The following is a 576,716-nucleotide window of genomic DNA, read 5'->3' on the forward strand; positions in this document are numbered from 1 at the left end:
GAAAAAGGCAACCCTCAGAATGGGAGAAAATATTTGCAAACGAATCCATGGACAAAGGTTTAATCTCCAATATATATAACAGCTCATGCAGCTTAATATGAAAAAAAAAAAACAACCCAATACAAAAATGGGCAGAAGATCTAAATAGACGTTTCTTCAAAGAAGACACAGAGATGGCCAAGACGCACATGAAAAGCTGCTCAACATCACTCATCATTAGAGAAATGCACATCAAAACTACAGTGAGGTATCACCTCAAACCTGTTAGAATGGGCATCATCAGAAAATCTACAAACAACAAATGCTGGGGAGGGTGTGGACCAAAGGAACCCGCTTCCACTATTGGTGGGAATGTGAATTGATACAGTCACTATGGAGAACAGCATGGAGGTTCCTTAAAAAACTAAAAATAGAATTACCATAGGATCCAGCAATCCCACTTCTGGGCATATACCCAGAGAAAACCATAAATCAAAAAGACACATTCACCACAATGTTCATTGCAGCACTATTTACAATAGCCAGGTAATGGAAGCAACCTAAATGCCCACAGACAGACGAACGGATGATGATGTGGTCCATATATAAAACGGAATATTACTCAGCCATAAAAAGGAACGAAACTGGGTCATCTGTGGAGACGTCGACGGATCTACAGACTGTCATACAGAGTGAAGTAAGTCAGAAGGAGAAAAACAAATATTGTATATTCATGCATATATGTGGAACCTAGAAAAATGGTACAGATGACCCGGTTTGCAGGGCAGAAAGAGAGACACAGAGGTAGAGAACAAACGTATGGACACCAAGAGGGGGGAAGCCATGGGTTGGTGGTGGTGGGATGAGTTGGGAGATTGGGATTGTCCTGTATACATGTATATGCATAAAATAGATAACTAATAATAATCCTGCTGAATAAAAAAATCAACTTAAATTTCAAAATTTTTAAAAATAAATAAAATTTTTAAATAAAACGGAAAAGAAGTTCTTCCCTTCACACAGATGTATTTATAGGAATGAATTATTTCCATGCTTATATCTATAAATACATAGAAGAGGAATAAAATCTAACTTGAACCAAAAAAGAAAAAAAAAACCTGAACCCACCAGTTATACACAGGAATACCCATCAGGGCACTTGCTCCAGCGGCAAACAATTCTGAAGTTGGTCAGAGGTGGGGAATCATCTCCCATGCAGCCAGCAGCCCCCCCCACCCCCGCAAGGAGCGTCCTCATTGCAAAGCTGGGGGACCGTGCCGAGGCCTCTGTGAGTAAACGTGAGCCGAGCCCCAGGCCAGCTGCTGCTGAACTGTTCCCACCCTTCCCAGGTAAAACACCTGAATATGTACGAGGGCTTGAAAGCCTAGAGGAAGGGCCGTGGAGCCACAGCAGCGACAGCACGCAGGCCGACTTGGTGCCTGCAGGCCAGCCAGGATGGTCCTGGCCCCGGGCGCTCTTCTGGAAGCTTTCCATTTCCCTGCCTGAGATACTCCTCCTGTCCCGGCCCCCACTGCTTTTTTCCTTCCTCACCTCTGCCCGGGGAGAAATTCCAGCGGAAGGTATGGGTGACACATCCTCTTCTTTAGCAGGTGGCAGCCCGGCAACTCCTGCAGAAAGTCCAGCAGAGCCCCACTCACACCGGGCCACCCACAGAGCCGTGGCCCCTCCCTCCCTCCCACCAGCACAGCCCCGAGACTGCTGACGGGGCAGAGAATATGGCGTCAGGCACAGCTGCAGGGGCTCTTGCTGCCTGGAGCAGTGTTTATATGGACCTCAACCCAGGCACACCTGGGGAGGGCTGGCCGGCAGGGTCAGGCTGCCCAGGTCAGCCCATCCTCACCCCTCAGGGACTCACATTGCAGAAAATGGACCTCGCTGAACCGGCCAGGTCCAAGGAACAGGTGTGGGCTCCTGAGAGTCTGGATAGACAAGGGGCTGCAGCTCCGGCTTGTTTTCTAATTCCTTTTATCTGGCCCATGAGTGGGAGACAACTTCAAGAAGACCCTCTCCTAATGAGAGGAACCCAGGAGTCAGGGAGAGGAGCGGTGATGGGTGGAGACAGAGGCCTGGTGCCCCGGCTGCGGTGGAAGCCTCTGGAAGACCAGGCAGAGGGAGGCCGCACAGAGTGATGCCCAGGGTCACAGACCTGTCGGAGCTGCTGTCTGTTCGTTCAAGTCCTGCTCTGAGGTGCTCTGTGTCAGCTCTGAGTGACAGGTGATCTGGGCTGCTCTGCAATGAGGGCTACGTGCACGGTACCTGTGTGCCCAGCCCTGCCGGGGTACCTGCCCAGGGGAGCTCCGTATCCTGGGAGGGGGCCTGACCACGAGAGCGCCATGGGCTGCTGGGGAGGGGGGGCCTGCCCAGGTGAGCTCCGTATCCTGGGATTGCCCTGACCACGAGAGCCCCGTGGGCTGCTGGGGACCTGGTAAACGATGTCGGGACAGTCAGTGAAGCCACCGAGGATATACATCCGGTAGTTCCTAATTCCTACACCCTGCTGGTCATTCTACCATCCACCAGGACACGGTATTCTGTATTAGACTTCAGTGATGCCTTCTTCTGTATTCCATTGGTCCCCGAAAGGCTCTGCTGCCCTAGTAACCAGATTAGGGAATGGAGAAATGCTGCCGCCTTGTGGCCGTTTCCCACAACAGCAGCTTTAAACCCAGTGCTCATGGTCACTAAATATTCACACTCACTGCAGCCTGTAAATGGCACCTGCCCTGAAAAACGATCCTGGGGTCGAAAATGGACCCAAAACTTCTAAAGAGGGCAACCGTGCAAGAAGACAATTTCAAGAGGTTAATTGTACTCTCCGTTTTTTTCTGTTTTTCTGTACCAGAAGTTGAAAACGGCCCCTCCGCCACGCCCCGGTCCCCGAGGCCTCCGTTGCCCTGCCGGGGCGGGCTGGCCGCGGGGATGGCGGTAAGGCGCAAGGACAAGCGAAGCTGGGCCTCAAGAGGCAGCCCGCGGTCCCCACCCCCGTCTACGGCCATACCACCCTGAACGCGCCCGATCTCGTCTGATCTCGGAAGCTAAGCAGGGTCGGGCCTGGTTAGTACTTGGATGGGAGACCGCCTGGGAATACCGGGTGCTGTAGGCTTTTGGCCTCCCGCTGCTGCGGCTCCGCCTTCTCCTTTAGTCGCCCGCGGCGGTGGCCGCCAGCTCCGCCCCCCGCCGGGCACCGCTGCAGGCCCCACCTCCTCCGCCCACCCCCCCACCACAGCGCGCCAGAGGGGCCGCTCCATGCGGCCCGAAGGCGGCCTTGGAAGGCAGCGGCACACCTGAAGCTCCGGGGGTGTCTGGCCCGGACCCAGACTCCGCCGCGGGCCCGGGGGCCGTCCGTGCGGCCCGCGAGCCCCTCCACCTGCACCTGGCCGGCCCCACCGGCGCCCAGCCCCGGCGCCGCCACCTGTCCGCCGGTGTGGCTCTCTGCAGCTCTCTCCGGATAAAGCTGGATAAAGGTCTGGATGGGAAGGAGGGGCAGTGATTCAGCCTATTGCTCTTAGTGCCCCTCCCCCACACTCAGAAGCCCTTTGTGACAAGGCCACAGCTCTGTGATGCAGGCCTGGGGTTCTGCCATCAAGTGAACTCCCAGAGCTCTGTTGCCTGAGGGCGGCAATGCAGTTCAGAAGACGGAGAATCTCTTTTCTTTGAAAAACACTGTTGCTATCTGGCTGAGATCCAGCCCAACTTCCTGGGTGATTGATATCATCCTTGGCTTCCTGTGTGGACTGGGGCTCTTCCTCATGTTACTCCCCTGCTTCCAGAGTAATCCATTCTTAGCACCACCTAGGAAACCTAGAAACATCAGGAAGCATCAAGTAGAGCTGAAGGGGAGGAGCAGGAGTAGGAAGAAAAGGAGATCTTTGAAAGCTTGCAGAGATTGCCTGGAAGAACTGGAGGGGACTCACAACCTGGCTTCACCTCTGCGGAGCTGCCTGGGGAGGCTTCCTGGCAAGGGCAACTTTCACCAGCTCTCATGTCAAGACCCTCCTGGTGAGATGTGCAAAGCAGTGCCTGCTGGAGCCTGTGGAGGATACTGCTTGAAGGCTTGGGAACCCTGCAGGAACACCTCCTGTAGGGTTTCCTTCCTGGTTCAAGACACTCGAGAGGTGCTGGAAGCACATATTACAAGGTTTTGGGTAAAGCACGGGCGGACCCTACCCCTCAAGGTCCTCAAGCCCATCAATCTCTTGAAGTCGACAAAGTTCCAACCCTCCACCATCCTGCGGTTAGCCTCGTCCCCTTCAGCCACCTGTGTATCTGGGCCCCACTCAACAGTCACGTTTGCTGAGTTCCTGGAGAAACCTCCTCAGGCTCATTCAGGAGAGAAGGTGAGAACAGAAGAGTCCGTTCCTGCCCTGAAGAGGCCTCTCCTTGTCCCCTCCACTGTGTGTAAGGAAATCCAGAGTGCCCTGGGAGCGATTCCACCTGGTGACTACCATGGGCCCTCAAAGGCTTCTCTGACTGCACAGCAGGGAAGGCCACCTTCTCAGTCCCTCACGCTCAGCCTTGTGGGCAGAACCTGGAAGAGTGAGACTGTGGAATGGGTCAAGAGGGACAGCCTAGAGCCAGGTCCAAGTTCAGCAATGGTCAGGAACGAGCCAAGAGAGGAGAGTGGTGGTCAGGCCTCAGGAGACCCCTGCCATAGGGTAACAGTGATGGAGGCGAACTTAGGATCCCAATCTTTGAGAGGTGAAGAGGCCAGGGAGGCTGTGGAGGCCAAGGAGTCTCCTGCTCTTCAACCACAGTCTAGTGTTATCTTGGAAACCAAAGTGTTGACAAAATCCCAAACCACAAATGTACCTATGAGGAGTTTAGAGGTGCCAGGGGCCAGGAAAAGTTTCCTACTACCTAGAATGTCTGTTTTCCAACATCTAGGTGAGCCATGCCTTAACATGGAGGTTGCTAGTGAGTTTAACTCCAAAGTAAAGGTACAGTCAGACAACCAGCTTCAGGACTTTCCCAAACACAGGTTCCTTGCTGCAGACAACTTGGCTTCTCAGGTGCCTCAGTGCCATCCCCAGAGAGTCCCCACCAGAGACACGTTAGCTTCCCAGGAGCCAAGTGGCCTTATGGAAGGCCAAAGGAGCAACCTAGGGCAGCAGGAGCCCCAAACTTCAAAACTCCAAGACTCATGGAAGAGCCAGAGCAAGATGATTGCCCCTACTTACAAAAGAGAGGACCGTAGGAGGCATAAACCAGGAGAGCATGAAGAGAGGTTTAAAGAATGAGGGACCCCTCAAGCTGGAAGTACGAGCCGCCCTGCCCAGGTCAGGGGAATAACAGACTCTATTGGGAGCAGATGTCTCCAGCTCATGCCAGAGAAGAAATGTAGCCCTCCAGAGAGCCTCTTCAGAAAAAGGATGAGGCTATTTTTAAAGTGGATTTTCCCCAATAAAAAAGTCAATGGTCGAGATGCTCTGCAAAGAAAAAAAAAAAGCCCATATCAGCCACTGCCCGGAGTCACGGATCAGTCCAAAGCAGATCAACCTTGAAGAGTGAGACTGCTGAGGGTCAGGCACTCATGCCCGCTGTTGGACAGATCGTAGAAGAAACAAGAGCGATTCACCATGGACTTCACGCCACAAAGTTAAATGAACACAGACTGGAATGCCAAGTCCCAGTGTGTGGGGGTTTCTGCTGCCATAGGCTTACCTCCTACCCAGAGCAAGGGAGAATGATGGGTTCTACAGCCTGCAGTCATAAAGCCACCTCCAAGGGCCAGAGTTGTGCTGTCAGGGAAAGGGAAGTCAGACACCAACAGAGTTTGAACAGTGTAAGGTTCGACGATGAGCAGCTGGGCCTAAGGTGCCTCCCATCCTTGCCCCCCAGGAAGAGTGTGTTTCCAGTTAGTACCTGCCAGTATGGGCCAAGGATTCCAGGTGCCCCAGCCCGCCATAAGCACTGTCCAAGGCATTGTCATCTTTGGGGAGGTGTCTTGCCTGGTCGACAGTAAAATCCTTCTTTAGTCTTCCCTTTAGTAGGAAAACATGTCTCCAAGTAAAATTTCAGTCCATGTAGAGAAAATGATTTTCTCATTAGCACATCCAAGATATTTAATGTTCCCCAATACATATATATATATATTTTTTTTCTAATAAAAGCATAGTGTAATGGCAAAAAAAAAAAGAAATTTAAAACGGCATGGAAAACTGCTGAACATTAGGAATAATTAAAGATATGCAAATCCAAATTACAAAAACCTATCCGCTCACACCAGTCAGAATGGCCATCAGCAAGAATTCTGCAAAAAGTAAATGCTGAAGGGGTTTTAGAGAAATGCCTACCCTTGGTCCAAAGTGGGACATGGTAAGAGCCAGTAGTGAAAACAAAAATGAGGTGCCTTGTAAAGGTAAATACTGAGCTACCATTCAATCAAGCATACCCACTGCTGGGCCTATCGCCTGAGGGGATGAGAATCAAAAAAAAACACAGGCTGGGCTTCACTGGTGGCCCAGTGGTTGAGAGCCCACCTGCCAATGCAGGGGACACGCGTTCATGCCCCGGGTCGGGAAGATCCCACGTGCCGCGGAGCGGCTTGTCCCGTGAGCTAGGGCTGCTGGGCCTGTGCGTCCGGAGCCTGTGCTCTGCAATGGGAGGGTCCACCGCAGTGAGAGGCCCACGTACCGCATTAAAAAAAAAAAAAAAAAAAAAAAAAAACACAGGCTGGCAATCCTCCACTCCAGCAATATTTACCATAGCCAACACTTGGAAGCTACGAAAATGTCCATCAAGAGAGGAATGCACAAAGAAGAAGTGGTCCATGTACACAATGGAATATGACTCCAATAAAAAAATATATAAATACAATTTATAAAACAAACATAAGTAAGGAGACATCAGCTTTGGGGGGCACATTCCACTCTAATATATAACCGAGGAACACCACTGCCCGGATGGTCTGTTTGCCTAGTTCCCAGGTTGGGAAAAGCAGAAATGCTGCCGCCCTCTGGCCGTTACCTGCAACAGCAGCTTTAAGACCTGTGCTAAGGGTCACTTCATATGCAGCAGTACTGGTGGGCTGTAAATGAAACCTGCCCTCAAAACGTCTTGAGGGAGGTAATGGCCAAAATATTTCTAAATGTCACACACACTTCACGAAAACAATTTGAAGAGGTAAGCTGTACTCACAGTTGAAGAAAAGAAGGACATGCCAGAAAGCTCAATTTCAAGGGATTATGAGACGCATGCAAATCCAGCCACAAAGTGGTATATCGGCTCACACTAGTCAGAATAAACATAAGAATTAAACATAATAAGCAAAAAAACTACAAACAAAAAATGCTGAAGGTGTTGTGGAGAAGTGCATACCCTCAACTTTAAGCGAGACGTAACCTCGGAAGAGCCACTAGTGAGAACAGACTGGAGGTGCCTCTACAAGGTAAACATTCCGCTACCATATGATCCAGCAGGCCCACTCCTGGGCCTATAACCTAAGAAGACAGAATTGGAAAGACACAGGCAGGCAAATGTGCATTGCCGCAGCATTACAATAGCCATGACGTGGAAGCAACCAAAAAGTCCATCAACAGATGAGTGGACAAAGGAGAACTGGTACATGTACAGACAGAATATTAGCCAAGGAAGAAAAGGACACAATGCCATTTGCAGCACCGTACATGAGTCTAGAGGTGATCACGTGACTTGTAGTAAGTCAGAAAGAGAAAGACACGTATCGTATGATATCACTTATAGGTGTTACCTAAAAATTGATACCAGTGAAGATATTTCCACAGAGAAGGGCAATCCCAGATTCATTAAACAAACTTATGGTTCACCAACGGAAAGGTGTGAGGACTGGATACATTACGAGATTGGGGTTAACAGACATATACAAACACAGGTGAAATATATAATCACCAAAGACCTACAGAATACCAAGAGAAGACTACTCAACATTCTGTCCTAACGTACATGGCAAAAGGATCCCAGGAAGAACAGACATATGTATATGTGTAAAAGAACCACATCTTGCACACCTGCAACAAGCCAAACATTGTAATCAAACATGCTGTGATAAAAAAATAAAAAAATTAAATTAAAAAAACGAACAAGAAGTAGTGAGACAAACTTAAGGGGCCTTCTCCTGGCACATTTCATTCCAAATTACAACCTAGAACACGACTTCCATTGAGGCTCTGCTGCCCTAGTAACCAGATTTGGTAAGGGAGAACCGCTGCCCCCTTGTGGCCGTTTCACACAACAGCACCTTTAATCCCAGCGCTAATGGTCAGTGGATATTCAAAATCATTGCAGGCCTGTAAATGACACCTGCCCTGAAAACAAATCCTGGGGTCATATATCGACCAAAAAATTCAAAAGACGTCCATATTTCAAAACGACACTTTCAAGAGGCATATTTTGTTCTGCATATTTGTTCTGCACATTAGGGTTCTGCTTCTTTTTCTTTCTTTCTTTCTTTGTTAAAAAAAAAAAAAAAAACGGGAATGGAAAAAGGCAACCCTCAGAATGGGAGAAAATATTTGCAAAAGAATCCATGGACAAAGGTTTAATCTCCAATATATATAACAGCTCATGCAGCTTAATATTAAAAAAAAAACAACCCAATACAAAAATGGGCAGAAGATCTAAATAGACGTTTCTTCAAAGAAGACACAGAGATGGCCAAGACGCACATGAAAAGCTGCTCAACATCACTCATCATTAGAGAAATGCACATCAAAACTACAGTGAGGTATCACCTCAAACCTGTTAGAATGGGCATCATCAGAAAATCTACAAACAACAAATGCTGGGGAGGGTGTGGACCAAAGGAACCCGCTTCCACTATTGGTGGGAATGTCAATTGATACAGTCACTATGGAGAACAGCATGGAGGTTCCTTAAAAAACTAAAAATAGAATTACCATAGGATCCAGCAATCCCACTTCTGGGCATATACCCAGAGAAAACCATAAATCAAAAAGACACATTCACCACAATGTTCATTGCAGCACTATTTACAATAGCCAGGTAATGGAAGCAACCTAAATGCCCACAGACAGACGAACGGATGATGATGTGGTCCATATATAAAACGGAATATTACTCAGCCATAAAAAGGAACGAAACTGGGTCATCTGTGGAGACGTCGACGGATCTACAGACTGTCATACAGAGTGAAGTAAGTCAGAAGGAGAAAAACAAATATTGTATATTCATGCATATATGTGGAACCTAGAAAAATGGTACAGATGACCCGGTTTGCAGGGCAGAAAGAGAGACACAGAGGTAGAGAACAAACGTATGGACACCAAGAGGGGGGAAGCCATGGGTTGGTGGTGGTGGGATGAGTTGGGAGATTGGGATTGTCCTGTATACATGTATATGCATAAAATAGATAACTAATAATAATCCTGCTGAATAAAAAAATCAACTTAAATTTCAAAATTTTTAAAAATAAATAAAATTTTTAAATAAAACGGAAAAGAAGTTCTTCCCTTCACACAGATGTATTTATAGGAATGAATTATTTCCATGCTTATATCTATAAATACATAGAAGAGGAATAAAATCTAACTTGAACCAAAAAAGAAAAAAAAAACCCAGAACCCACCAGTTGTACAGAGGGAAACCCATCAGGGCACTTTCTCCAGCGGGAAACAATTCTGAAATTGGTCAGAGGTGGGGAATCACCTCCCATGCAGCCAGCAGCCCCCCCCCCACCCCCGCAAGGAGCGTCCTCATTGCAAAGCTGGGGGACCGTGCCGAGGCCTCTGTGAGTAAACGTGAGCCGAGCCCCAGGCCAGCTGCTGCTGAACTGTTCCCACCCTTCCCAGGTAAAACACCTGAATATGTACGAGGGCTTGAAAGCCTAGAGGAAGGGCCGTGGAGCCACAGCAGCGACAGCACGCAGGCCGACTTGGTGCCTGCAGGCCAGCCAGGATGGTCCTGGCCCCGGGCGCTCTTCTGGAAGCTTTCCATTTCCCTGCCTGAGATACTCCTCCTGTCCCGGCCCCCACTGCTTTTTTCCTTCCTCACCTCTGCCCGGGGAGAAATTCCAGCGGAAGGTATGGGTGACACATCCTCTTCTTTAGCAGGTGGCAGCCCGGCAACTCCTGCAGAAAGTCCAGCAGAGCCCCACTCACACCGGGCCACCCACAGAGCCGTGGCCCCTCCCTCCCTCCCACCAGCACAGCCCCGAGACTGCTGACGGGGCAGAGAATATGGCGTCAGGCACAGCTGCAGGGGCTCTTGCTGCCTGGAGCAGTGTTTATATGGACCTCAACCCAGGCACACCTGGGGAGGGCTGGCCGGCAGGGTCAGGCTGCCCAGGTCAGCCCATCCTCACCCCTCAGGGACTCACATTGCAGAAAATGGACCTCGCTGAACCGGCCAGGTCCAAGGAACAGGTGTGGGCTCCTGAGAGTCTGGATAGACAAGGGGCTGCAGCTCCGGCTTGTTTTCTAATTCCTTTTATCTGGCCCATGAGTGGGAGACAACTTCAAGAAGACCCTCTCCTAATGAGAGGAACCCAGGAGTCAGGGAGAGGAGCGGTGATGGGTGGAGACAGAGGCCTGGTGCCCCGGCTGCGGTGGAAGCCTCTGGAAGACCAGGCAGAGGGAGGCCGCACAGAGTGATGCCCAGGGTCACAGACCTGTCGGAGCTGCTGTCTGTTCGTTCAAGTCCTGCTCTGAGGTGCTCTGTGTCAGCTCTGAGTGACAGGTGATCTGGGCTGCTCTGCAATGAGGGCTACGTGCACGGTACCTGTGTGCCCAGCCCTGCCGGGGTACCTGCCCAGGGGAGCTCCGTATCCTGGGAGGGGGCCTGACCACGAGAGCGCCATGGGCTGCTGGGGAGGGGGGGCCTGCCCAGGTGAGCTCCGTATCCTGGGATTGCCCTGACCACGAGAGCCCCGTGGGCTGCTGGGGACCTGGTAAACGATGTCGGGACAGTCAGTGAAGCCACCGAGGATATACATCCGGTAGTTCCTAATTCCTACACCCTGCTGGTCATTCTACCATCCACCAGGACACGGTATTCTGTATTAGACTTCAGTGATGCCTTCTTCTGTATTCCATTGGTCCCCGAAAGGCTCTGCTGCCCTAGTAACCAGATTAGGGAATGGAGAAATGCTGCCGCCTTGTGGCCGTTTCCCACAACAGCAGCTTTAAACCCAGTGCTCATGGTCACTAAATATTCACACTCACTGCAGCCTGTAAATGGCACCTGCCCTGAAAAACAATCCTGGGGTCGAAAATGGACCCAAAACTTCTAAAGAGGGCAACCGTGCAAGAAGACAATTTCAAGAGGTTAATTGTACTCTCCGTTTTTTTCTGTTTTTCTGTACCAGAAGTTGAAAACGGCCCCTCCGCCACGCCCCGGTCCCCGAGGCCTCCGTTGCCCTGCCGGGGCGGGCTGGCCGCGGGGATGGCGGTAAGGCGCAAGGACAAGCGAAGCTGGGCCTCAAGAGGCAGCCCGCGGTCCCCGCCCCCGTCTACGGCCATACCACCCTGAACGCGCCCGATCTCGTCTGATCTCGGAAGCTAAGCAGGGTCGGGCCTGGTTAGTACTTGGATGGGAGACCGCCTGGGAATACCGGGTGCTGTAGGCTTTTGGCCTCCCGCTGCTGCGGCTCCGCCTTCTCCTTTAGTCGCCCGCGGCGGTGGCCGCCAGCTCCGCCCCCCGCCGGGCACCGCTGCAGGCCCCACCTCCTCCGCCCACCCCCCCACCACAGCGCGCCAGAGGGGCCGCTCCATGCGGCCCGAAGGCGGCCTTGGAAGGCAGCGGCACACCTGAAGCTCCGGGGGTGTCTGGCCCGGACCCAGACTCCGCCGCGGGCCCGGGGGGCGGGTTGCACCGCCCCCCCCACCACCACAGCGCGCCAGAGGAGCCGCTGCATGCGGCCCGAAGGCGGCCCCGGAAGGCAGCGGCACACCTGAAGCTCCGGGGGTGGCTGGCCCGGACCCAGACTCCGCCGCGGGCCCGGGGGCCGTCCGTGCGGCCCGCGAGCCCCTCCACCTGCACCTGGCCGGCCCCACCGGCGCCCAGCCCCGGCGCCGCCACCTGTCCGCCGGTGTGGCTCTCTGCAGCTCTCTCCGGATAAAGCTGGATAAAGGTCTGGATGGGAAGGAGGGGCAGTGATTCAGCCTATTGCTCTTAGTGCCCCTCCCCCACACTCAGAAGCCCTTTGTGACAAGGCCACAGCTCTGTGATGCAGGCCTGGGGTTCTGCCATCAAGTGAACTCCCAGAGCTCTGTTGCCTGAGGGCGGCAATGCAGTTCAGAAGACGGAGAATCTCTTTTCTTTGAAAAACACTGTTGCTATCTGGCTGAGATCCAGCCCAACTTCCTGGGTGATTGATATCATCCTTGGCTTCCTGTGTGGACTGGGGCTCTTCCTCATGTTACTCCCCTGCTTCCAGAGTAATCCATTCTTAGCACCACCTAGGAAACCTAGAAACATCAGGAAGCATCAAGTAGAGCTGAAGGGGAGGAGCAGGAGTAGGAAGAAAAGGAGATCTTTGAAAGCTTGCAGAGATTGCCTGGAAGAACTGGAGGGGACTCACAACCTGGCTTCACCTCTGCGGAGCTGCCTGGGGAGGCTTCCTGGCAAGGGCAACTTTCACCAGCTCTCATGTCAAGACCCTCCTGGTGAGATGTGCAAAGCAGTGCCTGCTGGAGCCTGTGGAGGATACTGCTTGAAGGCTTGGGAACCCTGCAGGAACACCTCCTGTAGGGTTTCCTTCCTGGTTCAAGACACTCGAGAGGTGCTGGAAGCACATATTACAAGGTTTTGGGTAAAGCACGGGCGGACCCTACCCCTCAAGGTCCTCAAGCCCGTCAATCTCTTGAAGTCGACAAAGTTCCAACCCTCCACCATCCTGCGGTTAGCCTCGTCCCCTTCAGCCACCTGTGTATCTGGGCCCCACTCAACAGTCACGTTTGCTGAGTTCCTGGAGAAACCTCCTCAGGCTCATTCAGGAGAGAAGGTGAGAACAGAAGAGTCCGTTCCTGCCCTGAAGAGGCCTCTCCTTGTCCCCTCCACTGTGTGTAAGGAAATCCAGAGTGCCCTGGGAGCGATTCCACCTGGTGACTACCATGGGCCCTCAAAGGCTTCTCTGACTGCACAGCAGGGAAGGCCACCTTCTCAGTCCCTCACGCTCAGCCTTGTGGGCAGAACCTGGAAGAGTGAGACTGTGGAATGGGTCAAGAGGGACAGCCTAGAGCCAGGTCCAAGTTCAGCAATGGTCAGGAACGAGCCAAGAGAGGAGAGTGGTGGTCAGGCCTCAGGAGACCCCTGCCATAGGGTAACAGTGATGGAGGCGAACTTAGGATCCCAATCTTTGAGAGGTGAAGAGGCCAGGGAGGCTGTGGAGGCCAAGGAGTCTCCTGCTCTTCAACCACAGTCTAGTGTTATCTTGGAAACCAAAGTGTTGACAAAATCCCAAACCACAAATGTACCTATGAGGAGTTTAGAGGTGCCAGGGGCCAGGAAAAGTTTCCTACTACCTAGAATGTCTGTTTTCCAACATCTAGGTGAGCCATGCCTTAACATGGAGGTTGCTAGTGAGTTTAACTCCAAAGTAAAGGTACAGTCAGACAACCAGCTTCAGGACTTTCCCAAACACAGGTTCCTTGCTGCAGACAACTTGGCTTCTCAGGTGCCTCAGTGCCATCCCCAGAGAGTCCCCACCAGAGACACGTTAGCTTCCCAGGAGCCAAGTGGCCTTATGGAAGGCCAAAGGAGCAACCTAGGGCAGCAGGAGCCCCAAACTTCAAAACTCCAAGACTCATGGAAGAGCCAGAGCAAGATGATTGCCCCTACTTACAAAAGAGAGGACCGTAGGAGGCATAAACCAGGAGAGCATGAAGAGAGGTTTAAAGAATGAGGGACCCCTCAAGCTGGAAGTACGAGCCGCCCTGCCCAGGTCAGGGGAATAACAGACTCTATTGGGAGCAGATGTCTCCAGCTCATGCCAGAGAAGAAATGTAGCCCTCCAGAGAGCCTCTTCAGAAAAAGGATGAGGCTATTTTTAAAGTGGATTTTCCCCAATAAAAAAGTCAATGGTCGAGATGCTCTGCAAAGAAAAAAAAAAAGCCCATATCAGCCACTGCCCGGAGTCACGGATCAGTCCAAAGCAGATCAACCTTGAAGAGTGAGACTGCTGAGGGTCAGGCACTCATGCCCGCTGTTGGACAGATCGTAGAAGAAACAAGAGCGATTCACCATGGACTTCACGCCACAAAGTTAAATGAACACAGACTGGAATGCCAAGTCCCAGTGTGTGGGGGTTTCTGCTGCCATAGGCTTACCTCCTACCCAGAGCAAGGGAGAATGATGGGTTCTACAGCCTGCAGTCATAAAGCCACCTCCAAGGGCCAGAGTTGTGCTGTCAGGGAAAGGGAAGTCAGACACCAACAGAGTTTGAACAGTGTAAGGTTCGACGATGAGCAGCTGGGCCTAAGGTGCCTCCCATCCTTGCCCCCCAGGAAGAGTGTGTTTCCAGTTAGTACCTGCCAGTATGGGCCAAGGATTCCAGGTGCCCCAGCCCGCCATAAGCACTGTCCAAGGCATTGTCATCTTTGGGGAGGTGTCTTGCCTGGTCGACAGTAAAATCCTTCTTTAGTCTTCCCTTTAGTAGGAAAACATGTCTCCAAGTAAAATTTCAGTCCATGTAGAGAAAATGATTTTCTCATTAGCACATCCAAGATATTTAATGTTCCCCAATACATATATATATATTTTTTTTTTCTAATAAAAGCATAGTGTAATGGCAAAAAAAAAGAAATTTAAAACGGCATGGAAAACTGCTGAACATTAGGAATAATTAAAGATATGCAAATCCAAATTACAAAAACCTATCCGCTCACACCAGTCAGAATGGCCATCAGCAAGAATTCTGCAAAAAGTAAATGCTGAAGGGGTTTTAGAGAAATGCCTACCCTTGGTCCAAAGTGGGACATGGTAAGAGCCAGTAGTGAAAACAAAAATGAGGTGCCTTGTAAAGGTAAATACTGAGCTACCATTCAATCAAGCATACCCACTGCTGGGCCTATCGCCTGAGGGGATGAGAATCAAAAAAAAACACAGGCTGGGCTTCACTGGTGGCCCAGTGGTTGAGAGCCCACCTGCCAATGCAGGGGACACGCGTTCATGCCCCGGGTCGGGAAGATCCCACGTGCCGCGGAGCGGCTTGTCCCGTGAGCTAGGGCTGCTGGGCCTGTGCGTCCGGAGCCTGTGCTCTGCAATGGGAGGGTCCACCGCAGTGAGAGGCCCACGTACCGCATTAAAAAAAAAAAAAAAAAAAAAAAAAACACAGGCTGGCAATCCTCCACTCCAGCAATATTTACCATAGCCAACACTTGGAAGCTACGAAAATGTCCATCAAGAGAGGAATGCACAAAGAAGAAGTGGTCCATGTACACAATGGAATATGACTCCAATAAAAAAATATATAAATACAATTTATAAAACAAACATAAGTAAGGAGACATCAGCTTTGGGGGGCACATTCCACTCTAATATATAACCGAGGAACACCACTGCCCGGATGGTCTGTTTGCCTAGTTCCCAGGTTGGGAAAAGCAGAAATGCTGCCGCCCTCTGGCCGTTACCTGCAACAGCAGCTTTAAGACCTGTGCTAAGGGTCACTTCATATGCAGCAGTACTGGTGGGCTGTAAATGAAACCTGCCCTCAAAACGTCTTGAGGGAGGTAATGGCCAAAATATTTCTAAATGTCACACACACTTCACGAAAACAATTTGAAGAGGTAAGCTGTACTCACAGTTGAAGAAAAGAAGGACATGCCAGAAAGCTCAATTTCAAGGGATTATGAGACGCATGCAAATCCAGCCACAAAGTGGTATATCGGCTCACACTAGTCAGAATAAACATAAGAATTAAACATAATAAGCAAAAAAACTACAAACAAAAAATGCTGAAGGTGTTGTGGAGAAGTGCATACCCTCAACTTTAAGCGGGACGTAACCTCGGAAGAGCCACTAGTGAGAACAGACTGGAGGTGCCTCTACAAGGTAAACATTCCGCTACCATATGATCCAGCAGGCCCACTCCTGGGCCTATAACCTAAGAAGACAGAATTGGAAAGACACAGGCAGGCAAATGTGCATTGCCGCAGCATTACAATAGCCATGACGTGGAAGCAACCAAAAAGTCCATCAACAGATGAGTGGACAAAGGAGAACTGGTACATGTACAGACAGAATATTAGCCAAGGAAGAAAAGGACACAATGCCATTTGCAGCACCGTACATGAGTCTAGAGGTGATCACGTGACTTGTAGTAAGTCAGAAAGAGAAAGACACGTATCGTATGATATCACTTATAGGTGTTACCTAAAAATTGATACCAGTGAAGATATTTCCACAGAGAAGGGCAATCCCAGATTCATTAAACAAACTTATGGTTCACCAACGGAAAGGTGTGAGGACTGGATACATTACGAGATTGGGGTTAACAGACATATACAAACACAGGTGAAATATATAATCACCAAAGACCTACAGAATACCAAGAGAAGACTACTCAACATTCTGTCCTAACGTACATGGCAAAAGGATCCCAGGAAGAACAGACATATGTATATGTGTAAAAGAACCACATCTTGCACACCTGCAACAAGCCAAACATTGTAATCAAACATGCTGTGATAAAAAAATAAAAAAATTAAATTAAAAAAACGAACAAGAAGTAGTGAGACAAACTTAAGGGGCCTTCTCCTGGCACATTTCATTCCAAATTACAACCTAGAACACGACTTCCATTGAGGCTCTGCTGCCCTAGTAACCAGATTTGGTAAGGGAGAACCGCTGCCCCCTTGTGGCCGTTTCACACAACAGCACCTTTAATCCCAGCGCTAATGGTCAGTGGATATTCAAAATCATTGCAGGCCTGTAAATGACACCTGCCCTGAAAACAAATCCTGGGGTCATATATCGACCAAAAAATTCAAAAGACGTCCATATTTCAAAACGACACTTTCAAGAGGCATATTTTGTTCTGCATATTTGTTCTGCACATTAGGGTTCTGCTTCTTTTTCTTTCTTTCTTTCTTTGTTAAAAAAAAAAAAAAAAAACGGGAATGGAAAAAGGCAACCCTCAGAATGGGAGAAAATATTTGCAAACGAATCCATGGACAAAGGTTTAATCTCCAATATATATAACAGCTCATGCAGCTTAATATTAAAAAAAAAAAACAACCCAATACAAAAATGGGCAGAAGATCTAAATAGACGTTTCTTCAAAGAAGACACAGAGATGGCCAAGACGCACATGAAAAGCTGCTCAACATCACTCATCATTAGAGAAATGCACATCAAAACTACAGTGAGGTATCACCTCAAACCTGTTAGAATGGGCATCATCAGAAAATCTACAAACAACAAATGCTGGGGAGGGTGTGGACCAAAGGAACCCGCTTCCACTATTGGTGGGAATGTCAATTGATACAGTCACTATGGAGAACAGCATGGAGGTTCCTTAAAAAACTAAAAATAGAATTACCATAGGATCCAGCAATCCCACTTCTGGGCATATACCCAGAGAAAACCATAAATCAAAAAGACACATTCACCACAATGTTCATTGCAGCACTATTTACAATAGCCAGGTAATGGAAGCAACCTAAATGCCCACAGACAGACGAACGGATGATGATGTGGTCCATATATAAAACGGAATATTACTCAGCCATAAAAAGGAACGAAACTGGGTCATCTGTGGAGACGTCGACGGATCTACAGACTGTCATACAGAGTGAAGTAAGTCAGAAGGAGAAAAACAAATATTGTATATTCATGCATATATGTGGAACCTAGAAAAATGGTACAGATGACCCGGTTTGCAGGGCAGAAAGAGAGACACAGAGGTAGAGAACAAACGTATGGACACCAAGAGGGGGGAAGCCATGGGTTGGTGGTGGTGGGATGAGTTGGGAGATTGGGATTGTCCTGTATACATGTATATGCATAAAACAGATAACTAATAATAATCCTGCTGAATAAAAAAATCAACTTAAATTTCAAAATTTTTAAAAATAAATAAAATTTTTAAATAAAACGGAAACGAAGTTCTTCCCTTCACACAGATGTATTTATAGGAATGAATTATTTCCATGCTTATATCTATAAATACATAGAAGAGGAATAAAATCTAACTTGAACCAAAAAAGAAAAAAAAAAAACCAGAACCCACCAGTTATACAGAGGGAAACCCATCAGGGCACTTTCTCCAGCGGGAAACAATTCTGAAATTGGTCAGAGGTGGGGAATCACCTCCCATGCAGCCAGCAGCCCCCCCACCCCCGCAAGGAGCGTCCTCATTGCAAAGCTGGGGGACCGTGCCGAGGCCTCTGTGAGTAAACGTGAGCCGAGCCCCAGGCCAGCTGCTGCTGAACTGTTCCCACCCTTCCCAGGTAAAACACCTGAATATGTACGAGGGCTTGAAAGCCTAGAGGAAGGGCCGTGGAGCCACAGCAGCGACAGCACGCAGGCCGACTTGGTGCCTGCAGGCCAGCCAGGATGGTCCTGGCCCCGGGCGCTCTTCTGGAAGCTTTCCATTTCCCTGCCTGAGATACTCCTCCTGTCCCGGCCCCCACTGCTTTTTTCCTTCCTCACCTCTGCCCGGGGAGAAATTCCAGCGGAAGGTATGGGTGACACATCCTCTTCTTTAGCAGGTGGCAGCCCGGCAACTCCTGCAGAAAGTCCAGCAGAGCCCCACTCACACCGGGCCACCCACAGAGCCGTGGCCCCTCCCTCCCTCCCACCAGCACAGCCCCGAGACTGCTGACGGGGCAGAGAATATGGCGTCAGGCACAGCTGCAGGGGCTCTTGCTGCCTGGAGCAGTGTTTATATGGACCTCAACCCAGGCACACCTGGGGAGGGCTGGCCGGCAGGGTCAGGCTGCCCAGGTCAGCCCATCCTCACCCCTCAGGGACTCACATTGCAGAAAATGGACCTCGCTGAACCGGCCAGGTCCAAGGAACAGGTGTGGGCTCCTGAGAGTCTGGATAGACAAGGGGCTGCAGCTCCGGCTTGTTTTCTAATTCCTTTTATCTGGCCCATGAGTGGGAGACAACTTCAAGAAGACCCTCTCCTAATGAGAGGAACCCAGGAGTCAGGGAGAGGAGCGGTGATGGGTGGAGACAGAGGCCTGGTGCCCCGGCTGCGGTGGAAGCCTCTGGAAGACCAGGCAGAGGGAGGCCGCACAGAGTGATGCCCAGGGTCACAGACCTGTCGGAGCTGCTGTCTGTTCGTTCAAGTCCTGCTCTGAGGTGCTCTGTGTCAGCTCTGAGTGACAGGTGATCTGGGCTGCTCTGCAATGAGGGCTACGTGCACGGTACCTGTGTGCCCAGCCCTGCCGGGGTACCTGCCCAGGGGAGCTCCGTATCCTGGGAGGGGGCCTGACCACGAGAGCGCCATGGGCTGCTGGGGAGGGGGGGCCTGCCCAGGTGAGCTCCGTATCCTGGGATTGCCCTGACCACGAGAGCCCCGTGGGCTGCTGGGGACCTGGTAAACGATGTCGGGACAGTCAGTGAAGCCACCGAGGATATACATCCGGTAGTTCCTAATTCCTACACCCTGCTGGTCATTCTACCATCCACCAGGACACGGTATTCTGTATTAGACTTCAGTGATGCCTTCTTCTGTATTCCATTGGTCCCCGAAAGGCTCTGCTGCCCTAGTAACCAGATTAGGGAATGGAGAAATGCTGCCGCCTTGTGGCCGTTTCCCACAACAGCAGCTTTAAACCCAGTGCTCATGGTCACTAAATATTCACACTCACTGCAGCCTGTAAATGGCACCTGCCCTGAAAAACAATCCTGGGGTCGAAAATGGACCCAAAACTTCTAAAGAGGGCAACCGTGCAAGAAGACAATTTCAAGAGGTTAATTGTACTCTCCGTTTTTTTCTGTTTTTCTGTACCAGAAGTTGAAAACGGCCCCTCCGCCACGCCCCGGTCCCCGAGGCCTCCGTTGCCCTGCCGGGGCGGGCTGGCCGCGGGGATGGCGGTAAGGCGCAAGGACAAGCGAAGCTGGGCCTCAAGAGGCAGCCCGCGGCCCCCGCCCCCGTCTACGGCCATACCACCCTGAACGCGCCCGATCTCGTCTGATCTCGGAAGCTAAGCAGGGTCGGGCCTGGTTAGTACTTGGATGGGAGACCGCCTGGGAATACCGGGTGCTGTAGGCTTTTGGCCTCCCGCTGCTGCGGCTCCGCCTTCTCCTTTAGTCGCCCGCGGCGGTGGCCGCCAGCTCCGCCCCCCGCCGGGCACCGCTGCAGGCCCCACCTCCTCCGCCCACCCCCCCACCACAGCGCGCCAGAGGGGCCGCTCCATGCGGCCCGAAGGCGGCCTTGGAAGGCAGCGGCACACCTGAAGCTCCGGGGGTGTCTGGCCCGGACCCAGACTCCGCCGCGGGCCCGGGGGGCGGGTTGCACCGCCCCCCCCACCACCACAGCGCGCCAGAGGAGCCGCTGCATGCGGCCCGAAGGCGGCCCCGGAAGGCAGCGGCACACCTGAAGCTCCGGGGGTGGCTGGCCCGGACCCAGACTCCGCCGCGGGCCCGGGGGCCGTCCGTGCGGCCCGCGAGCCCCTCCACCTGCACCTGGCCGGCCCCACCGGCGCCCAGCCCCGGCGCCGCCACCTGTCCGCCGGTGTGGCTCTCTGCAGCTCTCTCCGGATAAAGCTGGATAAAGGTCTGGATGGGAAGGAGGGGCAGTGATTCAGCCTATTGCTCTTAGTGCCCCTCCCCCACACTCAGAAGCCCTTTGTGACAAGGCCACAGCTCTGTGATGCAGGCCTGGGGTTCTGCCATCAAGTGAACTCCCAGAGCTCTGTTGCCTGAGGGCGGCAATGCAGTTCAGAAGACGGAGAATCTCTTTTCTTTGAAAAACACTGTTGCTATCTGGCTGAGATCCAGCCCAACTTCCTGGGTGATTGATATCATCCTTGGCTTCCTGTGTGGACTGGGGCTCTTCCTCATGTTACTCCCCTGCTTCCAGAGTAATCCATTCTTAGCACCACCTAGGAAACCTAGAAACATCAGGAAGCATCAAGTAGAGCTGAAGGGGAGGAGCAGGAGTAGGAAGAAAAGGAGATCTTTGAAAGCTTGCAGAGATTGCCTGGAAGAACTGGAGGGGACTCACAACCTGGCTTCACCTCTGCGGAGCTGCCTGGGGAGGCTTCCTGGCAAGGGCAACTTTCACCAGCTCTCATGTCAAGACCCTCCTGGTGAGATGTGCAAAGCAGTGCCTGCTGGAGCCTGTGGAGGATACTGCTTGAAGGCTTGGGAACCCTGCAGGAACACCTCCTGTAGGGTTTCCTTCCTGGTTCAAGACACTCGAGAGGTGCTGGAAGCACATATTACAAGGTTTTGGGTAAAGCACGGGCGGACCCTACCCCTCAAGGTCCTCAAGCCCGTCAATCTCTTGAAGTCGACAAAGTTCCAACCCTCCACCATCCTGCGGTTAGCCTCGTCCCCTTCAGCCACCTGTGTATCTGGGCCCCACTCAACAGTCACGTTTGCTGAGTTCCTGGAGAAACCTCCTCAGGCTCATTCAGGAGAGAAGGTGAGAACAGAAGAGTCCGTTCCTGCCCTGAAGAGGCCTCTCCTTGTCCCCTCCACTGTGTGTAAGGAAATCCAGAGTGCCCTGGGAGCGATTCCACCTGGTGACTACCATGGGCCCTCAAAGGCTTCTCTGACTGCACAGCAGGGAAGGCCACCTTCTCAGTCCCTCACGCTCAGCCTTGTGGGCAGAACCTGGAAGAGTGAGACTGTGGAATGGGTCAAGAGGGACAGCCTAGAGCCAGGTCCAAGTTCAGCAATGGTCAGGAACGAGCCAAGAGAGGAGAGTGGTGGTCAGGCCTCAGGAGACCCCTGCCATAGGGTAACAGTGATGGAGGCGAACTTAGGATCCCAATCTTTGAGAGGTGAAGAGGCCAGGGAGGCTGTGGAGGCCAAGGAGTCTCCTGCTCTTCAACCACAGTCTAGTGTTATCTTGGAAACCAAAGTGTTGACAAAATCCCAAACCACAAATGTACCTATGAGGAGTTTAGAGGTGCCAGGGGCCAGGAAAAGTTTCCTACTACCTAGAATGTCTGTTTTCCAACATCTAGGTGAGCCATGCCTTAACATGGAGGTTGCTAGTGAGTTTAACTCCAAAGTAAAGGTACAGTCAGACAACCAGCTTCAGGACTTTCCCAAACACAGGTTCCTTGCTGCAGACAACTTGGCTTCTCAGGTGCCTCAGTGCCATCCCCAGAGAGTCCCCACCAGAGACACGTTAGCTTCCCAGGAGCCAAGTGGCCTTATGGAAGGCCAAAGGAGCAACCTAGGGCAGCAGGAGCCCCAAACTTCAAAACTCCAAGACTCATGGAAGAGCCAGAGCAAGATGATTGCCCCTACTTACAAAAGAGAGGACCGTAGGAGGCATAAACCAGGAGAGCATGAAGAGAGGTTTAAAGAATGAGGGACCCCTCAAGCTGGAAGTACGAGCCGCCCTGCCCAGGTCAGGGGAATAACAGACTCTATTGGGAGCAGATGTCTCCAGCTCATGCCAGAGAAGAAATGTAGCCCTCCAGAGAGCCTCTTCAGAAAAAGGATGAGGCTATTTTTAAAGTGGATTTTCCCCAATAAAAAAGTCAATGGTCGAGATGCTCTGCAAAGAAAAAAAAAAAGCCCATATCAGCCACTGCCCGGAGTCACGGATCAGTCCAAAGCAGATCAACCTTGAAGAGTGAGACTGCTGAGGGTCAGGCACTCATGCCCGCTGTTGGACAGATCGTAGAAGAAACAAGAGCGATTCACCATGGACTTCACGCCACAAAGTTAAATGAACACAGACTGGAATGCCAAGTCCCAGTGTGTGGGGGTTTCTGCTGCCATAGGCTTACCTCCTACCCAGAGCAAGGGAGAATGATGGGTTCTACAGCCTGCAGTCATAAAGCCACCTCCAAGGGCCAGAGTTGTGCTGTCAGGGAAAGGGAAGTCAGACACCAACAGAGTTTGAACAGTGTAAGGTTCGACGATGAGCAGCTGGGCCTAAGGTGCCTCCCATCCTTGCCCCCCAGGAAGAGTGTGTTTCCAGTTAGTACCTGCCAGTATGGGCCAAGGATTCCAGGTGCCCCAGCCCGCCATAAGCACTGTCCAAGGCATTGTCATCTTTGGGGAGGTGTCTTGCCTGGTCGACAGTAAAATCCTTCTTTAGTCTTCCCTTTAGTAGGAAAACATGTCTCCAAGTAAAATTTCAGTCCATGTAGAGAAAATGATTTTCTCATTAGCACATCCAAGATATTTAATGTTCCCCAATACATATATATATATATATTTTTTCTAATAAAAGCATAGTGTAATGGCAAAAAAAAAAGAAATTTAAAACGGCATGGAAAACTGCTGAACATTAGGAATAATTAAAGATATGCAAATCCAAATTACAAAAACCTATCCGCTCACACCAGTCAGAATGGCCATCAGCAAGAATTCTGCAAAAAGTAAATGCTGAAGGGGTTTTAGAGAAATGCCTACCCTTGGTCCAAAGTGGGACATGGTAAGAGCCAGTAGTGAAAACAAAAATGAGGTGCCTTGTAAAGGTAAATACTGAGCTACCATTCAATCAAGCATACCCACTGCTGGGCCTATCGCCTGAGGGGATGAGAATCAAAAAAAAACACAGGCTGGGCTTCACTGGTGGCCCAGTGGTTGAGAGCCCACCTGCCAATGCAGGGGACACGCGTTCATGCCCCGGGTCGGGAAGATCCCACGTGCCGCGGAGCGGCTTGTCCCGTGAGCTAGGGCTGCTGGGCCTGTGCGTCCGGAGCCTGTGCTCTGCAATGGGAGGGTCCACCGCAGTGAGAGGCCCACGTACCGCATTAAAAAAAAAAAAAAAAAAAAAAAAAAAAAAAACACAGGCTGGCAATCCTCCACTCCAGCAATATTTACCATAGCCAACACTTGGAAGCTACGAAAATGTCCATCAACAGAGGAATGCACAAAGAAGAAGTGGTCCATGTACACAATGGAATATGACTCCAATAAAAAAATATATAAATACAATTTATAAAACAAACATAAGTAAGGAGACATCAGCTTTGGGGGGCACATTCCACTCTAATATATAACCGAGGAACACCACTGCCCGGATGGTCTGTTTGCCTAGTTCCCAGGTTGGGAAAAGCAGAAATGCTGCCGCCCTCTGGCCGTTACCTGCAACAGCAGCTTTAAGACCTGTGCTAAGGGTCACTTCATATGCAGCAGTACTGGTGGGCTGTAAATGAAACCTGCCCTCAAAACGTCTTGAGGGAGGTAATGGCCAAAATATTTCTAAATGTCACACACACTTCACGAAAACAATTTGAAGAGGTAAGCTGTACTCACAGTTGAAGAAAAGAAGGACATGCCAGAAAGCTCAATTTCAAGGGATTATGAGACGCATGCAAATCCAGCCACAAAGTGGTATATCGGCTCACACTAGTCAGAATAAACATAAGAATTAAACATAATAAGCAAAAAAACTACAAACAAAAAATGCTGAAGGTGTTGTGGAGAAGTGCATACCCTCAACTTTAAGCGGGACGTAACCTCGGAAGAGCCACTAGTGAGAACAGACTGGAGGTGCCTCTACAAGGTAAACATTCCGCTACCATATGATCCAGCAGGCCCACTCCTGGGCCTATAACCTAAGAAGACAGAATTGGAAAGACACAGGCAGGCAAATGTGCATTGCCGCAGCATTACAATAGCCATGACGTGGAAGCAACCAAAAAGTCCATCAACAGATGAGTGGACAAAGGAGAACTGGTACATGTACAGACAGAATATTAGCCAAGGAAGAAAAGGACACAATGCCATTTGCAGCACCGTACATGAGTCTAGAGGTGATCACGTGACTTGTAGTAAGTCAGAAAGAGAAAGACACGTATCGTATGATATCACTTATAGGTGTTACCTAAAAATTGATACCAGTGAAGATATTTCCACAGAGAAGGGCAATCCCAGATTCATTAAACAAACTTATGGTTCACCAACGGAAAGGTGTGAGGACTGGATACATTACGAGATTGGGGTTAACAGACATATACAAACACAGGTGAAATATATAATCACCAAAGACCTACAGAATACCAAGAGAAGACTACTCAACATTCTGTCCTAACGTACATGGCAAAAGGATCCCAGGAAGAACAGACATATGTATATGTGTAAAAGAACCACATCTTGCACACCTGCAACAAGCCAAACATTGTAATCAAACATGCTGTGATAAAAAAATAAAAAAATTAAATTAAAAAAACGAACAAGAAGTAGTGAGACAAACTTAAGGGGCCTTCTCCTGGCACATTTCATTCCAAATTACAACCTAGAACACGACTTCCATTGAGGCTCTGCTGCCCTAGTAACCAGATTTGGTAAGGGAGAACCGCTGCCCCCTTGTGGCCGTTTCACACAACAGCACCTTTAATCCCAGCGCTAATGGTCAGTGGATATTCAAAATCATTGCAGGCCTGTAAATGACACCTGCCCTGAAAACAAATCCTGGGGTCATATATCGACCAAAAAATTCAAAAGACGTCCATATTTCAAAACGACACTTTCAAGAGGCATATTTTGTTCTGCATATTTGTTCTGCACATTAGGGTTCTGCTTCTTTTTCTTTCTTTCTTTCTTTGTTAAAAAAAAAAAAAAAAAAACGGGAATGGAAAAAGGCAACCCTCAGAATGGGAGAAAATATTTGCAAACGAATCCATGGACAAAGGTTTAATCTCCAATATATATAACAGCTCATGCAGCTTAATATTAAAAAAAAAAAACAACCCAATACAAAAATGGGCAGAAGATCTAAATAGACGTTTCTTCAAAGAAGACACAGAGATGGCCAAGACGCACATGAAAAGCTGCTCAACATCACTCATCATTAGAGAAATGCACATCAAAACTACAGTGAGGTATCACCTCAAACCTGTTAGAATGGGCATCATCAGAAAATCTACAAACAACAAATGCTGGGGAGGGTGTGGACCAAAGGAACCCGCTTCCACTATTGGTGGGAATGTCAATTGATACAGTCACTATGGAGAACAGCATGGAGGTTCCTTAAAAAACTAAAAATAGAATTACCATAGGATCCAGCAATCCCACTTCTGGGCATATACCCAGAGAAAACCATAAATCAAAAAGACACATTCACCACAATGTTCATTGCAGCACTATTTACAATAGCCAGGTAATGGAAGCAACCTAAATGCCCACAGACAGACGAACGGATGATGATGTGGTCCATATATAAAACGGAATATTACTCAGCCATAAAAAGGAACGAAACTGGGTCATCTGTGGAGACGTCGACGGATCTACAGACTGTCATACAGAGTGAAGTAAGTCAGAAGGAGAAAAACAAATATTGTATATTCATGCATATATGTGGAACCTAGAAAAATGGTACAGATGACCCGGTTTGCAGGGCAGAAAGAGAGACACAGAGGTAGAGAACAAACGTATGGACACCAAGAGGGGGGAAGCCATGGGTTGGTGGTGGTGGGATGAGTTGGGAGATTGGGATTGTCCTGTATACATGTATATGCATAAAACAGATAACTAATAATAATCCTGCTGAATAAAAAAATCAACTTAAATTTCAAAATTTTTAAAAATAAATAAAATTTTTAAATAAAACGGAAAAGAAGTTCTTCCCTTCACACAGATGTATTTATAGGAATGAATTATTTCCATGCTTATATCTATAAATACATAGAAGAGGAATAAAATCTAACTTGAACCAAAAAAGAAAAAAAAAAAAACCAGAACCCACCAGTTATACAGAGGGAAACCCATCAGGGCACTTTCTCCAGCGGGAAACAATTCTGAAATTGGTCAGAGGTGGGGAATCACCTCCCATGCAGCCAGCAGCCCCCCCACCCCCGCAAGGAGCGTCCTCATTGCAAAGCTGGGGGACCGTGCCGAGGCCTCTGTGAGTAAACGTGAGCCGAGCCCCAGGCCAGCTGCTGCTGAACTGTTCCCACCCTTCCCAGGTAAAACACCTGAATATGTACGAGGGCTTGAAAGCCTAGAGGAAGGGCCGTGGAGCCACAGCAGCGACAGCACGCAGGCCGACTTGGTGCCTGCAGGCCAGCCAGGATGGTCCTGGCCCCGGGCGCTCTTCTGGAAGCTTTCCATTTCCCTGCCTGAGATACTCCTCCTGTCCCGGCCCCCACTGCTTTTTTCCTTCCTCACCTCTGCCCGGGGAGAAATTCCAGCGGAAGGTATGGGTGACACATCCTCTTCTTTAGCAGGTGGCAGCCCGGCAACTCCTGCAGAAAGTCCAGCAGAGCCCCACTCACACCGGGCCACCCACAGAGCCGTGGCCCCTCCCTCCCTCCCACCAGCACAGCCCCGAGACTGCTGACGGGGCAGAGAATATGGCGTCAGGCACAGCTGCAGGGGCTCTTGCTGCCTGGAGCAGTGTTTATATGGACCTCAACCCAGGCACACCTGGGGAGGGCTGGCCGGCAGGGTCAGGCTGCCCAGGTCAGCCCATCCTCACCCCTCAGGGACTCACATTGCAGAAAATGGACCTCGCTGAACCGGCCAGGTCCAAGGAACAGGTGTGGGCTCCTGAGAGTCTGGATAGACAAGGGGCTGCAGCTCCGGCTTGTTTTCTAATTCCTTTTATCTGGCCCATGAGTGGGAGACAACTTCAAGAAGACCCTCTCCTAATGAGAGGAACCCAGGAGTCAGGGAGAGGAGCGGTGATGGGTGGAGACAGAGGCCTGGTGCCCCGGCTGCGGTGGAAGCCTCTGGAAGACCAGGCAGAGGGAGGCCGCACAGAGTGATGCCCAGGGTCACAGACCTGTCGGAGCTGCTGTCTGTTCGTTCAAGTCCTGCTCTGAGGTGCTCTGTGTCAGCTCTGAGTGACAGGTGATCTGGGCTGCTCTGCAATGAGGGCTACGTGCACGGTACCTGTGTGCCCAGCCCTGCCGGGGTACCTGCCCAGGGGAGCTCCGTATCCTGGGAGGGGGCCTGACCACGAGAGCGCCATGGGCTGCTGGGGAGGGGGGGCCTGCCCAGGTGAGCTCCGTATCCTGGGATTGCCCTGACCACGAGAGCCCCGTGGGCTGCTGGGGACCTGGTAAACGATGTCGGGACAGTCAGTGAAGCCACCGAGGATATACATCCGGTAGTTCCTAATTCCTACACCCTGCTGGTCATTCTACCATCCACCAGGACACGGTATTCTGTATTAGACTTCAGTGATGCCTTCTTCTGTATTCCATTGGTCCCCGAAAGGCTCTGCTGCCCTAGTAACCAGATTAGGGAATGGAGAAATGCTGCCGCCTTGTGGCCGTTTCCCACAACAGCAGCTTTAAACCCAGTGCTCATGGTCACTAAATATTCACACTCACTGCAGCCTGTAAATGGCACCTGCCCTGAAAAACAATCCTGGGGTCGAAAATGGACCCAAAACTTCTAAAGAGGGCAACCGTGCAAGAAGACAATTTCAAGAGGTTAATTGTACTCTCCGTTTTTTTCTGTTTTTCTGTACCAGAAGTTGAAAACGGCCCCTCCGCCACGCCCCGGTCCCCGAGGCCTCCGTTGCCCTGCCGGGGCGGGCTGGCCGCGGGGATGGCGGTAAGGCGCAAGGACAAGCGAAGCTGGGCCTCAAGAGGCAGCCCGCGGTCCCCGCCCCCGTCTACGGCCATACCACCCTGAACGCGCCCGATCTCGTCTGATCTCGGAAGCTAAGCAGGGTCGGGCCTGGTTAGTACTTGGATGGGAGACCGCCTGGGAATACCGGGTGCTGTAGGCTTTTGGCCTCCCGCTGCTGCGGCTCCGCCTTCTCCTTTAGTCGCCCGCGGCGGTGGCCGCCAGCTCCGCCCCCCGCCGGGCACCGCTGCAGGCCCCACCTCCTCCGCCCACCCCCCCACCACAGCGCGCCAGAGGGGCCGCTCCATGCGGCCCGAAGGCGGCCTTGGAAGGCAGCGGCACACCTGAAGCTCCGGGGGTGTCTGGCCCGGACCCAGACTCCGCCGCGGGCCCGGGGGGCGGGTTGCACCGCCCCCCCCACCACCACAGCGCGCCAGAGGAGCCGCTGCATGCGGCCCGAAGGCGGCCCCGGAAGGCAGCGGCACACCTGAAGCTCCGGGGGTGGCTGGCCCGGACCCAGACTCCGCCGCGGGCCCGGGGGCCGTCCGTGCGGCCCGCGAGCCCCTCCACCTGCACCTGGCCGGCCCCACCGGCGCCCAGCCCCGGCGCCGCCACCTGTCCGCCGGTGTGGCTCTCTGCAGCTCTCTCCGGATAAAGCTGGATAAAGGTCTGGATGGGAAGGAGGGGCAGTGATTCAGCCTATTGCTCTTAGTGCCCCTCCCCCACACTCAGAAGCCCTTTGTGACAAGGCCACAGCTCTGTGATGCAGGCCTGGGGTTCTGCCATCAAGTGAACTCCCAGAGCTCTGTTGCCTGAGGGCGGCAATGCAGTTCAGAAGACGGAGAATCTCTTTTCTTTGAAAAACACTGTTGCTATCTGGCTGAGATCCAGCCCAACTTCCTGGGTGATTGATATCATCCTTGGCTTCCTGTGTGGACTGGGGCTCTTCCTCATGTTACTCCCCTGCTTCCAGAGTAATCCATTCTTAGCACCACCTAGGAAACCTAGAAACATCAGGAAGCATCAAGTAGAGCTGAAGGGGAGGAGCAGGAGTAGGAAGAAAAGGAGATCTTTGAAAGCTTGCAGAGATTGCCTGGAAGAACTGGAGGGGACTCACAACCTGGCTTCACCTCTGCGGAGCTGCCTGGGGAGGCTTCCTGGCAAGGGCAACTTTCACCAGCTCTCATGTCAAGACCCTCCTGGTGAGATGTGCAAAGCAGTGCCTGCTGGAGCCTGTGGAGGATACTGCTTGAAGGCTTGGGAACCCTGCAGGAACACCTCCTGTAGGGTTTCCTTCCTGGTTCAAGACACTCGAGAGGTGCTGGAAGCACATATTACAAGGTTTTGGGTAAAGCACGGGCGGACCCTACCCCTCAAGGTCCTCAAGCCCGTCAATCTCTTGAAGTCGACAAAGTTCCAACCCTCCACCATCCTGCGGTTAGCCTCGTCCCCTTCAGCCACCTGTGTATCTGGGCCCCACTCAACAGTCACGTTTGCTGAGTTCCTGGAGAAACCTCCTCAGGCTCATTCAGGAGAGAAGGTGAGAACAGAAGAGTCCGTTCCTGCCCTGAAGAGGCCTCTCCTTGTCCCCTCCACTGTGTGTAAGGAAATCCAGAGTGCCCTGGGAGCGATTCCACCTGGTGACTACCATGGGCCCTCAAAGGCTTCTCTGACTGCACAGCAGGGAAGGCCACCTTCTCAGTCCCTCACGCTCAGCCTTGTGGGCAGAACCTGGAAGAGTGAGACTGTGGAATGGGTCAAGAGGGACAGCCTAGAGCCAGGTCCAAGTTCAGCAATGGTCAGGAACGAGCCAAGAGAGGAGAGTGGTGGTCAGGCCTCAGGAGACCCCTGCCATAGGGTAACAGTGATGGAGGCGAACTTAGGATCCCAATCTTTGAGAGGTGAAGAGGCCAGGGAGGCTGTGGAGGCCAAGGAGTCTCCTGCTCTTCAACCACAGTCTAGTGTTATCTTGGAAACCAAAGTGTTGACAAAATCCCAAACCACAAATGTACCTATGAGGAGTTTAGAGGTGCCAGGGGCCAGGAAAAGTTTCCTACTACCTAGAATGTCTGTTTTCCAACATCTAGGTGAGCCATGCCTTAACATGGAGGTTGCTAGTGAGTTTAACTCCAAAGTAAAGGTACAGTCAGACAACCAGCTTCAGGACTTTCCCAAACACAGGTTCCTTGCTGCAGACAACTTGGCTTCTCAGGTGCCTCAGTGCCATCCCCAGAGAGTCCCCACCAGAGACACGTTAGCTTCCCAGGAGCCAAGTGGCCTTATGGAAGGCCAAAGGAGCAACCTAGGGCAGCAGGAGCCCCAAACTTCAAAACTCCAAGACTCATGGAAGAGCCAGAGCAAGATGATTGCCCCTACTTACAAAAGAGAGGACCGTAGGAGGCATAAACCAGGAGAGCATGAAGAGAGGTTTAAAGAATGAGGGACCCCTCAAGCTGGAAGTACGAGCCGCCCTGCCCAGGTCAGGGGAATAACAGACTCTATTGGGAGCAGATGTCTCCAGCTCATGCCAGAGAAGAAATGTAGCCCTCCAGAGAGCCTCTTCAGAAAAAGGATGAGGCTATTTTTAAAGTGGATTTTCCCCAATAAAAAAGTCAATGGTCGAGATGCTCTGCAAAGAAAAAAAAAAAGCCCATATCAGCCACTGCCCGGAGTCACGGATCAGTCCAAAGCAGATCAACCTTGAAGAGTGAGACTGCTGAGGGTCAGGCACTCATGCCCGCTGTTGGACAGATCGTAGAAGAAACAAGAGCGATTCACCATGGACTTCACGCCACAAAGTTAAATGAACACAGACTGGAATGCCAAGTCCCAGTGTGTGGGGGTTTCTGCTGCCATAGGCTTACCTCCTACCCAGAGCAAGGGAGAATGATGGGTTCTACAGCCTGCAGTCATAAAGCCACCTCCAAGGGCCAGAGTTGTGCTGTCAGGGAAAGGGAAGTCAGACACCAACAGAGTTTGAACAGTGTAAGGTTCGACGATGAGCAGCTGGGCCTAAGGTGCCTCCCATCCTTGCCCCCCAGGAAGAGTGTGTTTCCAGTTAGTACCTGCCAGTATGGGCCAAGGATTCCAGGTGCCCCAGCCCGCCATAAGCACTGTCCAAGGCATTGTCATCTTTGGGGAGGTGTCTTGCCTGGTCGACAGTAAAATCCTTCTTTAGTCTTCCCTTTAGTAGGAAAACATGTCTCCAAGTAAAATTTCAGTCCATGTAGAGAAAATGATTTTCTCATTAGCACATCCAAGATATTTAATGTTCCCCAATACATATATATATATATTTTTTTTCTAATAAAAGCATAGTGTAATGGCAAAAAAAAAGAAATTTAAAACGGCATGGAAAACTGCTGAACATTAGGAATAATTAAAGATATGCAAATCCAAATTACAAAAACCTATCCGCTCACACCAGTCAGAATGGCCATCAGCAAGAATTCTGCAAAAAGTAAATGCTGAAGGGGTTTTAGAGAAATGCCTACCCTTGGTCCAAAGTGGGACATGGTAAGAGCCAGTAGTGAAAACAAAAATGAGGTGCCTTGTAAAGGTAAATACTGAGCTACCATTCAATCAAGCATACCCACTGCTGGGCCTATCGCCTGAGGGGATGAGAATCAAAAAAAAACACAGGCTGGGCTTCACTGGTGGCCCAGTGGTTGAGAGCCCACCTGCCAATGCAGGGGACACGCGTTCATGCCCCGGGTCGGGAAGATCCCACGTGCCGCGGAGCGGCTTGTCCCGTGAGCTAGGGCTGCTGGGCCTGTGCGTCCGGAGCCTGTGCTCTGCAATGGGAGGGTCCACCGCAGTGAGAGGCCCACGTACCGCATTAAAAAAAAAAAAAAAAAAAAAAAAAAAAAAAACACAGGCTGGCAATCCTCCACTCCAGCAATATTTACCATAGCCAACACTTGGAAGCTACGAAAATGTCCATCAACAGAGGAATGCACAAAGAAGAAGTGGTCCATGTACACAATGGAATATGACTCCAATAAAAAAATATATAAATACAATTTATAAAACAAACATAAGTAAGGAGACATCAGCTTTGGGGGGCACATTCCACTCTAATATATAACCGAGGAACACCACTGCCCGGATGGTCTGTTTGCCTAGTTCCCAGGTTGGGAAAAGCAGAAATGCTGCCGCCCTCTGGCCGTTACCTGCAACAGCAGCTTTAAGACCTGTGCTAAGGGTCACTTCATATGCAGCAGTACTGGTGGGCTGTAAATGAAACCTGCCCTCAAAACGTCTTGAGGGAGGTAATGGCCAAAATATTTCTAAATGTCACACACACTTCACGAAAACAATTTGAAGAGGTAAGCTGTACTCACAGTTGAAGAAAAGAAGGACATGCCAGAAAGCTCAATTTCAAGGGATTATGAGACGCATGCAAATCCAGCCACAAAGTGGTATATCGGCTCACACTAGTCAGAATAAACATAAGAATTAAACATAATAAGCAAAAAAACTACAAACAAAAAATGCTGAAGGTGTTGTGGAGAAGTGCATACCCTCAACTTTAAGCGAGACGTAACCTCGGAAGAGCCACTAGTGAGAACAGACTGGAGGTGCCTCTACAAGGTAAACATTCCGCTACCATATGATCCAGCAGGCCCACTCCTGGGCCTATAACCTAAGAAGACAGAATTGGAAAGACACAGGCAGGCAAATGTGCATTGCCGCAGCATTACAATAGCCATGACGTGGAAGCAACCAAAAAGTCCATCAACAGATGAGTGGACAAAGGAGAACTGGTACATGTACAGACAGAATATTAGCCAAGGAAGAAAAGGACACAATGCCATTTGCAGCACCGTACATGAGTCTAGAGGTGATCACGTGACTTGTAGTAAGTCAGAAAGAGAAAGACACGTATCGTATGATATCACTTATAGGTGTTACCTAAAAATTGATACCAGTGAAGATATTTCCACAGAGAAGGGCAATCCCAGATTCATTAAACAAACTTATGGTTCACCAACGGAAAGGTGTGAGGACTGGATACATTACGAGATTGGGGTTAACAGACATATACAAACACAGGTGAAATATATAATCACCAAAGACCTACAGAATACCAAGAGAAGACTACTCAACATTCTGTCCTAACGTACATGGCAAAAGGATCCCAGGAAGAACAGACATATGTATATGTGTAAAAGAACCACATCTTGCACACCTGCAACAAGCCAAACATTGTAATCAAACATGCTGTGATAAAAAAATAAAAAAATTAAATTAAAAAAACGAACAAGAAGTAGTGAGACAAACTTAAGGGGCCTTCTCCTGGCACATTTCATTCCAAATTACAACCTAGAACACGACTTCCATTGAGGCTCTGCTGCCCTAGTAACCAGATTTGGTAAGGGAGAACCGCTGCCCCCTTGTGGCCGTTTCACACAACAGCACCTTTAATCCCAGCGCTAATGGTCAGTGGATATTCAAAATCATTGCAGGCCTGTAAATGACACCTGCCCTGAAAACAAATCCTGGGGTCATATATCGACCAAAAAATTCAAAAGACGTCCATATTTCAAAACGACACTTTCAAGAGGCATATTTTGTTCTGCATATTTGTTCTGCACATTAGGGTTCTGCTTCTTTTTCTTTCTTTCTTTCTTTGTTAAAAAAAAAAAAAAAAACGGGAATGGAAAAAGGCAACCCTCAGAATGGGAGAAAATATTTGCAAAAGAATCCATGGACAAAGGTTTAATCTCCAATATATATAACAGCTCATGCAGCTTAATATTAAAAAAAAAACAACCCAATACAAAAATGGGCAGAAGATCTAAATAGACGTTTCTTCAAAGAAGACACAGAGATGGCCAAGACGCACATGAAAAGCTGCTCAACATCACTCATCATTAGAGAAATGCACATCAAAACTACAGTGAGGTATCACCTCAAACCTGTTAGAATGGGCATCATCAGAAAATCTACAAACAACAAATGCTGGGGAGGGTGTGGACCAAAGGAACCCGCTTCCACTATTGGTGGGAATGTCAATTGATACAGTCACTATGGAGAACAGCATGGAGGTTCCTTAAAAAACTAAAAATAGAATTACCATAGGATCCAGCAATCCCACTTCTGGGCATATACCCAGAGAAAACCATAAATCAAAAAGACACATTCACCACAATGTTCATTGCAGCACTATTTACAATAGCCAGGTAATGGAAGCAACCTAAATGCCCACAGACAGACGAACGGATGATGATGTGGTCCATATATAAAACGGAATATTACTCAGCCATAAAAAGGAACGAAACTGGGTCATCTGTGGAGACGTCGACGGATCTACAGACTGTCATACAGAGTGAAGTAAGTCAGAAGGAGAAAAACAAATATTGTATATTCATGCATATATGTGGAACCTAGAAAAATGGTACAGATGACCCGGTTTGCAGGGCAGAAAGAGAGACACAGAGGTAGAGAACAAACGTATGGACACCAAGAGGGGGGAAGCCATGGGTTGGTGGTGGTGGGATGAGTTGGGAGATTGGGATTGTCCTGTATACATGTATATGCATAAAATAGATAACTAATAATAATCCTGCTGAATAAAAAAATCAACTTAAATTTCAAAATTTTTAAAAATAAATAAAATTTTTAAATAAAACGGAAAAGAAGTTCTTCCCTTCACACAGATGTATTTATAGGAATGAATTATTTCCATGCTTATATCTATAAATACATAGAAGAGGAATAAAATCTAACTTGAACCAAAAAAGAAAAAAAAAACCCAGAACCCACCAGTTGTACAGAGGGAAACCCATCAGGGCACTTTCTCCAGCGGGAAACAATTCTGAAATTGGTCAGAGGTGGGGAATCACCTCCCATGCAGCCAGCAGCCCCCCCCCCACCCCCGCAAGGAGCGTCCTCATTGCAAAGCTGGGGGACCGTGCCGAGGCCTCTGTGAGTAAACGTGAGCCGAGCCCCAGGCCAGCTGCTGCTGAACTGTTCCCACCCTTCCCAGGTAAAACACCTGAATATGTACGAGGGCTTGAAAGCCTAGAGGAAGGGCCGTGGAGCCACAGCAGCGACAGCACGCAGGCCGACTTGGTGCCTGCAGGCCAGCCAGGATGGTCCTGGCCCCGGGCGCTCTTCTGGAAGCTTTCCATTTCCCTGCCTGAGATACTCCTCCTGTCCCGGCCCCCACTGCTTTTTTCCTTCCTCACCTCTGCCCGGGGAGAAATTCCAGCGGAAGGTATGGGTGACACATCCTCTTCTTTAGCAGGTGGCAGCCCGGCAACTCCTGCAGAAAGTCCAGCAGAGCCCCACTCACACCGGGCCACCCACAGAGCCGTGGCCCCTCCCTCCCTCCCACCAGCACAGCCCCGAGACTGCTGACGGGGCAGAGAATATGGCGTCAGGCACAGCTGCAGGGGCTCTTGCTGCCTGGAGCAGTGTTTATATGGACCTCAACCCAGGCACACCTGGGGAGGGCTGGCCGGCAGGGTCAGGCTGCCCAGGTCAGCCCATCCTCACCCCTCAGGGACTCACATTGCAGAAAATGGACCTCGCTGAACCGGCCAGGTCCAAGGAACAGGTGTGGGCTCCTGAGAGTCTGGATAGACAAGGGGCTGCAGCTCCGGCTTGTTTTCTAATTCCTTTTATCTGGCCCATGAGTGGGAGACAACTTCAAGAAGACCCTCTCCTAATGAGAGGAACCCAGGAGTCAGGGAGAGGAGCGGTGATGGGTGGAGACAGAGGCCTGGTGCCCCGGCTGCGGTGGAAGCCTCTGGAAGACCAGGCAGAGGGAGGCCGCACAGAGTGATGCCCAGGGTCACAGACCTGTCGGAGCTGCTGTCTGTTCGTTCAAGTCCTGCTCTGAGGTGCTCTGTGTCAGCTCTGAGTGACAGGTGATCTGGGCTGCTCTGCAATGAGGGCTACGTGCACGGTACCTGTGTGCCCAGCCCTGCCGGGGTACCTGCCCAGGGGAGCTCCGTATCCTGGGAGGGGGCCTGACCACGAGAGCGCCATGGGCTGCTGGGGAGGGGGGGCCTGCCCAGGTGAGCTCCGTATCCTGGGATTGCCCTGACCACGAGAGCCCCGTGGGCTGCTGGGGACCTGGTAAACGATGTCGGGACAGTCAGTGAAGCCACCGAGGATATACATCCGGTAGTTCCTAATTCCTACACCCTGCTGGTCATTCTACCATCCACCAGGACACGGTATTCTGTATTAGACTTCAGTGATGCCTTCTTCTGTATTCCATTGGTCCCCGAAAGGCTCTGCTGCCCTAGTAACCAGATTAGGGAATGGAGAAATGCTGCCGCCTTGTGGCCGTTTCCCACAACAGCAGCTTTAAACCCAGTGCTCATGGTCACTAAATATTCACACTCACTGCAGCCTGTAAATGGCACCTGCCCTGAAAAACAATCCTGGGGTCGAAAATGGACCCAAAACTTCTAAAGAGGGCAACCGTGCAAGAAGACAATTTCAAGAGGTTAATTGTACTCTCCGTTTTTTTCTGTTTTTCTGTACCAGAAGTTGAAAACGGCCCCTCCGCCACGCCCCGGTCCCCGAGGCCTCCGTTGCCCTGCCGGGGCGGGCTGGCCGCGGGGATGGCGGTAAGGCGCAAGGACAAGCGAAGCTGGGCCTCAAGAGGCAGCCCGCGGTCCCCGCCCCCGTCTACGGCCATACCACCCTGAACGCGCCCGATCTCGTCTGATCTCGGAAGCTAAGCAGGGTCGGGCCTGGTTAGTACTTGGATGGGAGACCGCCTGGGAATACCGGGTGCTGTAGGCTTTTGGCCTCCCGCTGCTGCGGCTCCGCCTTCTCCTTTAGTCGCCCGCGGCGGTGGCCGCCAGCTCCGCCCCCCGCCGGGCACCGCTGCAGGCCCCACCTCCTCCGCCCACCCCCCCACCACAGCGCGCCAGAGGGGCCGCTCCATGCGGCCCGAAGGCGGCCTTGGAAGGCAGCGGCACACCTGAAGCTCCGGGGGTGTCTGGCCCGGACCCAGACTCCGCCGCGGGCCCGGGGGGCGGGTTGCACCGCCCCCCCCACCACCACAGCGCGCCAGAGGAGCCGCTGCATGCGGCCCGAAGGCGGCCCCGGAAGGCAGCGGCACACCTGAAGCTCCGGGGGTGGCTGGCCCGGACCCAGACTCCGCCGCGGGCCCGGGGGCCGTCCGTGCGGCCCGCGAGCCCCTCCACCTGCACCTGGCCGGCCCCACCGGCGCCCAGCCCCGGCGCCGCCACCTGTCCGCCGGTGTGGCTCTCTGCAGCTCTCTCCGGATAAAGCTGGATAAAGGTCTGGATGGGAAGGAGGGGCAGTGATTCAGCCTATTGCTCTTAGTGCCCCTCCCCCACACTCAGAAGCCCTTTGTGACAAGGCCACAGCTCTGTGATGCAGGCCTGGGGTTCTGCCATCAAGTGAACTCCCAGAGCTCTGTTGCCTGAGGGCGGCAATGCAGTTCAGAAGACGGAGAATCTCTTTTCTTTGAAAAACACTGTTGCTATCTGGCTGAGATCCAGCCCAACTTCCTGGGTGATTGATATCATCCTTGGCTTCCTGTGTGGACTGGGGCTCTTCCTCATGTTACTCCCCTGCTTCCAGAGTAATCCATTCTTAGCACCACCTAGGAAACCTAGAAACATCAGGAAGCATCAAGTAGAGCTGAAGGGGAGGAGCAGGAGTAGGAAGAAAAGGAGATCTTTGAAAGCTTGCAGAGATTGCCTGGAAGAACTGGAGGGGACTCACAACCTGGCTTCACCTCTGCGGAGCTGCCTGGGGAGGCTTCCTGGCAAGGGCAACTTTCACCAGCTCTCATGTCAAGACCCTCCTGGTGAGATGTGCAAAGCAGTGCCTGCTGGAGCCTGTGGAGGATACTGCTTGAAGGCTTGGGAACCCTGCAGGAACACCTCCTGTAGGGTTTCCTTCCTGGTTCAAGACACTCGAGAGGTGCTGGAAGCACATATTACAAGGTTTTGGGTAAAGCACGGGCGGACCCTACCCCTCAAGGTCCTCAAGCCCGTCAATCTCTTGAAGTCGACAAAGTTCCAACCCTCCACCATCCTGCGGTTAGCCTCGTCCCCTTCAGCCACCTGTGTATCTGGGCCCCACTCAACAGTCACGTTTGCTGAGTTCCTGGAGAAACCTCCTCAGGCTCATTCAGGAGAGAAGGTGAGAACAGAAGAGTCCGTTCCTGCCCTGAAGAGGCCTCTCCTTGTCCCCTCCACTGTGTGTAAGGAAATCCAGAGTGCCCTGGGAGCGATTCCACCTGGTGACTACCATGGGCCCTCAAAGGCTTCTCTGACTGCACAGCAGGGAAGGCCACCTTCTCAGTCCCTCACGCTCAGCCTTGTGGGCAGAACCTGGAAGAGTGAGACTGTGGAATGGGTCAAGAGGGACAGCCTAGAGCCAGGTCCAAGTTCAGCAATGGTCAGGAACGAGCCAAGAGAGGAGAGTGGTGGTCAGGCCTCAGGAGACCCCTGCCATAGGGTAACAGTGATGGAGGCGAACTTAGGATCCCAATCTTTGAGAGGTGAAGAGGCCAGGGAGGCTGTGGAGGCCAAGGAGTCTCCTGCTCTTCAACCACAGTCTAGTGTTATCTTGGAAACCAAAGTGTTGACAAAATCCCAAACCACAAATGTACCTATGAGGAGTTTAGAGGTGCCAGGGGCCAGGAAAAGTTTCCTACTACCTAGAATGTCTGTTTTCCAACATCTAGGTGAGCCATGCCTTAACATGGAGGTTGCTAGTGAGTTTAACTCCAAAGTAAAGGTACAGTCAGACAACCAGCTTCAGGACTTTCCCAAACACAGGTTCCTTGCTGCAGACAACTTGGCTTCTCAGGTGCCTCAGTGCCATCCCCAGAGAGTCCCCACCAGAGACACGTTAGCTTCCCAGGAGCCAAGTGGCCTTATGGAAGGCCAAAGGAGCAACCTAGGGCAGCAGGAGCCCCAAACTTCAAAACTCCAAGACTCATGGAAGAGCCAGAGCAAGATGATTGCCCCTACTTACAAAAGAGAGGACCGTAGGAGGCATAAACCAGGAGAGCATGAAGAGAGGTTTAAAGAATGAGGGACCCCTCAAGCTGGAAGTACGAGCCGCCCTGCCCAGGTCAGGGGAATAACAGACTCTATTGGGAGCAGATGTCTCCAGCTCATGCCAGAGAAGAAATGTAGCCCTCCAGAGAGCCTCTTCAGAAAAAGGATGAGGCTATTTTTAAAGTGGATTTTCCCCAATAAAAAAGTCAATGGTCGAGATGCTCTGCAAAGAAAAAAAAAAAGCCCATATCAGCCACTGCCCGGAGTCACGGATCAGTCCAAAGCAGATCAACCTTGAAGAGTGAGACTGCTGAGGGTCAGGCACTCATGCCCGCTGTTGGACAGATCGTAGAAGAAACAAGAGCGATTCACCATGGACTTCACGCCACAAAGTTAAATGAACACAGACTGGAATGCCAAGTCCCAGTGTGTGGGGGTTTCTGCTGCCATAGGCTTACCTCCTACCCAGAGCAAGGGAGAATGATGGGTTCTACAGCCTGCAGTCATAAAGCCACCTCCAAGGGCCAGAGTTGTGCTGTCAGGGAAAGGGAAGTCAGACACCAACAGAGTTTGAACAGTGTAAGGTTCGACGATGAGCAGCTGGGCCTAAGGTGCCTCCCATCCTTGCCCCCCAGGAAGAGTGTGTTTCCAGTTAGTACCTGCCAGTATGGGCCAAGGATTCCAGGTGCCCCAGCCCGCCATAAGCACTGTCCAAGGCATTGTCATCTTTGGGGAGGTGTCTTGCCTGGTCGACAGTAAAATCCTTCTTTAGTCTTCCCTTTAGTAGGAAAACATGTCTCCAAGTAAAATTTCAGTCCATGTAGAGAAAATGATTTTCTCATTAGCACATCCAAGATATTTAATGTTCCCCAATACATATATATATATTTTTTTTTCTAATAAAAGCATAGTGTAATGGCAAAAAAAAAGAAATTTAAAACGGCATGGAAAACTGCTGAACATTAGGAATAATTAAAGATATGCAAATCCAAATTACAAAAACCTATCCGCTCACACCAGTCAGAATGGCCATCAGCAAGAATTCTGCAAAAAGTAAATGCTGAAGGGGTTTTAGAGAAATGCCTACCCTTGGTCCAAAGTGGGACATGGTAAGAGCCAGTAGTGAAAACAAAAATGAGGTGCCTTGTAAAGGTAAATACTGAGCTACCATTCAATCAAGCATACCCACTGCTGGGCCTATCGCCTGAGGGGATGAGAATCAAAAAAAAACACAGGCTGGGCTTCACTGGTGGCCCAGTGGTTGAGAGCCCACCTGCCAATGCAGGGGACACGCGTTCATGCCCCGGGTCGGGAAGATCCCACGTGCCGCGGAGCGGCTTGTCCCGTGAGCTAGGGCTGCTGGGCCTGTGCGTCCGGAGCCTGTGCTCTGCAATGGGAGGGTCCACCGCAGTGAGAGGCCCACGTACCGCATTAAAAAAAAAAAAAAAAAAAAAAAAAACACAGGCTGGCAATCCTCCACTCCAGCAATATTTACCATAGCCAACACTTGGAAGCTACGAAAATGTCCATCAAGAGAGGAATGCACAAAGAAGAAGTGGTCCATGTACACAATGGAATATGACTCCAATAAAAAAATATATAAATACAATTTATAAAACAAACATAAGTAAGGAGACATCAGCTTTGGGGGGCACATTCCACTCTAATATATAACCGAGGAACACCACTGCCCGGATGGTCTGTTTGCCTAGTTCCCAGGTTGGGAAAAGCAGAAATGCTGCCGCCCTCTGGCCGTTACCTGCAACAGCAGCTTTAAGACCTGTGCTAAGGGTCACTTCATATGCAGCAGTACTGGTGGGCTGTAAATGAAACCTGCCCTCAAAACGTCTTGAGGGAGGTAATGGCCAAAATATTTCTAAATGTCACACACACTTCACGAAAACAATTTGAAGAGGTAAGCTGTACTCACAGTTGAAGAAAAGAAGGACATGCCAGAAAGCTCAATTTCAAGGGATTATGAGACGCATGCAAATCCAGCCACAAAGTGGTATATCGGCTCACACTAGTCAGAATAAACATAAGAATTAAACATAATAAGCAAAAAAACTACAAACAAAAAATGCTGAAGGTGTTGTGGAGAAGTGCATACCCTCAACTTTAAGCGGGACGTAACCTCGGAAGAGCCACTAGTGAGAACAGACTGGAGGTGCCTCTACAAGGTAAACATTCCGCTACCATATGATCCAGCAGGCCCACTCCTGGGCCTATAACCTAAGAAGACAGAATTGGAAAGACACAGGCAGGCAAATGTGCATTGCCGCAGCATTACAATAGCCATGACGTGGAAGCAACCAAAAAGTCCATCAACAGATGAGTGGACAAAGGAGAACTGGTACATGTACAGACAGAATATTAGCCAAGGAAGAAAAGGACACAATGCCATTTGCAGCACCGTACATGAGTCTAGAGGTGATCACGTGACTTGTAGTAAGTCAGAAAGAGAAAGACACGTATCGTATGATATCACTTATAGGTGTTACCTAAAAATTGATACCAGTGAAGATATTTCCACAGAGAAGGGCAATCCCAGATTCATTAAACAAACTTATGGTTCACCAACGGAAAGGTGTGAGGACTGGATACATTACGAGATTGGGGTTAACAGACATATACAAACACAGGTGAAATATATAATCACCAAAGACCTACAGAATACCAAGAGAAGACTACTCAACATTCTGTCCTAACGTACATGGCAAAAGGATCCCAGGAAGAACAGACATATGTATATGTGTAAAAGAACCACATCTTGCACACCTGCAACAAGCCAAACATTGTAATCAAACATGCTGTGATAAAAAAATAAAAAAATTAAATTAAAAAAACGAACAAGAAGTAGTGAGACAAACTTAAGGGGCCTTCTCCTGGCACATTTCATTCCAAATTACAACCTAGAACACGACTTCCATTGAGGCTCTGCTGCCCTAGTAACCAGATTTGGTAAGGGAGAACCGCTGCCCCCTTGTGGCCGTTTCACACAACAGCACCTTTAATCCCAGCGCTAATGGTCAGTGGATATTCAAAATCATTGCAGGCCTGTAAATGACACCTGCCCTGAAAACAAATCCTGGGGTCATATATCGACCAAAAAATTCAAAAGACGTCCATATTTCAAAACGACACTTTCAAGAGGCATATTTTGTTCTGCATATTTGTTCTGCACATTAGGGTTCTGCTTCTTTTTCTTTCTTTCTTTCTTTGTTAAAAAAAAAAAAAAAAAAAACGGGAATGGAAAAAGGCAACCCTCAGAATGGGAGAAAATATTTGCAAACGAATCCATGGACAAAGGTTTAATCTCCAATATATATAACAGCTCATGCAGCTTAATATTAAAAAAAAAAAACAACCCAATACAAAAATGGGCAGAAGATCTAAATAGACGTTTCTTCAAAGAAGACACAGAGATGGCCAAGACGCACATGAAAAGCTGCTCAACATCACTCATCATTAGAGAAATGCACATCAAAACTACAGTGAGGTATCACCTCAAACCTGTTAGAATGGGCATCATCAGAAAATCTACAAACAACAAATGCTGGGGAGGGTGTGGACCAAAGGAACCCGCTTCCACTATTGGTGGGAATGTCAATTGATACAGTCACTATGGAGAACAGCATGGAGGTTCCTTAAAAAACTAAAAATAGAATTACCATAGGATCCAGCAATCCCACTTCTGGGCATATACCCAGAGAAAACCATAAATCAAAAAGACACATTCACCACAATGTTCATTGCAGCACTATTTACAATAGCCAGGTAATGGAAGCAACCTAAATGCCCACAGACAGACGAACGGATGATGATGTGGTCCATATATAAAACGGAATATTACTCAGCCATAAAAAGGAACGAAACTGGGTCATCTGTGGAGACGTCGACGGATCTACAGACTGTCATACAGAGTGAAGTAAGTCAGAAGGAGAAAAACAAATATTGTATATTCATGCATATATGTGGAACCTAGAAAAATGGTACAGATGACCCGGTTTGCAGGGCAGAAAGAGAGACACAGAGGTAGAGAACAAACGTATGGACACCAAGAGGGGGGAAGCCATGGGTTGGTGGTGGTGGGATGAGTTGGGAGATTGGGATTGTCCTGTATACATGTATATGCATAAAACAGATAACTAATAATAATCCTGCTGAATAAAAAAATCAACTTAAATTTCAAAATTTTTAAAAATAAATAAAATTTTTAAATAAAACGGAAACGAAGTTCTTCCCTTCACACAGATGTATTTATAGGAATGAATTATTTCCATGCTTATATCTATAAATACATAGAAGAGGAATAAAATCTAACTTGAACCAAAAAAGAAAAAAAAAAAACCAGAACCCACCAGTTATACAGAGGGAAACCCATCAGGGCACTTTCTCCAGCGGGAAACAATTCTGAAATTGGTCAGAGGTGGGGAATCACCTCCCATGCAGCCAGCAGCCCCCCCACCCCCGCAAGGAGCGTCCTCATTGCAAAGCTGGGGGACCGTGCCGAGGCCTCTGTGAGTAAACGTGAGCCGAGCCCCAGGCCAGCTGCTGCTGAACTGTTCCCACCCTTCCCAGGTAAAACACCTGAATATGTACGAGGGCTTGAAAGCCTAGAGGAAGGGCCGTGGAGCCACAGCAGCGACAGCACGCAGGCCGACTTGGTGCCTGCAGGCCAGCCAGGATGGTCCTGGCCCCGGGCGCTCTTCTGGAAGCTTTCCATTTCCCTGCCTGAGATACTCCTCCTGTCCCGGCCCCCACTGCTTTTTTCCTTCCTCACCTCTGCCCGGGGAGAAATTCCAGCGGAAGGTATGGGTGACACATCCTCTTCTTTAGCAGGTGGCAGCCCGGCAACTCCTGCAGAAAGTCCAGCAGAGCCCCACTCACACCGGGCCACCCACAGAGCCGTGGCCCCTCCCTCCCTCCCACCAGCACAGCCCCGAGACTGCTGACGGGGCAGAGAATATGGCGTCAGGCACAGCTGCAGGGGCTCTTGCTGCCTGGAGCAGTGTTTATATGGACCTCAACCCAGGCACACCTGGGGAGGGCTGGCCGGCAGGGTCAGGCTGCCCAGGTCAGCCCATCCTCACCCCTCAGGGACTCACATTGCAGAAAATGGACCTCGCTGAACCGGCCAGGTCCAAGGAACAGGTGTGGGCTCCTGAGAGTCTGGATAGACAAGGGGCTGCAGCTCCGGCTTGTTTTCTAATTCCTTTTATCTGGCCCATGAGTGGGAGACAACTTCAAGAAGACCCTCTCCTAATGAGAGGAACCCAGGAGTCAGGGAGAGGAGCGGTGATGGGTGGAGACAGAGGCCTGGTGCCCCGGCTGCGGTGGAAGCCTCTGGAAGACCAGGCAGAGGGAGGCCGCACAGAGTGATGCCCAGGGTCACAGACCTGTCGGAGCTGCTGTCTGTTCGTTCAAGTCCTGCTCTGAGGTGCTCTGTGTCAGCTCTGAGTGACAGGTGATCTGGGCTGCTCTGCAATGAGGGCTACGTGCACGGTACCTGTGTGCCCAGCCCTGCCGGGGTACCTGCCCAGGGGAGCTCCGTATCCTGGGAGGGGGCCTGACCACGAGAGCGCCATGGGCTGCTGGGGAGGGGGGGCCTGCCCAGGTGAGCTCCGTATCCTGGGATTGCCCTGACCACGAGAGCCCCGTGGGCTGCTGGGGACCTGGTAAACGATGTCGGGACAGTCAGTGAAGCCACCGAGGATATACATCCGGTAGTTCCTAATTCCTACACCCTGCTGGTCATTCTACCATCCACCAGGACACGGTATTCTGTATTAGACTTCAGTGATGCCTTCTTCTGTATTCCATTGGTCCCCGAAAGGCTCTGCTGCCCTAGTAACCAGATTAGGGAATGGAGAAATGCTGCCGCCTTGTGGCCGTTTCCCACAACAGCAGCTTTAAACCCAGTGCTCATGGTCACTAAATATTCACACTCACTGCAGCCTGTAAATGGCACCTGCCCTGAAAAACAATCCTGGGGTCGAAAATGGACCCAAAACTTCTAAAGAGGGCAACCGTGCAAGAAGACAATTTCAAGAGGTTAATTGTACTCTCCGTTTTTTTCTGTTTTTCTGTACCAGAAGTTGAAAACGGCCCCTCCGCCACGCCCCGGTCCCCGAGGCCTCCGTTGCCCTGCCGGGGCGGGCTGGCCGCGGGGATGGCGGTAAGGCGCAAGGACAAGCGAAGCTGGGCCTCAAGAGGCAGCCCGCGGTCCCCGCCCCCGTCTACGGCCATACCACCCTGAACGCGCCCGATCTCGTCTGATCTCGGAAGCTAAGCAGGGTCGGGCCTGGTTAGTACTTGGATGGGAGACCGCCTGGGAATACCGGGTGCTGTAGGCTTTTGGCCTCCCGCTGCTGCGGCTCCGCCTTCTCCTTTAGTCGCCCGCGGCGGTGGCCGCCAGCTCCGCCCCCCGCCGGGCACCGCTGCAGGCCCCACCTCCTCCGCCCACCCCCCCACCACAGCGCGCCAGAGGGGCCGCTCCATGCGGCCCGAAGGCGGCCTTGGAAGGCAGCGGCACACCTGAAGCTCCGGGGGTGTCTGGCCCGGACCCAGACTCCGCCGCGGGCCCGGGGGGCGGGTTGCACCGCCCCCCCCACCACCACAGCGCGCCAGAGGAGCCGCTGCATGCGGCCCGAAGGCGGCCCCGGAAGGCAGCGGCACACCTGAAGCTCCGGGGGTGGCTGGCCCGGACCCAGACTCCGCCGCGGGCCCGGGGGCCGTCCGTGCGGCCCGCGAGCCCCTCCACCTGCACCTGGCCGGCCCCACCGGCGCCCAGCCCCGGCGCCGCCACCTGTCCGCCGGTGTGGCTCTCTGCAGCTCTCTCCGGATAAAGCTGGATAAAGGTCTGGATGGGAAGGAGGGGCAGTGATTCAGCCTATTGCTCTTAGTGCCCCTCCCCCACACTCAGAAGCCCTTTGTGACAAGGCCACAGCTCTGTGATGCAGGCCTGGGGTTCTGCCATCAAGTGAACTCCCAGAGCTCTGTTGCCTGAGGGCGGCAATGCAGTTCAGAAGACGGAGAATCTCTTTTCTTTGAAAAACACTGTTGCTATCTGGCTGAGATCCAGCCCAACTTCCTGGGTGATTGATATCATCCTTGGCTTCCTGTGTGGACTGGGGCTCTTCCTCATGTTACTCCCCTGCTTCCAGAGTAATCCATTCTTAGCACCACCTAGGAAACCTAGAAACATCAGGAAGCATCAAGTAGAGCTGAAGGGGAGGAGCAGGAGTAGGAAGAAAAGGAGATCTTTGAAAGCTTGCAGAGATTGCCTGGAAGAACTGGAGGGGACTCACAACCTGGCTTCACCTCTGCGGAGCTGCCTGGGGAGGCTTCCTGGCAAGGGCAACTTTCACCAGCTCTCATGTCAAGACCCTCCTGGTGAGATGTGCAAAGCAGTGCCTGCTGGAGCCTGTGGAGGATACTGCTTGAAGGCTTGGGAACCCTGCAGGAACACCTCCTGTAGGGTTTCCTTCCTGGTTCAAGACACTCGAGAGGTGCTGGAAGCACATATTACAAGGTTTTGGGTAAAGCACGGGCGGACCCTACCCCTCAAGGTCCTCAAGCCCGTCAATCTCTTGAAGTCGACAAAGTTCCAACCCTCCACCATCCTGCGGTTAGCCTCGTCCCCTTCAGCCACCTGTGTATCTGGGCCCCACTCAACAGTCACGTTTGCTGAGTTCCTGGAGAAACCTCCTCAGGCTCATTCAGGAGAGAAGGTGAGAACAGAAGAGTCCGTTCCTGCCCTGAAGAGGCCTCTCCTTGTCCCCTCCACTGTGTGTAAGGAAATCCAGAGTGCCCTGGGAGCGATTCCACCTGGTGACTACCATGGGCCCTCAAAGGCTTCTCTGACTGCACAGCAGGGAAGGCCACCTTCTCAGTCCCTCACGCTCAGCCTTGTGGGCAGAACCTGGAAGAGTGAGACTGTGGAATGGGTCAAGAGGGACAGCCTAGAGCCAGGTCCAAGTTCAGCAATGGTCAGGAACGAGCCAAGAGAGGAGAGTGGTGGTCAGGCCTCAGGAGACCCCTGCCATAGGGTAACAGTGATGGAGGCGAACTTAGGATCCCAATCTTTGAGAGGTGAAGAGGCCAGGGAGGCTGTGGAGGCCAAGGAGTCTCCTGCTCTTCAACCACAGTCTAGTGTTATCTTGGAAACCAAAGTGTTGACAAAATCCCAAACCACAAATGTACCTATGAGGAGTTTAGAGGTGCCAGGGGCCAGGAAAAGTTTCCTACTACCTAGAATGTCTGTTTTCCAACATCTAGGTGAGCCATGCCTTAACATGGAGGTTGCTAGTGAGTTTAACTCCAAAGTAAAGGTACAGTCAGACAACCAGCTTCAGGACTTTCCCAAACACAGGTTCCTTGCTGCAGACAACTTGGCTTCTCAGGTGCCTCAGTGCCATCCCCAGAGAGTCCCCACCAGAGACACGTTAGCTTCCCAGGAGCCAAGTGGCCTTATGGAAGGCCAAAGGAGCAACCTAGGGCAGCAGGAGCCCCAAACTTCAAAACTCCAAGACTCATGGAAGAGCCAGAGCAAGATGATTGCCCCTACTTACAAAAGAGAGGACCGTAGGAGGCATAAACCAGGAGAGCATGAAGAGAGGTTTAAAGAATGAGGGACCCCTCAAGCTGGAAGTACGAGCCGCCCTGCCCAGGTCAGGGGAATAACAGACTCTATTGGGAGCAGATGTCTCCAGCTCATGCCAGAGAAGAAATGTAGCCCTCCAGAGAGCCTCTTCAGAAAAAGGATGAGGCTATTTTTAAAGTGGATTTTCCCCAATAAAAAAGTCAATGGTCGAGATGCTCTGCAAAGAAAAAAAAAAAGCCCATATCAGCCACTGCCCGGAGTCACGGATCAGTCCAAAGCAGATCAACCTTGAAGAGTGAGACTGCTGAGGGTCAGGCACTCATGCCCGCTGTTGGACAGATCGTAGAAGAAACAAGAGCGATTCACCATGGACTTCACGCCACAAAGTTAAATGAACACAGACTGGAATGCCAAGTCCCAGTGTGTGGGGGTTTCTGCTGCCATAGGCTTACCTCCTACCCAGAGCAAGGGAGAATGATGGGTTCTACAGCCTGCAGTCATAAAGCCACCTCCAAGGGCCAGAGTTGTGCTGTCAGGGAAAGGGAAGTCAGACACCAACAGAGTTTGAACAGTGTAAGGTTCGACGATGAGCAGCTGGGCCTAAGGTGCCTCCCATCCTTGCCCCCCAGGAAGAGTGTGTTTCCAGTTAGTACCTGCCAGTATGGGCCAAGGATTCCAGGTGCCCCAGCCCGCCATAAGCACTGTCCAAGGCATTGTCATCTTTGGGGAGGTGTCTTGCCTGGTCGACAGTAAAATCCTTCTTTAGTCTTCCCTTTAGTAGGAAAACATGTCTCCAAGTAAAATTTCAGTCCATGTAGAGAAAATGATTTTCTCATTAGCACATCCAAGATATTTAATGTTCCCCAATACATATATATATATATATTTTTTCTAATAAAAGCATAGTGTAATGGCAAAAAAAAAGAAATTTAAAACGGCATGGAAAACTGCTGAACATTAGGAATAATTAAAGATATGCAAATCCAAATTACAAAAACCTATCCGCTCACACCAGTCAGAATGGCCATCAGCAAGAATTCTGCAAAAAGTAAATGCTGAAGGGGTTTTAGAGAAATGCCTACCCTTGGTCCAAAGTGGGACATGGTAAGAGCCAGTAGTGAAAACAAAAATGAGGTGCCTTGTAAAGGTAAATACTGAGCTACCATTCAATCAAGCATACCCACTGCTGGGCCTATCGCCTGAGGGGATGAGAATCAAAAAAAAACACAGGCTGGGCTTCACTGGTGGCCCAGTGGTTGAGAGCCCACCTGCCAATGCAGGGGACACGCGTTCATGCCCCGGGTCGGGAAGATCCCACGTGCCGCGGAGCGGCTTGTCCCGTGAGCTAGGGCTGCTGGGCCTGTGCGTCCGGAGCCTGTGCTCTGCAATGGGAGGGTCCACCGCAGTGAGAGGCCCACGTACCGCATTAAAAAAAAAAAAAAAAAAAAAAAAAAAAAAAAACACAGGCTGGCAATCCTCCACTCCAGCAATATTTACCATAGCCAACACTTGGAAGCTACGAAAATGTCCATCAACAGAGGAATGCACAAAGAAGAAGTGGTCCATGTACACAATGGAATATGACTCCAATAAAAAAATATATAAATACAATTTATAAAACAAACATAAGTAAGGAGACATCAGCTTTGGGGGGCACATTCCACTCTAATATATAACCGAGGAACACCACTGCCCGGATGGTCTGTTTGCCTAGTTCCCAGGTTGGGAAAAGCAGAAATGCTGCCGCCCTCTGGCCGTTACCTGCAACAGCAGCTTTAAGACCTGTGCTAAGGGTCACTTCATATGCAGCAGTACTGGTGGGCTGTAAATGAAACCTGCCCTCAAAACGTCTTGAGGGAGGTAATGGCCAAAATATTTCTAAATGTCACACACACTTCACGAAAACAATTTGAAGAGGTAAGCTGTACTCACAGTTGAAGAAAAGAAGGACATGCCAGAAAGCTCAATTTCAAGGGATTATGAGACGCATGCAAATCCAGCCACAAAGTGGTATATCGGCTCACACTAGTCAGAATAAACATAAGAATTAAACATAATAAGCAAAAAAACTACAAACAAAAAATGCTGAAGGTGTTGTGGAGAAGTGCATACCCTCAACTTTAAGCGGGACGTAACCTCGGAAGAGCCACTAGTGAGAACAGACTGGAGGTGCCTCTACAAGGTAAACATTCCGCTACCATATGATCCAGCAGGCCCACTCCTGGGCCTATAACCTAAGAAGACAGAATTGGAAAGACACAGGCAGGCAAATGTGCATTGCCGCAGCATTACAATAGCCATGACGTGGAAGCAACCAAAAAGTCCATCAACAGATGAGTGGACAAAGGAGAACTGGTACATGTACAGACAGAATATTAGCCAAGGAAGAAAAGGACACAATGCCATTTGCAGCACCGTACATGAGTCTAGAGGTGATCACGTGACTTGTAGTAAGTCAGAAAGAGAAAGACACGTATCGTATGATATCACTTATAGGTGTTACCTAAAAATTGATACCAGTGAAGATATTTCCACAGAGAAGGGCAATCCCAGATTCATTAAACAAACTTATGGTTCACCAACGGAAAGGTGTGAGGACTGGATACATTACGAGATTGGGGTTAACAGACATATACAAACACAGGTGAAATATATAATCACCAAAGACCTACAGAATACCAAGAGAAGACTACTCAACATTCTGTCCTAACGTACATGGCAAAAGGATCCCAGGAAGAACAGACATATGTATATGTGTAAAAGAACCACATCTTGCACACCTGCAACAAGCCAAACATTGTAATCAAACATGCTGTGATAAAAAAATAAAAAAATTAAATTAAAAAAACGAACAAGAAGTAGTGAGACAAACTTAAGGGGCCTTCTCCTGGCACATTTCATTCCAAATTACAACCTAGAACACGACTTCCATTGAGGCTCTGCTGCCCTAGTAACCAGATTTGGTAAGGGAGAACCGCTGCCCCCTTGTGGCCGTTTCACACAACAGCACCTTTAATCCCAGCGCTAATGGTCAGTGGATATTCAAAATCATTGCAGGCCTGTAAATGACACCTGCCCTGAAAACAAATCCTGGGGTCATATATCGACCAAAAAATTCAAAAGACGTCCATATTTCAAAACGACACTTTCAAGAGGCATATTTTGTTCTGCATATTTGTTCTGCACATTAGGGTTCTGCTTCTTTTTCTTTCTTTCTTTCTTTGTTAAAAAAAAAAAAAAAAAAAACGGGAATGGAAAAAGGCAACCCTCAGAATGGGAGAAAATATTTGCAAACGAATCCATGGACAAAGGTTTAATCTCCAATATATATAACAGCTCATGCAGCTTAATATTAAAAAAAAAAAACAACCCAATACAAAAATGGGCAGAAGATCTAAATAGACGTTTCTTCAAAGAAGACACAGAGATGGCCAAGACGCACATGAAAAGCTGCTCAACATCACTCATCATTAGAGAAATGCACATCAAAACTACAGTGAGGTATCACCTCAAACCTGTTAGAATGGGCATCATCAGAAAATCTACAAACAACAAATGCTGGGGAGGGTGTGGACCAAAGGAACCCGCTTCCACTATTGGTGGGAATGTCAATTGATACAGTCACTATGGAGAACAGCATGGAGGTTCCTTAAAAAACTAAAAATAGAATTACCATAGGATCCAGCAATCCCACTTCTGGGCATATACCCAGAGAAAACCATAAATCAAAAAGACACATTCACCACAATGTTCATTGCAGCACTATTTACAATAGCCAGGTAATGGAAGCAACCTAAATGCCCACAGACAGACGAACGGATGATGATGTGGTCCATATATAAAACGGAATATTACTCAGCCATAAAAAGGAACGAAACTGGGTCATCTGTGGAGACGTCGACGGATCTACAGACTGTCATACAGAGTGAAGTAAGTCAGAAGGAGAAAAACAAATATTGTATATTCATGCATATATGTGGAACCTAGAAAAATGGTACAGATGACCCGGTTTGCAGGGCAGAAAGAGAGACACAGAGGTAGAGAACAAACGTATGGACACCAAGAGGGGGGAAGCCATGGGTTGGTGGTGGTGGGATGAGTTGGGAGATTGGGATTGTCCTGTATACATGTATATGCATAAAACAGATAACTAATAATAATCCTGCTGAATAAAAAAATCAACTTAAATTTCAAAATTTTTAAAAATAAATAAAATTTTTAAATAAAACGGAAAAGAAGTTCTTCCCTTCACACAGATGTATTTATAGGAATGAATTATTTCCATGCTTATATCTATAAATACATAGAAGAGGAATAAAATCTAACTTGAACCAAAAAAGAAAAAAAAAAAACCAGAACCCACCAGTTATACAGAGGGAAACCCATCAGGGCACTTTCTCCAGCGGGAAACAATTCTGAAATTGGTCAGAGGTGGGGAATCACCTCCCATGCAGCCAGCAGCCCCCCCACCCCCGCAAGGAGCGTCCTCATTGCAAAGCTGGGGGACCGTGCCGAGGCCTCTGTGAGTAAACGTGAGCCGAGCCCCAGGCCAGCTGCTGCTGAACTGTTCCCACCCTTCCCAGGTAAAACACCTGAATATGTACGAGGGCTTGAAAGCCTAGAGGAAGGGCCGTGGAGCCACAGCAGCGACAGCACGCAGGCCGACTTGGTGCCTGCAGGCCAGCCAGGATGGTCCTGGCCCCGGGCGCTCTTCTGGAAGCTTTCCATTTCCCTGCCTGAGATACTCCTCCTGTCCCGGCCCCCACTGCTTTTTTCCTTCCTCACCTCTGCCCGGGGAGAAATTCCAGCGGAAGGTATGGGTGACACATCCTCTTCTTTAGCAGGTGGCAGCCCGGCAACTCCTGCAGAAAGTCCAGCAGAGCCCCACTCACACCGGGCCACCCACAGAGCCGTGGCCCCTCCCTCCCTCCCACCAGCACAGCCCCGAGACTGCTGACGGGGCAGAGAATATGGCGTCAGGCACAGCTGCAGGGGCTCTTGCTGCCTGGAGCAGTGTTTATATGGACCTCAACCCAGGCACACCTGGGGAGGGCTGGCCGGCAGGGTCAGGCTGCCCAGGTCAGCCCATCCTCACCCCTCAGGGACTCACATTGCAGAAAATGGACCTCGCTGAACCGGCCAGGTCCAAGGAACAGGTGTGGGCTCCTGAGAGTCTGGATAGACAAGGGGCTGCAGCTCCGGCTTGTTTTCTAATTCCTTTTATCTGGCCCATGAGTGGGAGACAACTTCAAGAAGACCCTCTCCTAATGAGAGGAACCCAGGAGTCAGGGAGAGGAGCGGTGATGGGTGGAGACAGAGGCCTGGTGCCCCGGCTGCGGTGGAAGCCTCTGGAAGACCAGGCAGAGGGAGGCCGCACAGAGTGATGCCCAGGGTCACAGACCTGTCGGAGCTGCTGTCTGTTCGTTCAAGTCCTGCTCTGAGGTGCTCTGTGTCAGCTCTGAGTGACAGGTGATCTGGGCTGCTCTGCAATGAGGGCTACGTGCACGGTACCTGTGTGCCCAGCCCTGCCGGGGTACCTGCCCAGGGGAGCTCCGTATCCTGGGAGGGGGCCTGACCACGAGAGCGCCATGGGCTGCTGGGGAGGGGGGGCCTGCCCAGGTGAGCTCCGTATCCTGGGATTGCCCTGACCACGAGAGCCCCGTGGGCTGCTGGGGACCTGGTAAACGATGTCGGGACAGTCAGTGAAGCCACCGAGGATATACATCCGGTAGTTCCTAATTCCTACACCCTGCTGGTCATTCTACCATCCACCAGGACACGGTATTCTGTATTAGACTTCAGTGATGCCTTCTTCTGTATTCCATTGGTCCCCGAAAGGCTCTGCTGCCCTAGTAACCAGATTAGGGAATGGAGAAATGCTGCCGCCTTGTGGCCGTTTCCCACAACAGCAGCTTTAAACCCAGTGCTCATGGTCACTAAATATTCACACTCACTGCAGCCTGTAAATGGCACCTGCCCTGAAAAACAATCCTGGGGTCGAAAATGGACCCAAAACTTCTAAAGAGGGCAACCGTGCAAGAAGACAATTTCAAGAGGTTAATTGTACTCTCCGTTTTTTTCTGTTTTTCTGTACCAGAAGTTGAAAACGGCCCCTCCGCCACGCCCCGGTCCCCGAGGCCTCCGTTGCCCTGCCGGGGCGGGCTGGCCGCGGGGATGGCGGTAAGGCGCAAGGACAAGCGAAGCTGGGCCTCAAGAGGCAGCCCGCGGTCCCCGCCCCCGTCTACGGCCATACCACCCTGAACGCGCCCGATCTCGTCTGATCTCGGAAGCTAAGCAGGGTCGGGCCTGGTTAGTACTTGGATGGGAGACCGCCTGGGAATACCGGGTGCTGTAGGCTTTTGGCCTCCCGCTGCTGCGGCTCCGCCTTCTCCTTTAGTCGCCCGCGGCGGTGGCCGCCAGCTCCGCCCCCCGCCGGGCACCGCTGCAGGCCCCACCTCCTCCGCCCACCCCCCCACCACAGCGCGCCAGAGGGGCCGCTCCATGCGGCCCGAAGGCGGCCTTGGAAGGCAGCGGCACACCTGAAGCTCCGGGGGTGTCTGGCCCGGACCCAGACTCCGCCGCGGGCCCGGGGGGCGGGTTGCACCGCCCCCCCCACCACCACAGCGCGCCAGAGGAGCCGCTGCATGCGGCCCGAAGGCGGCCCCGGAAGGCAGCGGCACACCTGAAGCTCCGGGGGTGGCTGGCCCGGACCCAGACTCCGCCGCGGGCCCGGGGGCCGTCCGTGCGGCCCGCGAGCCCCTCCACCTGCACCTGGCCGGCCCCACCGGCGCCCAGCCCCGGCGCCGCCACCTGTCCGCCGGTGTGGCTCTCTGCAGCTCTCTCCGGATAAAGCTGGATAAAGGTCTGGATGGGAAGGAGGGGCAGTGATTCAGCCTATTGCTCTTAGTGCCCCTCCCCCACACTCAGAAGCCCTTTGTGACAAGGCCACAGCTCTGTGATGCAGGCCTGGGGTTCTGCCATCAAGTGAACTCCCAGAGCTCTGTTGCCTGAGGGCGGCAATGCAGTTCAGAAGACGGAGAATCTCTTTTCTTTGAAAAACACTGTTGCTATCTGGCTGAGATCCAGCCCAACTTCCTGGGTGATTGATATCATCCTTGGCTTCCTGTGTGGACTGGGGCTCTTCCTCATGTTACTCCCCTGCTTCCAGAGTAATCCATTCTTAGCACCACCTAGGAAACCTAGAAACATCAGGAAGCATCAAGTAGAGCTGAAGGGGAGGAGCAGGAGTAGGAAGAAAAGGAGATCTTTGAAAGCTTGCAGAGATTGCCTGGAAGAACTGGAGGGGACTCACAACCTGGCTTCACCTCTGCGGAGCTGCCTGGGGAGGCTTCCTGGCAAGGGCAACTTTCACCAGCTCTCATGTCAAGACCCTCCTGGTGAGATGTGCAAAGCAGTGCCTGCTGGAGCCTGTGGAGGATACTGCTTGAAGGCTTGGGAACCCTGCAGGAACACCTCCTGTAGGGTTTCCTTCCTGGTTCAAGACACTCGAGAGGTGCTGGAAGCACATATTACAAGGTTTTGGGTAAAGCACGGGCGGACCCTACCCCTCAAGGTCCTCAAGCCCGTCAATCTCTTGAAGTCGACAAAGTTCCAACCCTCCACCATCCTGCGGTTAGCCTCGTCCCCTTCAGCCACCTGTGTATCTGGGCCCCACTCAACAGTCACGTTTGCTGAGTTCCTGGAGAAACCTCCTCAGGCTCATTCAGGAGAGAAGGTGAGAACAGAAGAGTCCGTTCCTGCCCTGAAGAGGCCTCTCCTTGTCCCCTCCACTGTGTGTAAGGAAATCCAGAGTGCCCTGGGAGCGATTCCACCTGGTGACTACCATGGGCCCTCAAAGGCTTCTCTGACTGCACAGCAGGGAAGGCCACCTTCTCAGTCCCTCACGCTCAGCCTTGTGGGCAGAACCTGGAAGAGTGAGACTGTGGAATGGGTCAAGAGGGACAGCCTAGAGCCAGGTCCAAGTTCAGCAATGGTCAGGAACGAGCCAAGAGAGGAGAGTGGTGGTCAGGCCTCAGGAGACCCCTGCCATAGGGTAACAGTGATGGAGGCGAACTTAGGATCCCAATCTTTGAGAGGTGAAGAGGCCAGGGAGGCTGTGGAGGCCAAGGAGTCTCCTGCTCTTCAACCACAGTCTAGTGTTATCTTGGAAACCAAAGTGTTGACAAAATCCCAAACCACAAATGTACCTATGAGGAGTTTAGAGGTGCCAGGGGCCAGGAAAAGTTTCCTACTACCTAGAATGTCTGTTTTCCAACATCTAGGTGAGCCATGCCTTAACATGGAGGTTGCTAGTGAGTTTAACTCCAAAGTAAAGGTACAGTCAGACAACCAGCTTCAGGACTTTCCCAAACACAGGTTCCTTGCTGCAGACAACTTGGCTTCTCAGGTGCCTCAGTGCCATCCCCAGAGAGTCCCCACCAGAGACACGTTAGCTTCCCAGGAGCCAAGTGGCCTTATGGAAGGCCAAAGGAGCAACCTAGGGCAGCAGGAGCCCCAAACTTCAAAACTCCAAGACTCATGGAAGAGCCAGAGCAAGATGATTGCCCCTACTTACAAAAGAGAGGACCGTAGGAGGCATAAACCAGGAGAGCATGAAGAGAGGTTTAAAGAATGAGGGACCCCTCAAGCTGGAAGTACGAGCCGCCCTGCCCAGGTCAGGGGAATAACAGACTCTATTGGGAGCAGATGTCTCCAGCTCATGCCAGAGAAGAAATGTAGCCCTCCAGAGAGCCTCTTCAGAAAAAGGATGAGGCTATTTTTAAAGTGGATTTTCCCCAATAAAAAAGTCAATGGTCGAGATGCTCTGCAAAGAAAAAAAAAAAGCCCATATCAGCCACTGCCCGGAGTCACGGATCAGTCCAAAGCAGATCAACCTTGAAGAGTGAGACTGCTGAGGGTCAGGCACTCATGCCCGCTGTTGGACAGATCGTAGAAGAAACAAGAGCGATTCACCATGGACTTCACGCCACAAAGTTAAATGAACACAGACTGGAATGCCAAGTCCCAGTGTGTGGGGGTTTCTGCTGCCATAGGCTTACCTCCTACCCAGAGCAAGGGAGAATGATGGGTTCTACAGCCTGCAGTCATAAAGCCACCTCCAAGGGCCAGAGTTGTGCTGTCAGGGAAAGGGAAGTCAGACACCAACAGAGTTTGAACAGTGTAAGGTTCGACGATGAGCAGCTGGGCCTAAGGTGCCTCCCATCCTTGCCCCCCAGGAAGAGTGTGTTTCCAGTTAGTACCTGCCAGTATGGGCCAAGGATTCCAGGTGCCCCAGCCCGCCATAAGCACTGTCCAAGGCATTGTCATCTTTGGGGAGGTGTCTTGCCTGGTCGACAGTAAAATCCTTCTTTAGTCTTCCCTTTAGTAGGAAAACATGTCTCCAAGTAAAATTTCAGTCCATGTAGAGAAAATGATTTTCTCATTAGCACATCCAAGATATTTAATGTTCCCCAATACATATATATATATATATTTTTTCTAATAAAAGCATAGTGTAATGGCAAAAAAAAAAGAAATTTAAAACGGCATGGAAAACTGCTGAACATTAGGAATAATTAAAGATATGCAAATCCAAATTACAAAAACCTATCCGCTCACACCAGTCAGAATGGCCATCAGCAAGAATTCTGCAAAAAGTAAATGCTGAAGGGGTTTTAGAGAAATGCCTACCCTTGGTCCAAAGTGGGACATGGTAAGAGCCAGTAGTGAAAACAAAAATGAGGTGCCTTGTAAAGGTAAATACTGAGCTACCATTCAATCAAGCATACCCACTGCTGGGCCTATCGCCTGAGGGGATGAGAATCAAAAAAAAACACAGGCTGGGCTTCACTGGTGGCCCAGTGGTTGAGAGCCCACCTGCCAATGCAGGGGACACGCGTTCATGCCCCGGGTCGGGAAGATCCCACGTGCCGCGGAGCGGCTTGTCCCGTGAGCTAGGGCTGCTGGGCCTGTGCGTCCGGAGCCTGTGCTCTGCAATGGGAGGGTCCACCGCAGTGAGAGGCCCACGTACCGCATTAAAAAAAAAAAAAAAAAAAAAAAAAAAAAAAAAACACAGGCTGGCAATCCTCCACTCCAGCAATATTTACCATAGCCAACACTTGGAAGCTACGAAAATGTCCATCAACAGAGGAATGCACAAAGAAGAAGTGGTCCATGTACACAATGGAATATGACTCCAATAAAAAAATATATAAATACAATTTATAAAACAAACATAAGTAAGGAGACATCAGCTTTGGGGGGCACATTCCACTCTAATATATAACCGAGGAACACCACTGCCCGGATGGTCTGTTTGCCTAGTTCCCAGGTTGGGAAAAGCAGAAATGCTGCCGCCCTCTGGCCGTTACCTGCAACAGCAGCTTTAAGACCTGTGCTAAGGGTCACTTCATATGCAGCAGTACTGGTGGGCTGTAAATGAAACCTGCCCTCAAAACGTCTTGAGGGAGGTAATGGCCAAAATATTTCTAAATGTCACACACACTTCACGAAAACAATTTGAAGAGGTAAGCTGTACTCACAGTTGAAGAAAAGAAGGACATGCCAGAAAGCTCAATTTCAAGGGATTATGAGACGCATGCAAATCCAGCCACAAAGTGGTATATCGGCTCACACTAGTCAGAATAAACATAAGAATTAAACATAATAAGCAAAAAAACTACAAACAAAAAATGCTGAAGGTGTTGTGGAGAAGTGCATACCCTCAACTTTAAGCGGGACGTAACCTCGGAAGAGCCACTAGTGAGAACAGACTGGAGGTGCCTCTACAAGGTAAACATTCCGCTACCATATGATCCAGCAGGCCCACTCCTGGGCCTATAACCTAAGAAGACAGAATTGGAAAGACACAGGCAGGCAAATGTGCATTGCCGCAGCATTACAATAGCCATGACGTGGAAGCAACCAAAAAGTCCATCAACAGATGAGTGGACAAAGGAGAACTGGTACATGTACAGACAGAATATTAGCCAAGGAAGAAAAGGACACAATGCCATTTGCAGCACCGTACATGAGTCTAGAGGTGATCACGTGACTTGTAGTAAGTCAGAAAGAGAAAGACACGTATCGTATGATATCACTTATAGGTGTTACCTAAAAATTGATACCAGTGAAGATATTTCCACAGAGAAGGGCAATCCCAGATTCATTAAACAAACTTATGGTTCACCAACGGAAAGGTGTGAGGACTGGATACATTACGAGATTGGGGTTAACAGACATATACAAACACAGGTGAAATATATAATCACCAAAGACCTACAGAATACCAAGAGAAGACTACTCAACATTCTGTCCTAACGTACATGGCAAAAGGATCCCAGGAAGAACAGACATATGTATATGTGTAAAAGAACCACATCTTGCACACCTGCAACAAGCCAAACATTGTAATCAAACATGCTGTGATAAAAAAATAAAAAAATTAAATTAAAAAAACGAACAAGAAGTAGTGAGACAAACTTAAGGGGCCTTCTCCTGGCACATTTCATTCCAAATTACAACCTAGAACACGACTTCCATTGAGGCTCTGCTGCCCTAGTAACCAGATTTGGTAAGGGAGAACCGCTGCCCCCTTGTGGCCGTTTCACACAACAGCACCTTTAATCCCAGCGCTAATGGTCAGTGGATATTCAAAATCATTGCAGGCCTGTAAATGACACCTGCCCTGAAAACAAATCCTGGGGTCATATATCGACCAAAAAATTCAAAAGACGTCCATATTTCAAAACGACACTTTCAAGAGGCATATTTTGTTCTGCATATTTGTTCTGCACATTAGGGTTCTGCTTCTTTTTCTTTCTTTCTTTCTTTGTTAAAAAAAAAAAAAAAAAACGGGAATGGAAAAAGGCAACCCTCAGAATGGGAGAAAATATTTGCAAACGAATCCATGGACAAAGGTTTAATCTCCAATATATATAACAGCTCATGCAGCTTAATATTAAAAAAAAAAAAACAACCCAATACAAAAATGGGCAGAAGATCTAAATAGACGTTTCTTCAAAGAAGACACAGAGATGGCCAAGACGCACATGAAAAGCTGCTCAACATCACTCATCATTAGAGAAATGCACATCAAAACTACAGTGAGGTATCACCTCAAACCTGTTAGAATGGGCATCATCAGAAAATCTACAAACAACAAATGCTGGGGAGGGTGTGGACCAAAGGAACCCGCTTCCACTATTGGTGGGAATGTCAATTGATACAGTCACTATGGAGAACAGCATGGAGGTTCCTTAAAAAACTAAAAATAGAATTACCATAGGATCCAGCAATCCCACTTCTGGGCATATACCCAGAGAAAACCATAAATCAAAAAGACACATTCACCACAATGTTCATTGCAGCACTATTTACAATAGCCAGGTAATGGAAGCAACCTAAATGCCCACAGACAGACGAACGGATGATGATGTGGTCCATATATAAAACGGAATATTACTCAGCCATAAAAAGGAACGAAACTGGGTCATCTGTGGAGACGTCGACGGATCTACAGACTGTCATACAGAGTGAAGTAAGTCAGAAGGAGAAAAACAAATATTGTATATTCATGCATATATGTGGAACCTAGAAAAATGGTACAGATGACCCGGTTTGCAGGGCAGAAAGAGAGACACAGAGGTAGAGAACAAACGTATGGACACCAAGAGGGGGGAAGCCATGGGTTGGTGGTGGTGGGATGAGTTGGGAGATTGGGATTGTCCTGTATACATGTATATGCATAAAACAGATAACTAATAATAATCCTGCTGAATAAAAAAATCAACTTAAATTTCAAAATTTTTAAAAATAAATAAAATTTTTAAATAAAACGGAAAAGAAGTTCTTCCCTTCACACAGATGTATTTATAGGAATGAATTATTTCCATGCTTATATCTATAAATACATAGAAGAGGAATAAAATCTAACTTGAACCAAAAAAGAAAAAAAAAAAACCAGAACCCACCAGTTATACAGAGGGAAACCCATCAGGGCACTTTCTCCAGCGGGAAACAATTCTGAAATTGGTCAGAGGTGGGGAATCACCTCCCATGCAGCCAGCAGCCCCCCCACCCCCGCAAGGAGCGTCCTCATTGCAAAGCTGGGGGACCGTGCCGAGGCCTCTGTGAGTAAACGTGAGCCGAGCCCCAGGCCAGCTGCTGCTGAACTGTTCCCACCCTTCCCAGGTAAAACACCTGAATATGTACGAGGGCTTGAAAGCCTAGAGGAAGGGCCGTGGAGCCACAGCAGCGACAGCACGCAGGCCGACTTGGTGCCTGCAGGCCAGCCAGGATGGTCCTGGCCCCGGGCGCTCTTCTGGAAGCTTTCCATTTCCCTGCCTGAGATACTCCTCCTGTCCCGGCCCCCACTGCTTTTTTCCTTCCTCACCTCTGCCCGGGGAGAAATTCCAGCGGAAGGTATGGGTGACACATCCTCTTCTTTAGCAGGTGGCAGCCCGGCAACTCCTGCAGAAAGTCCAGCAGAGCCCCACTCACACCGGGCCACCCACAGAGCCGTGGCCCCTCCCTCCCTCCCACCAGCACAGCCCCGAGACTGCTGACGGGGCAGAGAATATGGCGTCAGGCACAGCTGCAGGGGCTCTTGCTGCCTGGAGCAGTGTTTATATGGACCTCAACCCAGGCACACCTGGGGAGGGCTGGCCGGCAGGGTCAGGCTGCCCAGGTCAGCCCATCCTCACCCCTCAGGGACTCACATTGCAGAAAATGGACCTCGCTGAACCGGCCAGGTCCAAGGAACAGGTGTGGGCTCCTGAGAGTCTGGATAGACAAGGGGCTGCAGCTCCGGCTTGTTTTCTAATTCCTTTTATCTGGCCCATGAGTGGGAGACAACTTCAAGAAGACCCTCTCCTAATGAGAGGAACCCAGGAGTCAGGGAGAGGAGCGGTGATGGGTGGAGACAGAGGCCTGGTGCCCCGGCTGCGGTGGAAGCCTCTGGAAGACCAGGCAGAGGGAGGCCGCACAGAGTGATGCCCAGGGTCACAGACCTGTCGGAGCTGCTGTCTGTTCGTTCAAGTCCTGCTCTGAGGTGCTCTGTGTCAGCTCTGAGTGACAGGTGATCTGGGCTGCTCTGCAATGAGGGCTACGTGCACGGTACCTGTGTGCCCAGCCCTGCCGGGGTACCTGCCCAGGGGAGCTCCGTATCCTGGGAGGGGGCCTGACCACGAGAGCGCCATGGGCTGCTGGGGAGGGGGGGCCTGCCCAGGTGAGCTCCGTATCCTGGGATTGCCCTGACCACGAGAGCCCCGTGGGCTGCTGGGGACCTGGTAAACGATGTCGGGACAGTCAGTGAAGCCACCGAGGATATACATCCGGTAGTTCCTAATTCCTACACCCTGCTGGTCATTCTACCATCCACCAGGACACGGTATTCTGTATTAGACTTCAGTGATGCCTTCTTCTGTATTCCATTGGTCCCCGAAAGGCTCTGCTGCCCTAGTAACCAGATTAGGGAATGGAGAAATGCTGCCGCCTTGTGGCCGTTTCCCACAACAGCAGCTTTAAACCCAGTGCTCATGGTCACTAAATATTCACACTCACTGCAGCCTGTAAATGGCACCTGCCCTGAAAAACAATCCTGGGGTCGAAAATGGACCCAAAACTTCTAAAGAGGGCAACCGTGCAAGAAGACAATTTCAAGAGGTTAATTGTACTCTCCGTTTTTTTCTGTTTTTCTGTACCAGAAGTTGAAAACGGCCCCTCCGCCACGCCCCGGTCCCCGAGGCCTCCGTTGCCCTGCCGGGGCGGGCTGGCCGCGGGGATGGCGGTAAGGCGCAAGGACAAGCGAAGCTGGGCCTCAAGAGGCAGCCCGCGGTCCCCGCCCCCGTCTACGGCCATACCACCCTGAACGCGCCCGATCTCGTCTGATCTCGGAAGCTAAGCAGGGTCGGGCCTGGTTAGTACTTGGATGGGAGACCGCCTGGGAATACCGGGTGCTGTAGGCTTTTGGCCTCCCGCTGCTGCGGCTCCGCCTTCTCCTTTAGTCGCCCGCGGCGGTGGCCGCCAGCTCCGCCCCCCGCCGGGCACCGCTGCAGGCCCCACCTCCTCCCTCCCCCCCCCCACCACAGCGCGCCAGAGGGGCCGCTCCATGCGGCCCGAAGGCGGCCTTGGAAGGCAGCGGCACACCTGAAGCTCCGGGGGTGTCTGGCCCGGACCCAGACTCCGCCGCGGGCCCGGGGGGCGGGTTGCACCGCCCCCCCACCACCACCACAGCGCGCCAGAGGAGCCGCTGCATGCGGCCCGAAGGCGGCCCTGGAAGGCAGCGGCACACCTGAAGCTCCGGGGGTGGCTGGCCCGGACCCAGACTCCGCCGCGGGCCCGGGGGCCGTCCGTGCGGCCCGCGAGCCCCTCCACGTGCACCTGGCCGGCCCCACCGGCGCCCAGCCCCGGCGCCGCCACCTGTCCGCCGGTGTGGCTCTCTGCAGCTCTCTCCGGATAAAGGTCTGGATGGGAAAGAGGGGCAGTGATTCAGCCTATTGCTCTTAGTGCCCCTCCCCCACACTCAGAAGCCCTTTGTGACAAGGCCACAGCTCTGTGATGCAGGCCTGGGGTTCTGCCATCAAGTGAACTCCCAGAGCTCTGTTGCCTGAGGGCGGCAATGCAGTTCAGAAGACGGAGAATCTCTTTTCTTTGAAAAACACTGTTGCTATCTGGCTGAGATCCAGCCCAACTTCCTGGGTGATTGATATCATCCTTGGCTTCCTGTGTGGACTGGGGCTCTTCCTCATGTTACTCCCCTGCTTCCAGAGTAATCCATTCTTAGCACCACCTAGGAAACCTAGAAACATCAGGAAGCATCAAGTAGAGCTGAAGGGGAGGAGCAGGAGTAGGAAGAAAAGGAGATCTTTGAAAGCTTGCAGAGATTGCCTGGAAGAACTGGAGGGGACTCACAACCTGGCTTCACCTCTGCGGAGCTGCCTGGGGAGGCTTCCTGGCAAGGGCAACTTTCATCAGCTCTCATGTCAAGACCCTCCTGGTGAGATGTGCAAAGCAGTGCCTGCTGGAGCCTGTGGAGGATACTGCTTGAAGGCTTGGGAACCCTGCAGGAACACCTCCTGTAGGGTTTCCTTCCTGGTTCAAGACACTCGAGAGGTGCTGGAAGCACATATTACAAGGTTTTGGGTAAAGCACGGGCGGACCCTACCCCTCAAGGTCCTCAAGCCCATCAATCTCTTGAAGTCGACAAAGTTCCAACCCTCCACCATCCTGCGGTTAGCCTCGTCCCCTTCAGCCACCTGTGTATCTGGGCCCCACTCAACAGTCACGTTTGCTGAGTTCCTGGAGAAACCTCCTCAGGCTCATTCAGGAGAGAAGGTGAGAACAGAAGAGTCCGTTCCTGCCCTGACGAGGCCTCTCCTTGTCCCCTCCACTGTGTGTAAGGAAATCCAGAGTGCCCTGGGAGCGATTCCACCTGGTGACTACCATGGGCCCTCAAAGGCTTCTCTGACTGCACAGTAGGGAAGGCCACCTTCTCAGTCCCTCACGCTCAGCCTTGTGGGCAGAACCTGGAAGAGTGAGACTGTGGAATGGGTCAAGAGGGACAGCCTAGAGCCAGGTCCAAGTTCAGCAATGGTCAGGAACGAGCCAAGAGAGGAGAGTGGTGGTCAGGCCTCAGGAGACCCCTGCCATAGGGTAACAGTGATGGAGGTGAACTTAGGATCCCAATCTTTGAGAGGTGAAGAGGCCAGGGAGGCTGTGGAGGCCAAGGAGTCTCCTGCTCTTCAACCACAGTCTAGTGTTATCTTGGAAACCAAAGTGTTGACAAAATCCCAAACCACAAATGTACCTATGAGGAGTTTAGAGGTGCCAGGGGCCAGGAAAAGTTTCCTACTACCTAGAATGTCTGTTTTCCAACATCTAGGTGAGCCATGCCTTAACATGGAGGTTGCTAGTGAGTTTAACTCCAAAGTAAAGGTACAGTCAGACAACCAGCTTCAGGACTTTCCCAAACACAGGTTCCTTGCTGCAGACAACTTGGCTTCTCAGGTGCCTCAGTGCCATCCCCAGAGAGTCCCCACCAGAGACACGTTAGCTTCCCAGGAGCCAAGTGGCCTTATGGAAGGCCAAAGGAGCAACCTAGGGCAGCAGGAGCCCCAAACTTCAAAACTCCAAGACTCATGGAAGAGCCAGAGCAAGATGATTGCCCCTACTTACAAAAGAGAGGGCCGTAGGAGGCATAAACCGGGAGAGCATGAAGAGAGGTTTAAAGAATGAGGGACCCCTCAAGCTGGAAGTACGAGCCGCCCTGCCCAGGTCAGGGGAATAACAGACTCTATTGGGAGCAGATGTCTCCAGCTCATGCCAGAGAAGAAATGTAGCCCTCCAGAGAGCCTCTTCAGAAAAAGGATGAGGCTATTTTTAAAGTGGATTTTCCCCAATAAAAAAGTCAATGGTCGAGATGCTCTGCAAAGAAAAAAAAAAAGCCCATATCAGCCACTGCCCGGAGTCACGGATCAGTCCAAAGCAGATCAACCTTGAAGAGTGAGACTGCTGAGGGTCAGGCACTCATGCCCGCTGTTGGACAGATCGTAGAAGAAACAAGAGCGATTCACCATGGACTTCACGCCACAAAGTTAAATGAACACAGACTGGAATGCCAAGTCCCAGTGTGTGGGGGTTTCTGCTGCCATAGGCTTACCTCCTACCCAGAGCAAGGGAGAATGATGGGTTCTACAGCCTGCAGTCATAAAGCCACCTCCAAGGGCCAGAGTTGTTCTGTCAGGGAAAGGGAAGTCAGACACCAACAGAGTTTGAACAGTGTAAGGTTCGACGATGAGCAGCTGGGCCTAAGGTGCCTCCCATCCTTGCCCCCCAGGAAGAGTGTGTTTCCAGTTAGTACCTGCCAGTATGGGCCAAGGATTCCAGGTGCCCCAGCCCGCCATAAGCACTGTCCAAGGCATTGTCATCTTTGGGGAGGTGTCTTGCCTGGTCGACAGTAAAATCCTTCTTTAGTCTTCCCTTTAGTAGGAAAACATGTCTCCAAGTAAAAATTCCGTCCATGTAGAGAAAATGATTTTCTCATTAGCACATCCAAGATATTTAATGTTCCCCAGTACATATATATATATATTTTTTCTAATAAAAGCATAGTGTAATGGCAAAAAAAGAAATTTAAAACGGCATGGAAAACTGCTGAACATTAGGAATAATTAAAGATATGCAAATCCAAATTACAAAAACCTATCCACTCACACCAGTCAGAATGGCCATCAGCAAGAATTCTGCAAAAAGTAAATGCTGAAGGGGTTTTAGAGAAATGCCTACCCTTGGTCCAAAGTGGGACATGGTAAGAGCCAGTAGTGAAAACAAAAATGAGGTGCCTTGTAAAGGTAAATACTGAGCTACCATTCAATCAAGCATACCCACTGCTGGGCCTATCGCCTGAGGGGATGAGAATCAAAAAAACACAGGCTGGGCTTCACTGGTGGCCCAGTGGTTGAGAGCCCACCTGCCAATGCAGGGGACACGCGTTCATGCCCCGGGTCGGGAAGATCCCACGTGCCGCAGAGCGGCTTGTCCCGTGAGCTAGGGCTGCTGGGCCTGCGCGTCCGGAGCCTGTGCTCTGCAATGGGAGGGTCCACCGCAGTGAGAGGCCCACGTACCGCATTAAAAAAAAAAAAAAAAAACACAGGCTGGCAATCCTCCACTCCAGCAATATTTACCATAGCCAACACTTGGAAGCTACGAAAATGTCCATCAACAGAGGAATGCACAAAGAAGAAGTGGTCCATGTACACAATGGAATATGACTCCAATAAAAAAATATATAAATACAATTTATAAAACAAACATAAGTAAGGAGACATCAGCTTTGGGGGGCACATTCCACTCTAATATATAACCGAGGAACACCACTGCCCGGATGGTCTGTTTGCCTAGTTCCCAGGTTGGGAAAAGCAGAAATGCTGCCGCCCTCTGGCCGTTACCTGCAACAGCAACTTTAAGACCTGTGCTAAGGGTCACTTCATATGCAGCAGTACTGGTGGGCTGTAAATGAAACCTGCCCTCAAAACGTCTTGAGGGAGGTAATGGCCAAAATATTTCTAAATGTCACACACACTTCACGAAAACAATTTGAAGAGGTAAGCTGTACTCACAGTTGAAGAAAAGAAGGACATGCCAGAAAGCTCAATTTCAAGGGATTATGAGACGCATGCAAATCCAGCCACAAAGTGGTATATCGGCTCACACTAGTCAGAATAAACATAAGAATTAAACATAATAAGCAAAAAAACTACAAACAAAAAATGCTGAAGGTGTTGTGGAGAAGTGCATACCCTCAACTTTAAGCGGGACGTAACCTGGGAAGAGCCACTAATGAGAACAGACTGGAGGTGCCTCTACAAGGTAAACATTCCTCTACCATATGATCCAGCAGGCCCACTCCTGGGCCTATAACCTAAGAAGACAGAATTGGAAAGACACAGGCAGGCAAATGTGCATTGCCGCAGCATTACAATAGCCATGACGTGGAAGCAACCAAAAAGTCCATCAACAGATGAGTGGACAAAGGAGAACTGGTACATGTACAGACAGAATATTAGCCAAGGAAGAAAAGGACACAATGCCATTTGCAGCACCGTACATGAGTCTAGAGGTGATCACGTGACTTGTAGTAAGTCAGAAAGAGAAAGACACGTATCGTATGATATCACTTATAGGTGTTACCTAAAAATTGATACCAGTGAAGATATTTCCACAGAGAAGGGCAATCCCAGCTTCATTAAACAAACTTATGGTTCACCAACGGAAAGGTGTGAGGAGTGGATACATTACGAGATTGGGGTTAACAGACATATACAAACACAGGTGAAATATATAATCACCAAAGACCTACAGAATACCAAGAGAAGACTACTCAACATTCTGTCCTAACGTACATGGCAAAAGGATCCCAGGAAGAACAGACATATGTATATGTGTAAAAGAACCACATCTTGCACACCTGCAACAAGCCAAACATTGTAATCAAACATGCTGTGATAAAAAAATAAAAAAATTAAATTAAAAAAACGAACAAGAAGTAGTGAGACAAACTTAAGGGGCCTTCTCCTGGCACATTTCATTCTAAATTACAACCTAGAACACGACTTCCATTGAGGCTCTGCTGCCCTAGTAACCAGATTTGGTAAGGGAGAACCGCTGCCCCCTTGTGGCCGTTTCACACAACAGCACCTTTAATCCCAGCGCTAATGGTCAGTGGATATTCAAAATCATTGCAGGCCTGTAAATGACACCTGCCCTGAAAACAAATCCTGGGGTCATATATCGACCAAAAAATTCAAAAGACGTCCATATTTCAAAACGACACTTTCAAGAGGCATATTTTGTTCTGCATATTTGTTCTGCACATTAGGGTTCTGCTTTTTCTTTCTTTCTTTCTTTCTTTCTTTGTTAAAAAATGGGAATGGAAAAAGGCAACCCTCAGAATGGGAGAAAATATTTGCAAACGAATCCATGGACAAAGGTTTAATCTCCAATATATATAACAGCTCATGCAGCTTAATATGAAAAAAACAAACAACCCAATACAAAAATGGGCAGAAGATCTAAATAGACGTTTCTTCAAAGAAGACACAGAGATGGCCAAGACGCATATGAAAAGCTGCTCAACATCACTCATCATTAGAGAAATGCACATCAAAACTACAGTGAGGTATCACCTCACACCTGTTAGAATGGGCATCATCAGAAAATCTACAAACAACAAATGCTGGGGAGAGTGTGGACCAAAGGAACCCACTTCCACTATTGGTGGGAATGTCAATTGATACAGTCACTATGGAGAACAGCATGGAGGTTCCTTAAAAAACTAAAAATAGAATTACCATAGGATCCAGCAATCCCACTTCTGGGCATATACCCAGAGAAAACCATAAATCAAAAAGACACATTCACCACAATGTTCATTGCAGCACTATTTACAATAGCCAGGTAATGGAAGCAACCGAAATGCCCACAGACATTCGAACGGATAATGATGTGGTCCATATATAAAACGGAATATTACTCAGCCATAAAAAGGAACGAAACTGGGTCATCTGTGGAGACGTCGACGGATCTAGAGACTGTCATACAGAGTGAAGTAAGTCAGAAGGAGAAAAACAAATATTGTATATTCATGCATATATGGGGAACCTAGAAAAATGGTACAGATGACCCGGTTTGCAGGGCAGAAATAGAGACACAGAGGTAGAGAACAAACGTATGGACACCAAGAGGGGGGAAGCCATGGGTTGGTGGTGGTGGGATGAGTTGGGAGATTGGGATTGTCCTGTATACATGTATATGCATAAAATAGATAACTAATAATAATCCTGCTGAATAAAAAAATAAACTTAAATTTCAAAATTTTTAAAAATAAATAAAATTTTTAAATAAAACGGAAAAAAAGTTCTTCCCTTCACACAGATGTATTTATAGGAATGAATTATTTCCATGCTTATATCTATAAATACATAGAAGAGGAATAAAATCTAACTTGAACCAAAAAAGAAAAAAAAAAAAAAACCAGAACCCACCAGTTATACACAGGAAAACCCTATCAGGGCACTTGCTCCAGCGGTAAACAATTCTGAAATTGGTCAGAGGTGGGGCATCATCTCCCATGCAGCCAGCAGCCCCCCACCCCCGCAAGGAGCGTCCTTATTGCAAAGCTGGGGGACCGTGCCGAGGCCTCTGTGAGTAAACGTGAGCCGAGCCCCAGGCCAGCTGCTGCTGAACTGTTCCCACCCTTCCCAGGTAAAACACCTGAATATGTACGAGGGCTTGAAAGCCTAGAGGAAAGGCCGTGGAGCCACAGCAGCGACAGCACGCAGGCCGACTTGGTGCCTGCAGGCCAGCCAGGATGGTCCTGGCCCCGGGCGCTCTTCTGGAAGCTTTCCATTTCCCTGCCTGAGATACTCCTCCTGTCCCGGCCCCCACTGCTTTTTTCCTTCCTCACCTCTGCCCGGGGAGAAATTCCAGCGGAAGGTATGGGTGACACATCCTCTTCTTTAGCAGGTGGCAGCCCGGCAACTCCTGCAGAAAGTCCAGCAGAGCCCCACTCACACCGGGCCACCCACAGAGCCGTGGCCCCTCACTCCCTCCCACCAGCACAGCCCCGAGACTGCTGACGGGGCAGAGAATATGGCGTCAGGCACAGCTGCAGGGGCTCTTGCTGCCTGGAGCAGTGTTTATATGGACCTCAACCCAGGCACACCTGGGGAGGGCTGGCCGGCAGGGTCAGGCTGCCCAGGTCAGCCCATCCTCACCCCTCAGGGACTCACATTGCAGAAAATGGACCTCGCTGAACCGGCCAGGTCCAAGGAACAGGTGTGGGCTCCTGAGAGTCTGGATAGACAAGGGGCTGCAGCTCCGGCTTGTTTTCTAATCCTTTTATCTGGCCCATGAGTGGGAGACAACTTCAAGAAGACCCTCTCCTAATGAGAGGAACCCAGGAGTCAGGGAGAGGAGCGGTGATGGGTGGAGACAGAGGCCTGGTGCCCCGGCTGCGCTGGAAGCCTCTGGAAGACCAGGCAGAGGGAGGCCGCACAGAGTGATGCCCAGGGTCACAGACCTGTCGGAGCTGCTGTTTGTTCGTTCAAGTCCTGCTCTGAGGTGCTCTGTGTCAGCTCTGAGTGACAGGTGATCTGGGCTGCTCTGCAATGAGGGCTACGTGCACGGTACCTGTGTGCCCAGCCCTGCCGGGGTACCTGCCCAGGGGAGCTCCGTATCCTGGGAGGGGCCTGACCACGAGAGCGCCATGGGCTGCTGGGGAGGGGGGGCCTGCCCAGGTGAGCTCCGTATCCTGGGATTGCCCTGACCACGAGAGCCCCGTGGGCTGCTGGGGACCTGGTAAACGATGTCGGGACAGTCAGTGAAGCCACCGAGGATATACATCCGGTAGTTCCTAATTCCTACACCCTGCTGGTCATTCTACCATCCACCAGGACACGGTATTCTGTATTAGACTTCAGTGATGCCTTCTTCTGTATTCCATTGGTCCCCGAAAGGCTCTGCTGCCCTAGTAACCAGATTAGGGAATGGAGAAATGCTGCCGCCTTGTGGCCGTTTCCCACAACAGCAGCTTTAAACCCAGTGCTCATGGTCACTAAATATTCACACTCACTGCAGCCTGTAAATGGCACCTGCCCTGAAAAACAATCCTGGGGTCGAAAATGGACCCAAAACTTCTAAAGAGGGCAACCGTGCAAGAAGACAATTTCAAGAGGTTAATTGTACTCTCCGTTTTTTTCTGTTTTTCTGTACCAGAAGTTGAAAACGGCCCCTCCGCCACGCCCCGGTCCCCGAGGCCTCCGTTGCCCTGCCGGGGCGGGCTGGCCGCGGGGATGGCGGTAAGGCGCAAGGACAAGCGAAGCTGGGCCTCAAGAGGCAGCCCGCGATCCCCGCCCCCGTCTACGGCCATACCACCCTGAACGCGCCCGATCTCGTCTGATCTCGGAAACTAAGCAGGGTCGGGCCTGGTTAGTACTTGGCTGGGAGACCGCCTGGGAATACCGGGTGCTGTAGGCTTTTGGCCTCCCGCTGCTGCGGCTCCGCCTTCTCCTTTAGTCGCCCGCGGCGGGGGCCGCCAGCTCCGCCCCCCGCCGGGCACCGCTGCAGGCCCCACCTCCTCCCTCCCCCCCCCACCACAGCGCGCCAGAGGGGCCGCTCCATGCGGCCCGAAGGCGGCCTTGGAAGGCAGCGGCACACCTGAAGCTCCGGGGGTGTCTGGCCCGGACCCAGACTCCGCCGCGGGCCCGGGGGGCGGGTTGCACCGCCCCCCAACCACCACCACAGCGCGCCAGAGGAGCCGCTGCATGCGGCCCGAAGGCGGCCCTGGAAGGCAGCGGCACACCTGAAGCTCCGGGGGTGGCTGGCCCGGACCCAGACTCCGCCGCGGGCCCGGGGGCCGTCCGTGCGGCCCGCGAGCCCCTCCACGTGCACCTGGCCGGCCCCACCGGCGCCCAGCCCCGGCGCCGCCACCTGTCCGCCGGTGTGGCTCTCTGCAGCTCTCTCCGGATAAAGGTCTGGATGGGAAAGAGGGGCAGTGATTCAGCCTATTGCTCTTAGTGCCCCTCCCCCACACTCAGAAGCCCTTTGTGACAAGGCCACAGCTCTGTGATGCAGGCCTGGGGTTCTGCCATCAAGTGAACTCCCAGAGCTCTGTTGCCTGAGGGCGGCAATGCAGTTCAGAAGACGGAGAATCTCTTTTCTTTGAAAAACACTGTTGCTATCTGGCTGAGATCCAGCCCAACTTCCTGGGTGATTGATATCATCCTTGGCTTCCTGTGTGGACTGGGGCTCTTCCTCATGTTACTCCCCTGCTTCCAGAGTAATCCATTCTTAGCACCACCTAGGAAACCTAGAAACATCAGGAAGCATCAAGTAGAGCTGAAGGGGAGGAGCAGGAGTAGGAAGAAAAGGAGATCTTTGAAAGCTTGCAGAGATTGCCTGGAAGAACTGGAGGGGACTCACAACCTGGCTTCACCTCTGCGGAGCTGCCTGGGGAGGCTTCCTGGCAAGGGCAACTTTCATCAGCTCTCATGTCAAGACCCTCCTGGTGAGATGTGCAAAGCAGTGCCTGCTGGAGCCTGTGGAGGATACTGCTTGAAGGCTTGGGAACCCTGCAGGAACACCTCCTGTAGGGTTTCCTTCCTGGTTCAAGACACTCGAGAGGTGCTGGAAGCACATATTACAAGGTTTTGGGTAAAGCACGGGCGGACCCTACCCCTCAAGGTCCTCAAGCCCATCAATCTCTTGAAGTCGACAAAGTTCCAACCCTCCACCATCCTGCGGTTAGCCTCGTCCCCTTCAGCCACCTGTGTATCTGGGCCCCACTCAACAGTCACGTTTGCTGAGTTCCTGGAGAAACCTCCTCAGGCTCATTCAGGAGAGAAGGTGAGAACAGAAGAGTCCGTTCCTGCCCTGACGAGGCCTCTCCTTGTCCCCTCCACTGTGTGTAAGGAAATCCAGAGTGCCCTGGGAGCGATTCCACCTGGTGACTACCATGGGCCCTCAAAGGCTTCTCTGACTGCACAGCAGGGAAGGCCACCTTCTCAGTCCCTCACGCTCAGCCTTGTGGGCAGAACCTGGAAGAGTGAGACTGTGGAATGGGTCAAGAGGGACAGCCTAGAGCCAGGTCCAAGTTCAGCAATGGTCAGGAACGAGCCAAGAGAGGAGAGTGGTGGTCAGGCCTCAGGAGACCCCTGCCATAGGGTAACAGTGATGGAGGTGAACTTAGGATCCCAATCTTTGAGAGGTGAAGAGGCCAGGGAGGCTGTGGAGGCCAAGGAGTCTCCTGCTCTTCAACCACAGTCTAGTGTTATCTTGGAAACCAAAGTGTTGACAAAATCCCAAACCACAAATGTACCTATGAGGAGTTTAGAGGTGCCAGGGGCCAGGAAAAGTTTCCTACTACCTAGAATGTCTGTTTTCCAACATCTAGGTGAGCCATGCCTTAACATGGAGGTTGCTAGTGAGTTTAACTCCAAAGTAAAGGTACAGTCAGACAACCAGCTTCAGGACTTTCCCAAACACAGGTTCCTTGCTGCAGACAACTTGGCTTCTCAGGTGCCTCAGTGCCATCCCCAGAGAGTCCCCACCAGAGACACGTTAGCTTCCCAGGAGCCAAGTGGCCTTATGGAAGGCCAAAGGAGCAACCTAGGGCAGCAGGAGCCCCAAACTTCAAAACTCCAAGACTCATGGAAGAGCCAGAGCAAGATGATTGCCCCTACTTACAAAAGAGAGGGCCGTAGGAGGCATAAACCGGGAGAGCATGAAGAGAGGTTTAAAGAATGAGGGACCCCTCAAGCTGGAAGTACGAGCCGCCCTGCCCAGGTCAGGGGAATAACAGACTCTATTGGGAGCAGATGTCTCCAGCTCATGCCAGAGAAGAAATGTAGCCCTCCAGAGAGCCTCTTCAGAAAAAGGATGAGGCTATTTTTAAAGTGGATTTTCCCCAATAAAAAAGTCAATGGTCGAGATGCTCTGCAAAGAAAAAAAAAAAGCCCATATCAGCCACTGCCCGGAGTCACGGATCAGTCCAAAGCAGATCAACCTTGAAGAGTAAGACTGCTGAGGGTCAGGCACTCATGCCCGCTGTTGGACAGATCGTAGAAGAAACAAGAGCGATTCACCATGGACTTCACGCCACAAAGTTAAATGAACACAGACTGGAATGCCAAGTCCCAGTGTGTGGGGGTTTCTGCTGCCATAGGCTTACCTCCTACCCAGAGCAAGGGAGAATGATGGGTTCTACAGCCTGCAGTCATAAAGCCACCTCCAAGGGCCAGAGTTGTTCTGTCAGGGAAAGGGAAGTCAGACACCAACAGAGTTTGAACAGTGTAAGGTTCGACGATGAGCAGCTGGGCCTAAGGTGCCTCCCATCCTTGCCCCCCAGGAAGAGTGTGTTTCCAGTTAGTACCTGCCAGTATGGGCCAAGGATTCCAGGTGCCCCAGCCCGCCATAAGCACTGTCCAAGGCATTGTCATCTTTGGGGAGGTGTCTTGCCTGGTCGACAGTAAAATCCTTCTTTAGTCTTCCCTTTAGTAGGAAAACATGTCTCCAAGTAAAAATTCCGTCCATGTAGAGAAAATGATTTTCTCATTAGCACATCCAAGATATTTAATGTTCCCCAGTACATATATATATATATTTTTTCTAATAAAAGCATAGTGTAATGGCAAAAAAAGAAATTTAAAACGGCATGGAAAACTGCTGAACATTAGGAATAATTAAAGATATGCAAATCCAAATTACAAAAACCTATCCACTCACACCAGTCAGAATGGCCATCAGCAAGAATTCTGCAAAAAGTAAATGCTGAAGGGGTTTTAGAGAAATGCCTACCCTTGGTCCAAAGTGGGACATGGTAAGAGCCAGTAGTGAAAACAAAAATGAGGTGCCTTGTAAAGGTAAATACTGAGCTACCATTCAATCAAGCATACCCACTGCTGGGCCTATCGCCTGAGGGGATGAGAATCAAAAAAACACAGGCTGGGCTTCACTGGTGGCCCAGTGGTTGAGAGCCCACCTGCCAATGCAGGGGACACGCGTTCATGCCCCGGGTCGGGAAGATCCCACGTGCCGCAGAGCGGCTTGTCCCGTGAGCTAGGGCTGCTGGGCCTGCGCGTCCGGAGCCTGTGCTCTGCAATGGGAGGGTCCACCGCAGTGAGAGGCCCACGTACCGCATTAAAAAAAAAAAAAAAAAAAAACACAGGCTGGCAATCCTCCACTCCAGCAATATTTACCATAGCCAACACTTGGAAGCTACGAAAATGTCCATCAACAGAGGAATGCACAAAGAAGAAGTGGTCCATGTACACAATGGAATATGACTCCAATAAAAAAATATATAAATACAATTTATAAAACAAACATAAGTAAGGAGACATCAGCTTTGGGGGGCACATTCCACTCTAATATATAACCGAGGAACACCACTGCCCGGATGGTCTGTTTGCCTAGTTCCCAGGTTGGGAAAAGCAGAAATGCTGCCGCCCTCTGGCCGTTACCTGCAACAGCAACTTTAAGACCTGTGCTAAGGGTCACTTCATATGCAGCAGTACTGGTGGGCTGTAAATGAAACCTGCCCTCAAAACGTCTTGAGGGAGGTAATGGCCAAAATATTTCTAAATGTCACACACACTTCACGAAAACAATTTGAAGAGGTAAGCTGTACTCACAGTTGAAGAAAAGAAGGACATGCCAGAAAGCTCAATTTCAAGGGATTATGAGACGCATGCAAATCCAGCCACAAAGTGGTATATCGGCTCACACTAGTCAGAATAAACATAAGAATTAAACATAATAAGCAAAAAAACTACAAACAAAAAATGCTGAAGGTGTTGTGGAGAAGTGCATACCCTCAACTTTAAGCGGGACGTAACCTGGGAAGAGCCACTAATGAGAACAGACTGGAGGTGCCTCTACAAGGTAAACATTCCTCTACCATATGATCCAGCAGGCCCACTCCTGGGCCTATAACCTAAGAAGACAGAATTGGAAAGACACAGGCAGGCAAATGTGCATTGCCGCAGCATTACAATAGCCATGACGTGGAAGCAACCAAAAAGTCCATCAACAGATGAGTGGACAAAGGAGAACTGGTACATGTACAGACAGAATATTAGCCAAGGAAGAAAAGGACACAATGCCATTTGCAGCACCGTACATGAGTCTAGAGGTGATCACGTGACTTGTAGTAAGTCAGAAAGAGAAAGACACGTATCGTATGATATCACTTATAGGTGTTACCTAAAAATTGATACCAGTGAAGATATTTCCACAGAGAAGGGCAATCCCAGCTTCATTAAACAAACTTATGGTTCACCAACGGAAAGGTGTGAGGAGTGGATACATTACGAGATTGGGGTTAACAGACATATACAAACACAGGTGAAATATATAATCACCAAAGACCTACAGAATACCAAGAGAAGACTACTCAACATTCTGTCCTAACGTACATGGCAAAAGGATCCCAGGAAGAACAGACATATGTATATGTGTAAAAGAACCACATCTTGCACACCTGCAACAAGCCAAACATTGTAATCAAACATGCTGTGATAAAAAAATAAAAAAATTAAATTAAAAAAACGAACAAGAAGTAGTGAGACAAACTTAAGGGGCCTTCTCCTGGCACATTTCATTCTAAATTACAACCTAGAACACGACTTCCATTGAGGCTCTGCTGCCCTAGTAACCAGATTTGGTAAGGGAGAACCGCTGCCCCCTTGTGGCCGTTTCACACAACAGCACCTTTAATCCCAGCGCTAATGGTCAGTGGATATTCAAAATCATTGCAGGCCTGTAAATGACACCTGCCCTGAAAACAAATCCTGGGGTCATATATCGACCAAAAAATTCAAAAGACGTCCATATTTCAAAACGACACTTTCAAGAGGCATATTTTGTTCTGCATATTTGTTCTGCACATTAGGGTTCTGCTTTTTCTTTCTTTCTTTCTTTCTTTCTTTGTTAAAAAATGGGAATGGAAAAAGGCAACCCTCAGAATGGGAGAAAATATTTGCAAACGAATCCATGGACAAAGGTTTAATCTCCAATATATATAACAGCTCATGCAGCTTAATATGAAAAAAACAAACAACCCAATACAAAAATGGGCAGAAGATCTAAATAGACGTTTCTTCAAAGAAGACACAGAGATGGCCAAGACGCATATGAAAAGCTGCTCAACATCACTCATCATTAGAGAAATGCACATCAAAACTACAGTGAGGTATCACCTCACACCTGTTAGAATGGGCATCATCAGAAAATCTACAAACAACAAATGCTGGGGAGAGTGTGGACCAAAGGAACCCGCTTCCACTATTGGTGGGAATGTCAATTGATACAGTCACTATGGAGAACAGCATGGAGGTTCCTTAAAAAACTAAAAATAGAATTACCATAGGATCCAGCAATCCCACTTCTGGGCATATACCCAGAGAAAACCATAAATCAAAAAGACACATTCACCACAATGTTCATTGCAGCACTATTTACAATAGCCAGGTAATGGAAGCAACCGAAATGCCCACAGACATTCGAACGGATAATGATGTGGTCCATATATAAAACGGAATATTACTCAGCCATAAAAAGGAACGAAACTGGGTCATCTGTGGAGACGTCGACGGATCTAGAGACTGTCATACAGAGTGAAGTAAGTCAGAAGGAGAAAAACAAATATTGTATATTCATGCATATATGGGGAACCTAGAAAAATGGTACAGATGACCCGGTTTGCAGGGCAGAAATAGAGACACAGAGGTAGAGAACAAACGTATGGACACCAAGAGGGGGGAAGCCATGGGTTGGTGGTGGTGGGATGAGTTGGGAGATTGGGATTGTCCTGTATACATGTATATGCATAAAATAGATAACTAATAATAATCCTGCTGAATAAAAAAATAAACTTAAATTTCAAAATTTTTAAAAATAAATAAAATTTTTAAATAAAACGGAAAAAAAGTTCTTCCCTTCACACAGATGTATTTATAGGAATGAATTATTTCCATGCTTATATCTATAAATACATAGAAGAGGAATAAAATCTAACTTGAACCAAAAAAGAAAAAAAAAAAAAAACCAGAACCCACCAGTTATACACAGGAAAACCCTATCAGGGCACTTGCTCCAGCGGTAAACAATTCTGAAATTGGTCAGAGGTGGGGCATCATCTCCCATGCAGCCAGCAGCCCCCCACCCCCGCAAGGAGCGTCCTTATTGCAAAGCTGGGGGACCGTGCCGAGGCCTCTGTGAGTAAACGTGAGCCGAGCCCCAGGCCAGCTGCTGCTGAACTGTTCCCACCCTTCCCAGGTAAAACACCTGAATATGTACGAGGGCTTGAAAGCCTAGAGGAAAGGCCGTGGAGCCACAGCAGCGACAGCACGCAGGCCGACTTGGTGCCTGCAGGCCAGCCAGGATGGTCCTGGCCCCGGGCGCTCTTCTGGAAGCTTTCCATTTCCCTGCCTGAGATACTCCTCCTGTCCCGGCCCCCACTGCTTTTTTCCTTCCTCACCTCTGCCCGGGGAGAAATTCCAGCGGAAGGTATGGGTGACACATCCTCTTCTTTAGCAGGTGGCAGCCCGGCAACTCCTGCAGAAAGTCCAGCAGAGCCCCACTCACACCGGGCCACCCACAGAGCCGTGGCCCCTCACTCCCTCCCACCAGCACAGCCCCGAGACTGCTGACGGGGCAGAGAATATGGCGTCAGGCACAGCTGCAGGGGCTCTTGCTGCCTGGAGCAGTGTTTATATGGACCTCAACCCAGGCACACCTGGGGAGGGCTGGCCGGCAGGGTCAGGCTGCCCAGGTCAGCCCATCCTCACCCCTCAGGGACTCACATTGCAGAAAATGGACCTCGCTGAACCGGCCAGGTCCAAGGAACAGGTGTGGGCTCCTGAGAGTCTGGATAGACAAGGGGCTGCAGCTCCGGCTTGTTTTCTAATCCTTTTATCTGGCCCATGAGTGGGAGACAACTTCAAGAAGACCCTCTCCTAATGAGAGGAACCCAGGAGTCAGGGAGAGGAGCGGTGATGGGTGGAGACAGAGGCCTGGTGCCCCGGCTGCGCTGGAAGCCTCTGGAAGACCAGGCAGAGGGAGGCCGCACAGAGTGATGCCCAGGGTCACAGACCTGTCGGAGCTGCTGTTTGTTCGTTCAAGTCCTGCTCTGAGGTGCTCTGTGTCAGCTCTGAGTGACAGGTGATCTGGGCTGCTCTGCAATGAGGGCTACGTGCACGGTACCTGTGTGCCCAGCCCTGCCGGGGTACCTGCCCAGGGGAGCTCCGTATCCTGGGAGGGGCCTGACCACGAGAGCGCCATGGGCTGCTGGGGAGGGGGGGCCTGCCCAGGTGAGCTCCGTATCCTGGGATTGCCCTGACCACGAGAGCCCCGTGGGCTGCTGGGGACCTGGTAAACGATGTCGGGACAGTCAGTGAAGCCACCGAGGATATACATCCGGTAGTTCCTAATTCCTACACCCTGCTGGTCATTCTACCATCCACCAGGACACGGTATTCTGTATTAGACTTCAGTGATGCCTTCTTCTGTATTCCATTGGTCCCCGAAAGGCTCTGCTGCCCTAGTAACCAGATTAGGGAATGGAGAAATGCTGCCGCCTTGTGGCCGTTTCCCACAACAGCAGCTTTAAACCCAGTGCTCATGGTCACTAAATATTCACACTCACTGCAGCCTGTAAATGGCACCTGCCCTGAAAAACAATCCTGGGGTCGAAAATGGACCCAAAACTTCTAAAGAGGGCAACCGTGCAAGAAGACAATTTCAAGAGGTTAATTGTACTCTCCGTTTTTTTCTGTTTTTCTGTACCAGAAGTTGAAAACGGCCCCTCCGCCACGCCCCGGTCCCCGAGGCCTCCGTTGCCCTGCCTGGGCGGGCGGCGGGGCGCTGCCGGGCCGGGCTGGCCGCGGGGATGGCGGTAAGGCGCAAGGACAAGCGAAGCTGGGCCTCAAGAGGCAGCCCGCGGTTCCCGTCCCGTCTACGGCCATACCACCCTGAACGCGCCCGATCTCGTCTGATCTCGGAAGCTAAGCAGGGTCGGGCCTGGTTAGTACTTGGCTGGGAGACCGCCTGGGAATACCGGGTGCTGTAGGCTTTTGGCCTCCCGCTGCTGCGGCTCCGCCTTCTCCTTTAGTCGCCCGCGGCGGGGGCCGCCAGCTCCGCCCCCCGCCGGGCACCGCTGCAGGCCCCACCTCCTCCCTCCCCCCCCCCACCACAGCGCGCCAGAGGGGCCGCTCCATGCGGCCCGAAGGCGGCCTTGGAAGGCAGCGGCACACCTGAAGCTCCGGGGGTGTCTGGCCCGGACCCAGACTCCGCCGCGGGCCCGGGGGGCGGGTTGCACCGCCCCCCAACCACCACCACAGCGCGCCAGAGGAGCCGCTGCATGCGGCCCGAAGGCGGCCCTGGAAGGCAGCGGCACACCTGAAGCTCCGGGGGTGGCTGGCCCGGACCCAGACTCCGCCGCGGGCCCGGGGGCCGTCCGTGCGGCCCGCGAGCCCCTCCACGTGCACCTGGCCGGCCCCACCGGCGCCCAGCCCCGGCGCCGCCACCTGTCCGCCGGTGTGGCTCTCTGCAGCTCTCTCCGGATAAAGGTCTGGATGGGAAAGAGGGGCAGTGATTCAGCCTATTGCTCTTAGTGCCCCTCCCCCACACTCAGAAGCCCTTTGTGACAAGGCCACAGCTCTGTGATGCAGGCCTGGGGTTCTGCCATCAAGTGAACTCCCAGAGCTCTGTTGCCTGAGGGCGGCAATGCAGTTCAGAAGACGGAGAATCTCTTTTCTTTGAAAAACACTGTTGCTATCTGGCTGAGATCCAGCCCAACTTCCTGGGTGATTGATATCATCCTTGGCTTCCTGTGTGGACTGGGGCTCTTCCTCATGTTACTCCCCTGCTTCCAGAGTAATCCATTCTTAGCACCACCTAGGAAACCTAGAAACATCAGGAAGCATCAAGTAGAGCTGAAGGGGAGGAGCAGGAGTAGGAAGAAAAGGAGATCTTTGAAAGCTTGCAGAGATTGCCTGGAAGAACTGGAGGGGACTCACAACCTGGCTTCACCTCTGCGGAGCTGCCTGGGGAGGCTTCCTGGCAAGGGCAACTTTCATCAGCTCTCATGTCAAGACCCTCCTGGTGAGATGTGCAAAGCAGTGCCTGCTGGAGCCTGTGGAGGATACTGCTTGAAGGCTTGGGAACCCTGCAGGAACACCTCCTGTAGGGTTTCCTTCCTGGTTCAAGACACTCGAGAGGTGCTGGAAGCACATATTACAAGGTTTTGGGTAAAGCACGGGCGGACCCTACCCCTCAAGGTCCTCAAGCCCATCAATCTCTTGAAGTCGACAAAGTTCCAACCCTCCACCATCCTGCGGTTAGCCTCGTCCCCTTCAGCCACCTGTGTATCTGGGCCCCACTCAACAGTCACGTTTGCTGAGTTCCTGGAGAAACCTCCTCAGGCTCATTCAGGAGAGAAGGTGAGAACAGAAGAGTCCGTTCCTGCCCTGACGAGGCCTCTCCTTGTCCCCTCCACTGTGTGTAAGGAAATCCAGAGTGCCCTGGGAGCGATTCCACCTGGTGACTACCATGGGCCCTCAAAGGCTTCTCTGACTGCACAGCAGGGAAGGCCACCTTCTCAGTCCCTCACGCTCAGCCTTGTGGGCAGAACCTGGAAGAGTGAGACTGTGGAATGGGTCAAGAGGGACAGCCTAGAGCCAGGTCCAAGTTCAGCAATGGTCAGGAACGAGCCAAGAGAGGAGAGTGGTGGTCAGGCCTCAGGAGACCCCTGCCATAGGGTAACAGTGATGGAGGTGAACTTAGGATCCCAATCTTTGAGAGGTGAAGAGGCCAGGGAGGCTGTGGAGGCCAAGGAGTCTCCTGCTCTTCAACCACAGTCTAGTGTTATCTTGGAAACCAAAGTGTTGACAAAATCCCAAACCACAAATGTACCTATGAGGAGTTTAGAGGTGCCAGGGGCCAGGAAAAGTTTCCTACTACCTAGAATGTCTGTTTTCCAACATCTAGGTGAGCCATGCCTTAACATGGAGGTTGCTAGTGAGTTTAACTCCAAAGTAAAGGTACAGTCAGACAACCAGCTTCAGGACTTTCCCAAACACAGGTTCCTTGCTGCAGACAACTTGGCTTCTCAGGTGCCTCAGTGCCATCCCCAGAGAGTCCCCACCAGAGACACGTTAGCTTCCCAGGAGCCAAGTGGCCTTATGGAAGGCCAAAGGAGCAACCTAGGGCAGCAGGAGCCCCAAACTTCAAAACTCCAAGACTCATGGAAGAGCCAGAGCAAGATGATTGCCCCTACTTACAAAAGAGAGGGCCGTAGGAGGCATAAACCGGGAGAGCATGAAGAGAGGTTTAAAGAATGAGGGACCCCTCAAGCTGGAAGTACGAGCCGCCCTGCCCAGGTCAGGGGAATAACAGACTCTATTGGGAGCAGATGTCTCCAGCTCATGCCAGAGAAGAAATGTAGCCCTCCAGAGAGCCTCTTCAGAAAAAGGATGAGGCTATTTTTAAAGTGGATTTTCCCCAATAAAAAAGTCAATGGTCGAGATGCTCTGCAAAGAAAAAAAAAAAGCCCATATCAGCCACTGCCCGGAGTCACGGATCAGTCCAAAGCAGATCAACCTTGAAGAGTGAGACTGCTGAGGGTCAGGCACTCATGCCCGCTGTTGGACAGATCGTAGAAGAAACAAGAGCGATTCACCATGGACTTCACGCCACAAAGTTAAATGAACACAGACTGGAATGCCAAGTCCCAGTGTGTGGGGGTTTCTGCTGCCATAGGCTTACCTCCTACCCAGAGCAAGGGAGAATGATGGGTTCTACAGCCTGCAGTCATAAAGCCACCTCCAAGGGCCAGAGTTGTTCTGTCAGGGAAAGGGAAGTCAGACACCAACAGAGTTTGAACAGTGTAAGGTTCGACGATGAGCAGCTGGGCCTAAGGTGCCTCCCATCCTTGCCCCCCAGGAAGAGTGTGTTTCCAGTTAGTACCTGCCAGTATGGGCCAAGGATTCCAGGTGCCCCAGCCCGCCATAAGCACTGTCCAAGGCATTGTCATCTTTGGGGAGGTGTCTTGCCTGGTCGACAGTAAAATCCTTCTTTAGTCTTCCCTTTAGTAGGAAAACATGTCTCCAAGTAAAATTTCAGTCCATGTAGAGAAAATGATTTTCTCATTAGCACATCCAAGATATTTAATGTTCCCCAGTACATATATATATATATTTTTTCTAATAAAAGCATAGTGTAATGGCAAAAAAAGAAATTTAAAACGGCATGGAAAACTGCTGAACATTAGGAATAATTAAAGATATGCAAATCCAAATTACAAAAACCTATCCACTCACACCAGTCAGAATGGCCATCAGCAAGAATTCTGCAAAAAGTAAATGCTGAAGGGGTTTTAGAGAAATGCCTACCCTTGGTCCAAAGTGGGACATGGTAAGAGCCAGTAGTGAAAACAAAAATGAGGTGCCTTGTAAAGGTAAATACTGAGCTACCATTCAATCAAGCATACCCACTGCTGGGCCTATCGCCTGAGGGGATGAGAATCAAAAAAACACAGGCTGGGCTTCACTGGTGGCCCAGTGGTTGAGAGCCCACCTGCCAATGCAGGGGACACGCGTTCATGCCCCGGGTCGGGAAGATCCCACGTGCCGCAGAGCGGCTTGTCCCGTGAGCTAGGGCTGCTGGGCCTGCGCGTCCGGAGCCTGTGCTCTGCAATGGGAGGGTCCACCGCAGTGAGAGGCCCACGTACCGCATTAAAAAAAAAAAAAAAAAAAACACAGGCTGGCAATCCTCCACTCCAGCAATATTTACCATAGCCAACACTTGGAAGCTACGAAAATGTCCATCAACAGAGGAATGCACAAAGAAGAAGTGGTCCATGTACACAATGGAATATGACTCCAATAAAAAAATATATAAATACAATTTATAAAACAAACATAAGTAAGGAGACATCAGCTTTGGGGGGCACATTCCACTCTAATATATAACCGAGGAACACCACTGCCCGGATGGTCTGTTTGCCTAGTTCCCAGGTTGGGAAAAGCAGAAATGCTGCCGCCCTCTGGCCGTTACCTGCAACAGCAACTTTAAGACCTGTGCTAAGGGTCACTTCATATGCAGCAGTACTGGTGGGCTGTAAATGAAACCTGCCCTCAAAACGTCTTGAGGGAGGTAATGGCCAAAATATTTCTAAATGTCACACACACTTCACGAAAACAATTTGAAGAGGTAAGCTGTACTCACAGTTGAAGAAAAGAAGGACATGCCAGAAAGCTCAATTTCAAGGGATTATGAGACGCATGCAAATCCAGCCACAAAGTGGTATATCGGCTCACACTAGTCAGAATAAACATAAGAATTAAACATAATAAGCAAAAAAACTACAAACAAAAAATGCTGAAGGTGTTGTGGAGAAGTGCATACCCTCAACTTTAAGCGGGACGTAACCTGGGAAGAGCCACTAATGAGAACAGACTGGAGGTGCCTCTACAAGGTAAACATTCCTCTACCATATGATCCAGCAGGCCCACTCCTGGGCCTATAACCTAAGAAGACAGAATTGGAAAGACACAGGCAGGCAAATGTGCATTGCCGCAGCATTACAATAGCCATGACGTGGAAGCAACCAAAAAGTCCATCAACAGATGAGTGGACAAAGGAGAACTGGTACATGTACAGACAGAATATTAGCCAAGGAAGAAAAGGACACAATGCCATTTGCAGCACCGTACATGAGTCTAGAGGTGATCACGTGACTTGTAGTAAGTCAGAAAGAGAAAGACACGTATCGTATGATATCACTTATAGGTGTTACCTAAAAATTGATACCAGTGAAGATATTTCCACAGAGAAGGGCAATCCCAGCTTCATTAAACAAACTTATGGTTCACCAACGGAAAGGTGTGAGGAGTGGATACATTACGAGATTGGGGTTAACAGACATATACAAACACAGGTGAAATATATAATCACCAAAGACCTACAGAATACCAAGAGAAGACTACTCAACATTCTGTCCTAACGTACATGGCAAAAGGATCCCAGGAAGAACAGACATATGTATATGTGTAAAAGAACCACATCTTGCACACCTGCAACAAGCCAAACATTGTAATCAAACATGCTGTGATAAAAAAATAAAAAAATTAAATTAAAAAAACGAACAAGAAGTAGTGAGACAAACTTAAGGGGCCTTCTCCTGGCACATTTCATTCTAAATTACAACCTAGAACACGACTTCCATTGAGGCTCTGCTGCCCTAGTAACCAGATTTGGTAAGGGAGAACCGCTGCCCCCTTGTGGCCGTTTCACACAACAGCACCTTTAATCCCAGCGCTAATGGTCAGTGGATATTCAAAATCATTGCAGGCCTGTAAATGACACCTGCCCTGAAAACAAATCCTGGGGTCATATATCGACCAAAAAATTCAAAAGACGTCCATATTTCAAAACGACACTTTCAAGAGGCATATTTTGTTCTGCATATTTGTTCTGCACATTAGGGTTCTGCTTTTTCTTTCTTTCTTTCTTTCTTTCTTTGTTAAAAAATGGGAATGGAAAAAGGCAACCCTCAGAATGGGAGAAAATATTTGCAAACGAATCCATGGACAAAGGTTTAATCTCCAATATATATAACAGCTCATGCAGCTTAATATGAAAAAAACAAACAACCCAATACAAAAATGGGCAGAAGATCTAAATAGACGTTTCTTCAAAGAAGACACAGAGATGGCCAAGACGCATATGAAAAGCTGCTCAACATCACTCATCATTAGAGAAATGCACATCAAAACTACAGTGAGGTATCACCTCACACCTGTTAGAATGGGCATCATCAGAAAATCTACAAACAACAAATGCTGGGGAGAGTGTGGACCAAAGGAACCCACTTCCACTATTGGTGGGAATGTCAATTGATACAGTCACTATGGAGAACAGCATGGAGGTTCCTTAAAAAACTAAAAATAGAATTACCATAGGATCCAGCAATCCCACTTCTGGGCATATACCCAGAGAAAACCATAAATCAAAAAGACACATTCACCACAATGTTCATTGCAGCACTATTTACAATAGCCAGGTAATGGAAGCAACCGAAATGCCCACAGACATTCGAACGGATAATGATGTGGTCCATATATAAAACGGAATATTACTCAGCCATAAAAAGGAACGAAACTGGGTCATCTGTGGAGACGTCGACGGATCTAGAGACTGTCATACAGAGTGAAGTAAGTCAGAAGGAGAAAAACAAATATTGTATATTCATGCATATATGGGGAACCTAGAAAAATGGTACAGATGACCCGGTTTGCAGGGCAGAAATAGAGACACAGAGGTAGAGAACAAACGTATGGACACCAAGAGGGGGGAAGCCATGGGTTGGTGGTGGTGGGATGAGTTGGGAGATTGGGATTGTCCTGTATACATGTATATGCATAAAATAGATAACTAATAATAATCCTGCTGAATAAAAAAATAAACTTAAATTTCAAAATTTTTAAAAATAAATAAAATTTTTAAATAAAACGGAAAAAAAGTTCTTCCCTTCACACAGATGTATTTATAGGAATGAATTATTTCCATGCTTATATCTATAAATACATAGAAGAGGAATAAAATCTAACTTGAACCAAAAAAGAAAAAAAAAAAAAAACCAGAACCCACCAGTTATACACAGGAAAACCCTATCAGGGCACTTGCTCCAGCGGTAAACAATTCTGAAATTGGTCAGAGGTGGGGCATCATCTCCCATGCAGCCAGCAGCCCCCCACCCCCGCAAGGAGCGTCCTTATTGCAAAGCTGGGGGACCGTGCCGAGGCCTCTGTGAGTAAACGTGAGCCGAGCCCCAGGCCAGCTGCTGCTGAACTGTTCCCACCCTTCCCAGGTAAAACACCTGAATATGTACGAGGGCTTGAAAGCCTAGAGGAAAGGCCGTGGAGCCACAGCAGCGACAGCACGCAGGCCGACTTGGTGCCTGCAGGCCAGCCAGGATGGTCCTGGCCCCGGGCGCTCTTCTGGAAGCTTTCCATTTCCCTGCCTGAGATACTCCTCCTGTCCCGGCCCCCACTGCTTTTTTCCTTCCTCACCTCTGCCCGGGGAGAAATTCCAGCGGAAGGTATGGGTGACACATCCTCTTCTTTAGCAGGTGGCAGCCCGGCAACTCCTGCAGAAAGTCCAGCAGAGCCCCACTCACACCGGGCCACCCACAGAGCCGTGGCCCCTCACTCCCTCCCACCAGCACAGCCCCGAGACTGCTGACGGGGCAGAGAATATGGCGTCAGGCACAGCTGCAGGGGCTCTTGCTGCCTGGAGCAGTGTTTATATGGACCTCAACCCAGGCACACCTGGGGAGGGCTGGCCGGCAGGGTCAGGCTGCCCAGGTCAGCCCATCCTCACCCCTCAGGGACTCACATTGCAGAAAATGGACCTCGCTGAACCGGCCAGGTCCAAGGAACAGGTGTGGGCTCCTGAGAGTCTGGATAGACAAGGGGCTGCAGCTCCGGCTTGTTTTCTAATCCTTTTATCTGGCCCATGAGTGGGAGACAACTTCAAGAAGACCCTCTCCTAATGAGAGGAACCCAGGAGTCAGGGAGAGGAGCGGTGATGGGTGGAGACAGAGGCCTGGTGCCCCGGCTGCGCTGGAAGCCTCTGGAAGACCAGGCAGAGGGAGGCCGCACAGAGTGATGCCCAGGGTCACAGACCTGTCGGAGCTGCTGTTTGTTCGTTCAAGTCCTGCTCTGAGGTGCTCTGTGTCAGCTCTGAGTGACAGGTGATCTGGGCTGCTCTGCAATGAGGGCTACGTGCACGGTACCTGTGTGCCCAGCCCTGCCGGGGTACCTGCCCAGGGGAGCTCCGTATCCTGGGAGGGGCCTGACCACGAGAGCGCCATGGGCTGCTGGGGAGGGGGGGCCTGCCCAGGTGAGCTCCGTATCCTGGGATTGCCCTGACCACGAGAGCCCCGTGGGCTGCTGGGGACCTGGTAAACGATGTCGGGACAGTCAGTGAAGCCACCGAGGATATACATCCGGTAGTTCCTAATTCCTACACCCTGCTGGTCATTCTACCATCCACCAGGACACGGTATTCTGTATTAGACTTCAGTGATGCCTTCTTCTGTATTCCATTGGTCCCCGAAAGGCTCTGCTGCCCTAGTAACCAGATTAGGGAATGGAGAAATGCTGCCGCCTTGTGGCCGTTTCCCACAACAGCAGCTTTAAACCCAGTGCTCATGGTCACTAAATATTCACACTCACTGCAGCCTGTAAATGGCACCTGCCCTGAAAAACAATCCTGGGGTCGAAAATGGACCCAAAACTTCTAAAGAGGGCAACCGTGCAAGAAGACAATTTCAAGAGGTTAATTGTACTCTCCGTTTTTTTCTGTTTTTCTGTACCAGAAGTTGAAAACGGCCCCTCCGCCACGCCCCGGTCCCCGAGGCCTCCGTTGCCCTGCCTGGGCGGGCGGCGGGGCGCTGCCGGGCCGGGCTGGCCGCGGGGATGGCGGTAAGGCGCAAGGACAAGCGAAGCTGGGCCTCAAGAGGCAGCCCGCGGTCCCCGCCCCCGTCTACGGCCATACCACCCTGAACGCGCCCGATCTCGTCTGATCTCGGAAACTAAGCAGGGTCGGGCCTGGTTAGTACTTGGATGGGAGACCGCCTGGGAATACCGGGTGCCGTAGGCTTTTGGCCTCCCGCTGCTGCGGCTCCGCCTTCTCCTTTAGTCGCCCGCGGCGGGGGCCGCCAGCTCCGCCCCCCGCCGGGCACCGCTGCAGGCCCCACCTCCTCCGCCCCCACCCCACCACAGCGCGCCAGAGGGGCCGCTCCATGCGGCCCGAAGGCGGCCTTGGAAGGCAGCGGCACACCTGAAGCTCCGGGGGTGTCTGGCCCGGACCCAGACTCCGCCGCGGGCCCGGGGGGCGGGTTGCACCGCCCCCCCACCACCACCACAGCGCGCCAGAGGAGCCGCTGCATGCGGCCCGAAGGCGGCCCTGGAAGGCAGCGGCACACCTGAAGCTCCGGGGGTGTCTGGCCCGGACCCAGACTCCGCCGCGGGCCCGGGGGGCGGGTTGCACCGCCCCCCCACCACCACCACAGCGCGCCAGAGGAGCCGCTGCATGCGGCCCGAAGGCGGCCCTGGAAGGCAGCGGCACACCTGAAGCTCCGGGGGTGGCTGGCCCGGACCCAGACTCCGCCGCGGGCCCGGGGGCCGTCCGTGCGGCCCGCGAGCCCCTCCACCTGCACCTGGCCGGCCCCACCGGCGCCCAGCCCCGGCGCCGCCACCTGTCCGCCGGTGTGGCTCTCTGCAGCTCTCTCCGGATAAAGCTGGATAAAGGTCTGGATGGGAAGGAGGGGCAGTGATTCAGCCTATTGCTCTTAGTGCCCCTCCCCCACACTCAGAAGCCCTTTGTGACAAGGCCACAGCTCTGTGATGCAGGCCTGGGGTTCTGCCATCAAGTGAACTCCCAGAGCTCTGTTGCCTGAGGGCGGCAATGCAGTTCAGAAGACGGAGAATCTCTTTTCTTTGAAAAACACTGTTGCTATCTGGCTGAGATCCAGCCCAACTTCCTGGGTGATTGATATCATCCTTGGCTTCCTGTGTGGACTGGGGCTCTTCCTCATGTTACTCCCCTGCTTCCAGAGTAATCCATTCTTAGCACCACCTAGGAAACCTAGAAACATCAGGAAGCATCAAGTAGAGCTGAAGGGGAGGAGCAGGAGTAGGAAGAAAAGGAGATCTTTGAAAGCTTGCAGAGATTGCCTGGAAGAACTGGAGGGGACTCACAACCTGGCTTCACCTCTGCGGAGCTGCCTGGGGAGGCTTCCTGGCAAGGGCAACTTTCATCAGCTCTCATGTCAAGACCCTCCTGGTGAGATGTGCAAAGCAGTGCCTGCTGGAGCCTGTGGAGGATACTGCTTGAAGGCTTGGGAACCCTGCAGGAACACCTCCTGTAGGGTTTCCTTCCTGGTTCAAGACACTCGAGAGGTGCTGGAAGCACATATTACAAGGTTTTGGGTAAAGCACGGGCGGACCCTACCCCTCAAGGTCCTCAAGCCCATCAATCTCTTGAAGTCGACAAAGTTCCAACCCTCCACCATCCTGCGGTTAGCCTCGTCCCCTTCAGCCACCTGTGTATCTGGGTCCCACTCAACAGTCACGTTTGCTGAGTTCCTGGAGAAACCTCCTCAGGCTCATTCAGGAGAGAAGGTGAGAACAGAAGAGTCCGTTCCTGCCCTGAAGAGGCCTCTCCTTGTCCCCTCCACTGTGTGTAAGGAAATCCAGAGTGCCCTGGGAGCGATTCCACCTGGTGACTACCATGGGCCCTCAAAGGCTTCTCTGACTGCACAGCAGGGAAGGCCACCTTCTCAGTCCCTCACGCTCAGCCTTGTGGGCAGAACCTGGAAGAGTGAGACTGTGGAATGGGTCAAGAGGGACAGCCTAGAGCCAGGTCCAAGTTCAGCAATGGTCAGGAAGGAGCCAAGAGAGGAGAGTGGTGGTCAGGCCTCAGGAGACCCCTGCCATAGGGTAACAGTGATGGAGGTGAACTTACGATCCCAATCTTTGAGAGGTGAAGAGGCCAGGGAGGCTGTGGAGGCCAAGGAGTCTCCTGCTCTTCAACCACAGTCTAGTGTTATCTTGGAAACCAAAGTGTTGACAAAATCCCAAACCACAAATGTACCTATGAGGAGTTTAGAGGTGCCAGGGGCCAGGAAAAGTTTCCTACTACCTAGAATGTCTGTTTTCCAACATCTAGGTGAGTCATGCCTTAACATGGAGGTTGCTAGTGAGTTTAACTCCAAAGTAAAGGTACAGTCAGACAACCAGCTTCAGGACTTTCCCAAACACAGGTTCCTTGCTGCAGACAACTTGGCTTCTCAGGTGCCTCAGTGCCATCCCCAGAGAGTCCCCACCAGAGACACGTTAGCTTCCCAGGAGCCAAGTGGCCTTATGGAAGGCCAAAGGAGCAACCTAGGGCAGCAGGAGCCCCAAACTTCAAAACTCCAAGACTCATGGAAGAGCCAGAGCAAGATGATTGCCCCTACTTACAAAAGAGAGGACCGTAGGAGGCATAAACCGGGAGAGCATGAAGAGAGGTTTAAAGAATGAGGGACCCCTCAAGCTGGAAGTACGAGCCGCCCTGCCCAGGTCAGGGGAATAACAGACTCTATTGGGAGCAGATGTCTCCAGCTCATGCCAGAGAAGAAATGTAGCCCTCCAGAGAGCCTCTTCAGAAAAAGGATGAGGCTATTTTTAAAGTGGATTTTCCCCAATAAAAAAGTCAATGGTCGAGATGCTCTGCAAAGAAAAAAAAAAAGCCCATATCAGCCACTGCCCGGAGTCACGGATCAGTCCAAAGCAGATCAACCTTGAAGAGTGAGACTGCTGAGGGTCAGGCACTCATGCCCGCTGTTGGACAGATCGTAGAAGAAACAAGAGCGATTCACCATGGACTTCACGCCACAAAGTTAAATGAACACAGACTGGAATGCCAAGTCCCAGTGTGTGGGGGTTTCTGCTGCCATAGGCTTACCTCCTACCCAGAGCAAGGGAGAATGATGGGTTCTACAGCCTGCAGTCATAAAGCCACCTCCAAGGGCCAGAGTTGTTCTGTCAGGGAAAGGGAAGTCAGACACCAACAGAGTTTGAACAGTGTAAGGTTCGACGATGAGCAGCTGGGCCTAAGGTGCCTCCCATCCTTGCCCCCCAGGAAGAGTGTGTTTCCAGTTAGTACCTGCCAGTATGGGCCAAGGATTCCAGGTGCCCCAGCCCGCCATAAGCACTGTCCAAGGCATTGTCATCTTTGGGGAGGTGTCTTGCCTGGTCGACAGTAAAATCCTTCTTTAGTCTTCCCTTTAGTAGGAAAACATGTCTCCAAGTAAAAATTCCGTCCATGTAGAGAAAATGATTTTCTCATTAGCACATCCAAGATATTTAATGTTCCCCAGTACATATATATATATATTTTTTCTAATAAAAGCATAGTGTAATGGCAAAAAAAGAAATTTAAAACGGCATGGAAAACTGCTGAACATTAGGAATAATTAAAGATATGCAAATCCTAATTACAAAAACCTATCCACTCACACCAGTCAGAATGGCCATCAGCAAGAATTCTGCAAAAAGTAAATGCTGAAGGGGTTTTAGAGAAATGCCTACCCTTGGTCCAAAGTGGGACATGGTAAGAGCCAGTAGTGAAAACAAAAATGAGGTGCCTTGTAAAGGTAAATACTGAGCTACCATTCAATCAAGCATACCCACTGCTGGGCCTATCGCCTGAGGGGATGAGAATCAAAAAAACACAGGCTGGGCTTCACTGGTGGCCCAGTGGTTGAGAGCCCACCTGCCAATGCAGGGGACACGCGTTCATGCCCCGGGTCGGGAAGATCCCACGTGCCGCAGAGCGGCTTGTCCCGTGAGCTAGGGCTGCTGGGCCTGCGCGTCCGGAGCCTGTGCTCTGCAATGGGAGGGTCCACCGCAGTGAGAGGCCCACGTACCGCATTAAAAAAAAAAAAAAAAAACACAGGCTGGCAATCCTCCACTCCAGCAATATTTACCATAGCCAACACTTGGAAGCTACGAAAATGTCCATCAACAGAGGAATGCACAAAGAAGAAGTGGTCCATGTACACAATGGAATATGACTCCAATAAAAAAATATATAAATACAATTTATAAAACAAACATAAGTAAGGAGACATCAGCTTTGGGGGGCACATTCCACTCTAATATATAACCGAGGAACACCACTGCCCGGATGGTCTGTTTGCCTAGTTCCCAGGTTGGGAAAAGCAGAAATGCTGCCGCCCTCTGGCCGTTACCTGCAACAGCAACTTTAAGACCTGTGCTAAGGGTCACTTCATATGCAGCAGTACTGGTGGGCTGTAAATGAAACCTGCCCTCAAAACGTCTTGAGGGAGGTAATGGCCAAAATATTTCTAAATGTCACACACACTTCACGAAAACAATTTGAAGAGGTAAGCTGTACTCACAGTTGAAGAAAAGAAGGACATGCCAGAAAGCTCAATTTCAAGGGATTATGAGACGCATGCAAATCCAGCCACAAAGTGGTATATCGGCTCACACTAGTCAGAATAAACATAAGAATTAAACATAATAAGCAAAAAAACTACAAACAAAAAATGCTGAAGGTGTTGTGGAGAAGTGCATACCCTCAACTTTAAGCGGGACGTAACCTGGGAAGAGCCACTAATGAGAACAGACTGGAGGTGCCTCTACAAGGTAAACATTCCTCTACCATATGATCCAGCAGGCCCACTCCTGGGCCTATAACCTAAGAAGACAGAATTGGAAAGACACAGGCAGGCAAATGTGCATTGCCGCAGCATTACAATAGCCATGACGTGGAAGCAACCAAAAAGTCCATCAACAGATGAGTGGACAAAGGAGAACTGGTACATGTACAGACAGAATATTAGCCAAGGAAGAAAAGGACACAATGCCATTTGCAGCACCGTACATGAGTCTAGAGGTGATCACGTGACTTGTAGTAAGTCAGAAAGAGAAAGACACGTATCGTATGATATCACTTATAGGTGTTACCTAAAAATTGATACCAGTGAAGATATTTCCACAGAGAAGGGCAATCCCAGCTTCATTAAACAAACTTATGGTTCACCAACGGAAAGGTGTGAGGAGTGGATACATTACGAGATTGGGGTTAACAGACATATACAAACACAGGTGAAATATATAATCACCAAAGACCTACAGAATACCAAGAGAAGACTACTCAACATTCTGTCCTAACGTACATGGCAAAAGGATCCCAGGAAGAACAGACATATGTATATGTGTAAAAGAACCACATCTTGCACACCTGCAACAAGCCAAACATTGTAATCAAACATGCTGTGATAAAAAAATAAAAAAATTAAATTAAAAAAACGAACAAGAAGTAGTGAGACAAACTTAAGGGGCCTTCTCCTGGCACATTTCATTCTAAATTACAACCTAGAACACGACTTCCATTGAGGCTCTGCTGCCCTAGTAACCAGATTTGGTAAGGGAGAACCGCTGCCCCCTTGTGGCCGTTTCACACAACAGCACCTTTAATCCCAGCGCTAATGGTCAGTGGATATTCAAAATCATTGCAGGCCTGTAAATGACACCTGCCCTGAAAACAAATCCTGGGGTCATATATCGACCAAAAAATTCAAAAGACGTCCATATTTCAAAACGACACTTTCAAGAGGCATATTTTGTTCTGCATATTTGTTCTGCACATTAGGGTTCTGCTTTTTCTTTCTTTCTTTCTTTCTTTCTTTGTTAAAAAATGGGAATGGAAAAAGGCAACCCTCAGAATGGGAGAAAATATTTGCAAACGAATCCATGGACAAAGGTTTAATCTCCAATATATATAACAGCTCATGCAGCTTAATATGAAAAAAACAAACAACCCAATACAAAAATGGGCAGAAGATCTAAATAGACGTTTCTTCAAAGAAGACACAGAGATGGCCAAGACGCATATGAAAAGCTGCTCAACATCACTCATCATTAGAGAAATGCACATCAAAACTACAGTGAGGTATCACCTCACACCTGTTAGAATGGGCATCATCAGAAAATCTACAAACAACAAATGCTGGGGAGAGTGTGGACCAAAGGAACCCACTTCCACTATTGGTGGGAATGTCAATTGATACAGTCACTATGGAGAACAGCATGGAGGTTCCTTAAAAAACTAAAAATAGAATTACCATAGGATCCAGCAATCCCACTTCTGGGCATATACCCAGAGAAAACCATAAATCAAAAAGACACATTCACCACAATGTTCATTGCAGCACTATTTACAATAGCCAGGTAATGGAAGCAACCGAAATGCCCACAGACATTCGAACGGATAATGATGTGGTCCATATATAAAACGGAATATTACTCAGCCATAAAAAGGAACGAAACTGGGTCATCTGTGGAGACGTCGACGGATCTAGAGACTGTCATACAGAGTGAAGTAAGTCAGAAGGAGAAAAACAAATATTGTATATTCATGCATATATGGGGAACCTAGAAAAATGGTACAGATGACCCGGTTTGCAGGGCAGAAATAGAGACACAGAGGTAGAGAACAAACGTATGGACACCAAGAGGGGGGAAGCCATGGGTTGGTGGTGGTGGGATGAGTTGGGAGATTGGGATTGTCCTGTATACATGTATATGCATAAAATAGATAACTAATAATAATCCTGCTGAATAAAAAAATAAACTTAAATTTCAAAATTTTTAAAAATAAATAAAATTTTTAAATAAAACGGAAAAAAAGTTCTTCCCTTCACACAGATGTATTTATAGGAATGAATTATTTCCATGCTTATATCTATAAATACATAGAAGAGGAATAAAATCTAACTTGAACCAAAAAAGAAAAAAAAAAAAAAACCAGAACCCACCAGTTATACACAGGAAAACCCTATCAGGGCACTTGCTCCAGCGGTAAACAATTCTGAAATTGGTCAGAGGTGGGGCATCATCTCCCATGCAGCCAGCAGCCCCCCACCCCCGCAAGGAGCGTCCTTATTGCAAAGCTGGGGGACCGTGCCGAGGCCTCTGTGAGTAAACGTGAGCCGAGCCCCAGGCCAGCTGCTGCTGAACTGTTCCCACCCTTCCCAGGTAAAACACCTGAATATGTACGAGGGCTTGAAAGCCTAGAGGAAAGGCCGTGGAGCCACAGCAGCGACAGCACGCAGGCCGACTTGGTGCCTGCAGGCCAGCCAGGATGGTCCTGGCCCCGGGCGCTCTTCTGGAAGCTTTCCATTTCCCTGCCTGAGATACTCCTCCTGTCCCGGCCCCCACTGCTTTTTTCCTTCCTCACCTCTGCCCGGGGAGAAATTCCAGCGGAAGGTATGGGTGACACATCCTCTTCTTTAGCAGGTGGCAGCCCGGCAACTCCTGCAGAAAGTCCAGCAGAGCCCCACTCACACCGGGCCACCCACAGAGCCGTGGCCCCTCACTCCCTCCCACCAGCACAGCCCCGAGACTGCTGACGGGGCAGAGAATATGGCGTCAGGCACAGCTGCAGGGGCTCTTGCTGCCTGGAGCAGTGTTTATATGGACCTCAACCCAGGCACACCTGGGGAGGGCTGGCCGGCAGGGTCAGGCTGCCCAGGTCAGCCCATCCTCACCCCTCAGGGACTCACATTGCAGAAAATGGACCTCGCTGAACCGGCCAGGTCCAAGGAACAGGTGTGGGCTCCTGAGAGTCTGGATAGACAAGGGGCTGCAGCTCCGGCTTGTTTTCTAATCCTTTTATCTGGCCCATGAGTGGGAGACAACTTCAAGAAGACCCTCTCCTAATGAGAGGAACCCAGGAGTCAGGGAGAGGAGCGGTGATGGGTGGAGACAGAGGCCTGGTGCCCCGGCTGCGCTGGAAGCCTCTGGAAGACCAGGCAGAGGGAGGCCGCACAGAGTGATGCCCAGGGTCACAGACCTGTCGGAGCTGCTGTTTGTTCGTTCAAGTCCTGCTCTGAGGTGCTCTGTGTCAGCTCTGAGTGACAGGTGATCTGGGCTGCTCTGCAATGAGGGCTACGTGCACGGTACCTGTGTGCCCAGCCCTGCCGGGGTACCTGCCCAGGGGAGCTCCGTATCCTGGGAGGGGCCTGACCACGAGAGCGCCATGGGCTGCTGGGGAGGGGGGGCCTGCCCAGGTGAGCTCCGTATCCTGGGATTGCCCTGACCACGAGAGCCCCGTGGGCTGCTGGGGACCTGGTAAACGATGTCGGGACAGTCAGTGAAGCCACCGAGGATATACATCCGGTAGTTCCTAATTCCTACACCCTGCTGGTCATTCTACCATCCACCAGGACACGGTATTCTGTATTAGACTTCAGTGATGCCTTCTTCTGTATTCCATTGGTCCCCGAAAGGCTCTGCTGCCCTAGTAACCAGATTAGGGAATGGAGAAATGCTGCCGCCTTGTGGCCGTTTCCCACAACAGCAGCTTTAAACCCAGTGCTCATGGTCACTAAATATTCACACTCACTGCAGCCTGTAAATGGCACCTGCCCTGAAAAACAATCCTGGGGTCGAAAATGGACCCAAAACTTCTAAAGAGGGCAACCGTGCAAGAAGACAATTTCAAGAGGTTAATTGTACTCTCCGTTTTTTTCTGTTTTTCTGTACCAGAAGTTGAAAACGGCCCCTCCGCCACGCCCCGGTCCCCGAGGCCTCCGTTGCCCTGCCTGGGCGGGCGGCGGGGCGCTGCCGGGCCGGGCTGGCCGCGGGGATGGCGGTAAGGCGCAAGGACAAGCGAAGCTGGGCCTCAAGAGGCAGCCCGCGGTTCCCGTCCCGTCTACGGCCATACCACCCTGAACGCGCCCGATCTCGTCTGATCTCGGAAGCTAAGCAGGGTCGGGCCTGGTTAGTACTTGGCTGGGAGACCGCCTGGGAATACCGGGTGCTGTAGGCTTTTGGCCTCCCGCTGCTGCGGCTCCGCCTTCTCCTTTAGTCGCCCGCGGCGGGGGCCGCCAGCTCCGCCCCCCGCCGGGCACCGCTGCAGGCCCCACCTCCTCCCTCCCCCCCCCCACCACAGCGCGCCAGAGGGGCCGCTCCATGCGGCCCGAAGGCGGCCTTGGAAGGCAGCGGCACACCTGAAGCTCCGGGGGTGTCTGGCCCGGACCCAGACTCCGCCGCGGGCCCGGGGGGCGGGTTGCACCGCCCCCCAACCACCACCACAGCGCGCCAGAGGAGCCGCTGCATGCGGCCCGAAGGCGGCCCTGGAAGGCAGCGGCACACCTGAAGCTCCGGGGGTGGCTGGCCCGGACCCAGACTCCGCCGCGGGCCCGGGGGCCGTCCGTGCGGCCCGCGAGCCCCTCCACGTGCACCTGGCCGGCCCCACCGGCGCCCAGCCCCGGCGCCGCCACCTGTCCGCCGGTGTGGCTCTCTGCAGCTCTCTCCGGATAAAGGTCTGGATGGGAAAGAGGGGCAGTGATTCAGCCTATTGCTCTTAGTGCCCCTCCCCCACACTCAGAAGCCCTTTGTGACAAGGCCACAGCTCTGTGATGCAGGCCTGGGGTTCTGCCATCAAGTGAACTCCCAGAGCTCTGTTGCCTGAGGGCGGCAATGCAGTTCAGAAGACGGAGAATCTCTTTTCTTTGAAAAACACTGTTGCTATCTGGCTGAGATCCAGCCCAACTTCCTGGGTGATTGATATCATCCTTGGCTTCCTGTGTGGACTGGGGCTCTTCCTCATGTTACTCCCCTGCTTCCAGAGTAATCCATTCTTAGCACCACCTAGGAAACCTAGAAACATCAGGAAGCATCAAGTAGAGCTGAAGGGGAGGAGCAGGAGTAGGAAGAAAAGGAGATCTTTGAAAGCTTGCAGAGATTGCCTGGAAGAACTGGAGGGGACTCACAACCTGGCTTCACCTCTGCGGAGCTGCCTGGGGAGGCTTCCTGGCAAGGGCAACTTTCATCAGCTCTCATGTCAAGACCCTCCTGGTGAGATGTGCAAAGCAGTGCCTGCTGGAGCCTGTGGAGGATACTGCTTGAAGGCTTGGGAACCCTGCAGGAACACCTCCTGTAGGGTTTCCTTCCTGGTTCAAGACACTCGAGAGGTGCTGGAAGCACATATTACAAGGTTTTGGGTAAAGCACGGGCGGACCCTACCCCTCAAGGTCCTCAAGCCCATCAATCTCTTGAAGTCGACAAAGTTCCAACCCTCCACCATCCTGCGGTTAGCCTCGTCCCCTTCAGCCACCTGTGTATCTGGGCCCCACTCAACAGTCACGTTTGCTGAGTTCCTGGAGAAACCTCCTCAGGCTCATTCAGGAGAGAAGGTGAGAACAGAAGAGTCCGTTCCTGCCCTGACGAGGCCTCTCCTTGTCCCCTCCACTGTGTGTAAGGAAATCCAGAGTGCCCTGGGAGCGATTCCACCTGGTGACTACCATGGGCCCTCAAAGGCTTCTCTGACTGCACAGCAGGGAAGGCCACCTTCTCAGTCCCTCACGCTCAGCCTTGTGGGCAGAACCTGGAAGAGTGAGACTGTGGAATGGGTCAAGAGGGACAGCCTAGAGCCAGGTCCAAGTTCAGCAATGGTCAGGAACGAGCCAAGAGAGGAGAGTGGTGGTCAGGCCTCAGGAGACCCCTGCCATAGGGTAACAGTGATGGAGGTGAACTTAGGATCCCAATCTTTGAGAGGTGAAGAGGCCAGGGAGGCTGTGGAGGCCAAGGAGTCTCCTGCTCTTCAACCACAGTCTAGTGTTATCTTGGAAACCAAAGTGTTGACAAAATCCCAAACCACAAATGTACCTATGAGGAGTTTAGAGGTGCCAGGGGCCAGGAAAAGTTTCCTACTACCTAGAATGTCTGTTTTCCAACATCTAGGTGAGCCATGCCTTAACATGGAGGTTGCTAGTGAGTTTAACTCCAAAGTAAAGGTACAGTCAGACAACCAGCTTCAGGACTTTCCCAAACACAGGTTCCTTGCTGCAGACAACTTGGCTTCTCAGGTGCCTCAGTGCCATCCCCAGAGAGTCCCCACCAGAGACACGTTAGCTTCCCAGGAGCCAAGTGGCCTTATGGAAGGCCAAAGGAGCAACCTAGGGCAGCAGGAGCCCCAAACTTCAAAACTCCAAGACTCATGGAAGAGCCAGAGCAAGATGATTGCCCCTACTTACAAAAGAGAGGGCCGTAGGAGGCATAAACCGGGAGAGCATGAAGAGAGGTTTAAAGAATGAGGGACCCCTCAAGCTGGAAGTACGAGCCGCCCTGCCCAGGTCAGGGGAATAACAGACTCTATTGGGAGCAGATGTCTCCAGCTCATGCCAGAGAAGAAATGTAGCCCTCCAGAGAGCCTCTTCAGAAAAAGGATGAGGCTATTTTTAAAGTGGATTTTCCCCAATAAAAAAGTCAATGGTCGAGATGCTCTGCAAAGAAAAAAAAAAAGCCCATATCAGCCACTGCCCGGAGTCACGGATCAGTCCAAAGCAGATCAACCTTGAAGAGTGAGACTGCTGAGGGTCAGGCACTCATGCCCGCTGTTGGACAGATCGTAGAAGAAACAAGAGCGATTCACCATGGACTTCACGCCACAAAGTTAAATGAACACAGACTGGAATGCCAAGTCCCAGTGTGTGGGGGTTTCTGCTGCCATAGGCTTACCTCCTACCCAGAGCAAGGGAGAATGATGGGTTCTACAGCCTGCAGTCATAAAGCCACCTCCAAGGGCCAGAGTTGTTCTGTCAGGGAAAGGGAAGTCAGACACCAACAGAGTTTGAACAGTGTAAGGTTCGACGATGAGCAGCTGGGCCTAAGGTGCCTCCCATCCTTGCCCCCCAGGAAGAGTGTGTTTCCAGTTAGTACCTGCCAGTATGGGCCAAGGATTCCAGGTGCCCCAGCCCGCCATAAGCACTGTCCAAGGCATTGTCATCTTTGGGGAGGTGTCTTGCCTGGTCGACAGTAAAATCCTTCTTTAGTCTTCCCTTTAGTAGGAAAACATGTCTCCAAGTAAAAATTCCGTCCATGTAGAGAAAATGATTTTCTCATTAGCACATCCAAGATATTTAATGTTCCCCAGTACATATATATATATATTTTTTCTAATAAAAGCATAGTGTAATGGCAAAAAAAGAAATTTAAAACGGCATGGAAAACTGCTGAACATTAGGAATAATTAAAGATATGCAAATCCAAATTACAAAAACCTATCCACTCACACCAGTCAGAATGGCCATCAGCAAGAATTCTGCAAAAAGTAAATGCTGAAGGGGTTTTAGAGAAATGCCTACCCTTGGTCCAAAGTGGGACATGGTAAGAGCCAGTAGTGAAAACAAAAATGAGGTGCCTTGTAAAGGTAAATACTGAGCTACCATTCAATCAAGCATACCCACTGCTGGGCCTATCGCCTGAGGGGATGAGAATCAAAAAAACACAGGCTGGGCTTCACTGGTGGCCCAGTGGTTGAGAGCCCACCTGCCAATGCAGGGGACACGCGTTCATGCCCCGGGTCGGGAAGATCCCACGTGCCGCAGAGCGGCTTGTCCCGTGAGCTAGGGCTGCTGGGCCTGCGCGTCCGGAGCCTGTGCTCTGCAATGGGAGGGTCCACCGCAGTGAGAGGCCCACGTACCGCATTAAAAAAAAAAAAAAAAAAACACAGGCTGGCAATCCTCCACTCCAGCAATATTTACCATAGCCAACACTTGGAAGCTACGAAAATGTCCATCAACAGAGGAATGCACAAAGAAGAAGTGGTCCATGTACACAATGGAATATGACTCCAATAAAAAAATATATAAATACAATTTATAAAACAAACATAAGTAAGGAGACATCAGCTTTGGGGGGCACATTCCACTCTAATATATAACCGAGGAACACCACTGCCCGGATGGTCTGTTTGCCTAGTTCCCAGGTTGGGAAAAGCAGAAATGCTGCCGCCCTCTGGCCGTTACCTGCAACAGCAACTTTAAGACCTGTGCTAAGGGTCACTTCATATGCAGCAGTACTGGTGGGCTGTAAATGAAACCTGCCCTCAAAACGTCTTGAGGGAGGTAATGGCCAAAATATTTCTAAATGTCACACACACTTCACGAAAACAATTTGAAGAGGTAAGCTGTACTCACAGTTGAAGAAAAGAAGGACATGCCAGAAAGCTCAATTTCAAGGGATTATGAGACGCATGCAAATCCAGCCACAAAGTGGTATATCGGCTCACACTAGTCAGAATAAACATAAGAATTAAACATAATAAGCAAAAAAACTACAAACAAAAAATGCTGAAGGTGTTGTGGAGAAGTGCATACCCTCAACTTTAAGCGGGACGTAACCTGGGAAGAGCCACTAATGAGAACAGACTGGAGGTGCCTCTACAAGGTAAACATTCCTCTACCATATGATCCAGCAGGCCCACTCCTGGGCCTATAACCTAAGAAGACAGAATTGGAAAGACACAGGCAGGCAAATGTGCATTGCCGCAGCATTACAATAGCCATGACGTGGAAGCAACCAAAAAGTCCATCAACAGATGAGTGGACAAAGGAGAACTGGTACATGTACAGACAGAATATTAGCCAAGGAAGAAAAGGACACAATGCCATTTGCAGCACCGTACATGAGTCTAGAGGTGATCACGTGACTTGTAGTAAGTCAGAAAGAGAAAGACACGTATCGTATGATATCACTTATAGGTGTTACCTAAAAATTGATACCAGTGAAGATATTTCCACAGAGAAGGGCAATCCCAGCTTCATTAAACAAACTTATGGTTCACCAACGGAAAGGTGTGAGGAGTGGATACATTACGAGATTGGGGTTAACAGACATATACAAACACAGGTGAAATATATAATCACCAAAGACCTACAGAATACCAAGAGAAGACTACTCAACATTCTGTCCTAACGTACATGGCAAAAGGATCCCAGGAAGAACAGACATATGTATATGTGTAAAAGAACCACATCTTGCACACCTGCAACAAGCCAAACATTGTAATCAAACATGCTGTGATAAAAAAATAAAAAAATTAAATTAAAAAAACGAACAAGAAGTAGTGAGACAAACTTAAGGGGCCTTCTCCTGGCACATTTCATTCTAAATTACAACCTAGAACACGACTTCCATTGAGGCTCTGCTGCCCTAGTAACCAGATTTGGTAAGGGAGAACCGCTGCCCCCTTGTGGCCGTTTCACACAACAGCACCTTTAATCCCAGCGCTAATGGTCAGTGGATATTCAAAATCATTGCAGGCCTGTAAATGACACCTGCCCTGAAAACAAATCCTGGGGTCATATATCGACCAAAAAATTCAAAAGACGTCCATATTTCAAAACGACACTTTCAAGAGGCATATTTTGTTCTGCATATTTGTTCTGCACATTAGGGTTCTGCTTTTTCTTTCTTTCTTTCTTTCTTTCTTTGTTAAAAAATGGGAATGGAAAAAGGCAACCCTCAGAATGGGAGAAAATATTTGCAAACGAATCCATGGACAAAGGTTTAATCTCCAATATATATAACAGCTCATGCAGCTTAATATGAAAAAAACAAACAACCCAATACAAAAATGGGCAGAAGATCTAAATAGACGTTTCTTCAAAGAAGACACAGAGATGGCCAAGACGCATATGAAAAGCTGCTCAACATCACTCATCATTAGAGAAATGCACATCAAAACTACAGTGAGGTATCACCTCACACCTGTTAGAATGGGCATCATCAGAAAATCTACAAACAACAAATGCTGGGGAGAGTGTGGACCAAAGGAACCCACTTCCACTATTGGTGGGAATGTCAATTGATACAGTCACTATGGAGAACAGCATGGAGGTTCCTTAAAAAACTAAAAATAGAATTACCATAGGATCCAGCAATCCCACTTCTGGGCATATACCCAGAGAAAACCATAAATCAAAAAGACACATTCACCACAATGTTCATTGCAGCACTATTTACAATAGCCAGGTAATGGAAGCAACCGAAATGCCCACAGACATTCGAACGGATAATGATGTGGTCCATATATAAAACGGAATATTACTCAGCCATAAAAAGGAACGAAACTGGGTCATCTGTGGAGACGTCGACGGATCTAGAGACTGTCATACAGAGTGAAGTAAGTCAGAAGGAGAAAAACAAATATTGTATATTCATGCATATATGGGGAACCTAGAAAAATGGTACAGATGACCCGGTTTGCAGGGCAGAAATAGAGACACAGAGGTAGAGAACAAACGTATGGACACCAAGAGGGGGGAAGCCATGGGTTGGTGGTGGTGGGATGAGTTGGGAGATTGGGATTGTCCTGTATACATGTATATGCATAAAATAGATAACTAATAATAATCCTGCTGAATAAAAAAATAAACTTAAATTTCAAAATTTTTAAAAATAAATAAAATTTTTAAATAAAACGGAAAAAAAGTTCTTCCCTTCACACAGATGTATTTATAGGAATGAATTATTTCCATGCTTATATCTATAAATACATAGAAGAGGAATAAAATCTAACTTGAACCAAAAAAGAAAAAAAAAAAAAAAACCAGAACCCACCAGTTATACACAGGAAAACCCTATCAGGGCACTTGCTCCAGCGGTAAACAATTCTGAAATTGGTCAGAGGTGGGGCATCATCTCCCATGCAGCCAGCAGCCCCCCACCCCCGCAAGGAGCGTCCTTATTGCAAAGCTGGGGGACCGTGCCGAGGCCTCTGTGAGTAAACGTGAGCCGAGCCCCAGGCCAGCTGCTGCTGAACTGTTCCCACCCTTCCCAGGTAAAACACCTGAATATGTACGAGGGCTTGAAAGCCTAGAGGAAAGGCCGTGGAGCCACAGCAGCGACAGCACGCAGGCCGACTTGGTGCCTGCAGGCCAGCCAGGATGGTCCTGGCCCCGGGCGCTCTTCTGGAAGCTTTCCATTTCCCTGCCTGAGATACTCCTCCTGTCCCGGCCCCCACTGCTTTTTTCCTTCCTCACCTCTGCCCGGGGAGAAATTCCAGCGGAAGGTATGGGTGACACATCCTCTTCTTTAGCAGGTGGCAGCCCGGCAACTCCTGCAGAAAGTCCAGCAGAGCCCCACTCACACCGGGCCACCCACAGAGCCGTGGCCCCTCACTCCCTCCCACCAGCACAGCCCCGAGACTGCTGACGGGGCAGAGAATATGGCGTCAGGCACAGCTGCAGGGGCTCTTGCTGCCTGGAGCAGTGTTTATATGGACCTCAACCCAGGCACACCTGGGGAGGGCTGGCCGGCAGGGTCAGGCTGCCCAGGTCAGCCCATCCTCACCCCTCAGGGACTCACATTGCAGAAAATGGACCTCGCTGAACCGGCCAGGTCCAAGGAACAGGTGTGGGCTCCTGAGAGTCTGGATAGACAAGGGGCTGCAGCTCCGGCTTGTTTTCTAATCCTTTTATCTGGCCCATGAGTGGGAGACAACTTCAAGAAGACCCTCTCCTAATGAGAGGAACCCAGGAGTCAGGGAGAGGAGCGGTGATGGGTGGAGACAGAGGCCTGGTGCCCCGGCTGCGCTGGAAGCCTCTGGAAGACCAGGCAGAGGGAGGCCGCACAGAGTGATGCCCAGGGTCACAGACCTGTCGGAGCTGCTGTTTGTTCGTTCAAGTCCTGCTCTGAGGTGCTCTGTGTCAGCTCTGAGTGACAGGTGATCTGGGCTGCTCTGCAATGAGGGCTACGTGCACGGTACCTGTGTGCCCAGCCCTGCCGGGGTACCTGCCCAGGGGAGCTCCGTATCCTGGGAGGGGCCTGACCACGAGAGCGCCATGGGCTGCTGGGGAGGGGGGGCCTGCCCAGGTGAGCTCCGTATCCTGGGATTGCCCTGACCACGAGAGCCCCGTGGGCTGCTGGGGACCTGGTAAACGATGTCGGGACAGTCAGTGAAGCCACCGAGGATATACATCCGGTAGTTCCTAATTCCTACACCCTGCTGGTCATTCTACCATCCACCAGGACACGGTATTCTGTATTAGACTTCAGTGATGCCTTCTTCTGTATTCCATTGGTCCCCGAAAGGCTCTGCTGCCCTAGTAACCAGATTAGGGAATGGAGAAATGCTGCCGCCTTGTGGCCGTTTCCCACAACAGCAGCTTTAAACCCAGTGCTCATGGTCACTAAATATTCACACTCACTGCAGCCTGTAAATGGCACCTGCCCTGAAAAACAATCCTGGGGTCGAAAATGGACCCAAAACTTCTAAAGAGGGCAACCGTGCAAGAAGACAATTTCAAGAGGTTAATTGTACTCTCCGTTTTTTTCTGTTTTTCTGTACCAGAAGTTGAAAACGGCCCCTCCGCCACGCCCCGGTCCCCGAGGCCTCCGTTGCCCTGCCTGGGCGGGCGGCGGGGCGCTGCCGGGCCGGGCTGGCCGCGGGGATGGCGGTAAGGCGCAAGGACAAGCGAAGCTGGGCCTCAAGAGGCAGCCCGCGGTTCCCGTCCCGTCTACGGCCATACCACCCTGAACGCGCCCGATCTCGTCTGATCTCGGAAGCTAAGCAGGGTCGGGCCTGGTTAGTACTTGGCTGGGAGACCGCCTGGGAATACCGGGTGCTGTAGGCTTTTGGCCTCCCGCTGCTGCGGCTCCGCCTTCTCCTTTAGTCGCCCGCGGCGGGGGCCGCCAGCTCCGCCCCCCGCCGGGCACCGCTGCAGGCCCCACCTCCTCCCTCCCCCCCCCCACCACAGCGCGCCAGAGGGGCCGCTCCATGCGGCCCGAAGGCGGCCTTGGAAGGCAGCGGCACACCTGAAGCTCCGGGGGTGTCTGGCCCGGACCCAGACTCCGCCGCGGGCCCGGGGGGCGGGTTGCACCGCCCCCCAACCACCACCACAGCGCGCCAGAGGAGCCGCTGCATGCGGCCCGAAGGCGGCCCTGGAAGGCAGCGGCACACCTGAAGCTCCGGGGGTGGCTGGCCCGGACCCAGACTCCGCCGCGGGCCCGGGGGCCGTCCGTGCGGCCCGCGAGCCCCTCCACGTGCACCTGGCCGGCCCCACCGGCGCCCAGCCCCGGCGCCGCCACCTGTCCGCCGGTGTGGCTCTCTGCAGCTCTCTCCGGATAAAGGTCTGGATGGGAAAGAGGGGCAGTGATTCAGCCTATTGCTCTTAGTGCCCCTCCCCCACACTCAGAAGCCCTTTGTGACAAGGCCACAGCTCTGTGATGCAGGCCTGGGGTTCTGCCATCAAGTGAACTCCCAGAGCTCTGTTGCCTGAGGGCGGCAATGCAGTTCAGAAGACGGAGAATCTCTTTTCTTTGAAAAACACTGTTGCTATCTGGCTGAGATCCAGCCCAACTTCCTGGGTGATTGATATCATCCTTGGCTTCCTGTGTGGACTGGGGCTCTTCCTCATGTTACTCCCCTGCTTCCAGAGTAATCCATTCTTAGCACCACCTAGGAAACCTAGAAACATCAGGAAGCATCAAGTAGAGCTGAAGGGGAGGAGCAGGAGTAGGAAGAAAAGGAGATCTTTGAAAGCTTGCAGAGATTGCCTGGAAGAACTGGAGGGGACTCACAACCTGGCTTCACCTCTGCGGAGCTGCCTGGGGAGGCTTCCTGGCAAGGGCAACTTTCATCAGCTCTCATGTCAAGACCCTCCTGGTGAGATGTGCAAAGCAGTGCCTGCTGGAGCCTGTGGAGGATACTGCTTGAAGGCTTGGGAACCCTGCAGGAACACCTCCTGTAGGGTTTCCTTCCTGGTTCAAGACACTCGAGAGGTGCTGGAAGCACATATTACAAGGTTTTGGGTAAAGCACGGGCGGACCCTACCCCTCAAGGTCCTCAAGCCCATCAATCTCTTGAAGTCGACAAAGTTCCAACCCTCCACCATCCTGCGGTTAGCCTCGTCCCCTTCAGCCACCTGTGTATCTGGGCCCCACTCAACAGTCACGTTTGCTGAGTTCCTGGAGAAACCTCCTCAGGCTCATTCAGGAGAGAAGGTGAGAACAGAAGAGTCCGTTCCTGCCCTGACGAGGCCTCTCCTTGTCCCCTCCACTGTGTGTAAGGAAATCCAGAGTGCCCTGGGAGCGATTCCACCTGGTGACTACCATGGGCCCTCAAAGGCTTCTCTGACTGCACAGCAGGGAAGGCCACCTTCTCAGTCCCTCACGCTCAGCCTTGTGGGCAGAACCTGGAAGAGTGAGACTGTGGAATGGGTCAAGAGGGACAGCCTAGAGCCAGGTCCAAGTTCAGCAATGGTCAGGAACGAGCCAAGAGAGGAGAGTGGTGGTCAGGCCTCAGGAGACCCCTGCCATAGGGTAACAGTGATGGAGGTGAACTTAGGATCCCAATCTTTGAGAGGTGAAGAGGCCAGGGAGGCTGTGGAGGCCAAGGAGTCTCCTGCTCTTCAACCACAGTCTAGTGTTATCTTGGAAACCAAAGTGTTGACAAAATCCCAAACCACAAATGTACCTATGAGGAGTTTAGAGGTGCCAGGGGCCAGGAAAAGTTTCCTACTACCTAGAATGTCTGTTTTCCAACATCTAGGTGAGCCATGCCTTAACATGGAGGTTGCTAGTGAGTTTAACTCCAAAGTAAAGGTACAGTCAGACAACCAGCTTCAGGACTTTCCCAAACACAGGTTCCTTGCTGCAGACAACTTGGCTTCTCAGGTGCCTCAGTGCCATCCCCAGAGAGTCCCCACCAGAGACACGTTAGCTTCCCAGGAGCCAAGTGGCCTTATGGAAGGCCAAAGGAGCAACCTAGGGCAGCAGGAGCCCCAAACTTCAAAACTCCAAGACTCATGGAAGAGCCAGAGCAAGATGATTGCCCCTACTTACAAAAGAGAGGGCCGTAGGAGGCATAAACCGGGAGAGCATGAAGAGAGGTTTAAAGAATGAGGGACCCCTCAAGCTGGAAGTACGAGCCGCCCTGCCCAGGTCAGGGGAATAACAGACTCTATTGGGAGCAGATGTCTCCAGCTCATGCCAGAGAAGAAATGTAGCCCTCCAGAGAGCCTCTTCAGAAAAAGGATGAGGCTATTTTTAAAGTGGATTTTCCCCAATAAAAAAGTCAATGGTCGAGATGCTCTGCAAAGAAAAAAAAAAAGCCCATATCAGCCACTGCCCGGAGTCACGGATCAGTCCAAAGCAGATCAACCTTGAAGAGTGAGACTGCTGAGGGTCAGGCACTCATGCCCGCTGTTGGACAGATCGTAGAAGAAACAAGAGCGATTCACCATGGACTTCACGCCACAAAGTTAAATGAACACAGACTGGAATGCCAAGTCCCAGTGTGTGGGGGTTTCTGCTGCCATAGGCTTACCTCCTACCCAGAGCAAGGGAGAATGATGGGTTCTACAGCCTGCAGTCATAAAGCCACCTCCAAGGGCCAGAGTTGTTCTGTCAGGGAAAGGGAAGTCAGACACCAACAGAGTTTGAACAGTGTAAGGTTCGACGATGAGCAGCTGGGCCTAAGGTGCCTCCCATCCTTGCCCCCCAGGAAGAGTGTGTTTCCAGTTAGTACCTGCCAGTATGGGCCAAGGATTCCAGGTGCCCCAGCCCGCCATAAGCACTGTCCAAGGCATTGTCATCTTTGGGGAGGTGTCTTGCCTGGTCGACAGTAAAATCCTTCTTTAGTCTTCCCTTTAGTAGGAAAACATGTCTCCAAGTAAAATTTCAGTCCATGTAGAGAAAATGATTTTCTCATTAGCACATCCAAGATATTTAATGTTCCCCAGTACATATATATATTTTTTTTTTCTAATAAAAGCATAGTGTAATGGCAAAAAAAGAAATTTAAAACGGCATGGAAAACTGCTGAACATTAGGAATAATTAAAGATATGCAAATCCAAATTACAAAAACCTATCCACTCACACCAGTCAGAATGGCCATCAGCAAGAATTCTGCAAAAAGTAAATGCTGAAGGGGTTTTAGAGAAATGCCTACCCTTGGTCCAAAGTGGGACATGGTAAGAGCCAGTAGTGAAAACAAAAATGAGGTGCCTTGTAAAGGTAAATACTGAGCTACCATTCAATCAAGCATACCCACTGCTGGGCCTATCGCCTGAGGGGATGAGAATCAAAAAAACACAGGCTGGGCTTCACTGGTGGCCCAGTGGTTGAGAGCCCACCTGCCAATGCAGGGGACACGCGTTCATGCCCCGGGTCGGGAAGATCCCACGTGCCGCAGAGCGGCTTGTCCCGTGAGCTAGGGCTGCTGGGCCTGCGCGTCCGGAGCCTGTGCTCTGCAATGGGAGGGTCCACCGCAGTGAGAGGCCCACGTACCGCATTAAAAAAAAAAAAAAAAAAACACAGGCTGGCAATCCTCCACTCCAGCAATATTTACCATAGCCAACACTTGGAAGCTACGAAAATGTCCATCAACAGAGGAATGCACAAAGAAGAAGTGGTCCATGTACACAATGGAATATGACTCCAATAAAAAAATATATAAATACAATTTATAAAACAAACATAAGTAAGGAGACATCAGCTTTGGGGGGCACATTCCACTCTAATATATAACCGAGGAACACCACTGCCCGGATGGTCTGTTTGCCTAGTTCCCAGGTTGGGAAAAGCAGAAATGCTGCCGCCCTCTGGCCGTTACCTGCAACAGCAACTTTAAGACCTGTGCTAAGGGTCACTTCATATGCAGCAGTACTGGTGGGCTGTAAATGAAACCTGCCCTCAAAACGTCTTGAGGGAGGTAATGGCCAAAATATTTCTAAATGTCACACACACTTCACGAAAACAATTTGAAGAGGTAAGCTGTACTCACAGTTGAAGAAAAGAAGGACATGCCAGAAAGCTCAATTTCAAGGGATTATGAGACGCATGCAAATCCAGCCACAAAGTGGTATATCGGCTCACACTAGTCAGAATAAACATAAGAATTAAACATAATAAGCAAAAAAACTACAAACAAAAAATGCTGAAGGTGTTGTGGAGAAGTGCATACCCTCAACTTTAAGCGGGACGTAACCTGGGAAGAGCCACTAATGAGAACAGACTGGAGGTGCCTCTACAAGGTAAACATTCCTCTACCATATGATCCAGCAGGCCCACTCCTGGGCCTATAACCTAAGAAGACAGAATTGGAAAGACACAGGCAGGCAAATGTGCATTGCCGCAGCATTACAATAGCCATGACGTGGAAGCAACCAAAAAGTCCATCAACAGATGAGTGGACAAAGGAGAACTGGTACATGTACAGACAGAATATTAGCCAAGGAAGAAAAGGACACAATGCCATTTGCAGCACCGTACATGAGTCTAGAGGTGATCACGTGACTTGTAGTAAGTCAGAAAGAGAAAGACACGTATCGTATGATATCACTTATAGGTGTTACCTAAAAATTGATACCAGTGAAGATATTTCCACAGAGAAGGGCAATCCCAGCTTCATTAAACAAACTTATGGTTCACCAACGGAAAGGTGTGAGGAGTGGATACATTACGAGATTGGGGTTAACAGACATATACAAACACAGGTGAAATATATAATCACCAAAGACCTACAGAATACCAAGAGAAGACTACTCAACATTCTGTCCTAACGTACATGGCAAAAGGATCCCAGGAAGAACAGACATATGTATATGTGTAAAAGAACCACATCTTGCACACCTGCAACAAGCCAAACATTGTAATCAAACATGCTGTGATAAAAAAATAAAAAAATTAAATTAAAAAAACGAACAAGAAGTAGTGAGACAAACTTAAGGGGCCTTCTCCTGGCACATTTCATTCTAAATTACAACCTAGAACACGACTTCCATTGAGGCTCTGCTGCCCTAGTAACCAGATTTGGTAAGGGAGAACCGCTGCCCCCTTGTGGCCGTTTCACACAACAGCACCTTTAATCCCAGCGCTAATGGTCAGTGGATATTCAAAATCATTGCAGGCCTGTAAATGACACCTGCCCTGAAAACAAATCCTGGGGTCATATATCGACCAAAAAATTCAAAAGACGTCCATATTTCAAAACGACACTTTCAAGAGGCATATTTTGTTCTGCATATTTGTTCTGCACATTAGGGTTCTGCTTTTTCTTTCTTTCTTTCTTTCTTTCTTTGTTAAAAAATGGGAATGGAAAAAGGCAACCCTCAGAATGGGAGAAAATATTTGCAAACGAATCCATGGACAAAGGTTTAATCTCCAATATATATAACAGCTCATGCAGCTTAATATGAAAAAAACAAACAACCCAATACAAAAATGGGCAGAAGATCTAAATAGACGTTTCTTCAAAGAAGACACAGAGATGGCCAAGACGCATATGAAAAGCTGCTCAACATCACTCATCATTAGAGAAATGCACATCAAAACTACAGTGAGGTATCACCTCACACCTGTTAGAATGGGCATCATCAGAAAATCTACAAACAACAAATGCTGGGGAGAGTGTGGACCAAAGGAACCCACTTCCACTATTGGTGGGAATGTCAATTGATACAGTCACTATGGAGAACAGCATGGAGGTTCCTTAAAAAACTAAAAATAGAATTACCATAGGATCCAGCAATCCCACTTCTGGGCATATACCCAGAGAAAACCATAAATCAAAAAGACACATTCACCACAATGTTCATTGCAGCACTATTTACAATAGCCAGGTAATGGAAGCAACCGAAATGCCCACAGACATTCGAACGGATAATGATGTGGTCCATATATAAAACGGAATATTACTCAGCCATAAAAAGGAACGAAACTGGGTCATCTGTGGAGACGTCGACGGATCTAGAGACTGTCATACAGAGTGAAGTAAGTCAGAAGGAGAAAAACAAATATTGTATATTCATGCATATATGGGGAACCTAGAAAAATGGTACAGATGACCCGGTTTGCAGGGCAGAAATAGAGACACAGAGGTAGAGAACAAACGTATGGACACCAAGAGGGGGGAAGCCATGGGTTGGTGGTGGTGGGATGAGTTGGGAGATTGGGATTGTCCTGTATACATGTATATGCATAAAATAGATAACTAATAATAATCCTGCTGAATAAAAAAATAAACTTAAATTTCAAAATTTTTAAAAATAAATAAAATTTTTAAATAAAACGGAAAAAAAGTTCTTCCCTTCACACAGATGTATTTATAGGAATGAATTATTTCCATGCTTATATCTATAAATACATAGAAGAGGAATAAAATCTAACTTGAACCAAAAAAGAAAAAAAAAAAAAAAACCAGAACCCACCAGTTATACACAGGAAAACCCTATCAGGGCACTTGCTCCAGCGGTAAACAATTCTGAAATTGGTCAGAGGTGGGGCATCATCTCCCATGCAGCCAGCAGCCCCCCACCCCCGCAAGGAGCGTCCTTATTGCAAAGCTGGGGGACCGTGCCGAGGCCTCTGTGAGTAAACGTGAGCCGAGCCCCAGGCCAGCTGCTGCTGAACTGTTCCCACCCTTCCCAGGTAAAACACCTGAATATGTACGAGGGCTTGAAAGCCTAGAGGAAAGGCCGTGGAGCCACAGCAGCGACAGCACGCAGGCCGACTTGGTGCCTGCAGGCCAGCCAGGATGGTCCTGGCCCCGGGCGCTCTTCTGGAAGCTTTCCATTTCCCTGCCTGAGATACTCCTCCTGTCCCGGCCCCCACTGCTTTTTTCCTTCCTCACCTCTGCCCGGGGAGAAATTCCAGCGGAAGGTATGGGTGACACATCCTCTTCTTTAGCAGGTGGCAGCCCGGCAACTCCTGCAGAAAGTCCAGCAGAGCCCCACTCACACCGGGCCACCCACAGAGCCGTGGCCCCTCACTCCCTCCCACCAGCACAGCCCCGAGACTGCTGACGGGGCAGAGAATATGGCGTCAGGCACAGCTGCAGGGGCTCTTGCTGCCTGGAGCAGTGTTTATATGGACCTCAACCCAGGCACACCTGGGGAGGGCTGGCCGGCAGGGTCAGGCTGCCCAGGTCAGCCCATCCTCACCCCTCAGGGACTCACATTGCAGAAAATGGACCTCGCTGAACCGGCCAGGTCCAAGGAACAGGTGTGGGCTCCTGAGAGTCTGGATAGACAAGGGGCTGCAGCTCCGGCTTGTTTTCTAATCCTTTTATCTGGCCCATGAGTGGGAGACAACTTCAAGAAGACCCTCTCCTAATGAGAGGAACCCAGGAGTCAGGGAGAGGAGCGGTGATGGGTGGAGACAGAGGCCTGGTGCCCCGGCTGCGCTGGAAGCCTCTGGAAGACCAGGCAGAGGGAGGCCGCACAGAGTGATGCCCAGGGTCACAGACCTGTCGGAGCTGCTGTTTGTTCGTTCAAGTCCTGCTCTGAGGTGCTCTGTGTCAGCTCTGAGTGACAGGTGATCTGGGCTGCTCTGCAATGAGGGCTACGTGCACGGTACCTGTGTGCCCAGCCCTGCCGGGGTACCTGCCCAGGGGAGCTCCGTATCCTGGGAGGGGCCTGACCACGAGAGCGCCATGGGCTGCTGGGGAGGGGGGGCCTGCCCAGGTGAGCTCCGTATCCTGGGATTGCCCTGACCACGAGAGCCCCGTGGGCTGCTGGGGACCTGGTAAACGATGTCGGGACAGTCAGTGAAGCCACCGAGGATATACATCCGGTAGTTCCTAATTCCTACACCCTGCTGGTCATTCTACCATCCACCAGGACACGGTATTCTGTATTAGACTTCAGTGATGCCTTCTTCTGTATTCCATTGGTCCCCGAAAGGCTCTGCTGCCCTAGTAACCAGATTAGGGAATGGAGAAATGCTGCCGCCTTGTGGCCGTTTCCCACAACAGCAGCTTTAAACCCAGTGCTCATGGTCACTAAATATTCACACTCACTGCAGCCTGTAAATGGCACCTGCCCTGAAAAACAATCCTGGGGTCGAAAATGGACCCAAAACTTCTAAAGAGGGCAACCGTGCAAGAAGACAATTTCAAGAGGTTAATTGTACTCTCCGTTTTTTTCTGTTTTTCTGTACCAGAAGTTGAAAACGGCCCCTCCGCCACGCCCCGGTCCCCGAGGCCTCCGTTGCCCTGCCTGGGCGGGCGGCGGGGCGCTGCCGGGCCGGGCTGGCCGCGGGGATGGCGGTAAGGCGCAAGGACAAGCGAAGCTGGGCCTCAAGAGGCAGCCCGCGGTTCCCGTCCCGTCTACGGCCATACCACCCTGAACGCGCCCGATCTCGTCTGATCTCGGAAGCTAAGCAGGGTCGGGCCTGGTTAGTACTTGGCTGGGAGACCGCCTGGGAATACCGGGTGCTGTAGGCTTTTGGCCTCCCGCTGCTGCGGCTCCGCCTTCTCCTTTAGTCGCCCGCGGCGGGGGCCGCCAGCTCCGCCCCCCGCCGGGCACCGCTGCAGGCCCCACCTCCTCCCTCCCCCCCCCCACCACAGCGCGCCAGAGGGGCCGCTCCATGCGGCCCGAAGGCGGCCTTGGAAGGCAGCGGCACACCTGAAGCTCCGGGGGTGTCTGGCCCGGACCCAGACTCCGCCGCGGGCCCGGGGGGCGGGTTGCACCGCCCCCCAACCACCACCACAGCGCGCCAGAGGAGCCGCTGCATGCGGCCCGAAGGCGGCCCTGGAAGGCAGCGGCACACCTGAAGCTCCGGGGGTGGCTGGCCCGGACCCAGACTCCGCCGCGGGCCCGGGGGCCGTCCGTGCGGCCCGCGAGCCCCTCCACGTGCACCTGGCCGGCCCCACCGGCGCCCAGCCCCGGCGCCGCCACCTGTCCGCCGGTGTGGCTCTCTGCAGCTCTCTCCGGATAAAGGTCTGGATGGGAAAGAGGGGCAGTGATTCAGCCTATTGCTCTTAGTGCCCCTCCCCCACACTCAGAAGCCCTTTGTGACAAGGCCACAGCTCTGTGATGCAGGCCTGGGGTTCTGCCATCAAGTGAACTCCCAGAGCTCTGTTGCCTGAGGGCGGCAATGCAGTTCAGAAGACGGAGAATCTCTTTTCTTTGAAAAACACTGTTGCTATCTGGCTGAGATCCAGCCCAACTTCCTGGGTGATTGATATCATCCTTGGCTTCCTGTGTGGACTGGGGCTCTTCCTCATGTTACTCCCCTGCTTCCAGAGTAATCCATTCTTAGCACCACCTAGGAAACCTAGAAACATCAGGAAGCATCAAGTAGAGCTGAAGGGGAGGAGCAGGAGTAGGAAGAAAAGGAGATCTTTGAAAGCTTGCAGAGATTGCCTGGAAGAACTGGAGGGGACTCACAACCTGGCTTCACCTCTGCGGAGCTGCCTGGGGAGGCTTCCTGGCAAGGGCAACTTTCATCAGCTCTCATGTCAAGACCCTCCTGGTGAGATGTGCAAAGCAGTGCCTGCTGGAGCCTGTGGAGGATACTGCTTGAAGGCTTGGGAACCCTGCAGGAACACCTCCTGTAGGGTTTCCTTCCTGGTTCAAGACACTCGAGAGGTGCTGGAAGCACATATTACAAGGTTTTGGGTAAAGCACGGGCGGACCCTACCCCTCAAGGTCCTCAAGCCCATCAATCTCTTGAAGTCGACAAAGTTCCAACCCTCCACCATCCTGCGGTTAGCCTCGTCCCCTTCAGCCACCTGTGTATCTGGGCCCCACTCAACAGTCACGTTTGCTGAGTTCCTGGAGAAACCTCCTCAGGCTCATTCAGGAGAGAAGGTGAGAACAGAAGAGTCCGTTCCTGCCCTGACGAGGCCTCTCCTTGTCCCCTCCACTGTGTGTAAGGAAATCCAGAGTGCCCTGGGAGCGATTCCACCTGGTGACTACCATGGGCCCTCAAAGGCTTCTCTGACTGCACAGCAGGGAAGGCCACCTTCTCAGTCCCTCACGCTCAGCCTTGTGGGCAGAACCTGGAAGAGTGAGACTGTGGAATGGGTCAAGAGGGACAGCCTAGAGCCAGGTCCAAGTTCAGCAATGGTCAGGAACGAGCCAAGAGAGGAGAGTGGTGGTCAGGCCTCAGGAGACCCCTGCCATAGGGTAACAGTGATGGAGGTGAACTTAGGATCCCAATCTTTGAGAGGTGAAGAGGCCAGGGAGGCTGTGGAGGCCAAGGAGTCTCCTGCTCTTCAACCACAGTCTAGTGTTATCTTGGAAACCAAAGTGTTGACAAAATCCCAAACCACAAATGTACCTATGAGGAGTTTAGAGGTGCCAGGGGCCAGGAAAAGTTTCCTACTACCTAGAATGTCTGTTTTCCAACATCTAGGTGAGCCATGCCTTAACATGGAGGTTGCTAGTGAGTTTAACTCCAAAGTAAAGGTACAGTCAGACAACCAGCTTCAGGACTTTCCCAAACACAGGTTCCTTGCTGCAGACAACTTGGCTTCTCAGGTGCCTCAGTGCCATCCCCAGAGAGTCCCCACCAGAGACACGTTAGCTTCCCAGGAGCCAAGTGGCCTTATGGAAGGCCAAAGGAGCAACCTAGGGCAGCAGGAGCCCCAAACTTCAAAACTCCAAGACTCATGGAAGAGCCAGAGCAAGATGATTGCCCCTACTTACAAAAGAGAGGGCCGTAGGAGGCATAAACCGGGAGAGCATGAAGAGAGGTTTAAAGAATGAGGGACCCCTCAAGCTGGAAGTACGAGCCGCCCTGCCCAGGTCAGGGGAATAACAGACTCTATTGGGAGCAGATGTCTCCAGCTCATGCCAGAGAAGAAATGTAGCCCTCCAGAGAGCCTCTTCAGAAAAAGGATGAGGCTATTTTTAAAGTGGATTTTCCCCAATAAAAAAGTCAATGGTCGAGATGCTCTGCAAAGAAAAAAAAAAAGCCCATATCAGCCACTGCCCGGAGTCACGGATCAGTCCAAAGCAGATCAACCTTGAAGAGTGAGACTGCTGAGGGTCAGGCACTCATGCCCGCTGTTGGACAGATCGTAGAAGAAACAAGAGCGATTCACCATGGACTTCACGCCACAAAGTTAAATGAACACAGACTGGAATGCCAAGTCCCAGTGTGTGGGGGTTTCTGCTGCCATAGGCTTACCTCCTACCCAGAGCAAGGGAGAATGATGGGTTCTACAGCCTGCAGTCATAAAGCCACCTCCAAGGGCCAGAGTTGTTCTGTCAGGGAAAGGGAAGTCAGACACCAACAGAGTTTGAACAGTGTAAGGTTCGACGATGAGCAGCTGGGCCTAAGGTGCCTCCCATCCTTGCCCCCCAGGAAGAGTGTGTTTCCAGTTAGTACCTGCCAGTATGGGCCAAGGATTCCAGGTGCCCCAGCCCGCCATAAGCACTGTCCAAGGCATTGTCATCTTTGGGGAGGTGTCTTGCCTGGTCGACAGTAAAATCCTTCTTTAGTCTTCCCTTTAGTAGGAAAACATGTCTCCAAGTAAAATTTCAGTCCATGTAGAGAAAATGATTTTCTCATTAGCACATCCAAGATATTTAATGTTCCCCAGTACATATATATATTTTTTTTTTCTAATAAAAGCATAGTGTAATGGCAAAAAAAGAAATTTAAAACGGCATGGAAAACTGCTGAACATTAGGAATAATTAAAGATATGCAAATCCAAATTACAAAAACCTATCCACTCACACCAGTCAGAATGGCCATCAGCAAGAATTCTGCAAAAAGTAAATGCTGAAGGGGTTTTAGAGAAATGCCTACCCTTGGTCCAAAGTGGGACATGGTAAGAGCCAGTAGTGAAAACAAAAATGAGGTGCCTTGTAAAGGTAAATACTGAGCTACCATTCAATCAAGCATACCCACTGCTGGGCCTATCGCCTGAGGGGATGAGAATCAAAAAAACACAGGCTGGGCTTCACTGGTGGCCCAGTGGTTGAGAGCCCACCTGCCAATGCAGGGGACACGCGTTCATGCCCCGGGTCGGGAAGATCCCACGTGCCGCAGAGCGGCTTGTCCCGTGAGCTAGGGCTGCTGGGCCTGCGCGTCCGGAGCCTGTGCTCTGCAATGGGAGGGTCCACCGCAGTGAGAGGCCCACGTACCGCATTAAAAAAAAAAAAAAAAAAACACAGGCTGGCAATCCTCCACTCCAGCAATATTTACCATAGCCAACACTTGGAAGCTACGAAAATGTCCATCAACAGAGGAATGCACAAAGAAGAAGTGGTCCATGTACACAATGGAATATGACTCCAATAAAAAAATATATAAATACAATTTATAAAACAAACATAAGTAAGGAGACATCAGCTTTGGGGGGCACATTCCACTCTAATATATAACCGAGGAACACCACTGCCCGGATGGTCTGTTTGCCTAGTTCCCAGGTTGGGAAAAGCAGAAATGCTGCCGCCCTCTGGCCGTTACCTGCAACAGCAACTTTAAGACCTGTGCTAAGGGTCACTTCATATGCAGCAGTACTGGTGGGCTGTAAATGAAACCTGCCCTCAAAACGTCTTGAGGGAGGTAATGGCCAAAATATTTCTAAATGTCACACACACTTCACGAAAACAATTTGAAGAGGTAAGCTGTACTCACAGTTGAAGAAAAGAAGGACATGCCAGAAAGCTCAATTTCAAGGGATTATGAGACGCATGCAAATCCAGCCACAAAGTGGTATATCGGCTCACACTAGTCAGAATAAACATAAGAATTAAACATAATAAGCAAAAAAACTACAAACAAAAAATGCTGAAGGTGTTGTGGAGAAGTGCATACCCTCAACTTTAAGCGGGACGTAACCTGGGAAGAGCCACTAATGAGAACAGACTGGAGGTGCCTCTACAAGGTAAACATTCCTCTACCATATGATCCAGCAGGCCCACTCCTGGGCCTATAACCTAAGAAGACAGAATTGGAAAGACACAGGCAGGCAAATGTGCATTGCCGCAGCATTACAATAGCCATGACGTGGAAGCAACCAAAAAGTCCATCAACAGATGAGTGGACAAAGGAGAACTGGTACATGTACAGACAGAATATTAGCCAAGGAAGAAAAGGACACAATGCCATTTGCAGCACCGTACATGAGTCTAGAGGTGATCACGTGACTTGTAGTAAGTCAGAAAGAGAAAGACACGTATCGTATGATATCACTTATAGGTGTTACCTAAAAATTGATACCAGTGAAGATATTTCCACAGAGAAGGGCAATCCCAGCTTCATTAAACAAACTTATGGTTCACCAACGGAAAGGTGTGAGGAGTGGATACATTACGAGATTGGGGTTAACAGACATATACAAACACAGGTGAAATATATAATCACCAAAGACCTACAGAATACCAAGAGAAGACTACTCAACATTCTGTCCTAACGTACATGGCAAAAGGATCCCAGGAAGAACAGACATATGTATATGTGTAAAAGAACCACATCTTGCACACCTGCAACAAGCCAAACATTGTAATCAAACATGCTGTGATAAAAAAATAAAAAAATTAAATTAAAAAAACGAACAAGAAGTAGTGAGACAAACTTAAGGGGCCTTCTCCTGGCACATTTCATTCTAAATTACAACCTAGAACACGACTTCCATTGAGGCTCTGCTGCCCTAGTAACCAGATTTGGTAAGGGAGAACCGCTGCCCCCTTGTGGCCGTTTCACACAACAGCACCTTTAATCCCAGCGCTAATGGTCAGTGGATATTCAAAATCATTGCAGGCCTGTAAATGACACCTGCCCTGAAAACAAATCCTGGGGTCATATATCGACCAAAAAATTCAAAAGACGTCCATATTTCAAAACGACACTTTCAAGAGGCATATTTTGTTCTGCATATTTGTTCTGCACATTAGGGTTCTGCTTTTTCTTTCTTTCTTTCTTTCTTTCTTTGTTAAAAAATGGGAATGGAAAAAGGCAACCCTCAGAATGGGAGAAAATATTTGCAAACGAATCCATGGACAAAGGTTTAATCTCCAATATATATAACAGCTCATGCAGCTTAATATGAAAAAAACAAACAACCCAATACAAAAATGGGCAGAAGATCTAAATAGACGTTTCTTCAAAGAAGACACAGAGATGGCCAAGACGCATATGAAAAGCTGCTCAACATCACTCATCATTAGAGAAATGCACATCAAAACTACAGTGAGGTATCACCTCACACCTGTTAGAATGGGCATCATCAGAAAATCTACAAACAACAAATGCTGGGGAGAGTGTGGACCAAAGGAACCCACTTCCACTATTGGTGGGAATGTCAATTGATACAGTCACTATGGAGAACAGCATGGAGGTTCCTTAAAAAACTAAAAATAGAATTACCATAGGATCCAGCAATCCCACTTCTGGGCATATACCCAGAGAAAACCATAAATCAAAAAGACACATTCACCACAATGTTCATTGCAGCACTATTTACAATAGCCAGGTAATGGAAGCAACCGAAATGCCCACAGACATTCGAACGGATAATGATGTGGTCCATATATAAAACGGAATATTACTCAGCCATAAAAAGGAACGAAACTGGGTCATCTGTGGAGACGTCGACGGATCTAGAGACTGTCATACAGAGTGAAGTAAGTCAGAAGGAGAAAAACAAATATTGTATATTCATGCATATATGGGGAACCTAGAAAAATGGTACAGATGACCCGGTTTGCAGGGCAGAAATAGAGACACAGAGGTAGAGAACAAACGTATGGACACCAAGAGGGGGGAAGCCATGGGTTGGTGGTGGTGGGATGAGTTGGGAGATTGGGATTGTCCTGTATACATGTATATGCATAAAATAGATAACTAATAATAATCCTGCTGAATAAAAAAATAAACTTAAATTTCAAAATTTTTAAAAATAAATAAAATTTTTAAATAAAACGGAAAAAAAGTTCTTCCCTTCACACAGATGTATTTATAGGAATGAATTATTTCCATGCTTATATCTATAAATACATAGAAGAGGAATAAAATCTAACTTGAACCAAAAAAGAAAAAAAAAAAAAAAACCAGAACCCACCAGTTATACACAGGAAAACCCTATCAGGGCACTTGCTCCAGCGGTAAACAATTCTGAAATTGGTCAGAGGTGGGGCATCATCTCCCATGCAGCCAGCAGCCCCCCACCCCCGCAAGGAGCGTCCTTATTGCAAAGCTGGGGGACCGTGCCGAGGCCTCTGTGAGTAAACGTGAGCCGAGCCCCAGGCCAGCTGCTGCTGAACTGTTCCCACCCTTCCCAGGTAAAACACCTGAATATGTACGAGGGCTTGAAAGCCTAGAGGAAAGGCCGTGGAGCCACAGCAGCGACAGCACGCAGGCCGACTTGGTGCCTGCAGGCCAGCCAGGATGGTCCTGGCCCCGGGCGCTCTTCTGGAAGCTTTCCATTTCCCTGCCTGAGATACTCCTCCTGTCCCGGCCCCCACTGCTTTTTTCCTTCCTCACCTCTGCCCGGGGAGAAATTCCAGCGGAAGGTATGGGTGACACATCCTCTTCTTTAGCAGGTGGCAGCCCGGCAACTCCTGCAGAAAGTCCAGCAGAGCCCCACTCACACCGGGCCACCCACAGAGCCGTGGCCCCTCACTCCCTCCCACCAGCACAGCCCCGAGACTGCTGACGGGGCAGAGAATATGGCGTCAGGCACAGCTGCAGGGGCTCTTGCTGCCTGGAGCAGTGTTTATATGGACCTCAACCCAGGCACACCTGGGGAGGGCTGGCCGGCAGGGTCAGGCTGCCCAGGTCAGCCCATCCTCACCCCTCAGGGACTCACATTGCAGAAAATGGACCTCGCTGAACCGGCCAGGTCCAAGGAACAGGTGTGGGCTCCTGAGAGTCTGGATAGACAAGGGGCTGCAGCTCCGGCTTGTTTTCTAATCCTTTTATCTGGCCCATGAGTGGGAGACAACTTCAAGAAGACCCTCTCCTAATGAGAGGAACCCAGGAGTCAGGGAGAGGAGCGGTGATGGGTGGAGACAGAGGCCTGGTGCCCCGGCTGCGCTGGAAGCCTCTGGAAGACCAGGCAGAGGGAGGCCGCACAGAGTGATGCCCAGGGTCACAGACCTGTCGGAGCTGCTGTTTGTTCGTTCAAGTCCTGCTCTGAGGTGCTCTGTGTCAGCTCTGAGTGACAGGTGATCTGGGCTGCTCTGCAATGAGGGCTACGTGCACGGTACCTGTGTGCCCAGCCCTGCCGGGGTACCTGCCCAGGGGAGCTCCGTATCCTGGGAGGGGCCTGACCACGAGAGCGCCATGGGCTGCTGGGGAGGGGGGGCCTGCCCAGGTGAGCTCCGTATCCTGGGATTGCCCTGACCACGAGAGCCCCGTGGGCTGCTGGGGACCTGGTAAACGATGTCGGGACAGTCAGTGAAGCCACCGAGGATATACATCCGGTAGTTCCTAATTCCTACACCCTGCTGGTCATTCTACCATCCACCAGGACACGGTATTCTGTATTAGACTTCAGTGATGCCTTCTTCTGTATTCCATTGGTCCCCGAAAGGCTCTGCTGCCCTAGTAACCAGATTAGGGAATGGAGAAATGCTGCCGCCTTGTGGCCGTTTCCCACAACAGCAGCTTTAAACCCAGTGCTCATGGTCACTAAATATTCACACTCACTGCAGCCTGTAAATGGCACCTGCCCTGAAAAACAATCCTGGGGTCGAAAATGGACCCAAAACTTCTAAAGAGGGCAACCGTGCAAGAAGACAATTTCAAGAGGTTAATTGTACTCTCCGTTTTTTTCTGTTTTTCTGTACCAGAAGTTGAAAACGGCCCCTCCGCCACGCCCCGGTCCCCGAGGCCTCCGTTGCCCTGCCTGGGCGGGCGGCGGGGCGCTGCCGGGCCGGGCTGGCCGCGGGGATGGCGGTAAGGCGCAAGGACAAGCGAAGCTGGGCCTCAAGAGGCAGCCCGCGGTTCCCGTCCCGTCTACGGCCATACCACCCTGAACGCGCCCGATCTCGTCTGATCTCGGAAGCTAAGCAGGGTCGGGCCTGGTTAGTACTTGGCTGGGAGACCGCCTGGGAATACCGGGTGCTGTAGGCTTTTGGCCTCCCGCTGCTGCGGCTCCGCCTTCTCCTTTAGTCGCCCGCGGCGGGGGCCGCCAGCTCCGCCCCCCGCCGGGCACCGCTGCAGGCCCCACCTCCTCCCTCCCCCCCCCCACCACAGCGCGCCAGAGGGGCCGCTCCATGCGGCCCGAAGGCGGCCTTGGAAGGCAGCGGCACACCTGAAGCTCCGGGGGTGTCTGGCCCGGACCCAGACTCCGCCGCGGGCCCGGGGGGCGGGTTGCACCGCCCCCCAACCACCACCACAGCGCGCCAGAGGAGCCGCTGCATGCGGCCCGAAGGCGGCCCTGGAAGGCAGCGGCACACCTGAAGCTCCGGGGGTGGCTGGCCCGGACCCAGACTCCGCCGCGGGCCCGGGGGCCGTCCGTGCGGCCCGCGAGCCCCTCCACATGCACCTGGCCGGCCCCACCGGCGCCCAGCCCCGGCGCCGCCACCTGTCCGCCGGTGTGGCTCTCTGCAGCTCTCTCCGGATAAAGGTCTGGATGGGAAAGAGGGGCAGTGATTCAGCCTATTGCTCTTAGTGCCCCTCCCCCACACTCAGAAGCCCTTTGTGACAAGGCCACAGCTCTGTGATGCAGGCCTGGGGTTCTGCCATCAAGTGAACTCCCAGAGCTCTGTTGCCTGAGGGCGGCAATGCAGTTCAGAAGACGGAGAATCTCTTTTCTTTGAAAAACACTGTTGCTATCTGGCTGAGATCCAGCCCAACTTCCTGGGTGATTGATATCATCCTTGGCTTCCTGTGTGGACTGGGGCTCTTCCTCATGTTACTCCCCTGCTTCCAGAGTAATCCATTCTTAGCACCACCTAGGAAACCTAGAAACATCAGGAAGCATCAAGTAGAGCTGAAGGGGAGGAGCAGGAGTAGGAAGAAAAGGAGATCTTTGAAAGCTTGCAGAGATTGCCTGGAAGAACTGGAGGGGACTCACAACCTGGCTTCACCTCTGCGGAGCTGCCTGGGGAGGCTTCCTGGCAAGGGCAACTTTCATCAGCTCTCATGTCAAGACCCTCCTGGTGAGATGTGCAAAGCAGTGCCTGCTGGAGCCTGTGGAGGATACTGCTTGAAGGCTTGGGAACCCTGCAGGAACACCTCCTGTAGGGTTTCCTTCCTGGTTCAAGACACTCGAGAGGTGCTGGAAGCACATATTACAAGGTTTTGGGTAAAGCACGGGCGGACCCTACCCCTCAAGGTCCTCAAGCCCATCAATCTCTTGAAGTCGACAAAGTTCCAACCCTCCACCATCCTGCGGTTAGCCTCGTCCCCTTCAGCCACCTGTGTATCTGGGCCCCACTCAACAGTCACGTTTGCTGAGTTCCTGGAGAAACCTCCTCAGGCTCATTCAGGAGAGAAGGTGAGAACAGAAGAGTCCGTTCCTGCCCTGACGAGGCCTCTCCTTGTCCCCTCCACTGTGTGTAAGGAAATCCAGAGTGCCCTGGGAGCGATTCCACCTGGTGACTACCATGGGCCCTCAAAGGCTTCTCTGACTGCACAGCAGGGAAGGCCACCTTCTCAGTCCCTCACGCTCAGCCTTGTGGGCAGAACCTGGAAGAGTGAGACTGTGGAATGGGTCAAGAGGGACAGCCTAGAGCCAGGTCCAAGTTCAGCAATGGTCAGGAACGAGCCAAGAGAGGAGAGTGGTGGTCAGGCCTCAGGAGACCCCTGCCATAGGGTAACAGTGATGGAGGTGAACTTAGGATCCCAATCTTTGAGAGGTGAAGAGGCCAGGGAGGCTGTGGAGGCCAAGGAGTCTCCTGCTCTTCAACCACAGTCTAGTGTTATCTTGGAAACCAAAGTGTTGACAAAATCCCAAACCACAAATGTACCTATGAGGAGTTTAGAGGTGCCAGGGGCCAGGAAAAGTTTCCTACTACCTAGAATGTCTGTTTTCCAACATCTAGGTGAGCCATGCCTTAACATGGAGGTTGCTAGTGAGTTTAACTCCAAAGTAAAGGTACAGTCAGACAACCAGCTTCAGGACTTTCCCAAACACAGGTTCCTTGCTGCAGACAACTTGGCTTCTCAGGTGCCTCAGTGCCATCCCCAGAGAGTCCCCACCAGAGACACGTTAGCTTCCCAGGAGCCAAGTGGCCTTATGGAAGGCCAAAGGAGCAACCTAGGGCAGCAGGAGCCCCAAACTTCAAAACTCCAAGACTCATGGAAGAGCCAGAGCAAGATGATTGCCCCTACTTACAAAAGAGAGGGCCGTAGGAGGCATAAACCGGGAGAGCATGAAGAGAGGTTTAAAGAATGAGGGACCCCTCAAGCTGGAAGTACGAGCCGCCCTGCCCAGGTCAGGGGAATAACAGACTCTATTGGGAGCAGATGTCTCCAGCTCATGCCAGAGAAGAAATGTAGCCCTCCAGAGAGCCTCTTCAGAAAAAGGATGAGGCTATTTTTAAAGTGGATTTTCCCCAATAAAAAAGTCAATGGTCGAGATGCTCTGCAAAGAAAAAAAAAAAGCCCATATCAGCCACTGCCCGGAGTCACGGATCAGTCCAAAGCAGATCAACCTTGAAGAGTGAGACTGCTGAGGGTCAGGCACTCATGCCCGCTGTTGGACAGATCGTAGAAGAAACAAGAGCGATTCACCATGGACTTCACGCCACAAAGTTAAATGAACACAGACTGGAATGCCAAGTCCCAGTGTGTGGGGGTTTCTGCTGCCATAGGCTTACCTCCTACCCAGAGCAAGGGAGAATGATGGGTTCTACAGCCTGCAGTCATAAAGCCACCTCCAAGGGCCAGAGTTGTTCTGTCAGGGAAAGGGAAGTCAGACACCAACAGAGTTTGAACAGTGTAAGGTTCGACGATGAGCAGCTGGGCCTAAGGTGCCTCCCATCCTTGCCCCCCAGGAAGAGTGTGTTTCCAGTTAGTACCTGCCAGTATGGGCCAAGGATTCCAGGTGCCCCAGCCCGCCATAAGCACTGTCCAAGGCATTGTCATCTTTGGGGAGGTGTCTTGCCTGGTCGACAGTAAAATCCTTCTTTAGTCTTCCCTTTAGTAGGAAAACATGTCTCCAAGTAAAAATTCCGTCCATGTAGAGAAAATGATTTTCTCATTAGCACATCCAAGATATTTAATGTTCCCCAGTACATATATATATATATTTTTTCTAATAAAAGCATAGTGTAATGGCAAAAAAAGAAATTTAAAACGGCATGGAAAACTGCTGAACATTAGGAATAATTAAAGATATGCAAATCCAAATTACAAAAACCTATCCACTCACACCAGTCAGAATGGCCATCAGCAAGAATTCTGCAAAAAGTAAATGCTGAAGGGGTTTTAGAGAAATGCCTACCCTTGGTCCAAAGTGGGACATGGTAAGAGCCAGTAGTGAAAACAAAAATGAGGTGCCTTGTAAAGGTAAATACTGAGCTACCATTCAATCAAGCATACCCACTGCTGGGCCTATCGCCTGAGGGGATGAGAATCAAAAAAACACAGGCTGGGCTTCACTGGTGGCCCAGTGGTTGAGAGCCCACCTGCCAATGCAGGGGACACGCGTTCATGCCCCGGGTCGGGAAGATCCCACGTGCCGCAGAGCGGCTTGTCCCGTGAGCTAGGGCTGCTGGGCCTGCGCGTCCGGAGCCTGTGCTCTGCAATGGGAGGGTCCACCGCAGTGAGAGGCCCACGTACCGCATTAAAAAAAAAAAAAAAAAAACACAGGCTGGCAATCCTCCACTCCAGCAATATTTACCATAGCCAACACTTGGAAGCTACGAAAATGTCCATCAACAGAGGAATGCACAAAGAAGAAGTGGTCCATGTACACAATGGAATATGACTCCAATAAAAAAATATATAAATACAATTTATAAAACAAACATAAGTAAGGAGACATCAGCTTTGGGGGGCACATTCCACTCTAATATATAACCGAGGAACACCACTGCCCGGATGGTCTGTTTGCCTAGTTCCCAGGTTGGGAAAAGCAGAAATGCTGCCGCCCTCTGGCCGTTACCTGCAACAGCAACTTTAAGACCTGTGCTAAGGGTCACTTCATATGCAGCAGTACTGGTGGGCTGTAAATGAAACCTGCCCTCAAAACGTCTTGAGGGAGGTAATGGCCAAAATATTTCTAAATGTCACACACACTTCACGAAAACAATTTGAAGAGGTAAGCTGTACTCACAGTTGAAGAAAAGAAGGACATGCCAGAAAGCTCAATTTCAAGGGATTATGAGACGCATGCAAATCCAGCCACAAAGTGGTATATCGGCTCACACTAGTCAGAATAAACATAAGAATTAAACATAATAAGCAAAAAAACTACAAACAAAAAATGCTGAAGGTGTTGTGGAGAAGTGCATACCCTCAACTTTAAGCGGGACGTAACCTGGGAAGAGCCACTAATGAGAACAGACTGGAGGTGCCTCTACAAGGTAAACATTCCTCTACCATATGATCCAGCAGGCCCACTCCTGGGCCTATAACCTAAGAAGACAGAATTGGAAAGACACAGGCAGGCAAATGTGCATTGCCGCAGCATTACAATAGCCATGACGTGGAAGCAACCAAAAAGTCCATCAACAGATGAGTGGACAAAGGAGAACTGGTACATGTACAGACAGAATATTAGCCAAGGAAGAAAAGGACACAATGCCATTTGCAGCACCGTACATGAGTCTAGAGGTGATCACGTGACTTGTAGTAAGTCAGAAAGAGAAAGACACGTATCGTATGATATCACTTATAGGTGTTACCTAAAAATTGATACCAGTGAAGATATTTCCACAGAGAAGGGCAATCCCAGCTTCATTAAACAAACTTATGGTTCACCAACGGAAAGGTGTGAGGAGTGGATACATTACGAGATTGGGGTTAACAGACATATACAAACACAGGTGAAATATATAATCACCAAAGACCTACAGAATACCAAGAGAAGACTACTCAACATTCTGTCCTAACGTACATGGCAAAAGGATCCCAGGAAGAACAGACATATGTATATGTGTAAAAGAACCACATCTTGCACACCTGCAACAAGCCAAACATTGTAATCAAACATGCTGTGATAAAAAAATAAAAAAATTAAATTAAAAAAACGAACAAGAAGTAGTGAGACAAACTTAAGGGGCCTTCTCCTGGCACATTTCATTCTAAATTACAACCTAGAACACGACTTCCATTGAGGCTCTGCTGCCCTAGTAACCAGATTTGGTAAGGGAGAACCGCTGCCCCCTTGTGGCCGTTTCACACAACAGCACCTTTAATCCCAGCGCTAATGGTCAGTGGATATTCAAAATCATTGCAGGCCTGTAAATGACACCTGCCCTGAAAACAAATCCTGGGGTCATATATCGACCAAAAAATTCAAAAGACGTCCATATTTCAAAACGACACTTTCAAGAGGCATATTTTGTTCTGCATATTTGTTCTGCACATTAGGGTTCTGCTTTTTCTTTCTTTCTTTCTTTCTTTCTTTGTTAAAAAATGGGAATGGAAAAAGGCAACCCTCAGAATGGGAGAAAATATTTGCAAACGAATCCATGGACAAAGGTTTAATCTCCAATATATATAACAGCTCATGCAGCTTAATATGAAAAAAACAAACAACCCAATACAAAAATGGGCAGAAGATCTAAATAGACGTTTCTTCAAAGAAGACACAGAGATGGCCAAGACGCATATGAAAAGCTGCTCAACATCACTCATCATTAGAGAAATGCACATCAAAACTACAGTGAGGTATCACCTCACACCTGTTAGAATGGGCATCATCAGAAAATCTACAAACAACAAATGCTGGGGAGAGTGTGGACCAAAGGAACCCACTTCCACTATTGGTGGGAATGTCAATTGATACAGTCACTATGGAGAACAGCATGGAGGTTCCTTAAAAAACTAAAAATAGAATTACCATAGGATCCAGCAATCCCACTTCTGGGCATATACCCAGAGAAAACCATAAATCAAAAAGACACATTCACCACAATGTTCATTGCAGCACTATTTACAATAGCCAGGTAATGGAAGCAACCGAAATGCCCACAGACATTCGAACGGATAATGATGTGGTCCATATATAAAACGGAATATTACTCAGCCATAAAAAGGAACGAAACTGGGTCATCTGTGGAGACGTCGACGGATCTAGAGACTGTCATACAGAGTGAAGTAAGTCAGAAGGAGAAAAACAAATATTGTATATTCATGCATATATGGGGAACCTAGAAAAATGGTACAGATGACCCGGTTTGCAGGGCAGAAATAGAGACACAGAGGTAGAGAACAAACGTATGGACACCAAGAGGGGGGAAGCCATGGGTTGGTGGTGGTGGGATGAGTTGGGAGATTGGGATTGTCCTGTATACATGTATATGCATAAAATAGATAACTAATAATAATCCTGCTGAATAAAAAAATAAACTTAAATTTCAAAATTTTTAAAAATAAATAAAATTTTTAAATAAAACGGAAAAAAAGTTCTTCCCTTCACACAGATGTATTTATAGGAATGAATTATTTCCATGCTTATATCTATAAATACATAGAAGAGGAATAAAATCTAACTTGAACCAAAAAAGAAAAAAAAAAAAAAACCAGAACCCACCAGTTATACACAGGAAAACCCTATCAGGGCACTTGCTCCAGCGGTAAACAATTCTGAAATTGGTCAGAGGTGGGGCATCATCTCCCATGCAGCCAGCAGCCCCCCACCCCCGCAAGGAGCGTCCTTATTGCAAAGCTGGGGGACCGTGCCGAGGCCTCTGTGAGTAAACGTGAGCCGAGCCCCAGGCCAGCTGCTGCTGAACTGTTCCCACCCTTCCCAGGTAAAACACCTGAATATGTACGAGGGCTTGAAAGCCTAGAGGAAAGGCCGTGGAGCCACAGCAGCGACAGCACGCAGGCCGACTTGGTGCCTGCAGGCCAGCCAGGATGGTCCTGGCCCCGGGCGCTCTTCTGGAAGCTTTCCATTTCCCTGCCTGAGATACTCCTCCTGTCCCGGCCCCCACTGCTTTTTTCCTTCCTCACCTCTGCCCGGGGAGAAATTCCAGCGGAAGGTATGGGTGACACATCCTCTTCTTTAGCAGGTGGCAGCCCGGCAACTCCTGCAGAAAGTCCAGCAGAGCCCCACTCACACCGGGCCACCCACAGAGCCGTGGCCCCTCACTCCCTCCCACCAGCACAGCCCCGAGACTGCTGACGGGGCAGAGAATATGGCGTCAGGCACAGCTGCAGGGGCTCTTGCTGCCTGGAGCAGTGTTTATATGGACCTCAACCCAGGCACACCTGGGGAGGGCTGGCCGGCAGGGTCAGGCTGCCCAGGTCAGCCCATCCTCACCCCTCAGGGACTCACATTGCAGAAAATGGACCTCGCTGAACCGGCCAGGTCCAAGGAACAGGTGTGGGCTCCTGAGAGTCTGGATAGACAAGGGGCTGCAGCTCCGGCTTGTTTTCTAATTCCTTTTATCTGGCCCATGAGTGGGAGACAACTTCAAGAAGACCCTCTCCTAATGAGAGGAACCCAGGAGTCAGGGAGAGGAGCGGTGATGGGTGGAGACAGAGGCCTGGTGCCCCGGCTGCGCTGGAAGCCTCTGGAAGACCAGGCAGAGGGAGGCCGCACAGAGTGATGCCCAGGGTCACAGACCTGTCGGAGCTGCTGTTTGTTCGTTCAAGTCCTGCTCTGAGGTGCTCTGTGTCAGCTCTGAGTGACAGGTGATCTGGGCTGCTCTGCAATGAGGGCTACGTGCACGGTACCTGTGTGCCCAGCCCTGCCGGGGTACCTGCCCAGGGGAGCTCCGTATCCTGGGAGGGGCCTGACCACGAGAGCGCCATGGGCTGCTGGGGAGGGGGGGCCTGCCCAGGTGAGCTCCGTATCCTGGGATTGCCCTGACCACGAGAGCCCCGTGGGCTGCTGGGGACCTGGTAAACGATGTCGGGACAGTCAGTGAAGCCACCGAGGATATACATCCGGTAGTTCCTAATTCCTACACCCTGCTGGTCATTCTACCATCCACCAGGACACGGTATTCTGTATTAGACTTCAGTGATGCCTTCTTCTGTATTCCATTGGTCCCCGAAAGGCTCTGCTGCCCTAGTAACCAGATTAGGGAATGGAGAAATGCTGCCGCCTTGTGGCCGTTTCCCACAACAGCAGCTTTAAACCCAGTGCTCATGGTCACTAAATATTCACACTCACTGCAGCCTGTAAATGGCACCTGCCCTGAAAAACAATCCTGGGGTCGAAAATGGACCCAAAACTTCTAAAGAGGGCAACCGTGCAAGAAGACAATTTCAAGAGGTTAATTGTACTCTCCGTTTTTTTCTGTTTTTCTGTACCAGAAGTTGAAAACGGCCCCTCCGCCACGCCCCGGTCCCCGAGGCCTCCGTTGCCCTGCCTGGGCGGGCGGCGGGGCGCTGCCGGGCCGGGCTGGCCGCGGGGATGGCGGTAAGGCGCAAGGACAAGCGAAGCTGGGCCTCAAGAGGCAGCCCGCGGTCCCCGCCCCCGTCTACGGCCATACCACCCTGAACGCGCCCGATCTCGTCTGATCTCGGAAACTAAGCAGGGTCGGGCCTGGTTAGTACTTGGATGGGAGACCGCCTGGGAATACCGGGTGCCGTAGGCTTTTGGCCTCCCGCTGCTGCGGCTCCGCCTTCTCCTTTAGTCGCCCGCGGCGGGGGCCGCCAGCTCCGCCCCCCGCCGGGCACCGCTGCAGGCCCCACCTCCTCCGCCCCCACCCCACCACAGCGCGCCAGAGGGGCCGCTCCATGCGGCCCGAAGGCGGCCTTGGAAGGCAGCGGCACACCTGAAGCTCCGGGGGTGTCTGGCCCGGACCCAGACTCCGCCGCGGGCCCGGGGGGCGGGTTGCACCGCCCCCCCACCACCACCACAGCGCGCCAGAGGAGCCGCTGCATGCGGCCCGAAGGCGGCCCTGGAAGGCAGCGGCACACCTGAAGCTCCGGGGGTGTCTGGCCCGGACCCAGACTCCGCCGCGGGCCCGGGGGGCGGGTTGCACCGCCCCCCCACCACCACCACAGCGCGCCAGAGGAGCCGCTGCATGCGGCCCGAAGGCGGCCCTGGAAGGCAGCGGCACACCTGAAGCTCCGGGGGTGGCTGGCCCGGACCCAGACTCCGCCGCGGGCCCGGGGGCCGTCCGTGCGGCCCGCGAGCCCCTCCACCTGCACCTGGCCGGCCCCACCGGCGCCCAGCCCCGGCGCCGCCACCTGTCCGCCGGTGTGGCTCTCTGCAGCTCTCTCCGGATAAAGCTGGATAAAGGTCTGGATGGGAAGGAGGGGCAGTGATTCAGCCTATTGCTCTTAGTGCCCCTCCCCCACACTCAGAAGCCCTTTGTGACAAGGCCACAGCTCTGTGATGCAGGCCTGGGGTTCTGCCATCAAGTGAACTCCCAGAGCTCTGTTGCCTGAGGGCGGCAATGCAGTTCAGAAGACGGAGAATCTCTTTTCTTTGAAAAACACTGTTGCTATCTGGCTGAGATCCAGCCCAACTTCCTGGGTGATTGATATCATCCTTGGCTTCCTGTGTGGACTGGGGCTCTTCCTCATGTTACTCCCCTGCTTCCAGAGTAATCCATTCTTAGCACCACCTAGGAAACCTAGAAACATCAGGAAGCATCAAGTAGAGCTGAAGGGGAGGAGCAGGAGTAGGAAGAAAAGGAGATCTTTGAAAGCTTGCAGAGATTGCCTGGAAGAACTGGAGGGGACTCACAACCTGGCTTCACCTCTGCGGAGCTGCCTGGGGAGGCTTCCTGGCAAGGGCAACTTTCATCAGCTCTCATGTCAAGACCCTCCTGGTGAGATGTGCAAAGCAGTGCCTGCTGGAGCCTGTGGAGGATACTGCTTGAAGGCTTGGGAACCCTGCAGGAACACCTCCTGTAGGGTTTCCTTCCTGGTTCAAGACACTCGAGAGGTGCTGGAAGCACATATTACAAGGTTTTGGGTAAAGCACGGGCGGACCCTACCCCTCAAGGTCCTCAGGCCCGTCAATCTCTTGAAGTCGACAAAGTTCCAACCCTCCACCATCCTGCGGTTAGCCTCGTCCCCTTCAGCCACCTGTGTATCTGGGTCCCACTCAACAGTCACGTTTGCTGAGTTCCTGGAGAAACCTCCTCAGGCTCATTCAGGAGAGAAGGTGAGAACAGAAGAGTCCGTTCCTGCCCTGAAGAGGCCTCTCCTTGTCCCCTCCACTGTGTGTAAGGAAATCCAGAGTGCCCTGGGAGCGATTCCACCTGGTGACTACCATGGGCCCTCAAAGGCTTCTCTGACTGCACAGCAGGGAAGGCCACCTTCTCAGTCCCTCACGCTCAGCCTTGTGGGCAGAACCTGGAAGAGTGAGACTGTGGAATGGGTCAAGAGGGACAGCCTAGAGCCAGGTCCAAGTTCAGCAATGGTCAGGAAGGAGCCAAGAGAGGAGAGTGGTGGTCAGGCCTCAGGAGACCCCTGCCATAGGGTAACAGTGATGGAGGTGAACTTACGATCCCAATCTTTGAGAGGTGAAGAGGCCAGGGAGGCTGTGGAGGCCAAGGAGTCTCCTGCTCTTCAACCACAGTCTAGTGTTATCTTGGAAACCAAAGTGTTGACAAAATCCCAAACCACAAATGTACCTATGAGGAGTTTAGAGGTGCCAGGGGCCAGGAAAAGTTTCCTACTACCTAGAATGTCTGTTTTCCAACATCTAGGTGAGTCATGCCTTAACATGGAGGTTGCTAGTGAGTTTAACTCCAAAGTAAAGGTACAGTCAGACAACCAGCTTCAGGACTTTCCCAAACACAGGTTCCTTGCTGCAGACAACTTGGCTTCTCAGGTGCCTCAGTGCCATCCCCAGAGAGTCCCCACCAGAGACACGTTAGCTTCCCAGGAGCCAAGTGGCCTTATGGAAGGCCAAAGGAGCAACCTAGGGCAGCAGGAGCCCCAAACTTCAAAACTCCAAGACTCATGGAAGAGCCAGAGCAAGATGATTGCCCCTACTTACAAAAGAGAGGACCGTAGGAGGCATAAACCGGGAGAGCATGAAGAGAGGTTTAAAGAATGAGGGACCCCTCAAGCTGGAAGTACGAGCCGCCCTGCCCAGGTCAGGGGAATAACAGACTCTATTGGGAGCAGATGTCTCCAGCTCATGCCAGAGAAGAAATGTAGCCCTCCAGAGAGCCTCTTCAGAAAAAGGATGAGGCTATTTTTAAAGTGGATTTTCCCCAATAAAAAAGTCAATGGTCGAGATGCTCTGCAAAGAAAAAAAAAAAGCCCATATCAGCCACTGCCCGGAGTCACGGATCAGTCCAAAGCAGATCAACCTTGAAGAGTGAGACTGCTGAGGGTCAGGCACTCATGCCCGCTGTTGGACAGATCGTAGAAGAAACAAGAGCGATTCACCATGGACTTCACGCCACAAAGTTAAATGAACACAGACTGGAATGCCAAGTCCCAGTGTGTGGGGGTTTCTGCTGCCATAGGCTTACCTCCTACCCAGAGCAAGGGAGAATGATGGGTTCTACAGCCTGCAGTCATAAAGCCACCTCCAAGGGCCAGAGTTGTGCTGTCAGGGAAAGGGAAGTCAGACACCAACAGAGTTTGAACAGTGTAAGGTTCGACGATGAGCAGCTGGGCCTAAGGTGCCTCCCATCCTTGCCCCCCAGGAAGAGTGTGTTTCCAGTTAGTACCTGCCAGTATGGGCCAAGGATTCCAGGTGCCCCAGCCCGCCATAAGCACTGTCCAAGGCATTGTCATCTTTGGGGAGGTGTCTTGCCTGGTCGACAGTAAAATCCTTCTTTAGTCTTCCCTTTAGTAGGAAAACATGTCTCCAAGTAAAAATTCAGTCCATGTAGAGAAAATGATTTTCTCATTAGCACATCCAAGATATTTAATGTTCCCCAATACATATATATATATATATATTTTTCTAATAAAAGCATAGTGTAATGGCAAAAAAAAAAAGAAATTTAAAACGGCATGGAAAACTGCTGAACATTAGGAATAATTAAAGATATGCAAATCCAAATTACAAAAACCTATCCGCTCACACCAGTCAGAATGGCCATCAGCAAGAATTCTGCAAAAAGTAAATGCTGAAGGGGTTTTAGAGAAATGCCTACCCTTGGTCCAAAGTGGGACATGGTAAGAGCCAGTAGTGAAAACAAAAATGAGGTGCCTTGTAAAGGTAAATACTGAGCTACCATTCAATCAAGCATACCCACTGCTGGGCCTATCGCCTGAGGGGATGAGAATCAAAAAAAACACAGGCTGGGCTTCACTGGTGGCCCAGTGGTTGAGAGCCCACCTGCCAATGCAGGGGACACGCGTTCATGCCCCGGGTCGGGAAGATCCCACGTGCCGCGGAGCGGCTTGTCCCGTGAGCTAGGGCTGCTGGGCCTGTGCGTCCGGAGCCTGTGCTCTGCAATGGGAGGGTCCACCGCAGTGAGAGGCCCACGTACCGCATTAAAAAAAAAAAAAAAAAACACAGGCTGGCAATCCTCCACTCCAGCAATATTTACCATAGCCAACACTTGGAAGCTACGAAAATGTCCATCAACAGAGGAATGCACAAAGAAGAAGTGGTCCATGTACACAATGGAATATGACTCCAATAAAAAAATATATAAATACAATTTATAAAACAAACATAAGTAAGGAGACATCAGCTTTGGGGGGCACATTCCACTCTAATATATAACCGAGGAACACCACTGCCCGGATGGTCTGTTTGCCTAGTTCCCAGGTTGGGAAAAGCAGAAATGCTGCCGCCCTCTGGCCGTTACCTGCAACAGCAGCTTTAAGACCTGTGCTAAGGGTCACTTCATATGCAGCAGTACTGGTGGGCTGTAAATGAAACCTGCCCTCAAAACGTCTTGAGGGAGGTAATGGCCAAAATATTTCTAAATGTCACACACACTTCACGAAAACAATTTGAAGAGGTAAGCTGTACTCACAGTTGAAGAAAAGAAGGACATGCCAGAAAGCTCAATTTCAAGGGATTATGAGACGCATGCAAATCCAGCCACAAAGTGGTATATCGGCTCACACTAGTCAGAATAAACATAAGAATTAAACATAATAAGCAAAAAAACTACAAACAAAAAATGCTGAAGGTGTTGTGGAGAAGTGCATACCCTCAACTTTAAGCGGGACGTAACCTGGGAAGAGCCACTAGTGAGAACAGACTGGAGGTGCCTCTACAAGGTAAACATTCCGCTACCATATGATCCAGCAGGCCCACTCCTGGGCCTATAACCTAAGAAGACAGAATTGGAAAGACACAGGCAGGCAAATGTGCATTGCCTCAGCATTACAATAGCCATGACGTGGAAGCAACCAAAAAGTCCATCAACAGATGAGTGGACAAAGAAGAACTGGTACATGTACAGACAGAATATTAGCCAAGGAAGAAAAGGACACAATGCCATTTGCAGCACCGTACATGAGTCTAGAGGTGATCACGTGACTTGTAGTAAGTCAGAAAGAGAAAGACACGTATCGTATGATATCACTTATAGGTGTTACCTAAAAATTGATACCAGTGAAGATATTTCCACAGAGAAGGGCAATCCCAGATTCATTAAACAAACTTATGGTTCACCAACGGAAAGGTGTGAGGATTGGATACATTACGAGATTGGGGTTAACAGACATATACAAACACAGGTGAAATATATAATCACCAAAGACCTACAGAATACCAAGAGAAGACTACTCAACATTCTGTCCTAACGTACATGGCAAAAGGATCCCAGGAAGAACAGACATATGTATATGTGTAAAAGAACCACATCTTGCACACCTGCAACAAGCCAAACATTGTAATCAAACATGCTGTGATAAAAAAATAAAAAAATTAAATTAAAAAAACGAACAAGAAGTAGTGAGACAAACTTAAGGGGCCTTCTCCTGGCACATTTCATTCCAAATTACAACCTAGAACACGACTTCCATTGAGGCTCTGCTGCCCTAGTAACCAGATTTGGTAAGGGAGAACCGCTGCCCCCTTGTGGCCGTTTCACACAACAGCACCTTTAATCCCAGCGCTAATGGTCAGTGGATATTCAAAATCATTGCAGGCCTGTAAATGACACCTGCCCTGAAAACAAATCCTGGGGTCATATATCGACCAAAAAATTCAAAAGACGTCCATATTTCAAAACGACACTTTCAAGAGGCATATTTTGTTCTGCATATTTGTTCTGCACATTAGGGTTCTGCTTCTTTTTCTTTCTTTCTTTCTTTGTTAAAAAAAAAAAAAACGGGAATGGAAAAAGGCAACCCTCAGAATGGGAGAAAATATTTACAAACGAATCCATGGACAAAGGTTTAATCTCCAATATATATAACAGCTCATGCAGCTTAATATTAAAAAAACAAACAAAATACAAAAATGGGCAGAAGATCTAAATAGACGTTTCTTCAAAGAAGACACAGAGATGGCCAAGACGCACATGAAAAGCTGCTCAACATCACTCATCATTAGAGAAATGCACATCAAAACTACAGTGAGGTATCACCTCAAACCTGTTAGAATGGGCATCATCAGAAAATCTACAAACAACAAATGCTGGGGAGGGTGTGGACCAAAGGAACCCGCTTCCACTATTGGTGGGAATGTCAATTGATACAGTCACTATGGAGAACAGCATGGAGGTTCCTTAAAAAACTAAAAATAGAATTACCATAGGATCCAGCAATCCCACTTCTGGGCATATACCCAGAGAAAACCATAAATCAAAAAGACACATTCACCACAATGTTCATTGCAGCACTATTTACAATAGCCAGGTAATGGAAGCAACCTAAATGCCCACAGACAGACGAACGGATGATGATGTGGTCCATATATAAAACGGAATATTACTCAGCCATAAAAAGGAACGAAACTGGGTCATCTGTGGAGACGTCGACGGATCTACAGACTGTCATACAGAGTGAAGTAAGTCAGAAGGTGAAAAACAAATATTGTATATTCATGCATATATGTGGAACCTAGAAAAATGGTACAGATGACCCGGTTTGCAGGGCAGAAAGAGAGACACAGAGGTAGAGAACAAACGGATGGACACCAAGAGGGGGGAAGCCATGGGTTGGTGGTGGTGGGATGAGTTGGGAGATTGGGATTGTCCTGTATACATGTATATGCATAAAATAGATAACTAATAATAATCCTGCTGAATAAAAAAATAAACTTAAATTTCAAAATTTTTAAAAATAAATAAAATTTTTAAATAAAACGGAAAAGAAGTTCTTCCCTTCACACAGATGTATTTATAGGAATGAATTATTTCCATGCTTATATCTATAAATACATAGAAGAGGAATAAAATCTAACTTGAACCAAAAAAGAAAAAAAAAAAAAAAAACCAGAACCCACCAGTTGTACAGAGGGAAACCCATCAGGGCACTTTCTCCAGCGGGAAACAATTCTGAAATTGGTCAGAGGTGGGGAATCACCTCCCATGCAGCCAGCAGCCCCCCCACCCCCGCAAGGAGCTTCCTCATTGCAAAGCTGGGGGACCGTGCCGAGGCCTCTGTGAGTAAACGTGAGCCGAGCCCCAGGCCAGCTGCTGCTGAACTGTTCCCACCCTTCACAGGTAAAACACCTGAATATGTACGAGGGCTTGAAAGCCTAGAGGAAGGGCCGTGGAGCCACAGCAGCGACAGCACGCAGGCCGACTTGGTGCCTGCAGGCCAGCCAGGATGGTCCTGGCCCCGGGCGCTCTTCTGGAAGCTTTCCATTTCCCTGCCTGAGATACTCCTCCTGTCCCGGCCCCCACTGCTTTTTTCCTTCCTCACCTCTGCCCGGGGAGAAATTCCAGCGGAAGGTATGGGTGACACATCCTCTTCTTTAGCAGGTGGCAGCCCGGCAACTCCTGCAGAAAGTCCAGCAGAGCCCCACTCACACCGGGCCACCCACAGAGCCGTGGCCCCTCACTCCCTCCCACCAGCACAGCCCCGAGACTGCTGACGGGGCAGAGAATATGGCGTCAGGCACAGCTGCAGGGGCTCTTGCTGCCTGGAGCAGTGTTTATATGGACCTCAACCCAGGCACACCTGGGGAGGGCTGGCCGGCAGGGTCAGGCTGCCCAGGTCAGCCCATCCTCACCCCTCAGGGACTCACATTGCAGAAAATGGACCTCGCTGAACCGGCCAGGTCCAAGGAACAGGTGTGGGCTCCTGAGAGTCTGGATAGACAAGGGGCTGCAGCTCCGGCTTGTTTTCTAATTCCTTTTATCTGGCCCATGAGTGGGAGACAACTTCAAGAAGACCCTCTCCTAAATGAGAGGAACCCAGGAGTCAGGGAGAGGAGCGGTGATGGGTGGAGACAGAGGCCTGGTGCCCCGGCTGCGCTGGAAGCCTCTGGAAGACCAGGCAGAGGGAGGCCGCACAGAGTGATGCCCAGGGTCACAGACCTGTCGGAGCTGCTGTTTGTTCGTTCAAGTCCTGCTCTGAGGTGCTCTGTGTCAGCTCTGAGTGACAGGTGATCTGGGCTGCTCTGCAATGAGGGCTACGTGCACGGTACCTGTGTGCCCAGCCCTGCCGGGGTACCTGCCCAGGGGAGCTCCGTATCCTGGGAGGGGCCTGACCACGAGAGCGCCATGGGCTGCTGGGGAGGGGGGGCCTGCCCAGGTGAGCTCCGTATCCTGGGATTGCCCTGACCACGAGAGCCCCGTGGGCTGCTGGGGACCTGGTAAACGATGTCGGGACAGTCAGTGAAGCCACCGAGGATATACATCCGGTAGTTCCTAATTCCTACACCCTGCTGGTCATTCTACCATCCACCAGGACACGGTATTCTGTATTAGACTTCAGTGATGCCTTCTTCTGTGTTCCATTACTCCCAGAGTCACAAGAAATTTTGGCTTGTAATTGACAGGACTCAACATACAACGAAGACAATACTGCTGGGGCTCTCCTGCCCCAAGTGCTCAAAAACCCCCACATCATCTTTGGGGAAACGTTAGCTAAAGACCTAAAAGTTCTACCTCTGGAAAAGGGAACCCTCCTTCAATATGCAGATGACATTCTGATCGCCAGCCCTACTAAGGAGGGCTCTGAACTACCTAGCCAATAAAGGAGAGAACGTGTCCAAGAAAAAGGCTCAAATATCACAGACTAAGATATCCTTCCTGGGCTTCATTCTCACGGAAGGTCGGAGAAGCCCATCCCAGGAAAGGGAAGAAGCCATTTGCAGCCTTACCTCTTCTAAAACTAGAAGACAGCTTAGGGGTTCCTGGGGAGGCCGGGGTTTTCTGCATCTGGAACCCTAACTACAGTCTAATAGCTGGGCCTCTATATGAAACACTGACACGAAAAGATGATGATCCTTTTGAATAAGATCCAGAAGCAGCCTTTCAAGAATGGAAAGAGCAGTCAATTCAGAACCTTGCCCTGGAACTCCCTAATTTAGCTAAACCCTTTGACCTTTACATTCCCGGTCAAAGGTTAATCGCCCTTAGAGCATTAGTGCAAAATCTGGGACCACTTGAAATGCAGCAATGCAAGAATGCCCTCCAGGTAGGATAAACTATGGTCACCAAGGGCTTTGCCCGCCGCCCCATCAGGCCAGGATACTGGGGGTATCTAAAAACCTGGAAATCAGCAGCCCGCAAGGCCAGCTCCCTCCTAAGGGAAAAGGACCCCACGTGGTGATCCTAACCACCCATCATGCCCTGAAGTTGCCCGGGTCGCTCCGTGGACACACTGACCTCGAGTGAGGAGGCCCTCCAACTCCAACCTCCAGAGAGAAAGCCAGGGGCAACGGGCCCCCATGACGACTCGTGTGACCATCGCTTGACCTGGAGTTTCTCTCAGAAAACAACAAGAGTGTGCCCCGAAAGAGCAGACTACTGCTTGCAGGACTTACTGCACCCAGAGGGGAGCTAATACGCTTGGTGGGGGAACCGTATATCACGCTTTCACCATAGAAAACCCTACAGACACCGCGGTGATGGTGGCCAATATGACCGGCTGGACTGCTGGCTACTTCTAAAGGCCGTTGACTCAGTGGACGTCATGGTCCTGGATCACCAGTGACCCTGGACTATCTGGGAGTTGAGCGGGCACGGCTCTGACACCTCGTGCTGTTTGTACGTTAATTCAGGGGCCTAATTGAAGAAAGCGCAGATTACTGGTCAGAGCATCTAGGCTGGCAGAAACCGTCAGCCTAAGGAGGCCGAACAAATGTGGGGCGGGGTAAAACCGGCCCCCCAGCGTCTCTGCACATCTCTTTCCTGGACCCTTAAAGGTCATTAGAATCTATAACACTTCCAATGCTGGTGCTCAGGCGGACGAGCAGTGAGGCAGGAGGCCTGGGGACAATCAACCTCACCTGGAGGCTGCTGGGGAGAAGTCCTGCCCCTCCCCCCCGCGTATGAGGACTCCCAACTCAGCACGAAGCACTTACAGAAGAGGGGTCTGCACCCTCAGCACCCCAAGAATGAGGAACGGGACAAAAAGCAGAGGAGGTGTTTGTCTCCGGCAAAGCCCATTCAAAATTCCTGGGAGATAAAATTAGAATCTGGGCAACAAAATAAAGTCTAACCATTTTTTCCTTTGTGCTTTGTCTAATTTCACTTGCTCCTAGGTTTCCACATGCAGAGGTCCCACACCGGGCACTTCAGACCCGATTTCCTAGTGCAGAATGGCTGGGCCGACACCTCAGCTCACGGGGCCCCGTGCAGACTCCGCGACATAGAGCCTGAGTTCCAGCCAACCCGGCCCTCGAGAGCTCCGCCCCCTCCCTCCCGCTGCCGGGATCCCTACACAGCAGCCCCGCCCACAGCCCGTGGGGGAGCGCATGCTCTCACCTGTCCATTCTCTGATCAAAATATAAAATTTTCCTTTGCTTCTGAACCAAACTCAGTCTCGTTCTGTTGGCTCCAATGACACTGGGCAGGGGGACCCTTGTTGGGGCCCATTCTGGAGGCTCAGCAGCAGAATTTGAGAACGTTGTAACTTCAGTGAACAGATGTGTGAGCCAAACTGTAATGAACGTAGAGCAGTGTATAAGGCTCATGTAAAATAGGATGTTTCTAACACTTCCATTTGATATTTCCATCACTTGATTATAAGCAAGTTCCGTGGAGGGTTTTTGTCTTGTCAGGTCAAGTTTAGAGAAATTAAGTGATCGTTTTCCAAGGATGTACATCTAATGATCTTGGCTGAAGCTTCAATCTTCTTTTGAATGCTTTTCCATCGAAAATTATACCATTCTTTCAGCTCCCCCATTTCTGAGGAATATAAAATCTTGTAACTTATTGTTACCAAAGGGGAAAGGTGTGGGGAGGAATAATTTAAGTTTTTTGGATTAACACATACACAATGCTATGTATAAAATGGATAATCAGCAAGGGCCTACTGTATAGCACAGGGAATTACACTCAATATTTTGTAATAACCTATAAGGGGAAAGAATCTGAAAAAATAGATATGTATATCTACATCATCTACCAAGGCCAGATAAAATGTAACTTAAGGGAGGCTGATGGTGAGCACTTCTGACCCTCAGTCATCTAAAGCTTGGACTCTGCCTACTGCCCAAGGCCCTTCATGAACATACATGCATGTACCCGTAGCTTAAAACTTCCCCAGGTTTGGGGTTCTGGGAGACACTGATTTGGAAAGATCCCTGGTGTTCCCCTTACTTGCAGGGGACCCTTCCTACTGCTGAAACATGCCTGTCGCACCCAGAGGATGGTACAGCATCTGATCAGGAAGAGTTTGGAAAAGGCACCTCATCTCCTCACCTCCAGGTGCTCAGGTTCCCCCCACCAGCCTCTTTCTGAACAATCTCCCCACATAACGAAGTCAGCACCTTCAACATCCAGTTTCACACAGCTTGGAATTTGTCCAGAGGATGAAGGGGAAGTGGGAGAACCATGAGAGACAAGCCCTAGGTGTTTGGACGGGAAAATGCCACTTTAATTTCCATTTAGTAAGAGGAATTAACCAAAGGTTCACCTTGCCCCCGGAGCCAGAATAGGGCTTGAAGCAATGCTGCTGTTTTGTTGCTAGATCTCAAAGAAACAAGTTGAAAAATGGAGGTCAGGAGCACTGCAATTCACAAACCTGCAGGGTTTAAAATGATACCTATCATCGAAAAATGTCTTGAGGTAAGTCATGGAAAAGGATTTTGACGAAAGGCACAATTGCAGGAAAGGAATGTCAAGAGGTAGATTGAACTAGCCATTAAAGCACATGAAAAATCAGCTGAACTTCACCAATAACGCAGTTGTCCAAAAAGGGCGTATGCGTTTTTCCTGAATATATTCAGGAAAAACGCATACGCCCTTTTTGGCCAACAAAACAGGCTGGCCATGCAAATCAACACTACAAAGAGGTATCAATTCGAATCAGTCAGGAGGGCTATCCTCACAAAATGTAAAAACCAGAAATGCAGGACAGGGCTTGGAGAAAATGGAACCCTGTTACGCTGATGGTGGGAATGTAAATTGCCAACGGCCAGGCTGCAGAAGTGTATTGTGTTTCCTAAAAAAATTAAAAAACAGAGATACAGAGCATACCACACTTGCACTCATGGGCGTATATCCTGTGAAAACCAAAAATCTACAGGACACAAGCACCCCAAAGTTTAGTGCTTCTCTGTTTACAAGAGCCTTGAATTGGATAAAACATAAATGTCCTTGGGTGGAAAAAATGGATAAAGAAGATGTGGCACTTACAGACAATGGAATATACCTCAGCCAGGAAATCAATGAAATAAGGCCAGTTGGAGCAACTCATGTGGACTTAGGTACTATCATCTAATTGACATGTCACACAGAAAAAGAGACTTATCATGAGATATCACTTACAGGTGGAATCTAAAAATGGCTACACATGAACTAAATTACAAAACAGAAACAGAGTCACACATTTACAAACCACATTTATAAACCACATTTATGGCTGCTAAAGGTGAAAGGTGGGGTGGGGTGAGGCATAAACCATGAGGTTGAAATTAGCACAGATACGGTTCCAAACCAAATAGCTAATCGACAAGACCTACTCTATAGCTCAAAGAACTGGACTCACAATACTCTAGTCACCAGAAAAGAATATATACGACTGGTAAGGATCTAAAAAAGAATTTATTGAGGTCTATCTGTTATTGAATCAAGAAGATGTACAGCAGCAAGAAACACAACATTGAAAACCAGCTGTACCCCATTATAAAAATAAATTACAAAAAAATATTTTAAAAAGACAGTGAGAGAGAGAGAAAAATTCGAACAGAATTCCTTCAGGGTCTCTGATGCAACCTGGATTGATCACATCTAGACTCACAGATAGATGGGACTTAAGGATGGACACTCGTGGAGTGAGAAAATTGGCGAGGATGGGCCAGCAAATGCAGCACCTTTAGAATAATACTGCCTGGCCCCATTCCAAGCGTGCCAAATCTCCAGGTGCAGGGGAATCTTCCTAGAGCTAAAATATGCACGGGACACACAGAGGATGGTACACCGTCTGATCGGGAAGAGTTTGGAGAAGGCACCTCCTCTCCTAATCTCCTGGTGCTCGGGTCCCAACTCCAGCCTCTTTTCTAACAATCTACTCACCAGGGGAAGTCAGCACCTTCAACATCCTCTTTCGCACAGTTTGGAAATTGTCTGGAGGTTGAAGGGGAAGAGTGGGAACAATGAGAGACGAGCCCGAGGTGTTTGGACAGGCACATGCCGCTCTAATTTCCAATCAGGAAGAGGAAAGGACCAAAGGCTCAGCTTGCCCTCGGAACCAGAATAGGGCTTGAAGCAATCCTGCTGTTTGGTGGCCAGTTCGAAAAGAAACAAGTTGAAAAGTGGAGCTCAGGGGCACTGCAATTCACAATCCTGCAGCATTGTAAAAGATACCTAACGTGGAAAAATACCTTGAAGTAAGTCACGAAAAAGGACTTGAAAGCAAGGCAGAATTGCAGGAACGGGATTTCGAGAGGGAGATTGGTCTCGCCTCGAAAGCACATGGAAAGCGGCAGAACTCCTTCAACGACTTGGATACAACCGAAATCTCCTTTGAAGGAAAACATGGATAAAGAAGATGTGATACTTATGTACAATGGAATATAACTCAGCCATGAAATCAATGAAATAAGACCAGTTGCAGCAACTCGGGTGTACTTAGGTACGATCATTCTCAGTGACATAAGTCAGACAGAAAAATGAGACTTATCATCAGATATCAGTTATAGGTGGAATATCAAAATTGTGACACATGAACTAAATGTCAAAAGAGACACAGAATCACACATTTAGAAAACACACTTATGACTGCTAGAGTGCAAAGGTCGGCTGAGGTGAGGCATAAACCAGGAGTTTGAAATGAGCACAGATACCCTTCCATAGACCAAATAGGCAATCAACAAGGCTTACTCTAAAGCTCAAAGGACTGGACTCAGCACACTACACACCGGAAAAGATTATATACAACTGGTCAGAATCAGAAAAATAATTTATTGATGTCTCTCTGTAAGTGAATCAAGTGGATGTACAGCAGCAAGAAACATAGCACTGAAAATCACCTACACCCCATTATAAAAATAAATTCCAAAAAACAAACAATCAAACAAACAAAGACAGTGAGTGAGAGAGAAATTCTTACAGAATTCGTTCAGGGGCTGTGATGCATCCTCAGTTGAACACATCTAGACCCAGAGTTGGATGGGACCTAAGGCTGGATGGACACTCGTGGGGCTGAGAGGCTTGGTGAGGATGGGTGAGCAAATGCAGCCCCTTTACAGTAATATGCTTGTTCACCCTTCCGTAGGTCCCAAATCTCCAGGGGCAGGGGACTCATCCTACAGCTAAAAGATTCATTGGACACCCAGAGTATGGTACACTGTGTGACCGGGAAGAGTTTGGAAAAGGCACCTCATCTCCTCATCTCTTGGTGGTCGGCTTCCCGCCTCGAGCCTCTTTCCTAACTATCTCCCCACTCGGGGACATTAGCACCTTCAACATCCTGTTTCTCAGTTTGGAATTTGTCCGGAGAATGAAGCTGAATGAGGGCAATAAGAGACAAACCCTAGGTTTTTCAACAGGCACATGCCACTCTAATTTCCAATAAGGAAGAGGATTTGACCAAAGGCTCACCTTGCCCCCGGAATCAGAATAGGGTTTTAAGCAATGCTGCTGTTCTGTGGCCTGTTCCCCACAAAATATGAAAAATCCACCTCAGGGCCCTGAAATTTTCAAACCTTCAAGGTGGTAAAGGATATCTATCATCGAAAAATATCATCGTGAGGTAAGTCATCGAAAAGGACTTGAAAGCAAGGCAGAATTGCACAGAGGGATTTCAAGAGGTAGATTGGACTCGCAGTTAAAGCACATGAAAAGCGGCTGAACTATGCCAATGATCCATTTGGCCAAAAAGGGGGTATGCGTTTTTTTCTGAATATGTTCAGGAAAAATGCATACTCCCTTTTTTGCCAACCAAACAGGCGGGCAACAAATATCAACACTTCGCATCAGTCAGATCGGCCATCATCACAAAGTGTAAAAACCAGAAAAGCAGGACAGGGCGTGGAGAAAAGGGAGCCCTGTTTCTCTGACGCTAGGAACATAAATTGCCAATGGCAACTCTGGAGGAATGTATTGTGCTTCCTAAAAAATCTAAAAAACAGAGCTACAGAGCATACGGCACTTCCACTCATGGGTGTATGTCTTGGGAAAAACAAAATTCGACAGGACACAGAGAACCCAACTTTTAGTGTATCTCTGTTTACAAGAGCCTCGACTTGGATACAACCTAAATGTACTTGGAAGGAAAAATGGATAAAGAAGATGTGGTACTTATGTACAGTGGAATGTTAATCATCCATGAAATCAATGAAATAAGGCCAGTTGCAGCACCTCCGGTGGACTTAGGGACTATCATTCTAAGTGACATAAGTCAGACAGAAAAAGAGATTTATCATAAGATATCACTTAGAGGTGGAATCTAAAAATGGCTACACATGGGGGCTTCCCTGGTGGCGCAGTGGTTGAGAGTCCGCCTGCCGATGCAGGGGACACGGGTTCGTGCCCCGATCCCGGAAGATCCCACATGCCGCGGAGCGGCTGGGCCCGCGAGCCATGGCCGCGGAGCCTGTGTGTCCGGAGCCTGTGCTCCGCAGCGGGAGAGGCCACAGCAGTGAGAGGCCCGCGTACAGCAAAAAAATAAATAAATAAAATAAAAATAAAAATAAAAATAAAAATAAAAATGGCTACACATGAACTAATTAAAGAAGAGAAACGGAGTCACACATTTAGGGCTTCTCTGGTGGCGCAGTGGCTAAGAATTCACCAGCCAAACAGGGGAAACAGGTTCGAGCCCTAGTCTGAAAACATCCCACATGCCGCAGATCCACTACGCCCGTGCGCCACAAATACTGAACCAGCATTCTCAAGCTGGCAATCCACAACTACTGAGCCCACGTGCCACAACTACTGAAACCCACACGCCAGCGCCCACGTTCTGCAACAAGAGAAGCCACCCAATGAGTAGCCTGCGCACCGCAACCAAGACCCAACACAGCCTATTAATTAATTAATTTTAAAAAAAAAGTTGCCGTCTGACAGTGCCTGGTGAGGGCCAAATTTCTGGTTCATAATGTGGGTCTTCTGGTTCTGCAACTAAATGATGTAATGGGCATAAGATCTTTTGTGTGCTACATTTATTAGGTCACTAATCCCATATTTGAGGTCTCTGGCCTCATGACCTAATCACCTCCCAAAAGCCCCACCTCCTAATACCATCAACAAGGGAGCTGGTTTTCAAAATTTGAAAACTAGAGGCACGAAATGTTTATACCATAACAGGGATCACATGGTTAATTTATTTTTCCTTTCATGTTAAATGTTTTGCACATTTATTATATAATCCTGAAACCCTTGTGTTTTTTTTAAGATTATTTTCCCATATAGGCCAGTACAGAGCAATGAGTAGAGTTCCCTGTGCTATACAGCAGGTCCATGCCAAAACGTATCTATTTTATACATAGTCGTGTGTATATGTCAGTCCCATTCTCCCAATTTATCCCTCCCCCACTTATCCCCTGGTAACCATAAGTTTGTTTTCTATATCCATGACTCTATTTCTGTTTTGTAAAGAAGTTCTTTTCTACCATTTTTTTTTAGATTCCGCATGTAAGCAATATCATATGATATCTGTCTTTCTGTGTCTGACTTGCTTCACTCAGTATAACAATTTCTAAGTCCATTCATGTTGCTGAGAAACCCTTAATTGTTAAGGATAACCCTCAATTTTTTCCAGTGTCATCAGCAATTCTTTCTGGCAGACATGTGATAACACTTTAAACAGGGATATTGAGACCAAAGTTCCTGACCTGCAAACAAAAAAAAATATTATTCATAAAGTGAAAACTTTGCACATCAAAGGCTGACAGCACGTGATCTCTATCGTTCTGCACCCACTGCTGACAGAGGGCAGAGGGGTTTGACTCACTAACCGTCCTCACGTGCACTTCGTCCTAATGGGGTATTCCACCTAAAACTTATAAGAAGCGGGACTGCATCATGGAACCCATCAATGACTACTGCAGATTCTGAAGCAGCAAAAGAAATAAAAATAAAAACATGATGAAATCATCCAAAGGGTTCTCCCTACATTGTTACATTAGTTTCCCTCCCACTGTGAACCCATTTCAAACCCTGTCACTTGAACCTGTTTTTATATTTTTCAACAAAAATAATGTTAATCTGCAGTCACACGCTCCAGTAATACTACACTATCCCTTGTGCAAGTACGTAGGGATTTGAGGAGCTATGGGAGGCTATCATGAGAGGTTCCCTAGAATAATTAGGACATTTCATTTAGTGTTCGCTCTTCTCCCTAAGATGTCTGCTGTCCTCTTCTTTTTGTAGCTACTAGCATTGAGAAAGTGACCAAGATAGGGCCCTTCTCTCTTCCTGCCCATGAATGCACCCGTGATGAACACCACAGACCTTGGTGCTTCCAGAAGCCCCTGAAGCTCCTGACCTTCCATGCATGGCATCACATAGAAAAAGATGGTGACGTGTATATTTGTATAAAACATGCTATAAAATTTTCGACTCTTCCCTTCCTCATAATTCCAAAAAATAGATCTCTTTGGATTTCTGTTTAATGCTGCTGGAGTTGGTACATAAGTTGAGGGAGGTATCAGGGCACACCAAAAGAGAGGGTAACTGCACAGAAAATACAAGCAGGTACATTTCTGTGTCGTTTCAAGCAGCTTATTTCCTGCATCAACCATGGTGATATGTTGACCCTTCCTCTTTCTACTAGTAGTACAACAAACAAATAGAAAGGATATTTAGGCTGCTTGTTTTATCCTCACCTCTCACAATTGACCTGCATTCACATATAGGACAATGAGGGGCCCTTACTATCATCTTACCCAATACTGGATAACTAGAGAATGTCCAGATTTTTCCAGGGATTATTTTCATATTCTCCAATCAGGTCTATGAAGGAATCTTACCTATTCTGTTTAATGAAGTCATATCTCGTGTGGCGCCCATCATCACCAATAATGGAAAGAAATTTGAAGGGTCTTAGATTTTACCATATTTGAAATTCCAATATTTTAGCCTGACATGTTTTTTGATTTTACAAAAAAGTATTTTAAATGAGACAAAAAATCATTTTTATGACACAGACAGCAATAGTTTTATATTTTTATCTGTTCCACTTGCACACAAAAGTCTCATGGGGTTATGTAAAGCAGTCCTGTTGGGTGCTGTGCGTGGGGCAAGTATCGATTAAAGCTTAGGAATCTTAAGCTTCACTCACCTGAAACTTTTAAAGTATGATGCAAACAATACTGTCTAACATTTGAACAGAGCAAGACACTGTCTTTATTTTATTTGTCAGGTAATTAATCTGTCTTTTGCCCCAGGGAGAGAAACAACTGGCATCTTCCATCAATGTGCTGTACAAAAATCTTTGAACAGAGAGTGCAAGCAGAGGCTGATAAAAGATGTGAAAAAAAAAAAAAAAAGAGAGAGACCCTTGTGGCATTTTCTCCTAACTTATTGCAATCTCCCATTTAAAATGTGGTAATAATCAATGTTCTGAGGAAAAGGCCCAAGGAAGGTTTTTGCTTTTGTGGAATAATGGGATTGCTAAAGATTTTAGGAGGTAAGAAGAATTGGTGAGAATGACCATGAGACATCAGAGAAAAGTCAGATCCATGGATGAAGTGATGTTTACCTCTGTGAATCAATGAGAGGTATTAGCAAATGAAAAGAAATTTGAATGCAACATTTTATGTATAAATGTAACCTTTCAGCTGTCCTAGAAAAAATTGATTTTCACTATGATACAACATATTTAGTTTAGAAAGTTAACAAATTTAAAGCTTAATAATTAGATTTATTGAGGAAACAAAAACAGAGGGTTTTGTTTGTTTGTTTGTTTTTTTGCAGTATGCGGTCCTCTCACTGCTGTGGCCTCTCCCGTTGCGGAGCACAGGCTCCGGACGCACAGGCTCAGTGGCCATGGCTCAGGGGCCCAGCCACTCCGCGGCATGTGGGATCCTCCCGGACTGGGGCACGAACCCGTGTCCCCTGCATCGGCAGGTGGACTCTCAACCACTGGGCCACCAGGGAAGCCCTTTATGGGATTTTTAAACTAATATTGAAATACTTCACACTGAGAACTAGCGCAGTCCTACCTGTAAATCGCAACCACTTGGAGATAAAATCAAGTGCAAGGAATGGTTTGTTCCTACACTAAAGTGAGGGTAGAGGCCTGACATTTGGGGCAAATGCTCGGGGGGCTCTGGAAATTCTCAACAGCAGCTGCTATTTGAGGATAAGCTGATCTTCCTCGGGAAGAATGACCTCTGACTCAGAGTCAGGAGCATGGAGTCTCGGCTCCAGCCCCAGGACGTGTTCACCGCTCCACACCTCCCTTAACTTTCAAAAGACGGCCTGATTTTTTAATCTGTAAAAGGAGAGGCATTTCAGGGGGTGTCGATGTGAGTTCTACTGCCTATTAATTGTGTAAGTTCAGTCAACTTCCTCAAACCTTCTGAAACCCAGTTTCCTAATATATATTTTAAGATAATAATAATACTTACCTCAAAAAGTGATGCTACACCTAATGATATAAGCAAATTTAAAGTGCCCAGCACTTAATACAGAATTATTTTTATTCTGACATTTTATCACAAAACTTTTCAAACATACGGAAAAGCTGAAAGCATTTCAGAGTGGACACCCATGTTGGTCATCATCTAGAGTCTACAATTCACATTGCACTGTGCTTGCTTTATCACTTACCTCTCCACTGATCACTCCCCTACCCACACACCAATCCATCTTATTATTTTTTGATTCATTTAAAAGAAGCAGACTTCAGTCCATTTCCAAATGTCATTCATTAGAGTACAATATTTGTCTGTGGCCCCATTTTATTCTTTGGAGGTAAAGTTCACACACAATGAAATGCACAAATCCTAAGTATATCATTTAATGGGTGCTAATAAATGCTCACCCCCTAAGCCCAAGCCCCACTCATGATATGGAATATTACCATCACCCCAGAAGATTCCCTCATGACGCATTCCAGTAAATCCCTGACCCGCCTTCAAGATGCAACTACTCTTCTCATTTTCTTGGCCCATCCAAAGCTTACCCAAAGTGATCCAGAACCTGTGTCACGTAACTAAAGATCTCGTTTCCAGGTGACTTTCATATAATAACAAAGAGTCAAAGGGTTTTATCCCCAAATCTATGCATTTTTCATTATTGTTTGCAACTCGGTTTCTAAGAAACGTTGCACCAATAAAATGACAAAATACATTTGGAACAATCAACCCAAGAATCATTTTGCACCAGCAGTGAAAATTCTCACCACAAGATGGCAGCAGCAGCCCATCATGTTGCTCCACACCTGCCCCTGTGACCCACCAGCTTTCGGATTAACAGGCTTCCACTCCGTACTCACAGCACACTTCTGTTAGGAACAGGGGGCCAACAATGATGAATAGCACCTGTATTTAGGGACAGCATTTTTAAACAGGTAAATTAAGGGGAACCAAGAAATCCACAAATGAGGCTGGTTAACATATGAGATACCCCTGAGACCAGGACTCTGGTTACCCCTGGGTCTCTTTGGTCAGCTTCAGGTGGGGCGTAGATGTGTTGATCAAAGCTGCCAGTGACACAAATCCAAGCAGTTATTATAGAACTCCAGTTACAGAATCAGTTGCCAAAAGCTGTTGATGTTTAACAAGTATGAAAGAAAAGATCTTCACCAAAGCAGCACAACTAACTGCCAGCATCCGTACAAGATGGTGGCCTGCAAACTACCTCTTCATCCTGGCTGTCAAATTCCAATTTGAATTGACAAAGGGATGCGAAGGCCTGAGAGACTGCTTCTGGACTAGAGAGCCAGGACTGGTAGGATCCACCTCCAAACAACACTGAAGAGTAATTTAGAGCAGGAAGGTCCTAGGGACCAATGCAACACTCCTTACATTTGTAATAAAGTTTGCAGTGTTTTGAAAACCAAGAAAAGGTCATATCAGTAGCCGATCGCAGAGGAAAGAACTTGAAGAACTAGAGCAAAGAGAATCTACAGCGCGGCCGGCGCTGGCTCGGATGTAGAAGGCCTGTCAATGGTTACAGACAGTGACCAGTGTGAGGGGCATCTGTTCCCCTTTAGTCTGTTGCATCCCCTTTCCCTGATGTGTTCACAGCAGAGACATCCACATGCGGGAGGTAATGTTAAGGAGGAGAATCCATGTGACAGACGACGGTGAGAACTTTGCAAGGTGTGGGACACGTCACACTCGAGGCTCACACCACAATTGGGGTATTAAAAAGAGATGACCCAGCAATCGCATTACTGGGCACATACCCTGAGAAAACCATAAATCAAAAAGAGTCATGTACCACAATGTTCACTGCAGCTCTATTTACAGTAGCCAAGACATGGAAGCAACCTAAGTGTCCATCAACAGATGAATGGATAAAGATGTGGCACATATATACAATGCAATATTGCTCAGCCATAAAAAGAAACGAAATTGAATTATTAGTTGTGAGGTGGATGGACCTAGAGTCTGTCATACAGAGTGAAGTAAGTCAGAAAGAGAGAAACAAATACCGTATGCTAACATATATATATGGAATCTAAGAAAGAAAAAAGGTGTCATGAAGAACCTTGGGGTAAGACAGGAATAAAGACACAGACCTACTAGAGAATGGACTTGAGGATATGGGGAGGGGGAAGGGTAAGCTGTGACAAAGTGAGAGAGTGGCATGGACATATATACACTACCAAATGTGAAATAGATAGCTAGTGGGAAGCAGCCGCATAGCACAGGGAGATCAGCTCAGTGCTTTGTGACCACCTAGATGGGTGGGATAGGGAGGGTGGGAGGGAGGGAGACGCAAGAGGAAAGAGATATGGGAACATATGCATATGTATAACTGATTCACTTTGTTATAAAGCAGAAACTAACACACCATTGTAAAGCAATTATACTCCAATAAAGATGTAAAAAAAAAAAAAGAGATGATTTCCCGAGGTGCTTAGACACATAACAATAACCCACAGGCACGAGGTTCTTACATTCTTCTACTTATAAAATCCATCACATGATGATGTATTGATGTATTACAGATTGGAATCATCTTGCCCAAGCCTTCTTAGAGAGCGAGTCTGTTGAAACTGAAGTCCATTCAAACTAGCTTGTTCATCCAAAGCCCTAGGGGAGACACATCTCAGCACAAGTCCCCTGTCACTGATGGATAAAAACCCTAACTGCTTGCAGCAAGCGATGAGCTTACCTTAACACAGTGGATAATGTTGAAATTACTTTGATTCCTTGGGCTGACAAGATGCACATATTAAAGATCTCCATAATTAAATATACAATGTCAAGTCAAATAATCATTGGAATGAACAGGGAGCAGTGAGGACCGCTGGGCCTCATCCAACCCTTCCAACTCCGACAGTTCATTAACGAAGACAAGGAACAAACAGAGTCAGGGGTAGACAAATGGAACATGTCGGGTTTAGGGCAGAAATCTTGGTAAAGGTGAGAGTTTTCTTCTGCTCTTGTGGAAAACCTCTCTCACTGTGATTTTCACTGCAGCTCGTGACGGTGTGGATTCCTCTGGGAAGTTGGCCGGATTTCCTGGTCTCTCCTCGGCAAGGACCAGCACCGGGGTGGTGTCTCATGGTACCTGCAGCCCGGGAGTGGGGGGTCAGCGCCCACCTCACAGATGAGAAAATGGAGCCCCAGGAGGCTCCTCCTGCCAGGGGTCCTGAGGCTTCCTGAGGCCTGACACCGGGCTGGGGACACATCTGCAGCCCCAACCCCCCGACAATAAGAAAGCCCAGGCTGTGTGGGAAGAGATCTCTCTAAACCACACAGCCCGCAGAAGGGCCCCAGGCACTTCCTAACTTCAGCTCCCAACCGTGTTGTATTTTTCCCACGAGGTATTACCATCCTTAAACATACTTGGTTCCACTTCTTCCTCTGTACGTCGTATTTTTCACGTGCAAAGTATTCTGCTACTATTATAATAAAATAACCTCATTTGTTAGGGCTCCAAGTCCCTGCTTTCTCCCTTAAAGGTTCTTGATCATTTTATCTACTCTCCCTTTTCTTCAGCCCTAGAAGGGGCTTCTTGTGACGCCAGCCCCTGCAGGCCAGCACACTGCGCCCGCCTCCTCCCCCCAGGCTCCCATCAGCTGCCTTCAGCACCACTCCACCCAACAACTGCCATCCCTCGGTCCTTCTGCTCGCCCACCCTGCCCTAAGCTCTGCCCATCTCTGCCTTGGCAGGCTGGCCCCGCAAACCTGATTCCTCCTCCTGGGCCTCACCTAGGCTACATTTTTCTCCCCCTTTGCATCTAGGGGACATGGGCCTGTCCCCAGCTGGCAAGGAGCGGGATGCTGTAGGATTTGCAGTGAAGATGCGCGCGGCCTCCCCAGCCCCGACTTGCCCTCCTGGGGCGGGCGCAGGGCAGGACTTCAAACACCTCCTGATGGCTCTAGGGGGATGAGAGGTGCTGGTTCCGGCCATCCACCCCTCCTGGATGGGACACTGCACTTCCTCTGTCTCCTCTTTCCTCTTCCTATTGGCTCTTCCTCGTGACACACAAACTTATCAACATCTTTGCATCCTAAGGAGAAAATATCTCCTCTGGATCCTTACTTTCCCTCAAGTTTCTGACTCGTTTTTCTTCACTGTCAGCGTGAGTAAGTTACGAGAAATACCCTCCGAGCAGCTACTTCTGTCTGCTTCCTCCTTAACACTTTGCTGTCTGGCTTCCATCCAACCCCTTGATGGAGACCCCATAACTGCTCTTTCAAGGGTCTTCAAGGTCCCTTAATGTTCACAAGGTCCACCAACCCTTCCCTGAAACGCACGAGGTTCTTCACACCTCACCCGCTCTCGAAATCTTCTATTCTCTGCGACAGCTTTCTTCTGTCTCATGTTTTTCTCCCTCCTCTAAGACTTGAAACTTTGAATTCAGATAGACACGGCTCAAGTTCTGGATCCTCCCGGATTTGTTTGACCTTCAGCAAGGTACTTAAATTCTCCGAGCCTCTGTTTCTTCACCTGTAAACTGGGAAAGATAAGGGAACAAGTATAAAGCCTTCAATGAGAAAACACGCAAAATGTGTAGCAGAAGGTATGCATCATAAGAAGTTGATTTCCTGCCCATCCATTCCACCTCCATCTCTGTGTCCCACAGAGCCCCCGGGACAGTGACATTTAGTAAATATGTGTGAACCCACATAGAATCAGGGGTCCTGCATGATGACCAGCTTCTGGCTGATGAGTAGGTTGGCTAAAAGTGGAGAGAACAAAGTACCACGGTGGGAGCCAAGTTTCTCACCAGGCAGATTCCTTGCAGATTCCTCATCTCTAACCCTTCTTCCTTTGCACCACCCTGCCACACCCCCAGACAGTGTCTGCAATCCTATGTGTTAGCAGGCGATGGAATCCACAGACATGGGAGCTTAAATGAGCTTTTCCAAAACAGCAGACCGCTCAGATGTGCATGCCAGGGCTAAAGAGGGAACATCTTGCTGGTCCTGCTTGCAAAAAACAAACAACAAAAAACAGTTTTAATGAACATTATATTCTTGTATAAATGGTATAAAGTTGATAATGTTACCATATTCAGAATTTATAAACTGTTTTCCTTTGACACAGAATTTACATCCTTATGTTTAAACCACTGAATTGCCTTGATATTTTGTTCTGGCTTGTAGTACATTCTTAGAATTAAGACAGCATTGCAAATTCTTAGAAATCAGGACCAAAAATGAGATTGTTCTTAAAAGCTAATTCTGGGGGCCTGTTCATGGCGGTTCCGGGATCTCCAACATGTTTCCCGGTTGTGGTCCAAATCTGTCCAAAGCGGAGGCAGTGGAGCTTGAGGTTCTTGCTGGTGTGAAATGACTGAGTACAAACTGGTGGTGGTTGGAGCAGGTGGTGTTGGGAAAAGCGCACTGACAATCCAGCTGATCCAGAACCACTTTGTAGATGAATATGATCCCACCATAGAGGATTCTTACCGAAAACAGGTGGTTATAGATGGTGAAACCTCTCTGTTGGACATACTGGATACAGCTGGACAAGAGGAGTACAGTGCCATGAGAGACCAATACATGAGGACAGGCGAAGGCTTCCTTTGTGTATTTGCCATCAATAATAGCAAATCATTTGCAGATATTAGCCTCTACAGGGAACAAATTAAGTGTGTAAAAGACTCAGATGATGTACCTATGGTGCTAGTAGGAAACAAGTGTGATTTGCCAACAAGGACAGTTGACACAAAACAAGCCCATGAACTGGCCAAGAGTTATAGAATTCCATTCATTGAAACCTCAGCCAAGACCAGACAGGGTGTTGAAGATGCCTCTTACACACTGGTAAGAGGAATATGTCAGTACCGAATGAAAAAACTCAACAGCAGTTATGATGGGACTCAAGGTTGTATGGGATTGCCATGTGTGGTGATGTAACAAGATACTTTTAAAGTTCTACCATCAGAAAAGAGCCACCATCAAGCTGTACTGACACCTTGGTCCTGACTTCCCTGGAGGAGAAGTATTCCTGTTGCTATCTTCAGTCTCACAAAGAAGCTCCTGCGGTTTCCCCAACTGTCAGTAGATCAGTATAATATTCGCTATTTGAGAAGTTCTCAGAGTAACTACCTCCTCACTTGGTTGTCTGACCAGAGAAATGAACCTCTTGTTACTCCCAGTATTTCTCCACCCTGGGTTCTCGCCGAGCACACACAAACAAACCTCCGCCACCCCAGATTTTTCATCTGAAAAACAATTAATGCTCTGAAACAGAGAACCAAACTGTAGAAACATGAAATTCTGTAGAAAACAATGTCTTGAGCTCTGAAGTAGCAACTGCTGGTGACTTTTTTTCCTTTTTACTGTTGAACTTGGAACTATGTTGGGTTTTGGAGAAATGTCATAAATTACTGTTTTGCTGAGAATATAGTTAATGTTGCTATTTGGTTTGTTTGTAATGTTATCAGCTATATTCTATAAACTGGCATCTGCTCTGTATTCAGAAATTTAAAAAAAAAGCTAATTCTGGAAGAAAAAATGACCCACCTTTCATGTTTCTCAAAGTTCAAAACTTGTTTAGTAGCGCTTTTAACACAAGGAAAATTGTGTTCATTTCCAATAAATGTCAATACTCTCCACTGAAGAAGAACTTGTCCATCATTAAAATCCTTTTTGAGGGCTTCCCTGGTGGAGCAGTGGTTCGGAGTCCGCCTGCCGATGCAGGGGACACGGGTTCGTGCCCCGGTCCGGGAAGATCCCACATGCCGCGGAGCGGCTGGGCCCGTGAGCCATGGCCGCTGAGCCTGCGCGTCCGGAGCCTGTGCTCCGCAGCGGGAGAGGCCACAACAGTGAGAGGCCCGTGTACCGCCAAAAAAAGAAAAAAAATCCTTTTTGAGTTTTATTACACAACAGATGTAAAAGCACCCTGGAGCACTAATAAAAATAACTGTTAACAGCTTTATTGATATATAATTCACATGTCATAAACGTCCCCATTTAAAGTGTACAGTTCAACGGTCCTTAGTATATCCACAGTTGTGCAACCATCACCACAATCTGATTTTAGAACATTTCATTCACCCCAAAATGAGACCCATCATTCACTCCCTGTTATAGGTTAAATTGTGTCCCCCAAAAATCACGTGTGGAAGCCCCAATCCCCACTGCTTCAGAACGTGACCTTATTTGGAAATAGGGTCTTTGCGGTTGTAATTAATTAAACTGAGATATTGTCATATGTCTGAGCCCGAATCCAACATGACTGGCGTTCTTATACAAAGGGGAAGTTTGGACCCAGGCACACACACACAGAGAACCACGTGAAGATGAAGGCAGAGATGGGCGTGATGCTTCCACAGGCAAAGGGATGCCAACGATGGCCAGCAAACCACCAGAGACTAGGTCAACAGCCTGAGACAGACGTTCCCGCACAGCCCTCAGAAGGCAACAACTCTGCCAACAACTTGAAGTCAGACTTCTAGCCTCCAGAACCATGAGACAATAAATTTCTGTTTCTTTTAAGACACTCCGTTTCGGGTGCTTTGTTATAGCAGCCCTAGCAAGCTAATACCATCCTCATTTTGCCTGTACCCCATCCCCACACCAACCCCTGGCAACCCCTAATCTACTTTCTGTCTGTAGATTTGCCTATTCTGGACATTTTGTATAAATGGAACGACATAGTATGTCGTCTTTGGGGACTGGCCTCTTTAGCACAATGTTTTATATTATTTAGTATAATGTTTTCAATCATCATGAATGCTGCAGCTCATCTGTCTTTTTCACTGTCAGATTATATTACATTGTATGGATATGCTCACTTTGGTTATGCATTTATCAGTTGATAGACATTTAAGTTGTTTTCACATTTTGGCTATTATGAATCGAACTGCTATGATCATTCATGAACAAGTTTTTTGTGTGGACATGTGTTTTCATTTCTCTTGAGTATATATCTAGCAGTGGAATTTCTGGGCCATATGCTAACTCCTAATATTTTGATGAACCGCCTAAGTATTTTCCAAAGTAGCTGCACAGAGTTTCCAATTTTTTTCACACCCTCGTCAACATTTCTTATTATCTGTCTTTTATACTTTAGCCATTGTAGTGCATGTGAAGTGGGATCATTGTAGTTTTGATTTGCATTTCCCAAATGACTAATGCTGTTGATCACCTTTTCATGTGATTATTGGCCATCTGAATATCTATCCTCTTGGAGAAATGTCTATTCAAACTCTCTACACAATTTTTATCTGGGTAATTTTATTATTGAGTTTTAAGGGTTCTTTATATATTCTGGACATAGATACTTTATCATTTATGTTTTTCAAATATTTTCGCCTAGTCCTGGTGTTGTCTTTTCTCTTTCTTGATGGTGTTTTTCGAAGCACAGAAGTTTTTAATTTTTATAAAGTGTAATTTGTCTATATTTTCGTTTGTTGCTTGTTTTTCATATTGTATCCTAGAAACCTTTGTCTAACCCAAAGTCATGAAGACTTGCTCCTGTGTTTCTTTTAGGAGTTTTATACTTCAAGGAGCTTTCAATGTAAGATGAAAGCCCTTACATTTTGCTCCATTAATCACCTACAGTTAATTTTTGTGTATGGTGTAGGGAAAGAGTTGAAATTCAGTCTTTTGCATATGGATATCCAGTTGTCTCAACACCATTTTGTGAAACAATTGTTCTCTCTCTGATGAGTTTCTTGGCATAATGCTAGAATTCAATTGACCATGAATGGTTGTAAACGGTTTGTTTCTGGACTCTCAGTTCTATTCTATGCCAGCACAACCCAGTCTTAGTTACTATAGCTCTATAGTAAGTTTTAAAATTGAGGGACCTCCCTGGTGGTCCAATGGGTAAGACTCCATGCCCCCAATGCAGGGGACCTGGGTTCGATCCCTGGTCGAGGAACTAGATTCTGCACGCATGCCGCAACTAAGAGTCTACATGCCATAACAAAGATCCCACGTGCCGCAACTAAGACCCAGTGTGGCCAAAATAAATAAATTGTTTTTTAAAAAAACTAGTAACTGTGAGACCTCTATCATTATTCTTCTTTACAAGATTGTTTTGGCTATTGTGGGTCCCCTGCCTTTTTATAAGAATTTTAGCATCATTTTCTCATTTTCTGCAGAAAAGCCAGCTGGAATTTTGATACAGATTGCATTGAATCAGTATATCAACTTAAGGATCATTGCCATCTTAAAAATATAAAGTCTTCTGATTCATGTTTTGTAGTTTTTGATGTACAAGTTTTACACGTTTTGTCAGATTTATATATAAGTAACTTTTGATGCTATTTTACATGGAATTTTCTTAATTTCGTTTTCAGATTGTTCTCTGGCAGTAAGTAGGAATATAATTGATTTTTTATATTGATCTTGTATCCTGCTATTATGGGGAACTTGTTTATTGGTTCTAATTGTTTTATATTGGATTCCTTAGGATTTTCCATATACAAGACGATGTCATCTGATGTGTAAAAATATAGTTGTTTTGTTTTTCCTTTCCAATGTGAATACTTTTTATTTCTGTTCCTTGCCTAATTAGCTGGGCTAGAACCTCCAGTACAATGTTTTACAGAAGTGGCGAGACGACATTCTTGTTATGTTCATGATCTTAGGCAAAAAGCCTTCAGTCTTTCACCATTAAGTATGATGTTAGCCGTGAATTTTTTATAGGTGCCTTTTAACAGGTTGAGGAAATATCTTTCTATTCCTAGTTTGTTGAGTATGTTTATCAATCAGGAATCAATCAGGTGATAGATTCTGTCAGATGCTTTTTCTTCATCTGGTGAGGCAATCCTGTGTTTTTTCTCCTTTGTTCTGTTAATATGGTGCGTAACATTGACTAATTTTCCATGTTAAACTAACTATGTGGACACATCAAATTAACCAGCATTGATAATATGGTCTACCTTGTGTGTATTTTACCATAATTAAAATTTTTAAAAAGTTAAAAAATATCAGAGTCTCCAGAGGAGATAGAAAACAACTGAAAGGTAAGTGAGGCAAAGTCTATTCCAAAAAAGGAGGAATCAAAGACAAAATGAAATTGTATTTAATGTTTTCCTCTGTAACCCAAGGCCACACACAGTATACTGTAGTTCCATCCCTCCATGATATATCCATGCCTGTCATTGCTTGTTTAATATTCTTTTCATGGGAAATACAGATTTATGCCACAAGGTTCAAAAGAGGCAGGTGAGTACAAGGGAAAAACCAAGTCTCCTGCCAGCCTGCTCCCCCAACCCAGCCACCAGATCCCTGTCCTCCCAGAGTTCACATCCCCAGCTTAGAATCTCATTGTCAAGGCATTTCTCAGCGTGGTGGTCATCATTCCACTCCCAGTACACTCCTTACCTTTCCTGGAAGATTTTAGCTCCTGGTCCATTGTGCCTCCTTCTGAAAAGATCCTTGGTGACTTTGATATCCACATAGATGCTCTTTTTGTAGCCTCATCTCTCAACCCCTAGACTCCTTCCCTCCTGGGGTCCTGTCTTGCACCCCACGCGGCACTCACGCCCAGGCTGCACTCCTCTGTTCCTGCCGTAGCTGCGGTCCCTCCACAGACCCCATCGTGGGCGCTATCATCACGGCCCCTTCCTGCTCAGTTTCTCTGTTTCCTCTCCTGCTGCCCTTGAATGGAGTCCAATGCTCGTTCCAAATCAGAAGCACACGTATACATGAGACACAAAGCACTCGATTCTAATATTGTCTTTCTCCCCACATGAGGTAAGACCATGCACCAGGGACCAGATACTCCCTTAGAAAGGGCGATTGTGCTTTTATTTCTGGAGCTAGCAAGTGTGTGCAAGTGTGTGTGTGTGTGTGTGTGTGTGTGTGTGTGATCTTCTGTGACTCTCTTCGGTGACGCAAGATGCTGAATGAAGGCATCCATGTCGCCGTCCCCTTTCCCCATGCCCATACATCTGTATTTAAAGTCTTGGTTTCTCTTTCTGGAAGGTGTAGCGACTCTTTCAGAGGCAGGGCACCCTTTCTGCATGCAAACTGAAGACTTAGCAGCAGTAGCAACAATAAAAACAGACAAGCAAATAAACAAAAGCACACACTCACATAACAGACTGCCCTGCCTTTTAGGAGTTACAGCAAATATGGGATGAACAGGCTCAGACCCACTTGAAGGACATCTGAGCTACCACAAAGAACCATACAGCTTCATCACCCCGTCCACTAAGTCTAATTGGACCCCACCCTACACGGGCCCAAACACCCCATTTCCCCACCCCCGTTCCTCAGAAGGACTAAGTTTCCCCAAATCCTTATTTTTTTTTAATTATTATTTTTTTTTGCGGTACACAGGCCTCTCACTGTTGTGGCCTCTCCCATTGCGGAGCACAGGCTTCGGATGCACAGGCTCAGTGGCCATGGCTCACGGGCCCAGCTGCTCTGCGGCATGTGGGATCTTCCCGGACCGGGGCACGAACCCGTGTCCCCTGCATCGGCAGGCGGACTCTCAACCATTGTGCCACCAGGGAAGCCCCCCAAATCCTTATTTTGTACCATACACCTATATTACATATATCACCTTGTTCATTTGCATAATTAAAAGGTCTGTTTTCAGCCTGCCAGCACTGGCTGATCCCCTGCAATCCCAGAGCCACCTAAACCCATCAGTCCCTTGATTCAAACCAGCCGTGTCTTCCTAGTATGCCTGGAATTGTGCGTACTGCTTCCGGGAGTTTGGATTTCATCTGGGAGCCTTACGTGGGTCTGTAAGGCCAGCATGACCCAAACTCTGAGGCTCCCAAGAGGTCTCCCACCTCTCTATCCTCACTCACTAAATACCAGACCAGCTGGCCCTTTTCCTGATCTCAAAAGCACCAGCCACATCCCATTTCGAGATGGACACCCAGAGCAGCAAACTGCAGCCAGCTCTTCGGTCCCTTGGCTTTCTCTCCAGTCAAGTTCTCACTTTGATCTCAGACTAAATTAGCAGACCCCCTCCAGCCACCTTCGACAGCAGTCTCTTGCTTGGTTTCCTTTGAGCACCTCTTTGCTTATGTATCTGCTCATTTTCATTCTCCCCTCTAGGAGCTCCATGAGATAAGAGAACTCAGCTATCTTTGATTCCCAAGCATAAAACAGTAGCTTGCATATAGTAACCGTTTAACAAACTTCATAGAATGAATGAATGAATGAATCAGTGAATGAAAATGGTAATTTCCAAAGGGAATGAATTGGGAATTTAATTTTTCACATGAAGAACTACATAAAACTTTGAAATTGTCCTTTGTTTTTCTGCTATCTTTCCTCCCTATCAAGGAGTCAAAGATTCCTCAAAGATTCTAGAACTAATTTTCAGTAGAAATAATGGTTCAGTGGGCCATATGCTTTCCACTTCCACCCCATCCCAACCAGCAGCCTCTGCCCATGTGGCTGCCTTTGCGTGATTCACTTATATTTTGCACTAACCAAGTAGGACTTTGGTAACTACAGCTATAGAAACATAGGTAATAAAGACTTTGAACTTTTGGGGTCTGAACTTAGCCCATGGGTGAACTAAGTGACCAAGGATGACCTGCAAGTGATACAAAAATCCGGACATAAAGAGGTGTGGTGACCAGAGCTCTGAACTGGTCCCCAGTGACCATGCCCCTCTGGAATTTCCTCCCTCAGATCATGGGCAGGACTTGGAACCACTTTCTAATCATAGAATACAGCACACAGAGGTCACTCCTGGGATTACGTCTTGTGGCAAAGGTGAAGGTATTTTGCAGGTGTAATTAAGGCCCCTAATCAGATGGCTTTGAGTTAATCAAAAGGTCACCTTGGGGGTCAAAGGCTGAGCAGTTGGACTCCCTCTCCTGGTGGACTTGAAGAAGCAAGCCCCCGGGAGTGCCACAGCGGCAAGGAAACGATTCTGTCAACCACCAGTGAGCTTGGAGGAGAAGCCCAGCCTCAGACGAGATCCCAGCCCTGCCAACACCGTGGTCATAGCTTCTGAGGTCCTGAGTGGAGGAGCAGCTAAGCCATCTCCGCAGCAGTAGCGACAATAAACACAAACAAGCAAATAAACAAAAGCATGGACACTTCCGATCCATGGACATTACCAGCTAGTCAACTTGTGTGGTTGAAGCTGCTACCTTGTGGTAATTTGTCAGCTAACAACAGAGAACTAATGCAAGAGTGGTGAGTGACTCCGTGCCATTACAGTGAGAACAATATTTTAACATCACAAACTCACATGTGCAACAGTGCACCGTTCACAATTCAGCCCCTCCTTCAAGCACCCATCTTGCCCGATGAAGGGAAATGAATATCTGGACTTTCTTCATCATTTTCAAAGGAAAACTCGGGCACCCTAGATCCCCCAATTTCACCCCAGAGCACCCTGATGTTTTCAGAGACTGAGGAAGCTTCATAGATGGAGGTGGGCAATGGGGAGTGGAGGGTGTCCTGAATGTGTCTGGTCCTGATATCCAATCACACGTGGACCTAGGCGTGCCCACCTCCCCTGATGGCATCCCCTGGGGGTGTCCTCTTCTCCGTGGGACGTCTAGGCACACCGCCCATTCAGCAACCCTGAATCTCTGTGCCGAGGCTCACATATGGGAAGAGTGGACCTTCATCTGCAGCCGCAGAGCACCGTCCAGGCCAGCTCTGCCTGCCACACCATGAACCACCCGTGCCCACTGCTTCCAGGCATTGCAGGCCCCTTGGGTCCCCTCCCCAGGCACACTGCCCAGCTACCCATGCTTCCTTTGGGAATGAACGTCCTGTGAGTAGGAGAGAAAGCCTTTCTTGACTTGCTAATCCTCTCCGTTCCTCTTCAGGTCTCTTGTCTTCCTCAGTCAAGAGAATAATGTGGGGCTTCCCTGGTGGCGCAGTGGTTGAGAGTCCGCCTGCTGATGCAGGGGACACGGGTTCGTGCCCTGGTCCGGGAAGATCCCACATGCCGCGGAGCGGCTGGGCCCGTGAGCCATGGCCGCTGAGCCTGCACGTCCGGAGCCTGTGCTCCACGACGGGAGAGGCCACAGCAGTGAGAGGCCCGCGAACCGCAACAACAACAACAAAAAAATAGAGTAATGTTGATCCCTTTATAAGTACAGAAGGGAAAAAATAACTTACTCAAAAAGTGTTTATAGTTTTACACTAGACCATAACATTGGAACTTTAAGGACAAAGAATGTGATGTATATATTGTCTGGTCAACCAACTGGAAGGGCACAGATGACCACAAGTCTAGTTCTCAGCATCGGGATATTAGTCCATTGGCTAGGTTTGTTCTTCAACAACAAACAAAAAGCAGTGGCTCAGACACAGCGTGTCTCTCACTGATGGAGCATCTGCTGTTAGACATTAATCCAATCGTCCTGGTTGCTCTCTGTGGTGACTCAGCATACAGGCAGCCTCACCATCCCCAGCGCCTCACAGGAGTTAGCTCGCACCAGCTTACAAAAGCCAACTATTAGCATCTCCTCCCAACTCCATATTCAGAGACAACTCATGAGTAGCTTGAAACTGGCCTTGCTGGGAGTGTTGACACCATGAAATTAGCAAATGTCACCAATCATTTTGATTGTGTTCCCCAGAGGGCTGGTTGTTCAACATTTACCAGCACACTACTGACCATGAATTTTCAACACATAGCCTCTGAAGTCACCAGCTCAGAGGAAGATGGATCCAGGGAGAAACACACCAGCTCTTAAAGGATTTGACCTGGAAAAGACACACCATTCTGGTGACAGCCCACTGGCCACAACTAGTCACGTGGCCCTGCCTGACTGCCCAGGATGTGGGGGGGGCATGGAGGAATATGTGGATCTTCGGTGAGAAGCAGGAGACTCCATCACCCTGTGGAAAAGCAGAGCACAGAGAAAGACCACCAGCTCCTAACAAGAAATTCCATTCCCTCACACCATGGGGAGGTCTGCATGGACTTCTATGGAAGCACAGAGGAAGATGCAAATTATCAAGAGACTTAGAAGCTACATCAGCTATTTAAAAACATAGGAAAAAATAGAGGTTGTTTGTGACAGTTGTTTTAAGAGTTTTAAAGAAATCTCGTTTGTACGAAGGATTCGACTTATTATAGAAGACTGATTACAGAGTGAACGAAGCGGGTGTTCAGAGTTGAGTTAACTGCTGGGTACAGCTCAGTGCTGGACGGAGATAGAATAGCAGCAGGGCCCAATAGTGGGCAGTGACCAGAGGAAACTAATGTAGGTCAACTGGTCAAAGAAGGCCTCACCATGCTAACCCTTTGTTGGGGAAGCTAGTAAAATAGTCTTGTTCAGACTTCAGAGGCAACAGTAGGCCTTTGACTAAACAAAGACCCTGAAAGAGCTACATGCCAAACTGCTAGATTACATGCAGTTCAGCAGAAATGGTGCGAGGAAGTCTTGGGAACCAAAAGATAAAGAAGGGAGTAAGTCATGAAGCTTCCTGGGCCTTGGGAATCTGGCCAGTTCCCGGGGATCAGCCAACATTCTGAGACTTATGACTAAAGTATCAAAGCATTTACAATAATAGCCAGAGCCACATATTTGCACACAAGCTGATGATTATCAGTTTGAGGCTTGGCATTAAAAGCAGGACTCCTTTGGGTTGCACTCTGAAGTGTCACTTGTGGGGTGGATGCACCGCCTGAGACCTTCCCAAATGGGACTCCAGATTGCTGTTCAAGGGACTTCCCAGCTGCTGCTTGGATCTGGAAGTAGGTGTTGGCCCAACTTGGTGATGCATGCTCTGTTATATATTCTGTTAATATTCTTATTCCTTTCCCTCTAATAATTGTATATTGAAACTTATATACTCTATTAATATCCTTATTCCTTTCCTCTTAATGATTGTATGTTGAAATTAAGTTAAATCACCTTCTATTAAAGATTTGATTAAAACTGTTTATTTGTGTGAGACGAGTGATTATTTTGCCAGCAAATCCTATGAACCTTAAAACAGAAAGCAGGCTTTCGGCAAAACACCCTCGAGTGGTAGGAAAGAGCTAATAGAAAGAAGTTTCATACACATGAGTGGATGGGTGTTCTACCGCAAGTCATGTCTCTATAGAGTAAATAATGTTATAACAGTTAAAACCATGGGTCTAGCTGGGGTGTCTCCTGTGGTGAGGTTGCAAAGGGGATTCATTGTTTTGTTCAGAGTAGGGACCTGCATCCACAGAGGAGTGGATAAAGAAGAGGTGGTACATATACCCAATGGAATATTACTCAACCATAAAAAGGAATGAAATGTCATTTGCAGCAACATGGACGGACCTAGAGATTATCATGCCAAGTGAAGTTAGCCAGACAAAGACAAATATCATATGATATCACTTATATGTGGAATCTTAAAAAAATGACACAAATGAACTTATCTACAAAACAGAAACAGACTCACAGACATAGAGAACAGACTTGTGGCTGCCCAGGGGGAGAGGAGGTGGGGGAGGGATGCAGTGGCAGGTTGGTATTAGCAGGTGCGAACTGTTATATATAGAATGGATGGACAAAAAGGTCCTACTGTACAGCACAGGGAACTATAGTCAATATTCTGTGATAAGCCATAATGGAAAAGAATATGAAAAAGAATATATTTGTATATATATATATATATATATGTATGTATAACTGACTCACTTTGTTGTACAGTAGTAATTAACACAACATTGTAAATGAACTCTACTTCAATAAAATAAATTAAAGAAAAAAAAGAGTAGGGACCCAGATGTACAGGAGGCTCCAGGATCCAGTGGCTGCAAACTGGCCATTGTACTTGGGAATAATTGGGGAGGGGGATAGATTTTGGAGATTGGAAAATGGGAAGTTGAGACAAGAGAAGGGAAAGTGGAGAACGTACGGTCGTCGGAGAGAGAAAGAGGCAAAGGAAAATCAAGTGTTCAGCCCACAGCCCTGCCCTGAAGTGCACGGAAGGGGGTGGGGGCACTCTGAAGTCTCGCTGAGTGTAGCTGAGGATGTCCCGGCGGCCTCAGGAGGCTGGGCCGGGAAGGAGGGTAAGAAATAAACTGCTGGTGCTTAGGAATCTTCCCGTCATCAACACCAAGGTGGTAGAACGACTTCTACTCAAATACACAAACTACTGAAACCTCCTCCTGACCAAACCTGGGACGTCTGTGTTTTTGCAGAGTCAGGGAAGGACGGAGGTTAAGACTGATCGTGTTATCACACAGGTTTAGTTGTATTATTTATGACTTGCTTATTGCGTCATCCAAAAGAGATTGAAAGTCTCTCACGGTCTATTTGGTCATTGTTTGCTATTGCTTATCCCCCACTCCACCGGTGATTCACGTGGCTTCACTATCCTGGGAACATTAGGTGCTTCCTCTCTCCCGGGGCCCAGAACCACGCGCTTCTGTGACCGGGAGGGAGCCCAGCGTCCACGTTGCCCTCCAGGGTTTTCATGCTCGGATGCTGGTGGCCACCCTCACTGGGCCCTTGAGCTGGAAGACCGTTAACCCAGGGGAGGAGGGTAGATTGGCCCTAAGGACCCGGTCCTGGTCCCCCTTTGACAAGTGAGATATGACTCCCGGAGAATAAGCAGCTAAAGAAAGCAAAGCTGAATAATCATGGAAGAGACAGGAATGCTCTCTATCTGCCAAAGAGATGAAAATCAAACCTTTTGAAGATATTTTCACTTATCCCCCCCTTGATGGAGTATTTATTGTCATCTCAGCCAACTCTAAGCACTGGGGATACACTGCTGATCTAAAGCAACTCAGTCTCTGCCCTCTTCGAGCTTACATTTTACGAGGGAGAGAAAAACAATAAATACGTGTATTAGTTTGCTAGGGCTGGCATAACAAAGCGTCACAGAGTGGGAGGCTTAAACAACCGAAATTGATTGTCTCAGAATTCTGGACACCAACAGTCAGAAATCAACGTATAGGCACAGCTGGATTCTCCTGAGGCCTCTCTCCTCAGCTTACAGGTGGCCATCCTCTCCCTGTGTCCTCTGTGTGTGTCAAATGTCCCCTTCTTATAAGGACACCAGTCATATTGGATGAGGGCCCAGCCTTGAGACCTGATTTTTAATCTAATCATTGCTGTAAAGACCCTACCTCCATATACAATCACCTTCTGACTTCAACATATGAATTTGAGGTGAGGGTGGACACAGCCCCTAAGGATGAGTAAATGTATTAATAATATATGAGATGATGATACATACCAAGCAAAAAGTAAAACTGGGGAAGGAGATTAAAGTGCAATTTTAAATATGCTAGCAAGAGAAGATCTCTCCGATAAGGCAGCTGGAAAAAAGAACAGGAACCCACCATAGAATAGCAGAAGGACTAGCCATGCAAAGGCAGGAGGTGAGAGTACCCCTGCTGCTCTCAGGGAAGAGGGAAGACCCCGGTGGCTGAGCTGAGTTCCTAGAGTAGGTGACAGTCACGGGCTGCAGTCTGCCTGCACCAGCCAGCGAGAGCCCATCTGTAAATGCTTTAGGAAGTCTGTGTGCAGCTTGACACACTTTGGTCGCTGGGGTCCCCACCCCCCTCCCTGGGGAACCAGGTGTGAAACATTCACAGCACGCCTGTGGATAGGGCGAGCCTGGTGAGAGGTGATGCCAGAGAAAGGGCTGGAAGGAGGTGGTGAGGGCTGAAAAGCATTGCAAGGACGTGGGCTTTTATTCTGCGTGAGAGGAAGGATTTCTGGAAGGATATGAGGGGAAAGGGGACAGGACTGACTTTAGTCTGGAGCTACCAGCGGTGGCATATGGGAACCCTCTCCGGAGAAGGGCAGGTTCCTGGGGAAAACGGGAGGTGTGAGATGGGCGTTTGGATAAATACTCCCGAATTTTAGGAGAGGTCCGGATACACTCTATATCAATCACAAGATGCATTGCCTTTAAATGAAAAATAAAACAGTGGGACTTTTAATATAAATCAAGATCAGGACATGCTTTGGTGGTTGTGTTTGCGACCATCCATCACTAGAGGGCAGTAGAAAGCAATATTTTCCTTATGAAGTCAATCTGATAAAATAATGAAGAATATTAGGCTACAGGGCTTCCCTGGTGGCTCAGTGGTTAAGAACTCGCCTGCCAATTCAGGAGACCAGGTTTGAGCCCTGGTCCAGGAGGATCCCACATGCCACGGAGCAACTAAGCCTGTGTGCCGCAACTACTGAGCCTGTGCTCTAGAGCCTGCGAGCCACAACTACTGAAGTCCATGTGCCACAACTACTGAAGCCCGTGCGCCTAGAGCCCGTCCTCCACAACAAAAGAAGCCACCGCAGTGAGAGCCCACGCACTGCAACAACGAGTAACCCCCGCTGGCCATAACTAGAGAAAGCCCTCACGCAGCAACGAAGACCCAATGCAACCAAAAATAAATAAATAAAATAAATTTTAAAAAAATTAAAAAAAAAGAATATTAGGCTACAGAGTCAGGTGTTCTAATGCAGACTGGCTTTTCCCATCAGAGGCTGTGTCAGGTGACCCCGGCACTCTCCATCATGGGGTCATTGATGTCTAGCCACCACAAGGAGGGAGATTTCAAAACCGACATGTTTAAAATAAGAGGAAAGGTCATTCTTTACTTGAGTTAGACCCACTGTTTACTCACTGTATTTGCCTAAATGGCAAGCAAAATAGTGCCTATTTCTTCGTGAGTTAATGTACATGTCTGTAAATGCTAAGGAGCTCAAGGCAAGCACAGTCCCTGTGTCCTTGACATGGGGCGGGGCGAGGTCCCGGCATTACTGAGGCCCTAACTCACCTTTGGAGCTCTTCCCGTCTGGTTACAGGTTTCTGGAAAGGACAGAAGGGGTGGAAGACAGGTGATGTTTTTTCCAGGAGAGCCGTCAGCTCAGAGGCCACATGGAGGGGATGAATACCAGGTCACATCACCAAAGGGGAGAGGGACGGGAGGGGGGAACAAGTTAGGAGTGTAGGATCAACAGATCCAAGCTCCTAGGTCTAAATAGATAAGCAACAAGGATTTATTGTACAGCACAGGGAATTACAGCCACTATCTTGCAATAACTTATAATAGAGTATAATCTACAAAAATACTGAATCACTATGCTGTACACCTGAAATTATCACAATATTGTAAATCAACTATACTTCAATCAAAAAAAAAGAAAGTTCAACATGAATGAGGAAAGGAAGCCATGAGGGGAGGAAGTCTTACAATTACCGCGTGATTATCATGTGTGGGAGAACTAAAGGATGAGATGGATTTGGCCAAGATCCGGGGTGAGGGCCAATGTCCCGGAAGAGAGCAACCCTGAAAGGCAGGCCCTGACACCCCCGGCTGCAAGCAGCAGCCACTGTCATCACCACGTCCCCTGGTGCCCTGGGACCACCGTCGTGATGAAGGGGAAAGAGAATTGGTTCTCCCAGCCGTGCAGCCCAGACACTAGCACACCCCGTCGGTGACCTGGGAGGGATGTTTTCTCGGGGAACAAAGAAGAAAAACACACAGTGATGCCCTCCATCCAATCTGGGGGTCTCTGTGCCTGGGACCCAATGCCTGTGCTTACACAATGGTATTTAGTTATTCCTCATAGAAGACGCTAACAGCAAAAGATATATGCATTTTTATAGAGAGAAGATATGTATCTTCATTTTTCTCAAATCCTTGAAAGGTCCCAGCAATACCATTAGACAAACACAATGTTTGTTTGTTTGCTTTTTACAAACAATCAAAGACACTGACGCTTCTGTTGTGCTCTGGAAGAAACAAAACTTTGTATGCTTGAATATTTTTTCTCAAGATAGAAAAAGGTACAAATTGCTGTAAGTAAAACATTTAAAACTTTTTCGTAGCAGAAAAATATATTCTCAAGTGAAATCTTGCCCGGAACCCCCATGTATGAATTCATAAAAGGTGATGCTGCTTGGACAGGACCAGGGAGGGGCCCGAGTCTTTTGTGTTCAGCTGGTTGTCACCCATCCCCCATCCCACCTGGCTGTTGCTGAGGCTCCAGCTTGCAAATTTTTTTTCCCTTACACACAACATGTATATTTTGGCTAAAAAAACACATTTTCTTAAAGCCTGCATAATTCTTTAAAATTCGAGTTTAATCTTGAAAAATATACAAATTATTTTGTAGTCCAAAACATCAGAGCCTGGGAGTAAATGAGAAGTGTTTCTGTTTCCATAAACAGACAGGGATGTCAAGAATTCTACTTCATAGCCGTGGCTCAGCCAACAGTATTGCAAGCTAGCACCTAAAAACCACACCCTACTAGAGCATGGACTTGAGGAAACGGGGAGGAGGAAGGGTAAACTGGGATGAAGTGAGAGAGTGGCATGGACATATATACACTACCAAATGTGAAATAGATAGCTAGTGGGAAGCAGCCGCATAGCACAGGGAGATCAGCTCAGTGCTTTGTGACCACCTAGAGGGGTGGGATAGGGAGGGGGGCAGGGAGGGAGATGCAAGAGGGAGAGGATATGCGGATATTTGTATATGTATAACTGATTCACTTTGTTATAAAGCAGAAACTAACACACCATTGTAAAGCAATTATACTCCAATAAAGATGTTTAAAAAATTAAAATAAAAATAAAAGCCACACCCAGCATTCCACTGAGCTTCCTCATGTCAGTTCTGCATACCAGTCACTAAGGTTATAAATGAACAACCCATTCTTCTTTCCCAAATGTATTCACTTCCCGCCAGCACCAGCCTGCCTGCCCTCCTATAGCCCCTCACAGCGGGGCTCAGCTGCCCCCTTGCTGGGCTCATCCTACCCACATCCCCATCAATCCTGAAACGTGGTCCCTATCAAGATGCTCCCTTGCCCAGACGTCTTCAGAGTGCCTGCCTTCTCCAGGGTAGGGTCCAGACTCCTCTGTCCGTGGACCAGGCTGTCAATCACATTGCCCGGCCACTCTGAGGTCTCACTAAGGGCCCTCCTGTTTATTTAGACACATCAGCCCAGGTGGAAGGTCAGCAATGTTTCAAAGCCAGAGAAAAGGAGGAGGGGTGTCCCCAGGCTGGGCTGGACCAAGAGAAGTGTTACTCAGTCCTATGGGAATGCAGGAAGGAACATGGGTCTCTGGACGTTTTCTCAAGGGGCCAAGGTCACTGAGGGCAAATAAAAAACACAGGGAACCAGCTCCAAGGGCAGACAATGGAAACTGAAGAAGGAGGCCAGAGAGGGGAAGGGAGGAGAGAGGCTTAGCACTGAGCCTGCACCTCAGAGCTGGTGTGGCAGGCTGGTGCTAAGAATACAAAAGAGGAACCTAAGCAGAATTCAGCCACTATGGGGGAGAAATGGGTCCAGAAGGAAGGTGATGGAGCATGGGAGAGTGTCGATACAATGCAGCACATTGCTGGAGCCTGCCTAGAGGGATCTGTTGAGAGGGACCGGGGTGTCCTCAGGCCCCAGAAAAATGTGAGCCGCTCCCACAACCCGGGGGACGTGGCTCTCTAATTGTCTCTCGGCTTCAGATCTTCCCCTGGTACCAAATTTCCACCAGCTTCCTCCGTGTCTAGACCCAACTAAAACCCTCCAGCCTGCATGGGACTACACCAAAGCATCCCTTCTAAGGGCAGAAACTTCTAGCATTCCACAAGCCAGAGATACATGACACATGAAATGCATCACATCAGAGAAGTAAAATTTTATCTCATCAGATGGGATGTTTGCAGAACCATCCCGGATCTAAGCTAGAGCACAGAGCTCAGGGTTTATCAACCCAAACACGAGCGCTCAGCGCCTGTGAGTATAGGTGTGGAGTGAACGCGGCCAAAGACGGAAACCTGGGGTCCATGGTCAGAGAACCAACAGTGAATCAAATGCCTGTGAGGAAACTAATGAAGAGGGGGCTGGAGCGCGGGGAGGTGCGGGACCCGGTTCCACAGATGGTGGGAGCAGAACACAGGGCAAGAAGCGTCCTCACTGTCCGATGGCCAGGGAGCTGAAGGACACTGAGAACTGGAAACAAAAGCCCGAGGGCCACATGGCTTTCCAGTTTTTGTTTCACGTGTGAATTTTCAGTAGAACAGAGAGGACTACTTGGTATGGAGGCACAGAGATAACTAGTCAGTGTCTGCGGACCACATGGTACAGGTGTCGAGCCACAACAGGAAGGCGCTCAGAGGATGGGTGGCCAACGGCCAAGCACTGTCCTAGAAGAGAAAGAGTGCTGCACCTACACGGCAGTGCATGGCCGGCCACTTGTGAGCAGCCTCTCTGGGCTACCTTGCTATCAGAGTGTCTTCTCATTCTGGGTTCCATCCTCAGCTTTTCAAGTAGAAACTCAATGTTTTCTGGGAGCCCAGCACCGATTTGATCAAGGACAATTTCAGATTCCCTAAATTCTCAAGAGCCAGATGTAGAAATCAAGGCATCCACTCATGCAGTTATGAGGAGCATGAATCATCAGGGAAGAGCAACTAAACCCACAGTGAGATTCCTCTATAAACACATCAGGATTGTTGAAATTTAGAAGACTAACAGTACCGTGTACGGGCGAGAATGTGGATCTCTCAGGTTCTGCTGGTGGGAAGGTAAATTGGTACAGCTTATGGAAAACTGTCAGCATCATAGCTGAATATATGCCTCCTCTGTGACCCAGCAGTTCTGTTCCCAGATGTAACACTGAGATAAATGCAAGCTCATGTCTCCCCAAGCACATGCCCTGGACTGGGCACAGCAGCTTCATTCATAGTAGCCAAAAACTAAAGTCAAGTCAAATGTGAATCAAGAATAGACTAGATAAGCAAACTGTGGTGTATTCACACATCTGAATACTGCAGAGCAGTACAAAGAATAAATGGCTGTTACTTACAAGTCTGTGGATGAGACACACAACTCCGTGGTTGAATCTCACAGCAGGAAGAAGCCACACACAAAGAATACATAGTGTTTCCTCTGGAATATTGATAGGGAAGGAACACGGAGAGATTTCCACAATTCTAGAAATGTATCTGTTCTATATCTTGGCCTACAGTATGCTACCATAGGTACACACATTTACAAAAACTCACGAAGCAATATATTTAAGAATTGTGCACTTGACAACATGCGTGCCGCATAATAAAAATTCAAAGAAAAAAGAAAAGCACTTAATCAGGTGGTAAGTAGAATTTGTAGAGTGAAACAAAGATTTTATTAGATGAATGAGATGGATATTCTCTTTGGAAACAGAATAATAGAGCCCTGAAGAGATGGGCTACCACATAATAAGCTCCTTTTTGGAGAAGCTATTTCTGATCTAGTCTGATGTTCCCAGTGCCCAGAAGGGTTTCTGGAACATAGCAGGCACTCAGTAAATATGTCGGTAATTAATAAACAGAATTAATAAACCAAAGCTGATAGAAAGCAGTAAGTCAAAGCAGCAGCACTTCGAGATTAAGACGTCAGTTGAAACCAGTAGTAGAAACAGCTGCAAAATAGTGCCTTGGTAGCTGTCTCTCACTCTCCCCTTCTCTCTTTATATATTTCTTTACATTTTTAATATTTTAATTTTATTGGAGTATGGTTGATTTACAATGCTGTGTTAGTTTCAGGTGTACAGCAAAGTGATTCAGTTATACATATACACATAGTCACACTTTTTTAGATTCTTTTCTCATATAGGTTATCACAGAATATTGGGTAGAGTTCCCTGTGCTGTACAGTAGGTCCTTCTTGGTTATCTGTCTTATATATAGCAATATATGTATGTTCATACCAAGCTCCTGATTTATCCCTCCCCCCTATTTTTTAATGACTCTATTCTTCCTGGTAGAATTGAGGCTCATACAATTTGTTTTAATTTTTATAAATCTGATACATTTGGGAAACCTTGTAAACTAAGTTTTAATTCAATTAGGAAATCCTGGACTTTTGCCAAAATTGGCAATTCCAAAATGAACACTGGTAAACTGAAACTACTGTAGCTGATGGATAAAGGCTGCTTTGTCAAACGTCTCCACCTTAGTGAAACCTGCCTAACAGGTAAAGGGTGGAAACTTGGATGGCAAACACTCCCAAGTTGCCAGTTTCAGGCTGTTACAGAAAATGGTTACTGAAGCCAAAGTGAGTTTTCCCACATGCTGCTACTTGGGGAAAGAACACCTCATCCACAGTGCAATCCAAGAGGCTGTGAAGTGTTGCTTTATGAACTGAACTATTGCCCTGCCATATGCAAAAGCCATTTCTAAATTTTATCTTCATTTTTTTTATCTTCTTTGGCTTCAGACTCCAATTGTAAAAACTTAGGGAGCACACCTATCCAGTCCACTCAGGAATAACAGGGACACCATCATATAAGGCAGGGAAGTAGGGTTCCAAATGGGTCTTGTCTCACGGGAGTAGCACGAGAGAAGCATGGGCATCCTTTAGTGGCTGCCTGAAGTGGACACTCTCAGGCTCAGAGCAGATCTTTGAGCAGTGAATGGGTACTCTCCACAGGAGCAGCAGGGCTAAGGACACCACCTCTAGTGCAAAGAGGACCCGCCTAGACTCAGGTAGCATCATGGCTCAGATGAGGGAGGTGGGTAGGCAGGTGTGTGGCCTCACCAGGTTCTTTCTCCATCCTAGACTCATCTCAGTTCAGCGTCTTATGACCATCCTTTCAGTGGAAATTTGTATGTGTGTGAACTCAGCACTGATTTGTTTCAGGAAATTGTTCCTTAAACAATGAAGTATTTTGCTCCTGTTAGAAAGCTTCCATACAAAACAAACCACAACCAGAAAAATGGAGTCAGAGGCAGCTGATGGTTCTGTGAGCAAAGGCCATGGCGTTGACGTGGCCCGAGGCCACCATTTCTCCTGGAATCTTGAGCCCACTGGTCAGGACCCTTGCCATCTCCACGTGGAGCTGGAGAAATCTGGCCAAATCTGACCTGTGGCATTCCTTTTCTAGACCCTATGAAGTGCACGCATGCTGCTTGTATTAACCCTTTCCCCACAGGTGGGAGAGGCCCCAGAGTCTGGCACATTCAGACGTGTCCAGTCCTGCGGGAAGTTTTTGCAGACACTTGGGTTCACCATTATGTGTTGGTTTTACTTGCTGAACCATCAGGATCTAATTTACACACTCTCAGGAGCGTCCCACAGACAGCACCCTCTTTACTGCCCACTATTTCTGGTCTAAGCTGCCACTAACTTGCTGGGTGACCTCGGACAAGTCGATTTACTTTTGGACCAAAGCTATGGAATCTATAAGGTTTTAGCATACAGGCGAGATTTGGATACCATGCTTTCTGAGCTTACCTGCGATCAGTGATTTCAAGAAGAAAGGAACATAAACCTGGTGCATTCAGGTACAGTGGAGCTGAGGTCTGCACGGAGACCCCTGGAATCATGGCCGATCCTCTTCTTCAGACAATTCCCTGTGAGCGTTCTGCTCAGACTCACCTCAGCTCAGGCACATTGCACATGAGGACATGTATATCTCGCCCCACATAGGTTCCTTAGAGCAGTTTGGCAATTCACAAAACTTAGTGCTTCATAACGGTTGTATATGGAATTCATTAGTATTGATTTCCATTTCATAGACTGGGAGAAAAAGGAACCTCAGAAGTTGGAGTGATGTGCCCTAGTTTCTGTCTCTGATAATTACAAACTGTGTGTCAAACCAGGAGAATTTAGACTTCCAGCCAGTGCTTTTGCCTGGTAAACTGAGTGCCTGTCCTTAAGTTCTAGTTGCCTGGTCACAGTTTACAGGCGATGAAGCCCAATGCATTCAGATACCAGTCTACCTTAAATTGTATTAATGGTATGTAAAGCAAACACAAGTTAAACACCAAAAGATACGAATTGCAGCTTAGTGTACATTCTGCATGCGTAACACACAAGTAGGGCTGCCCTGTCCTCGGGAGAGATTTGCTCCTGGACAAGGAATTCCTGCTCAGGTCTCCAAGCATCGCAGGTTTCCGGAAGGGAAAGGATGCCAGGGCAAACCTAACACCAGGGATCCCATCCGTTCTTCCTCGTGAATTGAAACCCAATGCCTGTCTCACCACCCACACCCCACCATCCTTCTCCTTATTTGGGAGGCGCTATCACTGCTCAGGCTGAAACGTGAGCACGTGGCCACTGGACAGGCTGTATTGTGTGTCATGGGAACATCAGATCCAGAAAGCGACCCTCGGTGCTGTATGCCCGCTGTTCTGTGGGCTCAATGGGAAACTCTGACTGGAGGCTGCCGACCTGGTGAAGTTTCAGGGTCCACATTTGTGGTCATGGGAACAGGGAACGGGTGGTGTTGCAAAGCAGTTATAGCTGAATCATTCAAGAAGCACGAGAGGACATGTTTTTCTCTTTCTCCTTTTAACATCAATGTAAACCAACTGGTTAATTAATAACTACCTCCATCCAATCAAATCTATTCCTCTTTTCTTTGGAAATGTGCCTAAACACACATGCATAAGAGGAATGGAGTTTAATGACCATATCTTTGACCAGAGAAGCCAGAGATCCTATGTCCCCTTATCTTCTCCAATTGCCTTCCACCGAAAGGAAGAGGGAGACAACTTCTAAATGTGCCCATTCACAAATATGTGTCTAAAATAAAAACTGAATGTAAAGATTAGTGATGGAGCATCCTTTTAGTGAAATAACTGCAAGAAACATACATTTCCTTAAGACTGTACTTTGAAAAGAATAAGCAATCACAAGACCCCACTGGTATCAACCTCAAGATACAACTTCTTATTCTGTAATGGGAAGGGATTGACCACGTCAGGAATTAGTGGGGTTGAAGTGGGAAAATCTTCCAACATCTGTAAAGAGCTGAGGTCAGAAGCTGGGAAACGAGGTAGAGGTCAACGACTGTCACCTGTATGACTTTTTACCTTTTGCTTCCAAGTCAAAATATCTGCTTATATTTTCAGTTATTCATATGTCTTAGGAAAACATTATATTCACATAGTAATTCATGTATAGGAGTACAAAGAATACAAATGTTCTAACCAAGTCTCTATTATAACTTTATTTTTCAAATTATGCTGTCGAATCAAGAGTCTTTGCATCTGATTGACCAGCTATGTGAAGGAAGCCAAAATGTCTGTCTCTGATATATTTAGCATAAAACAAGGAATTTTTTTTGTCTTTTATTGCAGCTTCCTTAATTTACCAACATAATCATCAGTATGAACAATACATGTAACCCCAGGGTGAGTCCCTGAAAGCAATGTTTTTATTAGCCCATTTTACAGATGGGACCTGAAGCCACGTGAGTGCTTTGCTCAGGCATCCAGGTCATGGGAGCCTTTTATTCACACACACCACCTGCACACACGTGCCCCCGGCTGAGTACAGCCTCACCCTGGAAGATACACTCAACTGTGCAATCGTTCTAAGATTAATATTTTAGAGGAAAACTATTAATTAGGGGATTCTGCATCATTGACAAGTATCTCCAACTACAGTCACCTTCTCTGCCATGGAGCATGCACCCCATGTGAACGGTGGAATGAATGAACTTCCAAATAATTGAAGCAGAGATGGGAAAGGAATCATGCTTGTTTCTTCAGTGGGATCACCGGAAAATGTCTCTAAAATACACTCACCACCTTTGTTCCTTCACTGAGAAATGATGAAGGCTGAATCTTCGTTGATATTTTCAAGTAATTTTTAAATAACTTTAATTTTGTAAAAAAAAAAAAAAGATACATGGGCATAATATAGATATCCAACAGTACAATAATGTTTAAAAGTTTAAAATCACCACAAATCTCGCTGTCAGAAGTAAGCACTCTCAACACTAACTCTTATAAACCTCTCCGTGTGTGTGTGTGTGTGTGTGTGTGTGTGTGTGTATACACACGTAGGTAGGTAAGTAAATGTATATATAAAGTTACACACATAGGATCATGCTGTCAGCTATAAACTGGCATTTGCCATCTACCTCTACACGGATTAAATCCTGTGCTGCTTCCGCTGCTGACTTTCAACACCTTCTGAAAGGAGCTCAGGAATGAGGCACTCTGTGCTCTGGGGAAAACTGGCAGAACACATCTTCGGATAGATATTTTCAGGAGTTGATTTTATGGGCCCAATTCTTGCATCTACTCATGTCTAGAAAAGCACTGAAATCCCTCTTGGTGATGTCTACTCCTCCCGACTAGCAGAAACCTTCTGCAGAAAGTATGTGCTTGATTGCGGGTACGCCCCCTTCACCAAAGTCACATGCTTACTGACCTCGCCCCTGCCTCTCTGGAGCAGTTTCTCAGAGCTGAGCTGCTTTCTCCCGGGCTATAGTCCTCATTCTGCCCCCAGTAAAACTTAACTCACAACTCTCACCTTGTACATTTTTTTAAGGCGACAATGCTCTTCCAAGTTATTAGAGAGGCATAATAGATATAATATTATAGTATAATATCATTAAAATAATTCAGTGAAGGAATTCTGTATGCACAAAGCCTTATTAAGTGGCCAGGTAGTGATCATATTTCAAAGCTAACAGATTATTTCACCTTGGATTCTAATGGCATGTGCAAATTCTCTAATGGAAATCTATTGCTAAGGCCATAATAACATAATACAACCATTCCAATCTGCAGCTGCCTGTTTGAAGTTGGTTAGAAGTTATATGAGATATTAAAGATTTATCAAAGTGCAGATGTTAAACTAAAAAGGAATAACCTACTATTCTTTAAAAACGTCCAAATAGCATAACTGACTAGTGTTAATGAGTTTAAAATACCAATCTTTGCTGTTTATGAAAGGTCTACATCAGGCTCTAAGTATGCCTTGTTTCATCCGTACTGATATTTCATAGCAAGAAAGCTTTCTTTTAGAAGTAGAAGCAGCCTAAGTCCTACATGAAGCCTCCTGACTCCCTTTTCTAGTTTTTCTCTCCTTTTATTAAGAGTAGGAAAACTTTGTTTTTATTTTAATTAGTTTCCACTCTTTCCAGGGGACATTATGTGGAGAGGGAAACTCGCACTTTTTTTTTTTTTTTTTGCATTCTTCCAACTCAGGAGGTCAGGAGGAGGGGGAGGGAGGGCTGGAGGTTGCAAACTATGGAAATGCAAATTATGGAAATGCAGATTATGGACAGCTCCTTTGTCAACCTGGTGACAGTTGGCACCTTTTTTGTATTTCCACCTACACAGATCGAAACTTGGGGAATGGGCTTTACGTGTGAAACAGATACAAGAGAACTGTGGGTTCTGAGCGCCTCAGGTGCACAACACGGGGACCACTGCTTTAGCCCTGGGGTTGGAGCCCCGCCCCCTCACCTGAGGCTCTTCTCCCTTGAGACATTACTGATCCCCGTCCCACCCGGTGAACGGCACCGAGGATAGTAACCAGCTTGCAGGTCTGGAGTACCCGGGACCATCAACACCTGTCAGATGGCAGCGTACCTGGAAACAAGTAGCTTTTGTAGGTGGGCCCTGCCCCACGGCTGCCATCCACATTCTGTCAGTTCTCCCAACAGAAGGCAGGAGAAAAGAGGAAGCTCAGATGTAATCTTACAACCAGGCAAAGGGTTTCTTTTCAAGGTGAGAGGACAGTATCTCCATGGCCAGCAAGGGCAGGACACGTCACCAGATGGTGAGCTCAGGGCAGAGGCTTGGGGAGGAAGACCATCAGGGAGGTTTCTTTCTTTCACCTGGTTTACTGGAGCTTGACAGCTGCTCCCTCTGCCCGTCAGTGGGAGCGGTGATGTTTAGCATCAGGCCTTTTTGTACCAACTGGTTTCCAGATGACCTCTGATAGCTCTGACCTCAGACACTGCTGTTCAGTGAAGAACAGGAGAAGTCAGCTGCTGATTTGACTATTTTGTCAGACTCTGAGAAAACATTTACAGTTTACACTGGCCCAAAAAAGCTAATGATGCTTTGTTTTCCTGCTTCTGGATTGTCCCTCTCTACGAGTTTACATGGGTCAGCATTACACCTTCAGAGAACTGACTACAGAACCAAATAACACATGCACAAGGCCTACGATCTTAGGGTATAATCTTAGGGCTATGTCAGACCACATTTCTGCCTTGCCAGAAAGATCAGAATTGATCTTCATTTCAGAAGTCTTTCTGGGGGAACCTTCATTCCCTACTTTAGCAACTTTTTTTTTTTAATTTAATTTTATTTATTTTTTTATACAGCAGGTTCTTATTAGTTATCTATTTTATACACATCAGTGTATACATGTCAATCCCAATCTCCCAACTCATCCCACCACCACCACCCCATGGCTTCCCCACCTTGGTGTCCATATGTTTGTTCTCTACCTCTGTGTCTCTATTTCTGCCCTGCAAACTGGTTCATCTGTACCATTTTTCTAGGTTCCACATATATGCATTAATATATGATATTTGATTTTCTCTTTCTGACTTACTTCACTATGTATGACAGTCTATAGATCCATCCACGTCTCTACAAATGACCCAATTTCGTTGCTTTTTATGGCTGAGTAATATGCCATTGTATATATGTACCACATCTTCTCTATCCATTCATCTGTCAATGGGCATTTAGGTTGCTTCCATGACCTAGCTATTGTAAATAGTGTTGCGATGAACTTTGGGGTGCATGTGTCTTTTGGAATTATGGTTTTCTCTGGGTAAATGCTCAGTAGTGGGATTGCTGGGTCATATGGTAGTTCTAGTTTTAGTTTTTTAAGGAACCTCCATACTGTTCTCCATAGTGGCTGTATCAACTTATATTCCCACCAACAGTGCAAGAGCATTCCCTTTTCTCCACATCCTTTCCAGCATTTGTTGTTTGTAGATTTTCTGATGATGCCCATTCTAACAGGTGTGAGGTGATACCTCATTGTAGTTTTGATTTGCATTTCTCTAATAATTAGTGATGTTGAGCAGCTTTTCATGTGCTTCTTGGCCATCTGTAGGTCTTCTTTGGAGAAATGTCTATTTAGGTCTTCTACCCATTTTTGGATTGGGTTGTTTGTTTTTTAAATATTGAGCTGCATGAGCTGTTTATATATTTTGGAGATTAATCCTTTGTCCATTGCTTCATTTGCAAATATTTTCTCCCATTCTGAGGGTTGTCTTTTCGTCTTGTTTGTAGTTACCTTTGCTTTGCAAAAGCTTTTAAGTTTCATTAAGTCCCATTTGTTTATTTTTGTTTTTATTTCCATTACTCTAGGAGGTAGATCAAAAAAGATCTTGCTGCGATTTATGTCAAAGAGTGTTCCTCCTGTGTTTTCCTCTAAGAGTTTTATAGTCTCTGGTCTTATATTTAGGTCTCTAATCCATTTTGAGTTTGTTTTTGTGTATGGTGCTAGGGAGTGTTCTAATTTCATTCTTTTACATGTAGCTGTCCCATTTTCCCAGCACCACTTGTTGAAGAGACTGTCTTTCCTCCATTGTATATCCTTGCCTCCTTTGTCATAGATTAGCTGACCATAGGTGTGTGGGTTTATCTCTGGGCTTTCTATCTTGTTCCATTGATCTATGTTTCTGTTTTTGTGCCAGTACCATATTGTCTTGATTACTGTAGCTTTGTAGTATAGTCTGAAGTCAGGGAGTCTGATTCCTACAGCTCTGTTTTTTTCCCTCAGGACTGCTTTGGCTATTCAGGGTCTTTTGTATCTCCATATAAATTTTAAGACTTTTTGTTCTAGTTCTGTAAAAAATGCCACTGGTAATTTGATAGGGATTGCATTGAAGCTGTAGATTGCTTTGGGTAGTATAGACATTTTCACAATACTGATTCTTCCTAGCAACTTTGATAGTTGGGAAATCAGTTGTTCCACAATGCAGATTCTCCACTGTGTTCTGAGTCAAAGCTTTTCTGGTCTCTAAGCTAACCAAATCCAGTTAGTTAATGATTTTGGTGGTTTTCTGCTATCTCATTCATAGGCGAAGAAGTGCTTTAGTCTAACCATTGGCTAAGAAGGATTTTTGAAAGGGTGAACTTTGTGCTCTGTGAATTAGAGCACAATAAAAAAGTACAGAAGAGGAATCCCCCCTGTACACACATCTAATTAATACATAGGAAACTATGTATTTATATAAATATGTAAATATATTAAATCTCCTCTATACAGACACACTACTTATGTACTTCCTTGTTTTCTAGTTTATTTGGCTTTCAAAGGAAATATAATGAATCTAATAAAGATGGCCTTATAGCCATGACAAGACTTTTTGTTCTTTTACATGTCATAACTCCCATCTGTAGCTCTCTCTACTTACACTGCCTGAGTTCTGCATGTTCTGTATCTATAATTCACTTTTTATTTATATTGGCATTTACTTTCCATGACGCTAAAGAATTCACTGATTTATTTTGCTCGCTTCTGGTATTTATCTTCCACGGTATTGTTATCCAAATAAACTTGGGTCTGCTTGCCTGCATGCAGTAAAGCCAGGATACTGACCCTGGGTTGTGGTGAAGGAAAGTGCAGGGTTCATGGCAGGAGCCCAGCAAAGAGTCCAGGGCAGCTAGTGCTTCAAAGGCCCGAACTCCCTGATTAGTTTCAGGGAGGCATTTTAAAGGCCAGGTGAGGAAGGGAAGAAAGGGATCAGCTTGGGCACAATTCTCTGGTAGGGTGACAGGGCAGGGTCACAGGAATTAACAGGATCAGTCCTCAGCCTCTGGTCGGTCTAGGGCTACACCTTCATGGTCATCAAGTAGTTGATTTCTTCCATTTGCGGGGGCGTCGGGGGTGGGTGGGTGGAGGGGTGGTTCTAGTGTCTGTAAAAGAACTCAAAGATATTGTCATGTATGTCCCTTGAGGAGGAACCAGGACCCTGCTTTAATCACTGCATGATTGTTTCTCCTCTGTCCTTCCTTTGTTTCTACATCCCCTCCCTTTCCTGATTAGCAACTGTTTGAATCTGCCCTTTGGAACTCAGGGAAGGTCTAGGAGACAAAAGCCTTTCTCCTGCAAACAAAAAACAGGGGACACAGAAAGGCTCTTGCACCCAGGAGGGCCTCACGGGATCCTGCTCTGGGTCAGTATGATTGACACAAAATCGCGCCCTCGTGCTCAGTACCTCTTGGTTAGGTAACCACTCACAAGAAGGGCGCTCAGTCTGTACCCCTCCTGGACGAGTCTGGAGAGGCGTGCTGTCCTCTGTCAAGTCGCCACACCTTGCCCCATCCCCCTCCGTTCAGCTCCATCACGTCCCAAAGTCCGAGCACCTGGGCACCACTGTGAAGAACCATCACGTCTGGGTTGCTGGGCACACAGCACCAGCTCTCCTGGGCTCCCATCTTTGCTGTGCTCTGGTCTTTGTCCCAATCAGCTGACAAACTGCTGAAGAACAGGTTGTATTTTGTACTTTCTTCATAGTTCTCTCTTTCTCTAAGACTCTCCTCTACCCATGGAATCTAATCAATGAATGTGGCCACAATTTGCCAAGGTCAGTTTAAATTATAACGCTCTCTTCTGGGGCCCCGTTTGTCCCCGCCAGCTCTGTATCAGCTACACAGTTACAAAGCATGTTTTTCCATTCCATCTCACCCAGTTCATTGATAAAGATGTTAAACAATACTGGGCCCAGACCCAACCACGGAAGAACAGCTGTTCTGTGCTCCAGGCATCACTGATCCATTGATAGCCACTCTGGGTACACTGCGACCAGTTGCACTGTGATGCTGGCAATGCATTTTTTTCCCTTGCAACCCGACATGCCTATCTGGAAAGAATTGCTTGTTCAAGGGATTTCAGAAGTGAGATACAAGTACGAGGGTGATATAGGTCAATATTTAACAGAACATTCAATAATTTGCCACGTGAAACAAAAGAACCATAAGCTTTCATTCATGTGTCTTGCACATAAGAGAAAATATGGCCATTAATTGCCCAGCAAGGGCGGAGCGCCAAACAGCCCAATCTTTCCTCTGTGCTATGAACAATCCCAGGCTTAGTCACCAGCTACTTGCTACACGCACATTGTGACCCTGAAGGACAGGGCGGAGCTGACATCTTTCACTCACAGATCCTTCACTTTACAGCAGTTTTTGTAGTTGGTACTGCTCACCATCAAGCCGCTCATAATTCAAATTGCCTGGCTCAGTGGCATCTTTCTCATTTTAACTCCCCCTTAAAATAAAACCAGATGCCCACAGAACACAAGGCTCGGTGGAGAGAGTTAGGTCCTGGGAGTAAGGATCGTCTGAACAATGTTAGCCAGAGTTTGAGTTTTACTTTATGATTGACTCTGAGTCGCACAGTGGGATGAGCTCTGCCAGTGGTCGATTCACCATTTCTTGGAGACGTCCAGTGCCGAGAAGGCTCACACACTCCCCAGGAGCCCTCCCCATGGGAAAGCCCATCAGCAGTGCCACCTGCTTCACCCAGAGCTGCCCAGTTGGCCAGGCATGGGCTCAGGTCCCAGCAGCATCCCTGCTGACTGTGTGAACTCTGACAATGATTTAACACCCCGGTTTTCTCGTCTGTAAAAAGCGAGTAAATCATTACTTCCTGGAAGAGAGTTGAGGACCTTGAGTAAAGTTAATATGATTTCAAAAATGCTTAGAATGTCATCTGTCACGCGTTCATCAGTCAGCTTAAACATTCCAGAAGTGTATGGTATTCTTGCGAAAAAAGCCGTCATCTAGTTATGAGAAAATATCAGACAAACCTGAACTGAGACACATTCTACCAAAAAAAAATTATAATGGCACTGAGGAGCTGTCCCATGGGAGGAGGCTACAGGGACAGAAGCAGGGTGGGAAACAGATGGGCTCCTGCGATAGAAAAAGGACCTCAGCGGAAGAATGGCGAATGTCAACTGAAGTCTGTAGTTGAGTTGATAGATTGCGCCAGTGTCAGTTTCCCGGTTTTGATAATGGTGCCATGTTTATATTACATGTTAACCACACGAAACTCCCAGTGCTGTTTTTGTTTTGTTCCTCTAAGTTTTAAATCATTTGAAAACATTTCAAAATGTTATGTTTCAATGTCAAATGATCTTAAAGTTCTAATCAGTTTTTGTCATCTGCATTTGTTCTTGAGACCTTCTTTTACATTTTCGTCATTTTAAGCACAAACATTTGTAGAGTGGGCTGCATGGGAGAGGAGGCCTGAGTGCTGAGCTTGCTTCGCCCAGAGCAGGTCACTGTGCCCTGGGCGGGGGCAGCTGTCTTGGCATCCGAGAGCCGCATGGGGAAGGAGGGTGAGTGTCTGGGGCAACCAGCGGCGACAACTCGTTCCAGGAGGGTGGCTCCAAGGGAGAGCCGAGCGAAAGGGCCGAAGCAGGGTGGGTGCAGTGCTGCGTGGACCACAGCCTGCCCTGTAGGCCTGCTGATCGGAATGGTACAGGACAAAGAGAAAATGCGATGATAGAGGGAAAAAGCAGGCAGGAGCAGAACCCTGGGCAGGAGAGAGGTGGGCCCTGGGAGCCCCAGTGTCCTCTTTAACAGGCTCATAGATACAGAGGCGGCCCATTGAGGCACTGCGGGAGATGAGAAAATGCTTTTCTGATTTCGCGTGTTTCCTCATGAAAAGATGAGCAAGGTCATCAGCGAGGACAGGAGCCGGGGGGAGGTGTTGGGAGAGTCTCGGGAGATTCAAAAGGATGCGAAATGGTCCACAGCGTGTGGGCACCACATCCATCAGGGAGACACAGCATCAGCACCCGGGGCCCAGGGCTCCCCTGCGGTGCGTGGCCCTAAATTCAAAGGAGATCATTCTCCCTGGTGGAGGGTTTTCTCCAGCCACTCTCCATTTCTTGAGTGGAGGAGACACAGAGCCAGGGCCCCTGAGGTGGGCGGGCAAGGCCAGGGATGCAGCCAAGGGTAGGAATGACTCCGGCACCAAGGGAGTTAGCTGAGCGCAAAAGGGAGCCTGGCCAGGGTGTCCGGGGTTCAGAGGACACGCGGCCTGGAGTGGCAAGCCTGCTACCTTTTTGTTTGTTTGTTTGTTTTTTGCGGTATGCGGGCCTCTCACTGTTGTGGCCCCTCCCGCTGCGGAGCACAGGCTCCGGACGCGCAGGCTCAGCGGCCATGGCTCACGGACCCAGCCACTCCGCGGCATGTGGGATCTTCCCGGACCGGGTTCCTTGCATCGGCAGGCGGACCCTCAACCACTGTGCCACCAGGGAAGCCCCAAGCCTGCTACTTTTTAACTGCAGACATGGGGCTTGCTTTCCCGTCCCACCCCCCCTCCCACTTCTGATTGGCCATGTGAGTTGCACCGAGCATCCTACACCTGCGAGTCTCAGAACAGGGAGACCAGGTAGATGGAGACGAGTCAGCACTGAGGCATCAGGTGGGTCATCGGGGGAAGGGGGTGGGGCGGCCAGCCCACTTTGCTCGCATCTCTTCACTCACTCCCCGCCTCGGGCTTCGTTCCCCCTCTTCTACCTCATCCCTGGCTCTGGAGATGTTGCTTTTTAGCTCCATCACCTTGGGCACTTCGATCCTACTTCTCTGCCAATTCCTTGGCCTCACAATTCCATTTTCCAGAGGTTTACACAACTTGGGCTTTTTTCCTCTAGAAACCAGCTTCCAGAACCTACTTTTGGCTCCACTGGTGAGTCCTAGGGGTCTGATATGTTGGGTGACTCATCCACTGCCCTGGCTCCTGCCCCCCCACCCCCGCCCCTGTCACTGTCCACCTTGGGGCAGCCCCGCCCCCTTCACAGCCCTTCAGAGCCCAGCTCTGCCAGAGCATCTTCCATTTCTCGGGGAGGCCAGGCAGAAACTTACTTTCTTCTGTCCTCTGTGGCAAAATTAAAAAGGAACTTTTAGGGCTTCCCTGGTGGCGCAGTGGTTGAGAGTCCGCCTGCCGCTGCAGGGGACACGGGTTCGTGCCCCGGTCCTGGAAGATCCCACATCCCGCGGAGCGGCTGGGCCCGTGAGCCATGGCCGCTGAGCCTGCGCGTCCGGAGCCTGTGCTCCGCAACGGGAGAGGCCACAACAGTAAGAGGCCCACGCACCGCAAAAAAAAAAAAAAAAAAAAAAAAAAAAAAAAAATGGAACTTTTAGATTTGTCCTACAATGCAGCCTGGACTCCTAAGGTTGCATTGAGCTCCAGATGTAAAATCCGTTGTGAATGTGTGCCTCAGTGTGAGACTAGCCATTGGTCAAGAAATGATCTAGTCAAGATGCCCCAGGCTCTTTTGGGGCCAGTAGCCCTACATGACCATTAGAATTCCTAAAAAGGATTTTCTTTGTGTTAGGGCAGCAGGATGTGGATACTTTCCTTTGTCTCCCCTTGCTTTCCACAGTCCCTGACATGTAATGGCATTTGTGGTACATTTTTATTGAATAAGCAGAGAAGATGCCAAAAAGGAGCTCATGAATGTATTGTTTGAGCCCGTGGCCAGGCAGCACAAATGTTCTGGTTCCTTCAAAGGGCAGTGGACATGGGATGTCTCTGGCCGATTAAGTCAGGTATAAAGCCTGGGGCTTCTGCAAAGAAAATGTGAAGGAGTACCAGAGCAGGACACAGATTTAAGGCATTCCAGAAGGAGGCCGTGGTAAAAGCCAAATGAGTCGCCTGAGTTGGAGTGGAAACATTTCCCCCCAAGTGTCCTGTTGCTTAGCTCTGTCCATCAGAGACGGCTGGGACAATCACAGGGCAGAGAACGTGGCCACCGTTACTATGTCCCTGCCCCAGAATCACCCCCGGACCTCAAGCTCACAGGCCCCCTCCCTTGGCAGGTTGGAGTTAGGGTTAGGGTTGAACGCTTCCACTTCCGTCTCTCCAGCCTCCACGTTGCCACTAAGGTCCACTCAGAGCCACTAGAGTGGATGTCACTGTCAGCCTGGGGCTCCCCACAGCTGTGCTTTCTCCATGCACAGATTCTGAGCTCTGACTTCTAGAGCCACTCGGGATAAACCCTCTGCAGAACAAGGCCCAAGTTCTTAGAGGCAACAGCAGGCATCCCACAGAAAAGCAGGCGCACCCCCTCTGTTTATGTCCGAAGCATTTCACGTCTCTCCTCTTTAAAGCACTTCCTCTGGGTTCCCGTGGAAACACTGAGAGGTCAGTGGCGATGACTCCATCCTCTTAATTCAGAACCTTCATTCTGGTGTCTCCAGACCTGACCACCTCCAGATGTCTGCCCTAGCTCCTGGGGAAGACCAGGGGTGCAGGGAATCTGAAGGCATGTGTAGGGTGGCCTTCCCTCTGGGCCCGGTGCTTACACAGCCGCCCTCAGCGAGACTTCGATGGGACATAGGGAATGTACCAACACCCCACTGGGCTGAGGGCTGAGGCACAGGGCACACCAAAGGGCCATGTGTCTGTAGTAAGGACACACCCAGGGGGAGACCTAAACGGACACTTCAGCCATGAGCATCACCCACAAAGCATCCTCCTGAGACCAGGAGAAGGGCACGTCACGTAAGCCTCCTCAAAGAAATCTGCCAAGTGTTTCCTCGAGGGACGTGTGGGTGGATGCCGCCTAGTTCGCTGCCATCCTTATGGAGACACAGATAGGCAGGTGACCCCCAGGTATCACAGGGAGAGCACCTGGGAGGGGGCAGCCCACGGAGCGAGCCGTCACGCTGTTGGGAATGGGCGCATGTGGTCCTGAGTTGAGGTTGAGGCCCAGCTGCACAGGGTGACAGGAGCAGAGGGATGGGAAGCTGTGGCAGGCTGGCTGAGACCCTCCAGGGAATGAGGCGGGCCGCACGTGAGCTAAGCCAGACCACCAAGTTGCTGTCTTCCCTGGGCACCAAGGCGCAGGAACTTGGTTCTCATTTTTCCTTAAATTCGTGTGGAAACTGTGACCATGTCAGGATTCGAAAATGCCAACAGGCCTCTCACACCCACCCTGGGGCCCCTTGCCCACGTCGCATTTTGTGTGCAGTACGTGGACCCCATCCTCATTTATCCACAGGAGGCTGAGGCTCGGGACCACTAAGACACTCACCTGGATAGAGCCCCAGGCCTGTCTGTTCTCAGTCCAGGAAACAACAAGAAAAGCAGAGCCTGAGAATATGTTAAGCAAAATACACATGAAATATCAAAAGTGAAACTAATTTTTTAAAAAAGCAAAAAAAAAAAAAAAACCCCAAAACAAAAAACAAACAAAAAAACCAAAATGCTTTATCACCTGTTCTTCTAAAACACTGATCAACGGAACAAGTTTTACTAGGGGTAACAGTGTAATTTTATCCTAGAGTTCATATCGGCAATATGGTTTATGACCTTGATGCTGGGTCAGGACATTTCAATGCTATAACTGCTATTAACGGTCTGTTTGTTCAACGATTAAAGTCTCACTTGATCTGAAAAAAAAAAAAAGTGAGTATGAGATTTGGTGCCAACTCAGAGATAAGGGCAGGAAATCTTTGAGCTCTCAGGAGTTGTGAGGGCCCAGGAGGGCTGTCTGGACTTTGATAAGAATCTCCTTTTTCTTTCCTTGGTAACAGCAGATTTTCTTTTCGAAGTAGTTTAAACCTTTTTTTTTTTTTTTTTTTTTTTTGCGTATGGCAACTTTGTTCATAATTGCCAAATGGAAGCAACCAAAAGATGTCCTCAGTCCTTCAGTGATGAATAAACTATGGTGCATTCAGACAATGGAATATTATTCAAGGCCAAAAAGAAATGAGCTCTCAAGCCATGAAAAAAATATGGAGAAACCTGAAATTCATATTACTAAGTCAAAGAAGCCAATCCGAAGAGGATTTCAACTACAGGACATTCTGGAAAAGGCAAAACTATGGAGAAAGTAAAAAGATCAGTGGTGCCAGGGCCTGGGGAAGGGGAGGGAGGGATGAATACAGGGGGGTGGGTGCACAGAGGATTTTTAGGGCTGTGGAACGATTCTGTGTGATGCTATTATTTAAACCTACATTTATAATTAGCTGGATATCAGCCCTTTAAAGGGGATCGTTGCTCAAGTGAGTCTCAAAACCTGAAGGAAGCGGTGGATGGCATGTTTGTTCGGTGCCTGACTTCCTGGGTGCTCTTTCACCGGGACCACGTGATTTTCCTTGACGTATGCATGGTCACAGGAACCTCTAAAGGGGACCACTTTTGTCTACAGCATTCTTCTGTCTCAGAGATTAAAACCGGCAGCTTGAGATATGTTTCACCTTACAGGTGGGTTTGGTTCAGTCCATAGAATGTTTTCTTAAACAGCTTCACTGGAGGGTAATTGACACACAATAAACTGCATGTGTCACAAATGTGCCCTTTGACAAGTTTTGATGTATATATATACCCATGAAACCATCACTGTGATCAAGATGAGGATCGAGCCCATCACCCCTAAAGGTTTCCTCCGGCCCCTTCCCCTTTACCTCTCCCACCTCACCTGCTATGTCCAGGCTACCACTCTTCTTTCTAACACTACAGATTGATTTGCATTTTCTAGATTTCTATGTAAATGGGTTCATTCAACGTGTGCTGTTTTTTTTTTTGTGAGGGGGCGGTTCTGTCTTCCTTCACACAGCATAATTATGTTGAGAGCTTTTTCCATGTTGTTGTATATATAAATAGTAAATTCCTTCTTATTGATAAGTAGTATTCCATTGTGTGAATATACTGTAATCTGTTTTTCCATTTATCTGTGGTGCACTTGGGTTGTTTCCAGGTTGAGGCTGTTACCCATAAGGCAGTTTTTTTTTTTTTTTTAGCATCTTTATTGGAGTATAATTGCTTTACAACGGTGTGTTAGTTTCTGTTTTATAACAAAGTCAATCAGTTATACATATACATATGTTACCATATCTCTTCCCTCTTGCGTCTCCCTCCGTCCCACCCTCCCTATCCCACCCCTCTAGGTGGTCACAAAGCACGGAGCTGATCTCCCTGTGCTATGCGGCTGCTTCCCACTAGCTATCTATTTTACGTTTGGTAGTGTATATGTGTCCATGCCACTCTCTCACTTCGTCCCAGCTGACCCTTCCCCTTCCCTGTGTCCTCAAGTCCATCCTCTACGTCTGCATCTTTATTCCTGTCCTGCCCCTAGGTTTTTGAGAACCTTTTTTTTTTCTTTTTAGATTCCATATATATGTGTCAGCATACGGTATTTGTTTTTCTCTTTCTGACTTACTTCACTCTGTATGACAGACGCTAGGTCCATCCACCTCACTACAAATAACTCAATTTCATTTCTTTTCATGCCTGAGTAATATTCTGCTGTATATATGTGCCACATCTTCTTTAGCCATTCGTCTGTTGTTGGACACTTAGGTTGCTTCCATGTCCTGGCTATTGTAAATAGAGCTGCAGTGAACATTGTGGTACATACATATGGTCACCTTATCTTTGATAAAGGGGGCAAGAATATACAATGGGGAAAAGACAGCCTCTTCAATAAGTGGTGCTGGGAAAACGGGACAGCTACATGTAAAAGAATGAAATTAGAACACTCCCTAACACCATACACAGAAATAAACTTAAAATGGATTAAAGATCTAAATGTAAGGCCAGACACTAGAAAACTCTTAGAGGAAAACATAGGCAGAACACTCTATGACATAAATCACAACAAGATCCTTTTTGACCCACCTCCTAGAGAAATAGAAATAAAGACAAAAATAAACACATGGGGCCTAATGAAACTTAAAAGCTTTTGCACAGTAAAGGAAAACATAAACAAGACGAAAAGACAAGCCTCAGAATGGGAGAAAATATTTGCAAATGAAGCAACGGACAAAGGATTAATCTCCAAAATTTACAAGCAGCTCATGCAGCTCAATAACAAAAAAAACAAACAACCCAATCCCAAAATGGGCAGAAGACCTAAATAGACATTTCTCCAAAGAAGATATACAGATTGCCAACAAACCCATGAAAGGATGCTCAACATCACTAATCATTAGAGAAAGGAAAATTAAACCTGCAATGAGGTATCACCTCACACCAGTCAGAATGGCCATCACCAAAAAGTCTACAAACAATAAATGCTGGAGAGGATGTGGAGAAAAGGGAACCCTCTTGCATAGTTGGTGGGAATGTAAACTGATACAGCCACTATGGAGAACAGTATGGAGGTTCCTTAAAAACCTAAAAATAGAACTACCATATGACCCAGCAATCCCACTACTGGGCATATACCCTGAGAAAACCATAAGGCAGTTTTAAACACTGGTCTGTAAGTCTTTGTGTGGGCATATGCTTTTATTTCTCTTGGGTAAATACCTAGGTGTGGAAAGCCTGGATCATACAGATCTTTAACTTATAAATAACTTCCAAACTGCCGTTCTGGTAACTGTATCATTTTACATTCCCACAGGAAGTGGATGAATGTTCTAGTTTCTCCACATCCTTCCCAATACTTGGTATGGTCAGTCTGTCTAAGCTTTGCTGTTCTAATAATAGGAGTGTAACGGCATTTCATGGTGGTTTTAATTTGTATTGTGGTTCTAACGACTAACATAGATTTTGAGCATCTTTTCATTGCTTATTGTCAATCCATGTATCTTCTTTTGTGAAATGTCTATTCGAATCTTTTGACTATATTTTAATGGGGTTGTTTATTTTGCCTATTAATGTGTTTTGATATATATATATATATATATATATATATATATATATATATATATAATATACTGCATATCAGCTGTTTTTTTATCAGATATGTCCGTTGCCAGTATTTTGTCCCAGTCTGCGGCGTGTCATTTCATTCTCCAATGTCTTTGAATAAGCAGAAGTTTTTTTAAAAGCCCAATTTATGTATTTTTCTTTTATGGATTGTGTTTTTGGTGTCATATCTACAAAATCTTTGTCTAACTCAAGGTTGCAAAGATTTTTTTCTATGTATTCTTTCAGAAATTATGATTTGGGGCCTATGATCTCCTTTGAGTTAACTTTTATATATTGCACACGTTTGAATCAAAGTCAACCCTTTTGCATATGCATATCCAGTTGCTCTAGCACATGTGTTGAAAAATCTAACCTCTCTGTACTGAATTGCCCAGTTGTTGAAAATCAGTCGTCCATATAAGTGTGGGTATATTTCTGAGTTCTTTATTCTGTTCTATTGATTTGTTTGTCTGGCTTTATACTAATGCAAATGTTTTAGCAGTGTGTCAACTAGAATGTCTTGATGAAATCGGATAGCATTAGTTCTTCAACTTTGTTCTTATTTTTCAAAGGTTTTTTGGGTATACTGGGTTCTGGACATTTCCATATGAATTTTAGAATCAGCTTGTCAAATTCTACAAGAAAGCCATTGGAATTTTCATTGGGATTTCACTGAACTTATAGATCAGTTTGGGGAAAATTGACATCTTAAAATCCTAGTCTTCTGATCTCTATAGTATGTATAGCTCTCCATTTATTTAGTTCTTCCTTAAATTCTCTAACTTTTTTTAGATTTCAGTGTTTGGGTCTTGTACCTCTTTTGTCAGATTTCTCTCTAAATATTTCTTATTTTATGCTATTTTAAATGATATTGTTTTACTAATTTCAATTTTTTATATTGTTTGCTGCTAGAATATAGAAAGACATTTAATTTTTATATTAATCTTGTATCCTGCAACCTTGCTAAGACCACTTTACTAGTGGCTTTTCTTATATAGAGTCCATCAGATTTTTTTAGCATAATCATGTCTACGAATAAAGACAGTTTTCTTTTTTCCTTTTCAATCTGGATAGCTTTTTTTTTTCCTTTTCTGCCTTATTAGAGTGTTATAGTCTCCAGTATGCCATTGCGTGGAGGATACAGCAAATGTTCTTGCTTCACTCATGATTCTAGGAGGAAAATATTCATCCTTTCATGATTAAGTGTAATGTCACTGCATGTTTTTCACAGAGACCTTTTATCAGTTAAGTTCTCATCTATTCGTCATTTACTGAGTAGCTTTTTTTTTTTAATCTCTAAATGAATGGATGTTTGAATGTGACCACATGCTGTACTAATTGAGATGATCATATGGTTTTTATTTTTTATTTTATTAATACAGTGAAATACATTGATTGATTTTTTAAAAATTAAACCAACTTTTCATTCCTGGGACAAATCTCTTTGGTAGCTATGTTTTATCATATTACATAGTTTTTTACATATTACTGAATTCAACTTGCTAAAATTTGGCTATGACTTTTTTTTTTTTTTTTTTTTTTTTTGTGGTCCATCCCCCGTCCATCTTCGTATCCAGACTGGCCTGGTGCTGGAGGTAAGCACAGTGCAGGTGCTGGTGTGGAGCCGTCCTACATAGTAAATGTTTGGGAATACAAGAATACAGAACGCATTCCGTTCTCTTTCTTCGCCTTGATAAATGTAGCCCATAGACACAAGAAAAAGATGAAGCTATTCCTTTGGAAAGGAGGCTATGGGTTGGCCCAACAAACTGCTAATATTCGAAACCAAAAATCAGAAATTTAGAAATGTCATTAGATTTCTTTGGCTGGCTCCTTCCACTCTCGAGCTATGTTAGATAACAGAGTTTTTAATATGCAGAAAAGTGTGAAAGAATATGGAATGCTGTTCATCCCAGCTTTGGTTTTTGGAATGACATCAGAATGAATGATACTGAACAAATGTGAAAGATATAGTCTTACTTGTAAACTAGTATGCTCTGAACCTCCAGCTGAGTTAAAATCTGGCAAATTCTTGAAGGCAAAACCATGTATAATGACAGAACAGACATTGGCCTAGGTCAGAAAATCCTCTTTAGTCAAAACTCCAAAGATGTGTGTCCCAAAGAGGCTCATAGTTCTAGAAAACACTGCAAGGAATCCTAAACCCAATTGCATAATCCTTGCGCGTGTTGCGGGTGTAGGTGTGATGTTACATACATTCAGGGGCTGAATATCTCATCCAAGAGACTCAGAGACGCTTCCTCTTGACAAGGCACGAGGGGAAAGCAGAGCTCTTGGTATGATCTCACCAGGAGAAAAATTATGACAGCTGGCAGCTAAAATAAAAGCTTCATGACAAAGTGGCAGGAGAGCCAGACCTGCACGTTCTCTCCATTTGCTGCTTGGCAGTGAGTTCTGAACACATTTGCTGACAAATATGAGGGGCGGCCACTGCTTCTGTGTTGAATGGGTCACAGGGCAACTGGGTGTTGGGCATAGATTAGAAGAACTGTCTTCGCATAACAGCAGAGGACACAGGGTCTTTGGTAAAGTTTCCTGGGCTTTGAATCCTTGCTCTGTGCGACCTTCAGCAACTTAGTTAACTCCCCCAATTCTTAGTTTTTTCATCCCTAAAATGGGGACAACAGTAGTACCTATCTTTGGGGTCACTTTAAACATTATATAATTAGTGTTGGTAATGAATTGAACACAGTTCTTTGCCCCTAGTAGCTGTCCTTACATGTTAACTATGAATATGGCTAATACTTCAGTCAATACATACTTGTTGTCTAACTATTATTAGAAGAGAGAGAAGACAGAAAGATGTCCTTAAATGTTAACTATGAATATGGCTAATAATTCAGTCAATACATACTTGTTGTCTAACTATTATTAGAAGAGAGAGAAGACAGAAAGATGTCCTTAAATGTTAACTATGAATATAGCTAATAATTCAGTCAATACATACTTGTTGTCTAACTATTATTAGAAGAGAGAGAAGACAGAAAGATGTCCTTAAATGTTAACTATGAATATGGCTAATAATTCAGTCAATACATACTTGTTGCCTAACTATTATTAGAAGAGAGAGAAGACAGAAAGATGTGTGTCTTCTGGTAGGTGCCAGAGGCTGGTCCAAGAGAAACAAACCAGGAATGAGGACAGGGCTGAGTCAGCTCCCAGACTTGTGATTTTGAGGCTCAGTGTATATGAACCTCTCCCAGAGACCTCAACCAAGAACAGCCCAGAACCAACCACCCCATGCCTAATCCAACCGTGGTCCCATCCCATCTCTCTCGGTTCCTATTCCGGCTCCTATTCCACCAAGGGACTTGCGGTTCAGAGGCAGTATGACCCCCAAATCCCTTCCATCCCTTGAGGGTGGTTTCAGGATTCCTGGGAATCAGAGCCCTGCCCTGCGTGAACTCCTTAATTGCTAATACCTGACAGCACTTTGTGGATTCCATGCCTTGGATGAATGTCTGGTAGCTCTTCAGATGGAATTAGCCCTGACAAGGAGCAACAGACTAGGCTACAAAGAGCTATTTTCAAGAGCTCTTAATTAAAGAACAGGCTGCAGAAGAAGAGGACCCAAGTCTCTGAAGACACATTAGAGCTACTTCCCAATCTTTCCTGTGCTTGGCCTTACCCATAAACTACTACTTTGGAAAAAATATACTGCCATTTTTTTAAAGGAGGATTAATACTCTACAAACAGACCTTAGATTAGGCAATGATTTCTTAGATATGGCACAGCAACAAGAGAAAAAAAATAAATTAATTGAACTTCATCAAAAATAAAATATTCTGTGCGTCAAAAAATACCATCAAGTGTGTGAAAGAACAGACATAGAAAACAAACTTACAGTTACCAAAGGGGAAAGAGAATGGAGGAGAGATAAGTTAGGAGTTTGAGATTAGCAGATACAAACTACTAGATATAAAATAAACAACAAGGTCCTACTGTAGAGCACAGGGAGCTATATTCAATATCCTGTGATAAACCATAATGGAAAAGAATATGAAAAAATGTATGTATAACTGAATCACTTTGCTGTACAGCAGAAATTAACACAACATTGTAAATCAACTGTACTTCAATTTAAAAAGAAAAGAGTGTGAAAGAATAACCCAAAAAAGGATAAAATATTTGCAAATCATATATGATAAGAATTTGTATGTAGAATATAAAAAGAACTCTCACAAATTGGAAATATAAACAATCTAATTTTCAAAACACACAAAGAACTTGAATCACATTTCTCCAAAGGAGACACACAAATAACCAAAAAGCACATGAAAAGTTGCTTAACATCATGTCATTAGGGAAACATAAATCAAAACCACAATGAGAGGGACTTCCCTGGTGGTGCAGTGGTTAAGAATCTGCCTGCCAGTGCAGGGGACACAGGTTCAAGCCCTGGTCTGGGAAAATCCCACATGCCATAAAGCAACTAAGCCCGTGTGCCACAACTACTGAGCCTGCCCTCTAGAGCCCATGGGCCACAACTACTGAGCCTGCCCTCTAGAGCCCATGGGCCGCAACTACTGAGCCCGTGTGCCACAACTATTGAAGCCCGCATGCCTAGAGCCCGTGCTCCGCAACAAGAGAAGCCTCCGCTTGCCACAACTAGAGAAAGCCCATGCGCAGCAATGAAGACCCAACACAGCCAAAAATAAGTAAGTAAGTAAGTAAGTAAATAAATAAATGTATTAACAAAAACCCAAACACAATGAGATACCACTTCATACCCACTAGGATGGCTATGATCAAAGACAGACATTAACAAGTGTTTCCTAGGGTGCAGAGAAACTGGAACCCTCATTCATTGCTGGCGGGGCTGGAAAATGGTGCAGCCACTTTGTAAAAACAGTTTGGAAGTTTCTCATAGGGTTAAACACAGAGTTACCATATGACCCAGCAATTCTACTCTTAGGAATATACAAAAGAGGAATGAAAACATGTTCACACAACAACTTGTACAGCTGACCTTTGAACAACATGAATTTGAACTCTTTGGGATTTATTTCAATAGTAAATGCTACAGTACTACACGATCCACAGTTGGTTGAATCCACATATGCAGAGACTCAGATACAGAGCAGCCTTGTGGAGGGTCAACTATGAATTTTACTCAGACTTCCCACCGTAGGAAGGGTTGGTGCCCCTAAGCCCCACATCATGTGTTGTTCAAAGGTCAACTCTATGTGAATGTTCATAGCAGTATTATTCATAATAGGCAAAAATTGAAAACCACTTAACATATTCATCAGCTGATGAATCTATAAACAAAATGTGGTCTATCCATGCAAGGGAATGGTATTTGGCCATAAAAAGGAATTAAGTCCTGTCATACGCTACAACATGGGTGAACTTTGAAAACATTGTCAGTCAAAGAATCCAGACACAAAAAGCCACATTATTATTTTTTTTCGTAAAAATAAACAGTATTTATTGAGTACATACAAATCTGAGTTTTATATTAAACATGTTATTATTTCATGCTCTTAACAAAATTATTTAAGAGATGCTATTATTATTCACATTTTATAGGTAAGGAACCAATACTCAGAAGGCTCAGAAACTTGCTCAATTCTGGGATTTGAATCTGGGTCTCAGAATCCTGAACAGATACTTTTTACCACCACACTACTTACAATCATAATTAATGCCTCCCAAGAAAAGAACATCATTTGTATTTTTCACCAAGTTCAGTGGCAGTTACTATGGTCTTCATCTTCCACCAATGTAAAGAAATGGTTATTGGACACAATTGCATGCTGTAATCTGCTATTATTTCCAAAGGATTTTTATTCAGCTCTTAGGAATGTTGGGTTTAGAGTTCAAAATGTAACTAGAAGATGTCATATTCACTCTTGTTCTCCTGAAATTATTCTCCATGCTTTTAAGGGTTTGATTGGCTTGCCCACCCCCAGCTGCTCTTGGTATATCCACAAAGGGGTCACAGCTGCAAATTTCTTTAGGCGATTCCCCCTCATCACACAATCAGACTCTCTGCTTGATTTTCAAACTGTAGAATTCCTTACTTTTTACCACACCCACCTCTGCCATAAGCCCTTTTTACTTCTGTATTTGTTTCGACTGTCTCCAAATAATCTAGACTCTTTGTTATGCAAAGTTGCTCACGTTAATTCTCCAGTTTGCCTACTTTAAATGTGTCATAATTCTTCATTAAACATATACACATTCATACACATGTGTCTACACATACACATGTCAAAGAGGAAGCCACATTATTGTATGAGTGCATTTCTATGAAATGTCCTGAACAGGTCGATCCATGGAGACCTAAAGGTGAGTGATCCTGAGGGGGTGGGGAGACGGAGGAACAGGGAGAAAATGCTTACAGACATAAGGTTTATTTTGGAGGTAATAACCATGCTCTGAATTTAGATAGTGGTGATGGCTGGGCACCTCTATGTATAATCAGACAACTGGATGGCCACCGGAGTGTACACTTGGAAGAGGGGACTCCTATAGCATGTGAATATCTCAATAAAAATCAAGGACTCTACATTAATGTTTTTTTGAGTTGCTATTGTCAATTAATAATCTCACATGAAATGCAGTCTGGTTTTAGTAACTTACCAACCTAAAAAAAGTTATTAAATCCTAGCCTAAAGCAAACTTGAAAACTTATGGGGAGAGAGTGAGCTCTGGTGCCTTGTCTTCTTATAAGGACCCTAGTCCTGTAGAGCTGGGAACCCACCCTTATGGCCTCATGGAACCTAAATTACCCTCTGAAAGGCTCTATTTCCAAATACATTCCCACTGGGGGTTAAGGCTTCAACTTAGGAATTTGGTGTGGCGGGGACACACACAATTCAGTCCATAGTACATTCAAAATAAATATCCATTTTGATATCTAAATTGGGATTGATCATGTGGTATGCTTTTTATTTTTTTAGTATTTATTACCCTAATTTTTAATGTAATTTACCTAATTGTAAGTTTATATAATTTAATTTTTTTTTTTTTTATTTTTGCGCTATGCGGGCCTCTCACTGTTGTGGCCTCTCCCGTTGCGGGGCACAGGCTCTGGATGCGCAGGCTCAGCGGCCATGGCTCACGGGCCCAGCCGCTCCGCGGCATGAGGGATCTTCCCGGACCGGGGCACGAACCCGTGTCCCCTGTATCGGCAGGCGGACTCTCAACCACTGCACCACCAGGGAAGCCCCTATATAATTTAATTTTATATCGAAGTTTAGTTGATTTACAGTGTTTCAGGTGTACAGCAAAGTGATTCAGTTATACATATGTTATATATATATATATATATATATATATATATATATATATATATATATATTTTTTTTTTTTTTTGCCATGCTGCATGGCTTGTGGGATCTTAGTTCCCTCGACCAGGGATTGAACCCGCGCCCTCAGCAGTGAAAGTGCAGAGTCCTAACCACTGGATCGCCAGGGAATTCCCTATATAAATATATATATATATATATATTCTTAATCAAATTCATTATAGGTTATTACAAGATATTGAATATAGTTCCCTGTGATGGTATGCTTTTTTTTAAGGTAATTAAAATTGCATAATCAGGCCCCAGAAATACCTGGATTTGCCTCTGATGATTTTTTTTTTTTTTTTAAGATTTTATGAGCATGGCTTTTAATTAATTAATTTATTTATTTATTTTTGGGTGTGTTGGGCCTTTGTTTCTGTGAGAGGGCTTTCTCTAGTTGTGGCGAACAGGGGCCACTCTTCATCATGGTGAGCGGGCCTCTCACTGTCACAGCTTCTCTTGTTGCAGAGCACAGGCTCCAGACATGCAGGCTCAGTAGTTGTGGCTCACGGGCCTAGTTGCTCCGCGGCATGTGGGATCTTCCCGGATCAGGGCTCGAACCCGTGTCCCCTGCATTGGCAGGCAGATTCTCAACCACTGTGCCTCCAGGGAAGCCCTCTGATGATTCTTATATTTCAGAGGAGGAAACTAAACCTTAGAAAGGAGAAGATCTCACTGTTAGTAGTTCTGTAGCGAGTGGAGAATCAGGCCTGAGGCTAGTGTGTTTGCGCCTAAACCCTAGCTTCCCTGCCTCACTGGGAGCTTGTCAGAAATGCAGACTCTCAGGTCCCACAGCCCTGGAGCCACTGGACCAAGAGCTGCATTTCAACAAGAGCCCCAGAGTGTCTTCCGTGTATTCAAGTTTGGGAAGCCCTGCTCTAAGCTGACTTGCCTGGGGTGGGGGGCGGTGTCACGTACATTCCTCCCCTCCTTTTCCTCGGATGCATGCTGGGTAGCTGGAGGGCCTTTGGGCGTTGCAGGGACCCCAACCTGGAGGCGGGGGCTGAGTGCACAGGCTGAGTGCGGTGCCGAGGGTCTTTGCTGCCCAGCAGAAAGGGGAGGTCTGGGCAGAGAGGGAGCAGCAAAGCGGGGCGTTGGGGTCAGGGCAAGGAAAGGGAGCCCCTGAGGTGGCTTCACACTGATTCTCAGCAGCAGTGACAGCACCCACTCCTTCGGTCAAGAGCTGCATCATGGCTGTCCAGAGCCGTAGTCAGGACGGGCCAGTGACGGTCAGCACAGGGACCCCAAGCATGGTGCCCAGGCCTCAGAGAGGGTGTTGGAAAGGGGCAAAGCTTCAGCTTTCCTGCAACACTTAGGAAGGTGAGACAGGCAGCTGCCAGTGTGTGTGGGAGCCTGGCCCCCACCCTGTCATCAGTGACCTCGTGATGGGTGATGGTAGCTCGAGGCAGGCCAGGGTGGGAGCATTCACACGATAAAAGTTGACAAAATCTGCAAACGGGGGCTTTTTTTTTTTGAGCCATTTTAAAAGATGTATCAGCACATCCCTGGGTATTTACAACACCCCAAATAGAACATTTAATGATAGTTAATATCTGCAAAAGTGCTAGTTTAGTCAGTCAGGGAAACTTAAAAGAGTGTGTCGGTAAGAAGCAGCTGGGAACCCCTGTCCCCCAGAATTCAGGCCCCTGCATGCAGGTGTGCATTTGCTGTAGAAGGTCAGTAAGCAAACCCAAGAAAGCGTCCCGCTCAGGACTCCACAAACGGCAGAGCCCCGGCCCTCAGGCTCTCAGCTCTCTATTGCTGGTACCCTGTGGCTGGAAACGCTAAACCCCTGCCTGGTACTTCTGTTTCCCTGGTGTGGCTCCATCTGGGAGGTGGTCAGCTGTTTCCAGCCTGCACACAATGGCTGGCACATAGCAGACACTGGAAAGTGTCCATCTAACTGCACAGTTTGGGACCACACCTCTACACGGGGGGGTCTGCAGGGATCCTCACGGTAAGGGAAGTTTGGGTTGCAAACAGAGAAACTGCTTTCCTGCCTCCCAGGCTCTGTGCCCCTCCTTCACAGCTGACCCAGGAGACTGCCAGGCCTTCCACTGGAACTCTCCCCTGAGGGCCTTGGGAGCTCCGCCCACCATTCCGGTGGAGTGGCAGGTCTGATCCTGTCGCCCCCCCCCACCCCCCGCCTCCTTGTGGCATTTCTTCCCAGCCCTTGCCTTCCACCCCACTCCTGGACAGAGGTGCCTGTTGGGTTTCGGGGTCTGAGATGCCTGGTGGCCCTCCTGGAATCAGAGGTGTCCAGGCCTCTGGGTCCTCCCAGGCCTCTATCCCATGAGAGCAACTTGAACCTCAGCCTGGAGGTGGGAGACCGCCTCCACTTATTAATTCTTCTAGGACGTTGACTGTCTGGCTGAGAAACAGCTACCTGTTCTGACCCCCTTCTCCACGGGGACACTGGGCTATTCCTCACCCCCACTCCTTCTGCCACAGTCCCAGGCCCTCCAGTCACCTGTGAACCATGAGTGGCCCTTCCTCCTGTATCCTCAGCAGGCTCCAGGCCACAATCCTTGGTCCACTTCCCGGCTCTGGCCCCTCCCAGGCTGCGCTTTCCCATGTGGTGTCCAGATCAAGGAGGGACTCCTGACCCCCAGACCTAGAGGGGGAAGGAGTCGTGGAGACTCATTCATTCAGTGCACTGGTTATTTTATGGAGCACCCCCTCCACCTGCCAGGCACTGTCCTAGATACTGGGGGTCCAGTGATGCATGAAACAGACAAAGGCCCAACACTCACTGAGATCAAATTCTAGGCCAGGAGACAGATGGCCAGAAACATGCTGAATATGAGATGTACTTATATATGTATATTGCACTGATTTATAATGTACGCACCCATAATTGTTTATATACTTATATAAACAAAATTTATATATACATTCATATATAAGCAACATTTTGTTTATAATGCAAGCATAAACAGTGCTTTATAAATATAAACAAACATTTAAATACATGCAAATAACAAATATATACTAAAATATATATACTGTTGATATATATACAAACAGAATGATAAATGCTTGGAAGAAAAAGAACTCAGGACAAGCGGAGCAATACTAAGTCTGTGCTTTCACACAGAGGGCTCCGGGAGGGCCTCCCTGGGGAGGTGGTACGGTATCTGAGCAGGCACCGCAGGGTGGGACGGTGCAGGCGGGCAATCCCTTGGCAGAGCATTCCAGGCAGAGACCTGAGGTGGGCAGAGCCGGGGGCGCTGAGCCGCAGGGCGCTGGGCTCCGAGGCCGAGAGCAGAGGTAGGAAGAGGCTTCTGGGTGGGCGTCCCGGCCTCAGCACTTAAGGCCTTTCAGGTCTGGGCAAGGACTTCGCATTCTGTGTCTAGACCGCCCCCCGCCCCCGCTTCGTTAATGGGAAAGCTGGAGGGTAGCGGGAGGACGGCTCAAGATGGCCTCGGGATTCCTCATCCAAGTTTAAGATCCGAAGCAGCACCTCCTCCGACACCGATCCCTGCAGGCTCACTTACTCGCCTTTTAGTCTAGTCGTTGGAAACACAGCAAAGAGTCATTTCTGTTAGTCAGACTTTCGCACTAGCCCAGATCCCTTTTGTGGCTTTGGGGTGGGTTAGGAGGCATGTGGGGTGAAGCTCGCCAGATCGGGGGCCTCTGGCTGGCTTGCTCTGGGCCCTCCGCGGGCTACCTCTGCTGGCATTTCTGCCCGCGGCCAGCACTCGGACCCACCTCGGGGCAGCGCGACCGCGGCGCCTCGAGAACAACTAGGCAAAGTCGAGCGCGCGTCCACCCGAGCTCAGGGCGCACCTCCGGGCCGGCTCCAGCGCCCGCAGCTTCCGGCTCCGGACGCCGGGGCGGGGCCCGAATCTGCATTTCTAGCCGGCTCCCAGATGCTGCAGGTCAGGCACCCACTTTGAGACTGGAGCTCCGTTGCCCGGATGGAGGTTCTGTTGGGTTCCAGGGCAGCGAGCCTGGCACCGCTCACTCACTCCTCGATCGTCAACCTCAGTCCCCACGCCGGTCCGCCCACCTCGCCCTAGCCGGGCCCCGCCGCTGCCAGGTGCTTCCCCCTCCGCAGCTCCTCCCCGCCGCGGCGCGGCGCGCTCCCGGGGCCCGGAGGTCCGGGGGAAGCGGGCGGCGGCGCGGCGGCGGGCCGGGAGTCGCCCCCGGGCGCCGGTGCCGCCGGGCCCCTGTCCCGGACGCGCGCCGCGGGCCGGGTCCGCCGCTCGGGAGGCGCGCGGCGGCGGCGGGGGCGGTGCTCCCGGGGGCGCGGCGCACCTTACTCCCGGCGCCCCCGCCCCGCGCCGGCCCCTCCCCGCGCGGCCCGCGCTCCCGCCCGCGCGGGTCGGTTCCAGCCCCTTCCGTCGTCCCGGCCCCGCTGCTGTCCTCCGCCGGCCCGCGAGGGAGGACGATGGGTCAGCGCGGAAAAAGTGAATGAGGGCGGCGGCGGCGGCTGCGAGCGCCTGACTCGCGGGGCCCGAGCGCCGCCCGCGCTCCCCGCCCGCCGGCTCCATGGACGCGCCGCGCGCCTCGGCGGCCAAGCCCCCGACCGGGTAAGCGGCTCCGGGCTCCGCTCGGCTCGGACGCCCGCGCCCGCACGGCGCGCGCTCGGGACGGGGGCTCCCCTCTCCGGCCCGCGGGCCCGTGCCCCGCGAGGGAAGGGGGTTGTGTACTTTGTGCTCCCGGGTCGTTGCCCGGGTAACAGTGTCAGGCCGAGGCCCGGGAGCTTTTCGCGTGGGTGCGTTTGTGGGCGCGCTCCCTTTGGGGGGTCCCCGCGGGCAGAGCCCCACCGAGCCCCAAGCCTTCCTCTGCCACCCGCGAGGGCTCACCGGCGGGGGGGTGGAGGAAGGCAGTGGAGACTCGGCCCCGGCCCCCAGCCCTGTCGCTGACTTGCCCGGTTCCCGCCCGCGTTCCAGTCTGGTCACCCCGCACCCGGCACGGCACCCCGCCCCACCGTCCGCTCTACCTTCCCCCCAAAAGGAAGGGGAACAGGTTCCGGGCCCCCGGAGGCGCCTGGGTGCCGCGGTCTCGGGAGGGCTGTAGAGGGCACTGCCCTGGAGGTTCTCCTGACCAATGCTCCCCTGCCCCGGCTGGCTTTTCGGGGCTCCCCTGCACAGGGCACAGGCGGGGCGGGCCGGGCCCGCGTCAGGGACCCCAGCATCGGAGTATAGTCGGGGCTCCCATCCCGGCTGGCGGGGTCGTGCCCCTGCCCAAACTTTCGCGGGGTCTGTTTTCCATCCCCACACCTCGCGTGTGTGGATTGCATGTCACGTTCACATTTTACTCGCAGAAAGAGTGACTTCCCTAATACAAGAAAAACAAGCCTGCTCTTTAACCGGATCCTGAGGCGGAATTTGAACCTTGCACGACCCCACGGGGCCTGGCGGCCGCTGCGCTGCAACGTTGCGCGCTCTGCTTGCGGCTGCCTTGCTTCTCCGCGGGGCGCACCCAGGACCTGCGAACTGTCTTACGGGCCTGGAGCAAATGTGTGATGAGTCCTGCAAATGGAATGAGTGCCTGGGGTGGGCCCTGCACCTGCTTACCGAAGGGGCCCACGTTCCCCTCTAGCAACTGGTCTCCAGCGAGGCAGCTTTGGGGACAACTAATCTCATTTCTTTGCAGTGTATCCCACTGACTCATCCTGCCCGCGTGTGCCCATAGGCCGCGGTGCTGCCCAAGTGCGCAAAAGGTTTTCAAAAACTGGCTTTTTTTTCTTTTTTTTAACTCTCCCTTTAATGCCAGGAAAAAGTGAGCCAGGTTAGCAAATCAAATAATCCCGAGGCTGAGGAATGTTAAAAAGAACTTTTTTTTTTTTTTGCAGGACGCTTAGTGGTTATGTAATTACGTTTGAATAAACAAATCTCCCGCAAAGAAAATACACGTGGGAAATCCTTTTTCATGGCAGTGGTCACTGCAAAATGACTTAGAGAAATGTGAAACAGAATTGCCTCTAAATCTGCCGTCTTCGGAGCTTATTTAATGAGCCCGTTTAAGGAGACGGAATCGTTTTTTGGCAAAACTACCTTAGAAATATATTTGAAGCAGAGAACATTTAAGAGGCCAGTGAAACGGTATCCAAAAACTATCTGTGAGATCCTTGAAAGGAATCTGATTGTAGAAGTGAAACGGGGAGCCCTAAGAATTGGGCCCTCTTTCCAGGCTGGTACTGTGTAAGCGAGAGGGCAGTCGCCCTGGGTCTGGTTCACAGTGCTTTGCAGAGCTCTGGCTGGCCTTCATGTCCAGGGAGACTAAGGACTTTCGCTGTGGATATGGTAACAAAACTGAGATTGTTATTATTGATGCATTTGGTCCTGTGCCCACACTCACATCCAGAACCTCTCATCTGCTTGTTTGAACATCTTCGTCCAAGAAATGTAGACATAGTGCTTTTAAGTCTATTACTCCCCATTATTGTATCATTTGTCATTTGTTTTAGTACATTTTAGGGAAGTCAAGCAAATATCAACGTGCTTAAAATCAGAGGAAAGAAATGGTCTTGGGTTTTTTTGAATGTTTTATATGATTTAGGTGTATCGGTTGCCTACCAGAAAGGAAAGATACAGCTGTGAAAATTTTGGCTTTGGTACATTATTGGTGGTAGTCAGCTTCTGTTGGTTCTTCACCGAAATTACAGTCTCATCTCTCTGACTGGTTCCTGTGTTGCCTGAGAATAAGGCAGTGCTTGCCACGTACTCCGGGGAATTTGTTTTTCTCTGATACTGCCATGATTGGTTATCCAATCCCACTTTCGGTAAGTTATCGCTTCTCTGCACGATAGCAGATAACTGATGTAACAAATTTGTTTTCGTTCACTGAAACTGGCACTTTTCCTTGTAATGGGCTGGATGGGGGACAGTGGATTAAGGAGATTTCACATTATAAAATATGGTGTATGACAGCCCTTCTTGAGGATTACTGAAGGGCCGGAGGACTTAGTGAGTGTAAACTCACCCACCGTGTGTCTGCCTACATTATTAATGCAGAGTTATTCGTTATCTTTCTTGAGAACACAAGTATACATTTTAGTTGGATTGAAAGTATAGGTTTTTCCTAGTAATTTCATTAAAATCATAACTTAAGACGAACTTAAAACTGTCTGGGGTAAGTATTCTTTTAGGAAAGAAGACATATGCAAAAACTAACAGTCAGACCTGATGTGACTTTTTAGGAATTTCAGAGCTCAGTTGAGGTATAATAATTGATGGAATATTCTAGAATGCAAGTAAAGGTAAATTACCTTTGGATGAGGTTTTAAAATATCTTTAAGTCCACTTAAGACAAAGTTTATTGGCTTACTTGTAGTTTGAGTATGTGTGAGGCCCATCCCAGTAGTTGGTGATGGACACAGGGTTTATGGTCCCACTGGACCCTATATGAATAAGAGGCAGAACATCAGTGAGTTTGGTAGGATACTGGTTAATTTTTTTTCCCTATGGCGGAAACACGTATTTCTGTACAATAAAATAGTCTCCAGTGCCATGAAATGTCTAAACAGCTGGTGCCTTTGACCACTGACTGCATTCAGGCAGTGTGCTCATGTAAAAACCAGTGGAAGTTTGCTAGTCAGTCTCATCAAAAAGTGTGCTTCCTGAAGACATAGCTGGTAATCCTTTTTCTGCATAAATTCGTCTTCATTTAATCAAGTTATTAGAACAAGAAATAATTTTTAAAATATTAATTCAAGTGGGTAACCTGAGCTACTTGAGTCCTTTCAACACCCAACGTAGCGTTCAGTATAGGAGGCCGCTACTCCCGACCGTAAACTTGGGTGGCCAGCTCAGCATTGCCTACCTCACCTCTCACGATCATACAGAGATAATAAAATATTAACAGGTGTGCCCCATAATAACAGGTTTAGGCTTCTAGGCCTTTTTTTTTTTTTTTTAAGGCTTCTAGGCTTTTGGCTAATGTGTTAGGAAATGTATTTACATCCTTAAAAATGACGGTGTGTCTAATTATTGGCTGCATTAAACTTTTCCCATTTAATTTGAGCTGTATCTTTTAGACGTTATGTTGGCAGTTCATTTAAGAATGTCAAAGTTATTGTTTGATATAAAGTGGAAAGGAAGCCTAGGAATTTTATTCTTTTGTAATTATAGTTTTTCTTAAAATTTTCTTAACACGTAAGAGGAGTTGGACATTTCCCTGTTACAATAGCAAATAATCTCAGAGCGCTGTAAGTATTTCTCGGTGGTTGTATAATGAAGGTGAAGCTAATATACGATTAAATTTGGTGTAATGACGTTTGTCATTGACGTTTGTGCTGGCTTCTCCTGACTCTGGGCACGGCGGCCTGCAGTCCCTCCTCTGTCCGTCCCTGCCTGACTTTTGTGGCGCCAGCAGAGTTGATTATTATCGGGTAGGTGCAGGCAAGTGACACCCCCATGTGCATGCAGGTCTGGGTCCAGTGGCCTCTTTAATTTGGGACCGGGGAAGTGAAGTGATTTCTGAACACCCGAGAATGCTTCCATAATTATTAAGAAAACCGTGATTATAGGCTGTCTGCACAGCAATGAGCAGTTTAGGTTTCTAGGCCTTTTGTGCTTTGTTATTAAATTTATCATTACATTTAAATTTTTAATTGACCATCAGTTTTAAAAAGTGAGCCGAGATATTTGACACCAAAGTAATGTTTAGACTGAGGATGTGCAAATTTAAAACAGGAGCAGTTGGTTGTGATTTGGACTTGAACTAAATAAAAATATTTAGTGGAGAGTTAGTGTATTTATTATGTTTCCTGCACCCCTTTATTCTCTCCCCATCCGCATATAATTGTGGGGTCTGTGGACTGTATGTTTTGGGTAATTTTAGTTGTACATTTTTTCAGTTGCTCTATACTATAACAGAATATAGATTTGATATTTCATGATCCACTGAAGGCTTTTATATATCTTCATCTCTGTATTTTTTCCTTGACTTAAGCCATTGAATATTGATGTATGTTATTGACATAGTGGTAATATGCCTTTTTACTCTTTTATGATTTTCTTTTAAGCGAATTTTAAATCTCTCCCCTACCCCCCACCATTTTATACCTTTGCTTCCTCACTTTCACCTTGTCACTGCAGTGTTCATTGTCCAGGACCACTTGCTGGCTTTCAGCCCCTGAGTTGATGGCAGTGTCTTTTATCACTTTTCCTTCATGTTCCCATAGTTCTTTATTTTTTACCTGTCTCTTCCAGTCATAGTATTCAACTTTTTTTCTGACTTATATCAATACTTTATATGGTTTCATTTGCTTTTATACACAGCTAATGATGGTAATTGTTTTCAAGACCTAATGGTGTTTATTCTAAAGTAGATTTTGCTACGTACTCTGGTGGGTCTTCGGCAGCATCTACATTTCCTCCCGTCCATCTCAGGGATGGTCCCCCACTTCAGAAATGAGGACGCTCACTTCCCCGGCTGGGGGCACCCTGCAGCCTTGAGGGTTTTCACAGGCTTCCATTTGTCCCCTAATTAGGTGCTGAGCTGTTGCTTGCCAGGACCGTGTCTTCTACAGGTCAAGTTCAATTAGAATAAATTCCACAGCCAGAAACATTTCTATTTAAAAATTAAAGGAAAAGCTTTTCAAGCAACGGCTAAGATGTATCTTATTGAGGTACATTTGATGAGACAGGTTCCCCGTCCACAAACACTTTCTCACAAACCCTGTTGTAGATCCAATCCCCACCTCTGCCAGACCAAATGTTACCTTTTTAAGAGACATTGATTGCTTTAGAAAGATCATTGAAGTCCTTATCCGTGTTGAAAAAAACTGACACAAATTCCCAAAGTTGAGCCAGATAGAGCAGGAGTCCTGGTTCATCGCTCCCCCGCTTCCTTCCCACTGTGTTGTCCAAGGTCTCAGACTAGGAACCGTTGTCTTAGGGACACTCTCCCCTCCCTCCAGACGAGGGCAGCAGGCTGTCTCTCTCCCTGGACACATGTGGACACACGTGGACATGCTCGCACCCTGACTGGGCCAGACGGGTATCTCCCTAATCTAGAATGCCTTGTGCTTGGTCATTAATCCTGTTTGACTTTCTCCTATCAAAGGCTTGGTGGAAGGAAAACGGGCTCAGGAATAAGAAGACTTGGGTCCCGGTGTCACTTGTGCAGGATTAAACTGACCTTCTGAGCCGAGCCTGCTGGCCTGTCCTGGGGTGGCTCCTGACTGTTTCCCAGCCCAATGCTGTCCCACGAAACTCTGTGAGGATAAGGATGCTCTGTATCTGTGTCCAGTCCAGGAGCCACTGAGCACTTGAAATGTGGAGCTGAATTTTTCACTTTCTTCAATTTTCATTCATTTAAATGTCAACAGCCAGGTGTGGCCAGTGGCACCCTAGAGGGCATGCAGTTCCAGTCTCTTCTTTTTTCTCTGCCGCCTTATCCTTCCCGAATCAGACTGTGCCCTGCTTTCTCAGACTTTCTCTCTCCCCGTGGCCCGTGGGCTTTTCTTCTCCTTTCCTTGGTAGTTGCTGCTCCTTCACCCAGCTGCAGCTGGGGGCTCCATCGAAGGCCCTCGAGACCCCTCCTCCGGTCTCGGATGAGAGCCCTGACCTTCGCCTCTTGTGGCAGTGGTGATTCCCCTGTAGGAAACCCTCATGTGGGTTTCCATTTACTCGTCTTTGACCCTCTGACTTACGAGCTCCTGGGGGGCAGGGATGCTACCTGGTGACAAATTGTGTCATAACTTTGTGGCACAGGACACGATGCACAGCTGCAATTCTGTAAATGAGCCCTGCTTCCCCGTGATTCGTGGAGGGTATTGGATAAGATGAGCTCAAGACTCACATGAGATCTAAAATCATAGGATCAGAAGTGTTCCCAGAAATTATAGACCCTTTTGTCAAAACTGACTTTTTAAAAACTGGCTGCTTCATCTTGCTTTTGCCAGACTATAGGACAACAGAAAGGTCAGTTGTTACTACACCATTCAGCCCGATCCACTCCGACTGGGCTTGCAGCTGTGCCATCCTGCCTTTGCAGACTTGGGATGTGTTGGACGTCTGATTTTGTGGAACTAGAGTGACAGTGTTAGACGATGCAAAGTGATGGTGGCTGAGAGAGGAGATGAAAGTCTGTGGAAGTCCTGCTGTGGTCTGAATGTCTGTGTCCCTCCCAAATTAACATGTTGAATTCCTAACCTCCAAGGTGGTGATATTAGGAGGTGGGCTTCTGGGGTGGGGCCCTCATAATTGGGATTAGGATTAGCGCCCTTATAAAGGACACCCTGAGCGCTCCCTTGGCCCTTAACACCGTGTGGAGGTACAGTGAGAAGTCTGCGACCCGGAATAGGGCCCCCCCCCGGAACCACGCCAGCACCCCGACTTCAGCCTTCCATCCTCCAGAACTGCGAGCAATACATGACAGTTGCTTAGAAGCCACCCAGTCTGTGGCCAAGACAAGATGTCAAGTCAGAGGGGACCTGCTTCTCCCTGTCTGGGGGCTCTGCCGGGGCCCGGGGACAGGATCCATCTGCCCCGGCCCAGCCTGAGGTGGGGGAGGGAGGGGGCCGTGCCCTTTACTTTGAGGTACCCTTTCCCTTTGCTCATGTCTGTTGAGCCAGTCTTTGTTTTTATCATTGTAAAATTTACACGATACAGCATTTACCATTGGTACAGCTCAGTGGCAAAAAGTCCGTTCACATTGCTGTGCAGGCGTCACCACCTCCAGCTCCATGATCTTTTTCTGCCCAAACGGAAGCTCTGTATCCATCAAACGGTCACTCCCCATCCCCTTCCCCCAGCTCCTGGCGCCACCATCCTACTTTCTGTCTCCGTGGATTTGACTCCTCTAGGTGGACTCATACAGTATTTCTCTTTCTGTAACTGGCTTATGTAGCCTAGCAGAATGTCCTCAGGGTTCATCCATGTGGTAGCAGGTGTCGGAATTTCCTTCCTTTTTAAGGCTGAAAGTGTAATCACAGCACTTGTCAGTGGACACTTTGGCCTCCACCGCTGGCTGCTGTGAAGGATGCTCCTCTGGGCGTGAGACTGCAGATACCCGTCTCTGCTTTGACTCCCTCCCCCATATCCTCCCGGGAGTGGGATTGCTGGACTGTAGGCAGTTCTGTGTTTAACTTTTTGGGAATCGCTGTCCTGCTTTACACAACAGCTGCGCCGTCTGGCGTTCCCACCAGCAGCGCCCAAGAGCTCCTGTTGCCAGCGTGCTGTCCGCTGGCTGTGTTCTCATCACCTGGTCCTTTACAGTCTTGGAGGACGGGGGGGACAGGATCAGGGAGCTTCCCGGAGTCGTTGCTAGTGTGCTCGACCCTCTGACTCTCTGTGGGGAGTGGGGAGAGCTGAGGTGAAAGTGGGCAGACCAGGCAGGTGTCCCTGCTTCTCCCCCTCCTCCAGGGTCCTGGGGGACCCCCAGTTTCTTCAGACTGGGGGCCCCTGGCGGCTCCTGGGCCTCTGCTGGCAACGTGGCCTTAGTTTGCTCTGAGCATCCCTCACAGCCGTGGTGCAGGGTTTCCTCCACAGTGTGGCTGTGGGTCGGTGACAGCGCCTGCTGGGCAGCTGGCATCTCTGGATGGCAGTGACACCACCCCCAGGGCCTTCCAGGAGAGCCCCGTGCACCAGCCTGGCCCTGACCCCATGGCTTCATTTGGAACAGATCAGGGCACCAACAGTTTGCTTTTTACGATGTCTCTGTTCCTGTTACGGGTGCCCTACTCACTTCGTCTTGTTCAGAACGGGCACCAGCCTGAAAAGGTGGTGGGGGGGGCAGGGAGGAGGATTTCCAAGCCTGGGCCCCCAGGGTGGCCGCAGCAGGAGAATCAGGGTTCCAGCCTGGGAAGTTGGGTGGGTTGGGAAAGGGATGGCAGGAAGGGTGCGGAGCCCCTGCCTAGCATTTGTCTCGGCATCTGTGCTCCGTTCGGCCCTCGGCTCAGGGCGTGGACCAGATGTGTTGACCCTCCGGTTACGTGGAAGTGGCTTGAATGATTAAATGCTTAGGTAGCAAACTGAGTTAGGAGACTTGGGAAAACGGGCTGTGAACGCGAGTGCGTGTGCATGTGCGCGTGTGTGCGCAGGTGGTGGTGACGTGATGTTTAAGCTCACTCCCAGCACTGGGCAAAGTAGCAGACTCCCAAATCAGATTCTGGCAGTTTTTGCAAACCTGATGTTTAGGGAGTTGGATTTAAAAATAGCTCAGGTGGGAGTGATAATACAGCAGAAGTGTAGACTTGTGTTCCCGGGGCTAATTCCTGAGACTTCGAACATATTGAGAGTTGTGTTGGCTCGAACCCTATTAATTAGGAGCAGAATCCACTAATGTTCAATAAACAAGCCGTTAGGTTGGAAAGAGACTGATTCACTGTGGCCACAATCTAGACATTGGCCGCTGAGAGTAGCGCCCGGCCAGAACTCCCCACCCGTCCGCCGGCCCGTCTGTCTTGCTGACTATAATTATCACATGCAGTTGGCTTGAAAACTTTCTCCCTCTGACGCTGTGTCTAAACCCCTTCTTACATCTCGGTGGTTAACAGTGTCTGGACAGCATCACACACAGGAGGAGCGCTCCGCAGACCTGTCGGTGGATTTAAAAAGCGGTGGTTGCCCAGGGGGAGGGGGAGGGGGAGGGGGGGAGGGATGGAGTGGGAGGTTGGGGTCAGCAGATACAAACGGTTATATAGAGGATGGATAGACAACAAGGTCCTACTGTAGAGCACAGGGAACTGTCTTCAATATCCTGGGATAAACCATCATGGAAAAGAATTTGAAAAAGAATGTGTATATATATATATATGTATAACTCAGTCACTTTGCTGTACAGCAGAAATTAACACAACATTGAAAATCAACTATTCTTCAATTTAAAAAACAAAAAAAGCTTTTAAAAAGAGGTGTTCCCCGGGTCTCCCTGGTGGCGCAGTGGTTGATAGTCCGCCTGCCGATGCAGGGGACACGGGTTCGTGCCCCGGTCCGGGAAGATCCCACATGCCGCGGAGCGGCTGGGCCCGTGAGCCATGGCCGCAGAGCCTGCGCGTCCGGAGCCTGTGCTCCACAACGGGAGAGGCCACAACAGGGAGAGGCCCGTGTACCGGGAAAAAAAAAAAAAAAAAAAAAAAAGGTGTTTCTGGGGGTCATGAAGCTGAGTGTCTTTCCTGCCCTACCCGCCCTACGTCACTCCCCCTGCCCTCCCCCACCACTTCTCAGGTACCGTTGCCTGGTTTCCATGCAGTGATCCACAGATGAAGAGTGTGTCCCGAACGAGGTTAGGGGGAGAATTCTACCACATTCAGAAAAGTAATGAAAACTAGTTTGGGAACGAGATGAATTTACATTGAAAAAGATTTCAGTGTAAAGCATTTCCGTGTTATTCATCAATTCTTATTTCACGGACCATCATGTCTCACGTTTTTGGAATGCTGCCTTTGGGGTTGGACATTTTTCTCCAAGGAGGAAACAGAAATGCTTTTCGCGAGGACCTGCATCATTTCAGCCTTTTAGTCATCCGTGATACTAATGTTTTCCAGCTGACAGGACAGGCGTCACCAGCCCCGCCCCAGGAGGTTGGACCCCCATCAGTGCTCCAGAGTTGGTGGATGTACTTCTCTCTACAGCTTATGGGTGAGATCGTCACATGGCTGAAGACTCCAGGCTGGTGTCCTGCCCCTCATCCTGAGCTCACCCACCACACAGAGTAGAGGCCTGGGACACAGTTTCCCAAGTCCCGTTGGCTAAAGCCACCATCTGGTTTCCGCAGGTGATGTCCCTGGACCGTTTCCGAACCACCTGCGTTTCTCAAGGGCATTTTTCTGAAGAAACAGTCCCCTTGTCAGCATCCGGGTGGCTTCTTGCATGTGTGTGGGACCCATGACGTTACCCACCTGATGGTAGCTGTGTTGATAGGTCTCCAGATGTGCAACCCTGAGTCGCCCGGGTGGGGTGTTGTTTTGGGAAAGGTAAGTGGGGTGGGGTCCCAGCTCTTGTGGGGCACAGACAACGTGTTTGTGAGTTAACGTGACGCCTCGAATGCAGACTTCTCCCCAAGCAAGACATTCTGGCTCTCCTGGCTTAGGAATTAATAGACGTTTCAGCACCTCCCTTGGCCCAGGCTGTTGACCCAGCTCACTGCGTCTTGTGCCCGTAGGTTTTGGGAAAGCGCAGGGCTCTCCTCTGCCCCACAGACGGGCTGCCCTCAAAGTAGAAGCTACGCAGACCCAGACTCACAGGGTTGGGGGTGTGATTTTTTGTGGGCGGCCTTGGCCAGACCGTGGGTCATGCTGTGAATGTCACAGTAAGCCGGGCAGCTTTCACCGCCCACCTCCTGCAGGTGGGTGGGCGTCAGAGGTGGGCGCTCCTGGGGTTAATGTCCCCCATCTCTGGCCTCCCAGCACGGAGAAGCTAGGAGGCGGGATATCCCGGGTGGTCCTCAGGGCGGCGCTGATGCTGCTCTGTCCTGCAGCTGATGCCAAGGGGCCTCATAGGTGAAAAGGATCGCCATCGACATCAGGTGGAATTGACTGAGCGCCCACCTGGGGGCACCTTAGTGTCGTGAAGGTCCCTGTACAGGTGCTCTTAGCCCCCCAGGGTCTGGGCCAGCCCATCATTCCTTGGTGTGTTTTCTTCTAAGCTTGTTTTTAGTCACACTCACAAAAAGAACTTATCCTGCTTTGTGAAGCTTTACGTAACCTGTGTGGAATCCTTTCCTTCTGTCAGTTATAACTGATAAATGACACATCCGAAGTTGGAAGAATATGTCCTTTCTCTCTTTATTTTCACTGTCGGTCTGTGGAAAACATTGCTTTTTAGACAAGGCATCTGAATGGCAACCCCAGGGGGAAATTATATGTTTGGAATCTTTTCTTGCTGTTTACTTCTCATTTTCTGAGTTGAAAATGATAGGTATTCGTATGTCAGCATTTAGACTTTACCTGGCAAGGTTAATGGATGACTTGTTTTTAAACTGGGCTGGTTTTAATAATACACTCGTGTGCGGGAGGGGTGCACACTTCATTCTCATAACATTGTTATATAGGTAGGGAGTGTTTCATTTTTTTTTTTTAATTGAAGTATAGTTGATTTACAATGTTGTGTTAGTTTCAGGTGTACAGCAAAGTGATTCAGTTATACATATACGTATTTTTTTCAGATTCTTTTCCCTTATAGGTTATTATAAAATATTGAGTAGAGTTCCCTGTGCTATCCAGTGGGTCCTTGTTGTTTCCGTATTTTATATATAATAGTGTGTGTATGTTTATCCCATACTCCTAATTTATCCCTCCCCACCACTTCCCCTTTGGTAACCGTAAGTAAGTTTGTTTTCTATGTCTGTGGGTCTCTTTGTTTTACAAATAAGTTCATTTGCATCTTGTTTTTTTTTTTTTTAGGTTCCACATATAAACGATGTCATGACATTTGTCTTTGTCTGACTTACTTAGCATGATAATCTCTAGGTCCATCCATGTTGCTGCAAATGGCATTATTTCATTCTTTTTTAGGGCTAATATTCCATTGTATATATGTACCACATCTTCTTTATCCATTCCTCTGTTGATGGACATTTAAGTTGCTTCCATGTCCTGGCTATTGTAAATAGTGCTGCAGTGAACACTGAGGTGCATGTATCTTTTCGAATTAGAGTTTTCTCCGGATACATGTCCAGGAGTGGGATTGCTGGATCATATGGTAGCTCTATTTTTAATTTTTTAAGGAATCTCCAGACTGTTTTCTATAGTGGCTGCACCAATTTACATTCCCACCAACAGTGCAGGAAGGTTCCCTTTTTTTTTCCACACCCTCTCCAGCATTTATGACATGTAGACTAGGTAGGGAGTGTTTTTATAATGCTAAATAGGCATTGGCATTGAAACATGTTTTCATTTATTTTCTACGTGCAGAAGTGATATATCATTGGGAGAAACAGCTTTGCACCAGGTTTCACTTACGTCCCTTTTCATTTGTCAACGTGTGGTAGTGACCACCTGTTGCCCTGCAGGAGGTCCTGATGTTGCAGGCTGGGGATTTTGAGGAAGGAGCCAGTGGTTTGCTGCTGTCCGGTCACCTCCATGATGAGGGTGTGGGTGTAAAGGATGGCAGGTGGCACAACAAGGTCTTCAAAGGCACCTCTTGGTGCCACTTGGACCTGGGCACCCCGTCATCCTTGGTCTTGTCGTGACTGATATGGAGATGGTGGTGCAGCCTGTGATTGGATTGGGGTCTCCTGACTGCTGTTGCAGTGAAGGATTGTGGAGGAGGTCTTTGCTCCAAACCGAAGCTGTGTCCAGCGTCATTGCGTGACATCCTTTACCCATTAAAGAGAATATAAAATAAATAATCTAGCTTCAGCGTGGAACACAGTCAGCGATGTCTCACATGTGTTTGATCAGCTGCTCTGTAGACTCCTCTCTGCGAAATAACACCATAGGATGATTTCCTGAAAAACATGTGTTTGGAAATGAGGTAAAATACCGAGCAAGTCTGTAGATCCACTGGGGAAAGTGTCGGGAAATGAAGACACTTTGCTGATCCAAACGGAAAAACCCAGAGGATTTACACATTCCCCGGTAGAGTCAGATTCCGTAGACAATCTAAATTTTGAAAAGTCTGTGTATGTTTGTCCCAGGAAACATCTCAGAGCTTAGTCAACCGCCACTCCAAGCTCAGTAACTTGAGATAGATAGGTGTTCCACAATATTAGTTGTGTTGACAAACTTCCTCTTGACTCTGTTTTTTTGCTACAGGAAAGTACTGGTAATTGGGAGGTCAAACCTGCCTCTGTGTCTGCTCCTCCTCCAGCCCGGGGTCGGGGGGATGCCCCCTACCATCTCCCACGGCCCAATGGGCCCTCGCTGTGTACACAAAAGCAGATGTGCACCTTGACCTCCCTGTTGGATTTGGATGACGGGCCTTCCAGCCCACGTTCAGCCGCATGTCCTGTCTCCAGATTCTATAAAAGGGCATAAAAAGTTTTTACATCTCCACTCCCCGCAAGTGAATGTAAAAGCCTAAACCTGAAATTATGGTCCATTGTGTTAACTTGTAATGCGGCTTGGGAAAACATCCACTTAGGACCATAGTTTCAAACACTCTCGTTTGTGAAATACAGGGTGGTATCACAGCAGTGGAAACAATAGCTTATTTCGAAGAATGCAGCCTCTGAGTGGTGTATTGTTGTCATAGTTTCAGCATTGCATTGGGAACATTCAGCCAGTGATTAGGCACATGCCAGACAATGAGTCACCGCGGTGGCCTCAGCTGTCTGTGACCCACTCTGACAGCCGCGCTCTGGCTCCTGTGTCAGGTCTTCACTTAAAATAGTAGTAAAAACAGTAGCAGCAGTTCATGACCAGTGAACTGGAGTGAAAATGAACCCAGTTAGGTTCCTAGCTCTGAAAGCACGGTTATCACCAGAATTGGGGCTCTTCAGGAGAAAAAAAGATGGTCTTTTCATTTCGCCTTAGCAGTAGAACATCTTAGAGTAGCATTTCTCATCCCAGTTGACGGCTGGAGATCACGGCATCCTTGCTTTATTTATATAAACCCTCCTTGTTTATTATGCTGGCGGCGAGGCCAGATCTTGGCCCTTCTACGTAGCAAACTGCCCACAATTATTTCATAAACATCTCTGAGCACAGGGATGAGGACTCAGAGGGGACCAGGCCAAGCCAAGACGTTGGAGAACAGCTAAAACCAACATAAAGGAAGGTCTTGCAGCCCTGACTGCAGGAGGGCCCCTGTTTGAAGCCAGGAGATGAGGAAAAGCTGGTCAGATTTGGAGCTGGGTGGAAAAGTGGATCAAGTGTGTCTGGGTGGTGGAAGATGAGGGCCGTGTGCCAGGGGAGGGGCTGCCAGGAGTGAGTGAGGGGCCCGTCCCCACCCCCATGGGGCTAACTGGCAGGCGGACACACCCCGGAGGACGGAAGGGACCACTGAGGATGGCGCGTTGAGATGCCTGAACCACGGGTTGGGACCACAGCGTATGGTCTGCAGGGCCAGCCCCGGGGGTCTGGACTTCATCTTGAAGACCTGGGGGATCGGTCAAAGGGATTTGAGAAGAAGAGCTCCGTCCCCACGGACAGAGCTTGTTCTTAGAAGATTCCACCGAGGCCGGCATGGCAGAGAAGCCAGAGAGGAAAGGGGAGCGTCTGGGAACTGGCTGGATCAGCCAGAGGGACCGTGGACCCGGCCGAGGGACCATGTTGACCTCGCCTCCAGCCCTGCGAGTGGAAAGGAAGGCTCGACTCTGGGTGCCCCGGGCTCCGGGTGGAGAGGCTCTGAACCCCGAGACCTGGGGCGCCGGACCTGGGCGGAGGCGGCAGAGCTGGGCAGAAAGTCACTCCCTCACTCAGATGCTGGTAGTGCCTGTGGGTGAGGCTAGAGGGCGGGGGCCGCGTGGAGAGAGCGTCAACAGGTCAGGGAGGGCGCGGCCGGTGGGGAGCTTCCCAGGCACCGTTCACAGGGCCACTGTGTGTCACCCCACCCATGTCCCCATGCCCGGAAGAGGGGCTGCTCTCTCCCCCAGTTTTCATGAAGAAAGTGAGACACAGAGAGGTGAAGGAGTGTGACCAGCTAGGTGACATGGGTAACCCAGATCTGAACCCAGGGACACGGGGCCTAGTGCAGTTCTTTACCCCGCAGTGCACGGTTCAGATATTTGTGGAAAGGTCGCTGTGGGCCCTGAAGAAAGTTCTAGGTCTCAGGGGAAGATGTGGGGCGGTTTTCTGGGAGGTGTGAGCAGCCAGGGGACGTCAGGCCCGCTGAGAATATACAGGTGCTTCAGGAGAAAGGGAGCCTTGGCCGAGGGTGGGCTGGAGCCAGGGCCTCTGGGGATGCTGTGCTGGCAGTTGGTCACGTCACTTCATTTCCAGGGCCTCTGGGAGAACGCGAGCACCCAGTTCATCCTTGAGGCAGTGGCTCCCGCCTGCATCCCACATCACACAGGTGGTGGGAACAGGATTCAGGGGCCCAGGCCTGCCGAGCGCGTGCTGCCGTGTCTCGCTTAGCATCAGGACCAGGCCAGCGTGGCAGCTGTCTGTGCTTCAGTATCCACCCACGCCTTTAAGTCTGACTCGAAGGCAAATATTAACACTTGTAGTAACAAAGTAAGAAAGAAGCAAGGCCAGTGAACCGGGGCTTGAGGGCCAGAGATGCATATCCTGTGTTTGCAGCAGGTCTGAGGCCAGTGCTACTCAGAGCGTGGTCCGTGGACCTGTATGCAGGGAGATAAGTATGCAGCCAAGATGGTGTCCAGAAGCTTTCACAGCAGTTTGACCTGCTGGGACATCACAGAAGTGGCCTGGCCAAGCCTGGCCACAGACCGGCAGCTCTGGTCTGTGGATGTGGTGTAGGGTACCTGCAGGCTTTCTGTGCATTGTGTCATTTATCCCTCTCAACAGACACGTACGTAGGTACCCTTATTGGCATCATTTCGGGGATGAGGATGCTGAATCCCAGAGAGGTTAACCCACCTGCTCAGGGTTACAGACCCCAGGCCTATGGCCAGGAAGCAATGCAATGTCCCCTCCCTGGGCACTTGCAGCTGTGGACATGTTCTGTCATTCTCGGAGCAGGACTGCCAGCCTCCTGCTGTCCCCATGCCATCACCCCACCATCGGCAGGGCCCAGGCCCATATGCTGGTGTTCCTTGAGACCCTCCAGCTGGGTTGGAGAGGCTCCAGGCATGCTGCTGGCCAGTCCCCCCGGGAACCTGGGCCCATGGGCAGGGGGGTTATTCCTCCTGCACCCAGTTGGAAACTTGCGACCTTAGGAAGAAAGAGAGAGGAGAAAATCAGCAAAATCTGAATTCCTGTAATCCTCACCGATTTCCCTCTTTCCTGCCGCACCGCATCGTCAAGGCCAGGGATTTGCAGAAGTTCTTTGGAATGTAGGACTTTCTTAACTGCCAACTCTGACCCCTGCCCCCAGGCAACCAGGCTCCTGGCTCAGTCAGTAGGTTTTGAAGGAGCTCCCAGGTGGCTGAGGTGTCCAATCCTGGGTAAAGATTATCCATCCCTTCATCCATCGCATTGTTCATCCCTCCATCCAGTCTGAAAGTGAATTGCCTGAATAAAGACACTGTTTGAAGCTCTCAAGGAGCTAAAGTTTAGTCCGAAAGAACCACATACATTAGCACAATTGTTCTAATTGTTGTTACATAATTTCCTCTTCAGAGGCCTTTCTGTCTACGTTTTAATACACTTCACACGGTTTAACCCAGTTGCCTTGGAAAACGCCAGTCAAGCCCAGATTGCAGGCAAGCACTCCTGCTATACTTAGCCTCTAGCTGTGAGTCATCGGCAACATCGCAACATGGAAATGGTTATAAAGCCTTCACAGGCATCCCCCATGAAACGGAAGGCTCTGTAAAATACTTGTGGGGTCATTTATCTAGTTGTTTTCCTGCAGAATTACTTGTCTGAAACATAAATTGTGGATCAAAAAAGACATGAAATATTTAAATGGCGTAAAAAGATTCTTTGGTACAAAACCAAAAACGAAGTAAAGACAAGCTTCATTTAAAAAATGTTTTTCATCAAACATCTTTTTAATCAAACATCTTCCAGCATCTTAGGACAAACTCTTCTTTTTCTTGTTGACTGAAGAAAAACGTAAGACCTAAAAGTTGTGTGTTACATTTTATTCGGGGATCTTACTGAGGACTATAGCCCAGGAGACAGCCTCTCAGTTCGCTCTGAGGAACTGCTCCAAAGAGAAGCCAGGATATACTGGAGCTTTTTCTGGAAAAAAAAACATGTAGTCAGACATCAACAGACTAATGCTAATCACAAAAACCAGACATCTCAAGTTAATGATTTTAGTGTTTTTCCATGTATGGGAAGATACAAGAGTTTGGGCTCATTGAAATTATTCCTTAGATTCACGTCTTTACTATCTAGGAGCCAGTATCTTGTTTTTCTCCATCCTGAATCCCCTCAGGGTGGACCGTGGGGGCTGCTGCAGTGGCCTGATCCCCGTGGAACTGGAATGGCAGACAACATTCCCTGCCCACACACTGGGTGAAAATCATATATGTATGATCTACTCTGTTAACTTTGTGTTCTGTTTCCCTCCCTACAATGGGTGTTTAAAAGGAAATGGTCCATTTTTACTGATATAGGACCCTTTTTTTTTTTTTTTTTTTTTTTTTTTTTTGCGGTACGCGGGCCTCTCACTGCTGTGGCCTCTCCCGTTGTGGAGCACAGGCTCCGAACACGCAGGCTCAGCGGCCATGGCTCACGGGCCCAGCCGCTCCGCGGCACGTGGGATCTTCCCAGACCGGGGCACGAACCCGTGTCCCCTGCATCGGCAGGCGGACTCTCAACCACTGCGCCACCAGGGAAGCCCTATAGGACCCTTTTAAAGATTTATTCATTTAATCAGCTATGATTTTCTAAGAACAAGAACTCATGAAAACTCATTCATCCATGGGCTGGCCTCTTGGGTGTGGACAGTTTGTCCCTGACCCGACAGAGCCCACAGAGTAGAAGGAAGGACAGGTCTCTAAACAAGTCATGATGACAAACGCTGTGACAGGGGTGTGTATGTACAGAGTGCTGCAGGAACACCCAGAAAAGAAGGAGCAATTAGTCCCGCTTGTAGGGCGGGGCAGAGATCAGGCAGGTTTATTTTTATGAAAGGCCTTCTCAGAAAATGGTTCTGCTGAAGCAGTTCTTAAATATAACACGCCTCTAGACGCCTCAGCCGCCAGGAGGGAGGAGCTGTAAATATCACACCAGGGTTAGTTCACGTAAATAGACACCCAGAGGTTTATTCAATGGGGAGTTCTCTGTTTCTAAGGATCAGAAAGGAGGATAAGGAGGGGTGGAGAAGTGCAGACTTCTGGGAGGCTGTCAGGACCGGACGCTATTCAGAAAAGTCAACACCAGAGTCGAGGATATCAGTTTGAACTGCAAATTATCTGGCTTTGGTGGCAGTTCTTGGACACGCTGTCCAAGTGGCCCTGCAGGAAGCACGTGGCATGTGGTAGCTGAGGAGGACTCGGACCTGAGGACCCCAGGAGTGTGCAGGCACCTTGCCACCAAGCTGTCATGTTTGTTTTTCTGGGTGGGCCCTGACCTTGCACAGAAACCCCTGGCAGTCATGTGGTGACAAGGCAGGGCTGCGTCGGTACTACCTGCGAGGGCCGGCGCTCATCAGAGTATTCCTCTGGTCCCGTTTACTTGGGGCTGTATTTTTTTTTTTAAAGGGACAATTTTGATAACTTTCATTGAATAAGTGATACAGGTGAGACTTAAATCTACAGAAATTGAGCACAGACCACATGCAAGGACACTGCTAGGTCTGCAGGGGATATAAGAGTACGCATATAACCTGGGCTAGTAAGATCAGATACAGAAAAAAGAGCAAACCTTTATTTAGACAAAGTTAGGACTAAGGTAGATCCTCACTGATGGAAAACGTAGGCAAATTGCTGCAGGTGGAGGAGATGTATTTTATACGCTGAGAACACTGTCCTGACCTCAGACCCTGAACTCAGTAGGGAGTAACCAGCGCTGTAGCCAGTGGCCTTCTGGACCTCAGTTATGAATTATCTCACTCACGCCATTCTTCTCAGTATTTTGAAGATGAGGTTCTTTTTCGGGAATTTATTCTTTTTTCCTCTGCGTGGTTGAGATGTACTGAGTTTTAGAACTACTGGTTGAGGTATATTTATGAACAATCAACTGCATGTAATTAAAGCATATGGTGTGATGCATTTTGGTATATGTTTCCACCCTGGAAAACCATCACCACAGTCCAGATGCAGGGTGTTTCTATCACTTTCAAAAGTTTCATTCTGCCTCTTTGCAACCCATCTCTCCCTCTACCCGTACCTGGTTGGCTTTCTGTCACTTTAGGTTAGTTTGCATTTTCTAGAATCTTCTTTACATGGCACTGCGTGGTACATACTCTTTTTGGTCTAGTTTTTTCACTCGGTATAATGGTTTTGCTAGTCATTTATATCTTGGTATTTCTGTGGTTTGTTCCTCTTGACAGGAGGGCTGTTTCCACTTATTAATTTACAACAGTTTGCATGTCCGTTCTCCTGTTGGTGGACATTTGGGTTATTTCCAAGTTTTGGCCACTACAGATAAAGCTGCTGTGAGCACTCATTTATGGTCTTGGTGTGGACATAGGTCCCTTTTCTCTTGAGTAACTACCTAGGGGTGGAACGGCTGGGTTGAGTGGTAGGTGTGTGGTTACCATTTAAGAAGCCCCCAGCTGTTTTCCAAGCTGCTGAACTGTCTGTGTTCCACCCGCAGTGGAGGAGAATTACAGTCACTGGGTCCGCCTTCGGTTTTCACTGTTCTAGTGTGTGCGAAGTTCATTAAATTTTAAATGTAAATTTTTTCCTGGGAGCATCAAATGTGTTAGCAGCTATTTCTTCAGTAATTGTCTTCACTCAGCCGGATATGGAATGCGTCCAGCCAGGATCACTAGCCTCACCTGCAGGGGTGCCCTGGGCCTGGGGTACGAGGCATCCCTGTGGGGTCCAGGCCCTCTTTACCGGGGTGCAGGTGGGGTGGCTGGCAGGGAGTGTGACTAGTTGGCCCTGAGCAAACCACAGGGTGCTGGGAAGTAGCTGAATAATGCTTTCCTAGCTTCTGATTCAGCAATGTTTTCTCATGATCATCATTCCTTTTTAAATAGTATCCACCTTAAAAATAGAAAAAGAGAATTTTAGAATAGATCACTTTTCAGGGGACTGCCCTAAATTCAGTAATGAACAGAAATCATTTTGAAGATTCAGCTAATTCCATTCAGTGGATGACTTGGAATGACAAAAATGGAGTATTTCTCCTTTTAAAAAATTTGATGGCAGATTTCAAACATACATAAAAGTAGAGAACAGCATAGGGGTGGACGCAGGGAGCGGGGCTCTACTCAGGGGCCCATTTGTGCCCGTTATCATGCTTTAAAAATGTTAAACTTCTGTATTATTTGGCTCGATTGTTTTATGGGTAAAGCCCTCACGCTGTCCTTTCGTTTGCAAACCCTTCTGCGGGCATCACTGACTAATAGACAGGCTGACTTGCTCATGGCCGTTATCTCATTATCATGTCTCACAAAACTAACTAATTCCATACTAGCAGTGAATTTCCTGTCCTTATGTCAACTGCCCAGATTGTCTTCAAGGTAACTTGGAACAGTTACAAAAGTGATTTTTTTTGTTTGTTTGTTTGTTTTTGCGGTACGCGGGCCTCTCACTGCTGTGGCCTCTCCCGTTGCGGAGCACAGGCTCCGGACGCGCAGGCTCAGCGGCCATGGCTCACGGGCCCAGCCGCTCCGCGGCATGTGGGATCCTCCCGGACCGGGGCGCGAACCCGTGTCCCCTGCATCGGCAGGCGGACTCTCAACCACTGCGCCACCAGGGAAGCCCACAAAGGTGATTCTTAAGCTGAACCTACTGGTTAGGACAACAGGTCAGACAAAGAGTTCGGCTGCAACTGTGTTCATTCTAGCTCGTTTCCCCTGGTTCGTTCACGGCGGCATCTTCCTGTCATTCCCGCCTCTTCTTGTCCCTCCATCTCCCTCTGTGTGTGTCAGGGTCCCAGCCTCGCAGCTGTCATCAGGGGGTGTGTGCTGTGTGCCCACCTGTGCAGGTGAGGGACCCCGGCCTGGCAGAGAGCAGCAAGGGGTGATGGAGTGTGTGCTCCAGGGCGCGTGGACGGAGGCCGGGTGTTCATGTGGACTGAGGGGTGCGGAACGGCTGAACGGGAGCTGCCAGGCGTCTTCGGGGAAGTGTGGTCTAGCATTTGGTGTTATCGTTTGAATCATTTAATCTGAGAGATGGGGGGAAGCTGAGGGTGCCAGGGAAGAAGTAGTAGGGACGGCTGGACACCCGGGGCTGTGACGTCTGACCCGTCACCTCGGAGTTTTAGAAAAGGTGATGCCCACCCTTCCAGGATTTGGGGTGCGCTGGCTGCTGGGCTGAGGCAGGCTGGGAGGACAAGCACGGGTCACGCTGTGACTGACGCAGGCACGGTTTTCTCTAGCTGACGGCCCGAGCTGGGCCCTCTCGGGCTTCAGGGAACCTGAAGGACTCTGGCTATCAATCCGTCTGCTTTGCCTGTCACTTCACAACCCACGTTCCCCATCGACTAACAACCAAGAAAGATCAGTGAGCCATGCTGGTGGCCCTCGGTGTCCTGGCGTGACTCGGAGTAGGGGACTGGCCAGTGCCACCACCGCTCCCGGAGGCCGTGTGCGATCCCGTCGTGTCTGCTCAGGTGCAGGAGTTGGCCTGGCACGAATGCTGCCCCCTGGTTCGGCTTCAACACGTGGTCCGTCCCAGGTTCCGGGTGCTGCTCTCTGGGACGATCACTTCCCCGCACTTTCTACAGTTGCTCTGACCATCTTCCTGCCCTGCCGTGTGCATTTCCTCTGTGTCTCATCAGTTTCCCTGCGGCCTTGGCCTAGGGCCTGTATGCAGGAAGGTTAATGAAAAGCAGAAGAGAAAACCAGGCCAGGGAATGCAGAGGGGGACCGGGGATGCCAGCCATGAAAGCAAGTCTGCGTGCAGTGAGGGGGCGCCGGCTTTGTCTTTGTGTTTCTGACAAGCTGGGCAGAAAGGGGAGCACTGATTGCCATAGTTCTCATCCCTGAAAGGAAGACAGGCTCCGTTCCTCAGAGGAGGCGTCATTTTTCCCGGCACCGAGGGATCATTAATTACTCGCAGGGGTCACTTGTGGTCACTGCTGTTCACCTACCTTCCGTGGCTTGCTGGAAATGCTCGCTTCTACCTGACACACGTTGTTAGCACACCTACCGTGTGTGGAGTGTGAGGTCAGTGGCTGGCAGAGTGGAGGAGCCTGTCATGGAGCCGGGTCGCTGTGGGTACCATGTTGTGGGTACCACGTTGCAGGCACGCGCTGATGGGGCTGTGTCTGTGCGCCTGGGAGGCCATGGGTAGGAAACGGACGATCGGCCCTTCCGCGCCAGGGGACAGTGGATGGCAGGAGCGAGGCACGGTGGTGTCCGAGAGCACGGCCTGTTTCTGGAAGGACGAGGGAGCTGGTTCTCCAGGGAGGAAGGATGCTGGGCTGGACCAGCGTGAGAGGCGCCTTCGTGCTGCCCATTAGAGCCCGTCCATCTGCTAGGCTGCGGAGGAGGGATGGAAGCTCATCAGCTCTGTCAGAAGACAGCCCTGGTGCCATGGAGAGGGCGAGGCTGGGGCAGGGGGCTGAGGTGGGAGCTGCCGTGGAGGCCCAGGTAGAAGAGGAGGTTGTGGTCGGAGCCTGTGGACAGGCTGTTGGCGCGGATGGAGACGCGTGTCACGGATAGAATGGATGGACTGGTGAGCAGGTGGGGTGACTTGCCAACAGTGAGGAAGAGAACAGTGGACGTTTGAGGGGCCCTTTGCCAATCCCTCTGGCCGGCGCCGAGTTTCCATTGTCCACGGAGGCCCGTGGGGAGGGCAGGACGGGTCCTACTAGCCTCGTTTACATGTGGCTCAGGGAGATGCAGAGAGTCGTTCAGAGTCACACAGCCTCAGGCTGGGTGTCTGACCGTGAGCCTGGGGTGGTGGGCAAGGCACGGTCTGGAGCCATCGCTTTGGAGCAAGACGCAAAACAGCAGCTCTCACTTGGGGTTGGGGTGAGATGAAGGGGCCAAGGGGCCCTGGGCTCTGCACCTGGCGGGGAGGCTGCCTGTGGAACCCACCTCTGTGACCTGATCCTGCTGAGGCCAAGCAAGGAGGGCGTCCCCACGGGCCGACCGCTTCACTTCACACCCACCCGTCTGGGCGGTCCCGAGGATGCCACGGCCTGGGGGCACCGAGAACCTCTGCGACCTAGGGTTGCCACATTAAATACAGGATGCCCGTCGTGTGATTTTTCAGGTAAACAAGGGATGCATTTTAGTGTAAGTCCCACGCCATCACCGTTTGTCTGATGCCCACCTGTGACAGGCATCTGGCATTTTCCCGTTATCCTCCCAGCGTCAGAGAACCAGGATTATAATCTGTAAAACCAAACCGATTGGTTTTCTGCTATCACGTGGTACTGCTATCACCGCGGCCCTGAGAGTGAGTGAGTGTGTGAGAGTGTGTGTGTGTGTGTGTGTGTGTGTGAAGTGAGGGCAGACAGGGCACCGACACCTGACGCTGGCCTGGAAGGTTCTGGGGGCGGGGTGGGAGACGAAGGATTTTCCACGGACATCTGTCGTGAAGACTGGCACCTGAATCCAGCTCTTATTTTCTCTTTGTGTCTTCTAAACTTTATTTTTTAAATTCATGCAGAGTCCGCTTGACTTCTTTGGTGTCCAGTTCCTTGAATTTTAACCACACGTGTAGATCTCCTCAACCAGCCAGCCCTGCAACGAGGATACGCAGAACAGCCCCATCACCCCCAGGACTCCCCCAGCCTCCCTCGTGGTCTCCCTGGCAACCACTCATCTGTTGTCCATCACTACCATTCTGTCTTTTGAGGATGCCGTCTAAATGTCCTCATGCAGTGAGTGTCCTTTTGAGAGTACCTTCTTTCAGCGACCACCTCTGAGATCCAACTTCTTGCATGTCTCAGCGGCTCATTTAACTTTCATTGCTGAGTCGTGGTCCATTGTGTGGATCCAACCCAGTTTGTTTACCCCGTCCATCCACTGAAGGACATCAGGGTTGTTTCCACTGCTTTGTGATTGTGTATTGAGCTGCAATAAACGTTCCTGGACTGCGTCAGATGGTGTATGTTAAACTTTGTAAGAAACGGCCAAACTGTCTTCCAGGGTGGCTGTACCATTTTGCATTCCCACCAGCAAGATATGAGACGTCCAATTGCTTTGTATTCTCACCCTCTCTTGGTATTTTCAAGACTTTTTCCCGTAGCCATTCTCATAGGTGTGGAGTGGTACTACATCATGGTTTTAACTCCCATTTGCCTAATGGCTAATGATGTTGAGCACTTTTCATGTGTTTGTTTGCCATCCATATATCTTCTTTGGTGAAATCTCTGTTCCAGTCTTTTGACTATTTTTAATTGGATTGTTCATTTTCTTTTACTGTGTTTTGAAGAGTCGTCATTTAAGGTGATACAAATCCTTGCTCAGATATGTGATTAGCAGGTATTTTTCTCCCAGTCTGTGGTTTGTTTTTTGTTGTTGTTGTTCTTTTTTTTTTTTTTTGCAGTATGCGGGCCTCTCACTGTTGTGGCCTCCCCCGTTGCGGAGCACAGGCTCCGGACGCGCAGGCTCAGCGGCCATGGCTCACGGGCCCAGCCGCTCCGCGGCATATGGGATCCTCCCAGACCGGGGCACGAACCCGTATGCCCTGCATCGGCAGGCGGACTCTCAACCACTTGCGCCACCAGGGAGGCCCTGTTGTTCTTTTAGCAGTGTTTTAGAAGATTAGATGTTTTTAATTGTGAGGAAAACCATTTTTTTGGGTTTTTTTTAACACTTCATGCTTTAGACATGCTTTGGGTGCCATGTCTGAGAACTGGTGCCTAACCCCAGGTCATGAAGATTTCCTCCCATGTTTTTACCTTTCCGTTTAGCTCTGTGATTCATTTTGAGTTAATTTTTATAGAAGGCGTTAGATTTAGATCAAAGTTCTTCTTCCCGTCCTTGTCGTGCTCTCTTCTTTCTCTGGTGTAGGGCATCCAGTCGTTCCAACAAAGTTGTTGAAAAGACTGCCATTTGCTCCTTCTTCAAAAATCAGTTGCCCATATTTGTGTGGATCCATTTTTTTAAAAATTTTTATTGAAATATAGTTGATTTACAATGTTGTATTAGTTTCAGGTATACAGCAAAGTGATTCAATTATACTATATATATATGTACATATATACATATATATATGTGTGTATATATATTGTTTTTCAGATTCTTTTCCATTATAGTTTATTTTAAGATATTGAGTAGAGTGTCCTGTGCTCTACAGTAGGCCCTTGTTGCTTATCTATTATATATATAGTGTGTGTATGTGTTAATCTCAAACTCCTAATTTATCCCTCTCTCCTCCTTTCCCCTTTGGTAACCATAAGTTTGTTCTCTAAGTCTGTGAGTCTGTTTCTGTTTTGTAAATAAGTTCATTTGTATCATTGTGGATCTATTTCTTGATTCTTTATTTTTTAAAATTGATTTATATCTGTTCCTTCACCAGTACCATTGAATATTGTAGCTTTCTATTTAGCCTTAAAACAGGGTAATGGGATTCTTCCAGCTTTCTTCTTTTTCAAAACTATTTGGGCTAGTCTCATTGCTTTGCCTTTCCATAAAATTTTGGAATCAGTTTATCTATGTCTACAAAACAAACCATGCCTGAAATGTTGTTAAATCCGTAAGTCAATGTGAGTCTTGTGCTCCATGAACTTGATGCATCTCTTCATTTGTCTAGGTCTTCTTAAATTTCTTTGATGAGTTTCTTGTCATTTTCAGCATCTATTGATAGATCTTACCTATGTTGGCTCAGTTTATACCTACATATTTTCCATTTCTGGAGCCATCATAAGTGGAATTTGAAACTTCAGTTTCCAATTTTCATCGCTGTGTAGAAATACAATTGATTTGTGTGTTGACCTCATCTCCTGTGACCTTGCTGAACTCATTTATTAATTGTATGAGGTTTCTGTTTTGGTTTGATTTTTTGCAGATTCTTCAGGATTGACTACGTATGCCTAGAAAATGCGTATATTTTTATTCCTTTCTTTCCAATCTTTATGGCTTTTATTTGTTTATTTTTTCTCTTTTTTTTGGGGGGGGTGTACTCTACCCTCTTAGAAGCACAGATACTCAGAATTCCAATGTCCTTTGGCCCCCACTGTGCCAGCAGCCCTGCCACCACGAGACTGCTTGGGACGGGGCTCACGAGGGCAGGGGTGAGTGTACAGGGGCCTCCCCGACTCTCTCTGAGCACTAGGCCCCTCCCCTGCCCTCGGAGCAGGCACTCAGTCCATGCCTGTGCCCTCTGTAGAGTTCATGCTGCATTGAGTCAGGACTGGAAAAAATGGTAAACTTAGCACCAGTTTGGTGGTATTGTGAATTCCAGTCTTCATCCCCAGTTCGCCTGTTACAGTTTACTTCTCAGCGTTCTCAAATCGCTGCTCCATGCCTTCCGGCCAGGTGTTACAGCTGCACCGAGTGGGAGAGACAGGGCCTAGAGTGTTTATTCCTTCGGAACCATTTCCTTTTTCTTTTAAAATTTATGTGCCTGGTACATCCAGACAGTGTAATCCTATTCAGCACTAAAAGGAAATGAGCTATGAGGCCATGAAAAGACATGGAAGAACCTTACATGCATTACTAAGTGAAAGAAGTTAATTTGAAAAGGCTACACACTGTATGATGCTAAATATGTGACATTCTGGAAAAGACAAAACTATGGAGAAAATGAAAAGATCAGTGGTTGCCTAGTTAGGGAGTTGGGGAGGAGAGGAGGGATGAATAGTGGAGCTCACAGGATTTTCAGTGCAGTGTCACTCCTCTGTGTGATACTACAGCAGTGGATACAGCATTATACATGTGTCTAAACCCATAACATCTATAACACCAAGAGCGAACCCTAGTGTAGACTAGGGTTTCTCAGTGATAATGATGCTAAGGCAGGTTCATCAGTTATAACAAAGGTACCACTCTGTTGTGGGCTGTTGATAGTGGGGGAGACGAGGCATGTGCGGGGACAGGGTTCCTCGGGAAATCTCTGTACCTCCTGCTGAACCTTGCTGCGAAACTAAAAACAAAGTCTGTTGAAAAAGTCATGTGTCAAAGCATCTCCTATCAAAATAATAATTGTAGGGCCTAGTAAATATAGTTGAAATCTCAGGCAGTTTATTTGCAAACAGAGAGGAAATAAAATTATCAAAGAAAGTATAATGCACCCTCGGAAGTACACCCAGTAATGCCACACATTTCATTTAGTTTTTTGTAGTCAGGGCATGGCTGTTCATTCGTTTCTCCCGTACGGTTTCTGGGCTCTAGCCCTTATTAGAATTACCTGGGTTTTAGTAAGTAATTTTTAAAACACTAAAACTTTATGATTTCACTAAGAATGTAAAACGTGTGCAATGCCTTTCACATAAATTTGTTGTGCGGCTTCTCAGTAAATCACTGGGATTTTAAAAAGTTTAGCCCTATGATCATTAGCCTCCGGGTGCTGGGCTGGTACGCAGGGTGGGGTCTGCTGGTAACCTGAGAAAGACAACAGCTGTACCATTGCTCACAGGCCCCAGTGTCTGGGAAAGGAGCGTTCCCGCAGGCGGCATGCTGCGTGGGCGCAGGGCTTGGTGCAGGGAAGCATGTGAAGCGTCAGCAGCCCCGCCAAAATTGGTGATTGGCTGAAATCGGCAAGGAAAACACATCCCCCGTGGAGGCATCCTCCCACCCCCAGTTCTACAGATTATAGCTATCGTTCTGTTATTTTTGTGGTCACCTGGCTTTTGGAAGAGGAGTGCTTGGAAGAGGCTGATCCGTGCTCCCTGGCTTTGGTGTCTGGAATCACGGACCCGTCTAAATATAGCACCGTTGTCTCCTGTGGAGCTGAAGGAGGGGACGGGTGGCCATAAATGGGTGTGCTCTCCCTGGGGCTGCTTCTCAGGTCGGCTAAGCTCCGGATCAAGTTCCCCCTGTTCAGTGTGTGAGCGCGCGTGTGTTTGTGTGCGCGTGTGTGTGTGAGTTTCTGTGAATGTGGAGCTTCTAAATGTATTTATCATTTGATATGGGTATTTACGTGCCAGTGTTTGCGGCCACTGTGTTTTTGGTCCAGAGGTAGGACTGTCCTTTAGGCGTCCCCAGGGGCTGCACTTCTTGTTTTGTACATGCCTAGCATGGAGGCGCAGGAAGGAGGTCAGTAAATAACATGAAACTGATCTGCTCTGGTGTGTGGCCAGGAGTTCAGAAAGCATGTCGGAGGAGGGAGACGGCCCGTCCGCGATCCTCTCCTGATGGCTTCTCACATGGCAGCTCTGTGCTGCGTGTGTTCACAGGACATTGACCACACTGAGTTCTTGTGGCCGCCTGGGAGGGTGGCCTTGTTGTCACCTGCGTTTGATGGCACTGGAACTTCAGTGGAGAAAGAATGATGCATCCTCTCTCTGTCCAGCAGTCCATCTGTCCATCCACCTGTCCATTGTCTCTCCATCTGTTATTTGTTATTAGATCCACATAGGTCCCAGAGGCACATTAGGATCACAGAAACTTTTTTTAAAATTAAGGATGACTGACCCATAGGGAGAACAAAAGACTAGAGAGTAAAAAAAAAATTACGTTTTTTTATCCAGGGAGAAAAATTTTAAAATAGTCTTTACTCATGATACTTCTAAAATTTAGAAAGCGACCATTACTGTTATTTGAGAAGAAAATAACAAATTATTGTAAAGTTTCTCAAATTCTTTGTAAATGTTTATATAGTATACATCCTAAATAGTAGAAGATACACTCTAACTCCTTTTGGAATTGAGATCTCTATTGGGTAGGTGGGGAGGGGCAGGAAGGAGAAGGAGAGAGGGTCAGTCTGTGGAAGGCAGGAAAACGGAGCACAGGAGTCTGGAGAAACACGGAGAAGCAGAGACAGAAAACCTAGGGGCCGAGAGACGGGGGGTGGGGGGGGAGGGGGCGGGAGGTCGGGGTGTTGGGAGACTGAGATAGGAGGGGCGGGTGCTGGCTCTCGTGCTGGCTGAAGAATCAGATGGAAGTTACGCCCAGTATCCTTGTGCGGTTCGATAGTCCTTTCTCCATTTTCTACCGGTAGATTTTTTAATCGGTTATTCTGGAAGGATGTCAAGTTTACAGGGAAGTTGCACACTTACTGCAAAGAACCCCCTCCAACACTCACGCCAGTTCCCCGGTTATCGATGCTTGCCTTTGCTCGGACACTCGCCCTCTTCCCCTCCCCCTACCCACGGGCACATCTGCGTACACGCACACGCCGTACCTCCCAGGCTCCCACTCGCCGCAGGGCTGACTCCCAGCTCTGACACCCAGAGCCTGGTTTCCAGAACTGCCATAGGTGGACGTACTCACCCCTTTAATGCCCTGCATGTGACCCACTCCTTCCCCACGCCAGCTGCTTCCTTGGCCAATCAAATCAATACCTTTCCAAGAAAATCAAAGCAAGGAAAGGAAGGGAAGAGCACCTTTTTTTTTTTTTTGCGGTACGCGGGCCTCTCACTGCTGTGGCCTCTCCCGTTGCGGAGCTCAGGCTCCGGACGTGCAGGCTCAGCGGCCATGGCTCACGGGCCCAGCCGCTCCGCGGCATGTGGGATCCTCCCGGACCGGGGCAAGAACCCATGTCCTCTGCGTCGGCAGGCGGACTCTCAACCACTGCGCCACTAGGGAAGCCCCCATCTTCCTCTTTACTCCTGAGGCTCCGATGACCCCCTCTGCCCTGTGTGCTGAAGGCCACACTCTTTCTAGGGCTGGGGACCTCCACCCCTGCTCTGGCCCCAGGCACCTCAGGGAACGGTCCACACCGCGTCCAGCCCCTGCTTCCCTGCAGACTCACAGAAGGCAGGGGGGTGAGGCCTGAGGGGCAAGGGCAGGCCCCCCCACCTGGGTCCCCCTTCCCGCAGGTGCCCTTTCCCATGGGGACACGTGGGCACTACTGCGGGGGACACTCCAGCCTGCCTATCACAGTGACCCGAGTGAGTAAAGGACGTCTCATCACAGGTTTCAATGTGCCGCTCCCGGCTGTCGGCTGTCCAGCCCAGATCCTGAGTTCTAATTCAAACGGATTCCTTAGAATTCCCGCTTTCTCGTCACCAAAACGAGGCGCTGTCCCAGAGTCTGAGTGCACGTCCTGCATTATGAGCTTCACCAGCTGAGCTGCTGGGCGTTTGCTTCTTCTCACGACACCTCCTCCTGTGTTTATCCCAGTGTCTTATTTGTAGACACAAAGCGCGTTTCCTAGGAAAAGGAAGGGAGCTTACTGCCGTTGAAGAGTACTTAAGAAGATGATAAGGGCTTCTTTGTGAAAACAGAGAACCCACAAATCCCTCTGCCATGGACACCTGGGGGGCGGGGGCATGTTGGGCTCCAGCAGGTCATCAGGGTCCACGAACATTCTCGGAGGACAAGGAGACAGTTGCTTTTATTCTCCGCGGTGAGGTGACAGCTGGAATTTCTAACCGCTGGATGACTGTTTTTGAATAACTTTGTCCTGGCCTGGGGTTGGAGTAGTGGGGGAGATGCCTACGGGGCTGGTGGGGAGGGATGCACGCAGAATTCAGGGAGCTCCCAGCTGACGAGGTGCGTTGCAGCTGGACAAGGGCCCCCTCCCAAAGGGACTTGGGTCCCAGCAGCCTGGGCCCCTGGAGTTTTGCAGGTTTCCCACGTGGCTCCCATGGGCCCCTCTGCCTGTGCCCCTGCATCTCCCAGGTCTCTGCTTGCCAATCTACTCCCGGCTGGTGGGGAACTGGTTTGGTTTTCTCTGACCTTTCCTCGAGAAGAGGCTTGACTCCTTTTCTCTGGTGGAGCCTCCCTCCCCAGCCCTCCCTCCCCACAGATCTGCTCTGCAAAGTGGGGAGGCCGATGGACGTGGGAGCCACACGGGCCAGGACCCCGGGGGACAGCCCAGTCCCATTGGATGTGGCTCCGTCAGATAGATCTGGAAGTGGGGGGAGGTCCCCCGACAGTCTAAAAATTCTCATTGTGCAAAGGGAGTCCTGTACGTCGATGTTGAGAACGTCCTTTAGCTTCACACAGTGTTACTGCAGAGGCAACTAAACAGAGTTGATAGAAACGCAGCCTTGTTCTGGCATCTCCCGGCTGTGCCACCAGGCCTTTCCTGCGGCTGGGAGTGGCCTGGGTCCTGGGGTGGACCTGCCTCCCTGGCCCCCCCACCCCGTGGCCGAGGACTGGCAGCGCCCAGTTGCTGTTATCAATGAAATATGACACAAATGAACTTATCTACGAAACAGACTCACAGACACAGAGAACAGACTTGTGGTTGCTAAGGGGGAGTGGGGTGGGGGAGGGAGGGATTGGGAGTCTGGGATTAGCAGATGCAGACTACTAGACTGGCCAGAGAGTTCAGTTGGGTTTTTCCGTAAGATGTTATGGAGAACATAACAAACGAACTTTTGGGCCAACCCAGTATTATACATAGAATGGATAAACAACAAGGTCCTACTGTAGAGCACAGGGAACTATATTCAATATCCTGTGATAAACCATAATGGAAAAGAATATGAAAAAGAATGTATATATGTGTATAACTGAATCACTTTGCTGTACAGTAGAAGTTAACAAAACATTGTAAATCCAATATACTTCAATAAAATATGTTTTAAAAAGAAAAACAAAAAAGACAATATTGCTGCCATACCAGTACACAAAGGGTGTTGCAGCCATCAAGCTATCACATTACAGCTTCCTCCTCATCACTGCAGAGGCTCAGGTTGGGAAGAGACGGGACACTGGCCCCAGGTAGCTGAGGTGCCCATCAAAGGGACGATTTCAGTGAGCCCAGACTCGTGCATCTTCCCACAGATGCGTAGAAAAGCGCTAAATTCCTTAACTTGAGATGCCTGGTTTTCTTTAATTAACAGGAATCTTCTGATGTTCCCACTACCTGGCCTTTGTTGCAAAACCCCCTCTATATCCTGGCTCCCCGCTTATCTCTTCAGAGCAGTCCCTCAGAGCTACGTGAGAGCCTGTGTGCCAGGCTTAAGTCCTCAGTGCTGTCTGCTGAATAAAAGATAACTCTCAGCTTTTAGGCTGTGCAGGTTTGTTCGGTCGATGCCGCCGTGCGCCTGGAGGGGAGCACACACTGAGCCTCCGCGCTCCCCCCGCCCTGGACCCTCCGCCCGCATCACTTCTCACTGTTCTGTCGCTCGGGAATCAAAGCTTCAGGCATTAAAGAGTTGAAGTGCAGCCGGATGATTTTTGTTAGTATTGGTGTTTCCCATATCAGACAAAACCAGTGCATGCAAAAATGCAGACCTGAAAATCAAGTCCAGTTGTCTGCATCGGAGAAGAATTCTCTTCAATACAGTTATCTCAGAGGTCCCTTAAAAACCGGACTTTAGCAAGTCAGCACTGACCCTGGACAAGAAGAGGACTGCTGGAGGTTCTCGCCAAGGTGCGCTCAGTGGGAGAGGGGGCCCTAAACGGGAGGGGCACAGGCTGGGGGTAACTGTGAAGGAGGGAGTGCCGAGGCTGGGACATGATGTGACACACAGAGGGGACAGGTGAGGGAGGAGAAGAGGGTCCAGCCAGAATCACTGTCTGGGTAAAATAGCACTTCATGGTGATGGACGTCCAGTTGTTACAGGTGGAGCTGGTGTCCTAGAGACAAGAGGGCTGGGTCCACGAACTGGGGTGATTCAGTGACCCTTTAAATAGAAATACCTAAAATAGGTTTTGTGAGGTGTTGGAATTCCAGAACCACTGAAGTGTTTTGAGTATTTTTGAATTTGGATTTGATTATTTTTTTAAACTTCACCTATTTATTTATTTATTTTTGGCTGCACTGTGCGGCTTGCAGGATCTCAGTTCCCTGACCAGGGATTGAACCCTGGCCATGGCAGTGAAAGTGTAATCCTAACCACTAGGCCACCAGGGAACTCCCTGTATTTGGTTATTGAATTAAGTGAGTGAACTATTTTCCAATAGGTAAAATTAGTTTGCCTCTCTGCTGAAACTTCTCATTTTGACGTTAAATGCCAGGTGAATCCATTCACTATAGCTATGCCCATTTTCTTAGGATGCAGGAGCTGCCTGTGGGTGGTAATTTCCCTTCTAAAAGCAGAAGTGAGAGTTGGAAGGTAAGTCGGCCTCAGTACCTGGTTAGGGCTGTCACTGCAGACATGGGCTTATTGTTTTGGTAAAGGGGGGATTTTAAATAGTGGTGCCTGCCGTATTGCCCCAAACACTTTTGTGACAAGCTAGAATATACATTAAAAGTTCACAACATAGGTTAGCTTTATGTTTTGAGGTTGCTTTACAGTTGCGTATGATTTGACTTTTGTTCCCAGAAAAGAGAATGCTGTTGTTTGTGGTGGTGTTTGCTGTATGTCCCATAGATGCATGCTCAGATGCAGAGGTACAGAGAGGGGGCTCCCCGACTGCCAGACCAAGCTGTGCAGTTTCTTCCTCTAACTGCAGGCAGTGGGGCCACTGAGACCCCTGTTAGCACCCTGCCCACCTTCTTGCCCTGTGGAGCCTCCCAAAGTGCAGGCTTTGGGGTGAAAACATCAGAAAACCATCACTTGAGTGGATTCCTCTGGCCCTGGGCTTGAGCATTCAGATGTCTGAGCACAATTTCACTGACGTGTAGCATCTGGAATGGAACTCTGATAAGTCTCTTTCCTGAGTGTGTTAATTGTCCGTAATCTGAATTTTCCTTTTCAAACTTCTAAATTTAAATGAATCTTTTTTTTTCATAGCCCATGGTGGAGTGTTAGGTAGCAAAAATATTTATAAATCTTATAATTTAGAATATCTTTTAGCCCTGGCTTCTCTGGAGTCGGAATCACGGAGTGGTTGAGGATGCTATTTCCCAGAGTCAGGCTGTCTGGGGCTGGACATAAACATACCACGTCTCAGCTATGAGACCCAGGCAAGTGACCGAAAGCCAAGCACAGCTCCCTTAGCTGTAGGACGGGGACAGAATTGACCCTGTTGGGAGAAGTTGTCCATGAAACAGCAGGGAGTGTAGGGAACTGCAGGCCTGTGATAGTGGAAACCAGTGATCTGACCGGAGTGGGATTATGATTCATCGCTTGAATGAATGAGTGAGTTGAAACTATGAAATGTTCTAAAAATATGCATTTACATGTATTTTGCAATCTTTAGATAGAGGGTCACACCCAGAACTCATTGCTTATGGTTTTCAGCTTTGGATTCTCTAAAATCAGCTAAGAACTTAAAAAGAATTTCGATCAAATCTGAGTGCAGTTTACAAAACAGAAATAGATCCGCAGACATAGAAAACATACTTATGGTTACCAAAGAGGAAAGCGGGGAGGAGGGATAAATTAGGAACTTGGGATTAATAGATACAAACTCCTATATATAAAATAGGTAAGCAACAAGATCCTACTGTGTAACACAGGGAATTATATTCAATATCCTGTGATAAACCATAATGGAAAAGAATATGAAAAAGAATATATATATATATATATATATATATATGTTTTACTGTACACTGGAAACTAACACAACATTATAAATCAACTTCAATTAAAAAAAAATCTGGGGCTTCCCTGGTGGTACAATAATTGGGAGTCTGCCTGCCGATGTAGGGGACACGGGTTCGTGCCCCGGTCCGGGAGGATCCCACACGCCACGGAGCGGCTGGGCCCATGAGCCATGGCCGCTGAGCCTGCGCGTCGGAGCCTGTGCTCCACAATGGGAGAGGCCACAGTAGTGAGAGGCCCGCGTACCGCAAAAAAAAAAAAAAAAAAAAAGGAAAAAACAAGTGTGGCTGGGATCCACTAAAGTCTTATTATCTGATAAATAATGGACACTGAAATTTGAATTTCATGTAATTTCACATGCCATGGAATATTATTCTTATCTTGTTTTTTTCCCTCAACCATTTAAAAATTGTAGACAGGGCTTCCCTGGTGGCGCAGTGGTTGAGAGTCCGCCTGCCGATGCAGGGGGCGCGGGTTCGTGCCCCGGTCCGGGAGGATCCCACATGCCGCGGAGCGGCTGGGCCCGTGAGCCATGGCCGCTGAGCCTGCGCGTCCGGAGCCTGTGCTCCGCAACGGGAGGGGCCACAACAGTGAGAGGCCCGCGTACCGCCAAAAATAAACCAAAAACAAATAAAAATTGTAGACAATATTCTCAGCTTGCTGACCACAGGAAAACACAGGGGACAGGAATTTGCCGACCCCTGAGATGGGCTGTCCCTGCCGTCTGCGACTGGACTTGAACCAGAGGAAACCAGGTCAAGTCCACTGTTTATGCCTAATGTTAGTGTACCTGTTCCTGGACGTCTTCACTGTAGTCCATCCTTTTTAAGGACCTGGGTGTAAGTCTCACAGAAGGTGGGCTGAGGTTCACGGAGTTGATCAGATCACAATACAGAGCTGTCTTGCCACCTTCTTGCTGCTTTTGCTTCGCCATTGTTGGCTCATGCAAGAGGTTCTCCAAGTCTGCTCAGCGCCAACCAGGATGCTTTTTAAATATTCAGGAATCAGACTCTACTAGGGAATCCACATTTATCAGATGCCCTCTAGGTGCTTCATAATTTATACACCAAAGCTTGTGGACCAATGCACTGAACCCCCTGCACGGCCCTGAACCAGATCTGATGGGTCATCCCATGAGGATTTCTGGGACGAGGACGTCGCATGGACCCTAAAGATAAATGGGATTTAGGTTGGTGCCAAGGAGGCCTGTCTAGAGCTAATGAGCTCTCATAGTATCTCTACTGAAATAATTAAATTTTACGAAAAATTAATAAGACTTAAATGTTGGGATCACTCATATACACACTCACAGATTTCTCAAATCTGCTAGTCTTCTGTATTATTATTATTTTTTTTCTTTTTTTGCGGTACGCGGGCCTCTCCCTGTTGTGGCCTCTCCCATTGTGGAGCACAAGCTCCGGACGCGAAGGCTCAGTGGCCACGGCTCACAGGCCCAGCCGCTCCGCGGCATGTGGGATCTGCCGGACCAGGGCACGAACCCGTGTCCCCTGCATCGGCAGGCGGATTCTCAACCACTGCGCCACCAGGGAAGCCCCTGGTTTTTTTTTTAAGTTGAACAATAGAATGCATGCTCGGCACATAGTAAGTATTGAGTAAATTGCCATCAGCTAATACTGAGGAAGACTTTTGGGGCTCAGATCTCCGTTTGTGTATCTTTCTTTTCTCTATTTATATTTTCCCCTTTCAGCACCCTATTTTCTCTAAAAATACTCTCCCAGTAAACTCCAGTCTCATGACAGGATCTGACAGGAGTTATTAACTTTACATCAGTATGTTATTTCTCCCTGGAATATTTGCATTTGCATTATCTCTATTTATCCAACGACAAACACTGTCTCTTTTAGAAGTAAGCCAAGTGCAAGCAAGCCACATGTTTCTGTCCGCTGCCAAAAATGCACCCTGCGTTCCCCCGACCCTCTTTTCCCCACGAGACTCTGGGGAACAGTACTGACACATAGTAGGCGCATCATACATGTGTGAATGAATGAGCATATTGAGGAAATTCAGTACTCTAACCAAGAATGTGCGTCTTTGGAGGAGATCTTGTTTTGAAGTCTTTCTGGAACGGAACTACTGCTCTTCACCGCCTCAGGGCCAGTGCTGGCGCTGAGCTTTGCAACACTGGGGCTGTATAAAGAAGCCTTTCTAGAGGAAATGTTTTCTCTTCCTCTCTTCTTAAAAGGGTGCATTTTATTTTGCTCCAAGGGAGCTGCATGTGCTCAGACGGGGGTCCAGGGGCAGCTACCATCCACAGGTTATGCTTGGCAACAGTGTTTCTAAGACAACACAGGTGCTTCCAAACCTAAGTCCATCTCGCAGGGCGTATAAATAGACTTCAGATGGAAGTGTGCAGTGTTGGAGATATTTTGGTTCTGTCTATTTTCTTGATTTGCTGACTTGATTAAATCCAGATGGGGGAAAAGAGAAGCTGCACACCAAGGGGGCTTCTGAGGAGCTCCTTCTGTCCTGTGTGGGTACAGCTGTCCACTAGCTTAGGGTTTTCTCTGGGGCTTTTTCCTACCACATCTTCATTCGGGGCCGACAGCATGCCTTGTTTCTTGACCCAAGATTCTCTGATGGGGAGGGCTGGTAGGACTGTGAGCATCTCTTTTCTAACTGCATCTCGAAACGAACTAATAGACAGTGTCTGTAAAGAAACCATCAAATACTCTCCCTTTTCTGACTCTGGCTTTCACAAAGTCAAGGATTATTATGGCGAGCCAGAGTCACAGTTGCCTTTACTGTGGTTTAAGTGAAGTCTTGTCTGTTCGCCTGGAGGAAACCATGAAACAGAGGCGCGTGGAGCTCTGGGGAAGGTCTAGCCAGGTCTCCTGACCCTGAGCTCCCATCCTGCCCTGCGCGACGAGCTGCCGGGACAGGTCCTGACCCCCTCCAGATCTGCACGCCTGCGCCCCTTCCTGGCCCAGCTGCTCAGACAAGGGACTCTGTGTGTGTCAGCGTCTTGTCCCCCATGTCACGAGCACATGACAAGCCCTGGCTTCCTCCCATACTGAGCATCTCTCTCCTCCTTCCCTGGGGTCACTAATGTAGGACGTGACTTAGGATCCACTCGCTGCGAGGATAAAACTTCCTTCCTCCTGCCCCCTGGGTTGCTTGGAGACACAGGACCAGCCTGAAGTGACACTGAGCAATTAGCTTGTCACCAAGCCTGGAGCAGCCGGGTACCCCCCTGCTATCTCGTGCCTGTGCCCTTCCCCCCGGCTCACTCGGGCCCCCCTCACTCTTGCTTCCTTGGGATTTGCACCTAAACTCAAGCTCCGTTTTGAGGGGAACCTAAGACACCCCGTGTTCTTAATTCCTCATCTGGAAAAAGGGGTTATGATACACCTGCTTCTAGAGTTGTGAAGAGCCCGTGATTTTTTTTTTGAGAGTTATGTTTTATTCAGCAGGGAATTTTAGGACTTCAAGCCCGGGAGGCAGAATCTCAAGTAACCCCGAGAGAACGGCTCTGGGGAGGTGAGGGCGGAGCCAGGATACACAGGAGTTTTGCAACAAAGCAGAGCCCGTACTTTAAATGTATATATCCCCTCACACACAGTGAATGCTTAACTTGGAGCTAGTATTATTAATATTTCTTACCATTTTGTGAAAGTGTGATAGGAAAGGCTATTTTTGAGGAAGACTGAAAGTTCCGTACATACTCTGCTATTATTGGTAGATTCAGAGGACACTGCTTGGGCAGAGATGCTGTTTCCTACAGGGAATGGTTACCATGCCGTAGGCTGTCCTTGGTGAATTCTCCTTTTGGACAGATTGCCAGGGATGTGGGCGCTGCTTTCTTCCATTCCTGACTCTGTACCCCTTGATTGGAATAAAACCCCTGGTGGCACCCTGGAGGGATGAAGGAAAAGTTTCCTTATTGAGGATGGGCAGGAATGATGTCCCAGATGCCACACAGTAGACACCCTGCTCTCTGGGGCGGGAAGCGAGCTGTCCGGGCCATCGTGTCGCCACCACTGATATCACTTGCTCATTCTTAGAGGAGCAGTCTGCAGAGGGCGGGTGTATGTCCCCGTGTGCCTGCCTCATGATCCACTGGGTTTGGGGAAGGAAGTATTTAATTTTTGTCTTATCCTTTCCAAAGTTTTATTTCCGTGCAACTTCTGTAATGTTCACAGTACACTAGTAATGTGTCTCTGTTTATAATAAATACATATTTTTCTATATGTATGGAGCCCCTGCTCCCAGCCTGAGTGGCTTTACCCTTGTGGTTGTCTTGTGCCCACCTTGCATGTGCACATCAGGAGAGCCTGGCCACGCTTCAGGCCGAGTGGACACCCAGACAGGGGCCAGGAGAAGGTCCTTTAGGCAGTGATTTACAGCAGGGGACTGGGAAAGTGTACCAGGGTAGGCATCGTTAAAGAGGTAGAAATAGGGGCTTCCCTGGTGGCGCAGTGGTTGAGAGTCCGCCTGCCGATGGAGGGGACACAGGTTCGTGACCCAGTCTGGGAAGATCCCACATGCCGCGGAGCGGCTGGGCCCGTGAGCCATGGCCGCTGAGCCTGCGCGTCCAGAACCTGTGCTCCGCAACGGGAGAGGCCACAGCGGTGAGAGGCCCGCGTACCGCAAAAAAAAAAAAAAAAAAAAAAAAGGTAGAAATAGCAATGGTTTCAAAATTGTTTTCTGAAAAATCCTACTTAAGTAAATAAAATAACTCTTTACGTTGGAGGTTTTCCTTCAAACATTGACCTCTGTGTGGCCTCCAGGTCCCTGTGGAAGGAGAAATAGTGGCTGATGGAGATTTTTAAAAAGCAAGACGGTGTCTTGGCCGCCTTTGGGGCTTATTCTAAGCACCTATGGAAATCCTGACCATTGTGCCATTTTATGTGTGTGTGTGTGTGTGTGTGTGTGTGTGTATTTTTAATTTCTAATCATGTTATTCAGCTTAGCTTTATAATAAACCGTGGGTTAAAAGTAAGAAGCAGAAGGGGCCCTGTTGTTGAGATGTGAGTTAATGGGGAAGATAAAAAAGGGGTTCATTATACAAATTCGCCTTGTGATGCTCCTCCTGAGACAGCTAAGCTGTGGATCCAAGTAAAAATGGTATGTCTCTTGGTCTAAGTGTCCGTAAAACTGCAGGTTAGAAAATACATATATGCTGCTGCTGTTCTAAAACCTCTTCATGTTTTTCTTCCCTGGGGAGTAGGGACTGTCCTTTCACATACTGCACTGTTTGTGCAGAAGTGCTTGCAAGTTGCAGCCCAAAAGCCATTTCTCCCTTTGTCATTTAAAATAAGAGCCATTTGATCTTAAAAAAAGGGAAAATGTCAAACATCCAGTTCTCAAGAGCAGTTTTGCCTAGAATACATAGTTAAGTTTCAGTCTGCATTTTATCGTGCATTTTGTTTCCATACAGAGAATGATATCATTAATCACTTTGTAACTCATTTGCCCACATCTAAGTCGTTTCCCACAAAATGAAAACATGCTAACAGTATGCACTTGTTACTTACATAACAAGTCAAGATTTATCTTTATGTGTAATGAATATTTGTTAAGTATCATTTTAAATGATCCCCAGGGGAACTTGTCATATTGTTTATGACTGTGAAAGAGGATTGTGAGTCAAATAAAATGCTGGGAAACGTGCCTCCTTTGGCTCACATCTGGCCCTGAGTTTTGTTATGAGTTCAGAGCTGTGTCCTCGCACGGAGAGGACATCACAGGGACGGCTGCTGCTTTGGGATGTGTGGGTGTACATACACCTGCGAATCCACACTCCTATGAATGCACGTGGGCCGTCGACCCATGTGCCTCTGAACTCCTGGTTGGAAGCGGGGAGCCTGGGCCACGGAGGGAGGGTCACAGGCAGGCTGCCCGGCGTAGCCAGCTGTCAGGGAGCCCTGAACCCTCCTCCTTTCCTGGGCACTCCAAGGACGCCAGGGTTCTGCATGTGCATTTTGGGTTTTTGCACTGAGATGAGTCCTGTTCCCAGGGCTGGCAAGCAAGACGTCTCCCCTCCACCTGCATGGAGCCCAGGGGCTCTGTCTGGACCTCGCTGTCCAGCCGCCACCTGGGGTTCCTCCTGCCTTCACCTCGGCCGCCCTGCCTGCGCTTTCCCTGTTGGGCCGGCCCAGGGTTTGGGAGAGTGGCCCTGATCTCTGAGCACCCACTCCTTAGGTCTGCTCTGCCTTCACAGGGCTGCCTAATCTTTGACCCCTTGTGCGTCGTCTTTGAAGTGGGGGTGGGATTGCAAACACTGCTGGCGTCGCAAGCTGGCACAGGAGCCTGTGACTGTCAGACCCAGGAAAGTAAAGGGAAGGGTGAGATGCTCCCCTGAGGTGCCCTGCTGTAGATGAACGGTTCCTGGGTTTCCTGAATGCTTCCCGTAGTTGTCAGGCACCTGACCAATGTCATGGGCCTTTCGAGGCAACTTCAGGTTAGACACAAAAGCTGGGATGACCTGCTAGTGACGGAGAGCCCTTCCGTGCACCCTGGGCTTGGAAGGAGATAGGAGAGGCCTCAGGCCATTCCAGCCCCACCGTTGGAAATCAACGTCTGTCTGCCTATCTATCTATCTATCTATCTAACTATCTATCTATCTATAGATCTAAGTTTGTCTCTCTGTATATTTTTCTATCATCTATCTATGTCTGTCTATCCTTCTGTCTGTCTATCTATCAGAGGGAAGAGTTAATGGACCCATCACGTCCCCTTCAACACAGCGTATTTTGTTTCATCCTATGCCCCATGAACCCCATCTGCGGTGTTTTGATGTTACCAACTCAATGTACAGTTCAAAAAAGCATTTGGTTCATTTTGCTTCAAGTTTTAGGAATAGCATTTTTTTTTTTTTTTTTTTTGCGGTACGCGGGCCTCTCACCGTTGTGGCCTCTCCCGTTGCGGAGCACAGGCTCCGGACGCGCAGGCTCAGCGGCCATGGCTCACGGGCCCAGCCGCTCCGCGGCATGTGGGATCTTCCCGGACCGGGGCACGAACCCGTGTCCCCTGCATCAGCAGGCGGACTCTCGACCACTGCGCCACCAGGGAAGCCAAGGAATAGCTTATTTAAACTGTTTTCTTTCACAATTACGTGAAGCAGCTGCCTTCACAGACGGTGCCCTTGGTCCTGGTCCGGCTGCAGGGTTTCTCCACCGCGAGGCCCTATCGTGGTTTGTTTAAACCGCCTCCTGGGGTGGGTGCTGCGTTGTTCCTGCTGTCACTGTGATGAGCAGGTCCCCACAGAGCTGCCCTGGGTGCGCGTCCCCTCCTGCCCTGAACTTTGATTCTGAGAATCTGAGAACCTGGGGAAGGTGTCATTTAGACCCACAAAGCATCTTAGGGCAGTTGGGCTCAGACAGCCTCGCATGGGAACCCCAGCTCCGTCCTTGACTTGTCATGTTGTCGCTGGACAGCAGTTCACCTCAGTCTCATCTTTTATAAAAATGAGAGTTAATGCACCTCCCTGTGGGCTGCTGCGAGGGTGAAACGCAGAGCTGGGTTCCGGGGCCCATGTCACATGGCTCAGCATCCCCTTAAACACCGGTCCTCCCCTGGTTTGGAACAGGACAGCGCTTGCCGTGTCAGAGGGCTTCTGCGTAGGAAATCCTTACAGAATGTCTGGTGGTTGCCAGAAAGGCACTCAGTGACACTGGGCTTGTGTCACCAGCAGCAGTGCGATCCAGCCAAACTGGTCTGCCCGGTCCTCTCCTGGCCCTTAAACCTGCAGGCAGGCCAGGAGCTGAGACCTGTTGCCACACCTGGGGATGCCTTCATCCTCACCTTGCTGGGTTTTCACCTGAACGCACAATTTACCGGGAAAGTGGGGACCTCCAGCTGCTGTGCGGAAAGACACTTTAGACCAGTTTATCCTAAAAAAAAATGTTTCTTCTTGCCATTATGAACAACTTTTTCCGACTCATTTCTAGCATCAGCCCCTGTTACCCTTAATCCTTAAACCTCCAAATAGTTGGAAAACATGCCGAAGTCTTGACTGCGTGACTCATTCAAGATGCTCTTGGGGTGGTGATGTGGGCCTGTCTCATGGGGACGGGTCCCCCGTGCAGTGTAGACCTGCAGCAGACAGGAATCTAAGCCGGGGTCTAGGGATGGACTGTGGAGATCAACTCTACCCCCTTCCTCTGTGGCCCAGATATAGAGTGGTGTGTATATATTCATCTCAAACTCCTAATTTTTCCCTCCCACCCTTTCCCCATTGTTAACCATAAGTTTGTTTTCTCTGTCTGTGAGTCTGTTTCTGTTTTGTAAGTGAGTTCATTTCTATGACTTTTTTAGATTCCACATAGAAGTGATATCATATGGTACATGTCTTTCTCTTTGTGTTACTTCACTTAGTATGATCATCTCTAGGTCCATCCATGTTGCTGCAGATGGCATTGTTTCATTCCTTTTAATGGCTGAGTAGTATTCCTTTGTCTATATGTACCACCTCTTCTTTATCCATTCATCTGTCTGTGGGCACTTAGGTTGCATTCATGTCTTCGCTGTTGTGAATAGTGCTGCAATGAACATTGGAGGGCATGTATCTGTTCAAATTATAGTTTTGTCTGGATATATGCCCAGGAGTGGGATTGCTGGATCATATGTAGCTCTATTGTTAGTTTTTTGAGGAAACTCCAGACTGTTCTCCGTAGTGGCTGCACCAAAGTTACATCTTGAGCTCCAAGGGCACTTGGCGTGACCCTTGGTCATGGCACAAGCCTGTTCTAGTAAGTGTCTGTCTGTCTGTTTCCCATTAGCAGGGAACTTGCACCAAGAAGGGACCACATCATCCTTGGTTGGCATTACCCAGATTCTACCCCAGAGACTGACCCATGGAAGAGAAGTAGTGAATGTCATTGGAGTAAAGGAGTGAAGAAAAATCAGGCACTCTCTCTCCCTTTTCTTTCTTTTTTTTTTTTTTTTTGCGGTACGCGGGCCTCTCACTGTTGCAGCCTCTCCCGTTGCGGAGCACAGGCTCCGGACGCGCAGGCTCAGCGGCCATGGCTCACGGGCCCAGCCGCTCCGTAGCATGTGGGATCTTCCCGGACTGGGGCACGAACCTGTGTCCCCTGCATCGGCAGGCGGACTCTCAACCACTGCACCACCAGGGAAGCCCACAATTCACTTTCAGCACTGTATTCTCACCATGAGGTCCTGCAGAAAAGTGGTCTTCCAGGTCCACCTGATTTGGGACACGGGACTTTGAATCTGGTTGTGCTTGCTGTCTTTACTACGCCCACGGGGAAGCTCAGAGCCTTGGCTGGCTACTGTAGAGAGCTGAAAGGGACAAGACATCCTCATCCTTGTTTAGGTTCTGTTCTTCTGGCCTTCCTCATCCCCTCTTAAAATCCTGTGTGTGTGATGTACAATACAGTGAATGAACCAGGAGAGTCAGTGAAGGAAAACTTATCTCTGCTATGGTCCTGTATGTGGAGTCCCAGGTGGATGGAAAGCAGTGATCCTTCACTTTACACAATAACCCAGGGAAACAGCATGTCAGGAAGGAAATATTTCTGAGTTAAACAAGGCAGTGAAGTGATACAGCTGCTCATTAGAGCACCTGTTGTCTTTTTAGCAGTTGGGGACCTTCCTCCAGTCCCATAACGCCTCTGAGTTTTCCCTTCCCTGCTTGTCTGTGGGGACGGTCCCCACTCCTCCTGGGATCGTCCTGAGCACACTGGAAAACATCTGTGTGCTGGAGAGGGTGCACACAGAAGGGCTCCCTGGGGAGATGGAAGTGAGTCTGATCCAGGTGATGCTGCTGCTAGGGGCCAGTTCCCCTGCTTCCTTTTCCGTGGGATTCTAACTTCTCCAGAAACACGCAGAACCATGTTGGTATGGCTGCTGCCTTTCCATCATGCTCTAAAATTGGCTTTTGCCTCCGAGACGTTGTGTGTGCTGAAAGGCCCAAAGAGTGGGCTTTTCTGACACACAAAGCCTTGCTTGTGGCGCAGAGAGCTGGCTTTCAAAGGTCCTGAGGAAAGCATGGCTGGAGGGGGCTCCTGCAGGGAATTTCATGGCAAGACCTTTTGTGCCTCAGCGTCAGCCCTTTGGTTCCCTCTGGTAGATACAGATCGAGAATGCTCGTTTGTTCTGAGTCCTGGAAAGCCATACCCAGGGCGATCTGGAGCGGGAATCAGTTTGAATGGCTGGAGTCCTGGGTGCGCTGCCTGGGAACACTCCCGCCTTTGTGCTTGGACCCGCTGGACCGCTGCCATGAAATCCCAGGGTCTCAGCTAAGCCGTGCAGCCTTCCAGAGCGCATTTCAGAGATCCTTTTCGCTGCGGGTGTGTCAGAGCAAGGAGTAAAAATAGCTGCCAGACCCTGGGGGCGGAGATGGCTACGCGCCGGCCCTGGGGTCCAGGCCACTGGCCGCCTTGATGCTTCAGTGTCTACACAGCATGGGCCGTCCTGCTCTGCAGGAGCTCAGGGGACAGAGTAGGGACTGGGCCATGATCGGGGCTGGCCAGCTGAGTGACCCTGGCTGAGTGAGGAAACCTCCCAGGCCAGCGTTGTTCCCCAGTGGGTGTAGGGACAATCGTGCCCACCTTCACGTGGGGTAAATTTCACCAGATGACATCCGCCGAGTGCCTGGCTCCCGGCTGCCAGGTGTGCTGTGAGCCCCTCCGGTCCACCCTGGAACCTGTGTGCCATTTGTCCTTGCAGCAGGGAGGAGGTCTCAGCGGGGGTGGGGTTCCCTGGTCCAGCCCCCGCCATCGCCAGAACAGGCTCAGAATTCTTGTTTGTTCTCTTCCATGGCTGAGCCTGGGACCCACCAAAGCTCTGGCATGTCACTCCATGGGTCAACCTCGCAGGAGGATGACAGGCAACTGGTCTACCCTCACATCAGTGCGTCCCTGGACAATGCCACTTTATTACTGTTTTCTGTCGTCTGTCTGGTCGGAAGTCACTTGGTGAAGAGGAGATGCAGGAAAGGCCACAGCATGGATGTGTGATGCTTTCCCTGGAGAATGATGTGTAGAAGTCCACTCGAACTGGCTGAATATTTGCTGTACACCCAGCGGTGTCCCGGGCAATCTTACAGACATTTTCTCCCCTAGCCCTGACTGTAGTACAAGGTAGCTAGGATGATCCCTCTTTTAATTACATCTTGCATCTTAAACATTTATTTTAAAGCAAAAGAATCTGGCATATGCTAAATAGCAGGGTCAGAAATAGAATAAAACATTCAGATTGATTCAGGCTTCACATGTAGGCAGCACTTTAGTTTCTTATTCATTTTAAGAAATATATGTTTGGCTAACAGCTAGAACTATCCACAAGGTACTTTTTAATTTGGGGTTGGGGGAGAGATATGTAGAGAGACTGAAGTCAGTTACAAGTAGTAGCCTTTTAAATATGGTTAGAGCTTTTAAGCATTACTCAAAGGCAGAGAAAGTATTAGACCAGCCACCTTTACCGAGATCTGAGGACAGTCATTAGAAAGTGTAAAACAAATTGAGGTCAGCCTCCCAAGGGCTGGTTGGTGTTTTCGCCTTACATACACGCCCCCCCCCCATGAGGTCAGATGGTGGCTTTGATGTTTGTGAATGGAACAGGGTCACAGAGATGACTCCGTCTGGCTGACAGACTCATGAGAACTCAGTAAGCCACTTTCTGGAGAATTCTAGGCAGTCGGAGTTTCTAGCGTCTAATGTGGAAGAGTCATGGAGAGGATAATTTCCACTTGATTCCTCAAAGAAGGGAAAAGGGGGATGGAGGGAAAATGGCAGGAGACCCAGGGTTACACGTGGTATTATTAGGATTCTATTTGAAGCTTGGACAGTTAGTTTGTTTTGATTTGACTTAATTCAAGTTGCACATTAGATGTTGAAGTTATTGTTTTGTTTGTGTCTCCATTTACATACATTAACAGTGTATTTTCTCTTATGTATAAGTTTGCGTTTAGCTCCCAATTTAACACAAATGGTACTTAATTCCACAACGGAAGGATTACAGTTTAATCTCCAGAAATTATATGCCTCCCAACCTGCCCTTTTGTGCAAAAAAGTTATTCACAGTCTCACATCATCTATTGAAATTACTTTGCATCAGCACCCGCCCACCCCAAAGAAAAGGAAAGGGAAAAATTATGAACTGACATGGAGCAATTCCCAGTAATCATAGCGAAATGAAGAAAACCATGGAAACCATTCATGGTGTCCTACCTTTTGTGTAAGAAATAAGGGGAAATGAGGGTACACATACATTTGCTTTCTTTGCAAAAAATTAAAATAGCAGGAAGGATGGAGGTATGTGGGGATGAAGTGGGTGACATAAAAGCAGGAGTGAGACTTTGTGAATGTTCCTTTTTATCTTGTTTCGATTATGAGCCACAGAGTGTTTTATGTATTCAGAGAACAAACCAGTATCAAAGAGGAAAGAAGGAAATCATAAAGTCAAATACAAACAGAAACGAATGAGCCCAACTCCATAAATTTGATAACAGAACCACCCAGAATAAAGACTTTATTCTGATAATTTTTTTTTTTTTTTTTTTTTTTTTTTTTTGCGGTACGCAGGCCTCTCACTGTTGTGGCCTCTCCCATTGCGGAGCACAGGTTCCGGACGCGCAGGCTCAGCGGCCATGGCTCACGGGCCCAGCCGCTCCGCGGCATGTGGGATCTTCCCGGACCGGGGCACGAATCCGTGTCCCCTGCATCGGCAGGCGGACTCTCAACCACTGCGCCACCAGGGAAGCCCTCTTCTGATAATTTTTGAACAGAGTTTTCTGACTATATGTCTTTAGTGAAATATATATTAAGAACAAAAGAAGTGGCAAAAAACTTGGGGCTTTAGCTAGTTCAATTATAGTTGATAGTGGTGTTGCTTTTGTAATTCTGAAATGATTTTGTAGCTATTGCAGGACAGCGCAGAAAACTCAAATGGATCGATGTTACTGGGCACCGAGGCTGTAAGTGAAGGAGGATAGGGCTACATGCAGTACGAATATTCTCTCTCTCTCTCTCTCTCTCTCTCTATATATATATATATATGACATGGAGCTTCCTCGGGTAATGCCATGGGAAATGATCAATACTCCTCTGTAGCATTTTTGCCAGGACAGTTTTTCATCTGAATCTCGTGAGGAACAATAGGACATACTGAGAACATTCTTCAAACAACTGCAGTGAAGTCCTCCACAGAATTCAATGTCATAATTCTAAAAGTCGTGTGGAAATGCAAGGGACCCAGAATAGACAAAACAATCTTGAAAAAGAAGAACAAAGTTGGAGGACTCACACTTTCCAATTTCAGAACCTACCACAAAGCTCCAGTAATCAAGCCAGCATAGTCAGCCATACGGATAGACTTAGAACAATGGAACAGAATTCAGAGTCCAGAAGTAAACCCTTACATTTATGGTCAGTTGATTTTTGAAAAGGGTGCCAAGTCCATTCAATGAGGAAAGAATAGTTTTTCAACAAATGGTATTGGAATAACTGGATAACATGCAAAAGAACAAAGGGGGATCCCTTACTTACATGACACACAAAAATTAACTCTAAGTGGATCATACACCCAAATGAAAGAGCTAAAACTATTAAACTCTTAGAAGAAAACATAGGAGTAAATCGTTACTGGTCTTGGGTTAGGTAAAGCCTTTTTAGAAATGACACCGAAAGCACAAGCAAAAAAAATAAAATTGGATAAATTAGGTTTCATAAAAATTTTAAAAATCTGTGCTTCAGAGACTACCATCAAGAAAGTGAGATGACAACCCACAGAATAGGGGAAAATATTTGCAAATCATATAGTTGAGAAGGACTTGAATCCAAAATATATGGAGAAATCTTACAACTCAACTATAAAAAGATAAATAATCCGGTTGAAAAATGGCCAGAGAATATCTGCAGACATTTCTCCAGAAAAGATGTCCAAATGGCCAATAGGCACATGAAAAGATGCTCAGTGTCATGAGCTATTAGGAAAATGCAAACCAAAACCACAATGAGATTCCACTTCACGTTCCCTGGGATGGTTGTAATAAAGACAGACAACAAACAACAAGTGTTAAAGACATGGAGAGGGGCTTCCCTGGTGGCGCAGTGGTTGAGAGTCCGCCTGCCGATGCAGGGGACACGGGTTTGTGCCCCGGTCCGGGAAGATCCCACATGCCGTGGAGCGGCTGGGCCCGTGAGCCATGGCCGCTGAGCCTGCGCGTCCGGAGCCTGTGCTCCGCAACGGGAGAGGCCACAACAGTGAGAGGTCCGTGTACTGCAAACAAACAAACAAACAAACAAAGGCTGTCTCCTGGGACACCGCGAAACCTGCTTTTCGGTTTGCAGGTCCCACGTCTCCCGATGCGCAGGTGTTTCTGTCGCCACCTCCTTGCCTCAGCACCTGTCAGAAGTAGACTGAACATCGTCCTTTATCTGGATCTGATACGGCACATCCATTAGAGATAAGAGATAAATGGTTGGAAAGTTGCATCATTTCAATGTATTAGATAGGTACAAAAGCAGACTTGGGTAAATAAATACCATTTTAGAAAAGGACCCATTCAGAATGAGTCTGAATCAACTCAGTTTATCCCAGTATATCTTGCAAATCTTAGACCACTGAGGGTATTACTGAAATCAGCTTGGAAAAGTGAGCTGTTTTCAAGGAGGTAAAGGTTGTAAAATTTCTCTTAATTAAATTTTTATTTAAGATACTTCTGTAGCCTTTGGCATGAATCGAATGATTTTCTCCTTAAAAGCGAACCTACTCACTAGGCAGCATTTTTGCGTCTATGGCCATTATTCTGTCTGAGGCTTATTTTATTTGTATGTAAAAACCTTCCTGCAGTTAAAACTATTTTTCTAATTCTTCTAAATTTAAACTCTTACTTAGATATGTGTAGAGACTTGGCTAAGTTGAGGAGTCTTAAAATGGGTATAAACTGAAGGGAAGATATTCCCTATTGGTAAAACAGAGGACAGTTTACCATGGGCGTCACACGCTTTGAAAATATGCATTTCTAGACTCCCCTCTCCATCTGGTGTCGTTGGCTGAATGTGAGGTGCGTGGACAGCTGGCCTACAGCCCCTCTGAGAGGACCTTGCCAGACCAGGCCTCCTGCAGGGCCTGCACGTGTTTGTGGAGGACTCCTCCCTGGGTCAGGGGCCCACTGCTGTTCTCACCTCCTGATGCATATGGATGCTAATTGAGCAGAATTTTCCCATAAACTGAGGGGACCGGTTTCTATTACAAATCAAGGGGATAGAGCAATATTTCTCGACGTGTATGTTTGGGGAAACGTAACCATGTCATAAACAGAAGGCGTATTGTAGGAGTGTATTCATTTTTCTTTACATTAAATTCTTGTCTGTTTGATTCAAGGTTACCATTCTGTGTGCAAAGCCTTGAAAGAAACTTAAAAGAACCCTTTTGGTCTCATTTCAGTAGTAATTCAAGTGACCAGTCAGTACTGGAATAATTTCAGTAGGGTCCATTACAGTACCGGAACCAACCTAGCCAGTTATTTGCCAGAGCAACGCAGAACTTTTAGAGATCCGCTCTGAACACGTCAAGGAGGAAGACGTACATAGTCCCAGAAATGCCCTCCTCCTTTAGAAGACAGAGGAGAACAAGCCTCGTCCATGGCATGATTCACAGATGCTCCCCAAGACCACCGGCCCCTAACTGTCCAGCTGTGCAATTTCATACACTTTCCTAAAAAAAAAAAACAAAAAAAACCTACCATCTCTTCCATCCAACCAACTCATTCTGTCTCAAGGTTTAGAATTTAAAAAGTGAATTCCTATTTCCTTTGCAGCCCTCCCAAGGGAGGTATAATCTTATCTGTCATTTATACCTTGCTAGAAAGAACCAGGGAGGTCTCAAACCAAAGGCTGGTTTTGATAGTTGAGAAGGCGGGGAGAACCTGATCTCACCAGGTCTGGATAAGAGGAAGACATGCACCATGGCGAAGGCAGAGGCCCTGAAAGGACAGGGACATCCTGCAGGAGCTGAGGCCCGGGTGTTTTGAAGCCTTGCCTGCATGGGTGGCCTCTGTCTTTTAGGTGTGAGGTTGGTGAGTGAGCGTGGCTGGTTAGAAGGACGGGGGGATGCTTCAGCCTCAGGAGGGGGTGAGCCCCTACCACAAAACTCAGAAGGTGTTCAAAGTTTCAGCTGGTCACAAGGTGCTGAGCCCAGAGGCGTGAAGCGCTTGGTGTTGGCAGAGATGCTGGCCCAGGCTTGAGGGAGATGAGTTGTCTGGGCCCTAAAGCTTGGGACTCGGCGGGTGTCTCCTCTGGGCCTTGAATAGAGGACTAGACCACTGCATTGATTCAAGCGCTCAGCTTTCCCCACGTGAACTGAAGCTAATCCTAAAGTCTGACTTCTACGCACCATTTCGGTTTCATAAGTTGCCACTTTGTCCTCAAGCAGCCGCCACTGATGCAGTCTCGCTGTATATTGATGGCGCCAGTTCAAGGGTGAAGAGAAAAGCACTTATCCCCTGCAGCTAGGTGCCCAAGAGCTTGTCCTGCCAGCCAAGTCTCCAGTTGTTTTGTCCCTGCTTTCTGGAAAAGTACTTACTTTCTTTTCCAGATTATCCACTGGTCGTTATCAGGAGTCAGTGCTTGAAAGGGCTCTCAAGCTCCCATAAGGTTCTTATGGTTCTTATCATAGAAACTATGTACTCAAGAGTGCAGTACGGGCTTCCCTGGTGGCGCAGTGGTTGAGAGTCCGCCTGCTGATGCAGGGGACACCGGTTCGTGCCCCGGTCCGGGAGGATCCCACATGCCGCGGAGCGGCTGGGCCCATGAGCCATGGCCGCTGAGCCTGCACGTCCGGAGCCTGTGCTCCGCAATGGGAGAGGCCGCAACAGTGAGAGGCCCGCGCACCGCAAAAAGAAAAGAAAAAAAAAAAAAAAAGGTTAACATGGTAAATTTCATGTTATGTGTATTTTACCACAATTTAGAAACACAACCTTTAACAAACCTTGATTACCTTATCCTCACTAACTCACCGTGATAGCTGGTATCTGCGGGGGGTGGGGGTGGTTATGTGCCCTGTGGAGCACAGTCCCTTCCATGTGTTATTACTTGTGCACTTGGTACCCAGCACACCACACAGAGAGACGTCGGACGTCTCACTGAGACTGTGCTGCTGGCCGCCTAGATCCGGCACGTGGGCCCAGGTATAAGGCTCCAGGCCCAGCTACCCAGGCTCCGGGACCTGACTGAACCCCCAGATGTGCTCTTTTGTCTCTGTGTGGCTGGGACCTCTGCTCAGCTTGCCTCTGTCTCTGTCGCATTTGAAATGAACGATTCTCTCCGTCCATTTGCGTGAGTGGTCAGTATCCAGGCTGCCCTAGGAGGGCTTCCCAGTGGGATGTAGCCCACCAGGTAGGATAAATGGATGGTGAGCACAGAGGGATAAAGGATGCCCTTTCTCACTGAAATGAAGGGAAATTCTTGTGCCACGGATGAACTAGTCTGTCTGCAGGAAATGGCTCTTGGCTGCTTTTGAAGGTACAGGTGAAGCATTTCTATGGAAGGGAATGGGTTCTGGGCTGTTCTACTAGGACCAGAGATGCCCACTGGCCACGTGGTACCCGTTCAGGGGCTGAAACTGCCCTGGAGTCCGGAAGCGGTCCCCTTGCTCCGACGGCCTTGGAGGAGAGGCGGTAGGGTTGCCTGATGTGCTCAGTCAACAGAATATTGGGGGCAAGCTCCTTAGCTTGACCCACTCTGCCTTTCCAAGTACACGCTCAGAGTCCTGGAGGAGGGATTCATGAGGACACCAGAGGACGAGCCTGGAGTATCTTGGGCACAGAGTCAGTGTGGGAGGGGAGCCTGCGTCACAGCCCAGCCCTGCCAGCCTCCCTGGTCGCGGACACAGTGACCCCCTGTGCCCTTTGGTTCAAGTTTTACGACACGAAAACCTTGACAATCCCAAAGCCACCTTCTCCGCCTGCCAGCTGTTTGGGGAGTACACTCACATTTGTCTTTTAACAATTTCCCAATGTAGTCGTCTATGTCTCATGTCGTTTCAAAAGGATCATTGTAAGTGGAAACGAGCCATCTGCAGAAATAAGCCCATTGGCTTGTTCCAAGCTTTGGAATAAATCTACAAGTAAGGAGATACGTTTCTAAGCGATTGGAACGGTATTCAAATCAAGGATGTCGTAGAATAACAGCCACAGGAGATGGTCTTTTCCTTCTTAAACATTTGATCGCTTCATCGGTCAGCATTTAATGCATTTTATGAGGGTGACTGAGGTGTTCGTGGACCGTGATCTAAAGCCACGTCCCCGTGCCAGGCTTGGGCGCTCACGGTTGCTGTTCTTTCCTGCCCCTCCTGAGGCTGACAGCCGGCAGCCGGGGCTGAGCTGCGTGCCAGGGGCAAGGTTCATCCGTAGAGCTTTAGGGAATGATGTACACAGCAGGGTGGAAGGAGGGGACTGGCCGGAAGCTCGGGGACAGATAGAAATGCTAGCGGGCTGGGAGTTGTTCGGTACATGTGACCTGCTGCCAGTGGGTGGCATTTACAATGGCTGCCCAGGACACTCCGTCTGGGCAGGGCTGCCTGACTCCTGAACTGCTGGGGACAGAGGAGGGTGACCCAGCAGGTGCTGCTTCTCCCTGGAGAGACGGGCTGTGGCCATGTGTCTTCCTGGTCCAAGCCTATAGTCACCTGCTTAGTCATCTCCTTAATATGTTCTTTTTACTTGAAGTAGAAAGTTTAGATGCTTAACTTGCTTTTCCTCATTAAGACTAAGATGTTCAGTTTTTTGTGTTTTTAGTTTTAAATTCATGGAGTGATAAAAAGAAGTGTGAAGTATTTTCTAAATGCTACTAGATAGTCTTAGTCCTTCTTGCTTAAAAATAAATGACACACACATGCCACGTGGCATGATTCGTAGATGTCTTATTTGGCATTGGCAGAGATGTGTGTCAGATTGCAAATTATGTCTTTGAATAATGTGCTACTTATACTATAATAACTCCCTTACAAACTTGTAATCTGCAGGCAGGACTTGTCTCTCATCTGACTCTGTTTTCCTAATTTAATAATGTCAACAATAATAGTTTAAAAATACCGACATTGTGCTTTATGGTTTACTTGTTTATGAAATATAGTCTTGCATATTTCACATCATTTAATCCCATGTTTTCCTTTACTGTACCATAGTTAAGTGTCTATCTTATCACCTCTAATAGACTATAAGCTTCTTGAGACCTGGGACCATGAATTATAGGATGATTTATGTCACAGATTGCCTAGAAAATGCCTTGTATATGGCAAGCTCCTAATACCTGTTGATGGAATGCCTGATGTTTTATGTAGAATCTTATATGCTTTATAGGTCATTCCTTCCATGGATGTAATTCATTCACTCTGCAGGGGTTTCACTGAGCTCGCATTTTCAGCAAAGCGCTGGAAGCTCCTGGAGGTTCCAGAGCTTAGTAAGAGGACGAAGCTTCCGCTTCAGAGGGGAACGCAGTTGGCACAGATAGCTGCAGAGCTATGGAGGAAGCGTTAGCACCCTAAAATTGGATTCATAATTCAGAGTGGCAGCAATTCGCAGTTTGGCAAGCGTGGGTGGGGGGATGAGGAGGGCTCCAGGGGGCTTCTAGGAGGAGCTAAGGTTTCTGTTGGGGGAAGAGAAGAACCTGGTCCACAAGAGGGTGTGGGTGTGGAGCAGGGCCTTGTGGAGGCATGGGGTGGGGAGGGGGAGCAGGGAGGGAGGGGCCCCAGGGAAGGGGACTGGAAACTTGACTTTGCAGGCGTGGGTCCTGAGGACCCGGGGCAGTGGGTGTCGGCCGCTCTTTGGGAAGCTCCCCCTTTGGAATGGCAGCAGGTGGGGAGAGAAGGAAAGGACAGTCCCAGCCAGTGAGCCAGGGCCGGGTGGGTGGGTGGGGGGGCGCAGAAGAGGGTGGGAGGGGGAAGGGTGCAAAGCCCTGGGGAGATGGAACTGCACCTTTTGGGGGTGGGCTCCCCAGGGTGACCTGACTTGACAGGGACCCGGGGGGAGGCCAGGTGTGGGAGGAGCCCTCATCCCAGGCTTGCCCTGCACCTGGGTGAAGGCAGCAGGACGGGCAGTGGCCGCAGGCCGGCGTGGGCCCAACGAAGATGCTGGGGTGCCTCGTGTCTGGTCCCCGAGAAGCACGCACAGGACTCTGTTGGCAGGAAATGGAATTGCCAAGTTCGAGCACGTGTGGGTGGCTACCTTCCATAGCTCTTACATTTCAGCATTGTATGTTAAGCATTCTGTGTCACCTTCCGGGCCGGCCCTGACGCTGGGCTGTAGGCCACGTCAAAACCCAAGATCCTTTGGTTTTGGCCCAATTTACTCAGCAAATGAATTCACACAGTTCAAGCTTCTTCAACATCTGTATACATCTTATACAGAACATGGGTTGCAGTTCGCTCTGTTTGGAGGTGGTATTTTTAGTGTCATCAATTAAAGCCCGCATCCGGAACCATGCCATGGTGGTGGTTTCTGGTGGTGTTTCGCTTGGTGTTGAGGACCCCGTCTGGGAGGTGGACGGTATTTGAAGAAAGCCCGGCTTCCCGTGACTTTGGTGGTGTGGGCACGCATCCCGCCCTTCCGCCTGGGCCGGGCAGGCCCAGCTCTCCGGAGGGTTAGCCGTCCACTTGGGGAAGAGGACCCAAGGAAGGTGCCCGGCCAGGAAGGGACCAGGCCTGCAGCAGCTTCGCCGGGTGCCGGGAGCAGGAGTGGGGAACACGAGGTCCCCTGGGCCAGTGAACTGGCGGCCGGAGGAGGGAGGGGAACTTTTCCTTTACCCGTGGAAGTGTCCGTGCTTGGTTGCTGTGCTGGGATTAAAGTGATTCCCAAAGAAACTGGTGCGTCTGCAGGGAAATAAGCAAAACCTGTGCATGAAACGTGCGCTGAGCTTTGAACAAGCCCATGAATCACTCACACAAAGGATGGAGTGTCTTTAGGCCTGTGCTGTGGCCCTGCTTCCAATGGGTCAGCTCCCCCGAGAAGGGAGCCTGTGGGGCTGGGCGTCCAGCAGAGGCTGCCCTGTGCCCAGCCCTGGGAGAATTTGGTTCAGCAGCCCTTTCCAGGGGTGTGTCCTCTCACACTCTATGGAAACACACCCGTGCGCGTGCACGCACACACTCACACAGGTAGAGTCCTAGGGAAAAGTCTAGAAGGAGGGCAAGCATCTGGTTATTTCTGAGGAAGTGGACTGGGGACAGTGAGAATAGGACAGTTTTGGTGTGCGTGTGCTGTGTTCCCTTTCATACTGTTTACATTTGTGTGACGGGCATATAGTTAAACTTCCAAGACATCCGATGATTGCAGCCCCTACGTATGTTGGGTGGTTTGCAGTTCACGTGTGTAATGCTCCCGACCCTGGGAGAGGGGTGACTCCCGCCACCCCCCTCACCCCTACATAGCCTCTGGGAACCCGAGGCCCAGGGTGGTGGAGGTGGAGTGACTCACAGGCCACCGAGCCAGTGGGCGGGGCAAAACCGGAGCCGTTGGCTCCAGGGCCCCCATCACTCTGCAGCTTCTCAGCGTTTGTACCACAAAGGGCCAAAACCATTCACCTTGGGGACAGCTTCCCGCTGGCTCCCCTGCACTCTGCTGGCCTTGCGCCGACATCAGTTTCAGCCATGCTTTGCCCATCTGTCCTCAGTGGGACCAAGCAAACTGTCCGTGCATCCTGGCGGCGTCTCCCCGGGCACAGCCGTCCACATGTGACCTGGGCAGCCCTGGTCCTGTGCTTTCCTGCCTCTCACTCCTGGCGCCTGGTGAACTTGGGCTGCTTCCTGGGCTCTGGACTGCCCTTTGTAGCTGTCACCAGGGCATCCTCTGTGCTGGGCATCCTGTTGGATGAATCAGTCCACGCAGAGGTGTTAATGTTGGCCTCAGACAAGGCCTCCTGGAGAGGAGGTGCCTCGGAAAGACCCCGGGTGCAGGGTCAAGGCCCAGGGTCGGGGCACAGCCCTCTCCCTGCCATCAAGGGTGTCAACTGCGGGTTTCACCTCTGTGCACCTGTGCCATGAAATCCAGTCACCGGTATCTACAAAACGCACTGGCTTAGGTCCCGGCAGGGTTTCAGCTATGTTCAAACCCCAAGTTGATGTTTTTTATTTGTTTCTGGATCTCAGGAACCTTAAGATCATAAAATTAACTAGCAGCAAGGGGGTGGCTCTGAAACGTCATTGTGTGATTTCACAGGAGGTGCAGAGGGGGCGTGGCCAGCCTGCACCAGCCTGCACGTGAACGCAGCTGCCCAGTTCACGGACACTCTAGAACTTTCTGGCACCTTCTCTATACTGTTCATTGTGGAGGGGGATTCAGCCACGGCAGCCTGTGCTATCCCATGAGAGGGAGTCAGGCCCTGAAGGACTACAGGACATGACAGGGAAACCTCACGAGAACCAGCCAATGAGGGCAATGAGGCTTCGGGGCCCCATCGTTACCTTTCCAAAATGTGTGGAATGAGGAAATGTTTCTTTTATCTGTTACGGTGTGACTGCCAGACTATTGAACCTGTTTCTTCCTCTCCTTGTCATAATCTTACTTTGTCAGGTGTCCAGACTTCCCTTTCAGAAGACGTCCAATTTCATACTTATTTTTATGCAACATTATTATTTTTTAAATAGGAAATTAGCTTATTTCTCTGCGTCCTTGAGCAGGAACCAATTCCTTAAAATGCCAGTCAGAAGTTATGGAAATATAGCCAAGAAGCTGTGCACATAAAGTCACTCGGTGATCACAGATGCTTTTGTTATTTTGTTAATTTGTGGAACCCTTGAACCCACAAGGGCACTCCGTGGTTGCGCTGATGGACAAGTGTAGTTCTGAGTGGATGTTGATGGACATTTTCATTTCCAACAAGAAAGACAAAGATGAAACCATGAATGCTGGAATTTCACACTTCCCTCCGTGGTGTGAGACTTCCTTGCTGAATTGGATGGAGTGTATGAATTCTACCAGAAACTTTCCTTGACCTGTTACACTATCCACAGTGTAAAGGCTACACGCAGAACACCCTTTCGTCTAATAGGCATCATGAAGGTTTTCTCCATCATTTTCTTAATAAGTTTAGACTAGAGGTTGGCAAACTATGGCCAAGGGGCTGGATCCTATTTTGGGACAGCCTGCAATCTAAGGATGTCTTTTACCTTTTTTAATGAGTTTTGCAAAAACAAAAGGAGAGTAATATTTTGTGACACACGAAAGCTACATGAGATTCAAAGTTCAGTGTCCACAAAGGAAGTTTTTTGGGAACACAAATTATTCACTTACGTGTGGTTCCCAAGCCGTGACAACCGTGGAGTAAAGCAATTGCAGCAAAGACCAGACGGCCCCCAGAGACCCAAATATTTACTATCTGGCTGTTTATGGAGAATGTTTGCTGACCCCGGGTCTGGACCGTCGACAGAGCAGCAAAGGGCACCCTTATCTGTAGCATTTGCCCATTTCCGTGGTGAAGACAAGACAGCATGGCTGTTTCTGAACTCACAGCTGGCGGAGAGGCAGGAGCCACCATCCGCAGTGGTTGCAATTCTGTAAAGAACCTCAAGGGCAGAGACGACAGGAAAACAAGTAGGGGCCGTAAGTGCTGAGTGTTTCTTGCTCTTGTTTCCAATATAGTTTATTTAATCATAAGCGGTAAAATTTAATGTTTAATCATGAGTAACTGCTGGAGGCAGCCCCCGGGCACCCCTGGGGAGGGGCGCCCCCAGGATGGAGGGAGGCCGGGTGGAGGTGTGACTCCCTCGGCCTGGGATCCTTCATGGGAGAAGGATTTCCCCGGACTGAGGTGGATCTTCAGGGACAAGGCAGAGATGCCCGGGGGATGAGAGGGGAGAGTTCTCTGCAGAGGAAAGCGTGGTGGTAAGTGATGGTCCACGGATTCAGGGTCCTGGACTGGAACCTGGCGGCTGGGGGGCTGGGGGCTGCTGGATGCTCCCCAAACTGGAGCCTTGAGTAGGAAACACAAAAAAGACTGGCTGGTGTGTATTGAAGGCCGACATATTCTTTTCCTTTGCTTTAACTTAACCAGATAGAGCATTTCAGTTTGCGGAGATACGGCATGAGTGTGACCCCAAATGGGTGCCCTGGTCCTCTCGCTGTGTCTCTGCAGCTGAGGGTCAGGGCTGATGGATTCTCACCCTCTGGCCATGTCGGCCTGCCAGCCTCCAGCATTTGCTGGTGTCCTGCTCTTAGGAAAATTGGAAGAAACCGAGCGTTTTTTTCCCCCCCAAGGATAAGAAAGCTCCTGGAAAGCTGAGTTGGATGCTGTGCTTTTTTCAGAGCTGGAGGGCAAAGAATGACCCCCTGTGTAGGTTGCAGCTGTCTGCCCTGGGATGCTGCTTTGCGACTGAAAAGGGGCTTTGACATGGAAAGTGAGAGATCCGCCCGCTCTTGTTAGAGAGGCTTTCCCGGGAAGGTGCATGTGCCAGGGCCTCTTAGAGAAAATCCAGCGAGGGCAGGGTCTTGCCCTGATGGGGCCGGGCTTGGGAGGGGGATGAAAGGAAAGGCCCACGGAGAGGTCCAGCTGTCCCTGCTCCGGAGGAAGGACCCTCTGCCCGAAACTTGCCAACCGTGAACATTAGTCACAGGGCTTTCATGTGGGTAAATATTAGGTGACCTACCTGGGGAGCCAGGGAGGCTCTCAAAGCCGGCTGGTCATGGCTACGTGGACTCTGCCCTCACGGGGAAGTCTGACCCCCGACCTGGGCAGGGAACAGGGCCTGGAGTCCGTCCGCTGTCAGCTTCGTGACTACCTGGGTGGGTGGAATTTCTTCCTCCTGCCTCACTCCCAGGTGTCTGTGGTCCTGGAGGGGGGTCCCGCAGGAGTCCTGGCAGCCTGAGGTATCAGCAAAGGCACCTGTGACATCAGCCATCCCTCCCTGGGCTGCGTGTTGGGGTCTCAGCAGACTACCCACAGCTTTGAAACAGAAGATGACCCTCAAGCTTCTAGGACTTAACTCCTCCTTGGGGACCTAGTCATTACCTGAAGCGCCATGTAAATATTGCCCTTTTGTTTTCTTTGCTAACATGTTAATGTTTCTGAAAGAACGGCAGTTCCTGAAAGTTAATTTTTTTCCCTAGGTGTCCCAGAATGGACAAAATACAATGATAATTCTATATGTTTTGGTAATACCACATTCGGATTTCAGAAGCTAGTGACAGAATTGAGGGGCTATACAGCATAATTTGTTACTATAGCCTTTTCTATTTTATAAGTCACAACAATGATAAAGGGACTTAGTTGATCTCCATATAGTTTACGTGTATTGACATCAGCAAAGCTTAACTGTGAATTCAGCTGAAACATCTTAGCTGAGTTCATTTTTCAACATTATTGCTAGCTGCATTTTAAGTGGCTTTTGTCAATTTTCAGTGTAACTTTCTGTTGAACGGTGTGGGGAAACACTGGACAAATCGTTGTGAGGATGTAGAGAAGGGTGTAGCTTTGTTTAAAAGCTTTATTTTTCCTATTAACAGGTTAGAATCAAGCTGAAAAGCATATTAAGTTTTAACTTTTAAGAGTCATTAACGAGTGCCAAGCGGCTTCGCTGAGATCTGGGGAAACGCTGACGAAGCTGTGGGGATTGGATGGAGGACTCTGGACCCCAGGGAAGGAGAGCTCCACCGAGCTTTAGGTTACAAAAGACTTCAGGCTCCAGGCACCCAGCTGGACCTTTTGCTTCTTCATTTCGGTTTTGATCTGAAAGGAGCAAAGGGCAAGGAATAGCGGTTGTCGGAACTGGGGGAAGGGGCTCCTCCCTGGACCAGCTCGGAGGCCAGGTGGGCAGCCAGATGAAGCGTTGGTGCCGACCCAGTGTGCGGGACATAATGAGGTGGTCCCCAGCCCAGCACGTCCCTGGCGGGCTCAGCCTTCAGGAGGGAGCCGCTGCCACCCGGAGTCAGGAAGTGAGTCCAGGCTGGGGAGGGGCTTGGGGTTGGGGGGCGGGGCTGGTTGCCATGGGGCTGGAGGAGGAGACAGGTGCGAGGTGGGCTTGTATCCCCGAGTGCGTCCGTGTGCCAGATGCCTCCGTCACTTTATTTTACGTGCTGTGCCCCTCACTGGGGGGGGGGGGGAGGGGAGCTGCTGCGGGGTGGAGGGGAGCTGCCCCTGGTCCTCTTCCCAGGAGAGGCATCTGAGCTGCAGGGGGTCAGCTGGTGTGGAGCCGACCCGGGACCCAAGCGGCCCCCCCACCCCTAGTGCCCACACCCCTTTGTGTGGCGCTGTCTGAACTGAGGCTCGTCCGAGGGGCTGCAGCTTGCATCTGCTACAGGACACGGTGTCAGCTGTCAGTCCCGAGCTGCTTTGTTCGGAAGGGGACAGGTGTCTAGGTTCTTTCAAAGCCTGCTCGCCGGGAGCGCAGTCCTCACCCCGCACCACTGCTCCCCTCCCGGGGTGGGGGGCCCTCCAGTCCTCCCCATCAGCCTGCCCACTGCAGCCACTGGCTGAGGTTCTCTATGCTGGAAGAATTCATCCTCTCTTCCTCTGCACGTCTCGTAAGATCCTGCTTTCTCCGTCTGTAATCCCCCCACGTCTGAATCCCCCGTTGTATTTGGAGTGCTTTGCAAACAGGAACCGGGTTTTCTCATTTGTAGACCTTCCCACACTCCCTGTGAGGCCTCTGTACCCCACTGGGCAGGAGGGTGAGTCCCCACTGGTCCTGGTGGACGGCCTGGCAGGTTGGAAGCACCCCTTTTCTTCTCTGGAAGACAAACCGAGCAGACTAGGCCCCGCTTCCTTGAAAGAGGTCCTCGCCTGCTGGAGAGGGCAGTTCCTAGTTTGGGGAGGCACCCGAGTTTCTGCTAAGTTTCTCCTGTGATGCTTAGAAAGTCAAAGGCTTTTCGTTCAGCTAGACGGACGTCTTCTGGCTTTGGGGTGGGCCTGGGTGGGGAATGGTGGCCGGAAGAGCCCAGAGCAGGGGTTGCTGGGCCGGGAAGGCTGGCCGGCCCCCTTCCCTGGCAGGCCCCAGGGGCTGGACCGTCAGGGCTGCCCGTGTCTGGCCGTGACCGACTTCTGTAGTGTGCTCTCCGGTCTCTCTCCTGAAGAGGGGCTCCCACACTGTGGCCCCTTCAACCAGGCCAGAGCCCGTGGTTTGGGAGGCTGGGAGCTGTCCTAGGTGGTGGGCAGAGGGAGAGCTTCTCGAGGTCACACATCGAAGACTCCCTTGCAGGTGCCGGCTTGGAGTTGAGGGGATGTGACTGCTCCCTGGAAATCACGGACTTGCAGTAAAAATTCTGGTGTCCACCCCAGCTTTTCGATCTGGTGTTTGAGGTAGATGGAGGCTAAAGGCGGGACCAGGACAGGTCCCCTCAGAGGCGGGAGGGGGGCGGTGGGCTAGTTCAGTGATGCAAAGGAGGACCTACCTCCCCACTGCCTTTCCACAAGGGGACGAGACCCCAGAGGCCCCCGTCCAGTGCTGGGCGGATGGGCCATTAGCCCTGGGTTCCACAAGCGTGGCGTTTTCCCACCGTCTCTGCTTTGGACCCTGGGTGTCAGGGGGGCAGGCCTGGCCCCTCATCTCTGCACCCGCCAGCGGATGGTGCAGGCCTGAAGGTGCCAGTTGTGCGGCCCGGGAGGGGCTGATCCAGCAGAGCGTGGAGGCTCCCCGCTCAGGTTTCCCAGCACAGGGATCGGCCGCGGGGCCCAGGCCCTATTTTGAGAAACAGTTCACAAGGAAGTTATCAAGTGTCATACTTTCAAAGGAGAATTAAAGGCACCCAGCGCTTAGCTCTGAACCCAGGAAAGGTCCCTATAAGAAACAAACTGACCCCTGGCCTCTATTTCTTTTTAAACTTTATCAAAAGTATTTTATTTTTTTTACTGTAAGTGAACCATTTTTGTGGTAATATTGACCCCCTAAATTTCCAAATTTAAGCCCAGTCTTAATTGATATGAGCACGATGCCCTTATGTCACTGCCATGGATAATGCCCAGCGGACCGTCCTGGTTTTGTACTGCTCTGTCTCTCACAGGTAAACATCAGGAAGCTGGCCTCTATTTCTGCCTGTGCTTCCCTGTCTTCATTCTCTGCGATCTTCACTGAAGGCGTCTTAGAAAATAAAATAAGGTCAACCTAAAGAAAGCGCCATTTTCTTGTATTGTGGACAGTGGAAATTCTATTTATGACAGAGGCATAGGTAAGATCGCGAGGTGATCACAGTTGACGTAGTAGGTACACACTTTAGGGGTTTCTATAGCAAATCTGCAGTTTGTCTGCAGGAACCTCCCAATGATAAGGAAGGAGTGAAGACTCAGGTCCAGAGATCAGAGCTTCTCTGGGAGACAGACATCAGGCGAGGGGCATCGGGGACCGTGGTTGGGTGAGTTAGTGGACTCCAGTGGAGGGAGTCAGGTTCGTTTTCCCGAGAAATTCTCAGGGCTCTATTCCGTCCCAATCAGTTAGTAGCTGTGCTGAAAGCTGGCTCATCGGATTTCACTGCTTTTCAGTTATTTACAAAAGTAAGTAGAAACGGAGCAGACGTATCAGCAAGCCAAGGGATGCATTTCAGAGCGTGTGGCGTCCCAGCTAGCTTCTTGCTCTGCCTTTTTTATCTCGGGATTCCTACTTAGTTTCGCTCTTTTTTTTTCACACTTTGCTGGGAGGAACTTAATACCATCCTGCTCCTTTTTTTTCCCACTGAAGGAAAAAAACATACCGTATGGCTTGTTGAAAGCCAATCACTGTCTACTTGTGACGGGTGGCATATTGGTATTTCTTGCCCCTTGCCAGCTCTGTCAGTGAATCGGGAGGAAAACTATAGGTTTTGCCATAGGTCTTTTGAGCCAAAATCAGTGCTAATTTGGCCAGCGTGTGCTTTTGGAGGCTGGTGTGAAACCAAGGGGTTTTCTGTCACGACAGATAATTAGATGTCTGTTGTAACCCCCCAAATGTGCTTAAACCATAAAGAGTTTTGTTTGTTTTTTTTTTTTTTTGCGGTACGCGGGCCTCTCACTGTTGTGGCCTCTCCCGTTGCGGAGCACAGGCTCCGGACGCGCAGGCTCAGCGGCCATGGCTCACGGGCCCAGCCGCTCCGTGGCATGTGGGATCTTCCCGGACCGGGGCACGAACCCGTGTCCCCTGCATCGGCAGGCGGACTCTCAACCACTGCGCCACCAGGGAAGCCCAAGAGTTTTGTTTTAATTAATGTTTGTCATCTTTTATTCTGCATATTCAGTAAGGAGTTGCTGTTTGTATTTATATTCTCTGATAGCTCTTGTGTCAGACGATTTGCCATTTCCATAGTGACGTGTTGTATAATTTATCCTGGTCATCTCTGTAATTACCTGTTACGTATCACCTTGATCACTGAACTTGCACACAGCCTACTTGGTAGTTTCACGGGATATGGCTACTAATGGCCAGACAGCCCAGGAAGAAATTTAATAAACATGTAGGAGAAAGTCATAAAAATCTCTGCTGGTTTTATCCTTCGGGATATAAGAATAGCCGTGCTACCAGACCTCGGGGACGCGCTGGGCGGTGCCGGGTTGCTGCTGGGCTCAGCTCTCCAGACCCTCAGTACGGCTCCTTCCCGATCCTTCCAGAGCCACATTCAGGTGGGTGTTGGCAAATTCCAAATTCTGCTCTCCAGGAAGAAACTAGGTCTTCATGATGGTCCTTTACTTTCTTTCCTTTTTTTTTTTACTGCTCTCCTGCCTTCTCATTTTTGGCCCATTCTCATTTTTTACGAAGAAAACGATGATGAAGATGAGGATGTGCAGCCCATTTGTGGAACAGGTTGGACCCGTGGATATCGTATCGAATCCATCAGTCCGTGCATGTCAGGCCTCTGCCATCCTCTCATCCTGGACTATGTCTCGGGCAGGTCCCATAGCCTCTAGTCTTGTCATCCACCAGAATGGTCTCATTTGTCAGATGTTAAGAAATTCAGTTCCGTAGCCTCTCACCCTGGCCTCCCCACTCACCATGGCACCACTGGGGAGGCCGCTGCCCTGTCCACTGTCAGGCCCCTCCTCGGGCCCCTGGACCTGGGTGAGGGGCAGACAGTAAAGGAGGAAGCCGGCACTTGTCCACTCCTGGGTGCTCTGTGCTCGTCCCTTGCTGCCCGGTCAGTGTGCCCTTGGGTACAGCAGGCACCCTGCTGCCCTGTCCTCCTGTGGGCTTCATCTGTGAGTGTCCAGGGACTTTGGCCCTTCAGCTCCTGCTTCGTGGGCCCCGCAGCCTTTTCAGACTCAGCCCTGGTGGGCAGCCTCCACGTCCAGGTTCCTCCCAGGCCTCTGGGTGGTCGAGCCCTGCAGCATCCACCTGCCTCAGGAACTGGGATCCAGTCCGCAGGCTCCGACCAGTGGGCCTGCAGGTTGCCCATCACTGACCCTCTCTGTCACCTGCTGACCCGCGCAGCTCCGGCCAGCCTCCCTCCCAAGCTCATGAGGCAGCAAACAGGCATCATTTTTGGTTCCTGAACTTCCCCAGCCCCAGGGACACGCAGGCCAGTGCTCCCGGGCAGCCCCCGGCCTGCAATCCTGCAGCTCCACGTGCGTCGGCCCCCAGCCCAGCCCTGTGTGTGGTTCTGTGGTTTGAGGCAAGCGCCAGATGGTGGGGAGTGGGCAGGGCGCAGCGATGTCCCGCTAGCCCGCCACGCTGGCGATAGAGACCCTTCGTTTCCTGGTGACGTCTAGTCTTCTCTGTGATGTGCTGGAGGCGGCATGGGCAACAGGTGGGATTTCCTCTGTGCCAGGACCTGCAGGGGGACCAGAGGATGGGGTCCTCGTCCCGGTGTGAGGCATGGTGGTAGTGTGAGGACGGGAGGGTCCCATTCCACCCTGCGCTACGATGGTTACCAGCTGGGGGCTCAGACACCAGGCCCTGGGCTCGGGCCTGAGGGAGTGAGTCACTGCATCTTTCTATGAGCCCGTTGTTGGAGGAGGAGATGGAGGCTTCAGGAGGCTGAGTACACCGGGCAGGGTCACGTGGTGAGCGGTGACGCTGAGATGTGAGCCTGGGTGCGTCACCCTCTCCCTGTCCTTCCTCTGGGGTCCTCTCTCCCACTCACCCCTTCGACCCCCACCCCCACGCTGGCCACGTCCACGGTTGAGTCCTGTGACTCCCCGTCTTGACCTCACTCGTGCACTCGCCAGTGAGGGACCCACGGACGGGACGGCCTGGCTGGGGAACCTCGGCCTGTGCGCAGAACACCACGGTTCAGGTAAGCCCAGTGTGGGTGCCCTGGGGGCGCGGCAGGAACAGTGCTGGGGTGGAGGCGTCGCAGGTGCAGAAGTCTGGGGTTAGCCCAGCAGGCAGTGGGGACCGCTGAGGGCTTTGCACCGGGAGGGTGGTTGGAAGGGGCTGTCCTTGAGGAAGGCTCCTCTCAGCCTGTGGGGATGGGGCTCAAGGTGTGCAGGGCAGGTGAAGGAGGAGATTCCTTAGTGTCTACGGTCAGAGTCCCCGAGAGAGGACAGTGACCTGAGTAAGGATGCAGCAGGAGGAGACGGGCGGAGCCTGGCTGAGATGGAACTTGGCACAGCCTTTGGGGGAGTAGAAGGAGGAGAGGAGGGGGAGGGGAGGGGAGGGGGGAGAGGAGGGGGGAGAGGAGGGGGAGGAGGGGGAGGAGGGAGGGGAGGGGGAGAGGAGGGGGAGGAGGGGGAGGAGGGAGAGGAGGGGAGGAGGTGGGGAGAGGAGGGGGAGGAGGGGAGGGGAGGGGGAGGAGGGGGAGAGGAGGGGAGGAGGGGGAGAGGAGGGGGAGGAGGGAGAGGAGGGGAGGAGGGAGGAGGACAGGAGGGGGAGGAGGGGGGAGAGGAGGGGGAGAGGGGGGAGAGGAGGGGGAGAGGGGGGAGAGGAGGGGGAGGGGGAGAGGAGGGGAGGAGGGGGAGAGGAGGGGAGGGGAGGGGGAGGAGAGGAGGGGGAGGGGATGACAGTGCAGCGGCAGGCAGTGAAGCGCTAACCTAGAAGGCGAGGTGGCAGAGAAGGTGTTGCCTGGACGGGCTCTTGGTCGGGCTTGTAATGGTCAGAAGCCAGCAGACTTGCACAGTCTCTGGAGGTGGTGGGTGTGAGGTGGTGGCAGGTGTGGGTGTGGCCCCACCGCAGTGCGGAAGCTCGGAGGACGCTGGCGTCCCACTGGGGGGCTCCTGGGGGGCTGTGCCGCACTGGCTGTGCCTCCCCTTGCGGGGAAGGAAGTCGACCCGAACAATGGGGGCTGCTGGCTGGAGGCAGGAAGCTCAGGTGACTTTGCCGCTCAGGCAGAGCGGACTGTGGGGTCCCGAAGCGGGAGGGTGTTGTCCTGGCGCCAGATCCCTTCATCCAAGCCCGCTGCGCCCTCACTGGGACCCTTGGGCGCTGCGGCCTTGTGGGCGCGTCTGCCGCCTTATCTGTTTGGCAGCTCATTTGTGATCCTGGGACAGTGATATATGGTAGAAACTGAATATGGCCTTCAAGCCTGAGAAGCCTCACTACCACATGGAGTCTGGCTGCAGGAACACAGCGAGCTTCTGATGACATAGCTTTTGGGGGGGAGAAAAGAAAAAGAAAGACTCTTCAGCCAAAGAAGGTGCTGAATCGTGCCTGGGACATGGCAAGGCTTGCTTTAGGCAAAGTCAACAAATGCTTGGTTGCACAAGGTTGGTGAGCCACGGTGAAGGTCTGACTCGTGTCTCAAAGAATAATTACACTTCTCCCCGAGGGACCACCTGCGATGTCCGTGCCGGCAACTCCGAGAAGGTGGTGGGCGAGCTTTGTCAGAAAGAAGCGGGTCGCTGCCAGGCCTCCTTGCTGAAGACCCAGCTGTGCTCTTCCTCCCAGATCGTTCAGTCCTTTTCAGTTTGTTTTCTGGATTAGAAGGTTCAAGCCTTGGACCGAGTGAGCCAAGGCAATTGATTTTGTTCCTGGGGGGGGGCTCAGGAGCACCATTCTAGCTAGCAGGCGTGGCACCGCGGGCTTCCCTGGGAGGAAGCCCTGCACTGGGCGACACCTTTATGAATAAGTCACAGGCTGCTTGGATCAGAGGCCTCTGCATGTCCTCACAGCTCTGTGTCTCCTCTGCGCTCCCATCCAGGGAAGCTCCAGGGACGGGCTCTTGCCTTGAGCTGTTGGGACTGCGCTGGCCGTGAGATAAGATGCCCCCTGCTCCTTGTAAAGGGGCAAAGCAAAGCCTCCAGGAGGGGCCGGCACAGCCTGGGATGTGTGCACACATCGCCAGGTGGTTTGGGAACCAGTAAGTTTTCTCCTCGGATCCGTTTCCTTGCATTTGATAAGAATGTTCAAACCTCAGTACACTAGCGCAGCCTATTTTTTTGGAAGGAGAGATCCTTTTCCTATAACACTGAGCGACGCAGTAACTCTGGGTTTTATCTGATTCCTGGGGCGTGAGTTGCTCCGCTCAGCTTCATCGTGGAGTCCTGGCCGCCGGCTAAGTGATCCACACCCACGGGCTCTTTCTTAACTTACTGGGGGGTTGGGTAACCGCTGTGGGATTCAGCTCGCAAATGCTCCTCTTTGAATATGTACTTGATGTGCGCTGAGATAGCCATGTTCCCATGTACACGGGCCCGCGTTTCAAGTTTGCTGAGTGTTATGGATAGCTTTTGCTATTGTGTCTTTGAGAACCCCATCAAGAAAGCTAATCATTTCATTTTGGATTACTGAAAGCTTCTCCAACCCCAGGTCACAACGGTGAGAGTCTCTTGTGCGTAGGGTTTCTTGGTTGGTTTTGAATGCGTTTGCTGCACAAATGAGCTTTCACTGGGCTCCTAGAGGAGTCAGCTTCTCCTCCGCCCTTGTTAGAGGCAGGAGGCTTGTTTTTTTTGTCCCAAAGAGTAAACCTGCTAATAACAGTAAAAGCCGTTTTAACAGCTATAGTCACTGAGTGCCCTGCAAGAAACTTCAGGAGTCATCTTGGCTAATCCTCACGTGAACCCCATAATAAACACTGAAATCATTCTCCGTGTGGCTCCTGGGGAAACTGAGGCTGACAAGTGGCAGACAGAGTCATCCACTGTAGGACACACAGCTGGCAATATCTTCGCCAGATCCGAGCACGGCAGAGTGTATCACGGGGCTGGCAGATGCTTTGCAGCTATGAAAGGGTGTTCTGGGGCAGAATTCCAAAGGACGGTGTCTCTCCGTTGCCCTGAAAAGCAGTGTTTTTATGGGAAGCCCATTGCCCCCTGGTTTACTGGGACTCTGGTGTTCCTCTCTTGATGCAGTGTTTCTCCTTCAGGCTGCCCCTTGAAGATGGCCTCTTAATTTGAGAATTCCATGGGTACGTGTATCTGGATCTTTTCACTGACTGTTTCTCTTGTCCTAAGTTTTGTTTTTAAAGGCAAACATGGTAGGGAAAGCATCAGAGGGACCGGCCTCATTCCTCCTTTATTAGAAAGGATTCTTGTCTAGGAAGGAATAGTACCCGGAGGGTGCGAGGTACCTACTGAGCCCTGAGAGGAGGCGTCACCGGGGCTCGAACCTGGGGTCCCCATGACTCACAGTGGTCTGCAGAAGTCGCGTGCACATACGTGAAGGTGTCTCGGTGCATCGCACCCTCATCAGATCCCCAGAGGAGTCCTGATCCTAGAGGCTCGGAGAGCCCTGAGGACCGACCTGGAACCTTCCCGCCGTCAGCCAGTCTGCCTGTCTCTCCCGACTCCGCCTCCTCCTCTGTACCATGAGGATGTGGAATGCAGCCTGTGAGTCGTGTGTCCTCAGCACTGAAGGACGTCCTCGGGGGCTCTACTGGACAAGGCTGGTCCGGACCCCACATCACAGCAGACTGTGCCAGAAACCTTTCCCAGCGGGGGCCTCCCGACCCACCCCCTCAACTCAGTGGCCCCTGCAGGATGCCCACCCTCTAGCACATGGCACAGAGCCTTGGACGGTTCACCACTGGCTGCTGGATACCCTGGGTTTTTTTGTTTTCAGGAAATAACTAGGGAGAGGGCCGGGGGCGCATAGTGGCTCAGGAGGACCCGTGGCAGTGTGAACCCGAGAGAGTCCCTTGCCTGTCGGATCCTCAGTCTTCCCGTCTGTACAGTGGGGAGAGTACCCCTGCATGTGCCCTTGTTGTGAGGACTGCACATCTGTATGCCAAGTGCTTGGGACTTGGCTGGCTTGTACATCCAGAAACTGAGAGCTAAAAACTCCGGTTACTGCTGGGCTCAGAGGCGTGGGAGCTATTACTGGAGGGTGGGGAGGGCTCGCTCCCGCCTGGCACCCATCCTGCCCGCCCCCCGCAGTGCCGTGCTGTCCTCGGGTGTTGGCCTGGGTTTTGGGATGTCCACCTTTTCTTAGATGCTCGCACAGCTGGGCAGTGACATGCAGCTGAATCACAGCAGAGGGGAGCTGACTCACTTGTACAGCAAGTAGTCTCTGAGTGACCTTCTCTGCTGGGACCAAGAGAGTCGTGGGGTTAGAGTCTAGAGTCGTGGCTGGTCCTACACGGTCTGGTCCAAGTCCTGTGAGTGCCGACTGGGAGAAGCGCTGAGAGAGACACTGGCCAGATGCTCCGCTGGAGAACATTCTACGGGGAGAGAACTTCCTGAGGAGCGCGCCTTCCAGGGTGAGTCGGGAGGAGAGGCAACGGCATTTCCGGCAGGGAGCACAGTGTGTGAAGCTCTCGACGAGGGAGAGCTTGCTGATTCAAGGTAGCAGAGGAGGAGGCGTGCAGGGACCGAGGAGACTGGGACAGTCAAGGTGGGTGTGCTTGCGCCGCAGTGCTGGGGGGGGGGGGATGTAAGCGAGGACGTGGTAGCTACTGCGATCTGTGATTTAAATGATGGCTTGAGGGGCTTCCCTGGTGGCGCAGTGGGTGAGAGTCCGCCTGCCGATGCAGGGAACATGGGTTCGTGCCCCGGTCCGGAAAGATCCCACGTGCCGCGGAGCGGCTGGGCCCGTGAGCCATGGCCGCTAAGCCTGCGCGTCCGGAGCCTGTGCTCCGCAGTGGGAGGGGCCACGGCAGTGGGAGGCCCGCGTACTGGGGAAAAAAAAAAAAAAAAGGCTTGAGTGCAGAATCCAGCAGAGGGAGAAGGGGCGAGGGGTGGGAAGGGGCCCATGGGAATCACGTGGAGGGGGGTTTTGTCCAATTGGGATTCTATCCAGACCACCCCGAACTTTCTGGAACTGCTCTCTTTGTGTCCCAGCCGGAAGGCGGGTCTTGTTAGCAGTGGTGTCTCTGTCCCTTGCCCCTGGCCGGGGTGGCAGGGGGCACACGCCCGTGCTCTGTGCCCCTGGCCGGGGTGGCAGGGGGACACGCCCGTGCTCTGTGCCCCTGGCCGGGGTGGCAGGGGGACACGCCCGTGCTCTGTGCCCCTGGCCGGGGTGGCAGGGGCACACGCCCGTGCTCTGTGCCCCTGGCCGGGGTGGCAGGGGGACACGCCCGTGCTCTGTGCCCCTGGCCGGGGTGGCAGGGGCACACGCCTTGCTCTGTGCCCCTGGCCGGGGTGGCAGGGGTACACGCCCGTGCTCTGTGCCCCTGGCCGGGGTGGCAGGGGGCACACGCCCGTGCTCTGTGCCCTGTTGCCTTAGGTATTGAGGACCCTTGTGAAGACCACTCTTTCCTGCCCTTGCTGGCTCCACGGTACTTTTTCCCCTCATTTCTAACAGCCCTGTTGGCCTATATTTGGCGTCCTCTTGGGGTCTGATGTCTGGGTTCCACTTTCTCCTGGAATCTCCTGACCCATGAAAGGATAAACAGAAGGATGTTGTCGGTAGCAGCGGAAGGCCCTACGTCTTACTGATGCCCAGAGCTCACCTGGGCTCCGCAAACGCAGGCACTTGACGTGTTTAAACTTTCACTGAATTTCCTGAGAAAACTGTAGAATATATCTTGCAGAAGGGAAACTCCACCCACTGGGTGAATCCGTTTACAAAAGAGAAGCAGTCCATCGCTTCGCTCATGCTGGCCCCCTTCAAGGCTCTTTCCCGGGTGTGACCCAGGTCCCTGCCTTAAATCCGGTTCCTGAGTGGGTGAGGCTGACAGGGGTCACACAGAGGAAGGAACGGTGCCAGGGACACCCCCGGGACGGGGACAGGCGCTGCGGGACATGGGATGCTGAGGACACAGGCTTGGAACCAGGCTCCTTGCCCTGTAGCCCTCACTCTGAATCACGGCTTTCACTCCCATTCTGTAGCTGAAATCCAGCTGAAATCGCCAACATTCCATTTAAATGTGAAAAGTTAAACTTTTGTCTTTCGGCTTCTTATCCTGCACATCGATCTTCTGACTTTAAGAGGAGGACCGTCCTTTACATTGACACCATCTTCATGATGGCTTTCATTTATGTATTTATTTAAAATGTTTATTGGAGTCGAGTTGATTCACAATATTGTGTTACTTTCTGCTGTACAGCAAAGTGAATCAGTTATACATATACATATATCCAGTCTTTTTTCAGATTATTTTCCCATATAGGCCATTACGGAGTATTGAGTAGAGTTCCCTGTGCTGTACAGCAGGTCCTTGCTGTTTACCTACTTTATATATAGTAGTGTGTAGACGTCAACCCCAATCTCCCCATTTATCCCGCCCCCCTCCTGCACCCTGGTAACCAGAAGTTTATTTTCTATATCTGTGACTCTGTTTCTATTTTGTAGATAAGTTCATTTGTAGCCTTTTTTTAGATTCCACGTATAAGTGATATCACATGATATTTGCCTTTGTCTGTCTGACTCATTGCTTTTATTTTTAATGCAAATAACTTAAACAGATGCCATTAATTTGATGGATACTTTTCATCCAAACAGGAAACTACAAAGCAGTTAAATGAGATAGTCCTCATTGCCTGTTGAACAGTGCACACAGCTAATTAAAAGGCCAGGGTCTTCATGTCGTTCTCAGACAACAAAGAAAAAGCTAGTTTGTACTGAAGCAATGCAGGGCTTGGTCCCTTACCCCTCAGGGTACAGGGGACAGAAGTCCTTCATTCTCTGTTGCTGGCATGTCCCCAACCCCACCCGGCCCTGGTGGGGAGCAGTGGGGCAGTGAGTAGTGACTACTACTAATTTAAAAAAAATTGAAATGATTGCACATGTCAAAAAAAATATTCTGCACTTTGGGCTGCCAATGAATCCCTTTGTAGATCTTTAGGGATTGGTAAACTTTAGTTTTTTTTAAAAAAAAAAAGTGTTATAGAGACAAATTTTCTTGCACAAAAGTTTTACTTAAAAATTCGATAATTATCTCAAAAATCTGTGAAGTGTCTATTTAAGAAGAAATAAACAGGCGTCCTCAAGCACATTCTGCCCTCATCTCGTTTCTGTCCAGCCACTGTGTGCCTTCCGGCTAGAAATGAACTTAGCACAGTACTAAGTCCGTTGCAGATTTCTTCATCAGTCAGATACCCTCTCTGGGGCGTGAGAGCCTATACAGACACGTGACCTCTTGGGGGCACCTGCGCCTCACCGGGTCCTGGGCCTGTCATCTTATTTACGTTACCTAGTTCAAGCCTCACAACAGCGAGACCACAAAATCTGCGACTAGTTCCGGCCTCCTGGGCAGATCCCGGAGTGTTTGCTAGGCCCACCCCTTGTGAGTGTTTAGTGCCTTCGTTGGAGAAGCCTTGGCTTATGCGTTCACGCTTCCTAGCCTGCTGCGTACTGCCAGAGAGCAGGGCAGAAGCCCTTGACTTGGTTCCCTTTCATGCCAAGTATGTGCTGACTCAGAGTCCTCGCTGCGTGGGTAGCTAGCTGCAGGAGTAGACCCTGAGGCGCTGGCAATCACAGATGCCCATGCGGCCCTGCCCACACCTGCCTGCATGTCCTCACCTTCACCCCCCGCCAGCCCGGCTCACAGACACGTGAGCTCAAAGGGAAATAAAGTGTCCACCCTCAGACCCCCCTGGAGACTGCTGGGGACTGGACGGCCTTCCCTTCCGGGTGGGGTGTAGGGGAGCGTATGTCCTCTGGGGCTGTCTGCACACCTCACCCTCTAGGTGTGTTTCCACCAGGGAGGCCAGCACCCTAGTCCTCATCTCAGCCAGGCTGCTGACGCCAGGCCCACGGACTCCTCACCCAGGTGCAGCTGTTCTCAGAAGGCCTCTGACCTTCCCGCGGTCCTGCTTACGTACACCTTCCTGCCCCTGATTCTGTCTGACCCCTGCCCCTCTCTTGTTTCCCATGATGGTGGGATTTCTCCTTTGGGTCTGACGGTCAGCTGCCTTCAATTTGCACTTGTTTGTGAACTTGCCTTCCAGAGCTGTGGATGTGTGTGTGTACATGTGTGCACGTGTGAATCATGTACCTTGAGAGAAGAGCCTGTTTTGTTCCTCATCGTTCATAGGAAATTCCCGAAGCCCCCCCACCTCCGCACGCCCAGGGTCCCTCCCTAACCCCCCAGCCTCACCACGTGCCAGCCCTCCTGAAATGTCCCCACACCCCAAGCCCCTCCCCACCTTGGTGCCGTCGGAATGACCGTCCTTGCTGGGGACAGCCTCAGGCTCACGCTTGTCCTTACCGCCTCCATCTGATTTTTTATGTCACCACTCACAAATCATCTCCTGAAACTTGGTGAACTCGGCCTAAATCAAGAGCCCTTACCAATCCCTGTGGAGCACTCATGCCTTCCTTGCCCTCGTGGTTGTACCATCCTTCTTCCTGGGTCCCGTGAGCTGTCGTCCACCCTTGGGGACCATGATCCCGTGGAGGGTGACTTACAGCTGTGATCATCGATCTTAGGATGGTCCTGGGATGTGATGGGGCCACCACATATCTGTTTAGTGGATGACTGTCTTCCCAGACATGCGTGGCATTGCTCAGAGGAGAAGTTAAGCCTTTAAGTGTGAAGAATAAGGTTTGTGATGGTATGATTACAGTCCTGTTATTCCTGCCCGCCTTTCTCTGATGCTTCCTCCAAACCAGTGATTCCCAGATCACTGAATTCTCTGCTGCACCCACGACTTACAAGGAGGTGACTCAATTCAGAGTCAGATTCAGGAGGCTGGATGGATGGGGCCATTTGCCCAGAACCCCAGGCCTCCTGCACTGATTCTCAATGGAAGTGCCTGGCAGCCTCCAGCCCGCTCCCTCCCTGGGGATGAGCAGAGGCCTTGCGTCCAATAGCTGGAGGAGAATCCAGGTGACCCTGGAAGTGACCTGACCCTGAGAACCAGAGCAGCTCGTGTCCAGTTTTCTGACTCTTTGGAGAGGAAGCAAACTTCTGCTTGGGAGACTCTTAGGAGAGAACGGTGACCCCTTCTGCCTGCAGTGCAGACAGACCCACCGAGCCAGAGCTTGCTTCACCGGGCGGATCAGGACCACGAATAACCTGGTCTGGTTTTTCTTTGAAATTTGGGTGGGGTTCAAATTTCTTTGAACTTTGAAATTCCCTTTCGGGAGAGGCTGTTCACCCTGCTTCCTGCCCGGGCGGCCACCAGCATGGTACATGGGCGGGGATCCTGCGGGCTTGTCAGTGGGCGGAACCGGCATCAGCCTCAGCATCCATGGATGGTCACGCGTAGAGAGCGGAGCACCCTTTGGATTCTGCTCAGGGAAGTAGTGAGCCGTGTGGACGTTCTCTTCTCAGGCTGCAGCCCTGCCTGCCGGGGCCCCTCCAGCCTGGCTGGGTGCCAGCCATGGCCTGGAGGTAGGTTTTCATTCAGCCGCCTGGACTCGGCCCTGGGATTCGCACTCACTGAGCCCGGACGGTGTCAGACGCACAGCCCACACCGTCTTGGATCGGCTGCCTCTCGTTGGGGCAGCCTCTCCGCCTCCTGATTCACTCTGAAGGGCTCTGGGCGAGAAAGCCGTCTGGCAGCGCCCCCGCTGATGTGGGAACTAGCAGACATGGCCCCGACATTTGGGTCATAACTTTGTGATGGTTTTAAGATAAAACCGTTTGGAGCTCTGACTGATGATGTTTGAAATGCCAGCAATGTTTTTACGTGATGGTTTTAACACGGATTACCTTTGAGATGCCAGGAATGTTTTTATTTTTATTGTTTCCATCTGCTAAGTCCTTCCCTGCCCGGGCACTCCCAGCTGGTTTCCTGCAGGGACCCGAGGGCAGGTGAGGGGCTTGCTCAGCAGCTCATGCCCTGAAGAGCCTCCCAGGGTATGCCCAGGAGGGGCCAGGCCCTGGGTCCCTGCCCTGTGGGTCCTCAGACTGGGGCAGGAACCTGGCCCTTTGACGGCCACGTGCTCCCAGACTCAGGTGACCCCAAACGCCCAACACCCGCACAGACCTTCCAAGGTCAGCACCTCGGCTTCCCTGGACCGAGTGAAGGTGTCCGAAGTGGTCCCTCCCGGGCAGAGGAGGCCAGTGGTGCTGCGACCATGTTGTATGGAGATGCTGCTCATAAGCCGGGGGGCCTGGGGCGTCCGTGCACCTGGGCAGCTTCTGCTCTTGAGCTGGCCCACGGTTACACCCTTGAACACACAGCCTGAGGTGTTGTGATGCTCCTGGGGTGGGGGAGGATGGGGTGGGCAGCAGAGGTATCTCGCTGCCCTCGGGCCCTGCTCCCTTCAGGGCTCCCTCCCCTTCCCTTTCCTCTAAGGGGCCCACGAGCCTCCACCCCCGTCAGGTCCTGCATCTTCCGCCTTGTCCCCCAGCCAGAGAAGCTTCTCGTGGGTGGTGGGCCAGAGGCTGAGGGTCCCCAAAGAAGGAGCGAGCCCTGGCAGTAAAGACTCACAGTACCAGCTGATCCCATTACTAGGATGAAACGATTTTATTAGGATGAAGTCTAACTTTATTAGGATGAAAACTTAATTTTATTAGGAGGCAATGATGAAATTGTGATAAAATCACATGACGTAAAATTTACCATTTTTGAGCCATGTTTAAGCATCCAGTTCGGTGATGTCAAGCACGGTCACATTGTTGTGCCACCATCTCTAGAGCTTTTTTTCATCTGGAACCATTCAGCGAACCGGAACTCTGTTAAACAAAAGCTCTGTTAAACCCATCCGACAAAGCTACCCGTCTCCCCCCTCCCCCAGCGGCTGGTAACCACCCTTCCATTTCCTGCCCCCGTGTGAACTTGGCTGCCCTCCGGAACTCCTGTAAGTGGAGTCAGGCAATAGGGGTCCTTCTGTGACTGGCTTGTTCACTTGGCTTAATGGCCTCGAGGTGCATCCATCTTATAGCAGGTGTCCGAATTTGCTTCCTTTCTAAGGCTGAATACTATTCCACGGCGTGTATTGGGCCATAGTTTGTTTATCCTTTCATCTGTTGATAGACTCCGGTTGTTTCCACCTTTTGGCTATTGTGAATAATGCTGCTCTGAACATGGGTGTACAAGTATCTTTTTGAGTCTTTACGTTCAATTCTTTGGGTTATATACCAGGCGTGGAATTGCTGGGTCATGTGGTAGTTCTATTTTTAATTTTTTGAGGCCCCTCCATACTGCTTTCCGTAGTGGCTGCACGAATTCACATTCCCACCAGCAGTGCGCGAGGGGGCTCATTTCTCCATGTCTTCCCCATCATTTGTTATTTTCTGATTTTTTTGATAGTGGCCATCCCAGTCCTGACTACAGCTTAATTTAATGTAATATAATGGTGGTAGTTTGGGGGTATATTTTTCTGTGATTTAGTCTATTAGAACTGGAAGCCCCCAGTTTCACCGACCTGGAAACTGAGGTCCAGGAAGGAAACTCCCCTGAGATAACTATACAGGTGGACACACAGGACCACCTAAGAGATGTTCTTTTCTGCTATGGCCAGGTGTGGCCTCGGAGCCAAGTCAGCCCCTGTACAGGTGTGAGGGCCAGTCACACTGGACTGAGGGGAAACGGAGGATGGGGATTGGCCTGCCCCCCTGAGATCAGGAGGCACCCAGGTTCAGGCCACAGCTGAGTTCTCGGTGGCCTTGTCCCTCCTGGGAGCCCCATCCTACATCTACAGCCCCGTCACCCTGCAGACCGCACGTACTAACACTGCTTCGAGAGCTTTTCAGTGGCTGGGACCACAGAGGTGCCTGGTCTGAGGGCGAGGACCCCAGAGCGTCCTGAGAGATGTCTTCAGCCGCTCCTTTCCCTCTGCCCGTACGCACTCCACTTACACTGGGAGTGTCACTGTCATCTCGAACTCCATCCATGGAAAGGCGATTGCTGGCCGTCCCCCAGGATGCATCCTCTGTGGGGCTTTGCGGAGCCTCGTGCAGGAGTCTGGGTGACGTGCAGTGTCCTCCCCACGCCCCCAGCCCATGCTCTCCCTCACGGCGTCTGTGTCCGGGCATCCTCTCTCCACCCCACCTGTCCTCCACCTCAGCCCTCGTGCTGTGGACCTGGGGCTGCACCTGCTACCTCTCCAGCCTTGCTTCTCCAACCGTCTCCCCGGACGCCACCTCCCTCACCTACCTCCTGACTTCCCCTCCCAAGGCCTCCGGGACCCCGCTGGCTACAGGGTCATCCGGGTCCTCAGTGGCGTCCCACCTGGGAACCTCTTCCCGCAGCAGCTGGGCCCCTCCTCCAGACAAAACAGACACAAAACCATCCTCTGGTCTCGACCTCTTTCTTGGTGACCTTGAAAAAAGTAATTTAGGCCCTCCCCAAGTATCCGTGGGATACCTGTTTATTTAGAACCCACCTGCGCACAGTTCCCCCGACTGTAATATGAGAGCTGGAGATCTTATCCTTTAGACTATGAGGGTCAGATGAGACAAAGTATTTATTTATTTATTTTTTTTTTGGCTGTTGACGTATAGTTGATAGACAATATCATGTTAGTTTTGGGTGTACGGTATAGTGATTCAGTTTCATATATATACATATACACACAAACACATATATATGTTCTTTTTCAGATTCTTTTCCCTTATAGATAGGTTATTACAAAATATTAAGTTTAGTTCTCTACAGTAGGTCCTTGTCGGTTATCTATTTTATATATAGCAGTGTGTGTGTGTTAATCCCAAACTCCTAATTTATCTGTCTCTCCCTTTCTTCATTGGTAACCATAAGTTTGTTTTCTATGTCTGTGAGTCTCTTTCTGTTTTGGAAATAAATTCATTTGTATCTTTTTTCTTTTTTCTTTTTAGATTCCATATGTAAGTGATAAGATGTTTGTCTTTCTCTGTCTGACTTACTTCACTTAGTATGATCATCTTTAGATCCATCCATGTAGCTGCAAATGGCATTATTTCATTCTTTTTTTACGGTTGAGGAAGAGACAAAGCATATTTGGAAAACCCACAGCACTCTGGTACACCATCTGGCAGTATAGTCAGCCCATCGGTGCTGTTTGACATCTCCTTCTATGATGTGCATGACAGTATTTTTTCCTCCCCCCCATACACGTTTTTCCCTCCCTCATCTCCAAAGTCTGCACATCCTCAGGGCTGCTCACAGCCTCCTCTATAGGTGGACACCCCACCACTGCGGTCCATGCAGGGTTCTTCAATTTCATTGTTGTCTCAAGATTTTATAAGTCTGCTGAGTTCCTTGTAGGCTGAAACTGATATAATTTCACTGTTGCCAACATCCATATCAATGAATATTTTTAAGAACCTACAAATATGAAGAGCAGTGTGCTAAATATTGAGCGTACAGACAGCCTTAGTACAGCATCTGCTGGCTTCTGGGGATATTAAATCAGAGTGGAAGAAATGAGGTTCTCTTTTGCCTCATAAAGAGAGGAATCACAGTGGGGGTGGGACCTCTGCGTCCAGGATCTGAGGCTGGCAACAAGCAGCTGTCCCAGCCTGCGGTCTGTACATTCACGGACACACACAAAGCTTCTGAAGCGGGCCTGATGCTGAAAACTCAGCCTCTATGGACTGGTGCCCAATCAGGTCTTAGAGACAGAGTTTTGGGTGAAGTAGAAAAGAATAGATGTATTGCTCTGCTAGGCACAGGGGGACACAGCAGGCTGGAACCCCTCAGAACTGTGTGTCCCAACCCGAGGGGATTTGGTGAGGCGTTTCATAGTGACGGTTCAAGGGCGGGGGTTGCTGATCAAGATCCGGGTGTGTGCGGGGGTGGGGGGGGGGGCCTGCATTCCTTTAACCTGGCCTCAGGCCGGCTCTTCCTAATGGGCTTCTCTGGTTACTTTAATCTGGTCTCAGGTGGTCTCTTGATGAGATCTTCTCTGGAATGAAGAATGCTAATATCTTCCATTTGTTGGGGGTTTTAGTTTATAAGGAGCTTAAAGATATTGTTCTGTGTATCCCTTGAGGGGGAACCAGGACCCCGCCCTAAGGCTGCACTATTATTTCTTTCTTTATTTTTTTTTAACATCTCTCTAGGAGTATAATTGCTTTACACTGTTGTGTTAATTACTGTTGTGTAACAAAAGTGAATCAGCTGGATGTATACATATGTCCCCATATCCCCACCCTCTTGAGCCTCCCTCCCACTCTCCCTATTGTTTCTTGGCTGCTCCTCCCTTGTCTCTGCATCCCCTGCCCTCCCTGATTAGCAGCTGTTTGAACCTGCCCTTTGGAACTCAGGGAAAGGCATGGAGGCTGGAGTCTGTCCGCTAAAAACAAGGCTTCCGTGCCCAGGAGCCCCACAGGGTCCTGCTTGGTTTCAGGTCCACAAATCCATCCGCACCCCAGGCATCACTTTTGGTGTGAAATTTTCCATGTGCACTTCTGAAAATCTGCAAATGTTATTCTGTGAAATAAAAACAGATTCATGAAGTTATGAACATATATATTAACTGTATATTTTTCTATCAGTTGCTTTTATCAAATGATACAAAATCACAGCTAAAACCATATGCCATTTCCATGTTAAGACAGGAGCCTCTGTTCTAAAGAGATGTGATCGTTAACATAAACCAGCTCTCAGAGACTCAGATTTGATTGGTTTGTGCTGGCAGGTAAACACTTTTTAAGCTTCCCGGGTGCTTCTGCATGCAGGTAGAGATCCCTGAGCTCAGCCGTGTGTCTGGAGGCCAGAAGCACCTGGGGGATTCTCAGGAGACATGGTTTCGAGCTGTGTCTTCAAGGGATCAAAACCTCCAAGGCAGATGGTGAGGCAAAGGCAAGGGGGGACTTTCGTGCTTCCAGGATCAGGGACCAGTGTCCTGTTACCAGCCAAGTGGGGGAGATCCAAGAGGGGCCAGGACTGAGGGTCCGTGGAGAGCCCTGATTTTCAAGCACTGCTGTGGTTTGGATGTTGTGACAGCTGCTCAGGGGCCAGGTGTGTGGTGGCCCGGAGTCTACGGGTCCAGATGGCCACACACAGCTGGGTTTTGCTGTGAAGGTGTTCAGAGCCCAATCAGATCTTTGATTTTTACTTTTTTCAAAAAAAGCTAGAAATTCATTGTGTTCTTGTGAAACATTCTAGTTTTTTTCAATGTTGGCCAACTTACACGTGCACACATGTACTCTCACACATGTGCACATGACACAGCACTGGACCCACAGAAGCCTCCCTGGGCATCCGTACAGCCTGCAGGGAGCATCTTGGTTTCTGTGTGGCCACAGGGAGCGTCTTGGTCTCTGTGTGGCCGGGGATGTTATGTGCAGAGCAAAGCGTGAGAAGATGAAGGGCATGCATGGTGGCGCTCAGTGCGTGTCTGTGGAATGAGGGGGTCACAGTAGGATTGGGTGGCAGGAGGCTGGGGTGTAGGAAGAGACTGCATTTGTGCAGACGTTAGTGATGAGGGCTGGGGGTGCAGCAGTAGGCGTGGGGAGGAGGTGGGGATGGAAACAGCGTCCCAAAGCTGCCTCTGGGTGGTGGGGACAGCATTTAGTTGGAAAAATCTGGAGTAGTAGACATTTCTTCTTCCTCTTTTGACCCCATCACCGTGCTGGCTGAATGAACAAATGCCTCCTTTTCTATTCAGCGTGTTCTGAAGGAGTTCAAGCCTTCAAGCCAGCTTTTTTTCTTTTTTTATTGGGGTATAGTTGATTTACAATCTTGTGTTAGTTTCAGGTGTGCAGCAAACGGATTCAGTTATATATATACATATATCTATTCTTTTTCAGATTCTTTTCTCATTTAGGTTATTACAGAGTACTGAGTATAGTTCCCTGTGCTATACAGTAAACCCTTGTTGTTTATCTATTTATATATATTAGTGTATATATGTTCATCCCAACTTCCTAATTTACCCCTCCCCCTCACCCTTCCCCTTTGGTAACCACAAGTCTGTTCTCTGTCTGTCAGTCTGTTTCTGTTTCATAGATAAGTTTATTTGTATAATATTTTAGATTCCACATAGAAGTGATATCATATATTTGTCTTTCTCTGTCTGACTTACTTCACTTAGTATGATAATTTCTAGGTTCATCCATGTTGCTGCAAATGGCATTATTTCATTCTGTTTTGTGGCTGAGTAATATTCCATTGTAAAGCCAGCTTTATTAGTACCCAGAAATAAAAATGTAGTTTACTTGGAAAGTATATTTATTTCCTAAAAATGATTTTTTCCTGAAAGTACTTCTGGGAGGTAATGCTAATGGCAGGTGGACTGCTCAGAGACTGGGCTTCTAGCTGAGACCTATGGTTGATTAATGAAGGAACACATGACTAGTCTCTCTTCCTTGACTTTTCCATCTGTATAATGGGCCGATATCTGGTCTTCCTAATAGAGGTTGAAGGATGCACTGGTTAAAACGTCAGGCTCTGGAAACAAATTGTCTGTAATCTGAGAAAGGTGTGCCCAGACTCTTTATCTATAAAACAGGAATGGCAGTACCTCCTCACAGTGTTATTGTGAGGAATAAATGAATTAATACTACACAGTCCTTAGACCAGTGCAATATATGTTTCCTACTTCATCTTTATTTCTATAAGTTTAAAGGAAAAATATGTAATGAATAAGAATAAAGCATAAAAATTATTTAAAAAATATGATGTAGGTATAAGGTTTTTAACAAGAAAAAAAGAGAACTAATTTATATCTACTTATCAGGGTAGAGGATGAAACCCAGGTGTCATTCCTAAGTCTTGTGTTGGCCAGTGAAGTGAACAGTGATGGTTTGAGGCCTCATCTGAACCCTATTTGCTGTTTTTCCCCACTTTAAACGACCTCTTTCCTTTTACTACTAAAGCATAGAGAGGTGATATTATAGAAGAAATTAGGAAATGCATAGAAGTGAAAATAGCAAAACAAATGTCATGGTACCCATCACCCAGAGATCATTGTTACTAATTCTTTGCCTTGTCTTTCTAGACTGTTTTGTGATCTAGTGCCATAATGCATACTTCTCTTATAAACGGTATTTCTCAAAACAAATAATATTTCAAAGTTTGTTTTCTTAAAATGTCTGTATTGAGTATTTTGGAACATCAACTTATATACATTTAAAATATATTTATTCTTTTACATGTAGTTGTCCAGTTTTTCCAGCACCATTTATTGAAGAGACTGTCTTTTCTCCATTGTATAGTCTTGCCTCCTTTGTTGTAGATTAATTGACCATAGGTGTGTGGGTTTATTTCTGGGCTTTCTATCCTGTTCCATTGGTCTATATTTCTGTTTTTTGTGCCAGTACCATACTGTTTTGATTACTGAGCTTTGTAGTATAGTCTGAGGTCAGAGAACCTGATTCCTCCAGCTCTGTTTTTCTTTCTCAAGATTGCTTTGGCTATTTGGGGTCTTTTGTGTCTCCATTTTTAAATTATTATTTTAAAATTATTTGTTCTAGTTCTGTGAAAAATGTCATTGGTAATTTGATAGGGATTGCATTGAATCTGTAGGTTGCCTTGGGTAGTATAATCATTTTGACAATATTGATTCTTCTTAATAACCTAAATGGGAAAAGAATTTGAAAAAGAATATATATATATATATATGTATAACTGAAACACTTTGCTGTATACCTGAAACCAATACAGCATTGTAAATCAACTATAGTCAAATATAAAATAAAAATTGCTTTTAAAAAGAATATTTAACCAGTACTGGTATAGCATTGCTTTAGTACCATCATTTACTGAAATTCTCTCTTTTTGACCTGTGGTTAGAATATCTTACCTACGTTTGCCATTATAAATTGCGTTGTACTGAGTATCTTTGCACCTCCCACAATGCATTCCTGTGGGATTGTTTCTTTAGGATAAATTCCTAGAAATGGAATTCTGATGTCTGATGCTTTGGGCCAGAGTGCCCCAGCGCATTGCTCTGCAGGAGAAGTTAAACGTTGAGGGCTCACGTGGCCTCTCTGCGGCTCCTCGCTCTGGAAGAGGGCAGGCGGGAGCACAGCGAGGTGGGGAGGGGCAAGGCCCTGGGAGCCAGACACACCTGCTCTGCATCCCTGCTCCGGGCTTCGGGGGAGCTAGGATCTTACTGACACTCAGTGTTCTCAACTGCAAAATACTTTCAATGAAGTGAGCTTCCTAAGCGTATTATTAGCATAGGTCCTGATGCTGAGTAAATGCCAGTTCTTGTTATATAATGCCCAGGGCCTCTGTAAAATAAGATTCTTATATATAAGTAACGAACATATAAATAAATGTGTGCATGTATATACATACACATAAACATACACATGCATATGCACATACATATACGTATATGTACTTGTACATAAAACACCTATGTACCTAAATGCAAAATAAAACACCTACACAAAGTAAGGTCAGTTGCCTCCCCTGAGTAATGTGGGAGGAGACAAGAATTTCTAAAAATGTTTGTCAGAGTGGGTGATTTATCGACAGGTGTTTAGAAGCCTACAAGGTGAATTGAGAATTCAAAGCACGGTCAGAAATAAGGTGAAAACAGAGGGGGCGCAGGTGGCGTGTTAAAATGCCGTCACTCGTAGCCCCTGCCACTAAACTGCCACCTCTGCCCACGGCGCCCGTGTCTGCGGGTGTTGGTCTGGTGGATTTTCTGGCTAATTTAGTACCTCCTGATGTAGTCCTATCACATCCTCAATACCGTGGACCCATGGACTCCAGATCCGCAGCTGGTTGTGGATCCAGCGGTTTCAGCCAGAGCAATGCAGACCCCTTAGTTAGCTGGGACTTGTAACCCAGTCCATGGTTCAGAAAGGACTGGTCCAAGCACATTCTGCTGCCCCAGCCCACTCCCAGGAGGGGGACACATTTTAGGCTGTTTCTTTCCAGGAACACTTACTTTCAAAAATGCGTCCTCCATAGACCATAGACGGGCGGTTGCCGAGGGGGAGGGGGTGGGGGAGGGATGGAGTGGGAGTTTGGGGTGAGCAAATGTAAGCATTTATATATAGAACGGCTCAACAACAAGGTCCTACTGTAGAGCACAGGGAACGCTATTCAATATCCTGTGATAAACCATCATGGAAAGAATATAAAAAAGGAATGTATGTATACATATCACTGAGTCACTTTGCTGTACAGCAGAAATTAACACAACATTGTAAATCAACTCCACTTCAATTTAAAAAAATGATGCATCCTCTACTTTTCTTAGTTGTCCATTTTCTCTATGTTGAAGAGTGCTAATATATTGATTTTTTTAAATTGAAATAGAGTTGATTTACGATGTTTCAGGTGTACAGCAAAGTGATTCAGTTATACACACACATACACGTATATGTGTATATATATACATATATAAATATATATATATTCTTCTTCAGATTCTTTTCCACTTTAGGTTATTACAAGATACTGAATATAGTTCCCAGTGCTATACAGTAGGTCCTTGTTGTAATATATTGAATTTTTAAAGTTTGTGCAACTCGGAAGGCCTTAAGCACTTATAAGGCTGGACAATTAGGAGGAAAGGTCCTCAGGAGCTGCTGGCCATTGACAAGTGATTTGCTAACTTTGGGTTGGAAGCTGCCACTTCATTCAGTCCTTCCTGTTCTCGCCTTTCAAGGAGGAAGATGAAGGCTCGTGCTCCCCCTCCTCCCGGGAGGCCCACCACCCCCAACGTGCACAGAGGCCAGAGACCTCCCCGCGATGCGTCCCCCAGCCCCCCGCAGAACCTGCTCAGCAGGAAGGAGACGCTGGACGGCAGGGTGGTGGCCATGACCGTGGTGCTGCCTAGCGGGCTGGAGAAGAAGTGTGTGGTCAACGGGAGGTAAGGGCCTGGGCGCGGCGAGGAGGGCTCTGCCGGCCAGTTTGCAAATCCACCGAGACCCGAGGAGTGGGCGCATCCTCCCGCGTCGGGCTGGACCAGGGCCTCGGGGTGTAAATCTGGGCCCAGTGACAACCCGCGGTGTCTCAGGCGGCCCGGCTGCATGCCTGCTGGGCCACCACGCGTACCCTCATTCTTAGGACTGCAGCTCCCTCCTGTTAGAGGAGGTCTTAGAAGGAAGGGGGCTCTCAGGCCCATAAGCACCTCCAGGTAGGTGACCACCGGCACAGGTGGGGCCGGCATCCTTGGCCCTGAAGTTCCACAGCCGGGGGGCAGCCCCGCGAGTGACCATCCTCAGGTCCACTTATGGACTGACTCTCAAAAGTATGAGTACTGTCAGTTATCAATCTTCCAGATGGAAACAATGCAGGTTTAGATTAAGGAATAGGGCTTCCCCGGTGGCGCAGTGGTTGAGAGTCCGCCTGCCGATGCAGGGGACGCGGGTTCGTGCCCCGGTCCGGGAGGATCCCACATGCCGCGGAGCGGCTGGGCCCGTGAGCCATGGCCGCTGAGCCTGCGCGTCCGGAGCCTGTGCTCTGCAACGGGAGGGGCCACAGCAGTGAGAGGCCCGCGTACCGCAAAAAAAAAAAAAAAAAAGAAAAGAAAAATAGATTAAGGAATAAAATCCGACCCGTGGAGTTGACACTGACGGGAATCACTTTCCAGACCCTCGATTCCCACCCGCACCCTCATTTGGAGCTGATCTGCCTGCGAAGGTACCTGTGGCCGAGCTCACATGCTGGTTCCCCTTCCCATCCCTTCCCAGCCGTAAGAGGCAGGATGGAAGCATTGGTAATCCTCCACTAAGAGTATGAAGGGTGTTATTACCGATAGAGTTTCTAACTTGATGTTTGATATTTATCAAAATAGATCGTAGGGCTTCCCTGGTGGCGCAGTGGTTGAGAGTCCGCCTGCCGATGCAGGGGACACGGGTTCGTGCCCCGGTCCGGGAAGATCCCACATGCCGCGGAGCGGCTGGGCCCGTGAGCCATGGCCGCTGAGCCTGCGCATCCGGAGCCTGTGCTCCGCAACGGGGAGAGGCCACAGCAGTGAGAGGCCCGCGTACCGCAAAAAAAAAAAAAAAAAAAAAAAAAGATCGTAATTATACAGTTTGAGCAATTCTGCCTTACTGTTATTAACTCAATCCATAATAAAAAATTTTAACAAAATCACAGGAAACAATTCCGTTTACATGTTTAGACATTTTATTGTGCAGAATATGATAGAGTGATCCCTTATAAAAACATTCAAGCATAAAAACAGTTTTGTTTAATTCTGCGGCAGCGGTGAACGGGAGTCGTATTTCTAGGAAGCCAAGGAAGGTAAGAAATGATGTGAAATATTTAAATCTTAAAAAACCGTTTGCTCGAGTATTTTAAAAATGGATAATGGTGGAAATCACATCACTCTGGGTGTTTTTATTCTTGTGGGTACATTGAAAATAGTGATACAACAGTTTTATGTTAAAATCTTAGTATTCTGATTCTACCTGATGTTACATCCTTTGCAACTATTAAATTTTTTTTTTTTTTTTTTTTTTTTTTTTTTTGCGGTACGCGGGCCTCTCACTGCTGTGGCCTCTCCCGTTGCGGAGCACAGGCTCCGGACATGCAGGCTCAGTGGCCATGGCTCATGGGCCCAGCCGCTCCGCGGCACGTGGGATCCTCCCGGACCGGGGCACGAACCCGCGTCCCCTGCATCGGCAGGCGGACCTCTCAACTACTGCGCCACCAGGGAAGTCCACAACTATTAAATTTTATAAGGAAAATTCCAGGTGAAAATTTATTGGCAAAGGGGTACATAGGTTTTTAAAATTATTTTATGGGCTATGTGTGCAAAAAGTTAAGGACTGTTTCTCCAGGCATTGATATGTACCTAGGATACAACATCTTCAACTCTCAAAGGGGGTGCCAAGCAGCTTTCCAGAGTGTTACCAGCAGGGTGCACCAAGGTGTGCTTCTCTGTGGGGCTCCTCCTCGTGGCCACCACCCCACCAGCAGAAGGCACTGAAGCCCAAAGTTAGGACTTACCTTGATCCCTGTGGCCTAGCACCCACAGAAGGCAGTAGCTCCTGTGGGCAGGGTTCACACAAGAGATATTCAGGTTTCTAAAGTGTCTGTGTTTCTTGTTTTACAGAGGGATCTTTGTTCTAAATACGCTTTTCCCACTTAACTTTAACTTGAGAAGCAGGCCATATTATCATAGGTTTACAAACTACTTTAATAGACGAGTGTAATTTTATTAGTGGCTGTATTACAGTTGGCCCACCATTCTTATATTTTTGGCCCAATTTCTAGTTACATTTATAAAAAAACACTTTAGTGAAGTGTGACTAATGTACAAAAACTGTCCATATTTCATGTGTACAACTTGAGTTTGTGGCTAAGTATACACCTGTGAAACCATGACTTCTTTGTCTAGTTATGCATCTTTTAAGAAAATGGACTCATGGGTCATGTCTTAAATAATACACAGGTACGATCTTACAAGTGCATGAGGAGAGATAGAATGCCCACTTGTAAATGAAAAATATTATTTTGAAAAATGTTTTCAAACTGAACACATTCTTCCCATTTTATCTTTAGTTTTCTTTTTCTTTCAAAGTAGAAATGATCACTGTGCCATTTTGCAATGCGGCTGTGAGAATAGGTTCAGCTGTAGAGATTAAGTATGAAAATACTCTTCTCTTTTCTAAGTAGTAAATACTCATCCCTTCCCCAGGGGTTTCCTGCAGCAGCCTGTGGGCTTTCTTAGCGGCCTGTAACCTGCTGACGCTGCAGCTTCTTGCTTTGGGAATTGGTTTTATGTGTCCTACTCTTTAATTATACAAGAGTGGGCCAAAGTCACATTCCTGACCCTTGCTGAAACCAGATCTACTAATCCTTTATCAGTGTGGTTTCTCTCTTCCATTTTATCAGAGAACATGTCCACCTTTTCGCAGGATAAGCAAGTCGTTTATAATTTACAGTCAGCACCTTAACTACCTTTCCAAACATGAAAGATTCTCACAAGGAAAACACATCAGTACTTGGAGTCTGATGATTCCATTCTGCATGTGACAGTGATTTTTCTGTCTCTCTTTTTTTAAAGTTTCCTTTGGATTCAGAAACATAAGTAAAAGTCTCAGTATGTTCTTAGATGAGACATGGGAACGGGTGTTCTAGAACTTTCTTAAGGAAGATGCTCTGGTGCCCTTTTAGGAAGGGTGCTACCAGCACGGCTCAGGGCCACTGCAAGGAGACCGCTGGTCCCATCACTCTAACTGGGGGACAAGTAAAGAGAAGGTCTCTGAAGAGAAAATGCCCTTTGCCAAAAGGGAGCTTCATAAATGGCATCAAGCAATCGAGACTTGGGTCCGTGTCATTCTGATGTGGTAAATTAACTCATGTCCAGTTGGCATGCAAGCCCAAGGGGCCCAGGACAGGAGAAGGCAAGCATTTCCTTCACAGGATAGAGGAAGTCTCTCTCACTGTTCAGTCCTGCAATTCTGCCTCTGTGGGCTGTCAGACCCCATTTATGATAGCCAAGTTGACAGCCGTGCATGGATTTGCAGGTTCCCGGCCTTGTAAAACAGCACAGACTCCCATGGCACAGGTATCGTCCTCCGAATCCCTTCTGGAGAGAGTTCACCTGTTCTGAGATAAAGGGGAGGGGAGGGGTGAGCGAGCCCAACCTGGACTGTCCTCCGTCACCTGCCCGTCAAGGTGCTGGCCACGCTCCCCACAGAGGAAGCAGGTGTGTGGTCGGCTTGCAGCTTCAGCAAGGCCCTGTGGCCTGAACCCTGCTCCCTGTGAGCTCGTGGCTCCAGGGCCTGAAGGCAGCTGGTTCTTCTCCAGCACCAGTGTGTGACGGGGGTGAAGCTGGAAAGGGCAGTTTTGATGCCGGGGATGCCGCCAGAAGAGGACCTTTCTCCAGATAATAGGCTTGGTTTAACTTGGTTTACAGTTTCACTTAAAGGATACTGTTTTTTAAAAGACTTTATTCTTCAGGGCAGTTTTAAGTTCACCGCAAAATTGAGAGGAAAGCAGCAATATTTCCCATATACCCCCTGCCCCTATATACACCCAACCTGCCCCGTTATCCACATCCCCCGCCAGAGTGGTACCTCTGTTCTAATTGATGAACCTACACTGACACGTCATCATCACCCAAAGCCCATGGCTTACCTCAGGGTTCAGTCTCGGTGTTGTACGTCCTCTGGGTCTGGACAGATGTATGATGACATGTATCCACCATATAGTGTCATGAAGAGTATTCTCACTGCCTTAAAAATCCCTTATTTGTCATCAACAGCCTCCAGTTTGTAAGTTTCTTTATGAGAATCTTTCCTGTGAGGAAATAGCCTGGTTAAGGGGCAGGCCATAGATTATCAGCTCCTTGCTTATCCTGTGAAAAGGTGCTGTTATGGTTTTGGATTTGGTGCTAAAGCCATTGTCCCGAGAGGCAGTCTCCTTTTGTGGGATCCTGAGAGACTAAAAAAATGAAAATGGTCATTTATTCATTGAGCAAAATACATATTGAACACTTAGCTTTCATGAGACACTGGGAGGAGGACATCCCAGCAAATAGAAGGCAATAAATAGCATTTGCAAAAGGACCAGTTTGTGCAAGAAGGCAGAAGTGTAGTGCTGCTGGAACCCGGATTGAGAAGGGGAGATGCGCGGCCTGGACACGAGGGCTCGCCGGGTCCCAGCGTGTATCCTGGAAGGTATCCTACGGCTCCACTTGCGGCTAACAAGCCACAACAAGCTAACAAGACTGCACGTGCCACTGGGGATGCAAGGTTCCACCCCAGCGCTAGGCAAGTCAGAAGAAAGCTGGTGCATCTGAACGTTCATTTAACTTACACATGGCGAACAACAGTTCTACATTAAAGGTAGCGTGCAAATTTCACGTGCGTTTTAAAAATAAGCACTGACAGGGAACTTTAAAGATATCCGGGCCGTGTCCCAGGTCCCCCAGGGGGCTGGTTGACTTACCTGCCAAGTGAGAAGCACATAGAAAAACCTGCTCCCCTAGGACCTGGACACAGGAGGCTCTAGATTCTCAAGTCAGATGACCTCCAAGATAGAGGTCAAAGATGCTGAGGTTGGAGTTAAGAAAAACACAAGTTTCTGTGGTCAGAACCTAACCAGAAGGCACCGCTTTTTGGATGGCCCATCCACACCTGTCCAGATAACCGCTCACGACATCCCAGGCAGCCAGGAAAACTGTCAAGCTCCAGCCTCTGAAATCCCTCTCTCCAGGTCAAGGTGTTCCAACAGACGGGGCAGCCTGAACACAGACATTTACTCCCCACAGTCTGGAGGCTGGAAGCCCAAGGTCAAGGTGACAGCAGATGATTTCACGGTCACAGGCGGCCACTGTCCTGCTCTGTGCTCACACGACCTCCTCTTGGTGGGGTTGCAGGGAGAGCGAGCTCTCGGTGTCCCTTCTGAGGACACAAATCCGATCAGATTAGCGCCCACCCTTACGACCTCATTTAACCCTAATTGCGTCCTTAGAGGCCCCATGTCCAGATACAGTCACCCTGGGAGTTGGGGGATCAATGTGAAGGTGGGGGGAGGTGATTTTGTCCATAGCGTCATTCATACGGGGGACCCCTGAGACCAGAGGGCGTGCTGGGGTCTTTAGCAATGATGGTGTAGTCAGTTTCTTTAATTCACCTGAGTCTTTCTTGACACTCTGAGAGTGTCTGATTGCCTAGTGTTCTTCTTTGTAAGACTGCAGAAACTTTATGGGGCAATCCCCTGAGGGTACAGCTTTAAACGAGTATATCTTGCTACTTTCTGAGAGCCGGATGGAGTCCAGCCACATCCAGGCAGAGATGCTCCTCCCTGAGCCAGGGAAAACGTCTCACCACATACAACCGCAAACAGCAAAGACAGGATCCAATTCACTCATTTATTCAGCAAACACTTCTCACTCACCATGTGCCTGGCGCTGTGCTCAGTGACTTAGGGGTGACTTAAGACTCACTGGTGGATGGACGATCCTTTTGCCCTCACCGAGGAGGAAACCGGGGCAGAGAGGCAGGTCTGAGCAGTGGTGAGGGTGGTCCTAGGATGCCTCTGGAGTCCCTTCATTAAACCAGCTTCGGGGGGGAAAGATGCCTGACCCCTCATCAAAGGGCCAGCGGATCAGAGGCGGTGCTGCTCCTCCTGGGGGCAGGTGGGAGCCACAAAGGGGAGTCCGGCTCAGGAGGCCATGAGAGTGTGCAGGACTCCTTCAGTCTCCGGAAAGTCCTCTCCTGTGGCCCAGTGGCCCCGGGACCTGCTGAGGCCCTGTGGAGGGCACATAGGGATGCCTGGCTAGAAGTTCTCATCCTCTGCTGGCTGCGGTCCGGTGAATCCAAACCCCTGCGGACCAGACAGCAGCTCGGTTCCTCCGTGACTGCCATCGGATGCTGCCACTGTGCTGTGGTTTCCTCTTCCTTCTGGGTGACTTTTTCCAGTAGCATCCAAGACAGAACTGGCTGGCTGTTTTGGAGTTCGGTGACTTAAAATGCCAGCCAATAGCCACTTCCACGGTGCGATGAAAGTGGCAGAAAAGCCGGCCAACTCTCACCCCATTTTCTGAGGACACCATCCAGAAAAGCTTGTGCTGGAAAGTACTTCCCCCCAGATCATGCTTTAAATGGGCCTGGGGAGGAATCACTCGAGTGGGAGGCCCTGCAGGAAACGCGAGATGAGCTCATGCTTCTGGACCCAGGTCCTCACATTTGGCCTTGTGCTGTGTATCCAGCTTTTAAATGCGGCCCAGGTCAGTCTTCATTAGGATATAGTGTCTGTCACTCTCTGTAGCCACAGAGAGAGGCCTGCAGAACAGACAGCTCTCAAAGCCTGAGTTCTCCTCATGTCCTAAACCTCCTTGCTTTCCTGCAGAAACCTTCTGTCCTGGCTTGGGTTCCAGCCCCGGGAAGAGACGCTGTCCCCCTGGCAGAAGTGGTAATGGCCTCTGTGCCCTTTGAACAATTTAAGCACATACCAGGACGGGTATGGTGTTGAGTTTTATTATCATGGTCTTACAGTGGTTTTGTTTTGTTTGTGCTTCCCGCTTCCCCAAATAGTAAATTTGAGGAAATAGGCCTCCAGCATCATAGAATTTTCTGCTTGGGAATTCCTTCCCTTCCCCTACCTGCACCAAACATTTTGTTGAGAAACACTTCCACCCTCAAGTGTTGAAAAACGTCACTGCAGCTTCATCATAAAGAGCTTTCGCTGGGCAGAGCAGAAGGGTGAGTTCAGCAGGGTGGGTACCGATCGGCCAGTCGTGGAGGAGATCCACTCGATCCACGGGGCAGAGGTCTGGGCGCCCGATTCTTTATCCGGACGGGAACCAAATATGACCTCACTCCTCGGCTAGTCCACGCGAGAATAAGTCGCAGCTTCTGTTAATGGCAAGGAGACTTTATTCTCTGTGATGCAGGAAAACCCCTCCAGCCCCAGAGCTGGCCTGCTCCCTTGCAGAAGGTCAAATTTGATGTTGCAAACATGTTACCAGTGATTGAATTAGAAGAACAGAAGGTTACATCAGTAGCTTTGGCGCTCTTCGTGGTTTACATTCTAAGATTAATTCAAATCTTTGTTGGAGAATTCATCCTTTTTGGTTTACTTGGTGGCAGTAGGCTGTGGGTGGAGATAAGAGAGGGGAAGTGACAGTCAACATCGTAGGAGACCAGGGTCCCCACCGCAGTTCCACCCCCTCATGGGAACTGGGGGATAGCGGTCCCCACCCCCCAGGCTTGGTGAGGGTAAGTGGGAACAGTGTGACCTGCACAGAGTGGCTCTGGGCCATGGAGGAAACACAGTACGTGGTAACAAGTAATAGGTCGTTATTTGAGCATCGTTAGAAGTCTGTTTTCTGTGCTGAGGCTTTTCCATGGAGTTTCGTGTCTTGGAGTCTTCGGTGATGTTGCTGCCTGTTCTGATGCATTATGCTTGTCGTTGAGAGAAAGATGATTTTTCTCCCGGAGCCGAGGGAATCAGAGCTGACAGCGTCATTAGCCAGCACGCCCACCAGCATGGCCCATGTGAGGGTTAGCACTGCCCTGTCCCCACCACGTGCCCTTTCAGAGTCCCCGGGAGCCAGGGGGGTGATGAGCCTCCTAAACGTCCCAGGTGATTCCAGGGTCCCCTGGTTAAGACATAGGCTGTTACCTAATTACTTCCTGGATATCACGTGGGAGGAAGTATTGTCATGGAGATGGCTGGAAAGTGTTCTGTATCCACTAGAATATTATTGATATTTTTAACAAGTGAATGGGAAAGAGGGTACTTTGCAGCTTTGCCTGTGGTTTCACAGTTCAGTGTCAGGGCCCCCGCAGCTCACAGCCCTCAAGGTGAGTGATGACCGAATGGTGGGCAGAAGCTGGCACCTGTGCCTTTACAGGTGCACCATGAGTCCCAGGTCTACACACCCCCGAGCGCCAGACACCTGGAAAGCATCACTATGACCTGAAATTATTGCCGTGCCAGTCCCTGGTTAAGAAATAGATCACAGGAAAGGACCTACGCTTTTGTGAGGTGTTTATGCTCCACTGCTCAGGAAATGTGTAGGAAAAGAGAGGTCAGCTTGAAATATACAAACATTCTGCCAGGTGAATATAAATGATGGAAATGAGGTTGTTTCATTCTTTGGGACAATCTGAATTGTTATTTGGCTCCCTTAGTAAATAATGATCTGTGATGAGAGACATTATAAAAATTATTAAAGATTTTTAAATTTAGAAATTATAAAAATTCAAATAAGGTAATTTTCTTCATTTTTTGTCTTTAAAAAGCATACTTTTTAGCTAAAAAGAAAGCTATTGTCTTCTTCAACTTAAAATTTCAGTGTTTAAGACACACTATATTTGTGAATAACTGGAAATTTAAGGCCTTATGCCCATATGTTAATATCATTTGTGCTGACCTTATAGGATTCAGGTCAACATATCCATGGGTTTAACTAGAAATGTAACTATTTTCCCAGCTATTCTGATTTTGATGGTGCTTTCAGTAGTGTTGTTTATTAGTATTGAAAGTGTTAAGATATCACTGTGCAGTCATGCTTGAGGATTTAACGAGAAGCTGTTTTCTTTCTTCGTTCGGAGGGCCAATTTGCTTATTCACCCACTGGTTCATTTGTCTTAACCCACTCAGCTAGCAGAAGGGAGAGTGCAAACATTCCCCATGACCGTGATTTGTTTCTCTCTTTCAGCCACGCGATGATGGACCTACTGGTTGAACTTTGCCTTCAGAACCACCTGAATCCGTCCAACCATGCCTTGGAGATCCGGTCTTCAGAAACTCAACAGCCTTTGAATTTTAAGCCAAATACTTTGGTTGGGACCCTGAATGCGCATACCGTATTTCTGAAAGAAAAAGTTCCTGAAGCGAAGGTTAAGGCTGGCCCCGCTAAGGTGCCTGAGGTCAGTAGCACGAGGGACCCTTTGTCATATAAGGCCATATACAGTTCCCTGTGACCCAGGGTGCTGGAGGTGCTGAGGAGGGGCCGGCGGAGCCTCTGCTGTATAAGTAACACACGCTGCGGTTGAGGTTTCCACTTGCGTGGTGGGCTAAGTTAGACCCTAAACTGAGTTTCCTTTAGGAGACCGAAGTTCACGCATTGAATAATGTTTGTTGTGTAGCATTGCTCCTTTAGATACCAAAGAAGAGGAACCAGTCTAGAGCAGAACTATCCACCAGAACTTTCTGCAGAGATGGAAATGGTCTATAATTCTGCCCTCGGCAAGGTGACAGCCACTGATTACATGTAGCTGCTGAGCATGTGAAATGCAGCTAGTGTGATCGAAAAACAACTTTTCATTTCTTAATTTGCATTGAAATAATCACAGGTAGCCAATGTCTACCCTCTTGGACTAGTCCTAACGGTTCTAGCTGAGTTCTGGAGGCCTTCCTGTCCACGGCAGAGGTTGGAATCTGTAGACGATGTGAACATCTTCCTAGAGAGAGGAAACAGAAAGGGGGTCCCTTTTGAAATACTAATGTCAGAAAGACTCGTTGCAATTTGGATAATATTCTATGCATAGATTCCAGGCTTTTGAGTATTGATTAAAGGTAACTCCAGCTGCTTATTGTACTTTGTAATAAGGCTTTGTTGTGGATCTTTCCTCTCCAGTTGAAAGCAATGCTATTTCATTCTTTTAGATTATTGTAATACCTACTAAATTTCCCTATTTTTAAACATGGTAATTTGGCCAACGGGTCATGTCCTCTAGGTTTGGGTGGTTAATAACTTTTAATTGGTGCTGTCTATACTTTGAGTTTTTCCTAATTCTTCAATTAAAATCACTGTTTAAGGAAATAAACCCTTTTCATATTCTGTGGCTTTTCTTGCCGTCTTGAACCCCAGCTGCAAATCCCAGGGGCAGGTGAGCCCAAGTTTATATATGACTCCAGTTTAAGAAGCATGGAAAAGATCCATGGTTCCATTTTTCCTCCTAAAATTCATCAAACCCTGGCACTCAGACTGGAAAGGGGTGAGATAAATCTCAGTCCGTTTTTTTTATTCAATACACATTTACTGTGTCCGCTCCCCAGGACCTTAGAGCAATGTGGGTGATCAGTAAAGACCAAACACAAGTTGACTGCATGAAACTTCAACCTATTACATTTTTGATGGGTTACTTTATCTGTAGACATGTATAATCAGCTTTAGTCAAATTGATTGTTTTTTTTTTCTGATTATGATGTCTATTATTATATGCCTATTATATTTGTATGTCTAGTGTATGTTATATTTTTCTAGCTTAAAATACATATGTGTGTAGTGTATATATGTCGATATTCCTATAAATATATACTAGATATTAACATATTTATGTGGGTATTTTGGCTTCTTAAACAAAAATTTGATGTCTTGTTTTCTGAGGGTTTTTTTTTTTTTTTCCTTTAAATTGGATTGCTCACAAGAGTTCCAAACCACTTCCCTTTAAAAAATGTATTAGTGCCTTGTGTTCAGGTCTGCTTAGAATCCCTGAAAGACAGTGTGTATATTAGATTCCAAATTGAGACCCCCCACTGCTGTCCATTTCCCCACGTTGGTAGCAGTTTGTTCACTAGCAAAAGAGATTGGAAGGTAAATTTATTCTTCCAGGCATTTGCTATTCCTATTCAGTGTGCCCTTTCCCCCACGACCCGCTGAATTTTGAAAGAAAGACCCGGTCCACACAAAATCGTGCCCCGCTCCATTCTATTATAAACACAGCTGTGGGAAGGTGCGCTCACGGAATTCTGCCTGCCGTGTTTTCCAGAAGACGGTGCGCCTGGTGGTGAACTACCTGCGCACGCAGAAGGCGGTGGTGCGCGTGAGCCCCGAGGTTCCCCTGCAGAGCATCCTCCCCGTCATCTGCGCCAAGTGCGACGTCAGCCCGGAGCACGTGGTGCTCCTCAGGGACAATGTGGCCGGCGAGGAGCTGGAGCTCTCCAAGTCCCTGAACGAGCTGGGGATAAAGGAGCTCTACGCCTGGGACAACAAGAGAGGTGAGGCCACCCGGGGTCTCGGACGCGGCGCCGCGGGCTCTCCGCGCATGCGTCGTAGCACAGAGCGATGGGGACGGGCGTTTGCAGGTCTCTCCAATTTTGTCCAAAGCAGAACGGGAGTGGGCGGGAAATACAATACGTGGATTGTAGTTATACCTCTTCCCCCCCAGTCGTGAGCATGCTCGTTACCCGCTGTCTGCTGTGAGCTTCCATGAGACACGTAAAAAGGGGAAAGGTGAGAATACTGGAGTTTCTGCTCTAAAAGAACTTCTCAGAAGCCACGTGTGAACCGTATTCTCCTGGATTTCCTTCTCAGTTGCCATTAAATACTCCCAAGTCTCAAACGTTGCTCCTAATCGAAACCAGTGGCAAAATGCAGTTAGCTCTTCCCTAAACCTGCCCAAATGCAGTTCAGCCCCTGAGACAACACATGAGGCTTCCTCTCCATCCTTCTCCTCCCGTGAAGGTGGTACCAGCCTGAGATGCCAGTTAGTAACAGGCTCTGGCTTGAGTGACACCTTGAGGCCAACGTTGGTACAAAGACTGTTGTGTAAGCAGATTTCCCTGATTGACACAGGGGCTGACTGTATTTGAGCAACCGTGAGACCAAAAAAAAAAAAAAAAAAATATATATATATATATATATATATATATATATATATATATATATATATATATATATATATTTATATTCCTTGACTTTAGAATTATTAAAATGGACTTCACAAGAGTGTCTATTTTAATGAGCTCACTTGATATCCATTTAACAAATATTGACGAAGTTGGGCTTTTAAAATACACACGTATTCAAGTGTTCGTGTTTTTCTACAGTTTTAAAAAATTTTTCCCAATGAAAAAAATCTATATTTTCTTATTACCAAACTGTAAAGTTCATAGTGGAACCTCCCCTTCCCCCAGATCTCCTCCTGAAGGTTCTGGACCCTGGGTCTCATTTGACATCCAAGAAAGGGTTTTAGCTCAATCGTGTATAAGAACATAGACTATTTATTCCTTCAAAAAAAAGTGTACTGGCATTTGAGAGTAATGCATCTTGTGTTTTATCCAGTATGTTTTTAAAACACAGAGAAGATGATTCTCAGCACCTGCTGCACGGGCCTGGATGTTGCCGGTGTGTCTGTCTTGTTATATCAGCCCTATTTAAATTTGGTTTCAGGGAATCTTTGGAAACAGAGCTTTCATTTGGCAAGACAGAAAAAGAGAGGGAAAGACAGGACAGGAAAAACTGCCCCACATTTAAGCCTGTGAAAGGAAAGGCCTTCTGCAAACAAGTATTTCTGTTATGTGCTAATCCCTCGGAAAATCCTGAAAGGTAGCTGTAGAATCTAATACCTGGGAAAAGCGTATGAAACCAGGCTCTGCATTAAGGAGTGGGCTCCGCAAGCCCGTGTGTGGTCTTCTGGGCACACGGGTGAGGCGGAGAGAGCAGAAACTGCCCGAAGTCTGGAGCTCCCTCTTCTGATCCCCGCGCAGGGCAGGACACGCTGTTGCACGCGGAGAAATAGCTGTCCCCCAGCCCCTGAGTCCTCCTCTGCACTGCCTCGGGCACCCTCCTGGGGACCCTCGCCCTGGGACCCCGGCAGCCTCCCCAGACAAATAAAGGAGCATCACCCGTCATGGCGAGGATGTGCCCTGCCTGTGGCCAACACCCTTTCCGTCTGGACCATAATGTGCCACGTGGGCTGTGAACTATTTGATTATCGTCCTTGCCAAATGCCTCCATCCCATCCTACTGACAGTCAGACATTTGAGTAGAGAAGAGACCATTTCTGTCCGTGAGAAGCTCTCTTCTTTGCCCCTCTGGGGTTGCGCCCCCTCCCAGCTGGCAGCTGCTTGGGGAAGGCTAAAGGCCAGGGGCAGGAGATGTGTTGTAGGCAGAGGCCCGCCCTGTTCTGGAATTCCTGGTGGCAGCCGCCTTTGCTGCCACCTGCTTCCAGGATGGAGCTTAGCAGCCAGACAGCTGCGGGATTCTAGGGGATCCGGGCCAGGGACGCAGGCCTGCTTTGCACTTGGCCTTCTCCTGCGGGGCACAGCAGCCACAGCCCAGGCTGACAAAGGGGCCAAGGCCTCGTCAGGTGCTGCCGTGGGTCAGGAAGCCTGTCTTCACTCTCTGTTGCCTGCCTTTTCCAGTTCTTCTGACCAAAACACAGTCGGAGCCTTCCCTGAGCTGCCGAGGTACAGTGAGCGCTGCCCCGCCAGCTGCACTTGCATGGCTCTGGGCTAGGATGATGCACGGGGCGACCCGAGGGGATGCAGGACGGCAGCTCTGGGGGCATCTGGCCAGGCTGAACTGAGGTTGTGGCTTGGTTTCTCCACTCCCTGGTTGACTAAGAGAAGAACGTCCCTTGGGCGAGGGTTCATTGTGTGGTTCTGATGGGAGCAGTGAGGGAGCTGTTTGTAGAAAACGGCCCTTTATGAACACAGAACTTCAGGGCAGAGCAGAAGTGGTCCATGCAGGAGAGGCCCCGTGCCCTTCTCACCTGTGCCTACCTGCCCTCAGGGTCCATCCTGCCTGCTGCAGAACCTGGGGCAGTGTGGATTGTGAAATCTGACCTTTTCTGTCATAGACAAGTAGGTAAATGACTGGTCCAAATTTTGCATTCATTTCTTATAAATTATATATATATATGTGTGTATTATGTATAATGCATAATACATACATACGCATGCACATATGTACATAGGCGTGTATGCACACACATATGTATTGGGACTTATATAAATCTTTTGGACTACACACACACACATAACACACACACACTCCAAGAGGGTCATTAAAATCCCAATGAGTGTTTGGATTTTATAGACATTTCTGTCCATGTTTGGTAAAGTGTTTAACATTAGACTTTGTTTCTAGAAAGAAAAATAACGCAGAAAACCTGGGCTTTGTTCTGGAGCCACATTCCAGGTGTCATGTCTGACAGTGGTCTCCCTTCATATTCCTCCGTCATACAGGGCAGATGGATGCTACAAAGAGAGGGACTCTCTTTTAAGAAGCACCATAGACACTTCTCCAAAGAAGACATACAGATGGCCAACAAGGCACATGAAAAGATGCTCAGTATCACTAATTAGTAGAGAAATGCCAATCAGGACTATGATGAGGTATCACCTGACACCAGTCAGAATGGTCATCATTAAAAAGTCTGCAAGTAACAACAAATGCTGGAGAGGATGTGGAGAAAAGGGAATGCTCTTGCACTGTTGGTGGGAATATAAATTGATACAGCCACTATGGAGAACAGTATGGGGGGGTCCCTTAAAAAGCTATAAATAGAATTACCATAAGATCCAGCAATCCCACTCCTAGGCATAAATCTGGAGAAAACTCTCATTTGAGAAGATACATGCACCCCTATGTTCACAGCAGCACTATTTGCAACAGCCAATACATAGAAGCAACCTAAGTGTCCGTTGACAGACGAATGGGTAAAGATGAGGTACATATATACAAAGGAATATTACTCAGCCATGAAAAGGAATGAAATAATGCCATTTGTAGCAACATGGATGGACCTAGAGATGATCATACTAAGTGAAGTAAGTCAAAGACAAATACCATGTGATATGTCACTTATATGTGGAATCTAAAAACAAAAAAATGATACAGATGAACTTATTTACAAAACAGAAACAGACTCACAGACATAGAAAACAAACTCAAGGTTACCAAAGGGGATAAATTAGGAGTTTGGGACTAACAGATACACATACTACTATATATAAAATAGATGACCTGCTGTATAGCACAGGGAGCTATACTCAAAATCTTGTAATAACCTATAATGGAAAAGAACCCGAAAAAGGATATCTCACTCTATCTATATATCTGTATCTATCAATCTAGCTAGCTATCTGAAACTAACACAACGTTTTAAATCAGCTATACTTCAATTAAAAAAAGAAGCACCACGAATAGACAGTTGGTTTGAGCAGAAAACTCATATATACGAAGGCTTGATCAGTTCTGAGTGATCTGATCTGGGGATATTGTAAGGCTGAGGGCAGCGGGGAAGGTGAATCAGAGCTATTTTGACTGTTCTTTTACGACCCCCATGATGGGGGTGGTCACTTATAAATGTGCACATTTCCCTGCGATGCAGACCCAGTTTCCCCTCTTGCACTTACAAGCTTGGTGACCCTGATCTGGCCCCCGACGGCTTGCTCCATTTCTGCATCCGGAAAAGTGGATGTTTTCAGTGAGCCAGTCCTCCAGGGCCCCTGCAGCATCCTGCATCCGTCCACACCCCTCAGCTCATCCGTATCACCTTCCAAATCACTTTGAAACTTCCAGACAGATGAGACACAACCTCCCCTGCGTTTTTATTCATATCTAAGTCTTAGTAAACGAGAGTAAATTGAAACAAAATAAACTCCACACTCAAATTGCCATCCACTTAGAGCCACGGCGTCTAGGTCTTAACTGGCGTGTTTTCTCCAGGCCTGGCTGCGAACCAGGCGGGGCACGTTGGGGGTCTTGGCTGCTGGGAACACTGTCAGGAAAACCAAGTGCTCTTGCTCCGCCCTGCAGCCCATCCTTCCGCAGTGCCTGCCAGTCGCAAACCTCACAGGAGGCCCCATCAGTCCAGAATCTCCGAGCTTCACCTTTGAGATTAGACCGTCTGGTTGGGGCCCAGCTCAGAGCCGGGCAGCTGTGGGCTGTGGCCTCTCGGTCCCCTTGGGGCAGCTCTGCGCCCCGAGCCCGAGCCTCAGTCCTGGGGCTGGTGACCAGCCACTCCCCCTGTCCAGGAAGAGAAATGAGAGGCTGAATTTCTGATCCAGTCTCACCGTTGTGTGGCTGGCACAACAGCCTGTGTGCCCGTGATGTGTTCTCTCTCCCTCATCTCTCAGGCACTCTCACATCCTGCACTTTCTACATCTGTGTCACATAGCAGTCAATTCTAGAAACATCAGAGGTACAAACATACATGTTGGTGCATACTGTTGTCCACATATAGCTTTACTCTGCAGTACAGGATATTTTGCTACAGGCTCTGGGCCTAACAGAGGGTTTTGGCGCAATTAACTGTGAACCCTACGTTCTCGTGTGTTTCCGGGGGGATGCATGCCTCACCACTGAAGCCGGTCCCCTCGCTGGTTTGGATGTCATGTGATGTGGGGACCGCTGACTGGCCCAGCTGGAGCCGCCTGCATGAAGCTGAGAGGCCTGGTTCCTGGGACTAAAACCGGAGCCTTTGCCACTAACAGAATGCAGGGATTCGGGGGCTTGGTTTTTGCTTCATTGGGAGGACGGTATTATGTTAATGCATGTCACAAAGGCTCCGACCTCCACGTCTGCCTTCTCGAGTCGGAATATGAAATTCTTGGTTAGCAGCTCACCGATACTTACCTGGTTTGGGTTGGTATCTTGGTGGCAGAGTTTGTAAAATCCAGTCCACAGTTTTCCACCAGTGGTTTGGTGGTCCAGCAGTCGGCAGCGGTGTGGGGAAATTAATTTTTCAGTCCCTCAGTAGCACCTAAACATCTTTTCCTCTGGCCGTATCTGTGTGCCTTGGAAGAGAAGAAGGGGATGAGTGGATGACAAAGGCCTGGAGTGGCCCTCGGAGTGTCATCGATCAATGGATAATGGTCACAATGGTTATGGTGGCACTGAGAGTGCCAGGCTTGGTCATCTGAGTCATCCTCAATCTGCAGATGGGGAAACTGAGGCCCAGGACGCCCACACGACGGCGTCCTTAAGCTCTACTCTGTTGGCTGTCAAGTGTGGTCCCCACAGCTTAAGCATCCCAGGGTGGGGGGCTGCTTGTTGAGCGGGGAGTGCTGGGCCCCATCCCCAGAGTCTCCCATATGAGCATCTGTTGTGGCCCAAGGTCCCAGGGATGCTGCTGCCGTCAGTTCTGCCTTGCCCTGGAGACCGTGGCCCTTGGCTGTGTCGTCACCAGCCTGACTGGCCTGGGCTTTGGTGCCCCATCTGGAACTCCAGAGCATCCATTCTAGCTCGAAAATCCCACTGAAAAAAAACCCCCAGGAATTAAAAAAAAAAAACAATAGAAGAAAAAACAGGTCCCCTAGAGAATGCAATGAAAAAGGAAAACATCCTGTTTGAGGTAGAGGAAGAAAAATCTGGGGACATGGGTCATGGAGCAGCTGACGTGGTTATTTCAGATGTCCCCTGGGTAAACCATCGCTGTTACTCCACGTTCTGGAAATGAGTGGGCTCCTCAAGCCGGGAAGCTGTTGATGTAGTTTATTTAGTTTGCATTTTTACCGCCACCCTCATAATTCTTAAAGCAGATGTGTAGCACAGATGTCGCAGTCCTGAGAGCTGTGCTGTCCGGTCTGATGGTCACAAACCAGGCATGGCCGTCAGGCACGAGGCATGTGGCCAGTGCAAGCTGAGATGTGCCGTGATGTGCACGCTGCATTTTGAAGGCTTAGTAGCAAAACGAATGTAAAACACCTCATTAATAATTTTATATGGATTATGGGATGGAATACTAATATTTTAGATCTATTGGGTTAAATAAAACATTATTAAAATTAATTTCACCTGGTTCTTTTTGGTGCAGCTGTTGGAAAATGCAAAATTAGGTATATAGTCCCTTTATTTTTTGTTGCACAATACTGCCCTAGAACTTCTGGATTTATTCGGGGGTTTTTTGTTTTGTTTTGCTTTGTTTTTACAATACTAAAGATTATAAGAACCTTTAGAGATTTCATAAACCCAGCTGGAGGCTATGGGAGGCTCAGAATGCTTTGAGAGAAATAGTTGATGGTTTTGATCTCTTGTAAGAGCTAAAGTTTAAGACTAGAGTAAAAAAATCATTTGTTGATATTTTTAAAGTGCTTAATCTAATGTTTCATATGCTGAAAAATAACTTAGTACTTTTTTTTTTCCCCCAGAAACCTTTAGAAAATCATCACTTGGCAACGGTGAGACAGATAAAGAGAAGAAAAAAATTCTGGGATTTTTCAAAGTTAATAAAAGAAGCGATAGTAAGGTAATTGATTCAGTATCAAATATCAATCAAATTGACATATGATTCTGCATTCTGTACAGATAGTTTCTTGAGACGTTTGTCCTCGGCCTCTCTTGGAATTTGTCTAAATACACGTAGGAGTCCTCACTCCTTCAGGGAGTAGGGTGCGTGTCGTGTCAGTATGCAAAAATGCCTCTCATATCCCACACTTGGTTCCTAAAACAGTGGTCTTGGGTGTTGATGTTTAATTCACCAGCAGAACACGAAGCCATGCACCCTCTCTGCTGGTACCTGCACAGTCCTGGAAGGAGGTTGAAGCTCAGTAAACAACCTCTGGATGGATGGATAAGTGAATGCATGGTACGGTTAAGTTTATATAAATACTCAATATCCCGACAAATGAACCAAATCTTCAGAACTTGTACAACCTGGTGCAGCCTCAAGGAGCTGCCCAGGGGCCGCTTTGTGGAGAAGGACATCAGTTGTTGAGTGGGTCCATTTGCCAGTAAATTTTAGATGTTCCCTGCTTCTCCCCATATGATTTGCGAACATGCTGAATAAGTTAATTTTATTGATCTGGTTGGTCTTAGTTAATAAATCCTCAAACCGTAATTTGGGTACAGTGTTATAAAGTCATAGTACCGAGAATAAAAATGAACACATTTAAAATCATCTTTGAAATTCTCAAGCTATCCATGCCTTCTAACTACCAAGAAAGGAAAATGCTTGTGGTCCCTATTGTGTTGGTTTAAAAAGGTTTATTTTGCTGGGTCAAGTATTTTCTCTTAACTAGTAGATGGCACTAAAAAAGACAGAACCATTGTGGGGAACGTTAGTCTTTAATCCACCAGCTGGGTTTGGAAGCATCCGCCATCCACGGAGCGGTAGAAGAGGCGTGGGTAGGGTGGACGCATGTTGGTCCAGAGCCCTCTCTACCCATCACATGGCCCTTGCATCTGTGCACCAGCCTGCACGTGTCCTGACCTTCCGGAGCCCATGGGGTCAGAATTACCATCCACCCCATGTTCCTGATGAGGACACTGGGGCCCAAAGAAATAAACCTGCTCAGGGTCCTGGGGTTAGATCCTGGGTCAGCTTGCGGTTCGGAGGCGAGAGGTCAGTGAGCAGGCTGGGTGGAAGCTGGCAGCTCAGAGGGAAGTCACCACCTGAACTAGTGAGGGGTCCCTGTCCTCAGGAGTTTCTGCCAAACTCCAGTGCATTGCTCTTGACTGCCTGATGCTTTGACTGTGGATTCTTGATTCTCTGTCTTATTACTGATTGTGTGTGTTTCCCCCTGCTTCCATGTGTCCTTTGAAAATCTCTGCTCCGTGTGTGTCTCTACTTAAGATCTTCTGTGCCCTCACCCCACCATCCTGTCCCCCTTGAAATTACAGATTCAGTTTCACATTTGAATTTCCCTTCACTCTATTAATGTTGGGTTTCTGGTTCCTGTCATCTTTTTAAAAATATTTTATTGAAGTACAGTTGATTTACAGTGTTGTATTAATTTCTGCTGTACAGCAAAGTGACTCAGTTATATATACATATATTCTGTTTCATATTCTTTTCCATTATGGTTTATCACAGGATATTGAATATAGTTCCCTGTGCTGTATAGTAGGACCTTGTTATTTATCCATCCTACTTAATATAGTTTGCATCTGCTAATCCCAAACTCCCACTGCATCCCTCCCCCACCCCTTGGCAACCACAAGTCTGTTCTCTATGTCTGTGAGTCTGTTTCTGTTTCATAGATAGGTTGGTTTGTATCATACTTTAGCTGCCACATATAAGCGATATCATATGATATTTGTCTTTGTCTGACTTACTTCACTTAGTATGACAATCTCTAGGTCCATCCATGTTGCTGCAAATGGCATGATTTCCTTCTTTTTTATGGCTGGGTAATATGGTTCCTGACATCTGAGGTCAGTTTGCTGGGACTGCAGGCACCGCGGGCCTCTTTGGTTCTCACAGTTCTAATTCACAGAAAATCTACCCTTTCCTCACACCAAGATCTCAGGAGTCCTTCTTCTTGTATCTTCCTGCTTTTGAGACATGAAACTGCCAGCGAAGTCAGTAGAAAATCTAGAAATGCCTTTCTTTTAAGCAGAATAAGAGCCGAATGCATGTGATGGTTTGGCAGCATTCTCCATGAGAGACTGAAACACCTGTGAAAATGCCACAGATGGCGAGGAAGCCTGGTCTGTGGGTCCCAGGGGCTCTCCCTCTGCCGTACCCCATCTTTCTTTGGTCTTAGACTGGCTAGAACTGTTTTTCCTTTCTCATACACCTCATCTTTCCCTCTCATTTATTTTATTTTATTTTGTGCTCAACTGCCCTTATACAGTTGTAACCTTACTGCATTATTTGTTGTTTTGCGCATTAACTTTTTCCTTCCTTGTTTCTCTCTGTTTTTATTGTTTGAGATGCTGTGCTAAATGCACCCTCCTTTAATCTTCTATAAACCCGGTGAGAGAGGCATTGTCAACCCCATTTTACAGGTGAAGAAGCCCAGGCTGCACACTCTGAGCAAATCCCAGGGCTACTGTTGCCAGAATTCGGACCCGCCTGTCTTTCCAGAGCCGTGGCTCTCACCGTCCACACTGTACACTGCCTGGCAAGCCTGGGTCTCAGGTTTTCTTCATTAACAGCAGGAGGGTTTGGAGTAAATTATTTTTTATTTTTAAAAATTTTATAAATTTATTTATTTGTTTTTGGCTGCGTTGGGTCTTTGTTGCCGCGTGCAGGCTTTCTCCAGTTGCGGTGAGCGGGGGCTACTCTTCGTTGTGGTGCGCGGGCTTCTCACTGTGGTGGCTTCTCTTGTTGCGGAGCACGGGCTCTAGGTGCGCGGGCTTCAGTAGTTGTGACACGCAGACTCAGTAGTTGTGGCTCGTGGGCTTCGTTGCTCCGTGGCATGTGGGATCATCCCAGACCAGGGCTCGAACCCATGTCCCCTGCATTGGCAGGTGGATTCCTTCCCTGGCAGGCCACCAGGGAAGTCCTGAGTAAATCATTTTTTAAATGTTTTCTAAAATCCTATGATGCCAGATAGTCTACACATGTCTGAGAGCAAAATACTAAGAATGGAGACGTTTAAGTTAAAGTGAGTCTTTATTATCTACTTAGAGGATAAAAACATGCATATGTGTGTGTAAAATCTCAATAGAGAATATGCTTAAAAAGATATCAATTTGGCTGAAGTCAATGAGGGAAAATATCTTTCCTTGTTTTAAAACTTTGGTATTTTAATGTTCTTTCAATGTGATAACTTTGTTTCATTTTGACATTATTTATTCTCCTAACCAAGTAGTTCTGAAAATACCTTAGAATCACCTTAAGATCTAGCGTAACAATTGGGTTCTTGGGTCACATCCCCAAAGATCCTCAAAGAGCTGTGTTTTCCAGGGCACCTGGTGGTCCTCTGTCTGGAGGTCACCACCCCATCAAGGGAAACCTTCTTTTTTTTTTTTTTTTTTACGCTGGCCTCTCACTGCCGTGGCCTCTCCCGTTGCGGAGCACAGGCTCCGGACGCGCAGGCTCAGCGGCCATGGCTCACGGGCCCAGCCGCTCCGCGGCATGTGGGATCTTCCCGGACTGGGGCACGAACCCACGTCCCCTGCATCGGCAGGCGGACTCTGAACCACTGCGCCACCAGGGAAGCCCAAGGGAAACCTTCTTTTAAACAATGAAGTGAGATGTCACTCTTGTTCACCTTTTATGGACACGGAGTGAGGTGTTTGGTGAGTTATTTTGATGTGTGTCCAATCAATCAGCAATGCAGCGGTGAACTGAATTTAAAACGTAGAAATCCTCAAAACCTACTGAATTCATTGGTTTTCGGAGCTAATTGATCAGCTCAGACCCACTGCTGTTTTCATATTGCATCTCTTCTAAGCAAAAGAGATGCTCTGGGGAAAAAGACAAAATGAAAACTCACACTCCGTGAGTCATGAATTTCAAAATTGTGGTTGTCAGATCTGTGAGCACTGCTTAGGGGCTATTTGAGAACAGCTTTCAGGTTCCTAAGCTGAAGAATCGTGGCCGTGGATTACAGCTGTTTATGCAGATGCTGCTGCCCTGAGGGACGGCCAGGCTGGCCTGGTTTGCTTTAATAATTGCTAAGGACAACTGTTCTGTGTGATACTGCTCTGACCTGAAGATGACGGGGGTCCTGCTTCTGTTCCAGGCAGAGCAACTCAGGCAGCCGGGGGTGGACAGCGATGAGGATGCCTCCAAGTCCACACTGGGAAGGGGCTCGAACGTGAGTACTAACACTGCAGGGGCTTCGTGCTAACCTCGTGGGGCTTCTGGCAGCTTTGCACCACCTTCCGGGAAATGAAATTTAGATTAGTTTAGTTTTTTTTTGTTTTGTGGGTTTTTAAAAACTAGATAGTTGCACAAAGCGTCATGTGGCTTCTTTTTTAGTTGCCTGTGGTACATTCAGAAGATGAGGGATATGTTACTTTCTGAATGTGTTAGTTTCCAGTTCTCCAGCCCCAGCTGGCGTGATCGGGAGGGCCCTTCATTAGAGTAACTGAGTTACACCGTCTGAAACCACTTCCCTGAATTCTCAGGAGCAGGTGATGGTTTTGGAGCCACACAGCCTGTTTCCTAAATTCTGCAGCCATACGTTGAAAGAATTTTTAAAAACTTTCTGTGCCCTCTCATTTCAAGGTTGGCATACAAAAAGCTTCTTCATAATTTTAAATACTTGAAAGAAAATATTTCATAGCATCTTATAAATATTGACATTTTAAATGTATCTAATAAAGTTGATACGATCACTTTAAAAATCACGTAGATACATAGACAAATCACATAGGCAAACTCTTCTGTAACAATAAAACATTTTGCATTCTTCTTCTTTTCTCTTGATTTCACATTTCCATACTGGTCCCATGTAAAATTATATTCTATTCAATATATATTTTGTTTTTAAAAGTCTGTTTTAAATAGTTGAAATGAAATGTGATACAAAACAAGAATGAAATGGAATGTGATACAAAACAAGAATGTCTATCTAAATTAGATTTTTAAATTTCATGTGATCATAAAACTGTAGGTAGGATAATACTCTTCTAGATTGAGTTCTTATTACAATTGCAAATAAATAAAAACAATATAAATATATTACAACTGCTGATATATAATTGTTAAGCGTGAAAAGGAAATATTTCTTGAAAAGATATCTTTTAATAAGATGAAAGGTAATTTTTAAATTTACTCCATATACCCATTAATGAACATAATTTATGGATAAAACCAGAAAAGCTTCAACATTAATCGTGTGACTCTTTCTGTTTCTATTGGTTTAAACCCTGAGGAAATATTTTACATAAATAAGTACAAGAGGATGAAAAAGGTTACTGCTATAACAGTGCCTTTCAATTCTTTGAAGTCCTTCTGGTCAATCACATAGTGATCTATTATCAAATATTATTTTGATTGATCTTTTATCTGTACCTGACTAGGTTCTCGTTTAATTGGTCAATAGCCAAGATTTGGAAGCCATTTGACTTGCCAGGGGGGTTGTTACTCAATCACACTACAGTTATTGACTTCTGGGAGGTATAAGAAAAACACGTTATCAAGATTTCTCAGATAGTAATTACACTCATTACTCAGAGACACCTTCTCTTTTTTTAAAATAATGTTTGAAGACATCTCTCCCAAAGGAACAAATACAGTAGAAATCAAATAATATATGTTGTGAAAAAGCTTTTTTATTCATGAAGTATTATATACATATAAAGAAGTATTATCATTAAGTGTGATATGGTTTCTGAAATTGTATAAATTGTTTCTAGGTACTTAAAGTAAATCAAAATGAGCAATTTGACATCATACTCTTCTTTTCATTCATGTTATATTCTTCAGAAGTCTCAAGTTAGAATTACATGTGTCCCGGCTACTGATTTTACTAACATGTTTATCTGAGCTAAGGGATAGCAAAGCTGACCATTTTTAAAAATTGAGATATAATCAACATACAACATTGTATTAGTTTTAGGCATACACCATAATGATCTGATGTATGTATATACTGCAAAAGGATTACCACAATTAAGTTTAGTTAACATCCATCCACTGAAAAAAAAAATTGTGACTGTGTGTGCTGATGGATGTCACAGGCACTTTCTAAACCTAATATATCATCAGTAAGTTTTGAGGAAAATGACATATTGTCAGTTTTCACTCAGGAAATTGACACATTGTCAGTTTTCACTCACTTTTGCCCAAATAGTGTTTTTTAGTGAATGTTAAAAATCTCATCCCAAACTTTAAGTCTGTTTTTGTCAGGATCTTAGGTTTATAGATTTAGCCCATTCAATTTATGGAGAATGTCTGCCATATACATTAATTAGCAAGATGGGCCCTTATTGTCCAATCAAAAAGCCAAATCACATTTACTTTTGGTTAAAAAAAAAGTCAAATCATATTTTTAATTTGAGTAAGTGTGTTAATATGTATCCTTCTGACAATTATCGATCTCAGTTCTGAATCTAAAGGTAGCTAACTATAGATTCTCAGTTTCTCATCCATCACTTTAAAAACATAGGAGTTTAAGGCCCTGGACTTGACGCTGTTTTCCCTTTTGATTCCCATATTTTAATGCTCTTTGAAAATCAGCTCTCAACTTTCCTGACAACCAAATCTTGTTGGTTTCCAATAAGAAGGATTTAACTCGTGGTGGGAACTCAGGCCGGGCTGGAGCCTGGGGTGACCGCAGCTCGTCCATAGAAACGCATGCGACCAGTATTCTCATCTGAACCCAAATTAACCTGAGTACAGTTACATGATGAGACGGTCTCTTCTTCAGCTGTATAATCTTAAGCAAGTCTTTCCTTACCATAACCACATCAGCAATGCTGCTTCTTTGCTATAAAACAGACTTAAATCCGCTGAGAATGGTTTAAAATGTCCGTGGACTCAATTAGTCTGTAAGGCTTATCTTTTGTTAGCCTCAATTTCGGCCACAGATTGTTGGAAACTGTCTTCTAATATCTCACACACTCTGCCAGCAAACTTTGTGTCTGAGTAGTGGATCTGTTCAACTACCCTGAAGGGCTTGACCCCTCACGCCTCTTTGGTTATTGCAACATGCCAGGAGTTATTACTTTTGCTACATCAATGGATGGTAGCATAAGTTTTGCAGTGGGCATTGCTAATTTGTGTGAGATTTCTTTTCTTACTAATGCAGCCTAAGAACACATTCATGACATGATAGATAGATGATAGATAGATAAACCTAGGCCAAAAGTTCATAGGAAATATCCAAAGCATTTATGAGGAAAATCATAAAATTGTACAAATTCACACAAAAGTAGAGTTGTGCAAATGGAAAGACGGGCCATATTCTTAGATAGGAAGACTCCGCATCATTATGTCATCAGGTTTGTTGTAGAGCTAAGTGAACTGATTACACAGAGCTCTTTAAGGGAAGCAGGAAGAACCTTGAATACAGATATGAAGTGGGGTCTCTAGGAGGTTTGTTTGTTATTTTCATTTTGTAAAATCACATGTGACTTTTACTAGAAATCAAAGTCAATGAAGGAATCTGCAATGTGGTGGATTAACTATTCACCTGGAAATAAGAGTTCACTGGGTTTGAAGGCTTCGGGCAGGATGGCACTTAATAAAATAACGCTGTGGCCGAAGAGGACGATGCCCGCAGCTGCCACTACCTGCCTGCCTGTGCCAGGCCCGTGCTTAGTTAGACTACCTCCTTTCATCCTCCCCACTTCACTGTAAAGTAGGTGCAGCCTTCCTTACACAGACGCAGAAATTCCCAGCTTCCGGAGGCCAAGTGGCTGGTCACATCCATTGATGTCTGCTTACGTTTCTCAGTGTTTTATGTTCATGTTTATATTTCTTCATGTCTGTGATGTCTTACCTATGTTTGAGATTATGCTTTCTTTTATCAAGCAAGTTGGTGATGTAACGTTTCTTAAGAGTGCTGCTCCTGTTTTTATAAATTTCCCCAAGCCCTTGACTCCTAGCTGAGTGCAGGCATCTGCCCTTGCGGTGTAGAGCTGAGCTTTTATTCCCAGGCAGCAGAGGGGGCCTCTCTGTCTCCCGTTTCTTCATCTGTATGACAGGCATAACGCCATCTGCCCTGCAGCATCCTTGTAAGGATTAGCAATTATAGAGGTCGGCTAATACCTTTAGGAAGCATTCTGAAATGGTGAGTAAACTGGATCAGAGCTTCAGTAGAAACTTTCCAGATAGTATTGTTATTTTTCCTTGAGAAAATGCGACTAGTTTATATTTGTAACCTGAAGAGTCGGAAGAGAATAGATCTGCATTTAAAAAACAATTATCCTAAGGTATGTAGGTAGCCAAAGTAGTCAGATCTTTCCTGGAAAGATTAATTTTATGTAAACTAACGTTTAGTCTATTCCAAGATACATTTTCATTTTCTTAATCAAAGGACCCTTGAATCAGAGTGAATATACTCACCTCACGAATAATCTCAAGCAATTTTCCTGGAATTTGGCATTTTCCGGGAAACCGTCCCTTCTCTGTGCATGCGTGGCATCCTACAGATCTGGACCCTGAGACACATGGAGGGAACGTGGTCAGGGTCCACTGGATGTGATTAGTGGTGAGGTGGGAATGGTCCTCAGGCCTCAGTCTCCATCCCCTGCTCTTTTCCTAAGTCACATAGACAGCAGCATGAACTCTGCACCTTGATGGAACAAGACACCTGAGCTCGTTTGTAATCCAGCGCACAGAAATGCCACACGTGCAGAAAACCGTAGCATCTGGTAAGGTGGTCAGTAATGCTCTGGTGTAGGAAGAGGAGGACCCGAGTTCTTAATCTGCTTCTGTTATTAACTCTGGGATTTGGGGCAAATTGTAAAATGAACTGTAGTGACTGACCTTTTATAGGCCCATGGCCTTCATTTAAATGCCATAAATTTGACCAACCTAAAAATGTATCAGTGTGCGCCGTACCAGATACCACTGTGTTGCTTATTACCATTGTTCTCAAATCTTTTGGTGAATGATTTTTAAAAAAGCATTGCCTCAATTTAAAAAAATCATCTGGGGCCATGTTTCCCCTGTTCAGGCGATTATGGAAGGTTTCCATCATCCTAGGAGTTGCTCACCATGTTCTGAAGTGATTCTTGATCCAAAGCCTGAATAAGCTTTTGGGGTCCAGGTTGAAATGTCCCCGCAGTCATCTGGCCTGGATGGAGGCGGCTGCTGTATTGAAGTCCTGCCCTTAGGAGCCCAAGAAGTTGAGAGGGATAACCAGCAGTAACGTGACACTTTCAGAAAAAGTTATTAAAAACTAAGTTGTAGGGCTTCCCTGGTGGTGCAGTGGTTGACAGTCTGCCTGCCGAGGCAGGGGACGCGGGTTCGTGCCCCGGTCCGGGAAGATCCCACATGCCGCGGAGCGGCTGGGCCCGTGAGCCATGGCCGCTGAGCCTGCGCGTCCGGAGCCTGTGCTCCGCAACGGGAGAGGCCACAGCGGTGAGAGGCCCGCGCACCGCAAAACAAACAAACAAAGAAACAAACAAAAAACAACTAAGTTGTAAAGCAAGTTCCATAATTTAGTGCCCTGAGTCCCATGCTCATCAGAGATCCTGTATTTCTCCCCAGCTTGCACGGGGCCTGTTAAGAATCCCGCCCCAAGCGGATGATAAAGAGCTGGCCACCCCCAAATGCGTGTCGAGCCAGATCCGCCACAAGGGGGCAGTGTTCTTCCAGACACAGCGAGTCCTTCTGACACCCCTGGCCTGAAAAAGCTAAACTTTGCTGTTTTTTGAGCATTCACAAAATCGAGGGATGAGCCACGTTTGGGATATAGAACTAATTTTTGTTATACATCCATTGTGAGATATTTTTAAAGTCTAGCGTATACCTTTCAAAAATGTTTTATATTCAAGATTATAAAATAAGTACCATATGGAAAGTTTTAAATGGGGAGTGAGGGAGTCACGTGGAATGCCAACAGCCCAACACAATTTCTCGTCACTTTGTATGTTCTCTTGAGCCTTTCTGGTGCCCAAGGCCAACTGCGATGTACAACAGTGTTGTGCTTTTTCCTTCAGCATCACGTCATTTACAATTCGCTCTGGTACAACAATGGTCTCTTAATCTTTTAAAGGTTGTACGATCATCCGGGAAGAGGGAAACGTGTGGCTTTTGTGTCTGTTTGCTTGAATCTGGATTCTGACTTTAACGCGTACAACGCTGTGACCTTTACGGCCTCCCCTCCCCCGTGCGTGCACTGGGTTTGGAGCCCTGGCACCTGCTACGCTGCATCACTCTGCCCGGTTCCTTGTTGCTTTTTTTTCTCTGGAACTCTAAGTAATGAGAGGGCCATCTCCGGCCCCAAAGCCCATATTCATTTGGGGAATTTTCCTTATAATGGAGACTTGCAAAACTATTAGCGAATCAGAGGGCGAGACAGTTTTATGGCTTTCAGGACAACATATGTTTCCACGGTGCTTCCCCAAAGGGTCATGCCACCAGCAACAAATAACAGTACTTAGGGGCTTCCCTGGTGGCGCAGTGGTTAAGAATCCTCCTGCCAATGCAGGGGACACGGGTTCGAGCCCTGGTCCAGGAAGATCCCACATGCCGCGGAGCGGCTGAGCCCATGTGCCACAACTACTGAAGCCTGTGCACCTAGAGCCCGTGCTCCGCAACAAGAGAAGCCACCGCAATGAGAAGCCTGCCTGCACACAGCAATGAAGAGTAGGCCCCGCTCATTGCAGCTAGAGAAAGCCCATGCAGCTAGAGAAAGACCCAATGCAGCCAAAATAAATAAATAAAATAAATTAAAAAAAAAATAACAGTACTTAGAGCCACTCAGTTTTTCATTTCAGATCCAGTGTCTTGGATATGAAACTTCTATCAAAGAGTAGAAAGGACGCAGACCCAAAACTGTAATTTAGAAAAATGATCCTAAACTTCTTTGCATACCTATTTGCCCATTCACAGTAGTTTTTAAAGTTTTCATGTCACATGCTCTCCAACACAAATCTGGAAACTGTCAGAGGAAGGTTTTGTTTTTAAAGCCTCAAGGAATTTTTTTTCCCAAAACACTGGATTCTTAGAATGGGAATAATATATTCTAACTAGAGCCTAAAAGGTTGATTGAAGGGCCTCATGCCAATACTTAGTTCTCAAAGTGAAAAGAAGAAATGTAGACGTTTCACCTCCTGGCTGAGGATTCAATGTTTGTAGGGAATGGGTGGTGAAAAACGTCCCTTTCAAAATACTGATTTTCCTTATTTCCCTTAAAACATGAGTATCTATTTTTTCCTAATGTCTGTATTTCTTTTGTGACCTTCTCCTGCTCTTGGATGGACACGCAGAGATCCGTAGAATTGCAGTTGCCTGCACACGGCTTGGTTGAGTGAATGGCATTCAAGTTGCTTCTCAAACCAGGTAGCAGAGAGAAGCAGACCCCCGGCCCCTCCATGCCCTCTCCACTTGGGGAAAGGCAGCTTGTCATCCCAGTGGCTCAGCCCCAAGCCTTGGAGGCCCCCTTTGCTTCCTCTGATCTCCACGCTCCGTCTGCCGTCCAGCTCAAAGCCCACCCGCTACCTTCAGAATACATCCCGAATCACACTGCCTCGCTCTTGCCCGTGCTCACCTCTCCGGCTAGCCTCCCCGTGGCCTCTCTCCCAGCCTCGTCCACGGCCTCCTCTCTGGCCTCCCTGCTTTGGGTGCAGCCTTGTGCACTTAGCAGGCAGAGCAAGGCTTTGTGAAGGGGGTTCCTGGCCAGACGCCTGATGACCACCGTGGTGGTGGCCTCGCCTCACACAGCCTGAGACCGTCCTCCACAACCTGCCACCCCCAGTCACTCTCCCCACCTCCTCTCATCTGGGGAGCATCCCCCGGGATTCCAGACAGGCTCTTCTGGAGTCTCGGTCCAGACTGACCAGTGGTGAGCCTGGAGCCTCTCTGGGTGTGTGCGTCCACCTTCTCTCAAATCCTCGCCCGCCTGCTTCACTGCATCCGCCCCAGCGCTCTGCTTCGTTTTCTTCCTGAGCATCTTCCAAACACAGGAGGCCGCTTGCCTCTCTCCATCTGTTCGCCGAGCATCCTCCAACGACTGCACGTGTGTTCGAGGCCCTGCCCCAAGGTGACCTGTATCGGATGCCCCCCGGCCTGGTTTGCCCACCCTGGAGCCTGGGGTCCTCCTGAAGGCCCCACCCCTGGCCTCCTTCTCTCCTGCTGTGGTTTGGGCTGGATTTCCTCTCCCTTCACTGTGGCCTTAGCTTCCTCTTCCCATCTTGTCATATTTTCTTGACGTCTCCACCTTAAAGGTGCCCCAGGTTGACCTCGATTCCTTCCTTTACTTCTGTGGAGCTGATTACAGGTCTGCACTCCTAGTGGTAGTGGGGAGGCCCTAACTTCCCTCTGCTGCACAGGTCAAGGCTCTCCCCTTAGACACAGACCCCGCTGTCAGGGCCTCTCCCCTTTGCAAAATGTTGGTATAGTTCCAATTTATAAAAGTTGCAAAATAAAATAAATAGTCATGAGTCAACCACCCACGATTAACAGATGCTCACGTTTAGCCCAATTTGTCTCATGTCTTTTTGAGAATTTCTACGGCAAATGGGGACACAACTAACTGCCTCTAGGACCAGAGCAGACCCCTTTCCCTTTTCCTTCCCCGGGGATAACAGCCCTTTCGAAGCTTTTATATTTTAAAAATATAGTAAATGGTTATATGTTCATAAACAGTGCAAAGTATGTCTGTCTGTTTTAGCGATATATGTAATGATTTATTTTCCCAAGTCTGAATCTTTTTTAAAATTGTATTGAAGTATAGTTGATTCTCAATGTTGTCCTTAATTTCTACTGTACAGCAAAGTGACTCAGTTACACAGATTATCTATTCTTTTTCATATTCTTTTCCATTAGGGTTTATCAGGATGTTGAATAGAGTTCCCTGTGCTCTACAGTAGGACCTTGCTGTTTATCCATCCTGTATATAATCGTTTGCATATGCTGATACCAAATTCCCACTCCATCCCTCCCCACCCCTCCCCCTCTGGCAACCACAAGTCTGTTCTCTGTGTCTGTGAATCTATTTCTGTTCTGTAAATAAGTTTATTTGTGTCATATTTTAGATTCCACATATAAGTGATATCATATGATATTTGTCTTTCTCTGTCTGACTAACTTCACTTAGCATGGTCATATCTAGGTCCAACCATGTTGCTGCAAATGGCATTATTTCATTCTGTTTATGGATGAGTAGTATTCCATTGTCTATATGTACCACACCTTCCCAAAGTCTGAATCTTCACTCATAGAATAAGAAAAGTTAATGTTGAGAAAAAAAACAGACAAGGAAGGACAGACGGGAGGGAGGGGGGGGAAAGCAAAGGAAGATGATGCAGGATGCCTCCCACAGTGATACCTCTCCCCTCTGCCCTGCCCGAGCCCCTCTCCAGGAAGATTTCACCAAGGCTCTGCTGTAGGAGACCAGGGGGCCACCGGACACTTGGGCTACAGCAAGGAGCCAGGCTACGCCCTGCGTTCAGGAGAGACACACACAGGGGTGCCCCCCACCCCGCGCTACTCAGACTCCAAGTGCAAGGGCATCACGGGGTCTTGTGAGAATTCTGATTTAGGGGGGCAAGGGATGGGGCCTGTGATTTGGCATTTCTAATGAGCTCCCAGGTGAAGCTCTGCGCTGAGAGCCGAGGCCCCGAGCCCTGGCTCCTGGGTGGGGAGGTGGAGTCGGGCTCAGAGAGAAGCACACAAGGCGGAGGGACAAGTAGGCTCTGCGCTGGGACCAAGTCTGTGAGCTGCTCCACAGGGGATGTGCGTGGGGAGGTTGTGCTGCCCGCAGAGGGGAGGGGCCGGGCGCTCCCGGGTGTGTGCGTGTGCAGGTGTACGCTTGTCAAGGGCAGTTTGCAATGGCTCCAGATTGGAAACACACTGAATATATGACTTCCTGCTTCTCAGTGTCTGACCCTCAGTCACCAGAGCTTTCTTCTCATCTTGCGGCCGGAACGATGCCCACATTTACCTGGTGAAGAACATTTGCTGCCCCAGATGACACATTGTGCATCTATAATTACATCGTAAGCGTAACTCTTGAAGGACAGCCTCCAATGATGCCTAAGGCTTGCTCGTGCCGTTTCCTTCTGGGTGACCCAAGTGAGCCTGGCATCTCCTTTTGGAGGAGACGCTGAGATCAGCTTTCAGGAGGCACCGTTCAGGAATTTCGGCACCGAGATTCAGACTGAGTTAATTTGATAAACTTAGACAGTACCTACTGATTGGATATGGGAGATAAAAAAGGGAGAAAAACTAAGAAAAATAAAAAGGTGAGAAAGGAATGTTTTGCCTCCCTGGCTCACCTAAAATATATGACATAGATATTGATAGATATTTGATCAGAGTATTTGGTTAAACTCTAAAACTACATATTTAGTGATACTTCCTAAGTGGTTTGCCTTTGATATTTGTTTCCTTTAGCATGATGGATTTCTGTCATATATTGTCTGGATGATTTTCTAGCTTTATAACAAAGATACAAGCAAATCATAAATGCAGATGGTTATGAAGGTTGTTTCTTTGAAAATATCATGATTTACAGAAAAAAAAAATGTGATTTTCACCTGCATCTGAATCTCCTTGCCATCTCTGTCTTGGTGTGAGGTGAATGCCATGTGGTTGAGTGGAGGTTGGCAGAGTGGATGCCAGCATTTTCATTACAGGTGACACAGGCCCTCCTCCATGTAAGTCACTATAATGGGACCTAGAACAGATTCTAAACAACTCATGGAGTAAAACTTAAATGGTACCAAGCAGATGTAATGTTCCTCCATTCAGGCTTCCTGAAGTCAGGCGTTTACTGGTTTTAGTTGACAGTCTGTTCAACACACACTGCGTCTTAGGTATCTGGCTCTGAGTATTAATTTATGGGGAAAGAGGTTGAAATCTGTACAAATGAAGCTGAGAGTACATATGAACTGTGCAGTCTTTTCATTACCAAGGAGAGCTGTCTTTACGCTCTATGAGGGCAAGAGCCATTTATTATTATTATTATTATTATATTTTCATGACTCTATCCCTAGCGACTAGGGCAGTGCCTGGAACCAAGAGCAGGGACCTCACATGTGCCCACTGAGCGTGTGCATGACATGTGCAGGGCACAGCCAAAGAAAACTGATTTCTGGTTCATCTTGTTACTAGAGACAAACATTTAGTATAAGCAGAGTCAGGTTACACACAGAAAAAAGGAAGTTATTAATGCTGAATTTTTTTTTCCTCTTGTAAATAACTTTCAATAAGTTGGCCAATACAAGAACCCTATTTTTTTTAAACCCCACATTTGTTTATTTATGTATTTTTGGCTGTGTTGGGTCTTCGTTTCTGTGCGAGGGCTTTCTCTAGTTGCGGCGAGCGGGGGCCACTCTTCATCGCGGTGCGCGGGCCTCTCACTATCGCGGCCTCTCCCGTTGCGGAGCACAGGCTCCAGACGCGCAGGCTCAGTAGCTGTGGCTCACGGGCCTAGTTGCTCCGCGGCATGTGGGATTCACGGGGGCACGAACCCGCGTCCCCTGCATTAGCAGGCAGATTCTCAACCACCGCACCACCAGGGAAACCCAATGCTGAAGTTTATATCCCATGTTGCCCAGCACTCTAAGTTTTATGCAAAGATTTTGAATGATTCCCTCCCTGGAAAGAGGAGAGTAGAAAGAATCCCAGAGTAAGAGGTGATGTTCCGTGCTTCTCTTGACAGTTTTGGAAAATTGTTGCTGCGCCCTCGTCTCCTTGACCTGCACGTGTCGGCCAGGGATTGGGAGAACCTGACAGGCATGCCCATGGCCACCTTTCCAAACACCTGCCAGACACCAGCGCTACCCCCTGGCCCAGCCTGTTCTAGGACACACTGTGTCAGAGAGGAGGGTGGGTGCTCCACAGCCCATGGGAGTCCCTAAGGCACCGGTGAGAGAGAAACTTCACTTCAGTGTTGCCGATGCGTCACAACAATATGGATTGTCTGGTTAAACAATGTTGTGCTGAGGTTTTGCTTCCTCCTGTGGAGGAGGAGCGCCTGCTCCACGGGAACCGTGAATGACCTTGGCTGCATGGTACCTGTCGTCGGACTCTCTCAAAGCCCCTTCCTATCTTGGCCCCCGTGATGCTACCCAGGGAGCAGCAGTAGCCCCTGCAGGTCCCCAGAGGGGAGAAGAACTTTGCACTGCTCTCAGGTGCTGTGCTGAGACCGGCATCCCCTGCCGTCTTGAGGATGTCAGGCTCTACCCAGGCTGACGTCTGAGGAGCGACGTAGAAATGGTATTGGGGGGATTTACTTTACTCTTGAGAAACTGAGACTAGAAGTTAGGGTGCCGTGGTGAGATGAGATGAGAAGATGCGGACCATGTGCGTATCTATTCGCTGTCAGATGATTCTTGGAAATCATACTCTGGATGATGCAAAGTCAGCAGGACCCATGAGTCAGGTGAGCTGAGGGAGGTTGAGTCTATTGCCTTGTTCCAGAGTAGAACAAAGCTACAGAGCCATTTCTGAGCTGGATGTGGAGGCAGATTATGACCAGGGGTCAAGGGTTAGGAGGTCTGAAAGGCTAGCTGTGGCCACTCCCATTAAGGGGAAGGGTCTGTTGCAGTGTGGGGCATAATACATTGGTCTATACTTGTTCTACATTGTTAGATCCAAACAGTCACCTTCTCAGATTTTCTACTTAAGACGACTGTTTAAAACAGTAGGGAGTCCAACAAACAAAAGTCCAGGACCCATCGGCTTCACTGGGGAATTCTATCAAACATTCAAAGAAGAATTACACCAATCCTTCTCAAATTGTTCCAAAAAATAAAAGAGGAGAGAACACTTCCAAACTCATTTTACAAGACCAGCATTACCCTGATTCAGACAAAGACACCAACAAGAAAAGAAAATTACAGGCCAATATCCGTGATGAACATAGATGCAAAAATCTTTGACAAAATATTAGCAACAATACATTAAAAGGATCATGTACCATGATCAAGTAGGATTTATTCCAGGGATGCAAGGAGGGTTTGACATCAGCAAATCAGTCAATGTGATACACCAGCTTAACAAAATGAAGGATAAAAATCATATGATCCTCATAATAGATGCAGAAAAGGCATTTGACAAAATTCAACATCCATTTATGATTAAAAACTCTCAACAAAGTGGGTATAGAGGGAACGTACCTCAATATAAAAAAGGCCATATATGACAAGCCCACAGCTAACATCAAACTCAAGGGTAAAACTGAAAGCTTTTCTTCTAAGATCAGGAATAAGACAAGGATGTCCCCCTCACTACTCTTATTCAACATATTATTAGAAGTCCTCGTCAGAGCAGTTTGGCAAGAAAAGGAAATGAAAGGCATCCAAATAAGAAAGGAAGAAGTAAAACTGTCACTGTGTGCAGATGACATGATACGATATATAGAAAACTGTAGAGACTCCACCAAAGAACTGTGAAAATAAATGAATTCAGTAAATTTGCAGGATACAAAGTCAACATACAGAAATCTGTTGTATTTCTATATAGTACTAGTAGCAAACTATCAGGAAGAGAAATTAAGAAAACCTATTTACTAATTGGGTGTTAAAGAATAAAATACCTAGGAATAAATTTAACCAAGGATGTGAAAGACCTGTACACTGAAAACTGTCAGACATTGAAGAGAGAAATTGAAGAAGGCAAAATAAATTGAAAGATGTTCCATGCTCGTGGACTGGAAGAATTAATATGGTTAAAATATCCATACTACCCAAAGCAATAGACGGATTTATTGCAATCCTTATCAAAATTCCAATTGGCATTTCACATAGAAATGGAAAAAACAATCTTAAAATTTGTATGTGACCACAAAAGACCCCAAATAGCCAAAGCAATCCTGAGAAAGAAGAATAAAGCTGAAAGTGTCATGCTCCATGATTTCAAACCATATCACAAAGCTATAGTAATCAAAATATTATAGCATTGGCATGAAAACAGACAAACAGAGCAATGGAATAGAGCAGAGAGCCTACTAATAAACCCACTCATATGTGGTCAATTAATTTATGACTGAAGAGTCAAAAATATACAGAAAGAATAGTCTCTTCAATAAATGGTGCTGGGAAAACTGCAGAGCCACATGCCAAAGAATGAAACTGGACCCACTATCTTATACCATATATAAAAATGAACTCAAAATGGATTAAGACTTGAATGTAAGACCTGAAACCATGAAACTCCTAGAAGAAAAATGGGTGGTAAGCTCCTTGACATCAGTCTTGGTGATGACTTTTTGGATTTGACACCAAAAATATAGGTGACAAAACCAAAAGTAAATAAGTGGGGCTACATCAAACTAAAAAGCTTCTGCACAGCAAAGGAAGCCATCAATAAAATGAAAAGGCAACCTACTGAATGAGAGAAAATTTTTGCAAATCATATGTTCAATAATGGGTTAATATCCAAAATACATAAAGAACTCATACAACTTGATAGCAAAAAACCCCCAAACAATTCCATTAAAAAGTGGCAACAGGATCTGAATAGACATTTCTTCAAAGAAGACATAGAAATCACCAACAGACACATGAAAAGATTCTCTACATCACTAATCATCAGGGAAATGAAAACCAAAACCACAATGAGATGTCATGTCACACCTGATAGGATGGCTTTTATCAAGAAAATAAGAGATAACAAGTGCTGATGAGGATATGGAGAAAAGGGAACCCTCATGTACTGTCGGTGGGAATGTACATTGGTGCAGCCACTATGGAAAACAGCATGGAGGTTTCTCAAAAAATTAAAAGTAGAACTACCATATGGCCCAAAAATACCACTTCTTGGTATTTATCCAAAGAAAACAAAAATACTAACTTGAAAAGATATATGTGCTTCCATGTTCATTGCAGTATTGCTTATAATAGCCAAAATACGGAAACAATCTAAGTGTCCATCAGTGTATAAATGGATAAAGAAAATGTGATACATATATTCAATGGAACATTATTCAGCCATGAAAAAGAATGAAATCTTGCCATTTACAAGAACATGGAGGATGGACTTTGAGGGCATTATGCTAAGTGACATAAGTCAGACAAAAAAAGACAAATACCATATGATCTCACTTATATGTGAAATCTAAGTAAATAAGTAAACAAACAAATGAGCTCATAGATTCAGGGAATGGATTGATGGTTACCAGAGCATGGGGTGGGGAGTGGATGAAATGGGTAAAGAGAGTCAAAAGGTACAAAGTAACAGTTATAAGAGTTATAAAATTAATGTCATGGGGATGTCACGTACAGCATGGGAACTATAGTTAATAATGCTGTAATGTATATTCGAAATTTGCTAAGAGAGCAGATCTTAAATGTTCTCATCACAAGAAAAACATTCTGTAACTGTGTGTGGTGACAGGTGTTAATTAGATTTACTGTGATCATTTTACAATATATACAAATGTTGGATCAATTTAAAAAAATAAATAAAACAGTAGCGTATTTTCCCATCTGTCTGCACGAATTCAGGGCTTTTACTATCTAGGGTCAATGGCACGCAAATCTTTTGAGGACAGCCACCAAATTATAAGGGTAGGCTGAGGTGCTCTAACAAGTGAGTTCCCCAGATTCAAAGGCTTGGATCGGAAGTTCTCGATTCTGCCCATAGTCCTTCCAGGATTGGAGTTGTCCAGGGATGGAGACCCTAACCTTTCAAGGACACGAGAATCCAGATGCCCACCATCATCTCCCTGTCCATACATTTGAAGAAATGATGGTGAAAAGAGGTTTCCACCGGCCAGTCTGGAGGTTGCTTGGACATCACGTCCACTCACGTTTTATTCGTGAAAATGTAACGACGAGGCCACGGACAGCGGCAAGGAGCGGGAAGTAGGTCTTGGCTGGCTACCATGTGACAGCACTTGGCTTGAAATCAAAGAAGGGGGACTGGGTTTTGCTGGAAGCTGGTTGTCCCTGATGTTACCCCTGAAGTGGGACCAAGAATTTGGCCTTCCTCCCGAGGCTGCCTCGCTCTCTGCTCTTTCCCTTGACAGGACGAAGGGGGAAGCTCTCAGCAAATGGTCTGAGTTCAAATTCACTTGCCTTTTGCAGGACTTTACTCACTTTGTAAGAGAATGTAAGCATCTATATGAGATTTTAGGTAATTGAAAATGCTGTAAACCAAAACCAGAAGCAACGGCAGCACCTTTATCAATTTAAATTTGGTGACATATTAAGTGCGTTCAGTTTTAATTAATACAAGTTCAGTAATGAAGTTACTGAAGTTAATTATATTTCAGTAATAAGATATTAATATTACTTAAAATAATAATTTTCAATTCAATTTCTGATTTTCATTTCCTAAGTGGAAATAATCCTTAATATTAATTAAATAAAATTCATTCAGTGATGAAATAATACTATACAAGTAAGTTTGGGTGGGGGGATTCTATTTACATTTGTTTTAGCATAAGTTTATGGATGATTCCTTCTTGTTATTCTAGTCATTTGAAAATGATTTGCTACATATCTTGTGACTATATATTTAAATATCAGCTGTAATAATTGGCAGCAATAAAGCAAAATTAACAGTGAAATAGTATCAAGGAACAAGAATGGCAACATTTGAAAGCCTAATCCACTTACATTTAGCCTAAGTGATGTGCTCGTAAAAGGGCATCCTGCATCTGTGGGCTTCTCACCGGAGACAGCGTGTGTTGGAGAAGAACTTGACAGTCCCCCGTGGCAGCCAGGACCCACCCAAGAGGATAGAACTGGGACCTAGGGTCAACTGTAGCAATGTCGGGGTTTAATCTTATAAAACAAAATAGCGGGAGCTCCTTGGCAGGCGGGTAGTGGTCCTCAGCCAATTGTGTGCCTAAGAGTCTTGGTACCTGAAAGCAGGCCTACGGTTCTGGTTTCATTCGGTCCATCACTGTGGATCCCTGAGCCTGATCTGAGTTAGAGGATGCCCACACTGGAGCAGTCAGAGCATCCCCATCTCAGGCCTGAGAAATAGAAATGCCGCAGAGACCTTTGCAAATCACCCGACAAGGATGAGAGGAGATGCTGTTTCCAAGCAGACTTGTACTGCCGATGACTTTTGGGTAGGAAACTGCTTTTGGTTTTGGAATGATGTCTGCCTTTGCCAACTCCTCCATAGCTATAGAAAGTGTAGGTAGGGCCCTGTGAAAACACTCACGGTGATGGATTTCCAAAAAGGGAGGGGCTACCTGGGAACCTTAAGCTTAGTATTAATTAGTAGTTTATTCCAAGTTCTTTCTCTTGCATTTGGTCTGATAAATGTGCTAACAAGAGATGCTGGGCCAAGACGATGTCTATAAACATGCAGACAGCCCTGCAAACGTGAATGCTGGAGCGGCTGGTGTTCAGGCTTCCTGCGGCCCTGGAGGTGGGGAGAAGAGTGAGGTGTGGTCCCAGCTCCACAGGACGGGCACTGGAGTGAGAGTCCATGCTTGGCAACAAGCTACAGGTACAGGACTTGCCCGGCAAGGCCAAGTGATTGCTCTTATTTGACTTACAAGTAACTTGGTCCCGTGTTCTTCAATTCTTTCTCAAATCAACATTAAACAGGGATCACTTATGTCTGCTTGGGGTTTGTCTGGGGCTCTGACAGCCCTTCCTAGCATGTTTCTCTTGTAGCCTTTGAGAGCTATGATATTTCAGCATCCCCTTTAATCCTACTCACATCTTTATGATGTAATATAGTGTGTGCATTAAAAATGACTTGAATTTTTAAAATTGAAGTACCATTGATTTACAATATCGTGTACATTTCAGGTGTATAGCACAGTGATTCAGTTATATATATATATATTTAGAACATAGGGAGAACACTCTATGACATAAATCACAGCAAGATCCTTTTTGACCCACCTCCTAGAGAAATAGAAATAAAGACAAAAATAAACACATGGGGCCTAATGAAACTTAAAACTTCTGCAAAGCAAAGGAAACCATAAACAAGACGAAAAGACAACCCTCAGAATGGGAGAAAATATTTGCAAATGAAGCAACTGACAAAGGATTAATCTCCAAAATATACAAGCAGCTCATGCAGGTCCTTATCAAAAAACACAAACAATCCAATCCAAAAATGGGCAGAAGACCTAAATAGACATTTCTCCAAAGAAGATATACAGATTGCCAAAAAACACATGAAAGGTTGCTCAACATCACTTATCATTAGAGAAATGCAAATCAAAACTACAGTGAGGTATCACCTCACACCAGTCAGAATGGGCATCATCAAAAAATCTACAAACAATAAATGCTGGAGAGGGTGTGGAGAAAAGGGAACCCTCTTGCACTGTTGGTGGGAATGTAAATTGGTACAGCCACTATGGAGAACAGTAAAGAGGTTCCTTAAAAAAGTAAAAATAGAACTACCATATGACCCAGCAATCCCACTACCTGGCATATACCCAGAGAAAACCATAAATCAAAAAGAGTCATGTACCACAGTGTTCATTGCAGCTCTATTTACAATAGCCAAGACATGGAAGCAACCTAAGTGTCCACTGACAGATGAATGGATAAAGAAGATGTGGCACATATATACAGTGGAATATTACTCAGCCATAAAAAGAAATGAAATTGAGTTATTTGTAGGGAGGTGGATGGACCTAGAGTCTGTCATACAGAGTGAAGTAAGTCAAAAAGAGAAAAACAAACACCGTATGCTAACACATATGTATGGAATCTAAAAAAAAAATGGTTCTGAAAAACCTAGGGGCAGCACAGGAATAAAGATGCAGATGTCGGGAGAATGGACTTGAGGATATGGGAAGGGGGAAGGGTAAGCTGGGAGGAAGTGAGAGAGTGGCATGGACATATATACACTACCAAACGTAAAACAGATAGCTAGTGGGAAGCAGCCGCATAGCACAGGGAGATCATCAGCTCGGTGCTTTGTGACCACCTAGAGGGGTGGGATAGGGAGGGTGGGAGGGAGACGCAAGAGGGAGGAGATATGGGGATATATGTATATGTATAGCTGATTCACCTCGTTATACAGCAGAAACTAACACACCACTGTAAAGCAATTATTCCAATAAAGATGTTAAATATATATATATATTTACTCATAAAGTGAGAGCTAAAACGTAGCCAGAGTGTGGGAGGGGATTGCCTGTGGGATGAGACCCTTACTGGAACATGGGACTTTTGAAGGAAGTGGGATTCAGGAAGGAGCCCGCAGCCTGGACACACCAGCCTGTGGCCCTGAAGAGGGGAAGGTGCCAGGGGAGCTGCCTGTGACTGACATTAGTGGGGGGGATTATCCCCCGCCCATGGTGGAGTTCAGAACCCGGGCACTTGCGACCTTGCCGACAATCTTCCAGAGAGGTGCAGACCCTGGCGTTTCACACTGACTCACAGAGGATGAAGGAGACAGTGAGCCCCAGGCAGGGAGCCCTCTGGACGACGCCCAGCCCTCAGGCTTGGATACAGGGCATGGGATGCGGGGGCTTGCAGGTGCCTGTGCGATAAAGCGGGATGGCCAGCCGTGCGCAGCCCCGGCCAGGGGACCTGGCACGGGGAAAGCAAGACTTGTCTCAGGGAGTTGGAAAATAATCCAGAAACAGAGGCTGAGGTTTCTGTGCTAAAATCAGAAATGAGGGCTTGAGTATTTACGTGATAATAAATAGATTTTTAATTATATTATTATATAATATACATTATATAATACATTATTATATATTAGTGTATTATATTAGTATATATTATGTTATATATGTTGATATGTATTGTATATTATCGCATATTATATAATACATAATATGCTACAATATATATATTACAATATAATACATTATATATTATATATCATATATGTGTGTGAGTGTGTGTACATATTCACACACACACGCACTCACACCCTGAATGGGGGATGGGGTGCCATTGGTTGGAGACCCACTGGAGCTATGGTTCCCTGCAGGACGGGGCGCCGCGGGCAGTCCTGGCGGGAGCACCAGTCACCCAGGGCATCCTCTGCTGGGTTCTGGAAAGCCCTCTCTCCGCACTCACCCCTTGGCCTCCTGTAGGCCTGTTCCTGAGGCATTGCTAGGGGAGCAGGTCCCAGGCAGCTGTGGGCCAGAACCAAAGAGGGCATTTGGGGAGGAGGGCGGGGCTCCCGGGGAGGATGCTCTTCAGAGCCGGGGTGCTGATGGGGGCCCGAGAGGAGAGAGGCTGGACACAGCCTCACAGATGACAGAGTCTCCGGCCTCAGAAGCAGCTGCATCTGAGAGAGAAGAGGAAAGGCAGTGGGGCTCCGGCAGGCAGGTCAGGAGGGGACGTCCACCTGGGAAGAGCACCCATACTTTTGCTTAAAGCTGGTGGAGTTGCCCCTTCGAATCCAGCTGGGGAGACTGATGCTAACAGGGGCCCAAGGCGGTGTCTGAGTCCTGAGAGAAGAAAAGAGACGGGAAGGGGCGTCTCTCCCTTCCCTTCTGGGCCCCCCATCACTCCTGCTGTCCTCCCCCTGCCCCCCCCGACACGACCCAGGATAGAGAGAAGCAGCCGTGCCCACGGGCCTGTACGCCCCTAGGTGAGGTGGCCCCAGAGGCGGGGCTGCCCCAGGCTGCGGGTGGGACTCTGCTCTGCGTGGGACGGCCTTTCTCCTCCCCTTCCAAGTACCTCCTGCTGTCAGGCCTGGACCGAAGGCCTGCCCTGCTGGTTTATTGAACAGGCATCCCGCTAGCTCCCCACATGCCACCAGAAAGAGGAGAACATTGCACGTCTCCCAGGATTGCAAACGTAGCAACAGGGAGGTCGGCTTCCCAGTTTCCTGCTGGGTTGTAGCAACCATGTTCAGTAACTGTTGTGCTGGTTCGGTTTTCCTCCTGGCTTGTTCGCCTGTGGCCGGAAAGATTGGACGGAATCCCTCGGATGTCCCTTGGTGTCCCCTCCCTGTTACCTGCTTTCGGGTGGGAAAACCTGCATCTCCCTCCCACGGCCCCTCTTCTAACCCTCCTCTTCGCCGGACCTGGGGGCTGGCTCCACCCCTGCAGTTCCCTGCAGTCACCATTTTCCTTCCCCTCGTTTTATTTCCAACGAGTCTTAAAGGGAGAATGCAGAGCGGGCACAGGTCAGGACTGCAGAATCTTGTCCCTAAAAATCAGGCTCACAGGCGAGCGTGGGGCTCCATGAGCAGGTCACAGGAAAACCTGAAGAAACCTGCAAGGCTTTACATGTGAACATCACAGGTGACCTGGGGCGTGTGTGCCCTGAGGTCCCCTCTCTGGGGCCAGGCTGGCATGCACTGGATCAGCTGTGTGTCTTGTGGGGCAGTGGGGCCTCAGAGAGGGGTCAGGGGTGGGGTGCTTTGTTAGTTAATAGTAAAGTTGCAAAATTTATGAATGATTCACTTAAAACAGAAGGAGGCTGTTCAAGGTTCCCCTGGAAAAACATTGTCCTTCACTTCCTAATACGCTTTTCTGAGGGCAAGTGTGAGGCACAGAGATCTTGCACAGATGCTCCCTGTGGAGGTTTGTCATGCATGGGCACCCCTGCCACCAAGGGGCTGGGGACCAGAAATAAATGTCGGAGGCTGATGCTCTAAGGTCTGTCCTGAGAGAGAAGGAAACATGAACCACCTCTGCCCCAGGCAGCGTGAGTGGTGTGATGCTTTCGGGGAGGAATCTGCAGCAGCGGCTTCACCTTGACTTTCAAAGCAGACGCCTAACAGCCAGCGAGCCCATGAAAGGACGCCTGGGTCATGATGAGCTGGACCTATGCAAACCCAAACCTCAGTGAGGTGCCGCTTCGCACCCGCTAAGATGGCTATCATTTTTTATAAAAGGAAAATAGCAAGTAAGTGTTGCAAGGACGTGGAGAAATTGGAGCCTTCCTTCATTGCTAGCGGAAAGGTAAAACGGTGCAGCTGCCGGGGAGTGTGAAGCATAGACCCGGCAAGTCTGCTCCTAGTGCCCACAAAACTTGAGGGCAGAGTTTTCAGCCAACACCTCTAGGCAGATGTTCACAGCAGCTCTAGTCACAAAAGCCAAAAGGCGAAAACAACCCGCATGTCCGTCCCCAGATGAATGGGTGAACAGAATGTGGACTCTCCATGCAAGGAAGGCTTATTCAGCCATGAGGAGAAAGGATGTTCCGACACAGGCTGAGTACGGAGGAACCTTGAAATCTTCACACTGAGTGGAAGAAGCCAGGCCTGGAAACCACGTGTTGTTTGACTCCGTTCATGTGAAGGAACCAGGACAGTCCATCCAGAGTCAGCAAGCAGATGGGTGGTTGCCAGGGGAGATGGGATAAGCAGTGGCTACTGAATGGACCCAGGGTTTCCTTTTAGGGGGATGAGAAGTTCCAGAGCTAGATGGTGGTGGCTGGACAACGTGGGGAAGGTACCTCATGCCTCGGAATTGTACATTTTAAAATGGTTAAAATGGTAAGTCGTATGTTACACGTATTTTGACCCAATAATTTTTCTTTTTAAAGAAAAACAGCAGATGCCTGGTCCCATCCCAGAGTTTCTGCTGAAGTTTGTCTGGGGTGTGGCTGGCCTTTCCCCTCTTTAAAAGCTCCGGGGTGCGGGGGAGTCCTGATGTGCGACTGAGTTCTAGAACCTCTGTTCCAGTGCCAGCCTGCCTGGCTCTTCCACTGTCTGGATGTGGCCCCAGGCACCCGCTCTCTCTGCCTCAGTTTCCTTCCCTGTGAAAGGGAGTCCCGCGATTACCTACCTCAGAGAGCTGTCACGCGATCAGGTGCGTTGATGTGTGGAAGCTCCAGACCCCCTCATGTATCTGTTCTGCCTGAGTCTGGGGATGAGACCCCCTTCTTCTCCGGCAGCTCTGGTTCTCTGCTCTCAGCCAGTGTCCACTCAGACTCCCTTCTGGAAGGGGGACCACCCTTCTCTGTTTGTCCAGGACAGTCTTCAAAATGCTTTTGCCCTGGGCTTCCCTGGTGGTCCGGTGGTTAAAACTTCACCTTCCAGTGCAGGGGGTGTGGGTTCAATCCCTGGTCAGGGAGCTAATATCCCACATACCTCGTGGCCAAAACCCCCAAAACTTAAAAAACAGAAGCAATATTGTAACAAATTCAGTAAAGACTTTAAAACTGGTCCACATCAAAGAAATCTTTGAAAAAAGAACGCTGTTGCCCCATGTTCTTTCCAATTGGGCCTTTTTCCTGGGCCGCTTGGATAAGGGTCCCATTTTGGATACTGAAATTTGTGATTGCTGTTCTCCAGCACGATGCCTGTAGATAGCAAAGGGTGCTGGATGTCTTTGCAGGTGAGAGGGCGGTGCTTGGACAGTGGAGAGCTGGACTCCTCAACTGAGAGACGATCGAATCCCACCTACACTTCCTGCTTCTTAAAAAACCCTCCTATTTTCCTTGAAGATGAATTTGCCGGAAGAGAAATCTAATCAGTTTAGTTTCCTCCACCTAATGACTCGGTTACCTAGAGTTAGGGAGAGGCCTTCCTGATCTGATCCAAGAGTTAGAAATCATCTGGTTTCTGGCAGAGAGATTCGTTCTCATGTTAGTTTTGTTTCTATATGGGGATGAGGCGTCTTTTCCGGCAGCCCTGAAACCCAGCCAGTACCAACCGGCAGCCACGCCCTCACTTCCTTCCCTCATCCAGCCCAGGTATCAGTGAGATGCACAGGAGCCGCTTGACACGCGAGGCCTGATGTCCTTTGGAGGAATCCATTGATCTCAACTGTGGCTACGTAGGAAATCTTACTCCTGTTGAATTTTAGTAAACAACTTATAGATCAATATTCAAAACCTGCTACTGTACAAATTTTGGGAAACTTCGCACATTTTAAAGGGAAACCTTTGTTAGTAAGGTTTTATTGTTCATGTGAATTAGCACCATCTCCCCCCGCCGCCGCCAAAATTGTGCTTAATTGAGTTTGCCTCCTTGGAAATCTCCCCTAGAACCACAGCAAGCCAGCACAGACACACACACACACACACACACACACACACACACACACACACACACTCGTGTGTGGAGCCCTGACCCCCTCATTCTTCTTTTCCCCGTGTGTTATGCTCACCACCCCCGACTCACCATCACACCACCTCCCTCAGTGTTCTTCCTCTCCTCTCCGCCTCCACACCCCCTGTGGAGCCTGCACACTGACCCCTGGGGCCCCTGCGCCCTCCCCGTCAGGACCATGGCCTTCCTGGGGCTGGACATCCCGTGTTCAACATCTCTGAATTCCACCAAGACTTGTTTCCTTTTCATTCACAAGCTTTTCAGAAACGTCTGGCTTTCTAAAATGGTCCTGGTGAAAGTGGCCAAATATGAATAATCGGCATATCCCAAGCATTCCCAGCTTCGCTAACAGGTTTTGGTTTTCAGAAGGTCCTGAAGCAGAAGGTTCGGACTAATCCAGCTCGCCTTCAGTTTCTTCCCTGAGTTTTGTTACAAGGAAGATGCTACCAGTTGGATGCTCCGGCACACTTACATTTTCCTGTAAGTTCAGGAAACATCCTGCCAGTGGAGAAATGATCTGAAATTGCTCTGATGCTTGTAACTGTCAGGGAGCTTCTATGACACAGTATTTCGTTGGCCAAATAGCTTCTGCAACTTATCTTCTAGAGAAATACCTTTCCTCAGGCATCGTCTCGAGGCACTTGGCACAGAGAATGGCCTTTTCCCACTCACATCGCAGAGTAGAAACTAGATTCATAAGTTCTGTTTCTCTGCCCATCGTGGGGATTCGTTCTCACGAACCCGGTGGGCTTCAGCCTCTTGGTTTGCCCTTTACTCTGAATTGATGCCAGATTTCCAGGGCATGGGAAGACTTGGCGTCCTCTGGCCGAGGGATGCAGCCATGGGTGTGTCCATCAGGAAGGCTGTTCTCCTCGGATAAGAAAAAGCAGGCAGAGCACACCCTTGAGGAAGGGAACCTTGCCTGGCCCAGTGTCCAGGATGGTGCCAGCAGCCGCGGGATGGGAAGCAATGTTCTCTGCTTTCACATCAGAGGACTTTTGATAGATCTGGGCTGCTCTGCCCAATGGATCCCTGTGAGTGTGGGCAGGACAGCGGTGCCCATCCGTGCCATCTGGTTTCTGTCGTGTGGCCCTGCCTTAGATCCCTGCCAAAACCTGGGTCCCAAGAAACGGCGATGTGGGTAACAGGTCTGGCTGCAACTTCTCTCCCACTTGATTCTTTGACCAAGAAGAAAGAAAGGAAGGAAGAAAGGAAGGAAGGAAAGAGAGAGAGAGGGAGGGAGGGAGAGAGGGAAGAAGAAAGGAAGGAAAGAAGGAAAGAAAAAGAAAAGAAAGAAAGGAAAAAGCAAAGCTGTATGAAATCCTTTGAGAAGGGGGCAGTGTGGTGGAAGGAGATGGGGGGTGCAGGGCAGCTTGGGAACTGACCAGTTGAATCCCATACCCAGGGGCTCAGGCATCCTGCGGAGCTCAGTTCATTTCCTTGGGCCTCAGTTTCTCTCACTGTTAAAACCGTAAAACCATGCCATCCTAAAAGCATCTGGTCTCATTTAGAAGCATCTGATGCTGAAAGTATTGTTGATGGCTATTTTAGGCTGTACTTACTGTAACCAAAATATTTCCCTCAATATTTAAACCAAAACCTCTACCTAAATTCCTCACCAACCATGTCAAAAGGTCCACTTGATCATGTGATTGGTTCTCACAAGATAGTCTTTTTTTGCCAGAATGAACAGTTTTGAGAAATGGGAACAAAATAACTCTTCATCCTTACTTTTTTTTTGGAATCAATGTAAACAGAAAGGTTTCAAGTACAGCATTGACCCTTTTGTCTCCGGAAGCGTATTCTGGCCAGTGTGCACAGCTGCCTGACTGTTTATAGGGACAGGTGGCTCCCCTTCGGCTGTGACGTGGATGCTGGTAGAGCCGCCTGGTGCAGACAACACCAGGAGCTCCAGCAGAGGACACACACGGGGCAGTCGGGCTCATGTGGAAGACCCACCTTGGCACCCTCGGTGTCCTGCCTGGTACTGATCTCTGATCGGTTACAAGCAAATGAGTAAAGGAGAGAAGCTGCTGTTTGCAGTGCCTGTGCACCCCAGAATCATTCTAGGGAGACCCCGGGCTCCCAGAGCTTTCCCTGGGGTTATAAGGGGCTGTAACAGCTGTGCCCTCGGCCTGTAGTGCTGGCCCTGCAGAGACCGCTGTGCCTGCAGGGACGTTCCCAATGGGTTGGAGTCAGAGCTAATTCCAAAGGCCAAGCCCACGGTCACCCACGCAGTCCACTTTCCAGCTCAGTTCCTTGGGAAGCCCCCGGGGTCTGTGCATCTCCCCACAGAGAAGCTCAGGTCTTTTGTGTCCACGGAAACATTGTTGCTGCCGTAACAAAGGGTATTGCAGCCATCAAGCCATCACATTACAGCTGCCCTGACGGTGAGCCCTGAGGGAACTCAGGATGGAAACAGGATGCCTGCCATCACACCGTCAGCCACTGCAGCTGCCAACCCCCTGCCCCCCCCCCCCCCCCGCTGCACTGAAGGTGCACCCTGAGGGGATTCAGGATGAGAAAGCATAGGACACTGGCCCCAGATAGGTGAGATGCACATCAAAGGGATGATCTCAGGGAGCCCAGACTCTTGCATCTTCCCATAGATGCAGAGAAAAGAGCTAAATTCCTTAACTTGAGATGTCTGGTTTTCTTTCATTAACAGTAATCTTCTGATGTTCCAACTACCTGGTCTTTTTTGCAAAAACTCCTGTACATGCTGGTTCCCCCCTTGCCTCTTCGGAGCAGTCCCTCAGAGCAATCCGAGAGGCTGCGTCCCGGGTTTAAGTCCTCAGTTTTGTCCACTGAATATAACATAATTCTCAACTTTTAGGTTGTGCATTTTTTTTTCTGTCGACATTTGCAAAGTGGTTGTGGTGACATCCAGATAGAAGGCGATCAGGACTTGCTGAGATAATGAGTGCATTTCAAATGGAAACAATCCATTGTACATTTTTTTCATTTAAAATTTGAGATTGCTGGCAAAATCAACCGTCGCAGGTGATGCTGGTCTCCTCTCAGGCTGACACCCAGATCCTGAAATTGTTTCCTATCTCTCCACTCCCAGCTGTGTGTGTGAGATGGGATCAAGTTATCATTTTATACTGAATGTAATAAGTTCCTGGGCTGTCAACAGTGATACAGATGCACCGAGTTTCGTACTGTTTCCCATCCCATTAGCCCTCCAGGGACAGCAGGGGAGGTGTACACCCTGCAGTCTGAAGTCCCATGAGCTCTGGGTGAAAAAGGTTGGGTTTGCTTTTTCCCCTTTTCATTATCCGTTTCTTTTTCTTAATGATTTATTGGGCTTAACTCGAAGGAGAAAAACTCCTGAGAAAATCTGGGGCGACTGTGAGAGCCAGAATCTGTGGATTTTGTTGCCAACCTTTGTAGAAAGGCATGACCCACTCCCTTACCAGGAGAGGACTTGATATTAAAAACATGTTACTGACCAGTTTGGACAGGAGCAGGAAATGAGTTCCCTCCCTCAGGTAAGCCGTGGTCTGTCCCCCATGGGACTTGGCCACTCTGTAGCAGGAGAGAACCCTGAAACTGGAATAGGAGGGCATGGACTAGCCTGTCTAGACCCCGGGCTACATGGACCGCACTCTTGGGCTACCATTTTGTTTTATGTTGTTGTGAATGAGCATCTTAAAGGACATCCGATACTTAAAGAGCGTTTTCATCCAAATTATTCTGTGGGTTTTTTTCTACCTTCTGTGTACAAATTCCAGGAGTGGGAAACGAAGGAAACAGGAGTTAAACCACAAATATTCTCTGGGCAGCTGACATGTTTTGGCTTCCCATGGGTTGAAGGTTGAGAAACACTCTTGTGTTTCAGAATTGAGAGGGGCTGGTGGACCAAGATCTAGGGGACCCTGACATTGGGGTGGTAGGGGGTGGGGAGAGATGTTTGTGTGTTCTCTAGAGCATATTTGGCTCAAAAACCTGTTGTGTCAAAATTCACTTGTGTTCCAGAGACACAGATAATGGATCGGGTGCAGCCCATCACCCGGGGTAACAGGTGTCAGGACTTGCAGGGGGACCTGGATGGGTGGCTCGGGGGTCCAGCTTTCTGCTGCCTAAGGCCATCTCACTGTGGCCCTGATGAGGTCATTCTTACCAAAAATACTTATCAGAGGAGAAGGAAACCACATAGGTGGGACATCTCTGATGTGACAGAAACATGCTAGGTGCTGACCACAACTTTGAAATAAATGGAATACCCCCAATTTTAAAGATGGAGACATTCCTGCCTGTGTGTGCATGGTGGGTGCTGGGTCAGCCCCTCACCTCAAGAAGGAGTTGACAATCTCAGATGTCACAGTGCTCTAAGGGCTACAGGATGACAGAGGTAGAACCTGAAATAGATACAAAATGGATGAGCTGTGAAGTGCTTTTAAGGGAGTGTCCTCACAGAGCTGGGAAAATGCTCAGGGCACTTAAAGGACGGAGGTAAGTTCAGAGTGCTGCAGAGGGGCCCGCCAGGCTTGCATAGTTGTGGTGAGGACTGAAGCAAGTGGGATTGGAAGTTCCCAGTCCAGACAGGGTGGAGGGAGGAAAATCAATTAGTATCAGGGGTGTAAAATGCATTGTCACAAACAGCTTGTTTATGGGATGCCAAATGGGCCCAGGCACGCTCCAGAGATGCAGGCAGTGGGTGGAGTTCTCTGTTGTATTTCACAAGTATTAACAAACCTCCATGGCATGAGTTTGTACCCCCTTGAATGTGGGGGGTCATTTGAGCGATCCAGCCACCCAGTGCAACACTTCCGCAGCTCCAGACTTGGACCAGTCAAGCCCTTGCTCTGGTTTGCTTCATTTGCTTAATTTTATCATCTGGACCCTGCATCTCTGAGTGAATTTAAGTTCTCGTGTCTCCTTGCATGTTCATGGTTGCTATGGTGGTAGACGTAAGGCAGAGAAAAGTATTTACGAGTTCATTTTGCACTGGCTTATTTGCTTAGTAACGAGTCTAAGGTCTGCAGAGCTCAAGGACTGGGAGAAACATTGACATTTTTTCTTTACATTTTTTCTATGGGAGCCTCGGTAGGGGTCAATGGGTTTTCTGGGTGTTGGGCTATTTCCTGTGGATCCCTCACCTGTTCCCTATGGGGATTCTGCATTTGATGAGCAGGGCATTTGATGGTCAGTGTCTCACAAGGAAGCATGAATTGGCATAAAAAGCAACCTTCAGGGATTGGGTTTTCCTTTGATATTAATATTTAAGTACAAGAAAATCTGAGTCTCATGGATAAAGAAGATGTGGCACATATATACAATGGAATATTACTCAGCCATGAAAAGAAATGAAATTGAGTTATTTGTAGTGAGGTGGATCTGTCATACAGAGCGAAGTAAGTCAGAAAGAGAAAAACCAATACCATATGCTAACACATATAAATATGGAATCTAAAAAAAAAAAAAGGTTATGAAGAACCTAGGGGCAGGACAGGAATAAAGATGCAGACGTAGAGAATGGACTTGAGGACACGGGGAGGGGGAAGGGTCAGCTGGGACGAAGTGAGAGAGTGGCATGGACATATATACACTACCAAACGTAAAATAGATAGCTAGTGGGAAGCAGCCACATAGCACAGGGAGATCAGCTCGGTGCTTTGTGACCACCTAGAGGGGTGGGATAGGGAAGGTGGGAGGGAGGGAGATGCAAGAGAGAGGAGATATGGTGATATATGTATATGTATAACTGATTCACTTTGTTATACAGCAGAAACTAAGACACCATTGTAAAGCCATTATACTCCAATAATGATGTTAAAAAAAAAAATAAAAACCACCTAAAAAAAAAAAAAGAAGAAAATCTGAGTCTCGAAAATCTTCTCAGGAAACTGAATGATTGTATAATTGGCAGAACAGAATAGAATTTGAGGCTGAGGGCAGGTAATGCGGGGCTGTTGCTGAATGTGACGAGTTTCCTGTCTGTATTTGTTTCAAATATGGTGAACCAATGGTTCAGATGAAAGCTCACCCACAAGTTCATTGTGTGAAACGTGAGGGCAGAACCCACTCATTTCTGCAAATGTGGACTCAGGGGCCCTCCGGGTACCAGGAGGTGCTAGGAGCCAGGGACACGGCCATGGGTGCAACCAGGGAATAATGGTTGTCCTCATGGGGCTCACATTTACATGATAACTGTAATAGCACATATCAGATGCTTACTTTGTGCCTAGAACTCTCAAAGCCTCTTTCATCTGTTGTAACCCATTCAGTTCTCACGATTTCTTTGTGATGGAGGTGCTGTTATTGACCTCAGTTTTACAGGAGATAAACTGAGGCAGAGAGAAATTAAGAAACCTGTCCAAGGTCACACAGCTTATCAGCGGCAAAGCCAGGAATTGAGTCCAGGCAGTGCGTCCCCCTCATCTGTGGGCTGACCACTACACTGCACTGGCATCGGTGTGGACTACACCGGGCTGGGACACCAGTGCTGGGGAGGAATGGGGCAGGGCGGAGGGCACAGCAGGGCAAGGGGTGGGCTCCATTTCAGTTTTAATTCCGAATTAGACTGCGAGTTCTCTAAATGCCCTTGCTGCACTAACACTCATGTGATTCTATTTAAGCAGGACCTAGGAGGAAAAACTGGAAAAATATCTATGTGCCTTTAGTCTGCTCCCTGGATATAGACCTTGCTCCCTGGGAACAATTAATTAGTGTGTTCGGTTGAATTTATCTTCAGTTGATTAGGGATCTGTCATGAAGTACTGCATTTAGTGGTCACGTCAGGTCTTCACAGCAGGCTGTTTATACTACCCGGCCACTTGTTTGAAACTTCTCAAAGTTAGAAGAAACCTAAGCCCCTCCCTGGCAGTGGGTGAAGTACTTCTTGAGATGGCAAAGACGGGCTTTTTCTCCAGCAGAAATATACTTCTTGATCTATTCCTTCCTCTTTTCAGCATCTAAGTGCTCACTCTGATGACAGGTTAAATATTGAAGGAGGTTAATTCACCACTGCAGGGGGGTTGAGAATCTTCCATGATTCTAGCTGGTGAGAATTCCTCTTAGAGGTTTAAAAAGTCTGCTGTTTCCTCCATGATTAGGAAAATAAACCTCCCACCAGGAGGTGTGTCCTGCCATGGGGTCTGTGATCATTTTCCCAGGAGAGTGAAAATAAGAGTTTTGTTCCAGCCATTCAAGCTGTCCATGGACATGATGATGGGAGAAGTTCAGGTGGGTGGTGGGCGCTCGGCTTTGGTGTCTGAGCATTCGTACGCCGAGAAGCATCTCAGAGTGATGAGGTTTTCTGTTTGCCTCTTCCCCCGACAGGGCTGCTTGACGACCCCAAACTCCCCGTCCGTGAATCCCCGTTCCACTACACTGGGTCCATCGCTTTCCCTTGGCAACATCTCAGGGGTGTCGGTCAAGTCAGACCTGAAGAAGCGCCGAGCACCGCCCCCTCCGTCCCTGCCCAGCGCAGGACCACCCGTGCAAGACAAGACGTCGGAAAAGGTAGGGAGAGGGTGCCGCTCAGGACCAGGGCCCCTGCTACATGAACCCATGAATTCTCTGGAAGGTGCCTGTGCGCCCTGTCATCCTTCAAGCTTGTGGCTTTAGCAGCGAGATGGTTCAGGGTGAAAAGTTATGCTTTATTCAGAAGTCAAGGTGAGATGCCGCATCGCTTCATTTAGGGAAGATCGGAAACTATTTTTGTGCCTTCAGCCCTGAAAGGCTTAGGCTTGTTGATTAACGTTTATTTTATCTTGAGCTTTGAAATGTGGGGCACCGTTGCTTAATGAGAAAATTGCAGGCACTGTAAGAAATCTGGAGTGTGTGTAAGATGGGGATGACACGTGATACAATATAGGTGCCCAAATAAACCGTGTTCACAGGACAGCTGAGAAGGTGTTGGCACGCGAAGTTGGTTTCTATGTGACATGACATCTATTTAGGGAGGCCTTGTATCTGTGGAGCCTTCAGAGCAGAGGAATGGCTTTGCACGTGACTGGCCCGTGGTGACCCGGCAGAGCCAGCGTCCCTAGCGGCTGGCCTCTTACTCTGGGCTTCTTCCTTCCTCCGCCTGATGATTGGCCTTGAAACACTATTTGACACACCAGACCCTCATTTTCCAAAGGCCAGGACACTCTGACAGTTTTTCTGGCTTAAAATGTGACACTGGAAAAAATTATTTGGATGGGACATATGATTCGCATTTCTCTAATAATTAGAGATATGTGATAAGGATGACACCCAAGGGTGGCCAGGACGGACGATGTGCTCTGGGTGCTTTTAGAAGCCAAGGCCTCCTGGGCAGCAACAGGAGTTCTCCACAGAGACCCTGAGATGCGGATCAGCCTGCAGTGTAATGAGAAGGACCCACTATTCCTCCCTGAGCTGAGATGGTTCCCAGCGACTTGCCTGGCAGCCTCCTGGGCAGAGACCACCCCACAAAGAGAAACATCTATGTGGAGCCCCTTTAAGCCCAGCTGTCCTCCAGCAGGAGCTGACTCTCCTGATACTTTTCTCCTGCTGGCCCGTGTCTGCTTCATGGGGTCCATAGCATTACGCCCTGCTGGGCTTGAGGCCCGGCCCTCTTGTGCTTATTCATAAACTGACTTTCCTTAAAATAACTTAGCAACCACGTCTGTACCTTTCAGGCGGGAGGCTTGGCCCCTGTATCGTGGTTAGTCACGTTAGTGGCTCCGTGGCAGTGTAATGACACCTCACGTCCTTTCCTTTCCGGCCTGGTCGTCTGTGTGTCCGTGTATCTGTCTGTCCATCGGTCACCTTTCTCAATCCCTCCAGGGGTGTTCTTTATCCCTGGTCTAGAGACACCCCTGTTCCCATCTAACGGTGTGCCCATCCACAGTCCTCGCAGTCTGTCTGAAAAGCCTGTAATGCAACGCATTTTACAAGAAAACTTTTGATTTTTATGTTTTTTAAACAGTTTTCTAATAGTACTAATTTATTTTGAGTTTTCCATCATATTTTCACTGTCTTTTGATAAAAGAAATGTAGGCATAAACCAAACTGGCATTGTTTTGCTGTATGCATGCCCAACTAAACAGCGCAGACTCATGAACACAGAGCTGCTTCCCGGGGGGTCTGCAGTGCGTTTCACCCCTTATTTTGTGGGGAGTTAGATTTTGAACTTTCTCATGACGCAGAGCATTCTTACAGCATTTAGCAATTTTCAACCGCCTACCTCTGGGGGTGTCTTGTTGCTTTTGATGGGGAGGGGTATTTCTTTATTGGTGAAAAGTGTGAGTTCCAATATCAGTATAATTTAAGCCTTATTTCAAAAGAATTGCATTTGCCTAATGTTATAGAATGTAGATGCTACACTGCATCGGTATTTTTAAAAATTTTATTGAAGTATAGTTGATTTACAATGTTGTGTTTAATTTCTGCTGTATAGCAATGACTCAGCTATATATATATATATATATATATATATACACATATATTCTTTTTCATATTCATTTCCATTACAGTTTATCACAGGATATTGACTGTAGTTCTCTGTGCTCTACAGTAGGCCCTTGTCGTATATCCATTCTATGTATAATAGTTTGCGTCTGCTCATCCCAAACTCCCCATCCATCCCTTCCTGACCCCCCACCCCCTTGGCAACCACAAGTCTTGTTCTCTATGTCTGTGAATCTGTTTTTATTTTGTAGATAAGTTCATTTGTGTCCTATTTTAGATTCCACATATAAGTGATATCATATGGTATTTGTCTTTCTCTTTCTGACTTACTTCACTTAGTGTGATCATCTCTAGGTCCATCCATGTTGCTGCAAATGGCGTTATTTCATTCTTTTTTTATAGCTGAGTAGTATTCCATTGGATATATATACCACATCCTTATCTGTTCATCTGTCGATGGACATTTAGGTTGCTTCCATGTCTCGGCTATTCTAAACAGTGCTGCAATGAACATTGGGGTGCATGTATCCTTTCGAACCTTGCTTCTCTCCGGACATATGCCCCAAAGTGGGATTGCTGGATCATATGGTAGCTGCACCAATTTACATTCCCACCAACAGTGCAGGAGGGTTTCCCCCTTTTCTCCGCACCCTCTCCAGCATTTATTGTTTGTAGACTTTTTAATGATGGCCATTCTGACCAGTGTGAGGTGATAGCTCATTGTCGTTTTGATTTGCATTTCTCTAATCATTAGAGATATTGAGCATCTTTTCATGTGCCTGTTGGCCATCTGTATGTCTTCTTTGGAGAAATGTCTATTTAGGTCTTCTGCCCATTTTCCGATTGGGTTGTTTGTTTCTTGGTATTGAATTGTAGGAGATGCTGGTATATTTTAGAAGTTAAGCCCTTGTCAGCTGCACCATTTGCAAATATTTTCTCCCAGTTCATCGGTTGTCTTCTCGTTTTGTTTATGGTGTCCTTTGCTGTGCTGCATCAGCACTTTAAAAAATTCCTTCTATCCAGAGAAGTTATGTTTTTCAGATTTTTATGTGCTTATCCAGAATGGATAAAGTCGGCTTGAGTGGGAAAATGTATATTAAGTAGAGAATTGGGAATTCTGAATGAAAAATAAATAGTACTGTATACACTGCAGAATGAATAGAGCTCCCTCCGAGGCAATAAAAGCTTCTTTACTGAAATCCGTTTTATTTGGCACAGAATGAGTGGAGAAATTGACTCACAGCAGCCATCTCCTTTTTTAAGAATATGAATGGCATATGGATTAGATTTAAGCATTTGCTATGACCGTGCTTTTTTTTTTTTTTTTTCCTTTCTAAATGAAAGGTATTTTGTTATTTACTGATTTCTGGGAAAGGAACCCAAAAATGTATTGTCGTCGTCAGTGGGGAAGAACGTCAATTCCTTCTTCCTGAGCTTCCTCCCATATAAAGATAAGATGTTTGTTTGGAAAGCCTTATTTATATGCGACTGTTACTAACACGAATATCCTGAATCAGGAGGAAAGGATTATTTTCAAGGCCGTGACAAGTTGATAGGAACATGGGAATGCTTAGATTTTCTTCTTGTAAAAGACTTTTTTCTTATCAACTAGTATTAAAAATTCAGTACAGTAGCCCCTTCCTATCTGTGGGTTTCCCCATCCTCGGATTCAACCAGCCATGGATCAAAAAGAATCAGAAAAAGAAAAAAAAAAATTCCGGAAAATGTCAGAAAGCAAAACTTGAATGTGCTGTTTGCTGGCAACTATCTACATAGCATTTACATTGTATTAAGTTTGGTAAGTCACCTAGAGATGATTTAAAGTACACGGGAGAGCGGGAGTAGATTATTGCAAATACTACCCCATTTTATAGAAGGGCCTCAGCGTCTGAGGGTCTCGGTGTCTGAGGGGGTCCTGGAAACATCTCCCACTGAGCCTGAGGGGCGACTCTATTCACTTTTTCAGGTCTGAAAGGCAAAATAATTTCAGCCATCTTCCAGGTCATCTGAAACTTTTAAAAACTGTAATCTTTGTCTCAGAATTTGCAACCGGCTTATGTACTCATGATTTGAGTATTTGTTATTTCTAAAACTACTTTTCAAGAAGATTTTTCCAGAGGCGTTTGAGCCAGTGAGAGAAATGGGTGGCATCCTTGTACCAGCCCTTCGACAGAGGGGTCAGTGAGACAAGGGAAGCCACGTGCCAGTTTCAGAAAAAAGGTGGAACGGCTCTCTGCCTCAGACCTTCACCTCTCGCCCCAGAGCCTTGAATGAAGTTTTAATTACCTGGAACGTTCAGACAGGAATGATCTATACATTAGGGCACCATGTGCTAAGTCAGTATTTTTCAAGCTTGAGTGAGCATCAGAATCCCCCCAAGGGGCTTGTGAAAGCACATTTACCTTGGCTCCACACTGAGGGTTTCTGATTCAGTAGGTCTGGGGCCACCAGGCCTGAGAACTCGGGGTTCAGCAAGTTCCCAGACAAACCCCACTTTGAGAACCACCACCCCAGCGACCTCTACCTGCCCCATTTGGCCCGCCCAGAATTTGGACTAATCAGATGTGAAAGTAGCAGGTCTACTCAGTATAAATATTTTTAACAGATCTGGAGAGATTCTTTGGCGGAAAGGTTACCACCACCCTGCACCGTTAGCTGAGGCCTAAAGCTATATATTAAGATAACTGAGTAGGGCCTCCCTGGTGGCGCAGTGGTTAAGAGTCCGCCTGCCGATGCAGGGGATACGGGTTCGTGCCCCGGTCTGGGAGGATCCCATATGCCGCGGAGCGGCTGGGCCCGTGAGCCATGGCCGCAGAGCCTGCGCGTCCGGAGCCTGTGCTCCGCAACGGGAGAGGCCACAACAGTGAGAGGCCCGCATACCGCAAAAAGAAAAAAAAAAAAAAAGATAACTGAGTAGGTCCCACTTCTCACTGGGACCTGGGAAAAAGCACAGAGGAATTGCCTGTTCCAGACGGGATCTTTCTCCCTCTTTCATCTTGGAGGGGCCACACTGTCCTCTCCCCACCTTGCTCCATGCTGAGATGACCCCTTGCCTTGTCCTTAGCCCTGCACAAGGGCTTGCTGCATCTGTGTTTGTGTCAGAATCCCCTTTATACAAGTCTTAGCCACGGACCCCAAGGAGACTTGCCTTCCTGTCATTTGCACACATCTCTCCCCCTGGGGCTGCTCTTGGATCAGCATGGGGGTCAGCATTCAGATCATGAATAGGCGCTCAGGACACAGGGGCCCGGGTGGACAGCCCTCCACTCACTCGCTGGTCCTCAGTTTCCTCCTCTACAAAATGGGGACGATCAAAGCAGCCTCCCCTGGTACACGGGGTAGAGGGCAGAGCAAGGCCCCTGGAGCCGCTTCCTGGATTCAGATGCCAGCAGCTCTCTCATTCCTGGGAACACGATCTAGGCAAGTTGCTCCACTTCTGAGACTTGTTTTCTTAGGTGTGCAGACTGTACCGTGGAGTGGAGGTGAGAGCTGGCCCCAGGGCCCTGGGGAGTGGAGAGGCCAGGGTGCGGGGGGGCCCGGCCAGGGTCCTGCATAAACCCAGTGGAAGGTTGTATTTAAAGATCAAACTCTTTATTGCTAAAAACACCAAATGTATGATGAAAAGTTGCCAAGCCCCTGGAGCAGGCTTATTCTGTTCAAGGACGCCTCCTTCTCTTGGTGGCATTTTCCCCTCTGGGCACAAAGCTCAAACAGCCTGCTCACTAGTCCACACCTTCGGAGGACTGTGGAGGAGAAAGCAGTTGGTCATCCCTTTGGAGCCCCTGCTTGAGACGAAGAGACTAGAATACTGTCAAGTCATCCTTCCTCAGGGGACTCAATTCACCCATTAAAGACAGAAAATCCTGTGAACCGCATCGGCCCGCATCGCATTTGTACGACCCCTGTCAGGTTAACGAGCGGCTTATTCCATTTTTTCTCTCTGTCCGTTGATTAAAAGTAACTTGTGGAAGTCTGCTAGACAATGCTGTGTCTAATTTTAGCTGTCATCGTCCACAGATATGGGATAAACAGCTAGCCATTAATTTATTCAGTCAATATCCAGTTGTTATACACCTGCTTTTGTGGCAGTTACAGCTGTGCATCTTTTTTTAATTGTAAGTAGAAGTAATTCAAAAAATATTTGAGTTATTGAGGCATTCTTTTGTCCCATTTTATTTGAATTATTGTGTTCGTTACATTCAGCTCCAGATAATTCCAACATGACAGTGCATTTGTACATTATCTCCAGTTTATTGCATTGAGACGAAAACAGCTCGTGATGTCGGCTATTATAATGAGAGATGACGGAGGTGTGTTATGATCAGTTATTAGTATAAGCCAAAATGGAACTTTCTATGAAATATATGCTTGCGTAGTCAACAGATATTTTTGAACAGCTGCTATATGCAAGGCCCTGCACTTGAAAACACGAATTGATATTCATTACTGTAATATCTCAGTACAATGTACACATAAGGACACACTGTCTCCTACTGTGTAAATAAGTAGGATCGTTTGGGAATGTTGGGAATTTAGCGGAAAGCACTACTACTTGCAAGTTCCATTTTCTGGATCATCCCGAGAGTTAGGTAATCATAAAACTCTGCTGTCCGGACTCCCAAAGACACGTTTCATCAAGAACGGGGGTGTGCACGTGGCCCTGGTCAAGGTGGACTTCTGTGGCCGTGTCTCTGGTCCTGCTGGCCTGTTCCTGACCCGCTTTGCCTCCCGGGCCAGAGCAGAAGGAAGGCAGGGCAGCAGCCCTGGTGGCCCTGGCTCCAGGGAATGTGCAGGGAGCAGGACTGTGGACCGGGGGTGATCAGGCCATGCGGCCAGCGGGACCAGATCCTGTCTCCTCTCCCGTTAGGACTGATATTTTTTGCTTATTGGAACGAACATCCAGAAGGTGCTGAGGTCGAAGTGATTCTGACTTTGTAGTCATTGCTTATCACCCCTGGGCCTCCTGGGGTGAGGTCCACTCTGTTTCCTATCACACACCTCTTGGTGGTTGTTCTTTTGTTTCTGGAAAGGTGGTTGATGCTTGGAGACTTTTTAGAATTTATTTTTCATAATAATGAAAGACTTCTGGCTACGGCTGGCATGGCGGCTTCCTGCAGTGCCGGGCTGAGAAGGGCGGAGCTGAGGTGGACGGGGCTCAGCAGAGAGGAGTGGTCCTGCAATTCGCCTTGTGCATCAGACGAGGCTGGGTGGGGGGAGGCCCCCCGGACCCCACCCCATGTGAGGGATGAAGGGTACACGGTCTCGGATGCACAGGGCGTGCCCTCTCTCTCTCTCACACAAGTTACATCCCACCTGTCAGGGAATCCTGATCCGAATCCAGGTCCTCCCACCATGCCCTACCGCCCCGCCCCCCGCGCCCCCGGGGCCCTGGTGCAGTCCCAGGACATAACTGCTCACTGGTCCCTGCATCTGCTCCTGTCCCTCCCCCTCGGCCGCCTCTTTATCCCATACTCGACACAACAGAAGGAGGATCCTGTCTTTTCTTGAAGCCTCGGGGGCTTCACCTCCCCCTGGGGCCCCGTGCTCTGGGCCAGCCGCTGCCTGTGCTCTCAGCCCTCCCCACAGGCCCTCCCGTGCTCCCTGCCCCGACCCTGCTCCGTGTCCCTTCCGCGACCCTCTGCCCTCGGTCACTCTCTGCGTCCTTCCCCTGTTCCGTTTTTCTTGTAGCTGCTAACCCGTCCGCCCGGGGCAGGAGGTTTTGCTTCTTTATTCACTAACCTCTCCCCAGTGTCTCCCACCAAACCGTCCCATCAGTAAACGTTTATATTAACTTGGTTCATATGTGCCTCATTCATGTATCAAGCACCTATTGATGGATCCCGTCGAAGTGAAAACACCGGTGTCAGAATTTATGTGGAAATAGCTAAACAATGGCTTTGCTCCAGAGCCAGTGTAGGGAGGGCCGCTCCTCTGGACCATGCCTGCAGGATTCATTCGCTCGTCCCTGAGGGACAGGAGCTAAGAGTAGTTGCGGAGCTGGAAACGACCTCGTGCTGTGGGCGGAAGCAGGTGCAGGGACCGCGGGGGGCGGGCGGCAGGTGGGCGGGGTGAGACCAGAGCAGCTGCTGCGAGGGGTCCTTGAGGAATGGGCGGCCCTCTGAGATGCGAAGGGTCCGTCGCTGCTTCCGCGCCCATCGCAGGAAGAGCAGAACGCGGCACGTGGCACAGACATCACTGCCCAAAGGGCCTCGAGAGCAGCGGGCTGACGGGGCGGGGCGGGGCGGGGCGGGGCCGGCAGGGGTGTGGCCGACGCTGGGCCCGCCCCCCGGTGCCCCCCGCCCGCTCATCTGTTCTGTGGGTGCAGGGACACGCCCAGAGGGTGCGGATGGATGGCCAGCGCAGCCAGGCTCTCGGTTTCTTCTCTCCCGTCCCCTTTCCTCTAATTCTGTTCCGTCTTTTTCTGCAGCCCAGGTTTTCCTCCCTTTTGATCCGTATATCCAGTTAGATGCCCCTCAGTCCGTTTGGTCTTCCAAAGCCTCTCAACCACGTTTCTTCAGAATGACAACGTACACGTGTGTGTGACACTGCTTTCCATATGTGGAGAGTACACTTCCCCGTGAACGGTCGGGTTTCACCCTCACAGCGGTCCTGGCAGGTTTGCTGACTCTGAAGGCCCTTCCTCAGGTGAATGCAGGAAACCTGGCGGCCACGCAGCCCCGCTCCGCCTCCTGTGGCACCGCTGGGCGTCCCCCCTGCGGGTTGCCCCCTTAACCGGAGGAGGACCTGGCCCTCCCTCACCTAAAGACGCTTTCCCTCTGCCGCTGAGCTTGTAAGAGATGAACCAGAGCTGGGAGAGGAAGAGGGTGTCAGCGTGAAGGAGGGGCCCCCGTCTCCAGGGGCTGTGGTCCTGGAACTGGAACAGACCCCCCACCGCGTGCCGGAGCCAGCGGTGGGGACTTCCTCTGACATGTGGCAGAAGTCCTCCCATCCCCCAGCGAACTTGACCGCACCCTTACGCGGCCATCCGCAGGTCCCCGGGGGGGCTGTTTCCTTTCCATTTCACAGTGCCCGTCCCTCTGGTGAAGGCCAAGAGCAGGGCAGGGAGTACATTTTGTGTCCGGCTGGAGGTCAGCACCTAATAACACGGCTTCCCCCGAGGAGCTGAGCGGACCCGGGTCCCTCCCCTGGCCCCGCAGGGCCCAGCCCGTAAGTCCCCGCCCTCCGCGTACTCCAGCCCCCGCCCACCCTTGCTCCCTGCGTGGATGGGCAGGAAGAGAGGCCTCCATCCCAGCATCTCACACCGGCGGACCTTTTGGCTTTTTCTGTGTGTTGTCTCTGGGCCTTTGGGGAACGTTTCTTGCTTTTGAAAAGCCTTACCCCAACCAAGATGTGCCGGGCACTCTCTTCCCACAGCAGGGCCTCGCTCTGGATTTTTGGTCCCAAGCAGGATGCAACAAGTGACCTCCTGCTAGAAGTAATCGCGCTTTTCCCCACTGCATGCACCCCGTTAGCGGAGTGCAAAATCCCCCTGATTCGTTGGCCGCAGTGCTCGGCGCTCTGTGGGGCTCTCTGTCCCTGACCATTGGAGGAGGAGCTGGTCCGAGATACCGTGACACGGAATGCGTTTTGCAGCGTGCGTGATTTTCCAGTTCGGTGTCCTTGTAGGACAGTCCTTGCTCTCAGCTCTTCTCCGAGAAATCCTCAGCAGAGGGCGGTTATGTGCCGCTAGGTAGAGGGACCACTGGTGACAGAGTCCAGACAGGCCCATAGCACCGTCTCAGTGCTACAGTCTCAGCCTACAGCTTGGAACTGCTGTGCACTGGACCGCCCCCCGGCCTGGGACAGTGCCGTGTTCCTCATTTAGGTCCCAGGCTCCACACACACTGCCTGGCAGGCAGCAGACGCCCTGCGAGCATTATAAGGAGACTCGGGTGAGACTACATAACCTTGTCTCCCGTGGGGTGGGTGAGTCATCCGTCTGGGCGGAGCTCTCGGGCGACAAGTCCAGGGTGGGGGTGGCCCTTGTTTTAATCATTGACTCAAATGAGCAATTCCGCTGGAGGCTCAGGTAGATGAAGGCAGGTGGACAGGAGGGTCTGTCAGGACCCCGAGTGACCGGTTGGCTGAGCAGGTCTTCAGTGGGGGGGCATTCGTGCTGAGCTGGGGCTCTAGTGGCCCCAAGATGAGTCACTCCTGTGATCCCTGTGCTGTCGATCCTGGACAAGAGGGTCCCCAGGTCCCATTCTGCCCCTCCTTTGTCCCCAATCCAAGGCTGACCCTGGGCCCCTAGGTTTCCAGGGCCAGAACGCCCGAGGGAAGGGTGCTGGTGTTTGGGTGGTACGGGCACCCAGGTGAGGCTGTGCAGAGTTTCCAGCACCCTGAGCTTCACCAACCCCAGTGTGATAGAGGGAGGGGCTGGTGCCGATTACGCCTGCGCCTGGGTGGCCGTGTGTCCGGGCCACATCGTAAGAGACGAAAACTAAAGATGCCCAGAGGAGAACATTATGGGAATTGATGAGTCTGGAAATTGCCATCCCTTATTTTTAAAATAGCAGAAGTTAGAATATTTTCTTTTTTTTTTTTTTTTTTTTTTTGCGGTACACGGGCCTCTCACCGTTGTGGCCTCTCCCGTTGCGGAGCACAGGCTCTGGACGCACAGGCTCAGCAGCCATGGCTCACGGGCCCAGCCGCTCCGTGGCATGTGGGATCCTCCTGGACCGGGGCACGAACCCGTGTCCCCTGCATCGGCAGGCGGACTCTCAACCACTGCGCCACCAGGGAAGACCTAGAATATTTTAAAATATTAGAATATTGAGAGAAGGAAAGGCTGACTGGGACATGACAGCTCCATTCAGATATTTGAGTCCCTATCCTGAGGCCCCAGAGGACAGGACGGGAAGCAGCCAGTGGACACTCTACAAATGTTTCGTTTAGTGGAACAGAGGAAAGAATTTTTCTGTGGGGCAGGTCAGGGGAGGGAGCGGTGAGTATGTGGGCAGAATACCTCGTGGCAGTTAGATTTAGTGTTTGCTGACATTATCTTGTAACACGATGCTGCTGCATGGTCTTACATTGTCTCACCTGCTCTTGTGGGGACAGGGTCTCCTCTTACGGCTCTCGGGGCCCACGAAGCGTACGTGACTTGCTCAAGGTCACGGCAGTGAGAACAGTTAAAGAGTAAGGCTGGGGCTTCCCTGGTGGCGCAGCGGTTGACAGTCCGCCTGCCGATGCAGGGGACACGGGTTCGTGCCCCGGTCTGGGAAGATCCCACATGCCGCGGAGTGGCTGGGCCCATGAGCCATGGCCACTGAGCCTGCGCATCTGGAGCCTGTGCTCCGCAACGGGAGAGGCCACAACAGTGAGAGGCCCGCGTACTGCAAAAAAAAAAAAAAAAAGAGTAAGGCTGAAGCACTGTCTGAGCACAGCCTCGTGGACTCCACAGTCTGAATTTTGACCTCGAATAGCGCCTGCCGACCAGCTAAGTTAAAAGGTGACCAGTCTGCTCCGGCTGCCCTGGCAAAATGCCACTGTGGGGCTTAAACACCAGACATTGGTTTCTCACAGTCCCAGAGGCTCAAGTCTGAGATCAAGGTGTCTGCAGGGTCAGATCTCCTGAGGCCTCTCTCGTGGCCTGTAGATGGCCATCTTCCTGCTGTGTCCTCACGTGGCCTTCCCTCCGTGTGTGTGTGTGTTCTCACTGTCTCTTCCTCTTCTATAAGGACACCAGTCATATTGGGTTAGGGGCCACCCCAATGGCCTCATTTTGACTTGATCTCCTCTTTAAAGACTCCATCTCCAAATGCAGTCACATTCCGAGGCCGTAAGGGTCAGGACTTCAACATACGGATTTTGTGGAGACAGAATTCAGTCCATAACAAAGGGATACTGAGTTTCTGTATATGTGCAAAGCAGTTTTCTTGGCCATAAAGAGTTCAAGGACAAATAACACATAGTCTTTTCAAAGCTCTTAATATTTAATTGGTGCAGAAATTTTGTGCCCCCGGAATACCAGAGAATGGCCCTTGTCTGCGGAGATTGTGGCATGGGGTTCAATACAGCGGCAGCAGCCGATCCCACGGGAAGCTGCCACGTGCACTGTTGCTTTTCACGATTCCACCTGATCCCCATCCCTGGAAAATGATCAGCATTGATCCGGTCGGGGGCCAGCGGCTAGACTGGGTGAAGGCGTCACTTCTAACTTCCTTCCTGGTGCGTGGTACATTGGATCACGGGTCAAGTCCTAGTGGAGAAACATTGTCCAGCCCGGCTAGGGGCGTTTAATGTTAAACCAGCTGAGGGCGAAAGGCCGTGGTGCCATACTGACCACACGCAGCGATCCGCTCACCGGCACAAAGCCTTTCTGTGGCTCCTGGACAGAGAGGTCCCGTCCTCAGCCAACTGGCCCCAAGGTCACATGAAACAATGATAAAGACCAACACCGGTTCAGTGCTTGTTGTGTTTCAGCTGCAATGCTCAGACCTCACGTACATCATCGCATTTAACGTCATCTTTACAACGTCTCATGAAGTCGGCGCTGTTCTTACCTTCGTTGGACGCTGAGGACACCAAGGTTCGCCGAGGGGAAGTGAGGTCAGAGTGTATCCCAGGGCCCTTGGGCGTCCCTCCTGCAGGGAGCTCTCCTGCATGGGCGCTGAGTGGGGTCAGAGGGAACCGTGCGGCCGTCGGGGGGCTCTGTGCTGGAGTGGGATGTGCAGACTGGAATCCCACTCTGCAGGCTCTGCAGTACGGAGTAGCGGGGACAGGAGGTCAGGGGGGACGGCAGGTGCTGAGGTATCTTCCTCCTGTGCTACGTGGTCACCTCTGATGCAGAGATTCTCAAATGGATGGAGCATTTGAAACGCCAGAGCTCACTTATTGACTCATCATTGGCAAGGAAGTCACGTGTTTGCCTCAAAGATGAAAACCATTCTAAAGATCTTCTTGAAGGGAGCATGTATCATGCTCCATTGTGCACTGCACTCTCTGGATGCTTCAGCGAAGCAGTTTCCGAGTGCTCGGAGTTCCTGGGACCCTTTCTCAGCGGCCCACTCTGCTTGTCATGGAAGTGATGCTACAGTTGAAATATCTGGCAGAATCAGGATAGAATCAGTTCACCTCCATACGTGCCCTTTGGCAAGGAAATTAAGCCAAACTGGCAAGTGACTGATGGGAAAGGCTGGGCTCCTGTCCTTGTGTAATCCTGTTCTCTGGGTAGAAACTGCTGGATAAACGGGATTCATTTCACCTGACCCACCAGGGCCAGAAGTATATAAACCTGACCCATATATAAGTCTGAAACCCATATTAAACTCATAGGAAAAGAGATGATGTGTGAAGTCTTTACTGAAGCCATGGCCAAACACTGAAAATAGATCAACCAATATGGCTCAAAGGTGGATATCTGCTGATTTTTTCAGATGCCTCCTCTATTTGCTGGTTCCCCGCAATTAACAGAAGTCTGTTTATCTGCTCATACAATATGTTATGAGACTTCAAAAGTCTTGACGGGAATGAAGGGGTGTGTAAAGTCCTTTTGGACGTAGCCAAACTGCCTTTGAGTTTATATTTCAAAAAATACTGTTCGCTTAGCCTTCAAGTGTTCCGAATATAAAGTATATCTGCCTGTTTAGTGCATAAACAGACTACGGCAAAACTAAATAATGGATTTACACTAATTGTTTTTGTAATAAACAGCCAAGTATAGGTTTTGTTTATATCCTAAAATATGGGAAAGCAAACACAAAATGTATTATGGTACAGAATGATCTTTTTTAAAATGTTGGGGGGCCTCCCTGGTGGCGCAAGTGGTTGAGAGTCCGCCTGCCGATGCAGGGGATACGGGTTCGTGCCCCGGTCTGGGAGGATCCCATATGCCGCGGAGCGGCTGGGCCCGTGAGCCATGGCCGCTGAGCCTGCGCGTCCGGAGCCTGCGCGTCCGGAGCCTGTGCTCCGCAACGGGGGAGGCCACAACAGTGAGAGGCCCGCATACCGCAAAAAAAAATAAAAATAAAAAAAAAAAATAAAATAAAATGTTGGGGGTAATACTCCATCATGTATGGGGAGAGAGTTTCAGTTTAGGAAGGTGAAAAATTCAGGAGGTGGATGATGGTGAGAGTTGCACAGCAGTGTGAATGTACTTAGTGCCACTGAACTGTACAGTTAAAGAGGGTTAAAATAGTATGTTTTATATTCTGTGACTTTTGCCACAATAAAAAACATTAAAAAGTGTTGGGGGAAGCGGAAAGGCTGAGGATGTCACCTCTGGTGTCGGGATGTTTCCTTTTCCCCTGGAAGCAGCGAAGAAGATGAGGGCTTCAGTGTGTTTAGAGGACGTCCGGATCCTTCGCCAAAACAAACATCCCTGTGAGACTGTGGGGCTCATCACAGAGGCTGTGAAAACAGTCGTGCGGCCAAGGGACTTCCTTGGGTGGAAGTGGCAGGGCCTCCATGACGAGCGTTTGCAGAGAAAGGAACCAGGAGCTATTTTTGCTGTTTCGTGCCTACCTTTTGTTCTGGATCGTTTTCTCCCTGACACTTCCAGCTAAAGAAGCCAGTGTTTGTTGGAAGAAGATTCGATTCTTGCGTATTTTTAGCTGTTGTTAGAGTGCGACGTTTTAGGGAGGCGTCTTTGATAAAAATCAAAATGAAAAGCGAGCTGGCTATTCTACACGTTGACATTTTAGTGACACGGGAAATTAAAAGCTAGGCTTTGTGTTACAGAGTCGCACGGTTTAAATATCCACTGTTTAAATACGCCGGTCTTACCTCATTCTTTGTCCTTTCGTCACTTTGTTTTTGCCTATCAATCATGTCAACAGTTCATATGTTTCTCATTATAAAGGGAATTCGCTAAATTGTGACTTCATTATTTTTCCTACCTTTACATTTTGCTTCTTTCTATCCAAGCATTTTCATGCTTCTTTCCAATCACTTTGGTGATCAACAATCAGAAAAGTGGGTTTTAGAATAGAAATCAACATTTCACATTTAAAATGGAAAAGCCACTAGTTCCTTTCTTTGAGGCATCATTCAGCCTCAGAACCCTGGACCAGGTTAGACCTTCTCCCCAAGCCCCGTCTTGTCTTGAACCTCCATCCCCACCTCGGCCTCGCCTGATCTGGGTTCACTGTGGTTAATTGACCTTCATGTTTAGAAACATTTGATTTACTGCCCAGCCAAGTTCACAGTTTTAGTCTCCGTGAAGCTTTTACTTCTGTGCCTCAAAAGACACAACCAATGGAGTAAAAGACAACATATAAAACGGGAGAAAATACTTGCAAATCATAGATCTGATAAAGGGTTAATATCCAGTATATATAAAGAACTCCTATAACTCAACAGCAAAAAATAAACAACCTGATTAAAAAAGGGCAAAGGACTTGAATAGTGATTTCTCTAAAGAAAATACACAAAGAGCTAGTGAGCACATGAAAAGATGTTCAACATCACTTAACATTAGGGAAATGCAAGTCTAAACCAAAATGAGATACCACCTCACACCCGTTAGGATGAGTCCTTCTCAAAACGACAACAACAATAACAACAGAACCCAGAAAATAACAGATGTGGTCAAGGATGTGAGAAATTGGAACTTTTGTGCACTGTTGGTGGGAATGTAAAATGGTACAGCCACTATGGAGAATGGTATTCCAGTTTTTCAAAAAGTTAAAAATAGAATTACCGCATGATCTAGCAATTCCACTTCTGGGTGTATAACCAACAAACTGACAGCAGAGTCTCAAGATATTTACGTATCCATGTTAGTGGCAGCGTTATTGACCAAGGCTGAAGCAAACCAAGTGTCTGTCAGTGGATAAATGGACAACAAAATGTGGTCTCTACCTACCCTGGAATATTAACAGCCTTAAAAAGGAAGGAAATTCTGACACATGCTATAACATGGATGAACCTTACGCTTGTAACGGAAGGACATGATGCCCATAACGAAAAGACAAACACTGTCTGATTCCACCTCTATGAGTACATTGAGTAGTCAGATTCACAGAGACAGAGAGCAGAATGGTGGTTGCAGAAGCCTTGTTGGTAATTTCGCCACAAACATCTTTGTACCAAGCAGTTTCGCTTGCACAATAAATCGGTCATAAGGCAGCTTTGCCATAAAAGTTAAAACGCCTGTAATTCACAACAGTCTTCAAGAGCATTCATGATGGATCGATTCTTTGGCTAATTTAGGCACAACATCTTGTTCCCTCTTGCCGTCTTTATCAGATTTTTCACGCAATATTAGAAGTTGGAGGCAAAAGAAGAATCAAGCTCGTCCTGTCCCCCCAAAAAGAAATGGTTACGTGATTCCTGACGAGTATAAGTTTCTTGAAAATGGTGAACATTTTTTGCTATTTGTTAGTGCAGAACATGATGCAGACAGAATTTTGGTATTTGGCACAGAATCTGGCTTAGATTATTTGGTGAAATATAACGACTGAGCTTGTGACGGAACATTTTAAATGTAGCCTGGATATGGGCTACCAGGTATGTACATTACATATATTGACAAGAAATAGCAGCATCCCTCGTCTGTTCCCTTTATTTCCAGGGAAATAAGAAGAGATTTAGAGCACATTTTTTTATATTGTGAATAGCTAATGTCCAATATTAAATCCTGAATCCTTAATGATCAACTTTGAGAAAGGAAGTATCATTGCTTTCTCTTAAGACATGCCTGAATATAATTATGACCATGAATCTACACATATTTTAAATGTATTCCAATATTTTTTTATTTTCATTTTCACAATAAAATCTTTTTAAAATTTTGCTATTCATGTTCAGGTTGCATTATGTCTTTGTTAATTTTATTTTTTTAATCTAGATTTTTATTTTATTTTGTTATTTTATCTTTCATGGCAAAATTGTCTTATGGTCAATTAGTTGTGCAGCAAAACTGCTTGTGGCAAAGATTCCTAGGGCAAAAATACCTAGAACCGTCGGCAACTGGGGGGAGGGGGGGGAGGAGAGTTGTTTAAGGGGTGTAGAGGTTCAGTGTTGCAAGATAAACAGATTTCCGGAGATTGTAAAACTATTTGAATGCACTTACTACTGAACTGTAGACTTAAAAATGGTGAAGATGGTAAGTTTTATGTTGTGTGAATTTTATTGCAAATAAAAATAATGATTCGCCACTTATTAATGAATGATGAGTAAGTGATTCACCATTTCCTTCAAAAGGTAAAATCTTAAGTGAAATATTTTTACTTAAATACGGAAAATATACTTTCCCCAAATGCCTTACTTGTAGCATATTTTTGGGTAAAATATTTTGAATGACCCTAAGAAAGTTCACTGATGCCGTAAACATTTTTAGTGGGTAGATTTATTTGACAGCGAAATAACTTGGGTTTTAGTCCTTCATTTTCCCCTCATGCACTTTCTCTCTCCTACATGTCACACCATTTTGACAACACTGTCTTGTCCCTCTGAGCTGCTCAGGCTGGCGTTATAAAGGGCTCTGTGGTTTTCTCTTTCTTTTTTATGTGACTTTACTTATTTACAGTGTTTACTTCCTCTCATATCTTAATGCCAGCAAAACAGGACTCCAGCAGGAAATCTGAAAGCATGTAGCATGCCTTTGCAGAGACAGCAAGCAGTGAAACAGCAACAACTTGTACTTAAGTGAGACCCAGATATTTAGAGATCATGTGGCCTTTCTCATCCGCTTACTGTCTGTACAGCTTTGGACCAGTATCTCAGAAGGAGTTGCCAATCAAGCTTTCTGATTTATGTTTCCTGAGAAATAAAACAAGAATAACTCCTGTGCCTGTCTGCATAACCAAGGCTGTTTTGAAAGGCTAATATATTCATAGGACTTGTAAGAGTGCTTACAAGATCAGCAAGGATTTTCAAGTATTTAAAGCCCTATATGGATGAATATTCATTTCAAGTGAACAACCTTTGGGAAACATCTAAATAAAACCTGACTGTTGCCATTACCCCTGTTTATGTGGGGGTTACATGGGGTTTACTGCAAAGACTTTAGTTCAACATACAGTTGGCCTCTATTGGTGCTACAAAATCTTAATTTTTCCCTTAGAAACTTTTCTTAATTCCCAGTTTCCATATTAACATAGAGATGCTTAAGGTGCAGTTTCTAATTTTAGAGGTGAAAGGACCTTTCAGATCAAGAACACAGCTTAGCTCTCTCCCCCTTTTACTTTATAAACAAAGGCCCACGGTTAATAGACTTGCCCATGCCAGCCAGCTGGTGAGTTTCAGTTTCTCCAAAAGACCTTGGTTCTCATGGTTCTCAGATTGATGCTTTTACAACTGTTATTTATGAAACTAATATTTCCATTGGTATTGAGCTACTTCTTGATATAAACTATTAGAAATGTGTTACCATACATATCATTAGGATTACAACAGATCCAAGACTACAGAGCCTGAATACCATGGTAATTTAAGAGAGGTAATAAACTCACCAGAGAAACTTAATGGATAACAAAACTAAGAGAATCAGTCTTTTCCAGATAATGTTCCTATAACTCTGATAGGTGTATTTTAACATTTTGGTTTCTCTGAATCAAATTGTGTCATCTGTTGGACATTCTGGTAATGTAATCTCTGGTGACTTTAATTATAGAAGAGGAAATAAAACACTTTCAGCAACTCTGGGACTTAAGAAACTAATTTTGTGTTTGAGAGTTCTGAGTTGCAGATATAGCTGAGATGTCACATGACTCCAGAAAGACTGGATAGCATTGATTTGCAGATGGCATATTTCTTTTATTGATGCCTCTCTGAGCTGAATCCAGACCGCTCCCACAATGTAAAGCGTAGGTTTGCTTGTTTGATGTATGCAGCACGCCAGGAGGATGTAGGCTTTGCCTGGATTTGAATGTGAGGACCTACCAGCACTGACCTTTGCAACTTTGGAGAAGTTATGTTACCTTCAAGGGCCCAGATGATAAGACTGTAAAATATACTTTGGGCCCTGGTGACCAGCATATCCTAACGTGTTTCCCAGAGATTCACATCCTTGGATGAACCCCTCTCCTTGGGTTCACTGGAACCTACAACATGCTTCTGACCTATAGAGTATATGGCAAAGGTGATGGGCTATCACTTCCTTGACTAGGTTACATTATATGGTAAAGATGATGGAATGTCTCTCCCTTGGATACACTTTGTTATATAAGATTCCGTCTCAGAGAAGCAAACACACATGACGTGAACTGCCTTTGAAGGGAACCACATGACAGGGAAGTGTAGGTGGCCTCTAGGACCTAAAGATGGCCCCCAGTCCATAGTAAGTGGCCAGGTCCTCAGGCATACAGCTGCAAGGGAAGGAACTTGTCCAACAACCTCAATGAGCTTGAAAGTAGATATTCCAGGTGGGAATACAGCCTGATGACACCTTGTGAAACCCTGAACAGAGGACCCAGCATAGCTGTGTTTAGACTGCTGACCAAAAGAAACTGTGAGATAACAAACAAGTGTGTCTAAACTCCTAAGTCTAGGTTAATTTCTTATGCAGCAATACTAAATTAGATGTAGACTCAAGAAAGTAATCCATGATCCCCAGTCTTCCTGGCCTGAAAAATCAGGACCAAAATTCAGGGCCACCATCAGCCACTGGAAATTGAGAGAAGAACACCAGAAAGGAGAAAGCCAGAGAGCCATAAATTCTGTGCACAAATTTTGCTCAAGTCTCTGGCTGATGGAATCATGAATACAAGAGATAAGGACCAAGCAGCCTAGCTATGGGTAAAAGAACTTGAATGGCCAGTTTTCAGAATTTTCATTGTGAGTCCATTCAGCTTATTATCTCTTAAAACAAAAGAATTGACACTCTTGTTAGGAATATAAGAGAATCCAGCATCTTGTAAGCAAAACATTCACAATGTCCAGGAAACAAGCCAAAATTATTCAACATATGATGAACCAGGGAAATGTGACCTGTTCCCAAGAAAAAAAGGCAATCAACAGAAACCAACCAGGAGATGACTTGGATGTTGGAATTAGTGGACAAAAAATTTACTGCAGCTTTTTTCTTTTTTTCTTTTTTTTGTGTTACGCAGGCCTCTCACTGTTGTGGCCTCTCATGTTGCGGAGCACAGGCTCCGGACGTGCAGGCTCAGCGGCCATGGTTCACAGGCCTAGTCACCCCACGGCATGTGGGAGCTTCCCAGACCGGGGCACGAACCCATGTCCCCTGCATCGGCAGGCGGACTGTCAACCACTGTGCCACCAGGGAAGCCCTACTGCAGCTTTTTAATATGCTTAATGACAAAGTGGAAAACGTGCTTATAGTGAATGAAAAAGTGGGAAAAATCAGAAGATAATAAGAAATATAAAAAAAGAACCAAATGGAAATTCTAAAATGGAAAAATACAATATCTTAAATAAAAATTTCACTGGATGGGCTTAACAATATAATGAAGGTAACAAAAGAAAAAGGCAGTGAAGTTGAAGACAAATCAATAGAAACTATCCAATTTCAAGAAAAGAGAGAAAAAACTTTGAAATAAAAATAGAACTTCAAAGACGGGTGGAATACTACCAAAATGTCAGTGTCAATAGAATCCCAAAAGAAAAGAGAAAAAAATTGTTTAAGTAACAAGGGCCAAATGTTTCCCAAATTTTGTAAAAGAAACACATTTTCAGATTTTAAAAGTTCAGTGAATCCAAGCCAAAATAAATAAAAACAAAACTATGCCTAGGTACATTATAATGAAAATGCTTGAAAACAGACTTCATGAGAAAAATCTTATAAACAACTAGAGAAAAATAACATATGTTTTAAAACAGTGTTTGGGTAACAGTGTTTTGAACAGGGTAACAGTGTTTTGAAAACTGCTCAGTTTATCGTCAAAAGCAATGGAAGCCAGGTAAGAGTGTAGCAACATTTTAAAGTGCTGAGATACATAGCCATGTCAATTCAGAATTCTATATCCTTTAAGAATGAAGGCAAAAGAAAGGTATTTCAGATAAAGGATAAAAAAAATGTATTGTCATCAGACCTACACAGAGGAAACATTTCAGATTGAAGGGAAGTAATACCAGATGGAAGCCTGGAACATTGGAAGGGAAATGGTAAATACCTGAGTAAATATGAAAGACTGGTTTTGCTCTTAATTTCTTCTAAATATATATGATTATTTAAAGCAACAATTATAATATTGTCTCTGAGATTTATACCATAGGTAAATCTTATACATATGACAAGTAAAGCATAAAATGGACCTGTTTGATTGCAAGGTATCTACATTTTACGTAAAGTATTATAATACTTAATCTAAGTGTACTGAAAAAGTTAGGGATACGTATTTTAATCCTCAGGACAGCCATTAAAAACAAATAATGCAAAGAGTACAGCTAAAACCCCAATGGATAAATTTTCCCCCCACCTGAGTTGTGCTGTTTTCCAGTAAGATTGTGGATTTGTCTGTTTCTCCCTCTAATTCTGTCAGTTTTTGCTTTGTGCATTTTGAAGCTCTGTTGTTAGGCACATACATAGACATATATGATTATTAGACTTTCCTGATCCATTGACTCCTTTTTCATTATGAAACATACATCTTTAACTCTGGAAATACTCTTTCTTAAAGTCTATTTTATCTGCTCTTCATGTAGCCATGCCAGCTTTCTTATGCTCACTGTTTACATGATATCTGTTTTATACATTCTCCTTTAATAAACCTGTAGTTGGTTAAAAACATATTTAAAACAGATAACATGTTATCTATTCTGACAATCTAGAGATTGTCCTTTAACTGTAATGTTCAGTCTGTTAACATTTAATATAATTATTGATATGGCCATGTTTCATTATACAATTTATTACTTATTTTATGGTTGTTCCTTCTATTTTTTGTTCCTACTTTACTTTGAATTTTAAAATGTGTTCACTCCAATAACAAATAGGGAGATTAAACCAGTAATCCAAAAAACCTCCCAACAAACCACCCAGGGCCAGATGGTTCCATGGGTGAGTTCTATCAAACATTCAAAGAAGAATACCAATACTTCTTATACTCTTACAAAAAAGTAGAATAGAGAACGCTTTCAGACATATTTTCTGAGGCTAGCATCATCCTGATACCAAAGCCAGACAAAGACACTACAGAAGAGAAAACTACAGGCCCATATCCTTCATGAATATAGATGCAAAATTCCTCAATAAAACACTAGCAAATAGAATTCAAAAGCACATTAAAAAGTTTATAAATCATATCTAAGTGGAATTTATCCCTGGGGTACAAGGATAGTTCAACATATGCAAATCAGTCAATATGATACATTACATTAACAAAATGAAAGGAAAAAAGCACATGATTCTCCCTATAGATGTAGAAAACACATTTGACAAGGTTCAACACCCATTCATGATTGAATCTCTCAGCAAAATAGGTGAAGAAGGAACTTAGGTCAACATAATAAAGGCCATGTATGAAAAGCCCACAACTAACATCAGAGTCAGCATAGAAAATCTGAAAACTTTCCCTCTAAGATCCAGTTCAAGGCAAGGATGCTAGATTTTACCACTTCTATTCAGCAAAGAAGTTCTAGCCAAAGAAATCAGACAAGAAGAAGAAATGAAAGGCATCCAGATCAAAAAGGAAGAAGCTAAATTTTCTTTTTGCAAATGATGTGATCATATGTGTATGAAACTCAAGACTCAACCAAAAACTGTTAGAACTAATAAATGAATTTAGTAAAGTTGCAGGATACAAAATCAACATACAAAGTCAGTCATGTTTCTATACACAATGAACTATCCAAAATGGAAATTAAGGAAACAATCCCATTCATAATAGCACCAAAGATAATAACATACTTAGGGGTAAACTTCATCAAAGAAATGAAAGACTTGCACAATGAAAATTATCATACTGATGAAAGAAAGAAGACACAGGTATATGGAAAGACCCTGTGTTCATGGATTGGAAAAATTAATATTGTTAAATGTCCATACTACCCAAATGAGCTAGAGGTAAATGTATTGCAAACCCGATCAAAATCCCAGTGTCATTCTTTGTAGAAATAGGAAAAAACGTACTAAAATTCATATGGAATCACAAAAGACTGAAGAGCCAAAGCAATCTTGAGAATAAAAGGAAAAATCTGGAGGTGTAACACTTCCTGATTTCAAGATATATTACAAAGCAACCGTAATCAAAACAGTATAGTGACATAAAAACAGACTATGTAGACCAGTGGAACAGAATGGAGAACCCTGAAGTAAATCCCATATCTGCTGTCAACTGACCTTTGACAAAGGTGTCAAGAACACACAGTGGGGAAAAGATAGTCTCTTCAATAAATGGTGTTGGGAAAACAGGGTGTCCACATACAGAAGAATGAAATTTGACCTTTATCTAATACCATACACAAGAATGAACTAAAAATGTATTCAAGACTTACGTTGATAAGAAACTACTAAAAGAAAACAGGCTCCTTGGCATTGATCTGGGCAAAGATTTTGTTCGTTATGACACCAAAAGCATAGGTGACAAAAGCAAACATAAATAAGTGGGATTTCATCAAACTAAAAAGCTTCCTCACAGCAAAGGAAACAATCAACAGAGTGAAAAGGCAATATACAGAATGGGAGTAAATATTTGTAAATAATATATCTAATGGGGGTTAATATCTAAAATACATAAGGAATTCATACAACTCAATAACAAAATAATAATAATCCACCTAAAAAATGGGCAAAGGACTTGCATAGACATTAATCCTAAGAAGATATATGAATGGCCAACAGGTTTATTAAAAGTGCTCAACATCACTAATTATCAGTGAAGTAACAATGAAAACAGCAATGAGATACTACCTCACATCTGCTAGAAAAAGCTGTTATCAAAAAGACAAGAGATTAAAAGTGCTAGCAGGCATGTGAAGACGGAACCCTCCTACATTGTTGGTGGGAATGTAAATTGGTGCTTCTACTATGGAAAACAGTATTCAGTTTCTTCAAATAATTAAAAAGAGAACTACCATATGATCCAGCAATCCCACTTCTGGGTACATATCTGAAAAAAAATGAATCAAGATTTTGAAAAAATATCTGCACCCCCATGATCATCGCAACACTAGTTATAATGACCAAGACATAGAAAGAAGCTAAGTGTCCATCAATGGAATGGATTGAAGAAAATGTGGTATATGTATATACAATGAAATATTTTTCAGCCATAAAAAAAGAAGGAAATCCTGCCATTTGGGCCAACATGATGAAACTGGAGGGCATTATATTAGGTAAAATACCAGACAGAGAAAGACAGATACTGTAGGATCTCACTTACATGTGGAATCTAAAAAAAAAAAAAAACCACCAAACTCACTAAAACAGTAGATTGTTGGTTTCCAAGGGTGAGGGTGTGAGGGTATGGGAAATGGGTGAACTTGGACAAATGATAAAAAATTCCAGTTATAAGATGAATAAGTTCCAGGTTCTAAAGTACAGCAAGGTGACTATAGTTAACAATACTGTATTATATAATTGAAAGTCGTTGAGAGTAGAACTTAAAAGTTCTTGCCAAAAAAGGAAAAAAAATGGAAACTATGTAAAGTGAAGGATGCATTACTTATTGTGGCAAATGATTGCCTTATTGTGGCAATCATTTCACAATATATATGCATATCCAATCATCATATTGTATACCTTAACTTATACAATGTTATATATCAATTATATCTCAATAATATAGAAAAAATAATGATCTAAGTCAACAAAGAAGCAACAAAGGAAATTTTGAACTGAATAAAATCAAAAATACAGCATATTAAAATTTGTGGCATGCAGCTAAGCAATCCTTATAGGGAACTTTATAACTTTGAATGTTTATATTAGAAAAGAAGAAAGGTTAAAAATCAAAGATTTAAGGTTCTCTCTTAAGCTGCTAGAAAAAGTAGAACAAAACAAATCCAAAGAAACAAGAGAGATATAAAAAAGAGCAGAAGTCAAAGAAACCAGAAGCAGAAAGATAATAGAAAAAAATCAATGAAACCAAAGCTTTCCTTGAAATAATCAGTGGAATGATCAACTCATATCTGGATTGATCTAAGAAAAAGAGAAAACATAAATCACTGGTACCAAGAATGAAAGATGAGGACACTTTGCTGTACAGCAGGAACTAACGCAACACTGTAAATCAACTACACTCCAATAAAAATTAATTTAAAAAATAATGAAAGATGTATCACTCTTACCAACATTAAAAAGGTAGTAAGAAAATGGTGTCAACTTTATCCCAACAATTTCGAAAACTGAAATAGGCAAATTTGTTGAAAACTACAACTTACCAAAATTGACACATGCTAAAACAGCACAGAGTATTCGGCTAATGGCAACTGTAGTAAATATTGATCATTATAGGGTTCGCCTTCTTCATCCAGCCTCATATTTTGAGAGCCTGCTGTGTGCTTACAGAGACAGCAAAATACTCCAATGGAGCTCGTGTTGGGAGATAAAAAAGTTGGTAAACAAAGACACAAAAAGCTATAAGTGAGTACAGTGAGGACATTAGCGACTTGATAAAGATGGATGTGACAGGGTGGCTAATCAGATTCAGAAGTTGGGGAACTGCGCTCTCTACCAAATGCTTAAAAGGAACTAGCCATCTGACCGTCTAGGAGATGCAAATTCCAGGCACAGGGATGTCTATTGCAAAGGCTCTGAGTCAGCACACACTTTACTGACACTTTTTTCTCCCCCATCTCTAATAAAAATGAACTTCACACACACTTAATGCTGTAGCAAGAGAAGGGCTACATGGAAAGCTCATTCTGGTGATCTTTAGTGACAGTCGATGTCACTAATACAGACTGAGGTCCAGGAATTGTTCTTTAGGGAGATGGGACAAGTTAAGCCCTGGTCCATTGCACTCTTTTTTTTTTTTTTTTAGATGCATTAGTAGTATGTTTTTTATTGAAATATAGTTGATTTGCAATGTTGTGTTAATTTCTGTCTTTTTTAAATATTCTCTTCTATTATGGTTTATCATAGGATATTGAATGTAGTTCCCTGTGCTCTATAGTAGGACCTTGCTGTTTATCCATCCTATTAACAAAAGCTTACATCTGCTGACCCCAACCTCCCACTCCATCCCTCCCCCAACTCCCTCCCTCTTGGCAACCACAAATCTGTTCTCTATGTCTGTGAGTCTGTTTCTGTTTCATAGATAAGTCTACTAACACTGCAGAAATACAAAGGATCATGAGCGGTTACTATAAGCAACAATGTGTCACATTTTAGATTCCACACGTAAGTGATACCATATAGTATTTGTCTTTACCTTTCTGACTTACTTCACTTAGTACGATAATCTCTGGGTCCATCCATGTTGCTGCAAATGGCACTATTTCCTTCTTTTTTATGGCTGAGTAATATTCCATTGTACATGTGTACCACTTCTTTATCCATTCATCTATCGATGGACATTTAGTTTGCTTGCATGTCTTGGCTGTTGTAAATAGTGCTGCTATGTATATTGGGGTGCACGTATCTTTTTTTTTCATTAATTAATTAATTTATTTTTGGCTGCCTTGGGTCTTCATTGCTGCGCACGGGCTTTCTCTAGTTGCAGCAGGTGGGGGCTGCCCTTTGTTGTGGTGCGTGGGCTTCTCATTGTGGTGGCTTCTCTATGTTGTGGAGCACAGGCTCTGGCGTGCAGGCTTCAGTAGTTGTGGCTCGCAGGCTTCAGTAGTTGTGGCTCGCAGGCTTACTTGCTCCGCGGCATGTGGGATCTTCCCAGACCAGGGCTTGAACCCGTGTCCCCTGCGTTGGCAGGTGGATTCTTGAACCACTGCTCCACCAGGGAAGTCCCACGTATCTTTTTAAATTATAGTTTTGTCCAGATATATGCCCAGGAGTGGGATTGCTGGATCACGTGGCAACTTCGCTCATGACTATATTGATTTCCTTCAAGTAGGAAAATTTATTAAAACTAAACAGTCTTGCTGCGTGTGTGCTCAGGGTCCCTGCAGAAGAACTTCTGGGCAGGTGATGGTACCACAGGGGTGCAGATAGCATACAGATCCTCATGGTACTTCAGTGAATGCCTTGTGCATCATTGTCCACATTCACCAGCTTTGTAGAAGCAGTATTCTACATATAAGTGATATCACTTCTCTCTCTGACTTACTTCGCTTAGCATGATAATCTCTAGGTCCATCCATGTTGGTGCAAATGGCATCATTTCATTCTCTTTTATGGCTGAGTCATATTCCATTGTATATATGTACTACATCTTCTTTATCCATTCATATGTTGATGGACACTTAGGTGGCTTCCATGTCTTGGCTATTGTGAGTAGTGATGCTATGATTTTTCTTTTTTTTTATGTTGAATGCCCAATTCAAAACACTTCTTCTTCCTACATTTGGAACACACAGGAACAGCGGTTGGGCCTTAATTCTATGTACCAGTGAGAAGAGGACAGCTACGTGGAGATGGGGTCCAGCTCACTCTGAGGAAAGCTGGCCCCATGGAGGTTGCTGTTTTGTGACAGGTCACCCCTGCGGCAGTGCTTGCTGAGCATGTCTCTTGCAACATGTGGTAAACCCAGACCCGCTATTCGCTTCTTGCCAGCTATAGCTCCCTGTGGATGGCGAGCTGGAGGGGTCCCATGGGGACCCAGAGTCTCGGTCTGGACAACAGTTTCACAGCCGTTTGGAGTGTGGCCACACTCTGAATCCATCTGATTGGCGGGGGTGGGAGGATTGCACAGAATCACCCGGAAGCTGTGCACAGTGGCCAAGAGGGCAAAGCGTGGTGTGTGGGGGGGGGCTTTAGGTCGTGGGGAAGTCAACCGCCCTTGATTACTTTTAGACAATATAAAAGAAGTGATCTTAGGTTATATGAAGAGAGCCATGATTTCATCAAGTTCAAGTTTGTTTCATATTTCCAGCAAACGAATATGCTTAAGTGCTGAAAGCAGCAAATAACACATTTCTGGTACGGGAGAGAAATTACTTTGAATAGTATTGAAAAAAGACTGATTTCTATATAAAGGACTCATTCAACCATAGCGAGTGGGTTTTTTAATTGTTTTTCCAAAATCTATTGTTTCAGTAGATAATTACCACAAAGCAAGCACACTATCCTTTGTGTTGCTCTTTGTGTGTTTCTATTTAGCTTTCCATGTCCGCCAAGGGACAGAACATTCAAGAAGCATGTTAGCCGTTTTATTCCCAGGAGGTGGTGAGAGTCAAATCTTCCAGTCACTAAAAACCTTTTAACAAAGGGTGTTTTGTAAGGGGAGATACAGTTATTGGAGGGAGAAGAGACCAAAGTAGGACCGTGGTTTCTTAATGGAAACTTTAGACACAATAGCAATGGTAGTTCATAAAAGCCTGACTTTTCATTACGTAGTTCTAATAGCCGAAAGAATAATAAAGCCTGATTAAGTCTCCATTATTTATGTGCTTTATATTTTATTTTTGTTACATATTCTGAGTATTGGTTTACACTTGGTGCATTTGCTTGTAGCTTCAGAATACTGCTGGAATCCTAGCCCTAAAATCAACAAAACTAGTGATGAAGCATAGACTCTATGGTGTTGTGGTATCTCATTAATACCAATTACTATGGTGTTGTGGTATCTCACTATTTTAATTTGCATTTCCCTAATGACATATGATATGGGGCACCTTTCCATATGCTTATTTGCCCTCTGGATATTTTCTTTGGGGAGGTGTCTGTTAAAGTCTGTGGCCCATTTTTAATCGGGTTGTTTTCTACTGTTGAGTTTTAAGAGTTTTTGTATGTTTTGGATAACAGAATTTTATCAGCTGTATCTGTTGCAGATATTTTCTCCCAGTCCATGGCTTGTGTTCTCATTTTTTGACAGCGTCTTTTGCAGAGCAGGTTTTTAACTTTAATGAAGTTCAGCTTATCAATTATTTCTTTTATGGATCATGTCTTTGGTGTTGTATCTCAGAAGTCATCACCAAACCCAAGGTCATTTCGATTTTCTCCAGTATTATCTTCCAGGAGTTGTATAGCTTTACATTTTATAGTTTTGGTCTGTGATCCACTTTGAGTTACTCTTTGAAAAGGGTGTAGGGACTGTGTCTAGATTCACCTTTTTTGCGTGTGGGTGTCCAGTTGTTCCAGAGCCATTTGCTGAAAGACTATTTTCTCCATTGCTCCTCTGTCAAAGATCCGTTGACTGTATTTGTGGAATCTATTTCAGAACATACTTTTTAAACCCACCCTATAGCATTTCTGTCTTTCTCTCTAGTGCTTTTGCAAGCTTTACTTAAGTTGTATCCAAGCCTATGCATGTGTATATGTGTGTGTGTGTGTGTGTGTGTGTGAGAGAGAGAGAGTATTTGGTGAAAATGGCAATGGATGCCCACCTGAAAATCTCTGTGGGATGCTGGCTAATCCACCTGAGCCTGTTCAGAATGGTCCCAGTGCAGGTGAACAGGATATGGCCATGACCTCACATCTTCCCGGGACGTGCTTGCTCTGTGTCCCTGTGGATAAGTGGGAAGAGAGTGGTATAAGTACGCGGCGTTACGTAGGCAGGGTCTTTACTATTCAGAAATGCACCTGCTTAGTTTCCTACCTGCCAGAACGTGTTGGGGGCTGTTGCCTGTCCTGCCTGGAGCCAGACTCAGGTGCTGAGCAACACAGGTGGACAAGCTTCACCCCTGGTTTCGAGGAGGCCGCAGTCCAGGGGGAAGTCAGGCATGCGTGACAGGGCAGCCACAGCAGGTGCAAGTGTCCTGGGGTGTGCGAGAGGTGGATGTTTATGTTTGGTGGGGATGGGACATTGCACTGGGGTCTTGAAGGGTGGATAGGAGTCTGCTAGATGCAAGACAGGATGACGCAGGTGAAGGGGACCCTGTGGTGGTGTTGGAGGCTGAGGTGTGTGAGGCCTGCAGGGGGTTGAGATGAGACAGGAAGAATTGCCCCCCACCCCCCGAGGAGCTGGGTGGCTGCTGCAGGCATCTTTTGGGTTTGATGCTACTTACAGTTTTAAGGAGGGAGTGACACCGAATAAAGCCAAGCTTCTTTCTGAGGCCAGGAGCGCCCTGCAGGGCCTCTGGCCGCGGTGGCCTCCCTCTCCTCTTGTCGTGGCAACAAAGCCGAGCAGCCCCCACCCTCTCCTGTCCTCGCTTGTAATATTCTCCTGTCCATCACCATTCAAGGCAGATGTCCGCCTCCTCAGAGAGGTCTTTCTTGACCCTCCTGTTTAATTGCTCACGTGAGCCCTCCATCCTCAGCCCACAAAAGCACGTTTCTGTCTTAAATAAGATGGGTCACCACCTAAAATGATCCAGGTGTTTCTTCCTGTTCTCCCCTCACCAGGAGGAGAGCTTGTGAGGAGTCAAGGGAAGGAATTTGTCTTCTTTGAGGCCCTCTCCACTCACGTGGGACAGTGCCTGGCGCTAAGTCGTTATTTAGGGAAGTTTTGAGTAAATAAGTGATCCCAGTGCACCTGGGAGCGCTGTGGAAACAGACTCAGAGAAGGGAGAAAGGGAGGCCAGAGCGTGAGGTGAGAGACCTTTAGAGTAATCCAGACAGGGATGCTCTGGGTCTGAGACTCGGCAGCAGCAGAAGCGAGGGAGACACCTTTTGAGAGACTCAGGAAAAGACCCGAAGCCCTTCAGGGGCCATGCGGTGAAGGAAGTGTGCCAGCGGGAGGGGTCTCAGCACCTGGGACGCACCCAGCATCCAAAGATACGGGAAAGGGACAGGTCGGAGGGCACTGTAGGTTCAGGTGGTGATTTGGGACCTGTGTCTTCAGGAGACACACCGGGGAAGCCACTTGGTGATTGTCCCTCGAGCTCCGAGGTGGGGAGAGGGGGGTGGTCACATTGGGCAGTCTGAGAATCATCCGCGTGTAGGGAATGGCTGGGAATAGAGGAGTGGGTGAGACACGAAAGGGGAGGAGGACACAGGGACCCGGGGAGCACCAGCAGAGGAAGGAGAGCCGCTGGGGCAGAAAGCGGGGCGTCCTTCCAGGACCGCGGGGCTGCAGGGAGGTGGCGAGGAGGCCGCTGCCGCCTGGATTCAGGGGAAGCCGGGGAGGGAGCCGGGGCTTCAGAGACTCAGAGAGGCCGTGGTCAAAGGAGGCTCTTAATTTTGCTCTGAAGACAAGATCTCCGTTTGGGCCGAGGGACCAGCTGGCCAAAGTGGGGTGGTGGACCATGGTACTAATGCCGTCAGAGGAAGAAGAAACGATGTGCTGTTTGCTGGTGGGGGTCCATCCCGAGGACAGGGGCGTCCTCTGCTCGAGGGCTGAGGCTGTCACCTGCTTAAGCTGCCTGTTGTCACCTCTGCTTGTTAGGGGAGCCCCTGCTGGAACTGCATCCTGTATTAGCTACCAGTGCTTCTTTCTAATTCTTACACCCCCCATCCCCTGTCCTATCTGTGGGTCATGGGTGGGATGGACCCCTGTTTTGTTCCTCTGCCAGAGTCCCGGGCTCTGCTGAGAACACGGGAAGCATTGGCAGAGGTGAGGGGTTGCCCGTGGCGTGCTGATGCCAATGAGCAGCAACTTTCCTGTACGCCCGAGTGTGAAATTTATAAGAAATTTTTCTGCCAGTACTTTACACATAAAAATGATTATATTTGAAAAGGTACATGCACTATTCACAACAGCCAAGACATGAAAGCAACCTAAGTGTCCACTGAAAGATGAATGGATAAAGATGTGGTACATACATACAATGGAATATTACTCAGCCATGAAAAGAGAATGAAATAATGCCATTTCCAACAACATGGATGGACCTAGAGATTGTCATGCTGAGTGAAGTAAACCAGACAGAGAAAGACAAATATCATATGATATCACTTATATGTGGAATCTAAAAAAAAATGATAGGAATTAACTTTTTTCCAAAACAGAATTAGACCCACAGACATAGAAAACAAACTTGTGGTTACCAAAGGGGAAAGGGGGAGAGAGATAAATTAGGAGTTTGGGACTTAACAGATACACATGGCTATATATCTGGTCGGCCAAAAGGTTCATTTGGATTTTTACGAAAGACGTTACGAAAAACCCAAATGACAACCCAATATAAAATAGATAATCAACAAGGACCTATTGCATAGCACAGAGAACTATACTCAATATTTTGTAATAACCTATAAGGGAAAAGAATGAAAAATAATATATATGTACATATGTATAACTGAATCACTGTGCTGTACAACGGAAACTAACATGACATTGTAAATCGAGTATACTCTAATAAAATTAAAAATTACAAAAAGAAAAGCAAGCCAGAAAAAAATAAAATTAAAATAAAAACAAAAAGATTGTAAACCTACAGAGAACTATCTCTGCACAGATTTCTGGCTGATGCAATTTTAGAAGAAAAATTAACCCTTCATAAATGTCTGTTGAAGTGATATAAGAGTCTTTGGTACACACTGGGAAATAGGAAGGAAAATCAGACTTGAGGATTCCATGTTAAAAATCTCTATTTAAAAACCAAAAGCTCATAATCAGTATTCTGGTTTAGGGCATTTGGTTCTAACGGAGGTAGAAAGAAAGTGCTGGAATAGCAACTTTTGTTTTTTCTCATAACTTTCCATGAAGCATGCCCAGTGTTTTTCTTTCTGGAATTACCAAAGATGGTGATGATAGAAATTGTTTTCCCTGGCTGCTTGCCTGCTCCCACCTGTGAAGAGGGCTTTAATTTTAGCTGATGGAATATAAACAACCAAAGGGAGTCATTTACTTGACCTGAGGCATCAGAGTCTTTTGGGTGGAGTCTTTTCAGCCTTTCTTTCTTTCTTTTTTTTTTTCTTAAGGTTTTGTTTAAATTTATTTTTTGAACTGGTAATACTTTTACATGTTGCAAAATTCCAAAAATATCAAAAGATATAGAGTGAAAATGATCCCTTATCCTTTTCCCCCTCACCTCTCCTCCCCAAGGACAAGTAGTATAGTAATATGTATGGTCACTCTGTACCCTTCAGGTATAGTGCGTGTGTGTGTGTGTGTGTGTGTGCGCGCGCACGCGCGCGCATAAGCAATGGCTTCCTCTTTACACAAATGGAAACATACCGTGCAAACTGTTTTATACCTTTTCACTTAACAGTGTATCTTGATGCTCTTTTCCACAGGAGTTCATAAATACAGTGCCCATTTTAAGGGCTGTGTAAAAGCCAACCAGTCCACCATAAGTCACTTAGCCAGTTGCATGTGGTGGACACTGAGGCTGTTTCCAAATTTTCACTTTTGAGATCTCAGCCTTTCTTAGTAGCCTAAGAATAAAGCAGAATCCCAAAACATTGGATGGATACCAGAATTTCCACGGCCAAAAATATGGTGACCTTAGTCATCTAATGGTAGCAAATAACTGATAAAAATTCCCCATACCTTGGGCATAGGTCTATGATGTATGGCTTGTAGAGTTCCTAGAGGGACTCATTTTAGGGGTGAAATGGCTGCATATCAGTTCAATTAGAACTTATGCCAACCATCTGCCCAGATAACACCCAGCCAGGATACTGCTTTCATCAAGTATGATGTTCGCTCACACAGAATCAATGCTACTTTGTTTAGAGTGACCAAAATTAAATGGTGAGACATCCTCTGACAGCAAGATAAACTTTTGAAATTAAGACTGTACAGGGAAATCTAAGATTCAGAGGCCCCACATTTTATGTCATTGATGACGGGGTGGATGTACTTATGGTGGGATTTAGGGACCCCTATAAAATCAGGATATGATGTCACCATCTCCTTGAACCCCCTCCCCAAATTCCCAGAAGGAAAGTCACACATTAGCACTAATACCTGAGCCCTGGTTCCCCAAGGGCTCTCTCACCTGGGGAGGGGTCTAGAGGGCAGGTGTTTAGACACCGCTGAGGGACAGATCGGCTCAGCAGACCGGAGCTGAGGGCTGTGTCTCCCGGTGCATTGGAAGGGAGGCATCCTTGAGAAAAGCACGGCTAAACAAATGAGGAAACAAGAAGAAACAGGCAAATCCCAAAGGAAACGCGCCCTTGGGGTGTCGACTGAAAAATAGCGCACAACCTAAACTTTGAGAATTATGTTATATTTGGCAGACAAAACTAAGGACTTAATAAACCCAGGGCGCAGCCTCTCGGGTTGCTCTGACGGACTGCTCCAAAGAGATAAGGGGGGAGCCAGGATATAGAGGGGTTTTTGCAACAAAGACCAGGTAATAACTGATTCACTTTGTTATAAAGCAGAAACTAACACACCATTGTAAAGCAATTATACTCTAATAAAGATGTAAAAAACAAACAAACCAACAAACAAAAAAAGACCAGGTAGTGGGAACATCGAAAGATTACTGTTAATTAAAGAAAGCCAGGCATCTCAAGTTAAGGAATTGAGCGCTTTTCTATGCATCTATGGGAAGATGCACGAGTCTGGGCTCCCTGAAATCGTCCCTTTGATGGGCACCTCAGCTACCTGGGGCCAGTGTCCTGTGCTTTCTCATCCTGAGTCCCCTCAGGGTGCACCATTGGTGGGCTGAGCTGCAGTGGCTGACGGCTGGATTGAGGGCATCCTGCTTCCATCCTGAGTCCCCTCAGGGGGGGGAGGTGTAACGTGATGTCTTGATGGCCGCAACACCCTTTGTGCACTGATACGGCAGCGGCAGGGGCCAGCCACGGCCAGCTCTGGGACTCGCCCATTCCTTGAGTGACGCTCTTTGACCTAAAGCCCCAGACTTGGGGCTCTGCTTCCTCCTTGAATGCTGCCCCCCGTTCCTCCCCTGACAGGCACTGGCCGTGGCCAGCATCATTGCTTTCTGTCCGGGTTCTTGCACAGTCTCTGTAGGTGCCCAGAACAGAGCTGTGCCAGCGCAGCAGTGGGTGCGTTCGGCTCCATCACCTGGCCAGCAGGTTGGAGCCCCTCCAGGTGCCAGCCTGGTCCACACCGACCCGCAGGTCTGCTCCACGGCAGGTCTCACAGCAGAGGTTCCCTTTCCCCAGAGCTCACTCTCCAGTCCCACCCGGTTACCTCGGCTGCTTCTGCCAGAGGATTGTACTTTCATTTTCATCGAAATCTATTTGGCATATAACACTGTGCACATTTAAGGGGCCCCACGTGCAGATCTGATACATTTATATACTGTGATCTGATTGTAGCAGCGGTCAGCACTTCTGTCCCATGACATAGTGATCATTTCTCTTTTTCTTGTGGGAATAATCAAGATCTAGTGTCTTAGCAAGTTTGATGATTATCGTACAGTATTGTTGTCTGTGATCGCTGCACTGGGTACTAGGTCTCCAGGGCTTATTCATCTACGCTCTGCAAGTTTGTTCCCTGAAGCTACCTCTTTCAGTCTCCTCACCTCTCAGCCCCTGGTAACTACCGTTTTACTGTTTTCACAAGTTTGGCTTTTTTAGATTCCTTATATTCTCTGTCTGATTTATCTCACCTAGCATAATGCCCTCAAGGGCCATCCATGTTGTCACAAGTGGCGTGCAAACAGCCAACAGACACACAAAAAGATGCTCCACATCAGTCATCGTCAGGGAAATGCAAATCAAAACCACAATGAGTATCACCTCACCCCTGTCAGAATGGCTTTTATCGAAAAGACAGGAAATAACAAATGTTGGTCAGGATGTGGAGAAAAGGGAACCCTCCTGCACTGTTGGTGCGAATGTAAATTGATACAGCCACTATGGAGAACACTATGGAGATTACTCAAAATATTAAAAATAGAGCTACCATATGACCCAGCAATTCCACTTCTGGGTATGTTCCCAAAGGAAATGACATCAGTATCTTGAGGTGGTATTTGCCCTCGCTTGTGAATTGCAGGCAGGACATGGGACTGGAGGCATTTGCAGACTTTTGAGCAGAGCGTGGCCGGCTTTCCGTGTGGAAGGGTCTGGGGTGGGCACGGGGAGGCCAGGGAGGGGCTGCCACACTTGTTCAGGTGAGAGACGAGCGTGACTTCAAGCGAGTGGTGACAGGGACACGGAGAAAGACCCGCCTGTTGAAGGGGTGTGGGCTCCTCCAGGACGCCTGGGGCATCCGGCCCCGAACCGCTAGAAACAAGGAGTGACCATTACCCTGGGGAAGGAGCGGGTCTGGGGAGAGAAGCAAGGGGTTGGTTTAGGACCTGCGGAGATGCCCGTGTCCAGGTGCTGTTGTCAGCAAGCATTCAGGTGTGTGGCCCTGGAGCTCAGGGGAGGAATTCAGGCCGAGCTGTGAATCTGGGAGTCTCTGCACAAAGGTGGCATTAAAGGCATTGAATCTGGAAGGAATCACCTTGAAAATTCTCTGGGATAAAAGGAAGCGGCCCTGGGCTTCCCTGGTGGCACAGTGGTTGAGAGTCCGCCTGCCGATGCAGGGGACACGGGTTCGTGCCCCGGTCCGGGAGGATCCCGCATGCCGTGGAGCGGCTGGGCCCGTGAGCCATGGCCGCTGAGCCTGCGCGTCCGGAGCCTGTGCTCCGCAACGGGAGAGGCCACAACAGTGAGAGGCCCGCGTACTGCAAAAAAAAAAAAAAAAAAGGAAGTGGCCCAAGGACTGCCCTGGGGCTGGCTCAGGTCCCAGGAGCCCGAGGAGGAATGTGCAGGCAAAAGGCCCCCGTAAGTGAGCCCCCAGCCCCTCGCCCGTCCCCCTGCTGCCCCACCTCATCCTTGTCCCACCCCCTGCCGCCGCACACCACCCCGGGCTGCCCGCCCCGCCCATCTGGCTCTTCCATGCTGCTCTGCTGTGGGTGCCCCGTTCTCCCCAGGGCCGCTTCCCCTGCACGATGGCGTTCTACACCCGTACCCTGCCCGAGATCGGCGGCCTCTGACCCTCCCGGTCACTTCCTGCGCCACGTCGCTGCGCCCCTCGGCTTGCTTCCGACTCTCCAGCGGCCTTCCAGAAGCTTCCATTCCAAAGCAGCCCCTTGAAAGTTCGGCCGTCTTAGGGTTGTATTTTCCCTTCTTCCCCGACGTTCTTCTTGGGCAGTCCCATTCGCGCTTCGCTTCGGTGCCACTGCCATGCGAGTGTCTTGGTGCGATACCTCCAGCCTGCCCACCAGAAAGCTCCACAGGCATGGCCAAAACCAAAAGCCTTGTCTTCCCCCTAAACCGGTTCTCCAGGGGTGTCCCGTGTGGCAAGGAGCGGCACCACTGTCCACGAGACGTCTGATCATCACCCACATCCCTTCCAATAAAACCAGCCCCAAGGTCCTGTCTGTCTTGCTCACCTCTTATTCTCAGTGCCAAAGTCAGTATCTGACACATAATAGGCACTTAGAAAGTCACCCAATGAGTGTACCTGTCCTAAGGGAAAAACAGACACTGGTTTCATCATATGGATGCTTTTGGTAACAGCATTGGCTCAGTTAACGGATATTTATTTAGTGAGCACCCAAAATATGCCAAGGACATTTCCCAGTGCTAATGACACAGCGGCAAATCAAGCAAACAGTCCACCTTCAAGGCAGAGTGTTAGGCGGGAGCCCATGGGCCAGCCCAATGTGTGTCCCCCACTCTCCCCTTTAGTAAGCAGGTGGCACAGAGAAGTGTCAGACAGCAGTCAGCTCTGCGGCCTTCGGCAGGTGATTCAGCCCCTCCAAGCTCACTTCCCTTTTCTGGACAATGAGAGGTGGTTTTGATAATCAAACAAGATAATGGGGTTGCCTAGGAAAGCCTCGGCACGGCCTCTTCCTCTCAGCACATAAGCTGGGAATCATCATTGTTCTCTCTTTCATTAATCAAGGTGAGTCAGGTGGAGTTGGTCTTGAAAACATCATCCAACTTCCGGTCCTCTGCTTTGTCACGTGTAAAAGAAAAGAGTTGGAATTCCAGCTCTAAGATTTTGTATTCTTTGATGCTATTCAACTTGATTCCTGTTTCTTTAGCAAACAGATGTATATCACTTTCTAGCATCATTTCTAGCAGCTGGGGATATTTCTGAGCACACATTTAATGCTTACGCGATGCCTTATGGTGCCCTGTGGGGTGGGCGCTACTATTGTTCCATTTAAAAGCGGAAAGTGAGGCACAGAGACGTTCGTATCTGAGCAAGCGTGTGCAGCTGGCTTAGATTTTCTGCTACTCACAGCTCCCAGGGCGGCCACACTGTTCTGCACGGTGGTATTGTCAGCGCATGTAACCTCCGGAAACCTAACTAGGAAGGCAGAGCTTGACCACGTTCTCCGAGGACCCTGCCATTCCCTGTAAGAGCTGAAACCAAGACTTGGGTCCAGCCAGGTCTGCTGCTGGGGGTGGCCTCCAGCTGTCCAGGGACCCACTGCATTGTCTGCCACTGACTCGGAGGCTGATGAGGAGGATAAGAAGGTGAAAGATCTTAGTAGAAGCTGCCTACCAGTGAGGACAGCATCCTCTGTACTTTTCGTGATATGACTCACTTAATCTTCCCAGTCACCGAAAGAGACAGTAACTATTTTCATCCCCGTTTTACCAGTGGAGAAATTGAGGCACAGAGAGGTTAAGCAACTTATCCAATATCACACAGCTCACGGCGGAAGCAAAACTCTAACCTGGCTTTCTGCCTCCAGGGTCCAAGCACGACCACCATGCTGTGCTCTCATCTTGCTGATATATTTTTCTAGGCTGTTCTTGTTCATAAGCCTTGCGCTTATCCTCTTAAAAGTACAAGTGTATTTAAAGGAAAATTGCATGGAATAATCACCATGTAAAAGGAATAGTTGAAAATGTAGGTTTAAATTTTAATCCAGAGCAACCTCATTATACTATAAAGTTGGCAACCTGGTGTCCCTGGAGAATGAGAACATGATAAAGAAATAACTGACTTAGATGACTAAGGATTTATCCCTTAAAGTATAAGTCTCTTTTCTGTAGAAGTTATTTAAGCAGTACAGAGGGAAATCCTTCTAGACTGCATCACCAATTTTTCTGAATTCTCAGATCGGACACTGACTCTTCCCAGGAAGCTCTGGGTTTATTGTTTTGTGGAGGTAAAATCAGATGACTCGAGGGACAGAGCTTAGGCAGGAGCCTGGCAGGGGTGGCAGGGCAGGAGCCTCCTGCAGTGAAGCGCGGACGTGAGCTGGCAGCCGAGTTCTGCATGGTTCTGGTCTGGGTTCTGCAGAGGTGCGGTTCCAGCGGGCCAGATTCGTGCTGCATGAGATGCTTCGGGGACGAAAGGAAACATCAGTCACGACACCAGTTTTTCACACCCCATTCTGTGTGTGATATTATTGAATTTTGTTTTATGACAATGTAGGTGGCTGCAGATTTATAAACTAGTTGTCATTTGTGCTGTAAAGCTCGTTTAATCACTTTGGGGGAAATGAAGAGCATGTCAAACATTAAGCCCAGGTTGATTTAAAATAAAAGTGTGAAAAAGTAAGCCAGGAAACCACCTTAAAATAATATGGACTTTCAGACTGTGAAATCAAGAAGCCCTTTCTTAGTGTGGCACAGGGTTAGAAACAAAAAGAAGAAGACGGGGGCACCTGACAGATTGAATTAGATAAACTTCCACGTTCCAAACAAAAGTAAAAACAGCAGAACATAAAAGGGCCATAAGAGACTAGGGAAAATATTCACAACATATTTGTAATTCACGTACATATTGATACTATTAAGAAAAGGCTAACACCACAGGAGACAGAAAAAGCTTAATGGATAGAACTACAAATACTTTCTCTCACACAGACAAAAGTAAACATTAAAAAATCATTTTAATCATTAAGAAATGCTAATCCTAGCATTTAAAGAATGTCAATTGAAAAAGTTATTAGGCATTAGAGAAATGCAAATCAAAAGTACAATGAGGTATCACCTCACACCAGTCAGAATGGGCATCATCAAAAAATCTAGAAACAATAAATGCTGGAGAGGATGTGGAGAAAAGGGAACCCTCTTGCACTGTTGCTGGGAATGTAAATTGATACAGCCACTATGGAGAACAGTATGGATGTTCCTTAAAAAACTAAAAATAGAACCACCATATGACCCAGCAATCCCACTACTGGGCATATACCCTGAGAAAACCATAATTCAAAAAGAGTCATGTATCACAATGTTCATTGCAGCACTATTTACAATAGCCAGGACATGGAAGCAACCTAAGTGTCCACTGACATATGAATGGGTAAAGAAGATGTGGCACATATATACAATGGAATATTACTCAGCCATAAAAAGAAACAAAATTGAGTTATTTGTAGTGAGGTGGATGGACCTAGAGTCTGTCATATAGAGTGAAGTGAGTCAGAAAGAGAAAAACAAATACCGTATGCTAACATATATATATGGAATCTAAAAAAAAAAATGGTTCTGAAGAACCTAGGGGCAGGACAGGAATAAAGATGCAGACATAGAGAATGGACTTGAGGACACGGGGAGGGGGAAGGGTAAGCTGGGACAATGTGAGAGAGTGGCGTGGACATATATACACTACCAAATGTAAAATAGATAGCTAGTGGGAAGCAGCCGCATAGCGCATGGAGATCAGCTCGGTGCTTTGTGACCACCTAGAGGGGTGGGATAGGGAGGGTGGGAGGGAGACGCAAGAGTGAGGGGATATGGGGATATATGTATACGTATAGCTGATGCACTTTGTTATAAAGCAGAAACTAACACACCATTGTAAAGCAATTATACTCCTACAAAGATGTTTAAAAAAAATAATATAAATAAATAAATAAATAATAAAAAGTTAATAGGACACTTTTCATTGACTCTGATAAAAAACCGGAAAGGTTGTCTCTGCTCTGTTGTTGAATGCAGGGAGGAGGGTGTTGATGAGGGTTTAAACTAACACAGCCTCTCTGAAGGTCTGTTGGGCAACATGTCTCATGTTTTTGTTTAAATTTTATTTTATTTTCGTAAGAACACTTAGCATGAGACCCACTCTCTTAAATCTTTAAGTGTACGATACATTGCTGTTGACCCTGGGTGCAAGGTTGTACAGCAGACCCCCGGAGCTCACCCACCTTGCTTGACTGAAACGCCTATTGGTTAGTGGCTCCCCAACCTCCTCCCCCAGCCCCTGGCAACCACCATTCTACTCTTTGTTTCGATAAATGCAAATCAAAACTACAATGAGGTATCACCTCACACCAGCCAGAATGGGCATCATCAAAAAATCTGCAGGCTTGTAGATTTTTGTTTCGATAAATTCGCCTATTTTATTAGATCCCTATGTAAATAGAATCATAAAGTGTTTGTCTTTCTGTGACTGACTTATTTCACTTAGCACCACGTCTTCAAGTTTCATCCGCCTTGTGGTATATTCAAGAATTTCCTTCTTTTTTCATGGCTGAATGGTCTTCCGTTGTGTAAATGTACCACACTTTCTTTACCTGTTCTTCTGTCGATGGACATTTAGGTTATTTTCACATGCTGGCTATTGTGAATAATGCTGCAGTGAACATGGGAGCACAGATATCACTTCGAGATCCTGATTTCAATTCGTTTAAAAACGCTTTGCTTGGCCTTCCCTGGTGGCGCAGTGGTTGAGAGTCTGCCTGCCGATGCAGGGGACACGGGTTCGTGCCCTGGTCTGGGAAGATCCCACATGCCGTGGAGCGGTTGGGCCCGTGGGCCATGGCTGCTGGGCCTGTGCGTCCGGAGCCTGTGCTCCGCAACGGGAGAGGCCACAACAGTGAGAGGCCCGCGTACCACAAAAAAAAATTTTTTTTTAAATGCTTTGCTTGTGAGCCAGTGATTTTATGGAGCCGTATCAGAAGGGAACAAAGTGGAAACAGATAAATATGTAAGGATCCTCTTTGCAAATGTATTTGAAAGAGCAATGAATTGGAAATAACAGAAATGCCAAACCTTGAGGACAGGTAAATATGGGTGGTCCATGCAGGGGGGGGGCCCTTCCCATCCTCAGGACTCTGGAGAGATCCGCACCCAACAGTGGACAGCATCGCAGGAGAAAAGAGCAGTTGTCATCAAGAGAGCATGTCCTCCCTGTTGTAAATATTCACATATACAGATACACAGAAAACACACTGAGGGGACACACATCAAGCTGAACAGAGATTATCTTTTGGGGCTAGAGGTGAGGTAGGAGTTTCGCTTAGTACTTTATATGCCCCTTTATTATTTGAACTGTTTTTATTTGAATGTGACTTTCATTTGTCAGAGGAAAAACAATAGAGTATTTTCATTTTGCACAAAACAGAAATGAGAATACAGGGCCAGGGCTGTGTTGTGCTTACAGGCTCTCGTATTTGTAAATTCCTTCCATAACATGCTCCATTTATATAAAATGCCTGCTTCATTCTTTCTTGTATTCAACAAACGTTTGATTCCTAAAGCGCAAAAGCACTAGGCTAGGAATTGTGGAAATTCAGAGACTAATAAGTCATGCCCTTTACCGTGCAAACCTCAGAGGCAAACAGGGGAGCTGGGCATGGCAGCAGGGAGCTAGACCCAAGGTGGGGGGAGCTGAGGATCGTCCTCTGAGTGATGCTCCCGTCCTGTACCTGGTCAGGAAGAGGGGCTGACTAACTGCCACCCAGGGGGCTTCTGGGGTCTTCTCTGAGAGGTAGCCTTGAAGAGTGAGGGACATTCCAGCAGGGGCAGAAGATGGATAGAAGCGTTGGGAAGGGAAGGGCGTTCCAGGCTGGAAGAACAGCTTGAGAAAAGGCAAGGAAACAGGGACCCAGCAGAGCACAGCCAAGCCCACAGGAGCCGTCCGTTCAGTGGGGCTGAAAGAAAGGCCCCTGGTTTTCCTCCTTTCACTTCTGTGTGCCTGGTGCCTAGCATGGAGCTTGGTGCCAAGTACCCATGTGCTTGGAAGGATGGATGGATGGATGGACGGATGGATGGATGGATGGACGGATGGATGGATGGAGGAATGCATGGAAGAAAGAATGAACTAAAGAACAAATGAACACATAAGTCGATGCACAGTGCTGAAAACCATACTAATTTTATTTCATAACATAGACAGACCCTCAAATCTAGCGATGTGTCTCCTGTAGCTGAACACTTGAAACCTAGAGGAATATGTCCACTTCCTCCAAGAACAATGTGAAAATGTGTATGCATGTAGATGAGAACTATAAAGGAGCGTGGAAAATAAACACACACACACACACACATACACACAGACCCCCCCCCCACACACACACAGTCATTCAGTCACTTTTGATTATGTTCCTACCCAGTGCTTCACCCTGAGCAAGGTGCAGAAGCCAAGGTGGGGACAGGGGCCCTGGGTTTCATGGTAAGGGTCCTGCTCAATCTCTTTACATCAGCACTTCCCTTCCCTCTTAAACAATTTTCTGAGTCTAGTCCCATTACACGTGACCGACACAATGAGATTCAGAGACCAAAGCAGCCACAGTGGAACGGATGCTTCCTAAAAAAACCAAGAAATCCAGGGCTCTGATTCTGCCATTGGGGAACGCTTCCTGGCTACTGGTCACCAGAGGGGATGGAGGGTAAAATGAGCCCTGCCTAACTAAAAGTGGCCACGGCATGTCCTGGTTCTAAGAAGGAAAACAGTGGTAGGTACAAGTTCTAGAAACTCAGCAGGACTAGATTTCAAGTGCTGCTCAAAGGATGTGCTAAAGATAGGCATTGGACCTTAAAACTGTTTTCTAGAGTAAAGCACAGGTTGGTTTCTGATGTATCCAGCAGGTGGATACTGTGCCACGTGGAATGATGAGGATTCCTTGGGCTTTAGTTGCTTATGGAATCCTAGGAATGGACATTTCTACTCAAAACTGAAGGAGTTATTTCTTCCACACCTGAGGAGAATGGTTTAAACCAATGTCAAATCTCTACTCTGCCCACTTGTTAGCTGTCTGACCTTGGGCAAGTAATCTTCTACAAGCTCTAATTTCTTCCTTTGTAAAACAGAGGTAGTGAAATTACCTCTCTTGAGGTAGTCGTATGAGATACTGTTGGCACCCTTAGTAAATGTTTAATAAATCTCCATTGCTGCCCATGTTAACAATATTTTCTAGAAGTCTGTAAATACATCTACCAGAACACTTTTGTTTTGTTAACACCTTAAACTAACAAAAGCTGGAGAAAAAAACTTTTGCGCATTAGATCTTGTCTTGATTGGAGTCTCAGACTTTGCCAAAACACTTTGCAAAGACATTACCTTAATGGATCAGGAATAGCCGTTTGCCGGGAAAACACATCGTCTCCAGCCATTGTTTGTCGAGTGGCTGTGATTATCTCTGGGAAAGGGACAGCCAGGGGCAAAGCTGGGCCGTCTTGGCAAAGGCTCGAGGGTCTTGATGTTTCTCCAAATCTTATAACAAGGAGTGAGCCAGAACTTTCTTTCAACGGGTAAAATTGCTCTTCCAAGCTGGTGAGCCAGAATTGCTTCCCTGATCCATTTGTTTTTTCAATTCTCTCCCACTTGACGTTGGCACTCGGCTGGATCCGGAGCACGTCATCATTGTACAGACGTCAGTGGGAGCTTAGCGGGCGCTGATCGACCAGCGTGAACTCACAGAGGAAACCGTGTCCCCAGGTCAGCCCCAAATTACAGCTCTTGGCAGTGTTTCCAGCCAAAAGAAGATCATGTGATGTTATAGAATTCTCTCTCCTTCATTCGCTGGTGGTCATCAGTGTGAGGTCAGGAACTTTATCTGTCTTTGGATCCACTGTCATTCCTGTCACAGCATAAGGAATCAACAGTGGCTTTTTGGTTAATGGAAAGAGCCAGTGAACAGATGATGAAGTCTCTCACCATCTTTTAAGAAGAGATTGAGAAACGTGTACAAGAAAATAATACAGGCAGGCAGATCCATAGCATTTGAGCGTCATGATGAATGAATGGATGGATGTCACCCCTGAATGAAGAAACCCAGGTACCAGAGCCAAGGCTCTCTGCCTTTCAACATCGGCATCCACAGCTGGACAAAAGGGGGAGACGGGATTATGACAGGTGGAGATAAGAGCAGGCGGCTCACCGCTGACCAGGGTCCCCCACCCCGAACAGGGTATCCCAAGAGCCCAGCCACACACGCCCTGGGCACCCAGGCCCCAGTGAGAACCAAGGACCAGAGTAGTGCGCAGATACTAACAGAAAAGTGGAAAGCTTTGACAACCATTTATTTCAAAAACTCCTGGTGACTTTAATCCCGAGCTCAGTGCGAGGTAACCACGTGACAAGGATTCTTACCATCGGGAAACAGTTTTTGACTCTGATTTTCCTCCAGCCTTACGTGTTCCTTACCTCAGAGGTTTCAGTCAAGAAATGTATTGGAAACTCAGAAAAGGAAAAGAAGAGAAAGAAAAAGACACATGGGAAAGATAAAGGAGGTGTACAAAGTTTAATCTGTCATAGCCAAAACCACAGTCTTAATATTCCACCAAAGACAGAGAGGGTGAATTGAATGAACTGTGGCTGGAGGAATCCATGCAGTACTGGGCAGCCTTTAAAAGATACGGGGAAACATGGCTGATGGAACGAGCTCGTCTAGCTCTCTCCTCTCAAAACCCCATAAAATGAATAAAAAGCATTAAGTCCACGACGGCAAAGAGATGGGGAGAAGGAACAAGGACCGTTGTCAGGAGACACTTGGAACCAGAATGAGTTGATGGTGCTAAGTTCCTGGCAAAGCAGAAGAAGTTGAGAGGTGCAGGCCAGGTGGAGAGGCCATCGGAAGAGGCCCGGCCACCATGAGACTCAGGACAGTGGGTGCGAGTCCTTTGCACAGCGGTGGGCAGGACAGCTGCTGACCAAGGACGGGCTGTCTGGCTGTGAGGCAGCAAGGCCTCCAGGCCCCGCCCTGCCATGGGCAGCCGCAGGTCTGCCCATGAACTCCAGACAAGAAGGAAGGAGAGAGAGACTGACCCTAGGGCGTCAGGGAGCAGTGAAGCCCAGTGCTGCATGAGAGCCCAGGCCTTCCCACTGGACCCTACTCTGCAAGGCCAGCTGCCACCTGCAGGCAGGAGGTTGGAAGAGAGGATCCTACCAACATGGATATTTGGGGATCCCCCAGTGAGCTCACCAGATTTCTTCCCAGGTACCCACACGGAATCCCGTGAGTGTCCACAGACCCTGTCCACAGAAACACACTGAATTAGGATCAGTTGGCCAAGCATCACCAGAGATTGAGGCAAGGTCAAGATGTGACAGACAAGAGGCCAAGACAAAGAGAGAAAAAAGGAACTTGGAGAAAAAGTGTGTATAACAAAAGAAAATGAAAATAAAGACACTTTCTATTGAATTATAGTTGATTTACAATGTTGTGTTAGTTTCAGGTGTACAGCAAAGTGATTCAGTTATATATATATATTTCCAGATTCTCTTCCCATATAAGTTATTACAAAATATTGAGTATAGTTCCCTAGTTCTTTATCTATTTTATATATAGTAGTGTGTGTACGTTACTCCCAAATTCCTAATTTATCCCTCCCCACCACCTTTCCCCTTTGGTAACTGTAAGTTTCTTTTCTATGTCTGTGAGTCTATTTCCATTTCGTAAATAAGTTCATTTGTATCATTTTCTTAGATTCCACATATAAGCAATATCATATGATATTTGTCTTTCTCTAACTTACTTCACTTAGTATAACAATCTCTAGGTCCATCCATGTTGCTGCAAATGGCATTATTTCATTTTTTTTACGGTTGAGTTGAAAGACATATTTTTAAAGATACAAATTAACAGCCTCAGAGAGAAAAGAGAAGAGAATGTATCCAGGAAACATACATGAAGCTATTTCAAAAAGATATAACAAGAAAGAGCACTTGGAAATTAAAAATATAGTAACCGAAAATTTAAAAGCCAGAAGGGTTGGATAATGAAATAAAGGGCATTTCTAAGAGAGGGGGGAAAAATGTTAATTAGTCAAAAATATTCAAATATGACAGAAATGAACCCATCTATGAAACAGAAACAGATTCAAAGACATAGAGAACAGACTTGTGGTTGCCAAGGGGATAGGCAGGGAGAGGGATGGCCTGGGAGTTTGGGATGAGCAGATGCAAACTATTATATACAGGATGGATAAACAACAAGGTCCTACTGTAGAGCACAGGGAACTATATTCAATATCCTCTGATAAACCATAATGGAAAAAGAACATAAAAAAGAATGTATCTATAACGGAATCACTTTGCTGTCCAGCAGAAATTACCACAGCATTGTAAATCAACTGTATTTCAATTAAAACAAAGAATATTCAAGAAAAATTAGAAAACTGATTTAGAACTTGCAGCGTTCAACTCATTGGAATCCAGAAAGAAAGGAGAAAAGAGAAAGAAGGAAAAAATCTTTGAGGAAGAACACTAGAACATTCTGCAGAATCGCAGGATGTACAGATGGCTGGGGTCCATGGATGACCCAGCAGAGGGTGAAAGCAGCTTCACCCAGGGCGTGCCAGGATGGTCCAGGGCTCAAGGAGTGAGAAGATGCTCAAGCCTGTGGAAGGAAGGAAGACAGCCAGCCAGCCTGGGGTTGGGATGGGGGTGGGTGTCCCCACTGCAGGGCTGCAGGCTGGAAGACAGTGGAGTGCGAGCTGAGCATCCTGAGAGACCTTTCCGGTGTAGACCTCACAGGTACCATGCCGACTGCTCAGAGTAAGAGAACACAAACATTTTTAGGTTTTCCAGATCTCAGAATTTTACCCCGTACCCATCTTGTCTCAGAAAGCTGATCGAAAGTGCCCCCCTAAAATGAAGAAGTGAATTTTTAAAAAGGCATAGGATCCAGGAAGCAAAGGATAAAAAATCTGGGTAAAGGAATTTCCAGGAAACTCAGTGAGAAGAAAAAGTAAGAAAACAAATCAGTTATCAAGTTCAGAGCAAATGAAAGTTCATCTAGAAAGAAAATGTAGTCAACATACACATTATATGTCTCGGCCGCAGAAAGTTGCACTTGAAGAAAACTTCTGTTTTCATAATTATAATATCTATTATAACTCTACATGGATAACTAAATAGTGAATGTTAATTTGAATATTGTGCTCTAACTTTTTTTCAAAGACGGGAGGAAAAGTATGTGTGGGGTTGTGGGTCTGTGTGTTTGCCTGTGTCTCAAAGAACTTCTGGAGCAGGAAGCCAAAATCGAACATGGGAAAAGTCAAGAAACAGCAGAGTAAGCTCTTTATGTAGAAAAACGGAGTAAATGCTAGACGAAGAGTAGTTTGAAGTGGCTGCTGTTGGAGTGGGCTAGGAGCTGTGGGTTTGACTCGGAGCCTTGTGGAACTGTTTGCCTTTTCATGTCCATGTTTTTCATAAAACATGGAATGTTAAAGGTATAGGAGGTGGTTATAATGTATTGTGGTAGAAGGATAGAAAAAAGATGACTTTTAAAAGAAAACAGAAAGACCAGAAAAATGTGTGCCGATTGTTCGCAGTTAACCGAGTGTCAATTAAGGGATTTTTTTTTCTGCCTTTTATAATTTAAAAAAAATTGCAATAGATATGTATTACTGATGAAGTTGTAAAAGACCTACTTTCGTGTGTGGTTTTCTTTTCTTTTTTTTTTTTTTTTGCGGTGCGCGGGCCTCTCACTGCTGCGGCCTCTCCCTTTGAGGAGCACAGGCTCCGGACGCGCAGGCTCAGCGTCCATGGCTCACGGGCCCAGCCGCTCCGCGGCATGTGGGATCTTCCCGGACTGGGGCACGAACCCGTGTCCCCTGCATCGGCAGGCGGACTCTCAACCACTGAGCCACCAGGGTAGCCTGTAAAAGACCTTTTACACACACACACACACACACACACAGCACCAGGTCCGGCCCAGCAGATGAGGCTCCACTCCTTGGGAGGAGGAGATGTGCAGTCCATCCACTGTGAACCTGACCTGATAAACCAAGGAGCTGCTCCAAGAGCAGGACTCGGGGCCCAGCAGGGGGTGTTGGCAGCACCCCTCCCAGGACGAGCACTTGAAGGACCAGTGCCTCCTTGGACTTGGAGGTCTGAGGCTGCTGTAAGCCCCCCAGGGCAGGAGCCAAGCACAGGCATCTTGTGGTCCCTTGCACATCCTCTGCAGGTGCTCTTTACATGGAGTTTCATCAGTGAGGGTGGATGCAGGAGAGCTTTGTCTGTAGTGCAGAGGAGAGGAACAGTTTGCGCTGTTTCGGGAACAGAGACCTGGAATCAGTGAATCCAGCCTTTCAGACAAAACGGATTTCCCCTTCAACCATGAGACCTGCTCGATCCTAACAGGCCGCCTTTAGAAGCTGTGCATCTGTCATTGTTGAGTCTCCCAGAGGAGCTGGGTTTCCGTGCTGGGTGGGAGCGTGGTGTCCCCTATGCCCGTGTCCCACGGGCTGGCAAATCCATTGCGGTTCTGGGTGTGGGGTGGTCGGCCTGTGGACAGTTGCTACCCTGGCTGCAGGGGCAGGAGAGCGAGAGAAAGGCCAAGGGTAAGGCCAGAGGTGCCCTCTGTCCTTCCTCTGCAGGGACACATCACGGGACCCTTGGTGAAGCTTCCAGAAGGAATAGTTCTTCTTCGCATTTAAGTGAGAGCTCAGGATCCCCTTTCTCATAGTTACGCTGAGGAGAGATTTCCAAGTCTTCTGATTTGCCTGGAGCCCCTAGGAAATACAGGGCAGAGCCCCCGCCCCCTGCCACCTTGGGGGCATCTTGGGGGGCATCTCTGAGCATCCCTGGACCCCCTCAGGGCCAGTCCCGGGCAACCAGCAAGCCCTCACACCCATATGCCTGCACCGCCTGCCCAGGAGCCCCAGAAAGGGGACCGGCAACCTGCCCGCCCTCCTCGGGGTGCCCGTCACGCCGGCCACCTCCCCCACGTGCACAGACACCCTCACGCTGACTGTTTGTCCTCCCTTGCGCTTCACAGGTGTCTCTGGGGTCACAGATGGACTTACAGAAGAAGAAGAGGCGTGCACCAGCTCCCCCTGCAGCCCAGCCCCCGCCGTCCAGCCCGCTGGTGCCCCCCCGCACGGAGGGCAGGGAGGAGGACCGGAAGGGCAGGACGGGTGAGTGACGGCGTCCGCGCGCCCCTGGGTGCTTGGCCTGCATCTCAGCGCTGCTTCTCACCCCTGCCCCGGCTTCCTCCGTGATGGCATTAACTCGGAAAACATTTGGGCTAAAGAAAGAAAGTCTGGAAATGAACGGTTGGGAGTCAAGGATATCCTTCAGGCATAGTTTCTGGGGGTGATGCGGGCGTTTAGGAGGTGGGAAAGGCGTGGTGGTCCAGGAGGCTCGGGAGAGTGCGAGTGATGGAGAGCTGGTGAGTGTGGCCGGGGGCCGGCGCCTCCCTGACGGGAGCGGATGAGTCCCAGGACGGCGCTTTTGGTTGCGGTACGCAGGCCTCTCACTGCTGTGGCCTCTCCCGTTGCGGAGCACAGGCTCCGGACGCGCAGGCTCAGCAGCCATGGCTCACGGGCCCAGCCGCTCCGCGGCATGTGGGATCCTCCCGGACCGGGGCACGAACCCGTGTCCCCTGCATCGGCAGGCGGCCTCTCAACCACTACGCCACCAGGCAAGCCCCCAGTTCAGTCATTTTTTGAGCACCCTGTTTGAAGTTGATCTCCACTTATAGAGCTTTCCTATATGGTATTCTTTGAGAAAAAGAGAAGCCGGAGTAAACAGGGTGCAATCCTGGTATCTGTGAGCAGAGACGTATTCGACCATGATATCCTGGTCCCTCATGTTACAAGGGAGAGGAGAGATGGGGGTCTCTAGGTCCACCAGCTGGGGGTGGCCAATTTTATTCTAAAATCATTCAGTGTTTGTTGTTTCATTTATGGAGGGACCGAGATAAACCCCTGACACAAGTGCTTCAGCCGTTACAGGAGTGCCCTTCCGTCTCCCGGGCAGCCGCACATTTTGCTATTGATCTCATGGCTGCAACCCCCAAAGGGAAAAGACGCCCAAGGATAAGTGGTTGCACTGTTGGTCCCTAAACCTTTCATAAGAGCTCCTTGGCTGCTGGTCAGCATTTTCCCCCTGGCCAATACCTCGATTTTAATGTCTTAGCATTTCACAGCCTGGGAATCGATTTTGCTAAGGAGATACAGCCAATATTTCATGTCAGTCCATCGTCTTTCCCAAAGGAGAAACTATCTGAGTTGAAGGAATGTGATCAGAAGCTCCTTCAAATAAATCTGGTTTTCTTTTTTTTTTTTTTTTCGTAATGAGACTCCCATTCCGCCTTCCAAGATTTCTCCCCACTCTTTTCATAAATGGATGATGAACTCAGATTGAGAGTCCTTGTTGAAATTCTAAGAAGCATCCATGGTTAGGGTAGTGTAGATGTGGTGAATCCTGCCAACCTCCAGGCCAGAGAGCCCTTTTTTTTTTTTTTTTTTTTTTTTTGCGTGCGCGGGCCTCTCACTGTTGTGGCCTCTCCCGTTGCGGAGCACAGGCTCCGGACGCGCAGGCTCAGCGGCCATGGCTCACGGTCCCAGCCGCTCCGCGGCATGTGGGATCCTCCCGGACCGGGGCACGAACCTGTGTCCCCTGCATCGGCAGGCGGATTCCCAACCACTGCGCCACCAGGGAAGCCCAGACAGCCCATTTTAACCCCTAGTAGGACCTCCCGATTCAGCCTTGAAGGACCAAGGTCTGTGTCCAACGAGTTTGGAGAGCCTGGCCTGGGGGTGGGCAGCTGGTACTCACAGGGGTCTCAGAAAAAGGGAGATGGGCATTTTAAAGTGAAAATGGTAGGGACAGTTCCCTCTCTGTGGAACATGTACAAAGAGGAGGTATGGATGGTAGTACCTGCTGTGGATCTATCTCTGGTCCATAGACTTTTCTGGGGGGATTGAGGAGGAGGCCAGAAGCTCCCTTCCTCCTGTCAATAACTTTGAATAGTTTTTGAGGTCAGCGGTCTTGGTGGCCATTTCAAAGCAAACTTCCATCCCCATCAGAAATCCCCATGAATTAAAAGTACAATAATGGCACTACAGCAGAACTTTTAACCAAAGTCTTGGCTTTAGGTTAAAAGATAATAATTTTGAAAAAGTAGCCCAAACCACAACAAAATATGCTGAGCTTCTTTTTAGATTCAGACAGCTGCAGATAGAAATTTAAAATGTTTTAGGCACTTGCACTAAAGTAGTATTGCAGCTGGCTGGATTTGGGTCTCAACCCAAATTTCTTGGTAAACAAAAAGAAGCCTTCCAGTAGAGAGGATATTTTTCTACCTGCCTTGCCCTTGGGGTTGTCAGGTGCTTACCTGGGCCAAGCAAACCACACTCATTCAGACGCCTTGGCTTATGTGCACTTGGAGGAGGAAATGATATGTATATATGAGGAAATTAAGATTTTTCCAAGTCTAAAGAACTATAAGCAAGAGAAGGAATAATGGATATATTTCTTGATGAAGAAGTGATGTCTTAATATTTTTATTAATAGTCTGATGAAGGGCATGAAGTGTAGACTCTACTAATTACTAGAAGATTCTAAATTTTGAGCTTGAAGACAGTATTTTTTAAAGAAATAATCATGAGCACAATTTACACTAGTAACTCCTATCATTTGTTATATTGTCATTAACTTTCAAAAACTTTATTAGCAGAAGGTAACCATTTCTATAGAAAATTGTAAATAGATTCCCAATGTGAACAGATCAAAGAGGGCTGCTCGGTTGGTCTGAGAGGTAGACTGGCCTGGGGGACATCCCCACCCTTTCTCCAGCCCAGGATCCTTTTCAAAACAAAGTTTAAAAACTGTTACCGCAAACAATGGAAGAGGTTGATAGTATAAATAGGCTTAAAGAGGTAAATCAAATTAGGGGTTATTGGATCTGTAATAGGTAATAGATGTAAGCAACAAGAATAAGCTAAACAAATCCTGTGAACCTGAAGAAGACGAATGTGAAGAAAAAGAGATCCTTTTAAGTTGACAGAGCTGTTTAGGGACCTTTTAATAATTATTATTATTCAAATTAATTATTTTATTAAAATTATTTAATAAATATTTTAAATAATTAAATTATAAATATAATTTTAATAAATTAAATAATTTATTAAAATGAATAACAATAATAATAATAATAATTCCAGCCTTTAAAAATACTTGTGCCTTTCAGAAACACATGGCAACTGCACAGTATATTCAAACGAACCCAAGGATAGGACCCTACGGATATGAAATGTTAAAACTTTAGCGAGGTTGGGTTTGGTGCTGGGTGTGTTTGGATTTGGTTCCAGGTGTGGCTGCATTTGGTGACGGATGAGGTTGGATTTGACGTCGGGTGAGGTTGGGCTCAGTGCTGGGTGTGGCTGCCCTTGGTTCCAGGTGTGTCTGCATCTGGAGCTGTGAGGTGCTCTTGGTGTGGCTGAGTGATGGTGACGTACCTTCCGCTGGAGACAAGAGGGCCCCCGGGCTTAACCTCCTGAAGTAATCCCTGTTGATTCCACGTAGGTGCCGGCCGGCAGGTGCCACAGAAGCCTCCCAGAGGCACTGCTCGGGGCCCCCCGCAGTTAGTGCTCCCCCCGCCCCCGCCCTACCCTCCTCCCGACACAGACGTGGCAGAGACTCTCGGCTTTCCTGGGGGAGGCGCTGTTTCCGAGGCCTCCGACCTGAGACCCACACGTACGTGCCTCTCGTTTCCTCTGTGTCGGCGCCTCGCCTCTCGGGTCTCTGGTGTCGGCGCTGGGTTTCCAGACTTTCCGTTCTTGCCTGGGGATGTGTGTGCCGCTTCCCTCCAGCTTTGCTCTCTCAGCGCTCAACGCAGTGTGTCCAGTTAACAGTGAATGCACTCCGAATGCCAGGCAGGTACCGCGAGGAATGATTTGACCCATTAATCATTCGTGTTGTGGTTAGACTTCAGCCAGAATGGCATCGTGTGGGTGGAGACAGCCGGCTAGGAGCAAATAAATGTCCCTCAAATTAGAACTGTCCTCGCGGTGCCCGCAGGGGGCCCACTCGGCACAGCACAGCACAGCAATGATGCGACTGTATAGGCTGTATTGCTAAGCTCTGGCTCAGGCCGGCTGTGAATGCCGAGGCGGCTGTGCTCCAGAGCTGGGGGGACTTAACAGACTAGAATCTTTGAACTCTACAGCCAGTGGCCAAGCATTAGTCCCGCAGAAGGGAAGACTGGGGCACCAGAAGGGGAAACAGCTTAATGTGAGTCTAGCAACGGCCACAATTAAAGGCGCATTTTGTTTCTATTTCTTGTCACACCCTGTCTGAGATCAGGCTTTCTTCGTTGTTTCCTGGGATTTCTTTTGGACTTTAATAAGCACCATGTATAGCATTCCCACCTCCAGCTGGATATTAGCTCTATGTGTTTCACTGTACACACAGACACACGCACGCACACACAGGACATCGAGCCTGGGTGCATCCCTCGATCAGGATGCCTGAGCCGCGCGGGGATATTGCCGTATAAAGCAGGTACCATCCAGGGCTGCCTTTTCCCGATGGTGAAGTGTCTCTGTGCATTCAGCCCGGGGAACAGCTGGCGCCCACATGAGATATGCAGCCCTCTGGTTAGGAAGTCCAACCTTTTCCACCATCGAACCACTTGACCTTTTCCCGTCTTCTTTGGAAATGACAGCTAGCTCCCTGCCAGCTTCTGGGGAAAGAAGATAATCGTTGGATTACTTACCAACTTTCTCTAGGCAAAATAATCCTGGTTCATTTTATCTCTTTTCACAAAGACTTCTTTTCCATCCTCAAAATCTGTTTGATCACCTTGACGTTGGACATGCTTCCGAATGCAAATGAAATCTGTAGGGGATTCAGAAATGGAGGATTAGACAGATTAGTGGGAGAGACGACACCGAGGCTTAGACAGCTCTGGAGCCGTGTCATCTCTGAAGAGAGTGGCTTTGAAGCCCCACAGGCCAAGGCCGTGAGCTTTCAGTGGCCGCTCCCGTGGTCCTCACCGTGGACTGTCCCCCCTGGGGAGCCCGTGAGGGAGGAAGGGCTGAGGGGAGGGGGTGGCCCTTGGCAGTGAGGAGTGGCCACAGCCCAGGAGCTCGGGGGGCCTAACAGGATGGGACAGCCAGGCCCACGGACTGCCCTACACTTGACCTTATGTAAACCCTCAGACCCCAGCTTCCCCCAGGCCCCTGCCTGGGTTTGGGGGGACAGTGTCAGCATGTGGCATCTGCTGGGGAGACTGAGGACAGGATTTAGCAGCTGCATTTTTTTTTTTTTTTTTGGCTGCCCTGCGCGCCCTGCGGGATCTTAGTTCCCCAACCAGGGATGGAACCCGCACCCCTGCAGTGGAAGCTCAGAGTCCTAACCACTGGACCACCAGGCAGGTCCTCAGCTTTTAAAGTCCTGCATCAGCCTGGAGGAGGAGAGCTTCCCCCTGGGTCTCTCCAGCGCTGAGGAAATACATCCCATCCCCGCCCTTGGGAGCCTTTCCATCAAAGGTCTGCGTAGAGAATGAACAAGCCTCGGAACGAACAGGAGGCTCCCTGCCTTCTTGCCTAGAGGCTCCATCTCCTTCTCCTGCCCCGGGACAATTCTCTCCATGTCTTCCTCTCCCCACGTGCATGTCCAAGGACCTTCCCGTGCCCTGGACATAACTCACCTGCCCTCCTTCCTTCTCATCCCCTCTCACACACCCACAGAAACGCCAGGAAGAGAGCACAGAAGCACAGGGGGAACAGCAGGGCCCCGTGGGTGTTAGGACCACGCAGAGCCTGGCCCGGGCATAGCAGGACCCCTCCTGTCCCCTAGCCCTGTCCTCCTGACCACGCGTGCACCAGGGGTTAATGCATCCAGCTTGGAGCTTTTATGTAGCAGGACCGTCCCGGGGGGCATCGTTTACAGCAGGAAAAGCTAGGATCACCTGCCCAGCCAGGAAGAAAGCAGTTCACCTGCTTTGATTCAGGTCTTTAAAAAAGTGAGGGAAAGCGACTCCTTTGTTGTCATTTGTTTTATTTTTTTACACCCCGTTGAAATCTGGGTACTGGTCTCCCTCGTCTCTGGGGACCTATGGATTGTTGGTGTGTAAAGTGTCGGGTGTGATTTCCGCCCCTTGTGGGCACGTGCATCTCACCTGCATGCCCATCCAACTTGCATCTGTTTGTAGCCATGGGAGCTCAGTAGGCACTTGCATCTGCCAGCCGTAAGCGCTTGTGTGTCTCCCCGTGAGTTCAGCAGGAGTCAGACCTGTGCTCTCCGTCTAAGAAACGATGTGTTAGCGGTGGACATCAGACCTGAGTACCCGGAGGGCTCCCTCAACCCTCTCTGGGGAGCCTCTGTAAGGAGGAAGCTGAGCCAGAAGCAGCTACATCACTGGCCCCTGGTCGCACTGCGGAATGGGTCCAGCAGGAATCGACCTGATGGCGTGTTTTTTTTGTTTGTTTTTGTTTTTTTGCGGTACGCAGGCCTCTCACTGCTGTGGCCTCTCCCGTTGCGGAGCACAGGCTCCGGATGCGCAGGCTCAGCGGCCATGGCTCACGGGCCCAGCCGCTCTGCGGCACGTGGGATCCTCCCGGACCGGGGCACGAACCCGCGTCCCTTGCATCGGCAGGCGGACTCCCAACCACTGCGCCACCAGGGAAGCCCCTCTCCTGAGCTCTTTTTGAACCAATGGACAGTTTGTAGTCGGAAGAGGTAGAATGACCATCCCCTGGTGCATCTGTTCAGCTCCAAGAGGCCACCTTCCGCGGCCGGCCCTCGCGCCAGCTCTGGGGGGACCCATCCCGGATGTCAGAGTGACGTGAGTTCCGCCTACTCTCACACAGTCAGGGGCGGGGTCTCCGTGCTCGCCCTGCTCCAGCCCAGGAGCCCCTTGGTCTTTGGCACGGCTACCCCTCCCTCCTGTTGCCCCCTAGGTGTTCATCCATTTCTCACCATACTCGTCACACAGGCCTGTATGTGCTCCCCACTAGTTGAAGCTACTCGGAGGCGGTGCCGGTCTTAAAGGGCATCCAGCTCCGGCACTGTGGTCTGTCTCTGGGTTGTCCCCATAGCGTCAGCACTGCATCGGAGACCTTGGCGGTCACACCTTCAGCATCCCAGCCCGGGCTTCCGTTCCTCAGTTGTCTCCTGGTCGGGTCCGTCTGTCAAGACGCCCTGTGGCACCCTGGCTCCGGATGACCCCCACCTCCTGTGTCCACCCTCTTCTGTAGCCCTCCCCTTGAACGTGGACTCGTGTCTAATGAGTAGAATGTGGCGGCAGTAGTGGAAGTCACTTGTCACCTCCGAGACTGGGAGGAAACAGTCTGTGGGTTCCATCTGGAGCCTCTCACCTGCTCACCCCGAGGAGAGCCAGCTGCCGTGCTGAGATCTGCTCTATGGAGAGTCCACGGGGCAAGGACCGAGGGAGTCTCCATCCAGCAGCCCTCAGTCCACTGACCATGAGAGCTGAGTCCTGCTATGGCCACTGAGTGACACTGGAAGCAAAACTTCCCCAGTAGAGCCTGCAGGTGAGACCACAGCTCTGGTCTACACCTTGATTGCACACAGCTGAGCCATCCCGGATTCCAGACCCACACAGACTATGAGATAAATCCTTATGCTTTGAAGCCTCTTAAGTTTTGAGGTCATTTGATCCGTGGCAATAGATAATCAATACAGGTTGCAAAACTCCCATCTCAAACCTAATCAAACAGTTAGGGAATTTCTTATCTCATTAGGAATCCCGGTGGGACAGACTTCAGTGCTGAATCTGAGGCCTAGAGTTGCCATCAAGGCTTTCCCTAGATCATCTTTGGGGTTGGCTTCCTCCTCAGGCTGGTACCCAGGGCGCCATGGCTGTTCCCTGCATCCCATCCACACACCGGAAGTCTCAGAGGAGGAAGAGACACTATCTTTTCTAATAGTTTCATAGGAAAAGTGAACCTTTCCCAGAAACGCCCAGCTGCAGAGTTCCTCTCGTGTCTCATGGACCAGGGTTGGGTCTGGTGCTGACCCAGTGCCTGGGTGAGGATGGAATCCCCGGAGGCGAGTCAGGTGCATCCTGACAGCTGGGGTGGGGTCAGCTTTCCCTGCTCGTTGGTTGGGAAATGTGGAGGATGCACAGTGCATCAATAGCCAGCGGTGTTCACCACATGCAGGTTGTAGCCTGAGGTTTCCCTCCTGTGTCTGGAGAACATAAGATGTGTTGTGAGCAAGTGCAGAGGGATGATTGTGTGCCGGCAGTGAAGACCAGGCGCGTGACTCAAAGCAGTGTGACCGCACACCTGAAAGTCAGAGATCACCCGGGCACCTTCCTCCTTCGGGGAGAGTTTCAGTTCAGGCCTGGCCCCCACCTACGTTTCCCATTTCCTGCTTTGACAAACCAAAGGAACTACTGGAAATGCTCCTGACATTAGAAGTTGCTCGCTTACAGCCCAGAGACTAAAGGGTTGGGTTTCTTGATCATCTTAGTAGCCAAGGGGATAACAGAATAGGGTTAGTGAAGTTGGGTGTTCAACCAATCAATCTTTGGAATCCTATATCTCCTTTAAAATCACTGTCTGCTCTAAGAAGCATCATTTTCTCTCTTCCAAGGTGAGCTTAGCTTAGGATAGACAAAATGCAGCCTCTTCAAAGTTGGTTAGGGCAAGTGTGAAGCTGGGTGGACTTGGCCTCTGCATCGCCCGGTGCAGGACTAAGGTCCCTTGGCCTGGTCCAGGCTGTCACTCTCTCCCTGGTAGCCACGGCCAGCCCAGCCTGCGGAGTCTGAGGTGGTGAATGCTTGGTGCACACGTGGGAGAAGAATGGTTAGGCTGGGTGATGTCTCAGCCTCGTGGCACAAAGGGCACCGTGAATGGGGCTTTGGTGATGTGTTTGAGCTTCTGTTGCATACTTGTAACAACAGTAAATAGTAATCCCTTGGCCTATGCTCTTCAATCTTTTTGTTTCTTATTAATAAGCTTTCATATTAACTTTTAGCTATCTAATCAAGTACATCGGTGCATGTCTAAACCAGTACGATTGTGCATATGGATTTCCCCCCATAACTTTCTAACCAGCTCGCGCTCTGATTTCAGTTTTAGTTGAACCTTCATTGTGGATCGTGATGGTAGAGTCTATCCCATTAGTTGCACTGAATTTGTTTACAAGATTTGCAGTACTTGTTATGATTAAGTTATTAACAAGTTATTAGCTACTTATTTTAATGACAAGACCCTGGGGATTTTAAAACTCAATGCACAGAGAGCTCAAATTACAGATCCTCAATTTGTCTTATATTTTTAAAATTAAACTGTCCAATGACTGTCATTTTCTTATACATTTTCCTACACCAGGCTTGAGGAGATCAGCCTTTCCTTGGGTATACTTTTCTAAGGTAATTGGCAAAGGATTTTAAAGGCAGAGAGGGGAAAAGGGCCATTGTCTCCTGTTCTAAATGACATGTAAGGTTAAAGCACCACTGTGACGACCATTGCGATGTTTCTAGCTGATTGGTTTTCAACTTGTGAACAAGTGTCCCATTCTAAAGAACTTTAAGGAAATTCTAAATTAGGGGAATAAAATGAGAGAAATAAACTATCCATTCTCAATTAGAAGATAGTAATTTGCTCAATGTAAAATTAATAATAATAATAACAATAATTCACATTTTAGGCAGTGTGACTCAGCAGAAGATCTGAAAATCTAGAAATACTTTGGCCCCAGCTCTGTGGTTTACTCTCAAAATGGCTATAATCAGGTCCCCACACTCCCAGACGAGAGCCTCACTAATGGCTGTGCCACGTGGCATGCGGGATCTCAGTTCCCCAACCATGAGCTGGCCTGAGCGGAGAGCTTAGAGAGGACAGGACAAGAGCTTCGCTGATGCTCCTTATATCAGGACCAATAGTCTTCAAAGTCACCTAACATCTTACTTTACAACTGGAACCAACACTTGGCCCCTTTCCAAACAAAGTAGTTAATCCTGAAGCTTGTGACACAAACACAGTTCTGGGAGTCTCGTTTGTCATGGAAGCACCCTTGAAACCCTCCAGGTGTGTGGACTTCAGAGCAAGCCCAGGGAAGCACTCTTGCCCTTGTCTTGGGTTTACTTGCCGCTTTCCTTCTGTGGCTAGAGAACCAGCCACGCAGCTGCTCCTGCTGCCATGGGAAAGGGCACGGCATCCAGGAAAACAGGAACTGGGTGGTGAGCAAATGGCCCGTCTCATAAAAGGAAGGAAGTCGGTGACTATGGGAGCAGGGTCTGTCCCTGCTCAGAATACATTTTGAAAATAGACTGAATTTTTAGCCTGTTATTATGGTACCTTGAAAACCACTAAATCCACCCAATATGAGCTAAAGATTGAATACTACTTAGAAGCAAAGCAATGAGAATCATGGTAGAGTTATGTATAGTATTTTAAAAAACCCTATGAACTTATTGCCTTTTGCTAATTATCTTTTAGCCCTTTATTTACAAGCTACCATATCCCTGACTTGAGAGAGAATTGAAGAACTTAGTGACAACTCAGGGAGCAGGTATGCACTGGACCTGATTCACGCCAGCTGGTGAGAGTAGGTTGTTGAAGTTTTAGGAATTTTGCAAGCCAATTGCTAAGTAGAACCATTATTAAAAAGTAAAGTATGTAAGCTTACAATTAAATAATATTAAAAACAAAGGTAACAGATATTAAAAACTCACCACTTTCTAATTATTTTACTACATTTTACTATTTCTGTGTTCTTGAGGTTATGTACTTTGAATCAATATGATTCAATAATATGTAACAGTGAAAATGCTATATAACAGCACACCACTGCACACCTCTTCCCAGCACCACATTCAGTGACTGATGAGACCTGGAAATCAACCAAGGAAGGAGCATTTACATCATGGACATTGGCAAAGGCTATACAAATCAGGCCTGGATTTCTTGTGTGCTAATTGTCCAGGTGTAGGATGTAACATTGGGAAATGTCAATAATGCAGATTAATTATAAAAGCATATTAGCAATAGCCAATGCATTGTGAAAAGCACCACCCTACCCCATCCCGCCAAAGTTGAAGAATGGTTCTTCCATTTTCCAAAAACCACTATTCAGTTCAGCAAGGTCATTCATCAAGGCAAATTCCAACATCTGTCTTCATGGTTTCATGTTCATCTTACTGCTTAACATAAAACGATCAATCCACATTTGTGTCAAAAAGACACGTGTTTGTCAATGGTAATAGTAGGCTGACTACAGATAAAATAATTTGACAAAAATTAATAAAAGGATTCTGTGAGAATCAATTGGTCATATAGAATTTACAACAAAGACTATTATATATTGTATTATTACTTGTAAATTTTTGCTACCCATCCTTTGTATCAGTAAAACTTTATCTGTCTGTTTATTCCTTTTACTTTTTCCAGAGAGTTGGTGACTAACCATTTACCAGCCTCCCACTGCAAAGGAATAACATATAAATAGGAATGCTGAAAGGGAGTAAAATTATTTAGTTAAGAAAACAGATGGCGATATTATTTTTTATTTTCCTAATTCACTGCTCAAGCTGTGAGTTGACATAAATAATCAAACAGGTTTCCGTGTCTCTCAGAGTTTTAATTTGCAGGCTAAGTTCAGGTTTGGCGTAAAACCCAACTTTTTTACATCAAGCGTTATAAGAACTTCTTTCTGGGTTCACATATATTTAAGTTCTTCCTGGAAGTAAGGAATGGACAGCTTGATTTTTCAAGAATGGTTTGAGATTCTTAATAAATATCATTATTTTATTTTATTAGTTAAAAAGTGAATAGGGATTATAAACCCATCATTTCTTTACTGACAATAGTCTTCTAACCTGTTGTCTTAGGATTTTTATGAGATAAATAAATTTCTATGAATTTAGGCATGGCTGTCCTTTGTTTTAATCCCTAACCCTCGAGGCCTTCAGGGCCTCAAGCTACTCCATGCAATCGACTGCCCTTCATCCGATGGTCAGTCTCTCACTGCGGAAAAAAGCAAGGCCCAGGAGAGGTTTGCTCCTTGAAAACAGTGGTCAACATGCAGATGCAGTTGATGCCTGTCTCCAACTCAGTAAGTCAATCAGTATTTTCTGAGTTTATGCTTGAGCCCTGCTTAGTATCCACATCGTCGAGGCTGGATTGATTGATCTGCCGCTGAGGGCACTGGGAAGCAATGTTATCTGTTTTTCCCTAGAGCTCTGGAAGCAACTTAGACTGCTTTCCAGGAGCTTCCCTACCAGCTGGTCACTGTCTCTGCCTGCAAGGACTTTAAGGTTTTTGTATCAAACCCATATCATTTTATTAGAAAACCTCCAAGACAACAGTGTGTGCAGTGATGCTGATGATATAACTCTTCCAAGGACAGAATTGTGTATGTTGGATCAACAGGCCCTTTGAATAACTGACATAGTCAGTCAGTGGTATGTCAATGGTAATAATAGGCCGACTACAGATAAAATAATTTGACAAAAATTAATAAAAAGATTCTGTGAGAATCAATTGGTCATATAGAATTTACAACAAAGACTATTATATATTGTATTATTACTTGTAAATTTTGTGCTACCCATCCTTTGAATCAGTAAAACTTTGTCTGTTTATCCCTTTTAAACAGGACTGAAAGGAAGTGGAAGATACAAATGAACTTATATACAAAACAGAAACAGACCCACAGACAGAGAAAACAAAGGGGAAGGGGGGAAGGGATAAATTAGGAGTTTGAGATTAACATATACGCACTACTGTATATAAAATAGGTAAACAACAGGAACCTACTGTATAGTACAGGGAACTCCACTCAGTATTTTGTAATAACCTATAAGAGAAAAGAATCTGAAAAAGAACATATATATATATATATATATATATATATATATATATATATATATATATACACACACACACATATATATCTAAACCACTTTGCTGTACACCTGAAACTGACACAGAATTGTAAATCAACTATACTTCAATTAAAAACAATAAATTAAATTTTTAAAAAAGAAAGGAAGTGGAGGAAACATTAGTAATATGATGATCTGGCCGACACCTCACTCTCCATGCAGTGCTGAATCCCCAGGGCCTTGATGATGATGAGAAAGGTGACATTTATTCTGCCAGAGTTTGCGTTCATATTTTACTGTTTATTTTCCCCCCCGCAGTTTATTGCTGTGCATCATTCCCTACCCATGCCAAGCGCTTCTGACGGACGGCCCCTTCCTGGAGCTCCGTACCTCTGACTTTTCCCTGTGCCTCTGCTGTCCTGACTCTGATTCTGCTGTTGATCTTCCATCTGTCAGCATAAAAGAGCTCATTTGTACACCCGCAACTTACTTTCTTTAGAATTTACATATAAATGCATAAACAACAGAGATTTGTCTGACCGAGGTTCACATTTCCTTGTAGGAGGTAAAGACTTCTATATGTAAATTCTAGGTTGATTATATTGACCTGTCTGAAATTCCCCTTTCATTGATACGTGGATATGTTTTTATTAAGAACCTTGCTTTATTTGAATTCATTATTAATTCATATTTTTCTTGTTTGATATTCGGATACAGAATTTCTTCTCCATTTTCCTTTCAACTAGATGGTGTCCATAAATTGACCAGCAAGGGCAATGTGGATAGAACTGAAATAGTCTTATCTTCCTGGTAAAACTAAGTGCCTAAGGCCAGGAACTATAGATATAACCTGTAGGGACCCACAACTCATGACCTATAGGTATCCATTCGGGATATGTAGGATATAACATTTCTGTAGATGTTTTCCAGGTTTTCCTATTACTGCGTCCCCTGCCATTTAGAGAGTTTACGGGAAGAAAACAGAGGAAGAGGAGCATGTGTCTCACTTTGTTGATTCACCAAACACGGGGTACTTGCTTGATGCTAGGGGGCTTTGGGGGCTGTTAGAGTGAGTAGCACATGACCTCTGCCCATGGCTTCTACTTACCATGACTCTCTTGAGAAAAGAAGTAGCGATGGGTCCACTTGATAAATGCTAGTCCGGAGGTTTGTACGAGTGGAACATATGCCCGAGGGTGTAGCTACCATGTCCACGTAGGGGTGTTGCCTGCTCTTCCTAGAGACTAAGGCCCTTCTCCCATCTTGAGAAAACCGACGCAGTCACTGAGAACTGGTCACCGCAGCCGTCCTATGACAGAGCAGATGAAAATATTCATGTGAAGATTCAGGGCTTACGGAAAAAGACTTGCTTGCTTTGATAAATTTTTATTATTGTGCAAAGATACATTTGAATTGGAGAAGCTTATCATGTTTCTCTCCAAAAGGTTTTTTAAATGTTATTGCTCAAAGTGAGAAAAAAAATGAGTTTTTTACTTGTATGACTGTTGTCTGCTTGATCACAATAAGAATGGTAGCTGATATTGGTATTGCTAGTAAATATAAGCTAGAACTTCTAGAAATATATAGCTAGAGCTGTGTACAACCAATCTAGTGCCATGTGTTGGTGAAAAAAACCAGAAATTACTCAGGAGGAAACATAGAACAAGTTAGAAAGTGCTTTTCTTTTGCATTAAAATAAAGAACTTTTGTCTGATAAGTAGCAGTCATTTGACCTTAAATCATTAAGTGGGGAAAGTCTAGACAAGAGAAGGTAATGTTTACCTAAATGTTGGGGAAAGCATCAGGATTTATGGCCCAGACATTAAAGATTGTAAAAGATTGTATATAATTACAGCAAGAAGCATTTGTGTAAGAAGTAGCTATTACGCTGAAGAAAGATGGCGGTAGGAAGTCTTAAGGCAGAAAGTTAGGAGAAGAACAGGAGAAAGTGATATTGTTTATTGAATTATTGGTTGGAGGACAGAAAATGTAATACAAAAAATGTATCAAACTCTATGAAAAACAGAGGACACAGATGTTGGGGGTGGGAAGGAACAAACTCAATGGAGATCGATCGAATTCTGTGCCCAGTGGAATGCGACCAGGGCACCCCGACGTCCTGGATCACGAAGTTAGCCAAAGACACAGATTTTTTTTTTTTTTTTTTTTTTTTGCGGTACGCGGGCCTCTCACTGCTGTGGCCTCTCCCGTTGCGGAGCACAGGTTCCGGACGCGCAGGCCCAGCGGCCATGGCTCACGGGCCCAGACACTCCGCGGCACGTGGGATCCTCCCGGACCGGGGAGCGAACCCGTGTCCCCTGCATCGGCAGGCGGACTCTCAACCACTGCGCCACCAGGGAAGCCCAAAGACACAGATTTTTGACAACACCTCGGGGTTCTCTATCACCAAGGTGGCCTCTCACACAGCTGGGTAAAATTCAGGGCAATTCGATGAACAAGTTTTAGAGATCCACGTGTGTCATGACACTGTGCTTACCCAGCATCAGAATCTTCTAGGAACCAGACCAAATCATTTGGTTAAATATTTTTTTCTCGAGGCACTTGCATTTCTGAGAGGTTTCCATTTCTGGCTCAGCCCAGAATCCATCCCTCTTTGTGGGTCATCTCTGCTCCTAATAAGCCAATAGGAGAACCGTCTGTTTCTCGTTTCCATAATGTCATACATACTGTCAAGAGTCGAACTAAAAGAAAAACAGATTTGTGAGGGTTCACATTTTCTAGCCAGAGAGACACAGATCAAGCAGTCCTAGTGACTGACGAGCCTTGACTAGCCATGCAGGTTCCCAGGGACACCCTCGGGAGCACCAGCCCTATAACAAGTGCCAAGGCACACAGAAATTATATTATTTTTCAACCGCAATTGGCCTAAACTCTTCCATTTTCACCATAGAGACAGTGTCAGCAGTGGGCAGTGGAACTCGCTGTAATTTCTAAACTGCATTAGATAAGAATGTTTGCCATATCACTTCACCGGTACTTTTGACCTTTTCCTATGAAAATTTGGAGATGATTTTGTGGTGAATAAATACTCCTAGTACTACAGATGAAAGAATTTGGAGAATCTAACTCCAGTTTCCTCACTGATATTGTATTTTCTCACCCATTATAATCAACCACGCATTACATCTGTGTTTGCAATGCTTATCAACTGCTAATTTTCAGTTTCCATGTTAATTTGGGTCCATCATATGACACTGTTTGTTCACAACTCTCATAATTCATGTAGTCTGATCCAAAACATGTCCATATGCAGACTGACATTTTCCGCGGCAAAACAAACTTTTCTGTAACAGAGATAGGATTACATCTTCCAAGTATTCTGCGGGGAGTGAGAGCCCTTCCACACAAGTACTGAAGGCACGACCGATTGTCTAGGAATTAATCCACTCACAGAGTACTTACTTCTTCTCTCCCCTCTGAACTGTGCGTGTGTATGCAAGCACACGTGTGTGTTTTTAACTATTTCACCCTTCAAACCCAAGGAATGTAGAGCAGGAGAAAAACTCAAAATAGTTTTGCTGCTTATTAGTTGCCATGGTAAAGCAACAAGAAGCAAACTTCAAACACTGGTGAAAATGAAAGTCCAAGTGTGAAATGAAATGAGGCTTGGCGTTATCTGTGGGCTGAGTTCCCATGCTTTACTCGTCACCGATAGCAACACAGAGCACTTCTGTCAAAAACTCTTCACAGGAAACTGTGAGATTAAATTTATCATCACTTTCTGTGTTTATTCTGCCCTTAAATGCTTTATATAATCCTTCTTTTTCCTGCTTCTTAAGAAAATAATAAACTTTTTATTACTATGAGCAGAGCCGTGTAAAACTCAGAAGGTTGTTATCTGCCTCCAGCAAAGAAAAAATGTTCTTCAGTAAAGGAAAAAAAACACAATTAAAAAAAAAAAAAAAAAACCAAAGAGGTGAGAACTATTGAGATTATTTAGGCTGGCTTCATTGTTTCCAGGGTGATCCATCTACCCTCCGGTTTTCAGGGAGGAAAATGAGGGGGAAAAGTGACCAAACGTGTAACCCAAATCAGAACGCAACAGCCAGTGTATCTCATACGTTTTTCTTTGGCGTGTAAGGAACTAGGGTTAAAGAGACAATAGATCCTCGTAGCTTTCGTGTGAATAAGACCTGGTAATGAGGAATAGAAAGACTTCCTAACGGCACCAATCCTAAACCAGATGGCAGATGACCGTGTCTGGCCCGCAGATGTGTCCTCTCTGCCAGGTAAAGTTGCCAATATTAAGTCATGTTGGCCTTGAAATTCTGTCTCCTCTGGAATGTGTAAGAACGTTCATGCCTTCGGGGCCCAGAGCTCAATGGGCACCACGCCCCCCACCATCTCCAGGGCCCAGCCGGGAATTCCTTTGCTATAGTTCTTCTTGAGCTAGGGTTTTTCCAGTCAGAGAATGGAGGAGAGAGTGATGAAGCCTTGCCATCAGGCTCCTTCCTGACCGTAGCGGACAAAAGTGGGAAAATGAAGCCTAAACCTATAGGACTGCAGTTTCAAAGAAAGGGGGAGAAAGCTCAGTTCTGGTTGGAAGCAGGGAGTATTCGCACCTCTGGCGGCTTTCTCTCATCGACATTTCTGCCTAATCCTTGGAGCCTTTGATGTACGACCTCTCTCTCAATCTTTTCTTCCCACCCCCCAGTGGCAGGCACACCCCAAATCTGCACCCACAGAGGGCTTACTGACGGAGCCAGGAAGGGGATGCCTGGGGTAAGGGGGGGACCTGCCTTGAGCATCTGCCTTTCCACCCCCGTCCCATCACAGCTGTCACACAAATAAGGTAGAGTGTGACCCTGCTGAGGGCAGCTCATGCCAAGCCTGAACAGCCACTCCCTGGACAAATGGCATACATTAGGGCCCTGGGGCTTGAGGACAGAAATAGTGTACGTGAAGACGGGGTTCATGAAGTCCCATGAAAATCAAATAATAGCGAATGGTTTTACATTGAGATTTTTCTTATCTGGTAGTGGATTATAAGTTTCCTTTTACTATTGCAAGTTGAAATATGGGAATCAAATTGATGGGAATTAGCAGTTTTTATCTTTTAAGAGTATTACTGAGGTATAATTGGCACACAAAAGCCCTACATGTGTGTAAAGAAAGTATATCCTTCAGTAAGTGTTGACACTTGTACATACCCATGAAACCATCACCACACCATCAAGATAGTAAACATATGTAGCACCTTCAAAGGTTTCCTCATCTCTCTGTAATCATTTTTAAGGTGTTTGTATGTGCGTGTGTATGAACACATGAAACATTATACATGTAGCTCTATAGGTTACCTTATGACAGTACTATAAATCTAATGGGGAAAGCTAGAAAAACAATTTCTAATAACCAAAATTCTAAATTAATTGAGAAGTAAAGCTCTGTTGCAACTAATTAGGAAAGTGTTAGACGTGATGACTGTAATGATAAAGTTGAACGTTGATCTGCGGGGAGGGAAAACCAGTCACAACATTTTCAGCCAGAGCGGTACCTTGGACGCGGTATCCATGAAACGCAACCACGCACGTGCTTCTGCACGCACGGGCCATGGAGCCATCTCTCCTCTATCCAGGTTTTCAAGAGGAAAGGAAAGATTGTTCTCCACGGCATCATTTTCTCCTGCCAGAGAGGCGTGAGTGAGCGCAGAAAGCTGCGTTTGCTCAAAAGTTCACTGAAAGGAGGTCAGCCGCGTCCTCAGCCCTCACCAGCTCCAGACCCGCTGCTCCAGGCAGGACCCTGGCTGCCAACTGGAGGGCGGGGTCGGGGCGCCAGGGCAGCACTGGGCTCATCTGCAGGGGCAGTGCCCTCTCCCCTCCCCTCCCTGCTGGATCATCTAGCAGCTGAAGAGGCGGTTTATTAACAGGGCTGGAGGTGCCTGGATAAACTGTGTCTCTCCCCACTCCCCACTCCTTTCAACCACCAGGAAACCCTGATTATCCCACGGATGGACCATCTCAAGGAGAATTTTTCTGTACCAAAGTACGGAAACTAAACATCAGGGCTCTGAGTGTATGCCAATATTATGTTGCAGCCGGTCACACAAACAGCTGGCTCGAGCGACTGCCTTCCTAGGGTCGAGCCCCCTCTGTTTACAAAGAAGGGAAAGTGAGGCCAGAAAACTAGAGCGCCTTTTGTCTAAGGCCACACAGCTAGAGAGGCCTGTGCTCAGATGGGCCGACTCTCCATCCACTGTTGCTGGTGTAACCGGAGATCTAAAAAGGAAAGCAGGTGCAGTATGGGAGGGGGGGTGTGTGTGACTCCATCTATATATCAGTGCATCTCCATATCAGTGTATCTGTATCTCTATCTCTGTCCATCTGTCTGGCATCTGTAGGTCTGAGGTCAGACAGTCTGCAGTGACAGTCGCTACCCTGCAGGTCAGTCCACACTCACACAACATGTTCCTGACCCTGGTGCCTGGCCCCTTGGCACACTCTGGCAGGGCTGTGAACCTGACCACTAGCCCTCCCAGAAGTGACTGTCAGGCCCCTCTTCAGTGTCTAACTGAGCACACAGTTAAGGGCAGCCTGCTCAAGCTGTCGTTAAACTGCGCGTTCATCCCACGTGGGTGACCCAGCCCGAGTGAGCGGCAGCCCCCTGCCTCTCCTGCTCTCACACTGGTGCCCGTGTGGCTGCAGAGCAGGCTGGCTCCACCCAGGGGTGCTGACGCAGGAAGGGTCGCCCATGCAGGGGGCTCAGTCTTCACCGGCCCCCCACCGAGGAGGGGATAGGCTGAACAACGCCCTGCACGGTCTGGGGAGGAATGCTTTCGCCTTTACTGCCGCTCGGTGAGGTCACTGTTGTTGCTACCATAAAACCGAGGCACAGAAAGAAGATGTTTTTCTGAGGCCAAAGGCAGGAGCGAGGTAAACATTAAGGCAGGACTTGAAGCCTGGTGGTCAGGGCTGCGCATCCACAAAGGCCAGCGGGACCCGCTGTTTGCCCTGGGGTGGGCTTCTCTCTTTCTAGAAGCCCACCCCAAAGGGCCAACGGCTATGCGCTGAGCCATCTGATAAAAAAAACCCTCAGCTGTGAGCGTGGGTTAGGCTGCACAAAACCCAGGAGACTGGAGGGCAGAGTGCATGGCTCTCGGGCCCAGAGGCAGCCCTGAAGGTGCCATTGCTTCAGTGCTTTCTTCCCCAGGAAGGTGCTCTGGCCTATCCTTCCACTCAGGCTGCATCCCCAACCCTGTAGCCCTCGGAGCCTAAGTGCATACGAGGCGTTTATTTCTCACGGTCCTGGAGGCTGGATGTCTGAGATCCAGGTGGCGGCTGGGCTGGCTCCCTGTGAGGCCTCGCTCCTCAGCTTGCAGGAGGCTGCCTGCCCGCTCGGTCCTCACGTGGTCGCCTCTGTGTGCATCCATCCTGGTGTCTCTTCCTCTTCCTAGAGGGCCACCCGTCACATTGGGTTGAGACCCATCCTGACGGCCTCATGTTAACTTAATCTCTTCTTTAAAGACTTTATCCAAATTCAGTCACATTCTGAGGTGTGGGGGGCGGTCAGGACTTCAACGTATGAATTTGGGGGTCACCACTCAGCCCGCAACAGCTGGTGTTTCTTACCCCCATTTTCTGATGGGACGACAGGGACGTCGGAGCCCACGCTGGGCCCACAGCTGGAGCTCGGGGGGCACCCAGGCTCCGACTCCAGGCTGGACCGTGCGGCCTCCCCATCCAGCCGTGGTTACTTTTGCCCACAGCTGGCCATGGCCCACACTGTCCTGATGCTGCCTTTGCATGTGTGTCCTGTCATTGCCCTGACTTTGAATTCCATCCCCCCGCAGTTGACAAAGTGTCTGCAGCTCTGATCAGACTCCTGCACTTGACTCAGCATCTGCACAAAGGCAGGGCCAGGCCCAGAGTCCTGGTGAGACCTTCCACCACGTAAGCGCTGGCCTGCAGTTTTCTCCGCAATCCCAGAGTCAAATGTCCCTGTTCCCTTTCCTCTTCCTCCTGCCCTGTACTCCTCTCAGCCTTCACCTAGCTCTTCAGAGCATTTGTCAAGTGCGCACGTGCACACACACTTACCCGTCTTGTCTCTTAGCCACCTTGGAAACATCAGGGCTTTGCAGAGAATTCATAATAAACTCAACGCATCCCTCTTGCTTTCTGTGTGTGTGTTAGCCTGCTGTGAAGACATTGTCTGTGTGCCGCCTTCTAAAGGTTGCTCCTGAAATGAGCGTTATTCATGTGGTTCTAATGTGGCGAATTCTGTCAATCCCAAAATTTACCATGTTGTCAATGGCTTCTGTAGGGCCCGCATGTTGTCCAGGGAGGTTATAGACTGGGCTGCAGGCTTTCCTGGCACAAGGACCAGGCTCTGCTCTAAGGCCTGGCAGCCTCTGTGCTTTGCTTTGACAGGTTTTGATCAGCCTATGCAGGGCTTCTTCAGCTGTTTGAATCAGCTGCTGAATCAGTAAGTAGGCTTTTTCTTTTTTAACTCTGATTAAAAAAAAAAACTACAACAACATTTAACATGATCGTAACCATCTTTAATGGTTTTAACGGAACTGTACAGTTCAGTGACATTAAGTATATTTGTATTGCTGTGAAATGGACCTCCAGAACTTCATCGTAGTGCGAATCCAAAACTATACCCATTCCACATCAGCTCCCCCTGCCCCCTGCCCCAGCTCCTGGCACCCACCATTCTACTTTCTATCTCTATGAATTTGACTACTCTAGGAATGCATATAAGCAGACTCATACACTATTTGTCTTTTTGTGACTGACTTCTTTCATTTAGCAAAACGTCCTCAAGGTTCATCCACTTTGTAGCACGCAACAGGATTCCCTTCCCCTTTTTCAAGGCTGCATAATATTCCACTATACATAGAACCGTCTTTTGTTTATCCATTCACCTGTCGATAGGCGTTTGTATTGCTTCGACCTCTTGGCTACTGTGAGTGCTGCTGCAGTGCACAGATCACTTTGAGGCCCTGCTTTCTGTTCTTTTGGACGTAATCCCAGAAGGGCATTGATGGTGACTCATTTAGTTGCCTTGCAGACAAAGCAACTCAAACTGGTGTCCTCCACAAGCAAATGTATAGGCTCCTGCAAGTCTAGAGGTTGGGCTGGCTCTTAACCCACACTCAGTCACGTGACAGTTCTGAACCAATCACTGTGGCCCAGGGAGAGCCATGCACCCATTGGCTGCAGCTAGAAGGCACAGACCAATGACCAGCAAGGAGGATTGGCTCGCCAAGTTTGACTGGGCGGTCAGGGGCCATCTCCCAGGAAACCTGGATGCAGAGGAAATCTGACCTGGTCCCCTAAAGTCAAGCACTGGGGTTAGGAGCACAGAACAGAGCCGGTGACCTCGGGCCACTTATCCATTTCTCTTTGCCTGTGTTTCTCTATTTTGATAGCAAAGTTGGTTTTGAGAATTATACATGTGAGTACCTATAAAGCATTTAGAACAATGGCCAGCGCTCCACAGATTTTAAGTATTATGGAAGAAGTGGCCAGCATTTAAGTGCGGGAGATTGTGCCTTAAAATCTTGATTTCTGCTTTTTCAAAAACGTTAGGGGCAACAGCACCAGTGTTCCTCCTGAAAGACACTGTCAGACTCAGCAGTCGATGCCCAGTTTAGAGGGACCTAGACCGTCCCCTGTGCCCCGCCCCCCACGCCTGCCCTCACTCCGTCTCTCACAGATGGCCCTTGGCCCTTGTGGACACATCGGTTTGGGTCAAACTGGAGAGATGAAGTAACTTAAGCCCTCGGTTTTAAAAATTAGAAAAATGTAACGATTCTGTTGTCACATAAACCTCAGATGAAGTGTTTGATTTTCTCCTTCATGTGCTCACACAAACGATGCAGGGCTCCTTCTGTGTTCCTCCTTTGTCGTAGGCTATTAAATGGCTGTACAAACTGTCTTGGAAGAGACTTATTTTTCTCACTTTTTACTTTTTTATTTTTGTACAATTTTTGAAGGTTACTTTCCATGTACAGTTATTACAAAATGTTGGCTCTATTCCCCGTGTTGTACAACACGTCCCTGTAGCCTGTCTTACACCCAGCAGTTTGGACTTTCCACCCCCCACCCCTCTCCTGCCCCTCCCATCTCCCCACTGGTAACCACTCGTTTCTTCTCTGTATCTGTGAGTCTGCTTCTCTTATGTTATACTCACTAGTGTGTTGTATTTTTTAGATTTCACTTATAAATGATATCATACAGTATTTGTCTTTCTCTGTCTGACTTATTTCACTAAGCATAATGCCCTCCAAGTCCATCCATGTTGCTGCAAATGGCAAAATTTCATTCTTTTTTATGGCTGTGTGGTATTCCATTGTATCTATGGACCACATCTTTTTTTATCCGTTCATCTGTTGGTGGACACTTAGGTTGTTTCCATGTCTTGGCTATTGTGAACAGTGCTGCAATGAATATTGGAGTGCGTGTATCTTTTCAAATTAGTGTTTCTTTTTCTTTCGGATATAAACCCAGGAGTGAAATTGCTGGGTCATATGGTAGTTCTATTTTTAGTTTTCTGAGGAACCTCCCTACTGTTTTCCACAGTGGCTGCACCAATTTACACTCCCACCAACAGTGTAGGAGGGTTTCCCTTTCCCCACATCCTTGCCAGCGTTTGTTAGTTGTGTGCTTTTTGATGATGCCCATTCTGACAGGTGTGAGGTGATGTCTCATTGTGGTTTTAATTTGCATTTCTCTGATGATCTAACGATGTTGAACATCTTTTCATGTGCCTATTGGCCAGCTACATTTCCTCTTTGGAAAAATGTCTATTCGGTTTTTCTGCCCATTTTCTAATCGGGTTGTTTGGTTTTTCTGACGTTGAGTTGTATGAGCTGTTTATACATGTTGGATATTAATCCCTTATTGGTCATATCATTCGCAAATACCTTCTCCCGTTCAGTAGGTTGTCTTTTCATTTTGTCACGTGTTTCCTTTGCTATGCAAAAGCTTTGAAGTTTAGTGAAGAGGCTTCTTACAGTGTGCCCTTTCACAGCACATGAGTGAAGTGCCCTGCCCGGTCAGGGGGCTCTGCAGGTGGGCACGTCCTCTCCACCTGTCTTTAAACAGCTGCTGGGTGACTCACAGCCTGGGCAGACAGGGGTGGGTGAGAACAGCCCTGGGGTGACTTCCGCGTGTGCTCACAGCTCTCCCCTGGCATGCAGGGCTCCCTAGGAGGTAAGGCTGGGCCTGGGCCCCTCAGGATGGCCGAGCCGGGACACCACAGCCCCACCTCCCCAGGATGGAGGCCCCGGTGCCGGCCAGGCTTAGAGCTGCCTCCCAGGACATGCTGAGCTGTGCCTGAAGCTGACAGGCGTAAGATCATGTTTCCACGTGGTGATGAAACCCAGAAGTAAACAGGCTGTGGTGTCATCTGGGTCCACTTGAGCCGGTCTCACACTGGCCCAGTTGAGTGGAGGCTCTTGGAATGGCGGCCCAAGTGCCACCAGCTGTGACGGTGGTGTAGTAACCACTGTGCTAACAGGAAGCCTCCTTCTGAGTCTCGGCAGGCAGCCCCGGGGCCTGGACACCAGGGCTCTGACTTAAGCCTTTGCCCCTCGGTTTCTCTGTGACTCAGGATTCCCAAGTGAGGGCTCAAGGAGGCGTCAGAGAGGCAGCGGTACCTTCCCACCAGTGTCCCTGCATTCATCTGCCCGCCCCTTCTCACGGGCACAGGGGCGCTCAAGCAGAAAGACAACCAGGCTGAGCCGCTCCAGACATCTACACTGGCTGTGCTGGTGCCGTTGTATTCATCCAGCAGAGCTGCTCGATGGGAAAGCTACTTGTACAGACTTAAAGTAATGGATTAGGCAGTTGCTAAATGTGTGTTTTACTTTTCAGAACAATTTCAAAGCATGAGAAAAGTAATGAAGCTTTTTATAAAATCAGGACTGCTTCAGTCCTCTTTACTGTTTAGCCCTGTTGGAGTATAGATCCTTCAAGCTATAATGTAAACGTGTCTGTCTGAGCCTAGTGGAAAACAGCAGTTCAGAATGAAAACGCACGTACTGGTCACCTGATGTGTGCCCGGCACCAGCAGAACAGAGTCACCCGGTCTGAAGGGATTAAAAAGCTGGAAGAACTTGTGCCTTACAGGGAAAAGAATTAGCTCTCCACTTTTCACCAGTCCCAGAGAGGGTCAGCCCGGAAAATGCACTGAGGAGGATCTGTTTGACACCTTAGGGAATCCTGTCGTCGGGAAACCAGTGAACCAATGAGGAGGGAAATGGGCCAAAGGGGATGTTAGACTGTGGGCTCACACATGCTAAAATTTCCTGCTAGAATCTCAGGAATGCCTTCACTTGTCAGCTGGAAGGGCCAGCGTCCTGCCCTCCACTTAGGGACCGAGACACCTAGGGCAGGCTGTCCCCACGGTCACATCACTCAGAGAAGAGAGAAGTTCCAAACGGGGACCCCAGGCAGCTGGTGCCACTGAGCCTGATGCAGGGGCACCTGGGGACCATTTGGCTGGATCAGAGACCCCCCGCCCCAGTCCTCCCACCCCTCCACCCCCAGCAGCTTTTTTGATCAGCAAATAATTTCCACATCCTCTGCTTCCTGGGTGTCCCTTCTGGGAGCCCCCTTGTCAGGGACCCCCTCATTCCTCCTGCACATCTGGGCCTGGGGCTGGGAGACATGCCATCCTTGGGGACAGTCTTCAGGCTGCACTTGCTGAAACCCCCATGGGACGGAGGCTGTTCTTAGACCTGCCAGCTTTGGAGAGACCACGCCCGTGAATGATTACATCTGCCTGGAGACTGATGACGGGTCAAGCTAACACAAGCTCATCATAAGAGCTACACCTGCTGAGGCTTGAGTGTGCGCCAGGCCTGTCCTCAGACCTGACCTGCACGCAGTCTCCTGGTGGCTCCTTGCATGAGGGATGATGGTCCTCAGCCCCATTTACAGGTGAGCAAGTCAAGGCCTGCAGGGACTAGTTTTCTCAAGGCCACAGTTGAATCAGCCCCCTAATTGTTTAAACTGGTACAAAGATATAGGAGAACAATTGTGCAAGCCCAAGATGAGGACACAGACGTGATAGTGGAGTGTGCATCTGATTCTCTTCCCATATTTAAGAAGTTTTGTTATACATTTATTCTAAAAGCTTCTAATAAATAAAGACGAGGAATCTTGGGGATGACTGATTACTTCCTAACCATTGCCTGTGTTTTCTGGACTTGCTATACTAAAGAAAACGAAAATAAACTTTATTTTAAAACTCAAAAGAATCCTAATAGAAAAACTCGGGGAAAGTGCAGCTGTTGGGGGGACGTCTCCAAGACCAAGTTGGGTGGAAGAGAAGGGTGTGAAGGTGCTCCTAGGAGTGGAGATGAGGTGCTTTACTTCCCAGGGGGCAGCCCCCAGCTTGGACTCTGGGGCAGGTGAGGAAAACTGAGGCTGGAGCCCGGCATCTCCTAGGAGGTTATTCTGGGTACTGGCAGGTTTTGCTGAGGCGAATGCTTTCTGGCCCATAAAGCCAAATTATTTGGGGGCCACTGTAATTGTGAGTTAGACAGGTGGTCTGCGTGTGAAAGGTTTCATTTACTGGCTGTAGTCTGTTGGCTGTGGACAAGGCTGGAAACAATTCTGTACAGGTTTCCTAAAATCACGGGCTCTGACACTGATCTCATTTTTGTTACAAGAAGGTGCCATTTCCAAGGCAGGCGGGACTCTGGCGAGGAGGCTCGGGGGGAAATCACGGTGTCACTTGTCATTATCTGTATGCTCACTGCTCTGTACTGTGTCTGAGTGGCTTTGAGGTAGCAATTTTACTACATGTGTGCGTCAGTGTCCATAGGAGAACAGTACACCAGCATTGTTATTAGTCACTTAGTTTTTCCTTTTCACTTTTGCTGGCATATTAGCATTTTATGATTTCTAAAGTTTTTATACAGAAGGTATCTTGAAAGCAGCACCTATTAGAGTCTCTTCAATATTTAAAAATGTTGGTACAAGCCACTGTGGAGAACAGTATGGAGGTTCCTTAGTAAACTAAAAATAGAGCTACCGTATGATCCAGCAATCCCACTCCTGGGCATATATCTGGAGAAAACCACAATTCAAAAAGATACGTGCACCACAACATTTATTGCAGCACTATTTGCAATAGCCAGGACATGGAAACAACCTAAATGTCCATCAACAGATGAATGGATAAAGAAGATGTGGTACTTACATACAATGGAATATTACTCAGCCATTAAAAAGAATGAAATAATGCCGTTTGCAGCAACATGGATGGACCTAGAGACTATCATGCTAAGTGAAGAAAGTCAGAGAAAAACAAATATCATATGATATCACTTGTAGGTGGAATCTGAAAAAAATGATACAAATGAACATATTTACAAAACAGAAACAGACTCACAGGCATGGAAAGCAAACTTATGGCTACCAAAAAGGAAGGGTGAGGGTAAGGGATAAGTTAGGCATATGGGATTAACAGATACACCCTACTGTATCTAAAACAGATAACCAACAGGGGCCTGCTATATAGCACAGGGACCTATACTCAGTACCCTACATTAAGCTGTAATGGAAAATAATATGAAAAAATATATATATATATATATACATATATATGTATACACATATGTATAACTGAATGACTTCGCTGTACACCTGAAACTAACACAACATTGTAAATCAACTATACTTCAATAATAAATAAAACTAAAAATAAATAAAGAAATAAAAATACGTTTGCTACATTAGTCCAGACCCAGGTGACATTTTGAAGACACCATCTCCACACCTGTGCTATTCAATCGGTCCCAAACATCAGGCAACTTATACAAATAATTAATGAGGCAAAAATAACCATGTCGTCTGGCTAAGCCGGCAGGGCTGCGGTGTGGGGACGATGTGCAGATGCAGGGACCACAGCCCTGTAGGCTCAGACTTTGGCTCCATCTCATTGCGAGGGCTTTGCTCCCCAGGTGACTTTTGGAGGTGCCTCCCACTAGCTCTGTGACAGCCTTTGGACACAGCAACCTGTGGGTCTCGTGGCTGCCTTGCGTCTGTGTTCCCCAGCATCTCCAGACCCCATCTCCTTGTGCTCTGCGTGCGAGATGCCTCCTGCCTCAAAGCAGCGCACCGGGAGTCCTGCCTGCTCCCCCGCCCCCAGAGTTAGCCCTTTCCTTCTCGTCTTGGGCGTATTTTACAACCATCTGGGATGTTTTGTGTCACTTCCTGACTCTGCCTTTCTGAAACTGTTCTAACACAGTTTCCACAAGTAGTTATGTTTGCTCTGCTGTCTTGAGGAAAATGTCACATTTAACTCTGCTGAGGGCATCCTGTGGTGCCTTCCCATGAGACGGGAGACACAGGACGGGCATTGAGACAGAAAGTAGAGTCTAACAGTGTAGAAAGAGAAAAACACTCAAAATGCAGGGACTGAATGTCTGTTTTGAAAAGTGGTCTGTTCAGTAACTCCAGGGCTCTTGTTGGAGAAGTCACTGTCTTTGGAGCAAAGCAATGAAGGGGTTTTGGTCTGAGGAGGATGGGGTGATACACAGGCTTGAGTGCAGATCGTCCTCAGCTGGCCGGGCAGCCCTGGCGAGGTGTTCAGGGAAGGGCTTCCCCCAGTGTAGACCTATAACGGTGGCTTCAGCATCCCCTGGGAAAATGTGAGAAATGCCGTTCTCAGCCCCAAGCCCGAACCACTGAATCAGAAACTCCTTGGGGAGAGGGGTCACTGAGCAAGCCATCTTAACAGAGCCAGACCTTCTGGTGATTGTCTGGGTGCAGGACCCCTGGGCTGGGGAGCCCAGTGTGGGGCTCAGACCCCGCCATCTTTGAGCTGTGATATTCTTCCCATTTGTGAATCGCCAACCCAGGGGTGTGGGTTCTGACTTTACTACATCGCCACCCCTTCTGCCCATCTCACTGTGGTGCCTTCTTTGTATCTTTAGTTGTGGAAAATTTTTTCTGCTAGTCTGCAGGTTGTTCTCACAAATACTTGCTCTATAGGTAATCAATTTTGGTGTGCCTGTGGAGAGAGGTGAACTCAGGGTCTTCGTAGTCCAGCAGCTTGGCCACCTCCCCAATACTTCTTATTTTAAATAACTCAAAGTAATAATATTGTCTATTTTATATTATATAATTATATGTGTGTATAACATATATATACGTATGTACGTGTGTGTGTGTGTGTGTGTGTGTATGCTATTTTAAAAATCCTTATTTCCTAAAGTGGTTAAGAATAAACACCAAGAGAGCTTAGAGATATATGTGATGGGAACAGCAGGATGTGTGTGTGGCGGGGGGGGGGGGTGTAGAATTCATGCAAAAATCCTAATAAAGACTAACTTTGTTTCTGACCTTCCTGGGCACCAAGGCAAAAAAGCGAGGTGGGCAGACACTCAGCCAAATAGCAGGCATTCGTTTCATCAAAAGTGGGGGAAAGGAAGATCTAAATTTTAGGACAAATTAAAGTGGATGCTTTTATAAAAGACACTGAGTACTATGATAGATAATATCCCCAATAGCAGTTCTACATAAGATACAAAAATGTTCTTCATTTGGTCATTTTCATGTCAATTTTAGGTCATTAGCAATGGCTGAACAGTGCATTACAGAAAACTAAGCAAAAGTGGGCCACATACTTTGTTCTCTAGAGCTCTAATGATAAAGGGATCGAACTTGAGAGACTCTAACAGAGGAACAGATGATATTTTTCCTGGATTGCCTGTCTCAGAAGGCAGGTGGCTCCCTTCATGCCAGACCTAAATCGTAGTTCATTCAATTTAGGAACTTGGCAAGTCCCTGAATGTCACCTTTTCTGAGCTGTTGATTAAATACAGTTCCCATGCTTTAATATACTAGACAACCTGGAGCCAGGGTTTCTATTTTGATGAAGCAAACTGAAGCATCAGCTTTGTTCCTGACAACAGAAACTACCATCCTGATCCCCGGAGGTGAGGCCCCAGAAATACATATGTAAGAGAGGGCTGGATCTTTTTCTCAAAAATATTTTAGAAGATATTGAAATCTCTGGACAAATGAAACCAAGATTTGTTCCATAGGACATGGAAGAAAATCTTTTGGTGTAAAAGAATTTAAATGTAGGTAATTCTCAGCAAGATTCATCTCACATTTTCTTGGTGCACGTACCTCGATTTGACTTTTGCTTAGGACATGTTTTTGTGTGATTTTGAATAGACTTGTCCTGTTTATGAGCCTGGCAAAGTATGTTTCTGTAACACATACTATCAGGGGTAGATGAAATCATTTGTTGGCTGGGACTTCATGTATAATTTGCAAAATAGGAATAATTATTTTCAGACTGCAGAGGACACTGGATAAATAAGGAGTTCTTTGGACATTGCAGAATATCAAAAACCCAACTACCATTATATGGTTTCAAATATTGATGTTGAACTGTATATCTGATCGTTGTTAGCCAGTGGTCTAATATCTTAGGCTACTCTTAAAGCCATGACATCAGTGTGGAGGAGGAATTCTTTTAGCTCTTTGCTAAATAAAATAGGCACATGAAAATCATATGAGACTTCAGTTTCAATATGGCGGAACTGAGTCTAAGAACCATCAACCAAAGTCAGCGTTGTGGCTGCTGAGAGAAACTGGCCACCCCATCCAGGTGTAGTCTTCCCCGGAAAGCAGCTTTCCTCTCTGCAGATTCCCTGTGGGAATCTACTCAGCCCAATCTGCCGTAAGGCTTTCGGCTCTCTCTTAAGGCAACAGTGATGGTCACGTGTACAAAAGAAATCTAGTTCCTGAGGTTACTGACACCATCATTTAGTACAGGAAAACAGTCAAGAAACATTAAACAAAATTTTTTTTCAGTGTGTGGAGGAAAGACCACAAACTGATCAGAGGAACTAACTCCAAAGGCAGTAGGGCTAATTTAGGCAATAGAGCAGAACTTTCAATATTTGTTGTTATTGCTTCAGAAAATTTTAACAGATTAGTACATACATAAAACAAGAGCACGCTAGTATTGAAAAACACATGAAAAAAAGAACTCCCGAAAGTCCTTGGAAATGAATACACATCCTTAGAGACATACACAATTAGACACATTTTGGTGAAATGTTTGATATCCATGGATAACGAGGAAAATCTTACTAGCTTCTAGAGATAAGGTTATTTATAGTTGGAGAGAATCATGCTAGCCTTTGGGTTCTCATCTGTGAGGCGGGATGCCAGACAACAGTGGTGCTGAGAATTCAATCTTGAGGAAGAAGGATTTTGATCTGAATCTGACTTCATTTTAGCCATACTGATAGTGAAGGATTAAATGCAGACAGCCTTGTGAAGACACAAGAGGGCTTAGAGAGTAAACTAGATCCTAAACTAGATTATTCCAAAAATAGAATTACTCAAATGTGTAATCTGAATAATGGAAGATAAATCCAGGAAAGGGAAACATGATCTGCAGCTGTCACATTTAATATATTTTTGAAAAGAAAAGTTCCTATCATGGAAACACCATAATATGAAACTCTGTGTGTGTGTGTGTGTACTTCATGCAAAAATCAGGGCAATTTAGACATTTGTTAGACAAGACTATCTAATTCCAAGAAACATGTATTGAACGAGTTACAAAAGAATGGGTTTTGTGGGATTTTTTTTTTTTTTTTTTTTTGCTCACATATCTGGGAATTTTAAGAGATGAATCCTTATTACGGACATGGTGGGGTCCCCAAGCCCAAGCACTGTCTTAGGTCTGTGCTCTTCTTTGTGTGTGGACAAGCCCTCTCCATGCGCTGGTCCAGATGACTGTCATTTATCCAGGACCCCTCCCACTCCATGGATTTCAGCCCAAGGAGACCACCTGCCCAGCATCTCTGGCCAGAAGGCCCTGAGAAAGGCCTTGATTGGTCCAGCTTAGGACACGCGCCCATCTTTGGACCACGGTTCCAGCTGACCAGGTTTGGGTCACATCCATGACCCACATCTCACATCCGTGCCCTGTGGCCAGGAGTAATGACGGGGCAGTTAGACTCGCCCAGCTGTTGAGAACGAGGTTAGCTCCCGGAAGGAGGAACTCACGTAGCACAGACAGGGAGTGGGCAGTGCGGACGGATAGAAGCAGCAGCTGTTTTCTATATATGTTTTCAAAGAACCGCAAGCAGAGAACAGGCTTGTCCTCACACGGGTGAAACTGGGATTTTCTCTGTGTCTCTAACAGGCACGTTAGGATTCTAGGATTAGGGTTATGGTTCAGGCTTTGGAGAAATATAGATGGATTGAGGCCAAGAGTACCTTACTTGGCTCTTTAGCTTTTTTTTTTTTTTTTTTTTTTTTTTTTTTTTTTGCGGTATGGGGCGTCTCACTGCTGTGGCCTCTCCCGTTGCGGAGCACAGGCTCCGGATGCGCAGGCTCAGCAGCCATGGCTCACGGGCCCATCTTCCCGGGCCAGGGCATGAACCCACGTCCCCTGCATCGGCAGGCGGACTCTCAACTACTGCACCACCAGGGAAGCCCCTACTTGGCTCTTTAAAGAATTCAGGTCTATTTTAGATCCGTAAATGCTTTCAAGGTCTTTATTATCCTGCCTTCTTGAAAAAAATAAAATATGTATTCAGGTATATGGTACTTCTCTGTAGTGAACTGGCTACATTGCTATCTTCATCATGCAGTATCTTTGAGGATCCCAGGTCTGTGGGGCTTTTGGACAAGAACATTAATGTAAAATATGGATTTTTTATATGATAGGTTTTTTTTTCATTGAAGTATAGTTGATTTATAATGTTGTGTTCATTTCTGCTATACAGCAAATTGATTCAGTTATACATACATATATATATATATATACATTATTTTTTAATATTCTTTTTCAAATATAAAATGTTAAATGGTGCCCTTCCAGCTAAAGAGACTGTCATTTTGAAGAGGAATAAATATATAAACTTCACTTTGAGGAAACTGTAACTAAAAAATCAATGACAGGAAGAGAAGGTGGCCAGGACTGGAGCCACCAGTTGGGGGCAGAAGCCTACAAGCTGGTGACAGAGGTTCTCCTGAAGCATAGTTCTGAACCCCGCCTCCCACCCCTCTTCCTCTTGACGTGTGCACACGTGTGCACACGCTGACACAGTCATATACAGCACATGAGACATCATACAGCCCAGCCACTCAGCAGTACGTGCCGTTTCCCATTCAGCCTGTGTATCTGTGCTTTTGCCCATCTTTTGATCCAACTGCGCTTGTTTCAGGACCCAGGTCAGTGGCCACTTTCTGTCTCCTCTAGGTAGGAGGATGCCCCCGTGTCTGTCTCCCTGTGTTCCCCTCCCACCCATAAACTGACTCACCTGTACTGTGTGTGTTGGTGGGTTTAACCCAGGGATGTATTCCCCTGGGAGACCACAAGACTTTCCAAGGGAATCTACATCCAGATGCTATGTGTCCACGTGTATTCTTTCCTAGAACCAAGGTGCCTGAGAGCTCACAGGTGGGCAGCATCCATGCAGGGCTCCCCCCAGCTCCCCTTTGCTGAATGCCTGTCTCCCCTCCTCGAAAAAGACAGACATAGCCCCCAGCCATCAGGAATTTCACTTGGATGTGGTTTCCTGAGGTGAACAGACCTTATCCTGATGCCTGACAAAAACACACACAGCATTTCTGGTAGTGGGCTGAGCTTGCAGATAAGTCCCTTTCAACATCAGGTGGTTTCCATGTTTTCTTTCCAACTAAATGGACAACGGATCTAATCCAGTTGTCAGTTAAAACACATCATTAAGCATAAATTTTAGGACCCATCAATCAAGTGATGTGTAACAGAGGAAGAGTTTTAAAAAACTGAGTGGAGTGATGTCACTATAGCCAAACTCTTAATTCACCCCCACTTGCTCATGCGAACAAGGCTTCCCAGTTGCTTAATAGTGATAAGAATGAAAAATGTGAACTGCATTAATGCCAAACCCCGCCCTGCTTTAGTGATCAGTAATCCAGTAATTTTTAAGAATTCTTTGAAAAAAGCCTTATCTGAGTCATTATGAGATGCATGTCTAATGACACTTTACCTTTTTGTTTAAGAAATGTCAACATTTCTAAAATATGCAATTTTCATTGGATCTTTCCTATTCATTATCACGATGATAACTTCTCGTATAGAAAAAAAATTAACACTATCTAGTTATGGTGAGAGAAAATAAAAATTAAATTTTAATATATATATATATTTTTATACCAAGAGATTTCATCAGTAGAAAAGCTCTCAAGCACAAAGTACGTTCAGTTAGGATGAGATGAGCGTCCACGGCGGCGTCAGGGGGTGGGTAATAATTTCAAGAAAGAAGAGCCGTGTTCTAGAACGCTGCCTGTCCAAAGGAGAACTTTCTCATTCCTTTCGTCATGCAGGGTTCTGGACATCAATACATTCAATACTATCATGTTCAGATTCCTTTGTTACATTTTGTAAAATGATGGAACAGATTTATTTTAAATCTTAATAATTACAATGAAATTGCATCTGTGGTAACTAATTGAACTCGTGATGGAAAGGTTCAGATGTCAGTGAAGAGGCATGTGGGGTGTATACGACAAAAGGTACTGACCTACATCTTGTCAGTTCAGAAGCACCTTACCTGTGGCTACCTGACTTTCCCCTTTATTCCCTGTGCATAGACCAGAGGGAACTAAACCAAGGTGGGGTGAGATGGAGGACACGTGATTTCTGTTTGGCGTTTTGTAGTTACTGAGCCAGGAAAGTAAAGTGGTTCAATTTAGAAAGTTTTTTTTCTAAACTAATGGTTAAAGCGAGAAGAGTTTTCTTGTAAATAGTTGATTAACCAGGAGATTGGAGTATTTTGGTTCATTGTGATTTTGCTGTATATTGATATTTTATAGCTCTTTTACCAGTTTGGTTCTCTTTATTATTGAATTATAATATTTGGTATTTGGATACATTGAGCAAGGACACTTGAAAACTCACCAGCTATCTTTAAAGGTTTAATTTGTTTTTGTTTTTGTTTTGCTTTTTCACCAGCTATTTTGGATAAGGGGATGTTTACATTTTAATGTAAAAAATGAAAACAGGTATAAATAATGTTTTATGTATAAAAAAAATGGAGGCCAAAATACCCAGAAGATATTTACATTTGGTGCTAGAAATTTTCTTTGGTGACTTTGTGAAAGAAAAACTCAGTGGAACTCATGCCAAACTGAAATGATGGTGTTCGACCTGAGGAATTAGTAGCCTTAATTTAGCACTTCCTTCTTCTTTCTGCTTTACGCCTGAGCTCGAGAATTTTTGCCGTCATTTAGCTGAAATGGCGTTTGAGCCATGAGATTATGTAATTCAGGTGGAGAGCAATGGAAGTGTTAATATTCTGGACTCGGGCTCTGTGGCTATTTATTTGGAAGAGAATGTCATCGTGAATTTATATTTGGCATCTGCTAACGGCAAATTGAGTTTTTCCACATTTGCAAAAATCCCGCAATAATAACTCTTCAGTTCAAAAAGGTTGTTCCTGCCTTAAGAGAAGAGGAAACTTGCCAACGCATTAATCAACCCAAAAAGAGCGACTTACGCTTAGCGGTGACGGAAAATAGCAGAGAGGAAAAAAGGCCACGCTTTGTTTCTTTTAAGATTCCCAATTAGTCACCAGTCAACTGTCAAAAATGTTTACTTCCTCTCTTTCGATTTGGAATTTCAAAGAAGGATAGAATTCTACATCTAGAAGGGATGTCATGCTTATCTATCTAGAAGGGATGTCATGCTTATCTATCTAGAAGGGATGTCATGCTTATCTTACAGAAAGGGGAAAGGGTTGTGCAAAGTTCTGAGTAGAAATTGGACAGGGCTGTGGCATTCAGGCTGGGTCCCTGGACCACTGGCTTGGTGGAAACCCTCAGGGGCTGAGTGAGGCTAGAAAGTGGGCTGCACAGAAGGATCTGCAGGATGGGACCTGAGGCCAAGCAGCTCCAAGTTTTCCTTTTGTGTCTTAGGCTTCTGTTTAGAATCGATAAAGAAAAAGCAGTTTCCTGCTCCATCATCTCAAACAGAAATTGTCAAAACATGTTAATAGTTCATGAGGTTAACAATAGAAGCCAGTGGAAAAGAGAAAAGGTAATAAGGGAGCAGATGCGGGTGTCTGATTCCAAGCAAAAGAGTCTCAGGCTGACAGCGCAGACTGCGGGGAGAATCAGAGATGGCCTGAAAACGAACAAACTAATGCTGACCCAGGTACACAGCCTCATGGGGATGTCCATTCCCATCTTCAAATCCCTGCCGGATTTGACAGCCCTCTCGGAAGTGGTTCGCAGGAGGCTTGAGCCTTAGCACAAGCTCATCTCTCTTACTAGCTGGCAGGCCTGCCCGGTGCTCCTCCGAGCATCCTTCCATCCTCCCCCACTCCTGCCCTCTCTGGATGGCAGGAGCGTCCAGGAGTGACATCTCCGGCAGAGTCGCTGGCTGTGTGGACAGAGTAGCCAGCACACAACATCCGAGGTGTGACAGCTTCTCAGCAGACCCATGGCCGAAAAGGCTTGGGTGGTATGAATCCACAGGCAGTGTTTCTTCTCCGGATTTGCCCTCTAATTAAGAGTCTTGCAACAAAAGCCAGGAAGAAACCTAGAAGAAAGAGGTCATTGTTCAGAAGCATTCACTGCATTCAGACACACTGCCTTGTGCCTTTGCTTCTCTAAACAATTCCTCCCTTGTTTCTGATCTTTATTTGTGAGCTCTTTTGTGAAATGTCTGGGTTTTTTTATTTTTGTTTTTTTGTTTTTTTGATCTTGTTCTTTTATTTTACTGTTTGGGATCTCCAAGAAACCAACACCTCCAGGAATTTTCTCCTTGGTGCTCTTTTGGTTTTGTTAATTCTGTGTCTCGAGTCTGCTGTCTAGTTAAAATATCGACGGTGTTGAGTGTGTATTGATGGTGTTATGACGTCACTTGTCTATCAGGGCATGAGTCTGTGGGGTTTGCACTCGGCCTGTGTGTAGCCTGTATTCATTCCAGGCATCCAGCAATTTACTTATTGAAGGAACGCTTTTCAAACAAAACACACTGAAACTACAGCACAACACACTCCTTATTTCCTGGGTGACCATAAGCAGTGCTTAGATCCTATGCCTTGAGGTTTAAAATCTATATCTACATTCGATTTAAAACAACACCGCTGGCCTGAGGCTGGTCCCGAATTCTATATTCCTGTCCACCACCTCCATGTTAGGGGGATTCTTCTCCAAGCATGGAGCTTTCAACCTCAAAGCTCAGTAAGGGGAAAATCGGTATCCGCGCTCTCCTAACGCTTAACTGTCCCTCGGAATAGCTGGACAGATGTGACGCGTGGCTGCAGTGCCCCATCATCACAATTAGAGTCTGATGGAGTGAACCCGGGCCTCTGCAGCGAGTCACAACTCGGTGCCTCTTATTCCCTCTGCTGCCCTAAAGGACATTCGGTGCTCAGGGGACAATGACCTCCACCTAGAACACTTCTGCTCTCATCCTTCTGCATTTTACTTGCGGGTTCTCTTCTACGAGCGTCTCTTATTTAAACCAGATCTTACTCTCACATGTAAAAATAAAGAGAAAGCCAGATGCTGTCAATGACTGTCATTCATATTTAAAGCCAAATTGTACATGTTCCTGGGAAGTTAGAAGTTCTCGAACAAGATGAGTGTTTTCAAAGTTTGTTTCTATTTTGAAAACCCCTAGTTTCTCCAAAGAACTCATTTTCAAACAACTTCTGTTAAACCAAGGGTCAGACTAGAAACAATTGCACTCACCATGCCATTAGTTAGAATTTTTTAATGTTGTTTGCTTGTAGTCACATACAGGATAACAATTCCAAAGGTTAATTCAAAATATGCTGATTTTTTTAGGGAAAATGTTCTCAATCACATATGCACGTAACTCCTTCCAAGTTAAAGTGTGTCCAGAGGGAAGTGGTGTGTTTGAGGGGTCTTCCCTCACACCCCAAATTCCAGATTTCAAATGAGTCAGGCAGTGGGGAACTCACTGGAGCATTGCCTGACCTGCCCTTGTGTGTCTCGTCCAGTGAGCCTGCCCCTGGGGCCTGGCGGTCCCTGCGGTGTGGACGGGGTCCCGCCACTGCCGTCGGAGGCCGAGGAGACTGTGTCTGTTGGCAGCTGCTTTGCCTCAGAGGACACAACAGAGGACTCGGGAGTGATGAGTTCCCCCTCGGACATCGTGTCCCTGGATTCCCAACACGACAGCACGAAATCCAAAGACAAGTGGGCCACAGACCAGGAAGACTGCAGTGACCAGGACCTGGCTGGGACCCCAGAACTGGGCCCCCAGAAGAGCCCCTCGTGGGATAGGAGTGGCTCTGGGAACTGGCATCTGAGGTGAGTCATGGATGGAGGGAGGTCTTTCGTCCCGGTGACCCAACCAATATTTGTTAGGTCACCACACCCTGATTGGGGACTTGTTATCCATAGTTTTGTCTTCATGCTCTTTCTAGCTCTGCAGGTATTTACAAATAATACATAGTATTGGCTTGTTTGTTTGTACCTTTTATATAGATGATACCATACTCTGAGTGTAGTTTTCCACTCAACATCATGTGTTTAAGATTTATCCCTGATGACGTACGTGTTGTTAGTTCACTTATGTATCCATTTCTTAATGAATGGACACTTAGGTTGTTCTGGTTTTTCACCACTGGAATCAATGAGCAAGTCATTCACAGGTCTCCATTTATACATAGAGTTTTTCTAGAAGAGAAATTATTAGACCTTCAGAGAAAACTCACCTGCAACTTTTTGGAATTACTGGCAGATTGCTCTCCAAAACGAGGCTCTGGTGTCCACGTCCTCCAGCCGTCTATAGTGGCCTGCCACTCCACATCCACACCGATACAGGGATTAATGGGCGTCTTAAGTGTTGTAGTCATATAGGTGCCAAATGGCATTTCATGTGGCTTTAAGATACAATTCTCTGATTAGTTAGAATGAGCATCTTGTCATGTGTGTATTACCAATTCAGTTTCCTCTTCTATGAATTGTCTTTTCACAGCCTTATTTTTTTTTAATTGGGACATTACTTTTTTTTAATCGTTAATTTCTCTTTAGACAGTTATTTACGCACAAAGAATCTCTAAGACGGTGGCTGGAATTTAACTGTTTTATTTTGTTGTAGGAACATTGCTTTTTGATTTGAATAGTGTTGAATTTGTCCTTTTTCTCCTGAACGTATATGATATTTGAATATTAGAGAGATCCTTCTCATACCACGAAGGACTAAAGATTATCTGAATTTCTTGTAAACGTTTTAAGCGTTGCTTTCTCACATCTGGGCTTCTTGTCTACCTGGAGCTTATTTTTGGGCGTGGTGTGAAGAAGGGATCTGTTTTTCCCACTGGTTCCTAGTTCCACGTTGGTCCTCTGTCCAGTTTCCGTGTACACGTCCGTCTGTTTCTTGCACTCATTCCATAGACTGGTTAATCTGTCTCTGCACCAGAACCAGTCTGTCATAATTCCTTTCTTCATTCTTAGTTAGAAAGGCAGGTTAATTCTTGGCAGCTCATCCTTCTTTTTTCTGTTACTGTTGAAGTACAGTTGATTTACAATATCATGTTAGTTTCAGGTGTATAGCACAGTGATTCATTTATACGTATATCTATTCTCTTTCAGATTCTTTTCCCTTATAGGTTATTACAAAATATTGAGTAGAGTTCCCTGTGCTGTACAGCAGGTCCTTGTTGTTTATCTGTTTTATACACAGTCGTCTGTATATGTTAATCCCAACCTCCTAATTTATCCCTCCCCCCCCACCTCCCTTTCCCCTTTGGTAAACATGTTTGTCTTCTATGTCTGTAAGTCTCTTTCTGTTTTGGAAATAAGTTTATTTGTATCTTTCGTCTTCTTTTAGATTCCACATATAAGTGATATCATGTGATATTTGTCTTTCTCTGTCTGGCTTACTTCACTTAGTATGATCATCTCCTTTTTTTTACCTTTTAGATAATTTTAAGAACCAGTCACACAATGTTTTAGAAACGTTAATAGAAATAAAGTAGATTTAAAAAGAAAAGCGTAAGTTGATCACCAAAATGAATGAATGCCTTTGTATTTTTCATGTTTTTTTCAGCTTTGTCTAAATGAACGCCCAAGTCTCTGTCTGGTTAATGTAATCGTAGTGTCAATACTATTTTATTTTGGTTTATTTTTAGCTAACAGTTTATCACGAGCATTTCCCCAGGGGGTTGTATACACCCTCTAATAATGTTCAAGTACAGCTCTTCAATCTTAAGCTTCCAAGACCAAGTTCATATTTTATTAGACAGGAAATTAGAAGGTGACAATTGGTCCATTTTGCCTCTGCCCCAGTGCATTGAGCTGAGGTTGGCCTGTTTGCAGAGAAAAAAGACGGCATTTCCTTCACAGTCCACCTAAACATAAAGGAAAGGAGCTTCACAGTAATCCTCAGATCTGTTCAGTTGGTTTGCATTGGGATTGCACACCCTGAGCTCTACACCTGAAACTAATCAGACATGTTATCTCAGTGCCCCAAGGATGCTCCTACAAAAGTCCCAGTGGATTTTGCTGGTGTTGACCAGATGTAAAATCTTGCTGATTTCTGTACCAGTAGGGTACTGTTGTCTTCAGCCACAGCCAGGATAATCACGGGGTCTTGGAACCTGACGCTTTACCCAAACAGGGAGCAGGTCATGTTTTTCTGCCCTCGTCTCTGGGGTGCCACTGAATTTGAGAGTAGTGAAGAGGGGGGTGGAGGGGACTCTGGACCCTGACTGACCCATGTGGAATCCCACCACCACTAACTAGTTGCTTGGCCTTCGAGGGTCCTCCTAACTTTGCTGAGCCCCGAGTTTTGTTTATATCCGTGCAGATAACGCCTCCTACCTGTCACAGGTGTGGGAACCACGGGGTACCTGTGCACATGCTCAGTGCCTCCTAAATAGCCATTGGGTGGGACCCATTGACTAAATCACACAGTTAGTGTAGAGACCAGAGCACCATGAATTTTCGTGGCACATCAACTTGCCTTTTTTGGGCTTTGGAGTCAAAGGAAGAAGAAGATGATCGCTGGACCCCCTCAGTCCTGTCTGTGCTGTTCCATTATTTGCCTCAGAAATGGGATCAACTCTCTGCCCATGATGTTTCATGGAATATCCGTAGGTTTTTCTTTGTAAACAAGAGCTATCTCCATTGACAAGGTACACATACTCAGAGGCTTCAGCATGGTGTATCACATCTTTAAGTCCAAATGCATAACTTTCAGTAAATTTCAGGATTACTTAAAATCCGTGCCTACTGTGGAAAGCAGGGGTTACAAACTCAAAGTCCACAGAGCATGGATGGGGCAAAGCACAAGTTTTCTCTAAAAAGGGCAGCCCCACAGCTTCCTTACAGCTGTCGCCCTGAGAGATCACAGACCCGGTGTGGCCGGCGTTGGAAGAGAAGACAGAAATCTAGATTTTTATGTGAGGTCTCCCCAATTTTTTTTTAAAGGCTATAAATGTTAATCGCTTTAATTTCTTTATCTCTGATTCCCATTGAAGCTGAGCTTTCCCCATAGGTTTGTCAACCAGGTACATTTCCACTTTTGGAAAGACTCTGTTTATGGGAGCAATGGTCTTAAAGTTAGAATTGGAAAAATATTCAGATGCAAGAAACGAAGATGGGGACTAGAAAGCAGGTAGCAGACCCGGAGATTGTCCCCCGAAGGCTGATTTCACTTCCCTCCTTGGATACAAACGGTACTGATGCACTGCGGTGGGCACTGGGTCTAGGATGGGACAGGAGCTGGAGAGACGAAAAGATGGACAAGGTCCCCACGTGGAGACAGCCCTTATGTTGTAGCCGGGGGGATGGGTGGTTCATCAAGGGCTGTGACCCACCTGCCATCCAGAATCCAGTCCCCTCCCCATTTGAGAGATTTAGGTCTCCCAAATTTTAAATCTTGGCAACCAATTCAGACTTCCAGGGCCAAACAAAACACATCTACACGCTGGGCAGGCCAGTCCCAGACGTGCTCCACTGACGGCTGGATGCCTCGGTCCGGCCTCCTCCGCTCACTCATTTGCCAACTTTGGAATCGCTACAATTACTCGGGTATTTCCTGGGATATATCTCTTGAAAAATGTCGCTTCACAATATATTTGGGAAGTTCCATATTCTTCTCTTGGAAGAGGAGAATATAAAGTCTCTTACAAGTTCTGCAGTGAAGCAAACTGTGTAAATTTTCCCCTCTGCCTACCTTTTTTTTTAAAATTTTTATTGGAGTATAGTTAATTTACAGTGTTGTGTTAGTTTCAGGTGTACAGCAAAGTGAATCAGTTATACATATACATAGATCCACTTTTTTTTTTTGCGGTACACGGGTCTCTCACTGCTGTGGCCTCTCCCGTTGCGGAGCACAGGCTCCGGACGCGCGGGCTCAGCAGCCATGGCTCACGGGCCCAGCCGCTCCGCAGCATGTGGGATCTTCCTGGACCGGGGCACGAACCTGCGTCCCCTGCATCAGCAGGCGGACTCCCAACCACTGCGCCACCAGGGAAGCCCTGCCTGCCTCCTCATATCCTTTAGAATGAGTGTTCCGCTGAGCACCATCTGGGAGATGCTGTCCAGGGTCACCCCCCCTTCTGCGCTGTCACACGTACGGCTTTTACAAATACGCACCTCAAATACATGGATAGAGGGAGAGAAAATACACTGCTTCTGGTGAACAGGGGGCATTCCAGTGATGTGCTCTGAGGTCCTGTCTGAGAATAGGGCATTGAGAGTTGGGACAGCAACAAGGCACTGAAGCCTGAAGGGGAGGGGAAGGTTGGGTCAGACCGGTCCTGGCCCAGATAGCAAGTCTGCAAAATCTGTGTGATCCACAATGGAGCAGGTGATTGCATGTGTCCAGACCGACCCGGGGTCAAGTTCAATGAGATGACAACCCGTGCTTGGGGGCTGGTAGCCCAGAATCAAGCTGAAATGTCCTGAGAGCAGAGCCCACCACTGTTCATGGAGGTGTGGTCTTGACCTCGGCCACCTGGAAAGGGCCCCGGAGCGGAACACTGCCCAGGGGCACACGAGTTCAGTGACTGAGAGACACAGTAACAAAGAACGTGGTTTCTGACACCCTGCTGTCCCAGGAGAGGACAGGCCTGGTGACCAGGGCAGATGTGTACTCAGTCAGCCTGCCAGCTCTTCCCTTCCTGTACCCTGAGATGGATGCCCCTGGACCACATTTAGAAAGGGAGGCCACTTGAAGGGGCTGGCACCCTGATCTTGGGGCCTACTGCTGGGCCCTGAATCCACCTCCTGGCTCTGCCCAGCATTGGTTCTGACACCTGGATTCTGCAGCTCATCCTAAGGTGGCATCTGTGTTCCCAGGAGGGGTGTTCTTCCTGTGATGATCCAGGACCTGGCTGTGACAGTGAGACCTCTCCATCCTTGGAATGCCAGACGCCAGAGGCTCAAGAGCAGAAGTTACCCTTTGCCATGACGGGCATGGCTAGGTCTCTCCGAATGGGACATGGGTTCCGATGGATGGTGAAGCTCTCCCCAACCGTCTCAGACACCCTCAGCTCGCAGAAGCTCCACTGTGGCGCCAGTTCCCAGGGGAAATAAGGAGTGTTTGTGGTTTTCAACTTTGCCAGGGTGCCCTGTACTATCGCCACCCCTCTGATACTCGGAGATTCACTCAGTATTGGAGGGAACAGTGGAAGAACCTTTGTGACCTGCAAAGACCCCAGTCTGTAAGGTCTGTAAAGTTCTAGTTTGCTGGGCTGTTTCTCCTCTCTCTGCCATCTGCTATTTTGCAGATAGCAAAGTCATCCAGACTTCTTTGGCAGGGATTGCCTGGGGTCCCACTTTGACAAATTGGAGGCAAGGACTCTTTGCTCCAGAGCTCCTGCAGCCTGTCCAAAGAGCGTCTGTGGGGTTGGCTTCAGCTGAAAGCGTTCTTCTTAAACTATTCGGTCTAGTGGCAAAGTGCACGTCTCCTGCTCATGCAGTTAATTTGGAGGCTCTGCGCCTTGCTGCCACGGCTCCAACTTCCTCAAGGGCAGCGCTGGCTGGGCTCCATCGAATGCCCTGACAGCCAAGATTTTGAATTGAAAAGGCTCAAGGATAAATACCAGTCTTCTAAAGAGAGCAAGGGTGAAGGCTTGGGAATGATTAGCGTGCGTTTTGTGTGCTGTGATCTGAAAATGGCATGTTTTCCATCAAGTCCTTCGATTAGATCCAATTATCGTTTTCATTGCAAAATAAATCTATGCCCTCAATTCAAACTTGACCCTGTAAGTGGGACATCACATTCCAAAAGTCTTCCTCTAAAGTTAGCACAGCCACTCAATGATCTCCTTCAGGAAGAATTCAGCCCATGTGGTGATTGTCCCTCATGGTGGGGACACCTAGCAGTGGCTTCCACACAGTCCTGCCCTGGGTGGGAGTTGTGTCACCCATGAAAGATATCCTTCCAGCTGCATCTTTCCTTCGTGTATGACCCAGGCCAACTCTCCTAATACATAAAGAGCAACACGATGTGAAGACTGCCTGGCATCATATCTGCCCTGCCTATTGCTGGTGATGGTGCCCTGGGCCGATGACTTGATCTCTCACTTCTTTTTTTTAAATTGAAGTATAGTTGATTTACAATGTTGTGTTAGTTTCAGGTGCACAGCAAAGTGATTCATATATATATATATATATATATATATATATATATATATATATATATTCTTTTTTAAAATTTATTTAATTTATTTATTTTATTTTTCGCTGCGTTGGGTCTTCGTTCCTGCACGTGGGCTTTCTCTAGTTGCGGCGAGCAGGGCTACTCTTCATTTCGGTGCACGTGCTTCTCCTTGTCGTGGCTTCTCTTGTCTAGAGCACAGGCTCTAGACACGCGGACTTCAGTAGCTGTGGCACGTGGGCTCGGTAGTTGTGGCTCGTGGGCTCTAGAGCACAGGCTCAGTAGTTGTGGCACTCAGGCTTAGCTGCTCCACAGCATGTGGGATCTTTCCAGACCAGGGATCAAACCCATGTCCCCTGCATTGGCAGGGGGATTCTTAACTGCTGCACCACAGGGGAAGTCCATATAAATATATATATATATATATATATTCTTTTTCATAGTCTTTTCCCTTATAGGTTATTATTAAAATATTGAGTGTAGTTCTCTGTTCTATATAGTAGGTCCTTGTTGGTTACCTGTTTTAAATATAATAGTGTATCTGTTAATCCCAAGCTCCTAATTTATCCCTCCCCCCTTTACCATCTTGGTAACCACAAGTTTGTTTTCTATATCTTTGGGTCTATTTCTGTTTTGCATGTAAGTTCATTTATATCATTTTTTTTCTTAGATTCCACTTATAAGCGATATCATGAGATATTTGTCTTTGTCTGGCTAACTTCACTTAGCATGATAATCTCTAGGTCCATCCATGTTGCTACACATGGCATCATTTCATTTTCTTTTTGTGGCTGAGTAATATTCCATGGTATATATATACCACATCTTCTTTATCCATTCATCTATCAACAGACATTTAGGTTGCTTCCAAGTCTTAGCTATTGCGAACAGTGCTGCTATGAACATTGGGGTGCATGTATCTTTTCCAATTATGTTTTTCTCCGGATACATGCCCAGGAGTGGGATTGCAGGATTATATGGTAATTCTATTTTTAGTTTTTTAAGGAACCTCCATACTGTTTTCCACAATGGCTGCACCAATTTACATTGTCACTCACAGGGTAAGAAGGTTCCCTTTTCTCCACACCCTTGCCTTGTTATTTGTAGACTTTTTGATGATGTCCATTCTGACTAGTGTGAGGTGGTGCCTCATTGTAGTTTGGGGCATTGACCTCTCACTTCTATTTTCTTGTCAGTACAATCGAGATCTACAGTACCACCCCTTGGAATAATGGCTAACATATTGCCAGCCTTCAGAAATTGATGGCTGGTGTTATTATTGTTGGTGGTGGTGTTGTTTATTTAAAACTGCCTGAGGAAGGATGGAAACTTGATTTGTTGGAAATCCTTATAACCTGTGTCTACCTCTGACCATCTGCCTCATTAGACTATTTAAACATGTGTGTTTGAAAAGAACATATGCTCATATTTGTGTACCGATAGGTGGATGGGGGTGAGACTAGCACTATTTCTAAACTCTCGAATCCTGAAGGCAATCTTGCTGTAATCAGGCGACTTATCCATCTGTGTATCACACTGTGTGTGATCAATACTGTGAAGCTCCCAGTCCTGGGATCCCTCTGGGGGACACTAGTTCCGCAGAAATGCTGTAAGGAGTCAATGAGACAGATTGGGTAAGTGGGTTACAGGCTCTGTTTTTTTTAACAGTAGAACCACACTGAAATCATGTATAGAGCCTCAAAAGACAGAAACTGTAGCTTCTCCAGGGGAAAGACGTCTCCCTGTATTGTCCGCTGCCTGCCCACCTTCCGCCTGGCCATCCGTAAGCTCCTTCTCAGCCCCCGCCTGTCCGTGAGTGGTGGACGTGAGGGCTGTGGAAGTGAGAAGCTGTGCCGCCGTTATCTGCAGGGCTGATGATTTCAAGACGCTTACGAAACTGAGAACGCGCAGGTCATGGGTGGAGGAGCTGGGCTCCGGTCCTGGCTTTTCAGCCCTGCAACTTTGTAACCAGAGGAGCTCTGTGACCTAGGAGCCTTTAGAGATGTTTTGTACCTTCTAGACCTCTGCCCCTTTGTAGTTCGAGGAAGGAACTTTGTGACTCTGGCATCATTTAGAAACATTTTATATGTTCTAGATCCTGAAACTTTGTAACTATGAGAACTTTGTGACCACAGAAACATTTAGAAATAGTTTATGCCTTCTAGAACCCTGCAATTTTGTAACTACAGGAACTTTGTGCCCGCAGGAGCATTTAGAAACATTTAATACCTTTCAGAACCCTGAAACTTCGTAACTGCGCTAACAAAGGAGTATTTACAAACATTTAAGATTTTGGAGAATTATGCTATAGGTACAGTAGCCACCAGCTAACTTTGGCTACTGAGCCCGCCAGATGGGTAGCCCAAATTGAGATGTGCTGTGAGAGTGCAATTGCACCAAACGTATAAAAAAAATGAACTTTTTATATTAATTATATGGAAATGATGATTATAATTTGCGTTAAATGTTGAGTTAAAGTATACTAATTAAAGTTAAGGAAAATTAACATTAAAGTATTTAATGAAAAATAATCTTGCTTACTTTTTACCTTTTTAATGTGACTACAAGAAGATTTTAAATTACATGTGTAGCTCATATTACATTTCTATTGGACCCTGTTGTTCTAGAACTCTGAAGCTTTATAAATACAGCACCATTTGTACATGGAATGGGGAAGTTAAGCACATATTACTGTCATCAGCCATCTATTTTCCCAGGCTTCTTACCTTTCGTTTATCAGGTAACTGTTTTGAAATCGCATGGGTTGGTTTGGTTGTCATCAGCAGTTGAACTGCTACCTGAAAAGGACATCTTTTTCCTCTCAGACTTTGCTTGTTTTCTGCGATTGGGTAAATTACCTAAAGAAACTTTCCTAGCCACGTCAAAAAGAAAAATGACTTGATGTGCTGGAATGGGGCAGAATCAGCCCGTGCTTTTTTCTTTCTCATACAAATTTTTTTTTTTAATGAAAAAGCACCTATTTGCCTGGGTACTGATTTCTCGTGACTGCTGTTAGTTCTCCCATGGGAGTGGGTGAGGCCATCGCCAGACCCCCCCCCCCCCCGAGGCTGCTCCACTTCCTGGGAAGACTCCCGCTTGAGGCCGGCTGAGCCTCAGACGTTAGGCAGTGGTGGCTTGTCCGTGGCTGTGGCCTTGGCAGAGTGACCCTCCGTGGGAGGGCAGGCTCGCGGTGATGTTTATCCAGCACGTGCAGCTGGTATCGGCACGCCTGTGCTGCTTGTTTGTCCTTCATTTCCTTGGTCTTAAACCAAAACAAACTGTCCATAAGAAACCGTCTATCTTAGACTGGGGTGTGTGCTGGGCGTGAGGAATGATGCCTGGGAAAGGAACATCTGCACAGTGGACTTTCAGCTAAAAGGAGGTGCTAATGCTTCTGGCCAGCTGTGATTCTGCAGGGGCACACACGAGGGCCCTCCTGCTGAGCCCACAGAAGCTGCCCTCCGAGCCCAGGGACCAAGTGCTTCCAGCTGGCTGTTACAGGGAGAGAGGAATAGCTGTAGTCCATCGGCAGCCCTTTGAGGACACGTGGATGGGGTGGGTGAGGAAGGAAAAGCAAATTCTGCTAAATCTCCCTCTCCTGAAGCTGTACATTGGAAAGCATAATACATACATCACACGGATTTGGGCTTTTGCCAAATGACCCAGAAGCCCAGAATCCAGAGTATGGCGGGTCCTATCCCGCATCAGGAGAGGCACCGGCTGCAGAAGCCAAGTGGTCCACAGGCCTGGCCTTGCCCCGCCCCGAAGGTGCTCGCCAGCCTTGGGAGAAGCACCGGCCAAGGACCTGGGCTCCCTCCCTCCACAGCGCTCCCAAGGCTGGTGGCTTCTGTCATGTGTCCACTCCCTCCTCCTGGACAAGCAAGGCCCCGGGGAGCCAGGTCCACACTGGGGCGTCAAGAGCAAGGTCAGGTGAGAGGTGGGTGGGGTGTGTCAGCGGAGTGTGAAGCTGAGCATCTGGAACAAACCTGGGATGTGTACAAGAGGCAGACGGAGGAAAGGGGTGGGCAGGAAGGCTGAGCCAGGTGGAGGGAAGAGGACGTGGTGTAGAGACCCCAGACTTCACAAGGGGGCCTGGACAGGAGGTGAGACGGGCAGGCAGAGAACAGGTCTGAAGCCCTGAGCTTGGGGCTTGGCCACTGATGGTTAGACCAGGCGGCTCAGGCCAGAGCCTGGGTGGGAGGAGCGTGGGGAAGGGCTGGCTCAGGCCTTGCTGCAGCGCCTCCTTGAGGATTTAGGGTTGTCACACACTGGTTTAGGATCATCACATGGATTGCTACGTACTCAGGAACAAGATAAAATGATAAACACAACATGCCATGTGTATTGGGCATGGTGTCACACACATGTAAACTGCTTTTCATAAAAGAATTAGTACTCATTAGAGGACCAAAGGATCATTTTAGATGTTGCCCATTTCAAACATTGCCTTATCAATCAAGCTGCTTTGTACCCAAATGAGCATACTTCACAGAAGAATAAAGTATAAAATATTTGCTATAATCCATCCATTTCAACAAATCACACTGGTTGGCGATGGTGCCTAGATTTCTGCCTCACCCTTGTCCACAGACACAGGTTACTTTTCGATCATCATGACCATCCTGTATGGAGTTGTATGTCTTGATTTCTTCACGTGACATGCCAGCTTAAGCAGTGATCTGTGTTTCCACCTACATGTCATGGTCATCGTAGGATGCAGTGACGGAGGGGACTCCCTCCCGCCGGACACTGTAGAGACGTCCCCATGAATATGATGAGCATGGTGGTGTTTATGTTTTTCCTTCCATAACATTATTTTCTTAAGGCAAATTATCAAAAGCGAGGCTAATGAACCAAAGTTCCTGCAGAGTTAAAGCTATGCTTTTTCTTCTTGATGTACACATTCCCATTGCTTTCCAGTTAACACCAGGAGCAACAAGTGTGAGAGTCTCAGATTCATGGAGCTGTCATCAGTTTGGGGTGATCTTCTTTCTCCAGTTGAAGCTTTATGAAATAATATCATCAGTGGAACTTCTAAATTACTTTTTAATTCTTTTTCTTCAAAGGGTGCATTATTTTAGTTTAGTTTAGTTTTTATTGAAGTGTAGTTGATTTACCATGTTGTATTAATTTCAGGTATACGGCTAAGTGAATATATATGCGTATACATGTATATATGTGTGTATATATATATTCTTTTTCAGATTCTTTTCCCTTATTGGTTGTTACAGAATACTGAGTATAGTTCCCTGTGCTACAGTTTTTAATTCTTATTAATATCATTCTGTTCCCATGGAACAGTGTGATTTTGCATACTTTGAAGGAAAGGCAAATACTTTGAAGGAAAAGTACAGATATAATTTTGTTTGGCTGGACTTTAAACAACTTAAAGCAGGAGCCAGCATTTGAAAAGTGTTCTGTTTTCCATTTCAAACACTGTTTTATAGAGCCCTTTCCATTTTTTTCTCTGCCGTACACTTTATTGAATATTTAAATGAGATTTATTTAAACCACCACATTCCATGAAAGAGAAAAACACAAGTTTAGTAAATGCATTCAATTAAGTCTCGGGGCAGAAGCAACAGGAAACGCAGCCTTGAGCCTCCCGGGTCGTTGTTAGTTGGTCCCCGGCCACACAGATCTCGGCCAACGCTCTTTGTTTGCTGTGTCAGAGGACATTAGCCGAGACGGGTCTGGAAGCCACTTCCTGGCTCCAAAGGGACACGGTCACCAAGTAAGAAAGATTCATTTATCAGAGCACAGACTTTGCTGCATAAGTGAGGATGGTACAAAGCACATTTCAAGCATCATTATCTCGGCCTGATTAGTAATGATGGAAATCGGTCCTCGATTTTTAACGGTCAGCGGGAAAGACCTTCAGCTTTCACTGAAGAGGGACAATCACCCCATATGTGTCTCTGTTCTTGGCACAGCAAGAAAACGGAGACAAGAGCCTTTGCAAAGGCTGCTTTCAAATTGCTTTGGCAGCCGTTGTCTTGTGGATGCCGCTGTCCAGGGACACAGATAAGGAAGGTCCAGTTCTCCTTGGGGGGGGTGGGGTGGGGACATCTCCCTGGATGCCCGGGTGGCAGCACCATGTGGCACCTCTGGATACAGACGTGGCCAGCCCTCCCCGGTTCTGGAACCCCCGTGAGCTTGGGCTGCTCCATCCTGAGCTCACGCGGTTGCCTCCCTGTGAAGCAGCAATAAGGACCTTAACTGCCTTATATCTGCTTGTGAGGGTTCTCATAGGATGATCTGGGCAAAAAAGCCCCAAGTAGGTCCCCGCGTGGGAAGGCTGCATGAGACACAGGGGGCCCTGTGTGGCCCCCCGCTGTGGGCATTTCCCCCTCCAGTTAAAACCCTGGGGGGCCTGGGCAGGGGGATGGGCTGGGGGGGCTGCCCCCAGTGTCCCTGCTGCCCTGAGGTTTGCTGTAGTGGTGGTGATCACTGTGCAACACACACACACACACACACACACACACACACACACCCCATCTGCGTCCCAGTAGGTCCAAGGGCAGCAGTAGTCCAACGCCTTTGGAACTGCAAGAATTTGACTTGAGTTGTACCTTCTTCAGGTATTTCCAGAAAAGAGTGAATTACGTAAATAATGAGATAAACGAACGCTCTCCCTTTCTCCTTGGTCTTCCCTAGAAGTGGAAAAGTTGCTCCAGCCTCACATGAGGATGAAGACCTATTCATGACTGGCCAGTTCCAGAAAACCCTTGCAGAACTGGACAAAGAGCTGGAAGGTAAGCACCACCTGCTCCTGCTTGGACCTTACCCCCTGTGGCCGGCGCTCTGAGGGTTATCTTCTCTGACTGAACTTTATGTCACCACATGGGGAAGATGTCTGCAGAGGGAATGCAGCTCCGTGTGAGGAAGGCCCAGACTGGGGGCTTAGCACACGGGTGAGCACAGCTCCCTGGAGGGGACCTTGCATCTGGGATGCTGCACAGTCCCGAGGAAACGTCTGAGCAGCTGCTTAAAACCTCCTCTGAGTAATACTGATTTTGCACATGAAAGTCTTCCATACGCATGAACAGAAAAAAAGTTCTCCAGTCCTCAAATAAGTTAGGGAAACACTGGGTGCCACACAGGCAAACAGGGCTGTTTATTAAACCTCCAACCCTGTTACTTGCTAATATGTGGCCTGACTTTCAAAGGGAAACGCAGAACACAGCGTGTTGACAGGGACCCCTCTTAGAGTGGGGCATCTCACAGCACTGCGATTCTGTGCATATATTGGAGAAATAATAGTGTAAGGCCAAAGCAGATGCAGATCAGCTCAGTAAAAACTGGAAATCTTTCCAACGAAGGCACAAGTGAAAATCAATGAGGAAGTAGATATTGGCTGTGCCTTCAAAGAAAACAAAACAAGAAGAAGGAGACAGACTCCAGAGCTGACCCAGAGTTTCGTCTGACTTGCTTTTCAGCGTTCCGTCCTCAGGTGGGGCTGACAGGGCTGAGAAACCTTAATCAGCCTTAGTGTGTCCTCTGGCTCTGCCCACGGGGCTCACTGCATCCTCTAGGGCTAATTCTGATGGGCTCGAGGCTTAGTCATCTGCCTCTTAATAAGCAAAGCAAGAGCAAGTTGTCCCATAGATTTTGTGGTTCTCCTAGTGAACAAGAAAAAGATGAAAGTAAAAAACCCCAAATCCACCTTCCCACCCTGCCTTGAGGTGATGTATATTGAGGGCTTGGACTTAGAGATCAATATGTAAGTGAAGATACCGGCAAAATGTTGTATGATACCTCAAGGCGTCACAGATCGGCAGACAGGTCCTCTGTTGAGTCACGCAAGCTGAGACTGGTTCCAGGCATGTGTAGATGACAACCCAAAATGACACTTTAAATAACTTACACCAAAGGCACCCCCGAGAAATCAAAGTCGGGGTGCAATTTCACTGAATAGGGGGCATAGGAGTTGTCCGAGCGGTGCCCATCTGTGACCTGTGTTGTGCTTCTTTGCAGAAATCGAAGAAAGCTATGAAACCGACTCGAGCTTCCTCACCAACTGCATACACAGCATGTCCGGTCGCTGCCCGCAAGGCACCGTCATCCCCGACGGCGATACCGAGGCAATCCCAGTGACATTCATAGGGGAGGTTCTCGATGATCCCGTGGACTCGGGGGCATTTACCAACAGAAACAACAACGCTGGCTCCTTCGACGCTGGGAGCACAGCCAGCAAGAAGGCCCAGCTGCCGCCGTGCCAGGCCGAGCACAGCCAGCAGCACGGGCAGAGGAGGGCGGCGGGGCCTGGCTCACCCGCTCCTTCCCAGGACCCTGGGAGAGAAATCAGAGTGGCCTCGACCGACACCTGGAAGGATGCGACTCCCAGTAAAATGGTGCCCAAGGCAACTTCTGCTTCAGCGCTTCACACGCACGACCTGAACGCGAAGGAGGAAGGCAAGGCGGCCGGCTCTGCTCATGGCGGGAGGACCCTGGCCCCCAGGAGGGTGAGCACGCAGCCAGGGAAGGAAAAGGAAGGAGATGATAAAAATGACGTCTGGACACCACCGCCGTGGTATCGAGGCCAACACCCAGGGGGGAGTTACGGGCTTAAATATGGCCTCACAACGTATAAAATCGTCCCTCCAAAGTCAGAGATGAAATGCTATGACCGGGGAGCATCCCTCTCCACGGGTGCCATCAAGATCGACGAGCTGGGGAACCTGGTGAGTCCCCACACGAATGCCGGCAGGACCATAGTCCCGACGTCGCCCACTCTGGAAGCAGAAGCCCCGCCCATTGGAAAAGTCAAAGAATTCTGGAGGTCCAACTCTATAGAAAAACACTCTGGCCGGCCCACAGAGGGGGCCAAGACCCCCACCACGCCCACGAATCCGCAACCTCAAGAAAGCAGACTCAGAGTGGAGCCCACTTCCCCAGACCCCAAAGCGACACTGCCCGGGCCCCGGTCCCCCAACCCAGAAGACGGGAGACCTCTGGAGGAGGGCAGAGGCTGGCCAGTCCCAGCAGCTGCCTGTCCCCTGAAAGTGCCAGCTAACACCGCAGACGTCCCGTTTCTCAAACCTCAGAGAAGAACATCCAGCCAGTACGTGGCCTCTGCCATTGCCAAGCGGATAGGGACCCCGAAAGTCCACACTGACGTGGGGAGGAAGCCTGGTGATGCCCAGAGGACATGTGAAGGCAGAGCGCCCGAGCCAACTGGACGACCTCCCATGATGAAGGATGGCACCACCCCCAGCCTGTACCCAGAGGCAGGCGTGCGTCACAGTGGGGACGAATCGGCAGCAGGGGCCCATCCCGGAGGGCAAATCGGCAGCCCTTATGGGAAGCTATCTACTCAAGACGGTCCCACTGGCATCCGCAGAACTTCCCATGGACCACTAATCACAGCTGCCCAGAGGGATCAGGCTGCCGTGGGACAGAACTGTGGTCTCAGTGGAGAGCAAAGCCCAGGCAAACACAGGACCAGCTCGGCATCTGATCCCAAGTGCCAGCCGGCCGGCACGAGCCCCCCTCCCGCTCGCTCGGGAGGTGATCAGACTCCAGGCTGTGCCCTGGTGAATGGCTCCAGGTGGGTCTCCGTCCACAAAGAGCCTCTTCACTCTCCGAGTGTGTCTGATACAAGTAGCCACGCTGGACGGGAGCCCCCAGAATGGGAGGAAAAGCCGGGTTTGTCAAGCACAGATGTACTTGAAGCCGATGGTACCTTGCCAGCCAGTATCTTTGGGCCAAAGAAGAAATTCAGACCTGTGGTCCAGAGGCCAGCCCCGAAAGACACATCCCTGCACAGCGCCCTCATGGAAGCCATCCACTCGGCGGGAGGGAAGGACAGGCTTCGCAAGGTGAAGTCATCGGCGGGCTCGGGCCTCAGGGATGGGCCCTTCCCCACACCCACCCAGACACAGACTTTAAGGTGGCATCGGAGGAAGGAGTGCCGGGCTAGGGATGCGGGTGAATGCACAGGCTTAATTTTACCTGGATTTCTGTCTCCTTGCCTCCAGAGTTGTTTGAATAGAACCATTAAGGGGCCCAAACGGATGGGTTTGGGCTCATCCACACTGCCTTTAAGGCTTTTGACTGCCCTGGGGAAAGATGTCGCCAATACGTAGCCCTTACCTGGTCGCAGGGGGGTGGGGCAGGGGGCATCGTCCATAACTGGTCCTCGAGCCTGGAGGGGGAGATGGAGGGTCAGGCTGGGGCCCTGCTCCCCACCGCCCTGCCCTTTCAGCAGTGGTGGGCTGTCATTCTTCAGTAACCTTGGGGACAGTTCTACCCCACCTGCCCCCACATAGGCATTTATCATCCTGCAAATGTTATTTAATAACTATGCCAACACGGATGATTGGGAACTCTGTCCTCCATTTTGCCACTGAGAAAACTGGGGTCACCCTGCCAGCTAGTGGGGACCCAGGCTTCTCATCCAGGTCTGCAGGACTTAAAGGCACACATCTGCTCAGGAAAGCTAGGACCAGTAACAGGAGGGATAGGACACTCAGGGGCGATCACCCTGTGCTACCCCAAATATATAACCTTTGATTTTTGTATATATAGCGTGAGGTCAATCCAGAATCTCAACCCGATAATTTTACCTTCTAACAGACAGAGACTGTGAAACTGACCCTGTAGGTCTGAACTGATAACTATGGGTTTTCCTTGCCCTGCCTTACCGTCAGCATTCCCCCCGTCTCCTGAGTGACATGTGTTGACATCATTAATAAATATTCTAGACTCCAGAACCCGGCTCAGAGGGAGGTCCGAAGAAACCATCCTACACAGAGGCAGACAGCGAGCGCTCAGCCCTGCTGGCAGCCATCCGTGGGCACAGTGGCACCTGCAGCCTGAGGAAGGTAAGAGGGGCCTCCACAGCCGCCCCCCCCACCCCAGTGATCCCGGGGATGCTGCAACAGCCAGGGCCACCCCCGATTTTGTAAGCAACGCTAAGTCATCATCGGAGTAGCCACACCAACCGCAGGAGAGGCGTTGCAGGGCAGCCCCTGCACAGAAACTTCCCCCTCTCCCCCAAACGTGTACGTCTTCCCTGCACAGCTAGCTCTGTGCACTCCCCCAAATTCCGGGGACACTGAGCCTGGCTTCAGGGCTTCGATCACCCAGCAGTGGGAGGCGGCAGCGTCTCAACTCAGGGATGGAGCTGCTGGTCTGGCACAGCTGCAGGACCACCTGGACTGGAGCTCGGGGGCAGAGGGTCATCCAGCTTCCAGAGCCAGAGTCCAAGGAAAAGCGGAACGGACACCTTCCCCTCCGTGTTTGGAGGAGGGGTCATCCCCATCGCTTGGTCGTTGGTGTGTGGCCTGGGGGTCTGTCCAGACACGCCACGGTGAGGCAAGAGGGCAGGGGCCTCAGCAGGGCCAGACTGACAGCCCTCCTCCCTGCCTTCAGTCTCTGCCACACACCCCAGCCCCCAGGAAAGCCCGGGGGTGGGGAGCAGACACGCCCCCTGGGCTGGCTGCACGGTCAGAGACCCTGGGCCACCTCTTGGAAAGTGTCCTTTGGGACACTGTCATTTAACCGTCTCGTTGCTAGGTGACGTCCTCCGCCTCTGAGGAGCTCCAGAGCCTCCGCGATGCCGTGCTGTCTGCACCCGGGGCAGAACCCCCGGGGCTAGAAGACCTTGGGATCCAGTCCCCACCCGCCCTGCCGCCGCCGCCGCCCCCGTCCCCTCCGGTCACCCAGGCTCCCACCGCATCCCGGACGGCGTCCAGGTCCAGCGCGGGCCCCCTCAGCAACCCAGTGGACGCCAGGCAGGCCTTGATGGACGCCATCCGCTCAGGCACAGGGGCCGCGAGGTTGAGAAAGGTGAGGATGCGTGACTGCGCGTGCGCGCTCGCGTGGGCAGATGCGCGCTCAGCATGGTGCGAAGTCGCTGCCAAACTGGCTCCTGGGATGCCGGGAGGGCTCCAGTGCACTCCTAACCCCTGCGCGCGTTTCCACCACCCACGGCTGCCTCTGATGCAGGACGGCCACCTGTCATGCATCCTGAAGGGCCTGCACCACACTCATGGCCTCCAGCCGGGGTCCAGAAGACAGCATAAATGGTTAATTAATTCATCTTCCTCTCTTGCCTTCTTTCTTTCATAATTTTTTTTTCTTTCGCCGGCGTACATTTTGAAAATTATTGCCTGTGACATCCCTTGGCAGAGCACACGTTTCTGGTTTTTCTAAAGCTTCTCCTCTATCTGGTCTTATGCCGGTCTGTACATTTATGCCCACCTAGCCCCTGAAAGCGGTGGAATTTGTGGCGTCCGAAGTAGGATTCCCAAAGTGAAAGGGGCTTTGGGCCAGATGGATTTTGAGATCTCCTTTAACTCCAAAACGATTCTGTGCATGGACTGACCCTCTCTCCCCGCCTGTTTCTAGTGGGTGGAGGAGTTAGGCTAATAATAGGGTGGTGGTGACAGGTATTATTTTCTGAGAGACTATGTCCAGATCCTAAGCTTAAGTTCTCACATGTACCCGAAGAGGTCAGTACTAAGATTATCCTCATTTTACACAGAAAGTGAATGAGGCTCAGAAAACCTGAGTAACTGGCCCTTGTTCACATAGGGCTGGACCCAGACAGGGTCAGTCTGGGCACAGAATGTCCACTCTGCACTTGTCTGAAAGAGAGCAGCTGACCCACGAGACCGGTGGGCCACTTCCACAGAGGGCGGCAGGCTTTGCTGAAAAGGGTTCCCACCGAGGAGCCTAGGGCCTCAAGGTACTGCTCGCTGAAGCCGGGACGCCCAGTGATGCCACCCTGGGCAGGAGCGGTCTGAGCACCACTGCCTGGGAGCGTTCCTGGGGCCACGGCCATGGCTCCCGGGTCAGCCCCAGAGCGTGTCCATGTGATGGAGAGGCATCCATGCTGTGTGCTGTGGCCCCGACAGGGACCCAAGACATCACGTAGGGAGGATGCTGAGGGCAATTCATCACTGAAAGCACAGCCCAGCCTCAGGATGCTGGAAAAAGCAAATGTGCTTAACCACATGGCACTGGATGGCAGCCAGTTTCACACTTTCTCCTTTGGACGGGGGGGGGGGGGGGGGGCGAGGGGAGGGCAGTTAAGTATTATTGAGGGCTTTTGGGTTTTCTTTACTTTTTTTTTCATTTCTATAGAATTTATGTATTTATGAACTTAGCACTTTTATTACATAGAATGAGGGAAAGGTGAAGAAATTGGGGTGAATGGCTAAATAAGTGTCCTAATAAATGGACCATGTGGATTCTGATGAAGACAGCTCTGGAATTCAACCCTGAGACAACCTCTTTCCTCCAAGCACATTGCAATATCAATTGAAAGTAAGTGCCTGTCCGTGGGTCAGAATGGCCATCATCAAAAAGTCTACAAATAACAAATGCTGGAGAGGGTGTGGAGAAAAGGGAAGCCTCCTGCACGGTTGGCGGGAATGTAAATTGGTGCAGCCACTATAGGGAACAGTATGGAGGTTCCTCAGAAAACTAAAAATAGAGCTGCCATATGATCCAGCAATCCCACTCCTGGGCATATATCTGGAGAAAACTCTAATTCGAGAAGATACATGCACCCCAGTGTTCATTGCAGCAGTATTTACAATAGCCAAGCCATGGAAACAACCTAAATGTCCATTGACAGATGAATGGATAAAGAAGATGTGGTACATATATACAATGGAATATTACTCAGCCATAAAAAATAAAATAATACCATTTGCAGCAACATGGATGGACCTAGAGATTATCATACTAACTGAAGTAAGTCAGACAGAGAAAGACAAATATCATATGATATCATCTATATGTGGAATCTGAAAAAATGATACAAATGAACTTATTTATGAAACAGAAACAGACTCTTGACATAGAAAACAAACTTATGGTACCAAAGGGGAAAGGTGGGGGGGAGGATAAATTAGGAATTTAGGATTAACAGATACACACGACTATATATAAAATAGATAATCAACAAGGACCTACTGTATAGCCCAGGGAACTCTACTCAATATCTTGTAATAAACTATAGTGGAAAAGAATCTGAAAAACAATACCTGTATAGTTTAGATATACATACATCCATATATAACTGAATCACTTGGCTGTACTCCTGAAACTAACACAGTATTGTAAATCAACTATAGTTCAGTTAAAAAAAAAAAAAAAGGGCTTCCCTGGTGGCGCAGTGGTTGAGAGTCCGCCTGCCGGTGCAGGGGACACAGGGTCGTGCCCCGGTCCGGGAAGATCCCACATGCCGCGGAGCGGCTGGGCCCGTGAGCCATGGCCACTGAGCCTGCGCGTCTGGAGCCTGTGCTCCGCAACGGGAGAGGCCGCAACCGTGAGAGGCCCGCGTACCGGGAAAAAAAAAAAAAAAAGAAAAAGGAAGTGCTGGTCGTTCTCAGAGAATCCAAAGCGACACAGCTGGTTATCAACCTTGATGGTCTGGCTGGTCTGAGGGAACGATTTCGAGTCTCTAAAACACTGTTTCAAAGTAAGAACCACAGGACATCTACATCCTGAGTCAGATTTTTCAGGGGTTTGAGCCTACTCATCTGCAATTTTCTAGTATTTATCGCGTCACTTTACGTTGAGGTTTGGGATAATTATCCACATCGTTTGAGCTTTTGATACAGTTTGAGTAAGGCTGACTGTGATTACATGAAGGCTGTACTCGTCTCTCACATACACCATCTCATTGGCTGGTTCTGGGTCGTTTCAAATAGCTGTTACTCTGTCCACCTCCCAGGAGTCGTGTGGATCAGGGGCCCAGAGAGCAAAGCCTGCCTGGGCTTGCACAGCGGGGAAGAGGCCACCACTGCAACCTTGAGCCTCAGGCTTTCTCTCTCTTAGAACGTGTGCCCATGCCTTCCAGAAAATAATTTTAAAAAACAAGTTTGGGAACTGTCCAGAAGAGCAGCGGAAGCTGTTTGTGCCACGAGAGAGAAAGTGGGGAGAAACACAAGGACAGTGGTAGGAGGGGCTGGGACCAGGCGAGACCTGCTGGCCAGTGGGTGGGGACCCAGACGGGTGTGTGTGTGTATATCCACACAGCGGGCAGCGCGGCCCTGGCAGTGCCCGCAGGAAAGGTCCAGGGGGGCTGAGGCGAGGCCGTTGCTCATCTGGATCTCAGCTTTGTGGCTGCAGCTTCACATGGCAGTCAAAACCCCACGTTTGGACTGTTTCTTGGATTAATCTAAGTGTTGGACCTGCGTTACCCATCCTGGGAAGGGTGAGGCAGTGAGTCTGGCGCGTCTGAGGTTTTGATGCCCTTGGGCTGCAAGCCGGGCCTGAGTAAGCATGATGAGGGTGACCTGGGAGACCCTGTCCCTTTGCCTACCCAATGCACCACATCTTACCTAGAGGCCTAAGGGCTGAGTGACAGGACTGTGTCACTGCTCTACACAGCGACCCAGACCCCCTCCCCTCTCCCCTGCTTACACTCTGCATCTCAGGGCCACGTAAAACCTGCTGAAGGACATGTGACTTCGGAGGCCAGGACCTGGACAGTCCATCCACCCAGAAGCCTCAGCTCAGCCTCCATCAGGGACACCCAGGTGCGGCCAGGCCAGCCTCACCTGGAACCAATGGTTGTCCTCCTGGAGGTGTGCACCTGACCTCGTCTGCGACTGCCTTGCCCTCCCTATTGGTTTGGAACAGCAGACCTGTGACACCAGGGGACACACGTGCGATCCAGGTGACCAGGGCCAACTGTACCTTCTCTGAGGAGTCTAGTTAGGCGGCACTTGTCTGCAGGCCGCTGGCCATGAAGGTCTCTGTGGCTTCGCAGCCGATGCAGTTTGGGATGTGTTACGGCATTTACACCTCGAGTCATTTGAGCTTTGCCTCTTTAGCTTTCTTTCACCTTTTGGGCTTTTAAAGTTGCATAACCTCAAGGAAAGTGAGCCACGTGCGGGACTCCTGGGTCCAAGCGGTGTGGATTCTCAGTACGAGCAGAGGCCCCCTCATCCTTGGTGTTCAGTGATGCTCCAGGATGCGTGCAGCCAGGATAGCGTCCTGGACTGAGGGGTGTTCCCGGCTCTGCCGGGTGGTGTGGGGGGCTGCAGTGCGTGAGTCCTCCAGGCGTCTTCCTCCAGGAGAAGCAGGGCATCCGGCTGTCCCAGGAGAGCTGGCAGAGGCAAGGGACTCACTGCTAAAGCGGGCAGCCACTCACCCTTCCCTGGACATACGTTTTGCGTCGGTGACGATGCTGCTTACGCTACAAGACCAAAGGGTCGATTTGATGTAGGAGGAATCATCACCTTAAAAGTGAGTTGGCGGGTTTCCCCGGTGGCGCAGTGGTTGAGAGTCCGCCTGCCGATGCGGGGGACACGGGTTCGTGCCCCGGTCTGGGAGGATCCCACATGCCGCGGAGCGGCTGGGCCCGTGAGCCGTGGCCGCTGAGCCTGCACGTCCGGAGCATGTGCTCCGCAGCAGGAGAGGCCACAACAGTGAGAGGCCCGTGTACCACATAAAAAAAAAAAAAAGTGAGTTGGCCGTTTTTCGAGGCGATCGGAAGTCTGTGTACCTCCCTGCCCAGTGTGAATTGAACCCCCCGCCTCCGTGTTTGCGGTTATCAGAGGCGTTGCCCGCTCTGTCTTCCCTCCAGCCCCAGATAACAGCATCCTCAGCTCTGCTCTGTCCGCTGCCGCTTCCGCAGTGGACACTGCCCTCCCTTGCTGGGGGCAGGGCTCAAATGGACCCCAGAATCCGCTTCCGCCTTCCGCTCCATCCTGCATTCTCATTCATGGTGAAACTGTGTGCACTGGACAGCCTTTGTCGGTCTGTTTTAAATGCATTGTTTCAGAGGGCCTGGAATGGACACCAAGTGCCCTTTCAATCCGTGTTTATATTTAACACATTCACACGTCCAGCCATTCATTTCGCAAGCATTTCCTGAGAACCCACCAGGGTCCAGAGACTGTAGTAGCTGCTTGAGATGGAGAGATGAATGAAGCCTTGTCTGTGCCCCCGGGGGACCCTCAGCCAGGAGAGAAAGAGGGGTTGGGGGTTTGTCCTTGGCCTTAGGGACATCTCACAAAGTTAGAGACCTGGTGAAAGCCCCAAGCCCTTTTCCTCGTGTGTCCTAGCTTTCCTCCAAGGAGGGCAGAGAGCGAGCATCTCCTCTGTCCAGACCTTCCTGGACTGAAAGTCTGCGGCTTCCATTCCACAGATGGGAAAGTGGGGCACAGATGTCCTGAGGGCCTCGTCCAGGCCTTAACTAGGTCAGTGCCGCTGCCCAGCCAGACTCCGCGTCAGCCCGGCACGGGCGGACGCCTCTGGGAAATGCCTCATTAAGCCCCGTGGTGGGCACGCCACGACCGGGCCCTCCCAGGTGTGCGTTTTCCCACCCCAGGAATTAACTGATTCAGATCACACGTGTGTCCTGGCACTTGGCCTTGGCAGGAGACCCTGTGAGAAGTGATTAGACATGTGACACCATCACCGTCAAAGCCCGGGGAGCCCCTGAGCCAGGACGGAAAAGCAGCAGCAGCAGTGAGAGTCTATTCTTCTACACCTGAGCATCTTCCCTCATGGGCGAGAGAAACCCGAGTTCTGTGACTGCGGATTAGCTCATGAGAACGCTCAGCAGCAGCAACTCTAGGCCGTGCTGGGCTCGGCAACGCACAGTGTAGACCTTTGATGTGTTTCAGTGACGTGGGGAGAGCTCAGAGGCGCAGGCAGGTTAGTTCTGTCTTTGCTGCGCTGAGACCCTCCTGCCTATACAGACCTGTGTTTCCTGCAGGCGGAACCCAGGGATGCCTGTCACCGCTGCAGGGACCCCTCAGGGCCCTCATGGGTGCGGTTCCCTATTCCTGGAAGGAAAACGTTTCAGCTCCTAGTGTTACCAGCTAATCCCCAGTCGTCGTGGATTAACCTCAAGCCCCCAGAAGGTCTCCCCCAGCCCCCAGGCTGGAGGAGGTTCCCCATCAGAGCCTCACCTCGCTTCCCCTCATAACCGCATCGCGGTCTAATTTCAGCCGTGATCTGTGTAACTCCTGTGTGATGCTTGCCCTGCTGCAACACCATGAGCTCCCACAGGTCCCAGCACCTTGCACAGCCCCAGACACAGAGTGGGTGCTCAGTCACTATCTTTTGGGGGAAGGCAGAGAGGGCGCCCATTCTTTGCCACCATATTGCCTGGCTCTCCAGGCCAGTGGCCGAGGGCAACTCGGGGTCCCCGTGCTCAGAACTCGTCTATTTCATAATCGTGATACACTTGCCAAGAATCCACTTCCCGCTGGAAGAAACCACCTTCTTTTCATTTGGAGAATAAGGTAAGTTCTGGACATCTCCGGTCTTCTGCCGACGGTCCCGCCCCCGTTCTGCAAAGCTGGCTGACAGCTGCATGGCTGGGTCCCTTGGGAATCCCTTAGCCCCCCCCCCCCCCCCAGGAACTCGTCTGTCTGGGTAGAAAGAAGGGACCTGAGACAGAGAATCCTGTCGCTCCCTGACAACTTCTTTCCTTCCCCTGGACACCGGCCCTCTGTCACCACTGTTCATTTTACCTTTTTCCGTATACACGTCATTTTCCTTGGCAGGTGAGGAAGCAAAATTAAACTTGGATATTTTTACAGCTTTCTGACTTGGCCTCAAACTGCAAGCTTTGTCCCTTCATTGATTTTCTTCTTGTCCAACCAAAATAAGAAAGAATCTTTCAGGAAGCTTGAAACCTTTGGGATGCCAGGAGCCCTTCCAGTGTTTTTCTTCCAAGCTGCGCCTTGCAGTGCGCCCTCCTGCCTCCAGGGGGCGCCCGCTGTCCTCCTTGCCCGCCTGAATTGGGTCCCACCCATCCCGGGGCAGGTCCACGGGTCACGTGAGTGGGCGCTGGGCAGCAGAACGCTCCCCTGCCCCAACCTAAGTGGCGACCACTTACCAGTGTGGCTTTAAGCTTGGGTTGACAGTAATGGCCATGGGTGTGGTTTAGGCTACCTCGTGGGCAATTCCATCACCAAGCTGTCTTTGTTGAATTGTCCAAGTCAGAGCTTTTTAAGGCTGTCCTTCTTCAGTTTCCTTCTGGACACCAAAGTTCAGGAGTTCTCCTTTTCCTTCCTAGATATTTTCTTCGTTCACTGAGAACTTTTACAATCTGCATGCAGCCATCCTGTTGCTATCAGTGGTGATGAGAGCACCTTCTAGGTCTCAACCAGCCAGGGATTCAAATACCCCCCAGCCCGGGTGTTCTGCACCAGCGACACTCAGGTTGCCAGGCTGGTGTGAAGCGGGCTCGCTGCCAGGAGAGCAGGGGATGTCCAGCCCCCCCGCTTCCTTCACTCGTCTGCCCTGTAGCTCCCCTCGCTGGGTCACAGCCCCACGTACTACCCCTCTGTGTCCTGGCAAGTCTACCTGAGCAACTTGGAACCGCCTTCTGGAAGTGGCTTCTCCCAGTCGGGCTAGGCTTTAGGTGACCGAGGCGTGCAGGATATCTCCTGCCTCACCCCCAAACCTCCGTTCAGTTGTCATCTCATCCCGGCCACCAGGACGCTGGTGCTGGGATGAGATGAAGTGATGGTGGCGCTGGTGACGACGCGATGAGGTGTACCTCGAGCCTCACCGGGCGGGTCTGTAGTGCAAATCCCATCATCCCCATTTACCGGGGAAGGAGGGGGCACCCCCTCCCTGAGACTCGCCCAGCCCGGATGCAAAGTCAGTATATCCATACAATGAATTACTACCCAGCAATAAAAGGAAGGTACACGCAACAACGTGGATGAATCACAAAATAATTATGCTGAGTGAAAGAAGTCAGGCCAAAACTAAAGCCAGGCCAAAAAATAAATAAATATATGTCAAAACATACCAAGTTTTACACTTTAAATGCGTGCAGTTTATCATATATCAATGAATTTGTTAACAATAACAGTCAAGATACATTTTAAAATTCCCTCCCCCTCCCAAGGACCCGACCCCACCACTGCCTAGCTCTCTGCTTCCTTCACTGTAGCTTCTAGATGTCCTGCCCACTTGTGCTGCTCCATTTCCCCAGCATCCACTCCCCACCGGCCTCCTCCTGGCCACGCTCAGAACCACCCTCGTCAAGGTCACAATGCTGCTAGTGCCCTTGGAGGCAAGAATAGCGCCCTTTATTCTCCTGACCCTTTTCAGAGGTCAGGAAATGGGATAAACGTACTGTTAACAGGATGCTGGCTGCACGTTCCAAGAACAGGCTCAAACTGTTCTTCTCTGTCCAGCACGCACACTCTTTTCCCTGTTTCTTGGACATACTTTAGCAAACGGGTTGTGCTTTTCCAAACTGACAATTAAAATCTTCGTTTTGAAGTTAGAGGTACCTCACCGCTAAAGGTGTCTAGAGTTTGAAGAAAAACCCATTGAAAACGTAACTGACATAATGTTTAAACATAAGCTCATCTGTGTCTCCCACCCTGGGGGCCCCCGTGGGCTCCCACCAACGGTTCCCGTTGCACTGTTTGCTGTCACCACGTGCATCCTTGTGGACGCGCGCTCCCCGTGGCTCGGCAAGCGCGCTGCCCATTTCCCCTGCCCCTCTGGCCACGTTCAGAGTCTCCTCTGCCCAAGGCTGCATGCGGCCCTGGACAGAGTCCCAAGACCTCTTGTCTTCCAAATCTCCTCATTCTCCCAGGCAGACCCTTCACCGTCCGGACCGCTGGCCCCCAATCCCACCTCCATCCTGAGCTGCCCTGTGCATCGGACACGAATCTTCCGTGCCCTCCTTGACGTCCACCGTGTGTGTCCCATGGGCTCCATCCAAATCAGCAGGCCCAGTCTCCTCTCTCCACGCCCCCAAACTCCACATCTCATCCCGTTTCATTGCTCAGCTGGTGTGGACGCCGCTGCAGCCAAGGACACACTGATGGGCCGATGTGTTCGTAAGAAGCGAGCGGGTGGAACCCTGCAGCCGTGGTCGTGGCCTGGGGCCATGTCCTCTTCTCAGATGAGCCCGCTGGGGATGGCTACTTCCTAGTGTTTGGTTCAGGCTGAGACAGCGCTTTACACCCCGGTTCTCCCGTCGTTATATTAGAGGCCGTACCCACAGTGCTGACAATGGCAGTAATGCGTCAGTGATTGAGTCGAGCTGAAGTTTTAACGCGATGAGACTCGTGGAGGGCTTGAAATGGTACCTGACACACTGTAAGTGCACAGGAAGTATTCCAGGTGGTGTGTGGTGTTGGCATTATAAGAAATCCGCTTGGGTCCTTGGATGTTCGCTCTGATAACACACTGAAAAGTAGGACTAGATGCCCAGCTCCCAGCGCTGTTCCATTGAGAATGTGCTGAGCTCGGTGGAACCACAGTGAGAAATCCAGTGCTCCTTTCACGTGGTTTCACATGAATCTGTCGCTTTTCTTAAAAATGCTGTTCGCCTTGGCCTTCAGAGGCACAGAACTGTTTCCTTCAAGATTCTGCAGGCACGTTTTCTGCACTTGGGCATCCCAGGAGCATGCAGGGCTGGACTCAGAGTGGCAGGGTGAGCTCACGCATCGAGTGGGCTGGGAACGTGTGGGTTTGGAGCCGCCCCCACTCACTGGCACGCAGCAAGTCCTGCTCCCTGGGGACGGGATGGGGCTGGATGACGTGGTTCCAGCCCCAGAGTCCCCACGCCAGCAGTGAGAGACACAGCTGCTGGGAGACCATGGCAGGCCAGGTAACCCACCACACGAGGGGGCGATCGGACCTGCCCACCCAGGACTGGAAGCAGGAATGCCTTTGGCCAAGAGCTGGTCTGAATGCTTCTTGAAGAAGGAGTCCTCGTTTTCCAGCAGGAAAGGGGCATCCCCAAAGGAGAAACCCCACATGCAGAGACCAGCCCAGACGAGGGACCCCTAACAGACTCAGAGGCTGGGAGGGAGCTCAGAGGGGGCCGGGGCTGGGGCTGGCTGACGGCTCTGGGACCTGCAGACACATCTTAGACCCTCCAGCAGTTCCCGATCTTCTTTCCTGAAGGCAGTAGCAGGTCCCTGAGAGCATTCAGGCGTGTTGTTTGTGTTTCTGAGAGTTTTCTCCTTGGGGCTAAAGGTTTGATGGGTACAGCGTAAACACTCGTTGTGCTGGGAAAGGAACAATGCAAGGAGAGATTGGCACACAGGTCCTCAGCACCCGGATACCTGCGCCCTGGGCTCCGCGTCGTGCCCTGAGTAACTGTGGTTCTTTTTTTTTTTTTTTTTTTTACATCGTTATTGGAGTATAATTGCTTTACAATGGTGTGTTAGTTTCTGCTGTATAACAAAGTGAATCAGTTATACATATACATATGTTCCCATATCCCCTCCCTCTTGCATCTCCCTCCCTCCCTCCCACCCTCCCTATCCCACCCCTCTAGGGGGTCACAAAGCACCGAGCTGATCTCCCTGTGCTATGTGGCTGCTTCCCACTAGCTAGCTATTTTACGTTTGGTAGTGTATATATGTCCAAGCCACTCTTTCGCTTTGTCACAGCTTACCCTTCCCCCTCCCCATATCCTCAAGTCCATTCTCTAGTAGGTCTGTGTCTTTATTCCCGTTTTACCCCTAGGTTCTTCATGACATTTTTTTTTAAATTCCATATATATGTGTTAGCATACGGTATTTGTCTTTCTCTTTCTGACTTACTTCACTCTGTACGACGGACTCTAGGTCTATCCACCTCATTACAAATAGCTCAGTTTCGTTTCTTTTTATGGCTGAGTAGTATTCCGTTGTATATATGTGCCACATCTTCTTTATCCATTCGTCCGATGATGGACACTTAGGTTGTTTCCATCTCCGGGCTATTGTAAATGGAGCTGCAATGAACATTTTGGTACATGACCCTTTTTGAATTACTGGGCATATACCCTGAGAAAACTGTGCTTCTTTCTCCACTGCAGGTGCCCTTGCTCGTGTGACTCAGCAACAAGATGCGATCGTGGCAGAGACCCCCCTGCAGGATGCTGACCACTCACGAGCACCACCCGGCAAGGGACATAGGGGTCTGGAGGCTTCCTGGTCTCCAGGCCCAAACTCGCCTCCTTGACTCTCAGTCTGTCTCACGGTTCAAAGGGATGGGGATGCCCCTCGGCCACGCGGCTTGTGCCAAGGAAATGTATTTGCCTCTGAATATTTAAAGTTGCCAATAAACTGTTCTTGTTGGCAGGTGAATGGGACTATAAACGCTGGAGCCCAACACACTTAATTACATCGATAGACAAAGTGGAAAGAATCATGCCTTAGACCGATTGTGGACCTTGGAGACTTACCACATGTAGATGCTTAAAGCCATTTAGTTGTTGAAAATCTTTCTGAATTCTAGGGAAAATATATAAATCAGTTGAAACAATCTGAATGTCATATGCTACTTGATGTAAGAAAAAAGAGTTGGGAGGCTTTTTCAAAGGTGACTTCACTGAGTAATGAAAGTATTGGATCCTTATTCCTCAAACATTTGGGGTGAAAACCTCATGGAGGGTGGCAGACCATGATCTGTCCAACTCAGTCTATTCAAAATCAACCACGATCACCCAGAATAACAATCAAACGTGATGTATGAACGTGGCAGGTCTGAGTTTTCCTGAGGTGTTGGCTGAGATCAGAAGGGCATTGGAGAGGATGGCAGTGCCCACTTGGATGGCTGTCCCCCAGCGGGCTGTGATGTAGCGCAGCCCTCCCCAGCTATGGGCTGAGCACGGAGCCTGGAGGCTGCCCTGGGAGCCTTAGAAATCCTCTGCGGGGCAGAAGCGTGGATGCTGGGTGTCTGCATGTTATCCGGATCAGATCAAACTCATGCTGATGTTTCACAGTGTGGGTTTGGTCTCCATGCTTTTGCCCAGCAGGTGAATGGCTGCTGTGGATCACGTAGCAGCCTTTTCATAGCACACAGCACCCAGTCTCTGGTATTTATCTTAGAGGTCAACTACGGCTGTAGAAAAAGCTCTTGAAGAGATTACTAGAAATCAAGAGGAATTCCTGAAATAAAATTTCTGTCTTAATGAGGCAACAAATATGGTGAGATCCTTCGAATGTTTCACGATTTCAGAGCCGGGCGTCACGTAGGACGGAAACTGCTCTGCGTTGTCTGATGAACGCCACTCACCTTCCCCAGGGCGGCCAGGGCATCCAGCCAATCGCTGTCACACCACACTGTCTCTACTGTTGGTCTTTTAGTGCCACAAATAAAAGAAAATGAAAGTGTAGCCTTCGTGTGGATTTCATGACTTCATACCGCAGTTTGTTTGGATACCCTATGCCCAAAATAGAAAGGAGACATTTGTTTATTCAATTGGTACTTAGGACTGCTTGCTACCCTTTCCTGGGCACTTGTTACAGCAGATACCAAAACAGACAGGAATCCCTGCCTTCGTGGCATGTAAATCATAGTGGAGGAGACAGACCATAAGCGAAGTAAGTGAACAATATACTGAGTATACTTAGGTGCTGGTAAGTGATTAGGAGAAAAACATGAAAAGGGATGAAGCATAAATAGGGGGATGAAGAAAGGCCTCTTGCTACAGCGACATTTTAGTAAAAACCTGGAGGAAAGGAGAGGGCCAAGCATGGGTGGACGCCTAGCTGGCAGGGAAAAGAGAAGGTACAAAGGTCCTGAGGCAGGATTTTGCCTGGAGTGTTGGAGGAATGAGAAGAGCATAGTGTAGAAGTGTGTGTGGGTGACTGGGGTCCATACAGTTTCCCTGGCCTCTGGCCCCTGGTCCTCACACACGACTTGGGGCCCCATGTCCCAGAGCAGCCTTGCTCCCCAGCATATGTGACGGGAGCAGAAGCGGGCCCTGAGGACGAGGATGGCGGTCCCTTGAGCGCACACCCACCTCATATTGCTCACAAGGGGAGGGACCAACCTGATACTAAATGTATACCTTGTTGCATTATGTTATACTCTGTACCCCACACTGGGTGTGGGCTGTGCGTGAGGGATGGGACAGCCTTCTGCATTGTGCTTTTGCCTTTTTGCAGAGCATTTCCCCGTTGTGCTTGGCGGTTCTCAGGTTCAGTGGTGGTGAGGCACCATTTTCCAGACGAGGATACTGAGTCCAGGAAGACTAAGCAACTGATGAAGCAGCTTCATCGCGTTACCCTCGTTCTTAAATCAGTGGTTCTATGATCCCCGTTCCTACAGCATTAAATCTGAACTCCTAAGCCTGTAAGCCCCCCTCAGCAGTCCGAGGCCTCAGCCTCAGCTCACATCCACATGGAACCACCACCACGGCACTGATGCATCCCGAGGGCACGTGGCACGCCCCTCACCCCTCGCGCACGTCCCCTGCCATAAACGTGCAGCTCCCCCCACCGTGCACCCCACCAACTGGGAAATCCAGCACTGTGCCCACGATGCTGCTCCACACACACACACACACACCCTCCCCGTGTGCTCCTGCGTCCGGGCCTCCTCGCTGCCCCTGTAAGCTCACTTCTGCTGTCAAAGCCGCCCTTCCCCACATATCACTCCTCAAGTCAGCCCCTCACCTGCCTTTCTGCCCACAGTGCGTCAGCCTTAAGGCAGGGAGCAGGTCTGAACGAGCTTTCCGGGCCCAGAACACATGGCCCTGTGTGCCAGGAAAAGGCCTGGTTTACACAGCGTAATTACTCATCGTGTCTCTTCTGTCTCCCCAAAGGTCCCCGTGTGGACACTACACTCAGTGGTGTCCCTCGCTGTCAGGTCCAGTGAGGTATTCAGTAAGTGCCCAGTGAGAGAACGAGCATCCTGGGAAGTGAGACTGGAGCCAGGTGTCCTGTGTCCAGTCCAGGGTTTGCCCCATTTCGCTCTGCCTTCTGTCAGAAGGAACTCAGAGGAAGGACCGGAGAGACCAGGGGGCCGACCCCCAGGGTTCCAGGCGGCTGAGAGGCTCTCAGAAGGAGCTGAGAGAAGGGCCTTCAGGGAAGCCTTCCCGTCCCTGGCTCTGGCCTCAGCCTCCGATCGGGCCCTGGAATCACCTGACTTCTTCCGTGCTGAGAGCCAGGACCGTTTTCCCCATCTTCCTGGACCACGTCATTTCCTCGTCCCCGCGGCAGGCCCAGGGGCAGAGAAGTGGCAGTTCTCTGCCTCTTGCGTATCTTTAGAGCAGCAACCTACTTACCAAGAAGTCCATCCGTAAAAGGGGTTCGGGCCCGGCTGGGTGATCATGCGGCTGCCCCACTGCCTCCAGGGGGACCCCATGATGGATGGTGAGCCCAGGACTGTGGGCTGGACCTCGTGACAAAATCTGGGTGGAGCCTGCGCTTCTGGATCTGGTCTCCCGCTCGTGGCCTTCCCTCTGCCCTGCTCAGCCTTGAGGCAGTGAAACAGGTCACCCCGGGGAGAAAATTCCAGAAGGACCTGCTTAGTCAATGGCTGATGGGCAAATGCCCAACTGTGGGGTGGAAGGGAGATGTCCTAGGAGACAGATGGCTGTGAGTGGCTGGAAAGCCTCTGAATTGCAGTGAAGGGAGAGTGGAATTATCCTCAGGGACCGGTCTGCAGCCGGAGGGCACGGCTGGCCGAGCCCAGGCCTGAGGGCAGGAGACAAGCAAGGTGGTGGCATTTGGGAGATCAGGAGTCAGCTGAAAAGGGTGGCGTGACGGGCAGCTCAGAAGCGAGGCAGTGTGAGATGAGAGCAACTGGCCGCCCTAGAGAGAATACGCCTGGTTTTCACGTGCCACTGGAACTTAAAAACTGACGATATTTTAGGACACACAGAAACATCTGCACAGGCCTGCGGCCGGCCTGTGTTTTGTGGCAGGTCTGAGCAGGGGAACCAGCCCCTGTCCTGTGACCTGGTGTCACACCAGCGTCCACCAAGGACAGCTCGGGGCCTGTGTGTGATGTCATCCCTCTTGCTGCTTTGGGCAGCCTGTGAGTCGTAAGCAGGACTCAGAGAACCAGGAATGACAAATGTAATTTCCTGGTGAGCAATCGCATGACCTCATCAAAACATTTGCTGGCACCAAGGATTAGCCCACGAGGGCCCCCACAGAAATCGAGCCACAGAAAAGCTCATGGGAAGTCAGGGCGGGAACCTGGCTCCCGAAGGTAACCCTTGGGGGTTCCCGGGTGCCCCTGGTCCTGTCTGAGCTGGGGCTTCCCACGTGGGGGAATGCTGTCTCTGCAGCCCTGGAGACTGTGGCTCTGAGTCACCTGTCACCGGACCATTCTCTGATGAGACACTCTGCAGGGTAAAGATGAGTAGAGAGAGGAGGCCAGGTGCCTGGCTTGTGCCCAGGAGAAATCCAGCTGTAGCGAGACCGGGCACTGTGAAATGCTTAGACCCGTCGGGCAAATTTATTCTGCCTCTCATCCAGAGGAGGAAACTGGAGCGTAGGAAAACAACAGTCATTTGCCGAGATGACATAGCAGGCGAGTGTCTGAGCAAGAGCTGAGCGTGTGTGCTGGAGGCCTATGCCCTCTGCTGCTGCTCTCGGGGTGCCCAGTGGCCCACAGTCAGCAGGACCCAGTGTGGCCCCAAGGGGATGCAGCAGCGGACTCCGGGTGGGTCTCATCTGGAACATCTACCCTGACCCAGGTTTCCCAGACCACAGGCTCCTGGGGCGAACGTGGCACCCAGTCCTGAGCTGAGAGGATTTATTTTCTCTTCTCCACTTGCTCGCTTTTACCAGATTTTCTTTCTTAAGCAAGTACTCATCTGATTGTTTCAAAATTAGGCATGGACAGTCGCTGTATGTGACACTGAGGCTGCCTGGGAGAGGGATAAGGCTGTTGGCTGAGTCATGTCTAAGTGCTCCTGGTTTCCCCAGTCCCTGGTTCCCATGATCTTAAGGTTCCCCAATTCTGACTCTGGACTCCAGCCTGGCTCCCAACCCTAGGGGCCACCCTCTGAGCATCTCCCAGTGACTTCCCCATAGCAGTTGTGGCTGTCAGCCCACAGCCCCTGTTTTCTGTGGGCTCCTGCCAGAGAAGGGCAACCTGTCTGGGATTATCTGACCCATCAGAACACTGTTTCAACTTTGGTGAACCACTGAATGGTGCTATCGGTGGGAACTGCACACCTGCCTGCAGAATGAATGATTCACGCCCTTGCTGCCCTCACAGCAGCTCTCTGGATTAAGCAGCCTTGGCATTTGGCCTGGCCTTTTAGACATTGCTCTGGTTTCAGATCCAACCCACACAGGTACTGGTAAGCAGGTACTGGTAAGAGGCATGTTATAGGGTGGTTAGGATGTGACTCTGGAATCAGAAAGCCCCAGACGTGAAGCTCAGCTCTGTTCACACACCCGCCCAGGCCACATGATGGGGACAAGTGATTTAACCTCTTAGTTTCCTCACCTACAGCATCAGCAAAAGTCGTTTTGATAGCTAACGATGATAAATGTGTGTGCTGAGCACAGAGCACGGCACACAGAAAGCCCTCAGTAAAAGCTAATTAACATGGTAGTGGAGATACTCTTTAAGCAAGTTCATTTATTAGTTCTAACAATTTTTTGATGGAGTCTTTAGGATTTTCTACATATAGTAGCATGTCATCTGCAAACAGTGACAGTTTTACTTTTCTGTTCCAATTTGGATTCCTTTTATTTCTTTTTCTTATCTGATTGCTGTGGCTAGGACTTTTTATAAAACTATGTCGAATGAAAGTGATGAGAGTGGACATCCTTGTCTTGTTCCTGATTTTAGAGAAAAAGCTTTCAGTGATCTTAGAGAAAAAGCTTTCAGCTTTTCACTGCTGAGTATGATGTTAGCTGTGGGTTGGTCATATATGGGCTTTATTATTATGATGTATGTTCCCTCTATACCCATTTTGTTGAGAGTTTTTATCATAAATGGATTTTTAAATTTAATTTATTTTTTTTATACAGTAAGTTCTTATTAGTTATCCATTTTATACATATTAGTGTATAAATGGATGTGGAAGTTTGTCAGAAGCTTTTTCTGCATCTATTGAGATGATCATAATATTTTTATCCTTCCTTTGTTAATGTGATGTATCACATTTACTAATTTGCAGATATTGAACCATCCTTGCACCCTTGGAATAAATTCCACTTGATCATGGTGTATTATCCTTTTAATATATTGTTGAATTAATTTTGCTAATATTTTGTTCAGGGCTTTTGCATCTATGTTCATCAGGGGTGTTGGCCTATAATTTTTTTTCTTGCAACATCCCTGTTTAATCCATGCTAAGGAGGTCTGAAGAGAGTGTTGGTCTGAAAAGACAAGATCCATGGATTCTAGTTTCAGGCTATGTCATGCATGGCTGTGTGGCATCAAGCAAGTCACCCTTTCTCTCTGATCTTCAGAGTCTTGTAAAGCGAAGGACTTGGAGTAAATGATTTCTGGGCACCCGGTGTACTGGAATTATGCTTCTCAGCCCCAAAATTTCTGTTGCTCGTGTCAGCCAGTGTCTCAGGAAACAAAGTCTTACTCGAATGATTTAAGGAGATTTTAAAGCAAAGGTTATTAACTAAAGTGAGGGCAGGGTTTAAGGAAAGTAATAAACCCAGGGCAAGCAACAGGGAGGGTCCTTACCATTCCTCAGTCTGTAAAGGCAAGGGGAGGGGCAGTTACTGCAAGCTGGCAGGAGTTCTAGGTGTAGCTGTAGGTGGCTGGACAGGAGACGTGACCTTAGAGAGAAACACAGCTACTGCCAAACCATGGACGGGCAGAAATGATAAATACCCCGGACTGTCTCTCCTGCCCTTCTGCTTCTTCCGGTGTGTCCCACTGTCCAAATCCAACCAAAACTCACAGGCAAGAGAACTTGTTGATGCAATCCATGTCTACTCAGCCTCCAGGAGTAGACAGTAAGGTGGGGAAGAATAGAAAGAAGTTCTGGAAAGGCAAAGGGAATATCCATCCCAATTCCTAATGAGGAAAATTCAAAACAAAATCTCAGCACATCATCAGAGCATGGCTTTGAACTAACAACACCAATAAATATCTGAATTCAGTTGGAATTTGTACTTCTTCCAAGGGAAACAGGGTTGAATTTTTCTCTACACCAATTGGAAGTCTGCCACCTCCTTTTTCCTCTGACGTTATTATTAATGAGGAAATGTGTCTTCATTTCTCTCATTTACCAAAAGCAACCATTCATTCATTTCCCTTCCTAAATAATGCAGGTGGCCAAAAAGTCCAAAGCTGCTCCAAGTTTACCTTGCAATTAATAAGCTTTTCTGAATGTGAAGATAAAAAGATAGAGTCTCCTATTTTGATCATTGTTTCAGCAAGCTACCTTATCCCTGTCTCTTCAGGGCCTGAAATGAGCCAACTCCAAGGAAAAAAGAAATGCTTAAGAAATTAGACAGTACTGATGAATTACAGATTTATTGAAAAGGATAGTGATTCACTGGGAATGTGAAATGTCCAAGGACCCAAATGCAATAAGCTGGAAGGTGCCAGCAATATAAATTAGGCACCGACAGTTTCCAATTAGTAATTGCATGGCCATGTGACAAATACATCAGCTTTGGAACTCTCAGGAGATTTAGAGACGGAGGAGGGAAGAGAACAGGTCTTGAGCAAAATCAGACAGAAATGAGCATGAGTAGGGCTGGGACCTTCCTCCTTCTCAAGCTCAACAACCACTGAAGGCCATTATGTGCCGGGTATGGGCTACAGGCTGGAGACCAGTAATGTCAGGACCACGGTTCCTCCCCAGAGGGGACTCTGCCTTGTGGGAAGACAGGAAGGCGAGGCAAGGGATACATTACGAGGAGTGCAAGCAGCGCTGTAGACACCTGGAAGGTCAGTCCCAAACCACAGCCAGGATGCCAAAAAAGCTTCCCGGAGCAGGTGACATCTAGGTGATGACCAAAGAGTGAGGAGTTAGCTAGTCATTCTGGACGGAGGAAGTGTGCAGTAACGCCAGAGCAAAGCAGAGCAAGGTGGGAAGTTTCCGAAAGCAAGCCTTCAGAATGCTTTGGTGCTTTCTAAGCCACAAGTGTAGACTTTATCCTAAAGGCCATGGGGAGTCTTTGAAGGGTCTTTAAGGAGGGAGTAGCAAGACTGATTCACAAACGTCACTCTAAGTACAGAATGGTTGATGGAGCAGAGATGCCAGAGGGGAGGACGTAAAACCAGTTAGGAAGTGAGCACTAGCAATCCACGCCTGCGAGGAGAGAGAGGGAGTTAAAGGGCTTTTCCTGGCTACCCACGAGATCAAGCAGAGAGTTCCAGAGCATGTCAGAAGCTGAAAACAGGCAAATGCTTGCCAAGACACCCCATACCTGACTCAGAAATTAAACGCGTCAGTAACCGTAGATGTGGTGAATAAAATGTGATAAACTGAGGACCCACAAGATTTCCCATCATTCATGTGCAATCAACACAATTAGCACAATGATGGGTTACATTGTGCTTTCTGTTATTGCAGGGTTTTTTTTAATGATAATAATGATAAGAGAGCTTTTTCTGCATTCCCAGTATTCCATAGGTAACTAGTAATGAACACTATGCACTATAACTACCTGTGTTACTTTTTGCCACCCACCCATCACACAAACCAGAACCCCAAGAGGCATCCTCTCCCCTCTCCCCAGAGCCGATCCATCAGGACCGTGGTCCACTTCGCTTCATCAAAACCCAGAATAACTTTGTTCTGCCCATCTTTGTCTCCTCTACTGCCAGCTTCCTAAATCTCCATACGCGATTGGCTCTGTTTCTGAATTTCTTCTTCTGTTTTCTTGTCTGTCTAACCATGCATGAAGAGCACAGTTTTCATCATGGAGTCTTACTAATGATTATTATGTTTTAATGTATAAAAGGGCTAGCCCTCCAAAGTTGCTCTTCATTTAATGTCATTTATTTAGGTCTTCATTCTAGACCGTTTATTCTTCCAAATCAAATTTAAAATCAACTTGCTTAACCTCAGGAAAAAAATATGGTATTTTTATTGAGATATCAATGAATTATAAATTAAATCTGAGAAAGTCAACATAATACACATACATGTGTGTGTATATATATATATATTTATATATATATATACATGTGGATATTTATTTGTCCAGTTTTTTTTTTTTTGCAGTACGTGGGCCTCTCACTGTTGTGGTCTCTCTCGTTGCAGAGCACAGGCTCCGGACACGCAGGCTCAGCAGCCATGGCTCACGGGCCCAGCCGCTCCCCGGCATGTGGCATCTTCCTGGACCGGGGCACGAACCCGTGTCCCCTGCATCGGCAGGTGGACTCTCAACCACTGCGCCACCAGGGAAGCCCAGCATGTACCTTTTTGAATTATAGTTTTGTCTGGGTATATGCCCAGGAGTGGGATTGCTGGGTCAAATGGTAATTCTATTTTTAGTTTTCTGAGGGTTCCTCAGAAAACCTTCATACCGTTCTCCATAGTGGCTGCACCTATTTACATTTCACCAACAGTGTAGGAGGGTTCCCTTTTCTCCACACCCTCTCCAGCATTTGTTATTTGCAGACTTTTTGGTGATGGCCATTCTGACTGGTGTGAGGTGGTACCTCATTGTAGTTTTGATTTGCATTTCTCTAATAATTAGTGATCTTGAGCATCTTTTCATGTGCCTACTGACCATCTTTCTGTAAGAAGCTGCCTTTTGATATGGGTTATTAATCCATCTTAAGTTTTTTTAATCACAAATGGGTACTGAATTTTGTTAACCCTTTTTGGCATCTATCAAGAGAATAGAATTTTTCTGCTTAGATCTATTAACATACTGAGTTATATTAATAGGTTCTCTAGTATTGAATCACTTTTGCATTTCTGAAATATGCACCATTCGGTCACAGTGAATTCATATTTACATGAGCTATTGGATTCTATTTACCATTATTTTACTTAATTTTTTTTTTGCAGTACGCGGGCCTCTCACTGCCGTGGCCTCTCCCCTTGCGGAACACAGGCTCCGGACGCGCAGGCTCAGCGGCCATGGCTCACGGGCCCAGCCGCTCCACGGCATGCGGGATCCTCCTGGACCGGGGCACGAACCCGTGTCCCCTGCATCGGCAGGCGGGCTCTCAACCACTGCGCCACCAGGGAAGCCCTATTTAATATTTCTGCATTGAAATTCATGTGTGAGATTGGGCTGTAATTACTTTTTCAGATTGTATTTGTCCAGGTTTTGTATCCATATCATACTTGCTTCAAGTCCTTCTGTTTTAAAGCTCTGGAATCTTTTAAGTAGCGCTGCAATTATCTGATTTTTAATGATTTTTCAGGATTTTCCTAGGAAACCATCTAGTCATGGTGCTTATTTGTAAGGAAGAATTTTCACTACTTTTTCTGTTTCTTCTGTGGGAATTGGTCTGATTATCCTTTCTATGCCTGTGGGAGTCAGCTTTGGTAAATTATATTTCCTAAAAAGTTACCAATCTAAGTTGTCAAACTTAGTTGCAGAACATTCTGCTAAATGTATAATTTCTTTTTATTCCCTCTTTGGGTGACTGTTTTCCTGTAGTCATCTTTTATTTTGTGTACTTGTGCTTTCTCTCATTCTTCATTTATTTTATTAAGCTGGCTAATGGCTTATCAATTTTGTTGCTATTTTTTTCAAAGAGCAAGCTTTATATTTTCTTATTAAATTCTGCTGTGGATTTTATTTCCAAATCTTTAATTTCTGCTTTACTGTCATCGATTACTTCTTTCTCTCCACTTACTTTGTTACCCTCTCCAGTTTTTTGACTTGTCAAATCATTTGTACAGATTCATTTTTTGTAGAGTATTCACTGCTATGAATTTTAGACTCTGATGTATTGTGTTTCTATTATTGTGATTTTCTAGAAGTTCTGAAACTTAGCTTTGTAGTTACCCTTTGAGCCAAGGGTTGCTTAATAGCCAATGGCTGCCTAGTGAAATGATCCCCAACAGAAAGAAAACAAGGACAGGAGTCCCGCAGTTGCCCTGACTTACTGCCTTGAGCCAGTTTCCAAATTATTGGAGGGCTCTTTAAAATGTGTTGTTAATTTTTATATGATTGCATTACAGTCATAAATCCTGTTCATATTATTTTATTTTGGGGAGCTACTGAAGATCTTTTCACATACCTTAAAATATGGTCAGTTTTTAAGTTCCACTCACACTTGAAAAGCAGGTGTATTCTCTATAGCCGGGTTTTACAACCCTATGTGTCTCTGTAAAACTTAACCTACTGATTCTGCTGCCTAGGCATTTTGTGTTCTTATTAACTGTTTTGTCTGCTTGACTTGTCTTCAACTGAGAAGAACTTTCCTGTTATGAATGTGTCGTGGTCTCTTTCTCCTCTAGTTTCTGCTTCATAAAAGTTATTGCTCTGATGTTGAAAGCATAGGCATCCATAATTCTTTCATTTTCTTTACAAATTTTTTATCTGTGTATTATTGGTGTTTGGATTTGTTGTGTTTTAATTAATTGGCTTGGAGGGCTTGGATTCTGCCTTTTCTGATCATCTCTTCATTTGGGTTGCCTTATGTAAATCCTGAGATGAGGGTTCAGATGCAAGTGGTTTATTTGAGAAGTGAAGAAAACACTGGTGAGGGTGGGAAGGGTGTCAGGGGTGGGTGAACAGCCCATAAGTGGTGGTTATAAAGCCATTTACTGCCCTGCCTCCAGAGCTTTATTCCCCTTGGCAATCCTAGCTGTCAGTGCCTCAGGGTTATCCTGTCCAAGGGGAGAGGGTGCTGGTAAATATACACGTATACCAACCTCCATCATTGATTCATTGAGGACCGATCCCAGAGGATATTAATCCTCTAGCACTCAGGCCTGCCACACAGGTAACAAAAACCCTGAATCCAGAGAAAGCCACCATGCAAAGAAATGATGCACTGGAACTGTGGCTGGTGAGCAGTGAAGCAGAAAGAATGAGAGATGGGAATAGGACCCGCCATGTCCGTTCCCACCATCAAGACCTTAAATCCTGCTTGCTTGCTATTTGTATTGACCTGGCATATCTTTGTCTATAACCTCGATTTTGAATTTTCTGAATCTCTTTATTCCAGCTTATGTCTTATAAACAGCAGAGAGTTGGATTTTGCTCTGTTAGTCCACCCAATAAGCTTTTGCTGTTATTGTGTGAGTTAAGCCAAGGTACCTTTATTAATTTAGCCAAAATGTCTGGCCCATGATATCGCTTATGCTATATTTCAATATGTAGGTGTTTTACATGTCATCAAAATGAAGCTATAGGAAATAGATTTACCCTCATACCTGAAATAACCAAAAGAAAGAACATCTGGCAATTAGGTGACCCATCACAGAAAGATAACAAAGACGTGAGCCCTACAACAGCTGGGCTTCTGGCTTTGGGAGAGTTTCCAGGGGGAGGTGCAGGTGTGGGAGCCCAGGCAGAGCCTGTGGTCTCCTCTGAGCACAGCAGATGCAGCCAGGAGTCAAGGAGAACATGGCAGAGAGAGTCAACAGAAAGTGAACTTGGGAAGAAGTGCTGCACAGGGAAGTGCCAGTCTGCAGAGGGTCCCCCTTGAATATTCAGCTGAGTACTGATCAGTGAATGTATGTAGGAAATTAGCAGAGGTAGGAGCTCAAACCATCCCAAAGGACTGGAAGGAAGGAGCTATAGCTGACACTCATACAAGGTTGGGAACAGTGCCCGTCCCATTGTAGACCGGACCTCCTGTCTCGTGGGGCATTGGGTCAAGTATGCAGAAGGGTCTTGCTTCAGCTGTGTGGAATCAGTAGCCTAGGAATTTCAAACAAATTCACTTGAAATGGATCATCAACCTAAATGTAAGATCCTGATGGAAACTTTCATGCAGCAATCAACTTTGATGCTGTTAAAAAACAAAATTCAACTGAGTAAGTTTTAAAGGTCTTATTGGCTTTATTCAATGATTCATGAGTCAGGCAGCATGCCTTCAAGCAGATGAAAGGAGCTCCAAGGAGCTGTACAGAATGAAAGACTTTGATAGGCAGAAGGGGGCAGGACAAGGAAGTGACTAGCAAAGAGTGAATCCTTTGTGGCAAGGTCACCTTCCTCTAGGGGACCTCAGGGGCCTGGTGGATGACCTCACCAGTGCTGACCAGGTGATTCCAGAGGGACTGGTTTAAGATTCCACTCCTGGGGGAGGCTGAAACTGTAATTAAATATAGGTATTAAGTCTCAGTTTGTTGATGAGTGCTTGGCACAAATGACTCCATTTGGGGTCTGTTGTCTCTTTTTTAACAATTCTCCCTTTTGATGAGGCTCTCAGCTTAACTGAGAGATGTGATCAAACTTTAAGACCTTAGTGTCACTCCCAGATACTGTTCTGAAGTTCTCACAACTTTTGCTGATCCTTGTGTGGTAGTCACGGGTCATGATTTTTTTGCTGAATCATTGTTGTTTTGATAAATCCCAACTACAGGTTTATGTTTTTTTTAAAATTGGTCATTCTGTTCATTCATCTTCTGATGTTCCAGACCTAGGAGGTTATTTCTTTGGTGGCTAGTGGCTGCAAACAAGTTTTGAAGCCTTTGAGAGAATACAGTGCACCAGGGAGACTATTATTATTATAAGCAGGATAATTCCCAATGTCTGGAGTGCACTTTGGAACCATGGCCCCAGGACCCAAACCAATCAAAGCATATGAGTCAAAGAAAGACCCATTGAAGGAGTCACTTTCTTAAGCCAAATGACCTGTTCAGTGGTTTTACGTAGCTGAGTCTCAACTTCCCCAGAAATGTCACTCCAAGTGCAGCAGGTGGTAATGGCCACAGCACAGACACCTCCTTCTTCAGCTAAAATATACCTTGCCCAGGGAGTCTAAGAATCTTCGTTGGCAGATTCCGAAATATCTTCAAGAGTTAAGGAGAGATTCCTGATCACAGTCTCTTTCGCACTTACTCGCAGCCAGGGAAGGGGGACCTGCCAGAGGAAGCAAATTCTGAATCATGAAGGCCTCCAGATAAGTCCTTTCTAACTGGACAATGTAGATCCAAGGGAGTTGATCAATGAGGGGTCTCACTTTGATGATCGACAGTTAGGGGCATGGTTAGATCACCTAAGAGTCATGGCCTGATCATGGGTCAGCACTTAGGCATTCATAGGTCCGAGGGGAATTATAACCACACAGATAAGGATAAATCCTGTCTGGGCACAAATCGCTCCCACTGAGGTGGCTCTGGATTCATTTGCAGGGATTGTTGCATTTGCCCGTTCAAGCCAAGGATCAGTTAAGTCTTCAGTGCATCTGGAAGGTAAACCTCCTAACCTGAATTAAAGAGCTGTTCTAAGTTCCTTGAAAAGTTGGGAGCTGCTGGTGAGATCTTTTCATAACTGGGGGAAGATCTGATTTAGAGAATCATGAGGACATGGGAGTGTAAATATACTAAGATTACGTAGGTATATGTGTAGGTATTTACGTGGGTGTTTGGGCAGGTGCTGTTAAAATAAAACAGAGGTAGAAACAAGGCACTAGATGTTCTGGCCATAAAAGTCGGACTCTGTGAGTGACTTTGAAGGGGTGTTGATTATAGTTTACAGCGACATTGGGAATAGAAGAGAAATTGATCACAGGGAGGACCAGGAAGTCCTTAGCATTATGGACAGATCAGACTCTGATGACAAATCCAGCAGTCTGAAAGGTTCCCCCCCTTAGTGATTGCCAGGGAGATATAGACGAGGGTATTACTGTTCCAGGCTAATGACAGAGTAAAGGAAAGAAAGAGAAGAAGAAAGGGTTTCATGGTTAGTTAAGGTATGAAACCCTGATTTGGCATTTGGGTCAAAGCAGTCTACCTCGATATCGGCTGCTTCTCCTCCAGTAAATATGACTCAGAAATCTCTAGCATCTGCACAGGTGTGAGGTGGAGGCTTATTTAGCTGTGAGATATGTACCAAGGCTCAATGCTCTCTAGTTTCACAGCAACGTCAGGGGTCAGGACCACTTGGTAAGGTCCTTTCCAATGAGGTTAGAGGGCTGTCTTCCTCTGATGATGTTTCCAGGATACCTCGTCACCAGGCTCCAGATTGTAACTAACAAGATACTTTGAATTGGGATCTGGAAAAGTGTCTTTAACTTGTTGATGATAAGCTTTAGCATAAAACATTAAAGACCTACAGCGGCTGGTCATCCTAGCATGAGACAGCAAGAGATCAGCAGAAGACACAGTCTGCTGGTGACGCCCTCATGTGGAGTGAGTTTATGTTTCCCAAAGAGGGTACTGTGAACAGTCAGCAAGACCACAGGCAGTACTTAGGCCAAGGGAGTCTGGTAGTTTTAGCAAGTTTAGAGATATTGTTTGAGGATCCCACTAGTTCTCGCGACCTTGCCTGATGAATGTGGGTGATAGGGACAGTGGTAGTTCCAAGAAGTGTGCAAAGAATTTGCTCAGACTTGTATGATTTGCCCAGTGAAGTGGGTGTCTTGATCACTGGAGATTGTGGAAGGGACACCCCCAGTGGAAAGCACGTTTTCTAACAATGTCTTTGCCTCTGTGAGAGCAGCAGCCTTGCAGCAGGGGAAGGCTTCAACCCATCCAGGAGACTTAGACACATTAACGAGAACATATTGATAGCTCGTCCTGAGTGACATTCAAATGAATCCAGCTGCAGATGCTCTGAGGGTCCAGAGGGAGGAGATCTGAGTCCTCTGGGGACAAAAATAGGTTTTCCAAGATTATGGACCAGACTGGTCAGATATTGGTCATAAATTACTTTTGCAATTTTATAGAAGTCTCCCCACCAATGTTTATTCAAAATCTGAGTCATCTCAATTGTACCGTGGTGGGTGAAGGAAGGCAAAAATAAAAAACAAAAAAAATGGGGTTTGCCAGGGAGCCAGGAAGAATCAAGTGGCCCCGACTGTTCATTGAATTTACAACCATTGTTTGCCCATCTTGGCTTCCCCGATTTGGGAGACTGTTGCCATGTTACAAGGATATAAAGATGGCAAAAAGGGGTCCGTTTTTGCAGAAGCAGAATGGACTTCATCCACATGAGCCACCACATTTATAGATTATGTTGCTACTGCCTTTGCATCAAGGTCAGCCAGGGCGATGCCCTCATAGTCAAGTTCAAGTCTTCATGTGAGCCTCAATTTTTATGACAGCAATTTCAGAAAACAAAAGAACAATAGTAAGAAGGTTTTTTGCCTGCTGCCTATTTTTGATTGGGGTCCCAGAGGATGAAAGAAAAGCCCTTTATTTCCATAACATCCCCAAATCATGGCTGATCCCAAATGCATACAGGCAGTCAGTATAAACACTGACAGCATGTCCTTCTGCAAACAGGTGGGCTCAGTGCAGGGCGTGCAGCTCTGCTGGGCTAATTGAGCTTGTGGGAGATTTCCCCTCTCATACAGTTTATATTGGGTAATACCAGCCTAACCAGCTTGGAAATTCCCTTGTTCATTTTTACAGGATGACCCATCAACAGACAAAATTAGATCAGGGTTAGTCTCATAAATCAGGACACGGTGTCACGAAATGTGACATTATTGCTTCACAGTCCAGGGGCTTGCCTTTGTCAGGAAGAGGTAGTAACATAGCAGGATTAAGAATACTGCAACGGGGCTTCCCTGGTGGCGCAGTGGTTGGGAGGCCGCCTGCCGATGCAGGGGACACGGGTTCGTGCCCCGGTCCGGGAGGATCCCACATGCCGCGGAGCGGCTGGGCCCGTGAGCCATGGCCGCTGAGCCTGCGCGTCCGGAGCTTGTGCTCCGCAATGGGAGAGGCCACAACAATGAGAGGCCTGCGTACCGCAAAAAAATAACAAAAAAAAGAATACTGCAACGTTTCAGATGCAGATTTTAGGTGGTGAAAGCAGAAGGAGGAGGTTAATCTGCTGGCAGAGAAATGTTGATTCAGTTCGTTATTAAGAAGGCTTGGGCAGCGTGTAGAGTTTGTAAATCAATGTCATTTCCTAGGGTCCAATCCACTGAGGCGGCCACTAACTCTGCTCTGGCACCATAACGCAGTTGGACAGGCACAAGGAACTGAATCCAGTTGTGTGCTATAATAGGCAAAGGGTTTGTGTTTATTGCCACGTTCCTGTGTGAGCATCCGCAGGGCTTGGTTATCTCTTTTATGCCCTAAAAAGGTGAACAGTTGTGAATAGCTGGATAGCCCTAGGGCAGGCAGTTCTTGTTGTGCCTCTTGGTCTTATAAAGACCAGCTCATGTTTATCTTTCCAAGGAAAGTTCATAGGGAAAATTAGGAACCCACAGTCTCCAATAGCCAGACAGGCCTAAGAAGCCATGAAGCTGTCACTGAGTTGTGGGCATACAGACTTCTTGGATTAGCTTAATTCTTTTTGGAGATGGCTGGATTCCTTCAGCACTTAGATGATGACCTAGCTAATGAACACTGTCTAGAGATCATTGTAATTTTTCCTTAGGGACGTTATGTCCTTTTTCAGCTGTCTCAGCAAATAAGTGAAATCCGCAAATGGGCATCTCTTTGGTAACTGAGCATAGCAGAGATCATCCACGTGCTGTAGGAGGGTTGATTTCCCAGAGTCTGGAGGGTGCTTACATCTTGGTGGAGCTCTTGGGATAAACGAGAAGGGGCCTTGGTGAACCTTTGAGGCGTGATTGGCCAAGTACTTTGTTGATTGTTCCAAGTAAAGGCAAACAGATCTTGGCTGTTGGGAGCCACAGGGATGCTCAGCAAGACTGAACAAAGGCCTAAAACTGGGAACCACTCTGATGCTGGTGGAAATGGTGACAAAGGGCTGTCTGGTTTGGAACAACTAGAAAATGAGAAACAACTGTCTTGTTAATTGCTCTCAAATCCCCTCCCATTAGGTGTCCAGACTGGCAAGGTCAGCGTGTTACAGGGACTAATACAGGGAAAGATTAGCCCCTGGGTGACTAGGGCTTCTACTATTGGTGTGAGGCCATGGGTTTTAATGGATATTGAGGCAGTTTGAAAAAGGTTAAGTTATGTCTATCAGGATTTTAATAGGTTCTGCACTTTTTATTCTCTCAATGTCAGTAGCCCACAAAGTTTCAGGCACTGTGGTTAAATTAGGGATCTTTTCCTGGAGTTCCTCCTCTCCTATATCAAGAACAGATTGGCCTTCCTGGTGGCTCAGTGGTTAAGAATCCGCCTGCCAATGCAGGGGACACGGGTTCGAGCCCTGGTCCAGGAAGATCCCACATGCCACGGAGCAACTAAGCCCGTGTGCCACAACTACCGAGGCTGCTCTCTAGAGCCCGCGAGCCACAACTACTGAAGCCCACGCGCCTAGAGCCCGTGCTCTGCAGCAAGAGAAGCCACCACTCGCGGCAACTAGAGAAAGCCCACACACAGCAACGAAGACTCAACGCAGCCAAAAATAAAATAAATAAAATAAATTTGAAAAGAAAAAAGAACAGATTGTAAGGAGCATAAAAGATCAAGTTCAGGTTGGTCAGGATATTCTAAGGTGAGGTCTCCATTGGAGGTAAAGCATATTCACCCTCTTGGTTTAGAAAGGACATCTCTGCTTCATAGATTGACTGGTGCTGTGTTACACAGTAAAAGAGAATGCTTTTCAGTGCAAGGTCCCTGAGCCATTTGTACTGGTTGGGATAGAAACTCCCTCTAAATTTTATTACCCCACCATGGAAACTTCTTTTTCACTCTGAAGGATTTGTTCTAAGAGAGTGAGTTTTAAAGTAAAGAGTGTAGCTCTGGTATCTACCAGAATTTGGCAAGATTTTCCATTGACTTTAATTTTAGTTTCCCCTTGACTGGTTAAGGGCATCTCTGGTAGCTGTTTACAGGACAAGCCCTCAGAGTCTCGACAGTTCTGAGAATGACCCATATGGGGCCTCTTTTGGGGACAGGTATAGGGTATTAGAGTTGGTGTTGAGACATCTGCATAAGACCTTTGAGGACAATCGTTTTTCCAGTGTCCCAATGGATTACAAATGAGACATCAGCCCCTGGACCAGCACTTTGATGATGGACCCCTTGGAGGGTATAATGCTCTCAAGTGTCATTTTAGGTTCCTGGCCTCCAAGCTATTGCAGCTGTAAAGTTAATAACTTGTCAGGTTTTTGTTTATGGTCTCATTCCAAAGTCCTTTCAAAGTGCTCAGTCAGACTGGTGGCTTTCCATCCTATTTTCTGCCTTTTTATCAATCCATGGATCTCAGGTGATAATCCATTTACAACTAGGGCCACTGGAGTAAGTTAGGTGACATCACTTATTGTATGGAACCCAGAAAGCCATAGGAAGAGCCCTTCCAGGTGGAGAGTAAGTTAGGTGACATCATTTATTGTATGGAACCCAGAAAGCCATAGGAAGAGCCCTTCCAGGTGGACCTTTAAGTCTAGCACAGACTCATCTCTATTTTGTTGGCAAGTTTGAGTCATAGACCAATCATGGCAGGCAGGGAAAATGAAGAATGTCTTTGAAAAGATTGGTTGCTATTTTGTGAGCTTCCTCTGGTCCATAAAGGGGATCGTGTTGAAGACTGAGGTTCTCCAATATCATCCTCAGGATTATGCCGTTCTGCTTCTTGCATTCATTTTTGGGTTTCCTCAGGGCTTAGCAGCTTTGGCACAAACTGATAAAGGCAGCCCGGGATCATAGGCCCTGATCAGAATTCTAAATCCTTCAGAAAACTTCTGTAGATCCTCCTTGGGCTTAGAAAATTCTTTGACAATGGCCTGTCTTTGACCAAGGAGTGAAAGATACTTGAGGAGGAACTCCTGCAGCCTCAGGTGGTTTTATTAAAAGGTGTTTAATAGTCCCTTCAGAGTGGAAAGGCAGTTCGGATAGAGAATTAGTAGGACGTGAGTACTCCGGTAGAGGAGGATAATGGGGAGAAGTAGAAGTCATGTCCGTCTTACCATCTTTTTTTTAGGTACCTCTTGTGTCTTTCGCTTTTCATTAACCTTTTGCAATGAATTTTTCAGTGAAGATATTTTGAAATCATGAAGACTTTTGCAGGCTTCTGCATACCAGTTAGAACTGGTGTCCCATTCTGTGTGTTTGATTGCAGAACCCTTGCTTTCAAGTGCACTTCCTCACTGACTGATCTTGTCTCATTAGAACATTCCCCATCATGGTCATTGTCATCCTTGGTTGATGGTAGTAAAACTTTGATATTTTTGTAGATATCTATGGCTTTGGGGATTAGAGTTCTTAGACATAAAATTCGCAGGTGAGCTGGAATGTGACATGCTCAGTTCTTTAGAACTTAAAGATTCCATTTCTTTAGCTAAGCCTTGGGTCCCTTGGAATCAAATTAATAATATCTAAGAAAGATGTGCCGTTGGGTTGGGGATTGTGTGGTGATTTACAATGTACCTCATTGCACTGAAATTTTCTTGAAGTTGGTGTGTGCCCTAGTGTCAACATAACTCTTTCTGTGACTAACTTATGGTAACATGGGAGTCTTATAGTTAGGTGGAGAGTATGGTAATAGTTTTCACGTGCCCAACCTTGGCTCACCAACTTTGTAGCTTTTGGGGCTTCCAAGAGTCCCGTTAGCAATTGCCTTACCTCATGTGCACATTAACAGAAACCAACAGTAACCAAAGAAACAGGGCTGTGGACACCAGCATAACCAAAGAGATGATACTGCAGCCCCCCCCCCAAAAAAAAGAGGTCTTGACATGGAACTATGGACTGAGTCAGCACACACCAACAAATGGGAGCTGTGGATCAACCAAGGGCTAAGGACTGGGGTTCCAGGTGGAACTGTCCACTGGCTCAAGCTGACCTGCCCTGGACTGGGAAGCCAATTAGGTCCAGAGCTCGGTGCAAAGAGAGTGGAGCCCAGAACCAAGAGGACCTTGCCCACAGTCCTTGTAAACAGTGAGAAGGACAGAGAGCTCAAAGTGGTCACAGGTGCCACACCTGTGTTTCTCGTTGTCCCCAAAGTTGTCAGAAATCTCCTTCAGATCCTGCTGTTGTCACCAATACCTTAAACAACAAAATTCAACTGAGCACAGTTTAAAGATCTTATTGACTTTAATGATTCATGAATTGAGCAGCATCCCATCTAGCGAATAGAAAGGAGCTCCAAGGAGATGTACAAAATAAAGGACTTTGATAAGGCAGAAAGGGACAGGACAAGGAAGCTATACTAGCAAATAATGAAGTTTGTGGTCTTCCTTTAGGGGGAGGACAGGGTTATATCAGGGAGGTTACCTCACTAGTGCCGACCATATGATTCTAAATTGACTGGTTTAAGACTCCACTCCTGGGAGAGGTGGAAACATAATTTTTGGTTTCTGAATGTAGGGCTTAGCACAAGTGACTCCATTTTGAGCCTGTTTTCTCTTTTTTAACAATACTCATCTATGATGTAGCATGTATAAATAGTTTGTTGGTTTTTACTGTTTTTCTCTCAGCATCTAATTGAACATGCAAACCTTTCCCAGTTTATCACTATGCACCAATCAGCAATCATTCTACTTTTCATAAACTCTCTGCCCTTTCTGGCCCGTCTTTGTAGCTGTAACACATTCTTTGAGTCAGAATACAAAATATATCTAAATACTATTCTGTCCTATGTTTCACTCTCATTTTATCTTATCCTGTAGTTAAATAAAGGCTTGCCACCAGGACTTTGTGGATGTTTCAATGATTTCTTGATTATCTCAACCTCATTCTCAACTTAATTCCTCAGGACTTTGTGACACCAGCTGGATGTCCTACAATTTAATTTTGACACTATAGTGTCAGATCCCACAAGACTGCCCCCCCTTCAGATGCCAGTCACAAATCCAGGTTGTCACCTGTGCTTCTGACCAAATGGCCATGAATCTGAGGTTCCCATGACCCCCTGCTCAGGTTCAATTAATTTGCTAGAGTAGATCATGGAACTCAAAGAAACATTTTATTTACTAGGTCACCAGTTTATTATAAAAATATATATATATAACTCAGGAACAGCCAGACGGAAGAGATGCACAGGCAAAGTATGGGGAAACAGCACAGAGCTTCCGTGCCCTCCAGATGTGCCACTCTCCCAGCACTTCTACATGTTCACCAAACCCAGAAGCTGTCTGATCCCTATCCTTCGGGGGTTTTTATAAGGCTTCACTACACAGGCATGGTTGATTATATTATTAGCCAATGGTGACGGGACTCAATCTCCAGCTGCTCTCCCCTCCCTGGAGGTGGGGGTGGGGTTGAAAGTTCCAACCCTCTAATCACTTGGTTGGTTGCCTGGCAACAAGTCCCCCATCCTTAGGGGCTTTCCCAAAGTTATCTCTTTAACATAAACTGAGGTGTGGTTGAAAGGAGCTTCTTCTGTCAAAGATAAAAGACACCCATTTCACCCTTATTACTCTGAAGCTATCTCAGGAACTGGGAACAAAACTAAATATTACAACAAAAGATCCCCCTCTGCTCTGGTAGAGGAAATTACAAGCTCTATGCAGGAACAGTGGATGAAGATCAACTATGTATTTCTCATTTTATCAATAAAATAAATAAATTACAATAAATTACAGCACCACATCTACAAAACTCTATAATTTGATTAGAAGAAGAAAAAATGAGAGCATATGTCTGAATTCTCATGGAAGAGTGTTCAGTATCATATTCTTTACCAAAATGAGGCCTTGTTCTTTGCTCACAAATGTCAGAAATGTTCATTTTTACCCAGAATCTTTCCCTCTGGATCTCCTGTGAGCAATTGTTATGTCGTACAACATATTTCATTTGAAACCTATGTGGATTCCAAATTAAGCAATATAAGAAAAAATCCTGTTTTTTTTTAATAGAGTTATGGATGTCTGACTCAGCTAAAAATAATTGAACAAAAAGGCTAACACTGGCAGACAATTTTTCCTGAACGTGAAAATTAAGGAAGTGATACTTAATGGAAATCAATAAAGTGATTAGTTTTTTTATGTTGCTGTTATTCTGAGCACATACAGCAGGCTATATTTATTGCCTAAATGTTACCTACATTTAAAATGTCATTTCAGTTGACTGCCACCAAGAATCCACTCATGGATGAAATATATTTTCAACCTGAGAAACTACATCAAGAAGAGGATTAAAATGGAAATATAATTGTTTATTAAGTAAGATCTGCTTCAAATGTTACCATAGCATATTCCATTTTTGCCCTTAGAGGGAAAGGATTAGATTTTTTTTCTTTTTGGCGCATTTTTTCCTTTGTCATGCAGCATTTTAAAGTAAAGTAAAAACTATGGGATGTTGGCTATGGAAAACCAAGCAGAGGCTTTTAAATACATGAGACCAGTGCTCTGGGTTTAGTGATAAGCATGCCACCTTTGCTGTGTTGTAAGGTTGTAGCAAAGCTCATTCTCTGCCCAACAGTAATGATAAAAATACACAACACATCACATAATATTCAGATTCAAAAGGAACAAGTGTGCAAAAGGCCTCCCATCACAAACCTATGAAATAGTGGTAAATCCTGAAGGGCTGCCAAACCCAAACTATGGACATTTTCCGCAGCTTGTCTTTCACATTGTCCATTTCGTCAACAAACAGAGTGAGCGTGTGCTTTGCTTCATTGGAGCAGAGAACCGAGGCCAGTCGTGGGCCCTGGAGTTCAGACACCAGGTGAAGCTCTGTGCCCCTCAGTGGGATACCGGAGCTCTGATCCTCCACTGACCCAGAGCAAGCTGCCCCCGGAAGCACCTGACAGAGTCTGAAGGACAAAGTCATCATTTTACATCTTCCGAATGGGGCTCACTTCCCACCTCCAGTTAAATACTGGCTACACGAGTAAACACCTGTAACCAAGGGGATGCCAGTGGTTCTGGGGGAAAAAGTGTCCTCCACTGATAAAAAGAGAAGCTGGACTCTGAGAAAGGATGTGAAAGGCAGTTACGGGCCCCACTGAAGGGAAGGAGAGGCTGCAGAAGGCTGGCTGGCAGAGGGGTCAGGTGGCAGAGGGCAGGACAGAGAGTGAGGTCTCTATTTCAGGATGTGTCTCTTCCCCTCCCCTCTCAGACCACAAACGTTTTGTGGACAGGATTGCCATTTCTGTGCCCCCAAGCATCCCGACGTGGTGAGCAACAGGTGCATTATAAAGGTGTGCTGATGTGGGTGTCCGTATCTATCCCCCAAATGGATTCTTTGCTCCCGGAGAGAATGAATTTGTAGAAATGGTTTGTTGAGAAAGACCCCAGGGCAAATAAAATTTTCATTCATTCCTTCACTTGGGTGTTAATCTCACCCCAAAGCACTCTCACAGAAACATCCAGAATAATGCTTGCCTACATATCTGAGAAAGATGGCCCAGCCAAGTTGACACATAAAATTAACCATCTCAGTCTTTTATATTTTAGCCATTAAATAAGTATGTAGTGGTATTTCATGGTGGTTTTAATTTACATTTTCATAATAACTAATAATATTGAATGGTTTTAATATTTGCCACCTATACATCTTCTTTGGTGAAATATATTTTTTCTTTTTGCCCAATTTTAACTGAATTTTCTTATTAGTGAGTTTGAGAATTATTTATATGTTCTGGATATAAATCCTTTATCACAGGATTTGCAGATATTTTTCCCAATCTGTGTCTTGTCTTTTCATTCTCGTCTCTTTGGAAGAGCAGAGGTTTTAAATTTTGATGAAATCCAATTTATCAATTTTTCGTTTTTTAGATTATGCTTTGGTGTTATTATATCTAAGAGATCTTTGCCTGATCCAAATCACAAAAATTCTCTCCTGCTTTTCATCTAGAAGTTTTACAGCGTTAGGTTGTACATTTAAGTCTATGACCCATTTCATGTTAATTGCTGTATTTGAGTAAAGATATGGCTTGATGTACTTTTTTCTTTTCCTTTTTTTTTTTTTTTTTTTTCGGTACGCGGGCCTCTCACTGTTGTGGCCTCTCCCGTTGCAGAGCACAGGCTCCGGACGCGCAGGCTCAGCGGCCATGGCTCACAGGCCCAGCCGCTCCGCGGCATGTGGGATCTTCCCGGACCGGGGCAGGAACCCGTGTCCCCTGCATCGGCAGGCGGACGCTCAACCACTGCGCCACCAGGGAAGCCCTCTTTTTTTTTTTTTTTTTTTTAACATAGTGATATCCAATTATTCCAGCACCACTCATTGGGAAGACTATTCTTTCTCCACTGCATTGCCTTTGCACCTTCATCAAAAATTAGTCTCCAAACATGTGTGTATCTATTTCTGGATACTCCATGCTTTTCCATTGATCTATTTGTGTATCATAATGTATTGGTTATAGTAGGTTTAGAATGAATCGAGTTCAGATAGTGTTATTACTCCAAGTTTTTTCTCTTTCAAAAAACTTTTTTGTTTCAGTTATTTTAAGTCCTTTGATGTGCTGTATAAATTTTAGAGTGAGCTTGTCAATTTCTACAAAAATGTCTGCTGAGATTATTATTAGTATTATTTTGAAACTATTGATCAATCTTTGCAGTATCGAGTGCCCCAAACTATGAGCCCAGTGTATTTCTCAGTTTGGGTAACCTTTATTTCTGTGAGTTTCAGCAATTTTTTTGTGGGTTTCAACGTATAGGTCATTAGATCTTTTGTTGGAGTTTTCCCAAAATATTTCATATTTTTGTTACTATTATAAATAAGATTTTAAAATTTCTACTTCTGATTATTCATTGCTAGTGTGCAGAAATACAGTTGGTTGTTGTATACCACTCTTGTTTCCTGCAAGATTGCTAACTCGCTTATCGGGTCTGGTGGCTCTGTTTGTAGATTCTCCTATTTTTTACATAGGTGATCATGATATCCATGAATAAAGACAGTTTTATTTCTCTCATTCCAATCTGGATATTTTATATTTCTATATCTTGCTTATTTGACTGACTATTCCTTCAGTTCAGAGTTGAATCAAAGGACTGTGAATGGATATACTTGTTCCTTATCTTAGGGACAAGCATTCAAGCATTCAGTCTTAAAATAATAAGTGGGATGTTAGCAGTAGGTTTGTCATAGATGCCCTGCATCAGGTTGAGGGCATTCCCCTCTATTCCCACACTGATGATAGAATTTATCAGGTTGCATGTCTATATCTATTGCAATGACCACAGGGTGTTCCTTTCTTAACTTGTTAATAGGATACATTATATTGATTACTTTGCAAATGTTAAAGCAGTCTTACATTCGTGGGATAAAGCCTGCTTGGTTGTGGTGTATTATCCTTTTTATATATTGCTAAATTCGATGTGTTAAAACTGGCTTTAGAATTGTTGTGTCTGTGTTTGTGACTGATACTGGTCTGTCTTCTTGTGATGTCTTTGGTTTTGGTATCAAGGAAACACTCATGGCGTGAGTTGGAAAATTTCCCTCTTTTTGAATTTTCTGTAAAAGTTATGGTAGTACTGGTATTATTTCTTCCTTAAATGATTGGAAGTGAAGTCATCTGTCTCCGTAGTTTTCTCTTGGGGATGTGTTTTACCTGTAAATTTGATTTTTAATACATATAGGGCTATTTAGATTAGATATTTTCTATAAACGTTGATAACTTTATATGTTTCAAAGATTGGTGAATTTTACTTACGTTGTCAAGTTTATCAGCATAAAGTTGTTCACAACATTCCCTTAGTATTCTTTTTTTTTTTTTTTTTTTTGCGGTACGCGGGCCTCTCACCGCTGTGGCTTCTCCCGTTGCGGAGCACAGGCTCCGGACGCGCAGGCTCAGCGGCCATGGCTCACGGGCCCAGCCGCTCCGCGGCACGTGGGATCCCACACGGGAAGATCCCACATGCCGCGGAGCGGCTGGGCCCGTGAGCCATGGCCGCTGAGCCTGCGTGTCCGGAGCCTGCGCGTCCGGAGCCTGTGCTCCGCAATTGGAGAGGCCACAGCGGTGAGAGGCCTGTGTACCGCAAAAAAAAAAAAAAAAAAAAAAAGAGAGATTAAGGAGGAACAGATAGAGAGCCTCATTGGCTCCGCAGTCACAGTCAAAAGCTGAACTTCAGGCTTGGCCCTATTCCACTGTCAGTTCAACTGTCCATAACACTGGCCTTACTCATGGGTTGGGGCATTTCCTACACGCATAGCAGGCAGGCTAACTAGGTGTAGCAGTGTTAGAGGATAACCATATGACTGAGTGACAGCTGCAGATGCCCAAGGACACCATCTCATGGACAAATTTCCTCTTTCACTCAGGAATTTATCTGCTCACGACGTCACTGGAGGCTTGGAGGTCTGCAGAATCGTCAGCGTGACCCCATTCACCAACCAGATGGAACCACGGAGTTGGGGGGAGCTGTCCTCAAAGGCACCGCATTCTCACACTGAAGCCCCAGTTGGTTCCACCAGGAGATGGTTACTGCATCATTTTCTATAAAAACCAAACTCTCTCATGCCATTTTATTGTCAATCAGTGTTGGCAGATGATTAAGACTGTTAATTCTTGCACAAAGTGTAATTCAGAGGCTTAATTATGTCTGTGTGGAGTCCGGGGTCTCAGCAGGACCTGGGGCAGATATTCACCTAGGGAAGTGGTTCAAAATGCAAATTCCCTGCTTCTTGTCCTGATCACTGGGTCTGGGTGGGGTTCAAGAATCTGCATGTTTGTCTACAGGTAATTCTGGTGCGTTTGTCTGTGATGACATGTTGAGAAACACTTGTCTAATAGAAACCGAATTTGAAGACAGAAGAGACCTTCGTGGTAGAGACATCTCCACAGCTGCCCATTAGTGTGGCCTAGGCAAGCCTGCCAAGGGGGATGTAAAAGATTCCCTGTAGTAAATACCCAGTGAAGTGGTGCCTTTGAAAACACAGTGCTTTGTAAACCTACCAAAGCCTTGGTCTGTTGATCCTTAGCATAAGTCCAATGCCAAGTGCTAAGTGTTCCCTAATCCTTCCAACATTTTTACATATGAGGTCAATATTATGATGCCCCACTGTACAGAAGAGGAAACCAAGGCTTAGGAAGGATAAGTAATTCAGTCAGGATCACATAGATGTTCCATTACTACAGAGAGAAGTCACTGTAGTAGTCAAGGGTTCTCCAGAGAAACAGAATCAACATGGTGTGTGTGTGTGTATGTGTGTGTGTGTACTAATTTATTTGAAGAAACTGGGGACTTCCCTGGTGGCCCAGTGGATAAGACTCTGCACTTCCAAGGTAGGGTGCATGGGTTTGATCCCTGGTCAGGGAACTAAGATCCTGCATGCCACACGGCGTGGCCAAAAACTAAAAAAAGGATAGAAAAAAAAAAAAAAAAGAAAAGAAACTGACTCATGTGATTACAGAAAAGTCTAGAACCAGCAGAGGAGAGTGTAATTTCATGCCAAGTCCAAAGACCTGGGAAGCAGGAGAGCTGATGGTGTACGTTCAGTCTGAATCCGAGTCCAAGAGCAGGAGAGGACGGATGTCCCAGCTTTAAAGACGCTGAGGCAGAGAGAAGGGATCCTCTCTTACTCGTCTTCCATTCTAGTCAGGCTTTCAGTGGATTGGATGAGACCTACTCACACTGGGGAGGACCATCAGCTTCACTCGATTCAAATGTTAATTTCATCCAGAAACACCCAAACAGACACACCCAGATCAAAGTGTAACCAAATATCCGGGTGCCCCGTGACCCAGGCACGTTGACACATAAACGGTCACAGTCACCAAATGGGACCTTTGTTATTCAGCGTCCCACTCTGGGGGCATCAGAATCATGTGCAGGCTCCCTCTTTCCTTGTCTCCCTATGTTTATGTATCACCCACTGCTTGTGGATTTGGGGGTAGGGACGGAGGCAGAGGGAGCCGCAGTGGCTGGGATCTGAGCCTATGAGTGGAGACCCCCAATCTCACCACAGTCAGCATCCTTTGAGCAGGGCCTGAGGGGCTCGCCCTCTGGCCACCTCCTCAGGCCCTGTCAGGCAGATGTGTCCACACCTGCCATTCTGGAAACTGCAGAGGCCATGAGCACTGGAGAGGTTCGGGTCCAGGTAAAGCTTTGGGGGAGGGAGAGGGGAGCAGGAACCATACATTCCGACCTTCAGTCCACACTCTTCACTGCTGGGGAAGGAAATGGACCCAGTCCTGTGCATAGGATAGTTTGCTCTAAGAACAGGAGAAAAAGAAGGCAGCAGATGGTCACCGTGATTCTTTGCTACTATTGTTGATAATATTATAACCGTATACAGGGTGTCTTCATGCAGTTTCCACCTCTGATGCTCAGAAAAATCCAGAGCAGTAAGCACTAGTACCTGTCTCTTACAGATAAGGAAACTGGGGCACAGGGAAGCTAAGTGACACTGTGACACAGCCATTAAATAGTAACGGCAGAGCACGAGGTTGGATTGTCTACACTCCAGATCTCATCCTTTCCTGTGAGAACCCGAGACTCACCAGAACAGAGGTGCAGGCCCCGTTCAGATGCCTGGAACGTTGTCTTTAGAATTCAACAAAGTTAGAATTTAATTGCATAGAAAATCTGCAGAATGATGGGAGCTCTTTGTTAGAACTTAAAGGAACCCTGCTCAACGGTCAAAAGATGAGTCCCATTTCTGGCAAGTGCTGGAAATGAGGTGGATTCTGGGGATGACGTCGCTGTGTTGACAGATGTGACAGTGGGGAGCTCGGTGGAGTGACAGCAGACAGAGGTGCGTGGTGGGGGGGCCTGGGGAGTCAGCCCAGGCGTGCATCACTCACCCAGACGTGGAGCTCCACCAAGACGTCAACACTAAGTGGTGACAGCCACCAGGAGGGAAGCCAGGTCCCGGGACGGGTCAGGGATCTGGGATGACCAAAGGTGTGCAAGCATTCCGGTACCACCCGGACAGGAAGCAGGAGAGCTGAGAAGAGCGGGTGACGGCTGCTGGAAATCAAGAGCTGTTTGAGGGGATTCTAGGGGGCCAACGACTGCAGGTTGTAACAACTGGTTCTCTGGAGCCTGAAGAAAATGCAAAGCAAAACCACAGTGAGTGTCATAGTAGCACTATCTACAGCAGCCAGGACAGGGACACAACCTAAGTGTCCACCAACAGATGAATGGATAAAGAAGATGTGGTGCTTATATACCATGGAATACCACTAAGCCATAAAAAAGAATGAAATGATGCCATTTGCAACAACATGGATGGACCTAGAGATGATCATATTAAGTGAAGTAAGTCAGACAGAGAAAGACAAATATCATATATCATTTATATGTGGCGTCTAAACTATGGCACAAATGAACTTATCTGTGAAATAGAAACAGAACCACAGACATAGAAAACAAACCTGTGGTTGCCAAGAGGGAAAGATGGGGGAGGGATACATTGGAGTTTGGGATTAATAGATACACACTACTATTTTAATAGATAACATAGATAATCAACAAGGATCTACTGTATAGCACAGGGAACTCTACTCAATATCTTGTTATAACGTATAATGGAAAAGAATCTGAGAGAGAATGAATACATATATATGTATTACAGAATCAGTTTGCTGTACACCTGAAACTAACACAACATTTTAAATCAACTACACTTCAATAAAAATAAATTAAAAAAAACAACAGTGAGCAAATATTGTCAGCTTTAAAATTATCAAAGGCAAAAATATATATCTAGGGGCTTCCCTGGTGGCGCAGTGGTTGAGAGTCCGCCTGCCGATGCAGGGGACACGGGTTTGTGCCCCGGTCCGGGAAGATCCCACATGCCGCGGAGTGGCTGGGCCCGTGAGCCATGGCCGCTGAGCCTGCGCGTCCGGAGCCTGTGCTCCGCAACGGGAGAGGCCACAACAGTGAGAGGCCCGCGTACCACAAAAAAATAAAATAAAATAAATATATATATATATATCTTGAAGAAGGTGTTGGACAATGAGTTCTCTCATGCAGCTACCGGTGAAAATAAACTTATTCCAGTGCTTTCAGAAATGATTTGGAGATACAGATATACATATGTAGTCTTAATTAAGAAAACATTCATACCTGTTGAGTCCGTTTTTACTTCTGGAATCTTATCTTAGGAATCAAGAATGTCATGCAGCTGGGTAATTCTGTGACTGAGAGCTCAGCACCTGGAGTTGTAAAGGCCGGGTGTAGCTTCCTGGCTGCACCACTTGTGGGCTGTGGAGGGCACAGAATTTAACCTCTCCAAGCCTGTAGTTCTTCATCTGTAAGACGAGAACAATAGCAGTACCTGACTCGGAGGGTGTTTGGAATTAAATAAGACATGAAACATAAACGAGCTAAACTACATGAGAAGTGCTCCATAAATTGTATTTCCTTTCCAAGACATCCCTCCAAGTATTACTTATAACCTCAAAATATCAGAATGATCCCAGGGTCACGCAGCAAAAATCAGTTAACTAAAGCTGTGGTAAAGCCTAAATAGACAATTTTACATCCCTTAAAAGAAATGTTTTCACTGTGATGGGAAATTAAGTTAAGAAAAATAATTACAGGTGTGGAGAGATGGACACCGTCTCATGTAGCTACGGGTGAGAATAGAAATTATTACAGTGCTCCCGTGGGATGATTTGAAAATCTATTGCAACCTTAACATGGGCATACTTTTAATTCAGAATTCCTTATTCTCAGAATTCAGTGTTAAGTGAAGAGGTGGACAAGGAAATCTTCAATAACAGAGTTAGTAAAATAAATTACGGTTTCGCTCTACAAAAGAAAAGTCTGTAGCCACTGAGAATGGTGTTGTTTAAATACGTTATTTAAATGGATGCTATTAAACATAATACGTGAAAAAGGAAATTAGAAAACGTTATATGTTATGTTATAATTATATCTATCTGAGCAAAATATTTCCCTCAGTAAATTTATTCAAGCCAGTTAGCAATAGCTAAGTATGACATTAATGTCTGCTGTAGACGGAGGTCTTCAACAGGAGAGCAAAGATGGTGACAGCACCGAGAATCTTGCAGGATCCGCAAGTGACACCACAAGGCCCTTCAGTGTCATTCGAAGGAAGATGACAGTGCTGGGAGCTGTGCCCCTCCGGGTTCCAGGAGATGATACACCCTTGTGTCTGTTCTGACCCTTCCTTTTCCTTTACTTTGTTTTCGCTCTGCTTTCAGTTGACAATGAGTGGGTTAAACACGGGGTATTGCTGACATCAAGTCTATGCAGCCAATGCCCCACATTGGAACTCCCAGCCCACGGGGTCCCTTGTGAACGGAAAGTTCCAGTAATGCTGACCACGGCCTGTAACCCAGTGGAAGCAATCCATTTCCAAAGAAATTCCACCTGCCTGGATTTTCTTTAAAACCTGGAGATAGCGTCAGCAAACTGAATGTCATATTTGATTACGACATTGGGCCACCTTAACAATACTGTAGGTAAAATCCCATAAATATTTGAACATGCACATGCTGGGAAAAACAAATAGTTCATGCTGTCACTGGGTGACACTGAAGTCCCCTCCTAATTCTTACTTGGCTAACAAATTGCAACTGCTAATTACACAGTACTGGAGAAAATATGCACATAGTTGAGGAGGGCGTTCCCAACAGATTCCTTTTCAAATTTCTCTTTGTCTCCAAAAAACATAACTCTGTAGGACCCTGGAATAAAGTAGAGAGGGCCTAGATTATTAGAGCATGCAAAGAGCAGGGGTGAGCACACATGGCAGTGTCACCAGCGTGTCTGGGTTCCTTTGACAGGATCTCGATCTCAGCAGGGTTCTGAGGCCGAAGCTTCAGAAAGCCTCGTCAGCCTCAGAAAACACCAGGAGGGGTCATGGACTGGGAGAGTTGCTATTTCTCTTACTGGAAGAGTGCAGAACAGTTAGTCAAACCGTATTAATCAAATACTTGTCAGTGTCATTGACTTTAAGATGAGGTGGAGATGGAGCTCAGATTTCTGATAATATCATATCTTTAAATTTTGGCCTCATCTGCTATGGCTTGTTAAATTGCTAGGAAGAAGCAGAAAGACCCTCTGACTTTCCAACTCCTCTCTAGGTGGACTCAGGAGTGCTGTGGGACCCCGAGGTTTCTCACAGATTCAACTATGATGTTGGAAGGAGCAGACACAGCCACGATCGAAAGCTGTGCCTTTGCCAGCATCTAGGCCAGGACCATCCTGCTTCCTCCTGATTCCATTTAAAGACTGGGTCAGGTTGATAATATACTTTCTGTTAAGAAAATATTTGTGCCCTATGCTTAAAGACTTGTTTTTTGTAAATCAGCTATACTTCAGTAAAAAAAAAAAAATTAAAAAAAGGACTTGTTTGATTATTCCTTTATTTAGTTTTCCACTGCTGTTTTAAATACATACATGGCAATGTCCCTATTTTGCTCTTCTTGACCTGTATCCTTTCCTCTTTCTGCTAACAGCGTCCCCTTTTTCCTTTAAGAAACCACCAGCCTCCTCGCTGAGGTGTGGGCTGTGACACCCCATGCCCCCCTCCCACAGAAGGCCACACATGCCCCAGCTGGTCAGTCTGAGAGCCCTGGCCATGGACAGGCTGTGGCCTGAGCACAGGAATTCCTCCGTCTCTCTGTCAGTTGAGCTAAACTTTCAAAGGAGCTTGGCAAACTTTTTCTCTAAAGGGCCAAATGGTAAATATTTTAGGCTTTGTGGGCAAAGTGGTCTCTGTTGTGATGACTCAGCGCTGCCATTGTACCAAGAAAGCCAGAGACAATGTCAACCTCTAGGCATGGCTGTGTTCCAATAAAACTTTATTTACAAAAGGGGGCAGTGGGCCAAGTTTGGCTCATGGGCCATACTTTGCCAACCCTGGGTTTAGAGTATTCGTTTCCAACTTACACTCTGAAAAAATTCCTCAGGGAAGACAAAGAACAGGTGTGTGGGGGGGTGGTATCTCCCACCCCCCTCACTGCACCTCCTAGGGAGTCAGGGTAGCCCCTGTTTCCTCTGTTTATACTTGGAGGATCCATTTACAATATTATGTGAAAATGACATTCATCAATTCATACAAGTTTTGAACATCAGTGACAGGGTAATAAAGGATGTGAGTTATTAATTATTTAACTTTGTTTCCAGGCTCCGAGAGGGAGGCACTATGTTGGGTCACATATAACATCTCAGGTCCCTCAGAGAATCCCGTATGGGAGTGAGCCAGACCCTCTGGCTTGTATATACATCACTTCATGACTTGTGTCTACCGTCAGCTTTGTTGAAACTTTTATAAACATGGTCTAACTGCATCATTTGAAATTTTTATTTAGTCTTCACTCAATATTGTAGGAAAACTGATATGCTAGGATGGCAAGGCAAAACAAATATTAATATATGTGCTTTTAATATGCGTATTGTTGAAAAAGAGAGAAGGAGAACATTTTCTTATGGATGTAGACATAATTTTGTATTTTAAAAAGTCTTTCATGTGGAGAATTTGGAATCTGTGTGCACCGCTGGTGGAAACGTGATATGCTGTGGCCGCTACGGGATCGCAGAATCAATAGGTGGAGAGATGGGTGGTGGACTGAGCTTCACACCTTCCCGTGAGAAAAATCAGCTAGAGCAGTTCCTGTTCAAAACCCTCCTGTGGGTTTGATGTAGAATTCCATGCTTGTGGTCAGTATGTGATGACAAGATATCACCTCTCAACTGAAATCAGGGCCGCAAATCGGAAAACAGTTTCTTTGGAGAAAAAGCAGGTTTATGAATATGTGCAAAGCAAGCTTTGTTCTATGCCATGACAGCTTATTTGACAAATCTGGGTGATTCTAGAAGAACTCTGATTGTGCTGTTATGACTGGACCCGACAACCTTCTAGAATGTTTGATAGACTCAGGGTAGGCAGGTGATATCGGGCCCACCGAGAGAACAGCAAACATAAGGTCACCTCCCAACCCTGAGAACTGTGCACCGCCACCAGAGATGCCCCAGGTTTTCTATTGGATAACAAAGCGCCTTCTCCACAAAGAACCTCTCTGTGGGTCTAAGACCGCCGGGGAGCAGGCCCATAATCACACCACACCTGCACTTCCCTGTGGTTCTCCAACGTGGTTGCTTCCATTTTTTGCGAATTAGTATCAAACTAGTAATAATTTTGGAACAATGTTCGTATTTCAGTTGTATCCTATTTCTTTGTTTAAATTGTCCAAAGGAAAAGATAAGATTTACTGGGCCTGAGGACATTAACAGAAAAATGCTCCTCTAACCTACCCCGTGACAGTTTGTTCATATTTTACATTAATTTCAAAATAAGGACATACACCATATTTTCCGCATCCTGAAAACAACTCAACATAATAATAAAATCTGGTTTCGGCGGCCAGTGGCTATTGTACATTCCACTGCGTCATTCCATTCCGTTCATTGTTGTAGCCTCTGCTCTCTAAGTTGTCACACTGATTTGAAACTCAATGAAAATCTCATTAAAAATATGATTGGAGGGCTTCCCTGGTGGCGCAGTGGTTGAGAGTCCGCCTGCCGATGCAGGGGACACAGGTTCGTGCCCCGGTCCGGGAGGATCCCACATGCCGCGGAGCGGCTGGGCCCGTGAGCCATGGCCGCTGAGCCTGCGCATCCGGAGCCTGTGCTCCGCAACGGGAGAGGCCACAGCAGCGAGAGGCCTGCGTACCGTAAAAAAAAAAAAAAAAAAAAAATGATTGGAGGCAACCCAGAGAGGGAGAAGGAGAGAATGCCTGGTGGTCTAGGAGACACTGGAGGTGATGCTGACATGGACTCACTTTTCTGAACACAGCTGCCTTGATCTGTAGTTTATGCACCATATTTCGTACTGTAACTATTTAATTTGTTGTTTAAGTTCTCCCTGTCTGTGTGGGGTGTGCAGCAGTGGCAGGGGGAGAATTGCAAAGGGATCCTGGCTCTTGTTAGCTTTTGTTGTGCAGGTGAACCATCCTGAAATTATGTCTGATGTATAATAGGACTGAGCAAGTGGGTGACCGAGCGTTGATAGAGCTATAGGGTCCCGCTGTGGAGGACAGGTCACACACCTACGAAACGCGGACAGGGAGAGAGACTGTGGACTGGACTTGGAGGGCCCAGCTCTGTCCACAAGGAGATCAAGAAGAACCTGCCCCCACTGCCGCCCCAGCAGTATTGACACACTTAAGGCCCAATCTCGGTCTCTAAGGGAACTGGGGCTCCTGGAGAAATGGTGGATTCCAGGTAGGAGCAAAGTAGGATGAGCCTAGACCAGCTTATTCGGCTCCAGCAAAGGACGGGGAGTGTCACAAGGACATGGAACCTGCTCGCAGGGTGCCTGCCAGCCAGGCCTGAGTCACTGATGAGAGCACCACAGCAACCAGGGGCAGCAATGAATTACAAACCTGGGGAAGATGGGGCTCAAAGGAGTCCATACCAACAATCAACACATTGATGAATCACTTCATCCATGGGGGAGGCAGCCTAGGACCAGCAGTAAGTGCCGAGAGACGCCTGAGGTGAGTGTCGTCACAAGGAAACAACAGGTGGAGCCCAAATGAGGGGTGTCCTAAGAAAAGAGGAGACGGGGTGCAGGTGGGGGGAGACTGGGAATGTTCCAGATGAAACCAGGCTAAAGAGACAAGACAAGAAAATGTGATGCCTGACCCCAGACGCTGTTGGGGGGGAAATGCTGAAATAGATGTGCTGGGTGAGACGACGAAATGGACCAGGAACCACAGATGTGTTGTATCCATTTACCTGTATTGAGGTGGATCCTGGGCTATGGTTTAGGATGGGAGCACCCCTCGGCCTGGGAAATGCACAGGTGGTGTTTAGGGCCGTGATATGCATGTGACCAACTCTCCACAGGCTCAGAAAGTAGAAGGAGGAGGACCAGGCCAGCAGTAGGTGACCTCCAGTGAGGCCACACATGTGTTCTTCATGGTGTTTTACTTTCCCAACTTTCCTTTAAGTTTGAAATTAATGATTTCCCCATTTCTCTTCCTAAGTCCTTCTGTTTCGCCTACTGAATTGGCTTCGGGTACACGGGTGTTACACGCACTGCGCAGGGCTGTCATGGCGAGTGGAGAGGCCTTTGCTCACGCACGTGAAAGGCCTGTGCTCCCAGCTTGTTCAAAAGACCTGGATTCAGGATCCTTCAACCCCTGACAAAATTCACATCGGTGGAATCTTATTCAAGGAAAAAAACCTGACAGTTTCACGGACTTAGTAGATGTCTTAGTAGACATCAATAACTGAAGAAAACTCATTGTATCCTCCATTCTTTGGGGACCCCTTGAAGCAAAAATGCTTTATCCTGAAGGATGTCACCTCCACCTCCACTTGGGGGATTTCCAAGTCCTGGGGACTCATGGGGGCCTGGGACCCTTCCTGGGCTGTTTGAATCCTACTGTGGAGGTGACAAGTGCCCTTCGGTTGTGTTTGTCCTTGTTTTATGGGCTGCTTGCTCCCGCCGGGAACATTCCAGCAACTTCTCTTCAAAAGTTGTGTTTTTACTGCCAACATTGTTCCTTCACTCCATTCTGCTATTAGGAGACACAGCATCTCCAACTTCAGGGCCTTTGTACAGAATAACCTTGCTTTTAGTGTGATTGAAAACATTATACAGACTCATTGGGGGAAACTTGGGAAATACAATAATGTATAGGGAAAAACAATGACTCATCATCCTGCGATCCTGGTCTCAGGTGGCCTCAGCCTGCAGCGGTTTGAAGCAGGGTTTCGATTCCTGGCCAGAGATTGAAGTCAGCCCAAGACAGTGAGAGCGCTGAATCCAAGCCACTAGACCACCAGGGACAGAGGCAAGTGATGGGGCCCTGGCCCTGTAGAAATGAATTCCCACAAAGACAGAAAGTACTGAAATAAATAAAGTATTTATTAGGAAGAAAAAGAGTACGTGAGGATAGACACACAGGAGGGCTCAGAGGGAGAGTCATGCCCTCGTGGTAGTTTGAATCACTTACATGGGGCATTTCTTCCAGGTTTCCTCTGGCCAATCATCTTGCTTTGCCTGGTTCTGAGTCCATATTCGGTTTATGTCAGGATTTTCCCCAGTGGGCGTGCATCTCTTCGCCAAGATGGATTCCAGCGAAGAGGCTGGTGGGTAGATTGACATCACTCCGCTTGTGACCTCCAAGGAGCCTCTCTGGGCATGAGCGGTCGGGAAGGTCTCCTTGACCTCGAGGATGAGGAATAGGTGGTCTCTTTATCTCTCATCTGGGCAGGCTCAGCCTCTCCTATTATCCTCCTGCTATTACCTTTGTCCTGGAGTATTTGTCCACAGGGGACAAACCCCAGGTGCTCAGCCTGGGGCCCATCTGCCTCCGGCCTCAATCCAGGAATAATTGTAACAAGGACAGCTAAACCGGACTCCATATTCGATCTGTTTCTTTGACTTTAACCTTTGCTTTTCAATGCTTTTGTTATTATAAACATACAGGATGGCCTGCCTGTGGGAACCCTGCCCCTCTGCCTGGATGTTAAACGAAAGTGTCTCTGTGAGGCTCACAGGGAGACAATCTGACCCTGTCCGCCTGTGGTTGGCTGCAGAAAAGAAGAAATTAACATACCCCCTCCCTGAGGCTGGCCATTCCAGGGGATATTTGCGAAACTTATGGCCTTTTTACTTTACTTCCTCGTCTCGTCCCCCTCGGCGCTCTCAAAGAAACTGGCATCCACGCCCCGTAAGATGGGTTTTCAGGGACACTAGTCCGCTATGTCCTCGGCCTGCCGGCTTCCCGAATAAAATAAAATAAAACCTGGCTTCCCCAGCTTTCCCTTCTGGGCCTGTGCGTGGCTAAGGGCCAGGTGCGGTCTTGGATTCCCAAGGACAGACCTGAACCCGGTTTTCAGGAAGGTGGTGGGGAGCCAGGGGCTTTGCAGGAGCAGGTGTGGGAATCTGCATTTCGCCGGGAGGGAGAAGGGTGAGGGGCAGGAGAGGAGGGGTCTGCTCTGTGGGGAGGGAGGGACAGAAACACACTCCTCCACACAGACACTCTCCGAGATGGTGGGCGTGGCTGGTGCAGGGGCCACCCCCAGTTAGGATTCCTTCCGCTGCAGGGCCCCAGGCTCTGAGCCCCCCACCCACGACGCCCCACCTGCAGCCTGTCCAGGAAGCAGACCACCGTGGGGACCCAGCCTCCCGGGGGAAGCCCCTTCCCCCACCCGTCCCCAAACTTCCCTCACAGGTCCATGGTCTGGGAGGCACCTTCCCCAGGGGTGGCTAAGGCATCGTCGGGGGGAGGGGGACCCCCCCAAGGGGGAGGCGAGAGTAAAGGGGGAGATGGAAAGGGAGTTAAGGGCCCACACAGCACACATTTCCATATGTGACTGCAGGGACCCCTGAGCAGGCCCAGCGGCGCCGGGGCATCAGCACAGGTGCTCGGGGGGGTGCCAGCCCCTTCAGGAGGTGACGTTCAGGCAGGAAAGGGCTGGGCGGTGGGAAGAAATGTGACGTGTTCTACAATTAACCCAAACCCAGCCTCGCTGGGGCCTGTGAGCCACGGGGCAGGCGGCTGACAATAAAAGACCACAGTCTGGGCAGCTGAAACGGTAGAAATTTCCCTCTCACGATTCTGGGGGCTGGAGCCCCAGATCAGAGTTGTTGCCAGCGTCTTCCCAGAGCCTTCATGCTGTGTCCCTGGGTGCTGGGCAGACAGTGGTCTCTCTCCTCCTTTGTCTGATAAAAGTCACGAGCCCCATCCTGGGCCCTCGCCCTCTGACCCCACTGGGCCCTCATCGCCCCCCAAAGGTCGCACCTCCTAGTACCGTCATCTCGGAGCCTTTGGCTTCAACCTATGACTTCCGGGGGGACACAGTTCAGTCCACGGGAGGTTAAGTTTTGTTCCTCAGTTGGTGGGTGTGAGTCCATAGCTCAGGTTCTGAGCAGAAAGGTTGGTTTGCCCTGGAATCCGCTGCAGGCTCCTCCCCTGACCTTTGCCCTCGGGGTTTTGGAACCTTCCCTCAGGCTGACGTCCACAGGGTAGGAAAGCCAGCGGCCAGTGTTGGTCAAACTCGACACCAGGCGTTTTGCACCCTTCCTGCTCAGTCTGTCAGTGTGGAAACTCTAACTCTATTCCCACCTCACAGAGGTGGAGAGAGAGGCTTGGAGCTCTGCCCAGACTCACAGGTTTTGCAACATAATAGCCTAAACATTTTCAAATCTCCATTTGAAAAGGTTACTTTTTCTGCTAGCAATGGGGGAATCTGGAGAAAGAAGGGGTGATCCTTGCAGAGTTCTTAGTTCTGTAACTTCTCTAGCTTCGACATTATTTCCAAACAAAATTTGCTTCAAAGAGTGTGGTCAGGTCAGCCTGTGCGCTCCAGGTTTCCCACCCATCACCCGCGGTCCTCCCATGTGCCTGGCCCAGGACGGGTCCCCTCCACACGTGGAGAAGCGTCACCGTGGACCCGAGCCCGGGGCTGTGACTCCCCTGCCCCCTTGAGCTGCCTCTGTGGCCTGTCCTCTAAGATCGGTCATGAGGTTTTAGGAGACCATCCACAGTCTGGGTCTCAGCCCCCCTCCTCTGCAGAGACACAACGCCTACCCCGACCCTGCTGGCAGCTGCAGTGGGAAGGAGGCACCCGGAGGGACTGTGGTGACAAAGAGGCAGCTGGGGGCTCCCTGCAGAGAGCAGAGCCCGGGGACAAAGAGTGGACACCGGCCAGAGGCAGCGAGATCCCAGAGCTGAGAAGCTCAGCTGGACCTGGGCCCCGGGGGCAGGCACCTCGGTAGGTCCGGGAGATGGCTCAGCACAGCCCAGGACGGGCACCTCTCCCTGCTGGCCCCCGCTGGGGATGGGCGAGGGGGGAGGGCATCGGGATGAGGGCAGACTGGAGGAGTTGCAGGGACGGGGGAAACACGTAACACGACTGAAAGCTCTCCTCCATAGAAGCCAGTTTTTTTGTTTTTTTTTTAAAGCTTCCCTTGGTGGATCATCTCTGCTTCTGCTAATAAACGCTGACACTCTTTACCAGCTTTATGTTCTGCCCGCAGCCTTGCGTGGACGATGGGGACGTGATGTTCCCGTGTTGAAATGAGACTCAGGTCCTTTAATAATTTCCCAAAAGGCTGTGGAGCGAAGAGAAGATGAAGCTGAGGTTCGCGCACGTCTGCCTGATACCTGGCTCCGCGTCTTTGGCCTCTGCCGGGCGCAGGCCAGGTGACCACGTAGCAGCCCTTCCCCTCCTGCTCGTGGCCTCTCAGTCCTTTGCCAGCCCACTCTGGGGCTGTCTTAGTGACCTTGCCTGTCACTTGCAAACGCTTCTCAAAGCGGGTACCCAGACCAGCGGCACCAACATCACCTGGGGTGGGTGGGGGGTCTCTTATCGTGGGAGATTCTCACAATAAGATGGGACCCCGGAGGGCTACCTCCTGTGAGCCACAGTGAGCCAGGGGGGCAGAACCTGGGGGAACCAGAGTGCAGGTTTGGGTCAGTTTGTGGACCTGGTTTCTTTAAAGATTTGACCTTGGTGCAATGTGGTCTTAGGTTAGCAGGCTCCCCAAACACCCTTAAACACCAGTCCTTTCTGAGGGAGCTGCTTTATCCTTTCCTCCTATTAATTCAGCAGATAATTTTGCAAGCAGAGTGAGCAGCACACAAAGCTAACCCTGCAGATGTGGAGACTGGACTCCATGAGGGAGAACAAACTAGAACACGTACAAAGATGGGTGGGATTGGATTATTGGACAGAGATTATAAAAGCTTCTGCTGACTGTGCTAAAGCTTTTTTTTTTTTTTTTTTTTTTGAGGTACGCAGGCCTCTCACTGTTGTGGTCTCTCCCTTTGCGGAGCACAGGCTCCGGACGCGCAGGCTCAGCGACCATGGCTCACGGGCCCAGCCGCTCCGCGGCATGTGGGATCCTCCCAGACCAGGACTCGAACCCGTGTCCCCTGCATCAGCAGGCGGACTCCCAACCACTGTGCCACCAGGGAAGCCCTGTGCTAAAGCTTTAAGACAGGTTGAAGGATGTGAGCAAGGAAAAGGAAACAGTAAGGAAGTGTCAGGGCAGATTTGGCAAAATCAAGCCACGAACTCTCAAAATGGAAAATACAATAACCAGAATGGAAAACTCCATGGGTGGTTTTCACAGCAGATTAGACACAGCTAAAGATAGAATTGACAACCTGGTAAGAGGGAAATCATTCTGAGCAGCACAGGAGACAAAAGATGAACAACACAAGAGATAGGAAGAGCCCCTGGGGTAGGTGAGAAGGACCAGGTGTAATTAGAGGCCCTGCAGGAAGGCAGTGGCAGTGAGGCTGGATTCTTTTTTTCTTTTTTTTTTTTTTTGGATTCATTTTTAAAGAGGTAACCACTGAACATTTCCCTGAATCACCAAGAGACACTGTATTTGTTTCCTGGGGCTGCACACAAAGCACCACAAACTTGGTGGCTTCAAATGACAGAAAAGTATCGTCTCACAGTCTGGAGGCTGGAAGCCTGACATGCAGGTGTCGGCAGGGCTCAGTCCCCCTGGAGCCTCGAGGGAGGGTCCTTCCTGCCTCTTCCAGCTCCTGGTGGCTCCTGGGGGTCCATGACATTCCGTTTACCTAACTTTCTTCCTCAGTTTATCTCCTTCCTCTAGCATTTTACTCTTAAGATATGCCCACAACACACGGCTTGGCAATCTCCTCAGCTAAATATCCAAGTTGGTCACCAAGTTCTACTTTCCACGGAAGATACAGGCTCAACATAAGCTGAGCTGTGCCTAACTAATGACACTAGGGAAAACCCCCTATTTTCAAATAAGGTCATAATCTGAAGTTCCAGGAGAACATGAATTTGATGGGGGTGTGTGTGTACAATTGTACCCCATATAAGCATTGAGCCACCCACTCCAGAGTCCAGTGAATCCCCAGCAGGAAAATCAAGGAGGTCCACGTTTAGACAAATCATAGAGAAAGCCAAAGATAAAGTGTCTTAGAAGCATGAGAAAGAGGTCAGAAATGATCAAATCGAGTGTAAAGTTTTTGCAGATGCATAAAGCATGATTGGAAACATACAGCTAAAATGTGTTCCAAGTGGTTCACTGCTCTGAGGTGAAAAAACTGCCTGGAATGTGGTGACGGGGGAGGGTGGTCCCCACCCTGTGATCCCGTACACTTCTGGAGCCTGTGTCCTCATCCGCAGAACACAGGGCTGGGCAAACTCACTATAACATCACTTCTAACAAAATGGTTCTAACATCCCTTCCAGAACAAAGACCCCACCCCCACCCCCAGACCCGGCGGTGTGATGACGACACAGGAGAAGTGTCCCACCTCCTGCTCTTTCTGTTTCCTCTCACTGCTCAGCTGTGAAACCTCAAGTTTGGGGGCTCAGGGTTTAAAAGTACTGAGAAAGGCAGAGCCACGGGTTGCAGGGGGGACCTGGTGCAGCAGCAGTGACCTGTGGCTTGTACTCTTCGCTTGCTCTAGATTCTGCATTGAATTTTTCCTCTCCCTCTAGCTTCTGATCCCCTCTGATCTTCCTCTTTGGGGAAGTTTCCATGACCTGTGGTGTTGGACACACCCTGAAATCCAAGGCAGAGCTCTCCTCCCCTCCTCCTCCATTTCCTGCTTTGGGACCGATGCCTGACCCACGCTCAGGCCAAAGGACCCGTCCCACCCCACCCACACAGGCCTGCGGACTTGCAGCCTGGAGCCAGGAGAGGAGTGCCTTCCTGGACCGCTTCTGCCACTGCCACCAGCCAGCACCCCTGCCGCCACCACCCAGCACCCCTGCCGCCACCACCCAGCACCCCTGCAGCCACCACCCAGCACCCCTGCAGCCAGCACCCCTGCCGCCACCAGCCAGCACCCCTGCAGCCAGGAGCCATCCATCCTTGGTAGAAGACAGTGGTCTTCCTCTCAGGCCCCAAGACCATATCAATTCCTACCCATACTCTGAGTCTCGTTCCCCCACTGGTGTCCCCATGCCGTGCACTGTCTGCCTTGTCACTCTGGCTTGCAACCAAGGCACCTCCCAGGGATAACATGCTCCCTGCACACTCGTGCCCGGTGCCCAGCGCTGAGGGACCATCACAACACAAAGGGACCCTGCTGGGAGCAAACTCCCCTTAGCCACCTTTCCCTGAAATCCCATCCTGTCGTAGACCCTCAGGTACTCATCTGTAGCTTTCCACCTAGAAGTGCGCGGTCACTCACACATGTGAGCAAAAGAAATCTGGATGGACATGAACCTCAGAATAAAAACCCAGATGCATCCACACTCATGCTGGGATACCTGGTGAAAGTCTTACTGGACCCCAATACCCAGAACTCACACTCTTCTTTACTAAGAAACACTTCCTTCTCTTGTCCTGCCTGGTTAATATTTACTATACCTTCATTCCTTTCGTCAGAATTTTGTTGCCTCTTCAGAGTCTCCCAAACTCATGGGGGATGGAAAGGCCCAGAATGTGTGCTAGGATTCTGAAGGAGCATGTGATTAAAAGCTCAATTTCATTTCTGTTTATGGCTGAGTAATATTCCACCGTATATACGTGCCACGCACACATATATATGGAATCTAAAAAAAAGGTTCTGACGAACCTCGGGGCAGGACAGGAATAAGGACACAGACATAGAGAATGGACTTGAGGACACGGGGAGGGGGAAGGGTAAGCTGGGACGAAGTGAGAGAGTGGCATGGACATATACACACTACCAAACGTAAAATAGATAGCTAGTGGGAAGCAGCCGCATAGCACAGGGAGATCAGCTCGGTGCTTTGTGACCACCTCGAGGGGTGGGATAGGGAGGGTGGGAGGGAGGGAGACGCAAGAGGGAGGGGATATGGGGATATATGGTTATGTATAGCTGATTCACTTTGTCATAAAGCAGAAACTAACACACCATTGTAAAGGAATTATACTCCAATAAAGATCTATTAAAAAAAACATTAAAAATCCGTGTATAATCCAAACCACTTGGACATATGGAAAGAATAACTTTCAACAATGTGCTGAAAGAATTTTAAATTCTCATTTATTTTTCACGGAAGAAGAGTGCGCTGTGTCTGCCAAACTTCCAGTGCATGTGGATTGAATCCCCTTTGTCACTCTGAGATCAGGGTGGGTTGCTTTGGGCCGTTTCAGACTGCGCAGGGCTCAATCTTTCCTCTAGTCGTAAGTGTGAATTGTGACCCAGGTCCTCTCCACCACATGTGGGCAACCACCAGCTTGATCTTCCTCTCACCGCCTCCTTACTGAAAGCTCTTCAGCCCACCCTGCACCAGCGCGAGCCCTACCCTCCTGCTCAGAACACAGGCCACAGGCCAGAGTGACCCGTTCTGGGCCCACCCTGGACTCCTTTGGGGTGTGCACACTGGTTGGGTTTGCCTACCATCCTGGCCGTCATGGTCGGTCTTACAAGCACACATGGCATCAGCCGGAGAGCAGACTCAGAGCTTCCTGCTGCGCTGATGCTGGAGTGGACAAAACTGGGCGTTTGGCCTTTCTCGTTACATCTCTGTCCTGCCCCTGGATCAGACCTTCATCCTCCTGTCGCCGTTAGCTGGATCCCCACAGAAGGTTCCTGGCTGGCTTTCTTCTCAGAATTGGGGGTTTAGTGTTGAGGAATACCTCGGCAATGCAAATAAGATTACCAGCACTAATAAAAGAGCCGACGCTTGGAGCCACTGAACCTCGGAACAGCTCACATTTTACAGATGAGACTTAGAGAGATCAGGCCCCATCCCTCAGTCTGCTCAGCGTGAGGGGAGCTGGCACGCAGACGCGGGGTGCATGGCCCCAAGGCTGGCACCTAAACACCCCTGCCACTTGATTGTCCTGCAGGCCGCCTGTGACACTCACCTAATGGGCGTGTGATGACCGCCAGGACTCCCCAAAGGGGTTCTGAGATGTTTAGGTTTAAGTGTTCTTTCCTTATTCACCTGTTTCTTTCCATGAAGAAAGCAAGAAATCATTTTCTACCTAATGTCAGAATAAAACCCATGGGGCTTCCCTGGTGGCGCAGTGGTTGAGAGTCCACCTGCCGATGCAGGGGACATGGGTTCGTGCCCCGGTCCGGGAAGATCCCACATGCCGCGGAGCGGCTGGGCCCGTGAGCCATGGCCGCTGGGCCTGCGCGTCCGGAGCCTGTGCTCCGCAACGGGAGAGGCCACAACAGTGAGAGGCCCGCGAACCGCAAAAAATAAATAAATAAATAAAATAAAACTCATGGACTAAGGTCTTCTTCAAAGGGTTGGCTCAAATATGCTCTTTTAACCCCAACACAAAATTTACCAGGAAAGGGTCAGGGAAGACCTTCCCTTCCCATCAGGGGTTGCTGTCTACTCTGCAGGGACAGGAAATCAGGAGAGGGGGAAGCGCTGGCCTGGGGGTCACGGCCACGTCAGCCCTGTGGGTGGGGGGGCCAGGAGCCCAACCTGGTCTCCATCACTCACCAAACAGGGCCTGGGACCAGCCACAGAAGCCACGGGACCGGTTTCCTGACCTGCAAGTGCCTGTCCTCGCTTGCGGAGTGTTAATTCAGTCTAACTGTGTGACCCGTGGGGACTCAGAGGGACCCTCAGAGCGCCTCCTGAGGAGCACACCCTCCCACCACCGGTGCCATTGCTTAGGACCAAAGGGCAGGATTTTAAGTTTGTTCCTGAAGTTTAGAAAACCACCCAGCCGGCTCCTCCAGGCCTTAGAGGACCCACTGTCACCTGCCCATGGAGTGGCCTCTGCCACCCTACAGCCATCGTGTGGCCATGACCAGGTTCCATCCTGTCACTGGGGGGCATCACAGGCAGGACTGGGGTCCCCCCGACGGGCCTCCATGCAGGCTCACCACGCCCCCCGCCATCGTCGTCTGAGCGAGGCCACCCTGCCCTGTGTTAACCTGCCAAGGTCACGGCCGCGTAGGTGGTCATCACGTCCTTACTGGTACCCTGCCCCCTTCTTCCCACTGATGCAACAATGCACTGGAGCATCATGGGCTTAATGTTCCCAAAGAATTGTCCATGTGCCTGCCACTTTGGACAACTTTTTATTTGTGTTATCTGTGCAAGGCAAGCGGCAAGGCCCTCACACACTCTGGGGGTCCATACAGTCCTGATGGTGCAAGGAGGCTGAGGCTGGACACTTGGGCTGGGCAGCAGGTAGAGGACAGGAGGGGACGGTCCCTTCTGCCAGCCAGTGAGCCTGGGAGAGGGAATTGGTGGAAACCAGGGTCTCCTCAGGGGCTTCCTTCGTGGGTCTATGCCCAGATGACTCCCTCTCTGTAAAGGTTTCCTAATTGTGCCTGAGGAAACCCTGTGCCCTCACCCAATGCCCTGGGCCGTGTGGGGAGATGCCTGTTCTCTGTGCCCTACGTGGGAAGCCTGCAGCACCCCTTCCCGCTGGCATCACAGAGATGATTTTTACAAGAAAAATTAAACTACCAGTCTGCCTTCCAATTTGCAAGAATGTCTTTTTTTTCCTATGCTGCCAGGAAAGGATGCGTTGCCAAATGAGCTCGGCAGTAATTAACATAGGATAACACCTCTCACCAAGGACCCCTCACTGTGTTGTGAAGAGCTGCACAGAGTTTCCCAGCTGGGAGCAGGTGACAGCCTTGCCTCCACCAGGAAGGCCCCCATGCCTGCCTCAGCACCCTGGATGCCAGCTCTCCAAAGAGCCCGTGACTGCTCACTACATAAAGAGGCCCTTTTTAATAGCGAAAGTCTGCCACGGGCTTTCTGGATTATCAGAGAACAAACAATAGGGAACAGCGAAGGGAGTGGTGAGACCTTATTCAGCTGGAAAGTTCTCAGGCGGGCTTGGCTGTGGGCACATGGGGAGTCCTTGGCAGACAGGTTAAGGAGGAAGCAAAGAGGCAAACAACAATGCTGGCCTGAATTCCTGCCACACCAAAGGCTCCAACAGGTAGTTATGCCCAAGGCATCCCAGTTCAATCCCCTGCAGGACAAGCTTACTGCCTGCACTGAAAATATCTTGGTGTGAGAGGCTTCCTCACCCCTTGGTTCTCTACGAGATAAGCAGGGGTAGATACTGTCCCCATTTCACAGATGCGGAAACATGGAGAAAGTAAATACTGCCCACAACCGCCCTCCAGGTTAGAGGCAAAGCTGGAGGCGACCCCCGCCCACCCAGCTCCAAAGCCTGTATTTTCTTTGTGAGGACGCTGTTCAGATGTCACACTGCTGCCCACGAGGCTGAGCTTTCTCTTCCAGAAAAGGACTGTTTGCCCTCAGAACTGATTTCCTAACGGGGGAAAATCATTTGCTGCCGTAGAGGTGCTAAATAGTCACACCAAGGAATCCATTCATTACGGGGATGAGAATTTCACAGACTCTCTTGTTAGTAGATAGTTCTGGAAAATTAGACAAGAGAGCCTTTGAAGAGGTTGTTCTTCTTCCGTCTCTTTACCTCTGTCTGCACTCACCAGGCGGAACTTGGGAAAAGGCAGAGAAGCTGCAGAAACAGCTCAGAAAATGTGGCAGGACGTGTGTTTCTTGTTAGCACAGACATCATAGCAAGGACCACATTTTGCACTTAGACAAGAGATCATACGAGTTCTTTTTTTGCATATGTTGTTTTAAAAATTATTTCTACCTGGTTTGATGTATAGTTTGGATTCTTATGGCTATTATAGCTATACTTATAACTCTAAGCAATAGCAACTCATTTTAATGCTTTTATCAGACTATTCTATTATCGTAATTCCCTCTACACTCCTTTTACCTAGAAAAGCATGGGGATATGATGAACACAGAACAAAGATGATTGACGAAATAAATAATAACAGATCACATTTATTTAGATAGAAACAAAAAAGAGGCAATGAGTTTATTGCAGTATCGAGAATATAAGAAGACAAACTCAGGTGGCCAAAATGAAAAGGACAGGAAGTATCACGATATCCTCACAAAGGAGCCGGGCCTTTTATAAGAGCAGCGTCAAAATCATCCTCCACGTGGAGATGGGGCACAGCACAGGAATGAAGTTCTGCAGAGTCCGTGGCCAGTCTCACCACGTGCTGAGCTGCACACACAGACTGTCTTAGAGACGCCAGGTTTCCACAGGTGAAAGCAAACAGAGAATGGGTTTTGTAAAGTACACCGTGGAGAGATTCCCTTGCTGGTCTTGAATTGCTTAGCAGTCAAGTGCCGAGGCCACGAGGAGACACCAGGAGCCTCACAAGGTTGAGAACAGCCCCTGCCCACAAGCCAGCAAGAAAACCTCAGCCCTATGACAGCAGGAGACTGGATATGAAGTTTGCCAACAACCGAGTGAGCCGGGGAGAGGACCAGAAAGAAAGGCTCCAGAAAGTCAGGCAACCTTGCTGACACCTGGAGGGCTACCCACAGAGACTCAGCAGAAGACCCAGCCACGCCGGGCTTGGCTTCGTGACCCACAGAAACTGGGAGGTAACGAGAATGCATTTTAAGCCAGTTTAAAAAACAAAAACAGAATTCACAATATGTTTGATCCACTTAAGATTCTCCTTCCATGACAATCATCGTCAACACTGACGGACATCTTGCCCAGTACTCTGTAAAAACCTTTCGGTCTTAACGTATTCTAAAGCACCACTGATGTAGGAGACAGTCCTACCGTCCTCCGGGACAGTCAAAGCGGCCACTTCTGCGTCGTGCGGGAGACAATTGAGAGTGGCAGGAGGCCTAATATCTCTTTCCTCTCTGCTGAAAGGCCAGAATTCTCCCCAATCATAGAGAGAGTACTAGAGCCCCATTTTTCCAGAAGGCCCACTGCTTCTGTGGCAGTCTCTGAGAAGCAACGGCAGTCTGTGTGCAGCTGATTTTTCACACTCCTTTAATGCGAAAGGAACTCCCTTCAGACCACCATCTGGTCTCTCCCGTCTGGTGGAGCACCCCCCAGTCCCCGCAGGAGCGGACGCCCCCAGCCAAGTTGGCCAGATCTTGGCAAACCCAGAGAGCAGTGCCCGGCCCCTCAACCCCGCTCCACTCTGCACTGCTTTGCGTCGCTGGTTTTGTTCTCTTTTCTGGTTCATGAAAATGTTTATCCTGGTTTTGAATTTGGGTACCTTAGTTTCCCATTTCTTTTTGTTTTTTAAATTAATTAATTAATTAACTTTTATTTTTGACCACACCACGTGGCTTGCGGGATCTTAGCTCCCTGACCAGGGATTGAACCCTGGGCCAGAGCAGTGAAAGTGCCGAGTCCTAACCACTGGACCACCGGGGAATTCCTGGTTTCTTCTTTCTATATTTCATTGATCATTTTTACGTGTTTGGAACATAATGGGTTGGGTCATGGGATGTACTTATTGGATCAGCATGAATGAATGTCCTGCATCCCTTCCCCGTCCCCCGCAAAAAAACCATCAGCAAAGTGTGGCCCATGCAAGAAATCCAGCAGATTGCCTGTTTTTATAGATAAAGGTTTATTGCAGCTAAAACTCCCTTCTTACACCCAACACTTATCATTTGTGGTTCTCCCTCTGCCTCTCTCTCTCTCTCCCTCCCACCCTCCTTCCCTCTGTCTTTCCCTCCTTTCTTCAGTTTTATTATCCAACTTGCCAGCGGTTTTCCTATTTTATTGATCCTTTCAAAGAATCCACTTACAACTTTCTTGATCAAGTCTAATGTATATTTACTCTTTTCTTTCGTTACGTGTGTACTTGTGACTTTGTTTTATCTTTTTGTTCATTTCATTGTCCCTTGAGTCATTTGCTAACTTGCCTTCAGTCTTTTACAAATGTCGGATAAATAAGGCTCTAGTACTCTCTCCCATCCCACCTTGGCCCCATCTTTTTTTTTTTTTTTTTCTTTTTTTACGCAGGCCTCTCACTGTTGTGGCCTCTCCCGTTGCGGAGCACAGGCTCCGGACGCGCAGGCTCCGTGGCCATGGCTCACAGGCCCAGCCGCTCCGCGGCATGTGGGATCTTCCCGGACCGGGGTACGAACCCGTGTCCCCTGCATCGGCAGGCGGACTCTCAACCACTGCGCCACCAGGGAAGCCCCGGCCCCATCTTTTTATGTATGACTTTTTCACTTACATGTAGTGCTTCATTGTCACTTCCTTGCTTCTAAATGGTCTTGATACCACTTTATTCCAAGAAATTTTCGGAACTCTGCTCTCAAAAACTCTAAGTGGACAGATTTTGTTTATTTGTTTTCCTTTTGTTCCTTAATTTCCAGTTTCATTGCAATGTCCTCAGAGAATGTAACTGTTTTGATTTCTGCTTTCTGGAGTTTATTGAGCTCTTCTTGGTGACTTAAGTTTTTATAAATAGTCCAAGGGTGCATTCTGTTCTGGAAATATGTGTGATGTAAATATAGTATTTTATATTCTGTATCCACTTATTTTTTGAACTCACAGTTTTGGAGTTATATAGACTTCAGTGCCATTGTATTAAGTGATTAAAGTTTTATTCATGTGGTGGAGTGTTGATTTCATCAATAGAAAAGATCTCTCATTGTCCCATGTAATGTTTTTGGCTGAGTCCTACTTTTCATAGTCATATAACTCTTAAAGCTTTATTTGTTTGACATTTGCTCTTATCTCTTTGCCCGCCCCCATTTTCAACCCTTCTGTGTAACTTAATTTGGGTATTTATTTTATACGAGAACATCATTAGAGTGTTTTCAAACCAAATTTGTGAGTTTTGTGTCTTGTTTTCTGCTTACTTCCAACATTTTTTTTTTTTTTTTTTTTTTTTTTTTTTTTTTTGTGGTACGCGGGCCTCTCACTGTTGTGGCTTCTCCCACTGCGGAGCACAGGCTCCGGACGCGCAGGCTCAGCGGCCATGGCTCACGGGCCCAGCCGCTCCGCGGCATGTGGGATCTTCCCGGACCGGGGCACGAACCCGTGTCTCCTGCATCGGCAGGTGGACTCTCAACCACTGCGCCACCAGGGGAGCCCCCAACATTTTTAACAAACCTATTTAAGACCATACTTCATGTTCAACATTGAGAATCAATCATAATTGATCACTTCCTTCACCCTCCAAGCCACATAAGAATCTCAGTGAGCTTTCCTTTTTCCTCCACCCTGGGTTCCACTGTCTTGTTGAAATTTTCTACAATTTCAGAGTTCACGTTTTTCATGATACCTCTTTTTCCTTAAGAATACTTTCTAAATAATTTTGTATCATGTTGTGAGTTGCCAGAATAAAAAACCAGCAACTAGAACGCTGGCTAACCCAAGCCAAAGCCACAGGGCAGCTTCCGTGGTGTCTAGAAGGATGGAGAGCTGGCTGGGGCTCCTGCTGCTTTGAAACCCAGTTTCCTGACTGCTTCTGGGTCTTTGCATCCCTCTCTTGATGGTCAAATTCCCACCAGGAGTACAAAACCCCTGGTCAAAAGACCACACCCCAGCTGGCAGTCTAGAATCTTGGCATTTTGTCCTGGATTATGTCCTCAAACATTTCTTCCAGGGCTTCCCTGGTGGCACAGTGGTTGACAGTCCACCTGCCGATGCAGGGGACACGGGTTTGTGCCCCGGTCCGGGAGGATCCCACGTGCCACGGAGCGGCTGGGCCCGTGAGCCATGGCCGCTGAGCCTGCGCGTCCGGAGCCTGTGCTCCGCAACGGGAGAGGCCACAACAGTGAGAGGCCCGCGTACCGAAAAAAAAAAAAAAAAATTTCTTCCAGCAGGCGATGATAGCGGGCAGCTCTCCTGAAATTCCTCTTAGCTGCCCCCACATCCTAGCTGGGTGCAGACTTCACCACGTGGAGAGTCAAGGTGAGCGAATGTACATGTAGAGGAATAAGCAGGGATGGCAGAGGATGTGAGGGGAGGTGAGTAGGCAGGTCCCCAAGGCCCCGGGAAGGGGCTGGAAGGTCCGCTGGACTCAGCCCTGCAGGGCTGGGCTCAGCCCTCTTCCCGAGGGAAGACCCTTCAGAACTTGTGCTCCGTCTGTGAGTCAGATGCGGGTGCAAATGGGACGCACCCCAGGGCCTCTCCCTGCCCCCAGGGATCGCACACCCCAGCCTGGCGCTCTCCGTCTATCCACCTGCCTTGTGTACGACTCACTATCTGAAATGTCTCACTGGCCTGTTTGTTCACGGTCTGCCCTCCTCCACAAGGGTCAGGGATTTGTCTTGCTTGCTGCTGCACTTCTGGTGCCGGGCACAGGACAAGCGCTCTATCTTTGCTGAATGAACAAATGCATATGAGCCCACAGCCAGCTCACTGCTCCACTTGCTAGTCACTTGCCAAGAGTTTGCATCCCGCTATCTCACTTCACCCTCATACCATCCTGCCGGTCTCCAGGGGAGCTGCGTTGTGCAAAGCCGGGGCTCAGCATCCCCACCACCACCATCGCCTTTGCGTTTTGCTATTGTCTGTCACTGCAGAGCAAAGGCCGTAGCATCCGTCTCTCTCCTTCATCGGCAAAGAAGCCTCTTGTTCTCCAATCTGGGCCCCCGCGGCTGAGAAAAGAGAGAGGAAAAGAGCCATGAGACAGAGGTCCCTCCCATGGTACCCAGTGCACTTTCTTGTGATCCAAGACCATCCTGGCCCCATGTTGGGTCCGGGAAGAGCGCTGGGGAGGGCCCATGACTAGAATAGGTATTTGTAAGAAGTCAAGACTACACACAACAGAGCTGGAAGGTTCAGGCCTGTGTCCACCCGCCCTGCAGCCCCTTACTGAAGACAGTGAGCTGGGATTGCCCTGATCCAAGTCTCCTCCCCAGAAGCCTGTGCCGGGGTTCACAGCTGCCAGACACGTGGCCACATTCTCGACTCTGAAGATAAAATAGCAGGAGAGGATTTTGTGCCTTTGCTATTTCGAAGGCTGCAAATGCCCTGAAGGCTTCTCTCTGTTAAGTGTGGGAGCTGGGATCCCCTGAAATTGTTACTGATCTGAAGGTGTGATGGCCATAAAATAACAAGGGGAAAGGGACCAAAGGATCCGGAAATAAAGTGGCCTGGGGGTCATGAGAATCAGCAGGTTTTCTGAGAACAAGATTCCATAACATGCAGCCCAGAGGAAGCCACGGGAAGCATAGGGCTCCATGCACCTTCCACCTCCTTCACCCCCTAAGAAAGGACCCTTCCTCACCAGAGGTCCAAAGCTCCCTCACCCCCCATCTGCTCCCCCCACCCATCTGCCTCAGGGTCCTCTGTGCGTCCCCCTGTTCCTGACCCAATTCACTCTCTAGGTGGGAAGAGAGAAAAGGGTCTCCAAGAGGCTGGAAAAATGACCATTCCCTGTGCAAACAGCACCTGCAGAAACAGAAATCACACAGGACACAAGAAGGAAGAGCTATGGGAACATATGTATATGTATAACTGATTCACTTTGTTATGGAGCGGAGGCTGACACACCATTGTAGAGCAATTGTACTCCAATAAAGCTGTTAAAAAATAAAAATAAATAAATAAATAAAGGAGCTCCTACTCCCAAACAGTTAAAAAACAAAAAGCAAAAAACATGATGACTTTCACTGCAAAGTAAAGGAGGATTCCTGGACTGAATGCCAATATTATGACACAGTGTGAGTGTGTTTCGTGTGTGGTAATTGCAATCATTGTTGCTTTTGTTGTGGTCATCCATTTACAATGCTTGGTGTCAGTTGATGTATCTCTTGTAAAACTAAAATACAGTCTGTGTGTGTGAAAAAAAAACATACCTGATGTCTTGATAAAGTTGTATGGAATTTGAGATCTGGAAAAAAGCATTTCTTTTCTGTAATGCTAGGATGCTAATTGGACATTTTTGCAAGAAAGAGATTTCAGGATGCAAATCTCGTGTCTCTAAGGTGGGAAGCCAGTTCATGGTGGAACATTCTATTAAACTTGTGTGAGTGCAGAAATATTTCTTTGGAAGGAAGAGGTCACGAATCCCTTTTTAACAGTTAGTGGTTTATAGTATACCGAATGAGCAAAATGGCTATTTCTGAACTTTAGAAAAAAATAATATAGTTTTTCTGCATTTATATTATGAAGCTGATGTAGAATATCAAAAATTCTTTATTTTGAAAAACAATGTAATCAATTTGACATAATTCATATATATTGAACCTGTGGTACACACACACGATAAAACTTACATTCAAAAAAAAAAAAAAAGAAATCACACAGGAGAGTGGGGACAGGCGACTTTGAATTTCCACTCCCACTCAGCTGCCCTGTGCCCTGGGATCATATCCTGAAGCAGATTTGAATACACGGAGGGCGAATTCAGGGTGATTTTGTGAAACGTTTTCTTTAAAAATGGCAAGTTCATCAAGAATTATGAGGCTTCTTTCCTCTATAGCGGTGCGATTTACATGCAACTGTTTGAAAACATTTTAGATGAAACGAGCGCATTTATGGTACGTCTTTAAGTATCCCTGGGGACTCTCCTAGGCATCCGCCCCTCCTCCGCCTGACCCCCGCTCTCCAGGGGTCTCCACCTACTGCATCAGTCCCTGCGGACACTGGCCTCCAGGACAGACACCCCCCCCCCCCCCCACGGCAAGCTCCCGGGCCAGACCGTCTCCTCCAAGGCTACTAAACAAGGTTCCCCTTGGCCTTCACCACCTCCAGGGTCAAGACGCACCCATGATGCTCCACAGCTGTTACGACCGGCTGACACGCCTCCACGCAGAGTCAGATTTCACGTCTGCGGTCTGGAAAGCAGCTGGGCGGCGGGACTCAGGGTCAGGCAGCCGCGGAAACTTGAAAATAGTTGCACATGAGCACTGATGCCTTAAGACAGCGGATCTTGTCACACGCACGAAGGTGACTTTCAAGCGATGAGATTCAACCTCTGCGCCTCCTGGGGAGAAGCCAGCCAACCCCAACCCAGCGGGGCACTTCCAAAGCCATGGGCCTCTGGCAGACCCAAGAAGAGTGGAGTTTCAAATCCTGGGGCCCTTGCTATACACCGGCTCAGTTTTATAAATGTGGAGGCTCAATGGAGTGGTGTTTTCTTTCTAAATTAAATCTTACCTTATCCTCTAAAACAAGTTTTGGGTTTTAAAAAATACAAGCTGAGGGTAAACTCTCTTCCTCCTTCTAGTTTCCAGTGACAGATACCACCTGTGGGAAGACAAACTCATTTCTCAGTCCCTTATACTCACTTTTTCCCTTGTATACCTTCTGAAATGGGGTGGTTAATCATTTCTTTAAAAATAAGAGGGAAAAATTCAAGGTAAGATGCCTTAGAAAGGGAAGTTCAATTAAATTCCAACATTTAGAACAAAACTGCTTCTGGAGACTCATTCCTTGATGCATGTTTTGCTTTTTGTTTGTTTGTTTTGTTTTTTAATAAATTTGTTTGTTTGTTTGTTTGTTTATGGCTGCGTTGGGTCTTTGTCTCTGTGCGCGGGCTTTCTCTAGTTGCGGCGAGCGGGGGCCACTCTTTCATTGCATTTCGCAAGCCTCTCATTGTGGTGGCTTCTCTTGTTGCGGAGCACGGGCTCTAGGCGCATGGGCTTCAGTAGTTGTGGCTCACAGGCTCAGTTGCTCTGCGGTATGTGGGATCTTCCCGGACCAGGGCTTGAACCGCTGTCCCCTGCATTGGCAGGCAGATTCTTCACCACTGCGCCACCAGGGAAGCCCTGTTTTGTTTTTAAATCAAGTCATTGGGAATTCCCTGGTGGTCCAGTGGTTAGGACTCTGAGCTTTCACAGCTGAGGGCCCGGGTTCAACCTCTGGCTGGGGAACTAAGATCCTGCAAGCCACGCCACGTGGCCGAAAAAAAAAAAAAAAAAGATCAAGGCATCTCCCCAATAAGAAAAAAACAGAAAGATGTTAGCAAAATTGATGCTATCTGTAATCAATAATCACTTGCAATGTGTTGTTAGAAACAAAAAACAATGTAAAGCAGAGTGATAAAATCATAGAATAACAACTGTCTGAAACCAGGGCTTAGTCTGGGTCTCCTTCAGACAGGAGTGAACTGCACTCCCTCCCCAGGGATGAGCAATCCCTCATCATCTCTCAGGACCACAGGCTCTCCCGATATTTCAAATAGACCCCAACCTATAGGGCCATAAGCCTCGCCCTCTTCACCCCACTAAACATCACTTTGATGCCAGTTGTTCTAGACTCGGGAGTTCATCAAATCAACTTCACTGCCTGCAGACCTCTGGGGTCCTCTGATATCTGTGCAGGAGACTTGGGGCCTTGGCACGTTTATGTTCTCCTGGAGCCTCTTTCCCCTGTCCGGAAAGACTCTCTAAACCTTTGGTCCAGCACTCACATAAGGAGACTTATGCTTTTATCTGCCTTAAGAATTCTATGCACCTGTAAAAATACCCTAAGAGTAACTGATTCTTAACAGTCATTTACACATGAGTAAGAATTAGTTGGCTTGAGCTATTCCTAATACCTGGTCCTGAATAGGGGACCAGGAAAAGAGTAAGTGGATGTTTGCAGTGTGAAGAGAAAAAAGCAGAGTGACACCTAAGGGGGAAAGAGAATATTGAGGGCATTGCTGGAATCACAGGACAAACTTTATTTCTTTGCAAATTAGAGAGAGAGAGAGAGACACTGAATGATGTTTAGTTTCCAATTATCCTTGGTTTTATCTAAATCATATGAGCCCCAGAAGATCTATTGCCAATCTGCAAATATTTTGAGGTCCTGGAATGATAGTATGAGTGGGCAAAGTGTCCCACTGAAACCAAGCAGGAACCTGTGGGGCTCCTGGCACAAAAGCCTTTCTGTGTCCCCCATTTCTTGATTACAGGAAATAGGCTTATTCAGCCTCCATGACCTTCCCTGAGTTCCAAAGGGCAGGTTCAAACAGTTGCTATTCAGGGAAGGGAGGGGATGCAGAGACAAGGGAGGAGCAGTCAAGAAACAACAGTGCAGCCTTACGGCAGGGTCCTGGCTCCCCCTCAAGGGATACACAGAACAATATATTTGAGCTCTTTTGCAGAGGCTGAAACCCCCACCAGGTGGGAGAAGTTAACTGTGTGCTGATCACAAGCATGTAGACCCCAGACCAATTGGAACCAGAAGGTTGATGATACTGACTCCCACTTACCTCACCACCAACCACTCAGAAGAAGGTCCACGAGCTGACCATGCCCCCTTTGAACCACTCCTATAAAACTCCTCACTACCCCCTCCAGGTCGGGACACACAGTTTTGAGGGCATTAACCTGGTGGGTCCCTTTGCCTGGCAAAGCAATAAAGCTATTCTTTTCTACCTCACCCAAAACTCTGTCTCTGAGATTTAATTCAGTGTCGGGGTACAGAGGCTAGTTTTGGCATCAACATTTGGACACGCAGACTTGACCCTCCCCTGTGGCTCAGGTGAACCCTCAGAAAGCCTTCCTGACCCCCACCCCCTGCAGGGTTAGGTGCCCTCTGCATTGTGACAGCCTCTTATCATATTTGATTCTGTCAGTTCTCTCGTGGGTCCCTTCTCTCCAGCACCCAGGACTGTGTTTGATATCAGAGTTTAAGAATTGAGGAATTGATTGCGAGGTGGGCAGGATGAAGGTGGTGGGAAGGAGGGCAGAAATAGGAAAGAGAGAAGACGGAATAAAGCACATCGTCTAAGAATTCCAGCCACCTCAAAATCTCAGCAGACAACAGGCAGATGCAGCTTTTAAAAACCACAACCTTGGGAATTTTAATTATATCCAATCAAATATGCATCTTCAGCATCCTTCATCATTTATAACAGCTAAAAAAAAATCCTTCAAAAACCAAATTGCACCCTGACATTCTGTAATTTGTACTTGGATCTCTCTCCAAAGTGGATTTATATTAACAATCACTCCCAAATCACAGCCCAAGCCATGACGTGAATCTTAAGGCGAATGTAATTGAATGATTGTATTATCAAAATTCATCTTTGAGGCATGTGGTTGAATGTGAACTAGAAACTTTTGGCAGCTGTACAGACAAGATGCATGAAATCAGATATTCCTGTCAAACCATGATAATCCTCCCCAATAATTAGGAAGGAGATGAGAAAGCCTGAATCTTTCAGGTTACTGAGTGTGTGTGAAAGGATGAACGCACCATCAAATTAGAGAAGGCACATGTAGCTGGGAAATAACTAATTATACCCGTGCTATTTAACACATTTGGAAAGGCTATACTTTCAAATATTTTTAATATTTAAAAAATGGTTTGAGAGGGCTCTTTGCCCAGGCTAAAGTGCAGTGGCCCCTGGGGCATGTCCCAGGTCTTCCTGAGGACACATGTTCAGGTACAAGTGATAGAGAGGAAAAGACCCACTTACCCATCTGACTCCCACCTCACTCTGGAGGGTGAGACTATCCCATTCCAGGCTGTTGGCCCAGCTCAGGGATGAGCATCGGGGTAAGAGGAAAGTCAGAGGTCTGAGGTTCTAGACCCACTTGGGCCACCCCTGCACCTGTCATGGGTCATCATTAACATGCAGAGTCCCTGATTTTTGAAATGTAAATCTAGAGCCATGAGACACTAGAGGCCATCAGGGTTTTATCCAGCTGTCATTGTCCACATTCGTGACCCTTTTTAGTGGCCTGAACCACCTGACAACAGTTCACAGCAGACAGGCATGTTCTCAGCCCCTAGACACTGACTTAGCACCCACAGCAACCCTATGGGTAGGTTCTCTTATTATACCAGATGAGGAAACAAAGGCACAAGGGAGCTAAGTAATTCATCCAAGTCACACAACTATTAAATAGCAATGCTGAAATTTGAACCAGTTGTGCATACACTTTGTCACTGCTTCAGGAATTCATTCAAGAGTTAAATATCTATGGAACATCCAGCGTATACAATGCACTCTGCTAGGTCCTGGTTACACCGTGGTGAACAAAACACACAGATCCCTTCTGTCATGGAGATTAGGTCTATCAAATGTGCCAACATTCAACCTGACAGCTACAGAAATTATTAAATTATTAAATAGGAGCCCACTGTAGCTCCTTAAGAGAATCCCATAACCAGGACCGGCTTTCAGGGAAGAGTTCCTGAACAAATGACACTTTACCTGAAACCTGACCTTAGTGAAACAGGTAAAGAGGTAAAGGAAGGGTGTCTGGACATAGGGGTGTATGCACAAGAACCTGGAGTGCAAGGCTGTTAAGCCTCTTAGGGCCCCAAAGATGGCCATGATGATTGGAAAGCAGTGACCAGGGAGAAAGTGGTCCTGTTTTTGTTTTTTTGTTTTTTTATGGTTGAGAGGGCTTTTGATAGAAGTAGGAGGGCCCAGCACAAGAGCTGCTGATGTGCCTTCACCACTGACAGTGGATATTTTTTGTTTGGTTCCTTAGCACATGTGCCCTGTGCTCTAGAAAAAGCTCTGAGTCCACACGAGGAGTGGAGCATGGAACCAACCCCAAGTCAAGCAAAGCATTGCAGTGCTGTAGCCACAGTGATTCTTTCAGAGATAAGTGCACCATCTAAGCTAACAGTCAGAGTGAACCTCAGAAATATTTCCTGAAAGTCTTGGGTCAAAGATTCATTGCAACTCACAGCAAATTTTAACCTAGAAGGATATGGCCCTTGAATTGTCAGTTGAGAATACATTGATGGTAGATTTTTTTTAAAAACAGGTCTGAATCATGTTAACCAATAATATCCATTTATTAACACGGGCAAAAATATAGTATGGCTTCTACTTCATCACCTGAAGAAGTACCTGACTACCCTTTTATTATAAACAATTAGAAAACTGGACAAAACATATGAAGCAATTTTTTGGACATTGGGCAACAAGTGGCACAGAACTATGGTCCCTGAGAGAAGGGGAGAAATAAGACAGATCCTATGATTACCCTGTTTTTCTCTGTGGAGGGAATGATTAGATTGTAGCAAACAGAGGCAGAACTTAAACAGTGCTTGGGAGTCTCACTGAGCAGATGAAACAAATTAAAGTTCAATGAGGCTAAAGCAGCTACAATCTGCAGGGCACAGTTCAAGAAAGAGGTGAGTTAAACAGAGAAAGAATCCAGTAACGTAGAGTTAAGGAGTTAAGTCTTTGTCATAATACAAATTCAGGTATGCATAAACTTCAGAAGACTGGCAAAGAACCACCACTGGGGAAAGAAGTGGGTAGCTATACACCAAACAACTCTCAGAATCCACACTGTGCTTAATTCCCATCAGCCAGAGCAGAGACCTTGATGAATACATGGAACATTCAGTACTGACTCTGAAAGATTCATGACGTAGAAGTAGAACAAAGTTTCACATGTCCAGAATCTAATAAAAACTGACTAGACACACAGAGAAGCAGAAAGCCATGAAATATAACCTGCCTATAGAAACAGAACCAGAAATGACCAAAAAGTCCTGAAATTAACAGGCAAGAACCCTAAAATAGCTATTGAAAAATTTTCAAATATGTTCAAAGATGTAAAGAAAAACATGAACACAATTAAGAAAAATAGATGACATACAAAAGAATTAAATGGAACATCTATAGAAAAAAATATAATAAAAAATCACTAGATGGGATTAAAAGCAAATTAAACACTGAAGAAATAAAGATCAATAAACTTGAAACAGCAACATAAACTACTGAAACTAAAACAAAGGAAAAAAGATGACAGAAAAGGATAAGAGAAAGAAAGAGAAAAAAGCTTATGTGACCTTAGGAACAACAGCAAATGGTGTAAAATATGTGTCACTGGAGTTCCAGAAAGAAAGAAGAGAAAGAAAGGAACAAAAAATATTTGAAAACTTTTCCAACTTTGATGAAAACTATATTACATAGATCCAAGAAGCTCAATCAACCCCAAATTAGATAAACACACACACACACACCCCAAGTACACCATAATTTAATTGATAAAATTATTGACATAAAAATCTTAACACATCCAGAAAAATTTATATGTAGAAAAAATAAGAATTATTACAAATTTCCTATCAGAATCTATTCAAGTCAGAAGATGATGTAATGGCATCTTTAAAATGCTTAAAAGAAAATCAATCCATCATTCTAGAACACCATACTCAGTGAAAATACATTTCTAAATTAAAAGTGAAATACTTTTGCAGGTAAATAAAATCTGAGAGAATTTAAAGGATATTCTTCAGACAAAATGAAAATGATACTGGATGGAAATATAGATCTACACAAAGAAAGAAACTGTTAGAAATTTTATTTTTTCATTTCAATTTTTTTCTTATTTAAAATTTTTTTAAAGTAAATTGACCATCTAAAGGAAAAATTATAACAATATATCTCTTGGGATTTATAACATACGTAGAATAAAATGTCTAATAATTTAGCATAAAAAACAGGAAGAGTAAAAGATTATACTGCTATAATAAGACACTTACATTATATAATATTATTTAAAAGTTGACTGTGATAAGATATATATGTATATTGTTAAACCTAGAGATGTGGTTCTCAATCTTTAGCATAAAACAGAATTATGTGAAGTTTTTAGTTTAGTAAGTCTAGGGTATGCCCCAATAATTTCTGTTTCCAACAAATCAAGGATGTCAGACTGCATTAAAAAATCAATATCTAACTATGTTATTCACAAGAAACCAATTTTAAATACAAAGACACAGATACATTAAAAGTGAAAAGGATGTAAAATGATATGCCATGCATACACTGGTCATGAGGAAGGTGAAGTAAGTATATTTATATTCAACAAGGTAGATTTTAGAACTAGGAATAATATGAGAAGCCAAGCGATGACATTACGGAGTAATAAGGGATAAATTTATCAAGAAGGCATAGAAATCTTAAATATATATGTACCTGATAACAGAATTTCAAAATATATAAAGCAAACTAAAGGTAAAACTAGACAAATCCACAATCACAGTTGGAGATTTCAACAATCTTCTCTCAAAAATTTATAGAACAAGTAGCCATAAATCATTAAAATATAGAAAACATGAAAGACACTATCAACTAAACATGCTTTTTACAAACGGTAAAGAATCAAAAGGACATTGACTCCTAAACAGCAACCTCAGAGACTAAAAGATCAAATTCTGTAAAATTCACTAGAATTCACTTCTATCTGTGATGAAATAACTGGATTAGAACAAACTATCCCACCAAAACGAACAAACAAACAAAAAACCACCTTTTGAAAGTACTGGAGAATAACAAAAGGAGTCAGCATTTGAGAGCACGAGATCTTTACAAAAGGAAGAAAAGATTGAGGTGAGACCTTATTTGCCACAGTATTCCCTCACAGATGGGGAATAGCAGCAAAAAGTTTAACCAAATACAATGTCCTAGAACTTACTGCAGACCATTGGGAAGGGAGACACAAGAACTGGGGTTCAAGGCTACCAAGTAGACAAGGTTTTAGTGAGGTGAGCTCCTAGACAAAAGGGAATCAAAAAGAAATGAGTTTGATATTCCACATGTGAGTTCCTCTAAAGGCATTTGCCAACTCTTAAGCTGTGCATTGTAGGACAAAGCAGGTAAAACCAGAACAGTGGCTTCAAAATCAAAGAATTTGGAGGTCTCATGGTGCTAGGGAGACAAAAATTAGATTTTAGGGCTTTCCAAGGAGAAAGAACACTGGTAAGCACTCTAGAATTTAAAATAAGACTCAAGAAGAGTTACACCCTAGCAGTTAGGGCAGTAGGGAAACAGGCCAGTCTATTTCAAGGTGACGTGTTCATATATTAGGGGACTAATATGTGAACTTCTCTAAGTGGGAAAAACAAGAGAAAAAAGGACCTACAAAAGCAAACCCAAAACAATTAAGAAAATGGTAATAGGAACATACATAACGATAATTACCTTAAATGTAAATGGATTAAATGCCCCAACCAAAAGACACAGGCTCGCTAAGTGGAGACAAAATCAAGACCCATATATATGCTGTCTTCAAGAGACACACTTCAGGAACTTCCCTGGTGGTGCAGTGGTTAAGAATCCACCTGCCAATGCAGGGGACATGGGTTCGAGCCCTGGTCCAGGAAGATCCCACATGCTGAAGAGCAACTAAATCCTTGTGCTACAACTACTGAGCCCGTGTGCCACAACTACTGCAGCCTGAGTGCCTAGAGCCTGTGCTCCATAACAAAGAGAAGAACCACAATGAGAAGCTCGCACACAGCAACAAAGAGTAGCCCTCCTCGCCACAACTAGAGGAAGCCCGCGCACAGCGGCAAGGGCCCAATGCAGCCAAAAATAAATAAATAAATAAATGGTTTTTTAAAAAGAGAGACACACTTCAGACCTAGGGACACATACAGACTGAAAGTGAGGGGATGGAAAAAGATATTCCATGCAAACAGAAATCAAAAGAAAGCTGGAGTAGCAATTCTCATATCAGACAAAATAGACTTTAAAACAAAGACTATTACAAGAGAAAAAGAAGGACACTACATAATGATCAAGGGATCAATCCAAGAAGAAGATATAACAATTGTAAATATTTATGCACCCAACATAGGAGCACCTCAATACATAAGGCAAATGCTAACAGCTATAAAAGAGGAAATCAACAGTAACACAATAATAGTGGGGGACTTTAACACCTCACTTACAGCAACGGACAGATCATCCAGACAGAAAATTAATAAGGAAACACAAGCTTTAAATGACACAATAGACCACATAGATTTAATTGATATTTATAAGACATTCCATCTGAAAACAGCAGATTACACTTTCTTTTCAAGTGCACATGGAATATTCTCCAGGATAGATCACATCTTGGGTCAAAAAACAAGCCTCGGTAAATTTAACAAAAATTGAAATCATATCAAGCATCTTTTCTGAGCAAAATGCTATGAGATTAGAAATCAATTACAGAGAAAAAAACATAAAAAACACAAACACATGGAGGCTAAACAATGTGTTACTAAATAACCAAGAGATCACTGAAGAAATCAAAGAGGAAATCAAAAAATACCTACAAATGACAATGAAAACATGACAATCCAAAATCTATGGAATACAGCAAAAGAAGTTCTAAGAGGGAAGTTTATAGCAATAAAATCCTACCCCAAGAAACAAGAAAAATCTCAAATAAACAATCTAACCTTACACCTAAAGGAACTAGAGAAAGAAGAACTAACAAAACCCAAAGTTAACAGAAGGAAAGAAATCAGAAAGACCAGAGCAGAAGTAAATGAAATAGAAACAAAGAAAACAATAGCAAAGATCAATAAAACTGAAAGCTGGTTCTTTGAGAAGATAAACAAAATTGATAAACCTTTAGCCAACCTCATCAAGAAAAAGAGGGAGAGGACTCAAATCAATAAAGTTAGAAATGAAAAAGGAGAAGTTACAACGGACATCACAGAAATACAAAGCATCATAAGAGACTACTAAAAACAACTCTATGCCAATAAAATAGAAAACCTGGAAGAAATGGACAAATTCTTAGAAAGCTATAACCTTCCAAGACTGAACCATGAAGAAATAGAAAATGTGAACAGACAAATCAAAAGTAATGAAATTGAAACTGCGATTAAAAGTCTTCCAACCAACAAAAGTCCAGCACCCGATGGCTTCACAGGTGAATTCTATCAAGCATTTAGAGAAGAGTTAACGACCATCCTTCTCAAACTCTTCCAAAAAATTGCAGAGGAAAGAACACTTCCAAACTCATACTAGGAGGCCCCATAACCCTGACACCAAAACCAGACAAAGGTACTACAAAAAAAGAAAACTACAGGCCAATATCAATGATGAATATAGATGCAAAAATCCTCAACAAAATACTAGCAAACAGAATCTAACAACACATTAAAGGATCATACACCATGATCAAATGGGATTTATCCCAGGGATGCAAGGATTCTTCAATATATGCAAATCAATCAATGTGATAAACCATATTAACAAATTGAAGAATAAAAATCATATGATCACCTCAACAGAATCAGAAAAATCTTTTGACAAAATTCAACACCCATTTATGATAAAAAAAAAAAAACTCTCCAGAAAGTGGGCATAGAGGGAACTTCCCTCAACACAATAAAGGCCATATACGACAAACCCACAGCAAACATCATTCTCAAGGGTGAAAAACTGAAATCATTTCCTCTAAGATCAGGAATAAGACAAGGATGTCCACGCTCACCACTATTATTCACACAGTTTGGAAGTCCTAGCCATGGCAATCACAGAAGAAAAAGAAGTAAAAGGAATACAAATGGGAATGGAAGAAGTAAAACTGTCACTGCTTGCAGATGACATGATACTATACATAGATAATCCTAAAGATGCCACCAGAAAGCTACTAGAGCTATCATTGAGTTTGATAAAGTTGCAGGATACAAAATTAATGCACAGAAATCTCTTGCATGCCTATACACTAACAATGAAAGAGAAGAAAGAGAAATTAAGGAAACATCCCAATAGCTTCAAGATGGCGAGGAGTAAGACGCGGAGATCATCTTCCTCCCCACAAATACATCAAAAATACATCTACACGTGGAACAACTCCTACAGAACACCTCCTGAACGCTGGCAGAAGACCTCAGACCTCCCAAAAGGCAAGAAACTCCCCATGTACCTGGGTAGGGCAAAAGAAAAAAGAAAAAACAGAGATAAAAGAATAGGGACAGGACTTCCCTGGTGGCGCAGTGGTTGAGAGTCCACCTGCTGATGCAGGGGATATGGGTTCATGCCCCGGTCTGGGAAGATCCCACATGCCGCGGAGCGGCTGGGCCTGTGAGCCATGGCCGCTGGGCCTGCGTGTCCGGAGCCTGTGCTCCGCAACGGGAGATACCACAACAGTGAGAGGCCCACATACCACAAAAAAAAAAAGAAAAGAAAAAGAATAGTGCCAGGACCCACACCTCTGGGAGGGAGTTATCAAGGAGGAAAAGTTTCCACAAACTAGGAGCCCCTTCACTGGCAGAGATGGGCTGTGGACAGAGGGGAAGCTTTGGAGACCTGGAGGACAACGCAGCACCAAGGGTGCAGAGGGTAAAGTGGAGAGATCTCCACACAGAAGATGGGTGCTGACCAGCACTCATCAGCCTGAGAGGATTGTCTGCTCGCCCGCTGGGGCGGGTAGGGGTTGGGAGATGAGGTTTGGGCTTCAGAGTTCAGATCCCAGGTAGAGGACTGGAGGTGGCTGTGCGAACACAAGCTGAAGGAGGCTAGTGTGCCACAGCTAGCTGGTAGAGGGTCCGGGAAAAAGTCTGGAACTGCCTAAGAGGCAAGACACAATTGTTTCAGGGTGCACGAGAGGAAGGGATTCAGAGCACTGCCTAAACGATCTCCAGAGATGGGCGGGAGCCGTGACTATCAGCACGGAAATAAGAGACAGGCATGATATGCTAGGGCTGCAGCTGCAGCCATCACGAAACCTATGTGCAAGTGCAGGTCACTATCCACACCTCCCCTCCCAGGAGCCTGTGCAGCCTGCCACTGCCAAGGTCCTCTGGTCCAGGGAAAGCTTCTTGGGGAGATTAACATTGTAAAAATGACTATACTCCCTAAAGCAATCTACAGATTTATTGCAATCCCTATCAAACTACCACTGGCATTTTTCACCGAACTAGAACAAAAAATTTCACAATTTGTATGGAAACACAAAAGACCCTGAATAGCCAAAGCAATCTTGACAAAGAGAAATGGAGCTGGAGGAATCAGGCTCCCTGACTTCAGACTACACTACAAAGCTACAGTAATCAAGACAGTATGGTACTGGCACAAAAACAGAAATACAGATCAATGGAACAGGATAGAAAGCCCAGAGTTAAACCCATGAACATATGGTCACCTTATCTTTGATAAAGGAGGCAAGAATATGCAATGGAGAAAAGACAGCCTCTTCAATAAATGGTTCTGGGAAACTGGACAGCTACATGTAAAAGAATGAAATTAGAACACTCCCTAACACCATACACAGCAATAAACTCAAAATGGATTAGAGACATAAAGGTAAGGCCAGACACTATCAAACTCTTAGAGGAAAGCATAGGCAGAACACTCTATGACATACGTTACAGCAAGATCCTTTTTGACCCACCTCCTAGAGAAATGGAAATAAAGACAAAAATAAACACATGGGACCTAATGAAACTTAAAAGCTTTTGCACAGCAAAGGAAACCATAAACAAGATGAAAGACATCCCTCAGACTGGAAGAAAATATTTGCAAACAAAGAAACTGACAGAGGATTAATCTCCAAAATATACAGGCAGCTCATGCAGCTCAATATGAAACTAAGAAAACAACTCAATCCAAAAATGGGCAGAAGACCTAAATAGACATTTCTCCAAAGAAGATATACAGACTGCCAACAAACACATGAAAGGATGCTCAACATCAGTAATCATGAGAGAAATGCAAATCAAAACTACAATGAGGTATCACCTCACAGTGGTCAGAATGGCCATCAAAAAATCTACAAACAGTAAATGCTGGAGAGGGTGTGGAGAAAAGGGAACCCTCTTGCTCTGTTGGTGGGAATGTAAATTGATATAGCCACTATGGAGAACAGTATGGAGGTTCCTTAAAAAACTAAACATAGAACTACCATATGACCCAGCAATCCCACTACGGGCATAAACCTTGAGAAAACCATAATTCAAAAAGAGTCAGGTACCACAATGTTCATTGCAGCTCTATTTACAATAGCCAGGATGTGGAAGCAACCTAAGTGTCCATCGACAGATGAATGGATAAAGAAGATGTGGCGCATATATACAATGGAATATTATTCAGCCATAAAAAGAAACGAAATTAAATTATTTGTAGTGAGGTGGATGGACCTAGAGAGTGTCATACAGAGTGAAGTAAGTCAGAAAGAGAAAAACAAATACCGTATGCTAACACATATATATGGAATCTAAAACAACAAACAAACAAAAAATGGTTCTGAAGAACCTAGGGGCAGGACAGGAATAAAGACGCAGATGTAGAGAATGGACTTGAGGACACAGGGAGGGGGAAGGGTAAGCTGGGACGAAGTGAGAGAGTGGCATGGACGTATATACACTACCCAATGTAAAATTGATAGCTAGTGTGAAGCAGCCACATAGCACAAGGAGATCAGCTCAGTGCTTTGTGACCACCTAAAGGGGTGGGATAGCGAGGGTAGGAGGGAGACACAAGAGGGAGGAAATATGGGGATATATGGTTATGTATAGCTGATTCACTTTGTTATAAAGCAGAAACTAACACACCATTGTAAAGCAATTATACTCCAATAAAGATGTTTTAAAAAAACAGAGAAATTAAGGAAACAAATCTCATTCAGCATTGCAAGAAAAAGAATAAAATACCTAGGAATAAACCTACCTAAGGAGGTAAAGACCTATACTCAGAAAAGTATAAGACACTGATGAAGGAACTCAAAGATGACACAAATAGATGGAGAGAAATACCATGTTCTTGTATTGGAAGAATCAACATTGTGCAAATGACTATACTACCCAAAGCAATCTACGGATTCAATGCAATCCCTATCAAACTACCAATGGCATTTTTCACAGAACTAGAAAAAAAAATTTCCCAAGTTGTATGGAAACAGAAAAGACTCCATATAGCCAAAACAACCTTGAGAAAGAAAAATGGAGCTGGAGGAATCAGGCTCCTGGACTTCAGACTATACTACAAAGCTACAATAATCACGACAGCATGGTACTGACACAAAAGCAGAAATATAGATCAACGGAACAGGATAGAAAGCCCACTGATAAACCCACACACATAAGGTGACCTTATTTTTGATAAAGGAGGCAAGAATATACAATGGAGAAAAGACAGACTCTTCAATAAATGGTGCTGGGAAAACTGGACAGCTACATGTAAAGAATGAAATTAGAACACTCCCTAACACCATACACAAAAATAAACTCAAATGGATTAAAGACCTAAATGTAAGACTGGACACTATAAAACTCTTAGAGGAAAACATAGGAAGAATGCTCTTTGACATATATCACAGCAAGATCTTTTTTGATCTACCTCCTAGAGTAATGGAAGTAAAAACAAAAATAAACAAATGGGACCTAATGAAACTTAAAAGATTTTGCAAAGCAAAGGAAACTACAAACAAGACGAAAAGACAACCCTCAGAATGGGAGAAAATATTTGCAAATGAATCAATGGACAAAGGATTAATCTCCAAAATATATAAACAGCTCATGCAGCTCAATATTAAAAAAACAAACAACCCAATCCAAAAATGGGCAGAAGACCTAAATAGACATTTCTCCAAAGAAGGCCTACAGACGGCCAAGAGGCACATGAAAAGCTGCTTAGCATCACTAATTATTAGAGGAATGCAAATCAAATGTACAATGAGGTATCACCTCACACTCGTTAGAACAGGCATCATCAGCAAATGTACAAACAACAAATGCTGGAGAGGGTGTGGAGAAAAGGGAACCCTCTTGCACTGTTGGTGGGAGTGTAAATTGGTACAGCCACTATGGAGAACAGTATGGATGTTCCTTAAAAAACTAAAAATACAACTACCATATGAGCCAGCAATCCCTCTACTGGGCATATACCCTGAGAAAACCATAATTCTAAAAGACACATGCTCCCCAATGTTCATTGCAGCACTATTTACAATAGCCAGGACATGGAAGCAACCTAAGTGTCCATCGACAGATGAATGGATAAAGAAGATGTGGCACATATATACAATGGAATATTACTCTGCCTGAAAAAGGAACAAAATTGGATCATTTGTAGAGACGTGGATGGACCTCGAGACTGTCATACAGAGTGGAGTAAGTCAGAAAGGGAAAAACAAATATCGTGTATTATTGCACATATATGGAATCTAGAAAAATGGTATAGATGAACTGGCTTGCAATGCAGAAATAGAGACACAAATATAGAGAACAAACGTATGGACACCAAGGGGGGAAGCAGGGTGGTGGTGGTGGTGAGATGAATTGGGAGATTGGAATTGACATATATACACTAATATGTATAAAATAGATAACTAAGAACCAGCTGTATAAAAATAATAAAATTCAGAAAAAGAGATTAGTGAAAAATAAACAAAATATATATGAATTGAAAAGACAGCAAGAGAGAAGCATAGAAGAGGCTGTACAGATAAAACAGAAATGATTAATAAAATATTAGATTAAAACCCAAATATATTAGGAATTACGTTAAATATAAGTGGAAAAATTGCTACAAATAAAATAATAAGATTGTCAGACTGGATTTTTAAAAAACCTATGATAGTAGCAGAAGACACACCTTAAATTATAAGAAAGGTTAAAAGTAAAAGAAAGAAAAAGTTATGTTGTACAAATGCTAGGTAAAGCAAGATGGTATATCTATGCTAATTTCACACAATGAGGCTTATATACCTAAGATTAAAGAAATTTTTAAAAGCTTACAAATGTAGAACAATTCTAAATGTGTATGTACCTAATAGCATCAAAATATATAAACCAAAAAATAATAGTACTAAAAGAAGAAATCACAATCACAGTTGGAGATTTTAAACACATCTTCTCAGTAAATGTTAGAAAAAACAAACACAAAAATCAATACAGCAGAGTAGCTCTTAATACTTGATCTATTTGACATACATGAAGCACTCTAGCCTCAAACTGCAAAATACACATTCTTTTCAAGTACACACAGAACATTAACTAATATAAATAATACACCAAGCCTTAGAAGACTACAGTACAGATTGACCACAGTAGAATTAAGCTAGATATCAAAAATTTAAAAAAGAACCAGAAAAATCCCCAAAGATTTCACAATTAAGCAATACACTTCTTTATATCCCATGGATTAAAGAAGAAATCAAAATGAAAATTAGAAAATGTATTGAACTAGATAGTAATAAAAATATAATGTATCAAAACTTGTGGGATATTGCTAATGCAGTTTAAAAGGGAAATCGATAATCTTAAAAGGCTAAAAAAAAGGAGGGGGCTAAAAAGAAGTCAGACTGAAAATCAATGATCTAACATCTCTCTTCCCTCAAATTAAACTCAAAGATCTTGCTTACCCCTTACACCAGGTGAGGGCACAGTGAAAAGACAGACGTATGAACAAGGAAACTACCAGACACGAACTCTGCCGGCACCTTGATCTTGGACTTCCCAACATCAAGAGCTGTGAGAAATAAGTTTCTCCTGTTTCTAAGCCACCCAGTCTGTGGTATTGTATTATAGCAGACTGAATGATCTAAGACAAGACTAATGTAATTGATATCCTTTAGCAAGACTCGTCAAGAAAAAATTAAATACAAGTTATCAACATTCCTATTTAAAAGAGACACTGAAATAAAGATTCTACAGGCATTAAAATAATAGGAAGTAATATGTACAACTATCCTCACAAACTCTTCCAGAGAATAGAAAAGGAATAAATAATTAACAACTCATTTTCTGAGTCTATAATCTTGATAAATCCAGACAAGGACATTACAAAAAATGGCCAATCCTTTTCATGAACAGAGACACAAAATATCAAAACTGCCAATACATTTAAAAGATCATGAATAAGTTTCTAGGACTGCAGACTTGGTTTCACATTTGAAAATCAGTATTGTAATTTACCACATTAACAGGACAGAGGAAAAAAATCATACAGGCATCACAATTGATAGTAAACAAAAGTTTTGCTAATATTTAATACCTATTAATAATTTTTTAAAAATCAGTAAACTAGGAATAGAATGAACTTCCTAAATCTGATTAATGGCACCTACCAAAAAATTAATATTTTTGGTAGAGAGAGAGATGAATTTTAAGGAATTGGCCCACAAGATTGTGGGGTTGCGAGTCTGAAATCTGCAGAGTATCTCCCCAGGATGGAGACGCAGGGGAGAACTGATGTTACTCTGAAGGAAGGATGCAGGCAGATCCCCGCTTCTTAGGGGACCTCACTGCTTTTCTCTTATGACCTTCACCTGTTAACTGATTGGATGAGGCCCACACACATTGTGGAGGGTCATCTGCTTTACTCAGAGTCTGCTGATTTAGATGGTACTCACATCTAAAAACTACCTTCACGGCAACATCTAGACTGGTATTTGACTGAAAACTGGGTATCATGGCCTAGCCAAGTTGACATATAAAATTAACCACCACATCCACTGTCCCCACTTAGATTTGATACTTTATAGGCAGTCATAGCCAGGGTGATAAAGGCCAGAAAAATAAAAAGATGAGAACTGAGGGAAAAAAAGAGAAGTAAAACTGCAATTATTCACCAATGATATAATGGTATATGGGGAAAAATTGAAAATAATCTACAAATTATTAGAATTAATAAGCAACTTTATTAAGGTCACTGGATACAGTATCGTTATACAAAAGTGAATTATTTTCTATATACTAGTAACAAACAAATAGAAAGTTATATTTCACATAGCATCCAAAAAACTCAAACATTAACAAAACATGTGCAAACCTCTACATATAAACAGACTCAAGTTTTCCGAGAAAAACTAAAGATCCAGATTTACAGGGAGAAATAATCCAGGACATGAAAGAAACCTAAGCATCCATCAACAGATGAATGGATAAAGAAGATGTGGTACATACATACAATGGAATATTACCCAGCTATAAAAAAGAAAGAAATTCTGCCGTTTTCAGCAACATGGATGGACCTATAGGGTATTATGCTTAGAAATAAGTCAGAGAAAGACAAATACTCGATGATATCACTTACATGTGGAATCTAAAAAATAAAGCAAATGAATGTATATAACAAAACAGAGACAGACCCACAGATACATAGAACAAACCAGTGGTTACCAGTAGGGACAGGAAAGGGAGGAGGGGAAAGGTGAGGATAGAGGATGAAGAGGTATAAACTACGATGTATAAAACAGGTAAGAAAAAGGATGTATTGCACAGCAGAAGGGATTATACCCATTATTTTCTAATAACTTTAAATGGAGTATAATCTATAAAAATATTGAATCACTATGTTGTACACCTGAAACTAATATAATATGGTAAATCAACTATATTTCAGTTTTTTTTTTTAAGTCAAAAAGTCAAATTTACCGCGGGAAATACAGCCGATTCTTGTTGTTCACAGTACTTATGTTCTATGATGTCTGCAAACACTGGATCAGTGAATACTGACCATTGCTCCTCGGGGAAACCTGAGATTAGATTCCTGCAAACCTCTGGTCACAACATTTTGACAAACACCTTATTTAATGTATGCTATTGATTCATTAACATCGAACTCCTGACCAACACCATTATAATCCATGACCAAACACAGCTTCTCTAACACGTGTATTTTATCCACAAGGCACATCACAGCCTTCTTGCACTGAGCATCCCTAGGCATCACCTCATTTTAAACAGAAAAATCACCAACAAAAGGCACAAAACTTCGAAAACTGTGGCACTAAGTTAACCGTGAAAAGGACGCTTGTTTACTACTAGTGTGAGAGCTGAAACAAGAAAGCGAGGCTCACCTTGCTCTATCTCAGCTGGGAACGTGTTCATCAGGCAACCTGAAATCGTCACCACTCTGATCATACGCACAACGACCCCCAAATGCCACAGGTATCGATTTGGGGATACAAATGTTAACAAGCAGGCTAATTTGGAAATACAGATTTCACAAATCATAAGAATCTGCTGTTTCACCTTCAAGGACTGGGAGACTAAAACAGAAATCAATTTTCCTCGAAGTCATGTACATATTCAGTGAACTCTCAACTGGTATCCCAGTGGACTTTTGGTGGAAACTGATAAGCCTATTCTAAAATTCAAAGGAATGGAAATAACAAAGATAGTCCTGAAGAAGATGACGTTGGAGCACTTACACCACCAGCTAGAAAGACTTGTCTAAAGCTATATTGGTTAAAATATTGTGATACTGATGCAAAGATAGAAAACCAAACCAGTGGAACAGACCCATACATAAATATGGCCACCTAATTTCCAACAACTATGTCATGTCAATGCACCACCCCAAATCAACAAAAAAAGATAAATAACTCAGTTAAAAATGGGCAAATATTGTCTAGATCCTTCACAAAAAAGGATATCCAAATGATCAATAGCATATGCCAAGGAACTCAACATTACTGACCAGCAGAAAAATGCAAAATAAAACCAACAAGATACAAAACACACCCATCAGAATGAATAAAATCTTTTAAAGAACATACCTAGTGTTGGGAGGATATAGATAAACAGGAAGGCTCATAAATTGCTGATGGACATATAAATTTGAACTATCACTTTGGAAGACAATTTAGCAGCATCCACTAAGCTGTGTAAGTGGGACCCTGTCACTCAGAAATTCCTGTTATGTACCTAATAAAAATGCCTGAAAATTCACTCAGACACATACAAAAATGCTTATAAAAGTTCTATTCATTATAGCCCCAAACTGGAAACAACCCAGATGTCCATCAAAAATAGAACGGAAAAATAAAGTCTGATTTATTCATACAATGAAATGCTGTACAGCATAGAGCAAACACAGCACAACCACGAGGATGAATATAACAAATGTTTTATTCAGAAAATGAAGACAGACACAAAATACTGTGTGATTCCATTAATACAAGTTTCTATAAGAGGCAAAACAACATTACAGTGACAAAGTCAGAATAAAGGTAACCTTTGAGGGGAGAGTAATGACATGGTGGGGACTGTAGGATGGCTCCTGGGTACTGGGAATATTCTAGATCTTGATTTGGATGATGGCTACATAAGTGTGAATGTTTTATAAATACTTGTTATATTTTACTGTATAATTACTTCAATAAAATATTTATTAAAGGTTCCTGAGATAAATTATTTTTTTAACCTAGAATTCTCTATCCAGCCAACCCAGCAATTATATAGTTGTCTCTTGTACATTGCAGGGGTTAGGGGTGCCCACCTACCCCCAAACAGTCAAGAAATCTGGCAACTGCTATCTCTGCCTCTAAAACCGAGAAATTGATAAATGACTCATCCGAAGGCAGGAAGCTGATACAGTCTGGATGGAATCGGGACTCAAACCCTAGTTCTTTTGATTCCACGTATTGTGATCTCTAATGCAACACAAACTATTCCCCACCCTTAGTTCGTTTAAAGATCTGTACAATGAAAATACAGGTACTATATATATTGAAAAAAAAATCTGCATATAAGTTGGCCTGGGCAGCTCAAATCCATGTTGTTCAAGGGTCAACTGTCGTTGAAAATAGAAAATAAGATATTTCAGGTCTACAAAGTCTCAAACATCTTTATATTCTTCCCTGTAACCTTTTGGAAATAGGTGACATACGCTGACACAAGGATAGAGTAAATGAAGGTCTAGCAAACTTCTTTGTTAAGGACCAGATAGTAAATATCTTAGGCTTTGAGGCTGTGTTGTCTGTCTCCACACTCGACTATCATTGTAGCCTGAAAGCAGCTATGGAAAACACACAGGTAAATGGGCATGGTCGTGCCCCAGTCAAACTTGATTTACAAAAAACAAACAAACCAAAAAAAAACACCCAAAAAACTATGTCTGGGGGCCATAGTTTTCTGAGCTTTGGACTCAACCAAGAAAGAGGTGGGCATGAGGGACAGGAGAGAAAAAATGGGAATCCTCAGAATATGGGAAAGGGAAATCCCAAGATGGAGTCTGTGTAATAAATGTAGCCATTGATCAACGCGCATTGGAGCAGTCCAGGGGCAAACTAGACAAGAAAAGCAGTAACTCCAGGAAACAAGAATAAGGAAAGGAAAAGTAATTAGTGTGTACTACATAGCTCAGCTGTCCATAACAGTTATAAAATCGTAATAGTGGGACCATAAATACTTATCCAACTAAAGTGACGATGTAGATGTTGGGTGGATAGAGGCATAGGAACTTATACGTATGGGGCTCTAGGATGAGAAGTAAGCTAAGTCCTCATCTTCCGTGGAGGGAAACTAGTAGATAACATCTAAGGCCGAAGTCAGCAAGCAACAATGTGTGCTGTTACTTACAGACATGAATGCATATATTTAAAAAATTGGTGGAGAATTTAAAGGTCATTTCCTGCAGGGAGAAAGAAACAAAGGCAGCAGAGACAGTGAACAGACTCATAGTTTGCACAGAAAGTCTGCAGAAGGATCATAGTGTTTAAACCATATGCATACATAGTCTTGATAAAAACAAAAAAACCAAACTTAGAAAGCAGAAAATGAATGGGTACCCAAGACTCTGAACTAAACTGAAATCAAACCCCACATGGGTTGACATAGCTTGAAATGGTTTTGAACTTTTATCTTAAAAATTCAATGCTATGTTGCATTCTACTTCATGATATTTGCCTTTTCATAGATTTAACCTTTAGGTCCCAGACCTCACACACCTGTCATTACAAAATATTATACCTTTCACTTTTCATTTTTGTTATTTTCCATGTATTTTTTCCAAAATTTTTGTTGTGCTAAAAAACACACATGAAATATACCATCTTAATCATTTTTCAGTGTACAGTTCAGTGGCATTAAATACATTCACATTGCTGTGCCACCATCACCACCACTGAATCTCATCTGTTCCGACATATTTTAAAGTATGTGATGTCAGACTCTGACACCGCCTTGCACAGGCCACCATCTCCCAGCTCAGCTGCCATGGCATTGTTCAGTCGGTCGGAGTTTGATGTCATTTGTCGGTAAGACCTTTACACTGCTGTTTACTTGCGATTGGAAGCTTTCAGGAACAGACCGGTTGCTTTGTTTTGACCCCTGAAAACTCAGAGTTCTTGTTATAACAAGAACAGCACCTGAATACACCTGGCACCTTGTTATGTGAAATGAACCCCACATCAAAGACTGGGTTGAAATTACTGTTTAAACCTCCAGGTGGGTTTCCTATGAATCAATCCACAATGGCTTTTCAGAGATTATTTTCAGGCCTTCCCACCTTTTTACCACAAAAATTGTCTTCTTATTCTCTCCTGGTTTTCACTGTTCTCTTTCACATGCTGTCTGATAGGGAAACTTCGGGATTTTTCAACTCCTTTCTCCTATGGTGGGAAAATCACCCTGTGTTGACAGAAATATGATCGCTAGTTTCCAATAGTCAGCATCAGCCCACATCTTCCATTTTGTAACCAGTTAGAGGCTGCAGAGATGGATTTTCATACATCCTAATAATAGCACCTTGTCTAAAAATCTGGACTCAGATCTATTTATCTATGCTGTGGGTAAACATACAGGGAAATCATGAGATGAAATCACGGCAGAAAGTAATTTTCTTGTGATGCTAAAGCCTGGGCAGTGAACCTTTTATAATTCATATTACTGACATCACAAATGAACTGAAATGGGATTTAATGATCAAAAGTGAGATGATTAAAAACTCTTATGGCTCAGGTCTATTATACTGATATTAATATTTAATGGAAAATGAGACATGGTTTGTTTCATGAAACAGTCCGCTGAGTCTTGAATAGATAAACTCTGAAGGGAGAATGAGGGCGAAGCGCCCAGGAATTGGAGAAAAGATCAACAACCTTGGAAAAAACGGGAGGTGAAAGGACGTTTCTGAAGAAAGCAGAAAATCGTTTGCAATGGACGTGAAAAACGATTTAGAAACACAGTGATTGCCTTTCTTCCTGCCTGATGCTTGCAATTGCCTAGAAAAGACTCTTCTAACTGAAGAAAAATGCAGCCAAGGGTGCGGACCCTGCCCTGTGGCTTTGACATTGACCTCTGTGAGAGCCAGCCCGGAAGGGGCCCGGGCACCAGGCAGGCAGGGCTGCTCCAGGCTGCATGGCACAGCTAGGGCACCTCCCACCCAGGTCAAGGTTTGTGGAGCCAGAGGGGGACCAGGCGAAGGACTTACACACTCTCTTTGGGTAATCCGAGTGGGCAGCCAGGGTTAAAGCTACGGAAGGGGACAGACTGGCTTTGCTGGTTTGACCATCCGTGGGAACTCGGGCCATTGGCTGACCTCCTGCATCCTCAACTTTCTCAACTGCAAAGTCGGGTAATAGCAGCACTTACCTGACTGCGAGATGGTGACAAGAGCTTAGACACTGTGTCCAGCAGCTGGAAAAGCCAGGGAATCACCACCTGCGATTGTTACCATTGACACCACCCCTGGCTTTGGGAATCTGGAGGTGGGGAAGGTCACCACACCCCAGGTGGTAACAGCATCTCCTTAGTGACCAAAGCCACTGCCAGAGACCGCAGGCTCGTGCAGGTGTGGATAGCGGGGCGAGGCCCCAGCAGGGCCCATTCAGCCATGTGCAGGTTCTCTGTGGGTCCCCAAGTTCCCAGGAGAGCAACCCAATGTCATCGGGGCCTCAGGGGACAGGCCTGGCTCCTCAGCCACACGTCAGTGTTGCTTTCAACTCCAAATAAGGTCAGATGAAGAGACCGTTGGAAAACTCCAGGCCACACTTCACTAAGGACGAAAGGACACAGGCTTTCCCTCCCACGCTGACCGGTCAGACAGGCCTGGCTCCAGCCCTGCCAGTCAAGTATCACCTGTGTCCTACCTGGTCCCCACATCGATGTCTGAGACCCACCTGCTGCCCTGCCCTGTTGGTGCCGGGCTCAGCCAGCCTCTGCCCACCCCCAGGCCCCACTGAACGCACAGCACCGGAGGCCACGTAGGTCTCCTGTTACCCCCATCACCCTGGATGGTCTTTTCCACCCCACACGGTGCAAACATGCCTTGGATTTGTGACTTGGCCAAAGGGACCCCCTCTGTGAACGCATCCTGCAAAAATGCTCTATGACCGGCTCTCCTCTGTGGGAAAGGGCCTGGGCCCCGTGCAGCCACAGAGGAGGAGGGTCCTTTCTGCTCGATTGTCCTGCAAAGCTTTCCCTCACTGCTCAGCGACCTTGACCTTTCTCCCACTGTCATCATTCTCCCACAGACACAAACCAGGATGGAAATGGATGGGTTTGTTGCCAACGAAGTTTTTGGTGGTTTTTTCCCCTCATTCTCACCCTCCACGTGAATTACACAAACTCGTACCAGATTTGTGAATTCTAAGGGTCAAAGCAGGGATGGAGGCTAATGGGTTTGAGAGAAGTAAGTGTGGCCTAAATAAAAGGTAGCTCTCCTTTCACCGTTAGGAAGCGGGAGGCCTAGATTCACAGAGAGCACGTGGGGCTCCAGCACGGCAGCCCAGTGACCACAGACCCGACCTCAGCATGGCCGCTCTTGGGTCAGAGGACCCTGAGGCTCAGAGAGATGACATGACTTGCCTGTTTCTCACGCAAGATGGGATTTCCCAGCACATGTGCCCGACGTCAGCCTCCGCGGTCCTCCCACAGGGGAAAGGATGGAAATGCGGACACTCACAGACAACGTTACAGGATAAGTATTAAGGAAATCTGGCTCCTTGTCCTGGTGGGACTGCACCCCGAGGGGCCGCTGGTGCCCACAGCCCCTCCAAGGGCAATCTTGGAGCCACATCTTCTGCTGAGGAGCTGCACGAGGGGATTGTGTTCCTCCCACCTCCCAGCACCCAGCCTAGACTTAGGGGTCTGGGCCTCAGCACAGGAGTCCTTCCGGGGCAGGGTTCAGCGAGTCCTGCTGTCCTTCCAGGCTGCCAGAACAGAGTACCCTGGACCGGGGCTTACAAACAGCAGATATTTTCGTCTCAGAGCTCTGGAGGCTGGAAGTCCAAGATCAAGACTCCATCAGACCTGGTGTCTGGTGAGGCCCCCTTCCTGGTTCACAGATGACCGTCTTCTCACTGTGTTGTCACATGGTGGGACGGGGAAGGGCTTCTAGAGTTTCTTTCATGAGGACACTAATGTCAGCAGGACGGCTTCACCCTCATGACTTAAGCTGCTCACTAAAGCCCCACCTCCAAAGACCATCGCCTTGGGGGCCAGGTTTCACCTCACGAATTTGGGGGGGACACGGCCATTCAGTCTGTATCTAGGAGTGAGGTCCTAAACCAGAGGCGGAGGGTCTCTTGTGTAGCTGTTTCCGGTTTGCACAGGGCCCCGAATAATGCTAACATCTCAAAGGGACCAGTTGCTCGATCCCAAATATTACACAGAAGTCTGTCACCTGCCTTCCTCCCTCGCTTCCCATAAGGAAGGATTTATGGGGCACTCAGTCTGTGCTTTGTGTTTTGCAGAGGACTTGTGATTTTACATCTGAATGGGACATGGATTGTGACCTCATAAGGATCACCACTGAACCAGCAAGATAAACAAATGAATAATCCAAATACATAGCTCTAGATGGATAGATTGTGGGTCCGAAGAATGACACGTGGAAATAAAGCTCCCCAGGGGATGGAATCAGAGATGGCTTAAAAGCCCAGGAGGTCATTTACCTGGGGAAGAGTGGCATTGGATCAAGGCTCTTTGATGAGGTTGTTAAGCCCCTGAACTAGTCAACCCTGAGGCCCTCCTGCCCCCTGCTCTCTTGTCAGATAAAACATAAATCCCCTTTGTTTAAGCAAGTTCAGTTGAGGTTTTCTGTTCCACAGAGCTGAAAGAATCTTACCTTACTTAGGACAGAAAAAATAAACACAAACATGAAATTCTCCAAGAAATGCCAGTGCCCAGGGACCTATTTCTGTAACACTTTTTCATAAGCACAAGAATTTCAGCCCCAATATACACAGTGTGACTCACTGCTACCAGGAGCAGTTAGGAAGGGAACTGGGGATGGGAGGCAAAAGCAATGGAGCCCCAGGCAAGAGGCATTAGAAATGAGCTTAGAAGAGATCAATGAAAATGCAGGCAAGAAGGCGCAGCTCTTGGATTATTCTTTTTTTTTCTAGCAAAGGAAAATAGCTGAGATGATTACATGAGATGCTTTCCCACAGAACTGCGGCTACAGCAGGCTGCTCATTATGATTAATCATTACCAGAGTCTGGCTGGAGCCCTGGGAGCACACCATGCTCATCATCCAAAAGGAACCTGTCATTTCCTCCACTTTACTGGTTAGAAAACTAAGGCTGACTTGCCTCGCTTAGTGTGATAATCTCTAGGTTCATCCATGTTGCTGCAAGTGGCATTATTTCATGCATTTATATGGCTGAGTAATATTCCATTGTATATATGTACCACATCTTCTTTATCCATTCATCTGTCGATAGACATTTAGCTTCCATGTCTTGGCTATTGTGAATAATACTACTATGAACATAAGGGTGGGTGTACCTTTTCGAGCTGTGGTTTTTTCCGGATATATCCCCAGGAGTGGGACTGCTGGGTCATATGGTAGCTCTAATTTTAGTTTTTTGAGGAACCTCCATACTGTTTTCCATAGGAATAGGAGTTTAGGATTAGCAGAGGCAAACTATATATATAGGATGGAAAATCAACAAGGTCCTACTGTATAGCTCAGGGAACTATATTCAATATTCTGTAACAAACCACAATGGAAAAGAATATGAAAAAGAATATATATATATATATATATATATATATATATATATATATATATATATATGTCACTTTGCTGTACAGAAGACATTAATACAACATTGTAAAGCAACTGTACTTCAATAAAATTTAAAAAAAGAAAACTAAGGCTATTAAGCCCTTGGCTAAGGAAGTGCAGCAGTGGGTGCAGCTATCAGGACACCATGTTGTCACCTCTAGGACGTGGAGATTGAGAAGCACCCACAAAGCAAGGCTGAGAGCATTGGAAAACACTCAAGGCCATTCTCACGTCAAATATACAAACACCAGGCCTCCAGAAGAGCCCCAGGACCAGGTTTCAATAATTCTGACTCACAACACCAGAAAGATATTGGACGTTTTGATGCTAGACCGTACACATAAGCAAGAATGTCTCTAACCATGCATTATCACCTGCATCAGAGCAAAAATAGAGACAAACATCTTATTGAAATCCCTGGGACAGGGTTTGCAGCATTGCTGGCAAGTAAGGATTGGTGAGAAAGTAATTTTACGAAACTGCTTGTTACTCATTTAAAATGGGAACTATCGTTTGTCATCCTTTTCCGCATTCTGTCTTTTTAGTGAACATAGTTAATATTTATGGACTCTATTTTTTCTCTGGCTTTTAAGAATGTCAGTTGCAAATTCTCTCCCCATCAAGTTTTCACTAACTTGCCTTTACTGTGAGAGACAGATTATTGTACAACAAAAGAGAAGCAAAATAAACAGAAACCATATCTTTAGAAATGCGATAGAGTGACACTTACATAGGAATTATTAGATAGATTAAGCCAGTAGGAGACCTGTGGAATTATTTCTATAAGGATGCCTGTTGCAGGTGAAATGGAGATAACAAACCAAAGGAATTGTCTGAATCCGCTGAGAATTGAACTCACAACAGAATTAAGCACAGAAACATCGACATCGTTGTTTAGGTCTTGGTGCAGGTCAGGGGGCTGGGGATGTGGCCTCTCTTGTCTGGAAGTGCCCTCTTCCTGATGAAGAGGGGATGCTTGGCTCCTGTTTCTAAAGATGAAAAGATAGATGCTTTTAAATGTCATGGATATGGGACCTGTGATGTTCTTCAGGATAGTGTTCTTTTAAAATAAATCACATGGGCTGAAAATGAACTTTATATTTACTAGTCTCTGACTCATTTGTCAAAGGGGCAAAAATGAAGCAAATAAAACTGGAGAAATGTCCTTGCCTATTTTTCCTAACATGGCATTTTCCAGGGATTCACTTCGATTCCCGTGGTATTGTCTTCGAGATGGTCCCTGACGAAGCACCGTATAAACAAGCTCTCAAAGTCGAGCCAAGGATGCCAGTGGAGACACCTGCCTTCATGATTGTAAAGAGGAATCAAAATAGCAGGACATTACCTTTTAATTAGATTCAAACTCATTTATTTACCAAACATGCTGCTATGAATGCCAACTTGGAGTTATAAAACTTAAATGATGGTATTTTACTAAAACAACAGGCAACAGTTTTGTACTTCTTTGTGGTTTTCAAAGGACGTTTTTACATTTGTTTGACTCTCAAGCTGACACCACCATGTAGCCAGCATAATTATTATGATCCTCATGTTACAGAGGAGAAACCAGAGGGTCAAAAAGATTGATGAAATTTTCACATTCACACAACAAATAAATGGCATAGCCAAGAACAGAAGCCACATCTCTATTCTGGTGTGCTTTCTCTTCTAAAGGGCAAAGGCATGGGGAAAACGTGAATAGAAATTCTAAAGCCAAAGATGGACTGGTGCTCATAAATATACTTAGGATAGTTGGGTGGGGCTGTTTTCAGTTAGATTTAAGACAAAGAAAATGAAAGGGATGGACAAGTTGATGGACTGAGCATAAACATGTTAATAAATGATAGAGGAAATTGTTCTACTTCTCTCTGCATCCAACTGCTCCGTCTAGGACTCAGACCTTCAGACGGGGTGGAAATAAAATGGGCAGGAGGAAATCCAGATCAAGTGAGGAGATGGTAAAGGGAGAGTGGGAAAGTCATCTGGCCCAGGGCACTGAGAGGGCAGGACCAAATATCCTTGAGCCTCTTGGCCTGGTCTACGGGATGTAAGGTGATGTGCTATACGTGGGCAGGTTGGGAACTGCAAATTTTCAACCACATACACACACAAAAACGAAAGTGGAAGAAAGTCCCAAACATTAGTTGGTGACATTAAAGTGCATCTTACCAAGATTACAAAATTAATCACATAAGTAGAGTTTATGTGCTCAATACACACGCCACAAACCCCTTGAAGGCAGGGATTATTTTGTCTTCCTGGCAATCACTGCAATGACCTACACATCAGAGACACTTAGTAAAAGTGTGCTGACCAAAACTGAGCACAGAAAATAGAACGAGAATCATTAGGTTCAATAATAGTGATGACTTTTTGGATACCGTCCCCTGGATGGTCAGCGGGTCTGTGTACCAGGATTTCAGGAAGACCTTGGAACAAGTACATCATACCTCCATAGACACAACTGGAGTGAATGGCTTGGAGATGGCCCTGCTATGTGGATTAGTAACTGCTTGAAAATACACACTCAGTGGGTGCAAACTGACGACTGTAAACATGTGTGAGGTCTCCAGAGACCTGCGTTCAGTCCCAATTGGGTTTTTTTTTTTTTTTGACATTTTATCCTTCACACTGATGAGAAAAAATATAGATTATTTCTGCTCTAGATCATGCAGTAAATATGGTTTCAGGTTTACTAGCATTTTTAATAGGAATATATTTCCTTGCTTAATTAAACTCCATAATTTTTAAAACGTGTTCAGTTTTCAGTACAACATTGTTAACCATTTTAGGGTCATGCCATAATTAAATTCAACTCTTTTCATTTTTTTATCGTGGTAAAATATGCATGACATGTCATTTACCATTTTAACCATTTTGAATTGTAGAGTTCTGTGGCATAAAATACACTCGCGTTGTTGTGTGTCCATCACCGCCATCCATCTCCAGTACACTTTCCACTTTCCCAACCTGAAGCTCCATCTCCATTAAACAATAAATTCCCATTCCCTCCCTCTACCAAACCCCCGGCAACCACCATAATGCAAGAGATTTAAACAGTCAATGTACCACTCCTAACTGATGAATAGCATATAGAAAGAGACAATTTAAAAAAACATAGCTGGGCTCAGAAATGTGACAAACCTTCCTATGGAACAGAAATGAAACAGTAGTAATGCAGGAAAGAGTATGCAGCCCATTAGTCTGATGGGTTGTGAGCCTACAGACAGGCCATGCTGACCAAAAGTTTGGTGCCTGTTGAATAATAAAGAAGAAAATTCCTCCCTGAAGACAGAGACCAGAATCAGGCTCAGTACTGGAACTCACTGCCCAGGACAGCACGCACACTGCACATCAGAACCCAAACACGCTGGCTGGTGTGTGTTACCCACAATATCATGGAGATGCAGCTCCAAACCTATACATGACCTGGTCTCTTCTAGGGACATGTGGGTGACAGATAAAATCAACAACAAAATCTTTGAGAAGAAAGTAAGCATGAAAAAGGAAGGAATAAATATCTCCTACCTAAATGAGGCTCCAAACCAAAATAAAGAAACGTAATACTAAAAAAAAAAAGAGGAAACATTTTTAATTTTTAAATGGTTTAATAAAGAATATATTGTGAATATGCATATGATGCTCCAAGAGTTAAGTGAAGGAAGAGCAAACATCAAATATCAAGTGAACAATAAATTGTGAAATAAAGACAGAGAGCACTTCCAAGACCTATTATAACTGAGGATAATCCCAGGGACCGACTTTCTCCCAGAAAACAATTGTCTACTCTGGACCTGGAGGCCCTGGAGATGGAACAGAAACCGGTGGATTCCAGTGGGGAGCCCTCCCTCTTGTGTGTCTCCTGCATTCACAGGCAGGATGGCATAAGGTGGCAGAGGTGCAGGGGGAAAACCAGAGCCTGAGTAGCCCAGTGAACCAGAGAGCTGAGTGTGGACATCCATGGCTGATGGAAGAGGGAGGTAGACCGTGGAAGCCTGGAAGGAAAATTGTCAGAAAGATCTGTCATTTCTTCCTGCCCACATCTCTCTCTGACCCCTGACATACACAGGGAACAGAATGAAAATACCGCACAAGAAAGAGGATGCGACCAAGTTAATTCCTGGCTACTACAAAAGAAACTACACTTATCAGAGAAAAATAACATATTTCCAACTCTCCACAGCTTAACATTCATGATATTTAAGATAAAAACCAAAATTACCCAACAAAGAATCAGGAATATAGGATGAATTATTTTTTAAAAAGGAAAAGAAGACAATCAACAGATATCAGATGAGTGAGATTCAACTAGGCTGATCTTCCCACAGAGAACAATTCTATACTATACATGTCATAAAAAAGGATCTCCTGAATGCACTGCCTAAGACTGTCAGCACTTTAACCTTCCTAATGTTTGTAGAATACCACATCTAACAGCAAAATGCACATTTTTCAATGTGCATTGTTAAGTTCAACAGAGTGGGCCATAAAAGAAGTCTAAATAAATTCATAAAGATTGAAATCTTACAGGGTATATTCTCTTTCCACAACAGAATTAAAAACCAATAACTATAAGATACAGAAAATCCCAACTATTTGGAAGTTAAGCATCATACTTCTAATTAATCCATTGAGCAAGATAGAAAACATAAAGGGAATTACACAATATTTTTAACTAAATAATAATGAAATACATCACACAAAGTTTATGTAATACATCTTTTGAAAAAAGCTTAGAAGAAAATTGTGCTTATATTGGAAGATCTAAAATCAATGATTTAAACTTCCATCTTAAGAAGTTGGAAAAAGGAGAGATATTAAAGTCAAAGTAAGTAGAAATAAAGAAATTAAAAAAAATAAGAGCATGGATCAATTAATAACAAAAACAAGAGAAGATAATGAAAAATAGCAATAGAGGGAAAAAAGTTCATTCTTTAGGAAAATTTTAAAAGTCCTGAATAAATGGAGGGAGATACCATATTCATGAATTGGAAGACTTAATATGGTTGCAATATCAATTCTTTTCAAATTGACACATAGATTTAATGCAATCCCAGTCAAAATTCTATCAAGTTTTTCTGAAGAAATTGACAAGTTGATTTAAGAATTTATATGGAAATTCAAAGTACCTAGAATAGCCAAAACAATTATTTATATTTTCCCTTTTTCTTTCTTTCTTTTTTTTTTTTTTGTGGTACGTGGCCCTCTCACAGTTGTGGCCTCTCCTGTTGTGGAACACAGGCTCCGGATGTGCAGGCCCAGCGGCCATGGCTCACGGACCCAGCTGCTCCGTGGCACGTGGGATCTTCCTGGACCGGGGCACGAACCCGTGTCCCCTGCATCGGCAGGCGGACTCCCAACCACTGTGCCACCAGGGAAGCCCCCTTTTTATTTATTTCTTAAAAAGAAGTTTTAAGTTCACACTAAAATTGAACAGAAAGTACAAAGTTCCTATACAGCCTCCCGTCACACACATACACAGTCCCCCCACTACCAACATCCCCCACCAGAGGGTACATTTGTTACAATCAGTGAACCTACATTGACACTTGAATTTCACCCAAAGTCCATACTTTAAGTTTCACTCTTGGTGCTGTACTTTCTGCAAGTTTAGATAAATGTATGATGACTTGTATCCATCCTTATATATAGTATCAAACAGAATAGTTTCACTGCCTTAAAAATCCTCTCTGCTCTGCCTATTTATCCCTCCCCACCAACCCCGATCCTTTTACTGTCTCCATAGTTTTGCCTCTTCCAGATGTCATAGAGTTGCATAGAGTAAGCAGGGTTTTCCAATAGGCTTCTTTCACTTGGTAATATGCACTTAAGATTCCTACTTGTCTGTTCATGAATGATAGCTCATTTCTTTTCAGCACTGAATAATATTCCATTTATTATCCATCTGTTGTCTGGATGGACCACAGTTTAATTATTTACCTATTAAAAGACATCTTGGTGGCTTCCAAGTTTGGGCAATTATTAATAAATCTGCTGTAAACATCCATGTGTAGGTTTTTGTGTGGACGTATGTTTTCAACTCCTTTGGGTAAATACCAAGGAGCACAATTCCTGGATCATATGGTATGATATGTTTAGTTTTGTAAGAAACTGCCAAGTTTCTTCCAAGGTGGCTGTACTATTCTGCATTGCTGTCAGCAATGAATGAGAGTCCCTGTCACTCCACATCCTCACCAGCATTTTGTGTTGTCAGTGCTCCAGATTTTGGCCAATATAAATAGGTCTATAGTGGTATCTCATTGGTGTTTTAATTTGTAATCCCCTAATGACATATGATTTTGAGGCCTTTTCATATGATTATTAATTTTTTTTTAAGATTTAATGTGACTAATATCTTTCTTTTCATTCTTCTTTCAGATTGTCCCAGCTCTTCTTTTATTTTTTATTTTTATGTTTTTTTAGATGTTGGGGGTAGGAGTTTATTTATTTATTTTTGCTGTGTTGGGTCTTCGTTTCTGCACGAGGGCTTTCTTTAGTTGTGGCAAGCGGGGGCCACTCTTCAGCGTGGTGCGTGGGCCTCACTATCACGGCCTCTTGTTGGGGAGCACAGGCTCCAGACACACAGGCTCAGTATGTGGCTCACGGGCCTAGTCGCTCCGTGGCATGTGGGATCTTCCCAGACCAGGGCTCAAACCCGTGTCCCCTGCATTAGCAGGCAGATTCCCAACCACTGCGCCACCAGGGAAGCCCCCTGATTATTAATTTTTAAAAAGAAGAAAAAAGTGAAGGACTTGTACTATGTAATTTCAAAACTTAAGTGCAGAATTCAAGGCAATGTGGAACTGATATATTGACATACATCTGGACCAATGGAACAAAATGGAAAATGTCTGGAAATAGAGCTTTGCTTATATGGTCAAGTGATTCATGACCAAAAAGGATAATCTTTACCCATATTGCTCCTGGTACAACTGGATATTTGTATGAAAATAAATGAATCTCAATCTTTACTTCATAAAACACTAAAAATAAACTTAGTTTTATCATAGACCTAAATGTAACAGATAAATTATAAAACTTCCAGAAGAATACACTGGAGAAAATCATTGTGACTGTGTTAGGCAGTGATTATTATAGGATACAAAAAGTCAAACCACAGAACAAAATATTGGTAAAATGAACTTCATCAAACTTACATATTTTGCTCTTTAAAAAAACATTAAGAAAATGAAAAAACAAGCCACAGGGTTGAGAAAAACATTTGAAAAGCATCTACCTGACAAAAATTTATATCCAGAACATATATTACCAATAAATATGTTAATACATGTACAACATTGTTAGTTGTCAGGAAAATATATATTAGAACCACAATGAGATACACAGGCACTAGAGTGGCTAAAATTTAAAAGACTGACAATATCAAATGTTGACAAGGATGTGGAGCAAATGGAAATCTCATATCCTGTTTAGAATGTAAAATGATGCAACAACTTTGGAAAACAGTTTAGCAGTGTTTTATAAGGCTAAACATATATTTACTGCATAATTCAACTATTCCATTCCTAGATATTCACCCAAGAGAAACGAAAACATGTCTGCACCAAATATAAGTGAATGTTCATAGCAGTACTATTATTTATAACAGCCAAAAGTTGGGAACATCCCATGATTCCATCAATGAATGAATGAATAAACAAATTATATCTATACCATAGAATACCACTCAGCAACTAAAAGAAATAAACCATCAATACATGCAACAACATGGATAAATCATTAAAATGTTATACTAAGTGAAGGAAGTTAAAAGCAAAAGACTACATAATGTAGGATTCCTTCTATCTGAAGTTCTAGAAAAGGCAAAAGCAGAAGAGCTATTGCCCAAGGCTAGGAGCCTAGGGAGGATTAACTGCAAAGGTACACGAGGGAGCTTTTGGGGGTAATAGAAATGTTTGGTATCTTGCTTGTTAGGGTGGTTACAAGACTGTACAATCACCAAAAACTCAAAACAAAATGAGAGGTAAACTGGAAAAAAAAGAGTGTAAAAAAACAAAACAAAACAGTGAATATAAAAAAAAATTTTTTCTTAGAAATAAAATATAGACTTTAAAATTAAAATTTGATAAATCAGGGCTTCCCTGGTGGCACAGTGGTTGAGAGTCCGCCTGCCGATGCAGGGGACATGGGTTCGTGCCCCGGCCCGGGAAGATCCCACATGCCGCGGAGTGGCTGGGCCCGTGAGCCATGGCCGCTGAACCTGCGTGTCCGGAGCCTGTGCTCTGCAACGGGAGAGGCCACAGCAGTGAGAGGCCCATGTACCACAAAAAAAAAAAAATTGATAAATCAAAAATCTGAATGAATTCTAAAATAGATGCAAAAACTGAATTTGTGAGCTGAAACAGAATTTACTCAAAACTCAAACTAGAGAAACAAAGATTTTTTTAAATGAAAGAACAGTTAAGATATATAAAGAATAAATTTAGAGGCCACATATATTTTTAAGGAATTTAATAAAAAGAGCAGAAAGGAAATAACAGAAAATAAATATTTCATGGGAATCACTGAGAATTTTCTGGAAATGCAGAAAGACATGATCTTTCAGACAATTCATTCTGAGTTCTAACCAGAGCAAATAAAAATAAAATCTCACCCTCACACACAGCTGTGAAATGGCAGAACATCAAGAATAAAGAGAGCATCTTCAAGGCAACACATAAAAAAGACAGATTACCACAAAGCTAGAACACGCTGCCAGCCGACTCCTAATCAGCAATAATGAAGCATTATCTTCAAAGTAACAGGGAAATACAATTGTCAACTCTGAACTTTGAACATGCTCATTCTTCTAATGAGAGTGAGAAATAAAGGCATTTTCTGATTTTCAGATACTAAAAGAGTTTACCAACTACAGGTCACTAAAAATACAAATTAAGAATGTTCTCTCGGGCTTCCCTGGTGGCGCAGTGGTTGAGAGTCCGCCTGCCGATGCAGGGGACACAGGTTCATGCCCCGGTCTGGGAGGATCCCACGTGCTGCAGAGTGGCTGGGCCCGTGAGCCATGGCCACTGAGCCTGCGCGTCCGGAGCCTGTGCTCCGCAACGGGAGAGGCCGCAACAGTGAGAGGCCCGTGAACCGCAAAAAAAAAAAAAAAAAAAAAAAAAAAAAGGTCTCTGTAGCAGAAAAGGAAACTCAGAGGAAAAGACTGGGATAAGGAAACATAAGCATAGAAATAGGTCATTCAATTTAATTAGACATTGACTGTGAAAAATGACTGTTCTATGTTTTAAAATAAAAGTTTTCACAATGAACAGGGGTAGGTGTCTCTCCTGGTCTGGAGGACAAACACAGAATGATGTTAGACTCTGGAAACATTTATACTGATGCATGTCACAAAAGCAAAACTAACCCCCGCCCATCGCAAATTTCAATATGTGAGCAATCAAATATGGCCAAGCCTATGAATTCTATGAAATTTTGGCTCTCCTCCAGCTTTTTTCCATCTAGATAAGGGGTCTCTGTGTAATCCACCCACCCGAGTCAGAGGTCCTTATTAACGTGATACTTTTCTTTGATGCCTAAATTGTTTCCTACACTAATTGAAGGCTTTGGATATTAGATATAAAACTGGATGGTGGAATTCCTGTTTAGTATATAGTGGGAGTTTAGGTATTGATGCTGTATTAGAAATATGAGTGTGACTGCCTTTTACCTACACAATCTGCACTCTCCCACCTCTGTGGCAGAATCACTTTTTAAAAATTATTTTTGCTGATTTTGTTGTTGTTGTTGTGTCTTATTGGTTTCCCTGTTTCTTAATTTTTTACTGAATATCACGCAAAAAAATGAGAGGTCAGAACATAAATATTTCAGCTCAACTAATTACCACGTAGTGAGCATAATCATGTAACCACCTCCCAGTTTTAGAAATAGATCATCCCCACCCAAGAAACCACTGTGTGGCTCCTCCATCCTCTCAAAGTGTTGCAAACCCTTACTTCCGTCACTGTAGTTTAAATTTGCCTCTTTTTGTATTTTCCATATGTGCAGTCTTATACCATACGTTCCTCTACATCTGGCTTTTTTTCCACTTAAAAATATGTTTGTGAGATTCATCCATACTGCTGTGTTTGTTTATTTTTGTTTCTACATAATACTATATTGTATGAATATCCCATAGACTACCCAGTCTTCTGCTGGAGAATTGCACACATTTTTGGTGAAAGTCAATCACACTTCTATAGGGTGTGTAACTAAAAGTAGAATTTCTGGGTCATTGGGTACACATATAATCAGATTTAGGAGATAATGTCAGTTTTCCAAAAGTGGTTTTTGCCAATACGTCCACCCACCAGCAATATCTGAGAGGTCCTCTCGCTCTACATTTACACCGAGATTGGTTACGCCCTCCATTTTAAAGGTTGTGCAGAGTTATCTAATGTTTTCATCTCATTTCTCTCATTACTAGTAAGGTTGAGTTCTTTTTCATATTTTTTAATGGCCATTTGAGTATCCTCTTCTTTGAAATGCCTCAAAGTTTCTTGCCCTTCTATTATGTTGTTTTTCTTTTTCTTTTTCTTTTTTTATTTGAAAGAGTTCTTTGTACATTCTGTAAACAAGCCCTTTGTCAGTTATATGCACTGTAAATATCTTTTCCTTCTGTGTTGTTTTAAGATCTTTCAATCATTTCTGGTCATTTTTCAAAACTTTTAAATTCAAAATAATATCAGATTTACAGAAAAGGTGCAATGATGCAAAGAATTCTCTTATGCCCTTTACCAATTACATAAATGTTGATATATAACTATTTTTTTCTTTCATTTTTTTCCCTTTTTCCAAATCATTTGAGAGTAAATATTTATTTTTATCCCTAAATACTTCATGTGTATTTCCTAAAAATAAAAGGCATTCTCTTATGTAACCATAGTACAGTTATGAAGATCAGAAAGTTTACATGAATTCTGTACTGTTATTTACATATCTTATTCAAATGTCACCAGTTGTTGTAATAATGCTCTTCATAGCAAGAGAAAATACGTTTCTGGTCCTAGTTCTGATCCAGGATCATCATGCCTCGTATTTAATTACCATGTCTTTAGTCTCCTTTAATCTTAATTCCTTATGCTTTATATTTCATGACATTAAAAAATTTTTGAGCAATTAATACTGGCTTTTTTGACAGACTGTCCCTTGAGTGGATATAACTGATGTTCCTTTATAATTTGATTCAAATCATCCATTTAGGGCGGTAGTAACACAGAAGTGATAGTGTATTATTTTCATGGCATCATATCACGAGGCGCATGATAAATTGTCCCCAAACTAGTGATGTTAACTTTGATCACACTGACTAAGGAGTGTACTGACAGTTTTCTCTACTGTAAAGTCGCAGTTTTTCTTTGTAATTAATAACTATTTGATGGGGAGATAGTTTGAAACTATGTAAATATCCTGTTTCTCAAAAAGCTTTTACTCACTAGTTTTAGCCACTGATGAATCTTGGCTAAATCAATTTTACTACAATTGTTGCCCAATGACAGTTTTCAAAAGAATAACAGAATTATTCCTTTGAAATGGAATTGTTTCTTCTACATTTATTGATTGGTATTCTGTTGTAAGAAATATTTTTCCATTCTCCCATTCATTTATTCCTTTCTATTGGTATGAACTTATGGATTCTGATTTTCTTCAATAGGTTAAAATCCATTACTAACATTGACTTTGAGTCTCAAATTGCTCTAGACCTTGCCAATGGAGTCCCTTAACCTGGCTCTATATCCTTTTGAAATATCTCCATCATTCTTTATCATTTGAGAGTAAATAGTTATTTCTTAAATGGTTACTTATAGTTATTTATTTCTTAAATAGTAAATATTTATTTCTTAACTTTATTTCTTAAATAGTAAGATGTTCTTGATTTGCCTTGTGTTTTCCCAGTACCAGATCTGGAATGAACTTACTTATCCAAGGAGTCTTCTTTCTTTCTAATGGAAAATATATTTAGAAATCAAGATCTTGGCAATATGTGTGTTCATAGCTGCTCAGTGTAATTGCTTTTGGCTCTTGGACAGAGCTAGAAAAAATAGAGAAAATACATAGGTAGATAGATAGATAGATAGATATCATGAGTTCTTATTGATTCCCCCAATTACATGCCAATACACAGTTATGCTCCAATAACCAAAGTTTATTCCAACTTTCCCTATATTCACACTTGCAATTACCTTCTCCAACAGTGAGTAAACATGTTCCCATTTTCCATCATATATTTACTTATTACTTAATCCTATAATATACTAGAATGTACAAAAAGTACTTTCAGAATTGCTAACTCGCACCAAACCTCCCACCTAAAATTTAATAAATTGTAAATAAATACAAGTTTTTGTGTTCAGCGTGAGTATACACAGTCAAAAAATTGTATTTAAAAATTACTTGAGTTTATTTTTTCCATTTGATGTGGTTCTATTATTCCTTTGAAATATAGATAAGTTCATTTGTTTTGTATACATTTTAAGGCTTTCTTTCAACATCTTTGTTGATTTTTTAAATGTATTGTATATGTGAAACATTAACATAGTTCCAGAAGTCCAAATTACAGGAAAAATAGCACTCAGAAAAGGGTCACTACCCTATTACAGTTTCTAGTTTTTGCTTTCCATGTTTCTTTATGCAAAATAAGTTGCTTTATGTATATCTCTTACTCGCCTTCATTTTTACAGAGCAGGAAACATACTTTAGCTATTCTTTCTCCCTTTGCTTTTTAAATTTAACAAATTGTCTAGGAACTTACTCCAAATCATTCACAGACCTCTTCTGCATTCTTTTTTTTTAATGGCTGCATATTACTCCATTGTGTAAATGGCCATAGATTACTCAACAGCTCTCCTATGTATGTGGTTTCATATATTTTGCCATTGCAAACAATGCTTCATAAATAACCTTGTGCATGTTTATTTTTTGCATTGTTGGAGATGTATCTTCCAGGTAAATTCTTACAGTTGGGATTGCTGGTTTAAAAGAGAAGCATCATATAGTTTTTCTAGATATTGCCAGAGTTCCCTCCAGAATAATTGCACCAATTACATCCCCACTAGCAATGTATGAAAGTACCCCATAGCTTCATGCACAGAAAGTGTTGTCCTAAATTTTAACTCCTGTCAACCTGATAAGTGAGAAATGATATATCTGTGTTGTTTTACTCTACAATTCTCTTATTCTGAGTAAGATGGTACATGGTCCCTATATTTGGTAGAACTCGGATGAAAAACATCTGAAAAAGCCTGCTGCTTTTTTATTGGGTAGTTCCTTTAAAACTGATGTGTGAATATTTCTATTTCCAATGGGTACAATTTTGATAAACTAGTTTTTTCCTAGAGAATTATCAATATCATCCAGGTTTCAAACTTTCTTTTCATGGAGGTCTGTAAAATAATATTTTGAGTTTTAAAAATTTCTCCTTTTTCAATGTTATTTTCCCTCCTGAAATTTCATATTTTGTACACTTATCCTCTCTCCTTCTTTCCTTGATTAAGCTAGCTAATGCTTTGTCTATTTGTTCATTTTTTACATAAAGATTTTGATGTTTTAATTGAATTTACTGTTTTTCTATTTTCTGCCTCATTAATTTATGCTTTTATCTTTATTTTTCCCTTCTTTTGTCCCCTCATTTAGTTGACTTTATTATTGTTTTTCTATCTTTTGGAGTTGAAAGTTTAGTCCATTTTCATTCTTTCTTTTTTATTCATGTGTTTTTAAGGAATTTTCCTTGGATAACTGTCTTAAATGTATCCTATAGATTCTAATACATAGTGTTTCCATTATCAATAACTTTTAGAAATTGTGTAGTTTCTGTTTGTATTTCCTCTTTTGGCCAATAATTGTTTAATAGGAGTTTTTATTTTTTAAATTTCCAGGTGAATGGGAGAAGGGTCTTTATTTTGTGATATATATCTAATTTTATTACCTTGTGATCAGAGAGTGTTGTAATAATTCTACTTTATAGAAATCTATGATGTTTTCTTTCTAATATATTAATATGATCATTTTTGGTCAATATTGCATGTGTGGTTAATAAAAGATGTATTCTATATTATAAGGTTGTAAATGATGACATATAAACCATAAGATCCACCTTACTGATTGTGTTATTCAGATCTTCTATTTTCTTACTTATTGTTTCTACTTGTGTCTGCCTTTTATTAAGAATGGGTATTAAATTTTGCCATTATTAAGGTGTTTCTATGTCTCCTTGCATTTCATGCAGTTTCTATTTTATAAAAGTATTTGCTATGTTACTTGGTGCATAGAGTTTATAACTGCTATGTCTTCTTTGTGAGTGGTGGTGTCCTTTCTAGTCAAGTGTCTTTAGTACTAAAAAGTGTCCTTTCTAGTCAAGTTTAATGCTTTTTGACTTGAATTATACTTTGCTGATACCATGATTGCAACCTCTGCACATTTTTTAAATTGTGGTATAGTTGATTCACAACATTATATTAGCTTCAGATGTACAACTTAGTGATTCAAACTCTTTATAGATTATACTTATTTAAAGTTACTATAAAATATTAACTATATTCCTTGTGCTGTACAATAGCAACCTCTGTACTCTTTTTTTTTTTTTCCCTGTTTTTCCTGGTAGAAAAATCCCTTTATTTTTCTTGAAGAACTTTTGGTCCTTGAAATTTGGTCCACTCCAAAATGTCCATGAGTATATTTGATCCATGCCAAATGGCTTTGGACAGGACCAAGTATCAAGGACCTTTTGGCATGGACCAAATGTCTCCATAGATGTTTGGACAAGACCAAATACGACCAAATATCAAAGACGTTTTGGCATGGACCAAATGTCTTATGGATGTTTTGGACAGGACCAAATGTCTGCTAATCCTTTATTTTTAACCTTTCTGACTCACTCACTATTTTGGTGGTAAGGGAGGGGTTCTTGTAGACCAGAACTGTATCTTGTTTTATGAGCCATGTTTAAAATATTTTTTAATGAGTCAATTAAAACCCACTCACATTTATGAATATGACAATTATGTTTGGTCACAACTCTGTCAAATTATTTTTGTTATAATTACACTGTGTTTTATACTTGCTGTTCCTTTACATGATATATTTTTCTTCATAGCTTTACTTTTAAATGGTTTTATTTAAGAAGATTTGTACTTTTGTGCGTAAACTTTTATTAACTGCTTGATTCAGTTTTTCACCATCCCATTTGACTCCCATCAACTTAATAATTAATGAGTTGATTGTACTTTCCTCTTTCACTCCCCCTTCTTCAGTGCCTTTGATTCGGGCTTAGGTCTACAGTTAAAAATGTATTAAATGCTCTCACCTGACAGTGTGCTGAAGTCTCTCTTGGTTGTTACCTTCTAGTTGGATGAAGCTTATCTTGTCATAGATTGGTCAAGAAGGCCTCATTGGTATAGTATTCCCTGATTCCTGCATGCAAAAAGCTTTTTCTACAACTTTTCTACTTGAGAAATAACTTGGTTTAATATAAAATACTTGGTTTGCATTTTCCTTCCTTGATTTCTTAAAAATGCTACTGCATTATTGCTTTGCTTTAAAAAAAATTTTTTTTTGAGCAGCATGATACCACTGCAATTTTGTTGTCTTGAAGTTATTTAATCTTCTTGCCTGAAGGCCTTGGGATTTTTAATTATTTTTAAGTCTAATAATTTTATTAGAGTATGTCTCAGAGTTGATGGTTTTGGATCAACTTTCACAACTACCTGTTGGGTCTTTTCAGTATGTAGATCCAGCTCTAATTTCTAGAAACGTTTATTGGATTATAGTTTAACTATTAATCCTTTCCATTGTTTTGGGATTCAAATTGTGTATGAGTTGCATCTTCTTTGCTGTCTGCCATTTCAATGACTTTCTATCTGACCTTTTTTTCTATTTTATCTCATTTTCATTATCTTTGCTTTTGCCCTGCTTTTTTTCTTTGCCCTTATTTAGTTTTTGCTTGAATCTCTTCTTCCTTGGGAACTTTAATTGCATCTTCATCTCTGATATGTTGTGTGTCATATTTTTCTTTTATTCTTTTTCTGAAACTCTCATTCCATTTCTTCCAATTTTCTGTCCATTTGTGTTCTTAGCACTTAAATTTTTGATTCAAGGTGGATTTTTTTCACACCCCAAATACTTCTTTAGGGATATTTAATTCAGTTTGGAGTGTTAAAATATACTTTCTTCTTCTTCAGGGTTAATGTAGGCAGAGGAGTGCATTTTCATCAGCTTAAGTATTTAATTTTCCTGCTCCATTTTCTTCTTAGAGTGACATTGTAGAGACGAAGACTCTTACACCTCTACACTCAATGAACAGGGCTGATGGTTTGGGGTGCTTGGAGCATTCCTAGTTCAAGACATTTTCTTTTCTTGGTGTATCAATGCGTGATTTCTTTTCTGCGTGACTGTTCGTGGAAGCAATGATGGGAGTGGTTACATGACCCTGGAGGATTTTTTTGGTTTTGCTTTTGGTTTGTTTTGTCCTGTAGGATCCAAACTTTCTGCTTATTGCTTATTCTGTCCTTCAAAACTCAGCTTCCAGAGTTTTCCAGAGTTTTTAGTCTCTCATCACTAGAAGTGTTGCCTTTCCAAGATGTCTCTTTAGATCTCCCAGGCCCCTCTGGTCCCTTCCCTGAGCACACTGCTCTGAAATACCAGTACTCCTTTTCAGGTTTGGGTTTGTTGTTGTTGTTTGTTTTTACATTTTATTTTTTTAACTTATTGTTGACTCTTTGGAGGCGGCTTTAGGTCAGGCATGGTTTCCCTCTTCTTGCTTCTGTGCAGCCTTTTGAGACCCTTTTCTCTGCAAAGTCTTCGGATGAAAGCTCAAGAAAATATCTCCACTGGCAATCAGTGCTTCTGTTTATGAATTTGTAGTATTTTCTGTTGATGAAAGTGTAGAAGGTGTGGAAGTTATGTGGTTTTGGTTCCTGTTGATTTGTATTGTTTAGGGAGGGTTGTGGAGAGATTACAATTTAGGCAGGTGTTCCGGCCATGTAATGGTCACATCCCTTCCTTGCATGCTCTACACAAGAGATGAGATCTTTATCCCATTTTCTGTGATTTCCTGAGATAACAGGACCTACATTCTGAGGCCACCAGTGCACCAGTGGCTGTTCTTCAGACCAGACAAGGAATCAACCCAATTTTTTAGGGACCTAAAGGCTGTGTGAACTCTACCACCACCTTTATTTCTCCTCTATTGTTAGAGATATGTGTCCTCAGAGAGATGAGAGGAGGTCAGGTAACATCCTTACTTTTATTTCACCCATCCCTGCGATTCTGTGTTCTTTGTAAAAGCCCTCAGAAGTTCTACCTTTGGATGAATAAGTCAGTTTTTAACTAAACCAACACAACCGCTGACCCTTTCTAGTTAAGAAAATGTCTTATTTCAATAACTGAAGCAAGCATTCCCTTGACTTTCAAAATGATAAGACTTTTGCCACCATGGGTTCCAGAATATAAGCAGGTGGTTCCTGAGTCTTTGCATACTCTATTCTTGCCTAATATCACACACTAAATCCATTCTTTCTTTAGAGAAAAATGTTGATATTGGATGATTTTATGCAAATATTTTTATAATTTGGCAAAAGATTCACTCAGGTTCCTTCAACTCTACTCCCCTTTATCTGCAGTTTGCAGTGTCAATATTCTGTGTTTGTAACTTTGGATCAACAGACAGAATATTCTTTTTGAAAGTTAGAAGTCACATAACCAAATCCTTAGAAGGGGAAAAATTGCTTAAAGTAAATTGTGCTCAATCGTGTCTCTTGTACTTTTGCTTTCACATCTGGGCCATTACAGACACATATGATACACTTTTTTTTTTTTTTTTTTGGCCATGTCCTGAGGTATGTGGGATCTTAATTACCTGACCAGGGATCAAACCCATGCCCCCTGCATTGGAAGCTCAGAGTCTTAACCACTGGACCGTCAGCGAAGTCCTGATATACTTTAAAAGCCAGTGCCAGTGGATAGAATTCATGGGATGGTGAATATTCATCCTGGCAAAACAAACCAGGAATCTAGGTAGCAAGGATACAATTCTACAAGCACCACCTCTACGTGGCCCAGCACATTGATTTGATTTTCTGTGTCTTTTTTTTTTTTTTTTTTTTTTTTACAAATTTAATCAGTTATACATATACATATGTTCTCATATCCCCTCCCTTTTGCGTCTCCCTCCCACTCTCCCTATCCCACCCCTCCAGGCGGTCACATAGAACGGAGCTGATCTCCCTGTGCTATGCGGCTGCTTCCCACTAGCTATCTACCTTACGTTTGGTAGTGTATATATGTCCATGCCGCTCTTTCACTTTGTCACAGCTTACCCTTCCCCCTCCCCATATCCTCAAGTCCATGCTCTAGTAGGTCTGTGTCTTTATTCTTGTCTTACCCCTATGTTCTTGATGACATTTTTTTCTTAAATTCCATATATATGTGTCAGCATACAGTATTTGTCTTTCTCTTTCTGACTTACTTCACTCTGTATGACAGACTCGAGGTCCATCCACCTCATTACAAATAGCTCAATTTCATTTCTTTTTATGGCTGAGTAATATTCCATTGTATATATGTGCCACATCTTCTTTATCCATTCATCTGATGATGGACACTTAGGTTGTTTCCATCTCCGGGCTATTGTAAATAGGGCTGCTATGAACATTTTGGTACATGTCTCTTTTTGAATTACGGTTTTCTCAGGGTATATGCCCAGTAGTGGGATTGCTGGGTCATATGGTAGTTCTATTTGTAGTTTTTTAAGGAACCTCCATACCGTTCTCCATAGTGGCTGTACCAATTCACATTCCCACCAGCAGTGCAAGAGTGTTCCCTTTTTTCCACACCCTCTCCAGCATTTATTGTTTCTAGATTTTTTGATGATGGCCATTCTGACTGGTGTGAGATGATATCTCATTGTAGTTTTGATTTGCATTTCTCTAATGAGTAAAGATGTTGAGCATCCTTTCATGTGTTTGTTGGCTGTCTGTATATCTTTTGTGGAGAAATGTCTATTTAGGTCTTCTGCCCATTTTTGGATTGGGTTGTTTGTTTTTTTGCTATTGAGCTGCATGAGCTGCTTATAAATTTTGGAGATTAATCCTTTGTCAGTTGCTTCATTTGCAAATATTTTCTCCCATTCTGAGGGTTGTCTTTTCGTCTTGTTTATGGTTTCCTTTGCTGTGCAAAAGCTTTGAAGTTTCATTAGGTCCCATGTGTTTATTTTTGTCTTTATTTCCATTTCTCTAGGAGGTGGGTCAAAAAGGACCTTGCTGTGATTTATGTCATAGAGTGTTCTGCCTATGTTTTCCTCTAGGAGTTTGATAGTGTCTGGCCTTACATTTAGGTCTTTAATCCATTTTGAGCTTATTTTTGTGTATGGTGTTAGGGAGTGATCTAATCTCATACTTTTACATGTCCCTGTCCAGTTTTCCCAGCACCACTTATTGAAGAGGCTGTCCTTTCTCCACTGTACATTCCTGCCTCCTTTATCAAAGATAAGTTGACCATATGTGGGTGGGTTTATCTCTGGGCTTTCTATCCTGTTCCATTGATCTATCTTTCTGTTTTTGTGCCAGTACCACACTGTCTTGATTACTGTAGCTTTGTAGTATAGTCTGAAGTCAGGGAGCCTGATTCCTCCAGCTCCGTTTTTCATTCTCAAGATTGCTTTGGCTATTCGGGGTCTTTTGTGTTTCCATACAAATTGTGAAATGTTTTGTTCCAGTTCTGTGAAAAATGCCATTGGTGGTTTGATAGGGATTGCATTGAATCTGTAGATTGCTTTGGGTAGTAGAGTCATTTTCACAATGTTGATTCTTCCAATCCAAGAACATGGTACATCTCTCCATCTATTTGTATCATCTTTAATTTCTTTCATCAGTGTCTTATAATTTTCTGCATACAGGTCTTTTGTCTCCTTAGGTAGGTTTATTCCTAGATATTTTCTTCTTTTTGTTGCAATGGTAAATGGGAGTGTTTCCTTGATTTCACTTTCAGATTTTTCATCATTAGTATATAGGAATGCCAGAGATTTCTGTGCATTAATTTTGTATCCTGCAACTTTACCAAATTCATTGATTAGCTCTAGTAGTTTTCTGGTAGCACCTTTAGGATTCTCTATGTATAGTATCATGTCATCTGCAAACAGTGACAGCTTTACTTCTTCTTTTCCCATTTGGATTCCTTTTATTTCCTTTTCTTCTCTGATTGCTGTGGCTAAAACTTCCAAAACTATGTTGAATAAGAGTGGTGAGAGTGGGCAACCTTGTCTTGTTCCTGATCTTAGTGGAAATGGTTTCAGTTTTTCACCATTGAGGACGATGCTGGCTGTGGGTTTGTCATATATGGCCTTTATTATGTTGAGGAAAGTTCCCTCTTTGCCTACTTTCTGCAGGGTTTTTATCATAAATGGGTGTTGAATTTTGTCAAAAGCTTTCTCTGCATCTATTGAGATGATCATATGGTTTTTCTCCTTCAGTTTGTTAATATGGTGTATCACATTGATTGATTTGCGTATATTGAAGAATCCTTGCATTCCTGGAATAAACCCCACTTGATCATGGTGTATGATCCTTTTAATGTGCTGTTGGATTCTGTTTGCTAGTATTTTGTTGAGGATTTTTGCATCTATGTTCATCAGTGATATTGGCCTGTAGTTTTCTTTCTTTGTGACATCCTTGTCTGGTTTTGGTATCAAGGTGATGGTGGCCTCGTAGAATGAGTTTGGGAGTGTTCCTCCCTCTGCTATATTTTGGAAGAGTTTGAGAAGGATAGGTGTTAGCTCTTCTCTAAATGCTTGATAGAATTCGCCTGTGAAGCCATCTGGTCCTGGGCTTTTGTTTGTTGGAAGATTTTTAATCACAGTTTCAATTTCAGTGCTTGTGATTGGTCTGTTCATATTTTCTATTTCTTCCTGATTCAGTCTTGGCAGGTTGTGCATTTCTAAGAATTTGTCCATTTCTTCCAGGTTGTCCATTTTATTGGCATAGAGTTGCTTATAGTAATCTCTCATGATCTTTTGTATTTCTGCAGTGTCAGTTGTTACTTCTCCTTTTTCATTTCTAATTCTATTGATTTGAGTCTTCTCCCTTTTTTTCTTGATGAGTCTGGCTAAATGGTTTATCAATTTTGTTTATCTTCTCAAAGAACCAGCTTTTAGTTTTATTGATCTTTGCTATCGTTTCCTTCATTTCTTTTTCATTTATTTCTGATCTGATTTTATGATTTCTTTCCTTCTGCTAACTTTGGGATGTTTTTGTTCTTCTTTCTCTAATTGCTTTAGGTGCAAGGTTAGGTTGTTTATTCGAGATATTTCCTGTTTCTTAAGGTGGGATTGTATTGCCATAAACTTCCCTCTTAGAACTGCTTTTGCTGCATCCCATAGGTTTTGGGTCGTCGTGTCTCCATTGTCATTTGTTTCTAGGTATTTTTTAATTTCCTCTTTGATTTCTTCAGTGATCACTTCGTTATTAAGTAGTGTATTGTTTAGCCTCCATGTGTTTGTATGTTTTACAGCTCTTTTCCTGTAATTGATATCTAGTCTCATAGCATTGTGGTCGGAAAAGATACTTGATACAATTTCAATTTTCTTAAATTTACCAAGGCTTGATTTGTGACCCAAGATATGATCTATCCTGGAGAATGTTCCATGAGCACTTGAGAAAAATGTGTATTCTGTTGTTTTTGGATAGAATGTCCTATAAATATCAATTAAGTCCATCTTGTTTAATGTATCATTTAAAGCTTGTGTTTCCTTATTTATTTTCATTTTGGATGACCTGTCCATTGGTGAAAGTGGGGTGTTAAAGTCCCCTACTATGAGTGTGTTACTGTCGATTTCTCCTTTTATGGCTGTTAATATTTCCCTTATGTATTGAGGTGCTCCTATGTTTGGTGCATAAATATTTACAACTGTTATATCTTCTTCTTGGATTGATCCCTTGATCATTATGTAGTGTCCTTCTTTGTCTCTTCTAGTAGTCTTTATTTTAAAGTCTATTTTGTCTGATATGAGAATTGCTACTCCAGCTTTCTTTTGGTTTCCATTTGCATGGAATATCTTTTTCCATCCCCTTACTTTCAGTCTGTATGTGTCTCTAGGTCTGAAGTGGGTCTCTTGTAGACAGCATATATATGGGTCTTGTTTTTGTATCCATTCAGCCAGTCTGTGTCTTTTGGTGGGAGCATTTAGTCCATTTACATTTAAGGTAATTATTGATATGTATGTTCCTAGTCCCATTTTCTTAATTGTTTTGGGTTCGTTATTGTAGTTCTTTTCCTTCTGTTGTGTTTCTTGCCTAGAGAAGTTCCTTTAGCATTTGTTGTAAAGCTGGTTTGGTGGTGCTGAACTCTCTCAGCTTTTGCTTGTCTGTAAAGGTTTTAATTTCTCCATCAAATCTGAATGAGATCCTTGCTGGGTAGAGTAATCTTGGTTGCAGGTTTTTCTCCTTCATCACTTTAAGTATGTCCTGCCACTCCCTTCTGGCTTGTAGAGTTTCTGCTGAGAGATCAGCTGTTATCCTGATGGGGATTCCCTTGTGTGTTATTTGTTGTTTTTGCCTTGCTGCTTTTAATATGGCTTCTTTGTGTTTAATTTTTGACAGTTTGATTAATATGTGTCTTGGTGCATTTCTCCTTGGATTTATTCTGTATGGGACTCTCTGTGCCTCCTGGACTTGATTAACTATTTCCTTTCTCATATTAGGGAAGTTTTCAACTATAATCTCTTCAAATATTTTCTCAGTCCCTTTCTTTTTCTCTTCTTCTTCTGGAACCCCTATAATTCGAATGTTGGTGCGTTTAATGTTGTCCCAGAGGTCTCTGAGACTGTCCTCTGTTCTTTTCATTCTTTTTTCTTTATTTTGCTGTGCAGCAGTTATTTCCACTATTTTATCTTCCACCTCACTTATCCGTTCTTCTGCTTCAGTTATTCTGCTATTGATCCCATCTAGAGTATTTTTTATTTCATTTATTGTGTTTTTAATCGATGCTTGATTCGTCTTTAGTTCTTCTAGGTCCTTGTTAACTGTTTCTTGCATTTTGTCTATTCTATTTCCAAGATTTTGGATCATCTTTACCATCATTATTCTGAATTCTTTTTCAGATAGACTGCCTATTACCTCTTCATTTGTTAGGTCTGGTGGGTTTTTATCTTGCTCCTTCTCCTGCTGTGTGTTTTTCTGTCTTCTCATTTTGCTTATGTTACTGTGTTTGGGGTCTCCTTTTTGTAGGCTGCAGGTTCGCAGTTCCCGTTGTTTTTGGTGTCTGTCCCCAGTGGCTAAGGTTGGTTTAGTGGGTTGTGTAGGCTTCTTGGTGGAGGGGACTACTGCCTGTGTTCTGGTGGATGAGGCTGGATCTTGTCTTTCTGGTGGGCAGGTCCACGTCTGGTGGTGTGTTTTGGGGTGTTTTCGGACTTTTTATGATTTGAGGCAGCCTCTCTGCTAATGGGTGGCGTTGTGTTCCTGTCTTGCTAGTTGTTTGGCATAGGGTGTCCAGCACTGTAGCTTGCTGGTCGTTGAGTGAAGCTGGGTGCTGGTGTTGAGATGGAGATCTCTGGAAGATTTTCGCCGTTTGATATTATGTGGAGCTGGGAGGTCTCTTGTGGACCAGTGTCCTGAAGTTGGCTCTCCCACCTCAGAGGCACAGCACTGACTCCTGGCTCCTCAATTTGGGATGATTTGTTGTCTATTCATGTATTCCACAGATGCAGGGTACATGAAGTTGATTGTGGAGCTTTAATCCGCTGCTTCTGAGGCTGCTGGGAGAGGTTTCCCTTTCTCTTCTTTGTTCTCACAGCTCCTGGGTCTCAGCTTTGGATTTGGCCCCGCCTCTGCGTGTAGGTCGCCGGAGGGCGTCTGTTCTTCGCTCAGACAGGACACGGTTAAAGGAGCAGCCTCTTCGGGGACTCTGGCTCACTCAGGCCGGTCGGGAGGGAGGGGCACGGAGTGCGGGGCGAGCCTGCAGCAGCAGAGGTTGGCGTGACGTTGCACCAGCCCGAGGCGCGCCGTGCGTTCTCCCAGGGAAGCCGCCCCTGGATCCCGGGACCCCGGCAGTGGCAGGCTGCACAGGCTCCCGGAAGGGCGGTGTGGACAGTGACCTGCGCTCGCACACAGGCTTCTTGGCAGCGGCAGCAGCAGCCCCAGCGTCCCATGCCCGTCTCTGGGCTCCGCGCTTTCAGCCGCGACTCGCGCCCGTCTCTGGAGCTCCTTTACGTGGCGCTCTTAATCCCCTCTCCTCGCGCACCAGGAAACCAAGAGGGAAGAAAAAGTCTCCTGCCTCTTCGGCAGCTCCAGAGTTTTCCCGGACTCCCTCCCGGCTAGCTGTGGCACATTAGCCCCCTTCAGGCTGAGTTCTCGCCGCCAGCCCCAGTCCTCTCGCTGCGCTCTGACCGAAGCCCGAGCCTCAGTTCCAGCGCCGCCCTCCACGGCGGGGGAGCAGACAAGCCTCTCGGGCTGGTGAGTGCCGCTCGGCACCGCTCCTCTGTGCGGGAATCTCTCCGCTTTGCCCTACCCAGGTATGTGGGGAGTTTCTTGCCTTTTGGGAGGTCTGGGGTCTTCTGCCAGCGTTCAGCAGGTGTTCTGTAGGAGTTGTTCCACGTGTAGCTGTATTTCTGGTGTATCTGTGGGGAGGAAGGTGATCTCCGCGTCTTACTCTTCCGCCATCTTACCCGGAAGTCCGATTTTCTGTGTCTTTTCTTACGATCTCTGTCTGTCTGTTTTTCTGTCCCTGTCTCTCTGTCTCAGTGTGTATATATCTCTCTCTTTCTTTCTTTGTCTGTCTATCTCTCTCATTTTCTTACCCTCTGTGTATTTTAATATGTACCATTTTAACAGCAGCTAAATGATATGATAAAATTGTGTAAAGTAGAGGATTTTTATAAGGATCGTAAAGTATTTTCAGACATTAGCTGGTGACTCTTAACTTCCTGATAAGCTTTCTCCACAATAAAAACAAAAATGCAAAGAGATGGGAGAAATACCTAGAACTTGACAAGTCACCTCATATCAAACTAAATATGAATTCAGGCCCAGGGTACATATGGCAGAAATCTTATTTTCTTAATCTAGTCAATTTGAGGCTCAAAAAAGTATAAAGATGAAACTATATTCTACATTAAATAAATTGTCTTTATCGTAAAAAATATTAGTAGAATTACAAAGGAAATGCAGATGCTCAAAATAAATGTTTAGCAATATTAGTGATTAAAAAGTCATTTAAAAAGTAATAAACTTTGAATATAGAAACATATTCAATCTCCTGTGATAAACCATAATGGAAAAGAATATGAAAAAGAATATATATATATATGTATAACTGAGTCACTTTGATGTAGAGCAGAAATTAACACAACATTGTAAATCAACTATACTTCAATAAAATTATTTTTAAAGTAATAAGCTATTATTTGCTTAACACACTGAAAAAATGCTAATACTGTTGTCAACAGGTGGAAAAACAGGCCCCCTCTCAAGTGGGTGGTGGGAGAGCTGATGGCCCAGGCCACTCTGGTGGATGGTTGACAATGCACAGCAAACAGCTGTGCCATGTTTCATGTAGCTGCACCAAGTAATTCCATTCTAGGCTTTCATCTTAAAGAAATAATCATGAACGTGAACAAAGACTTAGCGAACAGCATGTTCATTACACATTGCTACTGATAGCAATAAGCAAGTAAGTAAGCAAGTAGTAAAAACAATCCAAAACCCCCTCCCTCCAAAAAGGGAAAATAGTTCGATATCCATGCACACTGTGCTTGTAGGTTTCGGGGGTTTGGGGGGGCACATTGCCAGCTGAGTTCCTCCAAGGACCTGGGTGGTATTTTTCTGTCCCTGCATTAGCACCACAGCTTAGAGATGCCCACCTGCCCACTTGCCAGCGAGTCTCCCCCTCACGTCCCCACATTCACGCTCACCATCTCAGGGGAGGCAGCCTCTGTCCCGGTCCTGGGAACGTGAATCCATGGGAACTGCCCTTGTGCCTGCTCCACCCCCTCCACCCACACCCCACCATGGACCTCTGCTAAACTCAGCTGGGTTGCATGAAATTGCCAATGTTCAACTGTTTTTTATCCAGAAAAACAGCAATTTCGTGAAGTTGAACCTGACAGAAAATTTTCCATTATTCCTGCCCCAATTCCCATCAGACACTCCGTGTTGGGTTGTCAGTCAATCTGATGGACACTAACATTTGTCCTTTGCTGTGAGATGCTTGCTTTGCTGATAACCCCTCAGCACACAGCACAGCACAGAAAAAAGTGCTGAACCAAGACCAGATCAGGGAGTCACAGGAAGCAGGTGCAAGAACAGCCAGGCGTGTAGACAGAGGGCTGAAAGCGAGGGTGCTGTGCCCACATAGAACAGAAGGATGTGCTGCCTGTGAGAGGAGTCTGTGCTGGACCACAGGTGAGGAGTGGTCAGGTGAGGAATGACAGAGGAATTAAGATGCTGGGATGAGGAATTTATATGTGACAGATTTTTCAACACAGAGGAGAAATAAGGGGGAGGATGTTTCATTACATTTTGGTGCAAAATTAATGAGACCAGAACAGACTCCAGTTAAGAAAACATGACAAAATTGGGGTATAAAGGTTTGAAGGTCTGTGTGAGGCTGGAGAGTGTGGGATTGGAGAAAGGTCAAATGAGTGATAAATCTCAGGAAAATCCACAGGAATTGCTGACTACTTGAAAATTACAGTGGAGGAACCAGGAAGAGAAAAACTAATCCAAGAAAGTGGAATTCTGGTGGAGCCACTGATATAAATGGGAAGTTTGGGGTAAGAATGTTATTTTTCAGGAGCTGATAAGCATTCTTGCTAAACCAGATGTGATGTCTGTACGTCAACTTGGCTACATGCTGATCCCAGTTATTCCATCAAGCCTTCATCTAGGCATCTCAGTGAAGGTATTTAGTCAATGTGATTAGTATCTGTAATCAGCTGACTCTGTCTAAAGATTATCCTAGATAACCTGGGGGGAGATGGGGGCTTATCTAATCAGTTGAAAGGCTTTAAGTGAAGAACTAAAGTTTCCTTATAGAAGAAGAAGAAATCCCACCTGTGGACTTTCCAGTCTGCCTTTCCTGAAGGTCTGTCATACAGACTTCAGACCTGCCTAGCCAGCACCAGCCCTCAAGTAAGACTTCCAATATATCTATGTATCTATATATCTATATCTGTCTCTCTATATCTATCTATCTATCTATCATCTATATCTGTCTATCTATATCTATCATCTATCTATCTATCTATATCTGTATCTCTCTATCATCTATCTCTGTCTCTCTATATCTATCTCTCAACCTATAATCTATCTGTATCCATCTGTCTATCTGTCTAGCTAGCTAACTATCCTAGCTCTCTTTCTCTGATGGGACCCTGACTGACACACCAGGTTCAATCATTTGGGACAAATTCGGGTCCTTTTCTCTTTCACAGAGAAAATATCACATTGCCCCCCCCCCCGGCTTCCCTGGTCGGTCTCTGTGCAACTGTCCATGGACCCCCTTCCTATGCCCGAGGCTTCTGACGACCCCCACGGCTGTGACCTCCTGGTGGAATTCCAATCCATGAAAATCACGCCGACGAGGCTGCTCTCGACCTTCATTTGTCACACGTATCATCAGGCAATCAGGGCTCTGATCTCAGGAGACTCGTGATCAGCTTCACAGTGTGTGCTACCGAGGAGGGTTCCATTCATTTTAGGCAAAGGCTGAATGACACTGCGTTTTGTCTCCATCTCCCATTAGAACACAGGAAGATGGGAAGAGTAACATTTTAATGGCTTGGAAACCATTCCCAACAGAATGATCTGAGAGAAAATGTTTGGAGGGTTACATCACTAAATGATCAAACAAAGACCCAGTGTCTGGCTGCTGCCCACACGACTCCACTGTGAGCCTTACTTTCATACCCATGTGGCAGCTTCAGACACACCTCTTTTCTAAGTGGTAGAAGGAATATTAGCACAGAAATGAAAACCTCAACCTCAGAGCTAGGAAGCCAGCAAAGAAGCTTAAAAATGGAGTAAAGCCTATTTCTGTGGTTTGTTCTTAATAATAATAATAATAGCTGAAACAGTTTGGGCGTTGTGCACATAACACGCATTACCTCCTATGACCCTCCTAAGAGCCCAGTGGGACGAGTCTTATTATTATATGTCCTGGTTTTACACAGGGGGACACTGGAGGCTGAAAGAGACTTTGAGCAGCTATGGAAGGGAGATGTGGGGACGTGTCCCAGGTGCATGTCACTCTAAATTCCCTTCTCTCAGCTGTCGATCCTGATTAAGCAAAGCTGAGTTAAGTAAAGGCTGAAGTACAGAAAGTAGCCCATTAGCCAAATACTGTCACATTTCTCCACGAATGATGTGTATATCTGGGAGTTTTAAAGTGTCACCTTAAAGTTTTTAAAAAGCCCTTTTAGGTAAAGAGAAGTGATTTGCATGAAACATAATTTGGTTGTCTTCAAGGGTACTTACAAGGGTTTTGTTTCTTTAATGGGTTACGTATTCTACAGAGCTGTCTCCGGCTGACTGGACTTAGCAATGAAGTCCCCATTTCCACTGAAGGAACCATAGCTGACTGAGAGAAAGCTCATCTTTGGAGCCAGATTTGAGATTTGTTCTCCTGTCTTCTCCTTGGCTACCTTGTGAATAAGCCCTGTCTTTTCTGTAAATTTTGGATATCTCAGCATTTTGGCTTGCTGTGATTCTGACAAAGGGAACCTGGCTCAGATAAATCACCCAGCAAAGAAAAATCCAAGATAGCAGTCAGATTGTTACCACAGTTGTCTATGCTATGTGGCTGACAGGGTCTTTGTGCCCTGGCTGGGTGTCAGGTCTGAGCCTCTGAGGTGGAGAGCGGAGTTCAGGACACTGGACCACCAGAGAGCTCATGGCCCCACGTAATATCAATCAGCGAGGGCTCTCCCAGAGGTCTCCATCTCAACGCTAAGACCCAGCTTCACTCAGTGACCAGCAAGCTCCAGTGCTGGACACCCCAGGCTAAACAACTAGCAAGACAGGAACACAACCCCATCCATTAGCAGAGAGGTTGCCTAAAATCATTCTAAGTTCACACACAACCCAAAACACACCACCGGATGCAGTCCTCTCCACCAGAAACACAAGATCCAGTTTCATCCAGCAGAACACAGGCAGCAGTCCTCTCCACCAGGAAGCCTACACAACCCACTGAAACAACCTTACCACCTCACACCTGTCCGAATGGCCGTCATCAAAACATCTACAAACAATAAGTGCTGGAGAGGGTGTGGAGAAAAGGAACCCTCTTGCACTGTTGGTGGGAAAGTAAATTGATACAGGCACTATGGAGAACAGTATGGAGGTTCCTTAAGAAACTAGAAATAGAACTACCATACGACCCAGCAATCCCACTACTGGGCATATACCCTGAGAAAGCCATAATTCAAAAAGAGTTATGTACAACAATGTTCATTGCAGCTCTATTTACAATAGCCAGGACATGGAAGCAACCTAAGTGTCCATCGACAGATGAATGGATAAAGAAGATGTGGCACATGTATACAATGGAATATTACTCAGCCATAGAAAGAAACGAAATTGAGTTATTTGGAGTGAGGTGGATGGACCTAGAGTCTGTCATACAGCGTGAAGTAAGTCAGAAGGAGAAAAACAAATACCGTATGCTAACACATATATATGGAATCTAAAAAAAAAAAAAGGTTCTGAAGAACCTAGGGGCAGGACAGGAATAAAGACTCAGTCATAGATAATTGACTTGAGGACATGGAGAAAGGGAAGGGTAAGCCGAGACGAAGTGAGAGAGTGCCATGAACATATATCCACTACCCAATGTAAAATAGATAGCTAGTGGGAAGCAGCCGCATAGCACAGGGAGATCAGCTCGGTGCTTTGTGACCACCTAGAGGGGTGGGATAGGGAGGGTGGGAGGGAGGGAGACGCAAGAGGGAGGAGATACGGGGATATATGTATATGTATAGCTGATTCACTTTGTTATACATCAGCAACTAACACAACAATGTAAAGCAGTTATACCTTAATAAAGATTTTTAAAAAGGAAAGAAAGCAAGAAAGCTTGTCTTTGGCCCCATCTACGTCCACCCGTTCCTCCTGGCCTTCCACCTGGAGTGTCCCTCCTGCCCGTCCTCAGGGTGTGGGGAGGGTGAAACAATTAACAACAAGATGGCTGATGGGGGCTCCAAATGGACTCCACCCTCAGGGTGCAGGAGCGCTGGACCACAGACACCGGGCAAATGTCCCTAACCCTCCAGGGACCTGGCAGTGAAGTCACTGTTTGAGACACACAAATGCACAAGCCCCTTCTGGAATGATCTGGCTTCAGCCAATTTCAGCCAGTTTCACGTCTTTCACTCACGTCTTTGACAACACAATTTTGCATCTCGTTCTGGATGGCTCCATTAGATTCACTTCTCCTCACATACTCTAAGCCCAGTTACACCAACTGTGGTGCTGTTCCCTGACACTGCGGTGCTGCTTCACGCCCACGTGCCTTTGCCGTCCCCTCTGCCGAGACTAGCCGTCCCTCTTCACCTCTGGCTCCTCCCTCAGGGCCCTGGGAAATGGCCGACCCCGTAGATTCTGGCAAAAAACGTATTGTCCACTAGTAGGGAGTAGTGGAAGAAAGGTTCAAAGTACCCACAGTGACTCCATAACATATTTATTAGTAATTTCCAAATTATGTGGGTCCGACGGGCAATGTGGGATATTTTGTCCCACGTTGGAGGAGAAAGTGGATTTAGACCCATGCATCATGGAACCCGGGGTCTTCGAGGTCAGACACCAGCACTAGAGAGATGGAGGTGTGGCCCCAGGGGGCCCGGGATGCATGAGCTTCTGCACTGCCGACTCCAGCTCACACGACCTACGACCTGCCACCTGCACCTGCACCTGCACCTCTGCCTCAGTCCCCATCGCGTCTGGGGTACCTGGGAGCCACTGCCACGCACACATGCTCAAATAGCACGGAGCCTCAGCCTCAATCACGCGTTTAGACACAGTCATCCTAGAAGCTCTTCATCCCGACAGCCACATCTCGCCAACGGGGTTGGAGAAGCCAGGCCAGCCGGGACTTGGAACCCACGTCACCACGTTCAGTGTCACTGGTGCTGAGCTCCGCGCTGTGCTTCGCTGGTCCGTTTTAAATGAGGAAGCAAGAGGGAAAAGAGAAGGACCCACGGGTTGGAGTTTATAGTGTTTCTGAAAGCATGGCAACCGAGGTGATATTTGCCTTTTCTTGTTATACGATGCAACTGATGGGGGCATATGTGATACAATTTAAAAGGGAACCCAAAAATTGGTGGTGGGGAGGTTTAAGGCAAAATCTGCTCCCCCCCCCTCATACCTGCTGAGTCTGAACACCCCAAGGACAATGGCTGGACCATAAACAAAAATAGAACTCTGACCCCCGACCTGTGAGATGGATACGCAGTGTTCGGAAACTTTCAGAGCAATGATGTCATAGCTCTTCTAATTATAGCCATTGAAACCTAACTTTATGTCTATAGAATCTAATAATAAAAATTTGGGGTTGATTGTATGTCTTTTTACTTTTTTTTCATAAATTCATTTCTATTGTGTTTATGAAAATGTTGGCCTGCAATGGATCAAAAAACTAAAAAGAAAATTAAAACTGATCTTCACTACAGAGAAATGGAGACTCACTGTTCTAGCCTGCTCTAGTCCCTTCCAGCAGTGAACAAATGTTAATTGAATGTGAGAATAAATCATGATTTATTCAATCCACATGAGGTCAGTCTGATTTTGAGAGGTGAAGATTCCTATTCCAAGTTTCCCAAGGGAACCCAAACCCTCTGTGCTATAGGTTTTTGTGCCATAAGAGCGATGCTCTTAAGAGCTAGAAGGTGCGTCACATTAAAACCTAAACCGAAAGCAAATTGGCCTGCACACGATAGCAGTAAATTACTTACTGAACAAGTGAGATTTGAATGACATTTCTGGGAATAAAATAGTAATAGGAATACAGGGAAGTCAAAGGGATTAGTATTTTGTTAGGTATTAGGCTATTTGTAATTCAAAACAACTGTTTTAAAGGACAGCATCTAGTTTTCATACACTAGAATCTACCGGGGCCACTGTCCATGGATGTGGGAAACATTTCCTCAGGATCCATCTCATTCAAAGGGCTGGTTTGGCAAGTAAATACGTCTAGAAACAGCCTTGGAATGTCCCATGCCTGCACCTGCCAAAGTGCACACTTTTATCAATCTCAGGTCGAATTTCAGAAGTTGCTGCATTGTTATTCCCATAGACAACAAAACATTGACAAAAATAATGATGATAATTAGCATTATTGTGAGACATATTCTGCCCCAAACCAACCCTGTCCAAGTATCCTACTGGATAAAAGTACAATAGACCCTTGTTCGTGGGTCCTGACACACC

At 47.2% G+C, this 576,716-nt stretch overlaps 2 protein-coding genes and 16 non-coding genes across 18 annotated transcripts; all 18 read left to right on the forward strand.

Annotated features, from left to right (window-relative positions):
* The first annotated feature begins 2,984 nt into the window (after positions 1-2,984).
* Positions 2,985-3,103, forward strand: LOC132496587 (5S ribosomal RNA). Its single transcript, XR_009533482.1, has one exon. It is a non-coding gene; the product is annotated as a 5S ribosomal RNA (ribosomal RNA).
* Positions 3,104-11,441: 8,338 nt separating this feature from the next.
* Positions 11,442-11,560, forward strand: LOC132496588 (5S ribosomal RNA). The gene has a single exon (XR_009533483.1). It is a non-coding gene; the product is annotated as a 5S ribosomal RNA (ribosomal RNA).
* Positions 11,561-20,039: 8,479 nt separating this feature from the next.
* On the forward strand, positions 20,040-20,158 carry LOC132496589 (5S ribosomal RNA). The gene has a single exon (XR_009533484.1). It is a non-coding gene; the product is annotated as a 5S ribosomal RNA (ribosomal RNA).
* An 8,488-nt stretch (positions 20,159-28,646) lies between these two features.
* On the forward strand, positions 28,647-28,765 carry LOC132496590 (5S ribosomal RNA). Its single transcript, XR_009533485.1, has one exon. It is a non-coding gene; the product is annotated as a 5S ribosomal RNA (ribosomal RNA).
* An 8,484-nt stretch (positions 28,766-37,249) lies between these two features.
* On the forward strand, positions 37,250-37,368 carry LOC132496591 (5S ribosomal RNA). Its single transcript, XR_009533486.1, has one exon. It is a non-coding gene; the product is annotated as a 5S ribosomal RNA (ribosomal RNA).
* Positions 37,369-45,848: 8,480 nt separating this feature from the next.
* LOC132496593 (5S ribosomal RNA) lies at positions 45,849-45,967 on the forward strand. The gene has a single exon (XR_009533488.1). It is a non-coding gene; the product is annotated as a 5S ribosomal RNA (ribosomal RNA).
* An 8,488-nt stretch (positions 45,968-54,455) lies between these two features.
* Positions 54,456-54,574, forward strand: LOC132496594 (5S ribosomal RNA). The gene has a single exon (XR_009533489.1). It is a non-coding gene; the product is annotated as a 5S ribosomal RNA (ribosomal RNA).
* Positions 54,575-63,063: 8,489 nt separating this feature from the next.
* Positions 63,064-63,182, forward strand: LOC132496595 (5S ribosomal RNA). The gene has a single exon (XR_009533490.1). It is a non-coding gene; the product is annotated as a 5S ribosomal RNA (ribosomal RNA).
* Positions 63,183-71,632: 8,450 nt separating this feature from the next.
* On the forward strand, positions 71,633-71,751 carry LOC132496605 (5S ribosomal RNA). Its single transcript, XR_009533500.1, has one exon. It is a non-coding gene; the product is annotated as a 5S ribosomal RNA (ribosomal RNA).
* An 8,474-nt stretch (positions 71,752-80,225) lies between these two features.
* On the forward strand, positions 80,226-80,344 carry LOC132496596 (5S ribosomal RNA). The gene has a single exon (XR_009533491.1). It is a non-coding gene; the product is annotated as a 5S ribosomal RNA (ribosomal RNA).
* Positions 80,345-88,819: 8,475 nt separating this feature from the next.
* Positions 88,820-88,938, forward strand: LOC132496601 (5S ribosomal RNA). The gene has a single exon (XR_009533496.1). It is a non-coding gene; the product is annotated as a 5S ribosomal RNA (ribosomal RNA).
* Positions 88,939-97,564: 8,626 nt separating this feature from the next.
* LOC132496597 (5S ribosomal RNA) lies at positions 97,565-97,683 on the forward strand. Its single transcript, XR_009533492.1, has one exon. It is a non-coding gene; the product is annotated as a 5S ribosomal RNA (ribosomal RNA).
* Positions 97,684-106,157: 8,474 nt separating this feature from the next.
* Positions 106,158-106,276, forward strand: LOC132496598 (5S ribosomal RNA). Its single transcript, XR_009533493.1, has one exon. It is a non-coding gene; the product is annotated as a 5S ribosomal RNA (ribosomal RNA).
* Positions 106,277-114,750: 8,474 nt separating this feature from the next.
* LOC132496599 (5S ribosomal RNA) lies at positions 114,751-114,869 on the forward strand. Its single transcript, XR_009533494.1, has one exon. It is a non-coding gene; the product is annotated as a 5S ribosomal RNA (ribosomal RNA).
* Positions 114,870-123,343: 8,474 nt separating this feature from the next.
* Positions 123,344-123,462, forward strand: LOC132496600 (5S ribosomal RNA). Its single transcript, XR_009533495.1, has one exon. It is a non-coding gene; the product is annotated as a 5S ribosomal RNA (ribosomal RNA).
* Positions 123,463-131,937: 8,475 nt separating this feature from the next.
* LOC132496602 (5S ribosomal RNA) lies at positions 131,938-132,056 on the forward strand. Its single transcript, XR_009533497.1, has one exon. It is a non-coding gene; the product is annotated as a 5S ribosomal RNA (ribosomal RNA).
* Positions 132,057-156,735: 24,679 nt separating this feature from the next.
* LOC132496011 (GTPase NRas-like) lies at positions 156,736-157,477 on the forward strand. Its single transcript, XM_060108151.1, has one exon. The coding sequence runs from the start codon at positions 156,836-156,838 to the stop codon at positions 157,403-157,405; it is 570 nt and encodes a 189-aa protein (XP_059964134.1). The 5' UTR covers positions 156,736-156,835; the 3' UTR covers positions 157,406-157,477.
* A 48,898-nt stretch (positions 157,478-206,375) lies between these two features.
* COBL (cordon-bleu WH2 repeat protein) lies at positions 206,376-452,049 on the forward strand. The gene is made up of 16 exons (XM_060108816.1): positions 206,376-206,613; positions 291,639-291,842; positions 301,101-301,311; positions 303,157-303,385; positions 305,534-305,578; positions 310,268-310,365; positions 314,534-314,608; positions 345,607-345,789; positions 395,323-395,461; positions 398,856-399,026; positions 433,106-433,415; positions 446,377-446,474; positions 447,697-449,540; positions 450,426-450,545; positions 451,240-451,751; positions 451,968-452,049. The coding sequence occupies exons 1-16, from the start codon at positions 206,573-206,575 to the stop codon at positions 452,047-452,049; spliced, it is 4,362 nt and encodes a 1,453-aa protein (XP_059964799.1). The 5' UTR covers positions 206,376-206,572.
* The last annotated feature ends 124,667 nt before the right edge of the window (positions 452,050-576,716 follow it).

Source organism: Mesoplodon densirostris, chromosome 9, assembly GCF_025265405.1.
Source record: "Mesoplodon densirostris isolate mMesDen1 chromosome 9, mMesDen1 primary haplotype, whole genome shotgun sequence".
Lineage (NCBI taxonomy): Eukaryota > Metazoa > Chordata > Mammalia > Artiodactyla > Ziphiidae > Mesoplodon > Mesoplodon densirostris.

Coding starts and splice junctions, on each gene's coding strand:
- LOC132496011 (XM_060108151.1), top strand. CDS start 156,836: ATGACTGAGTACAAACTGGTGGTGGTTGGAGCAGGTGGTGTTGGGAAA.
- COBL (XM_060108816.1), top strand. CDS start 206,573: ATGGACGCGCCGCGCGCCTCGGCGGCCAAGCCCCCGACCGG. Junction 345,790..395,322: donor AAGACAAGACGTCGGAAAAG/GTAGGGAGAGGG, acceptor TGCGCTTCACAG/GTGTCTCTGGGGTCACAGAT. Junction 450,546..451,239: donor GCACCTGCAGCCTGAGGAAG/GTAAGAGGGGCC, acceptor TCTCGTTGCTAG/GTGACGTCCTCCGCCTCTGA.